The 576,716-nt window shown below is 40.5% G+C and overlaps 1 protein-coding gene across 2 annotated transcripts; it reads right to left on the reverse strand.

Annotated features, from left to right (window-relative positions):
• Positions 1-39,939: 39,939 nt before the first annotated feature.
• On the reverse strand, positions 39,940-461,495 carry CDH13 (cadherin 13). 2 transcript variants are annotated; one of them, XM_085071452.1, is made up of 14 exons: positions 461,340-461,495; positions 376,995-377,106; positions 314,182-314,390; positions 287,454-287,570; positions 261,580-261,732; positions 219,344-219,488; positions 168,634-168,812; positions 119,905-120,045; positions 92,967-93,149; positions 91,757-92,010; positions 70,192-70,334; positions 60,477-60,710; positions 58,996-59,211; positions 39,940-45,197 (listed from the first exon to the last, which is right to left on the reverse strand). In XM_085071452.1, the coding sequence occupies exons 1-14, from the start codon at positions 461,382-461,384 to the stop codon at positions 45,190-45,192; spliced, it is 2,139 nt and encodes a 712-aa protein (XP_084927578.1). In that variant the 5' UTR covers positions 461,385-461,495; the 3' UTR covers positions 39,940-45,189. The 2 variants fall into 2 exon arrangements, with proteins under 2 accessions (XP_084927578.1, XP_084927577.1); XM_085071451.1 differs by lacking the exon at positions 39,940-45,197 and having other exon boundaries at positions 58,958-59,211.
• Positions 461,496-576,716: the final 115,221 nt, after the last annotated feature.

Genomic DNA, 576,716 nt, shown 5'->3' on the forward strand with positions numbered 1-576,716 from the left:
AGCCCAGGGCTCTGGCCACAAATGGACATTCAAAATTGTGCACAGAAAAACCTGATTTCTGCTCCAACTGCTCCTTGGAAAGACTGAAAGGAGGTGTCTGATTTGACTCCCTCCTGAGGGTTGTTCATTAATCCATCTCTTCTAAAATCTCAGGAATTTGGCTCTGACTGAAACCTTGGAGAGTGTTTGCTCCTTCCTGGAGAAGGTCCTGCTGCAGGGTTAGATCAGGCTAGCTCTGACACATCTGCTTTATTTGTGGTTATAGTCATTGACAATCACTTTGGTAACTATAACTACAGACTAATTAGGAAAAAGCACTATTTAAATGCTAAACAGATAAGGGAACTAGAATTCTTTCAGCTTGTCAAATTGATCCATTAAATCTTGGTGTGTTGTACCTGTAATTGCAAAGCTCCAATTATCATACACTTAGGGAAAGGAGTGATAAGGTTTTCTGGAGCAGAAAGTGATAAGAGATAAAAGTGAAAAGTTGCCTAATAATAACTTTCACTAAAAGCTATCAACAGCAAACGTATACCTCTGATAAGAACCAGGAGCCAAGAACTTTAAATCCTGATATCTCCGAGCAAACAAAGGGAGGGAAAGCAGAAGTTGGAAGGAAATGTCTGAAAAAGGGGAGGACAGGAGTTGCACACCAGGTGAGAGCTGTGTGGGTGTCATAAAGGCACAGAGAATGGGGGATTTGACCCCTGGGACATCCTTCTTTCTCAAGGGGATTGTTTGGGACTCTAAAGCATCCCTGGGAGGTGGCAGCAGCTCCTGGGGATGCTCAGAGCTTGTTTTGAAAGTTGTGTTGCCTCACAGCTCCTCTTGAAAACCTTGTAAGATGGAGAGGAATGACCTAAATGCAGACAGGAATTCAGGCACTGGTGAGGATTGATGTGAGGAGAGGAGAATTAGAGGTGTTTCTGTTTCTAATCCACGGTGGGGAGAAGCTGAGTAAAGCATGTCCTGTCTCAGTGCTTTTCTGTTGATCTGAAGCTCTGGAGTGGGAGCTGGAGAGGTTTTTAGAAAGCCTGGAATCAATTTTTTGAGAGGGTTTAAAGGTGAAAGATTGTGTGAGGGACAAATAATTTTGAGAAACAGATAAAAGGAGGAGAGAGGGTGGCCTTAAGAAACGGTGAGATAGGGAGGATTGTTCTTGCTAAGCAGAAACTCACAGAAAAATAATGCAGAACCGTCTGCTGTTCGTGAGGAGGGGGAAAGAAATAGAATCCTTCTTTTTCTGAGAACCCAAGAGGCTTTTTTTTCATTTTCAAACCAATTCTTTGTGACATAATGGCAGGTGAGCATATGTATTCTAAATGGCACTTCAACCTCTCTTCACAAAAAGTCATCAGTGTCAGATCTCCCATCCTTCCCTCGTGCTGTTGCTTTGTTTCTTTTTCTGTCGCTGGATTGGAAATCACAAGTTTAACTTCTAATTGGTTTTAGAGATGCTGCTTGTGAAGTTTTGCATAGAAAGGGAATGAAGCTGAATTTTTTTCAGCTCCTGAAAATGGAGAAAGAATGAGAAACATGCAGGTAAAAGCCAAGAAAAGCCTGATCAGTTTTGCTCTTAGAGCGTATTTGGAAGTTTGACTTTAAATGAAAGGGTGTTCTCGTTTGAATGGTTGAGATAAAGCAATTAAAAGGTTTTGCCTCTGAGGAATAAAATGTTTGTTCCAGGGGAGGGAAGGCTGATGCTCAGACGGTTAAAATTATGATTTTAAATCCTCCTTAAACTGCAGTGTATCCACTGAACCAGTAGAGCCATACATGACTCTGGGGTTTGGAGACTGTGGCAGGAGAAAGAGAACACTGGGGAAGAAAGGGGGAAAAATATGCGGAAGAAAGAAGTAAAAATAAGATTCTTGTGTTTTCAAGATGTGAAAAGAAATCAGCAGAAGATTTCTTCAGGTTTTGTTTCGCAGAACCTTATTCTGAAAGGGATTTATTCTCTGAATGCTTTTAAATTTTGTGATAAGGGTGAAGAAGGAGACAAGAAGCACCAGGCCTAGAGCAAGAACTTCCTAATAAAAATAATAATACCTGAGAGGCCACAGGTATCACTGGGGACTTAGATTTTATTAGCTAACATTTATTAAGTGTGGATTAAAAACTGAAGATGCATCAAAGGTCTGCAGTGACACTGCAACAAACACTGATAGGATAAAATAACCCTTTTTGGCCAATTTTAAAATTAGAGCCACTCAGATTTAAATCCAAGCACTTCCTACTTTTTTTAGCAACACTTTTTTTTCTTTTCTTCTTTGGGAAGTGAAGGCTTACTATTGATCACATAAAGAGGTTTCTTCAGGGAAATCAAAGATTCTTGGAAGGCCAAAAATCCCAAAATTCTCTGAGCTGCAGAAGGAGATCCCTGAGCCCACGGTGCCATGCTAAATGCTCCCAGCAGGAAGAGAGCCAGGCACTTGGACTGACATGATGGATTCCCCCTTCACCTGCTGCCTCCATCTCATTAAACCGCAGTGATTAAGGAGTTATCAAAATTTAATATTTCAAAATGACTGCACAAAAGCAACTTCTCCCGGCCAGGAGGTGTCATTAGGAGCTGTCCCTCACCAGCACACAATTCCTCCCACAAATCTCTCCCCTCCCCTACCTGCACATTCAGCCCTTCAATTTATGAGGAAGTGGTGAAACCTTTAGCCAGCAAGAGCCACTCCTGAGGATAAATTTGGGCTCTGAATTATTTGAGCCCATCGGGTGTATTGGTTATTAAACTCTGCTAGGTGCAAGAGGGCAGATGGATGTGCTGTGTCACTGCCAGCTGCATTCATTGCAGGCTAAAGATTTTCGATTATTTAGGGAGAAATATGGATTGGAATTACACCAGGATTATTCAGGTGACTCTGACGAGCTGCAGCTCCAGAGATGTATGGAAACAGATCAGGTGCAGCTTGGTTTGATGAGGAATCGACTGTTGTCACCTTGCTGTTCTCTTTCTCCCTTCTCAGCACTCCGTGCTCAGGTGAGATTAGTCCAAAAGAAAGAAAACATCAGAATTTGGTGCTAAAACAGCTCATTCCCAGCATTTTCCCATCAGTATATCTGTGAATTAGATCTGTTCCCACCCTCAGTACTCCAGAGGAAGTGCTAACCCAAGTCACTTGCCCAAAGCCACCGGGAGAAAGGTGACAGTTTCACTCTGTTTATCTTGGATTCAGCACATGGCAGTGTTTACTGAGCTGTTTCACTGTACAAAACCCTCTGACATGGAAAAACCCCTTCAGAGCATCAGCACACACCAAGCCAGGGCTCCTCAGCCCCTGGACAGTGCTGTTTGCTCACAGAGCTCTCTCTGCATCAAACTGCAGGAGCAAGGGGATGAAAAAATGGGGCAAAAAAAAAGCTTTGGAGCCTCAGATTCATCTAGTTTGCCTGCAGCTGCCACAGCATGAATTTTTTTCTGGGTAGCCATAGATTCTGTGAATTGTGATGGAGTGCCTGGCAATATCCAGGTGTGCAGCATGGGTGCTGATGGGGCAGGTATGGGGTGGAGTCCCTCAGCAGCTGGGTTTAGATATATAACATTTTCACTAAGTTCCTTCCCGTAAGAAGTTGAAAAACTTCTTGCAGAAATCCAGAAGGGAACAAAAATCACAGCAGAGGAAAGTCTGAACTATGTAAATCAGTTTAAAGGTGCACAAATGCCTGAATTGACTACCTGATATGCTGCTGTTTTAATCCAGTTTACACCCTGGTGTAGCAAATCCAAATTTTTGTGGTCATTTTTATTTATGCACTGACTCTATATTCTAATAGATTAGCTTTAAGGGAAAAGAAACAATTGCATAAAACAAGTCATTTGCTGAGTTTGGAGGGAAAGGAGTTATTTAATGAAAAATAATCAATCTGCATTCTGTCTTCCATCACAGACTTGGTCTAGCAGCTCACTTTTCTGCATCAGCCACAAAGGGTCATACCTCTGTTTTTATATAGATTATTTACTCACTAAAATGTTATGTTTAGCTCTTAATTTCCAGTATATTAGCATGTCCCCTTGGCTGCCTCTGTGAGTCACCTGGGTCAGAAGGTTATGGGCAGAGCAAATAAATGTTAATTCAGGAGGTGCAGTGGCCTTTGCAGCGCGGAGCTTATATGTCGGAAATTTCTAATATAATTTTCAGCTCATGGAAGTTAAGGTGCAGAAGTGAAGAGGTCAGAGGCAGCACAGGGTGGCCATGGCTGTGGATAACTGAGGGATGTGCATTGTACAAAAACTGGGGATGTGCTATGGTTTTGACCTGGGAGGGATGGAAAAAACCCTCCCCACCTTCATTACTGTATGTCAAATTACACTAGAAAATGTAGATGGTAGCAGAGATGCAAGCAGTGGGAATGGAGATCATTCTGTTCTCCATCTCACACCAATAACAGGTCTGAGCCTGCACAGGCATTCATCAGCAGTGGGAGGGTAAAAACCACTGGGGAAGCAATAGTGACATCTCTAACAAGGGTATGAGGGGTGATTGGTTTATCTCCAGGCAAAATGGAAATTGTTTTCATGACCTACAATTGCTTTCATCATCTCTCCATATCACACAGTGGTTTATTATTCTTTTGCTAATTGATTGCTGTTATTTGTGGTGCAGGGCTAAGTGGCCATTAGGACGAGCTGCCCTTGTCCTACCACTGACCAGTCCAGTTTTGGACAGATGCACTCACACCAACTCAGGTCACTTGCTGCAGCTGCAAAGATGAAGAGTTTTACTGGTTTATTTGTTTTATTATATTTATATTTTATTATATTTATGCACAAACCCTTTGACAGCACTCTGGGAGGAGAGGGGAGCTTTCCCCATGAGCACAAACAGCACTTCACCAATGTGCAAACTCTCACCTTTGGAGCAGTCAGTTTGTGAAGCCTCTCAAAGCTGATGTTTTCTCCTTGTGGTGAAAGACAATTCCAAGAGGTTTGTGCAGCTGCAATGCTGGAATTTTCAGGAGGTTGCCCACCTTTGTTGTGACTTGTTTAGCTCTGCCCAAAGCAGGCTGCTGCAGTTCCTGGGTGTCCTGATGCTCTCAGAGCTGCAGATTTGAGAGCTGCAGCTCTGCTGAGCACTCAGGAGCTGCATGAAGGCAGCAGGGATGATAATGACAGCATGAATATGCAAGCAGTGCTCAATGCCAGCCTCAGCAGCACAGCTGTTCTGCATCTGGGCCCGTGCACCATTCATCCCTTCTGCACATGTTCCCACTCAAGCAGCGATATTTCCCAATATTTCCACCCAATGGGGGATGGCTGATTGTTCAGCCTTTATCATATTTTCCTCAAGTTTACTCTGCTAACATCTGTGTGCAGCCATTACAGGTCTGGCACTTGCTCTGTGCTGCTGCTAATTTCCTCTTCTGGTGACAGCAAAGCTCTCGTTTTCCATCCCATTGCACATGGAAAATAAAACAACCAGAGCTGTCAGACACTCAGGCTGCACTCATCCACCAACCCCTGCAAGTGCTGAGTCCTGTCCTTTCTGGGATGAGTGTGGAGCTGATGGAAGTTTCTCTTCTCCCAGAACACCTGAGCTGTTCTGGGTGTCACCTGCAGTGTCAGGGAGTTCTCTCAGCTCTGAGTGACACACTCCACTTCCTTTGGTTTTGTCACATTAAAAACAAAAAAGTTAACAGCCTACTGGTCAAATGGTGACAGAGCTCTTCTGGGCTGTGGTTAGTGGAATAAATCACATTTTGGTAAGGAAGCCCTAGGATCCCTCCTTTGAGGGTTGATGAGTGATTTATCTGTAAGGCAGTTGTCCCAAAATTATCTGCTGCTTCTTCCACATAAAAGAGAGAGGTGAGTGAAGAACTGTCTGCTCAGCATGACCTCATCCTGCCCATATTTGAATTTTCAAGCACCTTCAGTCATGTTACAGAAGCCTGTGAGAGCATGGAGTGGTTTGGGTTGGAAATCACCTCTCAGATCATCTCATTCCATCCCCCATGCCATGGACAGGGATATTTTTACCAGATCCAGCCTTGTCCAACCTGGCAGAGCTGAGAGGTCAGGTGCCACACAACCTGTCACAAACTGTGCAAGCTCTGACAGTGACCACAAACACAGCATTTGCAGCATTCCCTGAGATCACAGAATCATCAGGTTGGAAGAGACCTTCAGGATCATCGAGTCCAACCTCTGTCCCAACACCTCAACTAAACTAAACCATGGCACTGAGTGCCACATCCAATCTCTTTTTAAACACATCCAGGGATGGTGACTCCACCACCTCCCCGGGTAGACCATTCCAATATTTTATCACTCTTTCTGTAAAAAACTTTTTCCTAATATCCAACCTCTATTTTCCTTGGCGCAACTTAAGACTGTGTCCTCTTGTTCTGCCAGTTGTTGCCTGGAAAAAGAGACCAACCCCCACCTCACTACAACCACCTTTCAAGAAGTTGTAGAGAGTGATAAGGTCACCTCTGAGTCTCCTTTTCTCCTTTTCTAGATGTTCCTCGATGTTGCTGTTGAGCTGCTAGCAGAGAAAGAAGACTGGGATTCTCCATGTGGCATAAAAAGAGAGCTTTTATTATTTAATTCCAACTTATATAGACTTTCCAAAGGTCACCCAGATTGGTCAGTTCGAAGCCTTCCCCTAGGCCTGATTGGCCAGGCCTGAACTGCCCACATCCGAGAAACTGTTTTTAATAACATCCAAACTTTATCTTTATTTATAAAACACAGGAAGAAAAGAGACAAAGTTCCCATGAGAAAGGTCTGTGCTAGCCACACCTCACGGTTCTTCCTCTTGGGAAACAGAAATTGTTGAAATGAAGGAGCAAACAGCTTTGTGAATTCCTGGGAGCAGGGTTGGGGTGAGGTTATGAAGAACACACTGCAGTTTAGCTATCAATGGTGTTTGCAGGGGTTGGGTTGTTCTTGGCTTGCTCGTTAGCGGTGTGTGTGTTCCTGAGCAATAATTGAGATTAAACATCCTCTGGGGAAGGAAGTAATTTATTTTGTAGTAAAGTGATATCTGTTGATATTTTAACATTTCTTACATTATTTATCAGTAGATTTGCATCCATGAGCTGGAAAATATAATCTTCTATTGGGTAAGAGAAGTAATTTAATGTTAAAATTTAATAAAATATTAATTACAGATGAAAAGGCTTATGTAGCACAGACCACGTACTATATATTATTGCAAATTGTTCATGCTGAATAAATTGCTTTGCACAGGAAATGGGAATACATTAGCACAAAACAGAAGCATGGGAAGGTGGCTGTTCTGTTTCCTAGATTGGCTGGTATGGTTGAGCAAATCACACGTGTGGGTTCATCTCCTGCAGACAGGAAAGCAGGAGAGAAATTGGGGTGTGGCAGTGATCTATCCTCAGATCTGGAAAGGTTTTGCTGGCTGAAAGCTCCCTGCCTGCAAGGCACTGCAGTTCTGCAGTGTGTAACTGTTTCATGGCTCTTTTCCCTCTCCTGCAGGACTGTTGGAGGACCTGCAGATGGGAAATTTTGGGGCTTCCACTCTGCAGCTTTCCAGCTCATCAGAACCCTAATGATTCAAGGGACAGGGTAAGTGGGCAAAGAGCTGGATTAAAGTTGTGACAATTAATTTAGGGCTTTAATTGATGTCAGGCAGAGGACAGGCTTGGCTGGCATTGGGGAGAATGGTTAAATGGTGTTGGGGAAAGCATTTAATTTCATCCACGATATCAATACTCTATTAGCAGCAGATTTCAGTGCAGGCCTTCAGCACACAATTATTCCTTGGTTGTACATTAATTTCTGTGTTGAGTCTTGGCCTCACTTCACGTTTTATGTGCTGAACCAAGTGACATCTGAAGCAGGGAGCTGCTTGCTTAGATGGATGATGTCCTGGCAGTGAGCACACCATCCCTGAAAGTTGTTGGAACAATGTTTGCTCTCTCAGGCAGAAAAACCTTCCTAATGTGGTTGAGAAAACTTTGAACTTGGCATGGCTTTGGGTCAAGATGATTTATTCTGAGGACACTCTGAGCTGCTGCACTGTTCCCTTGTTCCACTGCTCCTTCCCAGCCTCTCCCTCCAGCAGCTCTGTGCCTTTGGAAATGCCAGGGTCACCTCTTTGTAGGATTTGCCAAAGATGAAAGTTCTTTCCAAGCCTTTTTCCTGTGAGCTAAATCCACCAGAAAACCAAAGCTTTCAAGGCTTTTTCTAAACAGAGAAACGTTGAGCACTCAGATAAAGATCATGCTTTTTTTTTCCCCCTTGCAGCCACTGCAAGAGGCATCTGTGTTTAATTCCCAGACGTTCTGCATCCATTTGGGACTGTCCTGCAACTCCCATCCCTTTTCTACAACCACGGTAATACTCAGCTAGTTTGAGTAGCTTTTGTTCTTATGTAAGTTACATGTTTCTGTGTTTCTGCTGGTTGAGTGATTAATAATTAATACTTGTGTGCATTTCCTCTGAATATCTCAAAGCTCGTGATTTTTACAGTGTCCTTTAGTGTATTGGATTATCAAATGCCAGTAAAAGTTTGTGTGCACAAATTAATTGTCAAATTTATGGAACAAGGCCTGAATACTTGGGTTGCAGCTAACTCTATTTTAATAATATCCTCCACCAAGTGGTACAATAATCAACATATTCAGTATGTGTGGCTGGCAGTGCATGTCCATTGCTCATCTTTTCCTTATCTAAGGACCTTTCCTTCAAAGGCCCTCTATGGTGCATGCAGTCATGCACACATTTAAATTTGCACAGTGAGATGATTTTCCTGGTGTTCCTTTGCACATCTGACGATGAACATGTAGTGTACTGCTTAGCTATGATGCAGGATGATTCCTGCTCCCTTGTCTCTCAAAGCTATCAGTGTATTTCATCTGCATTTCCACCTTGTCTCTCTGAGCACACAAGAGCAGTGACGAATTCCACTCTTAAAAATATGCTGTATTCTGGCAACACAGACACAAAAAACAGCATTAAGTACCCAGAACATTCCAAGCTTGAGGAGAATGCTCAGGGCAGCTGTGCTGGAAACAGCATTTGTCCTTTTACAGCCGCTGGATGGATCCAACCACCCCGAGTCACTGCAGGTGGGAACAGGAATCCCTTCACTCCAACACGTGAACAAATTAAATTAATATACACCCATGAATGAGGATGTGTGGATATTTCCTCGCAGGAATGCTGTTGGGAGTCTATTGCCTGTCATAACATTGATCCAGGCAGTCAGCTCCAATGGATTTGCTAAACGGGTTTTTACATCAGCACATAAAGCCAGGAATTTATGGTTTGCCATGAGGCATACAAAGTGAGATTTCAGCTCCCTGTGGTGCGCAGAGCATCGCACATCAGCGATGTCACTGTTCCTTGTAGCATCTATTACTCCAACCTGCTGCTAAAATGCAATTCAAGGCTGTGCCTCATGTATTTCAGGAGATGGGATGAGACAGGAAGATGGATAAATTGCTCTGGGGTGGTGGCACAGAGGTGGTAAAACCTATCATTCTCTGAAACTTTGTGTAATTTTCTTTCTGAACCTGATCCTTTCTCACCCCACTTTTGATAACCCCGACTGGCCAGATGACCACTAACAGGATCAATTAAGTGAAAAGTCAAATCCTTATAAAATTCCAGGGGAGGGAATAAAAAAACCGCGAAGCTAAACGATGGATTGTCAGTCCAGAATGAACTTTTTCATGCCAACAAACTCTTCTGCAAGCTCCATTTGTGTACAGCAGCTGATGTTAATTGCTGCTAGCAGTGCTGCTTGGGCTCTCCTCCAGTGCCTCTCTGCTGAAGGGCCTCTTTCAGCTCTCAAGAGCAATTTCTGTGCCCTGTGCAGCCAGCAGCAGGTACCCAGCAAGTCCTCACAGGGTTTCAAAAGCTGCTGCCAAGACTTTAAAGCTTCCTTTCCATCCTCTCATGATCCCCAGGCTCGATGTGCTCAGTGACAATGGCAATTATCACCAAAGAGGCACATCAGGGTGAGTTTTGACTGTCTGTAGAAACAGTTCACACCTTTAAAGCCATGACTGCTTCCAGCAATAGCTGCTGCTCCAGGTGGGTTGTGGTGAGTGGAACATTTTGTTCAATTAAAGAGGTGCAGAATCTGCTGATGGTGATACTTTGGTCTGACAGGCAGAAATTCCCTCGTGCAGATTTTAATTACAAGTGATCTGTGCTTTTCTGCGAGTCGAGGCACCGAATGCATCTTCACAAGTATCCAACGAGCCCCTGAGCTGACTCCAGTGCTGCTGGATGGATTTCAGCCTTGTTTCATTTTCATTTCATGCACCGGTGTACAAATTCCTTATCAGCTTCTTGCCAGAGGAATGTGTGTCCCTTGCTGGGCAGCTGGATGTCAGGGCAGCGTAAAAATAAAATTGTTTTCCATTGGCTGGGCTCGGGGAATGGAGAGTGAACTGAAAAGCTGGTTACCTCCCAGCCTCTCTCCATTTCATACATTTCTCAGGTAAATAGTGACCACGATCAAATAGCTGCCTGCTGGCTGCTTGATACCTGGAAAGAGGAGGAATTTGAGGAGGAATAATAGCCCTGGCTGTGCTGACAGCTGCCAGGTCCTGTGCCTTTTGCAGATAGCATCATCCCTGTCCTTGGAACTGCTTATCTGTTGGAGATGCTGGGGTGTCAGTGCACATCTGAGATGTGACACACACACACACAGTCACAGTGCACACCTGAGATGTGACACACACTCACAGAGTCACAGTGCACATCTGAGATGTGACACACACTCACAGAGTCACAGTGCACATCTGAGATGTGACACACACTCACAGAGTCACAGTGCACATCTGAGATGTGACACACACTCAGTCACAGTGCACATCTGAGATGTGACACACACTCACTCAGTCACAGTGCACATCTGAGATGTGACACACACTCAGTCACAGTGCACATCTGAGATGTGACACACACTCAGTCACAGTGCACATCTGAGATGTGACACACACTCACACAGTCACAGTGCACATCTGAGATGTGACACACACAGTCACAGTGCACATCTGAGATGTGACACACACTCACTCAGTCACAGTGCACATCTGAGATGTGACACACACTCACACAGTCACAGTGCACATCTGAGATGTGACACACACTCAGTCACAGTGCACATCTGAGATGTGACACACACTCACACAGTCACAGTGCACATCTGAGATGTGACACACACTCACACAGTCACAGTGCACATCTGAGATGTGACACACACTCAGTCACAGTGCACGTCTGAGATGTGACACACACTCAGTCACAGTGCACATCTGAGATGTGACACACACTCACACAGTCACAGTGCACATCTGAGCTGTGACACACACTCACAGTCACAGTGCACATCTGAGATGTGACACACACTCAGTCACAGTGCACATCTGAGATGTGACACACACTCAGTCACAGTGCACATCTGAGATGTGACACACACTCACACAGTCACAGTGCACATCTGAGATGTGACACACACTCTCACAGTCACAGTGCACATCTGAGATGTGACACACACTCACACAGTCACAGTGCACATCTGAGATGTGACACACACTCAGTCACAGTGCACATCTGAGATGTGACACACACTCACAGAGTCACAGTGCACATCTGAGATGTGACACACAGTCAGTCACAGTGCACATCTGAGATGTGACACACACTCAGTCACAGTGCACATCTGAGATGTGACACACACTCACACAGTCACAGTGCACATCTGAGATGTGACACACACTCACACAGTCACAGTGCACATCTGAGATGTGACACACACTCACACAGTCACAGTGCACATCTGAGATGTGACTCACTCAGTCACAGTGCACATCTGAGATGTGACACACACTCAGTCACAGTGCACACCTGAGATGTGACACACACTCACTCAGTCACAGTGCACATCTGAGATGTGACACACACTCACACAGTCACTTGAGGAAATTGCTACTCATGCCCTTTCCCATTACATTCCACTTCAGGCTTTCCATCTCTGCTCCTTCCCTGTGATCTGATGGAGCTCTGGGTTGGGGGTGGTGGATGGCAGTGGGAGAGTCAGGATGGCAATGGAGCTGTCAGAGCTCCCTCTGTCCTCCTGCTTCTCTGACAATAACAGAAATCTGCTTTCTCTCGGGGTGCACAGAGCCTCCCTTCTCCCCTGACAATCCACCTTTCAGCTTGAGAGGAGTGAGGGCTGCATTTTGTGCCATTTCCTTCAATGAATCCCTTCAAGGCTGCTTTCAGTAAAAGACAGGAAAAGAGAGAGAAACTCCAGCAAGAGATGTGCTGGCAGAGCCTGAGAGCCAACACTCCACACTGAGCTCAAATCCCTCTTTGCAAAAGTTTGGTCGAAAAACTCCAGCAGGGACCTGTATGGGTAGAGAATGGAAGGAAACCTGATTTCCTGTGCGCTTGGCTCTGTGGTTCATTGATCTAGACAACTTTCTTTTTTTATTTTAAATGTTGCACAGCCCTGATCAGACAGCAGAGCCCACTTGGAGCAAATTCTTGGGGTGCTTTAGATGGTCCTTCAGAGGTGAGAGAAGCTTGAAGAGTAGGTGACCTGATGGCCAAGAAAGGTCTGGCTCACAGTGCAGCTTTTGTCACAGTGGATAACCTTCCTAACCTCTCTCTGTCTGTGCTTTGTCCTATAAACCCTGCAGGTATTTTGTGTCTTTTAAACTCTTCCCCCTCAAATTTGATTGAACAGGCTTAAAAGCTGATTATTGAAAGGAAGGCAAGTCACACACTCATTCATATATCTTATTCCCTGGTAAGATACCAGGCTAGGATCTATAAATTATAAAAGAGCTGCGAATTTCTTGAGAAATTATAAATTTCACAAGATAGGCTTTATGATGAGGGGGAAGAAAGGGGAAAAATATTATTTGTTTATTCTCTGGGTAATGTTTCAGCCATCATTATTCTTGGAACCCTGTGGCTTGCCACATCAAGCGAAGCATCAGTTTCTAGACACCCTGCTGACCACAGGAGGAAGGATGCCAAGTCCTTCCCAAACCCAGGACAAACAGATGTGCTGCCTGCAGCGCCGAGCCACCGAGTCGAAAGGTTGGATCAGTTTCTAGGAAATTAACATTATTTAGCCTTTAGCGGAGAAATCCCATCCCGGCGACTCTTTTTAATAATTTGTCTCGTCGCCTCTATTTCATTTGTATAAACTCCCCGGGTGTCACAGCTAATTTTTTTGTATCAGCACAGAATCCACTGCGGAGGATCAAAGAGCAGGGGCTGAAAAAGCACACACATGAGCCTGGGCGATATGGCACAGGAGTGCAGGCTCCTCACCCGGCTGGCTGCTGCTCCCAGCACAACAAAAACCTGGCTTTCAAAACACCACACAATGCCTGTCTGAAGCCCATTCAAACCAGAGCAGGACAAAGCTCACAAGGGCCCAAGGTTCTGTTTGGCTCAGATAAGCTTCAGAAAGCTTCCAACAGTTTTGATGATTATCGGCAAGCCTTGCATCTGCCAGGCTGGGCTGCAAAACTTGTCAGAAGCTCCCAGCTTTCTTGTGAATTTTTTTTTTTTTTTGTTTTGCTGCTACCTTTTTTGAGCCAGATGCACCTCTGGAAGGGCCTCAGTAGTGGAGATGAGTGGCACGCTGGAAAGAATTCAAATGGACAGAAGTGTTGGTGTTCCAGGGAATGTGGCACTTCGTGTTCTGATCCCAGCTGGGCAGGGATGACAGAAAAGTGTGTGCAAAGGAGGAGCAGCAGTTGCCTTTTAGATCCACAGCAGCAACAATAAAAATTCCACTCTTCTGGTTGCGAGGCTTTTCATTTTTGAGCCAGTTGTGCAGCTCATGCAGATCAGAAGAGAGTGGAGCTCCTCCTGCCATTTCCATAATTTTAGGTAGAACGAAGCACAGATTGTGGCTGCCATTCTTACTAAATACAGATTATCAATAGGTGGTGCTCATTTGACTTCTCTTTCTTCCCTGGTCCTGTTTTGAGACTCCTGGTGCCACTCAGCTGGTTATTCCAGGTTATTCCTTTTATATTTAAGGTTATTCCCTTTAGATAGAAAAATAACATCCACCAGTGGATCCTGTGTTATCTGTGTTGCTGTGAGGAGCTCTGAGCACAGGGATGCATTGCTGTATCTCTGACTGTGCACTGCAGTCTCTCCTGATGGAATTATATTCCTTGTTATTGCTATTGTCTGCGTTGTGCTGCTGGAAGATGACACAGATCTGCTCTTATATTCTGGAGTGACTTAGAGACTTTGCAGTGTAGAAGTGATAAGAAGAATTGGATTAATTAAGAGGAAGGTGGAAAGTAACGTGAACAAATACAGACTCAGTAATTACATTTTTAGCATTGCTAATGCTAAATCTGACTCTTCTCTTTTCTTTATTATTATATTTTTTTAGCAGTTTCAACAGGGATTTCTGTGGAAGTTAGAACAAAAAAAAAAAAAAAAAATCCAGCTAGGAATTTTCTGGTGGCTCACTCACAAGGACTGTTTGTTTTCATTTTTGCTTTTAGATCTGCAACACCTCCTCTGTCAACTCAGACTAAAATTAACTGCCAGAAATAAAAATTCTAATTCAGATCCTTAATTACCTGCCTTCAGGTATGCTCATGGATCATGACGGGCTGAGGGAATCTGCCCTGGTTGTGTAATAATTTAGGACTGGCAGCACATTAAACAAATGTATTCAGCCACAGAGGTTCAGTGCTGCCTTGGGGACAATCACTGAGTGCCAGGAGTGTGTGTGACCCCAGGGCACTGCTGCAGGGGTGTGACAAGAGCAGCCCTGTGCCTGCACCAGGGTTGAATCAGGAGCAGGCTCTGATCATGTCTGAGTGGAGAAGGTTGGTGGGTTTAGTTCCTGTAACCCTGTCCAGCTGCAGAGCTGTGCCCCAGGCAGACACAGCCCTGCTCTGCTGTCCCTCCTGGGCAAATCCTTTAACCAGCTCTCACTTGGGACACAAATCCTGCCCATTTTGATGATAGCATCCTTCTCTTTAATGAGACAATGTCGGCTGATAATAATCTGGGAGTTGTTTTTGTTCACCAAGAGGAAGATCCCCACAGTTATCCAGACCTCACTCCGTTAGTTAACAACAGAACTTCAGCACATTACAGGCTCTCTTTCAATAACTACAGAATTCCAGCACATCACAAGTTCTCTTTCAATCCACTGGCAAACTTCTGCTTTGATAGATTTAATTTCCACAGCAATTCTAGTAATGAATTTCCAGCAATCCAGCAAAGCTGTTGAATCCAGAGGATCTTGAATCTCTTGCTGCAAGCCCAGGGGTGATGCCAGTCATATAGATATAGATTAGATATAGATATAGATGATATAGATATAGATTAGATATAGATATATTAGATCTAGATCTAGATATATAGATATAGATGATTAGATATAGATATAGATATAGATATAGATATAGATATAGATATAGATGATAAAGATATAGATATAGATATAGATATAGATATCTAGATATAGATATAGATATAGATAGATATAGATAGATATTTTAGATCTAGATCTAGATATGGATATAGATATAGATAGATATATGTAATGTCCTTTCAGATTTGGCAAATTATTTTTTCTTTTCCAAAACTCTCCAGGAGATCTTTATGGTGAGGCCTCCTGGCCTTGCTGCTACAATAATTGTGTAGAACATTATTTCCCTTGCAAAGCTTCCCCATTGAACCACTTGGCTAAATTCAGATTAAGCTGCTGTTGGGAGTGAATGAGGATGACAGGATTGAACTATCAGAGAATTACAAAAATCCAGCACAATTTAAGTTGTCCTACTTACAACTTTCCCACTTTTCTGCAGGAAAATGAGAGTCCCTTGTCACCAAGAACAGTGTGCTCTGAGATATTCCAGCTGGAGTGTGTAATGTCTGAGTCACTCTGAATCTGCCTTTGAACCACAATTTTCATTAAAGTCTACAAAGTGGTGCTGAGTTTCAGACAAAAACCCAAGGAATGAAACAGAGCAAAACTCTTGAGTTTTGATGAGTTCTGCTTTGAATTTTGGGTGCATCTATGGAGGTTTGAGTATGGCAAGTCAGGCAAAAAGTATCAAATTAATTTGAGTCCTTGATTAAGTATTTTGATTTTATTTTTTAAAAATATTAATTTTATTCAATTAATTTGAATAAATTTCTTTAATTAGCTTTCCTTAGATAAGTAATCTTAAAGTAAACTTAAATTCAAAAGTTTGTCCAAAGGCCATTGGAGTTGCCTGGAGTTTTGTGCCACTGAGATGTGCAGGCTGAAGTGTCCAAGTGCCACCCTTTAATCTGAAATTTATTTCAGCGAGGCACAAGCCATGTTTGCTAAAACATGCCAAGGAGCTTCTTACCTCGTTACACTTATGAAATATTCAATCTGAACAATCGTTTGGTTTAATTGAGCAGTTACCTGATAATCTACACATGCCTAATGGGGTAAATGTGTGAGGCAGGTGCAAAAAAACCCCAACCCTTCAGTAAATTAAACTAATACAGCTTTCAATGAACTAACGAGCTGCTGTGGGAGTTGCATTTCAATTAAAAATCCATGAGGGCGTGAGGAACTTATGGAAGTTGTTTGTGAGTTTTCCCTGCTTTCCATGGAAGGGAGAATCAGTGAGAAGCTCCTTAAACACACGACTGGCTTGGAAATGAAAGCTGAAAATATGTTTTAATGAAGATATAACAGTTTCTCTTCCAACAGCCCAAGTTTTCAACAACCTGCCTGGCCTCACCTCTGCTCCACACGGATTTTCTGGGTTTTCTCATAACGCTTTATGAAAGGCCAGCTGTGAGAATGACCAGCACACCTCTCAATTCCTGGCTGTGTGGCCAAGGAAGCCATTAGGTTTATGGACTTGGAGAATGAATAACCCCCAAAATGCCTGCAGTGAGCTGCAGGGATGGATCTTTAATGGTTTTCCAGGTATGTTTAGAGTTATTCAGCAGTTTGAAACTCCAGAGGCTGCAGCTGAAGTGGCCAAGAACAGATTTGATTGTCAGCCTTGCAGTGTCCCAGGGAGGATATAGATCATTTTTGGGAGCAGCATTCTCCAAATGGGTGATTCACAGAGAAGAAAAGCAATTGGGGTAAGGTGCAGCAGAGGGAGTGTCATTGGCAGGACTCCTGCCAGCCTGAACCCAAGTTTGTTTGAAGTTTTTGAGGCTCTTTCCTGTTCATGTCATGTCAGCTAAACCAGACATCCTCTCTCCTTCCTGATGGTCTAACAATGCTTAATGAATTGTAATTGCACATCTTGAATTATGATTACAAGAATTTTATCCCCAATGTCACATTTTTTCTGCATTATTCACAGGAACATCCAAAGGGAGGCAGAATGTTTCATGGGCTTTCTGTTCTCTTTATTTTGTGAATAGGGAAGAATTGTCCTGTTTTGTTAGAATTTGTGATTTGTTGTTATATGAGCTGAAAGAACAAAAGGGCTCCGAATTCAGCCCGGAGTTCTAACAACCAAGAAACACAATTAACAAAATTAACGACAGAACATTCACCCCTGCACCTAGGGGAGGCTTTGCTGAGAGAGAGGGGTGGCTGAGCAACTCAGAACTCAGGATTTGGGTTGCTCTGGGCTTTGCTAGGAGACACAGCCCCAGAGAGCAGTGGAATGCTGCTCCTGCCTGGTCTCATCACCTCAGTGTGCTTCCAGACTTCCACCCTTTGGGAACAACAGGTTTGTTCCCAAAATAAAGTAGAATTAATATTTTATGGGAATCTAATGAAGGATTTTCCACAAAAGATTACAAATAGTCCTCTAAACCCTCAAAAAAACAGGGACATCATTCTTTACCTGAGTAATTACCAGGATTAATGAGTTCGAAATTTGCTTTTATTTTGTTACGATTATCCTTGACAGATGGACCTGCGATTCAGAATAGCACTTTCTTTTTCTTGTTATAAAAATAATACTTTCTAACACGAGGAAGTTATTTGTCCTACTCAACGTGTCAAAATATTCTGGAAGCTGCCCAGAACAGGAGCTAACCAAACACCATCCAACGTGAGTTTTAATACCCCCAACCTCTTCACTGTGGGTATTGCTTTAGACTCTGCTTTGGGAGATTTGTTCAATTTCCATATAGAAAAAAAGTCCAAGAATGAATGAGAAGCTGATGCAGCCATCAGCTTCTCCTGGCATGTTCTGCTCAAGGATCCAGGGTTGCATCCCATTGTAGTTTTCCATGTTTTACAAGTGCAGCTTCTTCTCCTCTCAGCAATTTTTTAATGTCAGGTGGTTGTTTGCATTGTTGGGCTTAGAACCAACATTAACATTTCTTAATGCACTACGAGACAAAAGCAGAGTTTTAAAAATCCATCAGTTTTTGGTGTTGTCGTTGTGGCAAAGTTGGAGATACCTGAGGGAATAGGTGTGCTGGAGGAGGCATAATTCTCTCTGATGAAGTGCTTATTTGAAAGCACAGACATTATCTGCATTGCAACCCTCTATGCTCTGGAGTTTTGCATAATTTCCAGCGATCTCAGAGCTGGAGTTCTTCCCCATTACGTATTCCGCTGGTTAATTTATGAAGTGTGAGGAATAAAGCTGGTTAAAAATAAATTTACTTTGGTGATACTTAAATCTTTCCCCACAATACGTGCCGTAATTAACATATTAATCTGTAACAAATGCTGAAAGTTTCTTCCTAATCGCTTTGCCGTACATTTCATTTGACATTTCAGTTATATTTCACCACCGTGCCCCGCGAGCAGAGAGCGATAAAAAAAAAATTCAATGGAATTGGGCATATTCATACTGAGAATCTGATTTTTGTATAAGATTAATTTGATTTTTTTTGTGAAAAAGGCTCCATAGTTGGGAAGAACAAACGTGACTTCCATGAGCAAAAACACCATTTGCTGAATGCCAAGGGGAGGGGTTGGGGGGAACGGAATCAGAACTTGGAGATGATTATATAACATTTCAGATGCACTCTGAGCCACCTCAGTACAAGCTAAGTGAAAAAGCATTGCAGAGGCACATCAAGCTGCATCTTTATGGGGAATAAAAACCTCACAAACCACAAAACCTGCTGCACCCTGGAAATGAATGCGGAAATCTGCTGGCATCACACCCCGCCGTGGGTCAAACTCCTCTCTCAGCACAACAGCCGTGCTGGGTTTAACTTTGGGAGCACTTGGAGGAACTTTAACAAGATGGATTGAGTGATTTGTTTTGTTACAGTGGCAGCAATATTTCGGGTTTTGGTTTCCCCTTCAGCGCTGGGAATTAAATACGGCAGCGCTGAGCTTAATCTGGAAGAGTTATGGGAGCAAGGTGATTACAGAAATGCCTCGTTTGGCTTCGTCAGGGTTGTGTTGCATCAGCTCTTCTCCTTAATGGCTGAGAGCATTTTGGTGGAGAAATTATTATTGTTTGTGTTGGAGGAGCAGTGGAATGTGGCAGTCATGGGCAGAGTTCCCATGACTCGGTGACATGGGACAGACAAAGTGACAGAGGGAGTGACAAAGGATCAGAGGGTGATCCTGCATCAAGTGGTTTATAATCTGATAAAAACACATTAGAAACCTTTTGACAGAGAACTGAGGAGGTGTTATGGTGTAATATTCAATGGGGTTCACCTAACTGTGCAAACTCATTAATCTGTTTATTAATTTTGGATCAATTTCCCCAAAGCGTCTCTCACAGACATTTCAATTATTGCAAAAGGGAAAACCTTTTTTCCTGAGATTACAGGAGAATGTTTCATTATATAGGAGCAACTGAGGGATAAGGTGCCAAATACCCAAAAAAGAAATCCAAAAAAGAAAGTTTTCTGGATTCTCAATATTGCTGTTTATCTGTGATTGTACCCTGGCAGCCACCAACTACACTTTCATAATTAAATGATCCAGGAGTAAGAGCTGTGATCCTGAGCTGGAAGACTTGGAGAATGTAGGGAAAGTTCATGGTTCCAGATCTGCCATAGCTTTGGCCAGGGAACTGGAAATTACAGCATAATATGAATTTGTTTCTTGTCCTGTCCAGAATTTCTCCTGCTTATTCCACTTGTCCTCATGTTGTATTTGCGTGTTGGAATTTTCCTTCCGAAATGAAGCTGCCAGTATTTGTCTCTTTAACAAATTTTACAAATTTTGGAGTATTTCTCTATTTTATTAGTTCAATTGATAGTTTTTCTTTCCCCCCAGAAGTATTTACTTTTTACCTGGCTGATTTTGCATCATTTTTAGAGTTAATGCCTTGCCAAGCCCCGGAAGTGTCCAAGGCCAGGTTGGACAGGCTTGGAGCACTGTGGGACAGTGCAAGGTGGGACTGGATGAGTTTTAATGTCCTTCCAACCCAACCCAACCCAACCCATTCCTGATTCCCTGAGGAGCTCAGCTTGTTGGCACCAGTGGGGATCAGCCTGGGGAAGGTGTCCCTTGGCTGTCACTCAGTGCCACATCCTGGTGCACATCCAGCAGCACCTGCAGCATAAATCCTTCAGCAGCCCCAAGAACCTGTGCTGCTGAGCAGGAATTATCAATCTCACTTAGTCTTACCGAATTTAAAATGCATGACATCTCCTGCTCAAGGTGCCTCTCCAGAGATGGAAACCAGACAGTTTTGACATGACAAATTCCTGAAAAATATCCCCATTTATTCTCAGTTATTTATTCCCCAGGCAGCGAGACGTTAATTCTCCAATATTTTGTTCCAGCATTTTTCCTGATGCTGAAGTCAAATTAGCTCATCTCCAGTTGTCTGTGTGTTCCTTTTCACCTCTTGGTGGAGCTGGGTGTGATATTTGCCCTTTTGATTCTCCTGGGGTCTCCCCTGTGCTCTGAAATCAAGGCTGCAGATGGGAGCTGAGCTCATCATCCCCTTTTGGCTCAGAGCTGCTGCTGTGGCCTGGCTGGGCTTTGGTTCAGCACCTCTCTGATATCAGCATTTCAGGGCATGCAGGACAAGCTCCTTGCTCTCTTCTCCTCGTTAGTATTCAAGGAATGGCTGGAGCAGAATAGAGAGAGGTGTCCAGGCTTAGCAGGATTATAATTAATGAGAACAAAGAAATTGAGAACAGAGGTGAAAAATAAAAGGGAGGGGTGAGAAAGAGGAGAAAAATAAAAGACCTGAAGTGTCAAAGAGTAGCAAGAAGTGGATCTCGATTTAAATCATTGATATGTTTTTAGGTAATTTTTAGCTTAAGGTCTTGCTACTTTCTGCCCCTTTTATTTTTTCTTTTTTTTTTCTGTCTTGAACAGGAAAAGGAAGTTTTACAGCATTAGGCTGCCAAAAAATACTACCACTGGGATTTCCCTCTGCCAGACCATCAAAGTGTGGTGCATATGCCTGTATATCTGTGTATTTTATAAACAAATAAATATGTATATATACATCCTCACTCAGCAAAATTGATAGCTGCCTGGGGTAGCTCTAAGCCTCCAATCTAGGTAGAAACAGCTTTTGCTTGAACTCCTGGCTGCAGCTCATGGCACATGACATCCCAGAGGTCCTGAATTGTCGTTTGGTCCCTGAAAGAAAAATTCATTAGAGCTCAGCCCTGGACAGCTGGTCCAACCCTGCCCTGGCAGGATGTTGTTACAAATCTCCTCTAATATTCTGGTTGGAGAATTTCTGCCAACACACTCAGCATCAGCCCAGACACCAAAGGTGGGGGTTTGAGGTCCTCATCTCTGACCTCTAACAAGGTTTGCTTTGAGTTCCTTCTGTTTCCTGAATCCCAGAAGGAGCTTTCCATTCCAATTTCCTGGGTCCCAGAAGGAGCTTTCCATTCCAATTTCCTGGGTCCCAGAAAGAGCTTTCCATTCCAATTTCCTGGGTCCCAGAAATAGCTTTCCACTAGAATTTCCTGGGCCATCTCCACCTCTGTGTACTCTGTCCCCTGTCCCTTCTTGCTGGCTGCAGAGTCCTCCCTTGCTGAGCTGCTGACCATTGGTGCTGCCCTGGCTGATCTGCTTTGGTCATTCTGCCAAACCCCTCTGGCCAAAAACGAGGCAGGAAAACCATCCTGAGAGTCAGAAAGGGGAAAGGATTGATGACAGAATCTCATACTGTGGGAATGGATATGGATGACAAGTTTATGATCATAAAGGCAAAAATACCTGAAGGAATGAGGGCTGGCATTGAATAATGAGGTTATGCCAGAGATTTTCATGTAGCTGGAGCAGCTCCTGCCTTTGGGGGAAGTGCTGTTGTGTCTCCTGGGTGGAGACAGAAAATGGATAAAAATTGGAATGTAATCTGGTTTAAAAAATTTTTTTAAAAGGATGAAACTTTGCCATCACACAGAAATGCAGTGAAAACTGTGTGTCACTGAAGGCACTCAGAGCAGGAATATTGTTCTGTAACTCTGGGAGGGAAGGACCAAAACTCCATTATCCTATTGGATGTGTTCAGCAGCTGCTCAAATATATACAGCTGATCAGAGATGGGTAAATTGGAGTATTGCACGTGCTTCAGGTGCTGCTATGGATTAGGGAGTTTGTGGAAAAGCTGCTCTACTATCAGCAAAAAGGAATCCAATATAAAAGGCCAGAAAAGTGAGTGGGTAAGATTTTAAGGAAATCAGGTGCAAATTTATTGGTGTATCTGTGCAAAGGGGTTGAAATGAGGGGAGAAAAAAGCAACCAAAGCCTGGCTAACCACACCAACCTGAGAGGTGCTGGATGTGTGAAAAGCCAAAAATCACTGGGAAAAGCAGAGGAGAATGAAATAATTGTGCAGGTGATGGAAAGTTCACCTGTAGTCCTTGCAGGGTATTTTAACACTGGCTGTTGTAAGCACAGTGCTGCATTGTTCCTTTATTTCTCTGGGTGTTGTAAGCACAGTTCTGTGTTGTTTCTTTATTTCTTTGGGTATAATGAGCACAGTGCTGTGTTCCTGTATTTCTTTGGGCGTTATAAACACAGTCCTGTGTTGTTTCTTCATTTCCTTGCTGCACCTGCAAAGCAAAGGCACACAGAGCTCAGCAATCTCTCACATGTGTTTGTATTGAGGCAGGACACAGATTTGTAGATTATTTAATGTAACAGGAGAGTGTGAAAATGGAGCAAGAGCAGAATTTTCCAACAGAGAATTGCATCAGCAGAGTGAACTTGTATAGGAACCAAGGGCTGTGTGTTGTTTAGAGGTGAAGGCAGGTGAGGATCCAGAGTAATCTGAAAAAATACTGATGTGGGGATTGCAGTGTCCAATCTATTTTTTTTTTTCCTTAGAGAAAGCTCTTAAATGTGAAAAACTGATGTCTTGGGGGCAAATTCATATCTAACACAGATTGGTGTACCTGCAGTGTTTTACAGAAATGATGACATCCTGTATCAGCTGAGGAATCTGTCTAAAATCGTGCTGAAAGGAGCATCTGAAAAGAAAAATAAAACATCCTGGCGCACAAACACACCCAAAGCAAAGAGCTGTCTTCATCAAATATTTAGAAATTTAAACTTGCTGCCAAATTGCAGCTCATTAGAACAATAATTAAAAACCTGTTTCATGGATGATGATGTAGGGCCTCAGATTGATCTGATTTCCTAATCTGGTGCACAATTTCGTTATCTTTTATCACTTTAAGGGCCCACTTTTATAAAATTACATTCAAAATTAAAAAGCCCACGTTAATCACCCATATTTCCCCCAGAACAATGAAATTATAGTCAATGTTATGAGTGGCTGAGAAAACATTTGTAAATTCATTTGCAAGCCTCAGTGGCACTGCACTGTGTTTTCTGCAATGTTAAAAATCTGGAAAAACTTTCTGGTAACACTGCAAAACTTTCCAAGTTGTTGCCATTCCCACAAAATACCCAGTGTTCAAGGAAAAGCCGTTTATCATAGAAAACACATTGGATAACAAAGTTACAATCTCTAATTAATACAGGAGCTTTTTGCTGTGCGCTGAATCCCAAATTTGGAATTATCAGCCAGGAAGGTAATTAAGGATAAAGCTGCTGGAGATAAGTAACTCCTCAGCCATCTTCTGGGTGACATATGAAGGAATCTAAACACTCCTGGCAGCAATTAATCTTCTCTAACTCACTCCATGTGCAGATGAGGAGCAGATCTGGTCCTGAGCTGGAATTTCGTGTTTGAACACAGAGATCAGGTTTTGCCTCAGTGGGTCTTCAGTGAAATGTTGATGCTGGAGACAAGAGGAATGAAATGTGCTGTTTAATTGTTTATTAGCACGAGAACGTCACACGGCGGAAGGAATGATTGTTTAGGGAAACAAGACCTTCAAGGGACTCTTTAATTATAAAACAGCTTGATATTTTAAAGGAAATGGCAGCAGCAACATGAAGAACAATTTACTGTGGGTAGCAGGTTGAGTATAGCTCGGGGCCCATTAATCAGTCATGCACAGCAACTATCCCATAAAGAAATTGGAATTTACATGCAGGAAATGTTGCTTGTGTGGGAGGATTCAGAGAACCATGGCTGGGGTTTAAATTTAATTAACAGTTGCATCATATCACATGAGGAGAGCAGAAGTGTCTGCCTCAACTGCAGGTGAGTGAAATTGAGACATCAGCTGCCAGGTTTGGGATCTGCCAGGAGCAAAGGAGTGCTGAATTCTGAGGAGATGAGGACAGGTTTGCTGTTGGTGCTGAGACACCAAACAAGGGTTTGGAGCAGGTAGGGTTTTTTCTGGGTATTTCCAGTTCCAAAGGCGCAGAGATGCAACACAGAATTTTGTCTGGAATGTACAGAAATTTTGTCTGTTTTCTGGAAAGTAAGCACAGACCAAAGCTGTTGTCCTTTGAACAACACACATCTCTAAATGTGCATATTATTAAACCACCTTAACAAATGTTAGGATAGATTCAGTGAGAAATGAGGACAGGTTTGCTGCTGCTGTTGGTGCTGAGACACCAGGAAGGGTTTTGGAGGAGGTTGGGATTTTTCTGGGTATTTCCAGTTCCAAAGGTGCAGAGATGCAACACAGAATTTTGTCTGGAAAGTACAGAAATTTTGTCTGTTTTCTGGAAAGTAAGCACAGACCAAAGCTGTTGTCCTTTGAACAACACACATCTCTAAATGTGCATATTATTAAACCACCTTAACAAATGTTAGGATAGATTCAGTGAGAAATGAGGACAGGTTTGCTGCTGCTGTTGGTGCTGAGACACCAGGAAGGGTTTTGGAGGAGGTTGGGATTTTTCTGGGTATTTCCAGTTCCAAAGGTGCAGAGATGCAACACAGAATTTTGTCTGGAAAGTACAGAAATTTTGTCTGTTTTCTGGAAAGTAAGCACAGACCAAAGCTGTTGTCCTTTGAACAACACACATCTCTAAATGTGCATATTATTAAACCACCTTAACAAATGTTAGGATAGATTTAGTGAGGAGTTCCAGGTCTCCCCAGCCATAAAAAATGAATAATTTTTGGGGATGTGTCTGAGCAGCAGAGCTCCCTGACACCCCCTGAGCTAACTCCCCACAGATCCCTCCCTGCTCCTGCAGGATAAAATCTCCAACCTTGTTCCTGCTGCTGGATTTCCACCCTGAGCCTCGTGGAGCTCCAAATTGCCACTTGTGCTTGACAAGATCAGCTCAGGTGTCCTGTGACACCTCATTTGGGGAAGGTTAGCTCTGCCTGGAGCAACAGAACCAGCAGGCTGAATGGAGAGCTGCTGGAATAATTTCTAATGACTCAAGTATTAAATAACTTCCTCTCTGTACATCAGTTTTTGAGGCTTTTTTTTTAAAGGAAAAAAGGAACTATTTAATGATGTTGAAAATATTAGTTAGTTACAGGTGGCAGATGTGGAGACAGACTTTAGCCTGGTTAGATACTTTAAATTCTCAAATTATTGGCTGTTGCTCTTTGCCAATAAGTTTTCACTTGCAGCTCATTTGGGTGATTTTTTAGGCTTTTGGCATTCCAGTTCCAGGCTGTTTTAACTGGATGCTCCATCACCTGTGGTTATTCCTCACAAAATGGCTAAAGGTGATTATTTAATGTAACAGGAGAGAGTGAAAATGGAGCAAGAGTAGAATTGATGGTTTGTACTTTTTACTTTTCAGCTTCAGGATGAAATTTGATTTACACCAACAATCTGAGATGCCTGTAGCTCTGTTAGCCCTTCCCTTTTTTTATTTGTAGTTTTTAGAGCTCCCATAAAAACCAGAAATGGGCAGGAGGTGATTTTTTTTCCAAAATATGACCCTTGTTTATGATGATCTTTGTAACACTCAGCTCCCTGTTTACAGGAAGAGGTTCAAAGAGAGAAAATGTCTGGAGAATATTTGTCCAAGTCCTCAGGAGTGTGCTGTGTCCACAGAAATTCAATGACAGGGAGGAGTTATCAGCAATATTCCCTTTATTTTATGGTAAGTCCTTTATTTATCTTGAAAGATTTTTTTTTTTGTGGGGTTGTTTTGTATGTTTGTTTGTTTTTTGTGGGGTTTTTTTTTGGTTGGTTTTTTCCCCAGGAAAAAATAATAAAAGAAAAAGAGAGAGAAATAACTCATTTGTGAAAAGGGAGAGTTTCTCTGTGCTCCTGACTTTGTCAAGTTTATTCAGATGTAACAACCTCACTGATAGTGAGCTGCTGGAATTGTTCTGAGGACGAACAGAAAGGTAACTCCTCTCAAAGTGGGTGAATCTATTCTCCTGATATCTCCCCGTTTTCATCACCTCACCTGTGATTCATTTGTCTCAATTTCACAGAAGCCTTTCATCCTTTATGTTGTTCTCTTCTTCCCTTTTTTTTTTTATTTTTTAATTTTTTAAAGCAAATTTGAGGTTTCTAATTGCACCTCTCCTTGGCTGAATTTCATAAAGATGAGATAAAGCCAATTACCATCATGTGCAGACAAAGCCTGTTGAGAGCCAAACACACAGGGGAGAAATGTTGTAACTCCTGGCATTTCTCTGACAATTAAAAAGGCAAATCATTTGTTTTCTTGTTCTCTCTTCCCCGTTCTCTTCTTTGCTGGAGTAAAAAATTCTCAGTTTTGTTGGGTTTGGAGGTTTGGCTGCAGCCAACCACAGTAAAAATTCATCTGTGCAGAGCTGGGGGATTTTGCTGTAAAATTGAAATTGGGGAATTCTGCTTTGGATGGAATTGGGAATCTCTCTGGAATTCAGATCTGCTGGGATTAATCCCAAAGAATATTCTTTAGTTCTGGTGCTTTTATTGTTTCTTTGGCTTTGTGGCAAGTTTAGAGATGACAGCAGAAAATTTAAAAAAAAAAAAAAAAGAGGCTCTAAAATGATTTTTGAGAACTGGAGAGAAATAAAATTGGCAAATAGCATGTAGAGATGACTCAAAAATATTGTTTACCACGTAGAAATAGTTAAGTGAGGGAAAAAGCACAGCAGTTCCAAAAAAGGTGTTTTTTTCTAAGAAAAGAGGTATCAGGTACTAACTGCTGGTTAAATACTGATAAAATCGGAGTAAAATAAAATTTTTGAACCACAGGACAAACGCTGTGCACTGGGAATCTCTAAATTCTCTGTCTTTTTTAACTTCTGAAGGAAAGACAAGGTTTTATTTCCTGTGGGGATTGACATCACCTGTTTGACTCAATACTGGAGTGATACCCCAGGGATTTTCTCACAGAAAGAACTGATGAGATGAATTTATATTCCAAAAATTTAGTCTTAAAATTTAATTTACACTTCCTCTGTCTAAAAAAAATAAAAGTAAAAAATTCCCAGTTAATACTCAACATCACCACAATATTTTTGTGCAGGTGACTGGCCTACTTTGGAGTGCTTGATATAATTTTATGAGGCTGATATTGAAGAATTCACTGAAAAAAAAAAAGAAGTATTGGCTTTTTTGCATGTCCTGTGTTTCTGCTGCTTCCTTGAAGTGCTTTCTGTGACTGAAATGAGTTTCTTGTTCTCCAGCTAAGAAGAGAGTGAGATGTGAGCAATGCCAGAGCTGCTCACCCTCACTTAGCCAGAGTTTATCTCAGGCTGCTAGTCTTGGCTTTGCCTCCAACATCCCCTAACACCTCAGCCAGCCAGAGCCCCCTGACTCTCCTGAGGAGTATTTTGGGTTCTACTCCCCTCCTTTCCTCCCAGCTTCCAGCAAAGCTGACATTTCTGCCCAGCACAGCTTGACAACCACAGGAATCAATCTTTTTGCATAGAGAATTTGCCTTTTGCCTCATTTTCCCCTCTGCTGGGGAAGAACCAAGGCAGTAATTATGTCATTGGCTCTGTGATGAAACCCTGACTCCACTTGTCCTCCCTAATAACCACCCTGGGTAATGCCTTGGCTGCTCCTGGGCTGGGATGGAGAGCCAAGCTCAGGGAAATTGCTCCACAGGGCTGAATCCAAACCCTGTAATCTCGAAAGCAGAGGATAGTTTTTGGAAAGAAGATCCTTGGAATGAGTTTTGCTTTCCTCGCAGGTATCAGAGAAATTCCATCCCAGCTGCTTCATGGTTTCATTTGCTCCTCAAGCTGTAAAAACAGATTTTGGGGGTTCATCTGGTGGCTTTTCCCAGAAGAACTGAGGTTGGTTGTGTTTTGACTCAGAGGTGGAAAATTCTGGTTAAGCTCTGAGCTTTCTTTTCCTTTTTTTTTCCTTTTTTTCCTTCATTTCGTTGGGGGTTCTGTGCTTGTGGTGTGTCAGCTAATTAGTTTTCAGGTAAATTAATCTTCAGGTGACAGCAGGAGGTGGGGAGTGAATTCTCACGCATTCCTTGCTCCTCTCTGACCATCTAATTATTCCTGAGAGTTGCAGGGGTTGTGTTCTAGAAAGGCAGCTCAGCATGGGGCTAAGCAGTGCCCAAGCACAGGAAAAAGGGTAAAAAATTGCCATGTTTGACAGTCCCACAGCTGCTCTGAGCTTGTCATTGCCCAGTTTTCATTTCTGTCCTGTTGGTGTTGTAAATTATTAATCAAACAGTGATTACCTGCACGATCCTCTGCATTTCCAAAGAGCTTTCTTAATGTGAGCTAACACACCTGCCATGTGCTCGAGGGAAGTTATGGACTCAGAGCCAAATCTGCCAAATTTTCTCTTGTGTTCTGCTGCTGCACCTTGTTTATGAGTCAAGAGTTTGGCATGCAGGAAGGAGCAGCATTTTGCTGTGAATTAAATAGGAAAAGTGAGGATTTCTGACACAGGTTGGGATAAAGCTTTTGAAGAACAGGAGGAAATGCTGGGTGCCCATAAAGATCTGTATGATGTAAAAATAAAGGGAAAGTTCTGCTGGCCCCACAGTTCACAGGACAGAGCTGAAAGTGCATAAAAATAATAAGGAAAGGATTTAAATAAAAGACTTGTGGAGAGCAAGGAGACATCAAGCTGTGGAAGAAAAAATACAGGCTGCAAAAATTTTGTAAAGTCTTACAAGAGTATAATTGAATTTTGGGGATATTCAATTATTACAAGTCAATGTAAGTGATGTCATCAGATCATGAAAAAAAACCCAAACAAGATAGGCTCAGCTGCAAGGTCTGAAGGCTCTCTGGAGGGATGGGAGATGAAGCCAGACAGGTAGGATTGGGAAAGGTTTGGATTATTTTATCTTTATGAGCAATTGCTAGAGCTGTGTTCGATTTGCCAGGAGCAGAGATGATAAACTGTGTCAGTGACCAGCAGAAATAAAACCCCAACAGCACATGTTCAACACTCAGAGTGGGGAGAGCATGAATGCCTCAGTACAAAATAACCTCACTAAAAACGTGGGATTGTATTTAGCTGCTTTGAGTTTTCACAGAGAAACGTTTTAGTTTTCTAAACCCAGAAGATATTGTTTTAGTTTTGTTCCACAGCAGCCTTGGAGCAGTTCAAGACTGAAAGAGCAAATGTAAAAAAAAAAAAAAAAAAAAGTTTTCCCACCTTCTTCTTACCTTTTGACCTTCTCAGAGAAGAAAAGCAAAATGTCTCTTGTGGAGACACCAAAGAGAGGAGCTGTGTGAGGAACAGACACCAAGGTGAGCATCAGGGAGCTAAACCTCAAAAGTCAGCTTTGATCTGAATGCAAACAGAGCAGAGCAACCCTGGAGACAGAGGAGGCTCAGGCAGGCAGATTGAGATGACAGATCTCTCACCATTTTCACACAGGGCCCTTGGGGTCTTTCTCAGCCCAAGGAGTTTCTGTGCATTTCGTGTTTGCAGTGAGTTCCAATCTCCAGTCCTGCAGGAGCACAGTGTTGTTTTCTTTCCATCACTTCCCAACTGCATCTGCTGCCTCTCAGCTCCTCAAGGTTTGTGCTGCACACTCCCTGTTTCCTGCCTGTTTTCCCCACTCAGAGCTGCTTTTCCTTATTGATTTCTGCCCTTTCTGCTGCTTTACAAGGTGTCACAGCTCCTGGTCAGGCCAGAGGGTCTCACCTTGGCCAGAGCCACGTGGGTGGAAATCCAAACCTTCCTCCTGCACTGCAGGTTTTTAGCAGAACAGAGCTCACAAACCCAACAGATGTCATCCACCTGAAGAGCATTTCCCTCCTGCTCTCATTTCATGTCTCTATGAAACAAATATTTGGAATATTTTGTTAAAACAAAGGGACTAAATTAATAAATTGATAAACCTTGCTTGGTCAGAAAGGCAATGCTCACGGAATGATTTATCCTGTGATGGTTTTGCAGCTGTGGAGGAGCTGAGGAATGGCCACATTGTGACCACTGCAAAGCAGCACTGATGACATCTCTGTTGGTTCAGAGATCAGAGAAGGACACTGGATTTCCTCAGAGACAGAAGAAGAGCTGAGGACCCAAGTACAAGAGGGCAGCATTAACTAAAATTGGTGAAAAGATAATTAACCTTCAAACTGGTCAATATTACCAAGAGCTACAGACAAACCAAACACTACCAGGTTTCTCTGATGCATCCTGAATCATCCCAGGCAGGATTTATTTCATCCATTTCCAATTTTGCTGCATCCTCCTCCTGTAAAAACCAAAGCAATATAGCTTTCTTAAACAAAGAAAAAAACCACCCCAGCATAATATCTTGATGACTCCTTAGGAGATCTCTTCTCACAGTTATATAGGTATGTTAGAAAGGAAATTGATGCATCTTCCCTCCTTCTTTGTGTGTTCTTGGTGCCACAAGCTGTGCACAGCACGCTTTCAATTAATTTAAACTAACTTTCCATCTGCTCCCACAAATGCAGGATTTGAGTGAAAGACAGTGTGATGGAGTGACACCAAATCTGCTAGCAGCAAACCCTAATGTGGGAGCCAGTCTGCTGTGGAAAATGGAATATCCACAGTGCTCTCTTTTTGCTCCACGCTAAAGGCTCACTTGGGTGAAAAATGATTATTGTTTTCAATATTTGCCTAATCAAGATGGGGAAAGGAGAGCTTCAGTGCTGGAGATGGTGATTTACATTTTACAGAGCGTGGTAATGTGGGGAGCAGGATGGATCAGATGGATTCCTCTTTAATTGCCGCTTTCATCAAGCTTTATGGGATGGAATTATTGCATTATGTTTCTGCGCTTAAAACAAAACCACAAAAATGCTGAATATGATTACAACTTGGGAAGCTTGGGCTTTGCTATCAGCTTGATCAGAGTACTGTGCCTGCTGCAAATATTCTGGTTTTCTCCAATAAATTGGGTTCAAACAAAGGTATTTAAATGAGAAAAGCCAAGGCCACAGTAAAACAGCCACAATGGCAACATTCAAGCAATGCCACAGACTAAATTATACTAAATTTAGTATAATAAATTTAGTATAATAAAAGCTTTTTGCTGTTAAATGTCTGCACTTTACAGACATTAATTAGTCCTTTGTGTGTGGGTTTTAGTGGAGGGGTTTGTGCTGTTGGGTTTTTTGGGGAGGTGATGATTTTTTTTCTTTTTTATTTTTATTATAAAGTAGGAACTAACTGATTCTTGCTCCAGCCCTTCAAGAAATAACTGCTTGAAGCCATGTGGTGATTAAGTTCCACCTGCAGCCCAGCCTTGTTCCCAACTGAGCCCTGGAGAATAAGTTTATAACTTTCTTCCCCCTCCCAATTTAAATTAACATGTGAATTTGCAAAGTGGAATTAATTTGGGACTTTGGTTCCTCCTCTCCATATTTCTCACTTTAGGTTCTGTGCTTTCAACCCTGCTTGGCCTCTTCAGTTGGTCAAATCCATGGAAATCCAAATTCCAGAGCTTGGTGAGATGTGCAGGGAGCTGTGTTGGCAGAATTTCTGTGAGCAGCAGCAGGGAAAAGATCAGAAACTTCTTCTTGGAATTCATCCCCCAAACTCAATGCCACTTGCACCTCAGAGTGGATTTTGTGGAGAATAATTCTCCATAATCCTTTGTGGATTCATGGAAATTGTTGCCATGTTCTCATGGCAATGATGGACCTGCAGAAAGGGCAGAGGTTTCTCCACTGCTGCACCTCTGTCACCTCAAGCACTGGCAGTTCTTGGTTTGTGAGATGATTTTCTCTTTGTTTAGTTTGTTTTTTTGGGTTGATTTTTTTTTTTAAGCCATGCCCGGAAAGACCTAATTCTTGTCAAGGCTGAGCAAGAGCTGAATTTCCTTCCAATTTCCTTCCAATTTCCTTCCAATTTCCTTCCAATTTCCTTCCAATTTCCTTCCAATTTCCTTTAGCTCCTTTTTAGTTTGCTGCAAACAGACCCAGCCAAAGAGAAGTCTGTTCATCTGAAAGCTGCTTTTCCTCTCTGGAGATGCTTTATATGTAGCAATTGTTTCAAACTTAGGAAAATATGAGGCAGAAAAGTTTTCTGCTAATTTTATCTAACCAGCTGGGAGAGGTAAGGGAGAAAAAAAAAGTACATTATTTTGGACATGTGGTGAAATCATTCCTCACTGATATTTAACATAAATCCTATGGGTCCAAAACCTCGTCTGCTCCCCCAATTATGTCACATAGCCTAATGAAAAGTGTTAACTTTCCCTCTGAACCTCTCCTCCCTGCTATTCTGCAGGACAATTAAACACCTACAGCAGATAATGGCCTCAGAAATTTATATGCTCAACCTGAAACCCTTGTAAGAGAAGTAATTAGACAGGCTTAATTAGAGCTGGCACGACAAAACTGATGTCGGAAAACGTGCCCAATTGTGCCCAGAAAGGCATTTTGAAAGGGCTCTGACTGCTGTGTTAGTCATGCTCATTTTTCAGGCAGGGTGTACAAGTGTATAATATTTAACCACCATTGGATGTTTCTCCAGTTGGAACTGCTCCGTGCGGAACTCATCCGTTTGATCAATCCATCTCCTTCCTTGTCACACTGCAGCTGGTGGGGCTGCAGAGAAGGGAGAGCAAAGGGGAAAATGAGATGCTCCGTTAGAAAACAGCATTTGGAGAGTGACAGATTAAGCTGTTTGAAACGAAGGCGAGCGTCGAGTCGTTCTGGGGACACTTTGTTTCATGCGTAAATTGGGTCGTTGGCTGAAAAATAATCGCTTGGTCCATCAAAGGCATAACCCAGAAATGAGGTGGAGAGGGAAGTTAACAGAGGATGAGTAATGGAGGTGAGGGAATGAGCAAGCAGCAAGGCAGGGAAGATAATACAAGTTATTTAACATGGCAAACAATGGCAGCTAATGGTAATTAACAGTTAAGGGAACATGTTTTTCCCCTTAAAAATCTGGTGTTGGTGGCAGTGGGACTTGTCTGACTGCAGATGTTAAAGGGGAACGTGGATCTGAAAGGCTGAGAAGAAAGCAGGAAAGAATTATCAGAGCTTTACTTTCAGGGGGTAAGGATTAGAGTAATCAGTAATCAGGAAGATTAGAGGAAGCAAAATTAAAGATGAGGATATCAGGAAAAATGTGCAAAAAAATCCTGGCTTGTGTGTCTAGATCTTTCCTGTGCCCAGCAGAGGAAAAGTCCCTTCTGAACATAATTTGGAACCTACAGGTTAAACATACATAGGATTAGGTTCATAAGGGACTTGTGCCTTTTCTGTTTTCAATTATATTTTGGGACATGATGGAGAATAATATATATTTATAGTTCAACCTGCCTGCTGGAGGCAAATTACCTGACTCCATTATCTGGCTTTTCTGCTTGTTTCTTAGAAGTTGAATTTGAAACAAGCCAACCCTATATGGAGTACATCTGTTTATACTATGTGGGTGGGTTCTCACCTCTGCAGCCCCTAAAATGGAAGATGTTTCCAGGCACAGCTGATCCTATGCAGCACAGAGGAGACAAAAATTCAGCTATCAAGGATTCAATATTACTCACTCGGCCATGGCAAATTTTCTCTATCCCCTCCCCATCCTTAGGAATGCTCATCCCTTGGAATAATTCCGTGTCCCAGTCGTGAAGGATGTGAGGAATAGGATTTTGGATGAAGTACAGCTGTTTGTGACTAGCAGGACATGTCACTCCTGAGCCTTCTGGGTTCAGCTGGGAAGTTAAACTTGTCTGACATTAACATAAAATGCAAATATTCATTCCTACTGTCCAAGGAGTTCAATATTCAGGGAGAAGACCATGGTTAATATGATATTAATCACTAACCATCATTCAGAGACAGTTAGGATCAGGTTGCAGCAATTATAAAAAGTATAAATGAGCTCTGGAAAAGTCAACTGAGTTTGAAAACTCATCCCTTCACAGGCCTTATATTGTATATATGAGTGAGAGCTGGGTTATTTTGGTTTTTAGGGCTGCACTCCTTCCTGGGTCTCTGGATGAATGGAGATATCTTTTAATTTTATAGTAGGCTGTTGAAAATACAAATTTATTTATGATGCAGGTAATGGCTGAAAACATGTAATACTTTTTAAATTATTTTAGACATTAAGTTTTAGCTTCCCAGTCTAAAAATGTTGGCAATAATTGTTAAATGTTTAAGGTATTCCATAGTTACAGGTAATGTTTCTGGAGCACTATTTATTGTTTTCTTTGTTCAAGTTTTTTGTTGGTTTTTTTTTGGAGGTTTTTTTGGGGTTTTTTGAGGGATTGGGGGTGTTTTTTGCATGTGTGGTGGGCGGGGCTGTTGTTAACTTATTTGGGTTTTGTTGGATTATTTTTTTGTTTTCTTTTTTTAAGCAAATCTTTCTTAGATTTTTATGATACCTTAGAGGTAATTAGCAAGATTAACCGCCTGGATTCTGTAAATTCATATCTCAATTCCCATCCACCTAAACTAGAATTACAACAGAGAGCAGAATTTTTTCCAGAATTCTCTTCAAATGCTAAACTCTCTGTGCACTCCAGCTCTTCCCATTCCCATTTTTGCCTTGCTCTGTGCAGCCTCCTTTCAAATTAATAAACAGCCTTTCAGGGCTCCTGGTAGGTCTCAGATAAGGTGCAAAAATTATGCTAAAATATGCGGCGATAATTGAGTGTCAATTGGAGAGCATGTTTGCCATTGAGCAGGTGCCTGTTGTTCCCTGAGAACCCGAGGTTATTGTTAATACTCTAACAGCTTCCCATGCAGCTCATTTTGCACTCGGAGGTTGCAATATTTGCAACAATTCGCAGAGTTCAATGTCCAGGGGACTCTGGCAGGGCTAGCTGAGCAAAATGGGAATGAGGAGAGCAGAGCAGCAGCCTGAGCCAAGCTCCTGTGGCTGCCAGGCTCCAGCAGCACTGCACAGTGTTGACATGGGGGAAAAAATTAATTCTTTCATCTCTTACAGCCCTAAACCAACAGGGATTTGATTTATTTGTTTGTTTATTTATTAACAGAGAAATAACAGAATGAAATACTTGGAAGAAGCCACTGTGTTAGGCCAGTGAAACCTCTCTTGAGTGAGTGCCTGGAAAAGGGTTTTTTGCTCCTTCTCACAACTGAAACCCACAGTGTTCCCAGGTCAGAGCAGAGTGTGTCACCCTGCAGAGCAATTTACAGTTCTGCAAACTGGGAGAAAAATCCCAGAGCTGATTTTACAGTCTCATGCTTTGGTGGGAATGCCCCAGCAGTACAAACGTGCTCAGGTGTAAAGCAAGAGCCAAATGGATTCCCAAAAACATAAACCAGTCAGGCTTCAGGTGCTGGGAGCATCTTCAGGTCTGGTTGGAGCAGTAAACACCAAAGTTGTGTTGTGTAATGAAAGACTGACCTCCACAGGGCAGGAACCAGAGCTGGCTGCTTGGTGGAGTTCCCAAACTGAACAAAATTCAGACTTCCAGGGAGAAGCAGCAGCACCAAACCTTGGTTTGGCTTTTGCTCTGAAACCATCCTGATTTTGGTTGCACACAACTGTTCCTAGCAAACCTCTGCTGTTTTCCTGTCAAAAATGAGGGTGAATTGTCACTGTCCTGACTCCTGTGACATTCTCTGCTAAACAGGGAAACTGTTGGATTGAGGCTTAAAATACAAACAAAAATAAAAAGGGCTAGCAGGCTCCTGCAGTGGTGTCTCCCTAGAAATTTTGCATCCTTTTTTAATTTCTATTGTCAGTAAGGTAGGAAAATACTTCCCATGAAAGTCTGGTTTATAGCTGGTGAATGTGAATGTGAAAATGGTGAATTTTCTGACCCACAGGAAATTGGGCAGCTGGTGACAATGGTTGATGGCACAGCAGCCTTTGGGAAGAGCAAGCTAACAGGGATTTCCCCCTAACAGGGAAAAGTTGCTCCATGGTCGAGGAGATGAACAGGCTGAGAATTCTGCTGTTAAATCTTAGGGCATTTCAGATTTATTTGTTTAAAGGAAAGATGCAGCGTGCCAAGAGCTGGTCTGTACAGAAACAAGGGGAGAGGTGAGTGTTGTGGGGTAAGAAGATAAATCTATTATCATTTATCCAGACTGTGTGAAGACCCACATTAGGAAGATTCCCATTTCCCTCCCCTCCATTTCCTTTGAAACTGAAAGCAAAAAATAGAACCTTCTCAAAACCCTAAAGTAGAAGGAAATCCATCTGCCAGGCTAATGAAAATGAGTGGTACAAATCCATGCTGCCAACTGTCCCCACTTCCACCTCTTTAAAGGTATTAGAATTGCCCCAATTCCCATATTAATTAGTCTGTAGAGCAGTTTAATTGCATGGTATTTTTTTTCCCTGTGAACTGATCTTTTAATGAGTATTCACTGTTTAATAAGCAATTAAAAAATAGCCTATTATTTTGTGTGTGTGTGTATAATAATAAAGCTCATCACCTTAACTGGTTATATTTATATGTGTACACATTTTATTGCTCTGATTTGAACAATAAATCCATTACACCTCTGTGTGTAGCTCGGAGTTATAGCCTCACTAAATGAAGGTACTTAACTGCACATAATGCCTCCCTCACTTATTTAGCTTCTGCAGGAAGAAGAGCTGCAGTGGCAAGAGGACTTTGCCTAAAATTGATGAAAAACCTGAAGAAAACAAGCCTTGGATTTCCTCCACTCAAGCCCAGAAGAGAGTTGAGCACAGCACATATTTGCATTTGCTTCAGGTACTTGTTTTTGGGTGTTTTTTTGCTAAAGAACAAAGTCCCTGGTGCCAAGCAACCGGAATTAGGAGGGCTGGAGCTCCCCAGGTGTGTGAGTGACGACAGACAACTACAATTAAAAGGTTTATTGCAGAATTGATGAAAGAGAAAGCTCTGGTGGGTCTTTCACAAGGTGCCAAGCCCAAGCAGCAGTGCAGGAGGGATGGCTGGACATTCATGCACAGAAACCAGAGCTCTCTCTAGAGCTGTTTCTGCTCTGACTTCTCCATGCAGGATCCAAGAGAAAGCCATTTTCACGTGGATTCATGCAGCTCCAGGCATTAGTAATCATGGCAGAACTTGCCAGGCACTGGGACTGGGCTCTCCAGCACCAGGGTAGTCCTTACAGGATGTACTTAATGGTCCCAGCTTGTGCACGTGAATTTAACGGCACAAAAATCTAAATCTTTTCTGTAGTCACTGTCTTGTAACAAGGTTTTTTCTAATTACTGCAATAGATGGTTTCTGCTGAGCTTTATCTACGGGCTCTGTCACATTCCCTGTGATCCCCACATGAATTACACATCCCCCACGTTGTTCTCCTTCTTTTCAGCAATCAAGGATATGAAAGGCTGGGAATCTGTTAATTGGGGCTCCTGTTCTCTGGAGGTTTTGCTGGTTTTGCTCAGTATGAAACATGATGCCAATTAAGTTACCTTGGAGACACAGGAAAAAAATGTAGAGTGTATTAGATCACGATGACTTAAAACCAAAGGAAATACTCGATAGTTATAGAATTATTTTATCAGTTGCAGGGAGGGATGTTCAGCTCTTAGGCTTCTGGGGTTTGAGTGACTCCAGTGGGAATTTAGGGTCTCAATCCACCAAAGGTTATCTCCCCTGGTGCCAGCCAAGCCAACACTGCACACTGCAACCCCAAGGCAGGTGATAATCACTGCTTTTAATTGCATGGCATATTAATTACAAATGTCCAGCTATGCTTTACAGTTTGAGTTTTCAGCACGCCTTGCAGCAATCAAGTATTCTGAACACCTTTTCTTGTTTTGGAGAGCCTGTCAGGGAAAGTGCATCCAGCCACAGAACTGGTGGGGATATCCCATGACAGCATGTGGAATGGCAAACTGGGAAATGAGTCAGAGCAGAGAGAAGTGCTGCACAGGCAGAGGAGTTGTGCTGGGCTGGAGTCACTCCCTGCAGTGACCACGGGAGCAGCAAAAGGTCAGCAGGCACTGGCAGGAGGATGAGCAGAGTCCGGCCAGAGGCGTGGAGGTTGAGCTTCCCAAAGGCTTCCAGCAGGAGCAGCGACCTTGCCTTTGTTTCTGCAGGTGAGAAGGTTGTGCTAAAGGCGAAGGGATTGCTCTGATTTACTGCTGCTGGAGAAAAGAACCATAACTGGGCTGAGCTGTGCAAAGTGACCAACTGACAGCAGTGTGCAAGCAGAACGGTGGTGGGAGATGAGACACAGTGAGGTTGAAAGGGCAGCAAAAAACTTCCCCCCAGCTAAAAACCATTCAGCATTTGCTTTCTCTTAATGCTTCATTGCTTATGATTTAACTTAGTGCTGCTTCAAACCTTCTCTTAGGGCTCAAGGCACTGCATTAGCTTAGGACAACGAGCTCAGCTGAGACCAAAGGAGGTGACACACGTTTGCTGTGCCTTTCAGGTAATGACCTTTTGCTCAATTACACCACAAGCCTCATGTAGGCTCTTTCATCCTCTACTTATTATGGACCACATGAAAAAAACCCTTCAGGTTCAAAGTCTGCTAAAGCATCAGCAATAGGCAGAAGCTGGAGGTGACAGAAAGCTGCTGGGGTTTGTACTCAAATGTTTCCTTCAACTGCTGCCCTCCCTCCCCAGCTCCCTCTATTCCCACAGGTATTAAAAGGCTATTTTCAGAGATATTCTGCCTTTATGTGGCTCTGCTGTCACTTTAGATAACTTCCTAGAAGATCTAAAAAACAACTCACAGGAATTTCAGGAAGCCAACAGGCTTTCACTTTATGCTGGAAAAAGAATTCCCTGGTAAAGAGGAGTTTGTTCAGCCAGCTTCTGTGTTGTTTATGCAATTCTTGTAGAAAGGAATTGCACAAAAGTCCACAAGAATTCCTGGCCACAGTCCAGCCTGGGGACATATGGCTTGAGTTTGGTTCAAGGCAATGGAAATGGGGCTTTAGAAGGCAAATTGTTGTTATTAGCTGAATATTCAGCTGCTGCTTTCTTGTGTGATCAAACCTTGTTCTCCTGTAATCAAACCTTGTTCTTTTGTAGTCAAACCTTGTTCTCCTGTGGTCAAACCATCCCTGGCAGTGTCCAAGGCCAGGCTGGAAGGGGCTTGGAGCAACCTGGGATAGTGGGAGGTGTTGAAGGGGCAGGGAGGTTGAAACGATCTTTGGATCATTCAAAAGATGATTTTTAAGGTCCTTTCCCCAAACCATTCTGTAAACTCCAGGTCATTCAAAAGATTATTTTTACAGTCCTTCCCCCAAACCATTCTGTAAATTCCAGATTCTCATTCCAAACCCACATCACGGTGAGCTGAAAGCTGCAATTTACCTCCTTCACTAAGGACATCCTGTGGGTTTCTGATATTTAGCACAGGCTGTTCCATTCCTCTGCCAGCCTGGAGGTTATTTTGTGTCTCTCCATGCCTGCTGCTCTGCACCAGCAAGGTCTAGGCCCAGACAGAAGGTAAAAGCCCATACATCCTTTATTTGAGCAGTTCACAAATAAATTACAAGTTTCTTTGCAACCACGTCATAAATCAAAACGTTTATTTACACCTCAGAAACAGCAAGCGATTCAGCAACTAGGGCCCAAAGCAATGATTAACTGGAAAAGTAGCTGAATTAAGCACCTTGAAAAGCAAACAAAATATTTTCCTCCTCGCTTGGACTATTAAAAAAGAACAAGAAATACTAATAAAAATAATCTTGGTGGTAATTTGAAGGGACAGAGATTGTTATGGGGCAGGTGTGATTTTACGTTTCTGGCTGAAATGGCAGCAACAGCACAACTTGGTGCTGAGTTCCCCATCCCAGCCCCCCAGACATGGTTTTATCCCACACTCCCAGTCCCAGGCAGGGTGTTGATGCACATCCTGACACCCAGCCTGGCTCTAGACTATATTAATTTCACCCCAAGTTACAGAGCACAGCCACTTGCTGATGCACAGGAGGAGTGTGATGCTCAAGGCTGGATGAAACTTTCCCGAACACTGAAAGCTCAGGAATGAGGAATTCTGGCTCTAAACCCTTCCGTTGCCACTGCTGATCCACAGACAACCAAAATGAGTCAGTAAACAATGATGCATATCTTCAAATGATATAACTGTGATCAGAGGGGAAGGCTAAAGGTAGCAGAAATACAACAGGAGAGCTGGGATAAACCTGGGGTTTGGTGTGTGGGTTTTTTTGCCTTTTTGATTTGCTTTAAATCATTCTGGTTCAGTACCTGTAGCCCATGCTGTCCCTTCTGTCAGGAATTCATCCCTAACTGAGGGAATTCAACTGCTTATTCCAAGTCCCTGTGTTGTATCAATCTCCTTCCACCTGCATATATATTATATATATATTTATATGTGTATATCTCTATATATCTACATATATACACACATAGCAGTTGTGCAGTGGTCAGTTGGTTCTGTGCTTTATGGAGGAAAGGCTCAGCTATTTCTGCTTTAAATAGAATTGTTATATTGAGAATTATTAATGTGCATTGCACGGTAATCCTAAAGGTTATAGAGTTAACCGAAAGAAAATAATTTCTGTTTAATTTTTCTTTGTGTTAGCACTGGATTGGATCTCTCAGACAACAGCGTTTCTGGAGATGCAATGAAGGCAAGACAGGAGCAGAGTTTTGCTTTGGACTTGGTTTTCTCAAGCCAGCGTGACTTTAATAGAATTCATATGAATTTTTGTAAAATTAAATAAGACACTTTTAAACCCATTCTGAAAGGAACTTAGCCTTTAGGCCAAGTGGAGTAAAATCATGTGTGTACAGAGTTCTGCTATGTTTCAATGGGCTGAGTGAATTAGTAACATTTGAGAAGAAAATTGGCAGCTTTCTCAGTATTTCAGACAGGAGGCCTTTGCAAAGGCAAGACAAGAGTTGTCAATATAATATATATATTTTTTGTAGTGATAAGGCATTTAAATAGGGCACTACAAACTGCTTGTAAGTCCATAATTTAGCAAATGAGATTTGTATTATAGTGATCCAAAAAATGACTATGTAAGAGCACAGGACAAATTATTTGGCCTCAGCCATTCCAAATAAAGGTTAAACCAAATTATCCTGGCAGCCCTGGAAATGGGTTCAGCTGGTCAGTGAAGGGCACAAGTCACCTGTGGGTTCCCTGCGTGTCACAAACCCAAATTTTTGTCATATGTAAGCACTCAGCAATCCTGAGACAAACATTGCAGCTTTACTGTTGACAGCCAGCCAGGACAAAGCAATGTGGGGAGGTTTAGATGAAAAATTTCATGGGAATATGATGAACTGAATCTCAGTTCTCGTGCTGGAGTTGTGTTTGGTTCCCAGCAGTGAACATGATGAGAACAGAGCTCAGAGGGTCTGTCAGCCACTGTTCCACTCTCACCCAATTTTCCTCCACACCCAGCAGCAAATTCAGCTCATTTCCCTTTGTTTCACTCTCCAGACCTACAGCCACTGATCAAAATGGACATTAATAATGCTCACATTATTATAGGTATATTGGAAAAGCACACATGAGGAGTACAGAGCAGGGTTCAATTAGCAAGGACACCAAAAATGAGCTTCTCTCGCTAATGAACTTCTCTCACGGATTTTTGTTCCCAAATTTTGTTTTAACAGCAGATAGTCTTTTCGAGGGAAATGATTTTTACAAATAAAAACGTCTTGTGCATGTCACAAAATGATAATCGGAAGTTCACTGCCTTTCCAACTCTAGACAGCATTTATAGATCTACAAACACAGACTGAAAGAAATGTTGGTGGGACTAAAATAGCTGGGTAGGAATGAGGGATATGCTATAAAAACAGCAAGCTTGGCTGAGCAGATGTTAAACATAACTATTAGGAAAAAATACAACCAATTTTGTAAATTTTCTGATTTTCCATTATATTGTAGAAAAATTGTTAACTTGCTGTTGCTCCTTTGTTTCAGGAACTGGACATTTTTTGAGCCAAGATGACACCCTTTATCCAGGTAGGAAAACTCAGATTTTCCTGTAGTTCCTCACTGGTGCCACACTATGAATTTGCCACAATCTGTGCCAAACAGGGAGAAACATTCCCATGGCAGCTCCATCTCCTCTTGGAATGCTTGGCTGGGCCAGGGATTGGCTCCACATGGGACACTTGGGAAAGCTGGGAGGCTTTAATGAGGGAGCAGAAATAAAGGGAAAATGGGACTGGAGGCTTGGATGCACCTCAGGTCAGAGCTTCAGCCAAATCCTGACCTCTCTCGTGGTCAGAAGGTTGTACTGGATCCAAGAAAATCTCATCCTTGGGCACAGGGTGGTAGAGAGAATCTTCCCATTGCTGGTGCAGCTCCAGGCAGAAGAGATTTTATTTTATTCCTCGTTTTGGATGCTCTTGGAATGATTTACCAAATGCTCTGTGAGCTTTGGCTGAAAGCAGGGAAGGGCAGATTTCTGTGGGACTTGAGAGAAATGACACTAAAGCCAAGGAAGGATCTTTCTGGAAAGACTTAGGTGGTCTTTCCAGGGTTTTGCTGGGTGGAGAGAGGAAAAAAGCAAGTAGAAAAAAGAGTATTTGTGGGGGAGGGTATTATACTTTCTTTTATTCAAGGGAGAGGTTTGTGTAGCTCAAAGCACAGGGTGCAGAATATCTTTGGGTGCATTCATTGAACATACACGTTGGAATTCCAGAGGTGCCAACCAGTGGTTCAATGTTTCCTTTTGAAACCAAATTGCTTGAAAATAATATCTATATTAAAAAAAAAAAAGAAAAAAAAAGAACTGGACACATGGCCAGGTGGATGTTTGGGATCAGACACTTCCCTGCTGGAATGCCTGAAGCTGCCAAAGCCACTCGAGGTGTCCTTGACCAGCAGCAGCTCCCTGTGACCCTGAAGTGTCACCTTGGTGACACAGACCGAGAGGATCCTGCAGGGATCAGGGGAGATTTTACAGATTTTACTTGGTCAGGAGTGCAGGAGTTAAGCTGGAAGAGAAAAACTGGTTCCTGTCTGAAGGCAGCTCCTATCTTATCAGGAAATCTACGGCGTTAGGAAAGCTCAGAACACAAACTCATTTTTCCTCTGTCGCTGTTATTATTACTCCTTTTGATTAAAAAAAAAAAAAAAGGAGAAAGGAAAAAAAAAACCCTGTTTCATATTTGGTACAATACAGGAAGTCAGAGAAAAGCTATTGTACAGCAAATTTTAACCACCAACACACATTTAATATCTAGTGTAGCATTATGGGAAACTAAATGTATGTCTGGACTTTTTTTTTTTTAACGTTTCCAAAAATCTTTACTATTGAAACATAGACGTGGTGTGGAAGATATGCTGATAATCTCACTGCAGTAGGGATGCCATAGAGTGTGACCCATAAGTACTGTAAAAATGCTAACTAAAGAATGCAGCTGCAAAGTTCTATTGCATAAGGAAGCTTTCTTGTTTAAACTTTAAATAAGCAAGTTTATTAAAATATTCTAAGACACTTACCTTACCCTAGTTACTGGCAAGCTCTAATAAAAGCCACAGTCTGTCACTAGTATACTTTTTTGTGTTAATTTTTATAAAAATTTGGTGTGAGCTTTGATGGATCATTTACAGTTTATTAACAAGATGATCATCTTCATACAGTTAGAAGGAATTTTTTTTTTTTTCCAGACCTTACATGCTCACAGAATAAAAAAAGGATCCATATTCATAGAGAACAAACACCCTTTTTTCTCCCCATGTCTGCAAACGAGTGTGGTAAGTTTACACACACAAAGAAATGCTCTTGTTACTCTTAACTGGAAACTGTGTGTACGTGTGTATGTATGTATATATATATTAAATTATAGAAATGTGTGTTGTGAGGGGATTTACAGGGCAGAGCAGCTCCTGCCACACGGGCTGAGAAAGAGGTCAGTGCCCTGGCAAGCTCTTGTTTGGTTGTTGCTCACCTGCAGAGCTGACAGACCTTTTGTCACCTGTCCCAGCCGTGTCCCCTCTGTCACACGGTGCCCTCGCTGGGGGTCACAGCTGGCAGCTCCTCCTGCACCCCAAATTCCCTCTGGGGCTGGGCAGAGCAGCTCAGCTCAGAGCAAACCCCGGGGAGTTGTGTCCCTTGTTTGCTGACCCTGAGGTACGAGAGGTGCCAGGCTGGCTGGGTTTGGTGGCCACAGGCTCTGCTCTGCTGGCCACACTCTGAGCAGCAAACCCAGCAGGTTTAGCCATGGTGGAACGGCTGCAATTCATCTGTGGCTGTGTTCTTCTGCTCCCTCCCGCCTCACTCTCCAGATGAACGTTTTATAAAAGCTAAACCTGTGGTATAACTCTTCTCTCTATATAAATATATATATATATACATACACTCATACATATACAAATACTAACCCACAGACAAAATATTTTCTGAACAGTTGAATAGCAACAAGTCAACAGATAGAAAAAAATGGAGTCAATCTGGGTTTTTTTTTTTTCTTTTTTTTCCTGCTCCCCCAAGGTCGGGTTTGGATGTCATGGTCTTTTAACATTCAGAGAAAATTTGGAGTAAACCTTGTGTCCTGCAAGAGGAATCCTTTGCTAAAGGGAAGAGGAGAGGAGGCTGTCGAACACCAAGGTTGAGTGAGGTTGCAAATTAAACTGGAGCAACTGAGGCCGAGGAGTGAAGAGCAGTCCTTGTAAACTGCAATCTTCAGATCTGATGTTTTTTTTTTTTTCCTTCTTCTCGTTGCCGTGGCAACTCGGTAGGACAGCTTCAGATGGCAGGAGTTGTTACAGACCTAAAGGATGGGAGATGATGGGGGTGAGTATTGCCATGCAAATCACAGCAGCTTCGAACTATTTGGGGTTTTTTTCCCCTCCAATCACATCTCTGGTTGAGTGCATGTACATTGCCAGTGGATAAATATTGATTATCTGGGTCCAGAATTATTTGTGAAGGCAGAAATCTCCAAGAGGAAACCCCTAAATGTTCCTTGGGGTATTCAGAGACCCTTGTGGTGCAGTTTTGGGAGGTGTGGGGTGGAGGTGTGAAGATAAATCCCGAGCCAGGAGTTAATTCCCCCCTTGAATTCCCATCCAGGAGTTCCATTTGTGGAGGAGAACTAGGAAATTCCTCCAATTCCTCTCTCCCTGCACACCCTGACAAAGAGCAAACAAACAATATCTCTGGAAAAATAACACTCATAGTGCCTTACAATTTGTGAGTATAGCAGAGGATAAAAGGCCTGGTGAATCATAATATTGTTACAGAAATATGAGACTTATGTGGATTTCTTGTTAAATGAAGTGAAGGTGGCACAACTTGAATTCTGTTTTAGATGGGCACTCTGATATTACCAAGGCAGTAAAGAAATTCAGAAAAGAGAGTTGAGGAGCGAAAGCAACATTAGTTACACACTCAGCCTATAAAACCAGGGAAAAGACATGAAAACTCACTCCGCTAACATTTGTCTAATATTTATTTCAGATTGTAATATTGCCATATTGATAGTTTTGTCACAACCACAGAAATTGAATGCTCAGTGTTAATTGTGGGTTTGTGCCCTTTAAACATTCTTAATAATCTGTCTGCCTTTTGGGGCAAATCTAATTTAATATAATTATTGATAAGGCTGTTTTATCTGTTTTGTTTCTCGTTATCATTTGAATTGATGCCAATATTGAATTATGCAGAATGGCAACACCTGTCTGGCTCCTTCCCTGCAGCACCTCAGTTCTGGTAAACAAAGGTAAATAAAGCAAATTAAGTGTAAGAAATCCATAGAGGGACTGATGGATGGCGCTCACTGAAGTGAGAAGTTTAACTGAGATTTCTAAATAGGACAAAATCTGGATTTACTTGGCATGTGGATTTCTAGCTTGCTGCTTACAGAAAAGGTCTGGCCACAAAAGCAGGATCCAGGCTCACATATAGGAGATTTATGGTCATCACTGCCAAAGGATATATTTGGATTAGGGATTCCAGCTAGAACTAAATTCTCATAAACAACCTGATCTCCTGGGTGGCGAAAAGAAAGAGTTTGAGGCTCTGATCTCACAGACCACCTGAAAAATAGCATTTCCTGATCCCAATGAAGCTCAGTGTCGTTAAAGGGCATTTGTTCAATCCTGGCTCAGAGAAGCCAAGAGTGGCTCTAGGATTGAAAAAGCTGCTCTGAATCCTGAGGAGATCCTTGGAGGTCTCTCTCCCTGCTCAGGACAGGCACTGGGACATGATGGATGACCAGCAGCTGTGGCACTGAATGGCTGCACAATCCACAGGCTGCAGTGGCACCAGAGAAATCTGTCAGCACAGAATTTATCAATATCCCCCCAGTTTGGGCAGCCAGTGAACTGCTTCAGCACCAGCTTGTAAATAAAGGGCAGGACTTGGTGATTTATGTGCACACCTGAAGAAAACTTGTGTATTTTACTTTGTATTGACAGACATAATGAATGTTACTACCTTTCATAGACGTTGACTTTCCTGAGTAAATGGTGGACAAAACCTAGTTAGTTCAGCTTTAATTATGAACCTGCTTTTCCCTTTGCTATTATTTTATCCACTGCAGGCCAGTTTTTGTCTAAATAAACTGCTGATCCTCCCTGTTACCCCACCTGCCTCTGCAAGCACCACCCCATTCCTCACTCCTTCCACCTCAAAGCTCTGCAATCCTTGCTCTGATTTTCTTTCACTGCAATTCCTCCTCAACTCCATCCTTTCTGACCTATGAGCTGATTTGACCCTTTTAATTCCACACCTGAACATCTGATGTTCCCCATGCTCCTGGGACTATCTCCTCCTGTCATTTTACTATGATTTCTCTATTTACTTTTCCAGCCCATCCTTCTGTCTCATTCCTCCAGCCCAGTTTTTTAGGAAACCTTTTTTACCCCCACTTTCTTCCCCTTTTCTGTGCCACCATCCATTCCTGCCCAGCAGCCACAGCAGTGCTGACACTTTGGAGATCTTACTCTCTTTTCCCACTTTTCCATTTGGTCTAAAATGTCACCCTGTAGCTCTGATACCTTTTGGATGTTTAGCTGACAGCTCTGCACAGCTACACCTCAGCCCTTAAATCTTCCCCCTGAAGCACTCCCTGCCAGTCCTTTGATTGCTCAGGACAACATCATCACCCTGCCTCTTGTTCCAGCCTGAGAACACAAACAAACCAGAGCAGCTTTTTGCCATGGAATCTCCTTTCCAGGTCTGTACATTTAGGTTGTGTCAATCTAGAGGATTCTCTCTCCCACTTTGTCCCAAAGGGCTTTTTGTAGCCGTTCAAACAGCTAAATCTCCCACCCAGGCTCCCCTCAGTTTGCAGGTTTACAGCATCTTTTCTGAGCCCTTGACAAACTGAGGCTGCAGTGTGCTCATCTGCTGTCAGCCTCGAGCTGTGCAGAGCATTTCCCTTTGACAAACCCTCTGTAGCTGTGGCTCCTCCACTGCCTCCTTCCCCTGCAGGAAGATTTCTGTATTATCCTGGACAGTCCTGGATCATCCCTGGTTTTCCTCTCATTCACAGCCCACAGTGACAGCTCTTCCCCTGAAGTGTTTTCAGAGATCTGGGCAGCTCCCATGGAAAGCTGTGACCCAACAGCTGCTTCTGCTGACAATTCCACAAAACTCTCAGCACTGGCAAGACTGCTGGGAATTCAGCTAAGCTCTTCCACCAGCCTGGACTGAAGGTGTGTAAAAAGAATTTTCTGATCCCAAACGCTGCCTGGAACTCATTGATGATGATCGATTCTTTCACAAAGGTTATTAAAGGAGTAGTTTTTGCGTCTGAAAATCAGATTCAACATTCAGAATTTTGCCCTGTACAATTTCAGTGGACAATCATATTTGGTAAGTAAAAATATGCAAGATCAAATCTGTCTTGGTTCTTTCCATTGCACCCAAAATTGGTTGGGAATTGTTTCTGTCCTATAGAGCATCACTCTAAATCTTAGTTTCTGTGGTTAATAACTGAGTGGGTCAGTTGCTAATTTACTTTCTACAAGTGGTCTGACAAGGTCATACAAAGAGTAAATAAGCCAAAAAATTCTGGCCAGTAAATCCCTTAACACAAAATCTCCAGAAATCAAGGATAAGCAAAGTATTGCCCAGAAAACTCAATGCTGAATGTGAGGAAATCCACTGAAACCAACCCAACTGCTCTGTTATAACCTCACTGGGGAGCTGTGAGCCTCTGGCCCATATTTAAAATCTCCCTGCTCTCCCAGCTGGATTTCCAGTGGTCATTATGTTTTCCTGTATAGGAATTGTAGTTTTCTTGTTGGCTTTTCTTTTTCTTTATTGTCCCCATAATGAGGAACAAATCCAAGTTGCAGAAATGCACACACAGACCCAAATTATTAGAGTCTACCTCTTACTTGAGCCTTCAGCTCTCACCTGAAGACTTCTGGTGTTTATCCACTCACTTCAATGGGGTTACATTTGTTTTGAATTTCTAATTTTTTACCCATTCTTACGTATTTTATTGCACAGATGATTTAATGTTTGCAGCTGGCAATAGCTCATAAAATATATTCGTATTTAAGGAATACTGAGAGCATAAAATGTGCAAATACAGCGTGCAGGGAGCACATTTGCTGATCAATGAGAAGTATCTCTTTTAAGAACTTAATTCCCTGGTAAGCCTGTGCCTGGCAGGTTAAGATCTGCACTCTAATGATAATTAGGCCGAGTAATTATTTTATTTTCCTTTTATCAGCTCTGTCTCCATCCCTGGCCTCAGCACTCAGGAATTATTACACACCATGTGCTGTTTCAGATGCCATTTGACAGAAATTACCTACAAGGAGTGATTTGCTGCCCAAGGCACTCAAAACACCAAGGTGAGGTGTGAATTTTTGCTCTTACCTGGTCCTTCCCACCTTTCCCTTTGGCTCCCTGGGGATGAACCAACAGCACAAAGTGAGCACAGATATAGGGAACTTATTTCTCCTGAAATCTCTCTCATTTCGGTGATCTTCACCTATTTTATCTCTCACTTCTCCTCTGCTCCACCCCTTTGATACTTGAGAGACACATTCAGCCTCATTCCTTCCAGGATAACAGCCAAGCAGTGAGATTGCAGTGCAAAAGGCAGGGTTATTGCCATGTATTTCTGAATTATCACGTTTCTGGTTAATGAGCTCAGGTAAGAAAGCACAGCACAGAAACAGCTGCTGGCTGTTGGCATCAGAGCTTTGGCTTTGGAAAAGGAGGTTTGCTTCTGCTGGTCAAGAAAACTGACAAATATGGTGAGAATTTATCTGAATCTAATGGGCTGATTGCATTGTTATTAGTAATTATGCTGTGAGGATTTAGGTCTAAGTAGCTAGTTCAGGGTAGGGAGACTCATGACATAAAAACTTAAATGGAACAAACCCCTCTTTCTACTCCAACCAACTTCAATTTTTGGAGTTGATGTTGGTGGCAAACTCCACAGGACAGCCCTGAATTGGGGTTTCAGATGCTGATTTGGTTTGAAAAAGGTGCAATTCAGCCCAAGTTTCTAATATTGGCTTCTTCAGTGAGCACAGCTACCCCTCTCTTTCACAGTGGGCTAACTCAAGGTTTATTCCTCGTTTTGATCCACAAAAAAGAATAAAATTGAGGAGAAAATGCACAAAATTTTAGATTAAGATTTCATAATCTGCATTCCAGGAAAGCACCTGGTAGGATGGAAATCATTCCTTGTGGTTCAGGCTGCCAGGAGCTCCTATTCCAGCAGAACCTTTCCCATCAGCAGTTAGCAATGGTGTTTGCAGAACTCCTGATCTCAGAAAATACTTTGGTATTTCCCAGCTTTCCCTGCCACAGTCTGAGCTTTCTCTGACCATATTTACATCCTAGTGACTCAATTCCCTGCTTATTTTAAAGAAACAGGTCTAAATTGAGTAATTAAAAGCCTTTGAGAGATGTGTTCCTTCTGAGACCAAGCTCACCCTCTATTACACAGACTCTGCTCCTACACTGCAGTTAAAACCCCATAAAAATTAAAGGCATTTCAGTTTCACGCTGACCCTCTGCTACAGGAATGAGCTTTACCCAAGATGCATTCAGCCTTTCATTCCCATTAAAATAAGAGAGTTAACACAGCTGGAGTTTGGAGTTCAGCTCATGCATGCTCCATTTCTTTCAATTACCCTTTCATCAGAAATATTACATTAATCTGGCATAATTAAAAGTCTACATTACATCATGGACTTTATTGAGACCTCAGTAATTCTAAAGAGGTAGCAAAAATGATGGAAGAGATCAGCCCTGTGTTTCTGATTAGGCAGCTAATCAACATCCAGGTACTTCTTTCCTGGATTTACCATCTAGGAAAGGTCATTAATTAGATGCATAGTTATTAGTTTAGCCTTGATGTAGAACTTAGAAAAATAGAAATGATTTTCACGTGCATCACCAGTTGATTTGCCACAGGTAACTTTCAACACAAGAAGTTTCACAGTATTTGCATCATGTGCATATAAATTATTATAAATTACACCCCAAATCGTTTGAAGGATTATTCCCAGGCAGATATCCTGTGCTTTCATTCCTGCAATTAACAAATTCGGGGTTAATATCAGCCAGAGCAAACTGGTGATCTCACTGGACCTAACACCTTGGGGAAAAGTTTATAAAGACCACAAAACTAAATAAGTTTATCCTGAAAATTTGCAGCTTCTAACATCACACACACCATTTATCTCTCATTTATGTGAGAAATTATTTCCAAGCTGTTAATGGGAGGAAAAGCACTGTGTGTTTAGCACTGTGTGTGTGAAATGAGTGTCTCCTCACTGCACTCAGAGCTTCAGCAGCTCTAGCTCAGTGTCAGCACTGAACTTCAGCAGCTGAAACGCTGCCATGTGCTCTGCAATCAGCCCAGAGCTGGCAGGGCAGAGGGGAATTGTGCCAAAGGCAGCTAACCAGCCTGCCCAGGGGAACTCTGCAGTCATTCCTCCGGGGTGACACCAGCAGGGACATTTCCAGGTGACACCAGCAGGGACATTCCAAGGCTCTCTCAGTGCTGATTTGGTGATTACAAGGCGGCAGTGCAGCTCCACAGCAGTGCTGGGGAAGCCAAAGGGCTCTGCTGATCCTTGTCTGGGTCTCTCCTCTTTCTGCCAGGTATTCACACACTGCTTGTGTCATGAGCTGTTCCTAAGGAGTGTGTGAAAGAAACACTCTCTGAAAGGAAATTCCAACCCTCCTTGCTTAGAAATTCACAACCATGTGCTACTCAGCCCGGTGCTCTGTGAGGTTTATCAAATAAAACATCTTCTAATAAAATTCCTGTTCTCCAGGGATATGAAGTATCTTACTGGGGATGAGGTGGTTTTAGGGGAGAGCAGTCAAGATGTATTCCATTATTATTTTTTTTAAATTTCAGTTGGATACTTTGCCAGAGCAATGTCACCTTCATTTAAGAAATAGGGAATAAATGCTTTCTTCACTTTTCAGTTCTGTCAAAACTAACCAATTGCAGAGGTAGCTGCCTGCAGCCTGGATGGATATTTTCCCATGTTCTAATCTGATAAATTGAACCGAATGGCTGAAAATATTCAACAAGTGAAATGAATAAGTACACTTTTGAAATAGCAGCGTTGAACCAGTCTGCTGATTTTTTTTCCTACGGATGCTGAAAATGAAATGCATCAGCTGTAGCAGGGAGCCAACCTTTGAAAGGACTGGGAACTGCTCAGGCAGTCAGATCTCATCTCCCACAGCAGCACAGCACAGGTTACACCAGTTTTAAATAAGTAGAACATGAACAGTCCAGACACATTCAGACCTGTAGGTATAGGCCAAACCCAGCTTGAAATCCTAAATTAATCATCTGAAGAAATTCTTATTGAGCGAGAATAAAAACTAGAGGGAAGTGTTGTGCTTGGAAGCCATGGAAAGGAAAAACCAAATTTGAAAGTTGCCAGGTTTGGCTGTGCTTTCAATAAAACCTGTCTGTTTTCAATATTTTTTCAATTTTTTGAAGAACTACTCCTAAGTATGGAATAAGTATCAGCCAACAACCCCAATAAAGCACCTTGCACAGCAAATTTCCCTCATTTTGATAGTTTTTGATATTCTTGCCAAAACAGGGATAGTTCACATCTCAGAAATGGAAAAATGTATCTTGCAAACTTCCTTAGTCTTGCTAATTAAAATAATCTTTCTTTTTTTTTTAAACTTATTTTTAAATAACACTGCTCTGTTTCGAATTTTTTGAAGAACTACTCCTAAGCATGGAATTAAATAAGTATCAGCCAATGACATATCCCAATTAATTACATGGATAAAGTGAGGCTTTAAGGTGCAGTCTGAAATACTCCAATCATCAATGGCCCTTTTAAAGGGCTTTGTAAATATCCACTGAGCATTACAGAAGCAACAGCAACATCATCAAACCTTTAAGGACAACAAATCTCCTCCTGATCTTTCATATCCCCCAAATCTGGATAGCAAGCTGTCCACATGGAGTTGTTTGGATGTTATGGAGTGGGGAAATATCCAAGGACAGAGACAGTGAAAAGAAACAAACATCCCACAGTGTATAGTGACCATTAACAGCAGGAAAATACTCAAACTGCTCATGTAGTCAGATGTAGTTTTTAATCATAGGCCACTCCAGAGCAATTCTGATGATAACTATCTGAAATGCAATATTTACGTGGCTTTAAGAAGTTGTTCAGAAACGAAACACAAAATAGCCTGTATCAACAATTACTGTGAAGCACTGTTGAGAAAATGAAAACATAAAAGCATTCACTTGAATTCACAGCACTAAATGGGCTATCAAACCAATCTCTTTAAATGTCCATTTCATGCCTCCAGAATGACCATCAGGAATAATATTGCAGCTCTCAGGGAAGGAGCTGCATTTGCTGCTGACATCGTTCCCTTCTGCATTCCAAACACACATCTTCTAAACTGTCCTGGTTTTTTGGTTTTTTTTTTTCACATCTGCACTTCTGGAACGTGTTTGGACGGTTTCAACTGCGTGTAAAATGCCATTTCCCACCTAATTGCCTCAATAAAACGCGACGTTATTAAGCACATTTTAAATATGCTGATGTGTAATTTGGGGGCATTTCTATTTGCCTTGTGTCTCTGACTGGGTGGACAAACATCCTGTCTCCAATTATGGACATCCATATGGATTTCTGGGCCATTTCAAGCCCCATTAACTGGAGGTGTGTTCCCCAAGCCAACTGCAGAATGCATTGCAGGACTGAAGGAAGCAGCAGAGAAATCAGAAGAATGGACACAGCTCTGTGTTGGGAAGGAAATTCAAATCAGGGTTGGTTTAAATTGAAGCAATCAACACCCAAACCATCCTTTGCTTACTGATCAACCAAAATCTTTCAGGACACGAATAAAAATGGGGTTTTTGTCATACAGGCATTTGAGAAAGCCTGAAATCACTGAAAATATCAAAATAGCAATTTCAGTGATATTTAGCAGCAAAAATGATAATAAATGTTAATGTGGACCAAAGTAACAAAGGTAATGAGTGATAGTGGATATTGCTGCTGTTATTGTTGGGTTTAGGAGGTGAGATTTACATCTCTGGAACTCACTAAATATCAGCAATTGCCAATTACTCAGAGAGCATAATGTAGGTGATATTTTGGGTACCTGCAGGGTAGTGCTCCAGCACAGGAATGTAATTCAAATTAGAGCAGTGCAATAAAAAACCCAAACACCCCAATAAAGCACCTTGCACAGCAAAATTCTCCCATTTTGATAGTTTTCGATATTCTTGCCAAAACAGGGATATTTCACTTCTCAGAAATGGAAAAATGTATATTGCAAACTTCCTTAGCTTTGCTAATTAAAATGATCTTTTTTTTTTTTTCTTTTTTAACTTATTTTTAAATAAAACTGCTCTGAAAAGTAGAAAATTTCTGTAGAAGATTAAAATATCCTAGAAGTTTTTTAAAAAATCTAATCAACAAAACAAAGAAACAAACAGGGAGTATTGGTTTGAGCAAATTCACCTCTTGGGAACACTTCCTCTTTGGAAGTGCATGGAACAGGAAAACCCAAAAACTCTGCTGTAAAAACCAAACAGTTGAGCCCTGAAAATAAATTACAAGCTGACTGTTTAAAAGGAAGCCAAGTAACTCCAAATAAAGGCTGCAAAGTTGAGAATCTGCAGGTAACAAATCCGGAATGGTAATGGAAAGAGCAGTGACCTCAAAGGTCTTTTCCATTTGAAAGTGGCTCTGATTTGTCTTATTCTGCTGCCATTCACGGCTGCATTGTTTCTCTTCTCCGCCGTTTGATGTTCCTGCCCAAAAAACATGGGATAAACAAGAGCTACAGGTGCTGCTGTTGCTTTGAAAAATGAGCTGGGGGAGAGATAACACTGCAGGATTAACTCTGCCTGTCGAGGTTTGTGGAAATTCAAACCCACCGGTTTAATATGATTTGATTTTTTTTTTTTTTTTTTTTTTGGTAGGGGTTTAATAACAAATACATCGTTTTCAAGAGGGGGAAAAAAATTACTAACTGTATTTTCTCTATTGGCCCTGTAGCTGCGTTTCTCAAATCAGAAGAAAACAATATAGTGTGTGACAGCCAGCACTAAATAGGAAAAGTTTGTGGGAATTAATGGAAAATTAAATTCAGGGGTATCTCTAAGGCTTCTTTGCAATCGCAGCACAGACATCTGTGTGAGTCTCTGCTTTTCAAACACACCTCAGGCCTTTCACCTCAGTGTAACAAATTAATTCCAACGTAGAGACCTCCAGCTTATTTAATTTCTTTGTGGCAGCATTTCCCCCGTAGTCTTGCACCTCACTTTTTGTTCAGAATAATGAACTCTTCACTTATTCAAGTTCAAGTCAACTCACAACTTTCTGGTCCACTGGCCAGGTGAACAAAAAGGCTTCTTTATCCATGGCTGATAGTCAACAAAGATAAAAAATTGGGGGTTTTTTCTACATGAAGTATCTGAATCCCAGTCTTTTATAGCAAGGGAATTAAAGTAAAATATTACTGACATGACTATTGTTCCTTTGGTTGTTCTTTTATTCCCTCCATTCCACACGTTTGAATCTAACTTGGTCTTTTATGTCGGTGGAATATAAAGGAAGATATGAAACGCAATTACCATTCTATGATTATGCAATTAAGCGAAATTGTTATTATAAAATCAAAAGCCCAAAATTCAAATACTCCTTTAAATACTAATAATAAGAGAAATAATTTGTAACAGATCTAAAGCCTAGTTCTGCCAGCCACAGTGGTTCTCAGCCTCCCAGAAGGCCCGGGGGAGCTTTTGTTGGTGACTTTGTTGTGACAATCTGCACAAATTTGTTTTCTGCTGGTTTTGCTTTGCCTCTCTCTCTCCCCATCCCTCATCCTCTACAGTGGAATGCTGGAGCTGCTCTCTGACTAAAACATTCAGGAGCTTTCCAGAGGGAGCTGTTTGTAATTCTGGTGGTGCTGAGCATCCCTTTGGCCCCAAGGGCTCAGGACAGAGCTGCTCCAGCTGTGCCAGCTGCAAACACGAGGTGGCTGAGACCAGCAGCACTGAGGGACACCAGCACAGCCTCAGAGCCAGAGCCACACTTGCTCCTGACAGATTTGTCACTTTTATTCCCTCCTTTCCTCAAGTAACTCGTTGTAATCATCCCTCCCTGATTTTTTTTGCATCTGATTTTTCCCCCTCAGTCTGAACTACTAAATGCTGAATTATATCTGAACATTTGGTTCTGTCTGGTCTCTAGTAATGGCAAGGAAAAGCTGACAGAGGACAAAATGCCACTGCATGAAGTCTCATACCTGCTGTGGGCATTAATGACAAGTGGCACTATTATTTCCAATATTTGTCACCATTAACTGTTGTAACTTTGGAAACTCCTCTGTACATCATTCCAGCCTGACCTCAGTGACTCCCAGTGGTAATTAAGTACAGAATATGCAAATATGCTCCTTTTTTTCAATCAATTTTGTGTTCATCATCTTTTAATCCCACTAAGCGCCTCCCTGTTTTGTTGTGCAAATCTGCCCACAGACTTTGCCATCTTATATTTCCTATTTCTGGCTGTCAGAAACTCCTAAATTTTTTCTTGTTCCAGCTCTATCTACCTTTCCAAGGGCTTCTGGGCAACTCTGCAGTCTGTATCCCATTATCACTCAATATCCTGAGCACAGTGGGATGTCTCCAGAATGGGAGGAACTGCTGGGTTTTGCATCCATTCCAGTTTTAATCAGGCTCTTCACTTGTGTGCTCAGACACTCCAGAAATCTGCCACATCTGACTTCTCCCATGATTTAGGAAGGAGGCACATATTCTGAGTATAGATAATAATTGCACCATTTAAATGCTAATCCCGAGATGTTTTCTATAGGAAGGATATTCATGCAGGGCTCTTTTACCACCAGCAGCTCTTTCAGAGGGCTATCCATCCTCACACCAGATGTCAAATACAGAAAGAAATACTTGGGCACGAATAACAAAGTTCATTTGACTGAAGGATTTACCTCCCAGGAACAAGAGCCTCATAAAACACAAACATTGGGAGCAAAGTGAGCCACGTAAGGCTTTTTGCTAAAATTAAACCCATAACTTGCCACTGGAAATGGGACGTTTCATCTGTTCAATAAGCACTAAAGTTCTCTTTGTTTTTATGGCATCGTAATCTTTGATTACTCTGATAAATATTTGGACTATACAAAACATTGCAATGGAACTAATCACAGTTATAAAAAGGAAAAAAACCCGTGTGTGGAAATGAATTGGGAATGGGATGATACCAGCACATTTCAGGGAAGTTCAAACACAGAAGCACATTATTTTAACTCCCAGCCTCGTTCTGCTGTCTCCACGCAGTCATTTACACCTGAGGGAAATGCTGATGAGAACTGTGCTTGCTGGCTTTGCACCAACACAGTTAGGTCTCAGCTCCAGAGAGGGAATGACAGCCATGGAACAGCCTGGGGATGCCAAGGGCTCTGTTCCACCACAGCTGAGCTGGACCAGACCTGCAGCCAAGAAGAGCAACTCAAAAAACGCTTTCCAATGCCTAGAAGTGTCTTTATAATTTACTGAAAGGAACATGATCAGACTTCTTGGGATGGCTATAAAAAACCGTCATGAAAATAGCGACTTCCTAAAGTAAAAAGCTTTTCTCTACCTCATTGTATTCTGAGCATTAATGTAAATAAAGTTCAAGTGCAAATCATGTCAGGTGAGAAAGTAATTCCAGTGGTGAAAGTCACGCCTAGCGTAGCACCAGCAACATTTATGGAGTAAAAACACGAATATATCTGAATCAATGGGCTGGATATTTATCCCACTGCTGCAATGGTGTCACACACTGTCAAATATTTTTAACAGATTACCCCTAACAGCTGAAGTTTGCGTTTGGTTCCAGGAGACTAAACCCAGACTAGCTGAAGCGAAGCCAAAGCTGATACTTCAGATGTCACTGATCGAAACGGAGAACATGAATTTGCACTTAGCATTTATATAGTCCTTTTCATCTTCAAAGAGCATCACAAACATTAGCTGGTACCAGCTAGCTCACAGCGACCTTTGTGCCAACCTTTGGGGATAAAAGGAGTCTGGGAGGAGGGAAAAATGGCCAGGATGTGGGATCAAGAGCATCAGATGGGGGAAGGATGTCTCTCTGCCTTGACTCTGTCCCTGCCTCGTGGCAGATTTTCTCTCATGGGGAATTCAAGGCTTTTCACCATGGCTCAGGTTTTTAGGCACCATACAATGTATTCTGGTGATGGAAGATGATGGTAACAGACCTTAAATAACAGATTTAGAATCACAGTTATAGATACAGCAATTCCTTTCAAACAGATCAGGAATTCCAAACTAACACTGCATCAAAATTTTTGCTGGGATAAGACTGGGACACACCCAGTTTAGATTGTGGATTCCATGGCTTTGAATTCCTACTTTTAAGTCATTCTGGGATTTTTTTTCTTTTTTTTTTTCTTCACTTCTTCCAATTCAAGTTAGCTTCCCAAACGAGATTTACAACATTCCTTTCTCAGAAAGAGCAGAAATTTCTTTTACCTGTCAGTTCTGTCTGCCCTCCAACCCAGACTGGCCATTTCATCATCACCTCTGGGTGGTTCTAAGCCCAGAATCCCAAATAAGTTCCTCCCGTTCCAGTCACTTGCACATTTTATGTGGAGGAATAGATTGAAGCAGACAGTGCTCATTTTCCTGGTGACCCAGAACAGCCATTGTTACATGAACACCCTTAATCTCCTGTTTCTGGCTTTGAATTGAATTCAAGTGGGGAGAGATGAAAGAAAGCCTTGCACAAATCTGCTACTACAGCTGCTGCTTCTCAGTTTATCATATGTTAGCTCTGATTCACTTTGATTCTGCTCAAAATTATTGCTTCTATTTGGTAATTTGACAATCAGGCATTCATTGCTATTTTTTTCACTATTAAAAAAAAATAAATCAAACCTCCCCCCACCTTTCTTACAGATATTCCCTCGTGGAAAAAGAAGCCAAACTTACTGCATTATGACATCAATGTATGAATTTAACTTCCCCCTTGGAGGGTTTGCTTATGCAGAGTGCAAACGAGCAGATAAACAACACTTCATTACTTACAGCTCAGCAAAGGACTTACAAAATAAACTGAGGAGTGAAAGGAGGATTAGGGTCAGGCTGATATGGAGAGCATCAGTTGCACTGCAGTCCATTTTGGATTTCTTGCAGGTACACACTTGTAATCTCAGTTCTGTGGTGTTGGTCAGAGGTGGTTTTCCAGAATCTGTCACTGAGATGGGGATGTTGTAGTTGGCCTTTTTCAGGTTCTGGAGCAGGATGACCTGGGCATGAGTATCTGCAAAGGATGAGGGGAGAATTAGCCACATGTTGGTTATCTGGAGAGGTAGAGGGATCTGAAAACAATATCAGACATGTCAAAGTTAGTCAGGGAAATTAGGAAAAAAATGAGAATTTGCTAAGAAAAAAATAGAATTGAACTGGAGGGAAGAAGGGACAATACTGAAATTCTTTCATGGGCTGAAAGCTACTTGCAAACTTATTCCAAACCCCACGAAAAGAAAGACTTGTAAGAGCTCCTTTTGTTTAAATACATTATTTGGTCTGCAAATTACTGGCAGAAGCTCCCTGTGAAAACTAATCTACTAATGCAACACCAGGGCATGCCATCCCCAAAACAAGAAGAGGAAAGAATAAATTTACTTGCCCAAGGAATAATAATTCTTCTTGCAAGGAAGCAGAGACAAAGCTATGAACCACTCCCACCATTTCCCTGAAAAGGCAGGGAAGGGAAGTAAAGATCCTTCCAAATTCACAGATCTGCTCCACCTGAGGACCTGAGGAGCCATAATAACCATTGACTGGGTGGGTGAGTTAATTCTTTCAGGTGTAACAGAGGAGTGGTTTGATGGTTGCAGAACAGCCAAAAAACCAGCTTTTTCCCTGTGTCCTGCAGGCAGCTACAGCCTTCACATCCATCCTTAGCTTTTTCTAACACTAGGATGTGAACTGAAACACTGGAGAGTGGCAGAGATAAATAATAATACATTCCAGAAAAGAAATAGGAATAATCTGCATTTAAAAGAAATATACTTTGTGCCCATAATTTGACATACAAACCTTCTGCAGTTTCACAATTCTCTTACCAATCATGTGAGGTCCCAGTGCACTGGGCTGTTTTATTTGTGAAGAGTTCATATTTATGAAGAGCTCCTTGAAATTAGGAAGTTTTTCAATTTCACTGCTAAAGCCCATGCAAAACTTTCATGCTGTCCTGCAGCAAAGCCTTGTGCCCCTCGTGCAAGCAAACCCCATGAAATACAGCAAGATTTACACACCTATCAGCCATTAGTAACCCCTCGTTAATGCAAAGCTAAAAGAGGAAAATTCAGCTAAAATCATAAGAAAAGGAAGAAGTTTCAGGTTTCAGAAGTGGTGTGTTCCACAGGCAGCAAAGCCAGCACAGGGTAAAGCAGCAGCAGTGGGTCCATCCTGCAAGAATTTCATGCAAAACTTCTGAATTCCCACAGTGCCTCATGGAGAGTACAGAGGGATGGGCAGGTGGGAGGAATAAATGCGCAAAAATCAAAGTTACAGACTTACTGTTAAGCCTGTTGATTCTCCACAGCTTTTCTGGGCCGGATTGCTTGCTGAGTTCGAATTTGAATGGATCTGTGTTGGGATGAAGGTCTTTGTCTGAGGCTCCTAGAACCACTACCCTGAGATCTTTTGCATCGTCACAGACTTTGGCCAGTGTTGGATAAAGGGATGGGACGTTGTCATTGACATCCTCCAAGGTGATGTGTAGAGTTCCTGTCCCTGTAGCAGGAGGGTTACCTATAGGAAAAAACAAACATCTGTTTATTAAATCATATTTCCATAAACTCTTGCTCTTATTTGCACCTGCAGGCTTGCAAAGGGAAATGGTTTTTATTGTTCTTACCTCTTTTGTATGGAAATTATTGCTTAAAAAAACCTGATGAGTCACTCTGGTAAATTCACTGCTGTATTTTCCGAATGAAGCCTGTCTGATTCTCTACAGCATGGAAAATTATTCTAAGGAAACCTCTGGGAGAGGAATATTTTGAAGTTAAAATTAGAGCAGGACATGAATAGATATCTGGAACAGAATCTGTTCATCAGCACACACACTGAGAGAAACATAGTGGGAAACATCCCCTGGATAGATAGCACAGTGTTTGAAAAGAATGAAGTGAAAGAATCAAGAATAGGACAAGGAAAAGTGTGAGCAGAGAGCAGTCAGGGTGGATTGTGGGTGCCCAGGAGCAGAGCAGGATAGGATCATTCCCAACAGCCCTGAGGGCCACGTGGAGTAATGCCAGCAGGACTGCAAGCTGTCAACAGGCAGCTCTGGGAAACAAGGTGGGTAATTCACCCTGTGCTAGCAGCAGTTTGGAGCCTTCTGGAGGGATTTGCCAGCCCTGAGCCAAGAGACACCCAGCTGCACAGGTTGTTTATTCACCATGGTGCCACTGCAAGGCTGAGAGTGACCAAGCAGCCCTGGCAGCACTGGGGACATTGGGAAGGCACAGTTTGCCCCTGGAGCTGGAGCAACACCTCATTCCACAGGGGTCACACAGGGGCTGATGGCTGGAAAGAACTTCCAGCCGCTCCAGATGTGTGCCATGAGCCTCTTCACTCCAAACCACAGCAGCTCCTCTCAGCTCCCTTTGTCATCCCATTCAAATCACCTCAAACTTTCCCAAATGCACATTTTGTCCTTTTTTGCAGCACCTAACGAGGTCTCATCTGGAATGCTGCAGCCATGGGGTGTTTGTTCCTGGCTTTTCTGGTTTAGTACATGGAATCTGTGATCCCTGAGCACAAACCCTGCTCGGGCAGAGTGGATTTGAGAGGCTGCATTTAACCTGTGCAGCACCAGAGCAAAGTCCAGGCATTGACAGCTCAGCCTGAGAGGTTCCTTTATCCCTTCAGCACAATCCCTCTGCCCACAGCAGCCCAAAAACCCTGGGAGTTATTGCCCTAAACACCTCCTGCTCTGGATCTGATAAAGCCCTGGATCTGATAAAGCCCTGGCTGCAGCAGAGTGCAATTAGTCCTTTCCACAACAAATGTTCCTGGTGGTGACACTCCATCTGTTTTGTGCACACTGAAATGCATCACAAAGGCAGGATGTTCATCCTTCTCCAGCTCTGCCCTCCCTTCTCATCTCACACTCTGTCATCAGGAGGGTTAGGGCTGAGTTCTTTTTAATGAAAAAGAAACTATTTTTCACTTTTTATTGGACTAATCGAATTTGCAGAAAGACTCCAATACATTTTTTGTTCTTGATATATTATTAAGTAAAGTCATACGGCAGAATGGATGAAAAGACATTCTAGTATTTGAAATATGATCATAAAAGCCAGCCTTTCGTGCACTTAATTAAACTGCTGTCTTTAATTTTGAATGCATTATTTCCACACTGGACTGATAATGTCTTATGCACTGCCCTTCTTATCTTTTCTCAGAAGTCAGTAATATTAAAATCTGCCTTTTGGAATCAAGAAGCCAACAGCATTATGGATGTCCTGTTATTTTGTCACACACAGATATGGTTTCTGTGTTTCCTCTGCCATGCAAATGTTACTCTTTGTTTGGTTCAGGTGCTGGGCAAGTACTGCACACAAAAAAAAACAAGAGAGAGAAAGGAAATTGCTTCTGTCCGTTTCAATGACTTATTCTCTGCTTGGTTTATTTCGGATGATTTAAACAAAAATCTTTCGGTGATTTATGAAGACTTCCAAAAGGAAAACAAGCAAATGTCAGGGTCATAAAGTGGAGCTTGTTAACACACACGTCATAAAAGTGTAACAGGAGATGAATCAAGCAAAAATGGTCACAACACATCCACTGGGAATACATGACTTTCATAAATTTGACAGTATTATGCTATTGAAATCATTCAAAATCCCATGATCTCCAGACTGCTTTGATTTTTGAAAGGAGAGCTATCCACAGTGTATTTAATTCCTAAGTAAAACTTCTTTTAATTCGTATTGTCAAAGCTTGTGGCTGACAGCAGAATTAATGAGCAAACCAAGAGCTGAAGGGCTCTGTCCAGCAGCCCCTGGGAGCAGCTTTTCCAAAGAAATCCCAAACTTGAAAATTCAAATTTGCCACAAACCAGAATTGGCCATCACTCCTGAGGCTGAACAATCCCAACATTTGGGTGCTTTTAGAGCCATTGGGACAGAGAGAATTCCAAATTCCTGCCAAGGCTCCCACAAGTGACAAATCTGGGAATTTATCAGCATCAATGACCATGTGTCTACCTTTAGCTGAAAAAATTAATGCCAAAAGAAATGTTATGGAAAAAGATACTCTGTATACTTTTAATGCTTGAATCTTAATGAAAAGCTGTACAGAATAATATTAGAATTATTAGTGTAAAGTCTGAAATTATAATTCCTCTTTGGAATAACTAAAGTGCATTTTTGCCATTTTTTTCTGTTACAATAGGGCATTATTTTAAAAATATTTAAATTATATTATAAACAAAACAAAATGGATATAACAAGAATATTAATACCATTTCATTTAATTTGTGAAAACCAACAGAAAGTCCTGAAGAAATATTCTCCCTTCTTGTTTGATTTTCTTTTAGTTTGACACCAAACTTGATCTCAAGCAGAACAAGTTGCCCAAGGGACAGTAAGGATTATCAAACACAAAAAAAGTGCTTTTCCACGTGCTGTATGAAAATGGACTTTAAAGAAACCAGATAAAAGTCAGTTTGCTTGAAAATAATATAAATTGTTTAGTGGCACATCTAGGGAACAAAGCATTGAAAATCAACTAACAAAAATGTCAGACACACCAGTCAAAAAGTGTTAAGGCCAGGAAGCACTGAAACTGTATTTTCAGTTATTTTTAGCTTTATGTTGACATTATAGTCTGATAGCAAAGGAATATTTATGTAAATGCCTTCATATAAAATATAATTAGAAAAAATATGGGGAAAAAAGGGGATTTGAACTATTATATTTCCTGTTTTGTTTTGTATTTAAGAACGCCAGAGATGTTGGGTTCTGGCAATAATTGACAAATTTCCAGAGAAGAAAATCCAACCATTCCAGAGAGTCCAGCTGCCACGCAGATCTAAACCCCAGGATTTCTGGAGGGCAGAAGAGTTTTTAGGAAAAATGATTTTCATGCTTTCTAATGATGCTGCTCTGCAAATCTCAACACAAATTCCTTTCTCATCCCTCCTGTTGGGTTTTTTTTTCCCCTCCATATGCTGTTTTTCTCTCAGCAGAGCTGTGCTGCTCTGCTCTGGCAGCAGAGGATCCACCCAGCCATGGATTCTGCTCCATCACATCCCATTGTCAGCATGAACTCTGTTCTTGGCTCTGCCAAAGCAAACAAAGCCAGGAGAGCAGGAAAAGCACCAAAATCTGGGAGTGCTGCTCACCAAACTGCTCTCCTCACAATACTTACACAGGTTTACCTAAAACAGAGGCTAGGCAAAATTAGGAGAATAAAACAGTTTATTTGTTGAAGGCCTTCAGGTGCATTTAGGGCACTCACAGCTTACCCAGTTTGAAAAAAACCCATTTTTTTCACGTTTTCACAGGTTTTTCATACTGTATAAGTTTTGTCCATTTGTATATCAGGGTTAATCCTCCAATTACACCTTCAGGTAATGAAGTTAATTACTCCAAGTTTGCTCCCCCAATTAATTCCCTGTTTTTCACATATCTCAGGGCTCTGAGACAGTGAGGTGTCCTTGAGTTTTGGGCTTAGAGAGGAATTGCTTTGGCTAAAAATGAGAGAAGAGTAGCTTAGCACCCTGTATGGAGTCTAGAGTTATACACTAGAGAATTACAGGATTACAGATACATGAAAAAAAATATAGAAGCTAAAACCCAAAGCATCACCCAAAGCCATACTCTGACTTCTTGCTCCCCAATTCCCAAGGAAATTCAAATTTCCTCTGCGTTTTCTCCATGTTTTGCCATAGAGACGCTTTGTAAAATATATAAAAACAAATAGTCTTTAAAAGTTACAAACCCTCCATTCATCCCCTCAGATAACACACGCAGCTCCTCGTTTTGAGTAATTACATTTCAAAAGAGCACAGCTCCCTCGGCATATCAAATTGCTCCTGACACATGCCATCCGTCTTAAATACTGTTTTCAGCATTCTAATTTCTTCTTCTAATCATGAGTCCATGATGACAAATTAAAACAATATTTTGTGTGCAATTCATATTTTACCGAAATCCAAACTGGCGAGAAAAGGATGAGTCTTCCATTTATTTTTCTCTTCTCAATTAATGCGGCAATTAAGATAAGGGGGATAAAACTGGCTTAATTGGGTTGCCATGGTAACTAATTGCCTGATTCCTTCAAAAATCGCATGTTTTAGGTGGAATCAATCGATGGTAATTTAATTATGTGCATCATGAAGGGAGAAGACAGGTTGGATACATGTGAGGAAAAGTTCTAATTGCAAACTGCTGCTCATCTCTTTGTCACTCCAGGTTTTCCTGGGTGTTGTGTGTTAGATTTCATCTCACAGGGTACAGAATAATACATTTTTAATTATTAGCAGTGCCAAGACCTGCACAATAAATGCTTTGCTCCAAACTGGGCAGTGTAGCTCAAGGCAAACCATGAACTCACACCTAAAACTGCACTTTTAATGACATTTATTCTCTTTGTTTAATGCAGTAGAAGCTCTTGTATTCCCAATTTTTGTCTCAGCAGCTCCCTGGTCACAGAAATGGCAGGGAAGGAAGTTGGAACATTCCCACTGGATCAAACTCTCTCTGGGAGAATATTTCTGCCTGGATTTGGGTGGATTGGACCCCACTGGGGTGGCAGGAGAAATTGAGATTACTGTGTCATTATTTGTCACCAGATGACAGCCTTGGACAGCACAGGTGGTTTTTCCATGTGTCAAGCAACCAAAAATAACCAAGGATTTTGTTTCTAAAGAGATAGAAGAAGTTAAACAATGGTGTAGCTTAATTAGGGTATTGTGCCCTTCCCCAAAAAAAGCGATTTTTGCATAGAAAAGGTAAATCTGAGGATAATTTCTTGTTTGTATAATTCAAAATACAATTTTATCCTTTAAAGATTTCATGCATTTTCTGAGTGTTTTTTTTAGCTTCACCTCCAGACGTAGTTATTCCTCCCTTCCTTTTTCTAAAAAAGAAATATTTCAGAATACTGAGGGAAAAGACCTTTCCTGGAGAGTTTTCAGCCTGGCTGTCCTTATGAGACAAACATCCAGGTGGTGTGATTCTCATCCCAAATTTTCCAGCATAACAGAACCTGCAGGATGACACCACAGCACCTTTGGAAAGTCTGTTCCACACAGGTTTCTCAAACCCAAAAGCTTTCTTGTCTGTGTTTGACAGAAATGTTCCTAAAACTGCTTGTGGCACTGCTTTGGGATCAGTGATTAGGGTGCTAAACCCAAGATATAAAGTCATCACCATTGTTGGCACTTTTGTTAATTGAATGAAACCTCTGATTTCCCCCAGATTTGCATAAACCTGACTTTGCCCCATTATCAGCTCATTCTCAGATTAAACACAGTTCGTGACACTTTAATGTGTTAACTCTGCTTCATGGTGTTTCCTGCAAGTGTTTAATTTCTTCTTTAATAGGCCAGAGACTCTGTGTCCACACAGGTCTTTAGAAAAAGTTTTCAAATTCTGAAGGCACTGCGTTGACCTTTCACTGAAATCAAATGCGCTGAGAAAATTAGGATATTTCTTCCAAAAAGTCCTTTTTAAATTGTAATGCGCCCCCATAAAAGGTCAAAATTTATTAACTATAAATTAGCACTGCTTCCATCAAATTTACTCTTCCACATTGTTTTAAGTGTGTTTGGGAAGATCCAAGAACTGTTTAGATCAGGAATAACATAATTCACACTTAACCACCTTTACCTGCAGTTAATTTGATAATGCTGAGAAATGATATCATAAAGGTCAAAGAGAATCTCATAAAGAGATAAATTATTTCCTGCAGTGCAGTGACTCTATTTTCTGTGCCCCATTCATTGTTACTGCCCTACTGGTAAAGAAGAGTTTTGTGATATCCCAAAAAAAAGATAGAGCTGTGATGGATTTATACAAAGAACTACCAAGCACAAAGCTCCAGGTTTTATTTGGGACAGAAATATCCAACACTTTACAGATAAAAAAAAATTACATGCCCTGGCACTTGCTCCCTGCACTGAAGTGTAATAACAAGGAGCCAGTGCCTGCTGGAAGTGATGACAATTCTCTGTTGGCATCAGCAACAGGGGATGAAAAAGAATCATTTTTGGGGGTTTTTTGGGGTTTGTTTTCAGCTGTCTGCACTCCTCACCCAGGACAGCACTCGAATGGAAGGTCATTTTATAACGAGGTGATCATGGAACACAACGGGACAACAGAATATTTTCTTTAACCATATAAACTCTATATGCTATGAACGCTAAATAATATTTTTTTAAATGTTTTCGCACATGTCTAAGGTACTTCAGCAATGTCCAAGTACAAGGCTTTATCTGATTTTAGTAATTCCCTATAAATTCCATTAAAGACTAGCCCAGAGCTCGCAGTGCTTTGCTGGGAGCTGCTCTGGGCACCAATCCCAGTGCTGGCCATTCCCTGAGCTCCCTGCATTCCCAGAGAAGAACAGGAGAGCTCAGAGCTCCTCAGTGCCTGTGCCAGCACAGCTCACATCTGACTCACAGATAAACTGAGAGGCCAAGGAGAATAAAAACCTCCACTGAATCCTTTTGAAAAAAAGCATTTCTGGTAATTTTTTTTTTTTTTTTAATCTCCTCGCTTTTCACCCCAAGTCTGTTAGCCCAAGCAAATGACTTGCTCTATTGGAAGTGCCTCTAAATTTTCACTTTATTACCCTATTTCATTTGGCAATTCTTAATCCTGCCTTTGGCTGCCCTCTCACTGAGAACTCCCAGGTTTATTCATGGTATTAGAGAGGCTCTGCTCATTAACCTGGAGAGAGATGTGCAGTCTGGGGACAATGCTGCTCTAAAGAGAATGCAGATAGTTCTGTTCAATCTGATTTTTCCTCCTTTTTAAGTTAACATAACCTTCTTTTAGAGCCCTGAAAGAATTCTGTACTCATTTCATATAATTCTACCACAATTTGGCTTCTGCTCCAATGCAATATTTCTTTTCAGGATGGACATTAGCTCTGATGGCTGGGGAGATGAGGTGGATCTCCCAGCTTTGCTATTTCACATTGTCAGTGGCCTGGAAACAATTTTGGGGAACGTTTTCAGGGATATTGTCACTCCCAGTCATCCCAGTAGGGGACAAGGCAGACCCAAAACCTGTTGGGAACAACTCTAAAACTTCCCTGGCTATTTTATCCACAGTCATTTTTACAGACCAGCAGAAATTCTCACACTTCCCAGCCTGTCTCTAAGTGTAATGTGCTCCCCAAGCTGCCTGATAATTAATGCAGAGGTGCTGCAAGGCACAAGGTTCACTTCAGCTAATGAAGTTGTGCTGTTTGTTTGGCTGGGCTGCACACAGAGCAAGAGGGCAGTGCCCTAAAATGGTCATTATTCACCCCTCAGTGCCCTACAATGGTCATTTTTCACCCCTTGGTGCCCTAAAATGGTCATTTTTCACCCCTTAGTGCCCTAAAATGGTCATTATTCACCCCTTAGTGCCCTAAAATGGTCATTTTTCACCCCTTAGTGCCCTAAAATGGTCATTATTCACCCCTTGGTGCCCTAAAATGGTCATTATTCACCCCTTAGTGCCCTAAAATGGTCATTTTTCACCCCTTAGCATGGTAATCCTCAATGCACAGGGAGGTTTGTGATAATTTTACTCACAGAAGTCAATATTGTTGGAGGAGATGAACTCCTGCATGGCAGTGCTGCACAATCACAACTAAACACAATTACAGCAGCTGCAATCAGGTGCTGCCCCAGAGCCCCAGCTGAACAGAATTCCTTTCCTCTCTTCATCTGCTGTTCAGCACAGCTTTCCCTTCTCTCATTTCTCCAGAATGGAAACAAAAATAAATTAAAGCAGTGAATTAAAAAAATTAAAAAACTAAAAAATTAAAAAATTTAAAAATTAAAAAATTAAAAAATTAAATTAAAGCAGAGAATTAAAGCAGTAAGGTTCTGGGTTTAGAATAAATGAGCAAGTCCTGTTAGTGCCCCAAGTGCAGCATAAAGGTGTCCCCAAAAATCCACTTTACTCGGGCTGTCTCCTTCAGCTTCTTTTGCCATCTCTTCTCTTTGATGATATCTGACTTCACCTTTAAAACATAACTTTGTCCTTTGGGTAACCCCTCAGTAATGTCCCAAATTTTTACTTTCATTGTGAGATGACATTTCCCAGTGCACCAGATTTTAAGATGCATTAAAAAAAAAAGAAAAAAATCTCCATCCAATAGCGAGCAAAAGACAGAAATATGTTTAGGACTATATTTTTCTGCAGAAATTTCCTAAGGAAAATATGTATATTAATATATAAGTAAATCATCATCTCAGCAGAAATTTTTTTTCTGCTATACTTAAGGCAGTATTTTCTTTCTCCTGTCAGGCCCTGCAAATGTTCCCTCAGTCATGTGCTTACAAAAATGTAGAATTACTCTCCTAAAAAGAGCATTTTACAATTCATCACCAGGGCTAAACCAGCTACAGCTGTGAAAAGTGTTAGCATATTAGTGCCTGTTCTATTACAGGCAAATCTTTTATTTATTTTGTGCCTTTAGCTCTGGAGATTTGGAATGTTCAGGATTTTCTCTTTCTTTCTCTGCTCCGAAATCACTCGCTGAATTTTCCCTAGATGGCTTCAATTGGATTCTATTGACAGAAGGAACTTTAGTACACACAGTATGCAAAAATTGTTGCATTTTAACAAGAGGTTTAATTATGTTTTTATTTTCATTGTCATCAAATTGAACAGATTATAATCCAGCATATCAAGGATGAGTTGTTATTGGTATTTAGGTGCCTCAGGCACGCTGAATGAGCAAATATTGTACAGAAATTCATTCTGATTAGGATGATTTATTACTTACCAAGAATGTTTCTAGACTAATTGCACCTAGCATGAAGATATCAATGTAGAAATAAACATGCAAGGTATAAACCTAAATTAAAGGTTTTCCAAATCTGAAATTTTAAGTTAATCTCTCTTTCTTCTATTTCACCCGATGATCTCTAACACCTTCAGCTGGCCACTCAGCAAAGTGCTGAAAAATATGCCTAATTCTACTTGTGTAGCTTTTATAACAGAAAATTTCCAGCAGGAAAAAACAGAATCTTTGGATATTATTTGTAAGAGTTACTCACCACTGTCTATGGCCAGGAAGAGAGCAGTGTAGACGTTGTTCTGCACGAAGGGAGATTCTCTATCCAGTACTGCCGTGGTGCCCACAGTGCCATTGGTGGGGTTGATCTCCAGCCACCCTGCTGGGTCCTTGTGCACTGAATACCTGAGCAGAAGGACAGAATTGTTCCCAAATTAGAGATCTCAGCAGAAAGGAGTTTGGCTTTGCGCTCGCTGGATTTCAAGAGTGGATCTCAATATTTCAAAAGTACAATTTAATCTCCTGCCTTCCCTTGGAGATTGGTATTGTTTGGGTTAGCTGGCAGAGGGAGATATAGAGAGAGGGTTGAGTCAATTCCTTTGGAGATTTATACATATATATGTCCCAAAGTTAGCACAGAAATCAATATTTAAGACATTGTATAGGATCTGTTTCCTACTGCTGTGCTGTACAGCCAGAACACTCCCAACAGACCTCTGCTTCCACCTGACCCCATGAATCCTATCCCAGTCCTCCTTTTCCAGACTCAAAATTGCAGTTGGACAAGAAGTTGTATTTTTAATTTACTTCTGGAGCGTTTTTCAATTTTATTCCTTACAATTGGTTCTTTTGGGTGAGCTGCAAATATGCTAAATCGTGGGGAAAGGTGGCAAAAGGAGAGTCAGACAATGAATTCTGCAGGCCTGTGGGGAGATGGTTCCTGTTTGTACACATTTGTTCTGCACTTTCCTCCTCCTGCTGATTAAATTCAACCACATCCACTCTGATTGTCCCAACCAGAGGCTGGAAATGCTGTCTCTGAGATCCTCCAATATGAAATTCCCTGTTGTGCTTTTTTCCCTTTAATCGACACAAATATTCAGACCCCAAACCTGGAAATGTTCAGAGAGATTGTGGAGTTTACACACCAGGAAATTCCCTGCTTGACTGAAGCAATAAATGTAAGAATGTTCATGATTAGGGTCTAATTCTTATACTCAGTTAAATTTATTAAGAAATAGAACAACACAGAGCTGAATTAACTGATACCAATTCCCTCTCCAATTAGATGTGTTAATATTTTAAACCAAAGCTCCAATCATATAATCAATACTTGGGATAATAACCTGTTTATCTTTTTTGTAGTGAATTGTTATAGGTCATAAACCACCACACAACCTTTTATAGACATTTTAAATTGCCAGTAATTGACACAGAACCTGTTATTATTTAATGAGGCTATGCCAAGGCAGTGCCTCACTGTGGAATTCACCCGAAAGTGAATTCACCTGGAAGTCCTGGGTGATAATCCTGCCAAAAAAACCCCAAAAAAACCCCAAAAAACCAAAATAAAAGAAAAAAATAATAAAAAAAGAAGAAAATTAAAAAAAAAAAAAAAAAGAAAAAGAAAAGGAAAAAAAGGAAAAAGGAAAAAGAGGGAAAAAAAAGAGGAAAAAAAGAAAAAGAGAAAAAAAGTATCAGTGCAACTATGAGGGAATAAACAAAAATAACACAGGCAGCCAGAGTGAGCATCAAAACTCCAGCATATACAGCCAGGAAAAATGACACATTTTTATGACCTGTTATGATGTTAAAACAAGTTAAAGAGCAGATTTGGAAAGCAGGACTTTTTGGAATTGATGAAAAAATGAGACAGAGAGGCAAAATAGTTGACTGATTTCTGCTGGCAGAAAAAGCAACTCAGAGTTTCACCTCTGGCTTCCCCAGGAGCAGAAATGATCCCTTAGGGAATATGTGGGACAGAATCAAAGGAGGACCTTCGTGCACAGGGAGACTTTCCATCAACCCAACATCTCCTTCCACTTAATAGCCATTTAAACATTAATCAATACCTCAGCTTTATCTCCCACAAAAATGAGTGCCTGGAACGGCAACAATGCAGATCATTATTTCATTCTGCTCCTTTGTTTCTTTTTTTTATCGCTGTTTTTATAACTTTGCAGGCAAAGGTATGCACAAAAATATGAAACCAGGTTGGCCTAAACAATTCCTACTCTATTGTAAAACTGCAAATTCTCAATTAACCCCGAAACCATTCCAGAAGATTCAACACTTCTGAGGTAATGAGAATGTAAAATGGATTGTATTATCTTCCCTGATTGCTCTACAAAGCACTGTTGGCTGTGCAAATAAAAAACTGGATTGTATAACCTGTGATTTGGCACAGGATATTGTAAAAGTAGTATTTTGTCTTTCCCACCACATTTTTACTTATGGGAACAGCATACTGCAGTACAGTTGATTGTTCTTTGTTCCATTTTTGGAGGGCTCTGCTAGCAAAGGTTTAGAATAGACCTATCATAAAAACCACGATAAAAATAGAAGTTCTGAATGCAAAAATTCACTTCCCGCTCTTGACTTCAGTGAGATCTGATTGCCCAGCAGCTTTTAAAATCAGACCATTTTTTAGGTGGTTAAACATGAACTTTCCTGCATGTTCCTACTGTTTCTCCAATCCTAGGCAGGCTGATACATCAGTGTACACAGCACTCTGCTGTCTGCTGTGCCAATTACTGCTTGCTTTGGTCTTATTCTGCTGTGCAGCAGTGAAATTCAGTGCTGCTTGTGGAGCTCATTTCATTGTGGGGTTTTTTTTAAAAATGTTGAACTGTGCCAACAGCTCACAGCTCCCAAGGGTTTGTGTGACAGCAGGGCAGGGAAAAGTGGGAGTAACAAATTCTGACTGTGACCTCCTTGGGTTGGGTTCAGTCCTTGCGTTGTCCACAAGCCAGGAATTGCAAAGGGAGCAGCAAAACAAAACCCCTTGGAGTGGAAATTGTGTGCTCCAGTGTTTGAGTGCACACCTTAAACACAGAGACACAGAGAGGTTAGGGATGCAGAGCAGGAGAACACAAATCCAAACATGCACTTGGGCCGTTTGGTGCACAACTAAAATAGAGCAGCAGGTAGATGGAAATAATAACAGGATAAAATCTGTGAATCAGTGAAAAAGGCCTGAGAACACAGGGCAAGGAGGGACATCAAAAGTACTGAGACAGACAGAATGGAAAACAATATTTGAGTGGCTTTCTAAAGATGCAGAAAGATATTTTCTGGCATTTTCAAACTGCGTATCTCCAGAACTCTTTTGTAACCTGTGTTTGAAATAGAATTAATACCAGATGAGTTAAATTCACATTCTCTTCCATCCATCCATCCATCCATCCATCCATCCATCCATCCATCCAATGTGTGTATTTACTTCCCAGTTTTGGGTAAATCTGGGAGCATCAGCCCCCCATGGCAGCAGGGCTGGAACTACATGATCTTTAAGGTTCCTACAAACCCAAACCATTCTGTGATAAGGTATTGATAGTAAATATTTTCATGCCATTTCAGTCTGCCTGGCGGGAGTCAGCCTCAGGGAGATAACAAATTTATCCATACACCTCCAACTCACACTTGTTCCTTTTATGGACCCACCAACATAAGTATAAATTATCTGTGACCTAATATTTCATCTAAGTACAGCCCCATGTTTGCCTTTGGAATGAAAAACACTCACATTATTCCCATTTATAAATCCATGCTCGTGCTGGGACTGCAACATATAATAGCAGCACCTGAAATTTTTCTATGAACTCTTCCAGAACAATTCAAATAAAATAATAGTGGAGAAAGGCACTCTGTATGTCTGGACCTGTGAGCTCAGCATGAACACCCTTTTGCCTCTGAATGAAAAAAAAAAAAATCTCTAAATACAGACATTCTGTCATCTCTAAATCAAACCAATACGAATTTCATCTCATTGTATAAAATCAGGTTGAAAAACCACGAGCCACTATCCCTGGAAAAAGGTTCAAGGCTATTTAGGAGAGACTGGTGCAGCAATTACAGAACAAATATAGTCACACCTGGGCAAGCAGTGGTGGCTCTCAGAGAAAGAGCAAAAAAACTTCCCAAAATATAAGTGCAACATTCAAAATCTGGATGAAAACTGCACTGAGCTCAATGTGGGGATGACATAATGCAGAGTTTGAGAGATCAACCTGCTTCCCATGGAGCTCCCTCTTCTCCACTGTGCTCTCATTACCTTTTGCCTGCACTAATTACGGCAGCATATGGCAGCAGAAAGAGCAGAGAGGGAACCTGATTGCAGCACAGCAATTCTCCAGCTGAACCACACTCTGCACTGATCACACACAGCAAGTTTGCTGCTTTTTGGCTGGAAGATAACAAAGGTGTTCCTGCTGCTAGGCTGGGCTGGGCTGGGAGCTTTGGGGAGGGCAAAACCCATATATGTATATAGCTATCTATATATATATATATATCTTCATTGCCAGCCTTGCACAGCTGGGTCTCTAATTCCTATCCCATTTGCAATGGAAACAATAACAGCAATTCTCTAATGTATATTACAGCTAATGTTCTGTAACTATACTGATATTTGATTTTGTAAAGATCATTTTTATGTAAATTTCAAGACTGCGGGGTTGTTTTTTTTTAATTTCAAAATGTTTGTGGGATTAAATCCACTGGAAGATTGTTGTTGGAGCAGTTGAGGGTTTTCATTTTCCAAGGCCAGGTTGGATGGAGCCTGGGGAATCCTGGTCTAGAGGGTGACATCCCTGCCCATGGCAAGGGGGTTGGAATGAGATGATCTTTAAGGGTTCTTCAAACCCAAACCATTCTATCATTCTGTGAGTCACTTTCTTTTCAGATATGGAAAATTATGATATTTCAGATATATTTCAGAAGAAAAATTTGGATTAATAAAATGTATTAATGTTGAGGTGCAAGTAAATAGACAGGTTTGCATTCCATTTTTTACTCAGCTATAAAGCTACTGCCTAAATCTGCTGCTGCAGCCCCAAACAGAAGGTTGCACAGGGCAGTAACTCGTGGTTCTTGTGTTGAGTGGGACAAAACATGTCCTAAGAGCAGAAGGGAGGCTTATTAGGGTGAACTGGATTAATTTCCTTTATAGGTAAGGACTAAAAGGCAACCACAGGATTTCATATTAAATGGGAAAAAAACAAACAAAACCATTTATGCTTCATCACACAATGATATTGAGAGAAAATGTAAAAATTTAGACATCTCAAAAACTACAGTCTGGGTTATACAGGTTATGAGAGAAATGATGAAGAGAGCAGTGCTGATAGCCCACTAAAGGGCTTTTCCAGATCTTTTCCCACAATTGTAAACATATCCAGGTTGATTCCTGATCCTCAAGGCTTTCAGAACCTTCTGTATGTCCAACTTGGTGATTCCACAGAATCACAGCATGGCTGGGCTGGAAGGATCCTCTGGAGATCAGCAGAGACAATTTTCAAGACCTGTTGTGAATCTGAAACCTCACTGAGTCTGGTCTAAACCTTGTCCTAAACACATTCCTTACAAACACATTCTGTCAGCCCAGAGTTAACCCAATCTTCCAAGGCTGCTGTTAAAAAGTCCAAAAGGAAAATAAAATCCAAACTCTCCTCTGCTTGTACTTCCCAGTGCCCATCTTTGATTTACACACTGCAGCTGCCAAGCTAAGCACAGTTAGCCTTCTTTACCAGAAAATCATATGAAATAAACAGATTTGAATTTGGATTTCAGTGCACTAAAAGTGTGGTTTTGTGCTGCATGTGCAGCAGGCTGTGAAATACCTCCTGCAGTGCTCTCCTGCAGAGAGTTGGACATGCTCAAATTACTCGGGCTAGATTCTTTAAATAAAAAAAAATTAAAATGTAAAAAAGCAAATTTAACTGAAATTGCTACTGTTATTAATCAGAAAAAACATATCATTAACAAAATCTAAAACCTGAAATAAATCACATTTTCTGGCAATGCCGTTGAGAAAGGCGTTAGGTCAGACGAAATTTTAAACTTTACTGAAGATTGAGGATTTTTGCAAGAGCCATTTTTCAGCCTCATGGAAAGGATTTCTGAGCTTGCAGACTCTCTGTGTTTTCACAGGCTGGAAATGTCAACTTAGAGTACAATTAAAAAAATATATAAATTAAAATCCCCCATCAGTGTTGCGCCACAAGTCACTGTGTGTGTTTTTGTGCAAATGCACATTTCTGTGATGCCCTGGATGCACTGCAGGTGAATCCATCAGCTCTGCAGGTGGAGCACCAGAGGTTTTGTAGGTATTCCCTGCAGCAGCTTTTCCCTGGGTGATCCCAAAGTGTCCCTCGAGTTCCTGGGAGTTTCTGCCCAAACTTCACCTTGCTTTGAGCTAATCCCACCTGCAGAGGCACCACAATTCCCTGCCCCAGTGCCAGCCTGGCCCTGATCCATGGATTTTAGCTCTGGAGGTGATTCCTGTGCCAAGGGATCACCACAGGCAGGGTTTGCTCCTCTTCCCATCTGCAGAACACTTCTCATTCCATCTCCCCAGCTGGGCTGAAGATTCCCCAGCTCAGCCTCATTTTGCCTCTCCCATCAGGGATTTCACAGGCTGCCTTTCATCACCATTCTCTATCTACAGTGATGTGATCAAAACAGAATGAAAAATCAGATGAAATTCAGTTTTCAGTCCCCCGCCACTGCGAAATGTCAGATGAGAAAATGGTTGGCTAATTAGTTATTTGTTTGGAGAAATAATGGTGTAGAGCCCTTGGTAAACATGAAGAAAGTAACAGGAGAGGCATTGCAACTAGAATAATAAAATAAACCCAAAAACCTACCGCAATTAATCAAATGAAAATAATAAAATTGTATTAATGAGGCAGTTAAATAAAATGTTCTGGGAAGGAAAATATTTATTGTTATTATTGTACAGCCTTTCAAACATTTCTCTATGCTGAAACCTAATTTTCTCTTTTTCTTTCCTTCGGGACAAAAAAATAAAAAAAGAAATCCTACAAGCTGAGGTGTCACCAAAAAAAAAAAGAAAAAAAAAAGAAAATCCACAAACTCATTTATGTATTTTTTAATCAGAAGTGATTAGGGCTATGGTTAAATGAAGCCAGAGGCTATAACTATCAGAATTATTCCTAAAGCTAGGGAATAATACACCATATCTGGGACTAACACACTGGTATAATCAGGTTGGTACTGTTAGAATAATTGTCAACACATGCAAATCAGGAGAAGTTTTCTCATTGTAGCAATTGTGCCTCAAAAGCTAATCAACGTCAGATGAGCTGCAGGGTCTTTTACAAACTACCCAGAGAAGGTTTTTGGCAGCAAAACTCTATCAAAGTTTCTGCCCATGCCGGTTTTTGTGCTCCCAGCAAAGGCAGCTGCTCCTGCTGCAAATCCATTTGCTGCTCTCTCTGTCCAACACTGTCCTGGAGCTCTTGGAAAACTGGAAAATTTTTATAAGAGGGGCAGATTTACCCCTGAAATGTCAGTATTGAAGGCAGCCATGAAGGAGCTGCAGTTTCTCCTGTTTTTTCCGTGGAGGTGGGAAGGAAAGAGGTTGGAATTGACTCACTGGGAAGTTTTAGTCTATCTGGAGCCATACAGCTCCTGCTGGACTGTGGATCTCACTGCCAGGGATTGCTCTGGCAGCTCCCAGGAAACCTCAGCTGTGCCCTGGCTGAGGCTAAAGTCCCAAAGGAACACCCTGGCCTGGAAACAGCTGGAAAAGCTATCCAAAAAGGGCAGCTCCAGCATGGCTTTGCATCCTGAGCCTGTGTATCCAAACATTCCCAGCCCTGTGCATCCCAACATTCCCAATCCTGTGCATCCCAACATTCCCAACCCTGTATATCCCAACATTCCCAACCCTGGGTATCCAAACATTCCCAACCCTGGGTATCCAAACATTCCCAACCCTGTGCATCCCAACATTCCCAACCCTGTATATCCCAACATTCCCAATCTTGGGTATCCAAACATTCCCAGTCCTGGGTATCCCTGGCCACTATGGTGTCTGGGACACATCTCTTAACGAAGGAAGTGAGTTAATGTTTCTGCACATTAATTTCCAAGAGGGAAGGGTAACAAATGTGCTGAATGATCATTCCAGCCCAGTCTGTGTGCTGTGCCAGAGCAAAGCCTTCACACCAGCAATGCCTCAGAGGGGAGGGAAAGCAGCAGAGACCCCTGGGCACCTCCAGCAGACACCCCTGGGCACCTCCAGCTGCTCCTTGCACACTCATTTGCCTCTTTTGTCACCTTTTCTCATCAGCACCTTTCAAAGCATTCCAGTCCAGTATAAATCTGGAGGACATGAGATATCCCAGCAATTGGGAATAACTCCATGCATCTGGGAAAGTAATTAAGAATAAAGTCTGGAACCATCACAGGCCTTTCTCCCTGCTGCCAGAGGGGCAAGAGATACCAAGGGGGACATTTTGGGAATTAATTCCTGCAGATTTAGTGGAATTACTTCCTTTGGTACCAAACATTAACAACATTTCCTGTGACTGATAGTATATCTTTGGGAAGCAAAGAATGTTCCCAAAGGACACAAACAGAAAGAGCAATGTCTCAGTCTGAACATCCCCATGTGGCATTCCTGGGACCACAGCTTCTGGCTGCTCCCAAGGCACTCAGAGTTATTAATAGAATAGAATAAAATAAAAAATAGAATATTTTTCTCTCTAATCCTTTTTAGATGTAGTAATTTTTACCTCTGCAGTGCTAGAGGAAACCCTAGAATAGTTTGGGCAGAAAGGGATGAACCAGCATAAATATTTTCACTTGCATTTTCTTAGCTTAGCAACAAAACTCAAAGAAAAGGAAAAAGGGGGTAGCCTAAGCAGGGACCAAATTTAACACACAATAAATTGGCTGTGCAAGAAGTGGCAATTCAGAAAGCAAATCTGTGCAGGAGCTGACAGTGCCAGAAAAGCAATGGCAGTGGTTTCCTGTGCTGACAGGGCTGGGGCATTCCTGAGCTCCCCGAGCTGGCTGAACTTGCACAGGGCTCATTTCTGAGCCTCAGCTATTCCCAAAGCACAGCACAGAGATGAGAGAGCAGGAATATTCTGCTGACTTGGGAAAGCTTCAGAGTTTCTTGGCAGGAAAAACCTCCCCAGTGCTGCTCCTTCCCTCTGCCCTCCTGTGGAGCACACAGCACTGTCCCCAGCTCTGGTGAAACACGGATGGGACAGCCAGGATCAGGCCTGCTGCTGGGGCAGGGCTCCCTGAGACACTCATTTTGGGGAGATATTGGCTGCTAGTCCTCTGATTATAATAAGATTATATTATTTTTTGTGTATTTGACATGGCATAATCTTGAGTGGCAAAGATCCACATTGGAAACCAGACTTCGCTGAAGCAGAAGGAAAATACTGATGCTGGGATTTGAACAGAACCTGATCCAGCCAAAACCTGGCTGAAATTTTGGGTTTTCTCTCACATTAGAGCACACCTGAGCCATTATCATGCTCTTTGCTGGGTGTGGAGCTGAGCCCTGGAGGGATATTTGGTGTTGGCAGCTCCCAAACCAGCTGAGTGGACAACTGACCCCTCAGAGAGGAGATGTGCTCAGCAGGCAGGGCTGGCTGAGCCCTCAGGAGGTTAGGTTCCTCTAACACATCTTCTGTCCCACCATAGCATCAGAAGGTTCCTCTAACACATCTCCTGTCCCCCCATGGCACCAGAAAGTTCCACTAATACATCTCCTGTCCCACCATGGCATCCATGCCAGCTCTAAACCAACAAAATGCCACTACTGCTCTCTCTGTCCCCCCCAGGTCCCTGAAGGAGGAGCTGGAAAGCACAGCCCTGAGCTGGAAATTCAGGTTCCTGCTGGCACACAGACTCATGGAATCATGGAATTATTCAGATTGGCAAAGAAATTGAAGACTGTCGCTGTTGAGCCGCTAGCAGAGAAAAGGATCCCAGTTCTCAGTGTAGCAAGAAAAGCATTTATTATTTGGATTTCCATATATATATAGACTTTTCAGAGGTCACCCAGATTGGTCAGCCAGAAACCTCCCCCTAGGCCTAATTGGCCAGGCCTGAACTGTCCAAATCTCAAGACACTGTTTGAAAAACATCCAAACTTTATCTTTGTTTATAAAACACAGCAAAATGTTCTCACGAGAAAGACCTGTGCTAGCCACAGAAGACTATCAAGTCCAAGCATTAACCCAGGCCTGCCAAGGCCACCCCTGAACAATGTCCCCAAGTGCCACATCCCCAGGGCTTTGGGCACTTCCAGGGATGGGAACTCCACCACAGCCTGCTCTAACTCCTGGATGGCACAGGGAATGAAAGGCTTATCCTGGCTCCAGCCCTGCATGTGGCCTTGTTCAGTGTCACCTTCAAGGAGGAGATCTGTGGAGTTCCAAACCATTCCAGGATTGAACAGAATCGAATCAGAGTGATTTTGGTCACAGTTTGATGGCAATTGAGGAGTCACTTAGGAGCTGCTAGTTTGGAGTTAATTCTTTGTTGTCTATTTAAACCATTAAGCATCTATTATGCAAGTTGAATTCTCTACAGGGCAGTGCTAGAGCAGGAGATAATATAAAATAAAAAAATGTCACTGTGCTGTTATTAATGCAAAAATTGATGTGTTTTTCCTTTTAGTTCTCTTGTTTAGCTTTGTTTAAAAATAACTGTATTCATAGTAGGAAAATAGACTGCCCTGGTGCTTTTGTACAGTTATGTAGCCCAGAGGAATTAATACCCACCAAGGAAAAACACTTTCCAAGCTTGTAGCATCAATAACAAAAAAAAGGAAAGGGTAGGTGAGAAATTCAGCAGCATGTTTGATAATGTGAGTGCACAACGTCCAAGGAAATATTACATTACCATCTGATAATGTGAAGAAAAAGGCACTTTTATTCCTGGCTAATAATAGCTTTTAAATTAAGATTTTGATGGGGGTTTCTTTCAAATACACTAAATACTTCATGGGTGCAGGTCTTACAGAAGAAACTTAATTAATTCTCTTTATTCTTTTGGTGATAATGGACAATCTACTATTTGAGTTTTATTTGACCGATTACACTGAACTGCACAGAAAATATGCAACCTCTTTCTGTCCTGAATGTCAGAGCAATGTGTGATATCATGTCACATCTTTCCCTTTCTTTTCAGTTTCTTTTGTTTGCCTAACTCACTATCTTTAACGACCATGAAAAATGAACAGGGCAATGTGATTGACCTTTTCTGACCTCAGTCACTCAGATTCTCAGGCATTCAAGCTGTCCAAAATCCTCTATAAAACCATGGATGTCTCTTACCCATCTGGCCCTTATCATGTTTCAAACCATATCTTTGGTGGGTTTTTTATAAAATCATCAAGCCCAGGCTGTTCCATTTGCTAGAGGTTGCTGTGCTGAATTTCCACCTTTCTGCCTGTAGGAATGTCCAACATCAACATCCGAGGGATGCTAGAAAACAAAATGCTGCTTTCCACTTGTTGAAGGAGAGCATTAAAATGCAGATTCCATTCTGTTCTATTCACTCAGGGGTGTTCATTGTAACATCCCTTGTGTGAGTGGTGTTACTGCCAAACAAAATTGTCCTTGCACATGTAAATATTAATAGTGAAGGGTGACCCAAATTAAATAATGCCAAAATGAAAATGACCAAAATTAAATAATTAAATAATATTCTGAAAAAAAGTCACAAGGTGTATTTCAACACACAGCATATTAAAACCCTCTGTGTTTCTCAAGGAAACAAAAAAAATTAAAGTATATCCTTTACAGAAAAATTATCCTTTATATACTCAAAGGTGAGTCATGCTGAGGAAGTGTCAGTAATTTCCCTTTGCAGGTTAAAAAGCTCCTTTCTTGTCAGGGCACACATCCTGTGAGCATCTCTGCTGTGCTGCCTACAGCAAATCTGCTCTGCACAGCACAGTTTTTATATCATCTTCATCATCCTCATAACCAAGCCCCATATTAAACAACATGACAAATGTGTGTCATTTAAGAAATCTGCCGGCCAGGGATGGAAAATGTGAAGAGGTTAGAGGGGAAAGCTCCACGTAAGTATTCATTTCTGACACAAAAAAGCTTTCATTAGATGTTACGGGCAGAAGCACTGAAAAGACGGGAAATGGAAGATTTAGAGTTGCTTGTTTAACTTTAATTCACCACCCTGACAGCTGCTGATAAACTTTCCATCCAGGCCTTGCCTGACTGCAGGGTGGTGCCACTGAGGCAAATATTTCACCAAATAAATATCCACTGTTTGGTCATATATAGTTTTATTTTCTGCTTGATATCCACTGCGTTCAGTGCACACAAGATAAAGTGCTCTGTGAATTGAATGTATTTAATCTTCTCCTAAGATTCCAGTTCACTGCTATGCCTTGGTTACTTCATGCTGTTTAACCCTGGATTGAATGCCCAGGAATTAAACTTCTCACACCCTTTTTCCCTTGTCTTTTGGGAATGTTTTGGCAGCCACCTTCAATGCAGGTCCAGAGCATCACTGTGGGATGAATTTTAACGCTTCAAACTGACAGACAAAAAACCTGGAAGCCTCAAAACCTGTAAAACTAAAAGAATCTGGTTTTTTCCCCCGTGAAATGACAGAAGCTGTAATGAAAAGACTCACCTAGCTGCACAAAGAAGGACTTGTTCAAAAGGACAGTTAGACAAAGATAAAAGCCATTAGGGGCTTTTCCTTCTTCCTCTTTCTTCCTTGCACTCAAAAACCTAAACTCTGCAACAGGCATGAGTCAAACTGACCTGACACCCTCGACATGGAGATGTGCAAAACTGAGACAGTGGTGTTTTCTCTCTGTGCTAAAATGTTTTTTAAACACTGGTGAATAGCTTAGAAGATTCCAGGGCCGGAAGCAATGTTTGAATGCTCCATTCTGATGTTGCACACCCCGTTTTCTACTAATAGAAAAATTCCTCATTTTAGTCCCGAAGCATCATCAGATAAATGCTGGGGCTGCATTTGTTCAAACCTCCCAACGACCTGGGGTTGAATCTCCAGAGAGGTTGGGCCTCAGGCAGTGAGAATTCGAGTGGAAATTTCCCATGTGGAAGAGGAAACACTACTCTGGCAAAGCTATTAAAATCGGTAATTGTGTAAAAACTCTCCAGGGTTTGCAGCGTTCGATGAAATCTGGGTGAGAAGGGTTGGTATCTCCGAGGTGATGTGGTGCTAAGTACTGCCCAGAGGAGCTGCTCAAGGCATCCCATGGATAATAATTATCTGGATATATGTAGGGTAGGCATGCATGGCTCTGTAGGCATATTTACCTGGAGTATAATGGTCGTAAAATTAGGAAGAAGTCAGTCCCTAGTAATTCACATTTGAACCAAGAATGAATCTGCAGGCTTAGTGCTGCTTAACAAAGTGCATAATTTCACTCTTACTCAGAAACTATTTTGCAGAAATTGGCATCCTTATTACTAAGCTAATAGAAAAATTCCAATTGAACTCTACAAGGCGTTTTTCCTATTACAGTAACATTGCAGAGCTCCATTTAGTAAAAATGAGTGCTTAAACCTTCAGACAATTTCTTCACTGAACTTCAATTCCACTCCAAGGATAACCATCAGTGAGCCTGAAAGAAGATGGGGTCTTTATGTCTGGAAATGCACAGGCTGGGGCTGCCTTGCCACTGAGCAGTAAACAGAAAACAGAAATTCTGTGCATTTAGAAATTCCTCCTGTCCCAGAGGAAAGCCTACTCCCACATTCAGTGGGAATTTTGTCACTGAACTGGGGGTGTCCATGGGTTTGTTCTATCCTTAATCTGGAGATGGAAAATTGAGGGAATGTGGTCAGGATGTGGCAGACAGCATCTGCTCAGTGCCACTCAGTTCCACATCTGCTTTAAAGACACAAGTGCTGAATGGCTTCATCAGATACTTTCATGCCAAGATTCTGGACTGGGTACAGCACCAATTTTCTTGGAAAACTTAGGCTTCAGTGCTTGGTTTCCCAGCTTTTGCCATCATCTAAAACACCAGCAGTCCCTGGAGCTCCAATCACACACATTACCAGCCCAGATAAATTTCTACCAAAGCACCACCGAAAGCTGTAACTACACAAACTTTCACCCACGACCAAACCCGGCTGAGTGAGACTCCACAATTCAACAGCTTTAAAATATTAAGAGAAACCCAAACCACCCCCTTCCCTGTCAACACGACTGCTCACACTGTGTCCTCAAACTTGATAGCTAACTTATTATAATCAAGATACTCTCTGCTCCTTCCAGACACAAAATCCTACTTTTTCTGAGACTAGAAGAGAACAGTAATGACAAAGTGAGTTATTGTCGAGATCTGCCTTCCACTGCAAGCATAACTTGTGACTGATAGATCCTATTGTTATATTTCTCAAGAAGATCTGCAATATTGTTTAGGCAGTGACATGAAAAATGTGCCCTATAATTTCACAGTTCACAGCCATCCATTCTGAGTGCTGACACGGTTGAAATCATAATGTGGCATAATATTGTTATGCAGGATAAAGACAGAGGGTCTAATTAAACTCCCCTTAAATGCTACATTCATCCTTATTAATCAAGAATTCAGGATTCTAAAGGTAATATCAAGTTAAAATAGGTGACTGTGGCTTATTGGATTTCATGGAAACACAGATTTTCAATGCTATCACCCATAGCTTTAATATCAACATATTCAGCATGATTTATGCCAACAGAGTAGAGCAGTGGAAAATTTTAAGAACAGGATCTTCTGGCAAGTGTTGTCAGGAGAGATGAAGTCTAGCTTCAGGTTCTGGGCAGAACTATGAATCATGGCTGGAGAATTCCTGCACCCCTACTTTGGGTAGTCTTTAATAATTTAATTCAGACACTTTTGCTATTTCAGACACCAATCAAGGAGAGAGGGATTGATCTTTTTTTAATTTTTTTTTTCCTCAGGAAGGGGACACTGTTCTTCAGAACAGCCTCACTCAGTCTGGCTGAAAATCTCCTCTCTGTTCTGCCTCCTTTTCTACTGACAGAGGCTGAGCAAACAGGCTCTGTGCCAACTTGTTTTCATGCATTAATCTTTCCCCCAAACCTTGACAACTGCTAGGAAGAACCTAGAAGACAGACAAGAGAAGATGTTGGCATAGACAAGGCAAGTTTGGAAGCTCCCTCACCTCCCAGCAAGGCAAAACTTCCAGTGATTTGTTCTCTTCTGTCTCATCTCAGTAACTCCCACCTGAGAATTTTTATTTATTTTCTTTTTTTCCTTTTTTTACCAGCTGCTTCCTCCACGTTATTTCAACCTTGGTGATACATGCAGGCAGTGCTGGCCAGCAACAAATCATCCTCTGCACAGGGAAAATGGGGCCGGTTTGACTCTTGAGCCATTTTCACCCTCCTAGAGTTACACAGTGTGGTTGTGGGTGTGAGAGGAGAGCAAAGGAGGTACAGCACCACTCCAGAAACAATTGTGCTGCTTTCCCTTATTGCTGTAGGCCTAAAGAATTTGCTGTATGGGGAAAGAGGGGACATTTACTTGGCTCAGTGAACAAAAAGTGGAAGTCAGCTTGGGCAAACAGTGACAAAAAAATTTTTAAAAAATGTTTTTTGCTATTTTCCCCCTTCAGATATTAGTTTTATGATAGTCAGCTACAAGCATGACATTAATTACCTACTCAGATAGCATTAACACCTTCAAGGAACAGCTTCAGTAAAAAGACTGCTGTGCAGAACTCTGTTGAGCCAATGGCTGACCACTGAGAATCTGCAATTACAGGTGGAGGCTCTGCAGCACGAGGGAATTGCCCAAGAGCTGATTAAATCTCCTCTTTTTTGGCACTGCTTGCTGGATACCCCAACACCTGCAGCTCTCTAGACTTGGTGTTTCTGCATTTCAGATTTTACAAGGACAGAAGTGAAAAACTTTTTTTTTTTTGCTTCAAGCAGAGTCTGTCTCTCCCTGCCTTTCCATCTAACTTTAAAAAGAGAAAGGTAGAGAAAAACAATGTGCACTGTCCAACACACACAGCAACTTCAGATCCAGAGATGCACTACAAATTCCCACTGGCTGGGCTCAGGCAGGCCATAAATAAAACTGCAGAGCCAACTCGAGATGCTCCTGGGTATAACTTCGAGTGAAAAACTCTGCTGCTGCATGCTGAGAGCATGGCTCAGCCTTTCATTTATAACAATGGAGCTATTCTGCTGTCTGCACAAGGAAAACAAATCTCCTGTTGTTAGGAATCAAAGACAAGTCCTTCAGACTCTAGGAGACATATTTAACCACGGCTAAGTGTGTTACTTCCTAAGCATTCACTCTTTAAGTCTTCCTATCCCCCTCTCATTATGGAGTACTTCTGGAAGTGATTGCAGTGCATCCCAAAAAAGCAAGTTTATTGACCTCCACCAGCAACAAAAGTGCTTTAAAAAGGCTTGATGTGCAACAGAGTATGCAAAATTGATCCCTTAAGTGGTTGTGAGCAATGCGATGTGGAGCCTCAGCCTCCTTCAGAGGGGGTTCAGGATCTCAGAAAAAATCCTGGCAAGAGACATGAAAAAGGCTTTTTGAGTTGTCTTTGCAATTCATGGCTGATGCATTCGCTGTGGGGAAGGGTGGGGATTGCTAGCCAAGGAAAAGAACAGGAGTAAAACTTGATTTTTCCAGTGAATTCTCCTTAGTTTTCTCAGCCATTTGAGATTTGGGAGTAACTCACTGAACCACGAATCCCACTTCAGTGTTGTTTCAGTATCATCTCACAGAATTTTGGGCTGCCATTTTATATTTATTTATTTATTTATTTGGACGGAGAATGCTGGTCACAGTTGTCACCAATCAGAGTCTGGAACATTTCCATTGATTTCCACCAACTCCACAGGCACCAACCCCAAAGCCAGGATGACCTAATCTAGAGCAAAACATATCCCAGCAGTGAAAATTCCCATTCCCAAAGCCAGCAGCCAGCCAGGCCACTATCCAGCAGCTCTTGGTGAAATGACAAATCGTGCACAGAACCATCCAGGCTGGAGGAGATCTTGGAGATCCACCAGAGTGACTGTAACTACCCTGAGCCACATCTCTGAGGGCAACAGCCAAACACCTCCTGAACTCCTCCAGAGATGTGTCTCCCACCTCCCTGAGCAGATTATTCCTAGACCTGATGACTCTTCCAGTGCAAACTTTTCCCAGTATCTAACCTGAACCTTCCCCAGGAAACTGAAGGCCATTTCCTCTCATCCTTTCACTTGAGATGTGGCAGAAGAGATTCACTCCAACCTCACTCCAATCACAGTCACTTTTAATTCCACAGGGCTCAGCCCCCTCAGCCCCCTGGTCTGACGTTTCAGGACAAAGCCTCATCAACACTTCGTGTGCAGCACAAAAAAATGCAATTTATATGGAGAGAAACAGAGTCTCTGCACCTCCCAGACAGACCAGCAGCTGTTCTCAGGGCTGCTGGCAATAATCAATGACTTTGCTCCCATTTCCAGAGCAGCAGAGCTGGGAAACTCTGTCCCTGAGCTTCCAGGAGCCACTTGGACTATGTGGGGAGCTTGATCCAGTGCAGATAGAAATATTATTCACCAATATATCCCTTATTTACATACAGAGCTTCAGATATTTCTGGCAGCCTTTCATGTTGCCATGAAACTCGGTGCAGCCTGGGTTCTGAGTTCTCCAGCTTCAAATGCTGCATTTTAATTCTACTTAATGAATTAGATATGCTTTAGAGCTATAATAAACTTCTCTTGTGAAGATGTTTCTGAAGCATCGAGTCACATTGCTTACTGAGAATAAATACTGAAACAATATGTTTACATCAATAATTTAAAATCCAAGAGCACAGTAGGTAATAAAAATATATTGCCATGATAAGCCATGAAACCAGAAAACAACACTGCTTTAATTAAAAATTACAAATACACTGCAGTAAACAACTTATTTACACACTGTTAAAGTCTAACTATTGAATATTCTGGACTTGTTGAATCCCAAAAAAGGGAAAAACACTGAAACCAATCTCTTCACACAGACAAATGCTGAGAACCATAACTGTGTTTAATTAAGATCTACTGTTAATAATGGATTTCAGAGTGAGGTTCTGCTTTTAATTTCCCAAGGTAGAAAATGTTATTAAATTTGGCCTTTAACTTCTCATTGACACGTACACTCGAAACTTCTGATTAAAATTTCAGAGGTTGGGAAGAAGTACCCAAAATTAAACTCTCAAATCTGGCTCAAAAATAACAATGATCCCTGATTAAGAAATCAAGTTTCAGAAACTTCATTACTGTTCTATTAATAAATTGTTGGGTCATAATTAAAATGGGGCCTGCTGGATTTCTTTCATTTTTTTAATTCTAGAAAAGATGGAAAATGTAGCGAGATTTAAATGCTTAAAAAAAAAAGAAAAAGAAAGAAAAAAGAAAAAAAGAAAGGTTAATGAATCTGAGAAATGTGACCCAGCTTGAACAGGATTTTTTTTTTTCTTTCTGGGAGCAATGACAGCAGAACAAACAGAGTTTTCCACCTCTTATTTCCAGGATGATGTTCTCACCTCTACCTCAAGTTCCTCTGGAATTTTAATGTCAGTGGATCAGGGAAAACTGACACCAAGCAAGTTCTGCCAATCTTGTGCACACAAATGGCCACAGCCCAAGGTCTGTGATTTGCAGTCTGATTTTTTTCACTGGAACTCATTTTTGCCAGCTTGTTTGAGCTTTGAAATGAAATTCTTCCTCAGCCTGCAAAAACACTTCAAGCTGAAGAATAAGAAGGAAAATTGCTTCAAAAGTACAGCTGTCTTTAGGAAATTTTACAAAGTAAGCCGTGTTTTTCAGAGATAAGTAATTTGAATCTGATTCAGATCTGCATTGTTCAAAGAATAAATTCAATCTAGTCGCAGACAATGGCAAAAATGGCTTCTCTACTCTTTTTTGTGGGTCTTGAAACGCATTTATCACGTTATATCTAGCAGAGTAACTAAATTCCCTGATTACAAATAATCAGCAGCTCCTTCTACAAGTTCTATACAGAAAATTAACCAAAAATATCCCTGCAGTTAGATATATCTCAGCTGTAAGAAGCTGGAAAAAGCCCCAAAGCTCACCAACATGCCTAACTCTGCCCATTTTGAACTGATTTTTGCCTTTTTGGGGGTGATGGACACAGTTCACCCAGCACAAATCTGACATGCATTGTTTCTTGCGGACAAAATATTGCTTGCTCATGGTCATTAATTAATCTCTAATTTAATATCTTGTTAGGAAGTCTGTGCTGTCCCTGCTTGGCCTTCATTTCACCATATAGTCACAGCAAGGACTGATGGCACAGGCTGAGAACCACAAAGTGTGCTACCTGTAAAAGTCCTGGACACTTTCCCAAATTCTAAACACAAATTCCTGTAGGAATTTGAGGTAAACTTTCCAGCCAGATCCCAACCAGTGAGGGTTTTGGCCTTTATACATGTAATTTTACCCTGTCTTTAATTGCAGATGCTGTTCTCAAACAACAATCTGCCTTTTTCCCTGCCAAAAGCCAGGTGTTCCAATGCCTGTCAGCATTAAAACATCTTTTAAAAATGCTGGCTTATGCTTTCTTGTTCTTTTAGCAATGGGACTGACAGGTTGTCAAATTAGCCTTTCCTGATGCTTTCTACCATTTCCCAGATTTCCATCAGATTTGCATTATTTTCTTCTGACTGATACAGCCATTTCCATTTCCATAGTTTCTGTATATGATCATTCCTCAGTCCCAGCTCAGTCTAACTTAACTCTGCTCTTCTTTTCTGCACATAAAACAAACAAAAAAAAAAAAATCTTGCTTTTGGCTATAATCTTTCCATGTTTGGCTATGCAGATATAGTAAAACTTCTGGGAAAATTCTGTTCAGATGATGAGTTAGTTTCAGTCAAGATTTGAGGGTTCCTTGGCAGCCAGCCAGTGGTGAGATGTGCTGAACTGCAAAATGTGTTTATGCTATTTAACTAGTTACACACTTCACTCAAAGCTCATTGAAGAGTATTCACTGACTCACTGGGTGCCCTTTAAATTTGGGGTCAATGTAGTTTGGAGAAATTCAGCAAAATCCGTAGGTAAAGGGGAAGATTTCAGGTAGTAGTTCCTGGATTGTTGGTTTTGATATCAAAAATCCTGACATTTTCATGGCTTTTCTCTTTTAGCATCACAAAATCGGCTGTTGATGAATGTTAGTTTTCCTGTCTGCCATGAAAATACATAAATTAGGGAGAACTTCAATAACTGTGTTTCTCAAAGTCAGTCCAAAACCCAGAGGAAATAAATATCTTCTCCCTGCACCAGGCAGGGTCTGAGCAATGCTGCTGAGGGTCAGCTGGCTTTGCCTGCCAAGCAACAGAAATTCCAACCATAGACACACATTTTTGTGAATGGAATAAGGAATCTTTGGACCAAAAGCTCAACTTAAGAATACAAAATAATTCTATTAATAAATCCATTTAGAAATCAAGGGGAATGATGTGTCAAGAACTATCCTTCAGATATTTCTGTGCTAGAATTCAAAGGAGAAAAACAGAACTATTCAAGTTATTAACAACATTATCTTTTAGGTGATGCAGAGAATTGAAACTTCTAATTATCTGCCTTGACTCTTCCCTCCTTCCACAGAGATGAGCACACTCCCCTGCTTAATTTCCCCTCCTCATCACTCAAATCCAAGTCCCTTTTCCTGACATTTTCACCAGCCCTCATTACTGACAGAGAACATCCTCAAGGATCAGCAGCTTCCCTTTCTGCAGAACAGAACATGTGTCAAACCTGCTTTAAGAATTGCACAATCACTGCTAAATAACCCTGTGATAGCAGAGAGATCTCTGCCTATGCTATGGATTGACAGAGCCATTGTTCAGCTGCAGCTTTGAAGTCGTTCTCACAAGGTGTTTATACCCTTTTATATACACTGAGACCTGGGGGAAATGATACTTACAAGGAGAAATGAAAAATTAAACACAGCTGTAGGTTTTAGCGGCAGAGCCTAACCTGTAATTCTCAAACGCTGAGAAAAGCTGTCTGGAAAGGCAATTTAGTCTTACAGAACAAAGTGGTTGATTTTTCATTTTTCATGGAATCTAAAGCCAAAGGACCAAACCAGGTGGATCAAAATATAAGGTGATGAAACCACATAATACCCAGGTTTGCTCCTTGTGACACAGCCCATGTGTGGAATTATACTATTATAGCACAGAAATGATAATTTATTTTCATTTATCTGGAAAAGGCCAAGTGTTAGCTTCCTTTAGCTTCAGCCTTCCATTGGGAAATATTTTCTCAGCTCTTGAAAGTGGATGGATGGTCATTATTTCACTGAGGGACATTATAAATGATCATAAACTCATTGAAATCCTATGTAAAACAGATTGTTTCTATACATATTTTCAACCTTTACACCTCTTCACTGGCTCTCATGAAGGAAGAAGAATAAACAAGCAGGTTAAAAGTAATCCTATGTAAAACAGATTGTTTCTATACACATTTCCAACTTTCACACATCTTCACTGGCTCTCATGAAGGAAGAGGAATAAACAAGTAGATTAAAAGCTAAATCTATTGCTTGTGGCACTTGATTGTTCTACTGTAGGAATCTCATAGAGCGGAAAGCTATTTCTCCCTATTTAATAGAGTCCTGTCTTTTCAAGAAACTGAATATCTCACTGCAGGAAAAACTGTAATTTTTAACTTCTTGCTGAGTAGAGCCAAACAACTTTAACATAATTCTGCACTGGCAGGCAAACTGTTGGTCACAAAAGCCATTCTGACTTTGTGCTGGATGAACATGAGCAATGCAGTGATCTCACCTGATGGTCTGGTGCTGCAGAGTGTCAGGGTCAGTGGCGTTCACCGTCAGCACCACGCTGCCCACGGGGATGTTCTCCTGCTTGGTCACTGCCATGGGGTTGGGGTGGAACACTGGCCCCTCGTTGACGTCCTCCACGGTGATCTGCACGGTGGCCGTGGAGCTGGGGCCGTAGGCGATGTCGGGGATCAGCGGGTCCTCGTTCTCCACTTTGATCAGCAGCGTGTGGAAGGCTGAAATCTCGTAGTCCAAAGGCTGGAAAAGACAAAATCACAGGGGAAAGGGAAAGCGGCACTTAGTGGTTTGTCCTTTAGCTCGTTGCAAACTTGCAGAAGGCAGAATTTGCCAGAAAGGGACAACAGCATTCCCTGCAGCTGGAACTTGGTCAGGCTGGGATTAGACACACTGTCAGTTGTAAAGAACAGTGAAGATAAGGAACAAAATGGACCTATAAAAACCACAGAGACATCCCTCTGTCCAACAACATGCATTTTTTTGCAATTCCTCATAGACATAATTCAGTTCTCATATATGCATGTTTATTTATATGTGGTATGCATTTAACAAACAAATGACTCACACTCAGTAGCTGCTCATGACAGTAACACAAGCTGCTGTCTCAACTCCTGCCTTGAAATCAAAGGCACTGCCATGGAAATACATGCATTTGTCTAAAGAATTGACAGTGCCTCTTCTGAAGCCAAAAAGAGAGAATTCTGGTACAGGTAGCAAACAAGGCTATTTTCTTTCTTTTTTTTTTATTTTTTATGTTTGAGACATAGGATTGTCTTCATACAAAGACAGGCAATAAATTTTCCTATGAGACTTTAGAAATGTGGATTAAGTTTGAGTCCATGCTCCTTATTTCCCTGGTATTTGCATTTGTTCTCTAACTGAGAACAAAATGGGGCCTTGAATTCTAATTGCACCTTCAGCCACAAAACTTTGTTATAAAGTTTCAGTATTAATTGTGATGCTTACTGCAAAACTGGGTGTTTTTTAAGCACAAAATGGCAAGGCAGCTAGGAACAGGCAGACTTTGTGACTAAAAAAAATAAGGCTCCTGTGACAGAAGAAGGGGTTACACACATAGTCTGGACAAGGGCTGGCAGCCAACTTTATATCTTTGAATAACTTATCCCCGCTGTGCCTTCTGTGCAGGGAGCCCTGGGGATGAACCCTAGAGCAGGGCAGCAGGGAATTGTTCTTACCTTGACAACGGAGAGCATTCCCTCATTAGTCTGGGGGTTGGTGTGGATCTCAAAGCTCTGCCCTGGGTTCCCATTGATGATGGAGTAGACAGCTCTCCACGCCCCGGTGGTTGGGTCGTCCCTGTCACCCACTGTCAAATTCACTATTACACCTGTGACTCCCTCCTTCACCGTGGCCTGGAACTGGAAAAAAAATGAAAAAACACCCAGGAAATCATTACTATTTCCATTTAATGACCACACACACACATGAAATACCCAAGGCAGCATTAATTATTTACCCCAGCAGGAGGAAGATGGAATCCTTGACCGAAACGGAGTGTTATGGGCTCTAAATAATGCATTCTCACTTATGAAAAAGGAGGTAGCACATTGCAGCTGCTCTCCACCTAATAGATGGCAGATAAGCAGCGATGTGATAGGAATGGAGCTGGGGAAGGTTCTGATCACAAGAAGACAGTTCAGCTCGTATTCCTGGAGAGTGAAGCATGAAAATACCTGCAGTGCTTCAGGAGTGCAATATTCCCAGAAAGGGAACTCCACTCCTGGCTGGGGGAAGAGGAGCCTGACTTGTGCAGACCATTCTTCCTTCAAATACACTTTTATTTACAAACAATCCACTCTTGTTTGCATAAATTATCCCACCCACATTCATTTTTCACTGCATCCTTATCAAAACACACAACAGGTCTCACAAAACCCATTCCCAGAGCGTTTTTTTGAGGGCTTCCTCTAAGACACTCAAAAATAATTGGAACTCATCCTACCACTTTGTCTGCATAACTAAAAGTCAGAATTGCTTTCTTTTGGCAGCAGAAGAATTTTTTATGACCTTGTGAAATGTGTTTCTGTAAGATTCAACCAGCCAAGCCCCGTAAGAAAATTCTAGTTTATTCTCCATCCTTCTTATTTATGTAGGAAAAACATTAAGTAGACCACTGGAAAAGCTTGTAAGGGTCAGACTTAATAACACTCCTCACCTTTCAAGTACTTGAGGCTGACGTGCTAAAAGCACTGTATATAAGAGTGATAAGATAATACCTGCTTTATAGGTGGAGAAACCAGGCTGATAACAGACCTAATCCTGAGAAATGCTGAACAGCAGCACTGCCATTATAGATCATTAGGAAATCTTAGCATTTCTAGGGATTAAGCCTTCAAAAGTCCAAAATTACAAACTTTAATGACACAAATAGGTTTTGCTTAAAAGCTGCGTGGTTGGTGGCAAAGCATCACTCAAGGGCAAGAGTCACCCAAGTGGCTTCAAGACCTGAATAAACTAAATGTCTTTTCCTCTGTTTTATTGAACACAAGAAGTCATAACAGTGCAGAGGAGTTTGTGAAAATACTGAACTCAGAAAATGGCGTTTTATTAATAGGTAGATTTCCTAATCTGGGAAAAAAGCAGGTAAAGTGGATTTCCTCATAAGAAAATAAAGAAAAGATGACTATGTCTTCCCCTGTGTTCAGTTATCTTTGTTTTCCTTCTTTTCCCAATAGATTTGACTTATCTTTCCAATCCCCTTTTCAATTTTTCTGTATAATTTGAGTGTATGAATTCATTTCAAGCTTTCCAGCCTCAAACCTGATTTCATAAAAGGATGACATTAACGACTGGCTATTTCTATCTTCTTTGGTATATCTAACAAAGAATTTAAAGATTCCTTTTGATTTTGATTGTTAATATGTAACAGGTTGTGATTGAGCTTTGTTTCAGACAGTTCATTAAGCTCATTTGCAGTTTAATTAACTCTAAATGATAATATAACAATATTTTCACTTGCTTTGAAACAAATTAAAAGGAAAACTCTATTAAGAATATTGGAAACAACAGAAGAATGATTACCAGGATTGTGTTCCTTCCAGCTCAGCCAAATGCTGTCACTGCAAAGCAGACTTGGATACCTCTTACTCTAATTGAAAATAACCAATTAGCTCGATTGATATTTTAACATTATTTCATATTGTCTCAACTTGAGCATGAATAATATGAGATATCAAAACCAGAAGGGTCAGAACTTTCCCCACAATGTTGAGTACCAAACAGTTTCCATTCAGCTGTATCAGAAGGTGACCAGACTTCAAGGAGCCCAAAACTAAAGAACTTAACCCTTAGATGTGACTGGGCATCTGCTCCTAATTCATATTGATCCTTCGGAAAAATCTTTTCCTTAATCCTCCAGTCTGATTCAATTAAGTGTTCAATACTCCCTGGCTCACCTTGGGAACTGTAAGACCGGTTAGGGTAAAATATTAAAAGATATGGCTGTTTTATTCAGATACAAAATTGTGAAGCCTGGGAGAGAAATTTTTTTTATGTTTATCTCACCAGTGGCGGACTGTGATGGAAAAGGTTGCCATGACGTGCCAGCTAGTTAAAAAACTATGGAATGTCAGGCTAAGGATATCTGATTCAAGGATATCCCAGCTGGGGTTGGCTTCCCTCTGCATCCCTGTTTTCTCCTTATTTGGGAGAGCTCTCAGTGATTCAGCTGCAGAGAGAAAGGGCACATGGACCTGCTGGGGGCACAATACTGCTGAGCTGCTGACTCCTGCCAGGCAAGGAAATGCCAACATCCACAGGGAAAGGCTGTGCCAAGCCAAATAATTCCAAGTACAGTTGTACCCTCATCCCTAGCATCCTTCACTTGTTGGAAAAAAAACATATAAACACAGATATTTGAAGCTGTCTGGAACATCAGACTGAAATCTGTTCGAGATGGATGGAAAAGCAGAACGATCAGACCACAGAAGTTGTCATAGAGGTCTACTCTAAATTTATAATGTGCAAAGTGTAATAAATCACAGATTTGTGATTGCAAAAGACACATATCTACTGTGAAATAGGATGGCCCAGAAAAATGTAGTGCATATTATCTAGAAGGTGAACTCTTTTGCCTGTTCAGTCACCTTTATAAAAGGAATAGACTTCCCAACATTTAGAAAAATCTGTTACTCTTCTACTGAGTCCCTTTCAAAAATAAAAGCAAAAAGGGAATTAAAAAACTATGAAAGGGCAAAAATAGGAATTAGATTTGTAAACAGAGAAAAGATAACCACAGGTTCCTCATATTTCACAGTGAAAGGTTTACACTGTGAAAACCTTTAAAAAAACTCTTAAGCACAGTGCTTAACTGGGAAAGTCTGAACCAGTGCTCTGAAATCAAACCCCACAGTGCCTAACACAAATAATTGGATCACAAGTTAATTGATTTTACTCATTTTAAATATCTGCAGATCCCCTAAGCACCACTATAAATTAAGAATAAAGTAGATGAGCTCAATACTTTATTTAAACTGCTATCATTTGGACCCATTTGAACACTAATAACTTTGCAGGCAAATACCCTGGGCCAGAGTGGGTTTGGCTGGAAGGAGCTGGGTGCTTTTACTGCTTCTAAATATTTGATATGTGAGGTTAACCTGCTCTGGGATGTGCCATGCTGTCCTTTGTTGTGCTTCTCATGCATGCAGCCCAGAGATTTTAGCAATTCTGTCATTTAAAAAGTTTTAGAAATACAGGGGAGAAAAAAGATCTGGTCCTATTTCTGTACCCAAAATTTGATGGCAAAATACACAGAAAACAGACTGATAGAAGGAAACACTGAGTGAACAGCAGTTAATGGGGAACTGAAGATTTTGAGGAAATACAGTGATGGATGTAGATGAGTGTGAGGTTCATAAGGGTGAACAAATAGACTAGAAAATGCAACAAGTCAGCAATATTTGCCATCAGGATGGACTGATGGGCAGTGGATATGGACACTGGAATTTCTGTGGAGATCACCAGTGTGGTTCCACTGGGCATGGAAATCCTGGAGAGTGAAAATGAGCAGCTTCTGTTTCTCACAGCACAGGAGTCAGCAAAGGGATGGCAGGGAGGGCAGAAATGTTCAAAACAGCTGTGTTCAAATACAGCCCAGGTAAAATGTTCAAAAACAGCCCAGGTAACACAGCTCTGAGCAGAGAGACTCTCAGTTCAGCAGCCAGACTGCTCCTCCCTTCCCTGGACCTCGCAAGAGTAATTTAGTGGTTGTTTCCTGGTGGAGCCAGGATGTAACACTGAGCCAAATCCTCCTCCACGCTGAGCTCTGTAATGAGCTGAGAGGACACTGCACTGGCAGCTCTCATTGACACAACAATTCCTCTGGATGGTCTCAAGAAAAAGCAGTCTTGTCAGAGTCCCACCACGGGGTAGGTACACAGAAATTCACTCTGCAAAATGTTGTCACCTGAGAATTCAGGCACTAACCTACATCAGTCTCAGACATAGCTGGAAATGGTACCCAGACCTTATAAAAATCAGATTATTATCTCACACCCTCTTTTAAAGCTCCTGTAGTAAATGAGATTCTGTTTACTGACTTCCCAGGGCAGATGAAGAGATGAAATTAACTGCATCAGAATCACCTGGATGTCTCCTGTCCAGCAGCAGTGTGAGCAGGCAGGAACAACACCTTTATGAAGCCACTAAAAAACTGTCTCAGAGTGGGGCTCTGACACCCAAATTAAAGAGCTGCCAGGAGCAGCAAACACAAAGCAAGATAAACGTGCCTGGGGTTGGTGATCACTACCCCAAGGCTCATTAAGATTCTGCTCTCTGTGATTCCCAATCAGGAACAAACAAATTAAAACTCGATGTCAGTTTGCATTTAGCAGGGTGATATTCCAGCAGAAGGTGTTGTGTGCTGCTATCACGTGTTGGTTTCCTCTTCTACATATCATAAAAGATGGAAAATAATGGGATGGATTAATTCATATGTCCCTGTTGGAAATTCCACAGAGAAATTGTGTTATTGCAATTATCTTCCTCCACTGAAGCCCACTGCTTTTGCAGCCATATTTTTTCTGTCTGATTTCTTGATAATATGATGACAAGACTACAGAACCTGCTTGCTCTTTGTGCCTTTTCCTTTTTCATGCTGTCATTCAGGACGTGCACCTGAGCTCCCAGGATTTATTTGCTAAGGAAAGAGAATATTTTCCATAGCTCTGTATCTGGGACATCTCCAAGTACAAATGAGTTTTCAGAGTGATCACAACCTGGATTCTCGATCAATCAGGAATGAGAATTTCATAAATGTCAGCAATGAGCATTTCTGGTGGAGTTCAGTGGGACTCAAAGCCTAGTTTGGGGATGGATGGATGGATGGAGGGATGGATGGATGAATAGGCGGATGGATGGATGGAGGGGTGGATGGATGGATGGATGGAGGGATGGATGGATGATTGATGGATGGATGGATGGATGGAGATGGATGGAGATGGATGGATGGATGGATGGATGATTGATGGATGGATGGATGGATGGATGGAGATGGATGGAGATGGATGGATGGATGGATGGATGATTGATGGATGGATGGATGGATGGAGATGGATGGAGATGGATGGATGGATGGATGGATGATGGATGGATGGATGGATGGATAGATGGATGATGGATGGATGGAGATGGATGGATGGATGGATGGATGGATGGATGATGGATGGATGGATGGATGGATGGATGGATGATGGATGGATGGATGGATAGATGGATGATGGATGGATGGAGGGATGGATGGATGATTGATGGATGGATGGATGGATGGAGATGGATGGAGATGGATGGATGATGGATGGATGGATGGAGGGATGGATGGATGGATGGAGGGATGGATGGATGGAGATGGATGATGGATGGATGGATGATAGATGGATGGATGGATGGATGGATGGATGGATGATGGATGGATGGATGGATGGATGATGGATGGATGGATGGATGGATGGATGGATATGGATGGATGGATGGATGGATGGATGGATGATAGATGGATGGATGGATGATGGATGGATGGATGGATGGATGATGGATGGATGGATGGATGGATGGATATGGATGGATGGATGGATGGATGAATAATGGATGGATGGCTGAGGGATGGATGGATGGATGGATGGATGGATGGATGGATGGATGGATGGATGGATGATCAACCTGCTGGGTGCTGCAGGAGCTGTCTGTGGATTTGCCATCTGCAGGGTCCTTCTCTCCCTCTTGCAGACACCATAAGTCATAGAAAGCTTTGGAAGATCTACAGAATAAGATCCTCACAAGACCCATAAATTAATTTACAGAACTTCCTTCCTGCATTTTCCCCCCAGCAGCACTGAAAGCCCATCCAGAGCTGATTTTAGATTCAATCCTCTCATTCGTGTGTTTGCAGAATAAAAAGCCATTTGGGGGCTGTAAATAAGTGATAGCAAAAGTCACTCGGAAAATAGCCACATTTTGCAATTATTTTGAAGACTTTTGTTTGCACAAGATTCCAACTCTTCCTCAGCCCAGCTCAGGGCCTCACTGAGCAAGGCAAAAGGATAATTCTAACATGTATTAATCATATGTTGAATGCCTGCTTCACAGCCTGTTACCTCCAGGTATACATCAAATGTAGCACAGCTGTCTGAAGATTCAGAAGGAAGACAAAGATGCTCTCTATTTTTTTTTCTCTGAATATATAAATAATTTAGAAATTATTCATTCTTTTTCACTTTTCCACCTATAAATGGAAGGTGTATTCAGGTGTTTCTGGAATAAATCAGGTACCCACAAATAATTGGACACCTCTAGAATGATGGATATATCACAGGAAAATGAATTTTCCTTCTCCAGCTGGACAGAGCACTGTGAAAGGTCACTGTATTTATTACATTCAAGGTACTTTTGAGAAAACCTCAAATAATGATGTTACTTTCTGAGCTATAAAAAATTCTTCCGCCACGGGTAGAACAAACCTTATGTTTAAAACAACAGCATGAAAGAAAATGATGATGTGAGCAAGGCTGAAAGAGCAGGATACACCTCCTCACCTGCTGCAGCACCAGCGCTGCCCAGGGAGCAGGGAGAGCTCTGCTTTTCATACTCACATGAGGCCACCTGGGCTGAATTCAGCCAACCTGGCCACGGCTCATCTCCTCCTCACTGCACTCCCCATCAGGGGCAGTGCTCAGCCTGTATTCTTTCTGAGATGCTGGATGTCTTCTTTAAATGGAGTGAAGTTTAAATAGAATGAACCTCACTGGATTTTTCTTTTTTCATGCGCTGGATTTTAGGAGCAGGAAGGTTTTACAGGTTCTCATCACTTATCCTAACGATGGTGACAAGGGGAGGGAGAGAGGCCTTGTAAAATAGTCCTTTTTCATTCTTAGCAGAGACTTTTTCATACTCAAACCACCTTTTCTGATGCTGAAGATAAACACCTGAGCATATATGGTGGAGCTCACTGATGCTGCCCCAAAAGGAAACACTGCAATACCTACGACTCATTTTGCAAGGAATTCCCACACCAGTCCCTGTTACAGATGGGATGGGTTTGCTCCACAGGTCAAGACCCTTAAGCAACAAATTCTTCCTCCTATTTCCCAGAATGCCACAATTTTGGGGTCTGGATATGGAATGTGCTCAGAAAACACATCCTCTCTCAGTGCTGCAGTTGTCACCTGGACCACCAAGGCTCCTTAACAGCAGGAGAGGTGAATTTACTCCTCTCTGAACATTGAAGTGGGAGATAAAAGGAGAATTTTATGACAAAAGAGAAATTCTTTTATTTTTTTTATTAGCATTAACATATGGAGAGACCAGTTAATTTGCTAAGAATTTTGGGAGATTGAGGGGAGTGAAGGAGAAATTTCTCTAATGGGTCTAGTGTGTTCCCAGGTATAAATAAATGCAATGTGGCCTCAGAGCTCATGGGCAGAGAGCTGGGCAGTGACAAAGCCTTCAGCAGATGAAACCTACTGATGATTTTGAAGTTATTATCATATTTACCTCTAGGATGTAGACAAGGTATAAAAACTGTATTTTAGTGCTATACAAAAGCACTAAACTAATGGAATTTTAAAAAAAACCACAAAAAGAAAGGAATGTTTCATTCTAAATAGGTGAAAGAACAACAATTTTCTGGATAAAAATCCAGAGGCATCTCCTCCATCTATTTTAGGACCTTAATATTTCAAAACCGAACCATATCCTCACCAGTTTAAGACTCATGGTCTTTGCAGAGAGGTAGAAGTTGCAATATAAATGAGATTTTCTCCATGGCAGAGCCTTTGGCCTGGCTGAGAACAAGCAGCATATGCATTCAAATGAGAAATTCTGCCTTTTGTGCCCCAGGAGGGCACTGATTCCAGAGAAAGGAGCTATTCTCTGTGCCAGTTTACAGCTGATCAAGGCCCAAGCTGCCAGCAGCAGATGTTCTGTCAGTGGTTAAAGCTTTTCCCAGGTCTGGGGTGGGCAATGCCGAGCAGCCCCACTCCAAGCAACTTGTATCTCCAGAATATTTCAGCTACAAATTTCATCAATTCCCCAAACTTCTGGCATTTTAGGTTGTGCCAGCTGATGGGGATGAGATGCCCTAGATTTACAAGCCCCTCCAGCTGAGAGCTGTCTGAAGTTCTCCCAGTTTGAAAACTCTGTTTTGGAAGCAGATAAGAACTCTGCAAGGTTTCCCACTGTTCCAGGGGAAGCAGGAGGTACAGATGGAAGTTTACAGGCAGCATAATCTGCAGTGATACAGAATCTGTCTGAATTTTAAAAATGAAATCTCGAGCCAGCATTTTGTTTTCTGTGAAAAGCTGAGTGGGGAAAGGAGAATTTGGGCTGAACACTCCATATTTCAATCCATCTGAGCACAATAAGTCTTCCAAGTCTGCTGACAAAGTGATGAATGAAGTCTACTGCACGTAGTTTCTTCTGCTGGATATACATGATTTTTTTTTTTCCCCCTCAAATTATCCAGTCTACATCCAGTTGGCTCAACATTCATTGAGCAAAACATTACTGCTCTATCAAAAAGCTGTGATACAAGAATAATCATTTAGAGATCAGAGACATAAGTGAACTTTCATGATTAATGATCTCTTTCCTTTTCTGTTTTCCTCCCATAGCAGAAAAAATCTTTATTACATCCTGAACATTCAGGTGAGCACCGAGCTCTCATTACCCAGGATGGGAACAACAAGGACCTCTAACCCTGTTGGCACACAAAAATCCTTTTTCCAAGGTCAAGAATAAAGAATAATAGATATAAATGGAGTGCATTTGACTAATGGCTGTGGCAGATGTGAGTCTCCCCATCCAGCACTGTGAGAGGAGCATTCCAAAGGCAGAGTCAGAGGAGTTCCCTGGCAGCTGGGGTGAACCTGCTCTGGGAACACTGAGATTTCAGCATATACTGCAGCAACAGATGTATGGTTTGGCACTGCACAGCTGTGGAAAGGTCAGGAAAAATCGCAGCTATGCTAAATGGATTTATTGCTTTCTGCTGCAAGGCTACTGATGGGCTCCATCTCCCACCTCCCAGCTCCTTTTGCCAGTGCTCATTTCGTCTTTCCTGGAAAGAAAAATATTTGGGATGGAGGAAAATGAAACATTCCTGTTGATAGTGCCTGCTGTGTGCTTATTTCTTGCCTAGGATGTCTCAAAGGGAACATTCAGGGCCCTTTCATTTTCTCACTGGTAATTTATGTTTTCCTACCCAAACATCCTCTGCACACACATCCTTCTGGAGCACAAACACCTCTGCAGCCTCAGCTGGACATGTTTTGTGCAAATGGTGTAGGATGGATGGAAATCCTTCAGCAGCAGCTTAACTCCTCTGATTCCAAGTACATAAAATGCCTCATGCAAATAAAGGCAATTCCCAGGGAACACCAATAAGGTGACACCAAGAAGATCAATCAGAATTTGGTATTATCTCCAGTTTATAGCAAAAAGCTTTTCCACAGGCTTGAAATTTTATTAAATTAGGACACATATGAGGAACATTATTAGGACACTCTGCTATTCCTCTCTTTTAAGAATGGTTCCTCTCCTGCTGCAGAAACCTCCACACAATGTGCCTGTAATCTGCATCAATATTGCCACACTGAGCTCTTCCCAAGGACAGCCAGCTCAGGAGGAATTAATTGGATCCCAACACACATTTCTAGGTACAGACTTTTCACCTGAGCTTGCCAGTTCTAGGGGAAATCATTTTAAGGGACAATAAATACCACTTTATTTCTGTACACAGCAGTGTGATATACTGTAAGCAGCCACCCTTCCTCCCCTTGGAAGGCAGAAAAATGCTGTGCTTGCAGCTACCTCAGAAACATCTCCTATTTCTTGCCTCTGAGTGAGCTGGTAATTAGAGTAGAAACATGAGGAACAATTGCAATGGAGCTGTAAAACTCCAACAGGAGGGGGGGGAAAAAAAAATCTATCTGAGGTTAGAACAAAATCTTTTTTTAATCTGGCTAATGCTACTTTTGTGCTGATGCTGATCATTATATTTATTACTAACTGTGGGACATTCCAAAGCATTGACACCTGACTGCACTTACCAGGGAAGCAATCGCTTGCAGATATCCAACTCGGTGATTAATATGTAGATACCTAATTTTTAGTGGATTAAACCATGTTGCATCAATTTGGTGGTCTTTAGGATTTATAATCAAACCCTGACGACGTCTGATTAATGCCAGCACAGGCTCCCTGAACCTTACAGTATTCTTGTTCCTCTGGAGCTGAGATCACAGCAGGCTGATTACCCCCTGATTATCCTGAGTAACTGGGGTCAGAGGCTCTCTGGCACCACGGAACACATTTAATTCAATCAATTCAGTTAGTGAAGCAGTTGGGGAAAGGAAAAAAAAAAAAAAGATATTCCAATTGCTGTAATATAGCATTAGAAAAATTGCCCAGGATTTTTGCGCTCCAACTGATGAGCATTTTTGCTTAATTTCTAATTTCGTATTCTGCTGGGGTTTGCAACTTCAATTACTTGTGATATTTTCACTCAAAGTCAGGAGCATTGAGTTTGGAGGGAGGAAGGAAAAGCAGAGGGAGAAAAGTTGCTGCATTAAGCTGGATAAAAGCCTTTGCTGGTGCCACACACACTCCTGCACAGCTCAGTGTGACTCTCCTGGTCACACTCTCTGCTGGTCACTCACAAATCCCTCCTGGTTCTCATCACATGTCCCTTTTGCCACTGCCAGATTTTCAGTCTCCTTTCACCCCTGGTGGATTTTTAATATTGTTTCTCTGAGCACCACTTCATTTTTCTCATAAACCAAGAGGCTTTGATCACCTCTCCTGATTTCAGCCAGCCCAGCAGCCTTGTGAGAGCAAGGAAATGGGGAGAGAAACAGCAGGAAAAGGGGTAGGAGCTAAGAAAGGTGTGTGCAACAGTTTTGCATCTGTCCTATTGAAAATTTTCCCAAGTTGAAGAATATGTGTTTGTTTCAGTAATTCAGTCAGAATTAATAATGATTCTTGGATTAGGGTGAACGTGGATTAGTTTTCAATTTTACTAACAATAAACCCCTGGCTTTATACATAAGGTGGCTTTTCCTTTGTGAGTCCACAAGATTTTGAGAGTAAAAATACATCAGGGTTAGCCATTACCTGCAATGGTTCCTTAGGAATCAAAGCAACTTTCCTGAGTAGAACTCTTTAATAAAGGAAATGAAGTCTTACACCTCCATTTTCTCTGCAAGCAGCAGAAAGCTACAATTTAATTTTCTGCTTGCCCACAGAGAAGATCCATTTTCCGTATGTTCCTTTGGGGTCCTTTGGAATGGAAAATGCTAAATGGTTATAAAACATTCTTTTAATGAAGCTCACTCTCACCTATCCCTGGAACTGATGAATTTCCCCCTGACCCCCTGTGCCCACCTGCCCACAGGACAAAGGCTGGCACAGCTGTCAGGATTCCTCACCCTCAAAAGAAATCAAAATAGGAGTGCAGGAGAGTTGCAGGACAGAAGTTTGGTGCATTAGAGGAGATCACAGGTGCCTAAGTGGGACATAAAGCTGGGGAGCCTACAGACAGCCCCTGCACAGTGCCAGCAGAATCTCCTTTGTGTGTGAAATATTCTCAGCCTCTTCCACTACCAACCCCGAAACAAGTAAAACACAACACCCAAATGACTTAATCAATTCTCCATATCAAACACAAAACCACAGGTGGAGAAGAAAACAAACAGCAGCAAAATCCCATCACATCAAAGTCCTCAAAATCTATACACTCTTCTCCTCCTGTGCTGAAGGATGAAAGAAGAAGAAACCACAGACAGCAGATGTTGGTTTTGTCACTTACTCCGTGCTGGAAAAACAATTGTGGACAAAAAAAGGCAATTTAATATTGTGCAAACAGCAAAACTCTGTTGAGATGTGCAAGAAGTTGCTCCACATGCAGGGCAGAGGCAGGAATTGTTCCATCTGCTCAGCACTGGGCAGCCCAGGCTGCATTGTGGCTCCTGATTTCTGCCCACAGCAGAGGCAGAGGGCTGAAACTCATGGTTTGGATAATTCTGCAGAGAAAATGGGCTGTTGTGGGTAAAAGGATTGTCTGAGTGTCACCTGCATGGGACAAAGCCAACAACTGCTGGGCTTCAGAGGAGGCAAAGGAAATCCTAAGCAGAGAGGAGGTAAAATTTGTCACCAGCAGGAAATCTGTAGGGGATTGCTGGGAGATCAGCTTTGGCTGTCAGCTCAAAGCTCTTAAGGGAAAAATAAGAAATGCTAGAAATTATACAAATGGGATGGAGGGAGGGATGGAAGATGTACTGAGAACCCTTCACTGAGAATTTCATGATAAGCCCAAATCCAAGGATCTATACAGAGCAAAACACATCTGCCTGATTTTCTATAATTTTCAGGGTTCATGAAGTTCATGAACATCCAGAAAGCACCCTGGACTGCCAGGAATATTTTTTTCTGTGCCCAAAACCAAGTGATAGGAAAGAATTTCCTAACTGAGATTCCAGTCTGAAACTCCCAATCATCCAAGACCATTCATTATGGATTTGGTGCTGAGATCCAAGGTGGAGCTGCAAAATCACATTTGCCCTCCTTAATACAGATATAAATTGTGCCTGTAGGATTTGCCTTCCTAGCTGGCCATGTTCTCTTTTGGAAACAAAATGTAAGGAAAGGGTAGAGGAAAATAATTCTGATGTCAGCCTGGGGAAAGTTCCAAAGGGGACAAGAGTGGCAACGCTTGATATTGAAATTTAATTGTTTTGAGGCTGCAATGTGGCCACTGTAGCAAAATTCCTGCTCCACTTAGAACTCCTCCATTTTTATTAGTGAATTAAAACTCTTCCGTTGCAGTCCCTCAGGAAAAAACTGCTCCTGCCAAGCAGACGAGATTTTGGAGGAAAATCATGCTTTTAACAAATCTCAGCCATTATTTCATCATTTTTTCCTGAATTGTCTGGCAAAAAGGAATTTAAAGGCCTGCATTTGAATTCTGGAGCAGCTATGAAATGAAGAAAACAGATTGATTTGCATTCTGTTCCACTCCTCTCTTTGCCAAAGTGATTTTTATACAAAAAAATAAAATTAAAAAGACTTAAACCCCACAATCTGAGCCTGAGAATTCAGTTTTCTCCATCAAACCATTGAAATATTTTTGATTTGCTCACAAACAAACCCTTAGAAACAGGGCTTACAGAGGAAACTCTGCCAGAACCCCTAGAACGTGTCATCCACTCATCCCTCACATGGAATTTAAGCAAAATGCCACCACTGCCCACAAACCCTGCCAACAAACCAGGATTGTGACAGGCTGGGAGCACTGTCTGGGGGTTTTATGCTCATTTTTTTTCCATGGCAACATCTCTGTTCCACGTGCAGAGTTTTATTTCATCTCATCTCATCATTGTCTGGTTGGGTTGATCCCTTCCACATCCCCACCCTGCTGCAGGACACAAAAGCACCTTTGGAGGCTCTGGGGCCACCTGACCCTTGTTCCTCCAGGAATTTCCTGCAGTTACACCCAACCTGCTCACCTCTCCCCCTGCCCAACCACTAATTGTCTCTCCCTTGGTTTTCCCCAGCCTCCAGGTGAGAAATTCCATCACAGAATCACAGAATCACCAGGTTGGAAGAGACCTTCAAGATCATCGAGTCCAACCTCTGTCCCAACACCTCAACTGAACTAAACCATGGCACTGAGTGACATATCCAATCTCTTTTTAAACACCTCCAGGGATGGTGATTCCACCACCTCCCCGGGTAGACCATTCCAATATTTTATCACTCTTTCTGTAAAAAACTTTTCCCTAATATCCAACCTCTATTTTCCTTGGCACAACTTAAGACTGTGTCCTCTTGTTCTGCCAGTTGTTGCCTGGAAAAAGAACATCTTTTCTGCTGTAAATTCCATAAATTGCAGCCCAAAATATTGAAAGCACTGCTCTGTGCCACCCTGTCCTGCCAGGGACAAGGGATATCATGTCCTTGGAGTCCACCTGCCAATCTCCAGGGACTTTTCCACCAACATCCTGGGTGTCCCAATGCCTGGGTTTTGCTGAACAGCCTTGAAGAGATGGGATTTAAATTGTATTGAGGGTATTAGTCTAAAGTGAATGAAGTGGAGAGTATACTTCTCGTTTATATCCCCAGAGTGATAAATGTGAGAGTGGAATTTTGCTCTTTTTTTTTTTCTTTTTTTTTCTAAGGCAAAGAAAATGGGAAACCAACACGGATTTCAGGCACATGAGAAATAGCTTATGAATTTAGATGATAGTTCAGCAGAAATAAATTGTACATCTGTTCATTCATTTTAATAAAGCAGGGAAATGACACGCTGCTGGAGCCTTTGGAGAATGCTGGTATTTTTAAATTATGATCCCATAATAGTAGCATTAACATTTGTAATGCTGCCCATACTTTATGAATTTAAGAAAAATAAATTTATGGGATAAGTGAGCTTCAACCTATAGCCTGGACTTGGGGCATTTAAAAGTGAAAAAGGTGCTTCCTGAATAGCTCCAAATTAGTTCAGGAAAGGCACTACAATAGCCTTGCCATGTAGCACAGATAATCCTCTCAGTGTGTGTTGATAAAGCACGCTTATTATTTCTGAATAAATGATTCAGATGTGCAACATGTAGCTGAATTTCTGCTGACTAGAACCCCAGTTTGCTTTCACAGACAGATAAAGAGGAGTGTTTTCCTTGAAAATAATCCAATAAGGAAACTGAAGAGATGCTTTTCTTGGCTGGATGGATGCATGGAAAGATGTTCTACCTTCTGCTGAATTCAGGCAGGAATGGAACCTTTTAGAAATGGAAAAGTTATGAGCACAATGCTTCATTGTTTCTATGTTAGCATTATTTACAAAGATGACGTGCAAAGTTCAGAAATAAACAAGTGAGACTGCAGGGGACGGTGCATCTTGAAAGCTTATGTTTCGATTTTCCAAACTGATCTCCATGGGAAATAATAAATTAGGAGTTCAATAATAACTGCCGTGTTCCCTTTAAAAGCACAATTATTAAGATCATTAAAATTTCCTTTGAATCGATTGCATTACAGCAATTGCTGCTGGAGCAAAGAGCATCTAAAGCTGATTAGTTGCTCACATATTGCTCTTTGATCAAGTGGGATAACCCTGATCCAAGGAAAAGGAACACAGGAAACCCTGGCATCCCTGAGAAGTGGGGAAGTTCAGCTAAAATCCCATCACAAATCCAGGAACTTTTAAAATTCCCAATCCTGTTTCTCACTGACACCAAAGCAGTGCAGGCTGAGCTCTCTGATCTTCCCAAAGCAGGGATTTCTGTCCCAGGGCGATGCTGGCAGCCAGCAGTGCTGCCACCCCTCAGTTTGTCCCCAGTGTCCCTGAGCTCCATGCTGCTCCCTCCAGGAGCCAGAAACACCTCAGCAGGCAGGATGGGCAAACAAAACCTGTTGTGATTTGGTTCTCTTGAGAACACAGGAGGACTGAAGGAAAGAAACACCTCTGGGACACAGAGGCCCCCTGGGCAAACACTTCCCATCCACAGAACCTGCAGATTTATTGATTGCAACTGCATTTTAATCACTTGCCTGGAGGGAAGAAAACATTCCCAGGGACTGTCAGCAGCCCCAGCACGGGGCATGATAAACCTGTTTGTGCCACGAATATCAGGCACTGCCTATGTCACAGGAAAAGGACATTAGAGAGTTCAACATCTGCAGGCAAAGTTGAATTTATTTACTTATGGCTTCAATTATTATTTAAGATGGAAAACTTGAAAAGGTCAGAACTGCTAAATCAGAAAGGCTGCCCTTCATTTGTCTTCAAACATACACAGGTTTCTTAGCTTTGTTCAGCACTGAATCAATTAATCAGGAAGAGTGTTCTTTGTTTTCAAATGCCAGTTGTGTTATTTCTAAGTATGGGAATATATTATGTTATTTCCAAATGGATTTGTTGATCTGAGAGCTCTTTTCCAACCTAAATGATTCTGTGATTCTCAGACACAGACAAGTAAACCCAAGTTTCATTTTTGTTTCAATCCATATTAGAAAATGCAGCTTTAGGACAATAAAACGTCAGGTCTTCACTTTAGGTAGGCAGACACCTATTTTATATATATATATAAATATATAAATATATAAATATCTGTTTTATATATTTATAATATATTTTATAGATATAAATCCAGATTTGCTTCCCAGTGTAATCCTGCACTCCATTTGGATGGGAGCCACAGCTTGGATGCAGGCAGTTAAGAATATCAATACTGCAGATAAATCTTCTTCCCTGATATTATTTCAGACAACTGTTGGGTTAGATTTAAGCTTATTTAGCAGGATTGATTTTCCTCATGTTTCTTTCGAAAGTTCCTCACATAACTCCTTTGATTTTCCAAATTCTTTTTTTTTTTTTTTTTTAGCCAAAAGATTGCTTTCAACCCTTCAAACTCCTTGAGGACAGCAGCACTTTCCTCACCATCAGTCTTGTGAATGGAACACAATCGTTGATCTGAGATGTGACAGTGCCAGGTAATGCATGGGCACTGCCAGCCTGGGTGGCTGCAGGTGGGCAGAACAAACGAGCTGGGGAGGAGGAAATAAAGCCTAAAAGGAACCAATGAGGGCATGTGGGGAAACTGACAGTGATGGGAAGAAAGGGGGACTTGTGTGAGTCAGGAGCAAACAGTCAATTTGGGGAATTAAAACCAGGAAAGGGATTCCCCAGGGAAGCAGGGAATGAGGGAATGAAGAGCTCACTGGGGGAGAGGAACAAGGAATGGGAAAGGGAAGGTGTTCCAGAAATAATAATGAGGGGGGAATCGTGGGGACAGAAAGAGGATTGTGAGAGGACAAAGGTCAGAAATAGCTTTTTGTGATGAAGTTTTCTATGTGAAAAGAGAAGCGGAAGTGATGAAAATAAGAGCAGAAAACAACTTGGATTCAGGGATTTTTCATAATAGGGTCAAAGTGGAGAATGGGAAAGGGAGGATAACATCAATACTCTGTGTAGAGCTGGGCTTACACTTTTTTGTGACATATGGACTGAGAACACAGGGGAAAACATTTGTAAAAACAAATAAATACTAAGTGACTGTTAGACAGACGGCTGGAGAAAGGGCTACCCTTTAAGCAAAGAAGCATCTGGAACTCCAAGGCAAACAAGTCCTGGAAAGAAGCCAAAGTAGGAAGTACAAGGATATGAATAAATTCCATTTCTGAAGCATCTTCCTCAAAAGAGACCATAACTGCAGGGAGTCCTGCATGAAACCCTAATCTGCTTTTTCTTGCAGGTAGCAACACTGTTTTCATTCCTGCAAGTTCAAGACACAATCAGGTCTATACAATTTTATTGTTTCCAAACAAGTGTCCTCCATACTCACATGCTAAATATTTGACTTGGATAAACCTACAGCTCCTTTTAGCATGGTGAGTTTTAGCCATTGTCTATTTTAATGCTTCAGAGCAGAAGAAAAAAAAGATATTTTGTCTAAATAATCCTGACATTTTGATTCGTGTGCACAGATGGTTAGCAAATTTTGGAGTAGCCAAATCAGTTTTAGTGTTGCTGAGAAAAATCTTAAAATCTCACTTGTCAGCGAAGAAATTGATAAACTGATCACAAAACTCATTTCACTCTAGTGGAATGACCCAAGCAGTGGCATAACTATTATTTTTGAATGAATAGACTTCAGCTTTATAAATTCCCTCTGCTCATATAAACTGCAGCCACGATAGCAGCTCACACATATTGTGTAATTGGTATTAAATAGGGTTTTGTCTGCTGCAAATTGAATATGTTAAGATCTATAGTGTGTTATCATGTTTAATCCTGCTTTTAAAATAGAACTCCCACAGATGCTGGAGGCATACTAACAGTGTGGGTTTCTGAACTCGTGGGATTACAGGGATATTTTGCAACACATCTAACAATTCCTCTATTTGTTACTCCTCAAATCAGCTCTGCTGTGTCGGACAAAGAGTTTTAGAATTCTAGATATTTCTGTTAAAAATTCCATATTCCACAGGTGAGGAACTCTAATCCTTTACATACATGAAGTAAAAGGAGCTTTAAGACAGACAATTTCGGCTGGCTGCACCACCAAGGTGATACCTGGTGATCTCTTCCTCACTGCCTGACCACCAATTTACACTCTGAATGACTTTAGGGTGAAAGAGGGAAGATTATATTGGATATGAGGAAGGAATTCTGCCCTGTGAGGGTGGGGAGGCACAGGGTGCCCAGAGAAGCTGTGCTGCCCCTGGATCCCTGGAGGTGTCCAAGGCCAGGCTGGACAGGGCTTGCAGTGACCTAGGATAGTGGAAGGTGTCCCTGAACTTGGAACAAGATAATCTTTAAAATCTTTCCAACACAAACCATTCTGTGAATGAGACTGAGATGATTTAAGAGTCATTGCAATGACCACCACATGTCGAAATCACTGTTTCCACACCAAGGTTTTTTGTCAGCTGGACATCACACAGTCTCCCAACTCAGACCCTCAAAGTTAACTTGACAAAAGAGATTTATATATCACTGTGTGTCTTTATCTGAAAGGAGTTGTGTGAAGACTTGGAAATCTGTGTGTTTCCTTCCAGCACCCAGTGCTGAAGCTGGAGCTCCTTGGACAGTTAATTCAGTGCAATGTGCTTTGAACACTCTTGGAGAAGAGGGAAATCAAAGATAATTTCCTTGGACTGTTCACCAATACATTTAGAGGAAAAAAGAAAAAAAAAATCAGGGAAAATACTCAAATTTTTAAACTTCCATTACAACTGAAATCTGTAGACAACAGTTCTAATTTGATTTGAAGGCAACTGCAAAATTCCAGCTGGCGGGGATTTTTTTGTTTAATTGGAAAATCACAGAGCCACTCCTGGCAATGATTGCTAATAATGATGTTTATACAGCTTCCCTGAACAAGTGGTCCAAGACTAGGTCTGGAGACATTACATTATCTTTGTTTAGCTTGTGCTTCTCTCAAGAGCCTTCCTTTGAGCTTTCCTTCCCTTTTAATTTCCCCTCTCCAGCTCCTTACCCAAATGTGTTTGAGCTAGAGGAACTCCAAACTCTCACTGCTACTGTTTGCTTTGTAATCCTGACCTTAATATCAGTCGTAAAGTTCACACTTCACACACCACATTGAGGAAGCATATTAACCTTCCCTTCTTGGAGAAGAGAGCAATAAATTGTGGGTTTATGGCTTTTCTGTTGCTCGCAGTGTTGGGATATTTGCTGTCAGCAGAAGCAGATGGGAGAAGCCTTCAGAGGATCACTGGGATGGGTTGGTGGTGAGAATTTGCCAGCTGCAGTGAGAATTGCTGTTATTACCACGGAGCTGCTGCTGACCTTCCAGGCAGAACCAAAGGCTTGGCTTTGCACAGGAGTTTGCATCAGGGTGGCTCAGATCAGCTGATTGCAACAAATCAGGGCAACTGAACAAAGGGCAGGAAAGAACAGTGACAAAGGGGGGAAAAAAAAGAGAAAAGGATTGGCAAAAATGCAAGTTTACAGTGTGAGTCTACTGGGAGAGCATGAGAGCTGGGAGGAAAATCAGCTCTGAAGGAGCAGAGCAGTGCCTTTGTGTCCCTCAATTCACACTGCCTGAGTGATCATTCCTATTCACAGAGCCTTCCCTGTGTTCTACAAGTGCTGCTCAGCTGCTCCCCCATTATAAAGCGTGCACTCTGTTGTTTTCTGCACCACTGAAATGTGTTTATCTGGAGATTAAACAGACAACTTCGTGTGTCTCCTGACCTTGGTGGAGAGAAACAAAGCACTGAGCTCACCCCTCCCGAGCAAAGATAAATGTGGAGTCTGCTGCCGACTGCTCTGCAGCGCATCCAGCTCTAATTAGGTGATAAGTGGATGGACTCCGTGTTAAACATATTTTGCAGAAGTTCTTGAACAAAGTGCTTACACTGGTTATGCAGATAGCTTGCTGAAAGCCGCAGGAATACAGATTATTATGCACGCAGTGTGAATCTGGATGAGTGCAGGAACCACTGGTCTTCCAAACTATTTTTCTGTCGTTTTGTTTTTGCTTTTTGCTGGAGAGTTCTCTGTTTCAGTCAGTGCACAGAATAATCACATTTGTTTTCCTTTCTCTGGAATTATTCCACTCTTGTAAAGAGTGTTTGTTGTTAAGGTCATTGGTAATTCAATCCTGAGTGGTGCTGAGCATTTCTCATCACATGAGTACCCTCAAGCCAGCTAATTCTGATAAAAACTGACACACAATATTGAAGAAGAAGTAAAAAAAAATAACAAAAAGGGTAATTTCATTATCCAGATAGCCAGACTGCTTAAATAAGTCTTCCAGATGTCCTCAGTTTGGTACCAACACAACACAACTCAGAAATATTAATAAACCTCCTTCCTGATCATGGGCATTTTTCCAGGTTAGTTGAGTGTTTAGAAGAGAGACAGACTTATTTGAATCCTAATTGCACTGGGAGTCAAAGCAATCTATGCTCCTAAACCCACCTTTGTGAACTCCAGCGGGCAATAGACATCTTTACAGCTATTTTATTAAGTCCAATAATCCCTCCTTTTTTAAATTTTGGACATCTAAAATTATTTAGGGATAAACAAGGAGGGGGTGTCTACATGCCTGTTGTTAAGGTTCTCAGAATCTGAAACTGCTTTTGTGATTCTGAAATCTGTTCTGTACATCGTGACAACTCAGCAAAGCAAATGCCTTGAACCATGGGAGAGACCAATGGCCAATTATTAACCATGAAGAAATGGTGCAGCCACTGAAAATTCCATTTTTGAAGTGACAACAGAACACTATCAACATTCATTTAGAAAACAAAATATTTGCTGCTCTTTAGATGCTTGTTTCCCTTCATAAATTCTGCCTCTCACATATGAAAAATATACCAGGTAACATCTTTCATTTGATTTCAAGGAGACTTTTGGGTTCTGGGAGGTATGTCAAGTGTGCTAGTGAACTGCTACAAGAGGGTGAAGTGGGAGTGAAGCTGAGTGAAAAGGTCAGTGCAAACATTTATCCTGTGTGGAGGTTTCTGAAGGTTAAGATATGCTCCAGGAGCCTTTCCAGCTGCACTTACAGCTCTAGGAAAAAACAAGAGTGGCCAAAGAGCTCCTCTCAGGTGATCCCCAGATGTTCTTTTTGCCAAAGTTTACTAACAGCTGGAGAGGCTTTGCCCTGCTCTGCTGAGTTTCTCTATGAATTCTGATTTCTCTGCATGGAAATTATCTCCCAGTCCAAAAATGGGAGCCAAATGGCAATTCCAATATGCATTCCCTTCATGTGATTTTGCAGTAATGGTTTTATCCATCCCACAAAAAACTATTTCTCTTGACAAATCAACGCTGGAGGCAGTTTGACCCAATTTGAACTGGAAGCCAGAATTTTTGATTGGTTCCCATCACTTTTAGGCCATAATGGAACTATTTCTTAACCCTCAGCCTGGCAGTGGCTTCTCATCTGCTCAGATCTGCTGCTGCTGCTCAAGCAGCTCAGCCCTTCCACCATCCATCTGTGACGTGGGGAGAATCCAGCTGGGTTTATCCTCACCCTTGCTGAGCCACCCTGGCAGCTCCTGCTGGATTGTCTCTGTTCAGCCAGGTTTGCACTCAGATTTCCATCCCAGCAGGGAGTGGGGAGCTTGCAGCCCTGGCTGTGCTCCCCAGGTGTTTAGCCAAAGCTCAGCACCTCTTTGGCTTTCTTTTCCACACAGTTGTGGTTCTCCCTAGAAATCTCTCCTGGTCAGATGTAAAAGTCTGTGTTGCAAGGGAATCTTCTACCTTTAAAATAATTATCTCCTAAGGTGTGGTTCAGCTCACTGGAAGTCCTTCACAGAATGGAATAAAATTAATTTGGAAACCCAAAGGGTAAAAATTTCTCTGTAAGACAAGGTGAGAAGGACCAGGGGTGACTTTGAGACCACGGAAGGGGAAGTGAGATTGGCTGATCTGCTCTGTGTTGGTAAGGTCTGTTTACCACAGAAAATAAAATTATCACATCAGAGACAGACATTTTTGTAAAAGAAGTATGGAAAAGTGATCCAGGAGGAACCTTCAAATTGCTTTTAGCTCAATATTTGCTCCTCAATACAGTTTAGGCAATAGCGAGAATTAAGACAGGGACTCTCAAAAGCTTCCAGCCCATCTCTCAACAGTCTGAGCTGCACAATCCATCTCTCCAGATGATGCTGGGAAAGTCTCACACCCTCCTTGAGCCACGAGCAGACAGAGGTGCAGATTGTCCTCCAGGGGCTGCTTTGCCCAGTGGGTGACACCGCTGAGCCAGGAGACAGCGCTGCAAGTCACCATCGATCACGGTGACAAGCGACCTAGTCACTCACAGGTCTCTATAGGAACTGATGAATCATTTATTAAACCTCACATGAGTCATTTATTACTCTTTTATAAACCATTTATCAGCTGGTATTCCAAATGTGAGCAAATCATATTTTTCACTTAAGGCTCCCAGCACTGATGTATCTCAGATCTCACTGTGGTGGTGTTTTGTTGAATTACACACATTTTATTCTGTTCACAGGAGGCCAGATCTTTATTTTACTGGGAAATTCTTTTCTAAGAACACATATATTCAAAAAAATTAATACTAGGAAAAATATTTTCCCTAATCTTGCTCTCCCCGGTGTGACAGAATTATTTCTATTTTACATTTTTTTGTCCCAAAAATGGATGAAACTGAAGATGAGGCTGGGAGCATCAGAAAGGGAAATTGTGTCAGGAATGGCTGTTCCCTGGCCAGATGAAGTCTCTGACAAATCCCTCTTTTCCAGGTTTGGCTCAGGATGGGCTGCAGCCCCAATTCTGTGGTGTTGGAGAGATGTGAGATCTGGGGGGACTGGGGAAAAATCATCCCTTTCAGCCACACCACTGCATTCCTCCCTCAAGTGCCTGAGAGCATTTAATGAGGAAAGAGAATATCTGATATTAGGGGAAAATAATGCATGTAAAAACTGAGGACAGAAGATAAAGACAAACAGAACCAGAGGAATCTCATTTCTGAGCAAAGACTCTGCAGTCAGGAGTGGCACAAGTAGGATTCATTGGACTGCTCTTTTGGAGAAGAAATAACAGACAGAAAGGGTCAAGTCCACATTTTTCTTGTGCTAAAACTCTGTTTGTTATCCCCACAAGGTCTTGGGGGATACGTGGGCAGAGCCATGCATCAGGAACAGAACAGACACAAGAGGAGGATTTGCCAGCTTGTGTCTTCCAGCAGATGCCACATTGTTAATTTTTCATCACTCTACAGCCACAGCCACATCAACTCTGGACTAAACTCCCTTTTTTGCAGAATTCAACACTGCAGTGGTCTGTCAGTGTCATTTTTACAGTGACAGAGAAAATAATTCTCATTTTTGAGAATGTTCTAGGTATAAAAAACAATACTCAGCACTGTTAGTGTTCACTCACTCCAACTCATTCCCATCCACACAGAATATCCTGCAGGATCCAAGCCAGGTATTGGATTTTCCAGAACAATCTGTGTCTGCTCTTTGCTTTGCTTCATTCCTAATTTTCACATAAATAATCCCTTGCTGCTGAACAAAATTCGAGCCTAAGGCCTGACCCTGCTGGAAAGGAAACTCCAGATTTCTTTGTGATACAAAACAATAATTCACAAAATTAATTTAAAAGCTTTTACCCATTATAGAAATAAGGTTGTAAATTTTAGAAAGAGGCTACTAACTTTATAAGTATCCCTATTTCCAGTCTCTGTAATTTAAATCTGGCACAATATCCCAGCCACTGTGACCTTTTAAAAAGTAGACCTTGCTATCCCAACTGGGATTTTTGGAGGAACTCTTAAAATATTGCTCTTTTTGGCATTAAAGATGAAATTATTAAAACCCCTGGAGAGAACAGAGTACTGTTTGCACACCTGAATGGATTTTTCCACTGCTCAGAGGCTGTTATGTGCAGGAAGTGCAGATGAGAGGCAGAACAAGAGAGCTCTTTGGGCAGTGTGTGGAGCGATGGGGCAAAAACCAAATAATGAGCTGGGCTGAATCCCAGCCAGCAATGCTCAGTGATTGAGCCATCCCAGCTCCTGACACACACTGAGAGCCTCCAGGCCTTCAGCTCTTCTCTGCAGTCGCTGGGAGAGCTGAGCTGAATGCCAGCAGGATGCTCAGCTTCTCCTGGGGTCACACCCTGACACCCCATGGATGAACTTTCCCTGCACCAGCCTGGCCCAGGAGTGAGAGCAGGGAGGGAAAAAGGGTGGGAGGAAGGAGAGATTCACTGGACAAGCATCCCCTCTTCCAGGAGAGGCACTTTTCACCAGAGCAGGTGGGGATAGGACAAGTGGGAATGGCCTTGAGCTGAAGAAATGTGGATTTATTTTGATATTTGGAAGGAATTCCTCCCTGTGGTTGCCCAGAGAAGCTGTGGCTGGATCCCTGGAAGTGTCCAAGGCCAGGGAATAAAACAAATCAAAGAAGATGCACTCTGGAATCAAAGCTTCAGATTTACTGAATTGGAGCTTTCTCCTTCAGAAGTTACCCTGTAAAATATGTCTTTTTCTTTCAGCTCTAATTCACGTCAATACTATTGCAGCCTGTGGGATGCAACTGGTATTAAAATATAACAACTAAGCATTTTCAGCAGTAAACCAAATAAAGTGGCATTAAATCAACTGATGGACACTTCCCTCCTCTCACACCTTTTATTTTAAATAGAGCATCTGCTCCTAAAGGGCTCTGGCATCCTCTGTTAAAGGCTGATTTTTCCTGCTTTGTTCATGGAATATGAATATCACTTAGCAAGGCAGAGGGAAGATTTCTGAGGTCACTAACATCTCTAAATGGTGAAAGGTTCAAAGCCAGGTCGAACCATTAAAAAGGAAAAGAGATGTCTCTATGGAAAAGGAAAAAAAAAAAAGCAAGAAAAATGTCTAAGACCAGACTTTTCAAAGAAAACAAGATAATGCTGTCTCTTCACACCTATTTCATTTCCATGCTAAAACCCCCAAATTTTCAAGGGTATAAAGTACCTTTTCCTGTCACTGACTGAACTGAATTGCCACAGAAATAGATAGGAACAGAACATTGGTGGCTAAGCAGCCACACGAGTTTTTTACATGCTTGTCCAAATTCCCAGACTATTAAGTCAAACAAGACATGTAATTACAAAAGGATTCCTTAAAAAAAATTCTATTGAAATATATATTGAAATATTTCTTTAGGAGAAGAATTATTCAGCTTTGGAAATTCAAGCAGGTAGGACTCTGACTGACATGAATTGCTATCAATATTGATTAATCCAATCAATTCCTGTTTCTAAACACACCAAGTTGTCCTTGTACATTGCTATGTTCCAGAAGGTGTCAAAAACCACAGTATTTCGAAGATATTTTAATTATTGGTTGTCAGGAAACAGCTTTCAAAGCATTAAAAGCCTGATCTAAAAGGTAATTCTGAGGGAATTAATAGTTTGATCATAGTCACTTAATTGTCACCTATGTACTTGAAAGGTCCATGATACTTTTTAGGTGACTGAAACTCTACTGCCAAAGCATTTTATTTAGTAATTATAGCCATTGCCACTGACTTGGGAAAAAACAATATTCCTTTGGCAAAATTGTTCTAATTTCTTCTCCTTTTTCTTTTTCTCAAAACCATTCTCTGTCATGTTTGAATCTGGAATCCACTTTGCACTTATAAAAGCAATAATTATTCAAGTGAAAGAGCGGCGGTTTGTTTCAAAATAGTCTGTTGCCAAATTGCAAATATTAGGCCAGGAAAGAAATTTTTAAAAAGGAAAAATATACTTCAGGTTAAACAACAAAAATTCTACAGCAACAGGCTTTCCTTTTGTTCTTCCACAATTATCTAAAAATCAGGATCCCTCGGGTTTAATTCTCATATTTTGGGAATTTCCTTAAAAGTTTGCAGAGCCCCAGGAAACTTTTATAGCAAAATCCAATCTGGCTTTTATTAGGTTAAACTTTTAAAACTCTCTCATTCTCTCCAGATACCAGAAGAAAAATAAAGACTAAAATCAGCATAATAGTAAATATAAGGGATGGAAGAGAACAGGGTGAGCAGGGCAGGAAATTTGGTGGATGCAGGCAGGGAATTCCCTCGCCTTGGTTTGGGGATTTATTGGAACTTCCCAGCATCCTTCAGCTAAATTCAATTTGCAGGGAAAAAAACCTTTCCTTGCAAATTCCACCTGCAGGTTAAATGTGAAGCTTTTAGGAGTGGAGCTTTAATTACAGAACTCCTGACACTGGCTGGATCACAGGGGAAGTGCTGCAGACAGGAAAAAATGTTGTTTTCATCCACAGTCCTAACCATCCAAAGCCTTAAGCTATTTTTGCTATTTTTCCCCATAGGAGCAAAAGGAGAAATTTACCACCAGCAAATTTATTTTACAGGTTTTCACCTTGCTAACCAACCTCTGAATGATACCTCCTGACATAATTTTTTTCCCCTTGTGGTTGCACTTTGGTTTGGAACCGATTCACACACTTTTATTAATGCAAACAATAAAAAAAAAGAGAAAGGAGCAGCTTTGGGAAAGTCTGTCACACGGAGCTAAAAACATTCTGTACGTGTTGTCTTTCCTTCAGGAACATCTTTATATTTAGAAAGGAGCTAATTGCAATTCCTTGCACCATTTTTTGGGAACAGATGGGCAATTCTTACCTCCTTCTTGGTGAATTCTGGCGGATGGTCATTCTTGTCGTCGATGAGGATGGTGGCAGTGGCTGTGCCTGTTAGTCCCACATCCATCCCACCCATGTCCTTGGCTTCTATAACCAGCTCATACTTTGGGCTTTCCATAGTCTGGGGAAAAAAAAAAAATAGAAAAGGGAAGGTTAAGAAAAAAATCCACACAGATAACACGCTACTCATAATTCATATTAAAATAATAAATTTTTTAAAAATACCCAAAACTTTATTTGGGCTAACGAAACAGAGCAGAGAAACAGATTTGTTATCATAGTGCTTTACTGAAACACAAGCACAGTTTTCTCTGAGTTCAGCTGCTACCCTGGAAACCTCATTTGCAATCCAGCAGGAAGGTGAATATTGGTAAACAGTACATAAATTATCCTGTTATTTAGGAAGATTAGGAAAGAGGTAAGAAATTAAAATACACTTGCTCTTTAAGAGTAAGCTCTACCTTCGGTGCACCAATATTTAGCAGCTTGCTTCATCAGTGTTATGATGGGTACATAATTAAATACTAATGTCACAATCTACATATAAATTCACTTTATTAAACCCCATTCATCCTGGGTATTAGCATTTAGACTGGTAATCTAACTTTGCTCCACTGGAAGAAACATAAAAACCAGTTTCCAAAACGGGCAGAGACTTCCAGTTATTGCCCAAAGCAAAAATGTGGAGTAGCAATAGTGATTTATATTGATGATATCTGATTGCCACGTCATGGGTGCTTATCTGGCTTCATGTGGCAAGCACAGACTCTGTCCCATGGGAATTTTTCTCTTCTTCTTCCTGTGTTTTACAAACAAAGATAAAGTTTGGACGTTATCGAAATGGTCTCTGGAAAGATAGTTCAAGCCTAGCCAGTTGGCTTAGGGGGAGCTTTTGAATCGACCCAATCCGGATGATCTGTGAAAATCTATATAAGTTTCAGAATTAAATAATAAAATTCAGCAATTTGCCACGTTCGACACGGCTTGGTTCTTGCACTCCGCTAGCGGTTCAACAGCGACAGCTTCCCACCTACTCTTGGAACCTTTTGGAGCCTTTTGGAGCCTTTTGGAACCTTTTGGAGCCTTTTGGAAACTTTTGGAACTTTTTGGAGCCTTTTGGAACCTTTTGGAGCCTTTTGGAACCTTTTGGAGCCTTTTGGAGCCTTTTGGAACTTTTTGGAGCCTTTTGGAACCTTTTGGAGCTGTATCTGCAAGACCCCAGGATTCCCATTTTTGACATCCCTCATCCCATGTCCTTTATCCATGTTTTTCCAGGGAATTGCCAGCAGGGACACAGCCTAGCAAAGCAACCTCTGGGGTCACACAACCTGCTCTGCAGCCAAGGGATCGGAAAGCTTTCCCCAAATTCTCCATTATGTGTTTTCCTGGGCACATCCCACCATCTCTGGTTTTGAAAGGAGATCCCAACTCCCCAGTATGTAGATTTTGAAGCATTTTTAGGCCAGGGGAGAAGCAACCACTGCAGTTGCTCCTCAGATCAGCTATTGTGAAACAATATATTTGCATGCAAAATCAACAAGAAGATATATTTCCTTCTAAAAACACATATGGATTGCCAGGAAATCAGATGCCACTGCCACACAGGGAATCCCAAAAAATGTATTTCCTGAAGTCTTACATTATTCCATGGAATCCATCTCCGAAGGCGGCAAACCAAGAGCAGGAATTTGATTTATAACATCATAAAAATATACGCAAAGAAGTATTACTGACATGCCTCCAACACAAACTCATGCTATGGAGGGGAACTAAATTTAAAGTTTTCATATATTTATTTTCTAAAATGTATTCAGTGCACTAAAACCTGAATGAGGCTTCTCTCCCCTCTCTGAGCTGCAACTTTTTCATTATTTTGATTAGAAAGTTGTTATTATTGTATGGAAAACTTGCAAAGCCATTTATCACTTCATGTTTATAAGCCTCTTTGCTCAGAAAGAAGCCCATTTTTACTCACAAATTGGCCTTTTTTCCTTTGAAAACCGTCCATTTTTCTACTGAAAGCAAGCCCATTTATGCTGGAAATTGCATCCACTGCAGCAGAAATGTCTGTGACAGGAGCCCAATGTTTAAGCTTGCACAAAATGTGAAAAACATGGAATTTTGAGTAGTATTTCATATAATTATGAATACTTCACACCTCCCTGCTACACAGCACTTCTACATCTCGTTCTGTCACTAAATATTTGCTTTGTTGGAGGAAGCAGCTGCTAACATGTGCAAACCCTGAGTCTGCTCCTGAGTGACCTCAGCACATCCTTGCAAAAGTCAATACAAAATTTGCAAAAATAAAAAGCCAAAAATCCAATTGATACCACTCAGATAGCAAAATATTAGAAGCAGGAATAAGCAAGGTGTTGGAAACAGGAATAAGCCACAGCTCTCAACAAGTGGGGAAAAACCAAATACAAAATTTGCAAAAATAAAAAGCCAAAAACTCAATTAATACCACTCAGATAGCAAAATATTAGAAACAGGAATAAGCCACAGCTCTCAGCAAGTGGGAAAAACCAAATAGAAGATTTGCAAAAATGAAAAGCCAAAAATATAATTTCTACCACTCGGATAGCAAAATACTAGAAACAGGAATAAGCCACAGCTCTCAACAAGTGGGATCTACAGCTCCAAAGGATAATAGATTATTTTAATAAATGAACAGCAAGTCGCTGCTGGTGTGGCCTGTTATTTATCAGCTGTGACTTTGTGGAGTGTGACACTGTTGAGAGGGTTTGTATAATTACAGCAGGAGAACCATTCCTTTCCCCATCAATTTTCCCTGTAGTCATTTAGCCGCGGCAGGGGTGACACTGCCAGGTTCTGCGCTTTGCCAAGGAGGTGAGCTGAGTGTTTTCCTCCCCAGCTCCCTCCCTGCCATCCATCCCCACCAGAGCCAAAATTCCCGGCAGATCTCCCTCCCTGCTGCCCTGGCAGAGCTGTTGACATAGGGTTAAAATGTTTCTAAAATTCGGGATAGTTAAAAATAGCCTTTGGGAACGGGGGTAGGTAATGTAGAACTGCATGTACGAGCTCAGGGTGACATGAACACGAAGATTGTTTAGAAAATATCAGGAATTGTTTCAGCTAAATCATGTGGATTCGCACCTGTGAAGTAAATCAGAAATATTGAAGGAGGAGGGGGAATTAAAGTCATGCTTGGGGGAAAACAATATAACAATGTTAAGTTGATGATTAACATATGATCACACCACTGTTATGTAAGGGAAGAGTATAAAATGTGTTCACTTCAGATCAATGTCATAGTCAGATTTGGGTAAATCTCACCCCTGTCTTCCAAGCTGCAATAAAAAGCACCTGCACATAACCTTTGTGATTTTGTGTTATCCACACTAACAGAGCTGCTTCAGCTCCATAGAACAGGGAGAGGTCAGCAAAGGCACTCAGAGTTCATTTTCCTGACAAAGCCTGCAGGGTCTGATCCCAACCCAGGGAAATGAACATAATCCCTGGAGAATTAACACTGCAGGTACACCCAGGTGAGCCAGCCAAGGGAGCACTTTGGGATGATGCTGAAGGGTTTCTGCAGGGTTTCGATCTTTTAATATTTCCTTCAGATACTGGTGCTTAAAACACACTACCTGAAACAGAGGCCAAGACAAATTAGGAGTATAAAAAGCAGATAAATTTATCTGAGGCCTTCAAGGTACATTTGGGCAAGCAAATGTCCCCTCAAAGGACTACACGCAAATGGACTCAGGGTCACCAGCTCTTCACCTTTTGTAAGTTTTATCCTATTAGCACATTGGTCCCTAATTCTCCCATCACACCTCCAGGCGATGATGTTGACTGCCCCAAGCTCTGCTTCCCCCTTTCCACCATTTTTTACATATTTTCAAGCCCTTGGGTAACAAATATGTCCTTGAATCTCTATCCAGAGAGCTTTGTTGTGGTGAAATGTGTTGGGAACAGAGGTTTTCAGCATTTTGTAAGAAGCACAGAACTACACCAAGTTACAGATAGATGAAGAGTGAAGAAAACCCAGAAATTCTAAGGCATCAATCCAACAGAGAGCTGTCAGTGACTGAAGAGAAGCAAACCCTGGCTGTTGCTATTTCCCCCCCAGGGACATCCAAGCCTTGCTCTGGGCTGTCACTCCCAGGCTGTAGAGCATCCCAGTGCAGCTGGAATTTCAGCAGCATCACTGCAGCAGGACTCAAAACACGAGGTGGAAAGCAGTGGAATCACTGGGATGATTACAGGGCAGGTTTAGGGCTCCTGAGGTTGGGAATCCTGCCTCAGCACCAGAGCTCTGCCAGCAGCAGCACTGCAGGACCATCCCTTTCCCCAGGAAGCACCAAATCCAAGCTCTTCCTGCAGTGCTCCCCCAGGAGACACCCATGGATTGTGGATTTGGGACAGGAAATGCTCAGCACCACAGCACCAGATCTTCATTCAGGGCTTCAGTCCTCACCCCCCCCAAAAACTGGGGAGAATAGAAATCCCCAAATTCACAGAAAGTGGCTAAGATCAAAACAAACAGTGCTTGGGAAGCAAACATCACACAGAACATTCAAAATCCTTACAAGGGTTTCAAGCATCCTTTCAGGTTTTCTCAAAACTAATAATCAACAGAGAGTTTTCTGAGTGTTCTGTGGATATTTGTATTTCTGTAATGATGCAACAGTGCCTCAACACTTCTATTTATAATTCTGTTTATAAACTCTGCATTCATGCATAATACTGCATCAGGAGTGTGCTGCCATATCATATTTGCTACTAATGACTTTATAATATAATGCTACCAGAAAGAAAAATTCTCCGGATTTAAATAATTTCAGTTGGTGCTAAATAAATGCTTGTGTTCATTTAAGATGATAATTGCATATAATGCATACTGAATATGTCCTATTAAGACATAATCAATGTTCTTGTTGAGTAACAATATCAACACTGAATCTAACATTATCCCAGAGTATGCTTGTCAGGATTTTGACAAATGTAAAATAAAAAAAAAAAAAAAAAGAAGCAAAGTGACTATTAGCAGCTCTAACAGACATAATGCTTTGATAATTATAATATCAGCATTTATTTCAAATGCCAGTTGCTGCTGCTTAAAAAGGGTGATATACACAGAGGCTTTGCATTTAGAGCTTGAATTACAGTTTGATGAATATAAAAACCCAAACTATTTTGTAACGTAAATCCTCTTTAGCTCACCAATTTCCAATTTTTTTTATATCATAAAGGAAGGTCTACGGTTTAATCACTGTAATAATGTACTTCTGTTATGAAGAAAATCAATATCTATTTACTACCCGTGGGAGACATGGAGTTCATGGGTATAACTGGAAGCAAAAGGAAAACTAAATTTTCTCCTTCAGCAATAGCCATTAAAAAAGGAAAGAAATTGCTCCAAAGTGCTTGATACAAATAGGTTTCCTGGCCAGAGTTATATGTTTTCCATCACCAGGAAATATGTAACTCTTTAATATATAAGATGTATAGGACCAAGACTTTAATTCCTCATAAATTAAGCATTTATTTTAAATTACACACAAATTCACACATTTAATTCCTCATAATGCTACCCTAACCAGAGGGCTGGTGTACATGGGTAAGTTTGTTAGCTTCCTGGTTTGTCCTTCCATGGAAAGACATGGATAATGATATTATTAAGAATTTTTCCTTGGGTAGAGATCACCAATCTCTGGGACAGAACAGTGACTGAAGCTCGGGTTTAGTCTGAGATATTTCCCCTTAAATTATTATTGTTAGTTAGGCTACTACTACAAGTAAGCCCAGGGAAGAGAGCAAATATTTAGTATTCTAAAGGCAAACCTTAATTGTCATAAAAGATACAACATCACTGAAATAAGTGTCTTTGCACTGATTTTTACCAACCAAAGATATTTCCCTCCATAACAGAAGTGTTGATCTGCAGCAGCTACTCACTAGATGCTCATGGTTTGGGGAAAACATCATTTTCCATGTCAGCTGTGCTAGAAGTACAAAGTACTATAATAATTTTTAATAGCTTTGGAGAATAAGAATCACAATGGCCCAAGGAAAATGCTTGCTGTCAAATACCCTGAAATCACACTTTTCTTTTTAAAACACAAGCTATGTTTCAGCTTTCCTTCTAGACCAATGTATGTAATTTATTTTCTTTTTTTTTTTTTTTCAGGGGAAAAATTCAGTTGTTCCTCATAATTAAACAGTGCTGCAGCAATCTTTCACTCCAGTGTGAAAGCATCAATTATTATGTAACTTTTTTTTGCTGGTTTTAGACCACTTAATCACTCTGTTATTATTCCATACTCAGAGGTGCCAGGAATACAAAGATAATTTGAATTCAGCCAAAGCCTCTGTCAGAGCAGACAATGGCTGCAGTGAGGGTCTGCTCCCCAGTAATTAGATTGATTAGAGAAAAGAGAGTCTTTTCCAGAGTCTGCAAACAATTCCAGCCCTTGCTTTGTGCAAACGTTCCCTGGGTGTGTCCATGTCACTGACTGTCACCTCCCAGGGTCTGCTGGGTGAGGAACACACAGCCATCCTTGCTGGGCCACAGCTCCCCTGGGCTCAGGATTCAGGACAATCCCAGAGCTCAGGATTCAGGACAGTCCCAGAGCTCAGGATTCAGGACAATTCCTGGGCTCAGGATTCAGGACAACCCCAGAGCTCAGGATTCAGGACAATTCCTGGGCTCAGGACTCAGGACAATCCCAGAGCTCAGGATTCACGATGATTCCAGAGCTCAGTATTTGGGACAATTCCAGGGCTTAGGATTCAGAAGGATTCCAGAGCTCAGGATTCAGGATAATTCCTGGGCTCAGGATTCAGGACTATTCCAGAGCTCAGGATTCAGGACAATTGTTGGGCTCAGGATCTGGGACAATCCCAGAGTTCAGGATTCAGGACAATTCCAGAGCTCAGGATTCAGGACAATTCCTGGGCTCAAAATCCTGATTGCTGAGCTCCTTCCTGCAGCCCCAGGAGAGGAGCCATGGAAACCAAGATACAACATCTCATGTTCTGCACGTTCCTCCTGCCAGCATTTTCCTTCTCTCTGCACCAAAGAGAACCCTCAGTCCTCCTCTGGTACTTTCAATGGCACCTGGAACTACTCCTGTTCCTTATTCACTCTAAACCTGACAGTGTTTATGCTCTACTTTTGGTGCTGACAGAAAACACTGCATGTCACCCACATTAATTAATTTCACCCAGATAAAAACCACTGATAGACGAGTTAAGTGCTTAACGTTTTCCAAAGCTTCATGTTGAACACTACAGCAGTGCTAGTAAACAAAAGAATTCCAAGGGGTTTTTCATTAAAATCAGAATATATGCTTAGGGACATTAAGAATCTGACTGACGAGTGTAGGAGTCACCATTCTCCCTTGTCCTGATTGTTACATTTCTAAAAAAATATTACAACTACTACACAATCTGCCAAGTTATTCTCAATTATTTTTACAGAGGTAACAATTTGAACAGAGCATATATAAAGAGCTGTGTCTCAGAATAAATAAATGTCTGCATCAGGACTCCTGGCTGGATGAGAGAAGGTAAAACCAGTTCTACTGTTTCAACAGAACCTTCAGCCTTCTCCACCAGCAACATCTCAAGTGAGCTGCCAGGAGTATTCAAGACAAGAAAAGAATTCATTTCAACAAATCAATACATTTCCGTAAAAACTGGTCTCCTGCAACACCCAATCAGCTCTATTTGCAGTGTTAATTATATATTTCATTTTAACAGTAGCGATTTGCAATTCAAATAATCCGCAGGCCAAAAGGTATTTGCTGAGAAAAAATGGTCAAATAATTTTCAGCCATTAGCATATTAGAGTTGTACAATCTGTTTGCAGACAATTTGTGAGGAGAAAGGAGGGCAAAGTTGCTCTAATAAATTATTAGTTGCAAATTATTGGATCATTCCTAGTCCCTGCCGTAGGTAGAAATGAGTTTATTTAAATCCAAAAACACGAAAGGAGAGACAAGTTTCTCCTACACAGTAACCTCAAATGGCTTTTAGGAAAGGCAGCTTTTCAAATATCTCTGTAAAAAAATCCCTGTGCCAAGAGAATTCCCTGGGGGTGTAAAGGTCAGAAAACACAGATCAGCACAGAGATGAGTGATGGAGTTCTGCTGGAACTCTGGCAGAGGAAAAACCAGGAGCAACCCCAAAAGCACTCAAGCCTGAAAAGCTTCTCAGGCCAGCAGAAATCAACACAGCTCCACTGACTTCAAACGGACTTCCAAGGTTTATTTACACTTTTATTAAGCTTTAACTTAATAAGGTTGTGAATGAGAACCTGGCAGGTTCCCATGGGTTGGAATTAAACCAAACCAGAGCTCAGGGTGAGAGGCTACATCCAAAACCATGGGAACTAAACACACACTTTGGAGAAAAGTCCCCAAATTCTCCAGATCAGGAAGATGAAGGTGATACTGCATAATCACATAAAAATTAGGGAAATCTTCAGTACTCACAAGAGGGTGTGTTTGTGCAACATTTTAGACACTGGGGACAAGTTCTAGCCTGAACTCACAGGGAAGGAGATCAGCCTTGCTGTAAATGTTTCATACAGAAATATTTACATACAGCTCTTCCTTCTGCTCCCTGGGAACAAATTGCTTTCCCAAATGTTGGGTCCAGGAGCCAATGCCACTCATCAGTGATCTCATTGATAAACACACATGGTACCTGCAGTCCCTGACCAGGGCAATCCTCACTGAGCCAAGAAACAAAAGGCTCAGAATTGAGCAGGTTTTCCGTGCTTGAGTTTGCTCCTCCTTGAGTTGATTCAGGCTCAAGAAGCCTTGAAGTGTTTCCTGCAGGCTTTGGAGGATGTTGAACAGCCCTGGAGTTTGATCTCCTGAAGGTGCCAAGAAGCAGATCTGAACAAGGCAGAGGGAATGGCTTTATGTCGAAGGAGGGTGGATTAAGGTTGGATATTGGGAAGAAATTGTTCCCTGGGAGTGTGGGGAGGCCCTGGGACAGATTCCCAGAGAAGCTGTGCTGACCCTGGATCCCTGGCAGTGTCCAAGGCCAGGCTGGACAGGGCTTGGAGCAACCTGGGACAGTGGAAGGTGTCCCTGTCATGGCAGGGGGTGGAATTGGATGAGTTTATTGTCCCATCCAACCCAAACCTTTCTATGATTCTGTGAAAACTTGAAGCAATTCAACTGAAGGTAATTTTCAATATTTTTCTTGCTTTGCAAACCCAGGTCTGAAGCAAGCAGCAGACCAGGGCCACAGCTGAAATCCTGACACCACAAACCCTTGGGCTCCCATGTATTGCAGGAATCTGCAAATCCAATGCTGATTCTGTTCTGATTTACTTCCATGGAGCAACCCATCATCTCACCAGAGCTGATTTGGATTAACCCAGTTTATCCCACCAGACCTGCCTGGATTCCAGTGCCACACTTACTCTAATCCACCTCCTCATTCCAAGGCACCACAGACCCACACAGAGCTTTCCTCCTCCTTCCCATCCCAAAGCAAATCCTGCTGTATGCTCAGCCAAGGCAGGATCACTGAAATGCATCCAGCTGATGGAGCAATGCCATCCCTGTGCCTGGGCAGGGATTGTGTGCACTGCTGCTCCAGGCTGCTCAGGACAGACCTCTGCAACTGAACTTTCCCTCTATTTACTCGTCTGCACTGCACTTTGTATCTGAGAGGCTGGAAAGGGATTTTTTCCCAGCTGGAGGATGTGCCCTGGGCTTCACCCAGTTCTCCCAGTCCCAAAGGCAGTGACACCACAAGACTGGGGGGCAAATAAAGGATGAACCATCTGAAATTACCTCTTGCAGAGGCTTTTCAAGGAGGTTCTTCATCCTTAACTACAAGCAGCATCTCTACATCCCCAATAGCTTAGGGTGTTATATAGATATATAGATAAACAAATATTAATATAAATATTAATATTAACACCACTTAAGGAAGCTGCCTTACATGGATAATGACATTATTAAGGATTTCTCCTTTGGTAGACACCACCAACCTCTAGGACAGAACAGTGACTGAAGCTTCAGTCTAAGATAATCTCAAATATTCCCCTTAAATTATTATTGTTATTTACACTACTCCTGTCCCCAGTTTACACAGAAGGATGTGAACAAGGTTGTTTGTTTGCTAAAACAAACCAGGCTGTGACTGGTCACTGGGAAAGGATCTTTGCACAGCAGCTGAAAATAAAAGTTTTCCATGAGTTTCAATTTAAAACCATCTAAACCAATATTTTCTGCCTTGGTAATAAAAGATGATATTTTTTGTGGTACTTCCCTAATGCCAAATTTTCACATGATGTGCCATTGAACGAATCAAAATGCAGCTTACTGGGTTAACATCAGAAATCACAAATCAGGCCCACTTAGATTATATTTCCCTCCCTAAACATTCCAATTCCCCCAACAGAAAGCACTGTTATAAAGGTCAGGACAGAAATTGTGTTTCTGCTGCGTAATCTGCTTTGCAAATTTGTACCAGTGGTCAAAATGGCCAGAAAACTCAATTACTGACTTGTTATGACAACCATACATCAGCAAGGCCTGGGCAGACAGAGGTTATTTCTAAAATTAGTACCCTAATGCAAAAAAAGCATATTCTGTGATTCCAGATGTACAGCCTTTGCTTGATGTTTATATTGTTAAATATTAATGGAAGCACTGTCTATTATTTCAGGCAAATTATCAGGGATATAATAGTCTTGTTAAATAGGTGTATTGTAAGCTGGAGCTGGAGGGGGAAAAAAAGCCTCTGTGTCTGTTTGAATACCACATTTCAAGGTGGTATTCTAATCAAAATAGTCATCAAATGTTACTTTTAATCACTATTGTCATTTTTCCTCTAACTTTAATTTTTTATGCAAATCTTATTTCAGAGTTTAGTGTTCTATTGCCAGCAATAATTCCAGGTAGCTTTTGAAAGAGAGGACCCTGCTGAGAGTGTAATGAATCAGTAAATGATACCAGCTTTGCTCGTGGACAAAAACAATTCTGGTGGCTGCATTTACACTCTCATTGGGTTATACCTGCAGAATATAAATTGGTCTAATTCTAAATCATCCAAGGGAAAATGATGCAAAATGGATTTCAATTACACTATTGCTGTTTTACCAAAAAGCTTATCACACTATGGGGTGAAAAATCAACCCCTCCAAAGGATTTGTGTTCTGAAGAAAGACGTGACAATGGAATTTTACATTTAAAATTTCTCCAGTCAATTTCATTCTTTTCTTTCTTACTCCCACGTATCTTTTTATCAGCTTCCTTTCATGACAAAAAATAATTAAATGCCTTTTTTGGAAGTCCTCTACTTTCTGCTTTGGTTAAAAAGTTCTCTTTTTGCTATACTTTCACAAACCTACTTTTTATTTTCTAAAAGCACCTGCCAACCTAACAGCTCCCTACCATCATCCTTAAGTCAGCCTTTGTCTTCTTGCAGCCAAACCAAGATTTCTAGGTTATTCTCACTTTCAGCCTTAGCCTGTCACTTCCTCATTCAGATTTTGCACTGCAGCACATTTGCTTTTGTGAAACAATAAGTTACATGACTGAAAACACAGGACAGGTTGCTCAAACAAGAAGAAATAATTCTGCAGGATAAACTTGGCTTCCCTGCTGTGCTCATGCTATTCAATGTCAGAAATTTCTGGAGGCCTGTTGCTCTATAAAGTAGTTTTACACACAATTTTCCTTTAGGAGAACTCCCAAGACACACACCGGAAAGAAAACTAAATTCTCGCTAATCTGCAGAATTAAGAAAGAAATAAAGATAAGAGTTAATGACTGAGAGAAATCTGCTGGTTTGTATTAAAGGAGGACAAACTGCAATGAAGTGAAGAACATGAGGCAGAGGGGAGGTGGATCCAGGAGGTGGGACACAGGGTGAGCAGAGATCAGGGAACCACAATGCAGAGAGTTCACAAAGAGTTTTGCCAACTCCAAGTCCCATTTCCAGGCAGCTCTTGTAGACTAAAAGCAGCGAAGCCAACAAAGGGGAGAACAGTATGGGAGGCACTGGGAGCTGGAGGAGGAGTGGGAGGAAAGAATACTTGAGGCCTTTGAAGAACTGGGAAGAGACATCCATGCCGTTACTGAAAGAGATTTTCAAAGGCAGGAAGTGCTGAGTGTGGATCTGAGCAGCATTTCCACACTCAGCCCAGCCCTGGAAGCCTCTGGGCAGCTCAGAATCACAGCCCTGAGTGCTCTCCTGGCTCTGGAGGTGAAGGATGAGCATTTTGTCCAGCCTGTGCTGTGCTCTCATGGCAATTTGGGTGTCTCAGCTCTGCCAAACCCACAGATATTTGTTCTGAAGAGAGGAGTGTGTGTGGCTAGCACAGACCTTTCCCGTGAGAATTCTTTTCTCTCTTCTTCTGGTGTTTTATTAACAAAGATAAAGTTTGGATGTTATTAAAAACAGTGTCTCGAGATTTGGATGGTTCAGGCCTGGCCAATCTGCCTAGGGGGAGGTTTCGAACTGACCAATCTGGGTGACCTTTGAAAGTCTATATAAGTTGGAATTAAATAATAAAATGCTCTCTTTTATGCTACACAGAGAACCGGGTTTCCTTCTCTGTTAGCAGCTCAAAAGCGTCAAGTGTGCAGCTCCTGCTCACCCCAGAGTGCCTGGAGGGCTGAGCAGGAGCAGGGGTGGCTCAGGGGATCCATCCATCCATCCATCCCTGGATTCCCAGCCTGGCTCACACAGAACTGCAGCACACACAAATCCTGGCTGCAGGCAGAATGTTTGGATAATCAAGTTTGGCCACAAGCAAGGTAAGAACCTTTAAAAGCACGAAAGGAGCTGGGTCAAAATCTCTTCATCTGAGACACACAGAGATAAATGTAATTCTGTACTGCTGTCTGCCAGCTCATCAAGATCTGCAATTAGGTCAAATAAATGGCTGAGGCACCTTTTGAATTCTTTGCAGATTGACATTTTCTGTGACTGGAATGTGCAGCAGGGGAGTGTGGGAAAGGATTTGTAGTTCAGGTTGTCCTCCAACACCCTTTGGACCAACAGGACACTTGATACTGACCTCAGCCAGCTCAAGATCTAATTCTTGACATTTCTGCAGACCACAAATTATGTGACATTCTGGAATGCCCTGAAACCTTTACCGAGTCCAAGAAACTTTTATTCACATAATTAATTGATATATGCACAGATCTCCTACTGAAACCAACACTAAGCTGCAGGATCAGGTTCGTATGCTGGAACTATTCCAAAACATTTTGTAAAATGGGAATGAAAGCAGGCCCAGCAACTGTAGATCTAATGGGATTTAAATATAATTAATATTGAATACGAAAAATTATGGTGTATAATCATAATGACAATTCAAGCTTAACAAGAGCAGCGCAGTAATGAATGTATTAAAAGCAATACACTTTCTCACTCTCAATGCAAGTGTTTGAAACTAGGTTTTAATACAAATCCACTGTTTGAACTGAGATTAACAAATATTAGTCTCATTATAAATTTTAATATTATTTGCATGAACTTCATTGAGAGAGAAAGAAAAGGAAGAAAGAAATTTCAATTTCACAAGAAAACTGTAAAATTGAATTTTCTTAAAAGCCTATCTGGGTCACTTTAAGTTAAACAGATTTCCAGAGGCAGAAAATGCTGAGTTAACACTACAACTGAAACAACTGGAAGAAAGGCTACAAGTGAAACAATTAGCTTAATAAACAGATGGAGAAGATATTTTTAAAATTACTGCCTTTGTCAAATGTTCAGCATCTTGAGCCTGGCAGGATGCTGTTTATCAAAGCAGGAATGCAATTGCTGGCGAAAATGCGAAATAAAATTTATGTTATTAGAGATGTGTTCGTGTTTTAGAGCAGAACTGTGGTACACAACTGAAAGAAAAGCAGACTAAAAAGAAAATCAGCACCTAGGCTTCTCTCTCTAGGAATTCAAGGGCTGGAAACAGATAATCAAGGAAGAATTATCCATTATTCTCCCTCTCCCTAGTCTTTGCCTTCTCTGTATCTACCCTTGTTTCAAAAATATTATTTGCCTAAAAATGGGGGGTTTTCTGTGAAAGAAATGTGAAGGAGGACCTACAAGGGAGTGCCAAAATATCATGAGTTTGGACTCCACTGGTTTCCCTGCACCTGAGGTTTTGACTTGTTTACAGGACAGGGTAGGTAAACTGGATTTATGACATCCATGGAATTTATCACACACTAGTTTTTCCCCAGTGATTCTGATTCCAGGTGGTGAAGAGCAGCATCAAAGAGCCCCATTTGTGAATTCATTCAGATCATTCATCATCCTGAGCAGTCCACTGAGCCATCCCCACACAGAGACAACCAACACCTCGTTATTTGGGCCATTATGGAAATTTTCCACACTTCGGAAAGGAGCACTTTGAAGGAAAATGCCACAGCACCAGGAAAGGAAAATATGCAGCTTTTAAAGTGCCTCCAAATAATGGCAAATTACAAAGCACTTTTTGATGATTCCTGGCAGATTGAAGGATTGTGTTGAGTTTAATCAATATTTTTGAGATATGGTTCCACAGATCCTAAGCCTTTTAGCCAGAATTTTATACAACTGAGACATTCCTCCATCAATATTGAGACCAGACGATTGATCCTTCAGTTAGACAGAATGTAATGTCTCCAAAACCAGCCCTACATTAAAAAAGCATCACATCCTGCCCTTAAAGTTTATTTACAGATGCTCTATTTACCAAAGGTCAACATACTTGGTCCTGACAGCACCCAGAATATCTCCCTGCAGGGATCAAAGGGAGCACTGTGGGATCTTTGGCTTGCATGGAACTGGTGGCATTTTTGCCAGCAATACCAGAAATAATTCACTAATAATAAATCCTTCTCTGAATATAATTCTGTGCTCAAAGGGACCTATTGCAATGTGCAGTGGGGATTGGGCCAGGAGGGTTCAGTTGCCCTTGGAAAGATAAATCCAGCAGGTACCACTTGGTGTGTGCTGTTGGTATCCAGGGCCTGGGAAATTCACATGCTGCTCTTCCATTCACTCATTTCCCCATGCAGAGGAGTTAGCAGGAAATGCAATTTGATTATAAAATGAGACCTCTTGGCTACAGGTGGAAAAGGGATCAAAGTCTTCAGGGAAATCCACACTTACACTGAGTGGTGCTGCAATAACTGCCATGTCAGCACTTGTGTGGCTTCATGTCAATGAACATGTTTAGGAGATAACAGTGTAAGTTAAGGAACTTTAAAAAGAACAAAGGTTTCATCCTTCCAAGTGTCTTTTTTAGCGGAACTGCTTTCCCCAAGCCCTGCACTACAGCGAGGATTCAGCCAGCAAAGCACACACTATTTAAATCTGACAGTGCCAGCCATCAATTCAGCGTGCAGCAGGACAGGCAGAAGTAATGAAATGTGTCCTTACATGAGGATCCTGATGTCTGCCACCAACAGCCATTAGCCGGATGCAGAACACCCCCTGGGCAGGTTAATTGATGCAGTGATAAATGGCATGGCTGGAGGTCAGGCTGAAAATCACTCCATGGACAGGCAGATGGAGAGGGTTCCCTAACTCATCTGGAGCTCTGAGCACTTCCTCCCTTTTAGTTATAAACAGAGAGATTGAGACTCCCTTCCTGTTTAGATAATGACTCGCACAGTTTCTCTGGTGCTGCTGTCCCTCTGTCCCTCCCCTGCCTCACTCTGCAACCCCTTTGCCTGGATGGCTAAAATCCTGCAGGTTGTGTTCCCCACAAATACAACACCACAGCCAAAGAAATCAGCATGTCTCCTCCTTGCTTCTGCTGCTCGTGGCTCCTGTGGTTTTCCTGTTGGAATATTTTCGTTTTTACCGAATGTTTCAGTAAAATCAAGTGTTTAATTACCTGGGGAGGCAGCAGGGATGTCAGGGTTTCAGCTCAGGTCAGCTGCTGGCTGCTTGTCACTGAGTGACTCTAATTGGAACGTTTGCCTCAGAGTTTTAAAGGCAATAAGCTGTGGGGATATTTGCATTTCTGGTTTGGTTTAGGTGTACCTTTGCTTATTAGATCTTCTGAGGAAACAGCTCTCACATGCTTATTTTCCTGAGAATAACCTGAAGTCCTCTAAGCCTCTGGGGAGTTTGTTTCTACCATTTCATGGCTATTTTGTGTTTGATGCAACAGGACTCTGATGATCATATAAAAGTTGATATGTAATGTTCAGATGCACTGACTTTACCTGAAGATCAACAACTGAGCTTCACTGTCCTTGGGAAAAAAAAATAAGAAAAATAAATTGAAATTCTTAAGCCACTTGCCCTAAATTTCTCAATGACCAAGCAACACACAGCTGTTCCCTGAAGAAGCAATAAAAATATTCTAATATTAAAGAGATGATCACACACACTTGAAAAATTCTCTGTGTGTGTCAACCATTGAAGGCCTGAGGAAAGATCTCTGTTATTCCTGCTATTGTAAGCTCTGTGTACCTTCCAATTCTTTATATAGAAAGCTTAATGGCCATGGATTATTTGCCTCATTGGTTATGGTGCTAGGAAATAAAACAATGGGAAATATTCATTATAATGCTCTCGTGTATTGAACTTCCACTTGGCTGAAATATTAAAACAAGCTGCAAGGAAAATTAAACCTCAGGAAAAAAATGGCAGGTTTATTTATGAAGGTGAAAGACAAACTAACAGCTCTATTCCTCTTGGTTTGCTGTGGTTGTACTGCAAAAGCTCTTTGCTCTGGGCTTGCTCTGTCTGTCCAGCAGGTTTTTGTTCACTTCTATTACTAGGTGGCAGCCTAAGAACAGAAACTGGGGGCATATGGGAGGTAAGATTACAAAAAAACCCACCAACAGCAACAAAACCACCAAATGACTGGAAAAATAAAATTAACAAAAAAAAAAAAAAGTAAAGAAAGAAACTCATTGCCATATTCAGTATTTCAGGAAGAATCATTTGTGTTGTCAGATTTAAAGGTCTTAATAATTAGAAAATTCAAAACACACTGACTAAAGAGTAATGTCAGAAAAAGACATCCATGGAACAAAGGTTTGGGGTGAGGCCTATTAGGGTGAAAATTTCTATAATTTCTTCATCAGTTACTAAAGATTAAAGCAGCATAAGGGAAAAATTAATGGCAACCCTTGACACTTGAAATGCCAAATAGAGGAAACGAAGAGAGATAATTTTTGAGAAACATCTGCAACATATTTTGACAAATCCAATATCAAAATGTCTTTTCAAATAGTACAGAAATATTCATTCATGATATTATTTCACTGTGACCAAAGATCACAGATTTATCAGTTGATTACAGTTTGCTGTGGGGAATCAATAATACCAAACAGGCAGAATGAGCCCTAAAAGCCTTAAATTAAGCTTAGCTGAGTAGCTAAATACAGCCTTTAAATGAATGCAAGTGAAAAGTGTTCATTAGGTATAGCTGGATATTGACAATTGATTAGCTGCAGATTCCCTCATTCCCTTTTCTGACATCCTAAAGGTCTTTCTGCTGCCAACAAGCTGTGACTCCAATCCCAGACTGCTGCTGCAGGTCAACACTAAACCAAACCCACATCACTCAGGGAAAGTGGCAAATCACTCCCCTGGAACTGGAATTCCTTCAGCCCTGCTTAGTGCATCTGATGAGTGTCTCATTAATAATGCAGCAAAAACGCTCCAGGGATTTATGGTGGCAAGAAGTGATGATTACATCCCTTTTTAGATTTAAGGGTGGCATGAAAGTGCCATCTGAGATGCAGCAAGAGCGATAGGGATTTCGTCTGGCTTGCTCCTTCCTGGAGATAAGGTGACTTCTCTCCCAGCACTTTTACATTTCATCTCTAAAAGTGAATTAATATTTTTTTAAAGGCCAAGCTTGTGGTTTCATTTTTCACTTTGACACGTTCTGAAATGCAGATAGATTTTATATCATATAGAATATTTCTCTTGTTTTAGTTTAGTCATCTTTTGTTCTAATGCCATAGAACAAACCACTGACTTTTCCAATGACCCTGTGAAAACACAAGATCACAAAACAAAGCTGTTCCTGTCCAGCTGGGATATCACCTTCTCATCTTGAAAAAGCTGCTTTTTGTTCTTGTTTTTTTTTCCTTTCCAGCGGTTTCTTTTTAATCTATCTTAGCAAGGGGTTGAACAACAAAGGATCTCTTTGAAAAACCCTGTTGAGATTTATAAGAGTGAAAATTCTTAGCACTGAAGTTCAAAGGTGACATGACAACAAACTGCTTGTCTCACCTGTGTCCTTTTGCTTTTCCCTATTTGGTAATTATTTTGGGGGGTTTTGCAATGCTGAAAGGAAACACCAAACACTGAGATTTAAATAATTACAGTATGTAAATAGAGATGCCTGCAGATAAAACTCTGATTTAAGAGAGGATACCCATGGGTTGTAGGTTTAACAAATCAGGCCAGAAGAGATGGAAAACACTTTCTAGATAACAGACTTGATATTTTGAGGAGAATGTTTTATTTTTCATGGAAAAAGATCCCTTGCTTTCATTTTGTGAAAGAACTCTCAGTTTTAGGAACATTTTTGCCTCCCGACTGCCTGGATCACTCTGGTGTGCCCAGGGGAAGAACTGATGAAAGCCAACACAGCCCTGTTGAGGTGTTGAACTTCCCCTTGTTTTTGTAGAGCTGCAGATAAAGACTCCTTCCCAAAAATATGAAAAATTTGTTTATAAGAAACTTGTCAAATAATGCATGCAAAAGTGCAAAGGAGGTGTCGGTGGGGTTTATCTAACTCATGCATTCCAGCATTAGCACAGTGTGCTGACTATGCACAAGGTAGGATTTCTTGCTCTAGAAACTTGCCCTAAGTACTGCAATTTTGATTTTAAATTAGCTATTAAATTATAATATGCGGTTTACTAAACAGTAATTAAAATCTAATTTTTATTAATGCTGTGCATATTAATCCATCCCAGGTTGATTTGTTTTACGTAATTCTTATAAAGCAATGCATTGCTGCTCTTCTAAACTATTTTTTTCTGTGTGTAGCATTTCCTCCAAGAGGGACTGGAAAAGGTCCCTGTATGTATCCAACAGTTCTCAGTGTGATTTATTTTTGAGAAACTAACACCATATGGGCTCTCACAGCATCCACTGTAATGGTGTTGGGCACCAGCTTATTTTTCTGTGCTGTTCTGTAGACTCTGAGGACATGAGGTGAATGCAAAACCTGCCTGGAAGGTATCAAAGTGATGGAGTGTTAGTCAGGAGAAGGGAAAACTTCTCCAGCTGCTGATTGACTAGGGATGTGTTTTCCTGCAGACATTTTACATGGGATAATGAAGCCATAATATGAGCATACATTATTCTGTGTCTTCATTAGAAATTTAAACAAGCTGTAGCAGCACTGAGTATAAACCCCAACGTGCACTGCAGAGCTCAGGGGGTGATTTATTATCATCTTAAACAGAAGCAGAATTGGACTTGACATGGCAAACTTTGATTCACCTGCATCAGGACAACTGTGTGGCACTAATTCCAGCATTAAGTAATGCCCAGAATACAAATTAGTGTTGAAACAGTATTTTCCAACTGGTTCAATTTATTTGAAAATAACAGGCAAGATGGAAATTAATTTAAAAAATTTAAAAAATTTCCAGCCAGCATCTGATATATCAATTGCAAAGTCATTCAGTTGCGTTATACAGCTAAAAGGCTGAAATTTTGTATTACTTGATTAAACAGAAAACACAAATCAGTTGGTGTAATACACAACACTGAAAAATTTATGTAGCAGCAGGAGAAAAATGAAGCACAAAGTATTTAAATGTTTCCCCAGGTCACAGAGCAAATTTGTGTCAGCAAATGATTCTAGAATCCTCACTCCCAGGACAAAGCTGTAATTGCAAATCTGTGCATCTTGGAGCAGTGTCTGATTCCTAATACAAAACAGCTTTTTGTTTAGCAAAGACATTCAGCTCTTTACCTTGCCCTGTGCAGGGAATAAACTGAGGCAAGGACAGAATTCTCTTTGGGAATAGGAGGATGAGGAGGAGAAGAGCTTTTTCAAGAAGTGTCATCCATTTCCTCCAGTGAACACTGAGCTCAGATTCTGGCTTGGAATCCCTTTCCCCATGAGCACCTTTCCTACTGCTGCTGAGCACTGCCTGGGAGCACAGAGCCATCCAGTGCCAGAGAGGTAGAGCAGAACTTGGTGGATTTGCTTTCTGTTCCTCTTGCAGAGCTCTGGAGCAACGAGGGGCTATTTGGCTTGGAGGAGCAGCAGTGATCTCATACCTTGGCTCTGGCAGTGAGTGAACAGCCAGTTCCCAACACAGGAACGATTGCTGAGACTGAAACTGATGGAAAAGTCTGCCTGGGCTGACTTTTGTGACAAGCCAGATGTTGTTCCCCACTTTCTGCAGAGCTGAGTGCTTTGGATTGCATCTGGGTTAAAAGTTCTTACTCTTTGATTCATCAACCACCATGAAATAATGAGGAACAGGAATTCTGTTTTCACAAAATGGCTTGGGTTGGAAGGGATTTAAAGATCATCAATTTCCAACTCCCCTGCTGTGGGCAAGGAACCTTCACTAGACCAGGCTGCTCCAGGAACCTGGCCTTGAACACTTCTGCAACTTCTCTGGACAACACAGAAATTTGTCCTCCCTTCCTCTTTGGAGGAAAAAATCCCACATTTGTACATAAGTCAAGCATTAAGAGCTACATAGGTTCACAAAACATACTAAAATATAAGAGAAAATACCAAATTTAGGTGCTTTAATTTTACAAATAGTATTCCCTTTCGGATTTGTGTGTCTGCATTTCAAAACCCTCATTTCAATCTCCTTCTCCTATTTTCCTGCCTTCTACCTGAACTCAGTAATATGTCACTGCCTCCTCTGATAACAAGTTCCTTGGATTTAATCTCTATTAATTTATTCACTTTTTAAAAGGGCACAATAAACAATAATGGCCACTGAAAGACCAAAAGTGAGGATAATGAAAATCCAGTCACCAGCATTGCAAACCACAGTCTGTTATTAACCTAATGATGTGAGACTGTTTAAATATGATAAAGCACTTGTGAGGAGTTAAAGCTAAGACTAAATAAATATAAAGCCTGCCTCATTTAGATCATTTGGTCTTTCATTTCATTTAAGTTATGTGAGAAATAAATTAAATCTTTTATGATCTATGCTGTCAGGAATTCCTTGATCTTACATATAGCCATGGCCTCCTCCTTACATTTTTTTATTTATTCTCTCTTGTCTTTCTAAATATGTTTGCCTCATGAGGCTTTACAAAAGGTAAATTAACAAGCTGGCTGCAAATGGACAAAAATGTACTCAAGAAAAATAAAAGCAGGACTGTCAGTCACTCCCTTATTGTCTTACAGATTCAGAATATCTTGGTAAAAGTCATCTGCTGCAATAGAAAAAGCTTGTATTGAGAAACAGGAAAATGAGTGGAAAAATGGAGATATTTTTTATAAGTTATTTGCCCACTCTCCCAGCAGATACCCATCTCCTGTGCTCAGATTAGCTTCCATTCTGAACTATTCTTTATTATCCCTTTGTTATTTAACTGGTTGTGTGTTTGTAAATCCCCTGAATATAAAATATGAATGGAAACATTTGTTGCTACAAGGATGAGAAGGACTTGTGAGAAATTATAACACCAGCAGGAAGACAAGAGTGGTCCAAGCAAGAGAAAAGTACCTTTTCTCTCCTTGTTTCTCTTCCTATTAGTATGAAGTTAATAAAACCTAATGCTTTGTTTTCTAGGTGTTCTCTTTGAAGAATAAAAGTTACAACTAAGTGCAAAGAGGGCATCCCTTAAAAACGTGGCAAAAGAAGACAGAAGCCAAATTTTAAAAAAAAGAAAAAAAGATAAAGCAGAAATGACAGAGGGATGCAAATATACCAGAGAGTTCTCCCAGTCCCCAGCAGCACAGACAGGCTCTGGGCTCCCTCTGTGCACTTTAACTGCTCCATCTCTGTGCTTACAAGCAGCTGCTCTGCACATCATCCCCAACACCTCTCTGAGGACAAACCATAAACTTCCCCGTGGCGCTCCAAGGAACTGATTTCTCAACTTAGACAATTCTGAAAGCAATCACAGATAAATCATTTTAGTGGAAAAAACCCCCAAATTTGAAGGCTGCCATGCAGAAAAGAGTGTGTGTGGGAGATTGCAGGGGGCAGAAAGACTTCAAACTAGTGCATTAACTTGCTGAACTTCCTATCACTTACTCTCATGTCCCTCTCTATTTAAATGATTTTCTATTGAATTGCTCAGCAGTGTCTCCCCATTACAGTCTGAATATGTATAGACACAGCAGGTGGTTTAAAAATAGCTGCGAGTGTCTTGGAAAAAAAAAAAAAGCTGTAGAACGTATCAGGTTGTTTAGGGAGAATTTTAATGACACCTACAGCAATTTACAGTTGACAAATTTTTATGTTTCCGCCGTGCAGAAAAACCCAAAATGAATTATCTTGTTTATCGCTGGGAAAAGGACAGTAATGAAACATGCTAATTTGGGAAGGAAAATTAAATTGTGGCTAAGGCAGCATTCAAACAGGTGCCATCCCAATTCCATTTGTTCCACCTTGGGCTAATATGCTGCAATATTAAAGGCAGAGAGGTGTCCCACGTTCACCCAAAGAGATGGAAGCAAGCTCTGCATGGTTCTGCTGCCCTAAAAGGCTGGCTGCATGCTTTAGTCTGCCAGCATTACATCTCAGGAGGCTTTGCCAATTACACAGTGAAGGAATTTTCTCCATGGGGTATTAAGGAATAGCTGCATCGCCAGATCAAAAGCTGCACATTCCCCAAACTGCAGCCTCGGCTTAAATTGGATCCCTTCAAATGTATGTGTGGTAATAACAGTGACCTCTTCCTAAAGTACACTGTGTGGCAGAAACTGTAAAACAGAACAAAGAAAATTTAAACAAACAAACAAAAATCCCAAGCATCCTCTAAAAATAATTTCTATTCTCTCAGTGCATTAATGCTGTTTTGGAAGATGCACTTTTGATGCCACCATTTGCCGCCAGTGATTTACACACTCTACAATTTTCCTCCTAAGGTCTTTGATGAGGATCTCCCAGGTTTAATTCCAAGGAATTGTGGTATTAAACTCTCTGATGAGGAGGTGATGTGTCACTCTGCAGAGACGCATTTATTGCTTTGGCTCTGCAGTCCCTCCCGTGGCCACCCACCATCATTCCTAATTATCACTTCAAATCATACAAAGCACATCCCCTGCTATGCACAGAAGGCAGGTGGGTGAGTGGAAATCTATTATAAAAACAGACCTCCAGGGAGGGAGAATTACACCAGGCTATTTTTCTTGGTTTGCAAAAAGCAGTCCTGTTAGTTACAGCAGTTCTCCTGGAGCAGCTTGAAAGCTTTAGGGTCATCCCTGGGACAGGAGGAACAACCTCCTGGCAAGGGGTGGTGGCTACACCACTCAGAGAGGAAGGTGTGAGTTTCAAAGCAGAAAAAAAGGTAGAAAAGCAGCAATTTCTACAGGGTGACACACATGATAAAATGGCTCCAGGATAACACAGTTGTACATCTGAAGAAATCCTGAAAAAGGCTCACAGAGCACCTTCTGAGTCTGAAATGAGGGTCTTGGTATCCCAAAAGACACACCAGAATTCACTGTTTGGCACAAGGCTAAACGCAATTGTTAGAGCTAAGCTGGGAAATTAGGCAATACAAGGGAACCCTGGGTGGGAAACAAGCAGAAAGTTCTGTATCAGGGTGTGTAATGCCCATTCTAACCCAATTTATTAACTCTCATTTAGCATAAACAGCAAGCTCTGCCTGCTCTGCTGCCCCAGGCACAGGAGGTAACACAGTCTATCAGGGAAGGTGTTCCAGCATTCTCTTTCCACAATCTCTTCGGCTTCCCCTACAGCCTGGTTTTCCAGAATGCTACAAATATTGCTGAGAAACTCCATAGTTTCACCTCTACCTGTATTTCCCATCAGCCTTGTTTTTCCTATATGCTTCTCATCATTTCCTACAGGAAGGATTAAGCTTTTATCTCAAATCCATACAGGTATGTGATACTTTGGGGTCCTGATCTGAGACTGAGATTCTTAATTGTAATAAAAATTACAAATGTGGAAAGAATCACCTGTTACAAGGTCCAGGTAGGACAGGCAACAAAAGCTGCTATAAAAGCACTGATAAATCTGCCTACCCATCAAGTTTAGACCTCCACCACTGATGAAGATTTACACTGGACAACAAGATTTGACTTGGAAATCATCACTTAGGAGAGAGTGCCTCTGGAATTTGTCTGCCATGGCTCAGCTGGATTAATAAATTGGATAGTGAAGCTCTGCTGCTGTTTTTGAGCTGTCCAGAACTCACATTTGAACCCTGCACATCTGGCTGGGATAGAGCAGCCCTGACATCCCAGGGTGTCTGCAAAGCTTCCTGAGTAGCACAACAATGAACAGCACACAGGACTGAGATGGTTTAAATCCCACATTGCTCTCATTTAATTTATAAATTTTTATATAAAAGCCTCATCGCGGAAGCGCCAGACTGCCTTTTTTTGTTGTTGCCTGAAATGTTATAGGAGCACAATAAAAAGAAACTGCATGGATCTTTTATGTAATCAAAGCTATTCCCCCACACCACCAAAAAGGGTTAAGACACCCATTTCTCAGTAAAGACATAGGAGGACATAGAAAGAACTCTCTCAGTTGTAGACATGATAACAGGGAGAGTACAGGTCAGGAGGATGATATATTTTCACCAGACTGTTATAAAACCAGGCTTTTAATGTACAAGTTTTATACAAAAGAGAAAAGGGAGGCAGATGGTGAGCAGGAAAGAATGAACAAATACAGCATTCGACTTTTTATGGGTCAGGGATGGGAAGAGGATAAGAAAATAAGGCTATTTCAGTGTTTCTTTGAAAATCTTAGTCCTAGCTCCTTCACTCTCTTTTAAGGATAGGATTAAAATGCCAAGACTTTATTGGTGGGAAATGAAAAAGAAAAAAAAAGGAAGGATATGTGTGCCATTTCAGAGAGTCCTACTGGACATTAAAGGGGAAAATCACCAATCAAAATCAGGAGACTAGTCTGGAAAGCAAACTGAACCCATCACAGTGAATTTGGGCAGGGGATGGACGTGGTTTGCACACCACCAATTCTCAGGGGTGTGAGAGACTCCCAGAGCAGCCAGGCTTTGAGGCAGGGACAAAAAATCATCAATCTCTGCACTGTATCACATCAGAACACAAACTGCAGTGGCTGCAGCAGGGCTTGGAGGTGTGTTGTGTGGGTACTTGGAGACTTTGCATTTTCCTAAGGTGAAAATCTGGCTTTAGTGGGTGAAATGGATTTATAAAAAGCTGTGGGGAAAAAAAAAAAACAAACAAAACCATTCTCTCCCTGAGCACTGTGCACTCTTAGCAGGGATCAATTCTCCTCTCCCTCCAGCAACTTTCACTGCCTTCTAAATCTGTAACAAACTCATCCAGACCTCCCAGGAATTCCCTTTTCCTCCAGAATCACTCAGGCTTGGCTGGAGATCTGCTCCCTGCTCTTTTTGTGTGTCCTGTTGCTTCCTAAGGCTCAACTCTCTGTCTTCCTCCCCTGCTGCACTCCTGAGAGCTCTGCTCCCAAATTTCCACACCTTGCAGCTCTCCCCAGAGGAAGGAAAACCCTCCTGTCACTTGTGCAAGGAACAGGACCATCACGATGCCTTTGGCTGCCAGCCTGCTGTGGTGACAAACCAGGCTGGTTTGGGCTCATTCCCACCCAGGAATGAGCAAATGTTGTACAAACACCTCCTGTCCTAAGGCTTGCTGTGAAGAACCTCAAAAGTACTGTAACAAGGAATAAGGATGAAAGAAAAGAGAAAATAATCAGCACTGGGGTGAAAAGCTAAGGGTGTTACAGCTGATCAGCAGCTGAGAAGCCATCAGTGAATTCTGAATTCTGCTCAAACAAATCTGATGCGCTGATCGTGTTTATTCATTTCAATAAATGTTTTCCACTTTCACTGTAGGAAACTAGCAGGAGATGCAGTGAAAGACACAATCTTTGTTCTCCTTGTAATCAGTTAGAAATGGCCTCAAGTCATGCCAGGGGAGGTTTATTTTGGAGATTAGGAAGAGTTTCTTCACTAAAAGGGTGGTCAAGCATTGGAACAGGTTGCCCAGGGAAATGTTCTGGAAGCATTCACCATTTCTGAAAATATTAAAAAAAAGTGTGGATGTGGCACTTGAGGACATGGGTAAGTGGTGGCCTTGGCAGTCCTGGGTTGGTGGCTCAACTCTTTGACCTTGGAGGTCTTGTCCAACTTAATGACTCTATGAGTATTAAAAGAACTTTAAATCAGAAAATATGGATCTTTGAGGATCATCATTTTTCATTGGAAAGCACCAGTTGCAATGAAATATGTATCATGAAAAATTTTCAGCAACAATATGGTCTGTTAAAAACAGACTGAGGTTCAAGTTCTTATAGAGAATACACAGAGAATGTTCTCCAGGTGGTCATTTTGACCATGTTGCTGTCACCTTTCATTTTTTAAGTTTCTATCTTTGTACTGATTTGGATCATAATTGAAAACCAAAAAGGAACAGGAAAGATGCGCTCTGTCCCAGGCTAACGAAACTTTTCCTAAAATCTCAAATCTAAAAATTCTTTTTTTTTTCCCCCTAATTAAACTTCTACATTCGAGGCTTCCAAGCAAGATCCAAAAGCTGTCGCAGGAACCCCTGCATTCTGATGAGGTTCTTCAACTCTCCCACCCGATAACCCACCAGAGCCCAACACAAATCACACATTAAGTCACTCTGCTGCCAGATGGAACCCATTTGTTCAGTGCTTGGAAGACAAGGACCTCCATCTCGTTGGAGCATTGCTTCTTATTAGTTACAGGTCACTCAGTCACAAGATGTTGCTAACACCTAACACAAACCAATTCTGACAGCACATTCGGTGCGAGGAGGGAAGTGTTAGCCTCTCGGAGCTGCTGAAGGGGCTCTGATAAATATGCAGTTCAGGTTTGGTTTGTGCAGAGCAGAGCAGCAGAGCTCCAGCAGGCTGAGAGGAATGTGCAGCATCTCCTGAGCTCCTCTTGTTTTCCAAAGGGCTGGAGTGTGCAAGGCTCCGGGAAGGGAGAACACAGACGGACTCCATTCCGTTTGATGTGCCTTCTTATGTCTCTTTTTACTGCATTTAAAAATTCCATTTCATTATGTTCATAAAAGCTGAATCCATCACGCTGCCGAGCCTAACAGCTGTGTTGCATATAGATATTGATACCCACAGGCAAAGCCTTTTATGGGACATCTCATGGGATCAGAGAGAGAAACTCCAAATGCTTCGACTAAGCCGGAGCTGGGATGACAAATAAATATTTGAGACATACAGACATGTACTCAGGCTTTCCACTTTTGATTTCTAAATAAAGTCTATAAAATATGTAGCTGTGCCTGGAATCAAATGCCACACACGCTGAAACTTATTACCTGGGTTTTACAGCAATGCTCTCATCCATTTAAGCAGACAACTTACCCTAAGATTGCATCAGTGATAAAGAAGATTAGGTTTAATATTTATTACCTCTCCTGACCCACATCTAAAGCAACCACAACTGTTGATTTCTGCTGCACAAGGGATTAGCTGTGTGGGATTTCTAACCAAGGTAAAGCAGAAGCTGTCTAAAATTGCCCAAAAAGCTTTCTCTGGGGAGTTTTCAAGGCAAATAATCCATTTATGAAAACTGACTTTCAGAATGGTGGCCTCACTTGTGCAGGTGCAACTTTTACTGTCAGAAAAATGGTAAATATACTCCAAAGTACTGAGCTCCTCATTGCATTTGACTTACTGGATTGCTTAGGTACAAAGCTGAACTGTAAAAGTATAAAATGATACAAAAAGTCATTAATTTCTTTCCATAATAATCACATTAATATGAACATCTGTAGGGCATTTAAGAACAGAAGATGAACACTGACAGTTTAATTTAGAAAACTGTGTAAGCACTGTCATGCTTAGTTTTACCTATTTTACTTGTATTTTAACAGTGATTGAAGTAAATTTTATCAGTTCATATCTCCTAGCTGATTTTAGCCTAGACATTCAATATTTCCATGCTTCATCCTCCATCTCCCCCATGTATGAAACTGGTGCAATGAGAATTATTTTTGCTCTCAGGCACATTGGAAGAGATCCTCACACCTGGGAAATCCTGAACGAGGAGACCACAAACAGCAGAATAATTTGGCAGCTTCCACCACTTTTGCAAGGCAGCTGTGATTTCAGCCTGGCTGCTCTTTTTGTCCTTTGCTGTTACTTTTAGTGGTTATTTCTCTCCTAATGGATTGCTGCAGCGGAGGACTGGAAATGAGTAATAAGAGTAATTTGCTGTTTCCATTGCAAGACAATCCAAGTTGTATTTTCGGTGTCCAACAGAGAGCATTGCAGGCAGAGCAGAGCCACGAGCAAATCCCAGGGAAGGTTAAAGGGAAATGCCAGGGCTGCAAGGAGCTCACTCAGTCAAACACAGAAAGGCTGCAGAGTTCAGAGCCTGGGGAGGCTGAGGGCAGGGAAAATGTGACTCCAGGAGGGCAATTCCAGCTCCAGGGCACCGAGGGGGTCAGGCTGGAGCAGAGGGACATCTGCAAAGCTGGGTGAATCCCCAGAGAGGGCCTGAGCAGCAGGGGCTGTCCAGAATACATTCTGGAGTTGCTGAGAGTCCCTGTCCTGCTCACAGTACCCAAAATGTCAGGGCTCCTTTCTCAGTCCCAGCATTGTTAACCTGTGCAGGTTCAGCTCCAGTGTCACACAGCCCTGCCAGCTGGGTCACCCCTGGGGACAAAGTGACCCTGAGAATGCACAAACCCAGCAGGGCAGCAGGGGACAGGCACTGCTGGGAGCCCAGCTTGGCACCAGAGGAGGCACTGCAGGGCTTTTGGGGGAAAAATCAGCTGATTGGGAATTTAACTGAGATCTCCTTCCAGAAACTGGATCCAAACACTGTTTTTTTAGCATTACCATCCTCAACAATCCAGCATTTGTATTTCTGTGGGGTCTCTGTTTAGTGTTGGTTTTGGTTTTCCTCCCCTCTTTCCATCCCTATTCATGGCCAAACCCTGCAAATATGTTATTTCTCACATTGCAGCTCAAGAACAGCAGCCCAGACTCATTCCTGGTGTTACTCTCCTCATTGTTAACCTCAATTCTTGGTGTTTTCAATCCAGTAGCAGAGAGAAATTGTGCTTTTTGTTCAGCTCACACTTAGGGATGAGCTACTTCACAGACCAAATTTTACAGTGTGATTTTACAGTGTGATTGTAATTAATGATGTCACAGTTATTATAATTTTGCATAAAATTTTGCCTTTGTTGCAACTGAAGGCCTTTAAAATATACAGCTGAAGACACAAATATTACTAATAAAAGGAATATGCACAACATGAGCTCAATTAAATTAATTTTACAACGTTAATAAATTAAAATCAGTATTGATGCATAAGAAATAACATTCCCAGATAAAAGTCAAATGTTCACATTTAGACACAGGAATCAGTTTAAACCAAATTAACAGTGTCTAATGTGAGGAAATGTGTGCTTCTTGCTAATGACTTTGATTTGAAATAATTTAATGCTGGGGCAGCACAGAGAATGGGCATGCAGGGAGGACAAGCAGCACCTTATGACCAGAATTTGTGATTTTAGGTCATGCAAGTTGTTCCAAATACATTAATACTATTTCTAGACTGCTGCACCAGAGAGTAAAAAACTGGGATAACTCTATGTTCAGCACAAAATCTGTCTTGATTTTCATACACTGTGAACCGTTTCAGATTTCATTCTTGTATTAAGGATTTTATAAAACTGGATTAATTTAACAACAGGCAGAAGATGGTCTGTAAAAGATGCTCTGTAAAAGATGCTCTGTAAAACCCCTACATGGGCCAAACACACATTTTATAAATATTTTACTGAGCAGTTTAAATTGAGGTCCTGCTGAAGTAGCATTGGAAAGTCAGACCCTCAAATAAGCTGGTTTTACACATTTCCTAAATGCCAGTAAGTAAAACAAGCACCAGGAAGCAAAACAAGCCCTGTGATCATGCTGCTGAATGAGTAAAGCAGATTTTTGCTGCTCATAGGCTACGTTTTTATTTCATTACATTCCTGCAAATCCGATTTAAATGCTGTTAAAAGACTCCAAAGGCTTAAAAGTGCAAGTGCAAACAGGAATTGTGTGAAGCATCCCCTAGATGGAGCAGGTTGGCAAGAGCCATGGGTGTGCTCAGGCATCACTGTGCAGCCCCACTGAGCTTCACCAACACCTCAGCACCAAATTTCAACGAAGGACACTCATTTTACAGCCCCTGAGCACCCAGCTGCTGATATTCAGGGTTGGTCACTCAGAAAAACAATCAGGACATTCCTGTGCTGAAAATGCCACAGAGATCCTTCCTGGAATGGATCTGTAATCTTTCACTAAAATCAGCTCCACACCAATATTTTTTTAAAATCTATTTTCTTAGCCCTGTAAAACCAAAGACATCTACCAGAGAGTGTGAGGTGAGCTCTCCCAAAAGCTCTTTTACTACATCAAAGGTCCAAGAGGAATGAAGGTTCAGAGACCCAGGTATCTCTTTCAGTCATAACATTTCAAAGTTCTGAGGATGGAATATAATTTTCCATGTCTATAGTGCTTAGATCTACAGGGGGGAAAAAAAATCGTGGCTGTAAGGCAAGTAATTATATTTATTTGTCAATTATAAAATTAGATTTAGGAGTCAGTAGGGAATGTCAATTCTGAATGCCCCATAAAGCTCTGCTAATAACTATAGATACCCATGATTTTGACCTTTCTATTATTTCGACTTATATTTCCTTCCATTTATATGGCCTGATAAAAATTAATGATGCTTCATCCTTTAACTGAATTTCCCATGCTCCGAATGACTTCTACAAATGATTTTGTCTGTGTTTTGTTTGTTGGGCAGACCGAAGCTGACAAGAAATCACTTGGCCCACTTAAAATCAGGCCAGGCAGGAAAGTTTTTGGAAGGTGAAGAAGTATCTGGGACAGACAAAGAATTCCCTTTTTCCTGCAGATAGATAAAATCCCTTCAGCAATCACACCCATCGAACATTTTCTAAGAAGGAGAAGGTTTATGTGAAAAGCCTCATGAGAATTTACAAGCTTGTAAAGTATTTCTCCTCAACTTGCCTCTTTTTTAAATCTTTAAAAAAATCCTAGAAATACAGCACAAAATCTCATATGGCCGAAGGAAGGGATTTAAAATAGTAGCTGAGTATTTTAATGAAATGAGAACTGTTTTCCCACATTCCAGTCCAGGGAATGAGCATTTCTGACACCCTAATTAACAGAATGCTATTAGAAACAGAGCAGTTTCCACAGGGTGGAATATTTACTTCTGTCTTATTTCAATTCTTTTGTACAAATGGGGCAAAACTTTACACGTGACAAGGGTTTTGTGTTTTTCACCTAGGTAAGGAGGGTAAAAACAAGCTCAAAACTTGAAATTTGGCAAAACTTTGAGTATAATTTGCTTCAGGGTTAGCTGTCCTGATAGATGCTTTACCTTAAGCCACTCTGAGGTGTTTTACATATTAATTTAATCCTAGAGATTTGGTAAACTTGAAGGAATGCTGTTATGTAACTACTCCATGGAAACACCTGACTTCCAGTGTTTTCAACATTCAAAACCTCATTCACTACAATCAAAACCATTCCTTTTGTAAAAGACACGACTTTTTGAACCTGGGCAGCAAGGACGATGAACAGAAGACATGTATAGCATAAATAAAAAAACCTCAGCTGTATAATTACAGAAAATAGGAAGTCAAATAATAGGGATCACTACTATTGTGCACACAGTGTTTTAATTTAAGGTCACTCAACCACAAGGACTCAGTTCAGGGAAAAAATATTAACTCTGAGCCCAGGAAAAAAATAACCCCTAAGATTCAGAGTCCACGACTGCAGCCCAAAATAAGAATTTCCCTGTGCATAACAGTCCTTTTGTATGCATTCCAAAGAAAATGACACCACTGCCTTCCCTCTGAGAACATCTCCATCCACTCAAGCAACTCTCCACAATAGCTGAGGACACAGAATTGCTCATTAACACACGAGGGGCTCACAGATAGCTCTGGAGAGCTGGGATCCTGTGAGGGATGTGGCTGAGAGCTTCTTAGCTGTGTGTTTAAGACTGAAACACAATGCAGTCTTGGCCTTCATAGGTGCTGTTTACAAGGAAATTGTATATAAAGAAATAGCGACAGAAAAGTTCTGTTCTGCCAGGACCTTGACCCATTTGATTTAATATTATTTTCTCCTTAACAAACTCCCATTTTCTTGACAAAGGAAAGATTTAAAAGCCTTCAGCTGGTGGTAAAATAAACATGTTTTATTCACTAAATCTGTATTAAGGCTGTGATCTGTGTTCAGTATGGTTTTTTCCAGGTAAACATTTTTCAGATCTTCTCTATTATTTCCTTATCTGCCAGCACAGGTAAAAGGAGCAGGTTGAGTGAACTCCAGGCTAGAGGGAGGTGCAGCTCCAGATGAAACACCTATTTGAACTCAGGAGAAACCATCATTCTGCATATCAACAGCTGATTAGCTGGAAATAGATCTCCCTGTGATTAAAGGGGATGTAATAAAGGGTATTGCTGTCTTCCTCCTTCTATTAGCTCGTTTGATATCCTTCACATCCTTTGTATTTGCAATACAGGGCTCGGAGGAACATTTTCATATAAATTATATTTTAAAAGTACGACTTCCCCTCCGCTGGCACGTGGAATATGGATGTGATCATTCCGTTGCCGTTTCCTTTGCGCTGAGATTAACCAACGCGATTGGATCTGACATTCCAGGTGTCTGAATGAGATCCTCACCTCTTCCCTGCACCAACCAAGTGGAAAACAGGCTAATTTCAGAGGTGTTGAGCAGCCCCACCTCTAGGCAAAGGCAGTGCTGGTGGATCCCTGACCCTGTTCTTTGAAGTGATTAAAAATGGACAAAAATGTCCAATTTTGCCTGTTTGGATTGGAAATGTTGCCTCCAGTCTCTAATGCTCTGCGTTCTATTGTGGCGTGGTGTCACCCAGGTCAGGTAAAAAAATCAATATATTCATCAATTTTCACTTTGATTGGGAAAATTGTATCTTTGCTGGAAAAACAACCACTACCAGGGGCTTTTTGTGGGCCAGAGATTTGTGCAGCTGCTGGAGAAAGGTGCTTTTGGCTTCCTGGCAGGTTTGGACATCTCCAGGGTTGACCAAACAACAAAAACCAAGGGAATATTCCATGTGAATAAATAAACTCAGTACATTCAACACAAATAAAAAATAATAATAATTTCAAAAATCCTGATTCTAGGCAGTGGCTTCAGCAGATTTTTACTTTTCAGTTGTATCACCATCCCTTTTTTCACCCCACTGGGAGCTGGTTTGATGGTCACAAAAGGAGGTGCAGGGAGAATCCTTTAATCCACGTCTCATAAATATTTACATTAAAATTTGTGCTTACATTTCAGAAAAACGCTGCACCTTGATTAAGTTCAAAGGCTGGAACTAAACCCAAAGTATTTGTCAAGCGTCCATTTCAGGCGAGCAGATGTGAACAAGTGCTGTGAGTCTGGGAACAAATCTGGAAACACGAGTTTTGAGCTAAATGCCTGGAGCAATTTCTGAAGCAATTTTCCACGGCAGAGAAGAAGCTCAGATGACTCATAAACTCTAAAACAATGTGGCTAAAACCACATTTCAATCCCTTTCTTGTTTCTATTCTTCTGCCGCGCTATATCCGCTGATTTGCATTTCTTCTCAAGCGCTCAATTTCTGTCTTTTAAAAGACTTCCACAGGCTGATGTTATCTAGAGAGAGAGGGGAGTTTGTGCTAACTTTAAATAGCACCTTATTATATGAACATCTGGATATTCAGAAAGGAGCTGCTCCTCTCAGAAGTCGTCAGGGCTCTTCAGACACACCAGGGGTGCTTTTTGCCTCTTTCCTTTTCCATTACAGCCACAGGTTCACCTCACACCTCTGAGAAGCTGCTCTCTGCTCATTGATTTTTACTTGCAAGGACTCATTTTAATGGGGGTTTTAAAAACACTGATTTTTTGGGGTTGGAAGGAACCTTAACATTCATCCCATTCCACTTTCTGCTATCCCAGGTTGCTCCAAGCCCCACCCAACCCAGCCTTGAAATGCCTTTAAATGAAGGAAATAAAAAATTTTGAACCCTGAAAATTATTTTTTCCTAACTGGTACAACGTTCATAAATGGTTTTATTTTGTGTATTCAAGCCCACACATGGAAGTTGTTAGGTCTTTTTTCCTCCAACATATACCTATGAACATTCCTTTAGACAGGAATTTCATCGTTTAATCTTTGCTAGAAAAGGACCCTGGATATTTTCCTTTTACCATTCCCATTCTCTTATTCATAAATACAATTCACACCAGTGAATTAGCCAGAAGTCTAACTTAACAGATTATTTTGTGCTTCGTGGTCTTTAAAAAATTTCCCTATTCCTCCTCCTCTTCTCTGTTTTACCTAGTTTTACTCCAATGTATTCCAGAGTGAAAAATTGAGGTATGTTTTATTATTTCAGTAATACTTTTTTTTTTTTTATTTTTTATTATTTCAGTAATACTTCAGTAATACCTCAGTGTTTCTTTATATTCCTTTTTTCTTTAACCTTTCTGATGCTGAAAACTTTAAAAAAATATATATTATTTAGTTAAATATATGTTGCTTCTTGAAAAAAAGAGAAATTTATCAGAAAGCAAGAGCCACTGAAAAGGTATTATTTATCAGGCAAGAACTGCAGAAGAAAAAGGAAAACAAACAGAACCAGGTGAGAAAACAGCTTTAAGAGACATAGTTCCAAACAAATCTTTTTTATTCTGTCTTCACCCATCCAGTTATTACCTCAAGACATAAATTCCTGCCATTCTGGCTACCCAATGCTCTGCTGTCAAACACCCAAGGATTAGCAAAGGAATAAATCAGAGTTCCAGCAGCTCAGGAGGCTCTGCCCTTCCCAGGGAGACAATTGTACACTGCAAGGTTTGCTTCCAGAGATGGATTACCCAGGAAAAGGTGGATGTGTGGAGAGGCCATTGGAGCTTTTCCCAACTGCAGGGAAGGACTGAACAAAGATCAATCTTAGTGGTGCTTTCCCTGCTCAGCCACGACCAAAATCAGTGTGCAGCTTCCTCCAGGATTTTGGAAAAGCAGAGATGGATGGTTGTGCATTAGCCTAGCGCCTTGGTAAGAGAATTCAACAACAAAAACATGGAATGGGAACAGCAGCTGGATATTCTCTTCTTAATGGATGCCAACAGTATCAGAAGCATCCATAAATTTTTTTTCGAGACAAAAACCAAAGCCATGGGTTCTGCTCCTGGTTTTGTCTCTTTGTCTTTAATCTGGTCAGGATGTTGTTATTCTTTTCTGTCCTGACAGAGGTTGCTATCTAACAACATAATCCACCTATCACAGAAATAAATTCTTTACTTCCTTGAGATTTTCTGACATACACGGAGCTAAAAGCCAAAATGCAGAAGTTTCTAGAATTGTTTCCAATGGAATGCAAGTGTTTGAGATTCTGAATACACATAATTGCACCTCTCCAGATGTTTGCACAATAGCTGAAAGCCACACAGCAGTATTGCAATGAGAGGAAATGACCATGCAAAACCGAATTTGTCCTATTTAGTCCCAGCTCTTTCCATGCTGCTTTTTTGGCAGTAGTTGATGAGTGCACTCACTCACCCCTGTCTGCAAGGAGAGCAAAACTTTGCATACCAGGGAAGGTTTTTATGCACAGTCTGCCTTGTCAGACATCAGTGGCATTTGTGATGGACTGTGGAACTCACCTAAGAGCCAAACACCCTTTTCTCATTGAGTGTCCAAGTGCAAATCTTGTTCAAAAACCTCAATTACATCCTCTGAATCCCTTCACCATCTCTCCAACAATTCTTATTCACTACTCATTTTCTTTTCTGCTCATAACTTTCTCTTAGCATTCTAACAAGAGCAGCTATTCATTTCTGAGCCTTAACCTTGTATTTGCAGCAGATTCCTTTTTTCCTACAAGTCTTAAATCAGTTGTTGCATCTTTGAGTGGTTATGGCATGCCCATGTACAAATAGGAAATATATTTATATGCAAAATGCTATAACACTATTCCAGTGTTCTTCAATATTTATAACCTGGTGAAAAATATGCTTAAAATTATATCAAATATTCCTGTATGTTTTCTGCAGTGCATTGTATGATTTGTTTTAGAGATACTGTCTAGTATTTTCTGAGATGGGCTGCACAGAAAATAGAAAAGTGTTCAGGAAGTTACCTTTCTCGCTCCTGTTTATTGAAACTTAGAATATTCTGTTTGATCCATTACACTTATCAGTAATAGTCTGAATTATACTACATAATTTATCTTCCCTGGATAGGATTGGAAAAGACAGGTTTTGCTCAGACTAAAACACACAGCATCTTCTGCTTATCCATTTCCTCCAACCGTCATCTAAATTCTTAATTTATATTCCAAAAATCTGTGTCAGTTTTCGGCCTTCCATCTTCATAAAACAAAAATTACATCCTGCTTTCTATCATTTCTGGGATGAAAAGAGAAAAACCTTATCTTGCTTTATCTATTGGAAATGAACATCCTCAGTTTAATTTAAACCCATCTCTTCAAGCAGGAGTAACTCACCAAGTCACTGAGATCCAATCAAACTCCCCTTGGCCTCCCCAAAATAGCACTGACATGTCAGATCATGCCATCAAATCCTGTTTGCCTCATGTGGAGGCTGAGAAACTAAATATGATAGATGAACTTCAGGGGAAAAATGACACGTGGGTGCACTGATGCTCCTGGAATCACTGCTGGAATCACTCCTGGAATAATTCCTGGAATAATTCCCATCCTCTGCTCAGTCCCATTGCTCCATCCCAGCCAAACCCAAACTCATAACAACTTCTAAACCTTTCTGATCAAACTGAGACCTTTTCACTTCTCAAAAAAAACCCCCAAAAAAACCAAAAAATCCCCCAGACACGAACAAAACAATCTGTTTTAAAGGGCTGGGCTTTCCTAAGTGAACCCCACTGTTTTCTCCTGGAAACCTCTCAGAGCACATTCTCCAGGCACACTGCTAAAAGCAAAGCTTTTACCTGCAGCTCTCCCAAAGTGCTACCCTCGAGTCTGGCAGGTGGCAGGCTGCACAACCTGGTGATTAGCTCTCTTTTAAGGCAGCACCACGATGCCTTAATGTTGTAATTAGGCTGTGGTGAGAAGTCAAGAGTCCAGCAAAAAGCCCTGCTACCTCCAACTCCCCTGGGCCTCTGCCTTAAGCCTGTTAGAGCAGCCAATGTGAAAAATCAATGGCAACAACTCTCAGGTACCTCAGGAAAGCCTAAATCAGACCATTATTACCAGCAGCACAGCCTTTCCCTCGTTTTCTCAAGCATTTAATCACATTAGTGGAGATCTCTGGACTTGAAGATATTAGAAGTACATTTTTGAAAAATTCTCCTGAACAGCTCTGTCTCATTTCAGCACTTCCCATCTATCTCATGGCTCACTGGAAAGGCAGAAATCCTCTGGGAAAACTGTGATCTCCCTTCAGTTTGTCTCCTCCGTGAGTTATGTGTTTTATCAAGGCTGCATTAAAGAAAGCACGCAGAGACAATTCAGACATTTCTGAGACAACAGAAATGAGAGCAAGGGGAGATAATGCAGCCAACAGGATTCCTGTCACTTCTGCTGTCTGAGGCAGCACTGCATGAAAACATGACTCAGAGCATCCTTTTGCCTGAAGTCACCCTTTCTGCCCAAGATTTCAGTGCAGACAGCAAGGTGATTGTCAGAGTAGCAATTGCTGCATTCCTGGAATTTCTCTAATTAAACCACATATTCTTTTTCATTCTCCTGAAGATCCTTTTCCTCTCTAAGGTACAAATTGCCCTGAATTGGTGCCTGGGTTGCCATTTGATGTTGTCTGGATCATCACTGTCTGGTGTGGGTTGAATCAGGTGTCAGAGAGAATTCTGGCAAAGCAGAAATTATTCAGAATTGAGAGATTTTGGCCAAAAACCTGTTATTTGATGCCTTGCAGGGTCACTGTTTCAGCACAGTCACCACCTGTGGTGGCCATGGCTACTGCTGTCCTCTGTGATATTTAGATTGAGATATTAATAGAAGAAGCTCCCATTATAAGAGGTGTGAAAGCTGAAAATCAAAGTATGTTGGAAGGAAATTTAATTAGGATCCTTTAGTTCATCAGAGGGCTGTGGGATGAGTGTGAATGAACCTACAGGGCCACAGAGACTCGGAGCTCCCATGGGAATGTGACTCCACAACTCTCCTTCAACATTTATAATGAAAATTCTGCTGTGAAAAAAAATGTGTGATAAACCTAAATTGAACCGAAGCAGCATATCTAATTTTTACAGTCTAGTTACTGCTACTATCAAATATTCATTTCTCCCAACAAGCAGGTAACTATGGCAACAAACACACCATAGCTGGATGAAAAGGTGCTCAGAAACAAAAAAAAAATAGTGAAAATCTTTACATTTATCTCAGGTTTTTTTTCACCTTCTTTAGAATTACCAGCACAGCTATCAGCCGTTTAAAATATCTGCAAAGATTAATTTAGTAAAATATTATGAAGACACTGAACAACACAATGGGAAGGATCCCTTTCCTCTCTGAAAACTGCAATCAAAAGTAATTTCCAATTAAAATACTTTCTGACAAGAAGAAGAAAATTAATTTAAATTTTAGCTCTAGGACGAAAGGAGAACGAGCAACATCATGTTTCATTTTCTTCAGCCTGTCACTTCAATCCTCTTTTGAGGAGGACTTATTTTCAGAGGATATAATCACAACCCTGAAATGGCAGTTTTAAATACACAAGGCAGATGTTTATTAAGTTGAAATACATTTGGTATAAAGTTTGCCATTTCTCTTTGCTGTGGAAGCAAAGGTTGGATTCTGGGCCTCTTTTCCATTGCAGTTCCCTAAAGCTGGAATGTTTCCCTAGTTGTTGGTGGAATTATTCCCATTTCAAAGTCTGAAGCCTCCTTGCCATGGCACCACAACCCATCTCACTGCAGTGAGTGTTGCCTCACCTAAAGCTACTTTTAATCTTAATGCAGAGCAACATCCCAATAGAAACACCATAAAGAAAAATTCAGGTGGAAAAGATGCTAAATTCTTATACTGAAATCATCTCATCTAGGGCAGGTTGTGGTCCAGGATTGTTAAAATCATTAAATAAAACAACGTCAGGCAAAATATTCTGAAGATATCACATGTTTTTTGCCAAAGAAAAGACACCATTCATAAATACTGCTCCCTGTGCCATCAGCCCACAAGGGAGAATTCACATTTCAGGATTTGAGATGCAGGGATCTGTTTGGGGATGGGGGGATAATATGGCACCGACTTAAAGTGTTTACAAATCACTTTTCTGAGTGAGCAATATCTTCCCTTAAAAGTGATTTATCCCTGGTCTCCAAGGAGTCAGTTCAGACTTGTTCTGCAGGGAGAATGATGCTTTATGGATTTCCTCTCAAGGAAATAGAGTTTGCTTTTACACAAAAAAAAAGAAAAAAAAGAAAAAAAAAGAAATAAAAAGAAAGGGAAAAAAAAAAAGAAAGCCATAGCACGAGACAGATCAAATTAAAGATGTCACAAGCAAACTGTAAAAAGTAATCAGCAAAACTGAGTTAGGAGCACAAAGTGATCCCAGCAAGGGGAAATCAATCATCTGGGAACTCTCACATCTATATCAAACAAAGAAATAATGTATAGAAAAAAAAAACCAGGCCAGGCCCTCTGTGCTGAAGGGAACTTTCTGTCTACACTAATCCACCACATAATTGAATGTCTTCATTTCTGCTTTGGATTTGGAGCTTCTGAAGTGTTTAAATGCACATAATGTGGATGTAATGGACAACATTTACAAGTGAAAATGCACTCAAAGGCAGCCACTGTCTCTCTAGGATGTTCCAGCTGTATTTTAATTAAGACTTCAAGTTTTGAAATTTGCTTAATATACAAAAATTAAAAACAATTAGGCAGAAAGTTCTGTGAATGTATTACAAGTGGAGCACCAGTGGATTCTCCAGTCCAAAAGAGAAGCAGAGGAGAATTTGATTAACGTGACTCATTATATTTATTCACATTCTGCCTTCTCAAATTGCCTTTTAATTGATGCACTGAGTACATAAACAGAAAACTAAAAACTCATGTCATCCATGTGGACCAAGAGGGGTTTATTTCAACCTTGAAAATAGAAAACCTTGTCCTATAAAACTCTATAGGAAAAAAATAGACTGAAAAATTAAAAGTTGAACACACATTTAATGTGTAATTAGATATTCCAGCATAAAAGATACTTAAAATTGAGCAGAATTTGGAGAGAAAGAATTTTCCAATTGATGGCATTAAGATACAATCTGCTACATAGCAGCATATTTTAAACAATTTTTGCTACATGCACTCTAAAAATAGAAAGTCATAAGAAAACAGGAAAGATTAAGGAAAGTCAAAATAAAATAAAGTTGAGTCTGTTCTCAGATGATGTTTGGGGTCTCAAAAGTATCATCCCATTGATGCTAGAGGAATTATCCCACATAACACACTGAGAAATTGGAATTATTCTAGCAGAACTAAAAATAACCATATAGGTGTTTGAAAAGATCCTTTTTATGTTAAAAAAAAAAAAAAAGAAAAAGCAGGTGAAGCACCTTTGGGTTAACTCTTATTGAGACCCAAACCAAGTTGCAACTCCATTATAACGAAGCAATTATTCCTATAGTGGCTTTGAAGTAATTCCATTTATTTTCAGTATTAACTCTACTTGAGTTGTGCTTGCTGTAAACTGACCATTCCCAGATGCTTTCCTTTCTGCTCTCTTCAGCACTGAGCATTCTGAAATTATTGATACTTGACGTAAAAAAAAAAAAATCAAACTTTGAGGATAAAATACTCAAAAGTTTTGTTTCCAAACATTAACTGTGCTACCTCCATGCTGCTTCTATAGCAGGAAGTTCACCTTATCCACACAGCAAAACCTGCTTGGAAATGGGAATATTTCATGAAAAATTGGAATTAATCAATAATCAATAAGAAGTGACCTACTTCAGCCTTTTGGAGTTATATTCCTTGGCCCTAAGCAAGGGCTGAAAAACATTAGCAATGAGAATCTCAGATTTTTCTCACCTTTTGACTTCCCACTTCTGTCCCTGAACTGAAACCACTGCCCCAAACACCTACAAAATGTGTGATATGTCCCCAGTCTGGAATTTCTAAGTTTTACCATCTCCCATCACAGATGAATTTTGAAGATCATCATGCTCTTTGTTCTAGCAGAATATGTGCCACCAGTTAGCAATTAACCAGCTTTTCTCTAAATTCCGCAACTTGAGGCTTTTTTTATTCTCAGTGCACTTCTTTCCCCCTCTTAGACAGCCATTTGTCACAGTGGGATTGTCACATCTCAACCTCCATAAAGCTAATATTCCTTTCATTCCTTTTAAATAAAGAAACTCTCGCCAAAAAAGACAACATTTCCATTATCAGCCTCTATTCAAAATACGTGGGCAGCTGATATCATGTTTTGTGTCACTCTCCCTAAGTGCCTCGAAGATGATATTTTTTAAATCTCTCTGCAATACATCAGTGTCAGAGAAAGTCAGGATGTTCAGATGAGTGACATTTTTAGAGGATCAGCAAACTATCTGCCACAGGAGGTAGTGATACCCAAACTCCTAACCCAAAACATCAGAAGGGGAATATCAATATTTCTCCGTGAGGTTACAGAGAACTGCTGGCTTGAAAAATCCTATTCACATCTTGAGGAAAATAGGGAGATTTTCCAGGAAGCAAAGTGTGATAGTTAAAATGATGGTTGGAGCCATCAATAGCTCAGAATCACCTGGTTTTCTCACTGTGGTGCATAACACACTAGGGGAATGAAGAGCCAGAAGTCCAAATAAGAAATAAATCCAAGATCCTAAGGAAGGACCAGGAATGCTCCTTCTTCCCTCGTTGTCAAAGGGAAACACAGACAAAGCCAAAAGAAAATTATTCCTTTGTGAGACATCTTGGCATTTCTTGTGGTTCATCTAGAAAGAGGAAGGAAATGTCCTTGCAGAAGCTCTGCCTTTAAGTGGTTGTTTTATTTCTCTTTTACACAGCTTCTTTCAAGATTCAAGAACAGGTTAATGAGCTTTCTCATCAAAAACACAATAGGAATCAATCTAAGAATTACTGGTAAACGAAGATTCTTTTCTCACTGAAGGCATTTGAGCACAAATGCTGAAAAGTTCATCATAAAATCAGCTCTAAATATGATTTTACATCCCACTAGGAAGCACTTTCCATGTCTCTGTCCATCTGTCCATAAGTAGCATTATAATTGGAAGATTTCTCCTCCCCATTTCTCTACTTTTCTTATATTTAAGATGCAAAAATCTATGAAATATTCTCTGCAAAAGAGACCAAAGATCCATGAGTTTTCCTCTGACTCAGTACCCTCTGCTCCTTATGTTGACAAGCATCAGAAACCAGAGTATTAGAAATGCATTAACCAGGGGAAAATTGTGACTACCTTGTTTATCTTGTATTTTAAACAGAAAGAAAAGATGAGATATTGCTCTGTCTGTCACTAAACCCCTTAAACCATAGGAACTGAGGTTCAGCTCTGGAATTTACCATATTGCAAAACAAGTCAAAGGTGTGCAAGTGGGAATTCTGTCAGGGAAGACAAGACAAAATGATACAATTATTCCAACTCTGAGCTGATATGCTCCAAGGTATATGTTTTCCCACAATTGCTGTAAATATGAATATTTTAGAGGTTAATATGAAGATCAAATGTGGAAGGCATTTGCTGAAAAGATTAATATCTTTTCATTAAAAATGAGAGTGCACTGTTGGTTCAGCATTTGCATTTAGATCGAGTAGGTAATAAGTATATTGACTGCTTAAGACACCTATCTCCAAAAGGGAAAACCTGAATAAAAAAGGTGGTGTCCATATGCAGAAGTGGACAAGACTTTCCTATTTTCTGCTGCTACCCTTCCAGAGAAGTGAAGGCCTTTTAACCCAAGCACTGTGATTTACTCCTCAGGCAGAGCAGAGCTGATTCCTGCTGTACAGAACATTTTCTGCTGCTGCTCCACCCCAGCAGTGCTGAATGTGGATCTGGGGACTGGAGAAATTGCCACCCACTGTCCAGCCACCCCTGCCAGCCAGGAGTGGCACTGGCAGGGTGTTGGACACTGAATTTTGTTGTGGTTTCAGTCTTTGGTGAGCAGGGAGGTTCTGGTGACCATTGTAGAGTGATGGATTGCTGCTGGAAGGGAACTGTGGGTATCATTCAGTCCAACCCCTGCCAAGGCAGGAATGTTCCATTCAGCAAGAGATGTGTCCAAGCAGGGCTGGGATGTCTCCAGAGGACACTCCATGCCCTCCCTGGGCTCCCTCCTTGGGAAGTTCTTCCTCACATTGAGGTGGAACTTGTTGTGTTTTATTTTATGGCCAGTACTCCTTGTCCTGAGCTGGGCAGCACCAAAAAGAGCCTGCAGCCTTCTCTTGGCATCCACCTTGGAAGCTTTTGTAGGATTGATGGGATTCCCTCTCAGCCTTCCCCTCTCCAGCCTGACCAGCCCCAACCCCATCAGCCTCTCCTCATCAGGGAGATGCTCCAGACCCCAAACCATCTTTGTTTTGTGAGCTGTTCCCACAAACATCAGCACAATGGGCTGATGAAACTCCAGGCTTCCCACAGCTCATGGCAAAAGGCTTTCCACCTCCGTTTTCCCAAGAGGAAAAAGAATTTCTGTTTCAAACCATGGCAGATTGATGCACCAGGATTGGTTCAAATGATTATAGAACACAGCAGCTGCTTCCTGAGCTTTTGGAAGCACACCAGGGTCAGCCCCACTGCAGAACACACCTTTCATTCACCTGAGCCCAGCCCAGGCTCTCTCACGATCACAAAACACCTGAACTGGGTTTTTTTGATGTATTTAAAAACACTCGTGACAGAGCACAGAGCAGCATGCAGCAGAGATCTCGAACCATTTGTTAACTTTAACTCAAATTAAGCCCAGCAGTTCCTATCAAAAGCAAGAGCAGGTTACCTCTCAAACTGTGAGGAGTAAATATTTCACTTCAGCAACTGTGGCGACAGCTTTCTTTTAGCAGTTCAGTCATAAAATTTATCCAAATCACAGTTACTTTCCTGTAGAGCAGAGGGGTCTGTAACCCTAGCAAAACAGCACTGGGGACAAGCAGAAATCTCAATTCCTGACCCAGAAAGGAAATTTCAGAGTTGATTCTACGAGTGTTTTCTTCACCTATGCACATGAGGAGCATTATTTTTCTCGCACCGCAGGGAAGTGTCACTTTGAGCTGGAGTCACCATCCCTGAAATTTAGGACATTTCCTCAAGGTTTCTCTCCAACTTCTTTCCCTCCCCCTGTTTTTTCTTGCTTTTTCACTCTCTTTCCCTGTTGTGCTCTATTTCGTGTCATTTAGACCATATCCTTTGATGGAGGGCATCCTTCTCCTCGGAATTTATGAATCAAAATGTATTCTCCAATGGATACCTGCAGGTATAATTTGCCCCCTAACACTCTTCAATCTTTATTACTGACACATTCAAGGATGCCTAACTCCCACAAGGAAAAAAAAAAAAAAACAACAACCCACATTAATCTTCAAAAATGTGTCCTTACCTGCCTTGTGAAAATGAAAATGGATGTTCTTTGAGGAATTACCTGAGTTTTGCTCTAAACCCCCGGAATCGTGCACTTTTGGAAACAATTTTGAATCTAAAAAAATTATAAATAAAAATCTGCTGGTATGGAAATAGAAATCCTGTACTGTGTTGTTTCCTGGGAGGAAGGAAATATTCCCACAGCAGGCTGCTGGATGGAATTTGGGATTCCTACACATCCTTGCTGTGCAGACTGGAGAAAAGGACCTTTTTTGAAGGTGATCCTCCATTATGGAAATAACTCCAAATCACCTCTCTGTGCCACACCCAACACCCAGGCAATTCCTGACAGGCATTCCCATCTCTGAACTCCCCATTTAGCAACACAATTCATAAATGAGAGTCACAGAAAAAGAAATTTTGAAGAATTGTAGGACTTTAAAAATTTTTTTTTCACTTTGAGCTGATCCTGCATAGCTAAAAGAAAAGCAGATGCACAGCTGGAGTTGACCAGAAATGAGTTAATTCTTTCTCCTTTAAAATTTATTTTAGAAGTGTCTAATTAGAAATTAATTTTATTTCTAAAGCATTAAGAGAAAAAAAGTGTTTTTTTCTTTCATTTTCATCTCTTAAAACTATTAACATAGATATTTACTAATGCATACTAAGATTCTCCAACCTAGATATTTAGATTTAAAAGCTGAGTTCTCTAGATGCCCAAACTTCATTTAATTTTTGTGTCAATATTTTAATTCTTTACTCTGGAACAAGAATTTCTAGGCTATGCTCCTTTTCTGGAAATGCTGAAGCATGGAAAAACAATATGGATTATCCAGGATGTGCAAAACCTGCCAGATGTTTTGTATCTCCACATCTCAGTGTCTCCCACTGGGCAAAACCTCCAGTCTCCTGTTCCCTCTGATGCACAAACATGAAATAAATAATACTTAAAATGAAAAAAATAAAATAAAAAAATGAAGACCAAAACCACCTCTCAAACAATTTATATTCTGTTAATTTGTCTTAAATGCAATGGAGATTTTCCCAAAAACATCAAGAACCAAGCAGTGGTAAATCTTACAGAGATGGAAAATAGGAGTAATTTTAATCAGTGTTTTGACATGCTTTAAAAGAGTTTATACAAACCTCTGGTGCATATGAACTTAAATAATGAAAAATACTTATCTCCATGTCCATCCTGGAGAATATTTTACTTTAATTCAGCTTCTTAGTTGGTGTCTATGGCTACTACTGTTTTAAAGAGCACACCTAACATCACAGGCTGTTGACCCAATGAAAGGTTCAAGTAAAACCTAGGAGAAGCTGCTGGTTTGAACTGGAAATCCTGCACAATCAGATTCACCAGGATGAGTTTTTGCAGTGTCTGGGCTGTGGAATTCTCCAGCACAATCCCACCTTCCTCTCACCCCCTGAACAAAGACTCCATGAGCTCCACCTGCAAACGCTGCTGACTCCAATCCCAGCCCTCAACAGGAGCAGCTGAGCTGCTCAACATCCTTTCTCTTTTCCAAGCAATGGAAAACACGATGGAAAGACTTGGTGTTCCCCATGAATGTCTACTATAAAGAAATTTCCACTGGGATGCCAAGAAAATCAGGTTAAGAACTGCTGAGATAAAAATCATTCCTCTCTCCTGTTCACAAAATCTCCTTCATGAGGATTTTGTCCCCAAAGCTACAGTTTGTGTCCTCTGGTGTTTCACACCTCCTAGCAATGCTTTCAGAGGAAAGAACACTTCTTTCTCCCATATTTCTACACCACATTTCAGGCAAGATTGTGACAAGGAGCCCAAACATTTGGGATTTACACAGGTTGCCAATAATAAAGCATTAATAATGAAGCATTAATCCTGCAGAGGAATGGCACATGGTGCTCCCTCCAGCCCAGCACCTTTCCAGAATAAACCTTTCCAATAATAAAGCACTTATTCAAGTGTGGTGATGTGTAGACACCTTATTCCCTAAGGAGGAATCTAGTCAGACATTTCTTCCTCCTAAACTACTCAGACATTTCCTCCTCCAGGTTTTACTCCTGTCTCTCTCCACCTCAGACAGACAATTTTTTACAATAATTCAATTTTATGAGCCACACAGATATACATGAGTTATTTATATAACATCAAATTGGTACCCAGAGGGTTTTTTTTTTTTTTTCAGAATAAAATCATTAGGCTGCTCGTCTATAAAAGCTGCTATTATGGTTAAAAATACGAGTTCTACATCTTTGACCATGGAGCTGAAAAAGGAGGTCTAATCTCAATTTCTACACAAGAGACATGAGCAGGAAGGGGGAGAAGAGGCTGAAGCCACAGAGATGACAGACAGCACAGAGCATCTTGTGAAGAAATGGAAAACATCCTTTTCCCCAAGCCTTTCCCCTGACAAAACAATGTCAAACTGGATTTTAACCGCAGACAGTGCTTAGTTTTAGTGTTAGAATTGTACACAGCCCTACATTTTGGCTGGTAAAACACTCAGCATTTGGAACAAAAACAACAACAACAAAACTTACTCTGGAGTTTCAACAAGATCGCAGCTTGTCATGCCACCTCCAAAGTGAATTGACTGTTATTAAAAATCCTAAGAAATTCAGCGTCTCCTTTCAGGATATACTGAATATCAGGATACATATTCAGCCACAGCACCCATTTGACTGAGGCCAGGCTTCTTGCATGGAGACAGCATCATTAGTTCATGAATCACCAGTGACCTTTGGAAGGCACAGGGAGAAGCAGCCACATTCATTCCCTTCCATTGATTTTCTAATTTTGAGTAAATTGGTTTAATCTGGGGAATGGTTATCTATTAGGGATAAAAATACCTAAAACTGTCCTTAGAAAACAGCAAAAAGCTTTTGAGCTGGAACAATGAATTTGGAAGAGAAACTTGAGGTGGAAAAATGTAGTGATTGTGTAAACCTTAACCTGGGCACCATTCTGTGGGCAGCCACACAAATATGAAAAAATTAGAATCTCTAAAAACTTAAAAACACAGACCTGTGGTTTTTTCCTTAATTTTACTTTTAGTTTTACTGCACTGGAATTCCTGCTTGATTTACCCATGAAATGCTGCCTGTAGAAAAACCTATCCACCCAGAAAGGGAAGTGGTGTGGCAGCATTTTCATCTGGTTAAAATGAAAAGTAATGTGCTGAATATTGAGAACAGTGGACAGTCCTGAATATAACTAACTTAGAAAACAAGTTCAGTGGCTCAGCACGTGCCTGAAACATCTTACAAGAAAAGTTTGTTGTTTCCAGGAATTTAATAGCAGCCAGGGCTACTTCATCAAAGGAAATAATGATTTATGGACTACTATTTAGGGACATCTTTGTAATGGTGCCAAGATCTTATATATTCTACAACCAAACCTTTGGATTAACAGGTTGGCTCTACTTTATTATCCTCTGAACATTAAATGATCATACCAAAAATTTCTTTGCTATCAATTTATGCTCTCATAATGTTAATGATCTGTTACAAACATAAATTTTGGCACTATGATAATTCACCTTAAAGGCACCTGCAGACAACCTGTTCCTTCCCTTCCCTTTTTGTGTTTTTTTTTTTTTTTGGCTGTAGGGTACTAAATTAATTAGTCCATTAAGTCCAACCATAATAAGAATATTCTAGGAAAGGATTTAGAACACTAAACTAATAACCTCAGAGCAGTCTATGCACACAGTTAGCTTTGGGTGTCAATTACTAACTCTAAGTTGAATTCCACTTAATCCTGAGATCTTTTCTCTCACCACACAACACCAAATGTCCTGTGCAGAAATTATGAACAACTAGAGTCATAAACATTGATCACATCTTAGAACTTCTTGGGTCCAAGTAAGAAATAAAACTCTTGAAAGATTCCTCAAAACTGAGTACTGGAATCCCCACAGGACAACACTCAGAACCTCTTCTCACACCCAGGAGAAGATTCAAAGCACAACCATCGAAATGTGAGATTGAAGAGAGTTCTCCCTTACCTCCCGGTCCAGCAGTGCAGGGGACACCACGGTGACAATATCTCCCTTTTCTGGGTCGATGTAGAACATGTTTGGGGAGGGTTTGGTGGGGGTTTGCTTGAGGATGTTGTAGCGCAGGAGGGCGTTGTCCGTGCTGGCGTCGTCGGCGTCGAACGCTGCCATGCGCATCACCGTGGTGCCTGGGGAGAGCAAAGGGCAGGGACTGAGAAACCATCCCAGAGGGAAACACACACAGCAGGGACTGAGAAACCATCCCAGAGGGAAACACACACAGCAGGGACTGAGAAACCATCCCAGAGGGAAACACACACAGCAGGGAATGAGAAAAACCACCCCAAAAGGGCACACAGGGCAGGAACTGAGAAAAAAAACTCACCCCAAAAAGGCACACAGCAGGGACTGAGAAAAAAACCATCCTAAAGGGACACACTCAGCAAGCACTAAGAAAAACTGGGCTGCCTGCACCTGGGAGAGCCAGGTGGGTTCAATCTGTGAATATCTCCAGACCTCTGAGTGTTCCACCTGATCTTCAGGCTGTTCTTGTGTTGAGATTGTCTTGTTACTCAGCCAACACAAGATTTCTGTTTCTGCCTTGCAGCACACATGGGGTTCTAACACAAATCCCTTCTATCTCTATGCTTTGAAGCCATTCATATTAATTGTAGGTCACTAAATGAGCTACAGGTGTATCTTTTTCACTTTGAATTCTGCAGGCAGAAAGTCCACAGATGACAACAATAAAAACAATAATGCTGATATAACAGGAACGTCTCTATTTGCAAAGTATTGTAGTTCAAAATTTACTGGATGTCATTTCTGTCAGTAAGAAATTTTATAATTATTAAAGCCTGCATTGTTCTTGTCTCAATTTGTACAAATTGATGAGATTATTGTATCAGTCTCTACTGCCCCACTGTCCTTCCAGTGCTGAAGGCTTCCCTAACAGGAAATTCCCTCAGCACACAGCTCTGCTGCACAGTGCAATGAGGAAAATGCTGCACAGATCCCTAAATGCTGTGCAGAGGAAAAACCTCACTCTGCCTCTTTATCACAGTTAATAGAGAGAGGACTGAGCTGCTGCCAGCCCTGGATTTAGCAGTGGAATTCATCCTGCAGCCCTGGATCAAGGCTTTTCCTCTCCCCCAGAGGCTGACACAGCCTGGAAAATTCTGTCATAGCATTTATCTGCTCTGTACAGTGCATTGAGAAACACAGAAAGTGTCTAATGAGACACCAGTGAGATCCTCACCCCTAGACCAAAATTATTTCTTCATCAGTCCATTTATAATTGTAAATGTAAGCGTTAATTTGAAAAGCAATCCAACTAAATAATGTATTGTCACAGCAAGATCGGATATTTCTGGTAATATGGAGCTGAAGACAGAATGAGAGTCTACCAAATAACCAAAAAAGTCATGATCAAATCAAGAAATTAATTTCAATGACAAATCAAAGTTAAGTAATGGAATAATACAGGATATTAGCAAACTGTGTACAAATAAGGCATTTAGGAAGGAATCCATTCTTTGGCCTAAAAATCCCAACTGAAACAATTATCAGATTTCAGGATCGACACAACTTCCACTGAATTAACTTTGCACTGACACCACATTATCTCATGTGTGAATCAGAGTGTCAAACAGAGTCATAATTCTTTTATAGAGATTAATTCCCCTGTGGGAACTAAACCTTTCTTTTCCCCACAGACTGGGCAAGTCTTATTTTAAACTATCATGATCAACGCACTTTAAATACAGCATTTTCATTTCTTAATAGATCTGGAAGATCATATGATCAGTTTTCAGTATTCACATAGATTTCTGTGGCAAAATAATGACAAGAGATGAAAACCTTCTGATACAGACAAGGCCTAAGCCATTAGATTGGAAATGCCTGAAAAACAGAGATATATATCATCCATGGACACTGAGTTTATTTTCTTTCTGAAGGTCTGGGATTTAAAAAAATCAAATAAAAATGAAATACTGCGTTAAAAATAAAAACAAACCCAGTCTCATTTACAGGCTGATATAACAACTGCCTGTTCAGTGTTAAACAAACTCAACTGCCTTGTTTAGCTACATATCTTCTTCTTTTTCCCTTTTGTTCCACTTCCCGGAGTACAAAGTGTTCCCTCTTCTTGTAGTGACCTTGAACATAAGCCCTCAAAGGTTTTGCTTCATTGCTACTTCAGGCAGAGTTACCCCCTTGAGAAAAATAACAGAGATCTGACAGCATGTTGGTTTTATTCAGCAGTGATTAAAGGTCAGGCAGCTCAAAAAGCAGCTTACCACTGGATACCATGCCATGTTTGCCAGTGTTACAAGATGATCCCAGCCCTGATATTTTCACCTGCTTTGTGTGAGACCGTTTCAGAAGGCAAGAGGGAAAAGAATTGCTTTCTTTCTTGCAGAATGAGGATTCACCCTCTTTCCACAAGTGCAGCCCAATGTGCTGTTTTTAAAAATTTATTACATTTTTGAGAAGATTTTTCTATGTCAGTGTTAGATAACATGTTTCACAAGGGTCTCCTGATCACAGGACTTCAGTAAGATAAATAAGGGCTAAGGCAAATCTTCAAGGGATCTCAAAGAGTGCCCAAGTTCAAGTGAAATTAAATAGGTTTCAGTACACAATGCTCTCCTGAAAAATTCATTTTAATAAGATGCCACACTCAAGTACAGTAGACAACATTTTGAATGGATATACAGTTGCTATCATTATTAATCTATTAGATGAGTCGATGCTCAGCAGAGATATGGAAACTTATTACAATATATATTCAGGTAAAAATCCTATTTATGCAGTTGTCCTAGACAGTTCTACTGAAATATTTCTGATGATGAGACAGGGGAAGGCACATGTAAATTTTTAGATCTGATGTAAATCCCCTAATCTCTCGTTACTCCGCCACAGAACTGGCTTAACACAATGGCTGAATCTGATTCTGATTTGCCAGCTGCAGTTCTTTAACCTTTCAACTCACTAGACATTATCTTGTTCCCTGCAATCACTCCTTTGGTGCATACAGATAAGAATTCCAGCAACTCAGATGAGCAGAATTTTACATTCATTTTGCATAGAGATGCCAGGAAAGCTGGAGAGAATTTGATACACCTTTTTTTTTTTTTTTTTTTTCTGTGCTTCTTCTCTCAAAAGTTTTGAGATATTGGTTTCTGGCTACTCTCAAAGTGGCATTGAAATTTAATTTTAAAGTCATTCTATTCTCACCAGTTCTCATTACGTGTAAAAATGCACATAAAATCTGGGGTTGTCTTTGGATGTCATTATGTATTAATACAGGTTGTGTCTGCTTTTTGTTTGGGAATCCATACAGAAAACTTCCTCCCTATGTGCTTGCATGTTTGGGGCTGATGCCTCAAAAATCACAAGGGTTTTAATCCAGCAGCTAAAAATACACCTGGAACCCTTTGGAGAACTCCAACAGCTACATTTCCAGGGAAGAAATTCCTTATCCTAATTGAGATTCAGAGATAACACAAAAGACTAACTGGGATTGGACCACCACAGAAAACAATGTTTATACAGAGATCTTCTTTTTAAAAATATAGTGACACAAATGCATGTTTTGAAAGACAAATGTATGTTTTGAAAGGCTCTAGAGCATGCATCCAGTCCAGAAGAGCTTCACTCAAGATGCACACTTCTTCTGTATTTCTCCTTCATCATAAAGGTTTATTCTCCAAAAAAGATTCATTTTCCCATAAACTGCCTGCATCTAATTCGGTGTCATTTTACAAATACTTCCATTCCTGGTATCAATCAAGCACAGCTGGCTTTCCAACCACAAAACAACAGCTTGCTACATTATCATTTTAAACAATATATATGAACTTAGCAAGCTGGGGAAGAAATGTCTGCAAAATCAGCAACTTCTTCGTTGTGCTGATGACACACAGACACTCAAAGAGGAAACTCTCCCTGGAAAGGTGCAGCTGTGTCTTGGTGTGTCTCAATATTCAGAGTTTATTTGTCACACTTTCTGGGCAGAATCATTCAGAATTCCCAGAATCAGTCAGAACCTCCACTTGCACCTCTCAGAGCTCCTCATTGCTCCAGAGGCTGCAGCTCTCAATGTGTTGATTATTTGGAAAATATTGGGAAAATCTCCCCTTAGGCACCAAGAAGTAAAATATAATTCATGCACGCTTTTGGAGTGATTGGAACAGATGGATTCTTGGGAAAAAAGCTCTGTGGCATTTTGTTAATAAATTCTTAATAACCTTTCTATCTCTGCTATTTTCTTTTCTTTCTATTTTTTCCTGTCAAGATGCCAAGAGAACATTACTACTAAACTCTTCTTTATTTACTATATGCAGCTGCTGGGTTTAAAGGAAAGACTGGGAAGGAGTGGAAGTGAGGCTTATCTCTGATGAAATGTGAACAAATGTCTCAAACCCTCAGCCTTAAGAGAAAACTCCGAATTTGAAGACCAACAATAAAATATTAGCCAGTTTAAGGACTGGAAAGTTTTCACTTTCTGAGAGCTGCAAAGATCAAAAACTTCTCAGTGGAGTTTTCTCAGCTGATTTTCACTCTTTCTAAGGTTCACCACTGTATATTCTGTACATTAAATATTTTCTACATGTGTTTCAGAAAGGGAATGGCCTAATCTCTTAATTAACATCACTGTATTGAAGAGTTGTGTTTCCACCTTCTCCACAAGTTCAGCTCTATCTCTGTTCATCCATAACCATCAGGTGCACAATGGTATATTTTCCAAAAGTACAGTTATTTTTAACCCAAGAAGGACAACAAAGAGTGAAAAAGGGGATGAAGAGAGAAGAAACCAAGAAGGTTACCTGCATCTCTAAAGCCCAACTTTCAGAAACTGGAGCAAAGGAGGAAGCTCTCCTGACTATGTTCTCACCATAACTAATTAGGTTTGATTGTCATTTTGCACTTCAAGACAAAAAGCCCCAGGGGAGCAAAACAAATATAAGAAGATAGGCCTATTATGGTTCCAATCAAGGGCATTTGAATTGCAATTATGTGTGTTATTAAAAACTAGAAAGCCTTGCTCAATAAAGAAGACATTTAGTAAGAATTATTGAGTTCAGACTTTTAGCATATCTTATATTTGTATAGGGCAATAATTTTCTACCCTGTAGGATTTCTTCAAGTTCTTTTTTTGGATGTCTGGGAAGCTCTTTTTAAGCTCTGGATGAGTTGGTTTGACTGAGCAGTACCCTGGGAATGCCAACAGAGTGCAATCAGCAGGGCTGGAGAGATGAACTGGTGACCTGTCAGCTGTGGGATGAACAACAAACAAACTTCTCCTCGTACACAAAAGAAACTTCAGTAATATTAAGTAGAGATGAAGAACTGTCAGGAGTTGTTACTATCTATAGAGAACTAATGCAGTCAGAAGCATATAAATTGAGTAAGAAAGAATGGGACATTCCCAGCTGAATGTTATGACAGAACAGAGAAGATGTATGGGCAGGTCAACCTTTAGCAATACTGGTATTTAACCTTTTTATCCCCTGAGCAGCACAGTTGTTTTGGCAGAATGAGTTATTCACTCCTGGGATGTTTGGAACATGACTTATGCACGGTGCTGTCCCCAGCCACTGTCACATTGTGAGAGCAACGTGAGGAGCTTTCAGGGATTCACTGCTCCTGGCCAGACACTGATATATGAAATGTCAGTGAGGGAATTTGCATTACCTGGAGTTTTGTGATATGAATCTCACTTTGGTGGGTTGTATTTTGTCTACAGTGCTATGGGTGTTTCCTTCTTTAGGGTAAAATTCCGTGGTGAAAATATGGAAAATTGTTTGCCCCACCAAGGATTCCCAAATTGTGTTATATTGTCAGTACATACAGGTTATGACATTTGGTGGCAGCATATTCATACTGAAATTTAAGCTCTATTTTGTGCAAATACAAGAAATTGTGAAGAATGTAATTTCAGCATACTAAGATCCCCTTCACAGATTGTGTGATGTACAAAACTCATGATCCCCAAATGAGATAACCTACATTTTAGACCCTGTGCATCTTCATACACATGCAGAAAAAAAGAAAAAAAGATTAAAAATTGCATGAAGACTTTTGTCTTATGGACTACAGATAGCATGAAATAGTTATTTGCATGAAGAGTAAAATCAATGAAGTCTAGTTTCCTCTCTGGAATTGTCCAAAAGCTCATCCCCTGAATGGACAAGATGATATCCTTTAAAAGGTGTCACAAAAACAGACCTACTGCAGCTCTGACTTCCCCTCAACAATTCCCCCAGTTCTACTCCTCATCACTGCTACCCTTCAGCAAACACCCCTGCCTTGCTCAGGCAAGGGGAATTCATCACACTTGTTCATTTACAGCCTCTCCAGATGGACTGGGAATTGCAAGTTTAGTAAAAATGGACTTTGGACAATGGAGAGGCAGCTGAAAAAAATAATATATTTCCTCCAGATATGAACAGGCTGCAGGTTTAAGCAAATCACCAAAGATTTTTTCTCAGCCAGGATTCTTCCTAAGTAAAAACGTCACACTCTCATGTCTGCCTCCCTTTTGACCAGAGAAGTTTATTAAGAAAAGGCATGAATTACTCCTTGGATCATGACCATAAGCTATAAAATGTCCCACTGTTCTAATATTCTAAGTGCCAATTCATAACATAATCTTATATGTCAGCTCACATAATTCATAAAGCAATATAACACATTCTCTTGAAGTAAATGGTTTAATGTAAATGATGATATGCATTGAACATCTCGCAGCAGGCGAACACGCCACTGCAGTGATTTATGTGTGAAAGAATATCTATTCCACATACAAAGAGCAAGATTCAGCCCCAGGCAGACTCAGAAAACACGAAGGACCCACATTCTCTCTGGAGTTTGACTGCCACCAGAAATCAATCAGAAAAATCACAGCAAATAGAGACTAGATGAGACATTTAAGCATCATTTAAATCAACCCTGTGAAAACAAGGCAGGGCCATTTTCAAAAATATAGATAAGCATATTGGCTCCTTTGCTGAGCAGCTCAGATGGAGACATTTCCAGAATCCCTCTGTGACTTACAACCATGACAAGTGCACTTGGCCAAAGTGCAGAAGGGCAGCCCAGATCCCAAGAGGAGTTTGGTCAATGCCAGCTGAACTCCAGGCCACCACTGCCCCAGAGGAGGAGGAAGGTGCCAAAGTCTTCCCTCCGCTTTTATAAAACTATCAGAGGTAAAAAGCCCAAAATTCAACACCTCCTGCCCCAAGTGCCTTCCTCAGTCCCTGAGCCTTTGATCTGAGCTGCCTGGCAGCTGAAATATTTTGTCAGAGATGCTTACAGCTCACACCATGCGCCGTGCTGTTTTCCTGCTTCCCATGTAAAACTGGAATTGCCTGCAATCATTCAAATTTGATTTCAGGCGCATACAAGCTGTTTAAATGCAGATGCAAACTTTATAGTCAAGGGCAAGCAGGGAGCTTACTAAAAATATAGATTCTGCGCTTATCTCTGTTTTATAATCCAAATGTTTTCTTTCAGCTTTCCTTTCCCTTTTCCTTAATAGTTTCTCATTCTTTCCTCTTCCCTGTTTATCTGGGTGGTAAAGTTCTGGCCAGAGCAATGCAAAGTGCTAATAGACAGCAATTTCTAAAGTAATACAAATAAATAAAGCTTGATGTAAATTTCATATCCAGAAATACCCACGAGAAATTACCTCTTGAATGTGGCAGAAAGCTTCCCCTAAACTTCATGACAGAAAATAAACCAGACAAAATTAGATTAATAATTTCACTTTCTCCCCCAAAAAAGAAGTTAACATCCAGTTTCTCCCAGCCTCTAAGCAGGGTGGCATTCTTAATAAAGATAAATGTAGAAAAGAAAATAGAAGTTTCAGAGACTTCACTTAGGTTAGTAAAAAAGGATTGACAATTATTTGCATTCTGTATTCTGGGAGAGAAGTGGCCATCTTTCATTTCAAAGCCACTTTCACCTTTTCTCCACCCAGGCCTGCCAAGCGGAATTAGAATTCTGAGTATTTACAGGAATGGCAACAAAACCAAGTACAGACTCTCCTCTTAGCCCTTATTAAACAAAACCCTGCTGATCAGGGGTAACATAATTCACATCCATCAAGCCAGGAATGACTCTGAATTTGGAGAGCAAACAGCATTTCCCAGCTCTTGGTAAACAGCCCAGGTATATCCTGTCCCACCACCCTGTCACAGCAGCAGTGTCCTCTGGAAAGGAAACTTGGGGCACTGGTAGGGAGGGAACAGCAGCAGGTTTTAAATCGGTAGTATATTAAAATCTAGTCATGTTTTGAGAATGAAAAGTAGAATACTTTTCCTTTCATTCCAACAACAAACTATTAAAAAAAAAAGGCAATGTAATGTATGGACACTAAGTGCGTATTTTTTAAAAACTCTAAAAATTACAGTCAGTGAGATCTGGGTAATAAGAAGCTCAGGCTACACTCTCTGTGTGTATATTCTGCATTAGGACTTGTTCCAGAGCAACAATGACATGGAAATGTTTTCACAGATTTCAATAATCTTTTGATCAGGGCCACACTCACAGATGGAAGATCTCATTCCATAAATTACCTACTTTTGTATAGGAATTGAGAGACTTCTTAAAAATATAAGAAAGGCAGCAATTACACTCCCCTGTCTCAGTGGGCTTTAATCAAAACCACGTCATTTCTTCAGAGAAATCACTTTGCACTATTCTACTATGTCCAAGTCAGTTCCCCTGGCATCCTTCCTGATTAAAAGGTAATAATATTACATTTTAAAAAATCCCTTAGTGCAAGGTCAATCTTCCCTGATTGGAAATGCTTTGTGAGACAGTGGGCCAGAATTCCTGTTGATCTAATTCAGCCCAGCACTACTAAAGCAAAGATTTATCTTAGGTGAGGCTGTGGAATGCAGCATTGACCTTGAAGGTCTGTATTAGGTATACACAGCATTATATTCTCTTTATTCCCTTTTTTCCTCCCTAATTTCTCACTTTAATATATGTGAAATGAAAGAGAAAACAAAAGGATGATCTGTGTCTTTTTTTTGTGCTTCTTCTGCATGGGACTCTTTCCCTTCTTGCTACCAGCAAATTACACAAGTATCCAATTTTTCATATGGATGAAAGATTATGACAACACAGCACCACAGACTTCATCCATTCCTGCTCCTGGGAAGCTCTCCTCTTTATTCTTTGCCTGCTAACCAATATGAACTGGTTGTGCTTTAATCTCAAATTACAGAGTGGAAAGAGAATTGGAACACCCACCCCTGTTGTCCCTGAGTCCTGGGACTCCCACCATCGACATCAATCCAAAATGAACCCAGAGAAGGGTGTTCAGTAACACAAAAGCAGTGCTAATGAAGGAAGAATCAGATGTCCTAATGAGGAGGCAAATCATCTCTCATGGCTTCTATCTCCATCAGCAGGAGCCAGAGCACACACTTAATTCTGATGTATTATTTCATCTTCATTGATTCCATCATCAAGTCCCGGCCGTTTGATCTATTAAACATCTGAGAGCTTTTATCCGAGGGATAAGTGTTTTCATCATAGTACAGGATCTTTTTAGGTGAGTTTGGGTGTTCTTTCCCCCCTTCTGCAGCTGAACTGCTGGATGAATTATTTGGTTTGTCTTGCAGTGTCTGCCCTGTTGAAGTTATTTTAATTCGTCCTGCCTGAGCAACATTTCATAATGGACTTCATCACTGAACCCAATAAATAAACTGGGCAACTGCTCCACGTTCTTCATTCAGAGAATTGCATTAAGTCCATTGCACTTTTCTGGATGAATCACATCACAGATGCAGTAATTCCTATTAAAACTACAAGCAGAAGTGGAATATTTAAATGTAAGGTCTCAAAGAGAGCATGGAGCAAATCCTTCCTGAGGATCATAAGGCATGTCTTAGAAGGATATCCTTTTCCTTAAAAATGATTCATTCTTCCCCCATGCCTTCTCCTGAACCAAGTTCAACAGCTTCCCACTGCAAAGGAGTCCACAGGGGGGAAGGATAACCACAATCAGTTATTCAGGAATTCTACCCTTCAGGTTGGTCAGCCTTTCAATCAAGTCCATGCAGCTCATTCCCTAAGAGCAATCTGGAATAATAGAAGATGGAATGGTTTTCAGCCCTTTTTCCCCATCTTGAGATTGAAGTATCTGCATATAGAAATCTTTGCAGCTCTCCCTCAAATGTTCTTTTTGGTTAAATTGTATTTTAAAGGCACTGATAGCTGAATTTAATAAATGATTCAGATGCTGGAAGAGTGTGCTCTGTGATTTTAAAACAGGCCTTAGAAACTATCTTGTATAAATCACAGGTTCCAAAACTATCCATATTTGTAACAAGAATGCAGTTTGGAGTGTGTGATATATACTTCCAGTCTGGATTCTCATATTCTTCCCTGAATTAAGTCATTAATTAAATCACTTAGTTCAGGAAGTGTGATTAATTTCACTCAGTTACAACCATTTTAGGCTCAGATATCCAGTCTTTTAAGTTTTTTAATAGTCACTGGAGAGGGATTGGCAATTTTGGATGCAGTTCATCCCATTCTGACATAAAAATTTAGGAAAGGTGAGATAAAGCATCTTTGGGAGTGGTTAACTCTGGATGAAATCTGAGAAGATATCAAACTTCAGGGCTCTTAAAAGATGTGATTCACTCCTGTTAACTCTGCCCATTCCTACAGATGTGGAAAGCAGAGTCAGAATAAATAGAACAAATAGAATAGTTTTCTCTTGCCCATCTCAGGACTGCTTAGGGCTGAAGGGATCTTTGTTCTGCACAACTTTACATCCCTGATATCCCTGCTTTTACTCCCTTAGAATTGATGCATCATGTTGGGAAGGGACCTTAAGCAACAAATCAAGTTATTTTAACTCTGTGTGTAATTGATTTAGCACTGAAAGGGCTACATTATGTCCCTGCAAAGAAAATACGAGCATGGAAAAGCTTCTGTATGTCATAAACCATCTAAACATTGACTGTGAAACTCCTTAATGTAAAATTAATAATTAAGCAGAGAAGAGGTCATGCTATATCACTGTCAGCAATTGGATATTTAGAGATCATAAAGATTTATGGAGATGTGTGCAAATACAGTGGCATTAAGGCTTGCTCAAGTACATTTATATGAATGCACATATTCCTTCTTAAGCAAAAAGAAAACAAACATCAGTCAGTGCCACATCATCCTAAGAATGAAGAGCCAGAAAGAGATTTCAAATTTCCAAACTTCTACTTTTCCACAGCCCATCCCCTTGCAAATTGAAAAGGCAACCAGGATTTGGGGGCTTTGGGTTCCTTGTTGACATTTGCCCTCACAATTCCCAGTGTTGAAAAGATCAGCAGTAATAGAGCACAAATTCCAAAGTCAGTCTGTAATCACCATTTGTCAAATGCATTTATAGAGTTTCTTCTCAGCCTCAGATCTTTTATAATTTTAAGTGGAGCCCTGATTCAAGGTGTATGGAAAAACAACAATTTCAAAGGTACAATCCCTGAGAGCTTGACTGGATTTCTTCCACACAGAAGTTCATTTTAAAATCAAATAAGAAATATTTTGGTCCATCCCTCCTGTGTTTCTGTGATTTATTTGTTTGTTTTCCCAGTAACTTCTATAAAATCCTGCTTTCTAAGGATGTGAGCTGTAAATCTCCCCACCAGCCAACAAGCCAAGGGCAGCAGTTGAGTCACAGTTTTTGTCCCTGAGGTGTTTGCTGATGTCCTTTCCTGCCATGCCACCCACTCCACCATTGGATGAGATCACCAAGAAATTGTCACACATGATATTTATATAAACAAAGGCTTGAGGAGCACAGAATTTCTACCACAGCTGTGCTGTAAATAATTGGCTTTTGGCAAGATCTGTGACCTCCAAACCCCATCCCAAACTTCATATCCCTTAAAGAAAAAAGACCCAAGAAAACAAAAATTCCCCAAACTTATTAAATTTGGTATCTTTACATTATAATTATTTTATGTCTGTTTACCCACAGCAAACCCCCTCTGACAGTTATAAATGAGCCACAATGATTTATATCTATGGATTATATGTCAAACTGGAAAAATTTTAACTTAAATCACAGCTCCACGACAGACCTGGAAAGCCTAAGAGGAAAGAGCATTTCAATGCCAGGTACCAATGTCAAACGAAGTTATTCTGTATTTTCATAGCATTACCAGAAAGATGCATTAAATAGCTGCAAAGTCTTTTGTCCTGGGAGCTCAGCTTTTTATTCAAATGTGCTGCTTTAAAGAGAGAAGAGTTTGTGATTTCAGTCACTTCCACACCACCTCAGTAACCCACAGACACCAATCCCTGCAGATTCCTCTCAAGCACAATTGTGTTTTCTGTGCCTCCAACAAACCAGATCTGATAATGATCTTTGCACTGAATATATCTGTTGACACAGTGCAACTACGAATTAAACCAAATGGGTAATTTGCTAAAGCAAATAAAAGATGGCACATTTTACAAGTTTCCCACTTCCACAGAATACCAACATAGCTTAAAAATGAGGAGAAAAAACCCAGGCATTAGTATTCATGCAAACATTGACTTTTAAAATTACAAAACTGGTGGCAAGTTGGTTATGTTGTCAAAAGCACAGAAATACAGGTGGCAATAGCATTGTGAAAAAAAAAACTGAGGTAAGATTTAGGATGTTCCTAAAGAAATTAATCTCTAAAGATATCAAGGATGTGATTTCTTCTGTTTATATTTTCTGAATTTTTCAGACTTTGGCTGGTTAATAAATTTTTATATGTATTGAAATATACATAAATACTAACCCCAGAGAGAATATATTTAATGATATATATTAAGACTTTGTAGAGAAACATTTATTTCTCTATATCAAATACCAGGGATATTTTCTGTCCTTGAAATGATCATGGCCTGAGATGAAGTTTTCTTTGGAACTTCTAGATGCATTCAGATTTCAAAATCTGTGATTGAAAAATCTCTAATGTTCCATATAGTTTTTGTATTTAACAAATAAACAACTTGTGCCATCAGAGCCTGCCATTCTCTCAGCTCCCTGGACCATGAAATACTGCGATCTCCTAGGCAGTATTTTATTTATTTGTCAAAAATGACAATTACAAACTGCTTCTTCTGATATTTTGCATACAATAAACGCAAAGCTGTTGCTAGCTGAATAACAGAGCTGCACACATCCTACAGGAACAGCATCACTCTGGTGCCTGGAGTGAACTCTGAGCCAAAATTCCCTCCCTTGGATGGGAATCTGCTGGGTGCTGGGGCAGGGAATGAGAGGGTTTTGCTAGAAGCATTGTGCACACCTGGATTCTGCACTAAATCAAGTGAAAATCACTGCCATTCTCTGCTTAGATTTTGTTCATTAATCAGCTCTTTCCTCTGTAAAATGAGGAGGTGGTAGAAGCCGCAGAAAAGCACCATTGGCGTTTTATTGCAGTTTAGCAACCTTAGCCAAACGATTTCATGATCTCATTCAGCAGCATCCCCCTTGCAGAACGACCCAGTTATGGTCATTTCAGAGGGTTTGAGCACATTGAGGTGCAGGGAATGGATTGATGGATGTGCTGTGGTGGATCAGCTGTGGGATCTCCTGGGTGTGCTGCTGGAGCTCCACACAGACACCTCCTGCTGCTCCCAAACATCTCACAACAGCATTCCTGGGCACAGGAAAAAGAGTCCATCATGAATAATTCAATGGAATGGAATGCACTGCTACAGCTGGGCTCCAAAAATCTTCTTTTTAAACACTTTGTTCACTGATCTGCCAAGGTCTGGGCAGTGGATAAAGATCCTGTGTGAGACATCATGAAGGTGTTGCTCCACCAGGATTTGAGTGGAAATGTTGCACAGTGACCCCAGTGTCCAGGAATTGGAAAGAAATTTGCCAAAAAAAAAAGCAGTTAGAATAAATTTTCATTCTCTAGTTTGGTGCCTGCTCCTAAAGCAGGGAGATCTACACGCCAATCTACAAATTGCATTATAAATTAACCATGCTACAGATGTTGATAAGCCATAATTAAAATCAACCCAGCGACCCTCAATTAAACATTTATGAAAGATTTATTCCAAACTGGTTAACCATTTATAAGGCACTTACATGGAGACAGAGTATAAATGATGACTTTCAATTTTCTGGGCAAACTTTGTAAAGCACTTTCATTTCATCTTCTGTCCTGGTTAGTGCATGGGCAGAGTGTGCACAGTGGATATAATTTCTGACAAGTTTGGAGTTCATGCTCCTGGGATGACTCAATGAATAATAGCACAGGAGCATTCCAGGCTCATAAAAGCAAATGAATGCTTTAAGAGCTGGCAGTACATTCTTAAAGCTGAAATCTATTTAAATGTGCTGCTCTGAAGCAAAGAGAAATATTTTAATACATGGATAATTAGGAGTGCCTGGTTATTTTTCTCTGACATAATTTCACTTTGAATAGTACTCCCTCAATATGCAATGGAGTTAATTTCTATATTATATACACATATATTTGGTATAACACAGACAAGAGATGTACAGATATAGAAAATATTAATAAACAGATAGGTTTAAATGAAGTGATTTTTAATTTGTATCAGTGCAAATGAGTTTCAAATGTGGTGTCTTTTCATTGACATATTCATCTGCTGAATTTTCCACATTGACTCAGCTTGACTCAAATAATTCTCAAACAATTCCCTTATGGAATAAGAAGCTCAGCATCATCTCTCAGCTGCCTCAGCCAATGTCCTTCCCATAAATCAGCCAGCTCTAGTAATTAAATATACATATACATGCTTTTAAAAAGTAATTAGTGGAGATATAATATTGATATTGTTCGTCTTTTGCTGCATGCATCAAAAGTAATTAGTGTTAATAAAAAGTTACTTGTTAGCTACACCAAAATTATTAAAGAAGAGTTAAAAAACATCATTTCTGCTCCTGCTTTGAAAATACTTCCTTAAAATTCCATGGAAACTGAAATGTGACAATACAATAAATATATCTGTTATTGAAAGAGGTTGTGTTTTTGCAACTCTAATGTACAAAAATGGTTTTATCAATTTTTTTCAATTAGAACAATTGAAAAATATACAAATGTGTATATTTGTGAATATGCACGTTTGGATAGTAATAAATAAATATTTTCAAAATTTAAGCCATTGACTTTTATATTCAGAGGCTCCCTAGAAAGTATCATAGGCAAAGTTTTCATTTAATGTTTCAGTTCTCAAATACAGTAACTGAGAATTAAGTACAGAAAACTAACCAGCACTGGAATTTCAAGACAAAAAAATTCTATTTTCCCCACTTTTTTTGCATGTAGGCAAACACACAAATCCTAAACAAAAGAAAATTTAAAGATTCCTTTCCCTCTGTAAGAAAACAGCTTCATTTGCATAATCTCCTACAAGTCTAATTTTCCTTTATGATATTCTGGAATGTTTTCCTGATCACTGAATTCCCTACGGCTGTAGAAGAAGTTCTTCACTCAGTAATGAAACACTTTTTTAAACCACAAAGTGAGGATTTGCAGTACAAATATCCCTGGCATCCTGCCGCAAGACAAAACTACTTAATTCCTTCCTTTAAACAGAATCCATATAATCAGTAACAGATTTATGCCTCTGGAATACAGCGAAGAGCTTTCAGGAGAGGGAGATGCTCATGCTTGGGACAAACCACCTTGAAATGTTGTTTAGAGTGGCTGAAGCTGTGACTGCTTGGAATTCTCTGTGCTTGGTGGGACAGACAGTAGGAATTTGGATGGAAATCCAGATAAAAAGCTGTGAGCAGCCAATGGGATTTCACCCTGGGCAGCAGTGAGTGTGTGAAGCACATTCCTAGAAATTCCTGTCCTAATTCTCCTGCTTCCCAAAATGTTCCCACCTGGCTCCTGCTCAGTGCAGTGATGTTGAGGTTTAGCTATTCCTGAAAGGACACAGCATCCCTGCTGCTGCCAGCAAACACCCACACATCCCCCTTATCCTTCCCTCATCCACACTAGGCAGCATTTCCTCACTAACAACAGAGGGAATCTGGGGAGAAGGGCTGTTGGGAGAGCCATGGGGTTGTGGGGAAATGAAGGACCTCAGATCCATCAAGAATCCTTGGGATGGCAGTGCCACAGGACAGGATGCTGAGGGTCACTGAGGGTCACTGCCCCAGCAGCTGCAGCATCACCCAGCAGAGGCAGCCCCGAGCAGCAAGGAGAGCTCTCCTGCTCCTGCCCAAGCCCTCCTCTGGTAGAGCCAGAATTCACAGAAATATGCCCCAGACAGGGGAAATCAAATGGAAATCTGAGCAGGGAAACTCCAACAGAGAATCTAGGAAAATTATTACTGGTGATTCTGAAAGGCAAAATTATTTTTGGGTAATTTTTGAGGTTGTTTCCCCCCATAGGAAAGGAAGCTCTTGGTGGTGCAAGGGCTGTTCAGAGTCACTGCTCTATGAACCAACACACTTGGATGTTCTGCACAACTGGTTAGTGGCATCTTATTGTGCTGCTGGAGAGGTGCCTGAAATGAAGAATGTTTATTTTGCTGTTTACAATTCATGCAGAGAGGGTAGGCAGAGGTTTCACAAGGAAATACAGACATCAAAATAAATCAGCACAAGACCAACATAAAATGAAGCTGTCATCCTCTTCCCTGCCCTTGAATATATTGAAGGGATATTGCTTCAGCAGCTTTCAGCCTTCTCCAAATACTAAGTAACCATGGCATTCTAAGGTCCTGAATTTAAATCCACATTAGTGAGCAAACTGGTTCCCAAGCAGTGTCCACAGGAATATTTCCAGGTAGTGACACTTCTCCTGCCATGTACAAGTCTTTCTCTGAATAGAGAATGACTCAACAGCCGTGCTGACATCAGATCAAGTTCTCTGAAAGATGGGCTGGATTTTATTACACATTTTATTATACATACATTGCTATTAATGCAGAAGAATAGTTACATAAATGTTAAGCACTAATAGTAACATGATGGGCAGATCATTATTTATTTAGTTGCCACATTTCCAATTTGTTCCATTTATTTCGTAACTGCACGAGCTTGAAAAGACTTCTTAAAATGAATCAGAAAAATGAGAGCATCAGAAAACCAATTAGATCAACTCTCCATCATTATTCCTTTACTTTCTTGTTCTCTTCAAGTTAGGTATGTGGGAACATTAACATTCCTTTTAAAGGCAATTCCAACAACTTTTTTTTCTAACATTAAGTCCATTTTTCTTCCTTTCCTTCCACCTCTCTACAGAATGCAGCAGTGACCATTAAAGTATTTCTAAATGCATTTATAAATAGCCTGAGACTTGCCAGAAATGTGGCAGTCCCACAGCACCCTACAGACTGCTTTATTCTCAGCTTCTGCTTGAAACAAGAAGCAATGTTTCTTTTTCTCGGCACTGTTTCTTTTTTTTTTCAGATCAATGATTTTCAGCTGCATTTTAATTACAAAACTGTAACACAATCTATTCTCCTTATGTATACATAATGCAAAATGCTCCAAGAAACATGTATAAGAAATGAGGCCTGTTCTGAGCACATCAACAGAAAAGGCTGATTCAGCTTCTCTTCCAAAAGCAGGAGAAATGGACTTTATTCTCAGCTCTGTCAAACCAACAGTAAAGGCCTTTCAGGAATGAGCAAGGAGATGAAGATGCCATGTGGCTTTGTATCTCCCCAGTCAAAGGATCAAGCAAAGCTTGTCAAAAGCAACCTCCCCAAATCCAGATTCCCATCAGTTGCTCTTGTGGCATTCCACGACTTCTGTGTTGCTTGCTGGTATCACTAAAGCATCCTTTGCCCTGACAGTAACAGAGATAACAATTCCAGAGAGGAGGTTTGGGCTGCTCAGTTCACTGAACAATTCTGAACCCAAGACCAGGAAACCTCTGTACCTTAGCTGAAGGAACTGAAATTCCCACTGAATACTTAAATGTAGGAACTGAAATTCCCACTGAATTCCAAAGCAAACAAACCCATCTTCTCCTCAGAAAACCACTACTGCTTTTAACTGACTGAAAAACATAACTTTAAGAAAACTGAAAAGCTTTTGGGCACAACATCTCTCACTTCAAGGGTACCTTTCAAAAGGGGTTGGTGCCCCAAAGGGAGCCTCCTGCTTCCAGTTCTGGTGTGCAAGAAAACAACATTATTTTCCCTCACAAACATAATTTCCTCACACTCTTAGGCCATCCTAAGAGCTATCCAGCAGCAGAGGTTTATCCTGACAGCTTTAACCAGACATGTCCTGCCCTCCAGCTCTAAGCCAGGCTCCAAACATCCTCCGTGGTCCATCATTCCTGGGGTGGAATCTCAGCAGTGAAGTGATTGCTGAATGCTTCTGGTTCTCGTTGGATAATTGCATGTTTGTGCCACGGGGAGGATGAGCCTGGCAGCCCAAATGCACACAGGGAGAGAGGGGTTGACTCTTCCTACCTGGTTAGTGATCCAGGCAAATGTCTCACCAAGAGCCCTGCAGCCATGCAGAGCTGGGAGGAGAGCACTGCTGCTCTGCCAAACAGGGGTTTGTGCCAAATTGTTGGCTTCATTTCCCCCACACTGAAGATTTGGGGATGCACATGAGCTCACCCTGCACAGACCTCCCTGGCTTTTCTGTGGAGATCACCACTGATGTTAAATTTTGATGTGTAACACATGCAGAGAGAAATATTGCACTGGCTGCTCCTCTTGGTGCTCTTCCAGTTTAGCTGTTTTACAAAGACTCATTTAACATGGAAATTTAACTGCATCTGCATGAAACTTATACAGAATATAGGGGCAGAAAAAATATTTTGACAAATGTCAGCCTTTTTTGTTGTAAACTTAAACAAGAGGACTGGTATGGGTGTTGGAGAGAGCAAATCAACATAAAGCCCAATGTGAGAGATTCCTGAAGATGAAAACTGACTCCTGTTTTTGTTAAGTTTCCTACTTCGTCCTTGGAAAACCTGCCTGGATAATAAAACACACATAGTTTTTCTAAGGCTGATTAACTAGCTTGTTTCCAGGAAAATTACTTTCCCTTGAGAGGAACATTAAGATTTCTTTAATGCAATCTTCAGCCATTACCATTGATTATGGCTTCATTAAATATGAAAATGAGGATTTACTCTTTGCAACAGATAGCGCTTTCCGCGTAAGTGAGTAAAGACTTTCCTCTGCGCTCCGCTCCGAGAGAAGCGAGAACAAATATTTTATTTATGTACAGTTTGGAAGGGAGAAATTGCCTGTGGCAAGAACACAGCTCGCTGGGAAATAACTTTGCCAACAGGATGAAAGTCTGGGGCACAAACCACTCCAGCCTAGGCAGCCTGTGAGGCACCAGGAAGTTCAATGCAATAAACATTCATCAGCCAGATAAGCTGATGAATCACACAAATCCTGGGTTGTGAATGAATCCATACATTTATTAAAAGGCCAATCGAAAGCAAAAAGATATTTCAATCAGTGTAAAGCCAGCTGCCCAGCCAGCTTGATAATAGGAATGGCTCTCTGGCAGGTGTAATGGTTTCATCTAAAACATACATGAAATAGCCATAATTTAAGGAAAAACACCAAAGAAATTCCATATTAATGTGCCAATAGAACTTGAGCAGCACTAAAGATTTTTAAAATCATCTTTCTTGTTAAATATTTCTCTGCAAATGTCTAACTTAATTCTGTCTTTGAAAAAAAAAAAAGAAAAAAGCAACCTTTAAGAATCTTCCAGTACTAAGAAAACATCAGAGGTTTCTCTAATTAATACACTGTTCTGTAATCAATATTCAGTCCATGAAGCTTTGAAAAGTTAAATTCTGGGTAAAAAGGCAACTGTTCTGCCTTGCTCTCTGAGCTACCCAGCAGCAGGTGAGCAGCTCTTGTACTGCTGGGTTTTTTAAGCCATTTCACTCCTGGTGCAATGAGATATTTTGAAGATCACATTCAGATTCTCCAGCTTGAGCACAGGTTGTAATTCGACAAATTCACCAAGTACTTGCTGAAAAGGATATTCCCAGTTTCCACTTCTATCAAGGAGATTTTTTTTTTTTAAAGGGCTGATCTATAACCTCAGGGATCAATTTAGACAAAAGTGCATCAGATCAATAAAATAAGGAAGAAAAAGCAAAGTGTGTGAGGAAATCCAGAGGAATAGGAAGGTATTACTTTTAAGAAGCTCTCCATGCACATCCTTACAAACAAGAACTGTTCTCAGGAGTGATAATCTCACTCTTGGCTTCCCTCTAAACCAGTAAAAAGTGCATTTTTAATTCTCATCTTCACATCAAAGTGCCAGACATTGGTTTCTCTCTTAGGGCCAAACACATCTCCATTGGTAGGAATTCAGCAGCTCTTTATGAGGAAATGCACTGAAATAGGATAGAAAATGTTCCTCCCTCTCACAATAACCTTTTGCATGATACAACACTGATGTAATTAATATTCACCAATTCCTGGCAGGGGAAGTATATTCACCCAGGTAAATTGTAAATGAAAATTGTGCCTCAATTTAAATGTCACCAACTCTGTCCTGGATTCCCTCTAGAATTTATTACCACAGCCAGAGAGAATTTCCCTTTACCTTTCATGTAAAAAGCTAATATTTTACCCCCAGTACTTTATGGGATAAAGAAACTGTACAAACTTGAAAGCAGACAGCAAGAAGTCAGTTGCTAAAAAAACTTAAGAGCTATAATTTCAATGCCATGTAATAAATTGTACTTGAAATGAGGTGAAATCATTCTGTCAAAAAGAATAGAGATTGTCAATCAACAGCGTTTTCTTGAAAACAGACTAAAATAAACACAGCAAAGGAAGAGTGCCATCAAAAGGAGTCTCTGTAATTAAAGTGTTACAATGGCATCTTTTAAATTCCTCTAAAGTCAGAAATAAGGGACGCTGGAGAACACTAAATATGAATATCAACAAGTGAAATGCAGTCACACAACAGAACCCTCATGAAAGACAGGGACCTTTAAAAGGTGCTGGCTAAAACCCGAATTAAATCAAAATTCATTGCAAAAGGGAAATGCCAAATAATTTCCTGAACTATCTCAAATTCTGCTTTTGATCTATCACAGCAATCAGGCAGATCCAGAATGAGGGATGGCTTTGCTGTCCCTCCCTGCAAGATTATCTTTTAATAGAAGTTAATTTCTCTGAATGCAGAGTGAACTTGGCAAACACATTCCTAATTTACAACAGCTTTAATGGAGCACTGAAAAGCAGCTGCTTAAGTATTTATTTGTTTATGATGCTTTTTAATACTTTTTGTTTATTATCACCCTGGATATCCTTTTACAACTTGCTCGTCTCTGCCATGGATCAACAATGATTAGCATTAAAAGCCATACAATATTTATCACAGCAATGTGTTTCCTGCCTGAGGGGAGAAGCTAAAGGAAATAAGGATTTCAATTTGAAGAACAGACAGCACAACATTTAAAGATACTTGGGCAAATATTTTTTTCTCCATGAAGGTACAATCCTGTTCTCTTCCTAGTGACTATGATCAGAGCAGCTCTTATCTGACAAAGGCAGAAGAGAAGGAAAAAAGGACAGTTTTGAACTAAATATAGCTTTGAAATGGGAACAGAGGAATGTTTGCAACTCTGCAAAACTCCCATTGTGACCTAGAAAAAACAAACCCTAAACCACCTGATAATATTTTTTATTTTTGTTATGGTTCTCCATTTGTAAAATAGGTTCAACCCATGTAAAGACAGTAGAGATGCTGGGCTGTAAATCAACATGTAGAGCCAACAAAGTTATTTATTTAAAATACTTTAAATAGTCAACTCCAAAGGTAAATAAACACACTGAAAGCATAAATAAATTATGTATAAGAAAACTCTAACATTTACTTCACCAAAAGAGCCCATGACCAAAATAAAATAAATGTACACGCATTTTAAAGATCACAGAGTATTTCTTATCTCCACTTCTTCAGCTAAAGCAGAAGAAAAGCCAGCTCTGAACAAGTGCACATTAAGGGTATCATAACTTATTATTAAGCTGAAAGGAACCATGAAGGTTTCAAAAAGATTTACTGATCAGCTGGGGACTTGAGAGATCAAGGTAATGATGAATTTTAAGTGAAAACAACATAGTTGGATTTGAACTCCATTTTCTCATTTGCACTTCAATAAAAATACATTTTTGTTAAGAATACTTTTTCTTGACAAAAAAAACCCACTTGACACTGAATTCTTAATGAAATATTGAGATGCTCAGGACAACACCTTAGACATCTCCAACTGGTGGATTGAAATAACACTAAAAATTAGTCCATCAAAATCACAGAATCAGAGAATGGTTTGTGTTGGAAAGGACATTAAAAATCATCCAGTTCCACCTCCAGCCATGGGTAGGGACAGGGAACAAAGAGCATTTAACATCCAATCACCCTTAGAGTGCTCTTGGTATATTACTTTTTCTAAATTAGAAGCCTTCAAATGTGGGGAACTCCCTCTTTTGGCAGGTTTAGTTTGACTGAAAGAGCAGCCAGCTAACGTGGTGGGAGGTGAGGGTCCTGATCACCAAAGCTTCCAAAATTCAAGTGTTTCAGAGCTTTCAGCCCCTCTTTGCTAAGTGATTTTAGCAAGTTTCCTGCTCCTCATCAGCAAAGCCACAAACAATTACCAAGGGCAATAAAACACTGAATGAAAATTTCAGGATCTTTCTACAAGCCAAATCAACACAACGCTGATGGAAAGTCCATCTTTTTCGCAGCTTTAATTAGGGGTGATTTCTGCAGAACTGTCACTTAGGGTGATTTCTTTGTTACCTTTAAACCTCCATGGGGAGTGCTTGGCTCCTGGTGTTCTCCTCCCAGGAAAAAAATCCCTCAAGGTTATCCCCCAAAAAAAGGAACCCAAGGAAAGGAAAATCGTTTTGTATTGAAGCAGTTTGAGAAGCCAACGGGGGAAAATGAGAAAGAGTTATTGGAATGACTAACAGCACATTAAAAATATATTAAAAAGGTGTAGTGCAAAATGAGATAATAAAAAACAGGTTAGTAGAAATTCATCCCTGGTGAATCATAATTTTAAAATATTCGCAGAAACAAATGGAATTACAATATAAAATCCCAATTATTTAGAATTGAGGTGAGTATCTTCCTGCCTTACATATTTACCAAAGAACTACAGAGATGCTGAAAAAGCTTTTTAAAATATAAAGTAATGAGGAAAATCATTTTCTCATAATAAAATCTTTGGCAAACAAGTTATAACTGCCTAACAAAAAAAAAAAAAAATCACCTATTGCAACTTCCTAACTGCTCAAACTTCCTGCAAATGCACTGCAAGCTAACCCTGAGAGAGGTGTAGAAAATCTCTTTGCTGCTAGGAAATTCCTGTTGGAAATTTGTATGGCAAGGTTGGGAATGGGAATATATTGACTTCATGCTTTGCTCTTAACAGTTCACACACTGAATGACACTCGACCATGGAGCCTCATGTTTCTTTTATTTCTGTAGGAGCAAACATTTGGTGGCAGCTTTTTCAGTATTTCAGACAACTGCAAATTTATTTGGGGTATTGCTGAATTTGGAATTGACTGCAGATCTTACCCTGCTAGACACAACCTACAGTTGGGAATGAAACTTGCTCAGTTCTTTTGCCCCATTGGTTGTTGCAGAAGATGTCAGCATGAGGAAGTGCTGCTTCTTTTGTCCCAGAAATGGAAAAAAGCCTTTTTTCTTTCCCAGTGTGTATATCTGTGATTTCATCTCAAAGGCTGCAGGTATTTGCTGTGAAACCTCTCCTAGAGCTCAAGGCTGTTGGTTAAGCAATGAATGGTTGAATAGCTCAAAAATCAGAATTATTACCCAGAAAAGTCCTTTCAGATCATTTACCATTGAGTCCAACCATCAACCAGCACCACCCCCATGTTCACCACTGAACTCCATCCACACGTTTTGAACCCTTCCAGGGATGGTGACTCCACACTGCCCAGGGCAGCTGTTCCAGCTGTTCCAGCTGTTCAGATCCTGACATCCCTCACTGCCTTTTGCAGCCCTTCACTCTAACAGGCCCTCTGTGTCCTCTTTAAAACACTCATTAATTGCTCAGCACAGCCAAAATTCCCCCTTTGCCATCATCACCATCATCATCATCATCATCCATGGCCTTTTGCCACCAGCAATTAGCACATTAGTGTCAAAATGACAGTTTCCTATCACTCTTTATAAACCCCCTGTGATTGTCAGCTGGCTAAATGTGAGGAAGGATTTATTCTTGAATGCATTGCATGCATGTAATCATTTATGATATTGGCATATCAACTGGGTATATGTCATTAAAAAAGAAATTTACTAAATGGCAGGTGTGAATGGCTGTAATTTATTCATTCTTTCTGCAATTCAGCTGTCAAAATTTCAGCCTAAAATGATATTGTTAAAAATAATAATAAAAAATAGATCCAATAACAGAGAATTACTTTTCTTTCCCCCCTAAGGACTAGAGGCAGCAATCACATTCAGCCCTAAATCATTTATCCAATCTGAAATTGCTGTTGAAGTGACACTAAGAGAGCTCTAGGAAAACAGGAAGGGGAACATCAGTGTCAAGACAATGATTTTTTCCCCAATGAACTCTGTATATCAGAGGTGATTCTGTGCTGGATAACAGCTGCTGAGTCACACAGGGAGGTACAGAATAAGATCTCAGCCCCCAAATGCACATCCACAGAGTCCTGCCTGCTCTAGGAGCAGAGCTCTCAGCAGATTTGACTCTTTTTTTGTGAGAAATGTCTCTGGCTTTCCCCACAGGGTGGTTGGGCACTGAACAGACTCCCCAAGGAATGGTCATCACTCCAAGCTCTGTTTGAGTTCAAGTCTTTGGACAGCTCTCAGGGATGCACAGGGTGGGATTGTTGAGTGTCCTGTGCAGGGCTGGGGTTGGACTGGATGATCCTGATGGGTCTCTCCCAGCTCTGGATATTCTGTGATTCTGAGATAGTTTTGCACAGTGACTACATCCCAGTTTAGTTAGGACTGAATTCATCTAATTCAGCAGCCACAGGGAAGTTAAAGCTCTGATAACACAAGAGTCCCTTGGGTGGTGTGGTTCATCCACTGCCCCAAAGCCTCTCTGAGGATGAGACAAATGGTCCTCAGGAGTAAAGAACAACTAATGTTTAATTTGGCTAATCTTGTTTAATTTGGAATTGAGGACATTATTTTTTTACTAATTCTGCCCAAGTCAGGTGTGCAGCACCAGGCAAGCCTGACCTTCACACCAGCCACCCTCACTCAATTTGATTGCCATGTCTGGACCAACCACCCTGATCCCCTCTCATCACTCCCTGGATCACATCTGTCTCTGTCCCACTCAGCAATGAGTCAATCTTGTGAGGTGCAAGGCAACCTCAGCAAAAAGCTGAGCTCTTTTCCTACCAGGGAATGAAATGGAGGCACTTCAGCTCCTTGAAGGATCTGAGCCTGCTGGGGAAAATGAGAAAATTGCAGGAAAATAAATTGTTGGGATTTGAGGTTATAAAGCCTCCTTTCAAAAGCAATGAAAAGATGTCACTCAACAGCAGGACAAGGCTTTGGACTTGGCTGATAATTTAGATATTGGTGAACTTTGTCTGTTTACAAATCCCGAGAGAAACAGACACTAAAATCCATTAGCAATCCAGCAGCTTGAGGTTTCATTTTGAGGAAAAAAACAACCAAACATACAAAAAAAAAAAAAAAAAAAAAAAAAAGGCATGCACTCCCCAAACTTAAGGTCAAAACCCCTGGAGTCATGAACAAGATACAAACCCAGAAACAAGACTGCTCCCTAATGAGATTTGCACACAGAGCACCACAGGAGTGATTTGTTAAGGAAACCATGGCTTAATGAAGGTGTGGTGCATGGACAGTTCTGCTAAATGGAATAAAAAGCTCTCCTCCTGCCCCTGAAGTGTCCTTCAGCTGTGTCTGTCTTGTTGTTTTGATATATCACAATTACTTAGAAAGGTAGCAGAGGGCAAACCCAGAAAAATGTCTGTAGAGTCACTCAGGAAAGGGATGTGCCAAAGCCACACCAATCAGTAAGTGTTGAAATAACCCCATCATGAGAGAGATTGCCAAAACTACAAAAACCAGCCAGCTCTGGGTTCTGCAGGAATACTGAGGTAAAGCAATGAAACTAGGCTTTGTTTCTATTCAAACAATAAAAGTGAGATTCAGTGTTCAGCTTATGTTATTCTGAGTGAAAAAAAAAGTACCAGAAGTGAAAATTAATACAAGGGTAGGCAAAAAAAACATTTAATCTTTTATATATAAACAGTGGTTCTGCACTTAAATTTTATCTTGGCATATTCTATAAAGTTATATATGCATCTTTAACTCCAAAAATCCTTTTTTTCACAATTTTTTCGCAATTATCTGCTGTGATTGCTGAAAGTTTTTAAGTGCCACTCTCAGTAACTGGAGAAGAGCACTGTCCCTAAATGATGTCTGAGACTGTTTCTTGTAAAATGACTTAAATATGGATTTGTTCCCCAAAGTTCTACTTCAGTAGGGGAGTTGTGGCTCAACTGGAAGGACATTGCATTGCAGACTTCAAATGAGATCTGAAACAGCAGTGTTGTCGAAGAGGTGTTTTTTCTCTTGCTAAACTGATACAAAAAAGATCCCTTAAATATTTTTTTTATTATTTAGCCACACTAATTTAAGGTATGTTAAATGCATGACTTGGATAGAATGCTGTTACAGTAAAACTGAAATAATTTAGCAGTAATTCCAGCATCTCAAATCATGCTTCCCAAGCAGACCGTGGAAAATGATCATTGTCCTATTAAAAATAAAACATGCTCCAAAATGATTTGAGCACTATGGATGAAATACAGCTTTCTAAATAAACACACATCCAGAAAGAATATCCTTAAATCTTAAAAGCTGTAAAAGGCTCTGACATTGCTTGTTATTAAAGGTGTTTCTCGTGAGTCTAGGTGATTTTGTGATTTATCTTTTTTTTCCTGCTGTAGTTCCAAGTTCAACCTACAATTTCATGCCAAAACGCTACGCAATTAAGAAATTATTACACCCTACTGCTTCTGAATTTCTCAGTCCTCCAGAAAACTGCTAATTTAGCACCAAAATGGCACATTAGAGCTGGGCCCAGTGGCTGTGGCTGTATCCTGATTTACAGAGTCCTGGCAGGGAAGTGCAATGTGATGCTGACACAAAAGATTCACCGTTTTCACTTGCTGCTGCCATGGAACAAAGAATATTTCTCTGGGATGGTGAGGACAAAATGTTTGAGGAGTTATTTTTTCCTTCAGACAACATCTGGGCACTGTCCCTGTTACAAATGGCAGCTCCCACTGTGCCTTGGCAATGAGGTGGCACAGCTGTGCTCTGCAGAACTAATGGCCAGCAAGGCTCTGTGCTCGGGCTGCTGATGGCATCTGGGGAAGGAGGGTTGGAATGGGAGAACATTCCAGACAGGGAATGGGCTGTTCTTCCTTCTCTTGTCCCTATCAAAGATGAGAAAACGATGGATTTGATCTGCTTTTGGAGACCACATGGAAAAGTGATGGATCTGCTCTGCCTTTGGAGATCAGATGGAAAAGTGATGGATCTGCTCTGCTTTTGAATCAGATGGAAAAGTGATGGATCTGCTCTGCTTTTGGAGACCACATGGAAAAGCTATGGATCTGCTCTGCTTTTGGAGATCAGATGGAAAAGCTATGGATCTGCTCTGCTTTTGGAGATCAGATGGAAAAGTGATGGATCTGCTCTGCTTTTAGAGATCAGATGGAAAAGCTATGGATCTGCTCTGCTTTTGGAGATCAGATGGAAAAGTCATGGATCTGCTCTGCCTTTGGAGATCAGATGGAAAAGTGATGGAACTGCTCTGCTTTTGGAGATCACTTGGACTCCAACATGGACTTGGAGCTCCACTGGCTCTGCTGGAGGGATGTGATCCTGTGCTTTCCAGGCCCTGGTGACACTGTAGCTGTGGAGTGAATGATATTGCTTTTGGGGGAAAAAAACCCAACTTGCTGTGATCATAATTCTTTCTGTACATTCTCCACTGTAGCTTTTGGCAATTGCCTACTTGTTTGAATCACTCCCCAGTTAATGAGTTTGCAGGGAACTACCAGACAATATTTCATTTAATAGCTTCTCCTCTCAGTCCTTTTCCATTTTTTCCCCCTATTCTCCAACAACTCGTTGTCTCTGTTAGATGTTCAACCTGGTATGTATCGTTTTAGCTTTTATTTAATTGCTTTTGACTCTCAGTTGCCACAGTGCCCTTTTTCATGTAATAACAGACAGCAAGGACTGCCAGCAAAGCTGTGAATTTTCAAGGGTTACTGCAATTCTTTTCCTCCTGTAAATCTATTCCTTATGATAAAAGGAGCAGTATACATCTGTGCTGTAATAGAGAACTCATTATCTTTTGGGGCTTCTATTAGCTACAAGCTGTGCAACATATTTTTTTTACAAAGGATGGTCATTTGCAAGTGAAGTAGGGGATCTGTTGGATACGTTTAGCAAGAGATTTCCTTTGTCATTTCTACAGTTGGAGCACAACGATAAAAAGTTAAGAAATTAATGAAAGAGAAAAAAAAAAGCCACCAAAAAATGTCCCAGATAAAAAAGCTTTTAAGTGTAAGTTTGCAATTCACCAGTTGCCATGCAGAAAAAAAGTGTTAATAAGACAGAAATAAAGAAAAGGCTATGCTTGTATAGGGCAACCCCATAACCATAAGTGTACAAATGTATCTCTTTTTTCTTACTCTTTTCATTTCTCACTTATAGCTTAAGTGAGGCATTAAGAACCATATAAAGTTTTAGCACTATGGTTTTTCGGTGAATTTAATCCAGTGCAATGATGTCACCTTCAGTAGTTCTTGAATATCATTAGTAGGTGTCTCCCAGCCTCTGGAGAGGTCTATTTCAGAGATGCTTTAATTATTCCTAAACTATTCTTAACAGAAATTAGCACATCAAAGCAATGAGAAACCAATGAGAAAAAATTCCCTTTGTAGAAGTCCTCTAGTTCATGTATTGAGCCTGGGTGATTATAAAAGGTACCAATTCTGGGGAAGTGTTATAAAAGGAGGACATAGAGTGACAAAGTGGGTTTTTTTTTTTCACTCCTAAAAATTCAGTTAAGTGAAACATTCCTTCAAAATTCTCAATGTTTTACAGACAGGCTGCTACAATGTAGTTTTTCAGAATATATATATATGTATGTATATATATTATATATATATATATATATATATATACACATACATGTAAAATTCTTCAGAAGGTGTACAAGGCAGCCCGCATTTCATTTTCTCTGTACATAGTCCACTTATTTACATTAAAGAGCCAAAATCAATCCTTGCTGCCATTTAGTAGCATCATTTGAATTCAGTCTTTGACAAGAGCTTTGTCCATGCTGCAGTGAAAGAACCTGGACACCTGACACTTTGTTTTGAAAAATCATTCCAGGAGGGTTAACATATTAAAACCAAGAAACAAGAAGCATTTAGTTATTATCAGTCATTTGATAATTTCATAACTCCATAAAAGAGATCTCCCAATAATTCCTGTTCTCCAGTGCCAAAGCTGAAAGTCTTGTTAACAGAGGTCTCAAGGCAAAGGAGTTCCAGATCATTGGGCATTTGATGTCACTTTAATGTTTAGGGAGGCAGCTGAGGAAATATATTGGTTTATACTCCTGTTCCAGCATCCATAATAGACAGAATTTATAAGCCAAATGAAGGACCAGGTTTCCTTTTTTTAATAGATGACTGCAATGTTATTTCCACGGTATAAAGTGTAATTAAATTCAAATATTCATCGTATTAAACATTTCAACTTCAGTTTGAATCAAGTACAGAGATACATTTGCTGGCTTGCTCTGCCAAGCTGCCTGTCTGCAGAGTAAGATTAACAAGGGAGACAGGCTGGGAAGAAGATTCATTCCGGCACTTGTGGATTTCAAGATTAGATTGGCCATTTCTTTTTATGCAAAATGTAAACATATCTGCAATTACCTCTGAGAGAAAGCTAAGTACTTGTAAGTTATGATTGATATGGCAGCTGCTGTATGGAGACATGGAGCTGTGCTTTTCCTTTCACTCGATATTCAAATTAGCCAATGGTAACTTTGCCACAAATCAGATTTACCAGCAGGGCTGGTAAATGACTGTTTCCTCACTCCCAAAACCACAATCAATAAGCCATATTTTGTTCCTGTCCTGACAAGGAGCAGTGTGGGATGGTTGGTGTCACCCCAGCAGTCAGCACTGCTGGTAGATCTGGTGTGTGTTAATGAAAGAAATGGGTGTGTTTAGCTGTGCCTCTACCCTTTGGCTCTTCACTGTGACTGATGGATGAAAAATTACAGCAGCATCAACAAAACAATAATATCATCCTACAAGGGATGTGTAGGAAGATTTGTTATTGTCTGCTGTTAAATCCACTGACTCAAAGATGAGCAATTTCAGCAAAGACAGCTCCAAAAAGATGCGCATTGTCAACTGCACCATCACAGCTCTGACAAGGCTGGGAGGTGACCCAGCTGCTTCCTGGGGATGAACACCAGGAGCACTGAACAGCAGTGATGGCAGAGCCTGTGACAGAAGAAACACAACAAGGATAATTCCTACAAATGCACTCTCTCTCTAGTAGTGAAGGAGAAAAACATAAAATAAATTTGTGCTGCTCAGACAATGCAGTGTTTGCCTGTGATCCTCTGCTGGCACAGTGATAAATGCAGTGAGAATAACAATCAGAGCATCCAATCCTATGAGCATTGCAAAGCCATGTCTAAAGTTCCATTTTGGGACTGAAATTGTAACCTCACACAGCAAAACTCAGAGCTGAGAGCTCTTCAAGGAAGGAATGTCCTTTGAGTTTCAGTCCTTTTCCCATTGTTCAGTGCTGGAATAGCATTAAAGACCATCAAGGCTTTCTCCAGAACTAGTAGATATGGAAAGTTTTACTAAAGAAAATCTGTATATTTGAAAGCACCTTGGACCTGACAGTCCTCCTGTCTGGAGAATCTGTCTGGAGAACCCAGATGAAACTTCCTTCTGGAAATTTTGCTTTCTGAAAATGACCTTCCCTGGCCCAGTGTCCCCAGAGGGCTCTGCTGTAGCTGTGCTGCAGAGACACAACAAGGCTTTGCCAGGGCAACCTGATGTCTCCTTTCCACAAAATCAGGTATTTCTTCCATCCTCTATAAACCACTCTGGGTTTTTTGGTTTTTGGGGTTTTTAAAAATTTAATATCCTATCCGAGCACAGCTACCCCTCCTCTATTCCAGACCTAGACTTTGTAGAATCTGAAGAAGAGCAGCCTTTGGAAAGCAGATTTAAGAGGACATGCAGAGCTGATTAAGCGACAACTGTTAAGTTAGAGAACTTTAAGAATCTCAGCTTGAATTTTATATGAGTGTAAAGGACAGCATTAGCGACATAATTTTTTAAGAAGGAAATATCCAGAAGCAGTGCCAATCTGCTGCAGATTACCAATTAAAATTTTTTCACTCTGGCAATGATAGTGCAAAGTTATAAAAGAACTTCTGAACTGAAGCTAGATAACCACCAACACCCTAAATAAAATGATATTTATTCCAAGATAGTACAGCAGCATGCAGCACATGCAAATCCATGCTACTTCATCTCTTTCTGCTTTCCAATTCCCACTGCATGTCTGAACCATCCAACACCCAGGATCCAACAAATCCACAGTCTGGCTCCTTCTGCACCCTCTCCTGGCTCTAGATCTTTGCTTCTTTCTCTAGAATTATACAATTCCCTTATCTCTTTAGGTCTTTGCTTATCTCTTTAGTATTAGAAGAATTGGAAACTGGGGAATCATGGAGCTACAAATGACACTTGGGAGTTCAGAAGCTGTTTTACTGCACTGCTTTCAATACTCTGGGTTACAGCTCTGGGTGAAAATGAACTATTTAAAAGGTATCACATTAAAGGTTGTTTGAGCTTTCTTGCTGGAAGAAATGGGGACAGATAATTTTACAGTTGATTTTATAGAATAGTTTGCCTTGTCCACAGAACTCCCAAATAACCAAGTTTACAAGGAGAAGCCTGTTACTCAATATAAATTAATTGTGCTATCAACTTGGTTCTTATCAAGTGTTTTTATTGTGAGACCACTGAAGGATGGTTTTTATATAGAGATACTGTAAATAGAGAAGACAGCTTGAGTCAGTGCCTGTTATGTTTCCAGTCTGCCATTAACTCATCTGGGGTAAATAACACAGAAAAAAGTATGTAAAAAGCCAGAACCAAGCGCTGAACTAAAAGCAAATAAATAATTTGTGCCTCTGGTGTTATTGGGGCAATAGCTGTTAAAGGTAAGCAGTGAAATTTAATGTTTGGCAGGAAGAGAAAAATCAGGTTTGTTGAGTTTTTGTTTTTAATTCTGCTCTCAGTCCCTGGTTTATTCACTGCACCCTTTTCCCTTCCCATGCCCTGCCTTGTGCAATAAATGAGGTGAATTCTAGAGGACACCCAAAGGAAATGAAGCCACACAAACACACAGAATGGACACAGCCAGCACTGACCACTGAACCCTCTCTGAGGCATTTCCTGCCTTTTCTTTCCAGCTGTGATAATAAAAACCATTCAGGAAGGCTTTGTGAGATTAATTAATGGAAGCCCAAAAACCTGAACAGGCTCTAACCTTTCTAATTTCATGGTGTATAAAACAGAAGCAACGCAGACGATTATCTCATAGGGACGAACTCAAGACCTCCAAAAGGTTTAGTAATTCTGCAATATTTATCCCAGACAGACACAGGGAATGTTACATCACCAAGATCAGGAAAAGAGCAGCTTTTCATGCTCATATGGAAACTGAATCTCTAAATTCCATTATATATTCCGTTTTTCTTCCTGCTTACAATTTCTCTCAGTTTTATTTCACCTTCCTTTACCCTACAGAACAGGTGGGTATAATGTTAAAAATGGTATACAAAATAAATGGAGCAAACACGGCAATTTGCACTGCATTTGACATGTTGGGATATTATATAAAGGTTTTTTTATAGAATGAGAAACTTCATTCTGACTTTTATCTTTCACTGCACAATTGGGGGGTTTTTATGGTATGAAAATTCATGCTTTTTACCTAGTTTTGTTTTAAAGTGAAAGTATATTTGCTAAAAACAAGCAAACTAAAAGCATACACAAGTGAAGTGAAAAGAAGATCAAGTCAAAACCAAATCTAATCTTCTTTAAGTAAGACTCAGCCTGTTCAGTGGATAAAACTACAGAATATTTTTTCACTGGTGAAACTAAAAAGGAGTATTCTAAACCATAACATCAATTATCTTCATGCAATAGAAGAGTTAAAGGAAATATAGAGGCACAAAGAAGTTTTCCCTTTTAAATTAAAAAAAGAAAAAAAAAAAAAATAACTCAACAAACCTATTATTCAAAATAGGCCAGAAAATATTTGCTTCCCCTTTTTCCCTGTTTGAAGTTAAAATTATTCCTCAGATTTTGTAAAAACTGCAAAATTTTAGGGTGACAAACTGCAGATTTGAGGCCCTGGCTGCTGTGCACACAACTCCTCACTGAGCAGGGCTTCCAATCCAGTGCAAGGGGTAAATAAATGAGCAAACCAAAGATGAATCAAGAGCAAATAGAGAGAATTTGGACTTTTACATCCCATTCCTTCATTTCACTTTCCTTCTCTGTGGCACAGCATGCTCATGACAAGCATTAGGTACCCATGATTCAGCAGGACGTGATTTAAAAATCTGAATAACCAACCAAATGTTTATCCTTTCTGAAGGATAGATCTAAATCCATGACAGACATCAAACCAAATTTCCCACCAAACGCTGATTTGGCTGTAGAAGTTGCCTGTTTCCAGGCTGATGACACCCAGCTGAAAGCCACCCAGCTCTGCAGGGTGACCCAGTTCAGGGGTGACTGAGGAGTTCAGTTGCCACAGCTCACTGTGTTCTCTGGAGGATTCATCACCCTCTGGAGGCACAGATTTCCTCCCACTGACTCTAGAGGGAAGTAGAGGACTGAGCTATGATCACATCTCGTGCCTCACATCCATCCTCCCACAGCACAGCTCTGTCTCACTGCTCACTGGGAAGGTGATGCAGAGCTGTGTTGATGCACGACCAGCATCACCACATTTGAAATTTTTTTCTTTTTTTTCCTTTCTTTTCTTTTTCTTTTTTTTTTTCTTTTTTTTTTTATATTGACCATATTTGGAAGTTGTGGCTGTTCTTTAACATTTTTAAGGCTGAACTGTAGAGCCTTGGGTTGGATGGCAAAGCTCCCAGTGTATTCCCCTGAAGCTGTATTTCACCTTGAAAGGAACAACATTTTTAAAGAATAAAATCACCCCCAAACTTCTCTAAGCAGCCTTTACATCTCAGTATTGCTTCTATTATAACAATAGTGTGTGCCAACGTGACCATTTGGCTTTCAAGGACCATTTTAAAAAAACATTAGCAACTCATAAAATATCACATTTAAAGTATTACATCTTCCTCCAGCAATTAGAGGGAATTATTAATTCCCCATATATTTTTGCAAAATTCCACACGCTCTATTATAATAAATGCTATAAAGATAACACTGGTTTCAAGATTATTCAGCGTTTAACAATTAATTTACATAATGTAAATATTAATGTAGCCTTGAGCAGTGTAGGACTAAGGAATTCTGAACACTGTGCATTTCATTACCTCTGATATTGCAGCGAGTTACTTCCTGCAGGACACTTGGGAGATCCTTGGAAGGGTTCATGTTGTGGATTATTATAATAAAATGCAGCATGAACTTTTTAAAACTCAAAACATTCTTCTAGAGCTACCTAAGAATCTCTCAATGATCTCTTTTCTATAGAGATTTTATTTTCATTGTTAAAAGATTTGGGACTACTCTTCATTGGAGCTCTGCCAAATGTGCTTTGGTTTATAAACCCAAAGGTTTATGATTCTGGAACATGACTGATAGCAAGAAACAATGATTTGATTTTTCTTTTCCCCTCTATGCTGAGCATTGCTTTTCCAGACACAAATAGGAGAGACAAAGCAGGACTTTAATATGGAAATATTCTCTTGAAGACTTCAGTGTTGAATATTTCTTTCCACTGTTGGGTCCATAGTTATTCACAACAGAAAACTGTATTTGAAGCCAATATAACACACTGACTTACAGCTGTGTAGTACCCAGTAAAATTAAAAAAAATTAAAAAATCAAAATGTGTACAGGGGATCCAAAGAAGAGAGTGACGTTTTGGTGTCAATCCCATTAGATTCCATCATTTTACTGGCATTTTCCACTCCTAGCATGGAAAATCCACAAGCATTCCCTTGTTTGTTTGCATTTCCCCAGTGAATATAAGGAATATACCCAAGAAATGTCCTGACTGAGCCTCACACACCTTTGGCTGTGTGTGAAACCATCAGGCAGTGCTGCTTAGCACACTTGGTGTATCCAGAGTATGACCTCAGAATGAGGAGATTAAAATGAATTCATAAACAGGAATATTGAAACCAACTGAATTCTTCAGTCTCTTGGGCTAATTAGGGCAGTGTTTTTAATAAGTTTTCCCTGCAACTTTGAAATGTAGGAAGTCTTTTCTCAGGCATTGTCTTGCTTATAGAGCTAAACTTCTAAGTAAAATATGGATAACTTGGAGTTGTCTACCACAAATTTTGGCAATATTTGTTTTTCCTGACAGTACATAGAATTTCCAAGACGAGTAAATGGGAAGCAAAGGATAACAGCTGAACAGTTGTCTGGAAACAGAAGGGAGGAGGCTATGGCTGCTTTACTCTCCCTGCAAAGCAGGGACTGCAGAGCTGCTTTAATCTTCTAAAAGGAAACTGCTGCAGGAGTTTAGAGACTGCACAGCCCTTGGCTGACCTGGGCCAGAAGGACAGATTTCATCAATAAAAAGCATCTGCCCCCAACTCTATTAACTGCAGCAAACTGTTACCATCGAATTTATGAGGAAAGGAGCCCATGAATGTGATCCAATCAAACATTTACCCAGAATTTGGATAATAGTAAAGATGCTTCTGGCACTTGTGTGGCCTTTATTTCACTCTATAATCTACATATAAAGGAGCAAATATTTTCTCATTAATGAGAATATTCCAACCTCTAATGTGGCCAAATTTCCCTTCCTGTTTTCTATTAGACCTACAAGCAGCTGATGAACTTTCTGTCAACCATGTCTGTTAACATCCCAAATAAAAAATGAATTTGTTTATTCTATAAGAAGTAATTTCCATGTTTTATAATCATTTTAAAACTTGACACAGATAATGCAGAGTCATTTGTCCAGCTCTGAAAGGAACCTTCAAAACTGGGAATACAAACCATTTTGCTTAACTATAATAAATGTTAAATCTCAACCACACAGTGGAAATTTATGAATTAAGATGTGAATATATCTGTACACACTTCAGGTACATCATGAGCACATCCAAACATCATCATTCACCTTTTCAAGCCGACAGAAAATATCTCCATAGCAACTTGCAGCTGCCAACTGTGACAGCCATCCCCAAGCATGCAAAATAAAAAAAATTAATTAGCAGGGGAGAATTTATGTTCTTGAAAATTAATTTGAAAAGTCAAAAGTAGGAGTAACTGCTGCTGTATCATGTGTCAGTGTTGTCCCAGACTGGTCTGAAAAATTCAAGTAATTTGCTGAGAAGTAAATATATGAAGCTCGAAGTGCTGAGCAAACTTCAGGAAAAATTAGGAATCAGTGCCTCAGAGCAGCTTTCAAGGGATCCATTCCCCACAGGGATTTGCAACAAAAGACACTAAATATGTATTTACATGAGCAAAAATGTATTCCCAAAAGTGCCTTCTACCAGCACACAGAATTATCCATTTCTTGGCAGCTTATGGGCAACAAAGTTCTCATTGTGTCACAGATCACAACTCCCATCAAAGCTGAGACTATCAAAGCCACTTCAGATATCCAAGATGCTCCCCTGAAAACACTTCTTACACATTAGAAAAAGATTTAAAAATCCTCCAAATCGGTACCCTTTAAGATATAAATTACACAAAAATAAAGTTACGAAATACATCTTGTGGAGTTTGCAGTTTAACACATGAGAAAATACACAGCATATGGGATGCAGAAGAGGTCAACAGTGCTGAGAGGCAAAATTATTTCAATCCCTGCCTCATCCACATGAAGCTGTGCCCTGGCAGCTCAGAAGCACTCTGAGGATGTTCCTCCCCACGAGCCAAGGCAGAAGCAGTGCAGGGTCAGGGAGGTGAGGAAGCACACTGCTCTGGAAGGTGTGAGGCATCCCAGATTTGCTGCAGCCACGGGGAGAGAAAAGATCCTGCATGGAGATCAGAGAGCCACGGAACAAAGTGTGGCTGGAAAGGAACAAACACAGAGACCACGAGAGATCCCACCAGCTTCTCCTCATGGCTGTCAGCCCTGCAAACATTTCAGTGTTTGTCTCTCCACACCTCTGGCGAGTGGACAACACAGTGGGACTGCTTATTTTTTTTAATTTTTTGCGCTTTTTTTGCCCCAAGGGAAAAAACAAAAACAAAACCAAAAACAAAACAGGAAAAATAACAGATGTTTTCCAAGCCTACTTTCATTAAGCAGCTATTTTCAGGTTTTGCAGTTGCAATTTTTGACCAGAACTTTCATTTCTTGTAAGTATCTCCCCCTCTGTACTACAAAGCAAAGATGAAAGGTGTTAATTTTTTAGCTACCGGATGAAAGCAAATGCTGCATAATGGCAGAAGTTGCACCAAGTCTGCAGGAGATTTGTAAATGCATCTGTGGATGAAACCTAAATGGATCCACAGACTAAATCCTGCCATTTGCAGGGAGTCATTTAGAAGTAGGCTGGCTGGGTTGGTTTTCTCAGAAATTTGACATAAATTAGAATTTTGGGAGAGTGGGGAAGCAAGCACCATTCTCAGCTGGCACACTCCAGTTGTCCTCAGCCCAGGAGAATAAAGAACGAAAGACAAAAGCTGGCAATTCATTTTCACACCTTTAAAACAAAAGCGAGGAGAAAGGAGGTTTTCCCCACCCCAAAAAGCTTTGTGTCCCTTCTCTCCACGCGGGGACAGCAATGCAGAGGCAGCCCCAGCTGCAAAGTGTCACATCCCACCAGGAAAGCTGTCAAGGAGAGGAGGATTGAAGGACATCCCATGGCAATCCCAGCAGCCCAAACTCCATGAAGCAGCCAACTCCCTCTGTCCCTTGATCTCTAAAGTCCCCTCAGAGCAGCCTGGGGAAAAAGAGTGCTTTAGTGCAGACTGGAGGAAACAGAATAAACTGAATATCTGTGGGCAAAACTACAGAAAGTTTCACTGGAGCACAAGTCCTCACTGCTTAGCATCAGGCCATTAAAATTCTTGGCAGCAGCCCACAGTCCTGGCTTGCCAATGGCCCACTTTCATGCAGCCTATTTTTGTTTAGGAAAAAAAACCAAACCCTCAGAACATCCTGAATATTAAACCTTTCTTCAAGCTATAATGATCAGGGAGATTAGCTCTGATCAGCAGTTTTAGGCCATATGTAAATGCAGTGTCCCTAGGCAGAGCAGCAAAGCATGAAATACCCTTCTTTCCTCCCCCTGGCTGGCAGCAATGAGGAGGCTGCTCCTCAGATCCTCATTAATATTGCTCCACACCACACTCAGCATTCAACAGGTTGTAATTGCTGGACCTGTGAGGGACTAGCCTGCAGCTGAGGTGCACCAGATTGGCAAGAGAAAAGCCACAATGACAAAGAAACCTTTACTTCTTTCAGTTTTTCTTAATTAAAGCTTTTTTAAAAATGTTTTTATTTCTTTGGCTGCTGCAGCCCCAGCAAATTTAGAAGTATTTAAGCAGCATCACCACTCCCCATCCTCACAGACATGCTTATGAAAAGGCTAAAATCCATAAACTGAGGGAGATTGTTTTTCCTCTACTTCAGCACACAGTGTTTAAACCCCTCAGGGCACACCAAAGCAATACAAGGATGTACCAGCTCTGAGTAAATATCACACCACTTTTTATGGAACAATATATTTAATACAGAGCCATGGTGGGCATGAACAAACTCCCTGCTACAGCCTGAGCGGGAGAGCATCTCTCCCTGGATGAGGTCTGAGAAAACAGCCCCTGCATTTATCAGAAAATTTGATTTAGTTTCATTTAGGGAAAGAGACATCTCCATTCAGCAGCAGAACGCTGCGAACAAAGGTTCTTTGAGAAATGGTTTTCCCAAATTGTGGTGCCTGGCAGGAGGTGGCACAATCAGCAGCTGGGGGTGTGTCTGTGCTGGGGCTGCTGAGAGCACAGCACAGACTGCTCTGCTCTCACTGCTCGGGAGAGAATGTTAATAATGCTCTAACTGCTGCTCTAATCTATAGAGTGAGCCAGGAAAACATCCCGAATTTTGATGTCCTTCCCCTGCACTTTCCAGTTGGAGTAGCTACTTGGAAAGGAGCTGACAGACGAATTGTAATGTGCAAAGCAGGAAGAGGGGAAAACCAAAAGGCTTGCTGGCTTGCTTGCTTCCAAAAGGATTCTTCAGCTTGAAGAAAAAAAAAATTAAAAAAGGAAAAAGAAAAATGAGTTAAAACTTTATTCAATAGCAATGAAGCCTGAAGCTGATAATTTCAGCTTTCTGGGATACAGCTGTAGCAATGAGAAAATAAGAGCCCAAAGGATGGATAAACTATATTATCTTAACTAGCAAAGGCAAGCCTTCAAAAAATGAAATTGGAAAAGAAAAGCTACACTATTAACTTTTTTTTTTTTCCCTGGCTAAGAAAATACGATCAAATTTTCAATTCTTTAGTTCTTTCCTAGTAAGCCTGCAGCACACACCAAGCCTGCTGAAAGTGTAACCTCCCCAAATGAAACTGCCAAATAAGCAAGATTACAACAAGCCCAAGAGGCACGTCTATCTCTTGGTCTTATAATTATTTTGAGTACTGTAGGTTTTTTTTCTAACAGAAGCTATGATAGAGTTCAGCTTAAAATCAAGAAGGCAAAACTATTTAAATTTAAAAAAAAAAGGAGAAGTTTGCAAAACAATGCTCGCTAGTGTGTCCAAACAGTAATGTCTGCAATTTCATGATCCATTACCCAGTCTGGTAAAACATGCTGATGTGTCTCCACTGCTCCTGTTTGCCATGGCTCTTCTCAGCCACAGCTGGAACTGAGCCCTGATGTCAAATTTTGGCTGATCAGACTTGGGGACCACTGATCCCATGTGCACAGAAAGGTGATGTGACAAGAGCAGCACTGCCCACGTTACATTGGTTAAATTTATTGTAAATGTGCTTGCTAAAGCACATCTGTTTTGATAACATGTGTGATGTTATCAAAAGTGATGGTGAGCAGTGCAGAATCCATTTGCTCCCAGCCACACCAGAGACATTTCAGCATCTCAGATCCCTCCATTAACAGAGTTCCATTATTTTGGTGTTATTTCTATTTTTTTGGTTTATACCAATACTTATTCAGTGTCTGGCTGCTATTTACCAGAAATTCTCAATGTGGTTTTAGGCTATGAGCTTTCTTCTCCCATAGCATTTGTCTGAGTAGTCCTCCAACTTCTTCCTATTTCTGCAGAATTTGTCAGACCAAAACCTCAAACCACTTTTATTGAGCTGCTACTGGCAGTCACTGTATCTGGGTGGGATGTGGATCCCAGATCCCAAGTACCCAGATCCCATTTTTCTGCCTTCAGACAATGAACTGATGTCTCTTAGCAGAATAATCCTAGGCAAGTTGAATTGAAACAGATCAGCAGGTTGCTCACTCATTTTATATTCATCCTGGCTTCATCCTTATCAAAGGAAAGGGACTTTTTTATGGGCAGGACAAGGGACAATCATTTTGAACTGAAGGAGGGCAGGGTTAGATTAAATATGAGGAAGGAATTCCCCCCAGTGAGGGTGGGCAGGCCCTGGCACAGGGTGCCCAGAGAAGCTGTGGCTGCCCCTGGATCCCTAGCAGTGTCCAAGGCCAGGCTGGACAGGGCTTGGAGCAACCTGGGACAGTGGAAGGTGTCCCTGCCACGGCAGGGGTGGAATGGGATGAATTTTAATGTCCCTTCCAACCCAAACCATTCAGAGACTCTGTGATTCTGTGATTCCAGGGTTCACTCAACCCCAGCCCAACCCTGCAAAGGTTAAACTTCCTCTGACTGTGGCATTACCACAGCCTGTGGGAGGAAGAATCTATTCTTGAAACTCGATAGTGTTCAACAGTTTGATTTGCTATTATGTGCTGCTGCATACGTTTTATTTTAATATCATGCAGCTGCTGTGATTGCATTTTTATAATTGGTGCTCTGCCCCAGAGGAGAACTTTTTGAAGAGTAAAAAATGCTACCTAGGTGCTGACTCAGAGAATTTACAGAGAGTGCTTGGGGTAGCAGCACTTAGGTATGGAGCTTTCCAGCAAAGGTGCTGCAGGTGCTAAAGAATTCAAACTGCCAGATCAATGACGTTAATTAATGGCTCGTGTAACAAAATATAAAATAAAATTACGGTAGTGAATTAAATTCTGAAAGCAAAGTCCTGTACAGAGTGGAGCTGAGATGCTGACAGCCTTCTGGAATTTTGTACGTTCTAGGAAATCCAGGCCTCCATTATGGGCACATCCTGAATCAAAGAGCTGCTGGGGCAACAGGGATGATTTTTGCTGTGCTAAATAGAGATAACTACAAATTTCATCTCCAAAGCCTGGGATTTGTAGCTCATGGGTGTTAGCAATAATGAGCCTGTATGAATTTCATTGACATTCCCACATCCATTGATTTCCCAATATGCCAATCCCAGCTGGCACAAGGAATTGTCATTTAAGAGCAACACATAAAGAGATTTTTCACAAACACTCTCTTGAACTTCAGTGTTTCAGATGCTTTCCAAACTCCTCAGATTCACTACAGGAGCACAGGGTTGATGGCAAGAAAAGACAGATGAAAAACTTTCAAACAACACCTCTTTAAAAATTTAAAGCTCCTTTAAAGGCAGCTACTGTATTTATACCTGCTAATGGTAAAAGACAATGACTGCTCAAGAGATGCCTTTTTAATCAAACATCATGAAATTCAGATTGTAAAAACATACTGAGACTGGCAACATTTTCAAAGCCCAAAGGAGCTGGTTGTCACTGCAGATGAGAGACTTCTGCTTGGAGCAACAACTAACACATCTTCATTTAGGAAAAGTGAAAAGGCTTTCACAAGCGGAATGTGTAGGATTGGGATGTTCGGATTGATTATTTTTTTAGTTTGGTTTAAGGATTTGGGGTTTTTTTCCTCCCACCCAACTGGGGAAAAACATATTTTTTACCTCCCTCTGCAAGATGAACTAAACTCTGCCCTTTTAAAGCCTAAAGCAGAGAGGCCAAGAAATACAGTTTCTGTGTGTGCTTCGTAAAATTACACCCTCGAGTAGACTGGAGGAAAATTCATAATATGTTAATTGAATGAGTAATCATATGACCCCATGGACAAGACCTGCAGTGTATTGCAAATTATTTCATTAATTAAAGTAGCTTTGTGTTGAGGTGTGTCTCCCAGTTTCAAAACCATGTTAAAAATAATTTTCGCTGCCAAGTTTCCTGACAATGCTTTTGATGATTAAAATGAAATGACATTAGAAGTAGGCTGTGCTCTTTACCTTTACAATGGAAATCATATTTTGTTTTTCTCTCAGAGGTTCCATAGAGGAAACTGATACATTTTCATCCAGTAATGTATTTTCCCTTCTTGGAAGTGCTATATATGCTGCCATAATATTTTCATGGCAAATGCTGTTATTTTATACGATATCACATTTTTGAGAACATTCCTGTCTCTTAAAACAATTGTTAAATACTTCTAGTACTCTTAAAAATCATATTTTAACCCACGCTAATTTTTAGCATAGAACATTCTGTGTAATCCCACTGTTATGAAAACAGATTTGGAGCTGGAACAGAACTATCTAAGAAAATGTGCACTGTTTTCACCAGCGTAATTCTCAGCATATAGTACTTTCCATTTCCAAATAAGTGGTTTTTAAGTATAGTGAGGATTGTGTTAACATGAGTTTAAATTCTTTATCCAAGTTATTTGTCTTTGGAATCAAAATTTATTTGCCTTCATAGCAGTGACTTGTACAAAACTGAAAACAGGGAACTGAAATAATGTATTTTCCATCAAAAGAATATCCAACACGATTTACTGCTGCGTGCTTAAATGATTGCAATGATGAGCTACATTTTGCTCCAAAGTATTACTGTGAATATGTATCTTGAACATGTACCTTTTAATATTTTCTCCAAACCACATTTAAAAGACATTTTTCCCGGAGTTTCCAGCATGTTCCAGCAGAAGATGGAGTGAAAGCAAGAGCTGTGCAGCACTGTGAGATCTCAGCCTGTCTGTCACATTCCCTCAGTGTGATTCTAACTCAGCACCAGCTGACAGCACCTTTCCCCCTTTCCCTCCACCAGAAAGCCAATAATAAGCTTTTCAACATTACCAGAATATTCTTCAGGTACAAATGTGTCATTTTGAAAAAGCTTCTCTTGCTTTCCTGCATGTTAGTGGTGCTCACCAGGAGGGCTTCAATTCTAAAAATAAATGTGATTTCCCATCTGGCTTTGGTGGACAGACGTGGAGAATGCTGCACAGAAATAGTGCAGCTGGGTGTGGAAATGAATGGTGGAGGGCACAGGTGACATTTCCTGTATTTAAAAGATGTGCTCTGAATGAAGAAGTCAAAGAGTGCCTTTTTCTAGAAGTCATGCTCAATGTATGAAAGCCAAGTGAACTATTTTGAATATTTCTATAAAATACCACAAACTTCTCATACTGCAAAAATAGATTAGGGTTTAGTCATTCTCACTGAGGTTTCCTCTCCTATTGCAATTGCTTTCACTCTTCCAAGGGTAAAGTGAAACTGTTTTGTGACTTCATGGGATTACAGACTGCAATTTAAACCCCAAGCACTATATTTAATGGTGGGGAAAGAAAAACTGTGAGGGCATGAAATAAAGGGAGAAATGGGAGAAAGAGAGTAAAGAAAAATGTGAACCCACTGTTTAAAAATAACATCCCTTTTCTCCTTTTTTTGTTTGTTTGTTCTTAAAGACACTATCTATATCATAATACCTTTCAAATAAAACTGGGGAAATGAATCAGGTAAACCTGCAAGGGAATAAATAATCCTGCCATTGTGCAATGGTGAGTTTTCCACTCACAACACAACTGTATCTCTTCCACAGCAAAAGTGGGATGGATCTGCCTGTTGCCTGATCCTGGCATTGCACACTGAGGCAAATCCAACCTGCACTGATAATTTATAGCTTTTTTCCTTTGGCACTTGGAGCAGTGGCCACAGAGGGTGATTTAGGAGGAAATAACCACAAACTGAGGGTTTATAACACTAATAAAGCCTGTCCAGAGGGCTGAGCACCCTCCTCCCCTCAGTCTGCCACACAGGAGTTTTTTCAGATGTTTTCCTGGGACTGCAGGACTTTTCAATTAATTGATGACATGGATGAGTTTTTTCTCACGTGCCCAAAGTGCTTGGAGCTTTAAAGCTCATCCCTCTCTTTTCTGACAAAAGGAAATGCACAAAGCAGGTGCAAAAGCCCAGGTGCAAAACCACTGGTAAGTAAATTAGTGCATATATTTCCCTCTGCAAACAATTACATCCCAAATTACACAAATTCATTCCAGACCTTGTGTTCCAGTACCCAGCGAGGACTCTGGCATTTTCTAAAAATTTCATTTTTCTTTAATTAAGAAACATGCTTATTTCTATTTCATGAAGCTGGGCTATAATGCAAAAGGAGCCAAAAGCTCCAACCAGCACTGTTTCCACTGCTCTGTGAGTGGCATTGTGAGCACTTCAGCACAGAAATTGTCCATAATGCTTTTACAGCCTTTAACATCAGCCATTAACCCTGATCTGCCCATGAGACTGATTTTTGGTGTATCCTGTGAGTAACTATGGAAAAGCAGAAGAAAACTCATTTTGGGAGGAGGGACAATGAGCACACAAATCACTTGAGTGGAAAGGGAATTTTTTGTTTGGGACTGAAGGTGAAACTTCAATTTGGAACTGAAGGACATTTCCAGTCCTCCCAAGCAGGACAGGAATTCTCCCTGAGCACCTAAGCTGATCTGGAGCCTTCTCTGAGCTTAACCAAGAAATTTCTGCTGGAAATCAGATTAATTCAGCCCTGCAGTGGTTGCACCTCCTGCTCCCAGACACTCCCATCACACAGGCTGAGAGAACTGCTAATTGATGCTCATGAGATTATTTTAATTTCCTCCCAATGTACTGCTTCAAACACACTTGCATTCCTGGGAACCTGTTAATCACTGGATGATACCTTAATGAGTTATTCTCTCAATTTCCAACAAACACAGGCAGATCCCATTGGATGTACAGCTTTGTCTGCCATAAGAAAACACATTACTGGTAAATATGTATCTTTTCTTTCCACCACGTCCATACACGGTTACTAAAACACACCAGAACCCCTACTAAAGATCAGAAAATATTTGTATCTATATCTGCTCATCTCCCTGCAATATATGCACATCATATATATAAAAATATAAAAATATATGATATACATACACACAATAACCATATTCATATACAGCTGTATTTTATTCCACACAGATCTGAGAAAAATTTCCTACTGGGATATACAAAGCAGCTGTGCATAATTAGCCTGGTTTCTGCTTGGAAATTCAAATATTGACATTACAGATGTTTCTACCTAGTTCACATCCGTTACATTTCCAGGCCAGATTACAAAGGATTTTGAGTGTATTTTTGCTGAACTGCAGATGATTAATCCCAAGAAAGGATTGCTGAGAGTTTGCTATCAGCAAGTTTTCCACTTTGCTCAGAGCTGCACACATCTGGAAGCAAAGGAACTTAGAAACTGCTCTGCTGAGTTATTCCCAAAGCTGAGCATCCCTTCCCCTGTGGGGAAGGAGTGGGGAGAAGGTGCAAAACAGGCTCCAAATAAAGAACTTTTGTATATTTAGCTTCCTTTGACTCAGAGGCTTCCTCATCCACAGCTTAATTCCAATTTATTCTTTTGTTTTCCACAAGAGCTCACAGCAGTAAGCTCCATAATTAAATATGTAACATTTGACATTTCAAATCTCCTCTATAATCAAAGTATTGATTGCAAGTGGCACTGCTCTGAACCAAAAAATCTTCAGGTTCAAATATTTAATTTTGAGATGGTTTTGAGGTGAATTTACTGAGATATTTCTGCTTTGCAGGTCAGATCTGTAGATACTTCCAAGTTTTCTACTGCAAAATCCCCAACTCAATAAAATATCAACAAATCAACATTTATGCAGAAAACAGCAACTTCTGTGACAAAAAGAGTCAAGTGTCATCCTAACCCTGGTGCAGGCAGAGTCAGAAGATTAGAAAACTCCAGATTCTACTTTTACCTAGATAAAAACATACTATATCCTTTACTATCCTTTTCTAAGGCTTCTTTGTGATTTTTTTTAGAATTTTTTAATCTTTCAGCAAAAAACAACTTGTAAAAACCCCCTTTGACTTCCCTCTGTCCCATGGGATTTACAGGTCAAAAGGAAGAAGTAGACTTGGTGACTTCACCAAATTCATTGCAATTTGATTCATTTTACAGCTTTGGTAACCTTCTTCTGCCACAAGCCAGCAAGGATTGCAAGGAACAAATAAAGAGAGTCTGGAAAACACATTAAAAATGTCTCACAGCTGGCAGCAGGTGTGTAAAAGACAATGATGCCATGTTTATTTTTGCCACTTTGCTAGGCCAGCCTGCCTGTGGTTCACCTTTCCTGGACTCTTTTGACTCCATCTATCATATACAATCTCATTTATATTAATTTATGTACTAGTTGTTAGGTTAAGTAAAAAAAAAAAGACAACAAACCACCATCCTGGCAGGTTGTTCCTGATAAAAAAACCAAAATTTCAGCACCAGTTTGCATTTACCTGAACCACTGCACTATTTTCCAGTGCAGAGCTACCAACAACACTCAGTCCTTCAGCCCCTTCCTCATGCTTTATCCATCTCCACAAATTACTGTTTTATGATACTGAAGGACCCTCCAGGCTATTCTTCTTAATTCCTTCTGTTTCCTTTCTAACTGTCTCCAAGTGTCCCTTTATCTCCAGCAATTATTTATAGACATCTGTCAGTCCAGGCTCCTTGGCTGGGATGCAATGGATCCAGGCTATTGTGCACCACACAAAACAAGTTATTATTATTTTTTTAAATGCAATTCTCAAGCAATTTTGCTAACCCACTGCCGTTCAGATTTTACCCCACCGGCTTTGCGGCATATTGTTGGAAGTCACACGACGTCAAAAGTGTTTAAAATAATTCCTGCTAAGTGCCTCCAGCAAGAGGAACGAGGTGCTGCCAGGTTCATGGAATTCTCCTTCACTTTGCAGCCTTTAAAGAGTGAGACATCCAAATATTCCTGTGGAATCCACGGGATTGGAGTCACCCTGGTCAATGTGCTGAGGTGAGGCTGCTGTGACACACAGAGCCTCAACCCTCGAGCTGGCAGCTGGAAAAATCAGAGATCTAGGGGAAATAAGCTGGGCCATAACTCAGGAAACAAAAACACGAGAAATCAGCAGTACAGAGAACACAAAACCCATTACAGCCAGTCCGAAAATTGCCATCAGTGTCACTGAATCAGGCTCAGCTATTATTTTCCTGGTACATATATGCTGACTGCAGCCTCACACAGAAATGAGAGCTGTTTGAAATAAAAAACAACAAATCACACTGTTTCTGCTGGTCTTCCTAGTTATTTGTTTGTAATAAATTGCCTCCAAGTTTGCAGTTCCTTCAGAAAAAGACCTAATAGGAATCCCAGGACATCTGTGGTCACTTTAAGCACACATTTGAGAGTACTTTTGTTAGGATTTGACTCTGGGCTATTTTCAGAACCATGACAATTTCCCCTGAAAAGAGCTAATTTACTGTAACTAACTATATTATTAAATTTTCCCTAGGAACGATATATCAAGAAAGAAATCTGTAGCAACATCACCTAGCAGTCACATATTTTTATCATTAATTATAAGATCTGGCAAGCCCTAGCTTGAAATTCAGATGAATGCTCATTGTAATGCAACTTATATCCTCAGTAATTATAGGCAGGTATTTGCCTCTCCAGAATTGTGATGGCACATAAATTGTAGGTGTCCAAATAACCAGTGGTGTTTACTGTGAGTTTAAAAATCAAACACACCAAAATGTGAGTGGCCTCAGTGACACAGAAAATCTATTTAAACACCATCAAAACGCAACCTCGCTGGGCCTTTGCACAAAAGAGTCTTTAATTATTCATAGAATGATTAAATAAATATAAAAATCACACAATGTTTCCGTGTTTTCTTCAGTTTTTGTAGATTTCTACCTGCCTCCAATGGTGGAGAAAAAGGGGTTCTTAAAGGGGCTAGGCACAACATTTCACTGAAATTTCTGTGGTTTTACCTAATTAAAGAATTAACTTTGCCTAATTAAAGAAGTAACTTTCAAATCATTAAGGAGGAAAAGTCACCTTGTAAAACAACAAAAATACGTCTTACAGCAACACCAGGGAAGTCTAGTAGAAATATTCACTTGGTTTTTAAAATTAAGATTTACATATTTAAGTTTTTGATGCTAACTCTCTCCAAGAGTTATTAATCAGCAATTTTCTGATATTCCTTATAAATAGACAAAACCTAAGTTTAATTTTAAAGTCAATAAATAAGTGGAAAGTTACTAGAGAATTCCATTGGGTTTGTGACTGACAAAATTATGGCCTAACAGGAAAACACAGAGGAACCCTGTAGTGAGTAATTTAAAATAAATTAATAATATCATCTGAATGCTTTAAAAAGGCCCCAAAATCCTTCAGATGAGTTTCACAGTCCAGTAAATTTGCATCTTTCTCTACATAACTATGCATCTCTCATAGAATTATTGGAATCCATAGACATTCCCACTTTGATCCACAGAACATCAAGACAAGTCCAAGATACCTATTTGAGCATTTTTAATTTTTAGCACAATTTCAGTGATTGGGCTCAATTCAGAGCTTGAATGAAGGTGGCCGGGAGAAGAAATAAGGTTATTCATCCAACACAAAGCCTTCCTTTCGCAGCTTCAAAAATGAAATACAAGGAATTGCAATCCAAAGGGAAGGAAGGAATCAGGAATCTCACATGCAAACATCAAGGTTTCTATCAAGCTGTGCAGTGCAGCTTTGATTTGGAGCAGCACGACAGCTGGGGGGTTCCTTCCACCTCCGAATATTCCCTGATAATCTCTGTGATAAAATAGCAGAGCCTGATGAATAATTTCAAGAGATGTGCCATAAAATGTGAAGAATTATGGAAAACATATGTAAACAACAGGAAATCTTGGCTGAAATAGGGAGCTGTGAGTGATCCCAGCCAACGCTGATGCTACAGCTTCTATTGTGCACAAAATAATTTTGCAAGCATTGGTGCTCTTGACACCAGGGAAATGAGGTTATGAAGTTTAATGTGATGAATACCTGTAGGGAAGGGAGAGGGTGCAAGGGAAGGAAAGTTGAGGAAAATTATTCAAAGTTTGGCTAACAGGAAAGACAATCAAAATGCTGAATGATACCTGGGTCCATGCAAAACGGCAACAGGAGGAAATGGATGAAACTATTGCAGAAGAATTCAGTGGATGCTGGGCTGAGAAACATCTCTACTGAATCAGAAGTATAAACTTCAATATAAGGAGTGGGGGAAAAAAATAAAAGCAAGTTTATAGATAACAAAAATAGAGAACTGCCAGTTCAAAATGTGCTAGAGACCGACAGCTGAAAAGTTAAGAGTTCCACCTGCAGCCATAATCTCAAATATGAAACACATTTCTTGTCTGGCTGAAAAGATCATCAATATCTTCATTACATGCTTGTCACAAGAGAGGGAAATAAACATTTACCCTGAAATTTTAGTCTCAGCTCATAATGCATTTCATACCTACAAGTTTCCAAACATGGGGAACTCTATGTGAAAACGCAAAATTCACCAGAAAGATCACATGATATAAGGGAAGAGATTAACTTGAATGGTTGTACCCAAATTTGGAACAGTGTCTTATTCTTGTACAATTTCCTCATCAGACAAAATCAACAGGAAATTTAATCAGAACATTTTCATGACCAACTTTAATTATCAATGTGTTTTTGTTTTGTTGCAAGTGTTGAATCTGCATTTACAACATCTGTTTATCAGCATTGTTCAGTATTTCCATCTGTCCTACAATATTAGTTTATTCATAATGTGTTTCCCATTTATTTGGATTATTTACTAGACTCATGCAATATAAAAAATAAAAATTACCCTTCCTGGGAAGTTGAATTTACAGAAAAAAGGTGAAATTCCCACTCTGAACAGAAGTTGTACATGTTACTTGGTTTGAATCTTAATCATACCCTAGGGCTTGTCTTCGTTGATTTCAGAGGTGAATAAAAAATGTGAACCTAAATCAAAGCACTAATTTCCATTTAATTTCTTTTTTTTTTCATTTCTCTTAATTTTTTTAACTGCAAGGACTTTCCTTCAAAAATCACACGCTGTCCTAAAAATGTGCTGCTCCCAGTTCTTTTTGGCAGGATAAGAACTCAGCGAGCCACAAAAACCAGCAAATAAAATCTGTACAATATGACAACAACGCATTTCTCGAAAGAGAATTTGTTCAGGCATTATTTCCTGAGCTGTGGCTGTCAGGGACTCACCTGTGGCAGATCCCTCCATGACGTGACCAACGTAGGGACCTTCCTTGAACATGGGCCTGTTGTCGTTCTGGTCAATGACAGCCACATCCAGGCGCACTGGACCGTCAACGGTTTTCCCATTCATGTCCACCACCTCGACTTCCAGCTGAAACAACGGAAAAAGGAGTAAAGTCATGAGTTCTGTGAGAAAAGAGCTCTGATCAGAGCTGCTGCAGCCAGAGCCTGCCAGAGACACCACGTGCAGCCCATTCTTTTGGAGCAGGCTCAGAGCAGATTTCTCCTCTGAGCAAGAGAGAGACACAGATGAACACTCAGATCAAGATACCCTTTGGCAGCTTGAAAATGCCATATTGCCCTAAGGATGAAAAGACCAGATCTTGGAAAAAACCCAAAAAGCAAAAAACAAGACCCATGGCAAATTTGAAACTAATAATGTGAAAATTTGGTTAGAATTTGTTTCTTCACTTTTATCAAGCACATCTCCAGTGGACACATGTAGAACTATCATGGTAGAATCAATATATCTCTTAATGCTACTTAAAAGATTTTTTTTAACATAAACAGAAAACAAAACAATGAAAAACACACACATAAAGCAGGAATGCTTTAGACATATTAAATACATTTTCTCCTGATGATGGCATGAAGTCTTTGTTAGGCCATTTTCAGAGTTCTCTGGGTTTTTAATAAGGGGTGGAAGAATTAAAGAACATCTGCAGTCTCAAAATAACACAAGTGGGTTTAACACCAGCTCACACTCACATCACCTGTTGAACAAAAACTGCCACATGCAGCTGAAGATTTGTTTGGACTTTCCTTACTTCTCAAAACTGGAGAGTAAGATCCTATTGTACATCTCAGCCCTCCAAACCATGCAAAGTCACAATGAGCCACCAGGGCAAACCATGCCAAAACTTCTTAGACAACAGAGAAATCAATTTAGATTGCAACAGTGTGCTTTACCTGCAGCTCTCTCCCCTCACAAGAAATCAATAAAATACAGCAATAAACATGTCTGAGACACCACCATCATTCTCACCTGCCCTCCCCATCCCCAGACTCAACTCCTTAATGGAGTTAAGCCAGCCAGAAAATGAACCTGAGCTCAGACGTTAATATCACTCTCTCCCAGTCTTTCCCTGAGAAAAGTGGTGCCAGCAGGGGCTGGAAGTCTCTGAGCATTTTGTTTATACTGTTAATTTATTCTTCATTGCCCTGTCTTATACCTGTAAGTTATTTATAACTTAGTGATAAATCCTGCTGGGAAAGAAATAGGTCAGAATCCTAATTCCTTATTAAAATGGATGGCTTATTATCACCTCTCTGTGTATTTTGCTATGCTTATAAACACCTTTCACTTTTTTAGTTCAATGTGTTGGGTGTGAGTAGGAGTGTTTGTTATGAGTAAGCTACCACTGACATACACTGTTTGTAAATAGTGTCACAGTCCATTCTAACATCTACTCACTGCTTATCCTCACTTGTCTAGAAATTGTTCTTGCAAGCCTTTCCTAAGCCTTAGGTTTTATTATATATGTGGCTTGACAGCCTAAAGCCAGGCAAATATTCTGATTGGAAGAATTGCTGTGGCATTGGCACAGCCAAAGCTTTGTGGAACTACCTCTCCTTCAACTGCCAGCCTTGCTCAACTCCGAGCTCCAAAGTCAGACCAGGAATCCTTGATGGCATGGGACGAGATGGGGACTGGGAAGGGAGAAGCAGTTCCATCCCTGAACTGCATTAAAGGCAGATACAGTTTTAGCTACTCTTAGAAACTGCTGGCAAAACGAATCATAAAATAATTTTGTTTGGAAGGAAATTTTAAAGTTCATCTGCTCCCTTCCCTGCCCTGGGCACAGACACCTTTCACTGCTCCAGATCACTCCAAGCCCCATCCACCCTGGCCTTGAAGCTTTCCAGGGATGGGACATCCACCACCTCCCCAGGCACCCCATGGCAGTGTTTTACCACCCTTGCTGTCATTTTCTTTCCCTTATATCTAGTCTAAATCTGTTCTTTTTTGCTTCAAAACCATTACTCTTTGTCCCATCAAATAGGTACAGCTAAAACATTTGCCCCCAAACAGATTTTAGGCACTGTGAGGGATTCTAGGGTCTTCCAGGAGCCTTTTCTTCTCCAGGCTGAGCACTCCAACTCTTGTCCTTACAGCAGAGGTGTTCCAGCCCTCCTCCCATTTCTGTGACCTCCTCTGGACCAGCATGGCCATGTCTTTCCTGTGCTGAGGACTCCAGAGCCGGACACTTTACCATAGTAAAAACTGACTCATCAAAACTATGTTAATTGCTTTGAGAAGTGAAAGAATAGCAATATTTCTCTGTGAAATTCCAGCAAATTAATTTTCAAATTCAAGATAATTTGCTCTTTCTTAATCTATCTCTCAGTATCAAGTGACTGCACTGTTCACTGGAAAGAACAAAGGCTTTGCTAAATTTAAAAAACGACTTCAGCCACTTTATCAAAATTCAAGTAATTTCAAACAAAGGCTGATCTAACACCACTTTTTGGGTTTTTTTTTCTCAGACTTGCACAGATTAAGGAAAAGAGTAAGAGATTCTTATTAACAACTAAAATAGATTTACTTATCTTTGCCAAGTCCACTACATCTGAGAGGAACTGTCCAAAAAATTTGGCATGACAGGTCTGTAGGAGCAGTTACATGATCTCCTCTTCATTTTATTAAGCTGACAGAGGGCTTTATTTGATTAATCTTTGCACAATAATTTTCAAGCCTGTCCTAAGCACTGTGAGTTAACTCACCAGCTCTTTTTAAACCCATTCTTCCACAAAGTTTTCAAAGTAAAACCTGCAGCACTGACGTTATGATTATCTATCTTTATATGACCAGTTTGTGAAAGAAGCTGTCTGATATCTTACTTCTCCATGAAAAAACAAAACCCCATGAAGAAACAAATTAAGAAAAAAAATCAAAACAACAGAACATCCATAAAATCTGCTCACAAAATAACAACAGAAGTATATTGTTATTTACAAAAACCCAACACATGCAAGTGAGAAAAGCATTCAAGTAAAAGACAATACTGGCACTCCGAAAAGGCTGTAAATAAAACCAGGTGGAAAATTAAATTGTCCTAACTAACAGAAATGTGAGATTTTAGTCTTTCAATGCAGAAGGCAAGAAAGCCTATCTGGTTTGAATATAAAACTTGAACGAGGTATGAAAGATACTGAATTAATTCTTTAGATAACAGGAAATTGTAATGGCACATTCAGAAAGCGTCTAAGTTCCTACCTGACTATGGCAATGAAGCTCCAACAAGTGCTAAGTGTAAAGACAGATTTACACTTTTTTTGGAAAAACAACAACCAACCAACCTGCAGAGTTCTGAAGCTGTTTATCTTATGAAAAACTGATGCTTTCAAAGTTTTATTTAGAAGTTATGGAGTTATGATAATGGAGAAGGAAACTAGATGGTCCCTTCCAACCCAAAACATTCTCCGATTCTGTGATAATGATAAAGTTTTGTTCATCATAATCTAACCAGGGATTTTCAGGAACTCGTGAGGCTAAATCCAAATTTCATTTTTGGCACAAGTGTATATTCAAACTGCAAAGGATAATCAAGGCTTTAGGAGAAGTTCTACACCTCACAACACAAAACTCCATGATCAGATACAAAGCAGACTTTGGCTGTTGCCTCTGATATATCTTGGAAACACTGATCAAATTAGGCACAGCAATGGAACAGGAAAAAGCAATATAAACCCCCAAACTGCAGGCAGTAATAGATTTATTTTATCCTGTCCATCTCACAAACTCCTACTGAACCCTCTCCCTTCTCAATATGGATTATTTCTAGTCTTCCCATCCAATTTCCCTCAGCACATCCCAAGCAAAGATCTTTCATCACCCCAAATATATTGATATCATCAGAAGTTAAGCTTATTCAAAGTTACTCATTTTAAGCTCTCTGCTTTATTTTAAATCGTCTTGAATCCTTCCTACTCTGCAGTCAGCAATAACATTTACATGAAAAGATAACCAGTCTCGTTCTTACCATTACTTCAAGTAATTTCAAAGGTTTCTCTTCACAGAAGGGTTGTTTTCATTCATTTATTGCTTTTGGTGAAATGATTCTGGAGAGCCACCTTCCTTCTCTGCATATAAATGTCTATTTTCCCTTTGCAGCCAGCCAGCCAATGGCCCACATAAAATTACATCATAAATTTGGAGATTTTCATAAGTAAATCTGGAATACCTTTTAGTGCTTAATTATCTTCAAAGTCTAAGACAGGCTATTTAGTCATTACCTGCCATCTAATTTTAATTTCCAGTTTGTTGCCCATAGGAATGTTTCCCTCTGAATTCTTCCATTTGTTTCAACAGATGGTTTTTCTGCTTGTTCCTCATCCCCAGCTTCACAGGAGCCCTGTGAAAATCCCAATCCAAAAAATTGCTGCACCACCACCTGCCCCACCTCCATTATTCTAATCACTGCCAGCTGTATTTATTCCTAGCTCGACCAAAATAATTATTGAAAATACTTGTTAGGCGTATTTATTATCAATTTTTAAGTGTGGATTGACAGTAAGGAAAGTCAATGGACCTATGGATCTTTCATACAGTCAATTTCCTGGTAAGAACAGAAAATTTGGCCACCTGTGGGTCATAGAAAGCAGTAAAGAAATTCTCTTTATAGGGAAAAGTTGCAGTAAAAATTTTATGCGATTACCTAACACAACTCAGAGAAGACAATAATTCAGAGAAAGAGAAACTAATAACAATGAAATTTTCCTGATGTAAGAGTATGAATAAAACATGAGCTAATTGTTATATTGCTTCATAAGAGGTGGAGGGAGAGGATGCAAAACAAAAATATTCTGTTTCTTAGGGTTAAACGTAATTCTATCTCAAATTATTTGAACACAAGGTATTGACCAGCACAGCACAACTGTATGGCAAAAATCAGCACCTTCACCTGCAACTGGAGAATTTAACCTGGCATTCATTCACTCAGAGCCAAGGTGGAAAGGGATTAATTAACCATTCTAAATACTCCAGGACTATCTTCCAGAGGGTTTATCTTGCTGATGCTTCCATCTCAAAAATTAGATTCTGATTGCTTTCAAAATATAAAATTTATTGCTCTAAGTTTGCTGTTTCCTCATCCAGCAGCAGTCAGGTAACCTTTTATTCCCGTGCCCTACATTCACAGGTGAAACAGAAGCAGTTCCAGAGGGAGAGGATCGCTGCAGTGTGAAACCAAAGCCACTGAACTGATCTCCTGTCAGTTCATGTTCAGTGCAGGGATTTTGGGAAGCCTCAAACACCTCCCAGTGATTGCAGGGATCATGCTACTCCTCTGTACATTTTCACTCGTGAAGACAAGAGGTGAAAAAGCAGCACTTCTGCTTTTCTTTTAAGAAGGGTGTTTGTCTCTATGGGACATTTTTATCTCTAGCATCTTCTGCTGGGGAAACAATGCAGGAAGGAAATGCAGAGCATTAGAGAATTTTCTGAATGCAGATGTTCCTTTACCCTCAGTCGTAAAATATTTTACAAAAAAGGTGAGAAAAATATGCAATGAGGCATCAAACTAAACCTGCTCTGCACCTCTGGATCAGGTGAAACACTGAAGAACTTCAGCAAGGACCTCGTTAAAATAAAAGTCTTCACTCCTACAATTACATTGCAGTTATTACAAAGTTCCTATTTTCTCAGCACAACTATCTCTTCACTCTTTATCAATTATTTTATTTTTTTTTAAAGCCCAAGACTCATCTCTCCCAAGTGACAAAGGATGAATTCTTCATTAAGAGTCACTTCATCTTCTTTGATCACTTCAGATGCAAATGTTTGTAGACACATTATTAGAAATCGTATGAAAATAAAGAGGAATTTAATATTATAAACAGTCAAATACGTTCTTTTATCTCTGGATTTTAAGGCAGTGGTCTTAATATTTTGATAATTAGTCACATCAGTAGAGTGAAAGGTCAGGGTCTACATCATATTTTAGTTTGTGAAGTGTACTTGGCAAGTTTTGCCAACTTTATACACTTTTGACTAACGAGAACCTTTACCTTTGCAGAACTAAAGTTGCATCAGAACCTGTCACAAAGGGGTTTGTCTGTATGTGACAAAGTCAGGTCAACATTCCCATGTTATTCCAACTGTTTTTTCTTTAAACAAAACCATCCCAAGTCAAGAAAGTCTTAAAGCCTATTTATTACTTAAATAATAACTTTTTGCCCATTTTCCACATGAGTTTTTTGTGCATTAAATCTTTCTGTTGTTCATCCTTCCCTTGAAGGGCAAAGCACAAAACCATTTTCTTGGCCAGTTTTTCAATCACTACAGGCCAAGTGCAGAAGTTCATTGTGCCTGCAGCTCCTGCAGCCTCGAGATAACATCAGAAACTCTTTTCCCACTGGAAAGCCTGGCACTGGCAATCCAGGAAAGCTACAATATTCCTAGAAAATGCCATCAGTGAAATATGCTCATTGCTGCAAAATGAAGCTAAAGTATTATACATTTAATATTTTTTGGTTTTAATATATTAAACTGCTCCACAGCTCTAAACTAAGCAATTTTGAATTCATTATCTAATTGAATGTATATGCTGTAGCACCATTAGTGTCACAGGAAATGCATTTTCTTCCCCAGCTGTCTCTGAATCACAATATTGCTAAAAAAGCTGCTGTTTTTCTTCACAGCTCAAAGCCTGGTAATTTTTCTCTGCTCAGTATATAAAATGGCCCCTTCCCCATGAAAAAATCACAGAGGAACACAAAAAACCCAAAACTATAGAGAATGATGGCATAAACTGCAGAAAAAATACATTAAATACATACTTATAGAAAGCTTATACCAAAATGAACTCTGCTTTTTCTGCAGGACAACGCTAAACCCAAAATTCCAAAAATTATTTTGATATTTTCACCTTGCAAACCTCACCAAATCCCCATTTTAGGGTGGACATAAAGCTGTGAAGTGCTCAAACTGTAACCATCCTGATTAATTACAGAACTGATGGAGCCAACAGCCACAGAGTGCTTCAAAAGAGAATCAGCCACAAAAATAAGATAGGCAAAGGGTGGGAGACAGAGATCAAATAACTTCACCAAAGCCACAGCCCAGAAAAAAATTTAAATCAAGCTTGAATCTAAGTTTTTGATCTCTGCACACAAAACTGATAGCTATATTCCATATCTTGCTGAGCAAGGGATGTAAAATTAGATTTACAAAGGTTATTAAGCTACCAACATGTGCACAGTGTGATTTTTCAAAGTGCCTTATGAGACTGAATAATATATCCTATTAAAATCAAAACACCTTTGAAAGAACTTTGAAAACCCAGTTATCTTCTCAGTGTATCATTTTCCCCCCCATTACACAGTGCTCTGCATCTGTAAAGACACAAAACCACAACTGAAAATAATTTTATGAATCCTCACAACAGAAAGCCTCAAAGAATCTCTCACGTGGCTACGAAAATTGAATTAAAATAACTTCTGAAGCATCCATCCTGTCAAGTGTTATCTGGGAGCTGAAATGAGAATGCCCACTCCAAAAATAACCTCGGTGAACAAATGAGAAGAACATCCCTCAAATCTGTGGAGCAAGGCAGCTCTTCAAGGAGCCACGTGCACTTCACACAGACCAAAAGCATTAAGGATGATCACAGAAATACTAATTAAAATCTTCCCGTATCACAGGAGAGCACATGTTGATCCCCTGAAAAAGGGAGAGGGGGTGAGGGACAGGGAGAAGATATCAGGATTCACCAAAGCAATCAAGGCTAATCGCCACCAAAAAAATATTAAAGAACTCAAAAAGAGACAAAGTAGGACTGAAATAAAGGATTAAGACATAAGCTGTGCTGGAATTTTTAGACTCTGTGCTGCACCACAAAACCAACAAGGACACTTACAAAAGAAAAACTGAGAAATGGCTTTGGACTTTTAAATAGCTCCTGTCATTATCTGACACTGCTCCCCATTCTTCCTGCTCAAAAATAACTCCAAACGTGGAGGAAGTGGCGAGAGTTTCACAGATTTCATCTCGTGGAAGGATTCAAGAAGCAACAGGGCCAGAGAGAGCCTGTAGATAATCAGATCAAGAACTAAAATGCAAGATCTGGAATGCATGGGTGACAAGAAAACTGCCTTCTTTAGCATGAGAAAAAAGGGTCAGTGCACATGCCAGGTATATATCACACACACATATATTTTGCTTTGTTATTATTCCTTCAAATATCTGTTCCTGCAAATGAGTGGGAAAAGGTGTTAGAAGTCAAGGATCACTCAGGCTGGTACCAGGCTGGTACAGATGGAACTGACCAGGTCTCGCTGTTTTTAAGCAACAAAATTATCAATTCCAGAAGGTTTTATTTGTCCAGAAGGTTTTACAGGCTGGACTGGAGTGTCTGCAGCTCCCTGCTGCCTTGCTGCCCAATTTCCAGCCCTGTCAGCATTCCTGGGATGGCAGCTCATCCCCTTGACCCTGGCAGTGCTCCAGGGCACAGGGCTCCTTCAAAACCCCATCCTAGAAGGAAATAAGAGTGCTTGGGATCTAAGTGTCAATGAAGAGAAAACTTTGGAGACAAGTTTTCCTGGTAGAGTTCCGGAAAGATTTGCTTATCCTGTAAATAGAATTGCTCAGCTCTTCCAAATTTGAAATGATTTCTCCATATTTTATACTCCACATTTTTCACAGCCTTGTAAGCTGCAATTCTACAGCATTTCTAAACTTCATCTTTTTGAAGGTTCATCTCCCAAAGACAGAAAAAGAGAAGTAGATGAGATTTATTTGTCTCTGCTTCCAGCATTGAGATGAGGATACTGTAGATCCTGAGGGCTGTGGGTTACAAAACCCATTCCCATTTCAGAGCTGCAAAACTCTCCTCTCTGAGTCTTTGCAGTGAAGGATTGGATCATGATAGAAGGTGTTTGCCATTTCCTTTTGCAGCACACAGCGTGTGATGATAAACTGCTAAGGGTTCTGTTGGTGTACCTACACAGTCCTTTTCTCATTCATTTATTTTATTTATTTATTTATTTATTTATATTCTGCTGCTGAATCTCCTTCTCACTCCTCCCCAAGCTCTGTCAGTGTCTCCTTCACTCAGGGAACCCACGTTACCACCTGGGAGCTGCCTGTTCACCCAAATTCCTGACAGAACAAACCTCCCCTGCCTCCTCACATCCCTGGCTAGCAAACATTGGGCACTTTGCTGTCACTGTTGAACCGCTAACAGAGGGAAGAAGTCCAGGTCTTCAATGTGGCAAATGTCTGTTTTTATTAATTAATTTCTGTGGCTAGCACAGGTCTTTCCCATGAGAACTTTCTCCTGTGTTTTATAAACAAAGATAAAGTTTGGATGTTATAGTGTCTCGAGATTTGGACAGTTCAGGCCTGGCCAATCAGGCCTAGGGGGAGGTTTCTGACTGACCAATCTGGGTGACCTCTGAAAAGTCTATATAAGTTGGAATCAAAATAATAAAGCTCTCTTTTCTTGCCACACTGAGAACCCAAGTCTTTTTCTCTGCTTGCAGCTCAACAGCGACAAATTTCAACTTGTATAGACTTTCAAAGGTCTCCCAGATTGGTCAGTTCAAAACCTCCCCCCCTAGGCCAACTGGCCAGGCTTGAATCGTCCATATCTTGAGACACTGTTCCAACAACATCCAGACTTTATCTTTGTTTATAAAACACAGGAAGAAGCAAGAAAAATTCCTCACAGGAAAGGTCTGTGCTCGCCACACTGTGCTGGCTCTGCTGAGCCCAAGCTGACACATTTCAATGCTGATGAGGAAAGGTGTGGGAAGCATCATCTCCACAATTTGCTCCCTGCTGTGTGTTTGGTTACAAACACAGTAAAAGGGAGTTTATCGATCTCCCGCAATCAGAAGAGGTTGTAAGCTGCTCCATTAAGAAGGTTGAATTTTGACATCTGAGTGGGTAAATATATCAAATAACCACAGAAGTATTCAGAGCTATCACTTGGCTTTCCCTGCCCTCCTGCTCTCCATGCCCTCAGCACTTGTGATGATGTACAAGCACTGGAGGTAACAAAATTCTGTTTATCCTGCCCTGTTATTCCAAACTAAAGGAGGTTTTGCCTGCAGTCAGTTTTATTGAATTTCACATTATGCCCAGTTGTTTGTTTTTTTCCAAAAGGGTGTCTGTGGCAGATATTTTTATAATTCAGATTGCTGATCCTCCTGGTAAGAGCAGCTAAACAATCAGCACATCCCAGATCACACACACTGAGCAATTTCTCTGTTTCAGTCCAACAGTTGTAGTGTTTTTTTCCTATTAGATCCATATTTCATACATAGAAAAAAAGGAAGTATCTAGTGTTTTCCACATTATTATAGTAGAAAAATAGTTTTCAGGCCATTTATGTAGTGGAAAGATATTCCAAGGACAGCCTGATCCAAAACAAAATGTTTCAAATTACCTCCTCTGTCTCTCTCAAATGAGTCTTTGTCACTGTTAACATGTTGGACCATCTCTCTGCATTAACTGGGAATAAAGGAAGATTTAGTCAATGAGTCTCAAATTAGGTAAATTAACACAGTAAAAGTCTTTTCTGAGTAGTCAAATAGACCTAAAGTAATTCCTGAAGGATCAACAAGCACCTTCTATGTAGTGACACATCTAAAGACAGAATTTATTTCACGTTCTTTTATTTTTCTTGCTTACATTTCACCCAGGAACTTTCTGAAATGCTTCACTGGTCTTCAGCTCTCATGACAACATTACCTGTTAAAACTGTTAATCTTAAGGCGTAATTTGCAGTTCTGGTATGCCTCACTGGATTTATTTATTTATTTTTAAATACCTCAGTCAACCATAATTTACTGCATTTAACACCTTAGGAAGGCATCTCCTCAGGAAATTTTATGCTCCACTGCCACTTTCCCTTAATTCTGAGATCTCACAAGATGCTTTACAACAAACAACAGCAATTCCTGTGCTGCACTTTCATAAAATCAGATCTCAAACTGAATCCACAGACTTCTCCCTTACTGATTTTCACTCTTTCATGATTTTCTCCACATCCCATTTCCACATCTGTTTTGTTTCTGGAGATGAAGAAGACTTCTCTTTTTCTCTCCCTCATGCTTCTCCTAATCTCCACATTATGACAAATTTATCTCAATAATTTTCTGAATTCCAAGACCCACAATGTCATATTTTGTCTTTTTTTTTTACCCTTTTCAAACTCCTTTACTATTCACAAACACTAACAGACATGATTTTGAGTCCAAAAAAGCAACCAAAACATTTTTTTTGCAAAGATTATGTTACAGTTGTCTATTTGTTCACTGCTTGCATCAAGCTGCATCAGTTGTATCAACTGGGGGAAAAAAGGGCTTATGTGGAATATTTATTTGGCAAAGAGAGAATTGGAAAATCAAAGTTATTGCAGCAGAAAGTAAAGCCTGGGTACAGTCAGCCACAAAATTCATTAAATGCTCTTTGCACCAAAAATTTCAAATGAAATAAAACTTTTTGAATTGCAGCAATCAGCAAGACCCTTTTTAATGTACCAACAAACCAAACGATCATGAAAGGAGTACCTTCCACAATTCCTCCCAGAGAGTGCTGCAGGAACATTTGCTGCTCCTATTGCGAAGCTGTAACTCAAAAACCCAAGAAAAATGTCTTTGCAACCCACAGAGATAATCACCAACAGAGTACCAGGGGTGAATTAAAGGCATCATAGCAATAAAACTACACCCTGTTACAAAGAGCAATTAAACAAAGGCAACTAATTGCAAACAAAGAGGGGCAAAACTAGAAAATTAAAGACGCGGTAGAAACAAAGACACAAAGGAGGAGAAATCTTGCATGGTTTCAAGCTGTTAAAATCTACTGGGGCATGGCTGTTTTTTAAAACTTGAAATGACCTAGAACAGGAAGTCCTTGAAGAGACTTCTGAAGCTGATGCTCCAAAGCAACACAGGGACTTCCTGCACAGACCAGATTATTCAACCTTCGTGTATTTATTCCCAAAGTGGAATTAAACTCACAAAGTGATGGAAAATCATCCTGTGGGATTTTACTTCATCACCCTCCTCTTGAGGAGTGCACTCCCCTATGTCAATTAAGGGATTAACATCCCAAAAGATCATCCCATGATCTTTTCTAAAAATAACAGGCGTGTGTGCTAAAATCTGAACTTTTTTAAACCAATAGAGAGCTATTTTAATAGTGCAGAACAATATGCTTTAATTCTAGCTTGAAGTGTCACCATTTTTGCCAATGGAATTGCAATAGTCCCTTTGAGTGCAAATAGTGTCATACTGCCCAAGTTCCTGTCTAAAAAGAGGAAAACAAGATTTTTGCACCACATTCTGGTCTGTGATTTGGTGCAGTCCTGTCTCTATTCCATTGTTTCTGTCACCTTCTTGTTCTTAAGTTGATAGACACAGCCAACATTATGACTGGACTTTACTGTTCAATACAACAACAATTAGTGGCAAATTGGATAAAAGTTCCTCACTCAGTTCTGCTACATCACCAAAACAAGTTCTTCCCCTTCAGCTTGGCAAGGTGACTTCTCATCAATATATTGCTGGTTCAACCATAAGACAATTTCTTTTATTTGGAGTGACCTATTTATAATTCTATCACTACTAAGTAACTTGCTGGCTCAATGCAAAACACACAGAGAAACTCAGTCCAATCGATCCCCAGAGTTTGATTTTGGAGCTGAAATCTGCAGCAATCCATCAACCCCACAGAGTCTCTCAAAAAGAGTAAACTATCCTGGTTTTAATTGAGGTGTTTTGTAGAACTAAAGGTTTGTTATAATGGTATTATTAAATCCCCTGGGAGATTTGGAAAACCAAGGGAGGTTTTCTGTTCATTCATGTTGCCTCAAGTAAATTTTACTCCAAATTTGTATATTATTAATGTTAACATTTCTTAGATTTTTTTTCTTGTTCGTCCCACCAACTGCCTGTTCAGTAGAAGGTTGGGGAAAAAGCCTTTAAAAAATATATACTACTAAACACAACAAAAAAGGCACCTAAAGCACAGAGCATCCCATGTTTGTGAGAGACATTAATGATTCTATGATTTTAAATTAAGGAAAGCAAAACCAATTGGGGAAAAAAAAACCCCAAAAAAACCCAAACAAACAAACAAAAAAAAACCCCAACTTAACATCCAACCTAAAATTATTAGGTCTACTTAGGAAGGCAGAAAAACCTCAAAATCTTTTCTCAAACCCAAAGAAGGCCAAGAATTATTCTTTTAGAACCTATGTGTTAGTTTCATTGTACATCAAAGAAGGAAATGGGAACAAAAGGAAACACAGTAAAAGCTCGAGTAGGCTGATGATTTTTCTGGATGTTAAATGTTTTATTCAATGTTTTACTCCCATGGTTGTGTCTCCCCTGGCCAAGGCAGGGCTGCTGGCTCACACGAGTGTTCAATAGATGGCACTCTGTGTTCTACAAACAGCTCTCTCATGGAGCAGCTGACACTGCTCGGGGTTTACTCAACTGCCCTGATTTTACTAGAGACACCACTTTCAAAGAATTGCTTTTTATCAGGAGATAAATGAGCTTCACACCGAACAATTCAAAGAAATTGGAAGTTTTAACCACAGGAAAATATGCTTGTGAGAAACGTATTTTAAGCGATCAGACCTTCATCTCTCCCTAAGAGGTCAAAAAATAAGCATGAATATGAATTGTCTCTTCAGCGAGGAACCAAAATTATATAAAAGGAACATTTTACTGCAGGAAAAAAAGACATTTAGAGAAGGATTCACTGACTGTTCAGTAGAATGTTGGAAAAAAAGGCTTTAAAAAATGTATACTACTAAACACAACATTCTTGGCTCATCAAATCCTGACATGTTCTGGAATATGATAGCACCAAACTATGTCACTTAACTGGGTTTGACAGCAGGTAAATTATATCATGTAAGAGTTTGACTAAAATGAAGTTGTTCTCTGAGAAAATCTTGATCTATACAGGATTTTCAATGTTATGAAAATGTTCTATTACTAATGAAACAACAGACAAGAAAAGTGACATTACGATTATTTTTCTGCTTCATGTTCTGCTTTACCCAGCAGAAGATTATAGAGAGTAGAACTGAATAAATACACGAAAACATTTTTTTTTTAAACATTTTTCTCTGAACAGGTTCATTGTGAGAACCACATTTATCTTTCAGTATTACCCACCAAAGGCAGCAATTGAACCATTTCAGCCCAGAGTTGAGTAGCTGAGCTGCTGATCCCTTCAGCCACATGGCACTGCTGGTGAACTCTGACTCAACCTCCCTTATAGACCTTTATAGGGCTGGAATATGGAATTCCCACCTCAAAGCTTCATGCCAGCACGTGCTGCTGTGCTCATCTTATCCTAGAGCATGACTACCATTTTAATTCTGTAAATATCCAAATTTTTTGAACTCATACCATTAGAAAACAGATGCACAGGAGATCCTTCTGCCATCACAGCAAACTTGGTGTTTGCTGCACAAATAAGTGTTTGACTTTCTGCTTTTTCAAGATTCATATCATACACTTAGTTCGAGCATTTTCATGCCGTTTAATATTAGTATTAAATATTTATTCGTTAATAGATGAAGCTGTTAATGATGGATGATTTAACAGACAAAACCCAATGATCCAGAGATGGGCTCATGTTGAAATCTACAGAACAAAAACATATTTGCAGTTGCCAATAGCTGTGAACACCCAATTTTTACCCCAAGATGGTTGATTTTATTAACGGAAATGTCTCAAATATTCAGTACTTCCTGGAGGAATGCAAAATGCTTTTCCTTGACCTTGTTTTTATATCTATTGCATTTTTATAACCTGATCGCAGAAAATGAGATTAATGACCAACACAACATTTGGTCAGCCTGCAGGTTTGGAGTTGGGGATTTTTTAAAGTGTTTCCCATAGAGAGAAACCTGATATTAGGGTGCTTTTTTGGCAAGTCACACAGCAAGTATGGCTGGTTTAGTTTTTGTCATAATGAAACCTGAATTTGTAGAAATTAATGTCTAAAGGCCAACTAAAAAGTGCATCAAAGAATGTAGAAACAGGTGAATTCTCTATTTACCAAGGCAATAATCTATACAATAGCCCACAAAATATTTCTCTAGTGATCATTCAATCTTTATATCCCCCATTCTTTGGCTGCCAAGAAATTTCACTTTTCTGTTACCAAGGGAGGTTTCTGTGCATTCATGTTCCCTCAAGTATATTTTACTCCAAATTTGTATATTAGTAATGGTACCATTTCTTAGACTTATTTCTTGTTCCTCCCACCAACAACCACAAAAGCTCATTTACCTTATGCAGAAGGCAATTAGTAGGTATCGTATTTATTTGACAGCTTTCTCATTTTCTCAATTCTGTGCAATTTGACAGGGACTATTACAGATCTGTAACTAGTCTTTCAGAATGACTTTCACAAGGTTAGTTCACTTATTAATTGACCCTTGGTAATGGTAATTTAAGAAGCATATTAATCTCATCTGTCAGTTCCAACACATGCTAGATGTATAAAATAATTTGTCTTTTGCAAGGAGCCTTGCAACAGAAATGAAGTGTCTAAATTTTTAATTAATATACATTTTCTTTCAACAAATGAGATTGGAGTGGAAGGAGGCTTCTTTTCAGTGGTTTTCTTTATTCTGCTTTAGAACTTCTGCCTTTTCTCCTTGTGAAGACAAACACCAGTTCACCAGTCAATAGAGCCTATGATCTAAATAATCTTCTACATTCTACAAAGGACATTCTGGTATTTTTAACAAATTCCTGAAACTCAAAAATGTGCAAACAAAGCATTTGGCACTTCAACAGCAATGTCTTATTACATACACAGATTAAAGGTTTCTGGAATTAAGGAGATTTAATACACGGACAACATTAAACAAAAGATTACTACTCAGAAATTGAAAAACTTCAACCAGTATCAGATGCTTGAAGTTGCTGTAATCTTATCAAATCTGGTTTTCTGATGCACCACGTCTTGAGCAGAGCCTGCAGTTTATACCTAAAAAAGGAGCACTCAACATTCTTAATCCCAAGTAAGGGCTTTGTGTAACTTCTCCTCTTTATTCCTTTCATTAACTAAATTATGGGGAACAGTTCACAGCCAGGGGAACTGTGTGAAGAACTGTGTGAAGAGCTGTGTGAAGAGCTGTGTGCCCTCAGTGTGCCATTGGCACTTCATGGAACACGGGGAAATGCAGCTCCTCACCTCAAAAGGGCACAAACCATCACTGATGAACCTGCCCAGCTCATTAAGGTCAGCACACAAATCCTGGGGGCTCTGAGTGCAAGCAGGCAAGTTGAAAATACACGAGGGAAAAGCTGAGGTGGTTCTTCACCCCTGTTCTACCTCTTTTGTGTCCAAAGAATGAAGAGACCTTCTGAAAGGTGCCTTGGCAGAGAGCAAAGCCTTGCACTGAGAACTGTGGGAGGCTGGCTGAGGAGCAGGTCAAGCCATCACCCTACAACCTCTGCATCACCCTACAACCTCTGACAGCCTCAGCCAGCTCTGCCTCGTGCTGGCAGTAGATTCCTGCTGTTATTGTGCAGCAACACCAAATCCTAGCAGCCCTACAGGGCAGAAAGGCCTTGCCAGCAGCAGAGATTTGACAGCCTTGCAAGATTTACCATGCAGAACAGAGGGACATCCGAGGTTTGCAATCCCTGGGTCCACACCATGCTCACAGGGGTATCCAGGGAAAAGGAAAATCTGGGAACTGCTGAGGGTGACAGCTGCCCTGGGTGACTGCATCCAGCCCCAGGAACCAGGTGGGGACAAAATGCCATGGGAATTCATCACACAGGGCTGGTGTTTGCTGCCTTGGAAAGCTCCTCTGGATCAGGAGTAGGAAGAAGATCTTGAAGACCCTGAATTGTTCCCTCCTATTACTCCACATGTGACTGTTTCCCCAGTAATGACCACTCTGTGTTATTTATATTACTCTGGTTTCAAACTGGAGTAACATACCCAAGACCAAAATGTTGGCAACCTCCCTTGCTTAAATTCCCACAAGTTCCAAATGCACTCTGGTCTGGCCATTGTTTTGTTAAGAAGTAACAGTTCGTTAAATGAAGCAAAAATCTCATATAAATGCATTATAGAAGATGTAAACTATAATACTCTGATCTCTTGTCTACTGAAGCTTATCCCACTGCAATTCTTAAGGTACTAACAACTTCAATCATTAAAAGCTAGAGGCAGCTAGACCAAAACCACAACTTTGACTTGACAGAATTTTACAGGCACATGAATATCCATTTCCTCACAGCCATCATGACAGATTTTGTTGGCAAGTGTTTCAGATACTTAAAAAAAGAAAAAAAGACAACCATCCTATTTATTGGCTGTATCATCTTAATGTCACCCCACTGTTACAGTCTACAGCGTAAACAGGTACTCAAGCAATTCTTTAAAAAAACAAATTACTCACTCGACAGAGTATAGTGTCTCTCTCAGAATCATTAGTGTCAATCATGTGAGTACAAGTTTAAAGTGCTGTTGAAATTCAAGCTACTTAAACAATTGATCATCATATGGAACCACTTCACCACTTCCTACAGCCCATGAGCAAACCCAGTATTATCAACTCAGCTCTGAAATAAAATTCTCTTTATTTTTAACAATACAGTAAAAACTGACTGCGAAAAGCAATGCCTATTTCTTCACTCAGTACCTTAATTTTTAACCTTCTAAGTTTAGAAAAGCTGTGATTTTTTGTGAAGATCAGAGATGTTGGTGCACATATCTCAAGAAAGAACTTGGACCCTGTATGTAGATGTTAGAAGGCAGGGAAATCACACCAAAGAACTTTGTCCAGACAGAAGAATTTCACTCTGTCTCAGTGCTCCTCCAGTGTGGGACACAGCAGCAAAGGCCAGAGGTGACCTGACCATGTTTTCTGCTTCATCCCCCTCATTCCAGGACTGGCAAACCACACTGTAATCAGAAACAATCCTGCTGCTGAAAGAGCTACTGACAGCTGGAGAATCCCCACTGTTACTCACTGTTTTGGCCAGCAAGCACAGAAGCTCATCATATTGTCAAATAAGATAAATCCTGAAAGCTTTCTTCTCTAACTTCTCAGTCCCTAACTTCCATCCAGAGCCTTCACCTGAGTTACTGTAAATCAATCTAGCAAAAACATGAAAAATGGGCAAGTGGAAAGAAAGGAGGATTCGGACATTCAGTGAAATCATTTTCATGCATTGCAAGGTTTCTGACTAACAAAACTCTGTATTTTACTGCTTGTTCATTTTTATTCTCTGTTTTAGCTTATTTTCTGATGATCACTTGTCTTGTATATTTGACAGGAAACCTATATGCCCAAACAACTTTCTCGACTTCCTATTAGGGAGAGCAACACAAATATTCACACACACACATAAAAAGAGCATAAACAGCAACACATTAAGTGTTTACTTTCTGCTTTGGATAAAGTATGACCCTTTTAATACCAGAAGAAAAATCTCTCTCTTGAAAACAGGCTGCTTTTGAACCTCAGAAGAGATGAATGCCTTATTTAATACTTTTGAAAAGGCTGAATTACTGCACAGATGGTCATCACCTTAGCAGTTCTCCCATAATTGTAGAAAAACTTCACGCACAGTTTTGCAGACCTAAGGGAATTTTAATGCATTTTATGGAACCCTTCAATAATACGAAAGGAATCCATGCTTGCAAGGCAGAGTGCATCTTTAATAAGAGAACAAACAGTTATTCCCAGTGGTGTGATCCGTGGTGTGAGGATCCAACAGCAGGAGCAGAGATCAGGATGAGCCAAGGGGAGCTCATGGAGCCAAAGGCAGTGAGGAGGAGCTGATTCCTGCACTCTGCTCCTGCTGCCCCCAAAGAGGAGCTCGGGTGTGCAAGGTGAGCTCCCAGGCATGGCTTGCAGCTTTTTTCATTCAAACGAGTCCAGATTGTGATCTGCAAGCCTCTTGCACCCTCTGAACCAAAGCACAGCCAGAGGAGGCAGCTGGAGAACTCATTTCCAAAGCTCCCTCCCAGTCTGAACTGAGAGCTAGTGAAGAGGCAGCTCAGGTCAAATCCCTGTCTCACCTGCTCAGCCACTCTGCAGCCCTCAGTCTGGAGCAGCTCATCACCAGCTGCACCCCCAAAATCAATGCAGGCTGGGTGGTGCCTAGTGCTGACCTCGCTTCCTCTGGGGAGAAGATGAGCTTGTGGTGTGAAATGTTTGCATCCTGTCTGAACAGCAGGTCTGCAGGAAACCTCATACATAAAGTTGTTTGTCCTTCATGAAGATGAAACCTGAATTGAAAATAGGCTGTTATGTAGAGAGGGCTTAATTTATGCCTCCCTATACAAGCTGGAATGAAAGCAGCCCACAGAAGAATCTAAACACTGAGCTTTATCTGTGAGCAAGTTGGAATTCAAGCTTTTAATGTTCATTTTGCCTTCCTGTTTTTCAAATTGTCCAGGAGAAAAGGATAATAATGGAACCATTTTTCACAGAAAATGTGCATTATGAATAGCCATTAGCTGACAAAAAAAAAGAAAAAAGTGAGAGGAAAAGCAGGTAACACACCATGTAAATCTTTGATGAGAATGGAAGCTTCAGGAAGATGTAAAAGTCAGCGTGGAATATACTGAGATTAAATGGAATTCTCAATTATGCTGTTGGAAAATGAAGTGGGTATAAATTTGATTTGTCTGCAGCTGCAATCCTGCAGGTTGCTTGGTAATGGACACTGACAAATAAGACTAAAATCAGTGACATCTCTTCCACAGGTTGCAGGATAAGACTGTTGCAAGATATCTATATTATGAAAAGTTTAAAAGCAGGTTTCTCTACTATTGCTATAGGAAGGCTATGCATATATGTAGAGATTAAACATGAGTAGGGCAGCAGAGGGGATTAGCAGGGAGAAGGGACAGATTTGTAAAACCCAACCATAAGTTTCTAATGAGCCAAACCAATTTTGTAAACCAAGCTTTAAAATGCAAATTGCTCTCATTCCTTCAGTAAACTGTCAGCACGGAATTTAAAAACGTGAAAGACAACATTTTGAATGACTGCTGACTAAAACCTCTGCTCTCTATTTTCTCATTATTCCACCTTATTGCTCTTATTATTTCTATTATGGTAATAGTGGGAATAAATCAGGATCCTTACTGCAATGAGGAGCATGTAAACCAAACTACATAGCTAGACACAGGCCCTGCTCCAATACGTTCAAAATCCAAATTTAAAACTACTCTTGACCACAAAAAAGGCATAACAGTGCTATTATATCAAACTAAAAACTATCAACCTGTGCTGCACAGCCTGCACACTGTGCCATGATCTAAGCCGGGAAGAGCAAATGTTAAAGTCTTGATTCTGTCACTTAAATCCTGTGAAAACTCATGGATAGGTTTTCCTGACAGATCCTCACTGAGGTGTTTCCTCATCCCTGCAGGGATCTCTGAAGGCAATAAGAGAAGCAGCCTTAGAGGTGATCAGTTACCGAGAGAGCTGAAGAGAACTTGAGGTCACATCACTACCACAGCTTCAGAAAGGCAAACATTCAAAATCAAATCATTCTTCTAGAAGAAGACTGTGGGATTAGCTGATTTGGCATCATGAAAGCCAAATAATTAACGGATTGGAAGATAGCAGCACAAGAAGACCTCACTCAGTTCCTTCCCCCAGAGTTCTGATCATTCTGCTGCTGTTCTCACTCTTCTGTATTTTCTCTTCCCTTTGGCAGAGAGGTGTTGAAATATCAAAACACAGAGGGACATTTTCCTCAATTTCATTAATAAAAATGGGATGGATTTATTGATATTGCATTTGAAAAAATAAACCAACAATTTTTCAATGCATTCTGGCCACTGTGTCAATGAATCTTTCCGGGTCTTTGCTCCTGTCACCTCTGCTCCTTTTTCCTCTGACAATCCTGGTGGATTTCTGACCTATTGATGGGATTTTGCAAATTCAGAGAATTTATTAAAGGTGACAAAGGTAGCTAAAATGCAAATGTTGTAAGTATTTTCAAAATTAAGAGAAATTAATAGCTGAGACAACAACCTGTCAATTGCACTCACTGAAAGCAATAAAGGAATCTGGCTTGGGCTGCAGGACAGCCAGATTTTTACCTTGTGGGTGCCATCTGAAAACACTCTGCTTGCCATATTTTGCTTGTACCATATGGAATGTAAATATAAAAACTTCCCTCCTACTCCAGAGCGCTCAGCCCTGACTAGAGCCACACCTCACATCTTCTCACAAACAGATGGCGAGTCTCTTAATATTTCATGGCACTGCCCTTCGCAGTTACAAGCTTTGCACAAATAAACAAAACACCCATTAGACAGCACTTTGCATCTTGCAGTAAAATACTTTGGGGGTAATATTTAGCACAAGTTTAGTACATGGAACAGAAGAGCAGAAAATAAGGAGCTTTATTAAAAAAAAAAAAAAGAATATACAACAGACATTCTCTGTCTCCATTAATTCTATGGCTTTTTGATAAAGAATGCCTTTGGTGAATACACTTTTAACATTATAAATGTATCACTGAATGGTAATTACTGCTGTGATAACTATAATGTGTAATGCACTACTTGTTAGCGTTTGGTAGTTGACCCTTTGATTGTTTAGTGCTCTCACTTCATTGGGGTTATTTAATTACAAACGGATCCTGTTATCTTGTATTAACCACCAGATCAAGTATTATTGTCCAATTAAGGAAGAGCTATTATTTACAAAATACTAAAAGATAGTGTTTAAAATGAACTAGGTGAATATTTAAGGCATATATTTATGTTCAGTCAACCAAGCCAAGCAAAGCTGAAGGTCTTTCCAAACAATCACAAGTAATTGGAAGTAAAACAGTGAATCATTTCCTGATTCTGGTAACTTCTCCCTTTTTAATCTGACTTGAAAGATATTAAAGAATTTTCTGATAAAAAATTGTTTTCTGTATTTTAAAGCCTTTGACAAGGAAATGAAACTCAAGATGAACAACCACATTCATATCTCTCAACATCAATCATCCATTGGTTCATCTCTCAGCCATGAGTCACATGTTCAGAATATAATGCAAAGATCAGAAAAGCCAAGTCTCTCTCATTCCTTTTGTATTCTTTTTCCACACTATTTGCTAATCTAAATTCCCTTGAAAACACAGGAATATGCCTAGGGATGTGTTTTTCTTGTATAGTCTTGCCACAGGAACAAGCAAACACAGGAACCATGTATTCCTCTGTTCTATAAAAAAACCCTGTGAAAGGACACTTTATATGACTTATATTTAATTTCCTGAAGCCCTTTACATAGGCATGATATATATTGATAGGAAATGAACACCACTGCTCTCAAAAGCTTATATTCAAACAGTAAGGAAAACACTACAAAGAGAGTAAAAATAGCAAAATCTGGATCCAGCATGGAAATTTCTACATGGGGAGAGCCACAAGACTGGGCCAGTTTATCTTTTTCAGTGCTTTTTTTCCCAATTATGCCTTTCGTTTATTAGCCACAGAGCAAAAATAGGAGTCAATGCAAACACCCCTTGTCAGAAAGGGCTTAACTTTCTTTCAAGTTCTTTAGTATCAGCAGCACTCAAAGCTATTGTTCCAACATGACACAAACACACATTTTCTTTTCAGAGTGAAAGAAAGTAGGTCTCTCTGAAACAAGCTGTGAGTAATTACTTCTCGAGGTTCTATTCATAAAACACATCTGTTTTACAGTCAGGTCACATTTATCCCACATTTTTGTGTGCACTTCAAGTTGATTTAGTCTATTCAATGAGAGGGAAAAGTTGATTTATTTTTTTTCAGGGTATTTTTCTGGGGTGGGACGAGTGGCCCTTCACTCTCCCAGGGAAAGGTGACAACAATTATTGGAGGAATTAGCCATCAGAAAGGCTTTGTTTCCTCGGTGAGCTCCCTGCTAATGGAAACACTGTGGTTCACAAGCCCATTCGTGTTGTGGCTCATCCCAGCATCACCAGCTCCTGAGCTCTTGTTGCTAAGAAACAGCACTCACTTATATTTGAAATATATATTATGAAAAGGTGCTGCTTTTCTTTGTGAAATAAATATGTTTGCTAGATTGACAGCCAAGGAAACAGGCTGAGGGGATGCATTGTTTCTTTCAGTGTTCCTCAATAGCAGCCATGTGCTCTGATTAAAGCACTTTAAACTGTGAAATTCCCCTTTAGCTGCTGCCATTGTGCTCAAACAGCTCAGAAGTATTGAGCCAATTAAATCCAGCTTTTATTGGAAAAGATATTTATTTACATTGAGCTAGAACCTGAAACTGGGAGACCTCATTGTCTGGGGAAACATGAAATTGAGACATTTATGTGACATAAATATGTGTGCATCTTGTCACACACAGGCACATCCCAACCACGCTGTCCTCAATGCAGGAAATTGTTTCAACAGAGCCATGGTGTTGTTCCTAAAACCAAAGAATTTAAAGCTTCACACCTTCCTCTCCAATCAAGCCTTTAGCCTGTATCAGTAAATATGTGAAATAACTCCAGATGGCTATTGAAGGAAAAAGAGTTAACACAAAGGTTGCTAAAAGAAAGCTTTTTCTCCTATATATAATTAAGCAAATAATTTAATACAAAAATTCATGACATCTGAAAAGTGCTTCTCCTGACCTAACATTTTATGGTTATTTTCTATTTCCTGCTTTAATAAGATTATTATTTTGCCAGCACATTAACTGTAGTCATAAACAACAAAAATTGGGAAGATACAATTAATCAAATAAAGTCACGTAAGATGAATCTCTTTTTAATAATGCAATAAATTACCACTCATTGAACTACAACAGAGAACTAAGACTGCCACCTCTTCAGTTCCACTGAATCCCTCTAAACTTTTTTGCAAGAGTATTCACCCTACAGATTAATAAATCTTGTCCCTTTTATAACAAAATTGAGGAGTTCAACAACCACAATTTACCATATCATGGTTACTCCTGAGGCAACAGCATTTATAAAAGCTTTTGCTAATGGGAAGTTACTTAGCTCATTACCTCTAATTAATTAGGGCTGAATTGCTGCCCTCACGAGCCAGTGATGATTTGGTAATTCAGGAGATATAACTGAAGATCCCAATGAGGTCGGTGGGAGTTGCAAACCTTGAGTTGTTTAAATCAGAAACACCCATTGCACTGTATGATACAACAACTTCTGTCATCCTCTGACTTCAAATAATGGCAGCTTGAGCAAATTAATCATCTGGAGAATAATAGTAGTAGCAGAGAATTGAGCAAGAATTGGCTGACATGAGGAAATTTTAACAGGAATAAACAAAGTTTTGATTGATGCATAGAGTCATTCCTGAGTTTTTTTCTCATGAAATTTTGGTTCTGATTCATTCTTGCATTGATGACCTTTTAAAGCAGATTGGAGATTTGCGACAAGTGAAATAGAAGCAATTGTGAAAATAATTAAGACTTAATTCAGGAATCCATAACATTAGCCCTGTCATATGTAGGGGGTTAATTTCAAGTTATGGTGCATATGAAAATCCTTGCTATCCTTGTTGATATGATACAGGACCACAAAAAAAAATTGCAATTTTTTATTTAATTTCCATTCTAAAATATGTATCTGTTCATACAACTATGTACGTATGTGTATGTATATATATATTTTAAATCAAGGATGTAGTAGTGATCAGAAACAAAATTTAAAAATGGAACTGTTAAAAAAAAAAAAGAAAGAAGCAAAAAAATCACTCAAAGTGGCAAACTTCAAATGCTTTCAAATTAGTTGATAAGTTTACACAAACTGAAAAAGCAGAACCCACAGAAAATTCCCACACTGTTTTCTGCTTAAAAATACAAAGAAAATATTAGGACATGAAGAGAGAATCCTAACAAAAGAATTGAGTCTAGATCCTGTAAATAGAGTTTTTGTAATTTTCCATTAGGCAAAATTTGAATTGAAAACATTGTTCCAAAAATAATTTACCTGTCTCAACTTCTCATCTCTACTTATTTTACAAGAAAAGAGTTTTCTTATGTCAGACTTAATCCACACTTTTAACTCCAATTCACTTCTCCTAAGGTCCAACCACCCTTCCAAAAACATTGGGAGTCTCTTTATTTATGTTTGAACCAAATTCCCTTCCAGTGAAAGATATCCAGTGTGCAGCTCCCACAAAGGCTCAGCATGTTAATGAGGTTACTTAACGAGGTTACCTAATGAGCTTAAAGCCGTTAGCTTTGGTGCAAAGGATCAGCCTGGCTGAGATGGATCTTAGCACACACATGAAATGAGTGATTTCATATCACAGTCTGCTTTATTTTCGAGATGAAAAAAAAATAAAATTCTAGATTAAGACAGAAAGGGAGCTCACCAGGACTTCCAAACAAGAGCACAACAGAAAAAAAAAAAAAAAATCTCCAAGCTGAAAGAATAAGCAGATTACTGTCAAAGTCTGTGTTCTTACAAGCTGCAAAGTTATAACCTGGGATTTCAGCAGTGGGTGAAACGTTGGGACATCAGACTCCAAGTGCCTCACAGGCTGCAGGCAAAACAAAAACGGGATGCCTTAGTGTGAGAATTGCCAATGTAGAATTCCACTCCAAAGGTAAAACATACATTTGCTGTAGTTGTAGGTGATAAAAAAGCAAAGCAGTGCAGAGATGGAGGTTCTCTTCTGTAGATTTGGGAATTCTGAAACTTCTTTTTTTTGTCCGGAGATTAAAACCAAAATTGAATTTCAATTCTGTGAAAGATAACTAAGATAAATTATGAAGGAAATTACTTAGATCGCTTTAGGACACAATAAAGAGGGATTTTTAAAAAAAAAAAAAATTGTGAGAAGGAGCTGAACTAGATTTTCACAGACTTTTGATCCTTGTTTCCAATACATCAATTGGAAAGAACTTAATTTAATCAACAACTTATATGAATTTCCTGGACAGGATAATTTATTTGGGTTTTTTGTTTGTTTTGTGGGTTTTTGTTGTTGTTCTGGGGTTTTTTTTGAGAGAGAGATGGTGCTGGGCAGGGTAGAGAGTTGGGTCTTTTCTTAAAATTTTTGTAAATATTTAACCAGAAAGAGAAAAGACTATTCAGGTAAGTTATTGCCTATTCCTACTTCACAACTCCCTGAGGGAAATTTATCTTAACTTGTTTGGATCAAAACTTAGGCTCTTTGATCCCAGAGAGTATTTAGGTTTTTTTTCAATAAATTTGAACACACAGAAGAAGAAGACAGTAGAGTTCAGAAGAAAACCAATGCCAGGTTTGTCATGGCTATGCAAAACCAACATAATGTATACTCTAGAAAATTCTTTCATCTCTCCTTAATTGCTTCTTCTATGAGAAACATGAACACAAAAAAAAAAAAGAAAAAAAGAAAAGCAAGTTCAGTTCAAGGATTAATAATTGTATTACTAATATCTTATAAAGAACTTGGAATGAGTTGGACAAAAAGCAATCCAAATCCATTTCAAAAAGACAATTTTGTTTTCATGCTGCTGTACATTTCTTCTGAGTGAGTAATAATAATATGCAAGATTGCAAGCAGAGGTTTGCTGTGGCTGAGGCTACAACTAAATGAGAATTGAAAAAGGCAACAAATAAGAGCAAAAGGACTATTTCCCAAGCCACAGGATCCTGATGGTTGGCTGTCACAGCAGGAGCCACTCTGTGTTACTGAGAATATTACTTTCTCTCACAATCTGAGACATAAATGATCCATACGAGAACTCATTGCCTTTTCCACCCAATTAAAAAAACAAGCTACTAAACCAGAGCAACAAAACCAAATCAAAGTCTAAATTAAACATGTCGGGGTTTTTTTCAGTTCCATTCTCTGAAAAAAAATAAGGTGAAAAAGGAGCTGAAAAGCCTCAGGACTTCACAGAGTCCCGAAATGCTGCAAAACGGAAACTTTTTGGGGGCAAAACGGAAACTTTTAGTGGCAAAACAGAAACTTTTTGTGGCAAAACGGAAACTTTTAGTGCTTGGCGGAAGCAGATGGCAAAACATGGGAACTTCTTAGCAACCTCCTCTTATCCCACTCTGCTCCATCAGCTGTGAGCCAAGAAATTGCCTCATTCCCTTGAAGTTCACTGGAGATCTTCCCATACGGGATTTATTGGCAGCTTGGATATTACTTCGAGCTTGTTGTAAACCACCTGGTTTAATCTGAACATCAAAGAGCTGGGGATTTAATTTATGAAAGTTTTTTAAAGTTTTTTTTCTGAGCCCGTAGCGGCTAAGTGTATTTCACATCCCATCTGCTTTCATTCTTGTTTCCTCCTCACAAGAAACTATTCTGGTAACAATCACACTTGGGCAGGAGTTAAAGCCAGAAAATGCAATAAATGAATATTCTGAAAAATACAGGAATGAGGAGAATGTTCATATCTATTTCACTGCAAAAGAGAATTACACTCATAACAATTTCTCTGAAAAAAAGGACTGTAGATTTTTTTCAGAACCAAGAAAAACACATGATCAAGTAGTTCTAAGGGTGAGGGAAGAAAGGAAGAGAAAAAATAACTACCTGTTAATACAGTAGAATTCCCCTGCAAGCTTTATCAAGTATTTCCACTTTTTCACCAATAAAAGCAGAATGGCATAGTTCACACTGTTATATTTTTTGGTGGCCCATTACTCCATCTTTTTGACAGCTACTTCCATTCAGGGTGTACAGAGTCACATTAATATTCTCCAGCGTTGTAATGAACAGAAAAGTATCAAGCATTTTCCTTTATCTAACAAGAGATATTCTATTTCCAACAGCACTCAAGGGCTCTCAATGCCTTTCTTGCTAGTCAGATTCCTTGATATTTTCCTGAAAATGGCTTGTTAAAGGCATGATTTTTCTGTAATGACTTAGTATTTAAGTCAAAGCTGAACTAAATTTTGGAGTAGAGAAAGAAATTCTGGAACGTGCACCATATTGCCTGAGCACAAAATTGGATCAGCCTTTTGTGCCTTTCATACCTTAGCTATTTACCTCCTATCAGGTACATAAACAAAAGCATTAATAATTATTTTTCCCTGAAAAACTGGAAATTGTGCAGTATAATATACCTCACTGTCACTTTCCTCAGGTCTCTCACAAGCTTTGTCTCATCACTTTCTGGTTTGTTCCACCACTGCTGCTCCTCATGTTTGCAGCGTTAATTTTACTGCCACTGACAGAAATCTGCCACTGACAGAACAGATAAGAAACAATTAGAAAGAGATGGTTTCACAAAGTTTGAGGAAACTGAGATTTCCTTACCCAAATTACAATGGACAATGCCAAAACACCATCATTTTCTTACACTGAACTAGAATTTCCTTCTCCTGTTTCACCAGCACTCTCCACCCTTTCCTTAGCGAGGTGGGGAGGAACATCACGTGTGACTTTTACATTGTGACATAAGGAACCAACCTAAACTTTGTCAAACCTTTTAAAACAAACACATTCCTTCAAGCCTCCTGAGAACCACAATTTTCAGTGATGTCCAAACCATCAGAGTCCATTTCCAAAGTGCCGACACAAGGCACGGTAATTGAAAGCACCATTTGAACAACAATAATAAGGATATGAAACATGTACCCACAGTTTATAATAACGCGATGTGCTCTATACCATTAACTTTTAATTAACTCCAATTTTGCCACAATTAAACTCAATTAGAGCAGAATGTCTGACACTGCAATTAGCTGTATATAAACACCCCAGTTGGTGTCACATTGAATTAATGTCTCCTGGTGGTGGCCTCTCTTTCCAGGGATAATGGATTTACCACCATCAGACTGTTAATTGGACCTGGCACCTCATGTGTTGTGTGTAGCTGAGACATAACACCAGATCTCTGCTTCCTGAGCAACTGGGCTTGTCAGAGCTACACAGATTTCAGATGCAACCAGCCAAATTCTGTACATTCTGTAATCATCCCCATATAGAAAAGCTCTCAAAAAAATTGTGCATCTCGGTTTTTAAATCCCAAATTTTGCGTTCGTTTTTCTATTCAATTGCTTGTCAGCAAGGAAAATTATTATACAGTAAAAAATGCCATCACATGTAGTAAAAGAAGTCACAGGCAGGAAATCTGTGAGATTGACAGTGACAGGATAAGCAAAGAAAGAAACCTGACCCTAAACCCTTTAGGAAAATCGTTATTTAAATCCTCTGGATTCCCTAGCTGGTAGAAAAAATTCATAAACAAATATAACACAACAGGTGAAACTGAAACTCTGCTTCACAAGGAAAAAAAAGAGCATTTAGTTCCGTGCATATTTGACCCTAAGAAATCTGTAGAAATGAAATTTTCACAAAGTCCTATAAAATTATAGAAAATTGGGTGACAATCTACCACATCTTTTAAAGAGCTGAATCTTCTTCCAAGAGATCTTTAGTATCTAACAATAAGTGAAACCAGCGGGCAGTAGAGTTACATAAATGCTGAGTTGGTTGCTTGTAGCTGTTTTGTTATTTGTTTTAATTTTACATTTCATCCCCAAATTGTATCAAACCTCTGGCTTCCTTTCCTACTGTCCTAAGACTTCCATTTCATCTCTGAAATGTATTCTTCAGAACTCAGCAAAGAGCTTGTGCATAAGCTGGTGAATTCCCTATTCTACTCACACACAACAAGTTTTGTGCTGTGAAAAGGAAAATATTCTCATTAATAACCAGCTTTAATAATTTTTAGCTTAAAATGATGCTTATAAACTTCATACATATGTCCTGGTGTTCTCTGCGAACAGACAAAAGAGAATTGACCTGGTGGAAATTACTTTCCATAATTACATGCTTCTCAAAAGTTTGGGGATTTAGAGCAGAATGCGTAATTGGCTCAAATCACACCTTTTAGAGTCGCCATAAAATACTGTAATTTGTGGTGCTGAATAGCAAAAATTAAACCCAAGTAGCTCACAGCAGCATGTTTGCTTCTCACTTAACCAAGAGGATAATATCAGCAGGAGAGAAAGGAAGGAATGAAGGAAGGAAGGAAGGAAGGAAGGAAGGAAGGAAGGAAGGAAGGAAGGAAGGAAGGAAGGAAGGAAGGAAGGAAGGAAGGAAGGAAGGAAGGAAGGAAGGAAGGAAGGAAGGAAGGAAGGAAGAAGGAAGGAAGGAAGGAAGGAAGGAAGGAAGGAAGGAAGGAAGGAAGGAAGGAAGGAAGGAAGGAAGGAAGGAAGGAAGGAAGGAAGGAAGGAAGGAAGGAAGGAAGGAAGGAAGGAAGGAAGGAAGGAAGGAAGGAAGGAAGAAGGAAGGAAGGAAGGAAGGAAGGAAGGAAGGAAGGAAGGAAGGAAGGAAGGAAGGAAGGAAGGAAGGAAGGAAGGAAGGAAGGAAGGAAGGAAGGAAGGAAGGAAGGAAGGAAGGAAGGAGGAAGGAAGGAAGGAAGGAAGGAAGGAAGGAAGGAAGGAAGGAAGGAAGGAAGGAAGGAAGGAAGGAAGGAAGGAAGGAAGGAAGGAAGGAAGGAAGGAAGGAAGGAAGGAAAGGAAGGAAGGAAGGAAGGAAGGAAGGAAGGAAGGAAGGAAGGAAGGAGGGGAGGGAGGGAGGGAGGGAGGAGGAGGGAGGAGGGAGGGAGGGAGGGAGGGAGGGAGGAGGAGGGAGGGAGGGAGGGAGGGAGGGAGGGAGGGAGGGAGGAGGAGGAGGAAGAGGGGGAGGAGGAGGAGGAGGAGGAGGGAGGGGAGGAGGAAGGAAGGAAGGAAGGAAGGAAGGAAGGAAGGAAGGAAGGAAGGAAGGAAGGAAGGAAGGAAGGAAGGAAGGAAGGAAGGAGTGAGTATTGGTATTTGGTATTTTATCTGTCATCAGAGAAGCTTCTGGCTCACCCCAAATGCAAATGTTCATGCCTGCAGTATGTCCTGAGTCTGTCATAGCAAAGTATATATCAATAACCTGTAAATACTAACTGCAATTTAATATACAATGCCCATATTGTCATTTTAAATACTTTGAGCAGAATCTATTGGGTAAAAAAATCATTATATGCTACTGATGGCATTTGCTTGTAATTATGTTTCCTGACTCACATCTTCAGTATCTTCAAAAATCAATGGAATTTCCTCTTTAAGCCGAAAAACTGGGAAAAAAATTGAGTCTTTTTTTGCTTAGTAATTGCTAATAATCTAAGAGATTGATTTAGAAACAGAAAAAAAAAGGTTATTGAAAACAGTTTGTATTCATAATACAAACCTGCTCAAAAGCCTCTAATCTGACTGCTACACTCTGAGCAAATGACTTGAAGCCTAAGAAATACAATTTTGCCTTTAATTGCAATTTTAATTCAGAATTCAACTAATCAATTCACTAATCCCACTGACAAGAATTTAGGAGACAACTTGCCTCCCATACATCAGCCTGGGTAGATGAGCCAGGAATTGACATGGGAAATTATTTATACTCTTGCATCTACAAGTTCAAAGCATGTGGCAGAGGTAGTGAGCACAGCATTGATCAAAGCTCCCAGGGAAGAAATGAAATTAAATGCACATCCTCAAACACCTCCATGCCTTTAAACACCTCTTTAATAAATACATTGCACATATCAATTGCAAACAGGCTGAACGGGAGCTGGAGATCAGTATCTCTGCATGACTTAGTGCCTGGAAATTAATAGTGACTGTTAATTTTGCAATTTGAAGCCTGGCAGAAGGCAGTGTGTGTCTCAAATGGATGCACTGTTGAGCTGCCACAGGGTGGGAATGAGTTGGAGTCTCCCAGTTCTCCAGTGCCACACCTGTGTCCTGCAGAGCTGGGGACAAGGGAGTGATGTGTTCAGAGGTCCTTAAAGGCCACCAACATCCCAGGCTGTGCTTTCATGTTTGAAATGAGTTTGTGTGCAGCAGATCCATAATTCCTTAAGGTTATTATCACTGGATATTCAGCACAGATTTGTACCTCCTGGGATTTGAGCTTAGGAACACCTTTGGCCAAACAAACACCAAAATCGCTGTTTTATCTCCAAGTCTCCATTGGAAGCTCTGAATTTTTGACCAAGACAAAGACTGCAACCTTCTCTGAGAGAAAAGCTCCAGTTTCTGGGAGTAAAGTCTTCCAATCTGAGAATCCCAAGACTGCTGAAGGGAACTCAGGCTCTCTGTATCCATGGGAGATAACATCACACTGATCACAGGGAAACTAGAAGTTTCGAAGAGAGTAAGGAATTCTGCCACAGCAAACATCCTCTTTAAGGGGAAAATATAAAATACAACAAATCTTTGCAGCATTTAGGCAATATATGTTCTTTTTAGAACAATTTCTTTACCTCTTTTTTGTCCTCTCCACTATGTTTCCTTAGCAGCAAGGAAAAGAAATGGAAGTTTTTTACAGGTTGTTTTAGACAACAAGAAAAATTGGTAGTTTAAAACTGTCATGATTTTCCTCCCTCCTAGTAATTTCTAAATGGTAAATCATAATCCTGTTATTTAACTCTATTAAATCTTCTAAATCGAACAGAAATGTAGCAGATTGCTTTATTTGTTCCCATCCACAAATAAAATCTGTACTCTGTATATGAACACAGATCACCTATGTTTTATGGATAAATAATGCATTTAAGAAATATGTATAATAACAGAGCCTTAAATAGATAATAGCTATTTTCAATGCATTACATTCAAATATCTGAATTGCCAGTATGTAAAATAAATATTAAGAAGAATGCCAAGAGCAGAGGTTGTGAAGAATTCTGCAAAGATGAGCTATCTCTGCTTTGCAAACTTAAGCTGCAAATGCAGCTGCATAGCAGGGAACAGCATATCACACTTGGTAATGACAAAACTAGCAGAAATAATTTGAGTTTCTCTAAGCCTTCCATGCACAGAACCATTTCACCTGGAGGTTTTCTGGTTCCACACCACCTTCTCCAATATTTCCCCCTCAGAAGCCTTCAGTCCCAACTGGGCTGTTGGATGTTCTTCTCTGTTTTTAGGGTTGGACTTGAGGAGAGTTTGAAGCAGAACATTTCCCAGCCCTGCCTCCTGCTGCCAGCAGATAAACAAGTTTAATGTTTGGAAAATCATAAAAATCAGAGGAAAAACATCCTGATGGGGAAACCTCAAAGGGTGAGGATTCCAGTGAGAATTCCTCTTTGGAATCCAAAGAGGATTGCAGCCTTGCAGTCACACACCTGAACAAATTTTGTGTTCTGCCAGCAGCCCCTGAGACCTGCCCTGTTCTCTACAGAAAAACTGCAAAACCCCTCACAACAAAAAGATCCATCACATGAGGCTAAACATATGGTGTTTTACATGAACTGATATCAGCACATTACCTCTTGAAAATTCGTAAATTGAAGTCACGTCTCTCGTTAATGAGCTGCTAGAAGAGAAAAAAATAAATCAAGACGTTTACATGAATGTGGCGTAATTTTAGGGAATTTGTCTAATTAAGAAATAATTAGTCATGACCTGAGTAAACCAGGATAAACACAGCAAGACTTTTGTCATTTCCATGCTGACAAAATTATGTCAAAATAAAATTTCCATATTAGAAGTCTCTTCATGCCGTGTTCTCTAAATATTTATAACTTTATTCCCTTACACCTCTCTCACTCATTTGCTCTTATGCAGTGGAACAGATCTAAAGAAAGAAAAATGGGAACACAGAAGAATCACCTGTTTCCATGAATGTTTCCACCACGAATGAATAATAAAGGAAAAAGGGGAATTCTCCCTGCTCTGCTTGCAGTGTGTAGTGTTACAAACTTACACTATTATGAGTTTCATCACAGTTAGGAGTTTTTCTGAAGTTCCACCTAGCGAGTTCTGTCCTATTTTCACTTTAAAGAATTAAACAGATAACTGTCAAAAGGATTCCAGAGTTCAGATGTTGTGGATCAAAAAATCCCACCCCCCAGCAGCCAGGTTAAAAGGTTTATGATATCATACATTTGTGTTTGTTCACTGACGTATTTTGGACATATTTGGAAGTATTTAATCTAAGTATAGAGAAAAATTTTACAGAGATCAAGCATTAAACTCACAGTTCTGAAGTCATAGAATGAATTGTTTTATCAGGTGTATTTTATGGTACAGATCAGTTCTGAGCAGATCACTATTCTAGGGCTGACAGAACTACGTATTAGAGTTACTTTAATAAACTAAATGCTAGGAATTTCCAGATAATCATACTCTTCTTCAGTGAATATCCATAAGTGGATGGAGGAGACATACAGACCAAAAGGCTTAAAATGGAAACAAAGTTCAATTTTCCACTGAAATTTTCTTAGCATCAGATATTTACTACTTAAGCTATTTAAAAAAAAATTGCAGAAATGGCAGAGTCCTGTAGGAAGCAATGCAGAGTCAAAGGTTTCCAGACCACAGAGCTCCAAAGGGATTTATTTATGGACACAGCTGATTAGGATGGATAAAGCAGCACAGTTTTTGCAGAGACAGTGGAAAGGTTCCTCACAATAACCAGATTTATGCTCAGGTGATGCCTGTGTGCTCCTCTGGCAATGTTATTTATAAAGAGCAGAAAGCAGGTCAGAGTCTGAGCAAGGAAATGCAGAGAGCACAGGAAAAGTGGGAGTGAGTGACATAAAACATCAAGAAAGACAGAGGGAGTAAAATGTTACGGCATGGAGCTAAAAGTGCAAAGGAAAAAGGTGCAAGAAGGTGGAAAAAGAAAAGAAGGTCGCAGGAAAGGATGAGATAGGTAATGGGGTTTGCTTCAGGTCCCTAAAGAACAAGAGGTCACAAAGGAGGAATCAGATCCTCCAGTTGCAGACTGGGAATTATTGACAAAAATATAATGAATTCATTGCTTCAGTTCTTAAAAAAAACAAAAAAGAAAAAAGTTTTTACAGACCACACCTGTCTTCTTTAGAAACAGAAGATATAGAGACTCATGGACCCACATTTCCAAAATCAGGACAAAGCCATAGAAATCGAGGGCTTTCCAGCAATTAGAACATTAAGATTCTGAATTTTGATTGAATAAATAAATAGGACAGACTTCTTTCTGTGTTGTGAAGAACAAGAGATATGGAGCTCTGAGCAACCAAACTTCAAAAAATATCTATTAAAAATAGTGTTATATTGTGGATGTTGCTGATGGATGACAAAAAGCTTATTTATTGAATTAAATAAATTAAAGGCCAGACCTTCCAGCCTTTGTCTTGAGCCACAGAACAGGTAATCTGTGTTAAAATACTCACTGCAACATTTCTGCACTCTCCAGCAAAGGATCGAGCTCAGAACTTGTGCAGTTTTCCAGAAAAGCAGATCAACACAAATATACACCTAATAAGAGATGAAAAAAGATCTTCCTTGCCATTCACACAGAAAATATTAATAGTTTCTGTTCAGTCTCTGGTTGGTTGTGCGCCAGGTTGGTTCAAGAAAGGTTTGTGAGATGAAGATTTCCTCCCCAAGGTGTTTGACTCACACCAACCAGAAAAAAAGAGATGTTTCCATCTTTCCAATGAAATTCTAAAATCCCGTAATTTCCTGCAGGAAAACACAATTCTGAGGAAAGGGCAAAGTGTGTTGCTGGATATTTCAATTGCAACCAGAACAGTGAGGCTTCAGCAAGATATTTTGAGGGTTGTTATAATACAAACAGGGAAAAGAAACAAACAAACCAATCATGCTAAACAGCAAAGAAGCATCATGATGACTTTTAAATGCCTTAAAATGCAATTAATATATAATAATAAAAGTCATTTCATAGATAATTAACATAATGTGACAAAAAATGTTATTAGTCTCCTCGTGTTTTACTGAACACCTCATTATTCTTTCCGGGAGTGTTCTATTAGAAAATAATTTTAAAAACCCCAAACAACAAGCCAAAAAACTACAAAACTAAACAACCATGCAAACAAATCGTGTGTCATTTATTACTGTCTCAATAAACTCACAGTTTTACATAGTTCCTACTGCTCTACATTTCCATTTTCCCACCCCTCAACAAGAAAATCCTAATTTTTCCTGGTTTGGAGTGAGGGTTATTTTTAGGATGGAAATCCAAGCTCACTGCCTTGCCTTGACAGTTATAGGTTATAAACAAAGCTTTGCTGATTCCTCTTTTTTACCAATTTTTTCTCTCTTCCTGCTACAAATGACACGAGAGTGCTGCTGAGCAGCAGGAGTGCCAAAGCCACGTGAGCAGTCAGAGCTCAGAATAAAGCCAATGCCCTCCAACAAAACCAACTGTTGACTTTTGCAGGGTTTCCACAGGAATTCTATGAGATGTTGCTGCTTTCTGAAAGGAATCACAGTACCCTGCTGATATCTCATAACTTTGGGATGTATTGATTTACATACTGTGTTTATTGAATAGGCTATTGCCAGCAAAAACCAACGAGGTATGGTAAATTAGAGAGTTTATATAGAATATTTGGTTCCCCCGAGACAAAATAGGAGAATAGACAGAGCAAAAGCATGAATTTTAGCTTTACTTCCTGTCAGACTTTCTCTTTATCCCATAAACCAAGCTTGGGAAAGAAATATTTCCAGTAGCTGGAATGCCCATTTCTGTCCCAACTGCACAAGCAATTATTGAAATCCCAGTTTTAAGAAATGTGACTCCAAATTTATAAACCCAACTATGTGATTTATGCCCACAGCCATGGTGATCACCTTGGCTTTGACCTTGGAAAACAATCAGTGCCAGGAAGTTCTCCATGAATTCAGGAGTCTGACTATCCATAAGTTCATCAAAGCATCCAGGACTTTGCTTCTGCTGGGTTTGTTTCTGCCTTCCTGAATTTACCTAGTGCTCCAACATGTGAACACATTCATGAATCTATATGTAAACTTAACAATATGAAGAAAAAACCCACTTATCTCCTGCACTCCCTGCCTATCACCTGCAACACAAACTACAGAGATCTTCCTCACTGTCAGAATTTTCAGCTTTATTTCAGTTGGTCTGGTTGTAGCTCATGTATATAAACAATTTTCTATCTGATTAATAATTATGTTTTACACCTTCACAAGAACTTTTTTCAGTAAAATTTTCTTTCATTTCCCCTTGCTGAATAGCCAGGATTCCTCCCCCAAACTTTGAACTCTGTCATTACTCCATGATTTTTTGATGCAACAGATGCAATTTGAAAGCATCAGTACTTTAACAGGCTTGCTCTGTGTATTAATGATCCTTTAATTAAATCAAACACATTTGACTGAAATTTATATCTCTGCAAGACCAAATCCTTCTTGCCATGAAAGACTGAGTGCATTTTTTTTTTAATCAGGGTAAAAAAATCATTTTAAAAAATAAAAATAAAAAAAATTATCATCTTTTTTATAGGGGATGATTTGGGTCTGACATTTTCCATCAGCTGATTTCAGGTAAAAACGGAGCAGATCAGTTACACCTCAGCCAAATCTGCCAGAGCAGATAACCAGGATTAAAATCCATTTTAGACGATTCTTGCAGTTAAAAGCAAACTCATGATTTCCCTTCTGAAGGAGCAGCATTTCTGTGTTTCTGTGTGCTGTCTGTGGATCTCCAGCCAGCTCACTGCAGAGATTCAGTATCAGGGGATGATAAATCATTCCAAAAGGGATGTGGCTGCACCACAATGGACTTACACAGGCGACAAATTCCTTCTTCTGCACACAACAAATTACAGCCATTCACTTCCAGGGTTTTGCTACAGTAATACTTTTCTTATCTGCAAACATGCATTAAAGAACTTACAAATCTTTCCCACAAAGCACTCCTCAGCACCTGACCAAGCTGGTTTTCCTCATCGCTGTGGAACATTCCCATTGTTTGTTTCCTATTAAATTGCCTATTATTTGTTTCCTATTTCCTATTCCCTATTGTTTGTTTCCTACTAAATTCCCCATTATTTGTTTCCTATTTCCTATTCCCTATTGTTTGTTTCTACTGTTTGTTTCCTGCTAAATTCCCTATTATTTGTTTCCTATTTCCTAATCCCTATTGTTTGTTTCTACTGTTTGTTTCCTACTAAATTCCCTATTATTTGTTTCCTATTTCCTATTCCCTATTTTCTATTGTTTGTTTTCCATTAAATTCCCTATTAAACATGGAAACAGAGCCCACTGGGGCTGCAGCCTCACCCTCACCATGTACCTAAAGTGAGGCACTAAAGAGCTGCTGATGGGTCTGAAATCTTTACCCTGCTCTCAGTCTATTTGTTATCCAACACATAAACACAATTCTCCACAGAACCACACACTCCAGGTTTGCTTTTCAGTCCTTTTCAGCCCTGTTAACACAAGTTTTCTAAATATCTCAGTCTGTCACTACCAATCCTCTCACAGAGGTGTGATCTGTCATTATAAAAAAAGCTGAGGGTTGATTTCACACCTCTGCTTGTTAAGTATTTCTTAAAGCAAATAAAGCTCTTTGCTTAGAAAATAATTAAACCTAACTCTTCATTAGCAGTCCAAATTGCCTAGGTAGATTTGGTCACAGCTCTAATTTGCACACTGCCGCTGAAGGGTTTTATCAAGATGCTTCATTTCATGCTTGCAGAGGATCACTTTCCCATTATTTCTCTTCCACACACATTTGTTGCCTATCAAAGATGGCAACATCCTTCAAAAGCTCGAGTCCCAGCTGGAACACCCCAGGGGCACTTCAGAGTGGTGCTTTAGAGGCTCCAGGACTGGATTTCACTGCAGGGATTCCATGGGAAATATGATTCTGCAACTGGAGCTTTGTCCTGGAGCTGAGGAATAGAATAGCTGGGATTTGTAACCCCAAATCTCATGCATGAACAGTAAAAAGCTAATGTAAAAAAGTAAAAATAGTAAAAAGCTACCAGTTCTTCTGCACTTCTACCTAACTTGGAGTAAAGAACAACAGGTAGTTCTTGTAACTCAACAACTTTTTGTCATCTTGGTGGTGGCAATCAGCTTCTGCAGCTCTTCCTGCTTTTTCCTGCATTCTGCCTACAAATACGTTATCCAGGTAAATTTGAGGTTTTTGAAAACGAGCCCAGGGGTTTGAAATAACAGATTACCCCATAATCACTGGTTTTCAGACTTCTATTTTCACTGGCCCTCTGTTTGACCCTTTGTTTCCCAATTCACTAGGGTTTTATCAACGCTGAGCACAAGTAGCCTTCCAGCTTCACTGGAATGGCTTTGCTCTGTTATCACAGCTCTTTACAGAAACACTTGATTTTTAATTTTTTTTTTTTGCTAATGGAAAGAACAGAAAAGTCACTAATATTTCTAAGCTCTGCTGGAATCAGAAAAGACTATGGGTCTGAAGTGAACTCTGAATTGCATAGATTATTGGCAGGTTTTGGATGGTGTGCACTGAAAATCCATCTTAAATCTCCCCAGCAAGCTCCTTCACCTGTTTTTTACCCATCTGCACTTTCCAGTAGTAAACAAATCAACTATTTGCCATTGTCTGGAATTTCTTAGTCTGATTTATTCAAATCTTGAGAGAAAACCAAACATGCTGGAGAGCATATTTGTACAAGGGAACACCTTTTGCTCCCTCTAAATAGGGGCTCTAGGCTGCCTCTTATCTCTCCAACCCAGCAGCAATCCAATAAATGCCCAGAGCCTGCTTAAGCCCCTCTTCAGAGCATCATTTAGCAGTTTTGTCAACAAGCTCCAGCAAGCCCCAAAGTAAAACCATTCCATGTAAATGCACTGGTGTACTCTGACCTGCAGAATTCCTGTCAGGATGTTTTTGAACAAAACTCTTTCGATGGAAAAAGGAGTTACCACACAATTTTCTGAACCAGTCTGTCAGGTATAACGTCAGCCCTGAATCCTCCTGCTCTTCTTCACAAGCAGCTTTCACTTAAAACTGAAGCTGACTGATATTTCCTGGCCTCTAGGAACACAAACCACAAAGTTTTATAGGAAATAAACTCATAAACCAAGAGAATAAATAAGTTTATTTCAGAGGGTGGCATTAATACAACCTGCCTTACATTCCTCCTTTTGCTAAAAAACAAATTTTAAACTCAACACAACTTCCACACAAATGGGCTCCACCAAAAAGACTGGCAGGCCCTGACCCTCAGACAGATGTTTTCTCTCTATTTTAAAATATTTTCTAACTTTTGTTAGAAATAAAATACCAAAAAGCAAACCACAGAAAGATGGGAACAAACAAGAAACAGTTTAGCATTCTCTAATTTAATCATGTTATTGCTATGAATCCAAAGAAAAAAATCCTACAAGTCTTTCAGTATTCCTCCAAGAGAAAGAGGGCAGAAAAAACGCAGATTTTCAAACTTTCAGTGAAAAAAATATTTTTTTTAACAGATTAAATAATCTTAGCTAATTTAAAACATTCTGAGGTGGTACAATCTGCAAATTTCTATTAAATACTGTGGTCACCAAAGCTCTGTTTTGTGCCCTATTGACATTTTTCAGTTCTCACCCCTTGACTACATATGCACTAAGTGTAGCATCTCTCTGTGTAGCTGAAGGATTCAATCAGATTTTATCTTTTCATCCTTACCTCTGATTACACACTTGATAGCCTGATGGCTTGCAAAGAACTTGAGATCTATTCTTTTCTTGTTTGCCCTTTGTTTCAAATTTTTTTCTTTCAGAACAAGAGTGCTGGGCAGGGGAAAGCTCAAACAAAACAAGAAAACATTTCTGAGAGAAATTCAAGGATTATTCAGGTTATTCATCCTTCAGTGTACCAAGGAAAACAGGGAGAAAATCCTGGTGTTTTCCTGACACCATGACACATCTTTATTGGAAAACAACGCGCTGCATTCAGAGGAACCCAGCTGAGGGTTCTACACAACATCCCAACTCCATTTTTTGGCTGCAGGATTGGTATGAACTGCTGAGCAAAGGGCTGGAGAACAGCTCAGAAAGCAGCACAGCCTCTGAGGCTGTACATTCACACTGCTCTGGATCACCTGCCGCACCACATTTCTTGTGGGAAACTTGCATTGCTTCAAAAAGCCTCCTCTAGGGAAATGGTTTTGTCTTAATTTCAGCATGTCTTTTGCCAGATCAAGATAGGAGGGCCATTTGGGGTTTGATGCATGAAGTTGAATAGTCTACTATGATTTTCCAGGGGAAAAAAATATTCAAGGTTTATACTCAACACATTAAGGTGGAAAGCCACTGATAAAATAAGAAACAGCTGGCAAATGAAGACAAGGAACAGTGTTAAAAAGAGAAACTGCAATGTTTTTCTTGCAAGAAGGACGTCAGCAACTCCCATAAATCCTGTGTGAGTGCTTAACATACATTCACTGCAGACCCAGATAAGGAGGAGAAGTTTAAGTGTTGAAAACCAGCATATGGTAAATTTTAGCAGAGCTGTTTGAGCAGTAGGACCAATCATCCAACCGGGAAACTCTCCCAGAGGAGGAGGGAAAAGCACTGGAGGTACAAAGTGGTGATTATTGCTCTGCAGGAGACAAAATGAAGGGATCAGGGATGGCACAGGGCTGTCCCCAGAGCCTGTGTCCCACAGGGGTCAGGGATGGCACAGGGCTGTCCCCACAGCCTGTGTCCCACAGGGGTCAGGGATGGCACAGGGCTGTCCCCAGAGCCTGTGTCCCACAGGGGTCAGGGCACCATGCACTGCCTCTGCCAGAGGGTGGGAGAGAATCTCTGCTGGGACATGAGAGGAAACATCTCCTGACTGCTGAGCACTCAGAGTTCTGCTGCTCCTTGGGATCAAACCGGTCAGGGACAAGTTCTGGGAGTGCACATTCCCAGAGCTGGATAGAAATCGTGAATTGACAGATCCTCCATTTATTTTGTGCATTTCAGGATATTGTGGAGCAGTTGTTTTGCAGATTTCAGAGACTTTTTGTTGGGTATGCAATGGAGAGAAACATTTTTATCGACAAGGAAAGGAACCTTTAGTAAGATCTTTGTAGGTATTGTACATTTCATAAGTAACACTTTCATATTATCAGAATCTTCTTTATCTCTGCTAAAGACACCCACTACTAAAAATGGCATTCAGGTGTACTTTCCATTGACCATTTGATAATAAAAATGTATAATTCTGTACTACAGTAGTGGCAACTTCCCCAAGAGATCTTCCTTTGTCCCAATAAAATTTTGCATTCACAAATCAAATGCATACACAATGTTCAGACAGCATTCCCACTGAAGATAAATGACAGAAATTCCATGCAGAAAGCAGAGAAGTTTCAACTGCATGAAAAACAAGCACATTTACCATTTCCAAAGGACAAACACGTCTCCTCAAAATTTGATAGGACAGGAGCTGCAACTGAGTCTTCAATTTAACTGCAGATCTTTCAGGAGCAAATACACATTCAAAAAATACATTCTATCAACACAGAGGCAGAGATGTTATTGCTCTGAGCACTCACCTCATAATTGGCAATTGCTTCTCGATCAAGGGTTCGGGTCACGGAGACATCCCCATTCATCTCATTGATTCTAAAAATTCCTTTGGGGTCTTGATCTACTCCCTTTCCAGAGAGTCGAAACTTCACTCCCTCTGTCCCTTCGCTTCTGATGACCTGCAGGGCAGGGAAAAAGTGACAGGCCACGTTGTAAAATCTTTTAAACTCATTCTAGAACCACGTAAGTCATTTCAGTCTTTTAACTAACGCTGAGCTATGTTCCCTGCCAATAAAATGTAACTATAAAATACGATTTCAATCATTCACACGACGCTGTGCAATTTTTGTGTTAAACCCTGGAAAAGCTACTCATGTTCTTGGCTAGTTCCTATCTTATCTTTAGAGTCTTCAATTTCACTACTTAAAGTTTCTATTATTCCATCACTGTATTCACTCTGTGTCTTGAATTTGACATTTCATTTAATGCTATTTCTTTTTTAGTTAAGTTGATAGAAGAGCTACAAACTTACAAAAAAGGATATATTCTATTGATTGCCATGAAGCACTCTTATGTCACAACAACCCTTACCATACCAGAGAGTCATCTCATATTATTTTATTAGTCATTGTGAAGCCATTAAAAAATACATTCCTTTCAGGTTGTTTTTTTTTTCCCTACAATTTCTTTTCATGCTCTTCCTTTCCACGGATTTTTAATCAAGAGAAAAAACTCTGCTTGAAAATATCAGAGTACCCTACTCAGAACTCTCCTGAGTCACACAGCTGGAATTAGTCCACTCTCCCAATTTCCCAATTTCTATTTATATATTCACACACCCACGAATGTACGGAGACTCCTTGTTGCTATCACCTTATTTTCCCATGGGAACCAAATCCCTAAAAACCCAATTTCCAGGCAGCCTCATATTAACGCCAGTAACATTTACAAACTTGCAGAGCAACACAATGTCAGTTATAAACTACATGCTTTGCAAATTTGTATTTGCACACCAGAATCTGAAGGATTATAAATTAATTTTGCCCTTTAAGGCTGACAATCTTGCCAAGCCGTTTCTTCCCTCTGCCGTTTCACCTTCTTTTGTTTCTAGCAATTTCGTATCGCTGATTTCCGCAGAAATATTAAGTCAAAAATTTATATGCTGGTCTGAGTTACAGCTCAGGAAGAGGAAGGGAGAAAGTGGCCTTAGAAATCTGGACCTTCTCCAATTCTGAGATAATAAATATGCAGGGTATTTAATAATGTCCCTGAGGAAATAAATGTTTGCTGCCCTATTGCTGTGGGTTGAGCAATGCTGGTTTGCAGATTACTGGGCAGTGAGATTTTGACTTCACTCCATAATCATTATTCTTTTCTTTTAATTAAGGAAAAATTGCCACGAGTTATGAAATAGGAAATCAGCATTTTCAGAGATAAAGTTTCGATTCCCAAACCCTTTGGGGAAGGGAGACATTTCACAGTAAAAACCTGTTTCACCTCTTTTTTCCTTCCTCCTTCCAACATTTAGAAACACTAGTGGGTGAAGTTTTCTTTCTGTGTATTTTTGAGTAAGTCACGCCAAAACACAGAGACAGACAACACTGCAGGTGACAAAAGGGCAAAGTCACTTTGTGACTTCTGGCTTGGTGATGAACCTGAAACTCAATGGCTCCTGCTGAAATGTTACCTGCTGTTCAGGTCATTTTTTGACCAATTTCTGGCATTTTTACATCAAGCCTAAAAATACATGGTTTTCTTAACATAAGGCTGTGCTTGAAATTTTGCAGTGTCATGACCATTGCTCACTTTTGTAGGGAAAAGATGGATTGATCCTTTCTGCCCTGATGTCTGAGACTTATTACGAGCCAAGTGCACCTCCCTATATAAGAACAGTGGTTTGAAATTAGCCCCAGGGCAGCACAAAAATCTAATTCTGAGATGTTCATTCTACAGCCATTTCCACCAGAGCCATCAAACATTGCCAAAATGTTTATGACAAATTTACAACATATTATAAGGACAATGGCCAGTTACAACAATCCACAATAAGAAGGAGAAACAAATATTGGGCAGAGTCTGCCCAGGAGCTGTGGGCACCTCAAAAAAACTCACAAAAACTCATTTTCAGAAGATTCCTTAAAACGCTTAATTAGCCACAAGAGGGAGCCGCAAACTCCCAGGAATGTCAGGGAGAACATTAACATCTCCTAATTAAGATGCTTATCTAATGGCTGCATAGTTCAAAGAAAGTGCATTTCCCAGTTCACACGGAGCTCAGCACAATGAAAAGTTTAATAAAAATCAGGCTTAATTTGCCATATGGTTTGGTGCTTCAACAGGAGCAAGGAAGAAAACGGGAGGATTGTCTGACATCTCCTCTGGCAGATCTGAGATTCTGGGCACTGGCATAAACACAGAGCTGTTCACAGGAACATTTCCTAGCTCACAATGCATTTGCAGAACAATACTTTCCCAATATCCTGGCGGAGATAAAAGCAGGCCAGATTATTTCTGCTGGAATGTTTACTCTGGGATTTCGGTTTTACTCTTCTAAAGCACATAAATGAAATCCCACAGTCACTGCTACCTGAGGCCCAGACAGAAAGAGTTATTTCCATAATTTTTTCGCAGCTTCAGGAAGTTCAGTGCAGGTTCTAATGCCGAAAATGTCTGCACCATATGGCAGTGGCTACATGTTGCATATAAAGGCTCTTCATTCCTAGGAAATGGTTGTTAAGGCCACCCACTGGGAATGGGGAAAAGCAGGAATACTCTATCCAGCATCCCAATTCTACCTATTTCATTTCCCCTCGTTCTGATGTCACAGCTCAGAGGGGACTTTGTGGGCAGATGGCTCAGAATAGACACCAGCTGAGCATCCCACCATAACATGGACTGTGGAAAGCTATTCCCTCAGCCAGGACAGCACTGGATGGAGACTCAGACATCCCTCACTTCCCCTCACCTCTCCCATCCAAGGGTATGCTGGAGAATAATTGGGAGTTATTAATTAATTGGGAATTATTAATTAATTGGGAATTATTAATTAATTGGGAATCAATGCCCAGCAGAAGGCAGAGGCTCTGTGATCCTGCTCCACTCAAAGACACTTCCAAGCAAGCAGAGCATCACGGAGCTGACAGGAGCTGCTTCCTGCTGAACCATGGCCAAAAAAACGTATTTCCCCAGCGCTGTTTTCCAGCTGACATTATGTATCCCTTGCAGCTAAACTCATTTCAGCAATGTGATCCCCCTGTTGTTCGGGTTTATCGCAAAAGTAAATCAGAGTGTTCTCAAGAGAAGAAGAGAAATAGAAGTACAGAAAACCCACGGTGCCCCGAGAGAGAGAATTCACAGTTCTGCAGCGCCAGCAGATCTGTCCTAACCAGCAGCATCCTCAGTCACCAGTTTGATTCTTTAACAAGGGTTTGCCTCAACCACTCCCAGAATTTCTGAGTTCTTGATGTCAGGTGAATTCTAGATGCATCATAATAGTTTCACTTTTTAATGAGAAAACTAATCCCACCCCCAGACAGGAATATTTGGTTCATGCCCCAGTTCTTTCCATTTCAGAGCATTACAGTGCCTTTCTTGAGAGGCTCTTTTTTTTTTAATTTTTTTTTTGGGTTGCTTGTTTTTGGAATTTTCTCCTTCCCCTAGCCTCTTAGGAAGCAAATTAATTTATTCATGGAATATTTAAAGGTGAACTATTTTTTTCCTCTAACCATTGTGCTCCAGAAGAACAAAACAATGCTTTAGGCCCATTGTTTAGGTATTGTATAAATAAACAGACACTTCCTGTCCTGCCATACTGAAAATTACTCTTTCCAGTCAGAGGCTCAATCTGCTCCATGCTGACTCAAATACTCTTTCAACCAAAACAAATGCAAAATATTCCCATCGTTATTCAAAAGCATTAACCAACAGAAACTGCTTCATTACTGTAAGCTAAACATACAAAACCCATGGCTAGAAAGGAATTTATATAATTTGCTGAGTTTAATAATTTATTACGTAAAAATTAATACCTCTAGCTTCTTTAATTAAATATTAGATAAACTGGCTGAGCATGGGAGCCACATTTTGCTCTTTGACAAAGGCAGATGTTGGCCAAACCTGACCTTGGCTTTTTCCCTTATTAGAACTTTCTCCAAATTCATTCCATGAATTCCACATTCACTCCACAGGTGTCAGGCAAGAAAATCCTTGAATATGGAAACTTTTATACTAACTTTCAGAGAAGGAACATGGGAGTCAAAAAGAATCAGGCATTGAAATTAAATGAACGATGAAAAATCATGCACTGATATTCTCAAGATGTTTTTAGCATTTAAACTCCGAGCTTTGTCAAGCAAAACATTTCAGGAAGTGTCAAATTTAGGGACAACGTTGGGAGAATTAAAGCACACAGCTTTAGCATATTAGTAAAACACAGTGTTTTACTAACTAGAAACAGCAGTAAACCTGAAGGTTGGCAAGTTCAATAAATTCCATAGAAAAATATTTCAACAAAATATCATAATGTATGAAAACGACACAATATATTAAAACCCAGTGAAGTTCTTTCACCACCAGGACTCCATTTTCCAGGTCTTTTTAGAATAATCAAAACAAACAGGATATTTGATATTCAACCAAAAAAATATCTTCTCAGCACAATGGCTTTTTATCATAATTATGCATCAATGTTTACAAAATTCAGATCAACTTTGCAGTGGGATACACAGGTGTTCGAGTGAAACAAAATGAATTTATGCATGTGGGAGCCCTGGGCACTGGAGGATCCCTTCAGCCCCAGGTTCATTATCCTAGTTGCACACAGATGCAAGAATTTCCCCCAAAGAACCCTTCCCAGCAGTTGCAGGGATTTAAATCTGAGGGTTTAACCAATATAAATAGCTAACAGTGAGCATTTGCTCGGAGATCGAAGCAAAATAATTCAATAAACACATCAAGATGTGCATTATCTTTTGTAGCAGGTAATTCCTCAGCTTCCTTCTACTCCTAATTTATAAAGAGCAGGAAGATTCATTACAAATAATTTTCCCTTTCCCTGTTCCTAGCAGTCTAGTTCACAACTATATCTGCAGACTCAGGGCTCTGTACACAACAGTATCTCCCTACTGACAGCACAGAATTTACAAACACAGATTTTTGAGATCTCAGAGGAAGAGCACTTTGAAGTGTTCCTTGTCACAGAAAACCTGGCTTTTTCTCTGGCTGATTTGGCCTTTTAGGAGCCATTTAATCACCATATTTTATTTGCTGCTTACTGACTACAAACCCTGTCACTAAGGGATTGCAGGACCACTCTGGTGAGTGACAGCCAGGCAGAGTAACTCCAAAGCTGTTAGGGAAAATCTCACTGTGATTGACAATATTAAAAGAAGAAGTCAAAAATCCCCTTGAAAACAAACAAACCAATGGATTATTTGGATTTATAGAGGAGATTTATTGAAAGCTTTTCACAGACTTAAAAAGGCAGAAATTAGGAGGCAACACTACCTCATGTCATGGTTTGGAATTGCGGAAATTCAGGACTTAGGACAGAATACAAAGTGTATAATCACCACATGTGTAGCTAAATCTACAACAAGTGAGAGAAAAGAGAACAGACCCACCTTACAGCGCCTCTTCCCAGGTATTTCACAGTGCTTTTCATTCTGAATAAGATCAAAGTCTTAATTTATTACTGAGGGCCTGTTTTGCAGCACCCAGACAAGCACGAGGCACTGCTCTGGCCCTGGGCTGGGAGCAGCAGGGCAGCATTTCAGCTGGAATAATCTGCTGCTCAGCTCTGGAGAAGTCTGCCCTGGCTTGTCTGGGGAATACAAAAGCCTGGCTGTTCCCTCTCCCTGCAGCCACAGTCGCTGCCCCTGGGACTGAGCTACAAATGTTCTCTTTAGATCCATGCATGCAGCAAAGAAATCAAGATCTGGATTCAGTGGGACCCTCCAGCTGGGCAGAGCGATTGGAATTGCAGAGTAGGACATTGAAGTTGCAGAGCCAACCTGAGGAGTTGAATAGGAGAAGTAAAGCAAGAAAATGGAGCTGATGAAAGTGATTCACCTAAAACTGCTCTTGAAAATTAAGACTCAGTTGAATTTCAAGAAATTTCTTGGAAGATTTTGACTAATTGTATTTTTGCTTTAGCTAGCAACTTGATGAGTCTTGAATGTGAAAATATTTTGCAATTAAAATGAACTTGAAGGAATAAGTACCCTATCAAAAGTATTTAATTTTTATAATTGAAGGCATTAGAAAAGAAATATAATGATGAAGGGTATTTTTTTTCTAAATTTGGCTCCATTACATGAAGTCTATCTAATACTTGTGGATACTTTAAGAACCTGCTGAGCACCCAATTCCCACTTGTAGCAAACAACCCACAGATCTAATTATAGATTTTCCTCAGTCACTAGTTCCCTAGGAAACAAATCCATGGCTCATGTCTTGTTCATGGAAGGTCATGGGAGGAAGATAAATATTTTTCTGTGTATAGAAACTTATCTAGAGGTCACAGGTCTGCATCTCAGCAGATGCTGGTGCTTCTGGCCAAGGGCAGATGGCAGCTGTGTTTGACAGTTATCTGGGATTTTTAAAACTTTAAACATTTCAGTCTGATAAAGCACTTAATGCTTCTATTAGCAACAATGCTCCATGATACTTTCTGCTGTAAATAAAGATTTTAACTTTGGATCTCTAAACTCATTGCAGTTTTTAACAGTGAGTCCACCTCACTTTTCATCTAAAATCATGGGAGGTCAATTCAAAACAGCTGTGAGTAGCAAATCCTTAAAAATTATTGGCAGAAATGCAACCTTAAGTTATGAATGATAAATATAATTTGTGTTTTCTTCATATTGGCCCTTTAATTAACAATGTCATAACAAACCTGATCAAAAATTCCCCTACATGATTAGAGGGAATAAAAAGTATAATTAATGTTACTCTACTTGTGATTTAGTTCTAATTCATCACTAAAAAATAGACAAAATAGAATTCATTGGAAATCAGATACATGTGAATATCTCGAGCAGAGGTGAATTAGAATGAACTCAAGGGTGACAGAGGGAAGATTTGTCAGATTTCTCCTCCTCATTTATAACACAAAACCACTATTCAGCTCTCTCCTGACCCACCTACAGTGACAGCTTGAAAGGTATAAAATTAGGGAACAATCCTACCTGAACTCAGTGTAATATTCAGCCTGGCTTCAGATCAAATAAAGGATTTGAGCCAAGCCAGAATGTCTTCAATTTATGAGAAGGAAGCCTAACCTGCAGCACATCTCTATAAACATGCTCCTGACCCACAAGTCCTACCCCAAGTTTTGACCCCAAGCTCTGTTCCACTTTTCTCCATCCTAAAAGCCATTCAGGTCCAAACCCTCCACTGCTTTCCTCCCTGATCACTGGATGGAGACATCAGTGGATGTGAAAATACTCAAATATTTTTGGCTCCTTATTTTATCCTGTTAAATTTACATTCTTTCCCCACATGCTTTTTCGTTAATCATTATAATTTTTGATTCCCTCCATCTTTCTTCCTTTCCTTCCCCTTTTGGCAGATTTCACCAATTGTGTCGCCTTTGTTTCTGTAGCTCTAATTCTCATCAGATAGAGGTGAAAAAAATCCTCCTGGTTGAGGAAATTGCTACCACTGGAGAGCATTTCAAATCTCTTAACAACTCCTACACTCATATGGTGTTTGCTGAGTGAGGAGTTTCCCAGTTTATAGCACAGAATGCAAGGATTACTTGAAAGACCTTTTGTTATCAATTCCATAAGTGACTTTTCCCCCCTTAAGAAAGCTTCAGATTCCAAATCTATCCTTGCATGGAGCTCTGAAATAATTTGGTTTTGTCAGCGACAGCATCAGCAAAGTTTGGTGAAACTTGCCTTCCATTTGCTATTAGAAAAAGTTTCTTCTTCCCCCTTTCCTCTCGTTTTCTCCAAAGATAAAATTTCAAAATCACCTTAAAAAGCTACCACTGACTTGGATTGACTCCTGCTTTACAAAGGACAGTTTTAATCTCACTGAAAGCTTGATTTTTGCTGGAATCAACAATGAAATGTGTCAAAGTAGAGGTTCCAATGTGCAAACATCTTGATTGAGTTGCAATTAGTGACAAAGATGCATTAGTCTCGTCAGAAGCTTTCAGGTGGCTGTAAAATTGCAATACAGTCCTACATGAATGTCACTCCATGGGATCATGCTGGGGAATTATGGAATCAATCAAGATGAAAAGAAAAAGATCAAGGTGAAGAGCAGAAAAAACCACACCATTTCCAAAGCAGTCATTGTCAAAGTGCAGAACTAGAAACTTGGATTAAACTTTAAAAGCTGGGAGATCTCTGGAGTTATGGAACAAATAACTTTAATAATCCAGATGGTACATTGTTGTCCAGCATGTCAGTTATTGTCTTCCAGGTGTATCATTACTGTCCTCAAGAAGTCAGAATTAGAAGTTATCCAAATTTAATATTCATTCCCTGTGCTAAAAAGCTGTCTATTCACATTTTCAGTTAATAACACCTGAAAGAGCCTTCCAAGACTAGACCTATTAAACAGTAAAAGAGGAGCTCAAAGCTCTGTAATAACTGCAAAACCACCAACAACAAAAAAACCCACAAACAGACCTTGTGAAAACTGCCTAAGAAGAAGCCAGAAAGAGAACACCAGCCTGGGAATCAGAGATGCAGGAAAACCAACTGGATCCCAGGATATGTCCTAAAACCCCAGGTCTGCACAAAGGATTTGCCCAAATCTTTTGAGATTGAAACAAAATGCTGACAAGATTGAATGAAATTCAAAAAATAGCAAATCTGAAATAGTGGTGGAAAATACATTGTACAAAACCTCAACTTCATGCAGCTGAGCTCCAAATCCCATTGAAATTCTTCAGTGCTGAACTTTCTACTGCAAGCAGAGAATTTTGAGCTGCCATGGGAGATAGATACAGACATCACTACACACCAGTCAGTTCTGTCAAATATATCTTCAGTAATTCTGTCAATTATTAGAAAATATGTCTTTTTTAAAACATCAGACATTGTAGGGGCTGTTGTTTTTTCATTGCTTTATAGACATATAAGAAAACAGTAAGCCCTAAACCTGCAAAAGAAATAGCAACATTTAAACCCCAAATATCTATGAACACCCTTTCAGGCTGATTTCCCACCTCTCACTTTTCCTTTATTTATACCTTGTATCACGGTGGTACATTTTAAAGGTATTTTCAGCAAACAGCTTCAGGTTGCTATTACAGGACACACTGTGATCATCCAACCCCAACTCCATCAGAGTCAACAGAAAATCCCCTGTAACTTCAGTTTAATCATTGCTTTGGCTGTGTTTGGAGATCTAACACAGACTACATGGCAGAAGCCTCTGATAATGTTATACACTCAAAAGGAAGCTTTAACTACACCTTGATAAATTTGACTACTTGTAGTTTGAAAAAAAAGCAGTCTGGAGTGACTAAATGATAGCATAATGTCTTTTTTTTAATCTAAAAATAGGCAATTTTAGTAGTATTACATTAATCTAGTGTATCAGTAAAAATCCTAATCATACTAATACTGAAAAGAGATTTAAAAAACAACAGATGAAGTATCTACCAGACTGACTTCTACTTGGTTTTAGTAAAGCCTAGTGTTCAGTTCATAAAATTGAATCATCACTTGAGTAGTCAGAAAAAAATGAAGGCTGAATCTCCAATCCTAATATTTTCACTGCAGGTTTTGCCATTTATTTTTATTTCTAGCTGGTACTTTGAATATGAGTAGATTGTACCCCAAGATACAACATGCTAAGCATAGAGTAATTTGAGGGGTTTTTAGAGACCCAAAACACAGAATGTCTGTTCTTTCCCAGGTATTTGACAAAATACAGGAGGTCTTTGGAGTGTCATTTTAAAACTACTGATCCATTTCCAAAAGCACAAAAATGGATCAAGGGCCTTTATAAGAGCTCTCTCCAATAAAACTGGAGACAATAAGAAATTATTCCTGTTTACTCACATCAAGATGACTCCATATACCCAATTCTGAACTTGTAAAACTATTTAATTCAATTTTGCAACAGCACCAATTACCCAACCTGAATTTATGCAGAAATTTGTTGCTCTAGGTTAGTGTGATAATTCATGTAAATTTTATAATTTCCTTCCTTGAAAAACTGAAAGCTGAGCCATAAAATTTAACTACAGAGAGAATCTACATTTTCTGACTCAGCAAGACAAAAGTTATTTTTGTTCCAAGTGAGGATTTCTTCGGTTTAGTCTCATCTCCTATTGACACAGATATTTGTCTCAATATTTCTGCATAAACATTTGCATTTGTGCACCAAGATTGGCATCTATACCTGGAGAAACAGTCTGATGTACGAGAATGCAAACATTAATGTGCTTGCAGAAGTTTTATATCAATCTCCACCAGTCAGAAAAACAGGGAAAAGACAAATTCACAACCATCTGGTGGGATCCCTTCAGCAGCTCATGCAGCTAAACATCAAAACCTCAGTGCTCCTGAACAAATGATTCACTAAGAACCAAAGCACAAAGTCATAACATCAATCTCACCTCACCAGAACTGGAAAAAAGGCAAAATTTGGACCAGGAAATACATTAAGCACCCTTTCTACCCAGTGAGAACTCCCACCATGCCAGTCCTCAGCAAGTGTTATCTTAAGTCAGCCAGTTGACACTGATTTTCTCTGCTGGCAAACAAATGTCAATCTGATTTAATCTAACTATTCATTTAGAATAAAAAATTCCACGTCAAGCAAAAAATCTCCTACAGGAATAATCTGAAACATTGAAAGGATTACAAGGATATTGGGAAGAACTGCACAGCTGCTTGCTTTGAGCTCAAACAGATTATTTTAAGAGTATAAGGAAGATTTAGTGGTATATCTGTGAGAATAAATAACAAATAATCCACAGAATGTTGAGGGATCAATTACACTGTATTTAAAGTTTGAAGTAATCTCTTTTAAGAAGTCTTATTCCAGAATTCAGCCAAACCAGTTGACCACTGCAAGCAAAAAATGCTTTCAAGTCAGGAGACACAGATCTTTCTAAATATTTCCCCAATTTTCAAAGTGCATGGATAAATACAGATCTTTTCATCAACTTTCACTGAGTAACAAATAAAACCACTGTGTAATTAAATGAAGCAATGATTCTCACAGTCAGCACTGCCCACATTTGCAAAAGATTCCAAGCAAAAAAAAAAATTAAACCTAGAAACTCAAATTTAATAAAAACTTCAGTAAATTGCTTCTTTAAAGATTACACATGGCAACCTCTGGATTTTGCCCAATGGTGGCCTGAAGCCAAGAAAAAATTATAGCCAATAGAAATAATGGAATATTTTTTTTTAACCCCGCGTTTCATAAACTTGCAAGTTCGTATCAGCCTCTGAATTCACCATTTATCATTACATAAATCTTAATTACAGCTATTATACAATTAAAACCAAAACATTTCTGAGCTTCCTAATCCACTTGTGGTTAAATACAAAATATTTTTCCCCCACCCATAGCGGCTTTATCCTTTCTAACTCTGACAAAATTAGATGCTTTGCAGTCACATACAATTGCTTGCCATAACACTGTTCAAAGTCAAAAAATACTACTTAAAGCTAATGGTAACGTTTTGTGAAAGTTTAAGCTGTTAAATTACCAAAGTGTTACATACATAGGATTGGTGGATAATGACTATGGTGTTCTCTATCTTGCAGAATGTAAATGTAGCTAATAGTGTGGAAAAAAATCATTTTAATACTTTAGTTGAGATTGAAGGGAAAAAAAGGATAAAGAAAGACATTCAAGAAGTCTTCACACTGAATAAACCAGAGCAAAAAAAGAAAAAGGGGAATATTTGTATAAAGTATTCTAAATGTAAGGAAGAAATTCCCTCTCTTGTAACAATGAGATTTTACTTCTAAATGAGCTGAGGAGTCGAGGAGGTTCTGTTCCATCTACCAGAACAAGCTTGAGCAATTTTAAACCTGACTTAAAATGAGCTGTTTAATGGGAATAAATCTGCCATAGTCTGGTCCTGCTTTTCTAAGGGAAACATTGGGTTCCAAGAGAAAAAGACCCATTGATCTGAGTTGTGGGAATGTCTGGAACAATGGGGAGGAGGAGGATTCATCCAGGAAAGATGCTGGTGCCAGAGCATCCTTGGAGTGACTCTGCTCTGCACCTCCCATCAGCCAGAAAGGGGAAGCTGATGCCAGAGTCAGGATGGGCTGAGGGAAATGGTCTGGTGTTTTCCTTAATTCAGTGTTATCAGGGATTTCGCCTTTTATGCTTAACAAACATCATCTATCCCACAATGACAGAATCAAAATAGGGATCAAGCAGAACCACAGGGCTCCAGTGCCACTATAAACTGGCAAATATCAACATCCAAGCAGGACCTGCTCCACTTTAGAGTGCAGAGAGGCTCCAGCTGCATTGTGCAGCAATTTCGGAGCCACAGCTCTTCTGGCCTTGGCTGTGGCTCTGGAACAACAGCAGCCAGGTTTGGGTTTGTAGGTTTTGGGTTTGCAGCCCTAACAAGGTACTGATTCACTGGTAATGCAGGGAAAAGAGAAGGCAAACCCAAAAAGGAAAACATTCCAGGGTTGTTTCCACTTCACACAAACACTCCTTGCTGATAGTGACATTATTAAGTGATAATCTATAATCACCCATGGCCACATCTGACTTAAATTACCCAGGTGTGAATCCAAAATTACCCAGGTGTGAATCCAAAATTTACCTGGTTTTCACAGACATTTCTTCAGCTCAGTGTTAACCATCAGCCCAATCCACACTCACCAGTTCATACAGATCATTACTGCAGTTCCATCCTTCAGAGCTAATTAAAGGGTTAACAGCCATTTCTGATGCAATTAATTGCTGTTTCCCTCTATTTAATTGTATGACTGAGACATCTAATGATAACAAATATTATGTTATTTATAATGCTGCACCTATTCCACTACATGTTTATGTAGTGACATTCATATTGCACTTTCAGATAAAAAGGACTGGATTTCTCTAAAATATTAGCAAGTCTTATATGAAAATAGAATTAAAATAGAAAATAGAATTAAAAAATGTATGGAGATCTTCCAAATAATATGCTGACACCTCTAAAGATGAAGGCACAAGGGTGCACCCATCCTCACAAAGAATTAAGCAGTAAACTTAATGTGTTTTTCTCTTCTAATTTAAGAGAAATGCAGGTAAAAGTACAGCAATAATTAATGAAGCAAAAAGAGCCTTTAGATTAATGAAGTAAGTTAGCTTCCCCAGGATCAGAAATTGTTGTTTAATTTTTACCAGAAGTTAAGGCTGCAGGCATAAGATCACAATTCTCAAATAGAAATAATAAAAAAAAATTAATGACATTAGTAACTTTTTTAAAATGTAAATTAGTCAACAACCCATTGTGGAGGTACAAAAATAATTTAGCAAAGTCTACTAAGTTTATTAATAATTAAAATCACCTTAATATGTATGTTTCTATGGTTACACTGATTGTGTTTAGAATACAGAAAGATCTTACAACAGTCCCAGGATTTCCCAGCTAATATGAAGAGCAGAGAGGGTTTTGAAATTGATCTTTCGAAAGAATAACCATTTCAACTGCAAATCATTCATTTCAATTTCAGCCAGAGAAATCAATAGGCAAGAGAACAGATCTCTCATCAATTAGGGCTGCTCCTCTGCATCTGTCACTTCAGCCTATCTTGGGAATTTTCAGTTGACAGCACAGTATATCAGCATTAAAATAAATCTACAGAAAAATAATTATTAGAGAAATGCTTTAGGACAAGTCCTGCCTGTTGAACACGTCAGAGCTACACAATGTTCAGGAGCACCCAGACCTTCCCCAGAGATTTTGGGGATTATTCAAGGGGTACCTGGTGTGAGACTGAGTGGCTCCTTCTGACCAATGCACTTTCCCACCTATTTCAATACACAGACTTTATAATATCTCCCTTTACACTACAGGAGAGCTGGAGACGCACAAATTGTCACAAATGCCAGAAGAAGTGACTGTTTAACTCCACTTTAACTGTGGATCACTCTCAGCATCATGATGAAGGAAATAAGGCACCGAAATTCCCCTGGAAATGTGAGCCTTGCTAACTTCAATCTCACTGCCTTCAGAAATTGCTTTTTGTTTCTACCATTGCCTACATGCTTTTGAAATGCAGAATGGCTCCATAAATAATAAAGCAACATTTGAAGGCAAATAATGAGTCAGACATTCCTCACCCCTTCTCCCTGCTTTCCAGACACATCTGAATGATATCAACTGTGTTTAGAAGAAGAGTTTAAACTAGGCATGGTTTGTGGAAATACAGAACTGCCAAGCAATTATTTGTGCAGCCACACTGAAATCTTGCTGCAGTGTTGTTTCTTTCCACACAGCAGAACAGCTAATGTGCAATTCAAAGCTGAACAAAAATTACACAGGAATGGCAGTGGGTTGTTCCTGGATGTACCTGTCCCTGGATGTGCCTGCAGTGCTGATCAATGCCATCCTGAACCAGCAGCAGAAACCCTCAGGCACAACAGCAAGGACAGCCTTTCCTTTTGGCCTCTGCATCTTGTGACAATGTACAGAATATCACAGTGCTTGACAAAAATTATCAACCAGCTCTAACCTTCAGTGCTGCTAAATCGTTCTGCAACACTCTGATCTTGTCATTACTTGTCAGTCACTTGACTCGTTTTGGATGATCTGCAAACTCTGTCACCACAATGTCTCCTTTTCCAGATAATTTCTGTTGTGTTAAACACCACAAATCACTGTATAAATCCTTGAAAAACATCTACTGGTAAAAGCTTCCCTATGGAAATCTATTTCCACACTGATGTTTCAATCATTTTTAGCTGGAGAAAGCTTTTCCTCTCAGTAGAGAAACCCAAGTATGGTTTATTGATCAGATTTATCTACACCTTCAGCTTCTCCACAGATCTTCATACATTTAGGAAATACGATTTGCCTTAAAAAGATCCATGTTGACTGTTCACTTCATGATTGTTCCAAAGTTTATCTGTTGCAGTGACTGCTTTGGCTTTGGCTGATTGCCTGGTGTAGGGATGGGGTTCAGCAGGCTGAGGTTATAAATGTTTTCCAAGGCTCCCTGGAGTGGTTTTTAAAAAGAATGGGAAGGCTGTGACCCCACAGTCCAGAGCAAGGGAAGCCAAGGTGCAGGAGTAGCTACATGCCACAGTCAGGAGTTAAACAATTCCCAGTTTGAACTCTACAAACTTGCTCTTTCCTATTTCATAATATTCATTTTTTTCCTCTTTTGCTCGGAATCCACTTCTTTTGACTCTTCATTTTGAGATGCTCCTTCAGACTCCTGTCCCTTCCTTCACTGAGAACATCTGCAATGTGGCACAGCCTCCCTCCTTTCTGAAATAATTGAAATATTTACCAGCAGTTTATAGTTTTCTCTTCCACTTTGACAGGACCTTTACTTTTTTGAGGGAGCTTGGGGATTTTGAAGCACCTGCTTTACAGTCTTTTTGAACCTCTAATAGAAGTAAAACTGCTTGCATGAGCTGTTTGCCAGGTTTTCTATTGTCACACAGATCTGTGAAACTCAACACCTCCTGACTGTAAATTCAGCACTGAAACCCATGGCACATCCTGCTCCCAAATTGTGTGCAGTGGGATAATTTCTCTCTCTCTTCAATATAATAATGTCTTACTTTGTAAGCTACTGCAGAAGGGTCCCCATGGTTCATTACACAAGCAACAGGGAGTCCCTCCTTGAGAAAAGGAAGGACAAAAAATGACAACTGAGCTGTATTTTGCCTCTAGTCTTTGATTTAAAAAGCTGACGGGAAAATTTTGGTCTAATTCTAAAAATCTAATTGACTCTGATGTCCAACAAAAACTTTAGAAAACAGTTCTTTTGAAAAGCAGGTGAAGAAGAATTTATTTTTTGTTCTTGGCTCTGCTGCACTGGACTGGGTTGTACCTTTCTCCATCTGCTATAAATTATCTGCATCTCTGCATACACATCAGTTATCATCAGGGAACATGTGCTTCATTTGTTCCCAGAATTAAAAGGCTGTTCAGGATGGGAGTTTTCAACATGAAAAATGTGGTCAAAGCTTATTTTCTAGTACATGAGAAAAAGAGCTGCTGGGTGCAAACAGCAGGAGCACATCCTGAGCTCATGGCAGGTGACTGAACTATATTTATATCTCTTTAGGTGAAGAGTTTGGAATCACCAATCCTGCTGGAATCTTGGGGAAATAAATACAATTAATTTTCTACTACTTACAAAAGTAACTTTCTAGTACTTACGAAGAACATCCTTCATCAGTCATCCCCTAAAGGAAACAATATGTGGTTTTTAAGATTTCTCATTAGCAGATAATTACTTTTTTTTTTCCCCAAAGCATTATTGTATCATTATTGTGTTGGGTTTTCTTTTGGTTTGTTTGTTTTTAAAAAAATATGATTTATTAACTAACAATTAGGATTCTCATAAGAAAATTACTTAATGCAGTAATGATAGTACAGGAGTTTGAAAAAAAAAATCCATGTATAATAAATGCCATTAATTCAGATTAATTTTCATGTTCCAGTGACCCTTAGCAAATTCAGGTTTGCCCAACAGCACAGTAGTACTGGATGGAGTTGATTCATTATGTTTTCCTATTTACACAATTCCAACATTCTCTGCATTGTCCATTTTGTTGTATGAAATTCATACAGATCCTCACAGTTTTTCTCTTACATTATTAGCAAGTTCTCCCCTGCAGACATTGCTCTTTCCATGTGTTTAATTTAACCATCAATCCAACCCTACAACAGCTTCTTTAGGAACATTTAAGGACTTCCTTGTCAAGTAGAAAAGGATCTGTTGAGAAATAGATCCTTCAGATCTGTTTTGCTAAATCATCTGATTCTTTAGTTTGATCTCCTAAAAAAACCAAAAACATTTAATTGATCATTTTGGCTAGTTTTGCCCAAATTTTATTAAAAAACACCCAACATACAAAGTTCCTAGAAGTTCCACAAAAACTGTAGCAATGCAGAGTGAAAAGACCTATTGGCACCTGCAGAGAAGGAAGGGAGAAAGGAAGAATTTCCATTCTGCACATGTTTATTCATTGCCTGCTCAGGTCAGCTGCAGCTCCCTCTTATCCCAGTTGGAAATGTCAGGAGGCAGAAAATAACCCCAGTGGTGCTGAGGGCACTGTGGGATTATTTAGGGTCACTGTGCTCGAGGTGCTATCAGGGATAAGAGGAGCTGGTTTGTTGCAGGGAACTATTATTTGTAGGGAACCAGCTTTCATCACTTCAATTATCATGAAAATACTTGTGATGTATTGTAAATCAGGCTTGAACATGAATTCTGTTAAATTAATATAGCTCCAGAATTCAAGTTGTAGCCAAGCTCAGCTACATCTACACTGCTTTTTTTTTTCCCCCTCAATTCTAATAAGTAAAAAATATATTAAGACACATGTTATTGGATTATAGGGATCACTACTACTTTCAATATCTGGACTTCATTGTTGAACAGATTCCTATTATCAAATCCATTCTCAAGCTCAATTGGAAATGTAAGCTTAATAGTTTCGTCCGTGCTTTGTAGAAATGAAAAGAAAAACTTCTGAAGCAGTTTGAACCTTGATGAAAATCCTATTTTCCAAGTGCACTTGAAAAATTTCCCCTAAAAACACAGTGAATAAAGCAGAACTTGATATATACATGACCAGCTTAGCTCACACTTCCTTCAAGGGCCCTTTTTCCCCCTGCAATCTCCCAGGATGGTTTGCCTTATCAAAATTCCTTTCCCACTTTGAGGGGAGAATTTTTGTCAGCTTCAGTGTGCTTAGGGTCAGGCAGTGCCACAGGAAAGTGAAATGTTTTGGTGTTTTGTGCTCACAGACCCCATGGCAGTGCTGAGGGATGAGCACAAGCATACCAAGGCTCAGTTTAAACTACAACTCAAGGCAAAGAATATTGCTAAAATAATGCCCTGGCAAAATTGTGCGAATATTTTAACAGTCACTTCAATTCTTAGACAGAATTTGTGTAAATATTTGTCCCATGTTGTCCACCTGCTCTTCAGAAATATCATTCAGATGGAAACATGGCAGGGAAATAAACTATGGAAGAGCAGCAATGCAACAGACACTTGTGGATATAAAACCAGCTGAAACTGGGAGAGCTTCCAGTGGCAGTGAGGAGAACTCACAGCAGCATCTGATGGATTAAAATGGGAGAAAAACCATCTGCAAAGTCAACAGCATAGACCAAACAGAGAGTACATGAAAATCAGTGTGTGTGTAAAATAAATGTAGTCATTTATTGTTCTGCATCTCTGGAATGTACAGATATATATTATATGTACATATATATATTATGTGTATCTATAAAAACAGCATGGAGGGCCTGAGTCCTGCATTTCAGCCCCAAAGATCCAAATTCCAATAATCAGCATGACTTCATAAACAGCCTGAGAAAATTTAAGGAATATCATGGCCAAACCAAAAATCAACACACTCAGAGTTAAACACAGAACTTTGGAAAGCAGGTTAATCCAAAAGTACAGTTGTCTGAATTCTTAATTTGCCTTTGCTTAAGCAAAGTTTCAGTGGTAGAAAGTGATTTTTCTCTTTGTGAGTCATTGCAGAGAAAGTAGAGTGGTCAAACTAAAGTCTCCATTTCCAAACACAAGCAAAAGGAAATTGCTTAATAAAGGGGTTTCTGTAATTGAAATTTTTAGGTCAACAGTGGATCGTGGTTTACATTGAAACAATTTACATTTTTATATATTTGACCCTGAAAGAAAAATAGGTCAATAGAGTAGAGCAACATTTACTTCAAAATTAGGTATTCTAGAGAATCCTTCCAACCTCAACCATTCTGTGATTCTGCCCTGTAGACCACAGCTTACTTCATCCATTTCTGAATTCAAACAGGGCTGCAAAGTAAGTTGGAAAGATGATGAACCAGAAAGGTTAAAAAAAAAAGGTGCCTTTAGAGGGCAGCTGGAAAAGAGCACCAGATGTTTTGGAAATGAGAAGGGAAAATGTTTCCTGAATTAAAACACAGCTGTCATTATGGATAATGGCATCGTACTCCTTTATTCACCCTATTGATCTGTTGCTATACATCACTCTAAAATGCAAGGAAAAAAAAAACCAGGAATCATCCATGTATGATAAAAGCAAGGGCAAAACACAAAAAGGTTAACATTCTCTCCAATTAATCATTGAAGAGAATCAGCAGTTAGAGAGGAGGAAGAAAATTGCTGTTGTTCCCTGAGTGACAGCTATTTACTCCACCTTACAGATGAGCCATATATAATACATATCATTTTTCCTTCTGGAAATGCTCTGCCAACCATCTTTACTTAATACCATTTTAACAAGCCACAGCTGGTAATATCAAATTTGTCGCCAGACCAGTCTGCAAAATGCCTTTATTAAAGTCTTTCATTAATGAAAGCACCAAGGTTGACAGTATGACAGTATTTAGTTGGGAAATTGGCAGGGATAAGTTAATTTTGTTCCTAAAATGTCACTCATTTGGATATTGCTTTATATTATATTATAAACTTGCTAACAACTGACTGTATAACAAAAATCAGAGGAATTATTTGGAATGGAAGGGGAAAACAATCACATTTGAAGCAGTATGAATCAGTTCACAGCTATCAAATAAATATCTTAATTGATTTAAAGGAAGCTCTGTGGTCATGTTCTCTCCCCTGACTTTGATATTCTGCAGTTTTAATGTTTTACTGGCAACATATTAACGCAGAACTCTGCTAAATAAAGCTGGAAAAGTCTGTTGCATCTCTCATCCCACTTAAAATAAAGTGTTACTCCCAGTAGATTTGTAGGAAGAAACTTTACCAATTAAAGGGACTAAGGAAACAGAAATCCTGGATCCAAATATCCTGTTTTATCAATGCATTACAGAATTAGCCCCTACACCTCGTTTAGTTTAAAATTTGGCCCAAATAAGAATGCAGAGACCAAGTTTCTGCTCAAACCTATACATTCAATAAGAAAATAGCTTCTAGAAACTGGGCAGATTGGTAATTCCAAACAACTGGATTGAAACAAGGCAGAAAGAAAGCCAAGGTGGATAACAACTTCCCATCAGTCAGCTCAGGATCATTTTGGAAGACTGTAAAGATGAAAATTAACAAAAAAGCATCTAGTTCCATGAAAAGCACAGGGAATGGAGTTAGGGAATGGCAATTTTTATTCTCCATCCCTGCTAGGGGCTTCTGGCTGCTGCTGTCAGTGACACTCCCCATTCACAGTAAAATCAGATATAGACTCACATGTAGCACATGATCCTTAGAACATCAGCCTGGGAGTTTATTTTGGGTGAGGATGCTGGAACTGGCCTGAGGATTTGGGGAGATGGTTTGGGTTTGGTTTTTTGCAAAGGTGACTGTCATTAACCATTTAAAAATAAAAACATCATGGAAAGGTGTCTAACCTCAGGCATCATTAGATTAAATGGTTGCTATGTCTGAAAATAATGCAAACATTTGAAAATTGAGTCCACAATTAAGTAAATGTGGCAATGAAAAATTACTTGCCAGGGGTTTATTTTATCTTAGTTACTTTACATAGGCAATTTGCTGGTAGGGAGAGAGTTTTTTCTCCTCTCTACATTAATTTGCAGCACAGTTTAAGATTATCAACTTCTGAAATCAAAGTGAACACAAACAATGTGGCAGTTAAACTGCAGCACACTTTGCTGAACAGCTTTAGAGCATAAAATCTCTTCTGTTCGCTGCTTTCCTTCAGGCCATTAACATGATTTATTATGAAGCAGGAAATTAGGTACTGGATATATCAATACTGGTCAGAAAATTCGATTCCATCATTGCCATATAACTGCTTGATCTCCAACAAACTTGTAACCATGGTAACTAGATCAGAAAGTATTCCCCAAGTGTTTAAAAATTCTTTTATTCTTATTAGCAACACCAAACACTAAAAAATAATGGTAAATTATTATTTTTCCAGGGGCACTTTTGCCTCATGTGTGATTCTTCTGAAAGTCTTGAGTAAACAGGTGTCTTTCAACAAATTTTTCCATTAAAATTCTAGCAGCTGAAGGAAAACAAATATGTTCTGTTGGAATACTTTATGTGGATATCAGTATTCTTAAAAAAGGGAAGTTTGAAGAGAGACCTCTCAGAAAAAGAGACAAATCTGAAGTGCTGTTTTCACTTAATGGTTTGTTAGGACATCAAATACATACCCTTTAATGAAAATTAATATGCTGTAGCTTAATAATTCATGCACTTGCAATGGAAGCCCTTTAATTTAATGGAGTGCTGCTCCTTTCATTACTTTCCTCGCTGAGGTAGGTTGGTCTTTTCCCACGAAGGTCAGGATGTGCCATTCCTCCATGCAAGAAGAGTATTTAATCAGATGTTAAACTCTGCCATCTCCAGGCTCCACTCAAGCCCAGCTCAGCAGAGTTTTCCACATTCCCAGGAACACCAAAGCAGCAGCAAAACTGGAGGTGTTTCTTCTCTCAGGAGCAGAAGTAGCTGCCTCATGCAACTGTGATCACGTATTTATCAAATGTTGTGTTCCCTCCTCAGCACTGCTGTTGGGAATTAATTCCTCTTCTCTGGGTGCCAGAAACTTTACTTGTAATCTTATTCCAGAATTTATATCCATTAGTTATTACACCAGTGTATTCCTTTGGCTTAAATCATCTGGATTTACAGAAAATGCTTGTGCTAGGCTGAGCAAATTGAGCTCATATATATTTCTGCCCAATCTCACTGTAGCTGCACCATAACTTGATTTTTTCTCTAAACCCAATCTTTGTTTCTTGATGGATTTGAAAGAGCTTTATTTATTGCCTAAGTGCTGTTCATAAATAACACCCTTCTCCACCTGTACACTTTCCTGCCTTGTTTGCTTCTTGTTTCTACATCCTCATCTCTGGATTCCTTTTCATTCCTTTTCCCACAAGGGATTATAGATATACTTTAGCAAAATGCTCTCCTTCTGTGCCATCAGAAAGATTCGAGAAATCAGAACTCCTTGTGCCTCTGTAATTCCATTTTCTCTCTGACAAAGTTCCTCACACACTTCTGCAGCTTTCTCCCAAATATTCTTCCCTTCTGGACAAGTCAGAATTCTTGCTGATGACCACATCTTGTTTTCTGAGCACACTCTTTTGCACAGCACAATTGTTGTGTTTGATGTGTGATGATCATAAAACAGGCAAATGGACATTAAAAAATAATTTTTAAAAATCCAGTAGATTTTTTTCCTGTAGACTCCATGTCTAGTTCCATGGTGAGAAATACATTCTCTTGCTTCCATATCATTTTTAGGAACTGAAACAAAGATTCAGGCCAAGAATTGGGCTTCCCTCTCCCTGCCCTCTCATTTTCTGCTTAATTTTCCAGTGGGACCAAAGCACTTCTTAATTCAGGTTTTATTTCAATTGTTGCTCCTCTCTTGTGTTTCTCATGTCCTCCTCTAATCTATAAACCTCTCTAGGTTCCCTTCCCAGGTTGATAGATCATGATGATCTCTTTTGACACTTCTTTTCAATTTTTTGCCTGAAGTTTGACATTTTTTACAGCTGCCTCTTTAGTCCATGACAATTCTCTTCTGTGAAGCATATAATTTATCGTGTATAAATAGTTGCACTAAGATAGCCACTCAAAAATAGAAAGCTTCCAGCAGTTTTTACATCCAGTTTTCTTCAGCTTCCTCCCCTCTTCAAGACTTTTTCTATTGCTGCTTTAACAGACAAGATGAATTTTCTCTTTGCCTTAAATTCACATCTCAGAGGAGAAAAAAAATCCACTTCCTCATAGATCTTAAAGATTTTTATCCTGCAAGCCTGGATCACTTCTAGTCTTGAGCTTTTGCTGGCTTCAGTCCTGCTGTGTAACTGCAGCTAACAGCCAGATCACAGGTAAGAAGTATAGATATAGTGTTTTATTCCAAATAGCTGATCACCTCCCTCCCACTTCCAAAGGGACAAAACAGACAAATAAAATAAAATAAGATAAAATAAAATAATTAGAAAAAAAAATGAAAACCACCACCAAACCAACCAACCAAACAAAAAAACTTTTGGGAAAAAATAAAGTTTTGTTTTGGATTTATTCAGCAATTTCCTGCAAATTCTCCTGTGTCCCTCTCTCCATGTTCTGCCCTTCACTGAGCATAAAATGTCCTGCCAAGTTCTACCAGGCCACTCATGGCCTCCAGATTTTACAAACCAATGACTGCAATGTTTATTTCATGCAGGACAATTCCTTCAGCCTAAAGAACAGAATCCTTGATTCACCATTTGTCCATCAGCAACACAGAGAGCAAATCCTCTGAGCCTTTGTGAAAAGAGCCTCATTTTGCAGGTGAGGGAAAGTGATGGATCTCCTCTTCCAACATGTGGGAAAAGAGCTGGGAATTGTTGACCATCTCCACAATTCCCCTCCTGCTCTTGGAGCTCTGCATTATTGTGAGGATTAAACTCCAAAAAGCACCATCATCGCCACAGTTCAAGGGTGTCAAGAGATTCTTTAGTAGATGCACAGAATCACCACTCTTAGTCTTAGAAAACATTTCCGTGGTGGAGGGGAGAATAACCTGTCAGTGCAAAGCACAAAATAATCCTGCACCCCACTGGTTTGTACTTCATTTGACTTGATGTGGACAAATAAACCGGAAAAGTAACATATGGAGAGAGACTAAAAATTGAATATTGTATCCCTGTGCTCTATCAGCAAGAGCTAAACAAAACACATCAATAACAGTCAAGAGTTTCAGCCTGGGCCATCTGGTCACAAAGGCCCACATTACCAAGATTGTATTAAAATGTTTTAATCTCAGTGTTTTCCCTCAGGCACAAAGGGTGAGATGCAAAAGCTTAAATCCTGCTAAAAGGTGAGATTTCTCCACCTACAAACACAGCATGTCCAGGATGGTTATTTAATTAAGAGGTGCCCCAGTGAAGGGTGTGGAAATGGCAAGGCAATAATCCAATTCCTGAGTGGGGAGGCTGGAAAGCCACTGACAGCACAGAGAACAGGCTCCACATGTGTATTCCCTTGTTAAGCTAAATACTAATTAGAGTTTTTGTACTTCATTTGAATAAAACAATGTTTTCTCTTGCTCAGTGTGATATCTCCTTCCTGATATATATATAACCAAACTTAATGAATGAAGTCTGCTAAATTTCCTATTTTTTTAATGGTATTTTTTTTCTAACTGTGGAATAAAACTCAATTAATTGTTCTCCCCCTGCTCTCCTCTTTCTGCACATCTGCCCTGCTTCCCACTAAGTGCTAATCAGCATTTCACCTGTTGGCTGCTGCAATCCCTTCCAAACAACCTTGTGCAATTCCAGCCAGCATGGCATGGCGTGGAGAGCAAGAGGAAGTCAGGACAGATAAATATAAATAAACCACCCTGGTAATTTGCTAAAGCAGGGGAAAGAAAGGAAAAATAACACACTGGATCTAAGTTCCATGTGAACATCCAAACAGACCACATGATGGTATCAAACAGAATGATAATTTCATATCTGAAATTATCATTATCATGTATTTCATTCAGTCAAGAAAGCTTCACATTCCCTCCCATTTTTGAATTTCTATTATAACAGGCAAATTATTTGTTTTCTGGATGTTTTTCCTCTTCCCCAAAACACCACAGAAACCACAGTTCCCCTGCAATGCCTTTCTGCAGGGATTACAGCAGAGCAGAGATGGCAAAGCTGAGGTTCAAGAGAAATCCATTCCCAGCAGGAGCTGTGATCCATCAGTCCACATGGTGCCCTGCTGAGGCTGCTGAAGAGAAGCCCCAAAATATTTTGGAAGAGGAAATAAAGCTGTTCCTCTCACCTTACAGAAGTGGTCAACTAAGTGAGTATTTTAAAATTCATGATGATATAGAAAGCTGACAATAAATAGCTAAAGTTAATGGAGGCAGAGAATCAACTTTTTCTCCAGTTTGTGCAGGATCTGAAACAGGTACAGGAGTCAGTACTCTGTGTTAGCACAGACATTCATTCTAGTTATAAAGACCTCACAGCCTATCTTATGAAGATCTTTGACAAGTCAAAAAGACCTAAAACAATTGCTTTTATTTTCAGCATCGATTCTGACTGAATTTATTCCCTACCATCAGTATTGTCTGAGACTCCAAACCTTTTTATTTATGCTTTGTTCGGCATTCAGTTGCAAATTACCACAGTTGACCTAGAATATGTCATTCCATTATTTTAAACACCTCTAAAATTTTTGTCTCCCCTGACACACACACACATAATCTCTCTTTCTATTTGCAATAGATTCCAGCCGAATTAATCATCTGGATACCTAAATTAGAGCTATGATGAAAAAAAAACTAAAACCATAAAGGACTGTGAAAATTATGACAGCTCCAAGTACTTCAAGGTGCTGATCATTTGCAGTTCCTGTAATTTAAACATTAGTTGAGGACAGGTTTCTCAGGGCCTTTGAAAAACAGCCTGCCAGATGCTTCCACATCTCTGAGTTTGTAAATCCTCTGAGGCGTTTGTGATCCCCGAGTAGCACTTCAGGAATGAGGACAAATCAGGATGACAAGATGCTGGGAAAACATTGCAGTGCAAACAGGGTTTGTCTCCTGGTGCCTGAGGAGCCTCAGTTACCAGAATTATCATCTGAAACTCCCAATGAAAAATTCTTAATGAAGGAATTTCTAGGGAGTGACCCAGACTACCCGAGACCCAAAAATTCAGTGTTGACAAGGAGAAGGGATGGAAGAAATCTGGGATATTACTACCAATGTGATAAAACTGAAAGAATAATAGATTGATTACTTAATATCAAAACTGATCCAGTTTTTATTGACTTACCTTGCCAACTAATCTGGGGAACGGAGGTCTTTGATTTTCAGGAATTAATATTGGAGTTGCCAAAATAGCCCTTTTTTGTCTTGGGATTCCAAGGTTGCCTTCTAGTTTTAAGATTTCCTAAAAAGGAAAGAGACCAATTAGAAAAAATTCCAAATATTCAGCTGTTAGTCCCTTACCCTGCACTTTTAGGCAAAATTATCACGAACCACCAGATTCTAAATTTAGTATTATATATTTTTCCAGCAATTAGTGATAACATATCAAATTATGTATTTAATCTCTCAGGTTATTGCACTTATTCCAGTGGCAGTGGACATCCCATATTCATTTTGTACTCATGTAAACAAGTTATAAACCTAAGCAGGTGTGTCTATAACCCTAAACTGATCACTGCTTAAATCATAAGCCTTAAGCAAGGTCTGGTTTACCTCAAGCACTTGTACAAGACCAGCAAAAAGCCACACTTCAAATGTCTTTAGAGAATTTCCACATCATCTGCGCTCAGTCACTTCTCAGTGCAGGCTTTCAATCGAACAGAATTGAGAGTGAATTTGCAGACACTGTCCACAGGTAATGAACTCTCAATAAACACCAAAAGCTTGTCACTTCAAATCAGACACCTAAACCCAGGTGTAAGTTAAAATATGAGCTCTAGGTTATCTGGTGTTGGCTGGTTTGCGTTGAGGTTTGCTTTCTCTTAGAGAAAATGTCATGCTGTGTTGTCAGAAAGAACAAAAGGAGAAGTGGTTTATACACAAGATTTCTTTTTCTGCTGTATTTTGTGGAGTGTTTTCTTTCAGTCTGAGCTTCAGGGAGCTCAGCACTTTACCAGCTGCACTGAACTCTCCACAGTGGCCTCTGGCCCCTGGAAAACTCTGCCCACCACACCTTTTTCTCTTCCATTCTGCTCTCTGATCCTCTCAGTGCTCTCCCTGCAGGAGCTGCAGCTTCCCAAAGCCCAACCTCTTTCTCTTGCTTCCTCTTACATTGTCTGCAACTCTCTTCTCCAAGCACAGCTACTATCAAGGTCAAAAAAAGCCTCTCCTCATCTCCCAGAGCTCTTCCCATGATCAAAGTCCTATTTTTGGAGGAGAAAAACCAACAAAAAAACCCCACAAAAATCCCCCAAAACCAAACAATACCCCACAGCAAGCAAAACAGAACCCCCAGCAACAACAAAAAATGTACAGGTTTGTAGTGCATTGGGAACTGTGGAAGTGAAAAAGATTTCTCTCACTGCTCTTCAAACAGGTTGTTGTGACAGTTTTACAAAAAAATCACAGGTTGAATTAAATATCTAATTCCAATAAGGCAGTTGCATCCCCAGCATAACACTTTGCTCTCCTAATCCATAAACTCCAAACCCCTAAGTTTGTCACTCAGCTCTGGAATCCATGTTGTTGTTTCAATAACTGATTCCTCATTCCATGAGGAAAGCTCCATCCCTAGGCTGTGTTTTTACAAAACTCCGTAGCTCAGTGAGTTTTTTCAGTGGCACCATCTGGATCCATCAGCCAAGATCTCCACAGGCTGCCCCTGCTTCCATCTGCATCACCACCTCCTGAAGAGCCTCTCACCAGCAAAACTCTGCTCTGCCTCTACTGCCTTTAGCATCATTCCTCAAATTTGACAACAAACAGCAGCAAGGGAAATTCGAGTTTTCACCAGTTTGCTTTAGTCATGATAAAGTCAAAGAGCAGTGGGAACCACGCAGAGAATCCCTTCTCACAATGTTGCAATTTTCATAACTTTTTGAGGCTCCCCTGGTACAATTCCCATCTCTCCCAAAGGCTTTGCCACTTCTCTCTAATCTTTCAGTCTCAAGGCCACTCAGGTCCCCGTTTTTGTCTTTCAACTGCTCTCCCAAAAGAATTTTCCTTAATAAAAATTCATGAGAAAGTTCAAGATAAAAATACTCGAAGTGTCAGATACAAAGGGAAGAGCTGAATCCTGTCCAAAGGCAAATGCACAGAATAATAAAGCTTTCAAAATCACTTACACTGTAAGCACAGATGTTCCTGAGGAGTGACAGTGACTCCCAGGACGTCCACAAGGAAATTCAAGTTCTTTATCTCAGCAGCAGCAACACTTATCTGATCACACCTTTCCCTCCTACTCCTATTGTCATGATTTTCCTTCAACTCAGGAAGATGTAGGGAAGAACTCCCAGGTCTTTGCAGATGAGCAAGACATTCAGATTTGCTTATTTTTGTGTTATAGAATGGTTTGGGTTGAAGGGCATTTATATATAATATCATGAATATATGCCTACTTAAACAAAAATAAACATTCAATCTTTTTGACTTCTTTGGGGTTTTTTTTAATCCAAAATGGCAAGAGAGAAATCCTGTCAGGTTCATTATTTTTACTATTTAACCACAGTATCACACCTGATATTGCTGTATTTCACCAGCTAGTCAGTGGATTACCTGATCACCAACTATTATTTCACTGCTACTATTTCATAACCAACTTTTACATCCTCTTTTTGACTTCCTTAATTTCTCCTTCTAGACATGGAATCAGCTCAGCAACAAATTAGCTTATTCACTGGCAATGAAGCTTCATTCCCTAATCACAATAAACAAACAAGACCTCCTCATTTTTCCAGCATTTTGGCTAAATTTTAATTGAGAGATTCTAGTTTGCCCAAACTGCAATGTCATACAAGTTACAATTTCCCTACATCCCTCGAGAACTCTCCTCTTTGTTTTTTCTTTCTTTTCACTAGGGTTTCTTGCAGTGCTTGAATATTTGAATGAATGGCCCAGTCACTCTCCAGCAGCACAAACCATCACTCTTGGCAAAGAAAATTTCATTAGAACTTGTCATGGGAATAAGGTGGCTGAATTGTGGTATCGATTTGTCACAATAAGGCTTGGAAACACCACTGGAGGGGCAATCTGTAATCCACTATGGTGACCAGAAAAAATGTTTGAGTTTCTTGTCATTTAGTTGATTTTATATACTGAGGTTGATGGTGTAAAATGGGGTCAGTCCTAAATACCAAAAGTAAAATTAATTGCATGCTTGTTGCAAGCAAAGTTCATCTGAGATGGGGAATGGGATGTGGTGATCTGAGATCTATTGGTCTTCCTACAAAAAAAACATCTCCACACAATGTTAGAAAACTACAACTATTTGCAGGTGACCTTAAGAAATAATTTTTATGTAATTCTCAGCTGAAATTTTAAATAGTGCTGTAATACTTAATTCCTTTATGCATGCTATTTCTAACATCAGAATATTGTTATTATCAGCAATATTAAAGTTAATTATTTCTAAAATACGTGCCTAAACCAGTAAAATATTTTCTCATGTCAGTAGTATAAAAAAATCTAAGAAATTGCTGGAACTTTACTCATAAGTTAATGAACAACTCTTTAAACAAATAAGGAACTCAATGAATAAATTTAAGAAATGTAAAGGTCAATGGCATTCACACAAACATCTGCTCAAAAGTAGTCTGTCCTCAACGCCCGTAAATGTCATCCTGAAAACCACTTTCTGTGCTTGGGAAGGACAAACCCAGCTAAAATGCAGCTGGCTGAGGGGAATTGGGTATTTCAGAGAACAAAAACTTCCAGGCTTGTAAAGCATGGTCAGATACAACATCTGGGTCATGGAAATTGCTGGTGAAACTCAATTTAATTACTTTGGATGTTTCTACTGCTATAATTGTTCCAGAAATGGAGATGCAGAGCCTCACACTGCCCAATACCTGCTCTATCCAGTAATTAATGCAGACATTTGGTAATCTCAGACCACAGATGTGCTTGTGGGATATCCATGGGCCAGAAGGACTTTTATAGGATGGAGGTTCCTGTTATCTTTAGAGGAGTCAAGAACAGAGGAGGAAAAACGTCATTCTGGTTCAAACCATGTGGTCACATGTAAATCCGAACTATTTCAATGTTAATATACCCTAAAGTATTTTTGATACGTAGGTGATTAAAACTACAGTGGAGACACATCTGAAACTTTGTGAAATAATTCATTCAATTCTTGCCCTAAACTATCTTGCCTACTGAACTTGCAGTATCTTTTGTGATGGAAAAGTCCTGGTTTTATTCAGATATAAGTTTCATTTATCTACACACCTGCCTCATTCTGTGACAGGGAAAAGTTTTTCTAAGATAAAAACAAACTAAATACCATTAAGTTTGTTTTAACCATAGGAATCACCTGTACTGAGAATAACACACTCTTCTTTTAAATTAACATTTCAGGCTTTTTTCTCATCCTTTAGAGAATGTTATTTTCATTTTGAACCATAGATGAATCACCCCCTCTTACAGGAAATCTCATATTGGTTCAACACTGCTCATTAAATATAATGAGGTGTCCCTTATACACAAACAACCAAATATGCTCTGACTGCCTCATCTGTCAAACAGCTCTGAAATACAGGCTTGGGCAGAAAGACAGTGGCTGACCTTCTGCCTCTGTCTTCACCAGGATACATTAACAACACATCACTTATCACTGGTAAAAATACCCTTTTCTCCAACTCTGCTGTGCTAACACTTGTTGCAAAGCAAACCAAACCAGAATGCTTTTACAGCTTGCCAGGAGAAATGAAAAATTCCTAGAGATGTCCCAAAACCTTCAGCACCTTAAATAGATGCAAGAGAAATGAGGAAAGCATTTGTTGATGCCATTGCCAAGGTATAAGAGCCTTGAGAAAAGTGCCCTGAAATAAAAATTTACATTAAAAATAGGGGGGGTTTGGCTTGGTTTTTCTTTTCTCATTTAATGAAATCATCTGCTGTGGGTTTAGATACCAAATTGCTACTGAAAATAGTACCAGAAACACAGCGGAGTTCTGAAGCAATTAAAATCTTCCAAAAATCTGATTCTTTTGAGACTTAAGCAAAGCTCTGTGGAAAATAAATTGTATTGCATGGACACAATGCCTTAACTTCTTACTCTCAATATTTTCAGTCTCAATATTCCAGTGAGTGGACTCATTTCTGTGCCCAAATTAAAGAAACTCAAAACTCAAGAGATTCCCTTTAATGCCCAGAAAGGAGAAAGAACACACAGAACACAAATCTGAGTTCTAGGGAGTGACAAATGAGCCAAAGAAGAACCTTTTTGGTGGGGCAATAACCCACAGAAAGCCACAAAATCTGCAGATCAGTAGCACACAAGCAACAACTCCAAATGGAACAATACCAGCAGCCATGAACAAGCAGTTCCATGCATCCCTCCTGGGATATAAAGACAATTTCTAATAAATAAAGTTTATTTCTTATGTAAAATAAATATATTTTCTAGCAGAAGTGGTTTTACCTCAGAAAACCAGCTTTCTGTGTGTTGCTGCAGGGCAGCCAGCTGTAAGTGTGTGGGGAAAACGAACACATTTTACACCCATATTCTGGGTTTAAGTGCTGTGGAATTCACTGCATTATATCAGTGCTGCACAAAAGCAATTCCATGATAGCCTAAAGCACAAATAGTGTATGGTAAAGCCATGGGAGCTGTGAATGGCTAGAGCAGCTGCAGGCCCAGGCCCGGCCTGAATGGAAACATCAACCACATCTCTTCCTACCTCCTACAAGCTTCCAAGCTGGGATTGCAACTACAGCTTTCTCTATCCTGTTCCCCAACTATTTCTTTAATGTTTTATTGCCACATATTCCTTGTTATCCCTCAATTCCTTTATTATCGTTATTCAACAGTCATCCCATATAATCATAAAATGTTTTGGGTTGGAAAGGACCTTGAAGATCATCTCATCCCTGACTGGGCAGGGACACCTTCCACTATCCCAGATTGCTCCATCCCCATCCAACCTGGCCTTGGACACTTCCAGGGATCCAGGGGCATCACAGCTTCTCTGGGAATCTATGCCAGGGCTTCCCCACCCTCACAGGGAAGAATTTCTTCCTGAAATCTAATCTAAATCTACTCCCTTTCAATTTAAAGCCATTACTTCTTGTTCTATCACTGCATGCCCTTGTAAATTCTGATTCCAAACAGTGATTATTTACCTTGCTATTCATTTCTAAACCTTGTATAATTCCTTTGTTCTTCCTGTCACCTCCTGCATTCCCAAATAGCAACACAAGTTCTTCTGCTTTGGTCTCAGCGTAATTCTGCTAGGCTCATTTTTCTTTTGAAAATATTCATTCCTTAACATTCATTTGGAATTTGTTTCTCATGATACAGCCATATCCAAACTGAAATCATCCCAAATTTGGCTGGTTCTCCCCTCTCTTGCCATTTTCCCAAAGCACAGCCACCCAAGCCAGTTCAAGGAATGCATAAATGCTGTCAAATCCCAATAGTGACCTTTTCAATTAAATGTGCATGTTGGAAGAAGCAATTCCAGGAGCAATTCTGGGACAGCAGACAGAAGCCCAGTTAAGCTCCCAGCAGACCCATGGGTTCCAGACCTTCCATGTGATTATTTCTCGCTCTAAATAAAAGCAGATCTTTATTCAAAATGAGAATTGATGTCATGTTGGAGAGATACACACATTAAACATTATCTCTTCCTTCTCTCACCATCTATCACTAATCCTGCCTGCCCAGAAAAACATCTTATTTTCCCACGCTATAAAACCCTCAGGAAGGGATGAGGAATTCAGCCTTTGGCCTAAGATTTCACAAAAAGCACCAAAAAGAAATCCCAATGCAAACAGAGTGTATGTCCTGCAGCCCTCCCCTGTACATTTCGGTCACTGATGGTCATTTGGTCATTGCAGCTGCATCAGCTGGGCACCTCCAGATGAATCCTCCTCTTTGCACAGCATGAATCACCTGGAGGAGACCCAGTTATGGCTACATTTCCATTTACCTTATGCTGACAGCCAAAACAAGACCACTTGTGTTAAGAGTGTGAGAAGTGTTTCTATCTGGAGAAATCAAGGGCAGTTTAACTGGGAGGGACTTTCAATACTTCCCATCAAAACTGTTACTCTTGCATATATAACACTGCAGTGATGTTCCTTTCTCCTTTCCTGTTCCACTGACTCCTAGCAAAAATAATATTGCCTAAGACTGCAGAGCAGGGCTGCATTACGTTTAGATCCCAAGAAAAAGTCTGGGTTTATTCTATTAGGCTTGACTATGCATGCAGGGTGCTCTCCAGACTGCATTCCTGAGCTTTCCCGTGCAGGAGCTGCCAGACTGACAAATGAAGCTGTGGTCTGTGATGAAGACAAAATGCCCACTTAGATCCAGGCTAAGGCAAAGCTCCTCAGTCACCAGGCTGGATTTCAAATTTGGTCGAGAGAAGAAATGTGAGTGCATTAATCCACTTCACTGCTTGGCCCAGCTACTCGGAACAAATTAATTAACGGGCATTAACTGGGCCCAAAAAGCTGAAATCATAGTGGATTAATCCACTTCACAATTTGGGCTGTAGTTTTACTCTTCAACACAAATTTACAGGCAGTAACTGCCTGACAGCAGCAGCTTAACTCCGTTGTGTGGCACAATAAAGAGGCAGGGCTGTAGTGCTTTATGGACAGCTTTTCATTATCACCCGAGTGCTGCTGGGCTTCGTGCTGCACTTTGGCTGCATTTTTCAAAGATGAGAACACAAGACCTAAACATGCCCTGTGTTATTTGTTCCCACCACGGTGACCCAATTAAATTCACAGGACAATGGCTCTTAGTTCCAAACCTTTCATTAGGCTGGACAGTCTCAAAGGCCCACGTAGTATTGCTAAAGAAGAGAGTGCCCAGGTGAAGCTCTGACTTAGATGAAAGGTATCTAAAAATTCACACGCAATAAACCAAGTTTTAAAAAGTGTTACTTCCAAGATACATAAAAAAACCTGCCATGCCCTCAAATTTGACTTCTAGATTCAGTTTCTGCAGAATATATAAAATATGCTGGCTAGAAAGAGCAGCATTGTTTTGGTTTTGCTGTATCTACTTTGGGGTGGGAAAACAAAGCTCAGCCTTTTTTGCAGATGAAAAAAAAAAAAAGAAAAGTGAAACATGCAAGATGGAGACCCAGACACAGGCTTGGACATCTTGGTAGATTCTCACATTTCTCCTTAATCACACACTAGCAATTAAGTCTACTTCAGGAAATTCAAAGAGTGTACCTGTCAGGAAACAGAGGCAAATTAATTGCTGTACTGGAACAGATCAATGATTCATGAGCTGTAACATCAAGCTGCTAACAATATTAATTGCCACATTCTTCAGGGAAAAGAACCTAAAATGGCAGAAGTCATAGTTTACAATGGTTTGATGTTGTTTTTTCTGGATTATAAGTGCTGAAACTAAAGCTGAGTGCACTTTACAATACATGAAATGTGACACAATACTTCCCAACTGAAAATCATTAGAACTCCTATGTTTGGATCTGAGCATCTTGCCCTAACAACCTGCAGCCATAACAGCACAGAAATATTTATATTCCTTCCTTCACACCTGCTGACCTTTAACTGAGCATCTCCATGGTATGAGAACAGTCCCACCTACACAAACACCAAGGAAATAGATTTTATTAAAGTTTCCTGGCCAGGAGAAGACAGATCCAAACTTACTCCCTGCCTGTGTGTCATTTGCCTGGCACCTCCAGTGCTGCTTGTTTTCGTGGCCATGGCCTCCTCACTCTGTGTTTCTGAGCAGTGGGAAGCAGCAGCCAAGATTACTGGAAGGAAATGATGCTCTGAGAGCTGCCAGAGCAGGGCTGGTGCACTCCTGTGCTCCTTGTTAACTGCAGTGGAGTGGCTGAGCAGGGAGAGCCAGCCCAGCAGCACAGGGGACAGAGGAGCACAGGTTCTGGATGGTTCTAATAATTGCTCCCACAGCCCTTCCAGTGAATGCTGATATTTTAGCACTTACACTCCACTGCTCTGAAAACCCTGTCTCAGTTTCTAGTCCAGAGTGTTTTTGAGGAAGAACTGATACATTCAAATGCATTCAAAAACCTGGGCTCTGATCAAGAGATTATCCACCCCTTTATTTCCACTTTACCTTTTTCTTCATATTTCTTATTTGTTCTGTACTGTCAGATAAATTCTATTTTTATCCACATGCATTTTCTAGCTCCCAAAGTAACTGAAGTCATTAAAGGCAGACCTGTGATGTCTGCTGCCTTCACTGACATATTGGAATTTAAACAGGACAATTCTAGAATTGAGAACCTGAGTTCTTGTAGCGTGAGCTAAATCAGCAATATTTCTCTGCTCCTCATAATGATCCATCATGCAGCCAGCCCCAGAAGAAACTCGACTGGACTGTATTTAAATGGCTGTATGAATCTGTGAGATGGATTCTTCAGTTCTCACTGCACACACCAAGTACAAATGCCTCACAACGTGAGCACAGACCATAGTGTGTGGCAGACCAGGCACAGCAGGTTGCTACTATAAAGTGCAGAATTGCCAAGGAACGTAAGAAAATTAATTCTACTCCATGTTATTCAACTTTCTTCCCACCATTCCCTTTGGTATCCCTGCTCCAAAACCAGATTTTCAGCACAGTGCCTAAGGGTCTGGTTGCTCTTGCCTGACCATTGCACAGTGCAGGCAAGTGCAGCTTCTTAGCCTAAAATAGCTTTATTTTCCTGGAGCTAACAAATAGAGACAAGTTAATAAATTGCAGCATTCCTAATTGGATACATTTTTGGTCCTGTTTCAGTTTACAAACTGTCCATTAGCAGACCCTGAAATCTGTGAACAAATACATTATCTACCATTATACGCAAGTTTTTCAGATGAGTAATTTTTGATCTTCAGATTGCTCAGGCAGTTGCTTGGAAACATTTGTCTGTATTAGTTACACAAGTCATGTGGCATTATTTGTCTTTCCAGATTGGATGGCTTCGTGAATAAGCAACGGAGCATGAAATGCAAATTTCATGATATAAAATTCAGAACTTGCTTTTGGCAAGGATTTGATTTATTACATTTAGAGCACAAGATGAAAACAAAAAGGTTATCTGTGTGATCTGAATGACTTGACGGGATGTAATGCCTGTGCCACTTGGAGGAGTAATGGCATAAATTACAGAACCAAAGGATAGTTTAAAAGATGGAATGAGGTTTGGAATAGTCACTCTATGGAGAATGAACCCATGCAATGGAACTACTTCTGTTGATTAGCACTTTCCAGGAAATAGTACTTTTCTAGATTAAAATGTAGTTAGGTAGGTCAGAAAATTCATGGGGACTAAAGTAAATTATTATTTTTATTTTTTAGAGTTTTGAGTAAGTAAAGAAAGATAAGCAGTTTTGTTCACATTGATGGGAACAGCCTGGTATCATTCAATAATGTTGAAAAAAGTATTCATTGGTATTTCACTGTACATTATATAAAATACAACAGAATCATTTTTCTGTTGATTCTATCAGTATGAGGGAATTGGAAAGTCACACATTTTCGCTTTTAACTTTGTAAAAGAACCACTTGTATTTGCCTAAGTGTTTCTGCACTGATAGTAATGTTTTTTCCTCTCTATTGGATGCCACAATTTATAAAAGCAAAATCACTGGTTTGAAACCAAATATAGAATTTTACTTAGCAGAGACTGGTCCTTTCAGTTGAAGAGAACCAAATATGGACAAACAATGTTACTGAGCACACTGATTGTGATCCAGGCTACCTCTGCAAACTATAAATCCCAAATTCAAAATACAGTCGAAGTCCAGAAGCTTGAACCTAACAAACCCTGAAGGAGGAAATAATACTAAACAATGAAGAAAAAGTTAGAAAACAACAGTACTTTTTCCCCCCCAGTAAATATTAAATCCAGAGTGCAAGGACAGTAAAAATCATCTGTGAAGAAGAAAATGTCTCTGAGGTTTTCTCTGAATTCTAATGCCACAAAGGAATATAAAAGTGTTGGGTCTGATTTTTAGTGACACTTTTGATAGCTGACAGAAACATCTCATCCCACTGCTAATTAGGTAAAGTCTCTGGCTAACTTTTGTGGCAGCCCCAGGCTTTCCTGGTATTTTTCAGGCTGGGATCTTTGCTGGGAACAAATGCCAGTGGTTCCCAAATGACAGCCAGGGCCTGGCAGCTGCAGCTTGACATCACAGAAAAATACTGGTGCCACCCCTGATCTAAAACAGGCTCGGTTTGAGTGGACTGTGAGTAACCCATGATTAAGTTCAACTCCTTCTGCTGGCACAGACAGCCCTGAGTGAGTGTGAAATATGGGTGTGCAGCCCTTGGTTACTGTTTGATGCTCTGTCTATAAATCCCAGCACAAGCAGCCAGCAGTGGTGTCACACTCTGGGCACCTCTCTGAGTGCAGCCAAATGCCAAAGGGTTATTCATGAACTGCTCAAACACTAAATATAAACTTGTTTGGGGGAAAAAAAAAAAAGAAAGGTATAAATTTTTATTTCAACCAAACCAAATGCTTCGATAATTCCAACTTTCTCCGCTGCATGCTTTATGTTTGTATAAAAAGTCACACATTTCTTAAATACCAAAGAATCACTATTTTGTTTCCTCCTTTCTCCAACACACATCTCAGTCAGGTCATGCTCATCCATTTTCAACAGCATGTTGTTCCCTTCATAACTGCCTACAGAAACTTGCTTTAAGGAATATGAGCTTATAAATCACAGGCATAAAAAATGAAAATAAAACAACCAACATCCTGGGCTAAGATTAAACCTGGATTCATATTAAAGAATGGTGCCTTTTTACCATTGAAACTGAAGCTGTAGATTATTCTGTGCTGATAAAGTACTACAGTGGGCAAAGGACTTTCTCATAATGAACACTGCTGTAAAACAATTTATCTACAAGAAAGGAAACAAGTTTGCATAATCCATTTATGGTTGATCCAGCTTTGGAGGAATTTGTTATAGAAATATATCTCACCCTGGGGAATTGTTTTGCCAAAATAACTAATGAAAGTGTTTGAACAACTTAACACTGATAATTAATAGGATTTTTCAGTATCACAATGGAAAATGACATCTTCCTCTGTATGTTAAACATCACATCAGTGAAGAGACAAAAACTTGGCAGAGTCCAAGAGCCAAACACATCAGAAAGTGGAAAATGAATTAATGAATTGACTTAGCACATGCAAAACTGCTGGTGACATGTTTTAACTGATCCTGAAGAGGTGTTGAACAATACTTTCTTAAAAAACATTCAACAGCTCAGCAAATATCAATTTTTAAACACCATAATTAATAGTTCAGTTGTTCAAGTGACATCACTAATATTCTGCTATCATGCTGGAATGTTTGACTAAACATTGTCAAGTCCCATTATGTTGTTATACACTTTGCTGGCAACCACAAGTAATGCTTTAAGTTTAGGTGTCAATATTTAATCACCAGGAAGGATCACAATCTCATCAATAAAGCCTTGCCAGCTGCAATTCTGCACAGACTGAAAACTTACAGTGAACCTCACCTGCTTTTGTGGTCACATAATTATTTTTATTATGCTTTGTGGCAATGTTGGCTGCCAAAAAAGGTTGTCCTAAAATCCCAGTGTGACAAAAATCAATTTTCAGATGCAAATGAGGGTGCCATAGGTGACATTTTTCATACCCAATAAATTGCCTGTCTGTGGCTTTGAACTAATGGACACATAAACAAGAGAGATTGGTGCCAAGGTATTGCATGATAATCTTACTGAAGTTTTATGAGACTCATGCTACAGGCTGCAAAAGAAAATAAAACGCAGGGAGGGGGCATGAACAGTTTGAGGAAAGCTGTAAGAATAGATATAGTGGCTTTTTTTAACATTCTTTTCTTTATTTTTTCCCTGATTTGCCATCCAGCTACTTCTGCCTTCCTCTCCCCCCTCCTTTTTTAATTTTAATTTTAGGGCTCTTCATGACCCCTTCTGTCTGTCACAACTTTTATCTCATTATGATCCTCGACTTCTCCTCTTCTCTGTCCCTTGTCTATCTTCCCAATTTCTCTCCCAGAAAATGTGTACAACCAAGATTCCTTCCTGCCATTCATTTTTAATGCTGACAGCTCTGTGTCCATCTATCTTTGAGGTGATATTTAAACTTTCCAAAAAAAAAATACGAGAAATACACTGAAACTGGCACTACTTTTAGAAACAACAAAGACTTTAAGTGAACTCTCTGCTCATGTCAGGTATGGCTGCACTTCAAAAAAACATGAGGAGATCTGCATTTGCAACAAACAAATAGCAGGGATTTCTTAGGCTTGTCTGAAGCTTATCCTGAATAATCACAAACTTCTCGAGCCTGCAAATATAGGTGGGAAGTCCTGTGAGATATTTACCCTTGCAATTCAAACAGAAACAAGATAAAAACAACATTTTTGTGCTATGTTGATAGTATTGTTTCCAACTATAGCTGAAATGAAAGATATGATTGCATAATAGCTTTTCAAGCCTCTTCAAAAGATTTAAGTAAAGTTCAAATCTTAAGCTTTTGAAACTTTAATCTTGAAATAAAGAACAATCTTTTTGTTATTTCACATTTCTCCCCTGTTAGAAAAACATGAATGATACTAAAATGACAAAGAAATGAATCCTTCATCAGACTTATCCCCATGCATATCCAGCTGCAAGGGCTGAATAATAATTTTGGGAAAAGATTTTAAAAATACCCATTTCAACCTCTCATCCTGGCATCTTCAATAAATAACATTATTGCTGCTGATTCTCCTCAGCTGTATTTTAAGTTCTGTTTGGGGTAGAAGGGAGGAAAAGGTACATTTTCTGATGCACATTTATTTCCCTTCTCCTGAGAAATCAGAGCCACCTGAAGTCAGGGAACCACTTCTCCTTGCCTTGGCCCAGCAGTGTCATGTTCAGAGCTGGAGAATTGTTTGAACAGGGTGGGATTTTTGGGGTGTCCTGTTCAGGGCCAGGGCTTGGATTTTGATGATCCTTGGGGATCCCTTCCCATTTCGCATATTCTGTGCTCAGCAACACGACAGGGAAGCAGAACAGGCATCTCAAACTGCGCAGGAACAGCTTTGCAAATCCAGTTTTAAACTCGTGTTTGTGCCACTGCTCTGGCTGGCCAAACACCATCAGGGAATTCCTCAGGGGCAGCAGTTTATTGCCATTGCCAGAGCAACGCTGGGCAAGGCATACAGCTGGAATCCAGGGCAGGAATCCAGAGCCATCCCCACCCTGTTCTTCTGCAGAGAACCCATGGAGGAAAGTATGAAACATGCTGTTCCCTGCCTTTTATGGTCACTGCAGAAATTTGCTGCCCAAGCCAGGGAATATCCACAGCTTCTCTCTCTTCCTTCACTCCATTTCTGCAAGGGTTGTTAGACAGGCAAACATTTAGAGAGTCTGTAATTCCAAAAGTCCACAAGTGACTTCAGTGGCCAAACTCCCGAGTCAGATTAATTATCTCTGTCACTGCTGGCAGTGCAGGAAGTGTCTAACAGAAAATTCCCAGATTGTGGAGAACTACAACAGTGAATTCTTCTAGTAAATCAATACCCTCTGGTAAATTGACACCACAGAGGTGTAGCACAGTCTGCTCCTCCTCCAAAGCACCAAAAGTACTTCAGGGTTGCTCACACTACAGGTTGGTGTGAGCTATATAAAACTCAATTTTACCCAGTTTTACAGTACTTCCTTTCTAGATGCAGCTTCGAATTGTATGTACAAAAAAATCTCCCCATATGGCTATAAAATAGGATTTGAAGTTTTTCTTCTGATGCTGAAGCAGATTTGACCAGGTCACAGCTCCCAGCAGCTGGACATACCAGCCACATTATTAATTAAAACAGATTCATCAATTTAGCCATGTAAAACAACATCAAAACAGAACTTGGAATAACTTCTTAGATACCAGATATATTAACTGGAAGTACATCAGGGGCAAAAGATGTACAAACAAGTTCAGGGAAGAAAATGTTCTGAGAGCTGGTTCTGCAGTGCTGATCTCTACTGCTACTGTCCAAAGCAATTAATTCATAGAAGAAGTTAATTTAAAAATAGAAGATATAATGTAGCATAGTTTTATGAATCCTTATTCAACATAGAGCCCTAGGGCTCAGTGTACTTTCATTTTAAGTAATTGTATTTCACCTGTAAGTAATTGTATTCCTGTAAATATTAAAGGCTTAAATATACTGGGATAAATGGATGTAGACTTTCCTAAAGGTTCTATAAACAGCTCTCTATTATGTCACTTTTCCAGGTGTCTACTCTGTTGACAGTCACTTTATTCCAGTTTCCCTGTAGTGAACACGAAATAGTCACCTAAAGAAAACCTCTGGTAATTAGAACAAGGCAGGTACTAAACCTATCCCATGGTTTATCTCTGTATTTGTAGCTGGAGTTCATTAACTTGTCAGCACCGATTCCTTTTGAACGGGAAAGAGAAATGAAAAAATGACGTGCAAATCAATATCAGCTGTTAAGCCGTGTTCTCATTCAGCACAGTGTCAGATATGAAATACTGAGAATCCAAATGAAAATTTCTGGTGGAAAAACATGCTTAGTATGCCCTTTTTACAAGACAATTATTGCAGTGAATTAAGGTAGCTGTCACTCCCTGACAAAAGTTACAGCACGTTTAAAGTTAAAAGAAAAGCTTCTAAACTTTTTGTTTGTTAAGCTTGATAAATGGAAGAAGCATTTAAGAATATGTAATTCATGCTTATTAGTTGACATAAAATCAGTGTAGCACATTCACATACATTTACAGAAAGAGAGACATCTGCTTGAATGGCTTCCACAGAACTCAGCATTCCATCACAAGTCCACGGATATTTTTGAAAAATACATTTCACACATGTAAATCTGTTATCAGAAGATTACCAATTAGTCTCCTTGGACTAGAAAATAATGATGTTCACGGGGTGCCTAAGATCAGAGGAAATTTGCAGGAGATGAGTACAAGGTAAAGGCAAAGATCTGCTTGGATATCCTGGTATGAGCTGAATTTCTTATTGCCTTCCTAGGGAGAAAGCAAGTCAGGAGCTCCACCTGGAGAGCTGCAGGGACATCCAGACCTCTGAGATGTCACTGCTTGTGGCCCTGAGCTGAGCAGAAGGCTTGGAACAAAGTTAAACCATGCAGTGTAAGAGCCTCAATCTCCAAATTGCTGAGTCTCCAGCAGCAAAAGCAAAAGGTCCCTGTTAGTCTGTCCCCAAACACCTCACCTGTCATGTGCTTATTGAATAACTCTATTTTCTGATGGGATTGGACACAGAGAGGGATCAAGGTGAAGATTGTCACCGTTAACATTTTCTCCTTTTGTCCAACTTGTGTCTTCTCTGGAAGCTCTTTGCTCTGTTTCCTGCATGTATTTCCTAAAGCCACAATCTTTCTCAGTGCAGGAAAACGAAGGAGAAATGCCAATGCAGGAGGTTTTTGCTCTCCCTTCATTCTCCTGAGCACACACTCTCACACTGGAATCCACAGTCTTATCTTCCCACTGTCTAGACTCAAGATTAATTCCTGTTATTTTCTAATTTTATAGTTTTAAAGAATGAGTTTTAATCAAGCCACTTATCTAATTCACAATTGTTCAGAAACATATTTTCCATTAATAAAACGATCCTAAGTGCAGCCTAATGCACTGAGTGCCAACAAAAAGGAAAGACACAATAATTACCAGCACTGACAAGGAATTCGGAAAGCCATTAAACAAAAACAATAATTTCTCCCCCCCTAGTCTTCTAACTCTCCCATATTTTTATACCACTGGAAGCTACAGTAATTATGTCCCTCAAGTAAACCATCTACTTTTCTGTTTAGTAGACAAAAATTAAAGGAACCCTATCCCTTTTGTACTTCGAATATATTCTCCATGTTTTTTCTCTAATTGAATTAAATACGACATGTTAAAGAAGGAGACATTTCCATTTGGGATACAGATGATTGAACTTTTCTGGCAGATGTTAAATTTAATAAACATCACAGGACAGAACAGAATCTCCTTTATGTTATTTACAAATTTGAGATATAATTTTAAAGTAATTGCAGTCAGTACACAAAATCTGGGATTAAAAGCCACTGAATAAATGCAAAACTTCTGAGATCCTCTGAAGAGCTGCTTGATCAAAAAAACATTAATTTTGCAGGGATTCAGCTGAAGGCAGAAACGACATTAAAAATAACTGAAGAGATTTTTTTTTCCCTGTTTCACAGACACAAAATATAACTGGCAGACTGTGACTACCCACTAACATTATGCACAATTAATATTACATATATCAACTTGATGCTAATAGTATCCAATAGAAAGGACCATACCATATGATAGTCCCACTAATGCATTCAGTTTTCCTGGCAATTAAACAACATGGAAGCACTAACAATTAACATCAAGGTCACCCTCAGATAAATTTTGATTTGGACACTCCTCACAGCAGATTTATGAGTGGATTCAAAGCTCATTAAAGTCGGTGGAATGACTCCTGTTGACTTAATGGGGATTGCATTTGGCTCACTGCTTGCTGTGTTTTCCTATGACAGATTAATTACACGGTTTTGTGAATAATCAGACCTAAAATCAACCCTGTAACTTAAAGCTCCAAGCCTTGCTGACACTCCTGTAGCTTTGTCAGTGTTATAGATATGTCTGAGTGTTAGAGATATGAGTCGAATTCAGAGCCAGATCTTCCCCAGCTTTGCCCCTTAATCCTTAAACTGAAGTTTTAATATCTCCTCCCCTTACCTCTGCCTGAATTCTGGATTTGAGGGTCAATTTTGAGGGTCAATTCTGGCTCTGATGACCAAACCAGCTTCAAAAGGGTGATTGTTGGGAGTGGAGGGAAAGAGAAAAAACCATGTAAGGACAACACACTACAACAGCACTGAAAAAATGAAGTTGTCTGCAAATAAAGCCAGAAAGTTCCTTCAGCTGCCCTGCACAGCTTTGGAAGGGATGAGGACACAGATGTGAATCGTGCACAGAAGAGCTGCACAATCACCACCCCAGCTGCCTTCCCAGTGAGAAACTGCATAACCAAGCAGTAAAACTATTTTTTCTCAGACGGATCAACTGCTTAATGCAAAGGTTTGATTTGGTGGTGAAATAAGTGAGGAGATGGATGATTAATAACTCCAAGATGACTGCAAGCATTAGCAGAGCTGTTTATTATGAAGACACCAATGTACTCTAAGCTTTAACTCTCATTCTTCAAGTTGCCAAATTATTCAAGGTACTTAAAAAAAACCAAACCACACTAGCTGTAAAATAAGATGCAAAGAAATAATCATAAAAGCATCAAAATTGTAATAATCAACAAATAAGGAATTTTAGGCCCAAAAGGAGCCATCTGTCCTTGCAGTGGCAGAATCAATTCTTGGGGGAGGACAAATGTAGATTTTTATCCTGTGATGCTCCATTAAATGCTTAAGATGTGTGCTGAGATAGGTGTTACTGTAATAACCATAATAAATGTTCCTTCAGGATTGTGAAAATCAGCATGGAAGAACTGGGGCAATCATTAGGGATTATTATTGATGCGTCCAGTGGAGAGAAATTACTAAACTCTCACTCAGGGAATCATCTTTTCATGTGAATAATTTCTCCTATCACAGCTCTCTCAAATCCACACTGCTTCTAAAAGCTGAGGGAGAAGCTGACAGTGGGAAAGCACCAGAAATGTTTTGTCTCTGACACAAAGAAAAAGAACCTTGAGTTTAGTTTGGAGCACAACTATGTCTGATTTCCTCTTGGAATTGTCTCTGTTCCTTAATAAATCAGAGCTCTCAGGTGGATCTGGGGTAGCTGTCGTGCACTGAGTGCATCACTCCTGGTGCCAGGTGAGAGAACAACCATGGAATAAATGGACAATTTTTCTCCTGCATCATGAGCCTCACATGTTCTTCTGGTTGCTGTAACATCTCTTTTTCATGATGGATATGAGGACATTCAGGCTGTCATGGAAATTCTAGTATCATATCAAAATCAGCAGGTCCTTTACCCAAATCCCTCTTTTAAGAAGACTCTGTTCCTATCCTGATGTGAAAAAAGTATTATGAAATAAGCATCAAAAATAAAGATATCTATGCAAATACCTCTTTGTACAGCTGTGTGCATACAGACAGGCACACACACATTCTGTCCCTGTGTATTAATAGTTGCACTTTAAGGATCTTACAGGATGAAAGCCACTTTGTAAATGAAAGATATTACATATCCTAAGAGACATCTACTTATCCTTTATGATCTTGCCTAATGTTCTACTAAATCATGCTTAGCCTCTTGCTTTCTTACTTATATCCTCATTTACTACATGAATTTTAAATTTAAACCTTTCACAAAGGTTTCTGTAAATGTTCCCCACACCTCTGGCACGAGTTTCCACACAACTCCATCAGTCTCTGAAGATTAAGGCATGGGATTGGCACAGTGTTGTCTGTTCCAGAATACTTCCAGGCTGGACTCTGAACAATAAACACTTGAATAAAAAAGTTATATGCCAATGCATGATGGTTTATCACTCATCCACAAAATTTAGTGGATTTTTTTCTTTTTATGGATAAAGGACAGCTAATGTAATGGATCATAAAGAGAAGCTAATTAAACTTAAAATACCTTCACACAACTTATCTACCATTCAAACTCTCATAAAATGTTTTAGTCACAAGAAGTAAATAGGTATTTTCTTGGCACTGTGTGCCAGGATGAGTTTTAGTTCAAATACAAGACTTCAGCAATTGAATGACAGCTCTCACTGAGATTTACAAAAGCTTTGCCATTGGGACTTATGGATGGAGTGTGTTTTAAAAGAAAATAGAGTAAAATTGGTGCATTCTAGAACTGCATCTGGTTCTGAGCTTCCACAAAAACCTGAAGTTTCTAGCATTAGCACTTCCAGCCATGGTGAAATGGTACCTGTTGAGCAGGGAGAACCAACTGAGCAGCCTCAGTGCAGGTCAGGGCTGAAAGGAATTGTTTGCAGCTGCTTTTAATAAAATGCATTCATTAAGAAAAATTTTGCCTGTCATTTCACTTTAGTTCGTAAATAATTTGAAATCGTTAACAAGGTTTGTATTTGCCTCAAAAATAATCTAATTTCACCTTTGAATCACTTCTAAACATATTCATTACTTGTCTTAGCTCTGTTTGGTACTGAAGAGCACAAAGTCCCTTTTCCTGGATAAATACATCCCTAGCTCACATAAAATCTGAATGTAGATTACTCTCAGAGAAAGGCACTGAACACTCACGGAAGTTAACACCTTCTTGTTTCACAGTCAATTATTCATGTTTCCAGTCTATAAGACCATTTTTCTCTCCTTAAATAACCAAGTACTTCTCATTTACATGCTGAAGTTGCACACTGAGGGAAATGGGAGGAAAGCGAGCCCACACATTTGATCTAAGCACTTACACACACAGTGAATAAACTTACGAGTCACACTTTGGCCAAAAAAAGGAACATTAAATTAATGAAAACCACCAGTGGCTCCTGTTCTTTATAGCATTTACTCTGGTATTCAACACAATATGTAATTGTTGCCATGGCAACTGCCACATCTCTTGGCACCGTAATAATTCTCAGATAAATGGACCTTTGTCAGAGCAAACTCCGAAGGCAGTGTATATGAAACCTGCATTTCTTTGGTGCTGGGAAGGGTGAATTCAGTGGCAGTGGAGGTGAGGGGAGGCTGCAGAGCTGAGCAAAAGGAGAGTGAGGCTTTCATGGCAAATCAGGAATGCTCTGGGTGGCTGTGGGGCTGCAGGGTGACCCCAAAAGTGCCCAGCAAAAAGGGGCACAGCAGCCACAGCCACCCAGCACTGCCAGGCACAGCTCCTGCTGCTGGGGTTGGAGCCAAAGCCCACTGCAATCTGATTATTTCTGCAGGTTCTGGACTGGGCTGGAGGATAAAGAGGGAAAATAGGTGACTGGAATTTCTATGGAAAAGAGTGGTTAAGGAGATTGCTGATGTAAAAGGAGCTCTTTGTTGTTGCCCCAACTGCAAGTGGTCTGCACAGAGGATTTTTATGAAAATATAGTTTAGAAGGCAGCTAAATGACACTGCAGAATGACCCATTGATGAGAACAAGCTTTTGCTTTCACTGACATTAATTGAGATGTATTCTGTGAAATCCTAAATGTAGCATTGCAGACTTTGAAAGAAAAAGAAATAGCATCTATTCAATGGTGATTAAAGCAGGGAAAAGTCATTTACCAAAATGCCACCAATACACAGGTATTAAATTCTAATATCACTTTTATGCACAAATTCCAAGTCAATATGTGTTTGCAGTGCGATAACAAAAGTAACAGAAGTGATAACAATTTAATAACTTAATATCTGGGAGAATATTAGTATGTTAAACTTTCTGCCAAACAGAGCACAAAAGCGAGGAAATTATTTTTTGTTGTTGTTTGATCTTTAAGAAAATCCTTCTTTATATGCCTGAAGGACACCTTCATATCCAAAGGCAAAAGATCTCCCCAGCTTTTCTGGAAATGGTATTCTACACACAGTTTTGATCAGTATAATAACTCAAACGTATCATAGATATTGATGCACCCCCTGTGACTTATTCTATTTTGTGCCTTAAAATTAAATGCAAAACATGGTATTTTATTTATGCAGTGCATCTCTTTCTGCAGCAAGTGCTATATGCAAAATCTAATAACGTGGAACTCTTGGAGCCTGTTTGTCAATATCTCATATGAGAGTCCATCTCCATACCTCTGCAGTCATTTTCAGCCTATTTGGAATTCCATTCTAAACAGAAAAATGCTAATATACGTTAATGGGAACGATTGCCTGGTGTATCAGAGAGGCTGATTCTTGATCTTATTTTCCAAATAACTCATTGAATTGCCAGATGACTAAACTCAACTATTCACACTTCCTTGCCTGAATATTTTCTGCTGTGAGAGAATCCTGATTCATAATAAGATTATTGATCCGTTATCATCTGTTCTAAGGCAGAAAGCCATACATGTAGGATTTAAGGCTCTAGGCGCTTTTTATCTCATATCCATAATATTTGCAATCTCTATCCTGTAGGGGATAAGCAGAGAGCAAGACACAAACAAGAATTGCTAAGGTTTAAATCCAAGGAGCTTAGTTTCATTATTTCTGTTTGATACTTTAGGAAACATGCACAGGCAGAAAGCAACTCGCACAAAAGGTATCCATCCAGGCAGAGACTTAGCAGGAATGAGAATTTGGCTCTGCAAGGAGGCTGAGAGGAAGTTTTCAGCCAGGCTGTGAGGCTGCTGTCACTCCTGTAACAAGCAGCCCAGAGCTGCATTTGGGAAAAGAATGGTTTGAAAAAGGGGGAAAAAAGCAGCAGCTTTTCTGCTCAGCCCCTGGCTGGTACAAAGTGCACTGGACAAAGTAGCAGGACTGGGGCAACTTCATTTCCTTCAGTCTGAGCTGCTGCTGGAGATGACTTTAAACTTTGTCTGCAACATGCTGTCTCAGGGTGTGCTCCTCACTCTTATCTCCTCTTTTCTTTCTCCTGTTCCTTTTCTATCTAGCGCCTGAAATGTGTCCTGAGGGTTTGACAGTTTCTATTTAATCATTTCATCCTTCTGTATGGAAGACTGCTGAGCACCATACAGTGAAGTTACTACCAGCCTGGAATTTCTGAATATCTGCCTGCCCTCTTATCTGCTTTGGTGCCAGACTCTTGATATCTCACTCCTCTCCACCCCTCACCCTGTGTCTGTAATGGTGTAACAAATAAAAGTTCTAAATAACTCCCTTTGCCGTGGGGGAGAAAAAAAAAATTTAAAAAAAGCAGCCAACAGACAGAAAGAGGCAGAGACTGATTGTGTCCCAAGGTTTCTTTTAGCCCCCAGTACACTGAGGGTATGTTCATTAAAACCAGCATTAGATTTCAGAGGGGAAGCAGGACTAGCAGACACCATTTTATTTAGCCTTGGAGGACACAGTTCAAGTCCCAGCTTGCCACCTTTTGCAACTCACCATTTATTATGAGGCTCCACAAAAGCCTGGCTACACTTTCTGCCTTCCACAAAACCTGACTCTTTCAGTAAGTACATAAATCCACCAATGTCTGGACAAAGGTTCAGATGTGATGAAATTTCCAACTTTCAGTTGTCCTACTTTCTCCATAAAACAAAGCAGGGATCAAGCATTGGACAAGACACAAGTTAAGTTTAAAAAAAAAAAAGAAGAAAATGCAGCCAGTCATTGGCTCAACCAGTTTCTTCCCAGCTAGGGTTTGTGAGTGATTTATTTTTCTATTAGGGATTTGAGGCTTAGCAATTCTCTGAATTATTCAGAATGAAGCCAAAGTTCAACTGGGGGATCCTGGATGAATCAGAACATTTCCAGGTCTTTTTTTTAAATAACCCCAAGAACTCCAGTCCTGACTGTGTGAGAGGGCATCGAGCTGGGCAGAGCAGGGAGGAGCAGAGCTGTGCTCATCCCACCAGCACTGCTCCATGGGAAAGCACCTGAAATTCCTGTCTGTCACTGAGCACTCCGATTGCATCCTGCTCCAAGTGTGCACAGCCTCATCACGGGTGATGTTCCACCTTCCACAGCCTCGTGGCAACTTTTCTATGTACTCACATTCCAAAGCCTCTCAGAAATGACAGATTTTTGGGAATACTCCCCTCTGTCAAGACAGACAGAGAGCAGTACATCTATCCAAAATCCTGGGAGGGAGGAGGCACCTGCAGCAGGCTGCAGAAAGCAATTCCAGCTGGAATCTGCTCGGGAATCTGCCGGACAGATTTCTGCATGTCTGCATATCTGTAGGTAGAGGGATTCACGGGGTTTAGGGTGTGTTAGACAGTGACTGTCCTGTGTCACCAGAGCCTGCAGAGATTGTGTGATCACAGAGCAATGGCCAAGTTAGCTGATGGTTGAGGAATCATCTCATGGCCACCCCTAGATGGAAAGCTGCAGGCTCTGCAGATCTATTATGCTGCTGGCAGAAGAGAAGGAAAACAGGCCCTTCAGATGCAAATAACAGTTAAATAGTAAGTGATATTCCAACAGCCACTGATTATACTCTGGCCATGAAGTTAATTTAGGTAATCACACAGGACAGATCGGTGAGGCCAGCTGGAAGAATGATCCATCTTTAGCAGGAAAGAACTGCACCCCTTCTCCAGCAGAATACCAAAAGCTTTTCTGCACACTCCAGATTGCACCTCTCAATAATTCCCATATTCATCCAAAGCGTGGTTAGTTGCAATCAGAAAGTTTTAGGAACAACTCTCCATTCCTAGGCTGAGACTGCCAGTCAGCACATTAGAGATCATTGTTGAGAGCCGTTCCCAAACACGTGGGGAATCTGCAATTAGCAACATTAACAATGGCATTTCACAGACGTAGGTTACATGCTTTCAGAAAAGAAATGGCAGTTGCTGGCAGTGGGGAAATACTTAAGAACTACTTATCCCCTAATTAGACAAGGTACTGTTCTCTAAGTACTGAACACTAAGCGCTGCTCCAGCGTGTGCTCATCTTAACCCCACAGAATTATGCTGAATTACTAAAGTTCCATCTGAGCATTTCTTAGCCAAGGCTCCTTGCATAAACAGATGGAGCAGTTTCTGCTGTTTCCATGCTGACACATTTAGACTGCAAAAGTACAGGATTAAGTTCAAATTTACCATAAAATCACTTCAGGTAGGATGCTGTAGTCTTTATATCCTTCTCAAGTATGACAAACAGAAAGACAACACTGTCTGTGTGGTGTTTAAAATAGGCAAATAGATGAAAAGGTTGGGAAGAAATTCTGCCAGAGTAGGCCAACCAGCCCCAAAGATCTTTATATTCTCTTGAATACAGGCATGATCCTCACTACATGGATTTCCCAGGACATTTTAAGGCATCATGTAACTCCCAAGGGCATTGCAGACACTAAATCCCACACTAAATGGGGAATCATCTGGCTGTGAGCTGAATATCAAAATCCAGAAAGAGGTGATGAATGCAGATTGAGATGATGTGATGTCACCTGTGAGGAAAGGCTGGCAAGTGGCAGAATATGCCTGATTTGGACTGCTTTTCTCCCTCTGAAGCAACACAAAGTGGTTGGAACAGAATCCAGGATTTAGGCCAAATCAGCCTTGGCTTTCAAATGTAGTCTGGAGAGAGATTTCAACACTAGGCATCAATTAATATTGCTGGAACATTCTGAGGGGAGACTACCCAGAACCCAAACAGCACATGAAGAGGAAAGGTCACTGGCAGAGCTTGTCACAGGCTGTGCAAATACACATCTGGTAACTCCTGTTCATGAGCCATGATTTCCCCTAGATTGTCATTTCCATAGAATATCTCTATGTAATTTCCATAGGATTTCCTCTAGATTGCAACTTCCATAGAAAATGTCCCCCTATAGATATTGAAGGGCTGCTTCTGTAAGAAAACCAGAATAAAACTTCAGAATATGATTCTCAGAGAATCAGATCTTCACAGACATACCAATCTCCAGACCTCCTGTCAGAGACATCTCAAACTCTGTGGTTTTAGTAACTTCTAACCAGAGAATGATGATTCCCAGTTTGAAACTGCTCCTAAGGCTTCCAAATGAAACCATTTGAACATTCCTGTGAATACACCAGAAGGAGCAAGTCTTGCTAGTCTGAGGTACAGGACAGCCAAGTGCCCAGCTTGCTCCTGCAAGTGGAGCTTTCCTACTCTGAGTTTGGCACTCTGTGGTCCTAAACTCACAGCTCCTCCACGTAAGAGACTCCCTCGAGTATGACTGTGTTAGAATATAATTTGGTGAAGGAACAGCATATTTAAATGAAATTAAATTCCACTTCAGTGTTCTGATCGGCTTTCTGCAGTTACACATTCTGGTTCTTTCTCTCCCCCTGGCAATCCATATTCACATCCTGTGCTGCTTAAAGTGCAGAGCAGAACCTTTCCTCAGCCATGGACTTTCAGAAGTTTGTTCAACCTTTCTCTAGATAATTTGGGGTTTTTTTAATGGAAGGCTTAAGTTATACTAATATATTGTTGGGATATAATGAGAATGCTGGCAATTGAATATCTAAATACCAAATCAAGACACTGGATCAGTCATTGTTATCAAGGTTTCTTTATATTTCTGTGAAATTATAGGTCTGTAAATGTACCAGGCTTAATTGTCTAGTGAGGCACTGCCTTGCCTGCTCCTCTCCTAAATGCCAGGACACAGAAGTGAAGGCTATCTCACGTCTCCTTTTGCTGCTTTCAGGGGTGTGAAGTAAACAATTCAATCATTTCGTGAAGTGCTTTATTCCCCACAGAATGTGGTTTGTTTTACACTGAAATTCAGGAGGGGAAAAGAAAGGACACAACAATCAGTGGACAGAGCAGAACAAAAATCACTGGGGCACAGAGACAGAGTGTAAATGTCTGCAGCTAATTGTGTGCAGATGTTCAAGGGGTTTAACACATAACAGAGTCACATAAACAGACCAGTGTGAAAATTTATATCTCACAGCATGGAGTTCATTCCCACGTGCTTAGATTTGGAGTGAAACACGAAGGTTCTGTAAATTCTAAATTACACGTTTAAACGATGATTTTCAATTTTTAGTTGTGGCCAAACTGTGATTACCTGGCATAACATACACTGGAAGAAACAGCCAATTTTAATGCTTGGGCTCTTGCATGTGAATAAATTCTTTATGAATGTTTAGCATCAACACCTGAAGATGAAATACATCTTCCAAAACCCAGGAAATCTGCATCACAAATTAAACTAAGTGCTAAAATGTTACAGCAATATCTGGATTGAAGACTCATTTTGATCTCTCCTAACAGATTAAAACTGCTTACAGTCCTAGATGACACATGTAAATATTAAGCAGCAGCATCTCCTTGGCACTTTTTTTTTTAAAATCTTTTGTATTTATCTTACCTTTAATGCCCCCCGTTTTTCATTAGCTTCAAGAATGAAGATTTCTGCCATATCCTCGGCGTGCTCTGACCTCGCATGGACAAACAAGGCTCTGCCAGCTTCTGACACATTCTTGCGTGCAACCAAAGAGCCATCAAGGTCCACTGTAAAGTCTGGGTTAGAAACTTCAAAGTTCAATTTGTTGTTCCCCTTGCAGTCATCAAATTTCACTGGGGAAAAAGAAAGGGGGAAAAAGAAAAAAAACACATTATAAGTATCCATTTTGGAACGTAAGCTTCAGATATCTTTATGTTATTAGCTTATCTAAAGATTTGGGAGGAAATGTCTCTCAGTCAAAGGGGAAAAAACTTGGAAAGAAATTTTATAGTTTTCTGACTCGATTTAAAAAAAAAAAAGTATGAATATACACTTTTAGAAGGATGAAGAGGCTTTGACCATTCTAACAGGGTAGGAGATAAACAAAATACTTTGAGCATGAGCCTTTTGTGCTCACTCCAGTCAAATGCAGCCCCAGTTCCACAAACTGAGCACTTGCTGTGCTCCTCACACAGTCCAGGAGCTCTCAAGGCTCTTCTGTGGCAAAGTGCATTCAGATATTCACTGTATCTTTAGGCTCAGCACTGGTTGTTTACAGAATATTCACCCCCAGTCTCCTGCAAAAGTTTTATAGAACAGAAAAACTGAACTAATGTATTTCTGACTCCCAGGGTTGTCACACAGTTCATGAGCTGCACTGTATCTAAGGACTGTGAGAACTTTTAATTGAACTGTTGCTGTCAATAATCCTGTTTCACTTTACATGGAAAGTTTAGAATATTTAGGAAGGCTGGCATAAAGATAAAAATGTCCCCAAAGCACAAAGGTTTCAGTCTTTGTCTCAATTTTTTCTCTGAGTCAGGTAGATTCACTTTGCACAAAATACTGGATAAAATGTTAGTGATTTACCTACCAGCTCTGTGGTTAAGAGATCTTCACCACAAACTTGCAATTGTTAAATGAACTTCTCAGGTTTTGACATCTCTGAACAATATATTTGCATGTGAAAGGTTTTTCTGCAGACAACCTCTTTTGTATTCCCCACCTGCTCCTCAAGTTACTGCTGCTGCAGACTTTTCACTTACCTGCATGCTCTCACTATTTTAATTTCACATTTCAATTCCACTGGATCTTTGAAAATGGCATTACACTTGGAGAAAAGACTACAGACAGGGATACCAGCTACATAAAATCAACAACAATGGAGTTTTACTGAAAATAAAGCACTTTGCATTACTGTTTAAATTCACTGTATAGACTTTTGCATTGGGTTACTGTTTTTAAAAGAAGAGAAACAACCCCTGAGTCTCTCATGGCCAATCCCTAAACTCTTCCTGGCTATGTAATCTCTGTAACTGCTCCTAAAGCACATGAATATTCTCATAGTGGGGGGCCACTCATCATTCCTGGGAAGTTACACAGAATTCCTCTTCATCAAATTTTGGATCTGTCCCCAGACAGACCAACTTGAAGACAGGGCTGCCAGAGGACCCTGTGGAGATCCTTCCTTTCTGGGCATTTGTTGGGATTGAATCCCAAAGCAGAACACCACAAGGAAAAAAGAACCATTGCTGGTTCCAGAATTTACAACTTCATTTTATGATGAATACTGACGAGATGGGTGTGATAAAAAATTAAACAACGCTGAAATCTCCAACATTCAAACAGAAAGAGGCACAAAAAGAGACACAGGGCACTATTTACCAAAGCTAGAGTGGAGGGTTGGCCTTGGGATGCTCCCAACCTCCCACCCAATCCTCCCTCACTCCCCCAACCTCAGCAGAGCTGGGGAGAAAGACGGAAAAGCTTGTGGGTCAAGACAAAGACAGGCAGGTCACCTGCTAATTACCATCACTGGCCAAACAGAAATGACTCAGGGAAAATTAATTTAATTGCCAATTAAAATAGATGTGGATGTTGAGAACAAGACAAAATTAAAACCACACCATGAAGCCTTGACCCTGTGAATTCACAGCAGACAATCCTCTTCCCAAGGAGAGTCCAAACACTCTGCTAGACACCACAGCCTCTTGCAGAAAAACTCCCCCAGCAGCTGAAGGATCTGTGCTGCACAAGGTTTAAGCTCAATTACATGCTTTTAACTAAAACCTGCTCCCATTTCCTCCATTTTACTTGAGGGCAAGAGAACTATCCTTGGATTCACAGTGGGACTGAAAACCAGAGTTTCATCAGCCCGTTCGCTGTTCCATTGGATTTTGCTGAAAGCAAGAGGGATTATAAATAAAAAAGAAACAAAACCTCTTTCCCCTCAGACACTGCAGTGTCTCCAGACAAACCTATCTCTGCTGCCATGTGGCAGATCCTGCCTGCAAAGCCTTGCACTGAAGTAGAACCAGGAGGGAAAACCACTGAAATTCTCTACACAAACCACTGTATGGAAATATACACTGTTTAGGTTGCAGCCTTTGTGAATTACAAGTCTCTTATTCTTTTAATTCCCATTAAAAAACCCAACCCACCAACGAAATAATAATAATAATATTTAAAAATATATTAAAAAAAAAGAAACAAGATTTAGGAACTTAATTTATTGATGGCATCCCTTCCCACTGCAGATGGTTTGGAACTGCATGACCCTTAGGGTCACTTCCAACCAAAGCCAATCTATGATTCTATGAATAAATATGTGTTTCTCATAATCAAAACCTGCTGGTAATTTACTATGAATAGCTTACAACTGGAAAAATTTAGCATCAGCCTCTGAGAAATTATGTCAGGAATAAAAAGTTAAAAAAAATAAATTAAGAAAGCCAAAGAAAACAATGATGAAGTAATCCCTTAAAACCAAATGTCATAGCTCAGAGCTGCAGCATCACCCAGCCAAACACTACAGGTGCCTTTCAAGAAAAGGGCAAATTGTGTTTTAGCTCTGAGAGAGGAAGGGCCTGGCTGGGAGAGCACTGCTCCCACCTCACTGCTCAGTGTTCACCAGCCCAGGGATTCCTGCATCGCTACCATCTGTGTGCACTGGAGACAGTCAAAGTCTACATGCAGATTTGACACAGAGAATCAGGAGAAGTACTTGGATCTATTTTATATTCCCGTTGGAACTATGAATTTGACACGTTTATACCTTTTCTATTTTGCTGTCAATTCATCTTGCTTTATGAAACTCTGCAACTTTTTCCGACAAGGGACAAAGCAGAGTTGTTTGAAAGTGGGAAACTGATTTTTTTTTTTACCATATCTCATCCAAAAGCACTGATGCTTTCAATTCCCAGTCCTACCACAGAAATGAGAGTATTTGGTGAAGTTAATAGCAAGCAGAAGCAAAGAAAATGAAAATAGTCTGAGAAGTACTGATACATAGGAGAGAAATTAGAAGTGGAAGGAGATGAAGTGATCATGAGGATAGAGAACATGAAGATTATTTGGCCTAAGGGCCAACAGAGATGAAACTGAAACCAATTGTTAGGAGAGCTGAAGAGAACTGGAGCCTTAGATAAAATCACTAGTTTGAGTTGGGATCAAATGTGGACCTTATCAGGATGATGAAGTCTCCTGGACTGGGCTGACCAGGGAACATCACAGGAGATTGAATTGCAGTCCCAGTCATCCTCACCATGCTCCTCACTGGCAATGTTTGCTTCCTTAAACTCGTGTGGCTGCTGGGGAAGAGCAGGGCAAACACCCACAATTAACAGCACCTGAGCTGCCCACAGCAGGCTGCAGGAGCTACACAACCTAAGGAGCTGGGCCTGGCACTGACCACACTGCCCTCCCTGCCAGGCACTCAGGAGAGCTCTGAGGAGTTTCAGCTTCATCAGCTTCCTCAGAATTCCCACCCACAGCATTACATCTGTCTCCTAACCAAACCTGTACATTGGTAATGCCCATTAAATATAGGGCAAACAGGATTTTTAGTCCTTATTCTCTGGTAAAAAAAATCTTGCATTGTACACAAATCCGGTGTAGAGATCTCTATGCGAAAACTATAAAGTGTGATTAATTAATTATTCCTTTTCTCTCCCAAGTACCAACCAGTGTAGCAAGAAATGAGACAGAAGTTGTGGATATCAGTTGTGGAAAGTGTCAGCCTGAGCTGCAAAGGTGGTCTCTGAATATCCAACACTTTGCTGTTGGCAGCCCTGATAACATATGGTCTGTGTGATGATGTTTGCGATGTTTGTCACAGAGATGAGGTGTGAGGAAAGCCCTGAGATGGGTAATTGACATTATTCCCACTACCCACTTGCATTAGAACAGCTTGGGTGAGTGGCAGCCTGATAAGAGGAGCCACACAGCCCAAAAGCTCCCATGTTCTCCTGCACACTCACTCTGTGCTGGAGCTTAAGGAGTTTAACTGGATTTTAAACTCCTCTGAGCAAAGGCCACTTGTTTACTCTGTGGCTGTACAGCACTTGCACAAAAATGATTCATGTTCGGTGCTCAGGGTGCTGCAAAAGTGCAAAAAATGAGTAATAGGAACAGTTCAGCTCTAGCCTCAACCTAAAACGTTGGTAATGCTGCACCAGGCATGACAAGTGGATGTATCATTGACAGGAATTCAATGGGCAATTAAAACAATGATCTAATATTTATAGGAAGGTGGAGTTCTGCATTTATTGACGCATCTATGACTCTTTTGATGTTCCTTGTCGTGCTCCAGCTGCCAAATGAACATCTTTATTGTGCCTAATATGCCACATGCTATGAGACAGGCTCCAAAACTGCATGCAAGCAAAATGAAAACACTGCCAAGCAGCTCCCAGTGAAAAACAACATGAGTGTCATTCATCGCCCTCTGTTCATTTCTCAGCCTCCTGTCTTAGACTTTTACTCCTTTTTGTAAAAATTCACATGTGAATTGTGCAGAATATTTCTTTCCACCAAGCAATATTGATTATTAGCAATACCTGCATGCATCCCAAGGTTTTAATCACTGACTTTGGGCTTATTATTACCAAAAGACCTGTTGGGAAAACTTGGGAAAACCAAGTCCATCACTGCAATGATGGGAAGAGTTCCAGCTGGAAATATTAACCTTTATAGGTCTCAGCAAGAAAACTCAGGTTCCTGGGATTCATCCTCTCAGTGCATCCCATTTCCACTGTTTTGATGCATCACTTTTGTGAGGTTTCTACACCACTGTGATATTTATGATAATGACCCACAGTTGTTTTAAAGAACATCATTTAAAAACATTGAAGGGTTAGCAGTTGCATTTCTTGTAAACTATAGAAAAAGAAAAAAGCTGAAATAGGTTTGTATTCAAAAGCATATGTGGGCCTGATATATTCCACTTCCAAAGTAATTTTTTTTCTGAGTTTAATTCTCAGAAGTTTAATTTGTTTTGAAAAAGAAATAGCCAATCCATAATTTCCTCTCTGGTGAAATCTCCACAGAGGTATTCTGAATAAATAAATACACATATTTATCTATAAGCACACCAAAACTTACTCTATATGACTCTATGTACAGGTATTCATATTGCTCTGTTAGCTGATCATAACAAGCAACAAAATGGCTCCTGAACGAGGAAATTTCACATTGAAACTACAGACTTAATTACTGTGTCAATGAAGAATAGGATGTTTTTGCAAATATAACCTAGCCTTGCTCTAATCCATGGGAATTACAGCATCAAAGCGATACTATCCTGTGCATTATTTTTCTTATCCTTTCTAGCAAATAACTTTAGATCATATTGAAACCACAAGTCAGAAGCTGCAGCTGTGAGAGACCTGGAGATGCAAGAAAAGTACATTACAGCTGCACAAAGGGAACTTAACTTGCCAGCCCAGCAGGAATCCCTCAGCTCTGCTCAAAAGTCCTCCTGCTCAACAACATTAGCAAAACAGGGAAGTTAGACAGAGCTGAGCTTCATTAACTACAGAGAGAGCAAAGTGATGGTTGAGGCAAATGGAAATGCTTTGAGTGCTGTTGTTGTATATAAAAATTCATAAAGCACCACGACCTAGCAAGGCTCTTGTTAGCAGTGAGCACTGAGTGAGAGCAGCAGGAGAGGCTGGGAGGGGGAAAGGCTCCAGGGATGCTTGGTGCAAAGCCTGGCTGGGACAGACACTCTCAGAAGCTCAAAATGCACAGACACAAAGTGCTCTGAGGCTCCAAGGGCTGAGTTAGTGTGAGGAGGATTAAATCCATGTGGAACTAACACATCTGCACTGCCTGGACAAAGCCGAGAATGAGAGAGGAATGTGTCGCGATGGCTACCCGGAACAGAAGGAATCCTGCTTTTCAAGCCAACAAAAATGTCCACTAGGAGAAACAGCTCTTTTCCCTGCCTTTTGGGTGCCTTCAGAACCACCTCTGGAGCACCAGTTCAGCAGTGAGCACACAGCCTGGGTGCTTCTGCTGTTTTTCTGCACAAATACCTGAGCAGCAGGAGGAAAAAGAATAGAAAGAGAACTGTGCTGCCCCATGAGACTTTCCAGGGAGAATAATGTCCAGGCAAGACACTGTCGACAGTGAAGTCAGACAGGTTGTTCCTAAAGATATGATGTTATCACTATTTCATATCTAAAAGTGCTGCCGAAATAATGGATTTATGGCTTAGAAAACCTACAAGCGTGACTAAAGTATTTACAGAAAAAAAAAATTATTAAACATTTAATAAAGTGAACAAAATGAATTTTATGAAAACCCTTTTTGAAGGTTTTTATACAGCTTAATGGTACATTCTAACTCGGCAGTAGAATTGCTACAGAATGATTTTTTTTAACAAATCCAACAAGCAACAGTGGGTTATTGTCTCGCACTGCATGTTTATGATTTTCTTGCATTTATATAATTTCTTTATGTGCCCCTGAAGTAAATTACAATGATGACTTATTTAGCATCCAGAGAGTCAAAAACTGAGGGAATATAACAACAGCACAATGCTCAGCACAACACAACAAGAATTGCTTAAGACAAATGCACATTTATATTCGACTTCTTTGGAAGAACGAGTACTAAACAACAGACTTCATCCCTGCACACACTTTTCAGCCTGAAAAAATAAACTGATTACCTAAACCAGCAAACATCCCCGTGTGGTTTATGTGTGGTGATTAGATTTGTGCAGAGCTCTGTTAGGATGCAAAAATTAGGGCAGCAGTTCATCTGCCGGGCACAGGGTGTGCATCTCTGCCCTTTGGAGAACACCCTTTCCACTGGAGAAATGGGACCTAATAATAGCCACAGTTTGCTCTGTGCTGTCAGAATTCATTGCAAGCACATATCACAGATAGGAGATAAGCTCCTTAGATGATGAAAGACAAGGGATTTCACCCAGCAGCCAGCTGCAGCCAAGGAAAACTGTGATGTTTTTGCAGAAGAATCACACTGGTCTCTGTCCTGCAGATCTACTACCTACAGTCATGGCAGGGCTGGGAAGTTGTTAAAAAGCTGAAATTCTGCAGCATAGCTCACCTGAGCAATAAGTGACACCTGACTGAAGGCTGTTGTGCCGTTGTGAGGTGGGGCTGATGTGTGATCACAGAACAAGTGACTCCATCCACACCAAACACCCACATCAGCCATGCTCTGCTCCACCCCTGTCCTCGCCTTCTGCTCTGCCCAGCACTGGACTGGCATCTTTCCACACCTTACAGAGCTCTGCTTCTCTTCTCCTGGCACATCTCCCCACCACTTGGCTTGGTCTGAGTATCTCATCAGGTACCCTGACTAGAGGTGATCAATCCTGCCCTAAAAACAGAGGCAGCACAACTTGTATCAGTCCAGGTCTGCAGTGAAATGCCTTTGCCCTGCAGCACTGGGGTTGCTGTTGGGGATTCCAGCACAGAGGACAAGTGAGCAGGATGCTTCCATCAGCACCAAACTCCTTTTGGAGTTTGGATTTTTCCACACACTGCTACTGCTTGCCTCTTCCCACCATGCTCCCTCTTTCCATTCTCCTAGACAGGAAGATCCCTCAGTAGCATTTTGTGCTCTTCAACAAATTTATTCTGCCAACAGGGCTCCATCAGCTGTCTGTGGCTGCTTGAAATTACAGGAAAATACAAACGCTGTAATCAAAACTGAAGGCATTCTCTCCTCCCCCAGCAGACTTCACCAGCTCGCGTTACATGATACCTTCACACATCATTTTGCTGCCATTGTCTTATTTAGGGGAAAAATTTAATCAAGTGGAAGGAGCTGTAATGAGTTGTTCTCAGTTGGAAGTTATCTTGACTTATTCATTACAACACAGACGTGTTATTGACTGATCTCCTGGGTCACTGGCTGCATTATAAGGCATGGCAGTACTATAACTTCTGTTCTAAACCCTAGAGAGAAATTACTGTTTCAACAAAAATATTATGTCAGGGAGTATGTCTGAAGGAAAAAATATAAAAATAAAACCTTTAGATATTATATCAGAGCCATTGATCTTCTGAGCACAACACAGAGCTCAGTTTAACTGGAGCTGTTGTCTCTCTGTAAATGCAGAGGATACAAAGTGACACCACAGTTGTGGAGCTCCAGTCTCTGAGGAGCTGTCACACCTGTGGAGGAATGTGACATTTCCCTGTTAATGCTGCATTGATTCTGAGCAGCCCAAATGACCCCAGAGCCAGCAGTGATGGGTAGAAAAGACTCTTTTTAACTTTGTTGGTTTCTGTGAAAGGATTTCCCATTGCAGTGCAAATGGTCAATAATTTTCCATTTTATCAGATTTACACAACATTTTGCTAAGGTTCCCAGGAGAACATAAGATGAAATTAACTTTAGGTTCTTACAATATCTTAACTGGCTGGATCTGAGACACAGCCAGACAGAATCAAAGACCTTCAGATGCATTCAATACATTTGTGGCTCTGCAGGTTGCTGTGAGAAGTTTGTCAATATGAAATTAATCGTGTCCTATAGAGGAGGGACATCAGACAGAAGTCTGAGTTTGTGCAAGAATTCCCAGTGGGATGTAATGGATCATTTCCTTTGAGTGCTGCCTGGATAAAGCTTGGAGAGGCAGTACACTACTGACCATGAATTTTCTTGTCTTCTGCACAAACACACATCTGATCTTAGAGAAGTCACCCTAAGTGCTAACAACCCCAAATTTCTTGATAAATGTGATTTAGGGAAAACTAATCAGTTGAGGTTGTATTCAGGAAAAGAAACAGTGTCCCAGGAGATTTAACTGTATAAATAAAATGCTGCCAGCAGATGTCAAAAAGTAACAACAAGCAATCACTCACAGGAAACAACCATGGTGAAAGCAGCCCAGAAAGTATCTTATTTACACCAGGATGTGTTTCAAATGCCTGAAAAGCCACAAATTCATTTAGTAAGGGTTTTCCATTAACTAGACAATTAGTCAAAGGTCATGGGGATATTTTCCCTCAAGTTCACAATTAAAACTGTTTATCTTCAAGGTCAGTTTGTTATAATTACAGTGATCTGTCATTTCTTAATGTGATCTGTCAAAACTTTTTATTTTTTTATTTTTTTAGTGGCACGAGGTTCTGTCAGCACTCAGCTGACACCATTTTTCTATGAGTGCTAAATTAATCTTAGAGAAATTATGATATTCTGTTAGATGAACAGAAGATTCACTGAGTTACACACACATTTTCATTTGCCTGAGGTTGGGCCATTTAAGAAAGGCAAATAAATGATAGATATGAAATGTGGGGCCTCAGTGGAGGAATGGATGCTTTGTCTGCTCCTCCAGTGGCAAGTTCAAATAATTCGATGATTTGAGGCTGGAAGAAGAAATTGCTATTTTAAAAATATCTTTTGTTCTATACCAAATCCATGGCAGCTACTCATGGCCTTATACACTTGCTTTTATCAGAGATGGGAGAAAAATATTGCTTGAGATATCTCTCCTGCTCTGGCAGCACTTGGAGACAAGAAGTCAAAGGGCAGGAGCTTTTCATTAAATAAGGCATCACTACAAAGTGCTTTTTTGCACATTACCCACAGATGCTGTGTGAGGCAATATTGCCTCCACCTCCTCAGTCCTGGGTCTTGGTTTCACCTTCTGTGTGGAATGACAACTAATCTGTAATTCAGCTCACTGCTTCCTAACCTCAACCCTCTAAAAACAACCCAAACTCTTGGTCACTGCTAGGAAACGTTAAAAACCCCCAAATATATGGAATCTACATACAGATTTACATACTGATCTACTGCCCTTCTTCTGGAGTGATAATAATTATAAAAGTCTTCCCCTATGTATAATAATATTTTCTTAAAAGACATCCTCAGGAATAAAGCTTTCATCTTGTGCCATGTGAAGTAATTTCCAAACAGCACTCAGTGGTAGGAGTTTGTTTCAGAAATAGAGAATGACGCATCATTTACAATACATAAAAGGAAATGAGAGTGAGTAATAAATCCACTGTGCAATATTTTCCTTTCAAAATGGATACTGTAGGTTGCTGGCCTATTTTCCCAGCTGCTGAATGAGTAATGCCATGCCTGAAAATCTGCTCTAACCATTTATTCTGTAGATTGTTCAGCTTTCCCAGTGAAAAACTGAAACAAAGTTCCTCCCAGTTTCAGGGGAAATTTCTTGTCTTCTCCATCAATGAACCTGACAGAGGAACAGCAATTTCTCTCAGAGGTTTTACCAAGTTCTCTCAAGTGAGTTCCCCGAAACTTTTTTAAAGAGTCATCAGTAGAAAGTTGATTTCTCTGGATAGATCTGATAAATGTGCAAATAACAGACCTACACTCCCTTCCAGCCCTCAGTCTAAAAATCAGGATTAATTAAAAAAGCCCTTGGACACAGTTTAATAATAACTTTTCAGTCAGCCTTCAAAATTAAAATTGCATTTAATTTTGCAAAATGAGTTGGTAGCTAACCTTTTGTTTTACCCAAGTACCCAGCCAATTCCAACACACAGATCATTCTATAAACCACCCAAAAATCAACCTGCTGAAATACAAAACTTCTGAGAATAACAAGGAAAGCCACCTCTAAAAATACTGGATTTAAAACTTGCTAAAATTATCATCATCTCTTTCAAACAATATCAGTGCTTGACTAACAGCTACAGAACCAAATAACCTTGGTTTGAATTTTGACTCTCACACTAAGATCAGACAAGTTGCACTGCTGAGAACAATGTAATTAAAATTGCACCATGTAATCTTGCTCTGCACAGTCATTCCCAGAACAGTTTCTATTCAAATCAAACACAGGCTTTTATACTTTAAAGAAAGACAGGCTTTGGCATCTTCCACAAAAGAACTGACCTGAGGGAAAGTATATTCTGTCAGTCAGGATCCTTTATAAGCAACCTGAAATTTGTTTATATAGATAAACCAAGGAAAGAGCATCAGCCTAGTGAAGTTTGTGCCTCTTTTAATAGCTAAGGAACAATGAAAGAAACAAAAACAAAACCCCAAGGAAGTGAAAACACAAATAGCCCAATAGTGATTGTCTGATGAACCAGGTGATGCTGTTATTCATGTTTGCTGCTGAAATGGGTGGAATTGCTCCACCTGCTCACCTTTAAACAAGCATTGCACATGAGGCAAAAGGAATGAAAAGTTGTGTCAAGTACTTCACACAATCTACATTTCAGATACAAACTCTGCTTCTCAGGGCCATTTGCTGCTGGCTGGTTGGCACAGGTGGATGTCCCACCTTCGCTTGGCACCTCGAGTTGGCACCACTGGATCCACCAGCTGAGGTTGGGGTCAAAGCAGTGCTCAGTTCCAAGCCTTTTTGTCACCTTCAGGAGCACAGGTCAGGCCCATCATGGACAGTTTCCACAGGAAGCTGTGACCAGTGGATAAAATTGTATCTTATATTAAACTCCACAGTCAACAAAAGAGTGCAGTGAAAAGCCATCTGAGCATTTTATTACAAGATACTCTCCTGGATTTAATAAATTACAGTTATCCCTAAAACTACCTGAATTCCAGCTGCCATCATAGTTGCCAACACAACAAAATTTGTGTCAAAGAGAGGGAAAGAAAACTTGATTTCTCATCTTCCCCTATTCCTCCTTAGGCTTAGTAAAGGTATCACTAATGATGAATGCCCTGATGGCTGCAGTGAGAATTAGTCCTACAGGTTTCCTACATTCTCACCTCACTTTGCAGCATTAGAATGCAGAAACCTCAGCACATCTGTTTGAATAAGTGTCTCTTTTCCTTCACATTAGAATAACTATAATGATTGCAATACTTATGAAGTTTAAAGAGGTGAGATAATAATCAGTCAATCTTTACTTTGCTGCTGGTTATAATGCCATTAAAAGCAGAAAAGAATGCAAAAAAAAAATCCCCAAACCACTAAATCTGTTCATTTTTCCAGCTCATGTCCCCTCTCAGAGCATTAGTCTCTTGTGACAAATAAAACTCTGTCCTTGTGTACACTGATATACCTCATTTGTGCTCCACTTTGCTAATGGCTACAATCGTGACAAACGGAGAATTCATCTGGTAACTGTGAGTTGCCAAAAGTTTTCAAGAGACACGATGTTATATATTTATACACACGGCTGCTTAGCAACTTTGTAGTAGTTCCATCCAGGAACTGAGGCGTAAATAAGTAATTATGCTATAGCAGAGAGTGCATGAGACATTTATAAATATAAGAACAGAAAGGTTATCAGAATTCATCACCTAGCAACAAATATAATATCATCTGCTCCCCTGTCTAGCAGGCACCTTGCAAGAAATGGATTATAAACTCTGCTGCCTGGTGAGTTAACTTGGGAGTCTGAAGTTTAAATGAACTCTGCAGCTAATTAAACTGAGCTCAGTGCTTGTGTAGGCTGCGTGTTTGTGTTTTAGCACATGCTTTATTCTGGAATAAACAGTTGCCATTCACTCATCCACAGATGGGTCACATTCTAATGCTGACAGAGGCCAAGAAAATGGGAATACAGAAACACCCCATGCTTTCTCATGGCTCCCAAGAAATCGAGGCTGGTTGGAGAATTCCTGTAAATACAATACACAGGAACTATTCTGGGAATGTGCTGAGATCCCTCAGACTCCCAGAGCATGATCAAACTGTAGTGCCAACATGGCTCCCACAACACAATTTTGGGGATGATTCCAATGCAAAAGACTGGTTTTACAACTCCACACTTGCCTTAAACATTTCAAAGTGATGGATGTAATTATTCACCAGATTCACTTAATAATAGACTAGAACGTGCATCAATGAATATTAACTAAAAATAAAATTAGTTTTGAAGTACCAGATGCTTTGTGTATTCAGCCTGATAGACAACTTTCATTCCCTCCCTGCCTTCTCTTCCCCTCACTGTTTTACATAAATACTCTGTTATTACAAATCCTGCTGTCTGGAAACTGATGAGACTCATTATGGCACAGGCATGGCTGCTATTGTACTGCAATGTAGAGTGATAGAGGTGCAGTGTTGCCACCATGCTTCATCTTACTTTGTTCATCTCATATTATTTTTGGAAAGCAATTCCTGATCATCACCTCCAAGCCCTTTTATTTTGCAAAACTCTTCATTAAAATTTCCTTCCAAAGCTGAACAGAACCAGATTTCATTACAACCCTGAAAGATGTCCATTAATGCTTTGAAGTTCTGCCAGAGACAAGTCTGGATTAAGAGCATTCTTCACCAGGGAAGCTTTCACAGAAGAGTAAATTACAGATAGAGAAATGGATCCTGAGCTGGCAAAAACAACACAGACCTTCTGTCCATTTCCTAGATATGGAAGAGTTATCTTAGATGAATCCCAATTCCAGTATATCAGAACATTTCCTCACAGAAGGAACTGGAGCCCAGCAGCCCTGGCTTAGTGGAAGTAGATTACCTGGCCAGCCATGACAAGCAATCAAGAAATAATTACAGAATAACTAATAATAATTAATAATCAAGAAATAATAAATACAGGCTCTTTAAATCCCCCCACATCTGCTCCAGCCTTTGCAGACCAAAGACCATCCTCTCTGCTGTTTGTACACTCAGGCTCTGGGCTCCATCCCACGGCTCACATTTTGGGAGAACATTCCCCAGAAAGCACCCAGGAGGAATGAAATGTTTCTCTCCCAGTGATTCTCAGCTCCCGTGCCTGCCTCCCACCCCCTCTCCTGCTGACACAATCTTTCCATAGAATATTCCCATACAGTCACTGGCACTGAATTGTGCTGCTCAACTTAGTTACCTCTCCAGACTTGTTTCCCAATTATTCATTCCTCCTCCAGCTTTCCAAACCACCAAAGGAGTAAACATTATTTTACTACTGCATTCCCTTGCTGTTCCAGGAGGAGACTGCATTCTCTCCCTTCTCCTTTTGAGGTGCCTAGAACATCCTCCTTTACAGCCACAGAAAATAAAACTATTTTTATCTGCATTAACACGTTGGGAGTTCCAGGTAAATTTGAGGTCACACTGCTCCCCTATAAAAAAGGTCAGAATCACCACAGGGTGAAGGTGAAAATATCCTGGAAAACCAGCATTTTGACACAAACATCAACACTTGCCTAGGAAGAAACCTGGAACTGCCAGAATAGTCAATCAGCACTCACCAAATAGTCTGAGAAAGTTAACTACACCTGAAAGCACCATTTGACAACAGACAGTGTCACCAAGTCTGTCACTCACACAAACAGCAAAGCTTTTCATTGGCTGAGCATGTTAAATTTATTTCATTGTCTCCTTCTACAGAAGCCATCAGGTTTTTATTTGCACTGAAATGGGGTTTGGCTAAAAGTATTGGAAATTCATTTGTTCAAAGTGCATCTTGTGACCTACAGAAACCAGGCACAGCCACAGAAAGTCTCTGAGAAAGTTCATCTCAAGGGCAAGCATATATATAAAGTGGAATTTATTTAATTTTGCCTTCACCAGTTATTCTAAACATGACTGTTTATTCTAGGTAAAACAAAAAAGAATCTTAATTTTAAGCGTTTTTTTAAAAAAAATTTAATTTAAGTAAGGGAAAAAGAAACACCAGAAAAGTCCCCCAGATTTTCAAATTTAAACAAATATCTGGGCCTAAATGCAGTTGTTCTCACAAATGCACGAAGTGAATTATTAACCATTACCCCAATAAACTGATGTGTAACACTGCTCAAGAATTACAACGGAAACAGAATTTCAATAATGAAAAAAAGAGATTTAATAGATGTACAAAATCATCAGAGCCCTGTTAAAAAACCATCACCTTCCAGCCAATAAAAGTATTTAGTGTTCTTTATCTTGTTTCAAGCAAAGTCAGGCAAACCAGATAAACAATTTTTCTGTTTTAATGATCTATTGTAACTTTTTTTTTTTACACAGACCCAATATCCATTCTCTATGGAAACATATACTGGTGCTGTGTAAATTAATTTCTTGTTTATTAAAATTATATCACATTCCTACAGGCACAGAAGGGAATTAGGAATTTCTCTTTTCAGATTTTACCTCCTCCATAAATCTTAAAACTTTATACATAGTTAATTAAAAACCGTTGCAGTGTATAACTCATCATTACATATATCAGCTAACATTTCTTATTAAGACTACAGATTTTGCAGTTGCAGCTGCTGCTTGGCAAATAAGTTCTTTTAATATGTATCCTTCATGAAACACCCTCTGTTGCAGATTCCTATTGTTTTGCTTATGGTTTGTTATTTTTGCCCCTGGGAGATATGTACATTTCTGCTATTGCTTTAAAACAGCATTTACCTGAGAAGTAGGTGTTCAAACCCAGCACTTTACGAAAGCCCAAAAAAAAAAAAGACACTTCTTAGCAAACATCAGAGCAGAGCAAATAATTCACAACAATCATTTATTTATTGGATTCGCCATTTATTTTTCTATTCACCGCAGATTGCTAAATTCCTATATGTAAATTATTCATGAATTTCTGCCAATGCTTCTCCCATTTAAATTACTATGAAAATGGAGTTGCAATTATTCAGATTTCAACATTGGCTCTGTCAGGTTTTTGGAGCACTGGTTCTGTTCCATGATTGGTTGCAACTTGCCAATTTGGAATACGTTTCAAGCATTACACTTGAGCACACAGTTCAAAATTTACTTTGTCAGTCCTGCACTTGCAATTTGTGCTCTGAATATAATGTTTTCTGACATTTCCATACTGACAAAAGCTCTAGTGTAGACACAGCCATATCTTGCTTCAATAGACATTTCAGTGGCGTTATTTCCGTAATTTTTGGTGCCAAAGCCATTACCAAAATCCATAAGGCTGGCAGAGGAGGGTTTGACATTAACTGCCTCTGTTTCTGCTGTTTGTAAGGTGCCTGAGTCAGTGGGGCTCTTGCTGACAATCCCAGCTGGTTGCTGCTCAAGCCATCCATAAAATGAGTACTCAGAAGCTGAGGGAGGAGCAGAGCAGATCTCATCCCAAGAGCCCAAAAAAAGGGAAGGGAATGGCAAGGAGCAGTCCTTCCAAGCAGGAGGTGCAAACCTCAGCTCACTGGTTGATTCCCTCCACCCAGGAGGGAGAATTTCGCCAGGGAGATTTTAACACTTCAGCTAAAACATCCTGGCATCCCTTCAGGCCATCCCAGCCAGGAGTCCCAACCCTTCTGCAGTACCTGGAGCACATGGATGTGCACAGGAAAGCCTCACTGCTGCCCTACAAACCTCTGCCAAAAAATAAGGAGTGGGAAACAGGGACACTGAGACAGTCCAGGCAGTTCCAAAACAAAACCACAGTTCCCTGATGTCAGATGAGGCCGAAGGATTCACATTCTGCAGTTCCCTTGTGTTCTGTTCCTGGGTTTTCTCCCCACTGTGTCTGCTTCCAGCTCCAGTGGAAAGGTGAATGTGAAAAGTGATTCACCTCTATGACAGCATTACTGCAGACCACCACATTTTCATCTCAAAATCTCTAAAGCCACCTTTGCTGGGGATCTACATTTGCACCTTTACTGTTAAAACTTGGCTTTGTACCCAGAAACTCACCTGTCAACAGACAAATGACCTGAGGTTACACACAGACCAGGAGGGGCTGGCAGAACAAGCAGAGCAACAGAAAATACTCCAAGTTTCAAAATGGTAATTCACCATCCTTTCAAACTTCCACCAGTTTACTTTCCCCCATCATATTTCAGAAGATAAATCTTGGAAGGGGACGATTATAATTGAATCTCCCAGTGTTAGCAGCGATGCATTTTACATTAGAGAGCCTGATCTTGCTTCACAGGATTGAAGAGTGTTTGCAAGGCAGCAAAGCCACATCACTTACTGTAATACATCCCTGTCTCCTCCAAACAGTAAGCTCCAGCAGTGATGGAGGAGCCACTCAGTCGAAAAGATCCGAATTTGAAAGTCTCACCATGTGAAATGAGGATAGATTATGTACTACACTCAGCCTGCTCATCTCAGGAGTGAAGTTTACCTAAGAAATGCGCCTTTATATTGGTACAGACTAAATGCAGTCAAAGAAATAATAGCATAATCTAAAATTAAATCGAATGTAATCGAAAAAGTCAACCTACATTACATTAATAATTGTAGCTGGGATTTGGAAACAAAGCAATTTTTAAGAGGATGTATTTTGTATAAGTTTTTCTTTGAAGTCCCTGGGCAGCACATCAAAGAGGGAATGTAGCATGCTTATTCTCTAGGGATGATTCTTAAAAGATCACAAAAACTCAATTGGGGACACGTTATGTCACTGCTCTCAGCAGAACAAACAGGCAGAGGAAGGATCTGTGTGTTGCCTCCAATGGAGATTTGATCTGATTATCCCATTTTGGTTCAAAGAGCAGCATATTTGGGGATTGGTCACCTCTTTGAACAAAGAGTCAGGAGCAGATTGTGCCACACAGGAATTACCCAGTGAGACATGTGCCACCCAGGAATTACCCAGTGAGACATGTGCCACACAGGAATTACCCAGTGAGACACCTTACTGGGACCACATGGAGTACATGGAGAATCCCAAACCACTGATCCTGATTTTTAGTGGGAATCAGGCTTGAGCCAAGACCTCTGAAGGCAAAACACGAAGAAATGTGCATTTCCCGTGATTTCTTTCAATGGCATCAAGTTTTTATTTTTTATTTTCCAACAAGTATTTCAATAGCATTTCAACAGTACTTGCAGGAGTGACCTGGATGCTTTTGCAGCCCAGATACTTGTTAGAGGAACAGAAATAAATCAGTTAAATTAAAAAAAAATCTAGATGGTGCACTGCAAAATTTTGTGCAAGCCACTTATGCCGCAGAAAATTGATTTTCCCGCAGGTTCTGCAGCTTTGCACTCCCTTTTGAAGTACAGAAGCTAGATATATTTTTCTACATATATTTCTCTGAGCTAGAGCCCAAAACAGTTTTATATTTTGCTGAACATTTTCCAGCTGATTAATGTTATGTTTACCAAACTATAAATACAGGATGATGCTCCTTGAAGAAGTGATTTAACTTTTCTCCACTATTTTTGTAAATTGTTTTTTTCTGTGTGTTTTTAAATGAACGATGTAAACATAAAACTTGAACTGGATCCCTACATTACATTTTAGTTGGAGAGATTTTCTTTTTTTAATAAAGAACACCAAAATCCAAGTACCCACTCTGTGTACAAACACAACTCAGATCTTCCAGATACAAGATGTGCTGAAGTTTCATATAACCTCAGTAAGTTATCAGAAAGTAAAATAAACAATAAAAATGGAAAGTTATTATGTGGTTAATAAGTGGATATTATAAAGGGCTGTTTGCTCTGAGAAACCTGGGCTAGTGGAAGATGTCTTTGCCCACAGCAGGGGTTGGACAAAGATGAGCTTTAAGATCCTTCAACCCAAACCATTCTGTGATTCTATGATTCTGTCAGACACCACTCTTCACAAAAATGTGTTTTCTTCTCATCTCTCTTCATTTTCAGTGCCCCTAGGTGCTGGAGGAAATGGAGAGATTTCAGTGCCACTGTGAGACACACCTGCAGCAGATGACATTTCCCCCTGGCCACAGTGGCATGTGGATCCTTCAGCCCTGGAAATTCCCTTCTTCCAACTTGTTCCCATTATCCCAGTGTAAGGAAATGTCTTTGGTAATGATTTTACCAATCCAAATCAGGGATTCTTTCCAAAACTCCTTAGGTAACAAGAAGTTTCCATCTCTCATTTTGACATTTTTCACATAGCTCAGTACTTTTCCCCCGTGCTAAGCATTCTGTATTTTGTGTAGTGTACAGATTATAGACAATGTTAAAATTAATTTGTATCTCATGCATTCAGCTTCACCCTGACTTAATCATTCTGCTGTGTGTTTACTTAGATAAATGCCTGACAATGTTATTGACACTTCAAAGAAAATAAGCCATTTTCTTTATGCTTGTACATCAGCACTGCTCACATTCACCAATAAAAAAAGGGAAAAAAAGAGAAAAAAAGGCGTCTGAGAGCGATAAGATCAAAAATAATCCTGGCTTAATCCAAATTCCATTTCCCCAAATTTGCAAGCATTGTAGTGCAAATATTTCACTAAATTATGCTATTCTGTCCTCCAAACAGCAAGGAGCCATGAACAACAATCTGATTAGTCAGGGCCCCTTCTGAATGGCATTAAAATGATTTGTTTTTCTCCCACCGCTCAATTCTCTCATTTGAGAGCTCCGTTCATTTCAGCCCTTGAATAAACTCCATTCCAAACACACTGATGCCTCCTGACACTTATTGGGGAAAACAAATTGTTTCCATCAGAAATAAAGAATCTAGGTGGTAGTAAATAATACTTTTTTTCACTAAATGAATTGATTTTTCTGCATCAATACGTTTAGATCTCGGGTTTAACAGGGTAAAGGAAATCTTCATGTTTCTATAACACTGTTAAAGCAACACTTCCTTATCTGCCTCACTTAAAGCCCTGTAATACAAATGGGGAAAAAAACCCCAAACTCAAGAATCTTGACCTTTAATACTGACCTTGTCAATATTAAAAGAGTATGATTTTTAATTATGTTGTTTATAACTTTGTTAGAAATTGCAGGTGGAACTCCCACTAGTGGACCACACTTCTAAAAAAAAATGCAAGACACTTAAATCTGAATATCAATAATTCAAATAAGTTTCCAAAATGTTTTTCCATTTTTCTGTGCTTGGACCACTTAGGAATCTCTTCTGCCAAAACATTCAGAAGTACAATTTTTAATGTTTACACTGGTTATTCTATGTTCTGCCATTAGTTATGCGGTCTTGTATAATTTTGCAGAAAAAAATTGTTCAGTAGAGATGCTGCCAAACATGGAGTGTGCCTGCAAATATCTCCTTTATAATAAAAATTAACAATGTAGGATCCACTTGAAACTTTCCCCCACTGTTTATCAAATATTTAACTAATTCCAAGTGAAGAGTTTGTGATGTTGCCACAAATCTGTGGTCAGAAAGGTTGGCAGTCACACCTCACCTGCCTGGACTCTCCACGAGTGTCACCCAACCACCACTGAGTGCATAAACATGAGCTCTGATTACCAACTGCAAAGTGACAGCCATCATTTGCCATCTGAGCACCTTCACAAAGCACACAGCTCCTCTGGAAGCACTTGAGCCACCTGATAGGATCTGTGTAAAGTCCTGATATCTGTAAGTAACCCAGAGCAGCTGGGCAGGGGCTCCTCTCTGCAGCAGGGGATATTTTAGGTGTATATTTGCACACCTAATGGATCATCCTCTGTTGACTCACCATAATTACTTGTGTACCTTGGAGAGCTGCACACGCTTCAGAGCACCTGAAGTTCTGAAAACCTGAGTCTGTTTTTAACCAAAAAACTGCTTTCCTCTGGCCTAGTTCAACAGTAGTGTTGCATGCCAGGAACCAGGACTTCAGATAAGGCTGGAAGATATTTATCTCCCAAGAATGCTGCTGTGGGTGTTAATTTGGGGAGTTAAAAACACACAAGTAACTACTAACAGATCTCTTTATCACATTATTATTATTCTTGTTATATATATTTAAGCTGAAAATGTACTGACCAGGAGATGCTGCCCTCCCAAACAAAGGGAGGAGGTAGTGAGGAAGATCATAAATGTACTGGTTTGTGCATTTGGTAGTAGAGAAATCTGCTTATCACTTTCAGGTGAGTTGCCCCGGTGACTAACTCAGCTATGAGAGAACTATAAACAGTCCTGTGTTCTGTGCTATGGCTTCAGCTGGACTCTTCCTTTGGCTTTGTCATTGGGCTCCACACTGGATCCATGAACAAAAGCAAATCCCTTCAGGACAGCAATCAGCAGAGGTGTGCAGGAAGAGATCAAATTTTAAACCAACTGTATAATTGAACGGATTTCATTACCAGCTCCTTGTGTAGGCACTGTTGCACACAAGTACCAAGCTGCACCTGCAGATCACAGACTTTTCACTGTCCAGTGCTTTCATTTTTCAGCCTCACCTGCCCAACACCACTTTCGCTCAGTAGCTTTTTAACTGGCCTTACACTAATCTATCAACAGGTATCTTGTCCTTGGGCAAGTCCCTAAAACTTTGAAAAGAGTCAGAATTTCCCTCATCCTGAACTAGAAAAGGTGCATCTTGAAGGTGGTGTAACATGAAGATAAAAGCACAAGTCATGGCTTTCTGTCTGAAAACTGAGCTGTCAGCTTTGGCCAAGTTAATCACCATCACACACCATTTAAGACACACTTCTGTGAAACTGGCAAACCACACAAATTGAAAAGCCTCCCCTCACACCCCATCACGTCTATTAGTTTGCAATTCTGCCTTCTCCCAAAGCCCTCCTCAGCCAGAGGAAATATAAAAAGCTACTTGAAATAGAGCAGAGTGGGGTTGGTTGAAGTATATGAGACAAAACCCTTTGGTTACAAAGGACTGAAGGGAGGATGCAGTGGGTGGTGTTGGTTCTGCTTGGAGACAGAGGTGCAAAGGCAAGAGAACACCTGCAGGAGCTGCTCTACTCCCACTTTCCCACCCACCACTTTCCACTGATGGAAGATCTTTGTACCTACGTGATGCTAAAGAGAAAAAAATTAAAGAGAAAAAACCCAACAAAAATCCCTTGTTTTCCATCAATGTTTCTCTCCATGAATGCTTCATTTTCTCAAGAAAAATTGTCTCTATCCAGCCAGACTTTCCTTCCTCATTAAACCCTGAAATTATATTACATCCCATTATATATCTTTTTTAAAAGGTCATTTTTTCAGTGCAAGAAATTTGCAGTGATTAAAAGGCTGGTCTGCTTGTGTGATCAACCACAAGAATAACAGTAACATACTATTCCCTAGCTTAGTCTAAAAAACACATACAGATTTGTTATGAACAAATATCTTCTCCACTTTTACTCCTTAAAGAAACCTGTAAGTTACATTACAAACAATTCAATTTCATTCCACTGTAAATTTCCTTTCAAGATGCTTTGGGTTGTCGTTTTTTGGGGTTTTTTTTTCTGTTTGTTTGTCTTTCCATTTCCAGAACAACTTGAAATATAAATAACTTAGCAGATTTATAAATACATGAGCATCCAGAAGGGGAAAAAAAAAATCACCATTTACAGGACATTTTGGTGTTAAGAACAGAGCAATGAATGTTTTAAGGAGCTGAATGTAGTATTGATGGTCTTCTACTCTTGGCTACTAAATAGTGCCAAGGACAAAGTTTTGAGAAACTTCTGAGACTTAAACTGTCTTCCATTATGGATTCCAAAACAACTATTCCAAACAAACTCATTAAACCCCCTTAGGTTCTGGCACTGGAAGCAAAAGCACACACACCACTCAGGTCCATAAAATCTCCAGAGTAGAACCAAATTAAAAGAAAATGAGGCAAGTAATTTAAAGGGAAAGCACTGATTAAACTCTCCTTCTTTTTTAAGAATTCCAGCAGCTTCAGCTGAAGTTAGGAAGAACTGCATTATCTGCAGGCTTCTGAAGAAAAATCTCTAATAATACAGGATTATATTCCATAATAATAGTTAAGAGATGCAGCATGGCCACACTGAGGTACTGCATCAGATCTGCAGCCCAGTCCTCAAACAGGGAGAAAATCTGCAAAAGCTAACACAGGACTGACTTGAAATGCTTGAGAACCACTAATGAATCCCATCCTGTGGCTCAAAAAAACCCAAACAAACAAACAAACAAACAAACAGAAAAGGAGCTGGCATTGCTGTGGTAGTACTTGAATGCAGCCATTATCCCATTCAGTATTTGCTAAGTAGATTCCCAGGGCTGCAATCCTAAAACAGACAGTGCTCAGCAGAAAGAGAATTGAAGGTATTTTATTAAAATGAGATTGCTCCAGTGGCCAGTCTTTAAAGCCTCCTACATTTGTATTAGACAAAATAGAGGTAGCTCAGTGTTTTAGAGCTATTTAAATTTAAACCAAGATACGCCTGAATGGCAACAGTTGCTGAGGCAAAGTATTTCTTCAGAAAGGCAGCCTATCGGGGCAGTTAATCTTGGAAATCCTGGGAATTGCTTACACATTCACCAGATTCTTGAGGACTTTTTAAAACAGAAGCAAAATATAGGAATAAGAAATTTGATTCAATTCCGCCCTCCAAGGTGATGACAAAGTGATTCACAAAGGTCCACTGAGCATGTTTTCTGCCCTGCTCATCCTACAAGGTCCAAAATAATAGAAATAGTGTAAACCTGGATTAAAAGCTTTTTTCAATGAAGAAATTATTTTATATCCACAGGAATCAAATGGCCAAAGCTACCTTATACAGCAGGAAACATTCCTACCCTTTGTTGCCAAGCCTAACACCTGATGCACACAGAGATGCAAGTGTGGCAGTTGGCAGTGCATTCCCTAAAAAGCAGTCAAAAGAATGGAGTCAGTGATGTCTGACATTATCCTTCTCCCATCAATTTTACATAGCAGCTCTACCATTTAAGCACACGGATTTGAAACTAAGACAGCAAAAGAAACACAAAGTCTGTCCTTGTTTTCTGGTCATTTGCTCCAACCCCTTTGCTGTTCCCATGGCCTTTAGCTGGACTTTCCTGCAAAAAGAGCTGTACACCAGGTAGAGCTTCCAAGGTAGCCATGGGATATCCCTGCTAAGCTTTCAGCAGGAAACAGCTCTGACTTTGCTCTCACTGACATTTCTTGGGGGTTTGTGTTATCCAAAGAGAGAAAGTTCCTTGGCAAAGGTAGGAGGGTGCAGGAAACCCACAGGCTGGTAGCAGAGCACTCTTGGTCTGCTCTTTGGACCTCTGTGGGATAATGGGAGCTGGGCAAGATGCTGAAGGCACAGTGGAATGAGCACTGCTTCCAGCACAGAAACCCCTTCTGACAGCCTCCAGGAAACAGGGCCAGTCTGCACCACACTGCCCAGCATCCTGAGTTACACATTTCATGAACTTCAACTCCCTTCATGCTTTGTGCAACTACACAGGACATTCCCCAGTCTGGATAAAAGCAGAAAAAACCCAAAACCCAACATCTTGCTTTTCACTCTTGGAAGTGCTTACATCAGAAGATACATGAGGAACCCACCACTGCAAGCAAATCAAGAACCAATTAGAAAAACTGTTGCCTGTGGTAATGCTGAATCTGCAGCACCCACAGCCTGTGTCCATCACAGCTCCTCTGTCGCTGTTGAGCCGCTAGCAGAGAAATAGAAACCCAGGTTCTCAGGCAAGAAAAGAGAGCTTTATTATTTTGATTTCCATATATATAGACTTTTCACAGGTCACCCAGATTGGTCAGTCAAAAACCTCCCCCTAGGCCTAATTGGCCAGGCCTGAACTGTCCAAATCTCGAGACCTTGTTTGCAAAAACATCCAAACTTTATCTTTGTTTATAAAACACAGCAAAATGTTCTCACGAGAAAGACCTGGGCTAGCCACACTCCTCCATGGCTGAGAAGCCATCAGGACTCCCAGACCTTGCTGCATCCCTGAAGGAAGAGCAGCAGCAGTGAGGAACAGCGGTTAATGCAGCTGTTCAGCAGTTGGCCTTTTTATCACCAGCCAGGGAACACTAAAAGCACCACAACTGAGATCAGAGCATGGAGATCTTTACTACAACACAAACAAGCTGCCCTGGCAGCATTAATCAGGCTACACAAGTATAGAGAGCTCATTAGACTAACAATTCCTCTCTGAGGCTCCATGATTAAAGCAGAATGAAAATAATATACAGCCAAAGACACACGAGAGAATACTGAATACAATGTAGGTGTCAGCACTGCTAAGACTGTATTTTGTAGCAGCCATAACAGCAGCTATTGAGCCACTTTGTAACTCTGGGCAGTTGTCTGAATACAAATACAAGGCTTGGAAGCCCCAAAAGTCTTTCATATGAGTTTTAAAGGGAACTGGGTAGACCTTACATGTGTTATCAGTGAGGCCACATTCAAACTGATTTCCTGCCATTGCACCCAAACCCAGCCTTGCCCTCACACTGTAGCAAACACTATTTTCTGCAAGTAAAGTGATCTTTTCTGGTGCTCACCCCTGGTGAATGGAGCTTCAAGCAGCATTTGTTCCTTTTTCATCCAGTTGTCCCAACCACATTTCCCAGAAGAGCTCCCTCATCTAGGAACTCTTAATTTGTGATTTTGAGAATTAAAGAACAAAGAACATATCAGATTACAAGGTGCTTTCAGTCCCCATGTCCTGTTTGGGAGGTGTTAAAATGCACCTTAATCATTGAAAACTTTACAAAACTGTTGTCTTTTTTATCTCCAATTCTGTTACTAGATTTTTTGCTACATCTCCTGTAACTATTAGCATAAGAATTATAGTAGAACATTCTGTACAGAGGGAGACTATTGCCTTGGCATTATTCAGCACAATTTATTGTTCTGGTTTACATTGCAGTGTAGATAAAAAGAAAAAAAAAGAAAAGAAAAGAGAAAAAGAGAGAGATTTCCTCCTGGTCTGTGTTTTCTGTTGGTTGATCCCGTTTTCCTAATTGGTTCTTGTGCTCTGGCAAAGCTCACCCAGATGACAGAGCAGCCAGAGGGAGGTGCAAAACACAGTGGGCTTTAAGCTCCAAAAGTGCCTTCAGACCTAATGTGGTGATATTCTTCAAACCTCATCAAATTCATTCAGGATTCATGCAGATTTTCCTTGTGCCTCTCCACCCCATAATGGATGTGAGCCTCACCCCATGGACACAGCCACTGTTCTTTTCTAGCTTTCTCCTGATGGGCTCCTGGTAGATCTCTCTGACCTCTTCCAAAAATGTTTGTCCAAAGCCTCATTTCTCCACAGCTGGAATTACTCTCATTGTGTACCTCTTTTCCTCTCTCTTGCATTAGGTGCTCTTTCTCCCACCCCAAACCTTTGCTAAAAATTTCTTTCTCTCAGTCCCTTTTAAAGCTTTCTCTCCTGCTGTTACTAGCCAAATGACAGACTTTTAAATTTCATTCACTACCGAATATCTTTAAATTGCAACAACCTGCAATTTCTATTGTGCTGCGTTTCCCTGGTCCCACTTAATTCCAGAATGTGTTCTGGCATACAGACAATGCATTAGGTAAGTGCAAGTGGGAACAGCAAATGGCAAATAGAAAGTTGGGAATTTTGTGTTTGCATTGAAATGTGTGCATGTGAGACACAGTTAATGGCTACTGCAATATTGTCTTCTTCAACTAATACAATACAGGCAAAAAAATAAGTACATGAACATGATTTTTAATATATGAATAAGCCCATGAAATATTATCAGAATATAGAAGTTATTTTAGGCATTTTAGAAAGTGGAATAAGTTTGAAAAACTTGACATCTTTTCCTGACTTTGTTATGACACTGGAAGTACACCATTTGACAGGGAGAGGAAATTAAATTAGCCTTGAAGTCATGTACAAGTTATGCCTTTTCTGAGTATTTTTCTCTCGCTGGCTTTGATCGGATAATCCCAGCAAAAATAAATGTGCTTTTGGTTTTGGGTGTGGTTTTTCTAATGCAAGTTTTGTGCTTCAAATTATTTTTGGGCTCATTTTTAAACGGTGTAAAAACAGGTTCTCAGACAGAATTGTGTGTTTAAAAGTTTCCTGAAAGGTCTGCCATTTTTGAAAAGCCCTGGCTCTTTTTCTGCTCTTACATATAATTTCTTCTCTATTCAAAGGAGATGAATTATCAGAATGCAAGGAAATCGATGTCATTAACGTGTCATATATTTCATGTGAGTGTAACCTGACTGAAAATGACAATGAGGTTGGCAGGTTCTGGCTGTGACTCTGCTCTGCAGTCCTTGGGCAGGGAAGCTCTTGTTTGTCAAAATATGCACAGTAGGAGAAGCTCAAAGTCAAAATCATCTACGATTTGCAGTAGATGAAGCAAACAGATGATGTATCTCTCTAGAGAACCAGAGTTTTCAATAAAAATTAAATTCTTCATGTTTTGTTTTTCCCATATACCTGAGTATTTCCTCAGAATTCCCCAGAGTTTTGATGGAAGCCTGAAGTACACTCAGGTGGAAACTCTACTTGACCAGGAAGGAATTCAGGCTTACTGGACCTCATCAGCTAAACATCCAACACATCAAGATCTTCTTTCTATCTAAGTCTCTACAAATTCTCCACCTTAACTCCTGCAAATAGAACTGAAGATGGACTCCAGGACATTTATGGAAACCAAACCTCCCTAGTGCTATGAGTAAATGGGAAAAAATGCAAAGGAAATCTATTTTGGTATATAGATCGAGAACTAAAATTCATTTGTGCTTTAAAATCATGTCAGTGAGGTATGCTCTGATATGGATTTTTTTCACAGAAGTCTCTGTTTAATTCAACAGGGAAGTTCTCCTTGAAAACAAAAGGCTTCAGCATGCCTGCTGTACTTAGGGCCAGCTGATGTATCTCAGAACAGCACTGATTGTTATAGACACGTCCTGATTCATTTCAGCTGACAATTTGGCTTTTGAAAGCTGATGGAAAGCTTTTGTGTGCTCCCCAGAAGGATGAGAGAGAACAGAAGCAATGAGTGGTATTATTTGGATGTCAGCAGGTAAGACATGGCTGGAGAAGAACATTTGCTTCTAAACCAAATTAACAGCAAGTGAAAGTTGCCTTTTCCTAAAGCTTCACGTAAAGCTGTCGCTGTGGCTGCTTGCTTACAGGTTGATTTTATCTGACGTGGGTTTACAAGTCTGCCTGTGATCAGAGCAGCACAGAACATGTTCTGTTCCCTGTTTTTCAACTTTATCTGCTGCTAATAGAGTGATGAAAAAAAACATGACTCGAGTACCTTTAACAGAACTTAACTGAAGTGCAATAAGCCAGGAGGCTTAATTTATATCTCCCTTGGTAAGGAAATATTTTATCAGAATGTCTGCATGTTAAAGTGCCCTGTTTGGTCTCAGTGCAGAAGAATGTGTGCACTGAGGGAAAATAATGGGGCAGCCAAACAATCCAGGCTGAGCACTCTGTGTGCCACACGCTGCAGTTCTGGAGGTAAATCTCACCCTGGATACTCTCCTGGCACATTCCTGGACGGCAGGAATTGCTTTAGCTCAGGGACTTTGCCAAAGGAAGGTTTGCAGGTTAATCTGACCATGCGCTGCAGTCCAGGAAATTTTGATTTTTATTATTTTTTTCTGGTTTTCTCCTCAGAAATGCTCAGGGTCAAGAAGAGCCAGTTAAGGGAAACCACCTGACCTATAAATACAGGGTGTAGAATTAAGGGATCCTCTATGGATTTATAAGTTTTGAGTTTTCTCCAGAGTATGTTAATTACTGAAACCAGAAACATTTGTTGACATCACAATGTAATGGATGACATTAACTAGTAAAAAACCCTTGATGGTATTTTCAAAATCATACAAACATTCCTAGTCAGGGCTTGTATCATAATTTACTTTAAAACAGAAAATTCAGTATATTGAAGCTAAGATACAGAGAAAATACAAATATCAAATTAATTCTATTGGAAAATATTAGGATTAATTTTCTACTTCTCCAGTAAAATCTCACAACTGTCCCAGCAGCTTTTCAAGCCATTTTAAAAATGTATTCTGTGCTATTACATGTCACAGTTTGGAAGAGATAGCAAAGTCTTCTCTAGACGAAATGTTTTTACAGTGCATTATAAAATGATTAGAACTGACTGGCACATAATTAAGGAGTGTTAATGATTGGTTATTGATTCACTATTGGGAGATTTCACATCTCTGGTTCTTATTTTAATGTCAAATTTCACCCTTGAACAAGGTTATCTGCGCTACATATCTCAGATACAAAATATATTTTAATTAAACCTAACTAGTCAATATGACATTATATTAGAATTATTCAACAGCAGCACAGCCCTGCTTCTTTTATATCCTGATTCAAAGACATGATGCAGATCTCTATTGAGATAACAGATTTTCTGAGCTTCTGAATCAGAGAGAGATAAAAATGAAAAGGAAAAACCCAATTAACAAGATTCATGGTTTTGCTTTTTTATTTGACTTTGTCAGTCTATTGCCATGACTTTGCTGAATGCAGCACTTCACTGCTTTCAGGGGGTATTTACCCACATGCCTCATTTAGAACAGAATGACAAAAAGTCTCAGCAATTGAAGAATTGGGACTTGGACTTTAAATTAATCTGGGAAGGGATCAAAGCTGCTTCTACTTTTGCATGGAACATGAAGGAAGTGTGGTCTGTGCTGTTCTAGTCATGGAAATAACAAGAGTTGATCCTCTGAGCAGAGGTCCCAGAAACACAAATGCTCCCACAGTGAAGTGAAACTGATCCACTAAACCCACGATCCCTTGCCACTCAGCCAGCTAAATAAAGGATAACACAATTAAGATAATTATCCCCTGTGCATTCATGGTGTATTTGATGCACGACATGCCTCCTTAGTCACTCTGAAATTATTTTATTTATTGAGAACAACAATTATAGCACCAAAACAAATTATAGCTGAGAAACGTTCTTTCCACCAGGGTGAGGAAAAAATGACACTGGGAGTCAGAAGGTTCCTCTTATTTATTCTGTGCTATCTAACAAAATTTCAGAGTCAAGCAAAAGGACTGAAAAAGCACCTGGTTTGGAGGTGGTGTTGGTGAGGAGAGCTGGAGAAAATCCACACCCTTGTCCTTGGAACAGGCTGTGCAATTGTCAACCTGCCACCAACCCCAAACTTGTCCAGTTAAATAAACAGCACAACAGCAGCACCAGGGAAAGGAACATCTCATCCTACAGTAAAATGGGATTTCCTCTATCTGAGGATGGTCACCTCAGAATAGCCAATTTGTTCACTGCTTTCTTACTGTCTGAGAATCCTGCAGCTATAAGTTAAACCATTTTCCCTTATTTCTGTACATGAAACAAATGGAATCTCAACATATTCATTCAAATAAATTGTAAAATACAACCCTCCTCCTTTTCATTAGAAAATTCCTCATAAACAGAGTCAGGGAAAGTGTTAAGATATCATTTAAAACAAATAATGCTCCAATAGAAGGTGAAATAGCTCCACTGGTGAAACTGAAAATATGGTGGAATATAAATTTGTCCCAAAAGGAATGAAGGAGGTGTCTCACACTCACTGCAGTATCACGTGCTGCTTTAGCAAGTGAAGTTCCACAGTTGGACCTGATCCTCCACAGGGAGACCAAACATTATTTGCCCAATTTAATAGAATGCTGAAACCCTTGTATTTTACAAGCTGACTAATAATCCTTCTGAAGTCAAAGGATCTGTCCATGAAATGAATATTGCACATCAAGTGAGGCACTCGAGCACACATTTAACATTAAACAGAATCTAAAAAAGCCTGCTCATTAGCTTGGGTGTTCTGGTAAATTAAATGATGGATTAAGCATTCATTCCAAGCCAAGTATTCAGCCTTCCAATTTTATTGTCTCATTCTTTTACAGACACTCACTGATGAACAGAGAGGTGAGGCTGTACTCAGTTTGGTTTGTTGGGCAGACTGTCATCATTATTGGCATTCCAAACCATAGCATGGTTTCCCTTCTTTAAAAAGTAGTGTTTCTGCTGTGGGATGCTTCCACAATGAAGATATTTCTCCATTTTACTTATTCCATTTCAAACCCTACACACTTTGCAATTTTCTGTTGGATGTCATCAGCTATTCATGAAAATAAACAACATTAACTAGGTCATCTTTACATACTGCTTTATTTAAGATGTTTCTTTCTTTAGCATCAGGTTGGCTACCAAATTATTTCAAGAAATGTTTTGGCAAAAAAGGTTGGATTCTGTATCAGATGAATACCTGACAGAAATCAAAATAATACCAAAGGTCACTAATAAACTTTCCCTTAATTATATATTCTAAAATCACAGTTTAGAAATTCTTTTTCTCTTCCCTGTCTTTCAAAACAAAACCTACATTTTGATTTAAAAAATATCACCTTCACTCTTCCTCGACGCTTTCCTTGTCTTTGATCTTTGAAGAGCCCTGAAATAATGTTTTGTCTGGAAATACTTCTTCCCCAAGGAAAAAGTGTAAATTTATTTTTCTGACTGCGTTATATTCCATAACACAAACAGAAGTCAAGAAGAGATGTAACTTCTGTACATGTTGTTTTTGAAATTTGAACATGTAAGACCCAAAATATGCATCTTTATCCAAGATGAAAGAGCAATTGCTACCAAGAGAAAGACAACGATTTACAGAACAATTACTTGACAATAGTATCTGAATTTTTTCAGTGAGGGCCTGACTGGAAAACCTCAGAAGTCAAAGGGAATTCCTTCCATTATTCCAAGCAGAATTCAGGCAAGGTCTTTGTTTTCTGCAGAATCCTGTTTATTCACAAGTAGCAATGAATAAATGCAAATAAAATGCTCTCATAATAAACTGCTCAATGGTTAGAGGAAAGAATTCCTGAATCCTTTCCTGAATTCCTGTCCTGAATTCAACCAGCACAGGGGAGAACACATCCCATCCCAGCCTGGCACAGGGAGAGGGGAGAGGTGTTCCAGAAACAGCTCCAGTGGCATCACTCTTTGGCACAGGGAGCAGCAATGATGCTTTTTATAGCCCTGATGGCATCTGGAATATTGCACTGCCCTGCAGAAAAGCATTGACAAGGCACTGGAGTGAAGTACAAATAATCAAAGGGCGAGAAATATTGATCTGAGGTAATGACAGAGAGAGCCAGACGGATCCAGCTGGGCTCAGGGAAAACAAAAGGTGGGACCTGAGAGCTCTGTACAAACACACGGAAAGGGCAGCTTTCAGGGAGAGAAAGGAATTATTTAGGGTCTTTCACAGAAGAATCAGCAGCAGTAATGGGAAAAAAGGGGAGGTGGCATCCTCATCTCGTTCCTTGCAAAAACAAATCTACCCCTCTTTGGATAACAGAAGTTTGTGCACTGAGAATTGAGGAGAAATCTTGCTAGTAACTCACAAAGAAGTGACCCAGAACCGACTGGGCACACACAGAGCTGTCCTGTGGCTTATTCCGTGTTTGCAAAATCCACTTGACTCTGTAATTAGGCTGGAAAGCCTTCCAGGCAAGGCACAGAGCAGTGGAGTCTTTATCTTAACTGATGTTCTGGTTATAAATAATACACTAAGCTGGTTAACAACAGACTTAACTTGTTAGAAAGCTTTAGGCTGGGAGGTTGGAAGTGCAGTGGAGTCTGGGCTGTAAATAACTGCAAACTCCAACACAGCAGAGCTGAAACATTAGGGATGTAGGAAGGAAAAAGTCTAATTTGGGGAGGTTTTGAAATCTATATGAACATCTGTTTTATTACTGTCCTAGCAATCTGTAAACCCTCCAATTCAGAAAATTCCCTTGCAGCAAGAACATTAGTGGAAGAAAATCAACAAAAAAAGAATTCCCCAAATTGCCTTCTTCAAGAAAACCAACATCTTTCTACGTGTTTTTGAAATACGGGTGCAATTTAGGTTATGAAATCAAGGCAATATTATACAGTAGGAGCGAAATTTTCCAGCACTCATTCATAGCACTTGATATAATATCTAAGGTATATATTTTAAAATGCTGCAAAAGAAAAAGGTCACATGAAATGAATATAAACAATACTAACACAATAAATAACACCAGAATCACAGTGCAGGAAATAGCTGTTTTCCCACTGCACTCCAAAACTCCATTATGATGATGTGAACATTCTTATTTCCACCTTGTTTTTAGCTCTGTGTGGTGACAGATGGGCTTTAGACCTGAGTTCTGGGACTTATATTAGGCAAAGGACTTGTCAGATGGAATATTTATATTTTTTCTTGTTTATGAAATATTTCGTAACTTATTTATTTTCAAACAAGAGGAAGAAATGAAGTCTAAGCAAAGAGCTCCCAGAGCCAGGAGGTGAGGGGGAAGTATTTTATAAACTGCTAGAAAAATTCAAATTCCTTGAATTTAAAATCTGGTCCTCTGGATCCCATAAGACCAAATCATAAGTCCACTTAAAGAAACCACATAACTATTAAGATTGCAAATTCCACATCAACAAGAAAATAACATCCATGTAAACTACCCAATGTCTAAAGACAGTAATATTCTAATAAATCAAAAATGGAACTGTGAGTTTTTAGTTTGAGTGAGAACAAGTAAAAGCAGCTCTGGGTGAGACATGAACTATTCCCATTTGAGGTTCATCCTCTTGTTCATTCTGATGATGCAAAATAAATCAGATCAAAACAGAAACTTCAGTGAATACACACATTTTGCCTTTGAGGTGACTAATCCCAATTTAAAACAATACAAATAACAATCCCATATCTCCTCCTTACACTGCCCAAATTGAGATCCTCCTGGGACACATAACTTCTCAGAAGCCCTCCAGGCACAAACCATATTTGTGTCCTCAATAAAGTACAGAAAAATAGAAAACACAAAGACCTTCAAGTCCTCTCTATCCCCTTCAGCATTATCCTTTCTATTTCCACAAGGCCCCAGTAAATAGCTTGAGTTCCCTGGCAGAATTCACCTCACTAACACTTATTTACATCATAAAACCCAGCTCATGTTTCTGGTGTGATAATTAAATACAGAGAGAGGGGAAAAAAAATCCTTCCAATCCAGAGACAACATGTTTTCTGCAACCTGAACATGGTCCTTGGCCAGGGCAGAAAATAAAGAGCACAAATGAACAGATTATGTCCAACCTCAGCTCCCCAAACCTGTGCTGTTCTCAGACCTGGTGTGTTCCATAGAATGAACTCAGTGTTTTACCTGTAATACATAAACCCTTCATACCTCATCTTGAAAGCTTATTTTCTTGAAGCATGAGGTTTAGTCCTAAAAAAGGACTGTGTTTAATTGCACTACAATGGAAGGATTTGAAGCAAAGCTCTGAATAATGGAACTTTATCCTCCTGCAAACAAGAGAGCTGACACAATGTATTCAATATTATAAATCCTGCTGTGCTGCCAAACTTATAATAAGGCATTCTTAGAGGAAAGTCTAATGATGGGGAAAAAATATACTTTTTTTCCTTATATGAGATCATAAATTTTCTCAGAATTACATCTAAACAGTAAGGTACTACCTGCAGGAAAATAAATTACCATAAAGCTGTTATGCTGGTTCTGGGTGGGGCTTTTTTTTTGTAATCTGTTACAGATTATTCTTTTTTCCTGAACATTGCATTAAATGTAGGTATTATAACAGAGCTTTTAACAAAACCAGTTTGAAACGTGGAAAACAGCTTTGGTGAAAGATTCCTCTCAGACTCCTGCCTGCTGGATTAGTTTAAGTGCCTCAAATAAATTCATATCTGGTTAACTTTGAAGTCTACAAGTACATAATGATGCTTTGTTGTACAATTTTGAAGGTTAAGCTGTATCTGCCAGGAATAAACCCAGTGCATTAAGAGATCATGTTCAAGAAATTCAGAGAAACTTTCCTATTTCCCTTTCTAGATATGAGGGAGTGTAGTTTGGTTTCTTGCAGGGAGAAGAAACCTCTTGTTTTATTTTTTTGAGTATAAAGGCCTTTGGACACCAAATTCTTAGTAGTGGAACAACTGAGCAAGAAACAAGAGCTCCAAGGCAAGAGAAAATGAGCTTTTTCCTCATTATTTTTACCTTGTGGAACACAAGAATGTCCCTTTTTCTCACCATGCAGGAGGAGATAAACACAACGATTTGCAGCATGTTCACAAATATTCCTGGGGATTACTAAATCCCTCGCCTTCAGTTTGCCGTTTAATTACACACCGAAAGTGTTTATTGACTAATGTACTTCTGTGTTATGAGCAATTAATTGACGTGACGATTCCAGCTAGGGCTCAGCACGCCTGAAAACATCCCCCTGCACCGAGGCACAGACACAAGTCATGTTCCAGGTAGCTCCACGAGGAGGTTAGGCTGACTTTTGCTGCATCTTATGCTGCTGTTGTTAGGCCATAGAATTGCACAAGCAGATAAAACAGAATTCATGAGAGCATGAGGCTTTCAAAGCATGTGTTGTACAGAAATCCTCCATTCATCACTAAGAGCTCCTCAGGAGATATCTCATGCAGCAGCAGGAGTCAGATACTGTACAGGGAGATAAAGAGGATCGGGCAGATTCACCACTCACACTGTACTGGGAGAAAAGGTGAGCACTGGCAGAGCTTCTCACAGCTCTAATAAGCAAATTATCCTCTGCTCTAATGACAGTAATGAATTGAATCACGGGTAGGTAATGAATTGCTCCCTTCCAGGTCTAAGGGATAAATCATACTTCATACAACAATCCCAGTGCCACAGACATTTACAGCCAGGCTTGCAGGGCTCAGCAGCCTGGAGGTGCAGAACCAAACATCACTGAGGTGATTGTCTCATCAGATGGAATTGGCTTTTTTCACGGGGCTGCTCCAGTTCCAAGCCACACAGGATGTCACCCATGGGCAGAAATGTCAGACTTCCTCCTTATAGTGTGGAGCTTTGAGCAGTCTGATACTGACAGACACAGAAAATCTTGTTTTGTGTAGTGACCTTCCAAACAAGACTTGGGACAGATCAAATTTGGAGTAATAGCTGTGAAAACAATAACTTGCATCTTTGGAGTGTATTTTGTCAGAGCTGACTCTGTGCAAAGCATCACGTTGAGAGGATCATGACACAACCAGCAGATCCTGTTACCCAATTCTGTGGAGTCACCTTATTCTTGATTTCAAAGAATTTCACTGGGCTTTTGCCATATTTTCCAAGGGAACAGGATTAGAGTCCTAGAAACACAACTACAGATGAAAGCCTGTGTAAGAATTATCCAAGATCTCAAAAATGAGAGAACAAGAGCTTCAGCCTCTGCAACGCCACCTCTTTATGACTGTTAGGAAAGTGCTTTGCAAAGAACATGTTTTGGTTGGGCTTTCTGGGGGAGAATGTGTGTGAAATGAATTCATCACAATAACAAGAAAACAATAAATCAAGCAGTGACTAATTCTGTTCTGAGCCTTTGCATGTGCAGAAATAAAAATACTGAATAAAAATGATGAAGTATTTTAAGAAAATGTTCTGATCCTGATTCTTTTGAAAGAGTGAGCCTCAAAACAGTATTTCAATCACAAAGGAAAAGATTCTTAACAATTATTTGGAAAAAAAAAGATACACAATTCCAAATAAGAGCAAAGTAAGATGAGTACTGGCTAGAATATCTATAAATAATTTACATTCCAGGGTCATAAGTTTCATTTATACTATTTTAGCAAGATCAGGATTTGGGGTTTTTTTCTAGCAACTGGAATATACAGCTTCTCCATGAAAAAATCATACTGAATAAGGTATTACATAACACAGATTGGTGGTATTTTGCAGTGACCACATTAGTAATGTGTTAGTTCCATGACACATTTGACAATTAACTTAATTCTATAATTATATGGTTTAAAACTCATGGGTAAACAAAAGCTATAATCATGACACAACTCTATGCCATGTTATTATTCCAAAACAGCAAGTCAAACATTGAACTCCAGAATGAAAAAACTTTGTATCAATCATATTAAGTATTAAAGGAAGCAGCAGCATCAGGAGGATCTAAGGATTTATTGAAATCATAACCAGATTGATAAACTGTTTGTTCTGCCACCACAAAGCATTCGTGTCTGACACATTTAACTCTGACACTTTAGATAAACACAGAGATAAGAAATGGAGACCTCGTTTTGTATAAAAATACCTTTTACCCTAATCTCACTTGAGGAGCTGATAGAGGAGACAAAAGAGCACTGGTCCATCATGTATTTCTTTAGAGCATTTTTAATTTGGAGCTCTGGAATTGAACGCCTGTGGACAGACACTTGGGAAGTGTAGCCACAGGAAGATAAGGAAATAGGCTGTACTTTACAAAGGCATTTTGAGCTGCTGTTGGGGAACTTTTGAAGCACTGGTGTGATAAAGGTGAAGGCCCTGTGGAGCAGATCTCAGCCACGTTCCACGTGCTAATCTTGTTATAAAGGATTGCTCTAATAAAAAAGGCTAAATAAAAAGCCAGGCTGACAAAACCCAGCTTTCTAAAGTTCACAACATGCTTCTTTGTCATTAAAGTCCAATGAGAAATACTGAATGCTTCTGTAACACAATCAAGAAGAAAGCCCTCAATAATGAAATGATGCTGTGAAGAAGCCTTGTAAGCACATCTGTCTCAGAGAGATCAATCCCACAAAAATCTACTCTTTTATGGACCTGAAGGAGAACAGTCTTCCAAGCACCAAAAGCCTTTCTTCCTGCAGTTTTCCAGCTTTCCCTTGGCTTTTTCCTTTCTAGTGTCCAAGAGAAGTCTGTAGATTGTAGGAAGGAGCATCAGAAAAACATACTGGAGTATTAAAACAGATGCTGCTTGCAAAATAAAACCAAACCCCACCAAATCTGGCTTCTTTCACATTAGCCACTTTCAAAAGAATATCTGATTACATTTTAAAATTCTGCTGCTCCATCACAGCACTTTTGAAACATTTATAAGCTCAGCCCGTGTGTGTTCTAATCCCAGCGGCTGGCGTAACAAGGGCCTGAGGATCCAAGGTTGTCAGGAACAACAAATTGCCAACAAGCAACACATCCTGTAAAACACTGCCTGGGTAGTTTATTTAAATTTGAAGCTGTATCTCTGTTGTTGGCACATAGCATTAGTCATGACTTAAACCATTAGTAACAGAAAGCTCTCCCCTCCCGAACACCCAATGCAACAACAAATGCCACTGCCGTATCAGCAGAGAGCAGGCTTTTTATCAGTTGATTTCAAAATGCTAGTTATTTGTAAAAATAAAATAAAATCACAAAAACCAAATGGAGTGTGCAGCAATCCTCAAGTGGTTCTCTAGCTCCCAGAGAAACAACAGAAACCAGAGCAGTAAAGGTGCTGCTGTGCCTGTTGCAGTGATTTTCATGCCAGCACACATGGCATGGTGCAGGAGCTTCAGCACATGATGAACTACAAAATATTTTGTAAAGGGATGGTTTGCATTCAAAAGGGAAAACCACAGTGGCTTGCTGGGTGCAGGCACAGCAGGCAGATTTTACTGTCTTGGGGAACCATGATTTATGGGACTCCGGCACCCCCCAGCTTATATCTGCTCTAGCAGCTGTGTTTAATAACCTTCATGTCCCTTTTGCCAAGAAGAAATCACCCACCAGCCAAGGGTGCAGCCAGCAGGGGATTGCTGTGCTCATACCTACAAGAAACTGATGCAAACCAGCTTAAAACACTGGAGAATCCTCTCTCCTTGGGAGACACAAAAAAAAACCCCAGCCAAAATGGACAGAAATGCAGATTTTTTTCCACTTAATTCTGGTTAATAAAACACTCCAAGAGGGGCTCAGTCAGCTCAAGGTCCCTCCACAGTCAGTGCATGGATGGATCACCTCTGGAGATGGTGGGTTTGGGTCTCAGGAGGGCTAAAATCACTCTCTGATGTGATGTTTTCTCCATGGATAACACAATCACAGTGCCCTGGCACATCTCACTTTGGTATCCCAAATACATTTAGAGAAAGAAGGGAGGAATGGATGCACTGTACACTTCTTTTATTCACTCTTTATTTCCCCAGTAGCAGTGGCTAAAACCTCACACTGAGAGAATTGGGAACACTTTCTCTGCTCTTTTCTCAAGGTCTCCAGTGGTCACACTTTTGTCTCTCCCACTTTCAGCTTTCAATAAACACCTTTGATTTCACAAAATGCTGTCAGAAAAGGTAATAATATACAAGAAAAACCAAGAGCTATAGTGCATAAATAAATTATTCATAAGGACAGGAATTATGCCAGTTGTTTGGAGTGGTTTGGTTATTTAATGGATATAAATGAAGTTTTGCCTATGGTCAAACATTTACTAACAAAACAAGTTAAAATAGAGAATTAAGGTAGCAAAACTTTGATTATTTTTGAGCTTTAGAGAAAGCAGATATTGGAAGCTGAAAGTATTTTAAAACGAAATTAAGGGTTGATTAAGAATAAATAATTATCTCCTAATGTCTGTTGAATGACAACAAGCGAAAGGGTGTTAGTAAACAAATAACAAATTCAATCACAACAGACCTGGTAATTTGGAATGGACTCAAATACACAGCCAAATGCACACACATTCTCAGGCTGAATTTTCTTTTAAGTGTCCTGAGATTTTTGTTAATTGCTCTGCAAGCAATGTATGTGTCCCCCAAGGTTTTTCATGTACTTCCTGCTCTGTTTATTAGAGAATAATTACCAGCTGCCTCTTGCTAGCTTACGTTTGTAGCTTTGAAGAAACACACTTTCATATAATATCAAAATGAAAACTGCAACTGTGTCCTCCAAAAGCAGTTGTTATAATTGCTTCAGGAACCTTGATCAATTTAAAATATGTAGCTCTGCTTTGAACTAATAAGAGTCAATCTAAGCAGAAATATTAAAAATGTGGTTCAGATCTGCAGCAAAGGTGACAGGCAGAGCAAACGGAAAAAGCTGCAAGAAAGAAAATCTCCAACTCCATGAAAATGGGATTAAAGAATGAATCTTAAAATAAACATAAAGAGAAAAGGTACTAAGCTCTAATCCAACACAAGTGAGCTGAAAAACATGTTGTACTATGTTCATAATCATCTGTTTTGACAAAAACTTGCTTGGTGACTGTTTAATATGCATGGTGTATATTCAAACCCTTTTTGCAAATAAAAAAGTAAATCTGTGCATATAATTGCCTTAAGTATACACTGGAACCAGCAATTAAGGAGAAAAAACAAGGTAGAGATCTGTGTTAAAACAAAAATACAACAATCTGAAATTTCTGAGCTTATATCCCAGTTTTACAGTTTCTCCAGATTAGTTCTGCTGCCCCCCCATTTAAATATTTTATAGAGACCCATCTGCAGAGGGCTGCATGCATCACACTCTGTGTAATGAACCCTCCCATTCTTTATGCCTCATTGCAGGCTGAACTCCTTCTTCCAGAGAGCTGACTGCTGCCCTTTGTTCCTCTGAAACATAGGACACTTCCCATCTCTGTCTCACAAGTTTCCTAACTTTGCTTACCCTTGAGAATCACTCGAGCCTTTTAATAACTGCACTTTATCCAGGCACTGGCCTTGGAATGATTTTGCCATGCATTCTGGAGAGATCATTTCCCAAGCCTAAGAATTGTGCACTGCAGAGCTGCTGGGTTATCCCAGCCCAGAGGGGAGCCAGCAGCAGATCAGGGTTTGATCCAGTGGCCTGGCTGAAGTTTGGCATTTGTTTGTGATATTTGGCCATTGGAATGCTTGGGATCTGACAGAACATTTATCATCATCCCCCAGCAGGATCCTTGTTCAGTTACGGCACATTGCAGCTGCTTCTCTTCCTTCTGTGGCAAAATAGGGTTGTGACCCTTGACAAGTTCACCCAGAGATGAACATTTCAATTCCTCCTGTACCATGAAGGCCTGATTGCCCCAACTCTGCCACATTTGTCTCTCTTTAGCTTGGGCTCACTCTATAACTCTTAATCGTCACTGTTTTCATCTTTTCTCAAATTGCTGAGGGTGTGCCCCAGAACCTGTTTGCTGTTCTAATGTGTGTGTTCTAATTCCAGGCAGCACTGCTCCTTAAACTCCTCCTTTCCTTTCAGAAACCAAAGGAAAGAGCATGCTGTTGGCATCCCCTTCCTTTCCAGGTCTAGATGAGTGCATGGTCTAAGTTTCTGTTGTCTTGCAAACCAAAACCCTCAAAGGCCCATAAGGCAGCACACATTGTTTTATCTGCACATTCAACCCATCCCTTCTCTTCACTGGGTTGTGCTGTGCTGATTTCTGCCCCTGTGACACACAGGCAGAAGGCTCTGTGTTTCTAACACAGAATTATTTACCAACAAAATTACTCAAAATGCACCACATTCCAGCCTCATTTCTCAGAGCTTCCAGGGTCTCGTACTCCATTCTCCTTCTGCTTTGTGTCCATCTTTCTCCTCAGTAATCCAGTGAAAGTCTAAAGCAATCATCACAACCAAATTCCACACATGGTGGAGAAACCACAGATAAATGATGTCCCGTGAAAACCAGCTGAGTGAGAGCAGAGGATGTCCTTCTGCTCCAGTCAGAAGCATCTTTCCCAAAAGCATTTCATGAATACAAAATGCCTCTAGACCATCAGAGGTTGCAGAGTTTCCTTTTATTCCCTTCCACTCCTCTCCCAGGTGAGTCAGGAGGAGGAGGAACAGTTTCCCTGGACAAACTACCCCTCAAAGTATGGCTTGGAATAAACAGCCAAAATTATGATATTCACCCTCCAAATCTTTCCTTGCAAAAGATGCCTTTCAGTTGACTGTGCAATGTTGAATTGCCTCACTTGAGTTGCAGAGGAGAAATTATACATGACCTTTATCCTTGTGCTCAGTGTTCTCTGTCCTGAAGCTTTTTAATACAATTTAGCACAATTATTTAGAATGATTTCACAGCAACACGGAGGCAACATTTTTTCCTGCAACCTTCTAAAAGGCTTCTAAGATATAAATTAATTTCATGGATGCTAATTTTGCTGAGCTCTCAGAAGAAAACATAACTAAGAAAGTTCCACTGACAAATAGGATGGAACTATGCAATTACAGAACATTCTTACAGGGGAAAAAAAGCTGAGTTTTCATGTAAACTTTACTTTGGCATTTTGCACTTTCACTGTAAGACTTTACTCTTTGCTTAATATAGAATTTTCTACCATTTTAAAATCATCTATTATTGAAAGAGAGCTCAACACACACTTTTGGGACAGATATCATGTTACTTACAAAGAAAATAAAGTGGTTTTGCCTGGGCCTGCATCTTATAAAAGTATTGAAGCCTCGAGAAGGTTTCACTCACACTGCCCAATAAAGCAAACACTCACTATATACTATTTTATTTCTTTTTCAAAAGTCCTCTACCTCTGCCAAATCAAAACCAGCTTTCACCCAAATAAAAATGTTTCCTAACAATGAGGAATTCTGCATTGCTGAATTTTAGCTGTCCTCCTACACGCCTTGAACTGTGAGCTGCTCAGGATTTGTTTTTACAGAAAGAAAATGGGCATTCTTATTTCTGCTGCATATAGAAATACCTGTTTTCCTTTTTGAGTTGAAAACTGTTTTGCTCTTTCTGTTTGAGGTTTGTTTTCCAAGATAAAATAAAATGCAAACTTGATAAAAATACAAACAACTGGTTGTTGTTGTTTTCAACAACTGAAGAGAAACATCTCAGATATGAGAGATTAAGAAAACTAATAAGCTGAATGGAACTGCTTAGGCAAGTTTCACTGTACACACCCTTATTTTTCCATCTATATTAAGTCCATTAAGGTACATTAACTTCAATAATTGCAGACTCTAATCATAAATCATTTAGGAATACTTTAAAGAGTTGTTTTTCCAGAAAAACTTTAAATGCTGATATGTGTTTTAGAGTTTTTTTTAAAGCCAATACTATTAAAAAACTCCAGAGGGGCAGAGATAATTATCATGATCCGAAATTTAGAAATGCACAATTTAGGATTCTCATAAGTGCAATCAACATCCCAGTACATGAGGAAGGCAGAGGAAAGTAATTTACTCTTCCAGAGAGGAAAGTAATTCTTGAAAGCTTTGCAGTATCCATACAATAAAATTTCCTAATATACAGTAATAATTTCTGTAACTCACTAACTTTTAATGAGGATAAATGATGAAATAATTGAGTGCATAAGAGATTGTATTGATAAGAAAAAACCCTCTGGATAAAAAACATATCTTTGAGCTTCAACTAAGCCTAATTTTTCTGCCTCAAAATGTCCAGCGCTCTCAACATCACCCTTTAGAACAGAACTCAGTTTTAGCCTGACAGATAACTACTAGTATTTCTTCAAAATAAAAGAAAAATGGATAAAAACATTCTTGGTGGCTTTGAAATTTTGTTACATGTTCCATGTCAGCAGTTCTTCCCTGTGTGCTTTGAAATAAAGTGCCAATTTAGACAGAAAAACCTTACAAAATCTTCACCTTCAGTTCTGCTGACCTCGAGACTCTATCTCCCTGTCAGAGATGCCCAGAGTTACCAGAGATGGCAAACATCTCACACAAGTCATAAAACAAATGGACATCCTGAAACTTGATTTAAGCTTTGAAGGGAAATAAAAAAAGAAATACTGAACATTTCACCCCTCAGTTTGCAAACATGCACCAAATAGGGGGTTTGATTAAAAAAAAAGAGTAGTTTATCTTGTATAATTTGCTAAGAGCACATTATCAGAAGAGAGCTGTGCACTCTGAATTAACAAAGAGCCCTCAGATGCAAACAATGCAGTCAGACACAGAAGACTTTCATTCACAGGGTTTCCAAGTTCAACACTAACTTAAATACTGCCAAATTTATAAAGAGTAATGACAGAGAATCCTCCAGGAAAAAAGATTAACTTTTGAGAACTGCAGAACAGACCCGTGAATGAGGAAAGGGCACTTCAACTTTGTAATGACTGAACAAATAGGTTTGGTCAGCATATTCAGCTTATTGACAGAGCAAGAATTACAGTGTTTAACTGTGTTCATTACACTGGTTCTGCAGTGCAGCTAATTCAACCTGAGCAGCCTTAACCTTACAAATACAGATCATCTTTTAGAAATTGCTACAAGCTTTTAAACTTATTCATTACACGGGTCAGGCCCTGCTGGGCACACACTGCAGCCCAGGAAAGTTCAGCTGCCAAGCCTTCAGTGAAGCTACTCACATGCTGAACATCCTTGCCATGCAGGGACAACTCCCTTGCTCATCCACAGCAGCTCTGACTGCTCAGAGCACCAATATTGCTGATCCTCACATGAGAAACCTGCCAGAAACACGCCTGGCATTGCCATATGTGCTCAAATCAACTGCCAGCCACACAAACAATAGCTTTGACCTGAAATGTTGCTCATAAAGTGGTCAGTTTGGTCTCACTAGCAGCTACCATGGAATCCATAGAACTACAGCCCCAAGGTGATTAAAGAATGCTGGAGATGCTTCATTTGTATGTTAAAGTTCAGTTTGCTCAGGAGTGTTGGGAGGTTTGAGGACTTTAAATATGAAAAGGACTCTGGAGAACAAATTTCAAACCAGTTGTTCTCCAGGCACACCAAGCTGCAAGAGAGGCTGGGAGCCTTTGTAAGGGAGCAGCCCAAGAAAGAGGCCCATTTTCAAAGGGATTCAACATCTCCTGCTGACTCCAGTGGCAAAGCACTGCTGTTAATTAGCATGGGCTGGAGGGAGGAACACAGAGTATTCTAAACGTGACTTTGGTCTAAGGCTTCAAACACTGAGTGATTTCTATCCAGCAATCTATTTCACACAACATTGTCTGTTACTCATAAATTAATGTTTTCCGCTGCAGAGCCTGGTGGGTTTTTGTTAATAGACACCAACAAGAATGGTAATTAAAGCATGCACTGATGGGTACTCGTTACAAACAAAATGCTCCCTTTGATCCTCCAGGTTGAAAGGCCTTCTGAAAAACCTTTATCTCGAGAGGAGATAAACACAATGTTTGAGAACCTTTTGACTTCTCTGCTATCAGCCTTGAAACTTTTTTTTAGTCAGTTTCTAATGATTCTCTGTGTAATTAGTAGCACCAAAGTAGAAGCTGATTGACAAGCTACCAGCAGCTGTTTATACAGTGGGAAAACCAGAAAATTATAACACTGTGAGATGTTTATTTAACTCTCTGAGCAAACACAGCACATCTGACATTCCCTGTGCTGTCTCAGAGCCCCTTGCAAAGGGAGTGGCAGTGAAAGATGTGGGAGCAAAGCCCCTCCATGCTGGCTCTGCCAGGGCATTCCACCACACACACCAAGGAACAGGAAATTCCTGCCAACCTCCTCAAGTGTCAAAGCCCAGGCAACTGCTCCTTATTGAAACCACCACAGAGTCCAGCCTGGCACTGAGTTTCACTGGGATCAAACTTCAAAACTGGTGTCTGAAGGAGACATATCAAGCTTGTAAAATATTATATCCCTTCCATCAAAGTACAATAAAGTAGGTCACAGTTATGTCATCTCTAGGGGAATAAAAAAAAGCCTTCTTCTCTTAAACAGAGCTTCTTAAAGCTCAAAAATATTTTAGTTCTGTTTGTCTTTGCCTACTAGGAAACAGCCATATCGAAGGAAGCTTTCTCTTTTATTCTGCAGACATAAGAGAAATGAAACAAACCCCCATATTTTCCAAGTGGATAAACTGGTAGAAAAGGTTTTAGAAAATAGCTGTAGAAATTGAGTCCAACTTCTCCAGAAAATATCTGGAACATGACTGGAATGGACTCAGGGCTGGCAACTTGCAAATGTGAGTTTAATCAATAACACAGCACACTTGTAATGAAAGAAAGAGCTCTGATCCCCCATCTCTGTGATGGACAGAGGTGAATACCTGGGCACAGATCACCAGAAGTGTTTTAACACCTTTCAGGGATCTTTGCTCCAATGAGTACCCAGGTAAACCTGAGCTGACAGAGAGTACCTGGAAGTCTCAGTTCTGAGCAAGTGCCTCATCTTCAGGCTGACATTTGTTCCTGATTTCTTAATGCTCTGACCATGATGAGGATGGACAAGGACCCTGCTTATCTTTCTCTGCAGTTCTGCTCATTTTTGCTATTGAACAACAGCTTTTGGCCATTGGAGTTTTGATTCAACTCATCAAACCCAGTAGGATATGATGTTCCAAAATGTTACCATGTATTTGATCTATCTCTCTGTTTTATGATTTCGAGAAGAGCATGACTGAATACAGGGGGAAAAAGAGAAGAATGTGCCTATCAGAACAGCAATATCAGACAAAAGCAAAATAGATTATTTTCACTCCATTTCTCCCACTGTTTAATAGCTTGACTTTTGCATACCAGCATTCCACAGGTATAATGCAAAGACAGCTACAGCATAATGTGTTTTCCTTTAAAAGGTCATCATTATATTAACAGCATTTGATGCACTGTGACCAGAGCACACATTTTTAGATAAGAGCCTATCTAATATTTTTCTGTAATTTATTGGCTTTAAGAAAGTCTATTTAATTTCTGATTTCAGAAGAACATCTGCAAGTGATTGGCATAACTCAAGGGACCTTTGCAGCTGCGACTTTCTCCAACAGTAGAGCAAAAAGCCATGTTTGTCAATATGCCTCAGTAGGATTAAAAAAGAACAAAAAGAAATAAAAAATAAAACCCTCCGAGCTACAAAACAGTTAATTATTGGAAGTAAATGTTTCTTGATCTGTGTATGGCACCCAGAGCTGAATAGATCATTAGCTAAACTTCCAGTCAGCATTCCACACAAGCATATGTTTTCCTCATAAATGCTTGCATAAGTTTGCCAGCAGCCTCAGTGACTTAACTGGAAGTACTTATGTACATTGTGCAGTGAGCAGGGCCAAGGAAACGCAGTGATTTTTTTGGGATCTTAGCTCCATAATCATATGCATTTCCAACAGTCCTAAGCACTTTTTTTCCAGCTCTTACTGCTCTTAAATTTCCCCATTATATTGAAAGCTCGAGGAAAAGCTGCTCCATCTGGCAACTGCTGTCAAGAGCTGCACCAGAACCCTCAATGCCATTTAGTGCAGCTCCTTCTCTTTTCTGTTTGTGCTTCACTGTGGCAACCTAATTGCACCTTCAGCCCTGCTTTGGGGGTCAGGGATCATGCCCAGGGAGCAGTTTGCCTGCAGCCACCCTGGTGGTGAGAGTGAGAGGATTTAAAGGTTTAGGGTATGAGCAGTTCAGTGCCCACTGGCTCAGGTGGGCAGTCCTGGGCACACCCTGTTTGCCACCAAAGTGAATATGGCTGCAGAGCATTGATGAGCACCACAGACAGGACTTGGGGAATTCCTGTTTGCTCTCCTCACAGTGTACACACTGTGCTGGGTGAAGGCTGCCTGTAAATTAGCTGACAGCTCCAGATCAATACACAGTGCAACCAGCTAAAGGAAAGCAATTCCAGGTAGAAAACACTGCAAAGGAATAAGTCAGCAGGTGCTGACAGTGACTCCACCCAGGTCAGTTCTGACCCACAACTATTTTGGCATGAGGGGCTCCAAATGACCAGCTGGGGGTGAAGGTCCCTTCAGCATTAGGTTCCCAGCCTGGCAGCAACAGCCTGTGCACAGGACAAAGTGCCCCCAGAGGACCCTGAGAAACATCATTACCCAAAACTCCAAAGCCTCCAGTGCCCTATTCATGTTTATCTTCCAAGAACATATTGAATTATTTTAATATTGTCAACATTTTATGAAGTACTGTAAAGCCAGGAAAACTTACTAATCTCCATTTATTTCCAACAGTGGTCTGCTAAGATTCTCACTAACTGAAAATAGATGTAGGAAGATATCCCCTGCCTCAGAGGTCATATTACTTCTGGCAGTTAGAACATTTCCCAGCTACAGGATGCTGCTGTGTGTGGTGTAAAGAGGATGCAATTTCAATAATGGAGCTCCCCTCTCTATTACCCCTCCACCAGGCTGTTTGGAGACAGGTTCTGCATCTCATTTAATTTTAGAGCGAGAGGGACACGCTGATTGCTGAAACCTTCTGGTCAGAGCTGTTTGTTTGCTTATTTCTGGTCTGTAGGTGGGCTGGTGCTGCAGTGTTTGAGCTCAAGGAAGCAGGTGGGTGGCAGGGACCTTGCTTTCCCACTGCACTAATTTCCAAAGACAGAAATAAACATAAAAGAAGTAAGTGCGGCTCACAAAAGGTGTTGAAGCACATCAAATGAGCTCCAAAGCCTCCTGGAGGTAGATTCTTCCTGAACAGAGAAGTTACAGTACTAAAGGTGCAATATTAATTAAACATATGTAATGATAGCTGCTGGAAGACATTGAAGCAGATCCTGGCTTGACCTGGAGTTCTCCAAATGCAGCCATAGATAGAGACTGGGGAAGAAGTGACAAACTATGGGATTTCTATCGTAGGGAATAATTTAAAAAATAAAGAAATAAAAATCATTTTAGTGGTACAGCACATAAGGCATATGGCAAGAGAGAAGAACTTTCCCCAGAGCTTTGTTACACTGTGAATTGCACGCCTCCAAAGAAATACGATTCCTCTAAATAAAATCAGGAGAGCTGACACAAGGTGCTGAATTTCATCCCAAAAAGCCCAATGTCTTCCTTGTGATCCCCTTTTTCATAAGCCTCATTACAGTATTAATTATTTTAATTAGTGGAACTGACCAGACTTTGTATGGATTGTGACCTAAGCTCACTTTCCATTGCTCCACAGCCCTTCTGGGACTCTCGTCTGCTCACAGGTACAGCTGGACAGGAACCTGAAAGGCACCAGGGTGCTTTCAAACCACAGAGCAGACTTAAGGGAACTAAATACATTATATGTGAAATGAGTAAATAAATGCCAAGAAATGGAATTAAGATGAGCACTAATCAGGAGAGGGTTGAGCACGGCCCATGCATGGCCCAGTTCATAGGAATCTTGCTAATTGCCTTTCAGAGACCACATTATCCTATTAGGATTATCCTCAGGAGACCCTCAAAACTTCGGGGGCAGTGGGGAAGACCAAAAAAAACCTGGCTACATTTATCATGTGTAGAAAAAAAACAGGAATTGATTTTTATTTATCTTATGCAGCAAAACCTCCGTTATCTTTCTCTCCTGGTATTTAATCCCATTTTTTTCCCCTAGCAATACAAATAATGAGAAACACCAATTAAGCTGAGGGGAACCTTCTGGGCCAGGAGAGATAAACACCCCAACACCACGTGCAGTGAGCAGCAGGTGCCACGTCTCTTGTGCACGAGTGTTGATGAACATTCCGTGACACTTTTAGACTTATTGCTGTGGCCAAGGCAGGTATAAATTATGACAGGTCCACATGGGTTACAGATGATTTGAAGCAAATCAAAGGCATTAACTTTAATATGGTGCTTTGTCTCTCTTAAATGCCACTCGTACTTTCTGTAACAGCAACCACTAAAAATCAATGAGCAGAGACCCCTGTGTGCAGCAGAGCTGTTAACCCCTGGAATTCCAGCCAAAGCAGCCCATGCACCCCAAGCCACAGAGCCAGCTTCCACTCCTCCTCTGGCACACACAGCATCATCTGCAGGAGCTCCAGCAACAACATTTGTCCTTAAAAAAAGCCTAAATATTCCTTACTTTCAAATTCTCTTTTAAAAATGTCTTCCTGAAAGCTCCAGTCATGCTCACAGTGCGTATTGTGAGAACAAGGCAGACATTGAGGTGCTGCAGTGTGGCTAAAGGGCAGCAGAGATGGGAAGGATCTGGAGCACAAATCTGAGAGGAGCAGCTGAGGATGTTTTGCCTGGAGAAAAGGAGGTTCTGGGAAGACTTTACTGCTCTCTGAAACTCCCTGGAAGAAGGTTGTAGCCAGGTGGGGTTGATCTCAAAATTAACAAGTGATGGGGAAAGAGTAAGAGGCCTCAAATTGCACCAGGGGAGGTTTAGATTGGTTATTATAAAAAAAAAGTCTTTGCTGGAAGGGTTATTAAGTATTGCAAGAGGAGTTCCAGGGCAGTGACTGAGTCACCAAACCTGGAGGGATTTAGGAGCCATGGGGATGTGGCACTTGGATTTAGTGCTGGGGTGTTGGTTGGACTCAATGATCTTAGAGGGCTTTTCCAACCTAAACAACCCAGGATTCTCTGCAGCAGGACCACATGCACAGCAGAGCTAAACTGTGGGACTTGAAAGAGATTGAAAGTTGAATCAAAATGCTTATTATACTTTCAATAACACGGCAATAGTTCATGCCAAGTCTCAGGCAGCTCTCAGGGAAGTCAATGAGAGTTGTTTCATTGAAATCAAACGATGTGTGATTAGGTCCTCACAGAATTATGTGTAGTACCATATTCAAAACTGTGAAGAGTTTCAGGTTGACATCTAAAAGCCCATTTTCCTTCTGAAATCCTGTAATGAAGCTACTGTAAAAGAAGAATCAATACATAATTCAGTATAGTGGAAAGATTATTGTAAAGGGTTATTAAATATAGCTCCACAATTGTGGATAAAAAGAATGAAATCCCTCATTGCTTCAATCGCGCTGTACTGACTTTTACCAAACACACTGTTTCAGACAAAAAAAATAAAAGCTGTTCCAGATTTCAAAGTGGAAAAACAGTAAAAGCAATAACAGCAGGGTTTTTTTGTAAAAGGGAGGTAAAGCAGGGGGGAAAAAAGTTCCTAAATCTCAAGATAAATTTTAGTTTTGTACACTGATAACAACTTATAATTTAGTTTTTTGTGAAGTGTGCCAGGACAAGGCAGGAAAGTGTTTCTTAACTTAGTTTGCCAATTTTCCTTTCAGGCTAGCACTGTTATTGATAATATCCATCACAATTCTTTGTCTTCCCAACAGGCTGGCAGAAATATCCAAGTGCTGACTCACACACCTCAACACCTCCCTGTCAAAGTTAATCTGAAATTGATTTTACTTTCCAGAGGTAAAACACAATTGCATGAGGTCAGCTACAAATGGCATTTGCAGATCAGTGTTCAGCACTTTTTATAATTCCTGTAAGATTTCATGACTACACCTCAACAGTTTTTTACCAAACCCTTGGAACCCTTCAGATCAAAATAGTAAATTATATTTCTATCTTTTTTGGGAGGAAAATTAACGTATGGTTACGCTCATTTTGTTTCAGTTCCTGTAATCCCTCTAATTAGGTATTTTTTAGCACAAAATTGGAAGGGAAGTACACAGAACATTATTTGCATTCATTACATCAGATTTTGCAGAGTTCATTATGTGCATTCATTACATCAGACTTTGCAGAGAGACACCCAGCACAGGTTTCAGCATGGCAGAAAAGCTTTGAGATCAGGATAATTTATTAGAAGAAAAGGAGATGCTGCCAATCAAAAATTCTTCTTTAAAGATAATTTATTCATTCCCTTCTTCTAAGGGAAAGTTTCTCTACTTTTTCCCCTCTAAAATCTCCAAAACAAATACACCTGAGGAAGCACAAGCTCACTAAATCCATGGACATCCTGGAAATCAACCATCAGTGAAGATCTGCTTTGCTCTGAAAAACGAGTAAAATTCCAACCATTCCTGTCTCCAACACAGGAGGGCAGGCCCAGGAAACACCACCTTTGCCTTTGATGGCACTGCTCTTCCTAGAGCAAACCAGATGGCAAATAAATCACCGTGTGGTCTTTGCATAATCTATTCATGAGCAAGGAGCAGCTGATGCGCAAAGGAAGGGAGATGTGTTCAGTATCCTTCAAGGGCATCCACATTGCTGTTCTCATTTCAGAGCAACATCACAGTTATTAATTTCTCTGCAAAATTTCCATTGTCATTTATCATTAATAACGATCACTTTAGGGCATTCCAGAGAGGAAACACAGTCTCGTGTTCTACGGAAATCAATTTACTGACACCATTAGAGCTGTGCAAATAATTTATTTTTGGTTTAGCTGCCAAGAAGAAGGTGTTGAGGAGCTCCACCAGAATCAAATCCAAAAGAAAAAATCATTTTTCTTACTAAAATCTAAACCAAGTCAAAAACCGTTCAATGCAAGAGAAAGAATTCCTCATGGCAAACAAACATTGAATTTCTAACAGATGTAGGAAAAATAAATAAGATTCTAGAATTACAAAGCAGTACATTGGAGGGGGAAGACCCATGATGTTCTTCATGTACATGGGAGCTCCAGAATCCCACCAGGACCTGGAAGGCTCCAGTTCAGCTGCACTGCTTGCTCTAAGCTACTGCCCCTCTGCTTTAGAGAAAACTCTCCTACACCACAAGCTGTCCAACCCCCTTTTGATGGAACCATTTCAGCTATATCTAATTAATTGCTGTCAGAAAAAAAGAACAAAAACAAACCATAAGAATGATAATCTAGCACTTGACTAGAAAATCCAGAAAATAAGGTACTTTTTTCCTCTGCTTTCTGCTGAATGCAAATTTTAAATGTTCCTATGTACTTTGAAATCACTACATCCAAATATTCTTGTGCACACATCACAAGCAATTTCCAGTTCCAGCTCCCTGAATAGTTATTAAAATACTTATAAAAAGACTTTTTTTGAAATCAGTGATGCTTCTCATGGTTTTATCTCTTGATTGATTGATTTAAAGCACTAAAAATATAAACACTCAGGTGAGTGGGATTGAAACAACCACTTTAACTTGTGGAAATGGGCAAACTACCAGGCTGTGGAGTCACTCATGTAATCCACGTGTAATTGATCGATTTAAAGAAAAGTCTTTCAATGTTCACAATGTTCTTTTGGTCTAAACAGGCTCTTTAACTGATCTTTGCAGGCACTGTTTCTGTTGTCTTGATGGAAAGAAGCACTCAGGATGAAATCTGAAAAGCTTCATCTTGAGTGAAACCAGCGCTCTCCCACCATTGCAAGTGGCAATGCTCTGTTAAACTCAGGAGATGCTTTCCCCGAGGATAAACTGAAATCTGGGGCTGCCTCTGGGTTTTCCAAACCCCCAGCTTTAGCAGGAAGACCTGCCACAGACCTGGCTTTAGAGAGCAGCATGAACTGTAAAGCTCGACAGAGAGCGATCGTATCACCTGTACCCATAACCGATCATATTCAATCTGGTCTTTAATCTCACTTAACAAATATTTATATCTTTATTAAGCTATTAAATCTGTCAGCTCTCGTGAGGGCAGTGCCAGCTGTTCCCCCCAGCCATGCTCAGCAGCAGCTCTGCCAGCATCCCAAATTCCCAAGGCTCCCACCCACACAGTGCTGGCAGCAGGTGCAGCACCAACCCCCTGCACCTATTTCCAGAGCTCATCCCCATCCAGAAATTCATTCTATTAAAGAAGCCACTAAGGGAACATTAAAAAGACCAATCTAATTGTTTGTTCAGTTACCTGAAATCTGGTAGCACTTGCAGAGAGGATGGATGAGAGTTTTGGCACAGACTTGTGCAGGAAAACCCAATTTCAGCAGGAGCAGCACTCACCCGTGGAAATTGAGCTCCTTGCTGTATTTATGGTTCTGAGCATAATCAGCCCAAATCATCTGTTTCAGCACAGAAAATTCGTGTGCTGGGGAGCTCTCATGCCTTTCTCTTGCATGGCTGCATAGGAACAGCCTCCTCACAGCTCAGCCAGAGCCCAGCTTTTCCCAAAGGACATTCTGGGTAAGAAAAACCCTGTGCTGAAGCTGAGAGATTTTGGGTTTCTGGTGAGTTCTGACAAAGTTCTGTAGAGTCTGGAGGGAACTGGAATTAAGGTTCTAGTTAAATACCTTCTAAATCAGGATGTAAAGCAGAGCTACAGGGCCAGAAAGAGTTAAGTCCAACATGTCCAGCCCTCATTCATCATGTGAGTAATTTAATTTCAATTAATTACCAGTGTTAACTGTGGTTAGTATCAGACACTTCTGGGAAGTGATGCTGGCTGATAAAAACAGCAGTAAGTAGTCAATGCCTAATGTTTTCAGAAGCATTACGATTAATAGATTTATTATGGAAGTGTTAAAGCTTCTATATTTCAGCTGCCTTGAACTTTATTGGAGAAGCTATTAAAGACAGTGTCTCAAAGAGTAAAAGTAAAGTGCCAGAAGTAATAATATCATTTTAAATAAAGTTTCTTATTTTGATTTATAATTGACAGAAGCTTGTTATTCTATTATGCCAAAAACCTTCTGTGTACCTGCATGAGATCTGGCTGATTTCTCAGAAGAAACACCAAATCTTATAGAACATTTGGAGAGTTGCATTTTCTTATTAATCGGAAGAGTGAACCCATCAGCTCTGTTATTAAAGATAATTTTAAACTATTTCCTCTGTCACAAACATAACTTTTAAAAATTTAAATGAAATCAGCTCTTTGGTTGTAATTTACACTTTATAACTCCCACAGTACTGGTTTCATTTCTCTAGAAAAATATTATAAAGTCACTATTTCCTATATTTTTTTTTTTACACACTTGATTGGTTCCTTCATAAATACACTCCAGGCTGAATAAAAATTCTAGCTAGAAGAGCCTTGTTTAAAAACAAACAGAAAAAAAAAAAATCCCTAAAAAACCAGAGTAATACTAACTGGACAGCCAAACACCAAATCTTGGGCTACTTATCTCATGGCTTTCCATTCAACCAAAATGAATCCCAGGATAGCTCTTGACCACAATATTTAATAATTGCCTTCCTACCCTCCATATTTTTTGTTTGCACCCAGCATCGCCTTTGAACACAAGTATAATGTGTTGTGAAACATCACATCAAAAGTAAGAAAGAAGAGATTTTAGCAGTTGATGCTTCACCTGTCAGCAAACAGCAAAACAAAAATGTTTCAGGTCACACAAAGGCTATTTGTAACGTTGGCATTCAGACATCTCCAAATCTTCCTTTTATTATGGGCCATAAAAACCAACTCATTTAAAGTATCCTTATGTTTACAGGTGAGTTCAAGTCAGTTTCATTTTTTAAAAAGGTGACATTTATTAACTATGCTTATTACAGATTAAATTAACAACAACAGAAGACCTGGAGAACACTATTCATCATCTTTGCGTGATGACAGAATTAAAAAACACTGTGAGTGCAACACGACTCAGGGACTATTTTAGCCAGAATTAACCAAAAATACATTTGGATTTGTGACCATTTTTGGTGCTTCTCCAGCTGGGAGGCAATACTGTTGCCCATTTCATAGGTCACCACTGACACTCCCTGCCAAGGATCATGAGATGATTCAGGGAACCAAAAATGCCAATATCACACTTTGGTGTCCACACGAGCACATTTCTGTGCTTTTTCCAAAAATTGAAATATTATAAGTATACTGTTTTCATAACTTCTTGAATTTTGCCTCCCACGGTATTCTTTTAAGCTGAAGTTATGTTTTTGTATAGGTTGGTGTTAATGTTTTATAAAGGTCAAATTATAGTTGTCTCCCTACTGTTTTATTGTAAGTGTTGAGAGCTGGCACTGTAATTAAAATTCCAGCTAAATAAAGCCTGCAGGGGTCCTACTTGTAACCAGGCAATTTGGGTTTTTAGCAGACCAGAGCACATTTTGTGTTGCCTCTGGTTCACTGCCACACAGAGGAAGCTAAACAAAACCCACGTGCTTGAATACATTCACAAAAACAATGTTTCCTATCAGTGCGGTTAGTAGAGAATAGAAATATATTTAATTATAGAATACAATATTAACAAAATAAAAAAGGCATCCATTTTCTACTACCTACTTTACGCTACTTTAGCAAAAAGTGCAAGGCAAGACAACTCAGTTTATCCATAAAGCCAGGTCCAGCCAGAGCATTCACCGCCCTTGATAAGGGAAAAAAGATTCCCAATATGTCCTTCAGTAAAACAAACCTCAATCCCTGGCAGCAGAATGGTCCTGTGCATCAAGGAAATCATCAGTTAATTCACTCTAACCTGCTTTTAGGTTCTGGTATTGCCAGCAAGTGTTTCAAAAGTGGCAGAGATTTACCAGTGCTGCCTCCAACTCCAGGGAGGAATTTCTCTTCTGCTATCGACTACCTGTAAAGCTGCTCCAGGATTGCCTCCGTTTTGCTGCCTTATTAAAGGTCCCTCAGTTCTGCTTCACTTCTCTCCACAGCTGAGAGATGAAGCTTGCATTGGGTTTTTTATTGCTCTTTTTTTTTAAAGAAAGTAAACAAATCAAAGTGAGTATTGTAAGTGGAGCTCCTGTCTAAAAAGCAACATCCTAGATCAGTACAGGAATCTCTTAGGCCTTCCCAGGGCTCCTAGTTTTATTTTTAACTTGTTTTAAAAGAATTCCGTGGTAAAGGAATTTCAAATTTTGTTAAAGGTAATCCCTTTCAGGCAGGGATTCTTATGTGAGCAAATCCTACCCTTTGCCTAGGCTGATATTTTTTCAGGGATTAAAAAAGCCAAGAGACAAACATTTGAGTTAATATTCCCATCACAGAGGATGACATGCACTTACTCCCCTATCTACAGGTTCACTTGTCTGCCCCAGAAGCAGCAGGTACAAGGCATACAAATATGCACTAAGTCATTCCAGACCAACCAGAGCTTTCAGACTCAATCCATTAAAAGTTACTTTTTCTTTCCCCTCTCCAGAGGAAAAGGTTCAGGTGGATAAGCTGAACAGAGGCATAAAGCAAAATCAGAGCATTAGCCTCCAGCTAGAAAAATCCCTAAATCTAAGAAATTTCTGAAAGACTTCCTGAGTTTATAGACAGTGTTACTTATTCTCAAGGCAAGACTGAGAAATCACATGCCAAAGGAAAGCTGTGCAAAAAGGAGATGTGTCCATTAAAGCAGACAGACTGCTCTGTCTGAAAAGGAATGATTTCAATAAGCAAAGGGAAGGAAAACTGCAAGTTGAAGCATGATCATAATTACATTAGAAAAGTTATAATTTGATTTGGATTAACAGAGAGAAATCCTAAAAGCTCAGAATTAATTGTGAACTATATCTACAATTATTTTCAAGAATACTTGCATGCTTTAAGATATCATTAACTTAAATGAGATTCTATGTTTAAAGGAAGATTTAACCTCACATACTCCCATTAATTCTCGCTAAATGTCCACACTGCACTTTGAAATGTAATGGAAAAGGTTAGCTAGCCATGATTCTTTTGAATGGTGCTTTCCTAAGATCCTCAAATTAAAAGTCCTGTCAGAAAGACAGTCTGTGAAAATACCAAGAAATGTACTACAGAAAGCATTAATGGCTCAGTGTGTGGCAATTTGTGTTGCATCTCTCTGTCAGACGTGGACAAAGTTTCCTCCTGACCAAGCTGGGCTGTTGCTGGAGCCTCTCCTGAATGACCTCAGCTCTAACCTGTAACTAGAAATCTCTACCTCTCATTTCCTCAGGAAGATGACCCTGTTAAAATGTTGCCAGCCACAAACAATCAGTGTCAGATTATTCCCTTGTGGCATTTGCCCTAAGGTAAGCCACCTACACTTTCCTAAAAGAGATTTTAGCCTTCCAACATATTATACACCTGCAGAGAAGGAGCTGCCTCATGGCCTGCGTGGGTAATCAGTTCAGGAGGAACAGCTTAGTTAATTTGATTTTTTGTCTGAAATTGCCAACTGGAAATGAGCAGAGAAGACTTCCACTGAAGCACCTGGGGACATTATTAATCTGAGGTTTGCACTGCACGGAGCAAGAGACCCAACCTGCTAATACCGAGCAGTTGGCCATTGATTTAGATTATTAGAAGAACAGCTGGCATGTTTCAGCCAACCAAAGCCCACACGTATTTCAAAAAAGTATTAGCTGTGAAACATTATGGCTCTTGGAAAGTCTCCAGAAACAAATTAAATCTCAAACCAAGTAATCTGCTACTTTTATCTTCCTAAATCCAGACCAACCCGCTAACAGAGCATTCACTGTCGCTGCAAAGATCCTCACCCACTTTTCCTGTGGGCTGGTTTGCTTTGGCTTGTTTTTTAAATCAAATTGTGTGGCTTTTCTCAATGAAACAGACAAGAAACTTTGGGTTTAGATCATCATTTCCTCCACCTTGGAATTAAAATGCCAAGAGGAGGTTCACATATGTCTTTCCCTCTGCTCTTCCACAAGAGCTGACTGCATCCCTGAGAGGTTCTGATTCAGCCCCGAAGATGTTTTGCAGACACTAATTCTTTCACCCTGCTCAGCTTAATGTTCTACTTTTTCAAACAATATTGTAATTAAATGCATATGCATAAAACCCAAACAGTCTATTTTTGACACCTTCCTCCTCTGGAAGCCAACACTCACTGTTTGGGAGGGAATTGTCTGACCAGCAACTATTTTCTCCTATTTTGTTTTGCTTTAATCATGTGGGAAAGCAGTTAAACAGCTGATGTGATATTGTTATGTTGCAGCACCAACCTGCATGTATCTATTCAGAGACACATTTGAGACATTCTGTATTATTTAGTCAAAACATTGATTCCCAGACAATTTTCTTCCTCCATGTAGGAGTTCAACATCAATCTTCAATTAAAAGACACTGCATTAAATATTTAAGTGCAAAAAGATCTTCCTCACTCTGCCTCCACAAACATGTTGGAAAGTTCCCAACCTCCCAATTTAAAACTTCCACAATTCTGCACCCATTTTGCATACTCCCAGATATTTCCTGGAATTTTAGCAACATGAGTTTGGCCTCCTGCAACCATTGAAGCAGGAATGGTGTGATTAATATATGTGGCTTCAAATCCTGACTGATTTTTCTGTCCACATGGAAACAGAGTCCCAGAAGCCTGGTCTTACCCATATACCCAAGCATCAGACTGAAGCTCTGATTTTCAAATTCTATCAATGCAATGAGCCTATTAAGATACATTTTAGGATATAACAAGCATTCCCCTGCCTGGGTAGGAAAGTTGAGATGCCTTTCCATCCAACCTGTTCCCACATGCCAAGGAATGAGAACCAAGTCATTTTTCAACATTTTCTGAAGCACATTCTTAACACAGTGAGTGATTTATGTGAATTGAAAGAAAATTCAAGATGTCTGTAACACTCAAAATGCATTAAAAATTTCTTCTTTTTGAAAAGCCACAACACTGTTTCAGCAAGGACATATTGAATAAGTGAAAAATCCAAAGTTATCTAGCTGTTACCCAGAAGCCCAGACAGATTTCCCTGCAAGAAATTACTAAGCTCATAATTTTATCTCACTTGATTTCTGTTCTTTTGCAAGCTACAACTACCATCTGCAGCCCCAATTACCCAGACCTGCAATATTCAGCACCAAGAGTTGACTTTGGTGTCCAAACCTCATGTCAGAACCCTGCAGAGGCTTTGGTGAATCTCAGGGGGCTGAATGAGGTTGCTCTGTGCAAGGTGTGGGGAAAGGGAAGGAGGGGAGATGAATGAAGTGCATGGGATAACTCAGGGATCAGAACAAGCAGGAGAGGAACTGCAATACTATTGGTAGCATGGAAGAGGCAAAGGGAGAGGCCATCTGTGCAGTCAACTGGCATGGAATCAGTGGGGAGAGTGGATGTGATAAATCCCAGCTCTCACATGGCATCAGCTCAGAATCAACAGGAAATGTTTGGATGTGACACAAGCAGGGCCATGATCTGTGTGCACATGAGGCTCTAGGAGGAGGAATTGTCTTCTCTGCTCTTTCCACAGGCTTTACTAGGGTTGAACAGAGTAAATCTTGTTGGAGGTCACAGCTTTGCTAGGCAATTGAAAACCTGCTTCTGAGCATTAATAAGTACACTAAGATATTTCATATCATATGAATAAACAATGATTTTCGATATGGTTGAAGAGAAAGGTCTTTGTTAAAACTCACAGGACAAAAAGCACCCGAAAGCAGACAGACAGAGCCTTGATCTTGAAGCAGCCCAGGCTCTGAACATGCAATCTATCACGTAAGAGACACAAGAGGTCAGCCATTAATTAACATCCAAATTAAAGCTTTTCAAGTAAGGGTCAAAACTTCCTTTGTTTTGACATTTAAAGCACTGGCAATGCCTTCCCCAGTTTAGTATGCACAATGCATCACCTCGTGCTTTATGTTAATTGCCTCCATTATTCAAGTGCACTATTCCACTCATTGTCAATTAAAAATACCCCCAAAAGCCAAGCCCGATGTATGTTAAGTATAAATGTGATTAATGTAACACAATTACATTCCCACGTTTGTTGAGTCTGATTAGGAATTTTCCCTCAGCCCAGCATGACAGAGCCCTGTCAGTCCCAGTGACCTGCCAGCCTTGGCAGGGACAGCATTTCTGATGGGGAGGAATTTCATGGCCATGAATGCTTCTGACAGGTGTAAAACCTGGAATTAAATGCTGTCAATTAGCATTTCATCAAGAATGTAGAAATCCTGATGATCTTCTCTATTTGATTACAAAGATGGTCCTAGGTGTAAACTAAAAAAATGGTATAAAGAAGGAAAAAACAGTGACACAATTTGTTGCTAGAATAATAATTATGTGGACAGACATGCTACTATTTCCAGAAAGTGACTCCATGGATCTTTTCCCACTACATCAAGGGAACATCTGGTTCTGCACACAGGCAAAAAAAAAATTGGGCAGACCAAAAGTAGAAGAGCAATGCTTGGTTTTGTTTATGGTCATAGAAAACACAAGATACAAGGAGATAAAAGGGTCTGAGGGGAAAAAAGTAATGGCAAAACTGGGAGAAATAAATGGTCAAAGTCTGGAGGTTGCTGCTAAATGAGATGGAAGAGCAAATAAATAAATGAGAATTAAAAAGCCAGTTCAGCCTGAGCACAATGATAGAAAAACTAATAGTAACTGAATGCCAGTGAAACTAATAGGAAGGAGAATATTCACACACAGCTGGACTTCTTACGGCCAGCTTATAACTAGGCTTTAATAAAAATTGCTACAAATCAGAACAAGAAATAAGAACAATTTCTGTACCCTCAGTAGGGTCTTCTCTTCCTTCTTCCCATCAGTAAATGTAAAATATAATTAACACTGCCATATGTAGAAGTAATAAATACATGAGAACCAGCCACAACCCATATTTAATTACAAGGGAGATGCTAGCAGTGAAATGTACAGTAGGTTCTTGTTTAAATTGAAAAAGAAAAAAAAAAAAACAAACTGTTTTATTGCACTTCAGAAAAGAATTAAGGAGCTCCTTGGCTTATTGAGGACTACAAAAACAATTGCTGCTACTGGCCTGGTTTGTATATTTGCTCTATTAATTTACACAGCCCTAGTAAGCCTCGCATTGCAATGCAACTGCTAAATTACACTGCTCTTGGTAATGGGCAAAAAAAGATGCAGGAGCATGCAAAGTGTATTCAAACAGACAATTAAAATGATCAATTCTGTTGACAGCTAAAGTGAAGGAGGTGTGCTGGGGTTTAATGCTGCTGCATGAAGGACACCCTGTTTGGGAGTGATTGAATTAACCAGGATCACGTGTCGGCAGTCTGCTCTGTCCAACACTGCACATTAGGCCAATTTAGTGCCTGCTTATTAAAATAATTTAATTCCAGAGATTGTTCCCAGGCATTTCTGAGTCTCCTCCTTGCTCTTCCCTCCTTCTCCTCCTCCTCCCATTAATGATGGCATCTTAATTATTGTGCTCATTTTAAGCCACTGCAAATGGCTGGGGCACTGCAGAGGAGTCCAGGCAGTTTGGGGGAACCAACCCATCCTTGTGGGGATTCTCTCAAAATCAGCAGGAGATCTGCCCAGACACTCTACAGCCTCAAAGTCCTGAAGCAAAGTTTTTAACAAAGGTTATTTTTATCAATATTATTTTTTAATAGGTCTTCAAAATTGCATGCTTATTAAATCTATTATATTCTAAGAATTTCAGCTTTTAGCCATGTAGGAATAATGTGTTTGGCAACTCTAAAATAAGAATTCCGGAGAAAACCAAATTTCCCAAAGAAATAAGAAGTTTGAAATCTCTTTTCTAAGCAACAATCTCACATCTCTGACTAGTATTACTACTCGTGATCTAAAGTTCCTGTGAAAAACCAGCTCAGACTAAGCAACACATCAAAATGCTGAGACTAAAAATGTTATCCTAGAGGTTTATTTTAGTACCTCCTAAAGGCTGAATGACTTAAGTTTAAGAGAGTTATTTCAATAGACTTTGGCAACTAATTCTGACATTTCGGTTTGAAAAGTTAGTGCTATTTTGAAGTGAATGTGCACAGATTACACCTTCATCCAAAGTGAAAATACATCAGTATGCAGCAGTGATATGTGGAGGGAACTGAGAAGGGAAATGTGTGCATTTGGTGAGCAATAGTGGTTTGCATTTCTTGGTTCCACCAAGCTATAGGATGTATCCCACTGTAGGATCCAGATATTGCACAGAGCAGCTCAGCACCACTGTCCAGTGCTGGACACCCAGAAAATTCCTGGTTCAGCCCCAGCAGCCAAGCCCAACAAAGACATCATCAGTAATAAATGTCACATGCAAAAATGCTGGTGTGTTTGGCAGTTATGAATATAGCAGCACTTAAATCCTTTGTTAAGGCTTTAAAGATACCAACCACTGGATCAGGCACTACCTTAGTTTGACAGTGCTGAAGTCCCAAAGCCCCAGAACTGAATGAACAATTTGTAACCCTGAGGTATTGGAATGAACTAACACCAGAACAGAAAAACAGTTAAATCTCTTTCAGTTTAGTGCTTTAAGTATATAGTGCCAGATTGGGTTTTATAATGTGACACCTGGGCCATAGAAATATACTGAATATTCCAGTTGCGTGACAGTTTGCTATCACTGATGATCCCAAACACCATCTAACCTCTGAATTTCATGTAAAGACTTGGACTCATGCCAGCTGTGAATGTTTTTAAAATACCAACTTCTAAATCTGAGTTTCAGAGATTATTCAATAGAAATATTGATAGGCAAGTCCTGATTTCCAAGCTTATAGGTAAGATTATGGAAAAAAAAACAGAGTAAATTTAATTTTTAAAAAGCAGCTGATTCTATCTTTTCACAATATTCACATAGCCCTAAATGATTATATATTGTATTTTACCATCTCTAATACATGGAACAGAGTAAAGTGTGTAGAGACATAGGATTAATGCAGGGGAACTCAGACAGAATCATAGTAATATCCAAAATCACAGGTACAAAACAAAAAAAGCTTTCTGATAAATGGCAGAAATGAAAAGAATACATAAAAAATTCTGATTTTTGCACAACAGTAATATAGGAAAATAACATACGGTTCAGAACCAGCTTGTCCTCTGTGAATTGAAATGGCTTTTCAATATAAAAAACCTTCTGCTGGAATCCAGGGACACATTCTAAATCTTCTGCACATGCAAGCAGCAGAACCTGAGGGACAAAAAAAAAAACCAGAAATAGACTTTTAACATCCACTCCTTCATCCATCATGTTGGCTTCTGGGAACGATACCGGGTTTAGGCTCAGTGCTCATAAAACAAAACATTGGGCTCCATACTCATAAAACAAAATATCCATCACATCACACTTCCCCTTCAAATCTTGCTAAACAATTTTTTATGTAAGGTTTTTGCTTTTATATATATGGGCTGGCATTGAAATTACAAAATAGTAGCTTTCAAGGTGAAGTTCAGTTCAGAATATCAATAAAGAATGTTATTGGTCTGTGAAAACATAGGATGTAATGTTGCTCCTAAAAATCACATGTATTAGGCCTAGCTGAATACATTTGGACTTAATATATGGTAAGTGGATGCAAGTTGGTCTGAATAATTGATAAATCAAGACCTGCAAGTCTGTTTCAGAAAGCTGATCACCAAATTACAGAAGAAATTCTATATTCAAGGGTAAAGTCTCACATACAGAAGTTTCATTTGTAAAATAAATTCTTTGCTAGCAAGTATAAACTGTTGCTTTTCTTTCTCTCTAAACCACAGTTTGTCCATTTTCCCTATAATCAAAAGGTTGTTTACAACAAGTGAAGACTGAAAAAGAAACGTGTGCATCACAGGGGAGGTGGATCTGAAGGTTCCAGTTGAATACAGTTTGTGTCACTGTTAGTACATGGTCACCCAAGTTCCTTGTCACCACAGGAACATCAAAGGAAGCAGCTTAAAAGCAAAATAAAATTGTTTGGGAATTGGTACAATTCTAATCTTGGTCTTTGAAGCACTTTATCCCTGAAAAGAGAAAATAACCTGAAGGCCTATTTTTCTTGGCAGCTGTTAAATGAGAGCATGGAGGTAAGAATGGTCAAGAAAGAAGCAACAAGGAAAAAAAAATTACTAAAAAGTTTAAAAGGTTAAAGAGAGAGGCAAAAGGAGGTAAATTTAAAAGTAGGAAAAGCCAAATCATATTTTCCAACCCTTATAACTGCATTTTCAGAAGTACTTTCTGCTTCAGAACTTCTAAAGGTGTTTTTCAAAACCCAACTTTCAGGTGATGTATTGACAACTCTGATCTCCAAGTTGTTATGGTCAACCTGCTGCTAGTCAGGCAGCCCAAGCAAAATCAAGCAGAGAGGATACATGTGGCAGTTGAGAAGGAACCAGTCAAACACAGGTCTGAATGACATTTGCTCCCAAACTCAAGTGCCCCTGCACAAATGGGTCTGCTTGCTCAAGACATCCTCCATGCACAATTAGAGTTTTGCAAATAAACTTCTTCAGCTGTAAAGCAAAGACAACTCCCCAATATCACGTCAGTGAATGCTGAAGGCTCTTTTCTCCTTCCCCAGCTCAGGTGATAACTGCACTCGTTTCCCCCAACACAGCAGCAGCAGCCTTGCTCAGTCCCACCTCCACCACATCTGCTGATCCTGATCCTAGACAAATGTCCTGGAATATTTCAGCATCTGCATGTTTCTCTATTCCCCACCACTCACAGCCCATTTGCTAAATCACAGTCATACATTATCTGCTCTCTCCCTTCTGCATTTCCCGCTCACTTTAAGTTTTGTGTGATTCCATTTAGAAAAACCAAAGGCAGCAATGCTCCACCTGGTCTGCATTAGTTGTTCTTACGGAAACCAACTGCTGGATCATTTGTTTCCTGTCACTGGCAGGTGCTACAAAAGCTTGGCCACAAGTGCCAGCAGACTGCAAGAAACAGCCAGAATATTTCATGGCAATTAAGCTGGTGGAAGGCAAATGCAGCAGATGGACACCTTTGCCTTCCCTCCTCACCTGCTCCATGCTGGTCCCTTGGAAGGATTAACCAAGAAAGAAGAGAAAGATTTCAAGTAATGCACCAAGAAAAGATCAATACACTTGATTAATTTATTATTAATTTAGGTATCATCCCACTACTCCTGCCTTTCTTGAAAAGTTTTAAAAACACAGCTCCCCATCCCTCATTCCCTCATTGACATTGATATATTGATTTTATTGCAGATTTTGGATTCTGTAGGGGTTCAGAACTGGATGTGTCCCCTTCAGTCTTCCAGTAGGAGACATCTGCAAATGTGAACTGTGGTATTCAGAGCCTGCCCTGAAAATGGTGCATAAAGCTTGATTACTGCTTGTTAAAGGACCTGCCTTATATGCATCTCAATGAGCACATGCACAGGAAGAAAGGCACACATGCATCTTCTGCACACATTTTCTGTGTGCACAGGTGCAGCTTTAAAGTACCTGTCTTTGTGACTCAGTGTTCCTGAATGAATATGCATAAAAATGCAATCACAGCAGCAGAAAAGCTCTTCCCATCTCAAGATGCAAGCAAAGTTATGTAACGAGTCCCCACCAGAAAAACAGTCCAAGCCATAGATCCTGAAATTTATCTCCAAACAGCTCTTCCCCTAAAGGATTAGCACAGCAAGAAGAGGCAAATCATGTTCTGATCTCCCAACCACTCGAGCCTTAAAGCTGAAACTCTTGTTTTACAGAGCTATAAATAAAAGCCTCTTTGGACATCATCTATGTCAGTACTTAGAGAGGGGAATATGTCTACTTTATCAGATTTGTGACAGTATAAGTTGACTTTGAAATCTGGGCAATCTAAATGGGTCATGAGTTAACTTCTGTAAGGCTGCTACAGAAGCCTCACATAATACAGATGCAGCAAATAGAAAATGACCTTTACTCCCTTTGAAATAATTACAAGACTCAGGCTTGGCCTTGCTGTGAAATGGAACATTTTATTCCACTTGTGCAATTCCAGGCACTTTCTTCTTCTCAACATGTCAGACAAAATGTTAAATTTGTCATCACATGGACAGATCTTAATTAATTGTCTCTTAAAAGGAAAATTGTTCTTTTAATTTATTTTTCTCATGAAGAAACTTCTGTTGAACTAAACATCTATCTCATTAAAAGAATTTCTGTTGAGGTTCTTCACACTGGGGACAGTAGTCTTTAAAAATATCTTGAAAAAAGTAAGCCAAGCAGATATATGTTTAAGGCAAAGAGGCTTGTTCAAAGCCAAATACATTTTGAATTTAAACACCATGTAGATTTGGTAATTTTGGCTATAATAAAAGGGTTTATGGGCTGACAGCTGTCTAAAGAAAGACTTCAACTAAATACACTGTAAATAATATTTACATGTCATACGCAGAACTCTGAATACATAAATATTTTTCACACATCTAGTCAAGTGCTGGGCAATTAGTAGGAAAGGATCCTTCACCTGTTACCAAGAAAAAAAGGCAAATTTCTGAAAAAAATGACAATTATGGAGCAAAGAATTTGCTCATGAAAATCTAAAAGGGTAGAAGTCTGAAAAGCAGAGTTATGACTACTCAGACCTACAGATCCTGTGTTCACTGACAAGCAAAATCAAAGCTTTTCATAACCTCCTGCTTTTCAGAAATGTACACAGCAAAGACTCACTTTTAATATTCTGACAATTTTTCTTTCTGAATTTATTTCCAGTTGCTATAAGGAAATGTCAGTAGTTCAGGTAACTCCTGAGCTAGTTTGGCCACTGGGATAGAACTGTACTCCTGGTGAGATATCAAGCCTAAGAAACACCTTTTTTTTTAGTTAATAAACCAGCAAGCACATGCTGGTGACCTTTACTGACCTCAACATTTGCACTGAAAGCTGCTCAGGTAGAATATGGTTGGGAAGGAGAAAAAGGAGAGCAATTCTATACCACACTGCAGAGGAAATTAATAAAGCCCCTGGTGTTAAAGTACCTTTGGGTGTCATGACACCTCAAAAAAACAGGGTCATTTACCTCCTCTCCTGGAGACTGAAAGTCATCTCAGAAAGGTCCTTCCAGAGAATTTCAGAACCTTTATGTTCTCTGCTTGCACAGTTTCAGTTTGGCCACATGCTCGCTCTGCAAATGAATTTTCTCACCTTTTGCTGTGTACATCCTCATATCTTCATTAGCCCTACCTTTAGGAGATCACCTAGCCCAGAAACACAAGCTGCAGAATATTAATTGCATCTCACACACATTCTGATGGTGTGAAATTCATCCTTGTGTAAGGCTTTATTTAATTAGAAATGTAAATGGTGCAGACACCTGTGAAAGCCATCTGCCCAGGCAGGAATTCTATACAAAATAACTGCAAACAGATCTCATTGCAGAGCGCAATATTCTGTAGGACCACGTTCTACCTTTGACTTCAGGGGTAATCTGAAATGAAAGTAAAGCAACATAAACCCAAGTATGAGGAGCTAAAATAGAAATCACACTCATTTTTACTAAGAACAATGATTTCAAAACTTAAAAAAAAATATGAGCCACTTTCTGAGAAATTAGGTTTTGGTTGTGGTTGTTTTGTTTGGAATTTCTGGTAGGGCTGGGGTTTATAAATTAAGTATGGTTTTGGGTTTTCTTTCTTATTTAGCTCATTTATTTGGTATTGAAAATTTATGCTTCTGAGCTTTTCTGTGGAAACATGAGAACTAGAAATTTGCTTTTTGCATATGAAAACTTTGGATTTTCATAAAAAAATATGGTGATCCTTAGAGCTGAGAACGGAGAGAAAAAATGTAATCAGAATAATGAAAACTGCCAACACTGAATTAAATTGCACATGACAAATTATTTTTATCATGCAGATCGAGGTCTCTGAATCTTAAAACCCTTTCCATGTTCAGGTGCTGCAACACCAGGCCAAAAATGGATAATGAGAAGGCTTTTGGAGAAGGAAAACAAGTGATAAGCAGCACACAGTCCCAGGGAGATGATGAAATTTGAAGTCTTTTCTCTAGATTTAAATGAGGGAGTTATTTAAATGAAATTAACAGAGGGATAGTTAAAATAAAGAGAGCACTGCACTAAGTGAGGCTGTGATTCTGCATTATGCAGACTCCAATTAGAGTGTCAGCGGGTCCTAAGGCAATTATTTAATCAAATCACACACACAGACTGGACATGAAGTTCTCCGTGACTTCTGTGGTTTTTAATATCGAGTGAAACAAAAAAAAAATATCAAAAGCCTGAATAAATTATCCTCTGATTGGCATAATTAATAAAGGTATTTTAACTTTACATAAAGGTATGTTGAATTATTTATCTCTGAAAGTGACTAAATTAATTAAACACACAGTTCTTTTAAATTAATTTGATTTCTAGAATGCTCTAATTTGGGGCATTTTTAATGCAATATTTTAATTTTGGAGGCACATTTTTCACTGTTTCGGGCTTTAACCACTCTTCTTTTTATCACGAAAGAATTAAAAAAAAAAGACTATTCACAATCTCTACAGCTCTACCTCTATATCTGATAGCGAATTCCAGTCATTTTTGTAAGAAATGCTATTAAGATTTGGCACTAAGATTCTTCAAGGATGATAAATATCCTTTTAAAGGGCCTACCTATCCATTTAGTGCACAGCTCTGTCCTAAAAGGGAAAGTCACACTTGGAGTACTGAAGAGTGGGGCTATGAAAATGCAAATTCAAATGACTTTATTGGCTTAAATGAATTCAGTTCTCCTGTCACTAAAGCTGTGTGACTGCGGTAGGCATCCATTAAGTGGAAACAAAATGTGACAAACTCTTTTGTGGGATTACCTACCACAGGAACTTTCCTTCTAGGAGCACTTTCCTGACGTAGCTGTGTTTATTAGAAGAATTTTATCGCATATTTGGTAAAAAGTGTGCCTCTTCCATGGCACTGGGAATCTCATTAAGTTATTCAAAAAGCGATTTGCCACTGGTAGTGTCAGAACAGGTAGTTTCAGACAGTTTTCCTCCCATTCTGAAGTTCAGCATTTCTGGAAGAGGCACCATCATTTTGTTCAGAAATGATTTATTCATTTATTATTGCCCCCAGGGTCTGTTCAGAGCTCAAAGTGACCATGGAGTTCAAATTGTTCAGTGCGGAGGAGGATAATATGGGAAGTGCCTGCAAAGTACAGGAGCATTTTGAGAGCATCCCCATTCCAAGGCAGAATTGGGATAATTCCTCTCTCCCCAGGCACTGACCTGCCTGGAAATCAGGCACTTCTTCTGCTCTTGCAGTCCCATCTGCTCCCTGAGCCCAGTCAGCAGGCGGCTCTGTGAAACCCCAGTGCTCACAGGGTGATGGAGCTGGAAAAACAGGGCTGGTGTGAGACCTCCCCAGTCTGCACCACAACCTGGGGCAGCTGCCATAAAACTGTTCACCAAAATAAGATTTTTAATTAGCTCTTGCTATTATTTTCCTTCCATGCCTCACAACCTGTGCTAGCTTAAATTTCCCTTGACTTGGGAACCCAGGAAAAGCTTAGGAACTCCAGGGAAGCCCTGGAGATATTCCAAACCCATCTGGACACATTCCTGTGTCACCTAAACCCACTGACCCATCTTGACATGATCATCTTGGATGATCTCCAGCAGTCCCTTCCAACCCCAACAACCCTGTGATTCCCTCATACAGGAACCACCTCTGGTGTCACAGGCAGACACAACATGAAGTCTCCTTTCAGATCACTTGATCCTGACCATAAGTAATTCCTACATGTCAGAATTCCCAACCCTTATTCTGATGGTCATTTCATATCTTCCAGAATAAATTTGCTCACGGTCAATTTACAGCCATTATTCCTGTGCAAGTCTTGTCTCATAACTTAATTAACCTTCGTCCTCTCTAAATCTTCGATTTATTAGGCTAGGAAAACCAAGCTTTTTCCATGTCTGTCTATATGGATAAATCCCTGTGATCATCTCAGTAACTTTTCATTGTGCCTGCTTAAGTTCCATCTGTGCAAAATACATAAAGAATTCCAGATTAACATTCTCCAGGGTCTGGCAAATAACATTGATATTTCCTTAAGCCCCAATTATGTTGCCTAACACTTCTTAAAACTCCGCTTTTCCTTTTTGAAGTCTTGTCATGCTGGTAGCCCACAATCATTCCAAAATTGGAATGACACCAAGAGTTGAGGAATTTGACACTGATGGAGCTATGGCCACCATTTACCTAACTGGTACCCACATGGCTCAGAGTGCAGGATCAACTCACTCTTTCAGCTATAGATGGATCTGAACATTGTTCAGATTTTTGTAATCCAGGGAATGGCTGTCATCCCGCTTCATTGAGTATTTTAATGATTAATAACAGAGGCCAAAACGTGTTCCTTGTGCTCAAAGTAAGTAATATTTTAAATTACTCAACTATTTAACAAGTAAATAACTACCCGTCATGATTAATGGCACCATTTAACACACTAGACTCCAGCAAAAGGACAGGTTGGGCTCCAAGGTTATTTTTTTGTTTATTTTCAGGCATTATGAAAGAAGTAATCATGTTTTGCTGAAACTCATACACCACCGGAATGAGATTACAACTGGTTAGCCTATTTAGAGAAGCTGCATAATAAATTCATTTTACAGGGCACAGAATAATGCAAATGAGCCATTCAATAGCACTCCTGTACCAGTGAAAGAGGCATAAAGAAGAAACATTGAAAGTCAGAGTTCTGGACTGGTTGTGCTGCAAGGTGTGGAATTGCTGAAACCTAAACTGCCTTACAACAATAACCTGTTCAAAGATCTGCTTATACCAAACATTTTAGTTATTTATTGCCTAATGAAATAAACAGGTTGATCCTCTTTTCCAGCAGTAATGACTTCATGAAGCATTTAGATGAATGAAAATATGGATCTCTGGTTTTCTAAAAAGGAAATAAATTAAAAATTGTTCAAACGTATTTCTAACCCTTCACATGAAGTTGCATGGGGCAAAGTCATTATTCCACATAGGAAAACACTGATGTGGCAAAAGCTGTTAGAGAAAAAATTAAAATCATATTTCTTAGAGCAGAGAGTGGGTTTTGGATAGGTTGGCTGGAAACTCTAAGGAACATGATACATGTTTAATTTCCCAGCAGTGTGATAGTTATCAAATAGAAAAAGCAACCTTCCACTTATTATTTTCCTCGTATTCCACAAAGTTAGAGTCTAAAGCAATTATTACTGCAGCACAAACTGAACTTGGTGTAACACTGAACATCTGTCTTTTGCTCTGCTAAGCTAAAACTGAAAATGAGCTTGCTGAAAACAATCTTTGAAAGTAGAACGTGGGTTTGAGGATTAAACACAAAAGCACTTCTATCACCTTCAAACATTACAAAAACAGGAACCAACCCCCAGAACTCATAAAAGTATAAGGACAAGTGAAAATGTCTGGTTTTTCACTTCAAAAAATGAGCTGTTGAACGTTTTCTGACCTTCCTCTAAACACTCGCAAATGCAAGATTTTTTAAAAATTAATACTTTCAAGTAAAATCCCTTGATTCCAGCAAGGTTATTGGAGAAAAAAACAAGTCTAACATCCAAAGGCTCATAATAAAAATTGAGAAATTTCTACAAGGAGCCCAACACAAACCTGTCTACCAGTTTAGATATGCTTTTTTTTTTTTTTTTTTACTTCAACAGGAAGAGGACAATCTATTCTGTAAAACAAGCTACAAAAAATATTTTTCACAAAGTTATCTGCACATCACGTGGTTCTTTTTTCTTTACAGCAAACAATACACAGCAATAGTAATGATAATATTAAAATAAGCAGTTGTGAAGACTAGTTACCTATGGATTTCTGCTTAAAAAACCAAGTTCAGACATGAAATCTTAGTAAGGACAGGGCCTGTAAATCACCCTAATCTTCTTTTCAGTGGGTCAACATGTTCTCTATCTTCTCATGTTTCTCATTTTCATGAAAATCCTGTCAGCTGAGCTAAAAAATTATCTTCAGGGCTGGTTTTTAAGTGATTTTACTCTCATTTCCTAAAGAGCAGTAACTGCACCTTATTAGTGGTAGAGTAATAAGCAGTCCAGAGCTTATGTATTTATCTACAACAAGCAGTAATTCCCAAGCTCATGGAGTCATCTAGAAATAAATATAAAAGAACTATATTAAAAAAAAACAGGTCTTCTTGGCTGTGCCACCTGCTAATTGAGGAGTACTTTTAATGAATTGCAAAACCACAGTCAAAAAATTACAAAGAACTCATACTAACTCCTCTGAGTTGAGTGAAAGCAACCCCCAGGGGAAAGACAGCAAGTAGTTGAACATTTTTGAGCACATCACAATCAAGCAAAATGTCTAAAACTTACAGGCTCCCTTGTGTTAACAGTGACATTACATCAAGAATGACCTTTCCAAAGAAATAAAACCCATTAATGCTAGGAACATGATAGCTATTAAAGATCAACACTTAGTAGCCAAAGCAGGAGGAAAAAAAAAAAAATCAGTCTGGTAAGTTAATTAGAACATAAATAATGTGAAACCAAGACCCAGGTCTATAACCTTCTCTCTTATAATTGCTTGCAATTTAAGAGCTGAATGAAATCTTTTATGCAAAAGATACAACTATTGACCCCACATGTATTAGGTAGTCAAAGAAAACCCTGACACATTGAGAATGAGCTCTCAGGGGTATTGCAGAAGCCTCAGTAACACCCTGTGAAACACTTATTGCTTATTTCTTTACAGCAGAACTTGTTTTCAACTACCAAGGATTGGTGTTTCTGGGATATGTTGGATGTTAATTGCTAGAAGGTTCAAGGGGGTGTTTTTTGTTTATTGTAGAAACAATCATTGTAGAAAATTATGTGTACCAATGAGAACAAGGCTTTCCTTAAGTGGAGGAACATCTGCTGGTTGTGAGGCACAAGGACAGATGTATCCCACAGATATCTCTACAATATATGATAATTTGCTTTTGAAATCCATGGTTTAAACCAAGTAAGTTCCTGCAGTGGTCAGGAAACTGTTGTAGCCTCCCCACTTAACATTTCTGACATCACTGCTAGCATATTTATTAGTGATATAATTATCTGTATTTACCAAACCAATCAGTTGTTCCACGTGACATTCAACAGGCAGCAGACACAAGAAATAAACATAAAACACGTGAGAAGTTGTGAAAAATGTGAATCTCTGCCTTGGATCTTGCTCTAATAATAATAGTACAGAGAATTTCCACAGCAGGATATGAGACATTTGATTGTGGAATGTTCCACCATTACTATTTGGAACAGAGGGTAATGTAATATTTTGCAAGTTTATAAAATTAGATTGTTTGGCTCATTTTGACAAAGTAAAACTATTTGTTTTGTACATAAAAATAAGAAAATTTAAAGAAAAAATCCAAGTATCCAATAATCTAAAGGCCCTTTTCCTTGTATATAGCAATTTAAATTTACTGGAGTACTTCAATCTATATTTTTTTTTTATTTTGGTATGTGCTTCAGCCTGAAAGTGATTGGGGTTCTGTGCTTGCACAGTATAAAGCAATTTAAAATTATTCAACTGCTTCAATTTTTATAGGTACTTTTATTTGAAAATGATTGGGGTCCTGATCATGCTCAGCATTGAACAATTTTAAATTATTTAAATGCCTTTTTTAAATCAATGCCTCATGTTTGGGCCTGAATTCTAGGAGGCTATAACACATTATCAGGCAGTTTAAATTATAGAAGAATATTATATTTTGCACAATCTTTCATCTCCTAAATAAGAATCAGTTTGCAAGGGTGAAAGCGTAAAGCATTACACTTGAAAATAAATCAGCATTATGCAAAACCAGAAACCTAATTTTTCTTTTTTAAATATTGTAAGAGACCCTTTTCCCATAATCAAATCCCCATGTCTTCCAACACCTTATGAAGCAGGAGCATTTCAGAAGCTACATATATTCCTAATTCCCTAAACTCACATAAACAATTTCAAGGGAGGAAAACAAAGTTCTAATGAAGTCTGAGTCCATGAAAAAATAAGGATTTATCCCCACAACATTTGTCTTATCAGACATTTTATCAATCAATCATGCAAGTCCTCTACTGTGAATATACAGAAGCTCAACCACTTCTGGTTCAAGTTTGTGGTAAATACTAAGAAAGTCAAGTGGGAAATTCAGGTTGAACTTCAAGGACATCATTCCTGATTTAACAGGACTGATACACAAAAATCAGAGAATTGAAAACTTGGTTATTGTTCTCAATAGCAAAGAACATACTTTGCTTGGAAGTGTTTTTCTATAAAAGGGAAGGAAATTAAGGTGTGGCGTTTGAAAATGGCACTGGAGATGTACAAATGGAGAACAGAGAACTACAGATGCCAGGTCTCATTATCAGTGAATCTTCTCCTTTTTCATGCCTGGTATCCTTCATTAGTGCTCTGCCAAAGTATTTCAATTTACCACAAAAATCCAATCCAAGTATTTTGTACTTCCCACCAAGATATTCAACAAATGTGACTGTGACCTAAACCTCCAGTTGAAAATGGGACATCTTGGCATGAAAAACTTAGTTATTAATTTCTTATAAGGTCTTATCTCCATATTTCACCTTTCGCTTCTCCACACAAATGACGTAGAAGAAACAGGACAATTTCTCCCCAAGAAAAACAATCCCGTGTTCCTCTGCACGTTTGAAAAGATAGCAGCTAGTCCTCAAAGATATTGGCATGCCTTTACTAATCACAAGCTTTTAATTCTGCCTCTCCAATTTCAATTAGTGAGTAAACACTGACATCCTCAATTGCACTACACAGAGCTCCCCTTTATCCAGTTAATCATGTTCCCTGCAGCTATTCCCCAGGCTGAGGTTTCAGAGTTCCCATCCTCTGTAAATCCTCAGCATTACATCTTTTGATTCAGAAACAAAAATACTGACATATCTTATCATTCAAAAACACTTGTCCTGCGTTCAGGAAGGAGTGTGTTTTCCTCTCTCCCAGTAGTCAGCTGCCATGCTCCCATGTACAGAATTAAGTTGCAAAGCATCGCTAAACTCATCCGGAATATTTTGCTTAAGTTAAACCTCGTATTATAGTAATTAAAGTAGCTGTGAGAAAATGTAATTAGACTAAGTGTCCAACAAATATTAATCAGTAAAGTAATATTCTATTATTAAGAAGCAGCTCTTCACAGTAGGAGTTTCTCTTGTGAGGAACTAGATTAGGAATGGAGCCAAAACCAAACCAGAAGGCACAGCAAATTGGGTCATTTGGAGCCTCGTTTCAGTGTATGAATGTTTTCGCCTATATTTCACCATTTTGTAGTGCCATTTTAGTGCAGAAGGTATGAACAGGCTCCAGGCTTCACTCCTAGACCTGTTCCCAATGTTTCCAGCTGCTGTGACAAGGATTTCCCTCCCTCAATTCTAATCCACGCTAAGTGACAAACTCAGACCACACCGCAGGCAAAGCATTTAACCTCCCCATGTTCCACAATCTGTAAATGAAAACAATACAATTAACACACAGAGCAGGGAGGCTCTGTGATTTACCTCAGTGTTTCAAAGAGAGTTGAAATCCTAAGTAGCACAGTGCAAGTTCTGACAAACATTCCTGTTTGAGGCACCATCAGTAACCATTTTTGGTGTTACAGGATCATGCCAAAAGCACCCAAGTTTCTCAGGTGCTGGGGCTGCTTTAGCTTCTTCTCTTCTTGTGCCATCCTTTTCCTGCAGATCAGTGCCAAGCCACTGACAGCAGTGCCACAGCAAAGAGATCCAGAGCTTTCCCCTTTCTGTCTGCTCCTCTGATCTGGGAGATAACTGAGACTCTACAGAGTGGGATCCAGCAGGAAGTGTCAAGGGTTTAATGGACAATACTGTCATTTTTCAATAAAAAGTTATTTCTAAGTCACCCTATTAAATACGGTGCAAAGCCACAAGTTTATTTGATGGAACAATCTCTAATGCAATGACTTATAAAAAAACAAATACCAATCAAATAACTTCTGAGTTACTTTATATAGATTCTGATGAAGAAATAGACTACTCATAGTTGGGTTTTCCCCTGCTGTCCAGAAGAATTATTTTTTCAATAGCATATTAAAGCACAGATCACTACCTGAGATGTTACAAAACAGATACAGCTAACATCAATTTTCAATTTTAAAACCTATTTTCTATATCTGTAATACACTGGTAACTTCCTTACATGTTGCTCTTATGGGTATTTATCAAATTTAAAGAGACACTTTCTCTAGAGGATAGAAGGAAGAAATATCTACAAAATGTAATAAATAAAAAGGTGAGACTCCAATTTTTTTTTTTTTAATTAGGCTAAGCAGGTGTATTTATGGATAGATACTTAGGGCAAACATCCAGGCATTATGACCTTTTCAGCACCATGAAAACTTATAACAAACTTTTAGTTCTGTGATTTCCAGCAGCGACAGAAGGTTCTTTATTACTGAAGAAGCAACAAGCAAACCAAGCACACCAACCATGGGATCCAGAAGATTCCTGAGTCCTGTTTTATAGACAGTTCACTGTTGCAGACAGTGAACTGCAAACCATCACCTAGAACATTCTCTAAGTTCTCATACAACTAAAGAGTTGTCTTTCCCCTTTTGCACTCATTAGTGCCTTGATAACAGCAAAGGCTTCATTAGTAACATAAAATCAGGTTTAGTACACAAGACTGCAGAATAACGCCCTTGAAAGGTGTTTATGCTGTGATGGTGGCTTTCAAATCCCCACAGGAGATAATTTTACAATTCTAATTTAAAGTAGTGATCTGCATTGTGAGAGACAAAGAAATTTTGAAAAGCAAGGCCATAGTGCAAATGAGAGTTTCATCCTCACTTCTGCCAACAATTAAATTACAATCCCTTATTGCATCCATTGGCCACAGAAATAAATGCCAAGTAGCAAGAGGAGCAAATATTATATGGAGCAGATGGAGAATGGGAAATTGTTTGATCAGATGTCAGGGAAATCACTCATTTTTTACTTTCCATTTTAAAAAGACAATAAAATCCAGAAAAATAGGCATAATAGATGGGGTAATGAGTATCTACTGGTAGAAAAATTCCTGAAAAGCAAGAGTTTGCTGCTATAATTTATTCTCATACAGTGAGAATAAATTGGTGAGAATTGCAGGTTGGCTCTGGGTTTTGTTCTAATCAACTGGTAAAAAACTAGAGGAAAAACTCATTGAAAAATCCATTAGCCCAAGGGGGAAGCACCACAACAGAGAGACTTGAAGGAAAACTGAGGGGGAGGACATGGGAAAATCTCTTGTTTGCTCTGAAAGCTCCCAGGAGTTATTACAGAAAGTGTTCTGTGGCTCTGCATTCACCCCCAACAGCTCCCAGACATCTCAGACTGTGTGCTTTTCTCTTCTATATAAGGGCACCAGTGTTTCTTGGCATCCAATTTGTTTAACTAACATAGTTCATATTGTTTCCATGCTTACCAAAAACTGTTAAAAGCAGGCAAGAAAGAAGAAATAATTGCTCTTTTTTTCATAGCTTTCTCTAGTCAGCTTAGAGGATGGAGAATTCCATCAACCAACAAGGGCAAAATCCATCCTAACCCCTAAGGAAAGTCTCATGTGTGTCAGAGCTAGAATCCAATCCCATTTGTTTTTATTTAATCTCCATGCCTTTTCACTTAGCAATTTCCTTCTTATTAGCAACTTCTCTGCCCTAGATTGGGTTTCTCTTTTTGCCTTTCACTGCTGCCTCCTTATCCCCCATCCCAGAGGCTGCCAGGATTATCAGACAGCTGAAAGGGGCTCAAGTCCCTGAATTCCCTCCACAGCTCTGACAGAGAGAGGAGAATCAACCACACTCCAAGGAGTGTCCAGGTGCCAGCTGGAAAGATGCAGGTGGTCTGTGTGCTCACAGGCAGTTGTTTTCAGAGAGGTTTTCCTACATATACAACCATATTTAAGTCAAGTTTCCCCTGGAAATTGCACTGCAGCTGCCAGAGCAGACCAACACATTTTATAACCTTCATTTCCACAACCATATTAACTCTTGCTAAAGCACACTGGGGCTTGAAGAGCTAGAAATTTTTAGTTTAGCCAACTCATTAATAGACACTGATTTCTAAGCTGAAGGAAAAAGGATGCAAGAAATCAGTTTGTGAGTAAGGCTGCCTTCAGTTAAGATATCAAGGGAAAGTTTTGTCAGGGAGGAAATTTCTACTGAATAATTGATATCCACCTTCCTGCTTGTGAAGAGCCCAGGGAACAAACAATAAAGTCCATATCTTTGAGGTAGGTCACTATTAAAGCACTGCAGTGGGAGAGCAGAAGACCATCTGAGAGTAGCAAACAGTAAATTAGAATCAGAAATCATATTAAACTGCTTTTTCCCCCCTGGATTCAAGTATGAAGAAGAATAGGACTTCACAAGAAGAAATTAAACAAAACATTCTGTTAATATTAATCATATTTGTTGTCATCTGTTGTGCATAACGTAAAAAAAATTCTAAGAAAGAACTGAAATATGATTTTTTCCTGTCCCCTGGGCAATATCACTGCTTTATGAGAATAACCCTAGAACCATAAAAACCAACAAAAAAATTAAATTTAGAAGTGTGTGAGAAAAAAATCCCCCTGGAAGTATTGAATCACTTTGTTTCACCATTTTTGAACAAAATGAGCAGTTAAAAGACTTCCAAATCAGCATGCCTCATTTTTTGTTTAAGAGCCAAATTTTACGAATTCATTCACATTAGCTGAACATTATACTGTAACTGCTGTTTAATGTCCTGGAAGGCAGGAATTTTGTCCCTCTTGTCCTGTGTGACAGGATGTCCACCTGAGTGGCCACTCTGGATGTTCCTGCCCTGCAGCCAAACAGGGTCTGTGGATGAGGAACCTGAGTTTGGCCTTGAAGCCACCAAGCCTTACTCCAAATTGTTATTAAACTGGCATCAAAGGGAGAGGCTTTGTTTAATCTTTCCAAATTGAAGTGTCTCAACTAGAAATGACCCAAAATAAAGTATGCTCCTATTTCTGATTTCTACATGGAATAGAAAAGGCAAAATTCTCCAGAAGAAATCAGAAAGGACACTTTGTTGCCTGTATGGCTCCACATCACTGGCTCACTGAAGCACACGTTTCTACCCAAGTTTTTCAAGGTTTGTCATCATTATCGTGGCAAACAATCCCTGAATTATTTCAGCACAGTGTCCTATAGACACACCAAGGTGGCACAAGCAATGATACTCAATATTAGTGAGGCATCCCAGGACAGGCTGGACAATCCTATTCAGAAGGAGAATGAAACTTTAACCAACAAAGAAAGCTGCACAAATGCAACAGATTTGTTCCAAGGGCCCAAACTCCCTGAGCAAGGCAGACAAAGCCACTGCCCACCTGTGGAGATGATTTTCCAAACCACAACCAAGGTCTGAAACTGGGATTATTTTTTCTTACAGTGTAACCTAAAACAAACAGAGGAATAAATATTGGGAGAAAAAATAATTACCTTAAGGTGTAAATACCAGCATTTCTAAATCAGGGCCATGTTTTGAAGTAGTTCAAGTATCAACAAGCTGCCAATATAACTTCCTAAAGTATTACAAGCCAGACTTGAGCTGTCTAGTTTTAATGTCCTGAAAAACATGAGAGTTTTGTGATGGATACTACTGAAAACTACCCCTTCAAATTTTTTTATTAGAACTATTTGATCTATAGTTTAAAAAATGAATAAAGATATAATAGCAACTCCAATTTACCTGACCTAGTTTCTACAAAGCTGCACTGTAAGCTACGCTTTCATCATGCTGAGTGAATGCTCACCAAAGTGGATTCTGGCAAACAGGAATAACACATGAACTCTAAAGGTATTGAAGGACGCTTTCCTTCTCCATTATCTTCCTTAGTTTGTATTCCCCATTATATTTAGAGTCCCCTGTTGAGCCATAAAGAATGGTGAATCTCTCTTGAGCATAAATTAATGTGAAGCTACTGCAGCAGTTTCTTGCTTTCCCCATTCTCGCCACAACACACATGTTTTAAGCCAGCAGTAATTATTTTGCTGTTACCTGCCCCTAGAAGAAAGGAAGCTTGATAGGAATGAATTGAACTTGGCCTTTGTCCCCTTTCATTGTATCTGCCTACAGCAGACAGCAGCAAAATGCAGCTCAATTAAGCACAGCCCTCTTGTCATCACAGAAACAGAAGCTCTTCTCACAGCAGAAGCTGGAAAGTTTAGCCATGACACCCCTTGTTGCATTTGACAAGTTTATTCAAAAGCAAATATTTCAGTGGGGAGGTCTGTCAATCCAATCCTGTCCTTTATGCCAGAGCAGCTAATGCAATTTCAGCTACCTGAATAGGAGGGCTCTTGCTTCCAGATGTTCTATTGTGCCTTGCAGACAACAACTGACACCAAAAGACAGTATTATGAGTATTTTTTTTCCACTGGCTTCCTCTTAGCACAGGGTTTACAGCTGCTTTGTTGATTCCTGTAATTCTGATGGGCATAGTAGGAGCCAATGTAATGCTATCCCTCTATGGCTCTGCCACAATAGCAGCAGAAAGAGGGCAAATGTACTGAGCAAGGTGGCAAACTTAAACAGCCTTCAATAGCTCAGGAGTAATTTAAAGGATGGAAACGAGGCAGATTCGGTGAATCGAGGCTTGAAGAAATTGTACAAATTGTCTTGTTTGTGCTCCCAGGACACAAACTGCAGTGTCACAGGAGAGCTGCACCTCCTGTGCCTGGGGCAGGGCAATCCTGCAGGAACAGCCCTGCAGGGACACCAGGGCACCGAGCAGGGCAAGGACCAGGGCAGCCAAGCCAGTCTGGGAACTGCAGCAGGCTGAGGAAAAGACAAGGAGAGAGGCACCATTAACTTCAGCCTCAAAAGCCAGTCCAGTGCATTTGTTTCCTGCTGTGTTGCAGCAAATTTAGAAGTGAAAGAAAATACACAGAAAAATGTGACTATGAGACCAGGTCTCAGTTTTTCCTGTTCCATGTATTACCACTGGCTAATGAATAAGCTGGTTACATTTCATTAATTATGTACCAGTGTTTATAATCAGCAGAACAGGCTTTTTACATGAGGCCTCTTCAAGCATTAAAGAAATAAGCCTTGCCATGAAACTGTTGAAGTTTTTTTAATCCCATTGGAAAATAGCAACTAAATGCAAATAAAGCCAGGCATGGAAAAAAAAATAGTTTTACCATATTGATATTTACACTTGTATTTGGCTCTTAATATCAATCTACATTATTTGAACATGTTATTTGTTGTCCAATAGCACCATGGTTTCTCTCCCCACCTGTGATTTGTGATGTGTAAGCCATATCTATTTGCCATGAGCTTCTGCTAGGAAATAAAGTGCTTTCCTTATAGAATTTTATTCTACACACTCCGGCATGAGCAATCACTACGTTATCACTTCACAAATGTTTTCTAGTTGCCAAAACCATATGGAAAACAATCTGTTCTGCTCATTTTCTCCTGCAGAATAGAGGATGTGTTATAAAGATCAAAATCTGATCCAAGTGGATCAGGAGTCAGTGATATTTAAGCAGTGACATCACCACAGCCTATCCAATCTATTCCCTAAGTGCAGAGATGCATTCAGACACCACGCATGGCTCACACTCAGCGAGACTGAAAGAGATGATAGTGTCTCAGCTTACATAGAGAATGATTATTATTCTCCAGGGGAAAAAAAAAATCTTATTTTGAAGTACTGTAAGTGATCCCCTTTTCTCTGAAAGAAAAAAGTAATTGCTCCTGATTTGCTTGTTATCAAAGCATGATGATGCATCCTCTTCTTCTGTACCAATTCATGTAATAGACACACATAGCTGTTCAGATATGCCACTTCTCATCCATAAGCTATTTTCTTTGCCCAGTGTCTTGGGGGGGAAAAAAAAAGCTACAGCACAAAGGAAAGCAGGCAAATATTCCAAGCTGTGCAGTAGTGCTAAATAGCAATAGAGATGCTCTTCCAGAGACTTGACTGCAGACTGCACCCTCCCTTGTTAAACATACTAACTAATGGGAGCAAATTAGCCACCTGGTCTGTATTCAGAGTCCTTTTCCTACAGCAATTCTTTCACAATTCTTTCTCCTGTTAATCTGGTGTTGAAATAAGAGAAAAATCTGTACAACCTTAGAATATAAATTGCTATTAGATAATAATGTGGTGCTCCATCTATATGAATTATATTGTTTTTCTAACTGCAGAAAGAGAGGAGAAGGGTCTTGTAATGAAGGCACTCTCCTCTAACTTAGAAAAGCGAGTCAAACCTCCAGCATTTGTTTTCAAATGTCTTTCAGAGTGGCTGGCAGAGTTCTGACATCCCTGAGGCTTGGCCTGGGTCCTTCACAACTTGGAAGAAATGCATCTAACCCAGCTGCATTCTCTGCCTGTCTGATCCCCAGCTCCTTCATTTACCTCGTAATTTGGGGGGACAGATTTATCAGTCACACCTCTGGGCACCACATCGCCTCGTGCTTCCCAGTCCCAGTCAAGCAAGACCTAAGAAATCCTCGAGGCTGTGTCTGAGTTTCCTCCCTTTCTCCAGCACAGAGAACAGAGCCCCTGTTATAATAAATCATTCCCTGAAATGGTAAGTGACAGAGTAAAAACACTTTGAATAGTAGCATATTTACACCAGATGAGAACATAGGTCACCAGAAAGATGTTCAGAGGAAAACAGATGGAGAATCAATGAGGCAGAGAGCTATAGGAAAAGCACTTCTGGATGGCAGGAGCAGCAAAGGAGGCTGACTTGATTCCAGGAAGGGAGAGAGAATCTAAGTAAATCCAGGGAGTAAGCTGCCAAGGTCTGTATGATCTTCCTTTTCCTACACTGCCACAAGCTGCTTTTGAACTGTCAGCTCTTAAGAAATGTTCCAAAACTGATGGAAATCAATCAAAATCCATCCAGAAACCATAATGGGGTTGGGATCAGCAATGAAATATTTCCTCATAATAAAAAGAGATCACATTTCTAAGATCATGAAGTGAGAGTAATAAGTATCCCAACATCTGCCATTGTTTGCCAGGGGACAGCAGCCCATAGATAACATAGGCTGTTCAATTTTACATCAATGCACAGCTGAAGGGAGGCTTTATGGGATCTTCTACATAGAAAGAAAAAAGAATAAATAGATGGAAAGGATAAAATATTGTAGGATCTAACAATATAAAAATAATATAAGCAGAAAAACACCCAGGGTATCTTAAAATTAGTCATAAATGATATGGTGAAATGACCATGAAATATATATTTTATAATACTCAGATGAATATTCCTTTTCTATAGAAAATATTTCTTGCTTATGTTTCACCTCAGCAAGTCAGAGCCTACAGCAAAAAAAAAAAGTTGTATTAGCATGTTCTTTCTCTGAGACTTTGAAAACTTCATTGCCTGAGTGACATTGGTTTGTGTCCTTCCTTTTCCTCTTTGCTGTTCTATTTTAGTTACCTACCCCCTAAATCAACAGTAGATGCTTCAAAACACCCTTTTCATCATGGAAGAGGTTTTAATATTTTTGGTGCAATTCTGCAAGAGACAGGGAGGGATAAAAGCATGAGACCTGGATGATCTAATTGATCTTTTTATATCTAGAATGTATTTGCACAGTGGTGACACACACCAGTGATCCAGGCCATTTTAGTCCTTGAAATTATCTTCTTTTTCAGGTTTCTCATTTCAAAGCCACACAAACCATATCTGATTTTATCCCATGTCTGCTGGAAGTCTCTCCTTGGATCAGGTCACAGATAAGAACCCTAAGAATTCTTCCCATTGCCAGCACATTTGCATCCAGAAATTTCCTTTTTAAAAGTTCCCTAACCTCTCGGCTGTCCCAGTCCTCTCAGTTTGTAGTTATAACCTTAAAAATAGGATTTGAGAGAAAGTCTCTATTTCTTTCAATGCACTAGCAATGTGATAGTAATCATTCCAAGAAGACTCCAGAGCAATTAAGGAATAAAGCAAAGATGTCACAGATATGTTTGCTACTATATTCAGCGTTTTAAAAAACCCCAACACGCTTACTGAGTTTTTGACTTTTAAATGACTTGGCTCAGTGAGGGTTCCCCAAGTGTGAGGACAGGCTGACAGAAATGGAGAATAGTCATTTGCAAGAACAGCCTTTGAAACAAGGTACTGTACTCAGTTGAATAATGAACCACCAGCAGCTCCACGGGCAGTATTTTTCACTTCTATAAAGAACAAATTTACAAGACTTTTTCATTTAGAAGGCTTAATTAAAAAAAAAAAAAAAGCAAAAAAAAAAAAAAGCAAGGCTCTTCTTTATTTCAGCTCTAAACATTTTCATCTCAACCAACCCACCTTTCTACTAAGTCCTTTCAAGACTGTTATGAAAATCCTCTATATTTATACAAATTGATAACTTCCTTATGCCTTTCCTCACTGCCTTAAAAACACCTCTTGGATAAGCACAGCAATCCCATTAGGGAAATATCCAGCTGCCCAAAGCTTTCTTTTCCCCTCAGAGCACACATTCCACACCCAGAGATGCCATGGAGTGAGGACACAGTAAAGAACAACCACCAAATAGGTCCATCCTTTCCACACTTCTACACTTCTTCCCAAGACACTTTAGCCAGGCTGGTTCACCAATCCAGAATTTCTGCTGCTGCCCACTTGCACACAGCAGGGGAATTTCCTTTTCCTGCTTGGCTTTCAGAAGCCCATTTGAATACAAACTCTACCTGCTTGCAAAAGCCATGTATCAAAGGGAAGAGCTGCCTCTGCCAGCTGAGATCTCAGTCCCACAGCAGTGATCCCACTGCAGTGCCTGAGTCTGCAGTGTAAAAAACCAGGAAATGTGGATGGAAAAATGGAGCAGACTGGTAACTTTACTCCTGAGGCAGCTTTCCCAGCCTTTCAGAAGAGAAACCCATCCAACAGTGTTTCTGTACTTTGGATTCATGATCACAATAAGAAGACATAATAGCAAGCAGGGAATTGGGTTCTCCTAAAGAGCAACTCCTTGAAGGGCTGTGATAAATGAGAAAGATACAGCATGAGAAAGTAGACTTAGAAGTCCTGTTGCTTTTTCAGACTGCATTTTTAATTTCCCTCCCCCAAAATCACTGTGTAGGGGGCTCTTCAATAGACTGAAGTCCTACATGACATATGAAGCTTGTGGCTTTGAGACTCCTTTGGCTCCCTAGTAGCATTATAGTGATACTATCCCTGGGACTATTTCCAAGGAAGCAATTATAAATCTTCTTAGAATTCTACAGTTCTTAAGGTAACATAGATTTTAAAGTCGAAAAGAAACACAGTGATCATCCAGGTGCAAACTCCTACATAGCAAATGCGAAATATTTTCCCTCAGTAATTCTTCCTTGGAGCTCAATGACTTTAGCTCTGTGCATCAAGGACAAGAGGATGTTGTATCTCATTCAAATAGCCTACTTAGGGACTTCGTTTCAGCAAGGGATGTAAAAGTATTAGGTCAGAATTCTCATGTGAGGGAAACCCCAAATATGGAGCAGAGCCCATGTCACAGAGGAGTGAAACTCTCAGCAATTGCGAAAATATCAACACCTTCTTCCCACTCCCTGCAAATGAGATTTACCCACCTCAGCCCAGAGAGGTTTTCCATAGTGTGGGGCTTCAGAGGTGCTCCACAGTAACTCAAAAGTGGTTCCTATGTTGACCTGAATCATATTGTGTATTTTAACAGGAATAATCTTAGTTTTAATCTATACCACATTAAGTCAAATCAGCAGAGGAAGTAATAAATACAGCCCATAATGGATATTTATTATTATTTCTTTTCACACAGCATGCATGAGGATATGCATGCCAAAAACTTTTACCCTCTCTTGCAGATCAGAAAATAGAAATGGAGCCCTGGTAGCAGAAACAGTTTGGGAGAAAGCCAGAGATACACAAATGGGATAATTTTTGTTGAAACACAGAGCTGACCAGTTAGTTTTCAACACAGTAGCTTTTTATTAAAAAAGGCAGTTTTACCAAGAATAAAACAGTTCAAGGGCACATATTTCAGTTTAAACATGATTTCAGTGATGCCAAAAGAATTAATGTTTTGATCTGCATAGTATTGAGTTGTATAGTGCCAAAGTATTTAATATTTAATATCAAAACACAATGGTACAGTAATGAGAAAATACGGCATTTAGACAATTCCAGTGGGTTGTTTGTTTGTTTTGGCATTTGACTTCAGTAGTAATTTTTACTGGGGAAACATTCAAACGTTTCCTTGAAGTGTTTTCCTTTCCTTCAGAATATCAATTCCACTTCCCAGCCAGTGCTAATCCAAGGCACTTAATGGAAATTTTGTTTCACTCCATCTCAGAAGTCCCAGCCCAGATGCTCTGGACTTGTCTTTTTCCTAAGGGTGTCATCCATAATTATAACCCTGGGAAGAAACATGCATTACACCTCTGTTAATTCAGGCAGCAGGGGGAAGATTCCTCAGCTTGTAGCACGATGGCCAGCAAAACAGACCTCAGTTAAAAGCCTCAGGGGTACTTTCTAAATGTTCACACTTCTTCCCAAATTCCTGCTTGTGTTTGCTGCACAGTTCTTGGGCAGATTTACTTCTGATTTGCAAAAGCAGACACACCACTTCTCACACCACTTCTCTAAAGACCCTGGGACTTTTTATCCAGGGGTAAACAGCTGTAAAATGAGCCACGCTAATAGATATTCACAGAGTCATAGAATTGTTTGGGTTGGAAGGACCTTAAAGCTCATCATGTTCCACACTCTGCCATGGGCAGGGACACCTTCCACTGTCCCAGGTTGCCCCAAGCCCCATCCAACCTGGCCTTGGACACTGCCAGGGATCCAGGGCCTGCCCACTCTCACAGGGGAGAATTTCTTCCTCATATCCAACCTAAATCCACCCTCCTTCAGCTTAAGGCTATTCCTACCTGTCCTATCATTACCTGCCTTTGTGTTAAAACAGTTCCACAGCTAGAGCTTATTCCCCAAAAGTATTAAGGTTTTCACCACTGACTACATTGGTATAAACTCAGTGTGATTACATGGATAAAAAAGATGCAGAAAAGCCTGGTTTTAATAGGCAACACTTGTATATATGTAGTGTATTCCTCCAGGGCTGGATCTGCCCCAGGAGAGAGATGTTCAGCTGATACAGCTAAGCCAGCACGACTTTTGTTGAATGGAAAAGCATGAAATGAAAGCACAAATTAGCCGAGAATGGCCACTTGTGAAAAAGCCCAGTTAGCAGTGCTAAGGTGAGAGCCCAAACAATGGCACTGAGGAAGAGAAGGCCACAATAACAAATTTCAGAACACATGAAGCAGAGTCTCCTGCTCTGCAATCAATGAAAGGCAGCACAGTGCAGTCACACACTGCTCACAGAGGCACCAGAGCTGCTCCATCCCTCCTGCCACTGCATCCTGCAAATTGTAGGCTCAGCCCACCAGAGCTCACCTGAGCTCTAACAGAAACACCCAAAACATCACAAGAGATGCAAGGGAGCATCTTCTGCCACACCACTTGAGTAATCCGATACAAATGAGGACACCTGGGTGCCACATATGAAAATCAGCATGGTTTCCCTCAACCCTTAATTGTCATGCAGCATCTAATGCACCTTACTCTGCTATTGCTGGCAGGAGACGACAATATTAGCTATGAAATCTGTAGGCTTCTGCCAAATTCACAAATACTGGCAGCGAAACCTAAGGAAGGGGCAGATAGGGCTGGGAAAATGAGGAGTAATTTAATGCAAATGTTCTGTAGAGCTCCCCAGGCTCCATGATTAGGGATGTCAAAAAAATTTAAGTGCTCCTTCTTTAATATTATGGAGAACTGATTATTGCTCACTGTATACAAGGTTTTCTAAAATGATTGTATTTTTCATAAGTAAGTCTCTCATTATTTCGTTCACTAAAATGTATTTTGTTTTGTGCTCAATAATTTCCCCCCTAAAGTGAAAGCTAATTCTTGAGTTCTGGTTTTAACCATGATTTCCTTTTACTTAACTTATTTTGCTCCCTGGTGTAGTAGATAATGGTATATGTTTTTAAAAAAATAGAAAGAGGGTAAAAAAAGAGAAATACTTTTGCTAAGGCAGGCAGGCATAACTAACTTACATTGCGGGCTAGATTGTTTCAAACACATACCATCTAATTTTCTAAGGAAAAAAACTGTTTAAAAATCCAATTCAGAGATTGCTTTTGAAGGTGAAAGTCCTCACATGTACAAGGTGAGGGAACTTATATTTATATTTTTGTCTGTAGTTTCAGATGCTGAAGATCACGTTTGAACAGGTCACTTTGATTCATGGAGCTGGATGCACCTTACAGTCACTTTTACATAACAGAAGTAGTTCTGATTAATTACTGAAAAATTCTGGATTAACAGCTGTGCTCTCACACACAGCTGAATAGTTCATTAGAGAATTTAACCTCACTGCAATATGTCTAAAGAAGAATAAAATATATTGAGAAGGAACTGTACTGAGGTAAGAATAATTTGCAGTCACCTGTGAAAACCAAGGCAGAAATTTATTTGCACTATTTAATTTTTCCTTCAAGGAGGGTTGAAGAAGTGTTTGTTTCTTGAATCAACATAGGAAAAGCTGCTGGGGAAAATTCATCATCTCTGATTTATAAGCATTCTATTCCCAATGGGTAAAGACTTAAGTGGCAGCATCCAAGAGCTAATTCTCCACAGAAATAATAATCTGCTATCTTCAAAAATGAATGTTTTCATGGGAATACAGCCTGAACTTCATCAAGGTCTTTGGTTTGGCATAACTTTGACATTCAAGCTGTGCTCGTGAAAGAGAGATCAGTCTTGCACAGTGGTGAAGTGATTCCACTGTACAGATAAACCATTGTGGTAAAACCCTGCAGAGATGCAGAATGAAACCCTGTGGATACTTCCTGGAAAGCAGCACTGTTTGGAATCTCAGTATTGAACTAACACATGCATCTGTCTGATATTCCATGATCCAGCCGCTGTCAACAAGTTAAAATCCCAAAATGGGATCTCCATGTTGTTAGTCTTCTGATCCATGGAAAGTTAGATGTTTCTTTAATATGACTATTCAGGCCTATTTGAAGATTGTATATAAAGAAAAGATCAAGTATAAAAGCAAAAAGAAGTTTAATATTGTTCACTGACTATTATAATGGCCACGAAAATGAGGTCAAATTCAGGCACAGGCAGCCACAGCCTGAAACAAGATGGGATGTATGTAATGAAGCACCCAAAGAAGGGGAATTTCTGAGAATCTGGCTCATATGAAAATACTTAGTTTGACCCAACTGCTCCTGTAATTGACAAAAGCCACCTTCTTTTCTTCAGGGAAATCCAATTCCTCAGTTCTTATTACAACCACAAAACTATCTTTAACTGCTCTTAAAAGGCATGTATTTTTATCCTTCCTAATTTACTGAAAACACTCATAAGGAAACTCAGGTAGTTGTTAAAATGCTTTATTTCCAACAACATATTTAAGATAGAGTCTCTGCTAGCTGATGGAAAGTGTTCATTAATAATTTTTGTGTAAGTGCATGGGAGATGCAACTTTCTTTTGGTTGAGAAAGAGGTGATTTAAAGTTGCCCACATTACTCAGAATCAATCCGAATTCTTTAAGAGATGCATAGCAAATTAGTGTATAATCAAAAGTTCTCTACTAAGATTAAAACTTTTTAAAGTCAATCCACAGGCAATGAGAGGTTTGTTTGTTACCCGAAGTCTAAAACTGAATGTGAAATTAAGGAGATGGTATTCACCACATAAATACACTGTCTTTTATTGGAATTCAAAGTACAATTAATTAAACTCTTACTCAGAGTGATTTATCCTCCCCCTGTCTCCACTGGTGTTCCAAATGCCTGCTGTGAACATCAGGTGTGTTACTCTGCTTTACAGATTAGCCTGATTCAAGAGCTGTGCGTTAAACACTAAATTCAAGATTTACTAAAATTCTCCAAAATTTCATAATTACTAATATTTCCAGCCAAATAAATTAGTATCTACAGATATGCCCAAACTCAATGTTATTACATTATACCCAATGCTCATCTGGTCAATAAAAGGAGAAAAATAAGAAAGGGTAACATGATATTTTGACAAACACCTTGCAGCTAAAGGTACTAAGCTGCAGTGCAGAAGATAATATTGAAAAGATTAAAGTAGATAAAAATAAATGAAAACAACATAAAAAAATAAAACCCAACCTTTTTCTAAAACACCTGCTTTGGAGCAGGGAAGTATCCAAAGGATAAAAAAATTATTAAAAATATCTACCCATTAGACCTAGAATATCTCCAGTTCATCCTTCTGGCTTTATAAAAATGCATCATTCTGACTCATGAGCCAGAAGAACACAAAACTTTCCTGCTTAGTAGTAAAGATGTTCAGGAAGTTGTTTTACATTTCATTTTTGCTTCATCAACTTCCCACCCCTCAGGGGACTCAGTCTGAATTGCATGAGTATAGAAAACAAGTTAGCCACCCTGCAAAGCCCAGTGTACAAATACTGACTCTGCCAAACATTGTTGACTGCTGTCTGGGTAATCTCATTCAAAACAAAGACATTCAGGTAAAAGAGCACAAACATCTCAAAGATTAACCACCCCCTGCAAAATTGTCACTATGTCTAAACAGACCTACTCTCCTATGGAAAAAATCTCAGGTTGGGTCAATTTTTATATCTGGGCCATATAAAGTAATAATGTTGCTTTGTATGCTTTTTTCAGGCAGTTGGAAAGGAAAACAGATCTTTACAGAAACTGATCAAAAAGGATCATCAATTTCTGAACCAACCCAAGCAGTTAAACACACGGTCTTTGCTCACTGCCAAAAACACAACATCCAGATTTGTGTCCATTTGGAACCCATCATAATGTAATGATTAATCACTCTGATTTAGAATAATGTTTGCAACAACTGATTACCGCTGCACATAACCATTTATCCTTTAAATCTGAAAATGTTTCCCCTGCCATCTGAAACAATGCAACTAATTCTCCCAGTGTGCTGGGGCTGGGCACAAATGCCAGTGACTCACGTCAAAAGGATGGAGTCTCGCTTAAAATAAATAGCACATACTGTCAGCAAACCCAAAGGCTAAAAGCCACTGTTCTTCTGGAAACACTCACAGTGGACATCTGTACAGTGACACTGTGACCTGTGACTTTAAACATCGCTGCTCCCAAGTCACGGGCTGGCAGGATCCAGTTTTACTGCTCTGATTATCAGATCAAATTGCTGTGTGGCCAAATTGGATATAAGACAATTTCATGCCACACAATAGCAGGAGCTCTGGAAATAACTGTCACGTGTATTACAGAGCTAGAATTGCTTTCGTTGAGTGTCATTTGAACTAGGAAGTGATCAGACTTCATAATAGGTTGGTTCCAGACAGACTTTTGTTTATCATTCCCAATGTATACAAATGAACTGTTGCTGCTCAAGTTCAGACATCACTGGGAGATTTTGGTCTGGAGTGGCCCTTTTAACATTGGACAAGGTCTCCCTGATGAATCCAATGGGAATATCTGAACTGGGAGGAGAAGGGGAAGCAAGCAGCTTGATGAGGAGAACTAGAGTATTTTTTTGCTGTGAAGGTGTCTGCTCCAAATATAAGTAGATTTCAGCCACAGAAAGCTTGCAGTATAGCTCTGTCTTTTGGGGAACAGAAGAAAATTTTGGTTGGGGGGGAATTTTTTTGGTCATTAGAGGGAAAAAACAAAGATGAACATGTGGTGCCTCCATTCCGAGAAATTCTAAGAGACCATTTTAATGTATAAACGGTGGATCCACCTCCAAAATACCTGAACCCTTAAAAAAAGCAACAAAGTCAGTGGAGATCCTTATCTTTGCACTCTGCAAAGGACCCCAGGAGAAAACTCCCAAAACAGCTGGCTAGGAACAGTTACCTTGGAAAAGCCTCTGAGGAGGTGTTCTCTTTGCTCAGCATCACATTTAGCATGATGGGGTCTCAGGGAAATATTAAGACCCAACCAGAGTGTAATTAAATAATTATTTTAAAGGCTCCAGAGCCCTCATTCCTCTTACTCAGGAAAAGACCACCTTCTACCAAAACAAGCCCCAGGACAAAAAGGGAAGAGAAAGAGTGAAAAGCTGTGACCTAGCACAGAGCTAATGAGAAAACTGATGAAAATGGAGATAGGAAAAGCTTTAATAAGAAAACTGATGAAAATGGAGTTAGAAAACAGATGAAAACGGAGATAGGAAAAACTTTAATAAGAAAACAGATGAAAATGGAGTTAGAACAAACTTTATCTCCCATTTTAGAGACTTCGTTTGGAAACTAGTATTCTTCTGTGCTAGGAAAAGTAATATTAAAGCCTTTCCTTAGACTCTGAATTAACACTAATTTACTGGTAAGGAAACTCAATAATTTCCTATAAGGAAAAAATAAACTCCTAACCAACAGAGCAATAAGTGTAAGAGTGTGTTGTCTTGACAAAAAATCACACATTAGTAGCTGTACTGCAGAAGTGATGAAAAAATTCAGTGATATAGCTATACATAAATACAAGAGGATCCTGATATTTAGTACAGAATATACACATTTTGCATTTCAATAATTAATTATCAGTAGTAAAATAAATGAGACTCAGCTTCATAACAGTCTGATTACATTCTTAATCAAATTAGGAGATATTAAAAATTACTGGAATACTTTTGAAGCAATACCAGGAATAAGAAATAGCATAAGCACTTTGGTATTACTCGGGTTAATTAAACACCAAAAAATTAATACCATTAGTTAGTCAAGAGAGAACCTTTATTCAAGGCTATTCTAACACCAAGCAGAAATGCAGCTTGGAATTTCTCAATACAGATCCTTATAAAGAGTTCAGTTCTTCCCCCAAACTCTCCCCAAGCAACAAAAGTGGGAATGCAAAGGGAGCAAAGGCAAGATAATGACAGAATCACAGCCAAGAGCTGCTCCTTCTCAACACCTTCTGCAAGTCTTTAACAGCTCAGAAGGCTTAAGTGGTTTTATGTTAGGAAAAGAAAATAAACGAAAAGCTGCAATTTAAAGAAGCTCAGAATAAAACCAGGATGGGGCCATGGAGCACCTGCACCTCTGTGGATCCACACTGGTCATTAACTCCACCAGCATTCCAACACCTGTGGCAGCAGACATTGCCTGAACTGTTTTCAGAGCTGGTGCAGTCAAAAGAGCATTTCAAATCATTCTTTCATATCACATTTCCTTGCTCAATGACACAGGTAAAAAGAAGCCATCTGTCTGTGTGGTTTTTGCATAAACTCATTTGCATGCTATTAATAAAATTAATATTATTTAGACATTTATACCAAAGTATTTCTGATTCTTCCACCTCACAATACTCTGATTTGTAGATTGGAAGGTAGTTACAAACCTAAGTGAACTGGAGGTCACTTCAGAAGCCAACTAATTGGGGAGGGGGAGAAAAAACAAACCAATGTGTACTCTGTGAACTCACAGGTCACTTAACTCATAACAAGATTGCATCAAAAGCCAGTTATATTTTTGTCTGAATACAAGAATCATTCAAGGGAACATGATACCACTAATGAAAAAGATATTTTACAAAAACCTGTTTCATTCTAATCATGTTTCTAATTTTGGTAACACCGCACATTAAGAGGCAATTAAAGCAGCTCTAATGTTGTGGGGATTTTTGTTTTGTCTTTGCAATGACACAATTTGCTTCAGAAGCAAATCCAATAAGCCATCTGAAATTATCTTGGAAATTGTGTTCGTGACAGTTACTTAAAGCTACAGAAACATTAATAGCTTCACTGACATCATTTATTTTCTGAAATGTGGAGGGAACCTTGATTTTCTGCACCAGCAAGGGAGGTTGATGTTATCCTCTGATGAATTCAGAGAGTAGGACTCTCACCTGTGCTGGCTGGATGTGCTGCTACAGACACTAGAAAGCAACTCCCCATAAAAGTATGGTATCTTTTTTTTATTGTAATTATGCTGATTTAGCTACAAAATTAGGCCAACTTACTGTCTGGGCCTTATATACCTAAAACACACTGCCAATATTTTCCTGCCATAACACTGCTCAGGGATTTGCTCCAAGACAAGTCACTCAAGTCTCAGCCAATACTTGGATCTGGAGGCACAGCAGAGCAAGGACAAATTCCCAGCTCTGCAGGAACCCTAATATTTAATGTGGAATGGTGACAAATGGTCTGTATGAAGCAGTGTTGGTGTTATTAGTCAGTGGCAAATGTTTTGCCAGAGAGGTGATAATTTAGCAAACCATTGTGCTCTAAGTAGCTTTTTGAAAATGACTGGTCTACTGAGAGAATTGATCAGGTCAGAGACACAGCCAAAACGTTCCAGCTTAAGAAATAAAGTCATGGTACTTTTGAGATCATGTTTCAGTTGCTGTAAAGAACCTAGTAAAGAAGAAAGGTCAGTTTGCTGGTGTTAGAGGAGCCTGCTGGAAGTTGAAACAGCAGCTGTGTTATGGTGATAAAGAGAGAACATCTCTGCTGCTGCTTAATCTGACAAATGAACAGAGAAAGTCTGCAGTGGCCATGCCAGTGAGAGTCAGCCTGGCTGCTTTATCAGCACCACTAGGTCTGCTCTTTTATCAGCTGTTTCAGTTGTGCAAAGTGTAGAGCCCAGTGAACTGACTGACCAGGATCCAGTCTGCTGCCTGTCCTACCATCACTCCAAAAACCTGGAAAAGATAAACTGGGTGGGTAAAATAAGCATGGGCAGGTTCTGCACCCAGCAGAGGCAGCAGAGTTCCTGAAGGGACTCCCAAATCAGAGTATGGCATCACTGCAGGAGAGTCAGGAATAAGAGCTGCACAGTCCCAGCCCCAAACTCCTGAGCTGGATCAGGCTGGGGCCAGCACAAAGCACCATTTAGAGTCTATTAAAGAACCTTTTATAATCACATTTACCACCAATATTCTGGTTTAGCCTTCATAGATGGTCCAAATACTTAAAAATTTCATGCATTAAGGAATCATATTTTAGGCGAAACAAGGTTAAAACTGGTGCCAAAAAGAATGAGAAAGAACAATTTCCCTTTTATGAACAGTAGATAACACTTAGAGGCAATCAATCTAATGCTCCTGAACTACTCCTGCTAAAGGAACTGTGGCTGGGATAGAGATTGTCCTTGTGCACATCAGGCTGATGGGTTCAAATCAGCCTCATGATAAATAAATTAATCTCTTCAGATATCTCTTTTTTTTTTCATATATGTTCATTCCATTTTTTTATGCTTCTTGGAATTAGACACATTTTGAGTTCATGTTTCTGACTTTCTCACCAGGACATCTTCCAAAAAAGCTATTTGCTGGATTTCTCCAAAATGCTTTAAAAAGCCAGAAAAAAAATAAAGGAGTCCTTGGGCAACTAAGATTTGAATGTTTGTAAAGGAAGGTTGATGCAAGCAGCTGGACTGCTAAAAAAAAAAAAGAAATTTGAGAGGGGGAAGAGTTGATAGACAACATTTCTATGAATATTTGCATAGCATAAGCCAAGATATCCCATCTTCCCATCCCTTCGTCTCCCACATTTATTTAAACACAGATCTACTACCCCAGTCAGTCAGGATATTTGGATTATAAATGCTTTGAAGCAGCTGTGTTAGACTCTGTCCAGGCACAGAAGAAGAATTAAAACTGACACCTGAGGTAGAGCTGAAGGAGAATCTCTCTAAACGCAAATCAATTATAACGACTTTAAAAAGAAATAGATCTCGAATTGGCTTGATTTCCTTTTCCTGAATGTAGCAATGACCTATATATAAATGTGTCCAGGAAAGCAAGTTCTGTATCCTTGAGGGACATTTTGCCTCTGTCCCTGATCCTGGAGATTACATTTAGCACTCCAGAGCAGCTCAGGAAGATATGCACTGCTGGCTCCAAACTGCAAAGCGTTCTGTCTTCATTAGCATGTGATCCTCTCCACTTAGTCAGAGGGGACTCTGTTAGTGCATATAGCAATGATCATTCCAGCTAATTAATTTTAGCTAAGATGCTCGAGCTGATAATTTCTAAACTTGTGCATCTGCGACTTGGGATGTGCTACCCCCAGGAGAGATTTATTTATTCTGAGAAGGCTTGTCCCGAAGAGAAAATTGCATTTGTTTGTTTCCTCCCCTTCCACCAGCGCTGATAGAAGTCTCAGGGCATTGAGGCATCTTTCTGTCACCCGTCCCTACACCCACAGTGAAATTATTGTGTCCTGCTTTGTCCCCTGCAATGCAGCTACCCCCATCTCCTTCCCACTCCCATCAACAGCCTGCAGCCATTCTGCACCAGCAAGGATTTGTTTTTCAGCTCAACAACAGTCTGCTCAGAGAGGAGAATTTTAAATCTCACACATTACTTTGTGTTTTACTTATCCATGCGAAATATTTCAATCAGGAAATTGAGTTTTGATGGAAGATAAAGAAATGGTTCTTATTAACTCAGTTTTATGTGCTGCTGTTCAATGTATTTTTCCATTGTTCCTACAAGGCAACCAGGGATAGAAATGAGTCATTTGTAACATTAAAGTTTAATATAAGTTTCATATCTACATAACTGAATATTGATGAATTGTGGCTAGTTCATTACCAGAAAGAAGGATACTTTCCAGCACTACAAAGCTCAACTCAATTATTTTTTATTGGAAGGAGCAAGGTGAGCAACTGCTTTTGCGCCAAATATTTTCTGACAGTGTTCTGGAGCTCTTAGTTCCATTTCTTACTACAAGCACTGGCTCTAGAAGGCTCCCTCTGGCCACCTTTCTGCCTTGGACTCTCCAACCTCCCCAGGAGTTCTTTACATGCTACTAATAGAGCATTTCCACCTTTCCCATCCTTCTTGTATTTCATTGTGGACTTGGAACATTTGGGGATATATTTCATTTTTTACTTCTAAGACTGACATGGAAACAATTATGCTATGTTGACTTAGAAAATACATTATTTAATGTGGTTCCTGTTAAAATCTTGTTCAGCTTCTCCTCATCTCAAGCTCGGACACTTGGAGGCAGCAGATCAAGAAGACACAAAGGATCCTTTCATTTAGAGTGTGGCCTTTCCCAGATTAAAAAAGTAAATAAAATGACATAACTATTTTCTGAATCAGTGAATTCAGGAGAAAACTCACTTGTTTAATACATATATCTCACCTTATCTATTTTATTAAAATATTGCTGGAGTGTAATGCATGGGAAGATAACACATAAGAAGAAATACACTGCCCTGTTAAAGGAAAGTTCTGATCTATAACTGTATCTTGGACTTTTTGTGTTCAAAAACACACAAGGAACCAGAAGTTCACAATTTTAAAGGACACCCTCACTACCAAGTAACTTCCTGACCATGACAAAAAAATCCACAACTTCAAATTTATTACAGCTTTATCCAGAAATCATCCTGTGATAGAAAATAGACAATTTTTACACTGCTAAGGAGCATTTATAGGCTTTATTTGTGATTGCATTTATAATTTGGGTAATTGTGCATGCACAACTGGCCAGCTGCATGCAGAATCACCCAATTTGCACATGTTGCCGTAATTGCCACTTGAATTATGACATTTTACAGTTATGTGCATGCAAATATGAGCAGAAAAAGACTCATTTGATAAACAAAGCACTTTGCACTGGTTTTCAGTCCTTCCTAATCAGTCAGAGCACTTGAGGCCGTTTCTGCTGACACTTGGAACAGTAGCTGTATCCTGAATTTGGTACTGAAGAAGCTTCTCCCAAGCTTATGTAAGCAAGGAAAACAGAATATCTCAACAAGGTTGGAACTGCAAAGCAAATCATTTGTCAAAAGAGGTAGCAGCAAACCTAAGCCATGTATCTATTGCTGAAGAAATGATGAAGAAATAAAATGAGTAGGCAGAAAATTATTGATCAGTATTCCAAACTAGTAAAAAATTATATTTCAGTGACTTCTTTTGTCAAGAGTTGGAAAGAAACCTTAAAGAAAAAAATCAGGGACCACCTTGCAGTCGTACAAGGTTAAAAAAGTTGGGTTTAGAGGTTCTTCTCCCCAACAGGAACTGCACATAAACTTGTCTTTATCAAGTCATCCATAATTAAATCACATAAATACCTGAAAGGAGAATATACAAATATGGGGTTTGGCATGTAGCACACAAAAATTAGTCAAATTTTTTAGTGAAAAACCCACTATAGTCAATTCTATTAATGTACCCAAAATTCATTGTACAAACACCCAAGGACTTGCATTCCTAGTACCTAGAAAACTTGATCGTGAGAGATAGCTAGCTTTATTTCTTGTGGCTTGTTTAAAATCGCTATTTGTCAAGCATCTCAATAGCTCTGCAAACCTGCCCAAATTTTCCTTCTCCACAGCTCATCTTGCATTCATCTCTGCTGTACAGTAAGGCTGAGGAGGTCTATTTCCTCAAATATAAAAGTATGACTGGACAGCAGCACCCTGGAGATTACATCATTCTATCTTCAATAAAGCCACAGTTTCTTTTTCAGTAAATAATCCTTCCTGCTCAGAGAAAAGTGAGCCTTCCTGTTTACACTGAAAGACAAATATAGAGAAAAGCTATCAGCATAACAAGATGCTCAGCCTTGCAAGCACAGGGTGAAGATTTCCTCCCATCTTCCAAAGCAGGAAGATTACAGCAGCAGATCCCATTTTGGCCAAGGCAGCTTCATGTCAGAGGTAGGGAGTGGATCCATTTCCATGGGCTGCACCTCTGCTGTAGGTCAGATTCATGGATCTGTTTGTACAAACAACTCCAATTTGTTATATCACTTAAGGAAAGGCTGCCTGAAGCAGCATTAAGTGCTGACTTCCAAAAAAATGGAAGCATGAATACTGAATTTCCTGGATATGCAATTCTTCATGTAAATATTCTCACCCCCAACTGCTTTGCTTTGCTAAGGTGAAAATTTATCTCCACTTCCCAAAATTCAAGCTCTGGACTGTTTCTATGCAATTCCAGTTTAAAATCAAGTTTGTTTACTTTTATCTGCAAAAATAAAGGACTTTGCAATAAATAGCATTGAATTTATTTCGAAAAACACATTTCAAGTATCACTACAGGTAGAGCAAGAAATGAGAGTCACGTCCTAAAGTTAGTTCCAACCTGAGCATTTCTCTCTGGAATGTGTTGTTAATAATGCCTGAAATGACGAGCATACTTTCACATCTTTCTTTTTTCCACACAGACTAAATCCCTGCAGAATATGGAAGTCTTCTCAATTCATGAATTTATTCTCACTGAAGCTGGGAAGAAAGTTTGACACTTTGTTTAAAAGAGAGTGAAGAAAGAAAAACAGGGACCCAGATCTCCATGGCCTGCTGAGACTGACAGAGGAAGTCTGGAGCAGATGTGACACATTTCACTGCTGCCACAAGTAACAGCCCAATAAAGTCAGGATGACAACTCAATAGCCTCAGAAGGGACTATTCCCTACAAAAACTCTTCAGCCTGTGACAGAGGATACCAGGATTGCCTCTAGTCTCACCTCTCACTTGGTTACATCTCTCCTAAATCACTGGCATCACATTAAAGCCACTTACAACTGCAATTACAAGAGCAAACCCTCCCTCCCTCCTGCACCCAGGAGGACACAGAGGTAATGGATGCTCACTGTGGAGCCTGGGAGGTCAGGTGGATGAAAGCTGTAATTGCTGCTTCACATCTACTAATGCCAATTGTCAACACATTAAGGAGAGAAGGATGAAACTTTGATTTCCTCCCTACCAATGCACATAAACTGCCTGTTCCACTTCTCCTCTACCCTCTGTAAGCAATTAATACACAGAGAGTTAAGCATTTATGAAGGTATCACACTGGATGTAAGTCTAAAATATTTTGTGAGCTACATAGCCTGGTTGTCATGTGAGACATAATTCTATCTTTATTCCTTTTGTATTACACACAGGTAGTCGAACAACAAAGTTTCAGGCTCTAGCAGTCATCTGCCAAAAAATATGGGATAGTCAGCCAGTATGCAAGTCTAATCAAAAATTGTTTCTTCTTCAAAACTTCCAACAGGAAAAATAATTAAACAAAGATTCCACACCCTCGCAATCATCCAAACTGTGGTTTCTTCCTGTCTCCTGCATTTCTCAGGTTTTGTTTAGCCTTGTTCCAAATACAAGCTTTTTTCCAACTGAGTCATGGCAGATTGAAGAATTACATTAGTGTTACTAATACCCATCTCAACAAAGAATCTTTGCAGTTTGGTAAAGCTAAGGGTCAGTAAGGATACAGGAAGTTTCAGCCCATAGTAGGGTTGGGTGTGACTCTCTGAAGGTTGTAGCTGCACTCTCCACTTGTTATTAAAGTGAGCTGCAGATCAGGAAACTTGTTAAATTCTTTCTGGCAAAGGTAAAACCCAAAGACAAAACCCTCTTCCATCTCCTTCTACCTCTCAAGAACAAAGTCTGCATTTACAGAAGTCAAACCCTGGAGTTTTATTTTTGATTCACACACTTGGGGGGGATAGAATATTTCAATTCCTCTCTTTGTAGGGATTGGAGATTAAAGAAATATGTCACACCCCATTGAAATATTACAGCCTGCATTCTGCCTGCCAAAGCCTTGCTGACACTTTAAAGGTCAAATACTTTCTCCTTATGTTCTTCTCTGGACCAAAGCAGAACGTTCTGCAGTGCTTTACACCGGCATTATAAATGCTCTTTGTAAACTAGAGTACAGAGCAGGAATCACACACTATTTTTACACACCCCCTCCATCTTACACACACCAACAGTTTTCAGAACCATTTCCCCCTCTTTCTTCCAAGTGTTTGAATGGACTCAAACTGGCTGCATCAAAAGTACCTTTCTTAAGCAGCATTAAGAAAGAACTATTAAAACTACTTCAAGCAGTGCAACAAAATAGAAAACAGTTCCCCAGAAAAACAGCCTAACTCAGTCACTGAGGTTAAGGGCATAATGTTGATGGGAGCCAACAGAGACTGACTTAAGACTGTTTCTTTTTAAATATACAAATCTTGGTTCAAAATGATAGGCTACATTCCAGATATGTTTGCAGACAAGGAGTAAGGGAACAAGGTCTCTTGATTCACCGGTCAGAGTGAGCTTGCTGAAAACCCTCTTGCCATATTCCAGCAGACCACATAAGCTGTGAGGCACCCAATACATAAAATTTCCACATTTTTATATTAAAAAATATCTAAAGAGAAAGGGAGGACAAACTCCTGTAAATTCCAGGATGCCATCCTTCCCCTCCTATAGTGTGCAGAGGTCTCTGCGCATTTTCAGCTATTTCAAAGAACTGTAGGAAACAAACAAAAAAAAACATTTTAAGAAACTCTTCAGTTGAGAAACAATTTTTAGATGGGGACAGACCTTTTATTTCATTGGTTTTTAATGCCTCCACAGCAAGACTTCCCCCCAGTGCATCCTGTGGTTTCCAAAACCTCCACCTCCTCTGGTGATGTGCATCAGCCCAAGCTAAGGTCAGCAGGAGGCCAGGCACCCTTCCTCTGTGAAATCTCACCATTTCAGATTAAAAAAAGGCACTGCAAAAAAAGTGGTTTTCTGCTCTTCAGGAAGTCTTCATTTAAAGCCATAAGATATACACATGTGCTTTTGAATTATCTATGAGTTAAAGTATTTAATAAGCAAAATCCCTATTTTTAGAGAAATACTATGAAGTTTAGGTACACATGTTTTCTACTGCCAGTTTCCATGCTTTAGCTTTCACTGTTAAAACTTACTGTGCTGCTGTAAATCTAACATCCACTGGGATAAAAATCTAATTAAATATCAGGCATTTTTACCAATATGATTTATAAATGCACCAGTCATTTCCTAAAATGAAGGCTTTATGCAGTACAGAATAGGAATCACTTCTGATTACTCTGTACAATTGCTGTCCACCACATTTGTGATTATTGCTTTACACACCATGAGGAGGGACATACATGTATCTGTCACTTACAATTCATTACAATGTCCTGAAAGCAAGTCCATCAATTTATTTTTAATGAACTCCTAAAAGAATTTTTAAGTACATCCCTTAGACATACTGTAGTTCACCAACACTTTCTCTCAACACATGATGGATAGCTTCCATTTTAAAATATGACATTAGTTGTAATACAGTTTAAATTACTTTTCTTCCTGGAGCATGTGTTATTCAGAGTTACCATTATGCGCTAAGAAATTGTACATTATGTTGCTGCTTTATCTCCTTTTATGGCTCATGTTACACAGTTGCATCTATTCAGGTACAACTACACTAGGGAGAAATGATTTAACATTTGTATTAAGAACAGTTCTGTTCAGTAAATTTATTTTAGCGTTTGGTTAATTACTAAAGAGTACTGAGGATAATCCAAAACAGCTACATTGTGTAGACTTCTAAACTGAGTAAATAAAATATATTCACCCCAATATATGTACTCACAGTACAATAGATTTATGACACTGTATTTATGGGCAAAGTTGTAGTAAGCTTTGCGTATTCCATAAATGTTTTGTAGCATGGGCTAAAGAAATTTTTCCCTATGGAATTAGCTTTTAGTATTAGTTCTTTTTATGTCTGAGTTCACTCAAGTTTCACTGAGGGGTGTTTCACAAGATGAATATCATTGGAGAAAAAAGTAATCATGGTATATACTTGTAGTAATGTATGAATTAAAAGTTCCGATTTCTCAGGTTCTAAGCATTATTTTATAATATAGGATTCAAAACAAAATAATATCTGTTCAAAATTAAACTGTTTCTCTCTTCTGCTGCCAATGAAAATCCAAAACATTCTCCCTATCAGTTATTACATCTTTGGATACAAACAATAAAATTCATGCTGTAAATTAGAATCTGTTTTGTTCACATTGCCAGTAAAATGGTGAAACAATATTCTTATATATACAGAGTATAACCTGTTGGACAAGTACAAAGACATTTTAATCAGGCTATAATAGGTATTCTTTTTCTGTTCATTAAGATAAAGAAATGTTTGGCAGGCAAATGTTTCATTAGGTTGTAATTTGCTTTGATATGCAAATTAAGATGTAATTAGTTTTGCATTTCTGAAGAGGTAGAGGCTATGTGCTACACATTTTTATGTGTTGAGTAATGAAAGCTCAAGTAGTTACCTTCCTTCCTCCCCAAAACCAACCTCCAAACCCTCACTCCATCCTCTTGTAAATATGTTTAAAACCAAGAGCCTTCCACACCTTTCTCTCACATGGTCTAAGTCCTTAAAAATTTACTTTAAAAAAAAATCCCAGTTACCTCAGAGGATGTCTGCTCAAGTTGCTTTATTTTTTGTTTGTTTTCTGCTCTATTCTGCAATATTGGGAACTGTGAGCCAGACCAGGAAGCTGCTGTAAATAAACACAACTGCAGCATCAGTGGGACAGTTATAGCAACTTAGAGCAGCTGTAAAACTGACACTGGGAGCAGAGCCTGAGGTTAGGCAGGGCTGCAAATTTGAAATGAGAGAATTCAGCTGAAGACTCAGAGGTATCTGGGGTTATTAACAAGCACTGAAGGAGAGCATGAGTAATTCCAACTCCTCTTTTTAACAAGGCAAGTATAAAGATAGATTTGAAATTCAGAATGATCTATTTGGCTCAGCCTACTGCCATAAATCAGTAGGAATTAGTGGAGTAAACTATGACATTACAGGCTTTGGGACACATCACAAATTATTATGAGCCACCTATCTATGGTTAGGACCTGTCTGAGTTTCATCTTTTGAAAGCCATTTTGTTTGAAGAAAATAACTTTTTCTCTTCATGTAGCCAGAAACCTGGAATTATGGTAGCTATGAAAGGTTAAAATATTTAAGTTAAAGGTCTCAGGTATCTTCTGTTGTGAGCCAAACAGTAACTGATGTCTACCAGTTTCATCAGTGCTGTTGAGGATTACCTGATTTTAAGAAGGAAATGCACATTTTCCAGTGTTTTAAGAATTTCTCCATAGAAAAACTTACACAAAAAAACTGTTAAAGAACTTTGTCAAGAGACATTTGGATAGGAATTCTGCTTTTTATTTTTTGCTGCATTTCTACATCAATTCATGAGTGCCTCAATGCATTCATTTTCAACAATAAATCAAAAAACAGAACTAAAAGTTGGCTATAATGCCAGTAGGAATATCTTACAAAACCTCAAAATGTCATATAAGTATTTTAAGATGCACATTAATAGATGGATTTATTTTCATTCCAAGCCAGGCTGAAAGCCATCTAAAAAAATATAAAATAAAAAAAAAAAATAAAATCACAAAATAGAGAAACCAAAGTTTTTAACTGGATTCCACCCTGAAAGTGAGAGAGTCTGTTTTTCTCCTCAGAAAGGTTTAACATAACTGGATAACACTGTGGAATTACTGTATAATTCTGTGTATTCATTCCAACACTCCAAGCCAGTGTGAAGTTCGCCAGTGTTGTCCTACTAAATATCTAAGTGCCACTTCAGCCAAGCAAACATTTTACTTCAGCATGAGTTGCCTCTGCAGGACTTTTGGGCTTTTGCAGTGAATAACACATTTGCTGTTTCTAAATTGGACTAAATCCAAATGTTAAGGACAGCAGGAGCACTAAAAAGTTGAACCTGTACATCAGATGAGCTCTATCATGCTGCCAGATGACAGACATGCATTTGTGATTTTTGACTCAATTTTAACCTTCATACAAGGATGAGTGGACAGTACCATGCATGCAATGCAATTATTGGGGACTAAAATTACAGCATTGTTTGTAACATGACCACCAGTGTGGCACTGGCATGTATTTAAATCAATTTTATCCACTGTTTTTATTTTGTGATCTAATAAAACAGGGAAATTTGGAGATTACAAAAGCAGCCAGATCTGGGTAGGAAGCATGCAGAAATCCAGAGAAAGTGAGGAGCCCTCCCAGAGGCCAGGCTTCTGCTCAGTATTGCTGCCAGGCTGATCTTGAAAGATTATTTCCTACTCCCTCTCAATCTCTTGAAAGTAATTTAGTAATGAAACAGCAGGTTTGAATTTGAAAGAGGCGAAAAGGGATGATTAAAAATGTTAGTCCATAAAATTGAGGAACTCCTGTAATTTCTAGATGATAATTTGGGCTTAACACACTCAGAGTAAGCACAAACATGAGGGAGCCTATGCCATCCACGAGCTGGAGATGTGGATGGGCTCAGCCCATGGTGACAGCAGTCACTGCTCTGAAATTACATTGACATTTCCCAGTTTCCTGAATTCACTTCCTCCGGAAAAGCAGTGCTTTCTCTAAGTCTGCCCAGTGTACTCACATGTTCTCACATGACAGCTTCAAAACAGGTAACAGATGTCACTGGAGAGTTACAAGAATTTGCTTTAGATATAATCACTGCAATAGTGGCTTTCAAATGCATTAGTGGCACTTACAGATCATCTTCAGCTTTTGGGTTTTAAGATAAATCATCCTTCCAAACATAGGCATCTTTTATCCCACAAGCCTGAAGTGTTGAGATCTATCACACTGAGAATTTACTGTGCTTATAAACAGAAGTACAACGTTCAAAAACCAAGAGTTTACAGGGATCTTTCATCCTGACGCTACATAGTGAATGTAGCAAAACATTCAGTTCCCCTCTGGTTTTATTTTCACTGCCTGAAATGGGAAGATGACAGGGATTTAATGAAATTGCAGATGTTCTATCAAGACGAAACCCAAGAGAAGAGGGCTGAAAATGAAAAGCTTCAAGTTTTGACAATGGAAATAATGAGGAGACATTCACAGGAGATAAGGAATGAATGATACTGATCTACACAGATTTACAAGTGTGATTTGTCATGTTCTGAACAGGTCTGATTTTATGCCTGTCAAACTCAATAGAAATACTCCCCTGAACTCCACTGTGCTTAGGTTCAAGACCTTAATCTGTAATCTTAACAAGATCTATCAGGCTAGAATTTCAAGCCAGAAATTCTGGACTTGAAATAGGATCACAGTTTAAGTGTGTTGATCTCCAACTCTCCCAGATATATATTGGCTAGACCATCAGTGCAGTCTTCAGAAAGACATTGAATATTGATTAAAAGACTAAAAGCTGTATCCCAGTCATAAGACTGAGATTGAAATTCCCATTTCAGATCTACAGAGACACCACAGAGGGCACCAGTTGAACCAGTTCATTCTCCGCTGAAAACTCCTTGAGGCCTCAACTGAAATAAAAATGTTGATTGAACTTCTTGGCTGTTTACAAGAAAAAAAAAAAATAAATCAAATCAGCGTCGCCACGAGGTGTTTGGTGCTGTCACTGCTGCTCCAAGGGAGCAGAGATGAATCTCATTTGCAAGGGAAGAGCTGTGTGAGAGCAGCGCGCCGGCACTCGCCGTGCGCACACGGGATGACAACTGAAGGGTTGTGCTCAAAACAAACAGCACCAAAGCTCCAGCACAGAGAGCTCACAAGCTCTGCCAACAGTCTGGAATAAAAATAAAATTGTTTCTTCTGTCACACTTTGCCTTTGATAATCTTTCAAGTGCATCGCAAACATGAATTAATCAGCTCTTGGATCACTCACGGCGCAAAAAGATGGCTTCGGCAGAGACAGGGGAAACAAGATAAAAGAGTTCTGAGTGCTGGTGCTGGAGAAGTCATCAGCTGCTAATGTAACACCACCTTATCCCACTCTGCAATGGGAGAGCTTTGGGACAGTCCACAAGAAATTACAGAACAACACATTAAAGGATGCTATTTAAGAGATCATCCTCCATCAGCTTACATCCTGGATTTATTATCAGCCCAACTGTGCTGCAGCAGAAACATTTAGGAGCTTCATTATAGACTCACACAGCTGCACAGGAAGACCAGTGACACATCCTTTGTGCAAGGTCACCCTCAAATTTATTATGAAATGCTGTATAGAAACCCTCATTCTTTGGTCACTAGCTTTACAGTTTTATTATTGCTTCAAATGCCCATGCAACAGAATGGCTTCAAACTTATTTTGAAAAAGCAAGTGATCTCCTTAACTTTGTGATGAATTCTTAGTTCCATAGCTCTATCATGAATAGCAATAATGTGACTTTTTGCTGTTTAACCTTAGCAAACATATTTTAGCTTTAATGCAACTGTCAAACCCATGATCTTTTTTCATACACAGAATCATTTTAATACAAATTTACAAAAGACTATGTCTTTTTATGTCTTATTTAACCGATAATGGCTTTACTTCCCTTTTAAGTGTTTTTGTAACAGAAGCAGTGCTGCAGACAGATGTAGACAAGGTCTTGAAGTGCAATTCAAACAACTATGACTAGTGATGAGAAATTGCACAACTTAGGTTACAGATGTGACCCACTTTGCCAGCACAGCAATCTTAACTGCTGTCAAGACTCTAGAAAAAAAATATCTTTGCAATATTAGATTTCAATAGCCCCACAGAGAGTATTATTTTTGGTGTATTAAACTACTTTTGAATACCTGCACTAAAGCAGGAATTTATGTCTTTTTTTAAAAAAGTCAGGTTTCTCATTTCTACTGCAAATAGACCTCTTAATTGGTTTTGTTGTTGGTAACGGATAGTCAGAAGAGTAAAGCTTGACTTCATGCGCTGAGCAGAAAAAGCATATCTGAAAAAGGGAATACGGAACTCTCTGCGCCATTTAACTTTGGAAGTTTGTCTCAATGCAACTAATCTCAAACTCCTTTATTTACACATCTCTTACACTTCACCACCAGTGTCCCACCAGTCTACATTAGAAAAATGTTTTAGCTTGTGGCTTGGGCAACAAAAAGTAAAAACAAGCCCCTCTGTTATTTTCTAGGGTGCTATGAAAGAAGGTTTATAAATCTCATCACTGACTCAAAAGTTTTAACTGTATGCACCTGACAAAATGAAATTTTAACTGAATTCATCTTGACAAAGTGGAAAAATATGTATATGCAGCAGTCACATGATCCTAGTAGTTTCTATGCTTGCTGCTCACACAGTATTAATATATAATAAAAAGAATGTTCTGCCTTATTGATCTTCAGACCACAGCTAAGAGCTCTAATGCTTCAAGCATACCAAAGATGTTTTGCTCTTTTCTTCATTCTCTCCCTTTTTCCTTGGTTACATTATGCTAACCTCTGCAAAGTGGTTTTTATTACTTGATGTGTTGTTGGTCTTTTCACCTTGAAATTGTTGACAGGAGAATAGAATGCTCTGTGTTGTATTTTTAATCTCTATTCAAATATACATCTTGCTGTTTTTCACCCTGTCAAGTTAATCCCTTGGAAGTATCATAAAATAGCAGTGAGGTATGAAACTGTAGAACTGCTCAGTGTGGGACAGAGCTCAAACATGCCAGGCATCTGCATGGAAGGCTTGTCTCTCCCTCAGAGTGGGCAAAGAATTCCTTTGGGCTTTGTGTTTGTCATCTTAAACTGAAAGCTGTCTCGGCGATAAGGTGACTTGAAATAGAAAGCCTTGCATATGAAGCAGCCTCCCTTTGTGCTTTCTAGGATCAAGTGGAGTTTTTTTGTTTGCCTGCTTTTATTGTACGTTTCTTTACTCACTTCACAGCTATTGCTCTCTAGGATTTTAATTATAAGCTGTATAGAGTCTAATATTCCTTTTCCTGCGCTTTTACTACCCTCTCACTCGTGCTCTGAAATGTTCATAACCATCTTATTACAAGAGAGATGACAAAAAAGCCTTTGAAAGCGCTGGCACACAGAGCAGATTGTATCACAGGGCAGCGATCAGCTGCTCTATTCCCACAGGCACACATTGGGGAGATCAAAGGGAGCGTTAGGATTGTGATTCCTCCACGGATCCATAGGCAGGAGCAGATGAAGGTCACTCTTTCATGAGACACGTAGAGGATACCATCACACCCTAATTCATTCAAATCACATACAGAATTTGCTGTGAGGATTTCCTCACTGCAAAGCAAGGAGATTCTTCTCAGATCTGTGAGGAGCATTGTGCTTTTTGATGTACCAGGTTTGAAGGGCAACTGGAGGAGCTCCTGCCAAAGAAAATGAATTGCTTTGGTTTCCACAGCCACCCTCACCCTTCTGTAAAATACAGGGAACTTGCTTAGATGTTACAAAGCCACATTAATCAAAGTTTCATAAAGTATACATCAGGAAACAAAGAAAGATACTTTAGTTTCTTGTTTAAGATTGTTCACTACATTATTTATCTTTGTTCATGTTATTTTAGGTTAGATGCAATCTATGCCTAAAATACAACCTGTAACTTCAAAATAGCAAGCAAGAAAAGGGAGTCTTGAATTTTTAATGAACTTTCCCTCTTATTCTCCTGGACACACTGCTTAAGTTGGGTTCACAGGAAAAAGGGAGCTATTCACAAATTTCTCTCCCACATAATGGACTTGGCAGTGAACCAGACTAAGCAAACAAAACAAGAAAACCCAAACAAGTCCTAATCTAGAAATGCCAGAATTCTTGTTGTGCACTCTAAGCTGTGACCTGAGATTTCATGATAGTGGGAGTCCTACATTACCTGGACTCAAATTCCACTTCAGCATTTTCCTATTGACATGAAAGCTTCAGCAAGACCATTTTTAACACAATAGTAATTTCTAGGGCCTTTGAATCAGCACCAAAATTTTGTAATGGTTCAAGCAATCCTGCAGCTGCTGTCTCCATTTGAAGCTGATGTTAAAAAAAAAAAAAAAAAAAAAGACAAAAGTTGAACTATTCAAACAGATTCTCTCCTTGATTTTCACTACAGGCTGTCACTCTGTTCCTGCCTTCAAGGAAGAGCAGTAGGATAAAATTGAATTAATAGCAGGTATTATGTGTTAATACAATCACAGTGATCTGAACTGGACACTGACTACTGCAATATATTTTTATGCTAGGTTTTAATCCGTTCCTGTGACACATTTTAATGCTTCATTCTCTCATTTGTTGGCATAATCTTTCCATGTATTCACATCTGATAAAACACCAAAGAAGCAGCAGCAGCCAAAGGGTTAAAATACATACTGGGCTACAAGCACTTAAATCCTTCTACAGGAGATAATTGGCTGGGCTTCTGGAATTAAAGCCTGGTAGTGTTCCTACTGACACAGGGATTGGCTCACAGTGAGAAAAATGATGGACCAAGTTTGGCTCAAATTGGCTCCAATTTCTCAGCCAACCAAGCAATATTAGCATTTTTCTCTGATATCTAAATTAAAGGAAGAAATGTTTTGGACTGCATGTTTTGAATGAACCCACAGGGAAGGTCATGGGGATGCTCCATCTGTGCTATCTTCATCTCAGCAACCATTCACATCTATCATATACCATGCAATTAGAATTGCTATTAGGTTTTCATTTCCTTTTGAATGATCTACAGCTGTTAAAATGCAGCTCTTTTGTGGGAATATGCTGATTTGATTAAGGTTTTGTCAGAACAACATTCCTTAGCTCTACATCTTATGAAGGTACAAATAGGAATTTCCAGGCAGCCAACAGATCAAAATTTAGAGCTGTTCACTTAAAGCTCTCCAAGTTTTCTTTCCCTGCTGGCTATTCAAGAGTGTCTGTATTGATTGCTTAAGAAAAAAAATTTTAAAAAATCTTTAGAACTTGGGGTCATAACAGAATGGCAAAGCAAAACCAATAAATTCTCAAACACTTTCCTGAGAAAATTATTTCCCATGAAAACTCATGTTAAAAGTACTTTGACCTGAGCTTTAAAATTTACAATCAAATGCTCTTTGCTGAATCTTGTGAGAAGTTACACTTCCCACTGCTAGCAATTATGAGGAAAACTTAAAATATGCTTGTTTTATTTAAACCTTAAGGTTAAATATGCGTCATGAACACAGAAATTGAAGATCAGGACTCCGTTTAAGCCTGGAATCACTTCTGTTGAGTAAATAAAATTTTCATTGCTGTCTTAGTTATAACTACATTCCCATTCCCAGACAGATAAAAATATTTATGGTTTTACAAAATATGTTGTACTGCCAGCTCTGTTTATTGCTATACCAAGCATGGATGATGCATTAAGATTGCATAGGATGAACACCTACAGAAATTTAAAAAGACAAATTCAGGCAATACAGCAAAAGTGAAATTGCAGTCTGAATGCAATTTAGAATAATCAATGCCTTCCTCCAGATAAATGTTTTAGTAACCAAAGCTGGAATCTTACTTTGAAGTTCTAGTGGTCAGTCAACAAGCTTTTTTGTTAATTGTCCATTAGAAATATTACTTCTAATTTGTCACAAAAGAGATGTTGTGAAAGAACCCTTTAATTCCGGATGGCCAGAATGAATGATCTGAGGAATATTTTCTGGTTTAAATACAGTCTAGTGAGTTGTCATTCACCTGTGTGCTACTCTCCTCAATCTTTAATTCCACCTTGTAGTTGCCTTCAAAAATGGATGAAGATAACACTGGAGCAGAGAAGGATGTGCATTCAGAAGATTTTTAGTCAATTGCAATCCTAGGGAAATTTTCTATGATCTAAAATTACCCTACTGTATTCCTGTCCTTCACCCTAAAGCTAAGAGTATCTTGTGTCACATTCCATGTGTGTTCAAGGCACACACTGCCAGCTTCAAACAAATTTAACAAAAAAAAGGAATTTCATTGTCAGAACGTGTTCTTCCAGTCACAGTAAACTTGAAGTTTTTCCTTGACTGCTGGAAAAGTACAAAGAATAGAGAAACCAGGAACACACTGTGAAAGGGAAACTGGGAAGCCCAGCTAAAGAGGAGCCACAGTGCATAGCTGGGGTCTAAAAAGTGCACTGATGCACAGGAAATTCACAGGACTAGATACCGTTAACACTAATTCCAAATCCCTTTACATCAGTACAAGTCATCCCCTAACTCTGGAAGGCAAGGACACCTTGGAAGTAGGAAGTGAAGAGAAGAAAACTTGAGGCAGAGATGACAGCGAGAAAACTCAAAGCCTGTCTCAACTCCAAATGCATCTGCTGAACAAAGGCAGGTAATGACAACAAAAAGGGATGCAAACAAATCTCATGTCAGCACATAACACCTCAACTACTTTTTCCGACTCAACTGTGTGACAAGCTTTGAAATAAGCTGGGTAGCTACAAACATGAGTATCAATGAAAATGTAACCAAAGAGAAAAAACATCGCTACATTACAGTTTTCAAGAGGAATCTGAACACTTCCAACCTATTCATACTCCACAAAGAAAGGACTGTCAATGCATGTTTTGATTTTGCAGAAGAATCACAGGGATATGTTCACACACTGCATTGCATTTTAAATTACTGAGCACCATAAGCATGTAGAATCCTGATTGCTCTAAACTAAGTACAGGCACAGGCAAGTCAGAGAGATATTTCTCTGAAGTTCACCTTTGCTATTTCTAAGGCTAAGCCTGAAGAGCTGCTCTTGCTCTTATTTCCCTTCAAGAAATATTAGCACCTCGAATAACAGTGACCAGAACAAATAAAACTCAGCTAAATTAAAATGAATAAGTCAGCAAAAGTGACTCTGCGTGTCTGTAAAACTCCAGTATCTGTCATCACAGATGACTCAGCAGAAGATCGATGCTCTCACTGCAGAGCTCTGGGATTTCACAGCTCAGACCATATTGAGACTTTACAGGAACAGTTTCACATCACCAATTACAAACAGGTACAAAGAGAAGGTGAGAGACAGGACACGACAGCAAAGATGCTGGTAGGAGTTGTTTATGAGAGCTATAAACTACACAGGGAAACATTGCCCTTCCAGAGCAGCGGAAGGTAATTTTGAAGCAAAACAATAGAGATGATATCATAAGTCATGGGGTGCTATTCACATATCTATTAATCATGTCACAGAACATGCCCTGGTGTTCCTGTGTTCCCTGTTGAAGTGGCAGGGATAACCTTCCAAGGATGAGTACACCTGTAAGAGATTCAGTAGGTCACCAAAGCAACAAACCTTTCTTTCTCAAACTCTGTGTGCTCTTGGTCAGGGCATGATAATAGCTGAATGCTCACCTAAATAATGAGCCCAACCCAGGCACAGATGGTGACAAGGGCCAGATCAAGAGTAATTCCTAACTTGCTGAAAATATGAAAGTAATTGAGTTTAGCCATTGGGAACAGCAATCAGGATGCTCTGTCACCTCCCAGAGAGAGGTGGATCCCACTCAGAATGTGATGACATGGCTGGTGCAGCTGCTCCTGGACTCTGGCATTTCAGTTCAGGTGAGATGATCATGGTTTGAAGAGAAACCTACTCAAGGTTCATTCCCAAGTCTAGAAAGAAAAACTTCTAGCTATTCACTAACCATAACAGGAATGGCTTTAGGTTTAACCCCTTTCAGCACATTCCCTCTGGCTTTCCATGCCATCTTTACACAGGATGGCAATGGGATTTCCAGAAGGCTGTACCTGCTAAAGGGCCAGTATCCTGCATCCATAAAACAACTGCTGCAAGCACAAAACTGTCTGGGCTTTAAACCAACTATATTGGGCAAATCAACAGCACATGGGAAGATATCAGGTTACAAAACTTGTTCCTCTTCTCAGGAGCTCTTCCCTTCTTGACCACAGAAAATAAAAGGCTTTGATAGCTAAAGATGATTTTTTTCATTTCTCAAATCTGTTCCACTTGCAACAACTTCAGTTTATATTTAAACAAAAGATTCACTCCTGTTAGACAACAGACATCTGTTCTGAGGTGTTCAGGGGGTACCAAGGGCACCAAGCATCATCAGCTTATCCAAAAGCATGTTCTTAATTGCACACTTAATGACTGGTGAAAGTACAGAATTGGTGTGTAAACAAGCAGCTGCTCCATCTATCTGGAACCTATTAAATTATAGCAATCAGAGAAGTCATCTGCTCTGCCAATCCTTGTGCTGAAAGCACAAAATTACAAAGTGCAGGCCAATAGTACCACCAGTGTTCACATGCAAGGAACACCAGAGGAGGTTGTGAATGGAATGATTTTGGCCATATTTCAGTAAGGGCTGCTCAAACAGAACCATTCTGTCTCACAAGCCTAATCCAAGGGGCTTTTCCTTCAAGTCTCTAGCAAGGAACAGTGCAAATTTTGCTTTTAATTGAAGATTGGCAGAGAGAAGTCTCTAGGGAAAAGAATAATGTACAAGCAATTAACTAAGTTAATATAATAAAAATTCATATTGAAGAGAGAATTAATAGTCACCAACTCTCAGGTGAATGCCCTGCTGTGAAACCAAAATGGCTCTACCTCTTAACCTTACCACAACAGTCAAAATTGCACAGATCATGTCTCCTGTCTCTTAAAGAGGGACCAAATTAGGACAAAAACAGTGTGTGGTCCAGGTATGATGAAGTGTGTGTGCAGAAGAATGAAGCTACAGTGTCCCAGAGCAAAGGCTTATCTCTATTTTTAAAAGTAATTTGCTAATGCAATAGTGAGTTCCACAGCTAGGTGCTGATAATTTAGACGCAAACTACGTCAGGTAATAGCAAGGCTGAGAAGTGACCTTCTCCATCCCAACCAGCCCCAATTATGCTTTGTGTGAAAATGCTTTCTCACCTGTGCATCTGAAATACAGATGCATTCATTTTTGCAGTGTTCACTATTAAACCAGAGAGGAGGCTGAAATCAAGTCCTGATGCCAAGGGACATTTTGAAACAGAGCCTCAAAGTGAGAAAAGTAGAAAGATGCAAATATAAGTAGTTTGATTAATTGTTCATTGAATAAGTTTAGAAGGACAAGAGAGGGAAAAAGCTCATTTGTTTCCCTGTTCTATGAAAAGGGAAAATTCATAATCCATTGTCGCCAGAGTATGTATCACACAGACAGAAGAACTGTACTTGCACAGGCTAAAGGACACCAGTCTTTCCGTAGGAAAGATCCATTTGTCATATCTAATCCAATTCTTGCTTCTGAAAAAGGCAGTCAAGAGGGCACTGTCAAGGTGTTTTGGCACAGTGATTGATATCTCCTGACAGCAGCTGCTCAGCCTGGAAGATGTGGCCTCCTAGAGCACAAGGATTCAGCTTTCCCACCAGCTGCCACAAGCTTCCTTCTCATATGCATGAGCCTTGAATTAGTATAAATAAGCCAATCTGTTAAACTGACAGAGTCAAGTGTCTCTTTTTACTCAAGTTTCATAGGAAGAATCAGCAAGTTGGAAGCAATAAGGACATCCTGGGATTGTCTTGAGGAACAGTCATGGCTGGCCAGGTTGTGTGACATCAGAAATAAAGAGCATGGCTGGGATCAAGCTGTAAGTTATACATCTCCTTTCATGCATAAAGTGCCTGTTCATCATGTAAGCATCAATCCATACCAATAAATATTAAAGATTTGTGTACATGAATACTGCCCAAATCCCAAAAGCCTCATTCCAGGAAAATCTCATTGACTTTTTGGTCAGCATTTAACAGAACACTAAAAGAAAAGCCCTTATGTGCTTTTTGAGATGAATGCTCAGCCAGCCTGGAATGAAGCGTGTATGAACATTTCATTAACAAATTTTCACTCAATTCATAAATATGCATAAATATTTGGGGCTCATTCTTTGTCATTTAGAGCCTGACCTAAAGTCCTCTGAAGTCAGCACTGAGATTTCCATTAACTTCACTGGAAGCTGAGCATGTCACCTAAGCTGGGAAGATAATGAAAATGAAAATAAATTATATGCACTGAATATTTTTAAGATATGATAAAGTTAACAGGGAAAAAACATTATTCTGTCAGCTCTAATCTTTATCCTCATCTATGTACATTTTTTTCCTCCATAAATCTGTAATGCTAGTAATAATCTGTACTTATTTATTTTTAACTCAAATCCACTGGTTCCATTACATGTTACAAGGTCGCAGAGAAAACGAGCTGTTTGCTGCAAGGTCCTGCACGTTTGGTTGATGTTCTCCTCTTGCTATGTCAATCAAGAAGTTACACTGAGTAAATTCAGCTCTCTTGGAAAAACAGCTTAAGTGCACTTAAAGGCTAAGGGTAGTAAAGTAAACAGTCTGCTAATCCTCCAAATGCAAATAAAGGCTCAACATGCAAAACAGCCTTTTTCTCCAGGCAATTATATGGCAAATGCATGCACAGGCCTTTGAAGTGCCAGCTCTTATGACATTTTATTTGCATAACAAATCCCTCAATAAACTTTTCTTTGCAGAGACCACAGTAAAGCATGATGTATGGCCGCATGATTTGTACTCTAGCACCCCAGCCATCCTATAGATTTACTCATCTTGTAGTCCACTCAGCATTCATTCATTTCAGTTCTACCTTAATTTAATGGAATTTCAGAATGGCATCCACAGGACTTGCCCACAGCTGGAACTCTGCTGTTCCAAACTTGTGAGCTGTGAAATCTGTCATATTTTACAAGCACTTAGACAAAACATTCCAGTTGCAGCCATCTGAAACAGCAGCAGAGGAACCAGTCAGCTGTTTCAGTTGTAAGCAATTATTAAAATGACTGATCCTGGTAGTTTTGTGCATATCTATACAAGTTTATTACCCAGCCTATTAAAAGATACAGGCCTTGCCACTTCTAAAGTTGTAAGTGGTATTACCAAGGAGTTATACTAAGCTAAATCAAGCTTGCTTTAATAAACTCTTCTTCCATGAGGAAGGTGAGCTTTAATTAAATTACAGAAAAGCCTTTCCAAATAGTACTTTCAATCATTTCAGAGTTAGTATGCGACAAGTTTTCCTTTTGAAACTGCTCTTTAAATAACAAAAATAGATGTTAATTTACAGTGGTTGATGATTTATGAGATCGTAGCTAAATAAAAATGTCACAGTTGGTTTGGTTCAGTGTGACCTCAACTCTTTCATAGCCACCTAGTGACAATATAACCACCATGCACAAAATGTTATGCACACCACACTGAAGACAGCAGAGAGACTGTCAGCAATTTGGCTAATCTTTTTATCAACTATTTACCAAATTAACTCACACTGTGTGTGTCCTGAGTGATCTCATTGCTCAGAGTCAGAAACAGTCCCAGAGCAAGTTTTAACACGGTCTGTCATCCCTGCTGTGAAAGATGCTGAATGTTTCCCTGGTGATTCTGTGGAAGTACATTTCATAGCATTTCCATGCTCTTTAAAGATGTTAAAATATCTTAATTTTAGATTGCTACATGACTATCTCATCATGCCTGAAATCTGCATAGCCGACACTCTTTTAGAGAGTAATGAGGAGACTTCCTTTAATTAATTACATTCAATAACTTGGGTAAATTGAAGCTGAAGAAGTTTCTATAATTCATAGCAATGGTGCTTTTTCACCTCAGTTATGTTAATATTATATTCACATGTAGAAACAATACCTGCATTTTACAGTAGAAGTTGAAGTATCATTTTCATGCTAAAGAAGGAATCTTTTTTCACTCTATAGCCAGGTTACCTGCTTAGAGCAGAGCAGGCTGAAAATAACAGCATTAAGAGAAAAAGCAAGGAAAGAAAAAAGGGCAAGCACAGGTTGGTCCTCTCTGAAAATAGAGAAAATAGAAAGAGAAAGCAGCAGAGACAGCTTTCAATCCATGGTTGTCTTTCTACAAGAGCACTGACATCCATAAACTGCTGGGAAGAGCATCTCAGCTCTACAAGCAGCAAGGAAGACAAGTCTCCCTCTCTTAATCCCACATGCCCATGAGAGGGAAGGGACAATTTGCCCAGCATTTCATTCTGAGGATATGGGAAGCCAGCAAAGAGCAAAGCCTTGACCTTTCCAGACTAGGCAACAAGACGAAAATGGAATCTCTGACCCTCCCACACTCTGTTCCCTTATCTCACCACTGGGAGCTGGCTCCTAGGGCTCACTGCAAAGGCAGAAGAGCTCAACATCTCCTCTCTTTCCCCTCTCCCTTCAGACTTCAAATTTTATATTTCCAGAAATAACATGGCACACTTGTATTTATGGATTCCTAGAGAAAGGTTTACAATTTTAAACTTGTACAGGATTGCAGCAAGAAGAAATCTAAAAATGTCTTCAAGTGAAAGGCACAGATTTAGGACTGAAAGTTAACAATACCTGACAGACATTCCTAAGTTGCTGAAAAGTTAGGCAATTAGTATATGAAGTTTTAAGAAGAAATTAATTATGCTTTCTATAAAGAATTAAGCTATTAAAGGAGTATTCTCTTAGATAATGGGATAGACTACAAACTGCTTGAACCAGAAACAGTCAGACTACCATGTTCAGCATTGCAAAAGAAAACTTCTCAGATAACCAGATCAAAGGCTGTGTCTGTCAATGCTTTCAGCAATCACGTTAGTCTGAGAATGGCTACTGATCTTCCTCTATCCTTAAGTCTCCCTTTCTCTCATTAAAAGAATTCTTAGCTACATAGAAATATTTTTCAGAGGACAAAACTACAGATAACATGCAGCAAGTGATCAGTGTCATGCACAGAGAGTGAAGAAACAGAAACTAAGCTTGTTACAATGACAGGTTTTGCAAAATTTAATAACAAAAGGACTAATCCAGCACTTTGCTGATTCCAGCTGGTCATATCTGTTGGAACCTACATCAAAATTCATGTAAAATCCAGGAATTGTAATAGATATTCAAATTACTTCAGAGATAATTCTCCTGTGGATATTCCCAGTCTAAAAGTGGAAGCATTTGGAATCATGTGCAGGGCTGGAATAATTTCTACTTCTCTCACATCCAAGCCACAAACCTAAAGAATGTGTAGTTTTCCCCATTTAGAATTGTCATAACTGGATATTTTCAAGAGGCTCCATTTGTAGAAACCTTTTAGTATAAAACACTGTGAATAGTTAACTAATTTGAGAGCCACCATTACCCTGTCACCCAGCCTAGTAACAACAGCATCCCAGAGGTTTTGTTTCTATGGTTAAGGTTATAAAACAGTAACAGCAAGCTCTTGGTTAGAGCTCCAATAGTGCCTAGCTAAAGCTTGATTTACAGGAGATCTCAGTATCACTTTCCAGATCTTGATATGTGGGAATATCAGGTAACAGAGCCTGCAAGAAAACACCAGAGGCAGTCACTCCTAACTCCTAGGGCAAACTGTGTACAGGTTATATCAACTTCTAACAGTTTAATGAGACTGCTAATTAAATATCACAAAACCCTAACAATAAGGAACAAGGCTTTAACAATAGGGAACAAAGCTTTAACAATAGGGAATGCTGTCTGGATTTCTTTAATTCAGACTTCAGTATTTTAACCAGCTGATGCTCATATCAGCAACATCTTGCTCCATCTCAGCCAAGCAAGCAGAACAGCAAACAGCAATCCATCCTCCCCAGCTGCCATGCCCCCCTACCTTTCCATCCATGACAGACAGAATTATACCAGCTTGACTGCCATGGATTCACTGTAGCATACACTGACATTCACACCTGGTACCCAGCGTTCAATCAGTCATTCAGAGATGCTGAATTTGTGGCAGCAAGGTCAAAAGCCAACTTTGAGCAGGTATCAGTCGATCTGGCATGAGAACACAGCAAAGATGCCAAGAAACCATTGAGATAAATTGTCAAATGAGCAGTTAGACAGGAGGAAAAAGCCCATTAAAGTTCTTGCTGGTGAGAGCACAGCAGAGCCCAGTATTCCTGGTGTGAGCATCAGAAGCAGGTCTGTAAAGGATTTATAAAGCATATGGTTTCTCAGTGTGTGGTAATAGATGTCTCACCGTTACCAGAGAGCCAGGCCAGCCCCACAGCTTGCTCTGAGGAGGGCACACCCTGCATTCAGCTCAAGAATTCCCAGCTCCTCGGGCACCCCAAACCTGTCCTGGGCAGCAGCAGTCACCACTTCTGCCAGGGTAAGTGGGTGATTTAAAAGCAGAGAGGGCATGGTACTCATCTCTGGATTGTAAGGAAAAATTGGAATAAACCCTTGACTGAGAGCTGCCCCTGAATCTTCATTCTTTCAAGCACTAGACCCTTTTTGTTGTATAAATGATATTTTTATTGAATTTGTGCCCTCCTCCCCCCGACTCTTCTTTCCTATGTTCTAGTTTCTTTCACACCAGTTCCTCAGCATCCTGACAACTTTTGTCCAAATGTACTCTCATTTGGCACTAAGAAGAGGATGTACTTTATAGGGGGACAAGTTTTGAAAAGCATCTTTCCTCAAGAACCTCTTGTAACAAAATAATCGAGAGAAGATGGACCAAAGATTGCAACACCCTGAGCACTTGAAGAGGCACTATCTAAACCTGTGGGTAACAGGGCTATGACAGAGCTCTCCCAGCACTACAGAGCACTCCAAAGGCTCAATAAATCAGTATACATGTCCTATAATCACTGATTTTTTTCATCTAGCAGCTGTCTGAGCAGTAGAGGAGGCACCACCATCATCACTGTTAAGTCTGAAGTCCAGTTGGATTTGTTTCTGCAGATAATTAACTCAGAGCCTATTTAGCTGTTTTTAAAAGCATGAAGTGACTGGGAAACAAGACCCTTTCATAAACCAAGTTCTGAAGCATATTATTGCTCCTCCTTTCACTGAGGAAAGGATGTTGGTTGCATAACTGCACTAGAGGTGGTGGTGATCATCTGTTGTTTAACACCTTTCTGCACAGACCCAATAACTCCCCTGAGAACCAGAAGCCGCTAATGATGGCACTGATCAAAAACATTTAAGATGAATTATAAATACTGCTGCTACAAATTCAAATCTCTACAAGCTCACCCATAGCTTGTATTTCACTTGTGGATTTCAGCAGTTCTTTCCCAGGAAGAATTATCTGAACACTCACAGATTTCATAGATATTTCTGGAGAATTATCTTTAAAGACATAGATTTCTGATTTGTAAGAAAAACACTCCAGTAAAGAGTAAAAACCAGTTGTCTCCACTTTCTTTGTTCACAAAGCATACTGTTGCTTTTGAATAACATATTTGGATCTAATTTCTAATAAATAACTGCAGCTGTTAGGAAACAAGCTGTGGGATTTGACATAATTTTTCTACTTGTGTTCTTCATCCCATGTCTCACTTGGCCCACATTTATTGAAGTTATAAGCTAATGCAGGCTGACAGCACTAAGGCAGCCTGGCCTCCAGTATATCAGGCAGAGATTCATCCTGTGTCATAAAACAGAATAAAGTGTCATGCCTCTAAGTGCCATGATATAACATGGAACTAGGAAGAAAAAAAAAAAAAAAAAAAAGCAGGGCTTGTTTTGGCACCAGATTTAAAATGTTATATCAAACCTCTTTATTTGTGCCACAACAGGTGGCACAGGGTCCAAAAAACACACACTGCCAACATTAACCTAGTGAAATCATGAAAATGCATAGGATATTTTTGTAACAATTGCAAGAAAGTTTAATTACACTCGCTTGGTCTCTCCTCATACAGTTCAGAGGCTTGCAAACCAATTAGCAGGACTCTTCTTTTGTATTCATTAACTGAATCCTTCCAGTGAGGTATTTGCCCAGTTCTCACAAAAAGGGAAACAAAACAGAGTGTAGAGAGCTTCTGTTAACATTCTCATCCAGCATAACCAGTCTCTTGGGTCTTTCACTACAGACTAATCCCTTTTCCTTCGCAACTTGCATGCAGATGGGGATCCTCTAAAGTCCCCAGTGAAGGAGTTTAGAGGTCTGTTACAGGCTAGTCTTCCCATTTGATGCTCACAGGGGCTTGAAAAATAAATGAGACAGTATCTTAGATTATTCACGTTACAGAACTTGCCAAAATCAGGCACACAGCTTCAAGATACTGTCAGAACAAAGAAGCAGATTCCTAATTTAGATGCTTTCATTTGCCTACTAAAGGCTGAATTACCATTGGAAAGCCTAGGTATCTAACTTAGGCTCTTAAATCTGGATGGGATGAATACATTTCCTTCTCCAATCTCGCACTCAAAGCTGCCTTTTATTCACTAATTGGTGAGTATCAGAAGGGAAGAAAACAGGAAACACCATTAGGAAATCTGCCTGTGAATTCATCCAAGTGTCACGAGCACGTTCAAGAGATTCAGGTGCAGAGTCAATACCTTGAATGTTTCCTGCTAAGCATGCTCAGATTGATCTAATGCCTTGACAAGTTCTCTGGGATTTGCATCAGTGTTTGTTATTTACACACACAGTGAAAGGATTCCCCAGGTCAGGGCCAGTCCACACACAAATTCAGAAGCAAAACCTCATGCCCCAGGCATCCAGCCTAGGACACAACAAATCATTCAGAGAGCAGTGGAAGGTAGTAGTGATTAGTGTTACTTGCCAATAACTCCACAGAGCAGTTACCAATTCCTTACAAAAGAGAATTTTAAACAGTTAAATAAGGACAATAACATGGTCTTGCAAACGGTTGCAGGTCCTCCCCGGTCAGAGGAGCAGCATGGAAGAAAGAATTTGCATCACTGTTCTCATCACAGGTAGAAGAGAGAGATGACATTTCAGTAAATAGGAGCAGAGATTGCCAAGAGCCATAAAAGTACCCATACCAAATGAAAATCTTGCATTTTTCCTCCAAATAAGTACAAGAAGTGCTTTAAAAAGATAAGCAATATACTGGGTCTTGGATACAGAATGTCTAGGTTCTGCTGTAATGCAAGAAAACAAGTGAATGCTGAAATTATAAGTATCTCCACACCTGACTTAGTGAATTGCATTTAGCAAAGCCATTGAATCTCTTGAGAGCACAGACAGGCACAATTCAAGCCCAACTCACTTGCTACAGCCAAATTCATGAAGTTTAGAATTGCTTTAATGGTGAGATCAAAAAGGTCTCCTCCTCTGTTACACTTACACACTGAAAGAACCTTTTTTCAGAAAATAAATATCATGACAAGTATCAAGTGGAATGCCCTCCACAGTAGCAGCCCTCTTCCAAGGGCACAGATGCAGCAAAATAGAAAGCCTGTATTCACTTGCTGATACAGAAAGCCAAATTCAAAGCCCATCAACTGTAAGCTGCATGGTGACACAAGCTACCAACAGCACTTGGGAAATTATTGAAGTTGCAGTCGATACATTTTGCCATCAAAAAGCCAGAATGAATTACAGGGAATGAAAGACATAAGCAGGAATACTCACAGTACAAGAAAATTTTCCACCTATTTATGAGATATCAAAACCCTACTTTCAGTTTGTGGTCGTGCCAGGGAGTCATTTCCCTTGCAATATACAGGTTTTATTCTTCCCATTTTTAAGAGGTACAGTAGGACCACAATTCAATTCAGTTTGTAAGAAAAATCTGTCCATAAGGAGAAAGGAGAACATTTGGCGAGAAGAATATTACAAATAACAAGATCACCACAGACTCACAGAATACTCAGGGCTGGAAGAGGACTCTGGAGGTCAATTAGTCCAACCTGCTGCTCAAAGCTTCAAAGTCAGACCACATCCATCGTTCAGGGCCTCCTCCAGTTGAGTATTCAAGTCTCAAAATCTCTCTCTAATAGAGAAGCACTGCAATATCTTCACCAAAGCTCTCCCAAATGAAGTGAATTAAAATCTAGCAAGGGACAGTTTTGCTTGCTTTGGTAAAACAGATTAAAAAACCAGCCATAAAAAAGTTCTTGACATGATTACACTTGGTATGCATGCTGTACACCAAATAAATCTTTGCCACGTTAACCAGTTTGAGATAAAATAACTGAAGGTAAAGCAGCTACTGTTCTTTTTTGGTCTTATTGGCTACAAGGGACTGAAAAGGTCCCATTAATTTGCAGATTCATAGCTCCAGGACCCAGGAATCCGTGGTCTCTATTTCCTACACAGGAGCCAATTGGACACGAACACCAAGTGCATAAATAAAAACTCCTCATCGTGTGCAAAAGCCTAGAGGCAGCTGGCTCTATGCAGAGCTCTCAGGTTGTCCCAGGCAGCTCCCAGTAACAGTACCCTGGCACATTTGGGAATTATCACATTCCAAACAGACATTCTGCATGAGGAGTACTTAATAAAATAGACAAAACCAGCACAATAGCTGGCCAGTGCTAGGGCAGTGTTAAGCACCTATGACAACAGCTTATGTCACCTCAAGAGGATGTAGGACAAAGCTCCTTCTATTTGAGATAATGAACACTTAATTTTTTCCTTTCATTGTGACCTACTCCTTCTCATCCAAGTGATCCATCTTTTCCAAATGACAAGGTAATGGGTTTGTATCATCTTATTTTCTTGTCTAATGCCAAGAGCATTCACTCAGACTCCACTCCCTTCTCTGCCCAAAGATGACACAAAGCCACACTTTGCTCTTTCCCAGGAGAGGAACCTCATTTGCCACAGTGTGCAGGCCCAGTGCCAGCATGACCTGGAGTCCCAGACCAGAAGAAACTCCAGGGAAAATTAGAGAAGCTTTCAGGAGGACTTTGGGCAGTCCCAGGAGCACAGTGACCAAAACCCCCCACACAACTCAAACCAGCCCCCAGGCAGTGCTAAGAGCCAGGAACACCAACCAGTCCAACAGGCCATGCAGAAGGATGGTGCACTTAAGGACAGGGTTTAGGGCTGGACTTGGCTGTGCCAGGTAAAGGGTTGGACTCAGCCTTAAAGGTCTTTCCAACCCAAATGATTCTCAGATTCCAATTTGTTAATGCAGAATGAAAATTGCCCTGTTCAAGCTGTAACCTGGTGACAATTTGTTGCATTTGCTGCTTGAAGGAGCACCATGTTCCAGACATCACCAGCTCAGGTCTAGTTCCAAGGGAATGTCCTGCACACACAACCAAGCCAAGATCTTGTAAGCACTCAGAAATGACTGCAGCTACCCTATGTATGCACAAACAAAAGCTTCCATTTCATAGATGAGTCAAAAACTGCAGGATCTAGGTCATAGTTTTTGGTTCACTTCCAAGCTTTCAGAATAAGGTTACATTCAGAATTATTATGCATTTATTGGAGATTAATTGGATTTAATAAGAAGTGAAATGTCATCATTTTATTTTTTAGGTAACACTTACGGTGAAATCCTGACATTATGGAGGCCAAGGGAGTTTTACTAACAGGCCCCTGGGAGCCTGAATGTCATCCCTAATGAGTTATAATACAAAATTACTGATATTTAGCATCCTCCAGCATGAGGCTATGATTATAAATTATTTACACTTGAACATCCATACTGCATAATGTGTTTAAAATCAACTTATAGGTAAAGAACCTGAATCATCCATTAAAATTGTCATTTCATTTTAACAGAAATTTAGGAATTTTTCTAGTTAAATGCACAAAGAATGAATCAAAACCCGTGCCTACACAGTCACAGGTTTACTTGTTCTGCTACACAGATATACAGACTCATGGGAGACACAGATCAAGACGCTGGATGGGTGACTTTTAATCACTGCTGGATATAAGCAAACATCAAAAGAAATTCAATGCCCCAAGACAGAAATAAACTTCATTGTGCTCATATTCTTAAAGAGTCCTCTTGTGTCTTTACTAGGAAGCAAAAAGGAAAAACAGACACCCAGTATCACAGTTGACTATTTGCAGTCATCAGGGATCCTCATCATACAGAGTGAGAAAAAACTTATTCTAGTGTCAAATATCAACATTTTTCCATCCTTAAAGGGATATTATTCTGTACAGGTAGTTTAAACATGACTGGGTAAAAGGATTGCTAGAATATTGGTGCCCTAAATAGAATCCACACCCCAGAGAAACCAGGAAAGGACTACCAAAAAAGAAGGAAAAGATGCAAGTGGCACATGTATGGTTTTTGATGCTCTGCAATATTCTGAGATCTTATTCTACTTCTGTATAAACCACACCACCACCTCCAAAATGAGCGGAATCTGCTACAAACAACATTAAAGTCAGATTACTTGGCAAACATCTCTGCCCCTCACAGTGGCAAGATTTAAAAGGAACAGTTTATAGAGATATGCCAGAGGAAATACTGCTTGCTTGTGCACATTCAGTTCTCCCATAAATCACATCCCCATCACTGGGTGTGTCTGAAATGAATATTGCTCATCCAATGTATGACAGAGAAACAGGTTGAGCTCCCTGTGTCAAGGGGAGCATCAGCAGGTGCAACTGATGCTGCATCATCTCCTCACCCTCAGAAATCAAATACAGCTGATGGATGCCCCGGGACACAGAAAATCTGAAACATGAAACTGCAGAGTGAGCCCTGGGGAGGAACCACAGGTGCAACACAAACTGCAGCAGCCAAAGGCACCTTTGCTCTGTCTGCTCTCCAGTCCATGTCATAATAAAACCCCCACATTTCCCTTGAATCCCAAGATAGAAGCAGACAGGAAAAGCAGCAAGTGACCTGCTGTCACCTCATTTTCACTTTGCTTTGTTTGTGGCATTGTTGGTAGTTTTATTTTCTTTCTAGTATTCAAGCCCCAGTAATACAGTCCCATGCATATCAACACAGTCAAAGCACTGAGTAACTTTCTTCAGAGGAATAGGAATTGAAAAAAAAACAACCCAATATGAACACAATTATAACAGATCATAAACTTTTAATAGGATGCATTTCATTACCAAGACACAGTGTAGTTAAGGACTATCATTCTTTTTAGGATTTCTTCTAGTTTTTTCTTTCATTTCAATAGAAAACAAAATATTTTTAGAAACACAGCTGTTTCTAGTCCACATTTTATGCAGACCTGTTCTATTTCCTCAGATTTTGAACAATGCCTTAATTTTCACTCACTCTTTCTCCTGAACAGATCTATTGCATAGTGCATCTACTCCAAAACCAGTACTTCCAGGAAAATTAACTGTAACAACTATGGATAAAATCATGTTTTGTTTATATTTCAGGTACTAAACAGCTGCTACTAGATATTGCTACCAGATGTTTTAGAATTATATGGAACATTATGCTCAATCTTAACTTTTACAGAATTGCAAGCTAATAAAAGATGACACTGCTGTAGTCAAATGATTTATTAAAGGAAAAATCATTAAGCTCCTCTTAAGCTTCACACCCCACTACCCCAAATAACTCATCATTATATACATCAATGAACAGATGCAAATATCTGCAGCATTTTGAGGTTTCAGCCCTATCCCATATACCAATTACATATCCAGATGCCTTTAACAGCCCCATGCACATCTGTCCATCTGAACCTGAACGTGTGATGACTGTTCATTTTGTGGTTAAACTACCTGCAGAATGACACAAATCTGGGTTTCACGCAGTTCACACAAGGATGAGCCTTTTCTGCCACACAAATGAGCTCTTACACAACCTAGGTAAGAATTTACATGCTGAAAACACTTGGAATATAAACCCTGGGATTCCTGTGCAGCAGAACACCCAGAGATCTGCTGTGTTACATTTGATTTTATGTCGACATCTCACTTTGCAAATAATTTCAAAAGCTGGAACACATGCTGTGGGATTTGAAGTGGTGTAGGGAGTGGCTTTTTTAACAAAGTCTTATAACCTGGTGATAATCAAAGTACAGGTGTTATTTTGTACAAGCTCCCCAGCTGAAGTCACAGAGCAGCAATAGCCCACGGAGCCAACAGCCTTTCCCATCCACAATCACAATAAACATAACTAACACCAAACAGGAGCCTCAGTAATTATACACCTGAAAACTGTCATGGGTTCTTCTGTGCTAACAAAGCCAGGCACAAATATAGTAAATCCAAATAGCTCCTTTCAATCTTCTAACAGGAAAATACACACATTAACTCCTCCACAGAGTATTTTAAAAGTTTGTGTAAACCTGTGTCTAGGCAAGCAAATAAAACATTCCACCTAATTTCCCCCTCACATGTAGCAGCAGCAGGTCCTCACCAAGCAAAGCAAATTAGCACAACCTGAAGCCTGTAACAGAGCCCATTAGAATGGAAGGCACTGGGAAAAGGTCCTTGAACTGTGCTCTAAATCAGGAGCAGGTTCACTTAAGTCAGGGAAATCCCCCTGGGACAACATGGGAAAAGAGAAATACAAGTGCAGTGTGGCTTCAGCTAATTTTTAGCAGTTAAACAGCTTATTCTGGAGCAGGAACACATGCATGTGCTATTTCATCAGCTCATTCTACCATGTAGAGAAAAAACAAGCTAACACTGGAAAGGAAAAGAAAAAGAGAAATAGTGAGGGAGATGAGCCAGAAATGATTGTTTATAACTTTAGATAGCAAATCCCCAGTTAATGTATACTAGTCTAGCTCCACTGAGGCCACAGTAGCCACACAATTTACACAGCTGAGCATCTGGCTCTAAATATTTAACTGTTCAGAATTCTTGTGTGCATCCTTGCATAGCAGAGCTTCTCTGACTAATCACACTAGAGGTAACCACATCTTAAATGTGTAGTTCTAAATTGAGTAATATTACCATTAATAACAGTGCCTAATTAAGACATCTATAATGTTTTTAATGAGAAAAATTGAAAGTCCTTCTGGAATTTTTCCAGTCAAATTAATTCTGAGGACTTAAGACGTTATTACAAGCAATGTTACAGGAATGAAAATTAGGTCTAAATTAGGACATGTCACTGTACTTAAAAGCAGGAGGAAAAAAAAGAAACAAGTTCCATTTTCTGCTTTACACACCATTCTCTGCTATAACATCGCACCACAGGGGAAAATAAAAACACCATTTTGTGGTTTGCTCCAAGTTGCCCTGCATATAGTTATACCTGATGAATCTCTACGGTCTGCTCATATTTTGACACTTTACTTTAAGGCTCTTTTTAAATATCACATCGGTATTCTCTTGTGAGCAAGTTATTTCCAGAATCTTGAAGTGACAACTCCTGTTGGGGCTCATAGAGGCCCAAATCCTTGTGGCTATAATTCACATGAATTATGCTTGTCCAAAAAAATCCTTCTGTGACACTGAATGTTTAGGCAGGGAGCACTTGTGGTTAAAAATTATCAGATCCAGCCTGCCAAAACCACAGAGGAAGGAAGGATGCACATGGTCCTGAATGAAGCTCTTGAGGATAACAACCAGACATTTCAAAGGCTATCAAACCTGGAGAGTTTTTATTTGTACTTCTCATAGACCAGTTCTTCAAACTACGCCACACACAGTTGTGCTCTGCAGCTGCTGTTGCTTTATTACTGCTTCCATTGTAAGAATTTAGCAAGCATAAAGTCTTGTACACAGCTGGACCAGGTTACTTCAAACCTGTAAAGATAATCATTCCTTGCTCTTCAAAATAGCTCATTTGGGCACTTGCTTTCGTATCACTGATGTGAGTTTGAGTGTGTTCAAAAATACACACAGGTTCAAAACCTGAGAGCAAGAGTCAGGACTGGGCTCTGGCTAGATTTTGTATGAATATCTCAGACACAATTAGAGGAACTTTAGGTGAATCCAAAAGGTTCAGAAGCTTCAATCTTAAGGTGTGAATATAAGTTAAAAGAATAATGAGTGACAAACCAACTATTAACTTTGGGAATAAAAAAAAAGGCCATTGTAACTCAACAAAACATAGGCTTTTGCCAGCCCTACATTGTGTGTATGATCCCACATATTTCATACATACTTTCACATATTTATGGATTCACACATACACTTAACATTCTCCTCACTGTGGTACCTAATGCCTTCACATTTCTCCACTCTCTACCATGAAATGCTTCTCTCAAATCATCCTGATTGAAAAAAAAAAACAAACCAACTCTGAGTTCTGCAATTCATTATGTCTTAATAAAGACAAACACAACAGTGTGTGTTTCAGGCTGGTCTGTTAATTAGGTGGCTTGTCCTTGAGACAGAGATTGCACAAAAGGCTTTTTTTTTAATGCATTGTACTAACACTGAGGATGTTGTCAGGGCTTAGATAATATTTTGAATGGGCTTGCAGCTTACAACGATTAAAGTTATGATAATAGCAAGGACATTCAGACATATACATGTTCCCTAACAGCTCAGGGAGGTTTATCCTCTTTCAAATCATAGTGTTGTTTACCACATCCTAGCTTAATTGAATTTAAAGACTCATTGGAGAAAAAAAATCTGATTTTTATCTTCTGTTAATACCACAATATACTAAAAGCAGAAAAGAAACAAAATGTTTATCTGTTATTAATAGTTGACAGATATACCTCTTGGACTTTCAGAAATGACATCACAGTTACTGCCCTCAAGTATAATGTCAAAATGATGACAAACTTTAAAAAAAAAATTTAAAAAAAAAAATCAAAAAAAAAATCAAGCATTTCTTTTCAAGGTCCTGCAACTCAAATGCTGCAATCCACCTAAAATGTATGAAGCAAAGAAAAAAAATGCTAGGATAGAGCTAATCTACACATGGATACCATAATGCAAATTTGTATTTAAATTGTAGCACTCATATTGGCTATCATTGTCTTCTTACCAAGTGTTTCACATAAAGGAGTCTGATAAATTATTATTCAAACAACTCACTCTTAGCTATTAGGTTTAACCTCTAGTTTGAATTGTGTTATAAAGAGAAAAACAAATCCATTTGCAGCAGTCAGCTGGCAGTTTTATGTAAGACCTCCAGCAAGTACTTCACAGGGGACACTCAGGATTGTCATCTGTGACTTTTGGGCTGCACAGATGCTACATATAGGAAATCACCAGCTTGGTCATGTGGGAAGTTTGGGCAGATCTCACTGCTTCCCTCCTCAGACTAGCTCAGAGTAAAACCACAAATGCTGGGAAAGAGTGAAAAATGTGGCACTTGGAGCCACCTGAGGAGCATCCAGTGCCTGCACTAATACTTCACTAAGAGCTGTTGCCTGTGCTCAGAAGTAGGTAGATGAACACATTATTCCAATGAAGGGGAAAACTGTAGTAATTTGTTCTTTCATGCAGAAGGAGAGAAGCATTGCTAGCAGACCACCTCCACTCCTTTCTTTGATCACAGCAAACTGCAGACAGCACTCGGAGAGAGTGGGAACCTAATTCTTTCAGCAAGTTTAAAGCATGACAGAAACACGGATCCAGCAATTGTCACATGCTCTACCAGGTTGTTTGACATTGCTTCTCAGAGTATCAACAATTTCTCATCTTCATTCCCCAAGTGCCTTTGCCCATTAAGGCCTATCAGGATGACAAAGAAGGATGAACTTGAAGGACAACCCGATGACTTCTGTGAGTCTGCAAAATGGGATAAATCCAGCAATGAGCAGCTGAGAGTAATCTCTTATCCATCTTCCAGGACTCACATGGATCCTCACATAAAATGTGTTTTTCAGTGCCTAATTATTATGATTTAGAGGGTAGAGGGGATGAGGTAAAATAAATGCAAGAGGAATAAAAACTTATTTCAAGATAAATATTTCCTGCTTTTATTCTCAAATTTGTAAGCACACAATTTGCTTTAAATGCTCACAAGCAAGTTAATTTAAGTTGCCAAGCAAAGAAAATGACAGAGTACTTCTGGGAAAAAGGAAAGAAACCTCAGGGAAAGAAGAAAATATCCTTAAAAATATATTCATTCTAACCTTATTTTTCCTTAAGTAAAACATTGATGTTGACGATGTATTTCAGATTATTGAACAATAAAAAAAATGACAACAGTCAAGCTTCCCCTTCAGGTGAAGTCATTCTGTCAACCACAATTCCCCAAGTGCACTGAAAATGCATCTTCATTGGCACAAGAAGACTGCAACACGTCTTTAAGACAAGGACTAAATTCTGGCAGCACTGCACAAATACAGGGATGGATTGCTCATTAAGATACAAATTAATTACTATAATTAAAGTAATTAGTTCAAGTAAGTAGAATGAATACAAGACTCTTTCCAAGATCCCCCAAGAAGTCACTTTTCTCTGACTTCCAGTATCAGGATCAACACATACTGATGGGTGATTTGGGGCTCCTGAGCTGTGACTGCAACCTACTTGATAAAGATTTCCTGTAGGACTTTGCATAAGCTACTTTCTTGTTTTGTACTTAAGTTTTCCCTGCTCTGAAGTGATATTATCACGCAACTTCTGTGAGAAATCAGGAAAATAAAACCAGAGATATAGCAGCATTTATTAATTTAGTTCCACGGAGCATTTAGAGGGGTTTTTTTTTTGTTTTGTTTTCTCTTGGTTCACAAAACAATTGAAAACTTTGGAAGTTCTGTGAAAAGCAGAGCTATTTTTCCCTGTCAGAAAATCCAGTTTTAGAGTAAATGGTCTGGGAGAGATACTCAGAAACTCCAGAAAACCCATAGACCTGACTGCAGAACAGTCTGTCAGACAGTAACTGACCCCTCTCAAAGAAAACTAAGAAAACTGAGTTACTGCTTCATGTTATCATTCCTTTTTTTTTTTTTTTTTTAATAGTACACCAGAGATTTTTGTTATGTTTCCAAGCCCCTTCCAGAGGCATGCTCATTAGATCTTAGGGATGTCTGGAGAGGAGAAGCTCATCTTTCTAGCATGTGAGAGGACACAGCCCTGAAGCCCTAGATTGATGCTGCAATTCTGAGATCTTGACACTGGTCAATTCACAGACAGATTAGGATTCTTCATTTCCAATATATGTCTTTTCTATATTACAAGGATAATGCAGCGTTGAACATGTCAGGGATTACTCTTGGTGGCAAAAAAAAGTGAATGCTTTCCCAAGTGCAGCTACCCACAAGACCACTCTGACATTTCAGAAGTCAAGAGGAGCTATTATTAGCTGTGTCTAATAATATTTCAAGTTCCCACCCATGGAATCTGTGTGCAATCCTCCATTGAATTGGCAGCCTTTGGCAGTATCACTGCCACATGATTTGAACCAGGCAAGTCTCAAAAAACTGCCACAGCGCTGTGTAGCCAGCTTGAAAATGCCTTCACTGCTCTAGGGAGATGAGTGATCCCTTTGGAATTGGTTTTTGGAACAGCAAACTAATGAATCACTAACAGCTCTAAAGTAGACAGAATGTATTGCAACACAGCATGTAGTGCTGCAGAGCCGAAGGAAATCTGTTTACAGTGCTTCAACAGACACTTGAAATCAAGATGCTCAGGAAGGATGAGGCTGTTAAGAGAGAATTGAGGCTCCAAGTGCTGTGAGTGAAGTTATCCCCACCAGGACCAGCAGCCATTCCCTGGTGCCAGGGGTGGCTCTGAGCCCCAGGCACATTAACCAAGCTCAACAAGGCAAGGCACAGCTCAAGGGAGGGCATCCACGTGGAAACAGGGCCAGGGACACAGCAAGAAACAGCCTTGTTCTCCTGGGCCTGTTGGTGCCTGTCCTTCAGTGCTAACAGAGATCAGAAATTACTTCTGTCATTCAGACACACTCAGTGCCAACCTCCCCCAGCCAGCGCCGCCTGGAAACCCTGTCACTATGATTTATGTGATATTTGCTAATGGTACAGGGTTGACACCAAACTTTGCATTCAAGCCAAAGGTCAGCCTTATGCATATGGTTGGTGGGAAAAGGCACTGCTTTACAGTTCAGATTCTCAGTGAAGCAGCACAGTCTGGAAAAAAAAGCTAAAACACAAAAACAAAGTCTGCACAGAGCTTGCTGGGCAAAGGGAAAACCAAAGCTCAAAACCTGCTTCAAACTAAGGACACTCAAACCCATGCCTTTGAAGAAGCTCCCTGCCCTGCTTTTGCCCAGCCAAGGCTGGGCTGTTACACAAATAAGATGTTTTGGCCAAAAGGCCAGAAGTGTAGTCCAAAAAGTATGCAAAAAGGAGCATAACTTTGAAGGGAACAGTTAGAGCTTTGTCTGGAAAAGACAGCAGTTTCAATTGACTGGTGCTGCTTATCCAGTGACTAGTTACATATTTTATAGCAGAGAATTACTAAGAGAGATTACCAGTTTATCCCTTCCTTTTCTCCCTCTCTTTTTCAGTCCACAAGTACTACCCACCTCCCAGCCCAGCAGCCCTGTTTCAGCATGAAGCCTTGCCAGTAGCACTAAACAAAACCAGAGAGAGGTTTTGTTACAGGTGCTAAGGAAGCTGATCAGATAGTTTATCCATTCTCACAATTATATGGAAAAGGGGCAATTTAAATGACAATTTGATTATTCTTTAAGCAGATTCCTCAAGATTTGTTGCAAGTTAAATTCATGCAAACACAGCCACAGGAGGTGACTACACAGTGAACCAAGGAATAAGAGTGTGGGATGAGAAGGAAAAAATGTTTCTCTCTGCTGCACCAGACTTGACCAGCATATGACAGGCAGCAGGGTAATACAAATAAATCAAAGACGCATTATCATTTGCAGCTAAGAAGCTTCAGACCAAAAAAGCATCCAAATTCCACTGCAGTTACCAGAAAGTAGTTTTAGAAATATCAAAAATAGCTGTAGCAATGCCAGATCAGAGCCCTACCCAGCTGCTGCATAGTGCTCCCTCCCTTCCACAAAGGGGCTCAAGATGAAAGTGTAACCTGGTCACCTCGTTTAAAACCTACCCCAATCAAGAACGTGGCACAAAATTCTGCACACTCTGTACATCTCTAGCTTGTAGACTGGGAGAGATGTACTGCATGTACTTCCTGTGCTTGTAAAGCAAAGGAATGTGCTCACAAATCAACCACAGTTTTATGAGGAAAAGAAGGGAGGATCTTCAGTTCCCATCATATTTGGAGCCTTATTCAGAAGTGCACATCCTCCCCAGGAGCAGTGATGCCGTGGGGAGTGGCAGTGTCACAGGGCTGATGTGCCCCTGCCTCAGCCATGCTTCTATTTCCATCCCCTGCCCCTCGAGGAGGGTTCCAGTGACACTGAGCTCTGCAGCCTTGACTGAACAGTGTATTTACACCACAGAGCATCCACAGAGTTGTTCCCTTTTTAAAGCAGCTCCCAGCAGTATTACAAGGTGGCTGCATCCAAGCTCAGGCTGCAGCTGGCTGAGGATTTTGGCAGGAACTTCCCACAGGTGCCCAAGCCATAGTTCTGTGTCAGTGCTCCTGATTTAAAGTGACACTTCCAGTGAAACTTTACACTTGGAATACAGACACCTGCCCACCAGGCAAGTAAGTCAAGACCAGAGTGCCAATGATACGAGCATAGCATACCAAATAGTAATGATTTTTGGATGCAGCAGACATCAACTACAGGCCAATCCCTGAACTGGGGAAATCAAAGTTGACCTGGACCTCTACACCAATACCAGGCTAACTCACACACACTGGGAACAGGAGGAATAACAGTGGAGCTCAGGCCTAGAGGCCTCTGTGCTACCCAGGCTCCCAAGGAAGAAATAAAAATGCTGGTTTGCTTGCAGTCATTACACATGTACAAGGGAAAACTGCAAAGCAACTATTTTTCTATTTTTGTTTTCTATTCAATGTTTTGAAAGGTCAAATGTGTTTGCACTCTGCTGTGTTGCCTTTATCAGTACTTAAACTCAGGCTCTGCCAGATGAATCACGAGTGGTACAAACGCCCCAGAAACACAATGTCAGAAGCAGATCCATTGTACATGGATTGTATGCTCGTTGTCAGGGGAGGATTGTTTCTGTTTTAAGCACGGAAGGACCTGCAGAAAACTAACAGCTAGTTTGCAAATGTGCCTGAAGCCAGGTTCTTTGCCTTTTAATCTGTGCTTTTCAGCTGGCCTCCAAGAGCTGTCAGAAAATAAGAGACAAGGGATAAGTCTGTGAAATCAGATATTAGCAAAAGTAGTTGGAGAGCGGAAGTCACACAATATCTGACAAAACTTTGGAACATTTATCTTTCATAAGAGTTGCCCTATTTCAGCAAGACATTACCCACCTTTTCCTGGTAGCTGCCTTGCTTATTATTTATTGCTAGAAAGCCATAACAGAGTTGCACTTCCCCTCCAAGGTTCTCTGGCCCTTTCCTACCTTTCCATTTTCTCTGGGACATAATCACTTTCATCAGTAAACAGTTAAAATCATGCCAGTGTCACACAGAGGAGATGTGGCAAGTCACCTGCCTGATACACATAACCAGCTTCAGAGAGTTAAAGAAGTGGCATGCAAACACTTTCAAGAGTAATTGCAATTCGTTCTCCTGCGATGGAAGGCTGGTTTGACCTCATGACTTATACCCTGTTTGTCTTCTGTTCTCTCCACTCCCATTCCTTCCCCATCCAATTAGTCAATTAGAGGAAGGGATGTCCAAAGTGTATTTCATATACGAGAACAACTTTCCCAAAGCATCAGTAGAATGGATTGAATGTTCATGAACACAACATCAAAGCAGTAGAGAAAATGTTGTCCATCAAGACATAGAACAAATGATAATAAAGCCCCACCAAAACATAAGACATAGAAGAGAGTTCTGTGGCAGTTAATGAATGCTGGAAATGGATAAAAAGTTTTACAAAGGATTAAATTTCCTGCCTCTCATAAACCAGCATGCTGATATACACAAATGTGGATAAAACAGTATCACCATTTCCTAGTGCCAGCTTCAGATCTAGATATGAACAAGAGCTCTGGATATGCTAAGCTCTGAGGCAAGATTGTGAGGAAATGAAGACGTGGAAATGAAATCAGGCAAAATCACATTGTGCTCCATTCCTGTATAGATCTGTTAACTGTATCACAAATATAAAAGGCTGCTTTCCAAATCCTAATAGCTGCAAAAAGCAACAGCACATTGAATCCATTTTGTTTTTCTTTTTCCCTTGGTTTTGTTTTTCTTTCCATTTCTGTGTTTTAAGTTTTGCTCTTCTTTCTTGTATTCCTCAGTCAACCAATGAAAAGGACATGAAATTCAGCAGCTATGTTACTATGTTTATTAACAAATTACTATCCCAGCACTTCTGGCTCCAGGAGATCACCAACTTAACACCATTATTGGGGAAGAGAAATGAAATTCTCTTTTCCACATGTGCAGAAAGAACTAGAGTGCTTTAAGGGACTGAGGGAGAAAGGAATAGGCTGATATGAGCACAGCAGGAAAAGCACAAGGTTTGGGCCAGATGCACAAATACTAAAACTACAACACTTAGAGTTTCCTACCACATTAGCCAAAGGTTAGAACTTAACACTGCATGGACTGAGCAATCTCCAGATTACCCAGTGAAAATGTGACCTATGCAAAATGTTAATGGAAAGCAGCTCCTTAGGTGTGTCTGGTTCTCCCCACAGTGCAGGAAAACCTCCATCATCTTCTCTTCTACCACCAAAAGAAAACACCTATTAGCACCAAGAACAGGATTTGGACAGAAACAGAACAGGATTTCCAACAGAACCTGTTGAACCCCAGCTGTGAGAAGTTAAACCACAGTAGTAAATTATTCACCCTTTCCCCCAATACCAGGAGTTCTGTAAGAAAGTTTAAGCATAAAAACTAAAAGCGCTCAGGCTATCTGAATTATTTTTAAACAGATGGAGAAGAAATGAGAAAAAAGTAATTTGAACAAGGAAATTACAGGAATGCTGACGCTTCCAGTCAGCCTGGAGGTAAGGCAGAGAGAGCCATTCGTGCTGTGCACGATGGCTTTTTATTCCTACATATCCCAGCTAGACTCCACAAACACACAGCATGCAGAAATCAGAAGTCAAGAACAAGTTGGAGAAACAATTCTGTTCAGGTTCAACATGAGTTATTGCAAACAAACCAGTCAGTTTGTTTTACTCGAACTCCTTCACACACCCCATAATCAATGTTTAGCTCTCATGCACAGCAAGATACAGGTTCTGGGTTTCTGTGCCTTTTGACTCCTGAAGGAGGAAAAAGCTTTGAAAATTGTATTTTTGGGAAGGAAGTGCAAGAAGACTGAATACTCATTTCAGAGACACAAACACACAGGAAGACCTGTTCCACAAAGTCACACCTTGGCTTTCAATAGTCCATAAAAATCTACAGATGTCATATTTTGGGCATGTAACAAATGGTGCATCCATGTGTCCTTGTCTTCCCAGGAATTCAAACATTTGGGTGCATCTCACTAAAAGTGAGGTCAGCCCTTTAGGTCACCAACATCCCACATCCAGAAGCTAAATCTCAGAGTGAAACAGCCATGAGCAGCAGCTCACCTCCTGCCAGAGCAGCCCAAGCTTTTGGCAGCTCTGCCTCCTCCAAACTGAGGAAAGGAAGGAAGACAGGAACCTCTGTCAGTGAACAGATGATGGGGGAAATACTCTGCCACTGAGACTGTGTCTCCTGTTGCAGTGGAAATGAACAGCACCTCTGTCCCTCCCAAGCCCTGGAGCAGAGACAGGTGTGCATTATCTGTCCCCAGTTTCTACCCCAAACTGGTTTGGTCTCAAATGCCTTGAGTGTAAATAGCACTGCCAGCCTCATTCTCCTCCTCTGCTCCAACTGATCATTGTGCCAGCAGCCCTCACAAACACTATCTATGAGCAAGCACACTCCATTTCCTTATGCCTAAAGAACTTTGTGAAGTTATGACTATATTTTATCTTATTAGTTTCCTCTATAGGCAAATAACTACTGAATAGAGATAGGCAGTTCCTCGGCAAATCATAACTAATTACATTCTTGAAAGTTGAGCTACATTATTAAAATACTACTGAAAACAGCATGTTCTGATTGGCCTAGAGACTGAATTTATTCTGGGCTCCCTCCAATCAGAATTAATCTTCCAGGACTACAGTGAAGTGTCACCACTGAATCAACACCAGCAACCCAAGTGACAGCAGCCGACATCATTACTCACCTAAGATAACAGACCTCAAGTCATTGAAATAGGCAGATGTTGGAGGCTGTCTCCCATTTCAGAATAATGTCCCTGTCGTAACTGAGCAGTTATTTTAGGGAAGCAAGGATAAATTCATTACCATTTGTAGGGTGCTCAGATATCATAGTAATAGAAGCGGTGTAAGCAGCCTGGCACATGCACAGTAGGAATGCACATGGCATTGACACCAACCATCCTTCACCCAGATAACAAAAGGAGGGGCAATGCAATCAATCCACATCCGCTGGAGACCTGCTCCTGGTGTTGGTGTGAGCAGCAGTGCTTTGCTGTTGCAAACACAGAAAACTGAAGTTGAAATGTGGGCAAGACCAGAAGTAATTTCCACAAGAGACAAAATTTCACTATTTATTCCCAGCATCCTTATCTTCCCTCCTGGTAACACATGGTATGTGAACTTATCAGCTGCTCTTTTTCCAGATTACAATAATCAATACCCACCACACAAAATACCACATTTCTGCATTGATAACTAAACTGCAGAGATCAACAATTAGGGAAAACTATTGCTGACATTTAAAACTGGAGACTGTATTCTTGTTTACCATTTTGAAATGAGATCTTGCAGTTAAAAGCATTAGAAGAAAACAATTATTTCAAAACTAGATGTCAGAGGCTTATCTCATCCCAAAAAGCAGGGAATGTGGGTGCAAGGAGGTATGATTCCCATTACTCCAGGTTTTCCTGACCATCCTTACAGCTTTGTTCCATGAAATAACTACTGCAATGATATTGTCACATTCCACATGGAGTTCAACAAGGACAAGCACAAGACAGAGAATGGATTGAGAGAGTTCAAGGTCAGGCTGGACAGGGCTTGGAGCAACCTGGTCTAGTGAGAGGTGCCCTGCCCATGCCAGGGGGTTAGAACAAGATGATCTTTAAGGTCCCTTCCAACCCAAACCATTTTATGACTCATTATTAAAGCGAGATGATAAAATATGTACCTGACTACTTTAGTGTTCAGGTCAGAGCTGTGTATCAGTAAATTGACAGGAATATCAATATCCATAAATCAAGATTTATAGAGTTCAGAGTCCAGGTAGTTCAATCTGATAATGAATTATGAAAACAAACATTTTGGAAAACAATAATACAACTTTGTCTGGCACACAATACAACCATCAGGTAGCAAGCTAATACAAATACCCAGAAATCAAAACCAATTTTTATGTATTGTTCTACTTTAATGTCATTCTCATTTATCTTTACCCACAGGTATTTCATTTTGCATTTCACCTGGATAATACTCAGGACTTCCTGGCACTTGCAAGACCAGTTATCTTGGCAGAAGGTCAAGATGAACACCTTTTAATTTGGCCAGTTATCTAACCGTATAGAACAGCTCAAACCCACAGCTGAAATATCCATTCTTGCTGCAGAGCGCAGTTGGAGCTGCTCAGCTTCCTCTGACAGAGCTCTGAAACAATGGGTTTAATGGGGAAGGAAATGCCCATCCAATTTGAATGCCTAATTCCATTTCCTTTCACTTAGGGAGCAAAGTACCAGATGCACTGGATTTCCTGCTTTGTCAACTACAGAGCAGTGCTATGTTCAGTTCTCACATTTTGTCACAGCTGTTTGTTGTCTGATAAAATGTGGCTCCTCGGGGAGAACCCAGGTCTGTCTCAAGAGAAGTGTATAAATACACCTTATTTGGCAGGAGAGCAACTCAAAGCAAGAAAGTCCATCTATGGAAAAAATGCAAGACCTTGGGAACACTGTTTCTGGGGTTTTCTCTGTTCCCAGGCAGTTAACAACAGTTGGCTGAAAATTATAATGTAATTAGACACAAGAAAACTATAGCAGGCTAAGGAAGGGGAAACTTTACATGATTCACCCCTCCCTCTATGCTTATATGCTGTCTGTTGAAGCCATGGATCCTACTCTTATTTCACATGTGCCAAGATAGCTCCCTTTATACAGTGATCCCATGGACAACTGCCAGCTTTTATTTTACTCTTATGTGTTCAAAATGCCCTGGATTGGACTTCAGGACTCTTTACTGACAACTTGCACAGAAGCCCAATTCCAACTTATGCCAAGAAGATGAAAGAGATTAAGTGTCTACAAAGTAGATGAGCCAATTATCAGTATGATAAGTGCTCTGTAACATGTTTGGGGTTTTTTGCTCCACAGCAATTTAGTAACAAAACTCAATGTGTCAACACTTTTATGGATTGATTTGAAGCAATATAAGAAGTTATCTGTCCTCTTTCTACACGTGCCACAGATGTGTTCCTGCCCACGTGGCAGACAACCATTAATGCAGAGAATCAGGACTCCCTCAGCTGAGTTTCCAGCCAAGTTTGTCAACCTGGCCTTGGAGCAGGAAAGGAGCTCTCACACATGGCCCAGGAAGGGAGAGGAGTAACCAAAAGTGGCCTTCAGCACACAAATATAAACAGCTGCAGTAACAGGAGCTTACAGGTACAGATATTTGCAAGTGAGCGCCTCCTACCCTAAATTCCAGGTTTATGTATAAATATTTGTTTGCATACAGCCACATTAACACTTCTGTGACATCTTAATGGCCTAGAACCTGCGGTTTGCAGCATTTTGAGTCCTTGTTACACACAAGTTCACAAAGTCCATCTGCCATGATTACTCAAAATCCTAAAACGTCTGCAAACTTTTAGAAACACACTTGCTGTCTGTACTCTTAACACAGCCTTCATACACACAAGAATTATTTGCTCTTCATTACATACCAGGCTGCAAAGTCCTCGGGAATTAAATATTAACTTTTAGAAATATATACATTGCCATTACTAATAAGGAATGCAGCATTAGTTTTTCACGGCAAGAGAAATAATTTAAACTGAAACAGATAGCTATTATTAATGGTTTGCTGAGGGATGTTTTTATTTATTTAAACGATAGTTTCAGGAGTAGAACCTTTATCAAATGGAGTCTAAGGAATCTTAGGTAATAAAATCTTATTAATTTCAGGGAGTTGTGTATGGGTGTTCAATTGAGACATTTCAAAAGCCTGAGGGTAGATGTTGAGCTTCCTAAGAACAAGGCCCATAAAGATACCAAATTAGATAGCCATACATGGACATTCATAGATACCAGAAGTTACTTAAACACCTTAATCAGCTTTTCCAAGTGGTCAGAGATACTGAAAACTGCTGTGTGCTGAAAAAATTCACCCCACTCTTAATATCTCATATTTATTTTAGTCTGCTCATAGAACTGTTTTAACCAGCTCCATCAAACCAAATCTTAAAATCCTTCTTTTTCTCCTCTAGCCAAAAAAATTAACAGTGCAAAACAGTGGAATATTGGATAAGATAGGAGCAGAATGAGTTCCCTTCATACAAAAGAGTAAGGCGTTCAAGAATTATGCTCTTCCATTTGATGGAGAATAGAGTCCACATCACACACAAAAATTTTTTAAAAAAACAGCAGTGGGCAAAACTCCAAGGCCTCTGAATAATGAAGTGGGGGTTAATAAAGCAAGTCTTATTTTTCTCTCCTCTTTGGCACTTCATATCCTACTGATTTGTATACACTAACATTGTGTTAGCTGCAGGACACATGAAGTGACAGAAAAACACAGCCTCCCATCTGGGCTGGTCCCATCCATCTGGTGATTAGGGCAGGGCACAGTGCAACCATATGGCCATGATCAAGAACCCACTAATGTCATCCAGAGTTAACTGGGAAGTGCTATAGCCCACTTAGTCTCCTAAGGATGATAAATGCCTCTCATTGTGTTTCTCCTCCCCAGTGGACATTGCAGATTTGTCTTTTTGCCTGCACCGATGAACCGCTAGTTAGAATCAGAGAATATGTGGAATTGGGAAGGACCCACAAGGATCATCAAATCCAGCTCCTGGCCTTGCACAGGACCATCCCCAAGAATCACACCACACGCCCAAGAGCATTGTCCAAATCCTTTCTAAACTCCACCAGACTGGTGCTGTGACCACTTCCCTGGGGAGTTGTTCAGTGCTCAGCCACCCTCTAGGGGAAAAACCTTTTCTTAATATCAAATCTAAACCTTCCCTGACACAACTTCAGGCCACTCCCTAAGGTCTGTCACTGGTCACACAGAGCAAAGCTCAGGGCCTGCCCCTCCTCTTCCCCTCACAAGGAAGTTGTAACTGCAATAAGGTCTCCCCTCAGTCTCCTCTTCTCCAGGCTGAACAAGCCAAGTGCCCTCAGACACTCATATGGCTTTCCCCTCAAGGTCCTTCTCTAGTTTCGTATCTTTGTTACATTTTGGTGACCAAAACCGCCCCCAGCACCCGAGGTGAGGCTGCCCCAGTGGAGAGCAGAGCAGGACAATCCCCTCCCTTTCCCAACTGGCAAAGCTGTGCCTGTTGCTCCCAGGATGCATTTATCCCTGCTGGCTGGAACACCAGTGATGTGCACCAAAAAAGTGAATTTTGCCTCCATAATTGTCCATGAAACAAAAAACCCACTAACTTGACTCAAAGTCCTAAATGAAGGTCCCCTCCTCCCAAAAGGTTTCTGCTGTCATAGGAACTCAAACCTGAGGCCAAAATCCTGACACTTGGCACATTGGTGCAACCCAGCAGCTGAAGATTAGAGATGCAACTCCAGCAGTGATGCAGGAAGAGTGGAACACTGAGAGGTCTTATCTGGCTTGCTTTTACATATTAATGGAATGGGAAGAGCCTGCTTATCTTGCAGCAAACAGGAAGAAAAAGGCAGGCAGAACTTCACAACTCCTTGAAGGGGCACCAGTGTTACCATCTACATGGCTCTAATAGTTCCTGTTGCACTGGTCTATTGGAATAGCTTTTAGGAATACTAATTTCTTAGCTACCAAGCCACTAAAAGCCAAGTCAATAACCCCCAGTGCATCACAGCACAAATACTACATGTGCTAAGAAAACCTTTTTGAAGCTTTGATTGTCAGAAACAGAAAGCAGGTCCTGACATATCACTTAAGGTACATCTTAAATTGAAAGATTGAGTCTCAAGGGGTACAAAAAGTGGGGTTTAATTGCCATAACAGCAGAAGGATTTTCATGTTTTCACTTGTCTACTATAACAAACCCCCCTTGATTACCAGTAAGGACTGTGGTCAGGTTCTGCGTAAGGATATTTTTAGAGGTTAGAGCTGTTGCCAAAAGCCATCCTAATTCAGTAGTGCCAACCTTCCCTCCAAGGTAATATTTGAGAAATAGGGCAGTACAACTGCTGGAATGGCTCTGTGTTTTGGGAGATACCATCTTGTGAATGAGATATGAAACCAGAAGATCTTTTTTGACTGCATAGCCAAAAATGATGGCCTGGAACTGTGGGGAGCAGGTGTCAGCCTGCTCACAAAATGCTCATCACTACAAATAATTATACTAGTAATTGACAATTGAGTTTCTCTAACATTTTTTAAGCATTTTTACAACTGATACAGCACAAGAACCACAGGACTTCTCATCTAGAACTCTCAAATAAGCAATCACAGCTACATGATAGAGCAGGGAAACACTTGGTCAGAATTTGAGCATAATTTGCAATGTTATATCCACACGGATGTGTGAGCAAGACTTGTCTTTTTTCCTGAAGCTGTTAAATTTCTTTTGCTTTCAATACCTGGGTGCTGCTTTTCAAGCTGTGCATGGAGCCCTCTTCTGGAGAAATTTGAACAAATAAAAGCTTAAGAATGCAGCAGTGTGGGCTCTGCATAAGGGGAAACAGTTTGAGGACTAATTTTCTCTATTCACTCTAATGACAAGCTTGTAAAATCTATACATTTTTCCAATTTACTTAGTTGCAACCCAGTGAAACGTGACAGTTATTGTTAAAACTATCAAAAATATAGGAGTTTTTTTCCTCATCTTGTAAGCTTTATTTACAAGTTTTGAGTCATCTGTCTGCATGGAATGTATAACATACAAAAAGAAGCCTGTGAACAACTTTTGGTTTAAAACAAATATTTTATATATAGACGGTAGAAAATATCCTTGGGGGAGAATGTAAAACATACAGACTTTTAAATCTATCAGATCAGAGTATGTATTCACTGCTTACTGTAACCTGCATAGTGAACTGCATAAGCTACCAGAGTACATTTAGTTTTTATTGTCAGCTTCAGATCAATAAAGCTGTATATTATAGTTATGCTTTGGAGTTTCAAAGGTGAGTCTGAATTAAAAGATTATTTGAAATATCTTTCTCAGTTATTCCAGCTAATGCTTAGTTTTCCTCTTGGTGAAAACAGAACAGTTGGCAGTAGTGTAGACTAAGTCTTTGCAAATGAAAAAATTAATTTATTGCCCACCTGTTTACCAGAATTTTTACACAGAGACTTAATGGCCTGCTTTGTCGAAAAAGTGATTCCCCATCCTTATCCTTTTAATGCCTCAAATGGCAATTTTTTTATACTTTAAAAAAGCAATTGGATTAGAGGCAGACCAAGAAAACACAAAGCCTAAGTTACCAATTTTAGAAATGGTCTCTTACGAACTTTTTACAGTTCATGTTTTTAATGACATAATAGAATTTCCTCAGACCTTTTTCCTACACTGTAAACTTTGCTATCATTACTTTGGAACTAAGTTATTACTATCTTCTGCTTCCACAGAAAGTATTGCATTACTAGATTGCTCTTGCTTAGAAAGAATTCCATCTAATATGGTCCTTTCTGGTTCCACTTAGCATTGCATTATATGAGCCATTCTTGCTACTCCTAAGGGAGAAAAAAAGAAAACTTGCAGAAAAAGATCTCCAAATGTGTTACAACCACTACACGACCAGATGGCTGCATTTGTTTAATATGTTGTTTCTCACATTCTTCTGTTTACTTTTCCTGTCACATGAAAGTTGTGCATGTGGCGTGTCAAAGAGAAAAGCCAAACAGCATTTCAGTAAATCCCATTTCTTTCCCTAGCATGGCACCCACCCCAATTCATACTTTAACCTGCCAATACTCAACGACCTAGACCTGAAGACAGAATTACATACACTTCCATATTACAGTCTGCTTCATTCCCCAATTCATTAATTCTTAGACATGATCTATAAAGTAAACTTGGAGATGCATTAGCTCACAAGGTGGAGAGAGACATTGCCAGATAGAGCTGTATATGCTAATAAAGAAGGTGGAGTGCAGTTTAAGCACTTAAGCTGGAAGCAATGCTAAAGCACCACAAGCTCAGCCCTGCAATACAGCAGAATTCAGCCTGGACTGGGAAGAAACTCTGGAGTACCACTGAAAGTTATCAATAAAGTGCACAGCTGTTTTCAGAACCAGGTGTCTGCACCTTGTCAGATTTTCAGTAGACAATGATAAATGAATGCCAACTATGTTTATTAGGCCTTAGAAGTCTGTCCTATTGTGTCACATACATACTACTTTCCTACAAGGGACATCTAAAGAAAATCCAAATTCAAGCTGATTAATTCAGTGGTGTGATAGAGACGCTGTACCAGAAAAAAAAAAAAAAGACTGAAAACAGAGAGCAAGCCAAGCAAAGCAGATGGGAGATCTCAAAGCCAAGATGAGAGAGCAGCAGTTCAGTACATCCACAGGTTACCTTTCCACTGCCTGTGCCCTCTCCCCCAGCCCCTCATTGCCTCCCACTGACAGCTCTGCCAGCCCAGCTGCCTGCCCAGGCTGGATCTCAGCCCACTTGTGACACCTTCTCCTCCCCAAGAGCCCTCTGGGTATCCCCAGCCCATGGGACAGTGCTGAGCCCTCCCGGAGCAGCAGCTTGGCCAGTCTCCTGAGCCAGTCCCGGCAGAGCCAGAGGCTGCCCTCGGACACTGCCAGGGAGCCTCAGCCCGAGCTGGCAAAGTGGCCCTGCCAGGAACTCTGCATGTGTCACCAGCATACACTGCTCGGCAACAAACCCATGGCCCAAGGCAGCTGCTTTCATTTGTTCCACTCCCCGGAGCAGGATTGTTATCCCGAACCCACCCAAATGCCTTTGTGCTTGCTCACCCCAAATCCCCAGCCACCGAGGCTCCCGCTGTCCCACAACCCCAGCCACACTGACTCCTAATCAGGTTAAACCAGGACCTGAACATCCTAACCTTGATCCTCAGCATGTGTGCATTCAGTTCACCCTACTCCTCACTCACTGTGTAGCTCCTCTCAGCAATAAAGCTCTCCCAATGGTGATCCCTCACCATTTTTATCCTCACTGCCCTGTTTGGGATTAGCAGAGCAAATGCCTGCTGGAGATTGCAGTGACACAAACACAGGGGCTCGGGGTCCCGAGCACTTGTTTGACACTAAAACCCACCAACCCTCTAAGGGTTAACACCACCACTCGTTCGCAAGTCAAAAAGGAATTAACTTCTATCCCTGCTCAGTGCAGAGGATCTGAGCCCACTGTCACTAAATGCAAGTTTACTGAGCTCCTAAGGCAAAAGGAGGGAGAATGCACTTGAGCTGGACAACAACAAAGGATTTCCAAATCTGCTCTGAGCTTCCCAAAAGTGAGCCCTGTAACAGCAGCGAGACGAAGAGAGAGTAACCGGGAGGTGCTGAGAAGTCAAAGCCCAGCGAGTCCCCGTGCTTTGACAGGCAGCAGCAGCGGGGCTTTAGCAGCTCCGTGTTTTTAAGGCTGGGTGTTTTTGCCTCTGCTTTCTGGCAGAGGGGGATCTATTACATTTAATAAGAGAACGGCTACATAGCAAGTCACTAACAGAGTATTACACATCTATCAAGAGAGTACGGGGAAAGGAGCCTTTTGCAAGGTCTGGTTTTATTTTTCCTCCATATTCCCCCCTCCAATTCTTTTATAAAAAAAAGCAATAAATAACGTGAGCTGCCTGTAACAGCCTATAAACCTACTACCCAGCATAAGCCACGGAGGAAAGAGGCAAATCAAAGTTGCAGCATTTGATATGACAGAAAATATTGCCGCTGCAGCTGCAACCGAGACACTTGAAAGATTCCCCCCACCACCCTTCCTGAAGGGAAACAAAAAAATGCTATATATCACACGGCAAATTGGTTGTAATTGTAAATCAGGGGACTATGAGATCCTATATTCCTAGCAACTAGCTTAGAGCAGAGATCCTGCATCTTTAAACAGTAATTCAAGCAATGTATAATTACTCAGAAATCAGAGCTGAATTTCAAATACTTTCAAATCCAAATGCACAAAAGCAGAAAGATGAAAGAAAGCAAGGAAAAAAACATATATTTCTTACCTGGGACAGCAGAAAAGACAGAGTAAGTTGAGTTTTGTGCTGCATTTTGCCAGACTAGAAGGTACCAGAGGCTTTTTCATTCATGCACTCGGCTGCACTGAGCATATTTTCACTGTGAAACAGCCTTTGAGAAGAGACTCTGCCTTGAGAGCCAGCCAACTTCCCAAATAGATCAGCAGCATCATCACTAAAGCATTGGATAGAGTCTGATGACCAGAACCAATGGCTTTACAAGGATGATTTCTTCACAAAGCATCCCCATTTTGCATCACACATATTGGGCAAGCACCTCTACAAACACAGCACCTTTCGAAAGCATTTTGCTTTGGTGTATTTCTGTGTTTAGTTTCAGTCTAACACATCATGCTTTACAGATCTCAAGAGTATTTTCCCTTTTAGAGAATGGAATTGCACAGAGAGAAATAAGAGGAACTCTGAGCACCACTGCAAAGACATTGTCTTTATTAAAATCTTAATAAGGTACACTTTGTTTTCAATAAATCAAAAAAATAACCTCTGCAGTTTTGGTTACTTCCAAGCCTTAGAAGGAGAACACAGTGAAATTTTTCAGTGCAGTAGAAATACACTTTATATTTTGTGTTTTCCCCTCAATCCTACAAATCACAGTGGAGACAGATTCTAGCCTGCAGAAAAAATCCATCATAAGGCAATAGATTTTATTAACTGCTCAGGTAATGGCAGAATTGGCTTTTAATTCAACAAACTAGAATTGAGGAAAAAGACTTGAAGGTGCATGTCCTTCAATTACAAAAACTTCTCCTGTTTGAAAGAGGGGACCTGATGTCTCAAGGACCTGCTTTCTCTGGATTGGTTATGTTGCAGCCCAGCAAGCAACAGAGGCAGATGGACCAAAGATAAGGAATGAATTCCCCCAAGTGCATTTCCAACTCCACCTCTCTTGCCACTCCCCATTATCACAACACTCCAGTCCTTTTTTGAGTAGTCTCCTGGCAGTCACCAGGGTTTCTTAGCAGTACCCTTCCCCCATTTTTAGAAGAATCAAAAGCCTCCTCAGGTGTCATGAGGGATGTTTTTCCCTCGCTTGCTCATTCATCAGAACCAGCTGCCATCACTTTCTGCTCTGCCCCACCACAGGTGGCTGCTGTGCTGCTGGAGATGAGAAGAAAAGTGGGGAGGGAAAGGCAGGTAGGCAGATATGAAGGGATAAAGGAGCTGCCAACCACTTTGAGCTCCTCAGCATCAGCAGGAGCTTCCAGCTGTGAATAATATTTTTTGATGCAACCACTGCTAGTCTACTGCTCACTGCTTACATCTTCCTTTACTCACCCACTGGACCAAAACTGAGGGAAAACACTGTCCATCCAAGTCTAAGCACTCACATGCAGCAATAACTCTGTTCCAGTACCTTCATTACATATGAGTTTAAATTAATACTCAACTTGGAATAGAATCCAAACAAAACCCAGCAGGAACTACCAGCAGCAATAATAATGCTCTACATAACCACAAAAGGTTCACTACTTAGACATAAAAAGAAAAAAATTCAGGTAGGTTACTTTCTTTTTCATCCTTTTTTATTATTATTTAGGCAGAAAGCCAGCTTAGCAGGTTAAAAAAAGAAAAACCTTAGAGCTCTTTATGATTAGAAATAAATGACTGATCACCTCCCATTTCTCTTTCAGTGAGCCAGTTTGCCACCAAGTATAAGTCCAAGCCTTAAAAGGAGCACCTAGGAATTTATAAACCAGGCTGGGCAGAGTGTATAGGGCATATCCCAGAGAAAACAGCACCAGTTGTAGCACAGTGTGCACAGCCTTGGTATGGGGCACAGGGACCTAGACACTCTTAACCCCACAAACGGGGCCAAACAGCTGAGTGAGTTACCAGACCAACCAGAAGTAGGTGGTGGCTGAAAGAAACAAAGGCATATCTGCATCCTGTTTTACAGGAAAGGGACTCACTCTAAAAAAATAGAACTCAAGTCATGGGGTAGATGATTCACTGCAAGATAATGCAACATGAGATTTGAGCCAACGCGAGCAGTTCTTTTCTGTACAAGACTGTACAGGACACAGCATGGCTGTGGGACCACCCCACCACGGGGGCAGAGAGGGGAACAGGGAATTTGAGGTGTTTCTAAGGAGCCACAGCCTGCAGGAGCATGGCCATCCCTGCAGCCATGGCACCCTCCTCATCCTGAGGGACCTGGTGACACAACATGGCACAGGGCAGCACCTGCCTCCCTGAAGGGCCTTCCCAGCCAAAAGAGGACACACACCACAGCCCTTTGCCTCTAGAAAAAGTTAAAGAGAAAATTATTTTTAAAAAAAATTCACCCACCTTTTACCTCCAGTTCCATAGGGCTTCTTCTTTCTGCTGCACTCCAGCCCTCCTCCTTTGGTCTCTACTCACAGCTGCTCTTACTTATCCCCTAAAAGGGCAATTAATGACCTCTGGAGGGGTGATAAGCTAAGGGTAATTAGCCATTCCTGGAGGGGTAATTAACCATTCCTGGTGGAGTTAACCCTTCACAAGCCACTGCCAAGGCCTCAGCGGCCTTTGCGCCAACATGGCGCCTCAGCGTGAGGGCAGCAGCGCCCAGCACTCTCCCACAGAGTCTGGGGTGCCAAACCAGGGAAATGGCCGGTTTGGCACTGCTCACCTGGGGCAGATCCCAGCACACCACAGCCCTGCATGCTGGGGGTTACTGGGCTTAACTGGGAACCCAGCAGAGAGGTGGGCAGCTGCTGCAATCAGCGCTGGGGCCCAGAGAAGGGTTGGACCCCTTGCAGGTGGGCCCCCAGCCCAGCTGTGTCTTCTCTGTTAATTAGCTCACTGTTGAAGAACTGGTAGGCTATTAATTGGAAATTAATACATAGCTCCTGAGCCTGTCTCAGCCTTGTGTGACAGGAAGACGTTCAAACTCTGCAAAACCTCATAGAGTTGGACAGGAGGCAAGGCTGCAGGTGATGGAGGGTGGTTCCTCTCTAAGCCCCACCTTGAAGGAACTTTGCTGCACAAATGAAACAAAGTTGAGGCACCATGGAGCAATAGCGACAGAAATAACAGCCTCAGGTTTAACACATGGTTAGAGGAGAGGGTGTAGACCTTCACTTTAGGGCAGTCTGTGCTGCTCTTCCCTGCCAATGCAAAATGCATGGTGAGTTTAGGCGGTGACTGAGAGGGTCTTGGTTTGTGACAAAGAAAGCTCCTGCCCAGACCTTTTTTGATCCAAAACCGTGTTAACTGGTGGGTGCAACATGCTCTGCAGTCTTTAGAAGCAAACACCCATCATTTTCACTTATAAAATGTGGAGCAACTTGACACCTCAGCTCAGTCCCTCTCCATGACTTCTCTGGCCGCAGGGGCCAAAGCTGAGCTGAGGCTAATGACAACAGTAGTAATTGCCTGCAACACATAAGGCATTTTCAGAGATAGACCCATTAGCAGATGAGGGAGTGACTGTATGCTGCCAGAAATGCCTTTTGACCTTCAGAAGATTTGCCCTGACTACTTTGTAAAAGCTGAGGTTTAGCTGCTAGGAATCTATCAGAACGAGGGAAATTTAATTTCTCATTTCACCTAAGAAACCTGGATGTGAGAGAGAGGGACTAATTTCCCCTGCCATAGTACTGGCAATTTACACTCCTGGCTGCTTCACCATGTTGCATTTTCTTTAAGCCTGGAGAAAGGTTTTAGCCCTGGGCAATAACTGAGAGTGTGACAGTAGGACGAGAAGTTGTAGTAAATGCACGTGGATAGACCTGAAATCCCCTCTTCCTGCCCGAGGTTCTCCAGCAGGTGTAAGTGAAGCAACTGGCTGCAATAATGTTTTATTCTGGAGCATAGATATTCAGAAGTTTTCAACAGAGTTGATTTAGCGGAGTTGAGGAATGTGTTTTCAGGTACTCTGGTCTTCTGCTTGGCATTTCTATCAAAATATGTTTGGGTAGGGATTCCCAGTCTTTTTTAAAGAAAGATTCACAAAAACACCAAAAAGGGGGGGTTGCAGTTTGAGCCCACAGCTTTTCATTATGTACCCAACCCAGGGCCTCCTTAATACCTCAAACTTCTACCATTATTTCTTACATGAAGGACTTACTGGCAACAGAAAGTTTGGCATTAGTTCAGCTTTCTCTAAAACCTGTGGGACTTCTGATTGCTTTTCTACTGTTTCCCTACATCCCAGCCCTGGAACAGTAAAAGGGTTTTGTTTTCCTACTTGCAAACAGGCAAGTCACATGCAACTAGAACAAACTGATACTTCAGTGGAAATAGGGTGTGTTCCATTGTCAGAACAGGACTAAAAACAGGTGATTAGTCAAAATGGAATCTTACATTTCAGAAAAATCCTTAAGAGACCATCACACCCTTTTCTGTACAAGTAATAATAATAATAATAAGAATAGTCAAAGAAATTCCCATGTTATTGTGAACACAGGATCCATTTTTTATTTCTTAAAGGAATAACCTGTTGTTGTTTGGGTTTTGCATTTTTTTGCATCCATGAGCCCTTTAAGCATAAATAAAATTTATGTTGAACTTCTAAAACTGAGCTATTTTAAATCATTCTAGAGTAACACTTTGCAGTGGTGTACAGCTAAATTTCTAGTCCTTAACTGAACCAGAAGCAAACTGTTCCTTAATTTAACCTTCATCTGAACTAAACTGGGGAAGGAGCAAGATGAGTCTTAGGTATGTGATGGGTTGGGTTCTCCAGAGCATCTGCTTTATGGAAACAAGTTTGCTTTTATTCCCTTTCTCCCACTGGGCCCCTTTGTGGAAGAAGCTCCTGCTCCTCAGCTGGCTTCCAGCATCTAACAGTTTCCTGGAATAGTGCAGGTATTATCCCATATCTGTTACGAATTTGTGCCTTTCAGCTGAATCACAGCAAAAAAAGTGGATCTAGCACTTAGTGCCATGGTTTAGTTAACAAGGTGATGTTAGGTCACAGGTTGGACTTGATGATCTCAAAGGTCTTCTCCGACCTAGTTAATTCTGTGATCTCACTGGCCATCAGCATGTGTCCTCCCCAAAACACAGGGGTATGGCTTAATACTCCTGCAGTGTTCCAGAAGGAAACTCAAGGCTCAGGACACAAAGGGACCTGATTAAGATCATAAAGGTGGTCAAGCACAGAGCAGTAAATTGCTCAATGCCTCAGGCACTGGCCCTTCCGTCTATTGAAAGAACCTGTGCACCTTCCTGGGGGACCCAGGAGCTTCCTCTGTTATTGTGCAAAACCCAAACTGAACCACAGCTTAATCCAGCAGCTCTTCCTTGGCTGGGCTCTCTGTTTCCACTCCCCACTGTGCCTCTCCCTCTTTGTTTTAACACCACTACTCCTTTGCCCTCCCTCCTACACGATTGTATCTGGCCTGAATACAGGTGTTCTGGAAGCAATTACAGCTTCGTGGAAGGAGAATATGATGCATGGCAGCTCATTAGTTGTTTGCCGTTATTATGGGAATGACTCCTTGTTTCCCTTCTGACCTCACCTATTGTCTAGGAAATGAATGGATATAGGAGTGAGAAAATTTGTTTTGGCAAGGGGATCTGTATTTTCCAAGGCTTGGTAATATTGAATTCTGCCCAGAAATACAAATCAGAATAATTAACCAAACAAATGCATAAAAGACCTTATCATTCCCTGTTTTGGTAGCAACTATACTGACTCAAAGTCATTATTTAAAATTCACTGTGCAAGTTTATTAGAAAAGTTACTCTTTTATACATTAAAAAAAATAACATTTTCACAGGAAATGGGAGAAAAAGCAAGTTATCACTGTCAGAAGTTCTTCTAAGACATATCCAAACTCAAGATATTCATCATGAGTAATGGGAAAGTTAATACTGCAGGAATAAATTAACCACAGAATTCTAATGACTTTATTGTGTGACAGTTTCTAAAGCCCAACCAAATATCAGCTAGGAAATTCAAATGTGAGAGATATGCTCTTAAATCTCACAGTTATAGATTTTTTTTAAAAATCCCTTCTTATGATATAAGTCATTTAATATATTCTACCATGAATATACAGCTTACTTATGGGTAGAACATTTCACCATTCTTACCCAGCCACAAGCCAGCTTAATCTTTCATCTTTTCACAGAGGAACAGCAGATACATAAGTATGTTTTAGGGGGAATAAAATAGTTGAGAGAGAGAGGGAGAATGTGTCAGTCTTTGAATATCTCTGTGCACAGGACTTGAGCTGACACATTGGCCCTGAGCTGTTAAACCTCCTGACTTTGGGCATAGCTGCTTGCATTGGAGGTGTTAAGAGAGTGGGGCATTGCTTTCTTTCATGTTATTTTCAGCTGCTTTTTTTTTGCCCTGGCCAGTGCAGCTCTGTATTTCACATGCCATTATCACAAAAATATGGTTGCAAAGCCCTTCCATCAGAATCATAATTGTATTTGCCCTGGGCAAAGCAACAACTACATGTTCTTGGGTTAGAAACTGGGTCAGACACCAGAGGGCTGCCCCAGTAGCAAGACACGGCTGGAGGAAAAGACACCTCAGCAAAACCTCCCTCAAAAAATGGAAAGGCACCTCTGAGCAACCCGGTCTAGGGGAAGGTGTTCCATCTTAAGGTCCCTTCCAGCCCAAACCATTCTGTGACTGCATGATTTTACAGCCTGGCTGGGCAGCCTGAGCTCTGTAACAGGTCCAGGCTAAGGGTGAGCTAAGAGATATCTTTGTGCCACTGAACTCAAGTTGCCATCGATTTCAGCAGCATTCATATTTCACCCTCCATCCTGAAACTCTTTCTTCCCCATTTACATTCACAACCTTTTCTCTATGCAACAGTCATGGCTTTTAGGCAGATAAATATCTTACATGCTTCTCAAGGGTGTCATACGCCATTTAGTATTTTCCCTCTGGTATCAGCACCTGTTAAGCATGGAAATAAAGTGATTAGTCTTACATGTTTGGCTTCAAAAATTGATTTTAGGATACATCTCCTTATCATTGGTAGATTTGCCGACTCAAAACAATGATATTGTCTTCGATGATAAATTTTCTCAGTTGTGAAAAGTAAGAATTGCATTGGGAAATTTTCTGGGTTTCCCTTTCTCATGGAATTTTCTATACCTATCAAACCATTTATGACAGAGCTGCTCTGATATCATGTAGCCTTAGAGGAAATTTGTCTCTGCAGATCTAGACAAGACTTAAGAAAAATGTCCTTGTGATGCAGGGGAGGAAATCAACATTTGAAAATTGAATGTTCTTTTAATAACCAGAAAGATATTTTGTTTGGGTGTTTTAGGTCTGAAAATAATCTGGTCTTTTAATCAAGATGCTCAGTTTGGATAAGAAGTAGCTCTCAGCCTGAACGAGGGGATTCTTTCTCCAGCATGCAGAAGGTGCATTGGGCTTGATGCATCTTCAGGTTTTGGCTCCTTAAGGAGGAATCTCTCTCAAGCAAACCGCTCTGTATAAACCAAAAACATCTGATTCTTACACTGCTTCTTTCCATGCCTTTGAAATACTGTATATTATGCATAAGTTCTTGGTTCATCATGTATCTTGAGATCTCTTTGTATTTCATTGTTTGTCTTCAATTTTGTGTCTTGCTTATGTAAAATTCATTAAGCCTTTGTAAATATGAGGAAAAAAACTGTTCCTTTTGCTTTCTCCCTTGGGATTCTAGAAGGTTACCTTGCCTCATGCTCATCTGTAATCTCTCTCTTGGGTTTAGCTTTTAATGTGTGCAGTACTCCAAGAAAGAGGCAGTCTAGAGTGTTTTACTACATTTAGCCTCAATGTGAAACAAATAGTTTCTTTTGAAATGATGGAACTGGCTCTTCTAACAAAATATTCTTGTATTACTTTGCCTTGGTCAGGCTGTGACCATAAAATTACCTGCTTTTTGCCGAATGGACCTCTCAGAGGAGGAGCAAACAGCTTGCAGTGGGTCATTCAGGGACTCTGAGGCATCACACAGCTCTCCTTCTAATGTCCCTTGTGAGACAGAGTGTGGGTTGGAAATTTACTTCCTTTTAATCAGGAATGGAGGAGGGATGGAATGCTGTGAGGATGACCCACATCCAGGTATTACATTCTCTAATTTTTTCCTGTTTTAACTCAAAATAGGACTTTGATAAATCTAAGAAATCCTACTGGCCGTGCCTGACAAAAAAACTAGTGCTGTATAGTCTCGTGCCTGCCATACAGTAGGTCTTTGGTCTCCTGGGAGCTGCAATCCAGTGACATTTATTAGAGCAGCTTTGGGCATGTTCAACTTTAGGCTGAACCCAGCACAGACAATCCAGTAGATCAAAGAAGTCACAGTCAGCTCCACAGTACCTTTTTTCCTCACGCTGCGGTCAACATCAGATCAGGAAATCCCCTGAGCTGCAAATAGTTGGAAGCTGGAAAAGCACTCAAGGGAAAGATCATGAGAATGGCTTGTTCCTGCTCCTCCTTAGGCATCTGTTTATGGCCACTGTTGCTGTGGGTCTCTGGGACACCAGTGTAAATGCATTCCTAAAAGATGACAGAAGAATTCTTGCGAAGGCAAAGGGGCAGAGCAAAATGAAGTGACATGGGGGCTGTTGGTGTAGTGGTACCTGTGTAGGAGCAGTGATGGTGGCAAAGGTTGTCATCTCAGACAAGTTGGGATCACCTCTTGCAGGTAGCAGTCCCTCCCCATGGAAGAGCAGGAGGTGTGTCAGCTGACCCATCTCACTCTCCTGATGTCCATCATTTCGCTCTTTTCCTTCTTTTTAATCAGGAAGAGGGTTCCTCCCTCCCACGAGGGCAGCTGATGCAGGCGGCTTGGTGCGCAGGGGGAGCGCAGAGGGTGTGTGCAGCTGCAGGGCAGGGACTGTGCCGTGCCAAGGGGAAGCCGTGTTCCTGTCAGGGTGCTGTTAGCTCCAGCAATGCAGGGGAGATGGATGGAGCCAGTACAGCTGCTCTTGTGGTAGGCACTGCTCAGAGCTCAGCAAGGAAAAAAAATCCAAATAAATAAGAAATATTCTGTAGTGCTAGAAGTAATCTATAGACATGGAGATATTTTCTAAGTAGCTATTTTTGTCCTCATTTGCAGAATAAAAGAATATCTTTTTCTGAGAGTTGTTTAAATCTGGAGAAGCCAAACCTATTTTCTGGGAGATTCCTCACAATGATAAATATCTGGTTCCAAAAATGGCCAACATGAGCTCCTAAAGCCCAAGTCCCACATCTTCTGTGGGATCACAGAAAACATCTTCTGTGCATCACAGTTTGGGGATGCAGCAAGCATATGAGGATGCTGAGAGGTGCCAGTTTTCCACTTTTCAGCAGGTTTTGAAGATATTCAATAGCAGCAAGGCAACAAGAGTTCTTAGAAAGCTCTGGTAAGAGTCTGGAGTGCAGATCCTGGAATGGCCTGGCTGGGTGGCACGTGGCAACAGCCTGCCTGAGGTCCAGCCTGCTCCGGGAGCAATGGGAGTGAGCTGTTTGTCACCTCTGTCCCACCCTTCCCTGGAGCCCAGAACATGCAGGGTGCTGCAAGGACATCCCATAATGTGCCTGGCACCCAGCCTGCATCAGAGAGATGCAAAGTTTTTGTGCTGTGGCAAAGGAGAATTCGGGGGTTTTAAGCTTTTTTCATCTTTTCTTGTATTTCTTCCTGCTAAGTAAAGAGGGATTAAAATAAAACTTCAGACCAGAATGCAAAAGCTAAAATACTGCTTTATTTTTGGAAGGGAGATTTTGGGAATGCTGACTCAGCTACTGGAATCAGCGCTTCCCTGATTGCCCTCACTTTCAGACCAAGTTTTAAGTATTTAAGTGAGATGCAACAAAATGAAGGGCACAGATGAGTTTGCTAACCAGTGGGTAGGAGGTGCACCTGAGAGAAGAAAGGTGGTTCAGTGGAAAAAATTATTAATAATAATTATTAACAATTAACTCTTTCAGTTTATTGAACCCTGAAAGCCAGAGATATAAAGTAATAGCAATCAAATGTTATTAAACATGCAAAATGTCTTAAGAGATAATCATATGCAATCAAGCTTCAATAAGAAGAAATAAAATTTACTTATGATTAGATCCAAGTCAAAACAGTCAAAACAGATGCAAAAGGAGCTAGTAAACTCAGCAGAAAAAAATCCTCAGGATATCTACTTATATGAAGATCTAATGGAGTTTACTAAATAAGTAAATTGACTAAAAAGTGATAAAAGCTGGCCTCTGGAGGAAGAAATGAGGTTGTATGTTCTTTGGGAAATGTCATTATTTATCTAACTCCGTTTCAAAGCTTGTAGTTATCACATTGCCAGGAAGCCATCAGCCTGAAAGTAGAAAACAATAATTGTTGAAGAACTTCCTGAAAAACAGCTTTTAAGCCTGGAAAGCTGAGAAGAGATACATTTAATCACAAATCAAGTTAAGGAAGAAAATAATGAAACAGAATTCCAATGTAGACAGAATGCTGTTTCAACATTTAAAAACAGTTGCAAAGAAGAGCTGCAGACAACATTTCAGCTTTATACTTTATTCAAAAGATGTCAGCACATAAATTAGGAGCCCTTATTCTCCCATGACAGGATATTGGATCACTAGTACAGAAAAAGAAAACACTAGTAATATATGCTGCTTAATAAAGAGGGTGAATAGAGAGGGATTTGTTGATCAGTAACTTTCCAGCAACTTTAGATAGGTGTCTTTGTAGAGATATGCAGCCAGCTAACATGGGAGTTGATCCAGGGGTTTTGTAGCTTTGAGCTGAAATGGAAGAGAAAATGGAACTGAATCCTGACTTTTTGTAACTTCTTTTCCCAACTGGTTAAGTAAAGCATAATTTCTCCCTAGAAACTCTGTCTCGCTGTGAACTCTTTTGCACAGTGCCATTACTTGGATGATGATACAAAAACAGAAGAAAGGGAAATGTGTGATATTTTAATTCTTCAACCAAAGCCTTCAGTTCTGACCTAATATTGCTGGCATATTGGACAGATTTAAAATGCTGGGTTTTGGGGAATCAATTTTCCGGTGGAGTGCTGGAGTAGCCTGCCAGCTCTGTGTGAGCTGATGTGAGAGTGTCCAAAATCACCATCTCCTGCTGCCATCCCTCCCAGCACCCTCCAAACCCGCAGCAGAATCAAACTGCCTCTGCACTGCCTGCTGCTGCTGCTGCTTTATGCAAAACCCTTGCAGACCATAAACCTCATAACAAGAACAGACAAAACGGATTTGTACACTGAGGAAAAAGCCCTGGAGGTCTGGCTGTGCCTGCTGGTGACACTTGCCCTAACTGGAAACTGCGTTTCTATTGATTAATCACGGAGGAGCAAGGAGGCAGAGTGCTAATACATCCTGAGGGCATTGATTAAAGAAATCAATGCTGTCACATATTTATGCCAGATTTTGTTTCTTGGCACACCTCTTATTTTACAGTTCTGTGGTTACACAAGAGCCGGGTGAGACTCCGCTTCTCCCAACACCCACTGCTGAGCAGGATTTCGCCTGAGTTCATGTGCTTTCACGGGTTTTAGCAGCAGTGAGTTCAGTCGAGCTTAGCTTCTTGCTCCCCCAGTTTGTAGGGAATTTATCCTAAACCATTTCTTCCACACCAAGAAATACATTAACCTTAGTCAGCAAGGAAGATGCCGCTAGAGACGACAGGTTGTCTTGTTCCTTACTCTTTGCCACGAAACAAGGAGCATGAAAACACATTCAGGCTGATACATTTTTCAGGCCTTTTACAATATCTACGCAGCTGGTTCAGTTGACAGAACTACCCAAGTATTATAAAGCACTCAAACATCACATCTTTATCTCCATCCTGGACTAGCAGGCAAAACTATTTTTATTCTCCACCAGAGAAGTGGAGCATTTGTCTCCAGGTATGTCCTCTACAGGTGTTCTTTCTTACTCTGAATTTTCTTTAGGCAATTCATAACTGTGGCATAAATGGCCAATTCATAGCATTGACCATTACTCACATGAGGAATGCAGGCAACCTGGTTTCACAGAATATTTTGTTTCTTTTTCCACAGAGACTAAAAGGTCTCATGGATTTCACACCTATGAACATAATTCTTCATCAAGGGAGTTCAGGTAAGAGACAATGTTTACTAGAGATTTTGGTAGGAACTACACCACGCCTGATGTTTTGCATGTCTTGAAGAGATTCCCTTGAGAGCCACAGGAACTGAGCCAGACAGACAATGTACAATAGCACCATCTGGTGACTCCCAATAATCTCACTGTTGCCCCAATTCCCAAAGATAGGATCCACTAAAAAAAAAAAAAAGAAAGAAAAATAAGGATCTACATATTTGTAAAAAGGAGAAGGATTCAGTAAGAAATCATTTGAAGTTAAAGAGCCGGTCATCTCCATATGTGTGCAATTTTCATATTGCAGGAAGTGGTGACAGCAAAAGGAGATGGTTCACAGAGGATTTGGGGAATCTGGTTTTAGCTAAATACCCTGTGATTTTCCATCCCTAGTCAGGTAAATTCTAGCATTTAACAAAGTACTCAAAAGTCAACCCAAGCCTCAGGAAAACCATACTTGGTTAGCATTTAATAACCAAGCACCTGTGTAACTCAAATTGGATCATCTTTATGCTTTCAGTGTTACTTGTTTGGGCTGAAGATTGTGTCCTGTAGATGAATCTGCAGCCTCTGGGTGGAAGGGGCTGATCTGGGAACATTCTTCTGGGGGGTCTCTGGTAGAAAATGATGTAATCATAAATCCTGGTGAGATAATTACAGAATCATTTCCTTCTGAACATCAGCAGGAAAGATATCCTCAAAGGATTTAACAGAATTTCCAAATTCTTTAGCTTCATTAATTCCTTGCTGGTGTAGCCTAATCTCTGAGCTGAATTTTGTAAAAACCCACCCCAATTTTGTGCTGTGAATGTGATGTGATTAAAGGCAACATCCAGGCAACGAGCTGATGCTTGGGTAAGTGTATCTCCTGAAACAGAAAAGACTGAAAGGTTTTTGTAGAGCACAGGAGAAGCACAAAAACGTCAAGAAGCTTCCTTACATGGCTGTGTGGTTGGTTATCCCTTAGAAATGAATTGCAGGAGAAATATTGAAGAAAAAGGTTCAACTGGCAGTGACTACAGCTGTGTTTATTTTTTCTAAAAAGAAATCTGGAGTAGTTGAGCACAATGAAATTTTCTGCAGAGTGAAATCCAAAGGAGAAGGCTTGGGCATTTAAGTTGCAGTCCTGGACCTGATGAGAAGTCACTGGAGAGTGAAACCAGTAATTACAAGGTCATTGTACATCTCAGGGGTCTAAATGATACCCTTAATGCATTTTTGTGCTGCACATGGATCCCAAAAGATTTCCATTACTCCATTCATGTCAGCTGGGATGTGTGTTTGGTGCTGTGCCATGAATTCTTCCCTGACAGCACCACGTGATTTTACATTGTCTCAAAACAGTCTTTTCAGGTGCTTTTTTTTACATTCAGTTTTGTTGAAGGATGCGTATGAAGGGACAATCTTGCTGCAGATTTTTCATTTAGGTATGCCTCAAAACTGTAAAGAAACCATTTTGAGCTGTCTGCTGTGGCTAGGAATAAATTATTGTCCTTTTGATTTATTATATATGTACCTAGTATTGCAATGACCTGCAGCCAGCAGGAGCTCAGACTTTCACTATAATATAACATGCATTAATTTTCTCTATTCATGAAGAGTGAAAAATTTCCTCCTCTGCTATATGTATATGAATATGTGTATATGTATATTCATATTATTTTAGTGAGGATATAAATTGGAAATATCCAGAGCATGGGATAGGAAAATATTAAATGAATGCCAAACATCTTTCCAAATCAAAATAAAGAACTAATAATCCTTGTTGTGCCTGTCAGCTGTAGCCAGGTTAATGGTATGACAATAAAAATAAATAAGCTGTTCCACAAATTGGCTGCGGCACACTATGGAACTTATAATGCTCCACTTGTGATTGGCCTTTCCTGCTGATTTTTCCATTTTTGGGGCAGCAGAGTATTTTCCATGTTGTTTGCCATGTGAAATAGGAATCCCAGAGACTGACAGTGGCTTAGTGCACTCTGTACAGCTGATAGATATGTGTATGTGTGAAAGAAGCTTTGCACATCATTACATTCTCCAAGGGTTTGATCCATCCAAATCCTTTGGGCTGTGCCAGCTCCCTCTTTTTCAGGGAAAAGCAGACAGAAAATGCTCGTGCAGATGGAGAAGATGTCTTCAAGGAGACAGTGCTTTGTTTTTGTTCCATAATGTCATCCTCTGGTGAGCTCTTGACTTCTTGTCTGGGATCCATGAAACATCATTTTGACTACAGAGAGCCATTTCAGGATGATTTATTGCACCAAAACAATCGGCACAAGCAGAGGAATATATTCTGGTTCCCATTTTCTCTCTGGTCCCATGTGTGCTGCCATCCCTCAAGTTCCTCTGCTAAATACACAGGAGGATGAGTCCGTGGGTGTAAATATGTATTATTTACTTGTAAAGCTGGGAGTGAGCTCTGACACAGATATTTGCAGTATTCCCCACATCTCACTGTAGGGAATGTGTGCAGAGAGGGAACAGGCATTATTTAGCTGTCTTTAAAAATGCTAAGATTTGAGGAGAAAGCACAGCAAGTCCTTGTGAATACAAAGCATCAAGCACTCCCTTCCTTCCTCTCCCATTTCCAGTGTCACACTAGCACCCAGTGTTGGGATATTGAGGAGCAGGGATGCACAGCCAGCAGATTACTGCTCCTCAATGCAGGGTGCAAGGGAGACCTGGCAGTGCTGCAATGGCCACTTCTGCTGCTTTTTTTTTTTTTTTTTTTCCTGTTAGAAGTCATTTGGAAATCCCCTTCTGACTCAGCTTGCATCTTTAGATACTTAAATATTTAAACAGGCACTGGATACTGTTCTCAAGAGAGTTTTGTTCCCTCCACTTGTGAACCTCATTGTATTTCCTGTCGTTTTGAAGTGGCATATCGATGTCCTTGGAAATCCTAACCACGCTTATGATTGGAAGGGGACAATGCCTTGTTCTGATGATTCATGGAAGGTGTTAACACCTACAATTAAAAATAGGGCCCTCTACTAATATACCTTCCAGCTCGTTTTAGTTTTGCAGTCTTCGAATTTTAAATAATTTTTTCTAGGTATTCTTTACATTTGAAATGTTTGGGAAAACATAAAATTTAACTGTTGGGGGGAAAAAAGGGGGGAAGAAGCAGAAAGCAATTTATTCTTGGTATAGTTTTCTTGTCATATCCTAAATCCTTAAAAATGAGGATTTCTCTGTGTCCAGAGATAGAACCCTATCACATACTGAGTTTCTCAGGCTTATAAGCCATTCACTGAAAGTCAAAAGTTTATTGATGGGAAGCTGCAATGTAAAGTTGTTTCCTCTGAAGTATTATTAACATTTGACAGACACTGATAGATGTTACTAAAACATCTTGGAAAGGCAAAGGAATAATTCAGGCAACAGTTCCTCTGATTTTGCTTTTTGATATATCCCCTCATAAAAATAATATCCCTTTGATGGATTTTTTTTTCCAGAATAGAATGCTATAGCTGAAAAAGGGAAGCAAAATATTTCCTGCAGTATTTTCTTATTGATGAAAAGCTTGCAAGAAGGAAAAGGTCACTGCACTAGGATGGAATGAAATAATTATTAATATGAAATAATTAATACCTAAGACAAAATAGAGAAGAAATAATGTCTGGACTCTGTCTGAAATACTCAGTGCTGACTTATGGGTTCCTTTCCTCATAGAAACAGGAAAATTTGAAAGTTGATTTTTGAGGAAATCCCCAGCTGGTTTTAAATCGTTCCTTATGAAAAGCTCTTAGGTTTAAAAAAAAATCTCTCTTTTTCCTATGTGTAGCATCCTTTCTTAACTCTCAGTTCTGCTGTTGACTTTGGACAGCTAAACTTTTACATGAGACTGTTCTGAAACTCCTTTTGCAGGAGCATTTCCCTCAGCTTCAATCCCTGCTCTCTTCCTCTTGAATTATTCAGCAGCACAGATAACTTATTGGCATGAATCTGTCACCTTTGTCAGGAGTTTATCTACCTCTTTTCTCGGATAATCCCCTATGACTAGCTAATCTTTCCTTTTGACTTACATCCCACGAACCTTTGAACCCTTATTTTTTTGTTGTTGTTGCCACAGCCCTCCCACTTCAATCTCTGCCGAGTGTCTCGTATTTATTTCAAGGACCAAAACCGTTCATGAAATGTTAATGGTGTCTATCTTATTTCCCCATCATGCTAAAATAACTGTGATGTTCTGTGGGCTTGTCTCCCCCAAGAAAGCAGTGCACAGTAAAGCAAGGGGTGAATTTATAGCTCCTCACTCCTCACACAGACGTTTTAAGGGCACACTGAGTAGTGCATGAGTTGTTACACTATTAAACCTGGAGTAAGCCACCGTGAACTTCAATGTTCATGGGGCTTTAGAAAGTAGCAAATAGGGCAGGGAAAAATCCATAACAGCTCCCTACCTCCTGGAGTAGAGAAGTCCTGTATTCTCAAGCAGCTTCTTCCCTGTCTCTAAGAAGGATTTTCTTGTGGTTGTGGTAGTGGAGAATTGTGTTCAGGTACTCCATTTGGAGTACCAAATCTACCATGTCTATCCAACTCCTGTTGGGTAGACATCAAAGCATTCAATATAAAATGGTTGAAAATTTTCTTTCAAATTAGTGCTTCTTTAAACTGGAAGCTTGGCTTGCAGAGAACTAATGTGCATATTAATTAATTCATTCTCCCACTTCCTTTGAAAAAGCTTTTCTTTTGAGGGCAGGAAAGGAAAAGTCATGCAGGAATATTTTCATTGTTTTTTGTTGTTACCCAAAACACTGAGGTTTTTAGCTGCAGCTCAAAATTTCCCATGAGAATTGTGTCAAAATTTAAATATTTTTCATTTTCAGCTGTATTTTTAATTAAAAGGTCACATTTTCCAAACAGCTCAAGCTTTACCATCTCTCTGCCTCAGTTCTCCGTCTGTCATTTGGGATTATAATTATTTTCTATCTTTTTTTTTTCTCCAGTCTATTTAGATTATAAAATACCTCTTACTGTGTGTTGATCCAGTGCCGAGCAGAATGGGATCCTGAACTTGGCTGGGATACAGAGTTGCTACTATAATGCAAATCAATACTAATAAATGAACATCAACCAACTTTCCTTTTCACCTTTTACATTTCACCTGTTTCAGTCAATATGCTCTTGGAATTATTGCTGGACATTCTCTACTCTTATATATCTATTTATCATCTAAAATCATCTTTAAGCTCCCACCATGATCGATGTCTCCTAAGAGTACAGCCTTGTAATTATTTTCTGTCCCCTGCTGCATCACCTTATACTTCCCTTCTGAAAAGTGTATCACCCATTTACTTGCACATAAGCCTAATTAATTTTGTCAAATAATTTTTAATTTGCTGGCTTTGTTCCATCACATTTGTTGCCCTTCTTCCCTGATGCTAATAAATTCATTCTCTTCTCAAAACACACCTGCTGCCAAGTTTACACATGTAATATGAAAAGTAGTCCCTAAATCATCCTTGATGGGACCAATCCCATTGCCTTAGCCACCCTTTCGAAACGTTGCTGGTGACTTATTCCTTGTCACTCGGCAGCCTTTCCAGGAGCCAAATGAACAGCTTTCCCCACTTACCAGGTACACTGACTTTGTAGATTAACCTTTTGCGTGGTGTGGCTTTTAGATTTGCATAATTTATATCCCCTGCTTCACCTCTGTCTGCTGATTTGCTCTGGTGCTCAGCAGTGTCCCACACATCGCTCACGGGAGCACAGGGGGACAGGAGCTGTGCTTGCTGGGTTCAGCTGCACAGCCCAGGGGTGTCCTGTGGGGCAGCTCTTAATTCCACTGACCACAGCAAAAGGGAAGGACAGCACTGCACCTCGTTATTAGAGAAAACAAAAAAAATATCCTGAATAGCGATGCCAAATATTTAAGGGTTTGCTTTCCCTTGTTTTTAGAGAGGGAGAGAGAGGGAGTTCCTCTGTAATTCCTCAGTGCTGTGAGGAATTAAATGAAAGAAAGCAAGACATGAACACAAGCCATGCTCTGAAGCTGAGCAGACTTTCAAATGGAGTGTTTTAAAGGTGATTTGAGAGGAATTTCATCATTGCACTAGGTGCACATTTGTCAAGATGCCACAGCAGGTTGACCTTCCCATGCTGCTGAAGAGATCTGCACTAGGCTGCCTGATATCTCATGAGCTCATCCAATACCTCAGGAGGCTCTTGAGATTGACAGGTCTTTTCTGGCAGCCATAAAACTCAGCTTGAGCACCTTTATTCTTTGGTGCTGTCAGGTCTGGCCTTCTGAGCTTCTTCCTGCAGAAATACAGAGCTTTCACAGGGGAAAACTGGAACAAAGATAGGTAGTAATGTAATCTTTCTAAAAGAGAGAATCAATTAAAAGTCTCCTGGATTTGCTCCAGGTCCAGCTTTGCAGGAGTGTCTTTGGAAGCACTGCTATCTCTGAGCAGTCAGGACTCCCCAGGCAGCACAAGATCATTCAGTGTGTGAATTATAGACTTCGGCCTTGAGAGTATAAATGATGGTTGGGAACAAGAGGGCAGATACAGAGTTGTAATCATTCCAACTTCAAAGTTAACTCAGCACTATATTGCTTCATTACAGAGCAGGAAATCAGCAAAGAGATCTGATTCATCCTTGATGGAAGTTCCTTGACATGCCCTGGTTGTTAAAACAGACTTCCCCTAGCACCTTCATGCTGTTTCAACAACAAACATTTGAACAGCATGCAGACATCAGGAAATCTAAGGATCTATATCATAAACCCATGCTTAGAAGGAGATGAATTCAGAAGACAAAATACCCCAACACACTGGGAAAATGCACTTATTTAATCAGTTCATCAAGCTTTATTAATAAACTGATCTGGTGCTAGACCATAACGCAGAGGGCAACATTTGGTCTGAATTTAGTGATTGATATCTTTTCAATGGTAACCATTAAAATGTAGCTATCTGGGTGTCATTGTTCCTGCCTGGAACAAGGTAGAATAGATTCCCATAGCAGTCAGGAAATTTCTAAAAGTTAATACAGCATAAGCACCTGCACAGAAATTTGCAAGATCAGTGCAAAATCTGCATGTGCAGTAAACACAAATCACAAACAAGATAAATATTCTGATAGATCAGTACATGAGGGGACAGGCTCACCAGTCACCCCTAGATAAGGACTGATATGTGCATGGATATAGCCATAGAGCTATATAGATATACTTAAGAATGCATTAAAAGTACCATTTAGTTCCTATAAATCTGGAAGTGTAGTCAACTATGAGGGGTAATTGTAGTCTGCTGACCTGTAGCCCCTGCAGCTACTCACAAAAGCACAGAGCTGATTATTTCTCAGAAATGCTCCCTGGGGTTGTAAAATGTATTTTGCTTAATACAGCGATGGTGGAGCTTGAGGTCATAGGGAGAGTGAATAGAGGGCTTTGTAATGAGCCTGAGAAAGAGAAGGGTTCTCAGAGCTTCATCCCTGTATGTCCTGGGACACAGATCAGTACTTTCTCTCAGTGTGTTTCTGCCCTGCTGTCAAACTGAAGCACCTACACACACCCCCATGTGCACACACACACACAAACCAGCTCACTCTAAAAACCCCATTAAACACTGGTTCTCCCTCTTAATAATCCCTCCCCTTTGTGAAGAGTCTCACATTGGGATAATCTCATTATGGGGTATCTCCTTGACAGGTTAATCTTCTCAGTTACCTCCTGAAGATTTTGTCGTCTTTTAATCTGGAATACAATCGGATAACATCTACGGATCAATATCTTCTTTGTAGTCATGTTCCAAAGGCTATGAGAGCTGTTCTTCCATGCAGTTCAAATGCCTCATTAAAGATTTCTCACCCTGTAAAACCCTCCCAGAGATCTCATGCCTTCATTTGCTATACACTCAGTATAATGTTCCTTAATTCACTCGAGTGCTTTAATGTCTGTCACAGTGACTGTTCCTTCCTTAAAGTCAATATATTTCCTTAAAATAAACTTAACAGCTCCTACACATTTTCAACAAGTAGTATATTAATTTGAACAAGCTTTAAGTGAATCATATCAGAACATTTCTTATGATGCACTGTCATATTTACTGCACTCTTCAACATGAATATGGTATCTTCTCATTTGTTAACTTTATGTCTCTGGTGACAGTAAATTAAAATGATCTGTTGAACTCTGATTTTCTCTTTTTGCCTACACTTCCTAGGATAATTACTTTTCATCATTTTATTGACTTTTTTTCCCCTCTAGTAGAATGTTTCGCAATATATTAAGATCTTTGAGATTATATTAAGAAAAGATTATGAGGTCACCTGTTGAATGTTCTTGGCTTTGTGCATATTTTTAATCAACAAGATTTCTCATGCATTCACAGGAATTTTTTTTTTTTTTTTCTTTTCTAAACAGCATGATAAGGGAGTTATATGGGCCAGGAGGTTCATAACCAGTACCATTCCCAAATGCCAGTTTCTCTATTGATGAATTCTACTCATCAAAAAGCAGTGAATAAATGAACTAGCATTTCTTTTTATGACAAATGTCATAATGACAGAAGGAAAGAATAGATAATGTCAGGAAAACAAATAAAATAAACTTTGCAAAGGTATAGGAAGAATTAAGACTAGCAGTGAATTAGTGTTTCACTCAGAAAGGAGAAAAAAACGCAAATAGTGATTTGCCATTTCACTCTTTGGTAAGCTTCAGTGATTAAGAGTCTGAAAATATACCTGGTCTCAATTTACACAGCAAGGTGTTTATTAGTTTGTCAGATCTCACATAGGCAGAAGCTAATTTGCTCATAGGGTATGCTGTAATTATATCACTGAGTACTTGTTTTAAGGAATCCAGTTTTAATTTCTTCCTCTTTGATATAGTCATTTAATTACAACACAGCACGATTGATTAATTGCAAGTACAATGTTTTTTTCAGAGATTTCACCTACAAAGTACAGTAGGATATTAGAGAGTGCAAGGCACAGAGCTACAGGATTTAGTTTATGAGGCCAACAGAGCATATACAAAATATAGACCTGGGTTTTTAGGTAGAAATATAGTATATGCTGTACAGGTGGGATAATTCTGTGTTGATTTCCCCACTTCCATCTCTATTTAATACATCAGGCGAGTGGGAATCTTCAGTGCCTCTGTTTGCCCATTTGTCAGAGCTCTCCTAATGGCCCTGACCCACAACTCACTGAATTCCATGAAAAGATTTCTATTGACTTCGGGAGCCTTTGGACTTGGCTGGTTACGAGCTCATCTTTCTTCCTGATCCGCCAGTTACCTCGAGCCTTTGAGGGCAGGACAGAGTGGCGATAATTGAATCAGCACAGACTCCTCACCTCTGCTCCCTGCCTGGGTGTCACCAGCCTTGCCCAGAGAGCTGGTGGCAATCAGAACCTGTCAGATGATGCCCAGATTGCCTTGTTTCCTTTGCCTCAATAATTGTCCCGGTAAACACAGAGGTTAGAGACAGGCTAATAGCCAGTGAGACAGGTGGTGTCGACAGAAATCTTGTTCAGTGAGGGTCTAAATAGTCAACTAAGCGCAGGAGAGACAGCAGGATACAGGCATTGCAACACTCACACAAAACCTGGCTTTGGGGAGCATTCAGGAATCCACTCAGCCTTGTGTTAGGTCAGAGGCTGCCGGTAACAAGGGCAGGTTGGTCTCTCTGCAGCCTTGCACTAATGCTCCAGGATTTCTGAGCATCTCAGCTAGTCATGGATCCTGAAATGCACTCCAGGCCCTCAAGAGGCTATGCCATCAGTGCAGCCACACAGGACTCTTCTTGAGGAGATGGATTAATTGCAGTCAGAGTAATTAAATTGCACGAGTACAACTCCAGCTCACACTCATGGTCATCCTGAGAGGGAGACACAGGTCTTTGTCCTCTCCTCCTGCACACCTGAGGAGGGAGTAGGATGTGGAGTGGCAGCCTTGAACCCAAACACCTGAATTCTGGCAGAGCCTCTTCCAGGTCTCAGTATCCTTTTGAGGCTCTTGGCCTTCACATCCTACTTTTTCAAGCAATTTATTGCAATGATCAGTAAAACAATATAGGAACGTTCTTCCTCTCACCATGAAAAGGTTGAGCTTTAAATCTAATGAAATTTAATTATAGCATTAACATTGCACAAGTACTGATTTTAATTCAGAACACCAGAGTCATAGGGAGCATCTCAAGAATTAACTCTGTCCTAACTTTACCCTGGTTTATGTGCTGGATTTTCTTTGTAGACAGGAGGGAAACATTCTAGCACTAAATTCACAGGGAAAATGCTGCTTTGATATATGCCTGAACAGTGCACCCAGCAGGGTTCAAACAGCCTGACATTCAAAATTAATGCTACAAATATGACCCTAAAACCATCTGGACTTTTAAAGCAGAGGGCCATTAACTTTTACTGTGTCAACCTATTCACTCTTACATCAGTTTAATTAGTGCACACCATACGATATAAGAGTAAATATCACATGGACAAGCACAATTCTCATTGTTGGCTTCAAACAGAAAAACTTTTTGATGAGCTGAAAAACATTAAAAAAGCCACCTACACATTGCCCACACATACCCATGGCAACAAACACACATCAACATCGAGTAGGAAAAAGCTACAACCTATCAAAGTTTTAATATTCATCATCTGAGGCTAGTGTGATTGCATTTGCATGTCTTTGCTGCTTTTTTCCCCCCAAGGACAAAATGAGGGGGGAAAAAAGTGTGGAAATGAAACAGAAAGTGCTTTGAAGCTTCTGAATGGTTTTGATCATACGTCCAAAACGAATCAACAGTTACTTAGTGCAAGTGTGTGCCTGTTATAGGACATTGCTTATGCCCTCTGAAAATAAATCAAGATGGACATTAATCAATATGTGAATGTGCACTGAAAAGCAACTGGTGGCACTGCAGCCCTGCCTGTTAACTTCTAGGACAAGTGATCTGCCACCAAATGGACAAAGAATGTGATAAATTCAATGCAATCAAGATTCTTTTTCACTCTCTAGAAAGAGGAAGGTCTTTGCTATTCATATATCTATTATTTTTCAGTGGTAAACCAAAATATCTGGCAAATGATTACTCTAAATGGCTATAAAACAGCACACATTCCTTTCCATACATGTGTATTGACATTCTTTTCCTGGCATGGGCTGGAAGCAAAGAAGATTTGCATTTTGGATACAGTAAGCTTTATATTTCCTTCTGCTTTTTTCATCCTATTTGCCTGGCGTTTACCCAAGACTCTGGACCTTCTCTCCAGATTGTTTTTACAGCAGCAGAAAGGGCCTCGACTTCCAAGAAGCCCAACCCTCCCTGCGAAACACCAAATGATTTCTGCTCAGTGAGATGAGAACATCCAATATCCTGCAGAACCTGTCAGTGTGAATGGGTCTCAGGGCAACATCCAAGGGTTATGAGCTTTTGTTGTTGCGTGGTTTTTCTCATGTAATAGGTTGTGAAATGGGTCCTGACATTGTTTCAGCTGTGACATTGCAGCTTGAATTGGAACCAGTGGCCTATGAGATTCCTCATTAATGTCAGCTCCACAACATCCCCTGCCTGCTCTGCCCTGCACAATTTTATGAACTCTCCCACCCTGTTTGAGAGAAGACACAATGTGCAGATGTAGGCAATAAAAGTGATTAGCAGTGTGGAGAAGCTTCTGCTTAAAGGGATACAGGAACAGAACAGACCACGTAAGGTAGAGGGAAGAGAATCCACATGGAAGGGACAGAGAGAGACAAACAAAGTCAGGAGGAGAGGAAAAAATACATCTGTTACTAATATTTGCCCTCTCACTAATGAAGTCACAATCAATTGATGTGAAAGGCGACAAATTAAAAGCTGATACAAAATAAAAGAAAGCACAGCATGATCCATAGCAGCACTAACCAAAATGAAATATCACTGAGGACAAAAGCTAAATTCAATCCAAAACCAGATTAGATATGCAAATAACGTGAAAGTGGATAGTTACACTGCAGAGAAACACAATTGATTTTATTCATATCAAGTAAAAATTACTGTGATATAGGTCATAAGTCAACTGCCACTAATAAGGTTTAGAAGAATTTTCCCCAGGATCATTTTCCTCTGGACTAGGCAGACTAAAGAGCCAATAACTTCTGTGTTCTTCCAGCAATTACAGCCAGGCTTTTCACTGCAGATATATGGTTATGTCGGAGGGTGGAACAAAGTTTGCATATATACTCTATATCCAAGACAATGTCTGGAAACAAATAGGTCTGTGCACAGTGGAACCAATGAAGCTTCGTGCAACTGTCTTAAATCACAGCTGCTGCCTGAATTCCCTTTTAATACCACTTTTTTCACCAAGTACAAAAGGATTTTAATGTCTGTTTCTCTGAAGAGCTAAACATCTCAGGGAAAATATTCCTGACCATTGGTAACACTTATCTCAATGGGAATATTAATTGTCTATTCTCCATGCTTACCTGTAGAAAACTTACAGGATCTTAACAGCTATCAGATTAGCCAAAGGGTATAAAATGGGAATTAAAATATTTAAAAGAGACCAATAGCTCAAAATGCACACAGAGCACGCTGTAATTGCATAAGTACTACAGTGAGAAATCAGGACAGAAACATTTATATGGGAAGAGCACTCCAGCCCAGCCGCTTACCTCCCCCACACTCCCCCAAAAAATCATTCAGGAACAGCAGATTGCAGAGAGCAATCACACCAGCCACAGGTTGGCAATCACATCTTCTCCAAACGGCAATCATGGCTCATACTGATGGACAACAACATGTGAGAAACTGTCATTTTGATATTTAAAATCTGTGGTGTGTAAAACACTGTCAGTCTCAGCTGGTGGGATCTGAGTTACTGGTGAAGAAGCTACAGAAATAACAGGACCTAGAATGGACCCTACAAGTCAAAATGTTTATTTTTTTGCAGCTTTTCAACATTATTTGTCTATGCTGCAGACTGTACAACTCATTTATTTACCTGACACTCTATTTCAGTGGATAACATTTGCTCTTAGGACATGAAAATTGTATTTTTTCTCCCAAGGTCTTCTTACCAAGTATTGGGGACAAAAAGCTGTATTCTGCCCGCAGGTCTAAGAGCTGAAAGCAGAGTTTTCTGAGGCCACTTGTGTGGAGAGAAAGGCTGTGTTAGCAGCATCCCCCCTGTCCTGACCCTATATGTAGCCTTGCTGTGATGGTGGTAATGCGACTGGTGATGCTGGAGAGGGATTCAGGGCTTGACCCAGTCAAACTTTATGGCTTCCCTGCTGACAGTGAGAAATTACTTCCTGTGTTCCCAGTGCCAAAGAATGACTTAACTGGAAAAATTGGATTTTTTTTCTTTTTCTTTTTTTTTTTTTTAAAGACAGACAGAAGGAGAGAGTCCTGATGGTTTTATGGGAAGAACAGAACAGCAAAAATCATAATGGATTGTCCAGCACAAAATGTCCAAGGGATGAATGAGGCCCTTAAGACATCATGGCTTGGGCTGACATACTGCCAAGCTTTTGAGTACTTTCAAGACTTTGCTTTCAATTTGAACTTTAAATCAATCACCCCATTGATTTCAAAATTGAATTTCTTAGCATGTGGGGCAATGTAGCCTTTTGATTCCAGAGAGAGATTTTTTTTTAAGTGCATAGATAACTTGAGAGACCCAAAGCTCTCCCATCCAATGACACATCCAGTGGGGTTTCCTTCTGGAAACTGAGGTGCACTGCTTACAGTGAGAAACCAGTAAATTGAATGTGTTCTACTGTACAATACTTGGGAAAAATCAACCTGGTGATTGTACAGAGAATGGGAAAGGAAGTCCCAGAAGCTGTCATGAAACAAAACAAAAATGTTGCAATATGGGTGGGGACAACATCGAAAGATGCTGAACATTCTTACAACAGACCAAATTCTGTTCTCTTCATCTCCTGAGAAGTGTGTGAGAAGTGACCTCCTATGTCTGGTGATGGAGGAGCTCCAGTCATTACATGGATTGACAAAAAACGGATTCAGCAATTTGCAAATTTAGAGCGGGCTAATGGAAATCCTGTGCACTGAGGAAAAGGTGTGACACCTATTTATTCCAGCTGGGGTGTCTCCATTAATCTCCACAGCCTTTGGAACAGGAGCTAAGTGCACTTCTGCACATTCCTCTCTAAAACAGGTACAAAGCCATATGTCTCACAGGACATTGTTTGCCATATCTCATTGCAAAGACTTTAGTCATTTTTGAAGCCAAAAATGGGGGGTTTTGCATAACCAACATTAACTCAGAGAACGTGCACCTTTTTTCTGGTTTTGGTGTTGGTTAATGATGATGCAACAGTTGGTTATTGATCTTCTCTTCTCAGCACTGCTTTCAGTTCAGCAGCAGCAGCAGCACAACCCCCAAGATCCCTCTGCTGCTTCCTGGTGCCACAGCTGTGGGCAATGCCAAGGAAAACCAGCCTCTGGCTGCTCTGCCAGGACAAGCAATTCCAAGAGATGTGCCAGTCATGCTGTGAAGCCACAGCTGAAACTTCTGCAAAAGCGCCAGCTACAACAGTTGTTGCTTTTGTTTGCATGTCATTGCCACTAAATCAGTCAGTGTCCTTCAGCTGCCACAAATTTGAGCTGATTTGACTCTCCTTTAGAGAAATTAGCAAGAATTCAGACTGTATTTTCGTGCTACAATCAAAAAATCTGTCTGGATGGCTTTACAGGGCCATGTTTTGGTGCTTTTGGTTTTATTTCTTGGACATCTAGTGACACAGCCCTGTCCTGAGCAGAGCTGGTTTGTGGTAATTCACGTGTTTCAGGCAAATGTTCAGCCTTTCAGTGATGAAGAGCTTTGCTGCTATTGGAGGGAAAGATGATCTGGAGTGCAGACCCATCTGTTCCTTAATACCATTTAGAGGCAATATTCCATTTCTACCTGGAAGGCAAGCCTGGAGACAGAAAATAATCATTTTTTATGAGATATTTAGATAACTATCAGAGACTCCTGCTTCTTACAATCAGCGGTATCTGCTACTGCTATTCCTCATGCTTTAGTGGTTTGGACTTGTGACAGAAAATTCATCTTTGGGAGGATACATCTGTGAGTGCCACAGCATATAAGATTGATCAACTTCTGTTATTGCTTTGCTGTGTTCAGTTCTTTTTCTGGATGTATATCTAGTCAGAGAGCTAGGCGGTCATTTTTCTCCTTTTTTTTTTTTTTTTAGACCACTGATTACTTCCTGCTCTTAAGGCATAAAACGATGGTGATAATTTACAAGAACTTTGGACACAACCCAGAATTTGTACTGGAGAAGGTGGTGGAGTGTCTGCAAGCAGCCACTGGAGGTGTCCTAGAAGAAAAGTTGGCTGCCAACTCTGCAGAGTTTTTGCGTAGTAAATCCAAATTTTCAGGTTCTAAATAAATATGAAGCTCATTCCACTGAATGACAGGGATGGAAAAGTAATCACTGCTAGAAAGGGGAAAGATAAAATTCTGTCGCTCTATGGTGCCTTTCACGAGAGGATTTTACTCATGTTAATGAGACCCAGAAACATAATAGCGATATTGAATTCCTTATGGAGGATGGATTTAGGTTTTCCAGACACGTGTGGCAGAAAGTCATAGTGCTGAGGGCAAAAGTGGAGCTTGGGTAGCAGTTTGGCAGCCCAGACTTGTGGTCTTTTAAACTGGCCATTAAATCACCATGATTTAGGGGCAGGAAAAGAGCAGCTCCCTGAGGCTGCATGGCAGTGCTGTGCATTCCAGCCTCCCCTCTGCTCTGAGGTCTGGGCAAGAGGAGTGGGGAAGAGACCATGGCTGCTCAACCTCACTGCAATGAATCTTCTGAAGGGGCTGAGAAGTCCTGCTTGGTTTAGGATCTCTGCTCCACAGCACATCAGGAGCAGGCAGCACCATCCAGGACAGTCACCAGAATGAACTCCAGAAATTAGCACAGTCACCAGAATTAACACTGGAAATTAACACCAGACAGCCCCCAGAATTAACACACACAGGAAAGATGTTCTGGGCTGGCTGGGGTGAGGTTTTGTGAGGTATTTCTGGCACAAAGCAGTGCCAAAGGGGATGGAAGCTCCCGAGAGCTCCAGTCCTTTGCCCTCCTCTGAGCTGGGCTGATTTGTTTCCAGCAACATCTTCATTACAGGAAGGTATATTAACAGTTTATTTGATTTTCTCTTCCCCAAAACACAGTTAGCTGAGGGCCACTGCAAAGTGTAATTGCTCGTGCCAATATCTCTTTTGCCTGCAGATTTCACTCACGCAGTTCATTCTTCTCTCCCTTCTCCTCCTCCTCCTCCCCAGCTGACAGTGCCAGGACGCCCTTGCTGCACTCTACAAACAGTATGAGACTAATTATGGATTTTTTTCAGACTGGATCTTAGCGAGTTTAAGTGGAAGACAAAATATTTAGTTTCCACAAATTAATGAAGACAACAGAGCACACATCCGTTGCACGTCAATTAGCAACATATGGTGAAAGGCTTGCAAAATAATCAAATGATCAAACAATAAAGAAATTAAATAATGTGGCAATTTCTCCCCCTTATTAGCTAAATATGTTACGTGATGCTTGTTTCACAGACTCTCCAAGCAGATTGTGGAACACCTGCAAGCACATAGGTATTGCTTTTTAGGGCAAAGCAGCAGGTAGGTTTCTATATAAACCATTGTAGTTTGATTTCTTCTGAACAGTTAGAACTGTATGTAGAAAACAAAAAAAATAAAGATGTCAGACAGCTTGAAGGTTTTTGGTAGGGTTTTTTTATTCGATTTTGAGATTGTTTTTGTTTGTTTTGGTCAGCTGGGCTTTTTTGAAAAAAATTGTAGATGAGAGTAGAAGAGTTTTCTTAAAACCTTAAACATTTCCACCTACTTTTTTTCTGTGCACCTAGCAAGCACTGGGGGGTTTTGTATACACAGGAGCAGCAAAGGGAAATGGGAAAGAGCTAGGATGTACTTGCCTGTTGCAGCCCCTCTGCTCTCCTTCCCAGGAAATGTGCATATCTTTCATATTCTCACTTTCTGAACCTGGCTCACGAGCCCAAAAGAGGCAAACTTTTTCACTAACACTTCTGAAAATCTGGCCATTTACTTAAATGTGAAATATAAACTGGGGCTTGTATTGAGATCTGGCTTTAAAGCCTTGCACAGCTTTGTTATATGAAACCTTTATGAGGCTCACACTACGAGCTATCTGCAGAAAAATCTCCCCATTACTACAGATAGCTGTGCTTCTTGTAGATAATATATGTACATCCTCAGATCCTGATTTTCTGAGGTTATAAATCCAACACTCCGAAGCACAGCAGCAAATCTAGTACTTGAAAACACACTTTGCTGCTGATGATGATGAAAAATTGTATTCACTGTTTCCAGCAGCACAACTGCTGCTTGATCCAGTTAGCCCAGATGCCTAAATTGTAAAGTGAGTTTATTTGCCTGCAGAAAAACCTGCAGTATGATGCTGAGGGACTGAGCAGAAGGACAGATGGGGATTACTGGGCCATGGAGATCAGGAGGAAGAGAAGAAAACTGGAGTGTAAAAGAAGGCTGTGGGTACAAATGGCCATCTTTAGCTGTATTTTTGTGACAGCTCATGGGATGGGGATAAATAGTGGGGAGGTGTCACCACGTAGTGCATGAAACCACAATAAATGAATATTTGGGGGGTTTGGGTACCAAACAGACCATAATGGAAGTTTCACATCTGAGCTTTCCAAGGTCTTAAAAGGAAAGAAGGAAAAAGGTAGAAGGGAGGAGCATCATGGCAATAAATAAGGATAAAGATTCCTATTTCCCCCTGGCAAGCCCAGAACTGCACATCTCAGCATGCCTCTCCTCTCCAGCCATGTCCACAGCTGTCAGATCAGGTCCCTTTCTGTCCTTGAACTGAATCCCTTTTGGTAGAGGCAGCAGAGGATTTTAGAGGAACCCAGGATATTCCCAGGAGTATACCAGAGGCAAGGAAAGCAGAAGAGGAAGTGTAGTGCAGGAAGACAATAGAACAACTCAGCATCCTGGAAAAGTATCAGATTATAAAAATAATAAAGTGATAAACCAACTGTTCTTCTTTGGGGTCGGTCACAAGAAGCTGTGGGTTGAAGCTGAGATTACCTGGAGTGAAAAAATACTAATAACTTCAGTTATGACTTCTATAAAATGGACATTATCCATTAAATGGGCTTTATCTCCACTTTTTTCATATGCATGGAGAGATTCCAAGGTGAGGCAGAGCAAGTGCTGGGAGAAAAAGAGACCTTAAAGTCTGTAAAGTCAAGTCTGTACAGTAAATTTAAGGTTCAGACCTTAAACTCCAGAGGTGGTGTGGAAGCAGAGGAATGGCACTGCAAGGAGAGGTGGAGAGAGGAAGGGATGATGCCACAAAGGCTCTGACCTGGGCTGCAGGGACAGCCAGCACCAGGCAGCTCCACGTGGACAGGAGAGCTCAGCATCTGTGAGCAGAAGAGATGTCAGGATTGATGGCAACATGACCAGGGACTCTGTGGCACCAGTGAGCTGTTAGGTGCACAGAAATCCATCACAGAACTGCTCCTGAGTGGAGAGAAAGCCAGCCAGCCATTCCTGCTGCTCAAGGTCAAGTCCAGGCAGGGAATATAATGCTGTCCTTGACTACACTGCAAAAGGAAAAATTACTTTGGTGCCTTGTCACAGAGTTCAACCGTTTCCAATCAGTAATCATAGTGCAAAATCATGGGTGGTTTGTGTTGTTAGGAGTGAGCCCAAGAGGATTTTTTAGGCTTATGCATTGAAAACTACACTGAAAACAACTCATTTATATTGGCCACCAATTAGTTATTTGATTATAACTTTCAGTCTCCATGTACAGAGTTGGGTTTGAACCAGTGATCAAAGGATCTTTAACTCGTACCAATAGCATAAAGCAAATCTGGATTCTTTTAGCTCATACAAGAGATTAAACATTCCTCTTTAAGCATTGTGATTTCTCTTTTCTTTCTTGTAGAGTCAGAAATAAAAAATTCGTTTCCTCTTTGTTGTACCATGAAATCTCCCTTTTCTAATGAGTGTATGAACCAGTCATTTCGCTCTTAATAGGCCACTTACTGAATTTGATGGAGGAGATAATTAAATGTGACAGATACTTGTATGCATCTATCTTAAAACTAGCACTCAAAGATTATAAAAGCCATAGCATTCTCTTAATGAAATATGGCTGAACATGAGAAAAACACATTTCAATGTATCTGAAAACAACTGCGAAATTTGGAGATAAACACTGTTAACACTTGATAAGCCTGCACGGTTTTGATATGTACTGCAGACATAACAGCAGCAAACAAATGCCCTTTTTGAAGTAGATGAAAGCTGGAGATAAATTTGTTTGGCTTCCAAAGAAGAGAGAATGAGTTTGAAAGTCCGAGAGAATATACACAGTATAACTACTGAAGCAAGAAAGAGGCTTTTTATGACTTGTAAAGAAAATGCCAAGGAAAATTCATTTAAATAAACATTTTCAGAACTTCAGCAATGAATTTCTGGTGAAGGGTTTCCACTTTAAATTTTATACTCTTTGAATATTACGTGCTTTCCTTCCTGTGGGGAAGGAACTGGTTTAAGTATTGCTAAGATTGTTCTCCTGTCCTTCTGCATTTCATGTTGCTGTGCTTTGACTGCCTGAATTCAGAAACCATGCCAGGATCCAAATTATCTGACAGGGAATAATGTCCTTTTCCTGCTTAGGGACAATTCTCTCTCAGACACCTGCAGAATCACTACCCACTCCTTAAATTCATTTACAAGGTATCCCTTGTTTACACAGTATTTAGACCTGAAATTATCAGGGGGCAATAAAAAAGTCTCATCATTTCAGGGCTATAAAACCTATTTCCAGCACAGATAAACCCTCCTGTTCCTCCTCTGCCTCTCAGAATGTTGCTCCTTTTAGGAACCTTTCCTGGGTTAGATGATTTGATGAGCAGCTTCCAGTGGAGAAAAGTATTTATCACACAGTTTGTGTCAAGAAGTTCCGAGGCAATGGTGGAGCTGAATTATGCAAGAGGCTGAGCCATGCCCTCTCAATGATTGGTGCCACTAGAACCCCAAATTTGGCCTCATTAACAGAAGGAGGCGTTTTGGAGCATGGATGCCTGGCGGTTGCAGGCTTTGTTCCAGGAGCAGAGTTCACAGAGTTGAGCGAGATGCCTGCATTCCCTCTGGGGTGAAGGGGGAGGATTAAGTGCCTCAGAATGAGATTCAAAGCAGGCAGCAAGTAAAGCAGGGAACACTTAAGCCTGCCTTAGGAAATACTAAAGAGAGGGGTGTGCTTGAAATCCTCCATAGATCCAGGGTTTAGCATTGACCCACATCCATGAGACAGGAGATGCTGGGAAAATGGGATTCAGAGCCCATAGCCCCATTCCAGAATTAATTTGTCAACTTTGAGTAAAAGACTTCTGCTTGCTCTTAATGCCAAGGTTAGAAGGCAGATGGAGCAGGAAGTGGAGGCTGTAACCACAGCCTACTTTTAGAGCAGCAAAACCCTGTGTCTGAGTTCCTTCATGAGGTTGAGAGGAAAAACCACATCCTTTCCTTTCCAGCAGGGCACAAATAAATCTCAGGAGCCACTTTCTCCTGTTGGAGTAACAGAGCAGCAAATAGCAGTGGGGCTGGAGATGGGACAGGGACACAGGTGAGGGTTGGCAGATTAGCTGAGCATTGCCATCCCTTCCCTGCAGACCTGCAAGGACATGGAGCTTTGTGCTTCACTCACCTCTGTCGTGTAAGAGCAACACAGCAGGTGTGATGGTGAGAGGAAAAGGTGCTTTGATCATGAGCAAAATTCATTTCAGGCCACATGAGAGGAGAGAGGCCATGGGGCAGGAGGAGAAGGTGGTGGAGAGGAGCCAGCCATGGCAGCTGCAGGCAAATGTGCTCTCGTTACCAAGCTCTCATCTTGCACTGGGAAAGCCTTTGGATGAAGCACTTAAAAGAGCAGCCTCTGGCTATTAGCTGAAGATTTTATTAATTTCCATGTATGTGCCCTTGCAGAAGGTTGAAATTCTTTCAATCTCCTTCAGCCCCAGTGTCCTCCAGCCCTGTTCCCACATTCCGTGTTGGCAGCACTTTCCAACGTGTGTCTCTAGGGAATACAATCCACACACTTCTCCTCCTTGTGTCTGTATCATTAACAGGGAAATTCAGCAGGACCCATGGCAGGCATGACTTTTAGTCTCCCTCCTCCTCTCGTGTCTGCTTTTATTCAGACAAATCAGCCCCACTTCAAAGCTCCCCACTTTCCCAGCATCCAGAACACCTTATCCTGACTGCTTTAGAGACACTGGGATAAATCAGATCTGCTGCATTTCCTCGCCTTGCTTAATCTATTGCTTTTGGGGATTTGTTTTCAAACAAAATATCAGGGTAGTTTGGCTGGGCTATTTTTAGCAAAGCTTGGTTGCATTTTCTGTTTCCCACTCAAGAAAATGGTTTTTTCCACCCTGATTAGGTCTGAACCTCACGCAGAGGCTGTACTAGTGATGGGGAATCTGTCGGGTTTGCTGTGACAAAGACATATATTTTTTAAGCAAAGTAATTCTTTCTCCTTGGTAGCATCCCAAATTACCCTGCATACCAAACCTGACTGAACAACCAGTGGTTTGCTATCCTGGGTTAAATAAAAGCACCTCCTGTTTCCTCCATGACATTTTTTTATTTGCTTTTCTCCAGTCACACTGGTCTTGTACGGGTTTGAGCAGCAAATTGCCAGACCTGCAGTTTGTTTTGCCATTTCCCTCAGAAGTCTGGGATGGATATTATCTAGTCCCCCTCCTGTGGATGCATTAAGCTTTTTTCTTTAAAAGAATCTTAAAAATGCAAACAAACAGTAATGGGGAAAAATAAGGCTTTTTGGTCTTGTTGAGTGAAGGGATTTTTTTCCTTTCAACATACTGATATGAGGAGGTTAATGTGTCACTATAAAAGAAATGTGGCACTCTGCTGTTCTCTCATGGAATACATTACTTAAATTCTCACTATGGACTTACATCTTTTTTTTCCTGAGATGCAGTTTGGCACTTAGTAGGAAATGAATCTTAAATATTTTGAAAGTGTAATTTAACATCTCAGCAAAATCCTGAATTGTGAATTGTGCTTTATAGAAATTTTAAGGGCTAGCTGAAGCTGACTTTAAAAAGAATAAAGAATCACATTTTAGGTGGTACTTTAGCTGCAGATGATTCTCTTACGTTTTTTAGATACCTTATTTATCCAGTTGTAAACTTGGGGTATACTTTTTATATTTTTTTAGGGTGATTTTTATTTTGAATGACTTTTCACTCTTTGTGTGAATATCATATACACATGGAAAAATTTGTATGCTACCAAAAATGGTTTTTTAACTAAATAGCAAAAAAGCCATATACTCTAAAAGAAATATGATTATGACTTATAATTGTTCATGTATGTGTTTTATAATTTCTGGAGACACATTTAAACCATTCAGATCAACTCTGTAGACTTGGGACAGAAGTGATGTTGAACTCATCATTCTCTTCTGCTCCCATCCAATTTGTTAGGAATAATCTGCCCTTCTGCTTATATCAATTCTACATCAGTTTAAATGGATGCTCATATCCATCAATTCCATTTTACATGGATTTCAGCCAGAAGTTAGGGTTGCTCTCAGTGTACAGCTGGGAAGCCCAAAACATTCACAGGGCAAAAAAGCAGTTTTACTCTGCAGAGAGCCATTTCTGGGTGTCCTCAAGCCCATGTGCACAAAAAAATTCCCCTGCAAAACACCCATCCATCTTTTATGTCTTTTTTTGGTGAAAAAGCACCATTTTGTGCTGCGATGGACTTAAAAGCACCACTGTGAAGTGGAAAAGTCCAGCTGTGGAGAGCAGCTCCCAGAGGAGTGGCTGCACTGGGGCACTTTGGCCTTGGCAGGTTTACCTGAACTCTCCCACCCTTGGCACCTGTGTGGTGGTTGGTGCTGGCAATTCAATGTCATTGTTGTGTTTCCTCCTAAAGGCTGATCCAAAACCCATTAGTGGAAATCCTTCTTCAGTCCTCAATCAACAGCATGTCAGTACTCTGAGATGTGCCTGTTTTAAACTCTGGGTTTGATAGTTTGATAGATTAATAGTTTGATAGAGCATGCACTGGGAGGAGTAATATTTTATTAACCTTCCCTCTGGGCTAATGAGTCATTTTACTTTGTAATTCATTAACATCTTAATGGTCATCCAGGTCTTATTTGAAAAGAAGGGGGGGAAAAATGCCTGAAAACATACAAGAAGGGTCATTTTGTAAGATTGAAATGGATGTGTCTGTGTTCAGTGCTGGTTCATCCCAATGTGCAATTCCTCTTAAATTGAGTTGCAATATGTTAAATGGACTAATTTTACATTGTAGGTGAAAATATCATCATTTTCAGTACCATCTTGTTGTGGGCAATGCTGAGTAGGATCATCTGACCAGCCTACACTGTGGCATTTTTTATTTTACATGACAGCCTCCTCTTGTTTTGCTTCTCCCTTCTCCTGTTATAGAAACAAATAGACCTTGAATGCCTCATTTTACTGAAGCTCCACTTATTTCCATCTTTTTCCCCTTCTTTTTTTTTCTTTTTTTTTTGGTGTTTCTATGGATTCTGTCTATTTTTGCATTTTCTTTTCTTGAGACAAGAAAGCCCAAATTAAGCACACACCATTTACAAGGTTACTGAGAGCTTTGTGCTTCTCTCTCAGTCTCACCCCTGGGTTGGTCTGTGCTTGCTGACTCAGGAAGTTCTCCTTTCCAGGATGGTTGCACCTCTATTTATTTCTTCTAATCAGGCTGAGTCAAACATATGCTCCCTTCTGCTGGAGCTCTCTCCTCTCTAAAATTGTTTTGGCTGAGGCTTTATTAGGTTGTTAGATCTATGCTGCTTGCCCTCCTGCTCAAATCTGCTTTTGGGCTTTTGTTTTTTATGCTTGTCTCCCATCAGTCCTTTTAAAATGAGTAACTGTCAGAGCTACGAGATTTATTTTTATTCTCGCCATCAGTTCCTGCTAACAGAATGACCTATTCCAGAGCACGTTCCTTTGCCTGACTTTCTTTTCTTTCCCTCCACAAGAAATAAGTGCTCACAAGAAACTTTGGAGATTTGACACTGGGAGCAAGAGGCAAGTAGGGGATCCAAGGGTCCCCAGAACAGAAGAGGAGATGCATCCAAAAGAATTGAATTTCAGCTGCAGGCTGATTTGTGAGGCTATTTTGCAGCTAAAGAAACAAAAGAAAGCCTGGGGGTGGAGGGAAATGAAAGCAGTGTAGAGGGCAAGTGGAGTCTTTGTGTTTGGGATGGAGTTTTGAGCTTAATTTAAATCATAATTGGAAGCAGGATGCAATGGGGAAAAGCAGACAATGAGAATACAGCAAAACAAAAGTCTGACCAGGCTAAGTGTGAACAAGTTCTTTTAAAAATCAAAGGCAAAGATGGAGAAAGCTTGGAAAATCCCTTTCTTCTCTCCATTCCGGCAGCTCAAAAAATTCTGTTCAAAATCAGAACAAAACCAACGAGCATATGACAATTTCCATCAGAAGGAAAATCCTGGAGAAATTAATTTGGAAAAATCTAAAAACTGTGTTAGTTTAATGTTGCAGCTGTAAGGAGCAATCTGGGCTGACAGAGGAGGGATAGACCCCAAAATGGGACAACCCTGGGCTGAGCCAAGACACATCTGTTTGCTTATCTGAATATGCATAATTTTAGATAGAAGTTATACCTCCATTTGCAAAATGTTTGATGGAGATTTGATGGAGAGAGGAGATAGCAGTGGTTAATAAAATAAACATTTTCTTTTCAACCCGCCGTTTCCCTCAAAGTTTTCTCCTGGATTTTTGAAATGTTTTTAATGGAAATTTGGCCCCTGATGTTTTCAGAAAAAAGTTTAAGCAACCAGCAGCTGTGTGGCAACTTATTGCACATCCAGTGTTCCCAAGCATTGGGTTCTTCACACTTGGCAGCAGATAAATTGTGATGTTTCCCTGACATTTTCTTTGGAGCCCCTAGTCAATTGTATTCTTACTTCTTTTTTATTTCTGGGGGATTTTTTGGTATATGTAATGAACATAAAATTTAAAGAGAGCATTCACAACTGCACAGCTACGCAGAATCTGTTCTCTAAAGTGACTCTAAATGTGAGATACACAGGAAATCAGCTACGATGATCTAATGAACCCAAAATCTGTCAATCCATTAAACTGTGAACAACAGAAAACTCAGCACCCAGCACCTGTTTGTGTGAGCTCTTATATAAAAGTATCTCTGTTAATGGACATCATTCTCAAATGGAAAACACTTTTTAGCAATGCAGGAAATTCAATTCTGAAACTGGTCACGTCATATTGTACAATATATAACAATAGCAGCAACCAGAAGAGCCATTTTATCCCATGTTTTGACAGAGGTTTAATTCACAGCTGATTTATAACATGACCATGAAGACCTGAAAGTCCATGCACTGAGTATCAGCCTGGGGAGAACTTCACTTTTAATACTTTACATTAAATATAGTTTATTGTTGGCCCATTCTAAAGGGATGGAGCAGCAAGGACAAAATAAAACAAAAGTTGGTGTCTTTTGGCAGTTTTGTGGCAGTTCTGAGCATCTTCTGTGCAGGAATCACAAATTATATCTACTGACAAGCTGAACTATTGTGAAATATAAATGAAGTGAGGGAAGTTTTGGTTCTGGCGTTGCCTTTCTTTGGTTTTCAAGGATTTTTTTTTTAAGGATTTACAGTTTAAACCCCATGAGTGGTGCTTATGCCTCTTTTGAAGCTTGAAATGTGTCAGCTGAAGCCAGGCAATAATTTATAAAGCAATCTCAGTGCTTCTGCACCTCTCCACCCCTTCCTCCCCAAGAGCCCAGGCGTTGGCATGGCACTGAGAAGCACCTTGCCTCTGTCCTCAGTGCCTCAGGCACCCACAGCACCACCAGGGTGGTCAGAAATACTCTGAGGGCACCCTGGCAGCTCAGATGGCATCTGGGAAGCCCCCAAAAATCAAATCCCTCTGAGAGGGTCCTCTGCACACCCTCTGCTGTCCCTCTCCACCCCAGCAGCCCCACAGCAGCACTGCCCTCCACCAGCTGGAACACAAGGAACACAATGGAGCACATTCCCTCTGCTCAGGAATTGCACACAAACTTTTTCCCAGATGCTTCTCCTGACATGTAGGACCTCGAGATCAGGTCCATGGTGGTTCTCTGATGTGCAGATTTCAGCTGGTAACAGGGAGGGCAGGGAAATTGATGTGATCTAGAAAAAGTGAGGGAAGCAGTACTGCCTGCCACATGCTCAGCATTACTACACCCCCTTCACTCTCATTAGAAGCAAAAACTTGGAGGAGTTAAACCCCTTCAGTAAAATCCCCACCATTTCCATCCCTGGTGACCAATGGGGCTCTGATTTGATATTCATGGCCAACTGTTTAAAGTCCATTCCTGGTTTGGTTTTAGTGCCTGACCATGGCTTGATTGCCCATTACTGAGGCAATCACTTAGTTCTCTGATTCAGTGAGCAGCACAGGTTAGAGGATGAAGAGATTCCTTTTGGCAATTACCACTTGTGAAGTGTCTCCACGTTAAATACTCGACTCTAAAGTACATTTATAATCCTTGTTCTTTAGCCCCTGCAAAAGAGACTTCTACAGGTTCTTTCCATTAATTACTATTTTTCATTACTAGATGTGGACCTAAGCATTTCGAGCAGCGCTTATGTAAGCCCAAGGAATGGATATGCATGGATGACTAATCCCAGGAAACCTGCAAGCCACAGCACAGGAGTGCTATCAGTAAATGCAAGTTTGGCAGCTCTTTGTTCCTGTGGCAGAAAAACGCTGCTGTTGTACCTTCCAGGAATGGTGGTGAGAAAATTGTAGAGTTGCAGATCCAAAAACTAACACAGAGGAGCTTCAGCAACATGGAAGGGCTCAGGACTGGGAGGGTTTGCCATTGCCCTGATTGTGGAAGATTCATGCACAGTGCAACAGGAGCTGCAGGGAAGTCCCAAACACTGAATTTTTGCTGTTTGCCTCTTGCTAGACCAATTACTTTCCTCTAGCCATTCACCACTGACACAAAAGTATCAGCTGAGGGAGAGGATTTGGTTTTAAACACCAACAGAGTGCTCACAACAGCGTGGCTGGTAAAGGAAGGGAAAACTGTTCTTTGCAGAGCCCTGAGTTCAAGGTGCAGCTCTGCCTTGGTCTGCTCCAGCATTGCTCCATCCTGCTCCATTCATCCACAGCCTAAGGGTACAAGAAGGGACCCCTGCTGCCCCCAGAAAGTAACCAGGGGGTGAAAGGCAGTATTGCCCCTTTCTGAGCAATAACTTGGAGCTGGAGCATCCTGCTGGAAGGCAGGGATCTGTCTTCCTCTCCCACTGGCATTCAGGATTCCAGGTGACAAACGGACGTGAGATGTCCCAATTATTTCTGAATTTCGTGTGTCACCAGCTGAAACAAGGAGCTACCTCTGAGGCAGGGACTGGTGTCTGGCAGCCTGGAGCAGGGGCAGAGCATGATAGATTTGGCACTTGGCTGCATGACCAAAAAGTGGCTTCCCACTTCTGCTTGTGTTTCACTCCCTTAAAGCTGTGTGGAAGAACTTAGGGCTGCCTGGGTAGTCTATGGGATTCTCACTGTAGCTTGAAATTCATTTAAATGTTGACTCTTTCAGAGGAACTTTGATGGACAAAAGCAGTACCTTGGACCAGAGTGTTTGCACTAAACCCCTTGAAGATCAATGAGCCAGAATGATCTGACAATTCCAGTTACTTTTGGGGACTGCATTTATCTTACAAGCCAGCCTTAAAATTTGGGTTTCATACATTATTCAAAGTCCAGATGTACCCAGCCTTTATGCATTTCCTCTTGCTCATAAAGCCTCTTCATTGCTTTTATTGCCGCTGTAATAATAAAGCGACCTCTTTAATATGCACAGTAAAGCCACCAAAGCTGTACTTACTAAGCAAATGTTTTGGATCGAGTCAGCTTGGCAGAAAACAGATTCTGATGATCCCAAGTGGAAAGCTCTTTCCTGCAGGAGCTCCCAGGGGCTGGGAAATGCTGCTGTGTTGCCTAAGACACAGGCACCTCATAACCCTGGGCAGACACTTCTGGAGTGTTGTTCCTCTCCATGTTGCAGCAAGGATTTTTCTCCAACTTACTATGTCTAAAATGCACTGTCAGGATGTGTATACACAGCACAGAGCCACATGATTCTTTCCCTCTGCTTGTTTGCTCTGTTGGATCAAAGCTTTAGGGAAAATGTGTAAAAATTATTAGCCTACATAGGCATATGATGCATTTATGTATATGTTTACATACATAAATGCATATATTTATACACACATATTTTAGCTAGTATTCAATGCCCCTAATCCACGTTTATAAGCTGTGAGGGGTTCCCAAAGCTGGTCACAAGTTTGAGGGGACTCTGAGATGAGCTCAGGTGGTCAGAGTATGGCTTTTCTCCTTTCTTGTGCTTTGGCCCAGTCTTTGGACCAAATATTTAGCCCTTATATTCCTCGTGCTGCTGCTTAAATTTAATATTCCTTCAGGAGTAATGTAACCCCAAAGGTTTTGAAAGCTTGAGCCTGAACTATCAATATCTGTGCTGTCTGTAACCAGAAAAAGGAGGAGATAGCTGGGAAGAGCAGCTATGTTGGCTCTCAGACGTGGTTTTGTGAGCTCAGCCTTTCAACAGAGTTTCTCTGGATTTATACTGGTGTAATTAAGAATGAAGCCTGGTCCACTGTGGTTGGCAGGCAAGGAAGACATGACCCATTAAAAGAAGCCCCTGAATTTCCATGGTACAATTTCAGCTGTGTTTTAGTCATTTGCTGTTATCTTGCAATGATTTTTTTTTGTGCTTTCTTTGTTTTCTCCCTGCAGCCTCTTTATTTGCCAACACTGGGGAATTTTGCTTTTATGAGGTGTTTACAGTGCTTGCTTTAAGGAACATATTTAAATACCTGAAACACTTTGGGTTTGTAATGTTTGAGTTAAATATAGCATTACTCTGCCATGTACAACATGTAAATATCTGTAGTATAAGCATTTTAAAGCACTCAGAGCTGAAGTCCCATTCCTCCAAACATGTTGTTTTCAATTCAGGTAGATTAGGATTAAGTATAAAATGGCTGAATAAATGAACATAGGGAAATAAAAACTCACTTCTCCCAAGACAGTAGTTTGGAGTGTGTTAAATGTCCAGGTGGGCTGTGTTCAGGCACTGTGCAACTTCACTGCAGTGGGAGCTGTCTGGGTGTGGTGTGAGCAGGAGGCTCAGGAAGGCTCAGGTTGAATTCTTCACTCTGCTCCAGTCTGCTTTAATTCTGTGCTCCTCCACTGAGCCGAGAGGACTTCACCATTCCTGATGAAAGTTGCGATAAACACAGTGGAAACTGTGAAAGTCTGAAATAGGAGGTAGCAGGGCTGTGTTGGCAGAGGTGTATTTTGTTCTGCTAATCTCTGGCTGCTCAAATCTGCAGAGGGGAGGAAGCTTCTATGCTGAACGAGCGTGACAGGGTCACACAGGACTTGGTGCACCTCAGGGACAAAGTTTCAGAAAAGAGTTTCAGTCTTTCACCAACAGTCTCTGCAGCTAAAAATTACAAAAATTTGTTTAAAGAGCTCCAACAGTGCTACACAGATGGCTGTCTTAGGGGAGCAGGGTGGTTGTTAGGCCATCACCAGTGCAAGCCTATTGACCACAAAGTTGCAGAGACAATAAGCACAGAAAATGTAAGCGTGAAAATTAAAAACCTTTGGAAAACACCTTTGTGAACATTTGGGTTCTCAGAGGATGTTTCCCACCTCTCTATCGATCTGTTGATGTAAACCACAATGCCTGTCCTGCTCAGAAAAGGATTGCTTCCCTCAGAACGTGTGGTAGACAAAGATTGTAATCATTGCTCCCTAACAACAGCACAACCCATGCTCAGCTCAGCTGCATGCAGCAGATCTGACAGCCCTGCACGGGAAGGGTGCATCCTCAGCTAATTGCTGCTGTCTGCTTTATGAAGGTATTATCTACATGTCAGGCTTCATTTCCCATAAGGGCCCCACGTCTCCTCTGAGCAGGGTGTGACACAGGCAGGAGCAGAGGGTGCTCAGCACCTCGGAGAGGATGGGAGCCTTCCAAGGCAAACCACAGCCCGCATTTCCCACCCTGCTCCTCGCCAGGCTGGGCTGTATTTATAGCAGCAGGGCTCTATTGTGTGGTTGGTGCATTCTGCTGAGAATTACTCAGGCAGAGGATTGAACTCCTGCCTCTGACTGGCATCAGAGCTCTGTTCCGGCTCACACCACGGCTCCAGGAGGGTGAAAACCTGCTTGAAAAACCATCCGGACTTCATTATTTATTAAAGCTGGAAAAACAAGTTGCCCGAGTCATAAATACATGGGTAGCATCGGTTAATCCTGCAGAGGCAGCGCTCTTATCACAACCATTTCAAGCTCAAACAAATTGTTTCTGGGAGCAAGAACACATTTACAAATGTGACTGAAGCTGCTGGCAGTATTAAGATGAAGATGCAGTGGGGTTTAGATCATGGAATGAGTGTTGCTGAGGATAGTCCTGAAACAGGCCCTTTTATTAGTGCTCAGTGTGTTTAACAGAAATAGTGTGCCCCAGAATTAACGAGGCATGAGCAAAAACCAAAACAAAGTGTGTGTTGCATGGTGTATTACATGCAATGAGCTGAGCACATCCTTTGCCCTGTGGTTGTGCAGCCACTTTGGGGGATTGTTTTCCTATCTCTGGTTCAGAAATGATTCACCCTGTAGAAATTGGGAGGCTCTATTCCCTTCTGCTCTGCATGGAACTCTGTCTGCTGCTGTGCACACATAGCAAGAACGTCACTGGGTGAGAGCAGGATTAAGGTGACGCAAAACCAGGATTGTCCCTCTAAAATTAAGGCACTGCCCTTCTGTATGCAGTGGGCAGATGTTAGTGTGTCACCCTCCTGCCACTTGCCCTGGTAACACTGTTTGATGGATTATTACCTGTCTACTGTCTGCTGAAAACGAGTGAGAAACACCAGTTTGTATGAATTCAAGTTTAATTGCTTCTCATGCCAGTGGCCTTATTATTTTACTTCTAAGGGATGAGGGTCTGGAAAGGGGTCTGAAGACAGGTTTCAAACCCTTTTGAAAAAACCTAATCTGCATCTATTCTTTTAGATCACACTCTAATCCTTTTGACTGTTGTGATTGCAGCAGACTTCAGAAGGTTTTCCACCAATTATATTCTTATTTCTGGATGTCATCAGTAGAGCTTAGAAGGGTGCTTTCTTGTCTTCCTCTCTTCCCACAATAAAGCAGCTGCACAGAAAACAGATGGCATAGAGTCAATCCAGTTTAAATTAATGGAGTCAGGCTCTCCACACAAATCTCTGCAATGAAAAAGGAGAGATTCTTTTTTTTTTTTTATTTCAGTGCATTGCGTACAAGATGTATGTTGTTTGTAAAGGAATTTAGTTCACGTAAGGGATAAAAAGCTGTAACCAGTGAAGGGGAAAGCCTGCTTTTTAAATCAAAACTCAACTACAAGTACACAGGAGCAGCCACACTGTCTCAGTGGATGCCTTCATGTTTGGAGTTGAAGGATGGAGGAATATTTGTATTCTGGCAAAGTTATGTTTATACGATAACAATGCATGCAGTGATACAACCTGCAGCCAAATTTTACATGCAAATTAATAACAAATTTGTGACTGGAGTCATTTGAACCCACATAAACCCCTAACACTGCAAATAGTCCTTAAACCACCGATCAAAATCCTGTGACTTCATGAATAGGCATCTGTGCATCGGTATTTATAGTCTCTGTCCATAAAAACCGGGTTGCACAGGGGAGCAGATTTACAAAGGTCTTTTCATGCCTACCAGGAATTTCAAAAACACTTTAAGCAATTAGGCTCTGAATACCTTTATGACTGGTACAAATTAGGTGACTAACTTATGCAGGTGCTTTGGCGAATCCCACTAGGCTCATCTATGCATAAATAGGTTCCTAAACAATGTTGATATGTTTGCTCCGCGGTCCTTAAACCTTTCGGTGACATATTTTGTTCCTTCCTCTGAGTAATAGAATTGTCTCCTTGCTGTGAGTAATCCACTTGTCAGGAGCTAATGCCACATCTCACAGCTGCTCCGTGCAGGTGGGGTCATGGCTGGTGTCGAGCCAAGTCAGTTAATTCTCCTCCTCCTCTTGCTGCTGCTTGGAAGAAGTCCAAAAGTGCATCACATGTGCAGAGGGACTGGGCACGTCTGCTGGAGCGCACCTGTGTTTGGCACCCAGAAATCACAGCCTGGATTGGTTAGAATGGATTTTTCAATTCAGGGCTGGAGCATGTGGTGGTTCTGCACCAGTCAGGAGAAGTGCTGGGTGGATGTGTTAGAGACTCCTCTCTGTAGGAACGAGTCACAGTCTGGATGTAGTAAATATATCTGTGTTGGGGCTGGAAGCTCACTGTTGTGATGAGACAAAATGACAAGTGTACTCCAAGCAACAATCTTACTTCTCTTCAGCAGAAATGTAAAAGCTTCTTTTTATTCACAATGATCAGGGATTTACAGGAAGAAATGGCACGTGTAGCACAATGAGGGTAAAAAAGCATTTTAAGAGGAATATCAGATGCTCCTGATTAGCCACGAAATGCAGCAGGTTGTGCACAACCAGAAAGAGCTGCAGAATCTCGTTACCAAAGGTGTGAGCTCTTTACAAACAAAGCATCAGGAAAGCTCATGCAGTTCCCATTCCTGGAGTGACAGAGAGGCACTGGAGGCCCCCGGGCAGCAATCAGGGAGTCACATTTGGCATTACAGGGAGCACAGCCTTTGTTTGTGTTACTTTTGGGCTCAGGCAGTGACATTTCTGTTCCTGAGAAAGCCACGTCTGGTTAAGTGTTGCCATTTCAGGTGTGAGTGTTGGCTGGGGAGGAGGGAGGAAAGGAAAACTTTCTAAAAATGAGCCTGTTGGCAGAAAAGGGAAAACTACTCCAGCTGATATTTCAGGTGAAATTTCATAATTGTCAGCCAAATAGTCAGGCAGTTTACCCATGTGCTTCTTGCTTGAAACATTTTATTCTTTTCTACTTCCAGACTCAAACAGCCTTCAGGGATTTATAACATTTACTTAAAAACAGCAAATATTTTCAATTATTTCCACACTGTTTAGAGACCATAATTTACTTAATGCTATGAACAATCACATTTCTCAGGGACTGCTGTGAAATGTCACCTCTAAAGGATGGCTCCCTTGTTGGTAGCAGTGAAAGCCCGGTTGGTAGTTTTCATTTTTTATTTTGATTTAATTTTCAGACAATTCAACTTTCACACCATGCATGAGTAACTAAATTCATTTCACTTGTCAGGAGAGAAAAATTTTCATAATTAAAATCTAAACCAAGGGTGGCCTTTTGCTTGCCGACCACATATTTTTTTCTCTTGTGGTTGGCTTTTGTTCTGGACGTAGCCTGGGGTTGTGGTTTGGGTTTTTGTGTCCTTCCCAAGCTGAGGGAGCTGGGATTGTTTAGGCTGGAGAAAAGAGGCTCAGGGGAGCTCTCTACAATGACCTCAATGGAGGTTGCAGAGATTTGGGGGTTGGTTCTTTCTCCCAGAAACAAGTGATGGGGTGAGAGAAAATGGCCTCTAGTAGCACCAGGGGAGGTTCAGATTGGATATCAGGAGAAATTTCTTCACTGAAAGGGTGGTCAGGCATTGGAATTAGCTGCCCAGGAGTGGTGGACTCACCATCCCTGGCAGTGGTCAAGACACACGAGGATGTGGTGCTTAGCAGAACAGGTTATGGTGGACTTGGCAGTGTTGGGTTAATGGTCAGACACAATGGTCTTGGAGGTCTTTTCCAACCATAATGATTCTGTGATTCTGTTATCAATGGACAACCTTCAGTAACTTGTCTGAACCTTGGAAGGATTTCAATGAAAGAACAATATGGGCTATGGATTTAATCCCTCTCTGTCTACAGTGAGATAATCTACTGTTTGTTTGGGTTTTTTTCCCAGACCAGTGCATTAAAAGTTGATATCATGTATCATGGAGCTTTCTACATGCACAAATGGCCCCAGGAGTACCCTGGTGTGAAAAATTGTGTGAACTTGCTTGTCACTCTGTCTAAAACCAGCTGTGTTCCAGCAAAGCCATCCCAGCACTCCCTCACCCCTCTTTGGCTGATCTCCTGGAGCTGTGAGTGACCATGACTTGGGCAGGAGGTCTCTGTGTGATGTGCTGGGATTTGGCTGTTGCATGGGAGTAACCTGGATTTCTTTCCTGTGATGTGAACCATCACTGGAGGTGAAGAATCCTGTCCCACCAAGCAGATACTGAGTAAAGACTAATTCAGCTGCAGTTTGGACTGGCCAGTGCCAAGCTGTAGAGAAAGTTGACAGCAAAATGGTTCTGTGGAAAGGTGAGTTGGCTGCCTGCCTGCTCAGTCCAGCCACACTGACCAGTTTCTGGCTCTTGGGAAGAGTCCATCATCTCAAAACATCCCTGAGAAAACTGCCCTGAGCTCTTCTCCCAAAAGTTGGGCTCATTTCCATTAAGAATCCATACACCGCTCTATGAAATGCACTAGGCATTAAAACCTTATGCAAATAATTATTACAGCTAAGCCATGGTTGTAATTTCCATTTCACTGAGGTCAGTTGCTTTACATTTTTGGGTTTAGCTGCTGGTGGTATAAATGGCTTGTGCTCCTCTTTGAGGGTGCTGGTTTTAAATTAAATATAAAGCTGGGATGTGTGCATCTGCTTTAGGCTCCCAAGTGCTGAGGTGCTCTCTCTAATCAAAATCCATTACCTTTCATGAGATGCCAAGGATTAACCCTTAAGTGACTCTGGGGAGACCGTTCAGCTCAAGTTGCACTGATAAAGTCAATGCTACACAGTATTTATGCTTTTCTGTTGAGATAAATGGTCCCTGGGAAGCGCTGAACTAAGCAAGCCAACAAGCATAGAATTTCAGAGGTTAATTGTATTCATGTTTCTTTCCAAACATGGCTTTCAAAGGATTATTTCTCCTTTTTTTTTTTTTTTTTTCCATTTTTTAGCTGGTTAAAACTTTTTAAAATGCTATATACACCCTTCATACAACATGGTTCTGTTTTTCCTGCTGCCAGGAACATGCTTTCTGAAGATATGGAATCACAGATGTGCATGCAATTGTATTATCAAAAGTTTATTTTTCTGTTAGCCAAGGTAGAGAAAAAAGTGAGAAAATCAGAGGCTTAAGTTGCTACAAAAGGTGGAGAAACAAGTTTTAATTTTAAACTGTGTAGAGTGCATACTGGAAATGAATTGTACTCTTAATTAAGTTTGTCAGCACGTTATGCATGGCTGAAGCTTAAGGAAATACCATGTAGGTGTGAAAATCAAGGGTGAGAGAAGTTGGTATTTATCTCTTGTGGTCTCAAGGAAAAACATGGTACATGTGAAAGATCAACCACTCTGCAGCACATCTGAGTTATCTAAACCGTGGTTTCATAAAAATGACATCTCCCACCAAACTTCCTTGATAACATCCACTGGCATCTGTACTGGGCAGCGGGAGCTGCTGTAGCAAAACCAAAACTTCACCCATGTGGAAAATGAGTTATTTATTTAGCAAGAATACAGCAAGAAATGTACCAACAACCTTACAAATTTAACCAACAGAATGGATTTACCCCAGCTGGTGGTAATCCAAATCTGAGTGTAGAAAAGAAATTTAAAACCCACTTTTGTATCTTACTCAGCCCTGGAGATACTCCAATCCACATCTCCAAAGGAAGCTCCCAGAACAGCAGGCTCTGAGCTGGTCAGGGCAAAGGGCAGCTGCTCATCCTTCCTGACCCAAAAAGGTAATATTTTTATTGAGCTCTCATTTCAGGATCTTTATTTACATGTTCCAGACCTGAGGATGTTATTTACCTTTGTGCATGAACAAATGGGAATGTCTGTGGTGATCCTGATAAATCTGCTCAAGCATTGATTCTTCTCCATCAACAGGAATTGAGGCAATTTGTTGTCTTTACAAGTATTTTTTATCACTTTTTTGAGGAGCTTCCCATTTGTTCTTAACCTTTGGGAAGGAAGGTAATGTGGTTTTGGTTGTTATTTTTTTTAACAATGATTTGGTTTTTCCCCTCTCCTCCACAGAAATCAGCAAATAGAGCCCTGTACATCTCCATTCTTCACATCAGCTCATCCAACCAACCTGAAGCTGGAGTGGGTGGAAGGTGCAATTAATCCTGTTGCAATTAATTAGGTGCAATTAATCCTGTTGGAGTGGGACAGGAGATGTGAAGCTGGGAGGTCTTGTTGCTCTGCCTGCCTGGGAAGGTGTGTCTGTGTCAGAGAGCTTTGCTTTGGCAGAGCTGATTCCTTTGAGAAACACAGATGTCCAGCCTGGAAAGGGTGGAATTCTGGTGCTCGTGCTGCCAAGGGAGCTTTGCTGTAGTTTTTCCCCAAGATTTCATCTGATATTTTTACCATCACTGAGAACTGACAGAATCCTTGAAGTCTCAATTTCCTTGACATGAGTCAGCTTGAAAACTCTTATTTATTCGCCGCGCAGCATCCTCAATATGCCACAGGAATCATTAACCTACGTAAATTAACTGCATCCTCAAAATGTATAAACAAGCTAATTTTAAGCATCCTCTAGCTCTGAGTGAAACGTATTTTGTGTGCTAAAACATTGAAAATTAGAAGACATGACGGTGAGAAGAATGGTGTTTAACACTCTGAGTGCTTTTTATCTTCAAAGAGCTTAACGAACTTCAGTTGATTAATAATTTAATAAGTGATGTGTGTATTAAAGTGTAAATAGTGCAAATACAAGCCTCTCATAAAGATTTGGATGCCATGAGTAAGGATTTATTTTTTTTCAGATAAAATTGGTGTAAAATTAATTGAGCAGCTAAATGAGCTTGTACATTCACTTACCTTTTAAACTTGGAGTTTCAAAAGTTATTGCAGTAATATAAAACCTGAAAGTATTTAAAACTAAAGAACTGAATTTACTTGCTTTTTAATTCCTGGTTTGGATGGCCAATAAATAAGATGGCTGACAACTAAACAATAAATTAGTCTAGAAAATTGTTAGAAAAGTCCTCTGCTGGACAGTCACCCTAGCTGTCATTTGGAAATGCAATTTACCATGACACATCTTCCATTTGATACTTACAGAACAAATTGGGCAGAAAAGCACCTCATATTCCCAAATACTTTTAGCCAGTGGGTTTTTCAAGGTTAAATAGACAACACACATGATCTTTGAAGTAGCAAATGGTGCTACTAAAAAATCCATTAATACACACATTAGCACAAATTTGACAGGCCCTCGTGGCAATTGTTGGAGACAACTAACAAGGGATGCTTCATGGGACCAGTCACGTTTCCATGAGGTTCATTTTGTTAATTGTTTGTTACTCTGAGTGCAGTGATAAAAGCATGCTAATACACCATAAAGCCTTTTCTTTCCTCTGGCCTAATTAAGGGCAAATTCATTTTTTGGGCAAGACAGTACAGTGGCATGTCTTCAAAAAGGTACTTTTAAATTTCTTTTTTCATTGTGTTTGTGATTATTCTATAATTATTATCTGGGAAGGAGCAATCCACTGACTGGAGCTGTCAAATATTCAACCCACTGAATAGCATTAGCTGTCAAATTAGTAAATATTATCTGTATTTGCAACAGACAGCAAAAATACAAGAGTGCAGTGACAATTCTAAGTGAATGTGTAGAAAATAGATCTCTCCTCCTTGGCTCATGGGAATTCACACCAGCAATGGATTTGCCCGTTGGTTACAGGGACCAAGCATGCAGTGAGTGCACCTCCATCATCATCCTTTGGAAAAATCTCACTTTTTATAGAGATCTCCTGTGGCTGACAGTTTTAACTCCAGGGAACACCTGGGCTGATATTTTGTGGCTTCTGTGTAAGTAGATTGGATGATTGCTCAGGCTGAAGTTTTCAATAAACCCTGCTTCTGTTCACCAAAAATTCTTGTTAAATATATGCTCACCTTCAAGCCCAAGGATAATGACATTCCTGTCCAGCAAAGCACTTAAGCAAATGCCTAAATTTCAGGGTAACAGCCTTGCATTAAGTAGATGCTTCTCTTTAAATAGACAAGCCAATAATCTTCTTTCTCAATATATCCTTAACTACAAACTGTAGATCACCCAACTCCTCCTGCACTTTCTTTGCAAAGCAGGATTGTTGCCTTTTCAACCTTTTGTAAGATCCTCAGGGATGTTTCCCATTCCTTTCTTCCCATGTGATTTCCTCAAAAAATAGTCTAGAAGTGTCTGCCCATGTGGGTCTAGAGTTGAACATGAGGATTGTACAGATGTGAGGGAAAAGGTTTCTGCTTCCAGGCCCTGCAGTTTTACCACTCCCAACACATCATAGTTCTCACTGGATCAGCACAATCTACCTCTGAGCTGCTTCCTCCTTAATCAGATTGATACCCAGGACACTTGGGAATATTTTTCTTGTTTGTCTTCTCTTTGCACAGCACTTCCATCAACCCTCAAGCATCCCCAGATGAGTTTTCAGTATGCATATGAAGCCTGCGGTTGCTGAGATCCTCTCTGGGGTCATTCCGAATGCTCTCCGTTTATTTTCACTCTGTCAGGAGTGCTTTTGCTGCTCTCATCTCCACAAGTGCTGTGGGGCTGAGCAGCACTGCCCACTTCTCTGGGGTGTCCTCCCCCTTCACCTTCTTCCCAAGGAGGTGACAAAATCCTTCTTTGTGTTTGCTCTGCAGCACGATCCCCTCAGGGATTTTGAATATTGTGCTGGACCATCACATTGCTGGGCAAAGTGGGAACAGGTTTGTTCTGTGTCTCTCTCCAAGGCCTATGGGGGCATCACATTTCTTCCCCTTCCCATATTATCTCAGCCTCCATTCTTCCCTCATTCAACAATGCATCACCACGTCTCCACTTAAGAACATAATAGCTCTTTTAAGCACTTCTGTTTCTCTCTCCCTTGGAATTACACAGTTAAATCCATTTGGCGTCTTGTCAGTTTACTCTTCCTGAATACTAAATTATTTTTTTCCTTTAAATAGACAGTGACTAGGTTGTGTCATTAAGAATTTTGGCAATGCTTAAGCTTAAAAAAATAAATAAAAATAAGTGTGATTCATGATTGTGCTCCAGCACAAGAGGCCACAATGTTCTACATAATCAGCCTCTTTCCATATGCAGGAAAAATTACTTTCCATTCTGTCTTAAAAATAGCACCTTGTTGAACCAGATTGACACGAAAATAATTTTAAATGGAAAGATGATATTAAGTGTATCAAAACCACCTTCATGGGTACTCAAGTACCAAAGGGAGAAAAATCAAAGGAGCTATGGAGTATTGATGAGGAAGTTATTACTAATGGCTTGAAAATTTAATGGTCCCCAGGCTGAGGGTGTCTTGGAGTGGGAAATGGCTTGAATATGAGTTGAGCATGGATTAGCTGGGCACACAAAGGACCAGAAGTGCTGAACTTGCCTCCAACCTGCTGTCTGTGTTGAACAGACCTTTGCCTCACTTTCCCTGGTGCATGGAGAAGAGCCACAGGATTCTGGGTTCATGGGGATGAGGCTTAATCGCTTTGAGCTGCAAAATTTGCAGCTTGGTGTGAAGCTTCACAGCTTTAAGTGTGTTTTTCATGAAATGTGGAGCTTTTTGCACCCACCTTGTTGTGCTGGTGGACAGCCAAGGCATCTGGGGACTGTGGATCACCCAAAAAATCATGAGCACCACCACATGCCCAGGGTTAGGCCATCCTGCCTCCCATCACGTGCTGTTCTAGCAAGGGAAAAGGGTTTTGGAGAGAGAGTTTGTCTGCTGAAAATGGCAAGCTGGTGGTTTGATCCATTCCTTGCCCCCACCCACGTAATCAGAACCGGATTCCTTCTCTCTTTGAAGCTGCCTAACGTGGTTTTTCACATAAAATCCATTTACTCGGGCTGTATGCGGGAGGAAGAAGGGTGAACTTCCCCATAATGCTCACAAAACACTTTGATATCTTAGCCTGGAAGGCACCATAGAAGTGCAATGGATAATTATTAATGAATTAACTAAATGATTAATTTAGTTAAAAGCTAAATTATTTAATTATTCATTAAATTAGCCCCAAATGCGACAGCAGCACTGAGACAAGCACTCGGTCTGCAGAGCAGTAAAACAACCGGCATTAAAAAGTTGTTTTCTCCATTATTTAATGAATTAAAGCTTTGGTCATAAACAAGTCATCCAACAGCCTTTTCAGTCACGGGACGACTGATGCCTCTCTGGTGTGTCATTAGAGATGATAGCAGTGAGAGATTGGAGACAAGATGAGGTCGTTCCTAATGAAGATGAACTTAACCTTTTTGGTAGTGGGATGTCTAAAACTAATTAATTGTATTCTTAGAAACTCTAGCTGAGGTGATTAAAGATACGTCATTTAACAGAAACTTCCCTCAGGAGAACAATTGAGGGTTTACCAAAACTGCAGAGGTTTTCCAGAACTTAAGCATATTTTTTAAGTACAAACATGTGAGAGAGAGAGAAAGTGAAGGCAGATTAATTTCTGATGTGTGGCTTCGCTAAAATCAAACACAACAAAAAGGAACTTGGGCTTGCTCATTTTTCAGCTGTGCCACTAAGGCAGGCTTTTAGCATGTCCTTCTTCAAACAAAACCAATTGGAAGCAAAAATGAGGATGGGCTGTCTCTTGCTGTGGGATGGTTTTCCTTCTCTGATATAAGAGAAGTTTTAAAATAATCAAATTTTTTGAGCACTCATGCAGGTGTGACTGCACAGGAGATCCAGCAGTGGTGGAGGTTACTCAGGGCAGGGTGACACACCAGACAGGCAGCATAGGCACTCAGAGATCCTTTAAGATCATAATTTGAATGCATCAGGCAGACCTCTGCAGAGGAAAAATGGCCTCGGAGGAGTTGTTGAACGTAAGTTCAAGGGCAGGTGTTCAGATTCACTCTGTTTGCAGTGGACATGGTGAGAAATAAATTCTCTGGTCCATCAGGGCTTGTATGGATTTTATTTGTCAGTAGAACTACTGTAGCATGTTCCTTTTCGCCCAAAATAACAGCTGAAAGGAGATGACTGTAAAGGAGCATTTCTGTGCTGGTGGGCACTCATCCAGGATGTGGGAGATCAGAGTTGAAGCCAGGTTTGGGCTGAGCTGCCATGTGCTCACCCAGCTGCCTCTCCACATGGAGCAGTCCCAGCAGAGAGATGGATAAGCTCTGCTCCAGGGCAGTGGCAGGAAAATGCCTCTGGGATGTGGGAGAACAACTTTCTCTTTCCAAGATCACAGGAGTGTGTATTTCCCACTTTTTAGGAGCATGGTCCAATTAGCTGTTTGCGTCTTTCTCTCAAGAGGCTTCCTTTTGGAGGTTGGAAACCTTCCCCAACAAACATTTTGATGAATTTGCTGTAAAACATGTTTTCTTTTCTGGCATACTTGTGTTTGTGAACAGAAAGATGCTCCATCACAAATCCTCAGCCAGCTTTAGAGGGCACTTAACAGAACAGATCTACCTCCTTGCTTCAACTTCCAGAACCTCTCTGGTCAGTCCCTAAGCACTGCAAGATGGGCATAGTCAGGTGTGTTGGGCTGACCTGGGCAATCAGAAAGGTTGAGATTATTTTTGGTTGGGAAACATCTCCTTACCCTCAGCCTCTTTGCAATACAGTGGTTTTTATTCTCTGCTCAGCCCTGTGTTCCTTTTCCTTTCCAATTCCCTTCTGTGGACACACTAATGTTGGCTGACACTGCCATTACCATCTCACAAGGCAGAAAGAACTCAAGCTGCACCTGGGAAGAGCTATTTAGCCACTTCCATGAAGTCTCACAATTCAGATCATCTCTCAGCCGCTAGAGTCCAGCCCTTGATTCAGCGACATCCCCAACAGACAATTAAATCTATCATCCTAACTTGTCCTATTGAAGTCTGCTGGCAGGCACGAGGCTGAAGTTATGTCTGTCCTTGAAAGATTAGACCCCTTATTCTTCTCTAGTGCTTCCAATAAAATAATTGGAAGCCAATTTCTTGTAAAGTTCACTGGTTTTCCACCTGCAGAGCAGCTGTGGGCAAAGGGCCTTGTGTTTTATGACTATTAATAATTCAAGCCTGTGCTACAAAAAATATATGAGAAACTTCAGCCATTTTTTCAGTTCAGTACTTGAATTCTAGAATTAGACTTTGAGACATCTTGTTTCACACATACTGCAGAGGCGGAGAATGGAGACAAGTTGTCATGCATGAATGAAGTTGCTGGGAATTAGATGAAAGAGATTTTCCCACCTCCTAATAAAAGTCAAAAGTGACTCATCTGAAATACAGGAGATTAACAGTGGCCAATAATTTCAGTGCTGCTTTGTTCAAGTTTGAAGTTGGATATTCTTGTGAAAAATACGACCCAAGAAAATCTGTGTGAAGAGCCCGAGAGCCAAAAAATTGACGGTTTCAGTTTTAGGCCAAAATTTTGAAACAGAACTCTCTCTGCTCTTTTCTTCCTCAAATCCGTATTTCCTTAAATCTGAAAAAGCTTTTAGAAGGATTTTTTGGTCTCTTCCTAAAACAGGAATTGACAGGTTTCAGAACATCTATTTTGTAAAAGAAGAAAGAAAAATGGTCTCAGGTTAGTGGCCATTAATATGCCAGCTACATAAATCAGGTACCTTCTACCCTTGATCTTAATATTAAAAATAAAATGTCTACATGGGACAATGAAAAGTAGAAAAATAATCACCAGTGGACCTTTATTTCCCCCACGTTGAAGGAGGAACTATGGAAATACTAACTGAAGAGACATTTAAAAAAGCATTGCTTAAATTTATCTTCATCGTGATTTCTGGCTGACAAAGTGTCACTTTAAACTAATTTTCACCATCCATCAACAAGTAGGTCTTCAAGTGAAAATACTTAGATTTTTAATGCAGGTCCATAAATTCCCAAGGACTTTTGGGCAGTGAACACTGATGTCAGCATCCTCTTGAGAAGCTAGGGTGATCTACAGACTCCAGAGGTTGTGTCCCACTATTTCTTGCTGCAGGGACAGCTTTCAAAACCCGTGTCTTTCACAGCACAGATCTCCAAAGCTCACTGGGGTTTGGCCTGGGTTCTCACCTCCGGTAATTTCTAGCTCTGCAACCAGCTGGGAGGGGATTTGCACCCGGTGTAGTCCAGGAATTTGGCTTGGAAGCAACAGGAGCTGCCTTGGGACCAGCAGACAGATTCTGGAAAGGTTTTATTGGTGTGTTGTGCAAGAAAATGTTCTGTTTCTTGTCCATTTCAAGAGGGACGAGGAAATAAGTTTCTTTTTGAGGCTGCAGTGGGGGAGGTTTCCTGGCTCATTCAGGTGCAACTGTCAGTGAAGGAAGCAACAAGTTTAGAAAAAATAAACCACTGTCCTTCTGCAGATCAAGAGGAGAGCAACAGATCAGTGGAGTCTCTTCCGTCCTTCTCCGTGAAGATAAACTGTGTGCTGAAGACTTTCTGTTCTGAAGCTTCTTAAATGGGATTCCTGAAAAAAAATAAAGCCACAGAACCTTTTCCCTGTGAATCTCCATTCAGCTCGTCTTACAGCTGAGCTGCTTTACAGGCAGGGGAAGAAATCCCCAACTCCATTTCAAGTCAGGGATTTGCAGACCTGGAGGTCTCAGTCTCTTCAGTGGGAGAGTGTTAGCACAGATGACATAATCATATATTAACAGCACAATAAGCTACTTACTCCTCTCGCTGACACTGACACTTGGCTCTGGGGAGGCAGCCAGACCATTGTCTATTTGAAGGAGCAAAGGTGAGGCATCACACTGGTGTTTTTATGAATATTTCATAGCTCAGAGCAGTAACCTGTCTATTCCCTTACAGGTGCCTACTTATGCTTTAAACAAAATGCAGAATGTAGCTATAAGCAGATGTACATTTGTTTAAATTTCCTTTGTACATCAGTAAGCTGACTGAAATTGCACAGAGTGGAGGAAGAAGGGAGGAAAAGAGACCTCGAGGGTCTGACAGCAATTTTCTTGTACTGCTTTCAAAGGAGAGGGAAGGACATAATCAAAACCCTGCTAACAAACCTCATCTGCTGCCTGTGCCCTGCATGGGGCTGTGCAGCTCCCAGTGCCACTGGTCCCAGTGCCAGGTGATGCTGCAGGAGAAGAGTTGTCCTCTGCTGCTCATGCAACACAAACAAGCAGCTTTGACTCCACCACGTCAAAGGCAAAGGTAACATGTGCCTCTAACAGTGATTGCCCTTCCTGAGACTCTTCCCTTTTCATTTACTCAGCACTTTCCATCCAGACTGTTTCTTTGGAAGATATAACTAGAATGAAATGATAAAAAATAATCCAAGGTATTTCTCAAAAGCATTTTATGCCATATACTAGTGTTAACCTCTAGCAGAGTTCCCCAGAATTATCATTGATGGTGGCTGATGGATTGGCTTTAAATTTTGTTGCCTGGCCTTTCCTGGACTTCTTCACAGTATAAAGTACTGGTGGCTCTGCAGTAAAAAGTGAAAATTCTGTGTAGTTTTTTGTTATTAAGATAATGAAAGCTTGCAGCAAATTTTTTATTGCACAGATTTCCGCAGCTAACAACCTTCAAGAGCAGCAATATCTTGTTGCATTTCCTACGTGCTTGCACTGCCAGAGGAAAGCAGGTAGCTCAGAGGACGAGCAAATGCCACGTGTGGAAATTTGATGCACAACTGCCATTAACAATAATGGGAATTGTATGTCTGATGATCCATCATGCAGAGCAGAGAAGATTCAGCCCTGGGGGTTTGCTGTGCAGCTTTCAAAAGTGCAAGGCAAAGTATGGAGGCAAGCAAACACTGAGAGGCTTGTTTCCCCTTTCATGCCCATAAAGAGATGCTAAGAACAGCATTTTTAAGTCTCATGAAAAATCCACATCTCTGCTTTGTTTTGTTATTTGAGGAGGGGGGAGTTAATTGATAAGGTAAAATAAGTTTCTAAGCTTAACTGTCTAAGTTCAGACAGAACCAGCTGCTCATAACCAGGTGATTAAGGACCCTTCTGCTCTCAGCCCCAGGGCTTGGTGCTCACAGGGTCAAGAGATTTGCTCTCTGGCTCTCTTCCCTCTTGAAATAAGCAGGCTAAGCTGTGCAAATGGCAGGAAGGCCCAGAAGAGCCTTGGCCAAGATCCTCTCCCTGGTGTTATTGGATGAGTTACCTCAGCATTGTAGCTGGTTTATAAAATAAAATAAAATACAATAAACCCACAGTTTCCATCTGAGTTCTTCCAGACAGCTTTAATTATTCATTTCTTGAAATCACAAATATAAAAACATTCTGGGATAATTTTCATCTTTGTTTAGCTATTTTTTCACAGATTTTTTTTTCCATCAAAAGAGTACTCAATTTCCCAACCAAATTTAGTTAGGACCCAGCTTGCAAAATTTGTCCCCCACCCATCTGAACAGAGGGGCAGAATGTTCCCCATGGGAGAGGATCTCAGTGAGGAAATAGGACAATGCCTGCTGCACAAGGACAAAATCTGGGCCAACACATTTTGTTAGATTTCTACAATCAGATGGACCACTGGATCATCTGCCCACACTTCCATATGGAATTCTTTGGAAGTTCAGCCTTCTTTTTTTTCTCATTGATACTTTTATTTAAGGCAGTCTTCCTCTGAAAAGTCAAACACCAAGAGCCTGACCTCCTGGCAAAAGGTCAGGCTCTTTTTTCTCTGGCCTCTGTCCTTCAGCAAGGAAATGTATTTTTCCCTCCTTTTTGTTCAATCAGTGACAGCCAAGCATGAGCACAGGACAAGTGCTGGACCTCAGCTTCAGGCATTGTCCACTCCCTCCACAGATGAGCTCCAATGAGCTAAAACAAATCCACTAAAAATGGTGAATTGGTAATCTGGGAACCCAAATTGACTTAAAATTCTTTTTCTATTTGTGCTTAAGTGTGGAAAAAGAGAAAATGAGAGAAAATGAATGTGAGCTTCAGATCCAAAGCAGAGCCTGAAGATCTGTCAGGCAAAGATGCTTTTGAGCTCAAAATGGGGCACATCTTTTTTTGAGGTTTCACTGAATTAAGACTGGTCTCTTGTGTGTCACTTCTACCTTCATGTTTTCCACTAAGTTGGAGTTCACCTTCCCTGAAGGTTTTTCCCTTCAAGGCTTCGTTTCTCATCTATTTGCCACTACCTGGGAAAAATAAGTTACATGGAAGATAAGCTGAAGGATTGTTCTCAGACATAAGGATTTCTTACAGTTTGATGTAGTTCCTCATCCTGCCCCTTTGAAGGTATCTCTGCACTGTGACACTTGAAAGGGAATAGAAGAGCAGCCATGGGATGCTGCCAGAAGAATTTTGGTTCAAAATCCTTCTGTTGGCAATTTATATCTGTTTTGTTTTTTTTTATTAGAGAGTAGAGCTGTTTCCCAAAGTGGGAAAAGCTCCATTATTTGGAATATTTAAGAACAGTGAATAAGGTATTAAAAATTCATTATCTGTCTCAGCAGTTAGGGGTTTTTAAGGCTTAGAGGCAGAGTATGGACAAAGTGGCCTAATAGCCTTTTTTTGAGCTGCTGTTTTCATGGCCCTAAAAGGCTTTTGACTTAAATAATTCACTGCCCTGTGTTCCCAGTAAGCTCCCACCTGTCCCTTTCAGAGCACACACTTGTGCTGTATTAATAAATTACTTTACATTTGTTTAGTCATTTTCCCACTAGCTGTCTCTTCTAGTTTTTCTGTATTTTTTGTGACCTGGGAAGTCCTTTGGAATAAAAGACCTTGGTTAATCTTGGTTATGCATGTCCCAGTGTTTTACAGCCACAGCAAATGATGGAAAGATGGATACTTTTCAGCAGTGTAAATGCAGGATCAGGCACTCGGTGATATCCCTGATTTGATCCTGGAATGGTGGTGATTGCACACAAATGACCCAATTGCAACTTCTGCACTTCAGCAGCCATTTGTGCACACCCTTGCATGCACAGTGGCACATGTGTGATGTGGTACACAGCTGTTTATGCTCTGTTTAGGACAAAGAGAGTTGAGATGTTTGAGACCTGCATTTATTTAGGTTTTTTTATTGCTGCTTTCTGATTGACAGCTATTCAGAAAAGTGTTTCCCTGAGCTATGTTTGTATTCTCCAGCTAGAAGTGTATACTGTGTCTATCAAGACCTTCTGATGCCTGTCACTTTTATTTCACTGAATAATGTACCTGTCGCTTTAGCTAAAACCTGATCCCCATTTCTGTGAGAGCTGGTTTTTGTTTTTTTCTTTTTCCTCCAACATTAGCTTTACAAAAATCATAGGCTGCATCTTCAGAACCAACCCCTAAATCTGCTCCAGCAATCAACCGCAGGTGCAATTTTGTGAGTACAGCCAATTGCAGGAGGAAATTATGGAACTTAAAGATCAAGCATCGCCCTGATTTGTAAGCACAAATAGCAAGGATAAACGAAGTCGATGGGAACTGTAAGTGCTCGGTTTCTCAGGGTAATGCTGCTGTTTGCACCCACAAATTAGATGATAAGAAATCAAATCCTGCTATTCGCAGTGTCAGTTGATTGCAGGATTGAGGTGGGAGACTGAGATGAAGTGAGTCCCTCTGAAAATGGGATCCTTCAGGCTTACTGTGCTTTTCCAATAAAGGCAGAGTTTGTCACGCATTGTTGGCTAATCTGTCTGATTTGGCATCTTCAGCAGTGGGTGGCATCCCTTGCTTCGTGTTTTTTTGTAAAAATTAAATTAAAAAATGGGGAAACAAAACATAAAACCGTGGGAGTGCAGAGAAGTTGCTTGCGGGAAGCTAAGGGGTAATTTTATAGGATTCAACCCCATATACTCTGTTCCCTCACAGTAAATATCAATTATGAGAGTGAGTTCATGTGTGCTGGGGCAAGAGCTGGGCAGGAAACTCACCCTGCCCCATTCCCCTGCCTTTGCTCAGTGGTTTTGGGCCTTTGGAGCACATGTTCCTCAGGCCAAGACTGTCTCCCAGGATATCTCTGTGCATTTATTGTCCCCACCTCGGTGCAGCCTGGTGGGGACAGAAATAGCAGGGGATAAATCGCTCCATAATCGCTGTGCCTTTTTGTGTGCTCCTTAAAAACGAGGTGTAAAGTGTTTTATGTAGTCCCACTGTTGGGTTATAGGTTAAACTCAAATCCAGACGTATTTTTGAGCCTCTTACACTTTGGACTAAAAGGTAATCATTTACTACTGGCTATCCAGAATTTTATATCTATATATATCTCAGGGGTTTCCTAATATACACTTACTAGGTTGAACTCGACCATAATTACACTGTTATTATCTTCATAAGCTTTACTTATCTCATTATCAACTCCTTCCCATGTTGGAGGTCAGCAGAGTTTCCCTTCTATTAGCCATTTAATCCTTTTACCCAGTAGCTCTGTTCTCATTGATTCACTTACTGTATTCCTCTGTAGCTAATATTTCTGACATTTCAGACCAACCTCTCCCCTTGCCTTTTACTCTGTCCAAAGCAATCTCTACCCCTATAGATTCTGAGTTCATTACTGCCTGCTTTAGGAGGGCTGGAGGTTGCCAATAAAACCTTTATGGTTTTGCCTTTGGAGTTGTGCACAGTCTTGTTGCTGCAGTTTGCTGGGGTTGTCTCTCCATGGCACAGGGGGGACTGGGAAACACCACCAAAATGTGCATTACTTGCAAAGAGAGAGGTGAAGACTGCTGTGCTGGTGGCAATAAATAAGAGAAAGCCATTCCCATAACTAGGAAAAATTACCATTCTCATAACACTGCTTTTACTGATTTATATCAGATATCTCTGCTGATGGATACTATGTTGTTTTAGAAATAGCATTTATTGATTTTGCTCTCCCTTTGAGATACAATTAACATTTTTGAGGCTTTGTTTCCCAGTCCCTTTTCCATCATATTGTCATTCACGTGTGATCCTATTCAATGTGAATCCTGGTTTGAATTTCTGACTGGGGTTGTTGCCACAGAAAGGAAATTCTGTAGAGGAAAGAGAGAGTTTGGTTTTGAAAAGTCTTCCAAGTGTTTTTCCAAAGAAGTTATTTCCTTTATGCTAGCTTGAAGTATCATTAAACTATAATTTTTTTAGGTTTTTTTTTTATTTTAATGAGGTGACTTAGGCATCCAGAGTGTTCTTCAGTTCTTGGCAGTCTTAGGCTGAACACGTGCTCAGTCTAGCAAGGATAATTGCACCAGCTGTGACCTTTTTGAACACATATTTGGACCAAAGTAGTTTCCAGTCACTTTTGATTGACTTAGAGCTTACTTGAATTTGCTTTCTGTAAACTTCAAATATTACTTTCCTGGTGCTGTGTGAAACTGGGTTGTGTATGTGTGTGTCGTGAGCTGTTTTATCATTTGCTATTTGTTCCTCTTTCTGATGCCTGATGGCTTTGGGGAAGCTTTAGAGAAGATTGGGACACATGTCCAGGTGCTGCTTTGGGCTCAGGTGGCTGTGACAGGCTGTAAAGGTGTCCCCAGAGGTGGGCACTGAGCTCCTGCCCTGGGACAAGGAGGGATGGAGTCAACCATGGTCCCTCAGCAGCTCAGTGATTCCTCTTTTAATGCCATGTGCTGTGTGCCTCAGCTCTCAGGAGAATAACAGGGAGATGAAAATTAATAGAGACAAAAGTTATCATCTATTTTTTTTGTTGTTGTTTTTTGAAGGGATGGGTGACAGTGTTTGTTTAAATCAAGACACTGCTGGTGTTCCTGGAGTTTCCTTGGATCCATAGAGGAGTTTTGGTTCTACACCTGTAATGTTACATCTTTGTCTCTAGTTTATTATTAAAGGGCAGCTGCTTAAGTAAGACATCTTTATTCAAGAACAAATGCCCAGCAAGGTATTTAAGAGAAATTTTACTTCTGATTTAGAGGTACATACCCGAGTGTGCACGCTGGATAGCAGAATCAATTAATGCAGCATTATTATTAATTTAATCTAATAAGTAGGCTTACCAGTAAGTGCATGAGAGTAATTTGTTGCTATTTATGCATTCCTCCTTCTCAGCATCCTCATGCTCACAGGATATATATAGTCACTTTTTATTATTTCACCTATTTTGGCTTCTGTGCTACAGGGCAGGCAGAGCTGGCAGCGTTTATCGGAGTTGGTCTCTTTCCACTAAACAATTTCACTGTTGACCAAACAATGCGTTTGTTTCTCTGGGAAGGGCGTGCTCACTGTGAAATCCAAGGAGCTGTTGGAGTGCAGACACGTAACTTCAGGCTGCTGAAAAGATCCACCACGAGGTACCCATCACTGCTGCTCTTCTGTTGAACAGGGCTGGGTTTTGTGGGAGGGAGTTTTTTCCAAGGAAGGTGAGCAGGGGTAATCCTGCTGTTGGGTAAACTACACCTAAGAGGATTAAAGAGGTGACATTTGTATCCCCTCTCTGATCATTCACTTCTGTTTAAGAGTAGAGAGGTGGCTGTACTACTCTGAATGCACCAGTCTTGTGTCTGTGCCTGCCTGGTGCTGGGCTAGTGAGCCCCTTCCCTCAAGAAGTCCATTTTGGGGACATCTGGGACTTACCAGATGGATTCTTGCAACAACAAAAAGGCTTGTTTACACGGGGAGGGAGCGCGGGTTTGCAGAGTAAAGCAGTTGCTGCTGAGGAGAGCAGTAATTTTAAGGGATTTTACTCATGGATGACTCTAATCTGATGTTCATTAGTGCTGGGAGCACACTGTATGCCTCTGGAGCTCACCTTCCAGGGCTGTTCCATCCCAACGTTTGCATCCTTGGGGATGCTCTGCCGCATGAACCAAAGCAGAGTGGGCATGACGGAGAGGAGTGGCTCAATGGTGCACTGCTGAGCTGCAATCAAACCCCAACAAAGAGTCCCTCTCTATATTTGTATTTGCAGCAGTAACAAAGCTCAGAGAGTGATTTCAAACCAACCCACAGCCTGGGCAGATCCATCTCACCTAAAACCTTCTCTCAGACAGGTCACTTGTGTTCAGATCCAGCTCATCTAACAGGGCTGCCGCTCTCCCGTTAAGCCTTGATGATATTTTTTTGTCTTTGAATTCCCTGGCTGTGAGCTTGGCCAGAGCTATTCCTGCAGCTCACCAGGGGCTCTCGGGGTGGAGTCTGCTATCCAATTACCCAGGCTTTGCCTCCATACAGCCCTTAAGTGGCTGCTGAAGGATGATTCATCTTAAATCATCCCTCCTGTCAGCTTTTTTGCTCTACACCACACTGTTGTTTGTTTAAACCAATATAGTCACATATAAAACCCTGACAGCACATGCTCAACGTGCAGGTAATAAAGAGGCCATGCTCTCAACAGCTTGTCCTCTTCAGAAATCCTTGTGTTTGTGTATTGCTGTTTCCACTGAAATCCAGCAGCTTGGGGTTTTGCTTGTGGAGAAGCATCAGGCTGAGCATTCCTGTAAATCCCACCCTGAACTACGCATTTGGCATAATCACGTTGTCTTTAAAGATGCTAAAAGGCCATAGATGGGATGTAATATCCCATGAGCTAATCGTGCATGCTCCACTGAGCTGGATTTGTGCTCCACGCAGGTTGTACACAGTGCTAGAGACATTGTGGCCCAATTTTTCCCTGGTCCCGAAATTTTAACGCAGGGAGGCTCTGCTGGATCCTGTCGGTGGAAGTGGGTGATGAAGACATGGCAGTGCCCAGGTGTGACCCCTGCAGCAGCCATCCTGCAATGCCTCACGTGAAACTGGAGCCTGGAAAAAGCTCCAAGCAAAACTGCTCTTTGGATTTGAGCAAAACGAATGACCAGCGTAAAGCAAATTCCTTCAGAAGCACAGATGCAGACAGGTTTGCTCCCAGAAGACTACAGTACAAAAATAAAATGCTGCATTGATTTAGAGGACCTGGGAATAAAGAAGAGTGAGAGTTTTGGGTTGGTTTATGGTGGGTTTTGTCCCTTCTGGGAGCATTTTAAGCATCTGTACTGAGTAATGAGGATGACCCAATACATGGCAAGTTTCAGGGTCCCTGTGTCTGGGGGAGATACAGAGCAGGAAGCCCAAAAACTTCAGCACTGGCTTCCACATACAACACTTTCGAAGTTTCAGCAGTGTTTTACAGAAAATGTATGTTTTCCCCACACAATCTGACCTGCACAGTGCTGCAGGGCTGTCGCAAGGTGAGCACCATATGAAAACATCATTTACATTCAGCCAAGGCTCCTTTTATTCTCCCCCTACACCCAAAGTGGTGGGAGCCTGAGACTTTCCTAGATGTTAGTGTTATGAGCCATAATATCCTGAAAATCTTTCTCTCAAACACATCTTGGGATATATTCCCAAGAGTTTTTTACCTTGGAGAGAATCCAAGGCTCGTTCTTTTAGGCTATAAATTCTTCAGCGCGAGGATTTTTGTTTTCTTTTATGTCCCCAATGCACCTCGTGCCACTGCACCACTCAGTCCAAGCCAAGTAATATATTACCATATGAAAACATCATTTACATTCAGCCAAGGCTCCTTTTACTCTCCCTCAGAAGGCTCAGACATCTGAGAGGCAGATGGGGTGAATCACACAAGGCTGACTCTCTGAAGGCCACCCTATAACCAGCCCACCTAGAGCCCCAGAGCCCTCAAAACACAAAGGGAATACAGAGCTGACCCTTATCTGAGGAAGAGTTTAGCTGGGGGATGTGGCCCCAGGTGAAAAATCAAGGCAACAGCACACAGAACATCCAGTGAGGGGGAAAAAAAGCAGTCTGGAAATTTCTAAGGTACGAGTCCTGATGATCTTGTGAATTCCTTTAGTCTGCATAATATTAAGGATCATTAAAATGAAAACACTCTGCCATTACAGCCAGGAAAGGAATCTATACCACTTATATGATAATACTATGAAGCTGCATAGAGGTTCATGAAATATGGATGTGCTTATATGCACCATACTCTACCTTACATTTGTAATGCTAAGTAAAGTATCTCCCTGCAAAACACACATCCATGCAAAAACATTCCAGTGGAGAAGGCTTAGTTTGATTTGCCTCAGGTTGGCACTCTGTTATTTTCTTGTTATTGAGGCATTTTATCGTGCTTGTTATGCAGAAATTCTGGCTTTGGGTCTTCTGGTGCTTCTGTTGATGGATGGGAGGTCACTGAGGTTCAGCTCTGGGTCATCTTCTACATCTCCCTTTTCCTGACATCTATCTGTACTGTTTAAATCTTGGATTTAAATCTTGTTTAAATCTTTAGAAACTGCAGCTAAATTACACGTGCATATCCCATATGTGAACATGCCTCACACATGCAGATTATGTGGGATAATTATTTGGTTATTATATATTTGCAGTTTAAAGACCTGCTCATATTTATCAACAGCCATTTATACCACCCAGTGTCCAAATACACAGAACATTCATTCCTGTGGCAGTGAATTTACAAACTAGGACTACACACAAGTTTAATTTTGTACACTGTAGGCTTCAGTGAAACCTCTTCCAGCATGGGAAGGTTTGCATGGTTGATATAAACATTTATGGCTTTGTGGCCTAAATGCACTAAATGAAAGAAGGACGTGATCACAATGAGAGAATAAAAAAATATATCCTGAACTCAAAGAGGGTTAGGGCAAAGATTAAGAGACTTTAGATTTATCATTTTAATATGAGTTTGTATGGCTGAATTATGGCTTCAGATTGCAGCTGGTGTTATACTGTAAGCACACAAATTCATGCAAAGAACCCAGAGTAAACTGTACTTCATCAGAAAATGAATGGTTGGAGATTTAATGAAAATAACAGTGCCTTAGCTACGAAAGACTTCTCTATTGCTTATTGGTACTATAGAATTACTTTCAAGTGTCATGGTTTTGGAAAGGAAAGCAACATTTTGGGATGGTAAAGGGAGAACTGGACAGATCCTGCAGTGGTGGTGGACTCAGCCCAAGCCACACCAAGCACTGCCACTGGCTTTCCTGGCCTTTGGCTTTCTTCCCTCAGCAGCAGGAGCTGCAGCTCTGGGGTGAATTTGCAATCCAGCCCCTCTTTGGTTAGATGGGCTGACAGTGCAAATGTTTGACACAAAACAGTGCTTGCCCACCTGAACATCCCAAGTGCAGAGTATTAGACATTCAGTCTTGTGAGGAATTGAGGTATTTTTAGGAATTAAATTTCAAGATTAAACTATCTCAAGATACTTCCCCCAGCAGGGACTCTCTGTAGCACAGCTGGCAGGCGTTGTGCTGCCCCATGGATTTGGGGATGCTTGAAAAAGCTCCAGTGAAGCTTCTTGTTCTCCCTCTTGCCCAGGGGGTTTGGTGCATGGGGAGTCTGTGATGGATGAACCCCGTGGGATGCTCAGCCTTGCTTTTGCTGATGCTTCTTTTCACTGCCAATAGGTGACACATTAAGCTCTCAAATACCAAATCTCATTCTCGGGTGGAGATTTTGTTGGGGGTTTGTTGCAGGATTAAACCCAAGCCTCCCGTGGCTCCCCAGTACCCTGGTGCCAGGCCCTGCCCTAGCAGAGGGAGGGTGTAATTGCACAGACAAGGGCAAATCAAAGATAAATTCTGTCCCTGCAGTTTGATACATTTATAAACACCTTTCTTCTGGCAGCATTTAGGACAAGGGTCTAACAGCCTATTTTTCCTTGGGTTTAGTTTTTGAAGTCTGTTTTCTCCCCGGGAAGTTGAATGGATGAGCAGGAGTTTGATATTATCTGCCCCTTGCTGTGGAAAATGTCAGAGGCATGCCATGACAAATGCCACTGCTCTCCTCTTTCAGAGGCAGGAGCATCAGCTGCCAGTCACACTCAAACTCGTGGTGTATATTACCAGGCAAGTAAAGCTGGCTTTTACCCAAATCCGCATTTGTGGAAGAAAAAATGCCTGTGCATTCCTTTGTGGCAGAAATGAAAACCAAGATCAATGACTGACTCTTTTTAAGTCTTATGTGCAAGGTAAAACTACTCTTTCACTCTGTGATAATGTCAAGTGCAGAGAAATATACACCCGGTGAGGTCATGGTCAGTTCAGGAGAAATATGTTTAAGAATAAATTGCCTGCCTTTTCTCTCTCTGTGGTGGTAGGGAGTGGCCTTTTTTAGTAATGAAAAGTATATTAAATGGGTGATTGCCATTTCTGGATGAAAATCATGAAAATTAACAACTATGGGAAATTTTTTTCTATTTATTTTTAATCAGTGCGATATTTCTACTCTTTGTTTCCTGACTGTTCCAGGGTTTTGATGGAGGCTAACGGCTCCTGGCTGGCTTGACATTGATTTAAATGTTGTCAGCTGCATTTTGCAGCACAGCCCCATAGTTTTCCCAGTATTTACAGCAGTGTGAGGGTGAGATGTGCATGGAGTCCCTGTGGAGAAACTGGAAACCAGGGGACACAGTGCTCTGGAGGGAAGGAGGGGATTGCCCAGCTCAGCTATCTGCCAGCAGCTGAGTGCAGGTTTTGAATATTGGTTTCTTACCAGGAATACCAGGAAGCCACCCTGGAGGTGCTAATTGGGTGAGAACCAGACCCATATCCAGATCTTGCAGAGCTTTAACCACAGCAAAGAGCTGATGGAGAAGCAGGAGGTGCAGCTCCTTGCTCCATTGCCAACGTCAGGGAATAGTTAGCCACTGGTTTTGCCCCTGTAGCACAGACAGCAATGCCAATCCTGCTCTGGGCACCATTTTGTTCCACTTCATCTGTTCCCAGAGCCAACTGAGAACACTGGAAGTTAATTTAGAAGAAAAAAATCAGAATTTGGAACATCCACAGCTGAGGATTTGCTCAGGAACAGCTTTTCTGCTGTGACTTTGCACCCATCCAAAATCTGGATTTGCTGTCCACATAAACCAGCACTGCTTCTTATAAGAGTTTCTACATTAAGAAATATTGTGTGATAAGTGTTCCAAGATCCTTTTCCTTTTTAAACAGAGCCTGCTCTTGACTTTAGGTTGTGTATCCCTTTATTTAATTAAGACCCTTCAGTAATTTATACAATTACCATTGGGCAAGATTTCTCTTCTTGGTCCTGGCACAGCACAGCATTCCAGTTTGGGGATCCTAGTGATAGCTGAAACGAGCACTTTCCTTCCTGTATAGTTCTGTTCTTCCAGCTTTGAGCACCCAAGGTTGGAATTTGGATCCTTCAGGGAGGAGATTTGCCAAACCACTGTTACCTTGATTGTCTCTTTATTAAAATTAATAATTAAACTGGGTACTGGAGGAAAGGCAGTGCTTAAATTCCATCCACATTTTGTAACAGGCCAGCTCCACAGTCCTACTTGGAAAAGAAGTGTGGAGAAAGCTGGTGGTGAACATGACTGCATGAAATCCATACTGGCTGAAGGACAGACTGTGGTGTTCCAATCTGGAGAGAAATAATAATTCAGGGTACTTGGGGATTGGTGTGTGTGTGTCTCTTTAATGTCACAGAGCAGGGCACCACTGAAATATTGAGGACATTTTGTCCTGGAGGCTGGAATTTTCACAAATGCTCTGCATTTGCCAAAAGCTGCTTCCAGTGAGGGATCCCGGGAGTTTTGCCATTGATTTCAATGGGAATAGGTTTGGGCCATAGCTGAGACCTTTCCAAAACTGACCCTCAGAACACAAAACACGCTGACAAGTTAATTTGTCCTCAGAGGTAGGCAGCCAGGATGATCAGGGCGATTCATTTAAAAGACAATATTAAAATAATTGACTACATGTTGGCTGCACGGATGTTTGGCAAGATAATGGCCTTAGCACCAGTTATCTGTGGGCAGCACCCAAAAGTGAGGTGCTAAATGTGGATCAGGAATGTCCAAAGGGGGAACATCTGGAGTGAAAAACCACTGTGAGAAATAAAGGTTGGAATGCAATGTCCTTTGCCAGGATGAAGGGCAGCCAAGGACTATTCATCAAAAAGAAGTGCTGGGTTTTAAAATACAGGGAACAGAGCACATGAAATTAGAATGGAGTGCTAAGGGGACTCTTTCTCTCCTGGTTTCAGTTATTCCACAGAAATTAATTGGATATACATTTGTGGACAAAAGTTAGAATGCATTTTGGTTGACAGCAAACATTTCTCATCCCAGACGCAAGGCAATAATTTTACTTCTTCTTGCATGTTTTGGAGTGTTTGCACTTCTCTAAATCTCTCCTGTTATCCTCTTGTGATAGGGCTTGAAGAGGACATTAGAGGCTTAGTTTCCTTTATCAAGTGGTGACATTTGGGGACAGAAATGCATAAAGACACTCCCAAGCCTGCAAAGAGCACTCTGTTTTCATAACCCTATTACCGTTCACGGATGGAGAGCATTGGACTGATCTCTCTGTGACACATTTCCTCTAAAGAGATAATACCCTTCATGGAAAATAGCTAGGTATGATTTGTCAGGAGGGCAGGAAACACTGTTTAGAAACATCTGAATGCAGGTGTTTAATTTAGCTTCCATCTGGGGTGCACTAATGGACACGTTGGTAAATACAGCATTTTACATCTCGCCGCAAACCACCCTGTGCTGCTGGGAACTTTTCGGGGCTGATTGTTGCTAATGCCCACCAGCGTGAAAGGGGTCTGGAGAAAATGATGCTCTCCCTGACAGCAGATGAGGGGTGTAAAACTGTGTCAGCTAGTGCTTCCATCAAACCCTTCCTGTGGAGGTTATTTGAGGACAGCAGAGAGTAAATTCTGGGGTTCGTTGAGAACCAAGCCAGGGCAGTGTGAACTGAAACATCAAAAATTGTTAAATCCAAGTCAAGGGGAATTTCAGATGTCTTGTTCCTCAGATATCTACTTTGGGTTTATTATAGATCCTTATTTGATATTACATATTTCATATCCTCACCCCAACCCAAATATAGTGAAATTTGCAATGCAAAGGAGGTCATTGTGTTACTACAAATGAAAAAATCTCTACTGCATTTGTTAGCCTTAATCTATGATCTCATCTACAATATTTTATTCATAAATGCATATCTGCAAACCTAAAGTTAGCATCCACATAAAGTATAATAATAAACACCTATACAGAAATATTGGAGGATAAAGAGGTGAAATAAATCTTTTCACTGCTACTCTGAATTTAAAAAAAAAAAATTCAATCAGCTCTTATCATTCAACATCTTGGCAGTGAGATGAGCAAGATTTAATGGGCTTGATGCATGTCAGTGGAGATGCAGGAAGTTTAGGGATGAGGAAGGAAGCATCCATGAGTCACTATTGCCATCCTTGAGTACTCAAAGATTTTGATTGAAGTCCAAAGGAAATATTTGCAACTTCTCTTATTAAAGAATAAAAAGAAGTCGACAGTGTTATTTGACTAATAGGTTTTGTCACTTCAGGGTTACATTTCTGTCCATCTCTCACCTTCCTGTGGTATTAACCAAATGCCAATATCCTTTCCTCATTGTGAAGGAATTTTACTCGGTATTGGACAGTGAAGAGGAAAACATCTGAAAAATTGTCAGATGTGTGTTCTTGCCAGAAAGGTGATAAAATTGAAGACTGATAGGGAAATGTGAAAATTTCAACTCAGAAAAAAATGCTTGAAAACTCATGAAAGACAGGGAAGGGGCAGAGCATTGGCCATGCATATACTTGTCCCAGGGACTGTTTGTGCTGTTGGGAAGGGATTTGTGTTCTCCAGGTGAAATCCCTGCTGCTCTAACCCACAGAGGCCTGGAGCTGTGGGGACAATGCTGTGTCACCATCAGGCCTTGGTCTAGAAGGTGGAAGACACGAGCATGATGAATTCACAGGCATTTTGTGTCAGCACTATGGCAAGAATTTCTTATTTTGCCAAGAATTGGTGTCTAAATGCCACAATACATTTTGGTTCTTTGCAGTCTTTGATGAGTGTTTAGCACTGACTTGGATGTGCAGAACTTACACCTTATCATACATCCTAAGTATTTGGAAAGTAGAAATTTTTTAATTAATTTTTTTAAAAATTAATATAGCTCTAAACAGTTTTCTCTGATCAATTAAAAATCATGCAACATTGCAGTCAAAAAATCCTAAATGAGCAAGATTAAGCTACAGTCCAACAACTCCAAGACTAAAGACTTCATAGAAAAGTTTCAGCAATGGCAAGGCTGATACTAAAGTCCCAAAAGCAAAGCAGTTGGGCAATACTAGTTACAGGGAGTAATTTTTAAATTTTGCTTGAGCTCACAAGTGTTTTAAAGTGTGATGCCAAGTAAATTTGTAGTGGAAGATTGGAGTGCACAAGCTCTGTTTTCTATGCTCCAGGATGATCCCAAGTTAGAAAATGTTAGCCAAGGTCAACCCAAGTTAATAATACCCATATGGGGACCAAATATGGATTTATACTCATGGAATTGATCATGTCTTGCATATTCCTTGTATATTCCACTGTATGTCCTGCAATATTCCATGTATGTGCATATATGTATAGATAAATACATTAATGGTGATGGAATCTGTATAAACAGTCAATTAAACACTTTCAGAGCGATGAAACAATTTAAATATTGCTAAAAGATATTTTTGAGAAATTCCATAGCTGATGAATGAGGCAGTTTCCCCTTCCCCTGCCCCCCTTTTTCCCAGCAGAAAACTTTAAAATGCAATTCATTTATTCCAAAATCAAATTTGCAGCTCGCTAAACTTTTTGTGTGTGTTCAGAATGCACCCACAGAACGAATTTATCAGAAATAATTAGTGTTTTTATGGCTGATGCTGATTGCTGCAGCATCACAATTCAGTGCTGGTGTGTATAATTGCAAATCATTTCCTAGAGGTGTCACACAAAAGAAGAAGATGCCTTTTGGAGTAGTGTAGTGCCCATGGAATATAAGATTAACACTTGTATAGTACAAGAAGACATGTAAAGGCTCACTATCTTTTTTTTTTTTTTCCATTCTAACCTTGTTGATGTCATGAATATCAATTTACATCTTCCTTTTTTTTGAGATAATTTAACACTCCATTTAGTCATCCTTGGTAATGCAAATCATATCAATTCTGCTGCCAGACTACAAGGTGATCTCCATTGTATCCCTTGGAAATGAGAGACCCATTTTTCTTCGTTTATTTTCATTAAAAGAAAAATCTTCCTTTTTAAGCCTTTTGATAAGAAACAATTGAGAATTCCAGGAATTTTAATCAGGGAGCAAAGTCGTAACCACCCAAAAGTATTACCCTTTCCTCCTCAGCTCTTCTGCCTGCCTCCTCTCCCTCCCTCCCGCTCAGCCCATTTGCATAACGTGATTAAGAGAGCAGTAATAATTACAGCAGCACCCGAGGAATGTACAGCCCTGCACGCTCCTTTAGGAAGCAGCAGTGCTGCCCTGCATGTTTTCCAAACATGAAACACTCTCCGAAATCCTGGCTCTCCCCCAGCTCTGCCTGCAAGGTCCCCGAGCCTCCTCTCCGTGGAGCTGAGGTCACACAAGGCTTTCTCCCACCCCTGTGGAGCTCCTGATGGCTCAGAGCATCCTGAGACCCACAGAGGTGCTGATCTCCTCCAAGGCAGGGTTCTTCCCTCTCTGCTTTGCTCTCCTGAACCAAAACTCCTTAATACAAAGTCAGAAGATACTGAGCACTGCAAGGGAAACACTTTTGCCTGTAGAATTCAATGGCCAAAGGTTTAAAAAGTTTGCAGAACTATTGTTCTTGTAGTTTGGTTGCTTTAGTGTTTTTTTTTTATCACAGCTTGAGTTGCAGGTATTTTGTGTGTTTGTGTGTATTCTGTTCATGCCTTAGCTTTGCTCCACTGTTAAAGGCTACTGAGGCAAACATCATCTTAGAATGAGGAAAGTCAATACGGAATTTCAATATTGTGTCACAAATCTGTCAACCAGGACCAGTTTACTCAATAATCACCATTGCTCAAAGCCTTTCCAGCCTCACAGCATCTCCATGGAGTGGGAAGTGTCCAGGCAGGGATTGTTAATCAAAATACCAGAATAAACTCTCCGTGCAGCAGGACAGCAGCACCTGCTGATTAGTGCTTTCCCATCCTGCTGGATAGACACCTCTTTGTGTTAAAGATGAAAAGATGTATTTTCTCTTTTTTTTTTTTTTCATTATATAAATACAAAAATGAGAGCTGAACACATGCTGTAAGTGAGGAAAGACCTCAAGGACTTGTACCTTTATGGTATTTTATAAATCACATAAAAATATATTCAGTGTTTCAGAGGGGAGAGGAAATCATATCTATGAGAAACAAGGGGTTTTTTCCTATTGTGTATGTCCAGGTACAAAAAAAGAACCACAAAACCACTTGACTGTGTCTTCAAGCCAAATATAGGTAATGTTGGGGTTTTTTTCCTCTAGAAAAGATGATCTGTTTTGGTTTCTCAGGGATGGGTTTGCACCCAGCTACAGATAAGCACTGACACATATGGTGTCTGATAACACTGATATTTCTGCCTGGCACACAAAGCCTGTTGTTGCGAAGTGGAAAGGTGCTGCAAACACTCATGAAAATAAATACATAACACCAGAAGGAGAGCAGAGAACAGCAGAGCTCAGTAACAGATAAAAAATCTTCCCCTGCTTCTGAAGGAAGGCCCAGAAGAAATGGGCTCTGGGGAGCATCCAAAAACTCTCCCATCCTGCAGCTGCCAGGGATGCTGGGGATGGGGAAGGGCTGGTCCAGGCTGCACTGACTCCCCAGGCTCCTGTGCAACTCCCCAGGGCTGGAAGGAGGCTGAGAAGTAGGGGGAGGAAAGCAAAGACAAAAATCTATTGCATAAAACATTACAGCTTCTTGGTTTCTTATGGTGGATACTGGGAGTTCTTTTGATGCAAATAAGCCGATGATTTCTTTTTCAATTTATTTTCTGGTGTTTTTTTTGTTAATTCTTCAGCAATTCACCGGTTGAGCACTATTTTGCATAAAGACAGGTCAGCTCAGTCTGTTGAATGCAAGGCTCACAATGGAAAGTGGCTTTCCAGGAGAATGAATATCCTCTGATTCCTGTGTGAGGATCCTACTGAGGAAGCCATTGTGAAGAGCTGTACATCCAATTGTGTCCCTTTGAAGAGAGGAAGGGTTATGGGGACAGACCTGGAAGAACAGATCTGCATCAGGACTGGGGGATGCAGAGAGAGGGGGCAGCCACATAATTGAAAAATAATTATCATTAATAAGAAATAAAAAATCAAATTGCACACTGAAGTACTATTAAAATCTCAGACCGTTTCTTGGGAGTAAATTTGGGGATGCCTTTGTGACAAATCTTCTGCAGAAAGCTTTAGCTTTAAAATATAATGGCACTGGTGATTTCTGATTTCACTCAGGAGGAAATGCCTGAGAAATCTTCACTCTAGAGGAAAATGCACAAAAATGTTCTTTTAAAGTTCTTGTTTCCATGGTTTAAAAGCTGTAATTATTTTAAATGCTTAATGGTAGCTCAGTGTCTCTACTTGGGATTGTTCACTTCTGTTTGCCCTGTAAATTTATCCTATTAGTACACGTGTGTGAATGTGTGCATTTATGTATATTTAAAACACGTATAGTATGGGAAAAAATATATATTTATCCATTAGAAGATACTTGTTCTTCCATCCTTTCAAATGTCTTGCTGCCAGCTGCTTGTATCAAAGGAAGTGAACAGCTGAAACATTCCAGCACTCTAATTTTATGTCTATTGGGCACTGCTGCTTTGCTGTATATTTTCTAAAAGAGTTTATTGTCCACCAGGGTTCTTTTAAATGGAGGCTTGGATATTGGGGACCTTAAAAGTGATGAAACTTAAATGCAAATCCATTCACCTTTTCTTCCATGCAGTAAATCCTACTGCCTGCACTCTGAAGTGCAGGAGATAACTGTTATGGTACCCTATTTTTTACTCTAATGTTGACTCTTTTGGGCTAATTTTCTTATATTTACTGTTTCCAAATGTGATGCAAATCTCAGGATACAGAAATCACCAAAAGATGGTTGTTTGCAGAGCAGGATTTAACATCCTTGGTCACTGCTGAGCTGGTAATATTGCTTTTATTTCATCTTTGCCAGAGGGCCAGTTCCTGAATAACGGTGATGTCCCTGGATTTGAAAACACAGCTATGGGAGAGGAGGTGCTGGTAGGAAAAAATGAAGATGGGTGTGAAATAGTGAGGTGGAGAAAATATTTCTTCTTCATATCAGCAGAGTAACAGATGTGTTTCTGCTCTGTCTTTTGACTCCTCATGGCTCATCTCTGCCATCAGGAATCAACACTGCCTCCTCAAGAGGAGATTGAGTCCTTGATTCAGAAATTCCTGCAAGTCTGTGCTTAGCTCTGAGCAGTGCTCAGCTCCTAGCTTGCCCTCACTGCTGCAGGGATGGCAGAAATAATCATCTGTGATGCTCAGTTTTGTTGGGAAAACCCCTCCATCCATCCCAGGGATTTACATAATCGATTCCTGGGGCCATATTTTCAGTTCTAGCCACACTAGCTAGGAAAAGCTGCCTCAACATCAGAGCTCATCTGTGTTCCTGGTGCTTGGTGGGACCATTCCCATCGAGGGTGGTCCTTAGCTCAGAAGAGATGAACAGCTGGACAGCAACAGCTCAGCTCTTTTTAGGTGTGTTTTGCCGATGGTTTTTCCTCTCTTGCATCACCTCAGTGGTGTTTTTAATAACGATCCTCATCAGCAGCAACCTTTTTTGCACGGTCATGGGGATGTGCTGAGGCAGCAAAACACTGTATATCGATGTGAAGAGCTGTTCTTTCCATAACAGGGAGCTGCAAGTGGAGACTTGATGCTCCATAAAACTCTGACACCCTGGAAAGGGAGTCCTAGATCTGTTTTATACGCTGTAGTAAAGGTGATCTTTGGAAATTGCTTGTTGAATAACTCGGCAGTCTGCTGTACATCATTTTTATTGATGATAAGGAAGATGTCATCACTGTGGCTTGCCTTGGAGAGGAAGCTGGTGAGGCACTGAGTGGGTTGAAAATATGGTATTCCGTGTTAAAGACCTCACTGCCTATTGTGGAAAGAAAATGTTCCCACTGGTACTCCTGGGTGTATTGTGTGCAAAGTTTGTCAACATCTCCCAGTGCTGCACAGCCCAGTGGAACATAACTCTGCAGCTTCCAGGAGATCCTCTGCTCCTGTGTTAGGGATTCCTATTTTTCAGTGCCATTTGGTGGTAGCTGTGAATTACTGACTCCTCCTAGCAGTCCAGCCATGGGGATGGAGCTGTGCAAGTCTTTAACCTTTTCAAGTTCAAAAACACACCCCAGCCTGCTAAACATGGTCAGGGTGGATTTTATGGTGGCTGCAAATTGTAGACTCTTAGGGAAGAATGACTGGTTTTATGAGCAGAGCAGGATCTCTCTCCTCTGCTGGGTGTGCTGGGTGATAAAGGGGTCACCTCTCTCGTGGGGGATTTACATGGGCAACTCTTCACTGTGCTACTGAGAGCAGAAAACCATCCCAGGATATTATGAGAAGCAGTTTGCAGATTAAATTGAGGAGCACACACTGCTGGAAGAGGACTTTGCAAATGGTGTCTCTCCTACATCAGTTTGTGTCCATTGAAATTGCACAAAACAATTAAAAATGAATCATTGCTAAAGCAAATGTTTGCTTTCCCCTTCAGATGGGCCCTTAACTTCTTTATAGAGCATTTTCTCCCACAGTTTCCCACCCTAAGAAGTATTTTTTTAGCTCTGGGAATAAGGGATGTTCCTACATACCAGATTTGTCATGTTTCAATAGATCTCTGGGGCTGCAACCTCAATACCAAGAGTTGAACACAGCTGGTTTATGCTTGGGAAAGGAGTTGTGTGGCAACATCATCTGCAACGAGGAAAATAAGGACTTAATGACTCCACAGATCACCATTCTGTCTTATTATTTAGTCCTTGGGCTCATGACTGCAATTCCTGAATATCCCAGACAGTCTTGTATTTTTGGTACTTTTAAATCCTGTACATTTTCTCCCTTTAGATAAGATGTGATAGAGGCATCCCAGAGACTGGAGCCTTTGAGGATCTCCTGTTGAAAGGCAGCTGCCACAACCTTCCTTCTAAGACATTCAGCTGTTTTTCATCTTTTCCTTCAGGAACCTCTGGAAAGAGAGCACACCTGAATCTTGAGAACTCGCAGCATTTGCTGTACCCACATTTCATTTTATTTCATACCTCACGCTTTCTCAAGACATTTGCTTTCAGAGGCATTTTCCTCCTATTTGTAGTTTTGATGGATTTTCAGCTTTTCCCATCCATTACTGAAAACGGGAATTAACCTTGAGTCTGAAGATTCATAGTCTGGTCATTACAACATCCACAGCTGAGAGATCAGTCTTGTGTGAGCAGGGAAATGCAGCTGTTTGCATCCCAATGCATGGCAGGGTCGTCCTGTAGCTGCTGCCACTGCCTGCCAAAATAATGGATTGACATGTGCCCTGTGTGCCTGTGCCTTCCAACACGAGGAAACTGTGCAAAAGGGAACATTCATGAGGTTTGACTTTTCTCAGTGCTTTGTGGTCTCTCTGTCTTTCCTTGGCTGTCCTGTGGCCATGAGTAAATAGTGAACCATGGTGAGGCCACGAGTGCCTTCCAGATGTGCCCATAGAGTGAATCACAGCACTGATAAAATCATATCCTCTAGCTTTTCCCCTTAACAGCCTGCTCAAAGGAATCTGGTATTTCTTCCCACTCACACCCTGGCCACTGATGGCCACCATGACAGAAGGTCAGAGAGGATGAAGGAAACGTCTGCTGTCAATGTTCAGAATTTCATAGAATCACAGAATGGTTTGGGTTAGCCTTAAAGCTCACCTAGTCTGACCTCTGCCATGGCAGGGACACCTTTCACTGTCCCAGGTTGCTCCAAGCCCTGTCCAACCTGGCCTTGGACACTTCCAGGGATCCAGGGGCAGCCACAGCTTCTCTGGGCACCCTGTGCCTCATCACCCTCCCAGTGAAGAATTCCTTCCCAATATCCAATCTAACCCTTCCCTCCTTCAATTTAAAATGATTTCTAAAATCTGGAGAGGCAGCAATTACCACTTGGGTGAGACACCAAGGATTTCTTGAGACCCAGCCTGTGAGAACCCTAGTTGGACAGCAGTCTCCAAAATCAGGAGTCATTCCCCACCTTGGGAAGAGAGGATGTCCCACATCAGCACAGCAGAAGCCTTCTCCAAGCTCTGCTGCTGCTGAAGGGCTGGGCAGAGCTGCCCTAGAGGCTGCACGCTGCTGTCAGCAGCCATTAAAACCATTAAAAAGGTGAAAACTTATGGCAGCACTTAGTAAATCCCAGGTTATTTGCTCGGTGTGCGAGGAGCCCTGTGTGTCACATTTTATATCAGTGCATGCACCAGGAGCATTTAATGTGCTGCACAGAAAGCTTATTAAACACTGCATTTAATAAATGTGTGTGAGTGTGGATGTGCAGCACTCGGCCCTGAGAGGAGCAGCCTTTTTTCTGCAAATGAGGCCACCTGTTCCTCCTTCCCTGATTTGACAGGTTTTAGTCTCTCTTCCCTGCGAGTGGGAGGACAGTTGGATTTGATTTACTGGATACTCTCCTCTGCTGTGATTGCAGCATAATTATATCGATAATCAGCCCCGTTTGTGGTCAAAATGTTCTCCAACACACACACAAACACTCTCAAATCCCAGATTGTACCGTGCCTGGAAAGCCTGTCCTGTTTTCTGTTCACAAAGGTTTGGTTCTGTGATAAATATAGATTGATTTCCGAGCGTTCATAGCTGTTACTCAATCGACCAAGGGTGTGTGGTACACGATAAAATTTACAGTTACGCTTTGTAGGTATTTCATCAGGTGAGACTGGCCCTTGTTAGAGAAGTGTAAAAAATTGGAGAATTGATTTGGTTTTTTCTTTCCTTATTTTGATGTGTGGGTTCACCTGGAAAATGGGAAAGAGACTAAAACTGTAGGGGAGGGGGTTCATGTTGCACAGGAAAAATGTATACATTTTTCCACCAAAAAGATTGATCAAAATCATTGTCAAGAACATTGAACTTTTTCACTCATCTGAAAGCAAAAATTGTTCTATTTGTTTAGGCTTTGGCTGGTTTTGTTATTTTTGAGCTTCAAGAAAGCATAAAGGCAGATATAATTAGAAACATCCTTTCATTTTTAATAAGTGTCATTGAAAATACTTTTTAAGGGTCGTGGCTTTTTTTAGATAGAGTTATTTTTCAGTTTCATTACTTTTAAATGGTTGCTACGTTGGACACACACTCGTGGATTACCAATTGACCAAGTATTTTACCATGGGAAAAAGTTGTTCCAAGCATTTGATTGAGCTTTAAAACACACACAGCACTTTGCCATAATGTCCATGCAATGAGAGTCTTGTAAATTATACTTAAAGACAGCCCAAGTGCTTAAACATTTTGGAAATGAGGGATCTGGAATGGGTGTGTGCTGGATTGTGCTCAAGCCAAGCCAAAAGCAGACACAGGAATGTGCTGGGATGGAGCTGAGCAGCTGGAGAGGTGTGGAGTGGCACCAGGAACTGGCATTTGGCAGGTTTGTCCTGCTCTTCTGTCCTCACCACTTCAGCTGCTCCAGCAGAGAAGCCAGTGGATGAAGGTGAGGATGAGTGGTGCTTTCCAGAGGAGCTTCTAGGCAGGGATAACCTGGCCCAGTCCCCAGCAGAGCCATTCCTTGACACCCTGCAGGCACAGCCAGACCTACCAACAGCAGTGCAGCATTTCCTGCCTTCTCCATGTGCTCAGCTTTGGGCTGCACTTTGAACTTCCAGCAATCCTTGTACAGATCTTTTCGGTTGGATTTTTTTTGTTTGTTTTAACCAAAAAAGCCATTCCTGCTGAACGTTGAACACTCAAATCAAGGCACCCCCACTGCCCATACTGGACCTGTTCTGGATGAGCAGGCAGTGTCAGGACTGTAGGACCAGAGCTTTCTAACATGCACAAAAGCAAATAGACCCTCTCCAACTTGGGCATGCAGTGTAACTTCATCACACTGGTGGTTTCTCAGTGGGTGTTGGTATTTCTCTGTTTATCCCACTGCTCCAGAAGCTCCTTGCTTGGTTTGATGATGATCAAATGTGCACAAGCCCAAAGTTTCCTCACTCATTCATGTCAGTCTGCAAGACCAGGACAGACCAGTGGTTGCTTCATTTTTGACAGCATCAAAAAAAGGAATCACTAAAAGTTAATTAATTGTTGCAGCAAAGGCTCCCTCTGCCTTCAGCTCCACAGTTCTCTCCTCAAGGAAATGCCAGACAGTAAGGAAGGGATGCCTTTCTCACCAAGAAATTCTTTGTGAGACTCCTTGGCTCACAGTCAGCCTGGCAGATCTGGAGCCAAGGCAAGCTACAATTGCCTTGATTTTTGGGGAGATGAAATGGAAGGCCAGAGGTAAAAACAAGCAGAAGGAAATAACACTGAGAAATGTTACTGGTATTAGTGGCTGGCCAAAGCTAGGGTAGCAGAAGATGCTCTAGAGAAAGTTTCTCTAGAGAAGTTTGCCCTGTCCTGTGGCAAGGTGTGATAAATAAGTCCTCAGCAAATTCCTTGTGCAGTGCCTTGGATTTGAAGGTATTTGAGACAGAAAATCAGTCCTAGCTGGCTGAGGTTTATAATGTCCTTCAACCCTGGTCCTTCCTGCTTCAGGGGTGGCATCCCAAACCCCTCCCTGGGTGAGGTGATGGCAGTGATGTCTGTGACACCTCTGGGGTTTGAGACATCACATCACCACCCAGAACATTTCCAGTAAATCAGGCAGGACTGAGGTGGTTTGCCAAAGTGGAAAATTTAATTTTATTGTTGACTACACTGAAACCTGGGTGTTATAGAGCTCGAGTTCTGCCTTTGTGTTCTTCCTCTTGAAGGTAATTGTATGTTGTGCATCACAGTCTACCTGCAAACACCATTAATAATAACAAACCTGACACCTGCAATTAAAGTCCTTCTTGGTCCCATCCTGTATCACACATTGGGTAGACTGAGGAATAATTTGTGAGAGCACTGGGAAAAGCTAATTTCTTTACATACATGCTGGAGGGGAAAAGTAGAAAGGCAACTTGGCAGGGAGGAATATCTAGTACCTTGCTGCAAGTGATCTTAAAGATCACACGTCTTTAATAATATAAAAACTCATTTCATATCGATTTTCTGGCAGTTGTGTATTCTTAAATAGGCCAAGGAAAATTATAATATTTGTTTTGCTTTGTGAGCAGAAAAGCTAAATCATTTCAGCTCAAAAACACAAAAAAAAAAAGAAGCAACAAACCCAGAAGAATTATTCCCCCAGCCACATGGATGAAAATTTCTCAAGATCTTAAAAGCATCTTTAAATAAAATGCATTGTGAAAGACAGTAGTTCAAATAATCTCAAACCCTTTTACAGATAAAAAGCTAGAAATTATTCGCAGAGACAGATTTGTCTGATTTGATATCACCATTTTAGTGGTGAGGGGAAAATTCATCAGAGTCTAGTTATGAGTCAAGTCTTCAATTAGTGTTTTGTTATCCTAAAAATAATAGAAACCTCTAGAAAGGCTGGAAACTATTCAGTGTGTGCATGCATGTGAGCATTTAATAGGGGTAGATCTTTATCTTTAAAATTCCTGTTTGAGTACAAATGTAACCAGACCTTTGGCTTCTTCTTGCTGTGAAAATGGAACGTGTTAGCATTTTGTTGGTGAAATGTGTGCATTCAAAGCAGAACATGGCCTTTAAAACCCCTTGGGAACCTTGTTTGATCATTTTCTCCCTGATAATGTTTGTGTTGCTCTTGCATGGCGTTCTTCTCATTGTTTCCTTCCTTTCACTGTGATTTTATCTGTTCACTAAACAAATGGTTTTATCTGTTTTATGAACCTGTACCAGAGAATTTGTTTATTAAGATAATTGGTTCAGAGAAAGGAAGATCAGGAGATTCCCACTCCAGACAACTGAATATTAGTTAAGAGGAAATATGGAAAGGAAGGAGCTTATTTCTGTTTCTTCTTTTCTGTGAAGTGGAGGTTGACACCAATTCTTACCCCCTCCAGCCTTGCTGCTGCCTCACCCTTCCTTGGAAAATCCAACTGCTGCACTGCAGGGTCCTGCTCTGGGATGGAGTGTCTGGAATTGGGTGCATGGGATGGTTAAACTGCAAGGGTAGATCAGACCCATGGTCCACCCTGCTCCATTTGATCACAGCAGCAATAAATGAATGACTCAAAGTGTTTGCTTCACTTCTCATGAGGAAGGATAAAACTGCACCTCATCCATCCCCAGCTGCAGAGATTCATCCATCACTGGTGACTTCTGCTGGATATGACCAATTGTATCCAAGCTTCAGGTGCAATTTTTTAAAATAAGGGCAGATTCTTTCAGTTTTGTCTAGGCTGTCCTACTTGAAATAATATTTCTGCATCTGAGACTGCCTGGCATTGATGTTCTCTAGACATAGCCAAGCCTAAGAAGAGAACTCAAACCCTACTTGCAGCTCCAATACTTCTCTAATTACAACTGGAAGTGCCTTTCACAGCAACCTTCCCCTTCTCCTTCCTGTGGATATTGCAGCTGTTTTCATCCTCTCTAAGAAGAGTGTTTCTCACATGCAGCACCACGTGAAGTGTACTATCTCAGCCCAGCAAACTCAGTTTAAATAAGAAGAGCTGCAGAACTGCAATGTTTTCCCAACTCTTGTTTGAGACTGTTCTGGTGTCACTGTTGTGTTGTGTGTAAAGAGAATCGAAAGAACAGACCGTGGGAAACTTTTCCTTGGGAGTTCTCCTCCAGCAGCGAACAAAATGCCAAAAGCAATATCCACGCTCTGAGCTTAATATTAAAGAGGAGGCTATTTTTAGAAGTTTTACGCAGAAAGCACAGACTTTCAGCAGCACAGAGGTGCACCAGTGAGCTGACTGTGTGCTTTGGAAAGCCCTTCTCACAGTGAGTGCAGACAAACGTGTCCTTGCTGAACCTCTGTGCTCAGCCAAAGCCTCTCCAGCTGGAGTCAGGCAGCAGCAAGCAGCTCCTTTCTGCTTACAGACCGTGCAAGGTGCTAGAGAAACTGTGGACTTGCTGAAGAAAACATATGGGGATGTTCTCCTGTCTGGTGCTCATGCTAATTTTTCCAATTACATTGTTTTTTGACTCAGTGCTTGCCAGCATTCCCCCAGCAGCCGTGCCAGGCACTGGCACAGGGCTGCTCCAGGGGCTGTGACACGGAGGGTGACAAGATGCTTCTCTCAGCACAGCCCAGATGGAGCTACTTGAGTTTGTCCCAGGGCATGGACAGCCCAGCAAAGCACAGCAGCAGTGTAGGGAAAACCCAGACCACAGTAGCTCCGTGTGTGCTCGGCTCTGGTTGTATTCAGAAGTGCAGATTTAAAAGGTATAAAGCACCATTTGGGGCTCTGCAGCTGGGGCAGGCAAGTTGGGATTTTGGGGAAAGCAATAGCAAGGAGGAGGCAGCAAAGCCAGGAGTGGTTCCTGCAGTGTCCATCAGCAAACTGATGCAGCTCAGGAGAAAAACTCGAAACATCCAGGACCACACAGGATCCATTTCACCCCACCATGGTATTTGAGCCAAGCCCTCTGCCCCTCTGCTGAAAACCAGCCTGGCATTTAGCAGATGCTGGGTCCAAGAACTCTAAGAGCTGCTGACTATTTCAAAATTTGTCTTTAGATCTGTATTGACAGAGGCGGTGCCAACCTAACGATCTTCCCCAGCAAGAGATAGATTGTAAAAAAAAAAAAAAAAAGGTTCTCTACTGATAAATTAAACCAGATTTCAAAGAGATTTTGGCAGAAGATATATGAAGATTTTTGTACGTTGCTGTTACATTAGTTAGAGGGTGCGGGGGTTTTTTTAATTTTTTTTTTCACATTCCAGTGAAAAATTCAAATATCGAGCAAGTTTACAAATGCAAGTTGTATTTTACCATTATTCCTCAGGCTGGGATTATGGCTCATATAAGAGCATTTCACTTCCATGAGTAGCAGATGAAATAAAACATCCATTTCCTTTTCACGCCCAGAAATAGTAATAGTGGCTGGAGAAAGGAGATGACAATTTATTTTGAACACCAGTCATTGCAGGATGGTTATAGCAGAGTTAGGGCTGGTCTATGGCTGTGCTGCAGCCAGCAGGTTTTAGAGTGGTAATTTTGCCTGTCTGCTTGCCTAGGGATTGTCTGTAGGTTTTTGAAATGCATCTGTAACAAAAAATGGCCTTGGAACAATTTCTGGGACAGATCCTCAAACGTGTAATACTTTCCTCCAACCCAGTAGTGTTCCCATCTGGAGCAGTTACAACAAACTGTGCTCTCCCATTTGCTAACTGGCACCAGTTCTCTGTTAAATTGTTCATCCTGACTGCCCATCAGGTTTCTCTTCTTTGTTTCCACAGGTTCTGATTCATCTAGATATTAGCATATATATGAGTTCAACTGTGTGACTATTTCCACTGAAATATAATAATAGGAACTATAACGATGATAATAATTATAATAATGACATCATGGTGATGATGATGATGATGATGATAGCAATAATAATAACAATTTTTCAGGCCTAAAAGTGAGGTTTATGCTGTAAGGATTGTCCCATCCAATCCTTGCCTGAATTCTGGTGTCTGAGGCATATAGCAAAAGGCTTTAATGGATCCAAAAGCTCAATCTGAACTGTTTGCCACCCTTAATGAGTCGAACGCTGAGTTTCTTGTTTAGCCTTGAGTCAGGCAAAGCTCTCCCTGAGCTCTGCAGAAGCTTTGTCAAATCTTCAGGTTCTTGCTCATAGGATTTTTCTTTTCTTTCCTTCTCACCATCTCAGCATGTTCACCCACCCCACCTCACAATCCCTTCCCAGATCACTGTGCTGCTGGGAAGCTCAGTAGTTTTGACTCACCCATTAAAGACTGAGGGGGGAAAAAGAGAGAAAAAGGAACAGAGGCAAGGCAGAGATATATATCACATCAATTTTGAGAGCCCTGGAACGTTTTGCCTCTGGTTTGTGATGTTTGTCTCCTCGTGTTGAGGGCGCTTTGGGCAGGGCTCTGGTCTCTCTCCCTGCTCCATCCCACCAGGCACACTCACAGCAAGGAGCAGGGCAAATTCCAGATGGCATCCTGCCTCCAGAGGGACTTCCAAGGCTTTTGGGTTGCTGCTAAACAAGCTGCAGCCTCAACCCCTCACAGAGGGGCTTGTTGGAAACAGAGAGAGGACTCTGAGCAATCCAACTTTAAACAGCAGCACTGTTAAAGCACCAAGTCGAGCTATGTGTGCTTAAAAAATGCATCAAATTGGCAAAAAATACACTGCAGTGACTTCATGCTTTAGTCTGAGGAAGGCAAGAGGGAATCAAAAATTATTAAAAAGCAAAAACGAAGTCAACTTAGAAAGATTTAAACTGACCAAGAAAGAAGAGAGACTTTGTTGAAAAGTGACAGGAATGTGACCAGCAGGCCGAGGTCCCCAGGCTGCCACAGAGACGTGGGTGACCTTGGCCAAGTCTCTTTGCTTTTGCTGGGCTTCTGTTTTATCTGAACTGTCTTAGGTATTCAGGCTGCAAACTCTTCCCAGCTGGGACTGTCACTGCAGATTCACACGGTGCCAGGCAGGAAAGGTCCTGAGTGACTCTGCATTTCTGGGCAGAAAATAGCTCATAAGGTCTGGGGTTAATGCATGAACATCAGGCATTACAGTGGATGTGAAAAGAGAATACAGCCTGCACTGAAATTTTTCTCTCCAGAAGTCCTATTTATTTATTTTTTACATTTGCAAGGAGCTCTGACCATAGCTGAAAACCAGTCACTTCTGTGCAAAAATGAAATAGCTATTTTTTGCAGCACACAGTAGCTTTGGACAGGATATGAAGAATATTACATCTGATTGAAAGTATAACAGTTGCAGAGGTGGGCAGGATATAATTACCCAAATTGTGGTTTGGCCAGGACAGCAAAAATATCCGGTATGAAATGCCATGAGGTTGTCAATTCCTTTCAGTGTCCAGCAAAAGTATCTACCAGGGCCTCCAGAGAGGCCACCTCCCCCAGCAGATCATTTCCCATCCAAGGACAAGTGTAATCAACTCAATTGCTCAGCAATACTTTCTGTTTTGCTTAATAGCTTCCTTTTCCCAAGCTGTGCAAAGCCAAACATATTTGCTTGCAAAAGCTGCCCAAAGCACTGAGGCTGTAGGGAGGGAACCAGGACATCCCTAAAACCAGGGAACACGTGGGGTTTGAATCCACTCTTGTTCCATGGGGTGGAAACAGGATTCCTGGGTGAATTTGGTGAGTGGTAGTGATGTGCATGTATTTCAGTTTTCAGAGGCAGTGCCTGGGTTTGCCTCTGTGCTGGGACAGAGATATTCATCAGCTGTTTGGGGCTTGGTTAGGAGACCTTGCTTTGGTCAGAGAACCAGTCTTGAAGCCATGAACTGCAACAGGAGCAGGATGAGGGAAGGACATCACCAAGGGGGGGAAAAACCAAAAGGAAGGTACAAGATCTCAGGTTTTCACACTCCTTTCATCACACAGAGCCTGCAAGGGTAACCCACAGAAGAGCCAAAGCCCTTCTCATCTCTCCCTGGGTCACAGGGTGGTTGCTCCTTCTTTTCTCCCTCAGAGAATAGAAAGGTTTCTGCAATAAGAAATCATTCCTTGAACTTTGTAGGCTGGTTTTCATACAGGATCCTTCAGACAGCTCCTTCTCACTGATTTCCACTTCTGGCAGTACTATTCATGCAACCAGACTCCCTTTAGTAAGGATTTGCAAGAGTAAGCTGACAAACCCTTTGGCAGTAGGGAGGGGGGGAAAAAAGAGTTTTTTCCTTTTGTTCCTCTCTAGAAGTAATTTGTGGCTCTATATTTGAAAGCTGCCTTTTACTGAATATAAAATTACTGCAAGCCCAAAATGGTCTCCAAAGAGCCACAAAGTTGTATTTAAAATGCGTGTTAATCCTTACATCACAAATGGCCTTCTCACTTCCCACTTTTACAATTCCTTTTGCATCTAAGAATTGTTTTTATTTACATCTCTATGAAAACAGAATCAATTCCCCCGTACACACAGTTGCATATTCTTTGGAGTGAATATATTGATTGAAAAACCTTCTACCAGTCTTATTAATCTCAAGCAGTATTGACTAAGTACAGTTGTAGGTATCAGCTGTACACGTGGAAAGCTCACAAAATAACAATATCAATAATGTTCTGCAACAGAAACAATCATTTTATAAATAATGAATGTGCCATATTGAATTTTACAGGTATTTGGGGCACTTTTTTACTTTTAAAGGCTCCGTGTCCAGCTTTGTTGACACCCAAATAAATAAAAAATAAATCTGTTGCATTCAATGCAGTTACATTCGTGCAAGAGCCAATACAAGGGAGTCTTAGAGCAGTCATTTGTCAAATGAGAAAGTAGGACATGGCATAAGTACCATCTGTGGAGAGTGATTCATAGGACAAGAATGCAGCATAATCAGTTAAATAAATACTACCCTTGTGTTTTCTAGTCTAAGTGGACCTTACTCCAGGCACAAATCACAGTGCAAAGCCAAAGCAATTGCAGGGACACGTGGAATTTGTTATTCCAATGCCTTGGACTAGGAGGAATTAACTCCACTTTAAACTAGAGAAAAGCCAGAGAGGTGCAATTATTCCTCTCTCCAACGAGCAGGATCTCAATTTCTGCCTGGAGGGACATGGCACGAGAGGCTGGAGCAGGACTTGACAAACAACTGACCCCAAGACATGATTTTTTGAGACAAGACATCTCCCAGCCAGTGCTAATCCATATTTTGGCTGTGCTGAGCCATGTGGGCACACAACCAGCACGGAGAGGCTGGAGGGGTTGGCTCCCTTTTTGGGTGAGCCAGGCAGTCCCTGGGACTTGGGAGGAACAGCAGTGGTGTTGTTCAGCACAGATGAAAACCAGACCCAGCTCCCAGGGCGTGGGCAGGTCTGGGAGATGAGTGGATTTGCTGGTGTGTTTAGGGAGCTGCAGGAGTGTCTGAGGTCTCAGAAACAGAGGTGAGGGGGGAAGCAGAATGAAAGCACCTCTCAGGCTGGTTTCCCACCAGGACTGACTATGGCATTCCAGTCAAGGAGATGGGAGCAGGGCAAATATAAAAGCAGTGCTCCAATGTTGTCTGGAAAATGAAGGGGATGCCTTGTGGGCAGAAGCATTTCATGTACACCCTCCTTTTTGTCTCTCAAGCTTGGGTTTTGCAAGGAGTTTGCTTTCTGTGTGCTCATCTTAGGAGGAGGAGCCTGTGCTTTTCAGAAATTTGACTCCATCAGAGTTGTGATATCCCTCAAAGACAGAACAAAAATTGACATCAATACTTTAGCAATGAGTAAGATATCTAAAGTTACTTTAAAAGATACAGGATTGTTATGTTGAAAGACACCACATATCTTTTCTTTTTTCTTCATTATATAATTATCACTTGAATCATCAGAGGTCCTAAAAGTCACTTCAACATTAAATATTCAGTATCACCAAACTTGAGTGGAGCAAAGACCCTTCTCAAAAGGGGTCTAAAATGGCAAGAGATCGGAACAAGAAAAAAATTAGAACAAAAAGCACAACATGACTTGTGCCAGGGTTATGCTGCTAGCAGGCAGCAGACCAAGGAACAGACCTCGGGTCCTGTGGCTGAGAGCTGTAATTTTTCTTCCAGCCTCCATGGCCTCTCAGTTATCTTTTCTGTTCAGATCTGTTCCTTCACCCTTTAGCTATTGTCACACTCACTGTTCTGGACTGCAGTGGACTTGATCCAGGAGGAAAATGCCCTTTAGTTATCAAGAATCAGATGGATATCTGGAGATTGGGAGCTTTGGTTTGGTACCCTCAAGCTTTAAATTCTAATTTCAGCAGTGCTGGGCCTTGGGTGTGCCACTGTGGACCAACTCCCTCATTTTGATCTGGTTAATCACAGCCACAGTGACTCAGCCCCATACGTGCAAGCAAGGCCAAAACCCAGGAGAATGTGTCTCCCTCTGTATTTCCAGAACTTTTTGTTCTCACTTGTTCCAATAATAAAAAGGGAAAAGCCTTTCTTTGGTGGCATTTTGGCATTTCTGCTGCTGTGACTCATCAGAGGTATGTAACAACGAGAGGAAACTTTTTCAAACTTATTGGCACTGGAAGGAGGCAAATGTTTATTTTAATCCAGTTGCTTACATTTTCCCTTTCCTTTTACAATTCCATTTGTAAAAGGGAATGGAAATTACTGACACAAGCTTGAACATGCAGAGAAGATGGGCATTTAGAAAACTGCATAGAATGTACAATTCCAAATCTCTACAAAAGTGCAAAACATTAAACTCAACCAAATTCAAGTATTTGGGCACAGTGTGAAGGACAAAGGATGCTGAAAACATTACAAATGCACTAGCTTAATTTTTCAGTTTGTGATGGATTAGCTTTAACATGCATTTTAATTTGTAGTTGGATTTTATCAGCTGCAGACAAAGTTTGATAATCTCTTCTTGTTTAATTAGCACAATCCTCTTAGGAAGGAGAAATGCACAGACAGTAGTAATTTATGTTCTCTGACAATTTCATACTGACAACCTGAAATATCTTCTGTCTTCAAAACATGCCTACATGTGGTTCTCTCAAACATCTTTGTCCTACCTTCTCTTTCTGTAGTGTGTGCACTTGTAAGGGGAAATAGAGAGAGAGGAGCTTACACCATAGAATAATTCCTCTGCACAAAGAGCCAAGAGAACGTGTAAATAGAACTGCATAAACAACAGCTGGCTCCTTAGAAACCAGGAGGAATGCTCAGAGAGGCTCCTCCATTACACTGCTTGATGTGTGAATCCACTCATTAACATTGGGGCTTTACTTTGGGTTGGTTTGGGGTTTTTTTGGGGTTTTTTTGCATGTGTGGGGGCTGAGTTGGACCCTTTGTTTCCATGTTTAACAAGTGTTTGTAGTTCTGGAGAGTTGAATCCTTTCTCTGGGAAGAGGGGCTGGTGTTTTCTCCTGGTATAAAGCAAAGGAAGTTTCTTGCCTCTGTTGCAGTTCCACCCCATAAATCCATCCTTTTCACGCTGATGATATTCCAGTTTGCCCTGCTGTGGGCAGGAGCTGCTTGTGGAGGTCCATGGGACTGCCTTTGTCAGGAGCAGGGATTAGCAACCTCTCCATGCCTTCTGGAGCTGAACATGTTCACACGGCTAGCAGAGACCTCCAGGAACCAAGGCTATTGTAGGGGAAGGGAATACCCTGAGCCATCCCATCCCAAGAGGTGCTGATGAGCAGCAGGGATGCCCTGAGCTCCTTTCTCCATTCCAACAGTGTCCTGCTGGGGCACAGGGCAGTGACCTGAGCTGCTCAGCTCATGCACAGCCAGCATGGTCCCTGCTGACTCCAGTCAGCCTTTCCCCTTCCACTGGGAAGAGTTCTCTGAGTTCCATGGCATGTAAGGCCAGCAGGAGCAAGGCTGAGCTTGCTCTGTATCACATACCTACATACATATAACCATAGAAACCTGACATAAATTTTTTAGTGCATATTTTACACTGCAAGGTTTTTAGGTCAGACTTTAAAAGGACTGAATATATTTATTGTCACTCATGCCTTCCTTTGACTCTGTTTTTAAAAATCAAAATCTTCCCCTCTGATTCCAGCAAGCCCAAATGATGAATTAATGCTGTTGTAATAATTTGGGCTGTGCCTTTAGAAGGCACCAGAAGACTCTTTTATTGCAGCCACATCCAAAAAGCTCTATCCAGTTCCCAGCCCTCTGTGAGGCTGTTTTCCCACCCTTCCCTGCCAGTTTCCAAGCTGGAATAGATGAGCTTTGCTCTGTACCCACGGCTGGCTGGGATAGCACTGTCAGAGGTATCGTTTTCAGACTTGTGGTTTCAGTATGCTCATCCTGACCTTCAGGGGAAGCAACAGTGCCCTGACATTTAGGTTTATATCCCCTGCAATCCTTTTTCAATTAAAAGTCATATCTCCAGGAGCCCCTCTGAGCACCCCACAAGCATTTATGGTAAATCCCCACTGAACCAGCTGGATGGGCTGGGCTGTGCTTTCACCTGCCTCCCAGGCTGCCCTGAACATCAGAAATCCTTGATGTGACCCTCTCTGGATGTATTATTTTGGTCATGAAAACCCCAGAGCTGCCTTAAAAAGCTGTGGTGCTTCAGATGGAGGCAGTGTGGGACTATTCCAGCCTTCAGTGAAGCAAAGCAAGAGGGCTGCTTGCCATGCTGATGAGGCCAGTGGTGGTCCCCGTGGGGAGCTTGTCTCTTAATGAGGTGTAAGAGTGGCTGCTGGATCAGGGAGAGGCTGGGAGCAGCCAGCCACGGAGATATCTCCATCCTCTGCCTTGCACTGCCTGCCCTGTGTCATTGGGAGCTGCTGCACCACAAATTCTGTGGGAAAATGCACTTAATGAATTAGCTGTTAAGCCCTGCTCCCCCTGTATTATCTGGTTCACACCGATGTCTCTATACCTTCTCCTTTTACCTTTGAAGTGGCTTCTTTGAAAACTCATATCCTGTGTGCTCAGGCTCAGTGGACTGGGATCACACTTCTTCAACTCCTCTCCTTTCCTGATTACGCTTTTCAGAATAAATATATGCAGATATTGTTGCATTTTCTTGCTTAATCTCAGCAGGCAACTTCACTTTAAAGCATCTTCAGGCAATTAGTACCCAGCCCTTCCCACAGCAGCTTTTCTGATGTGGGACACAGCTTTGGTGTGACAAGACCCAGATCAAAGAGCTCTCAAGTGTTGTTTTTGCTTTTGCACTGACACTGTGCTGGGCCAGCACGTGAAGGAGGATCCCACCCATGTTTGGAGACCCCAAAGCAGGGCATAATTCAGCTTTTGCAGCACTGATTTCTCACTGCCCATGGGTGGCCAAGGAAGGGTCTCAACAGCAGTCTCAGCTGAAGGGACTGATGCTTTAAAGGGAAGGTTGCAGTAAAATATAAATGACAGCAAGTGCAGCATTTTTTATCTGGGGAGGAATGGGGTTTGTTTACTTCTTGTCTAAAACAAACAAAAGGGGTTTTGTTCACCCCTTTTTTTGTTCACCTCTATTCAGCTGCTTTCCTGGTTAGTGCAGGATGTTTGCAATATTGACTTGTTCAGGCTCCCTGGGTTGTTTTTAGGATGTTTTCAGGCTGTTTTTTAAACAGGTTGTTGTTGTTGTTTTACGTGTTTTGCTGCTGGCCACAGTCAGCAATAGGAGGTAAGTGCATTATCCACAGAGCTTGTGCACAAGCTAGATAGAAAACCCAAGATTTCTGCCACAGCAAATCACATCCTGCCTTCGCCTATCAGTAAATATTACTACAATTATTATTAAAATGTTAATACTATCAGCAGTGTTTTGCAGTGCAGGCATTAGGAGGCACAGCTGAGCTTGTCTGACCTGATCAGCTGAGGCAATGAATGCATACTAATGAATTCATTGCCTTATTTGTCTCCTAATATGTTTTAAAAGGTAAATTAATGTTCTTCTACCTGGTCTTTAATGAATATCCTACATCCTGCATTAGGAACTCATTTACTTTCCTAAACTGTTGCCAGCACCAGTCACAAGGAACAGTTAGAAATTTGCTGGTGCAGGAAGCTGTTGTCTCCAGAGCTGCAGATTGCTTTGATAATGGAATTTTTTCCCTTTTCACACCTAGGCTTGCAGCTAGGATAGTGTTTATATCCAGCTGATGAGCTGTATTTGAAAGATTACTGGAATAATTAAGATTTCAAACAGAAGAAATCACACATTCCCCTTTTCTTTTCCTATCAACACACATATAGGCAGCTGTGTCTTCTACCATTGTAAATAAAGAGAATTATTGATGCTCCCTTGACATTTAGGGGGCTGTCTTAAATGCAGTGCTATCATTTCCTCGATACAGCAGTTTTTCAGAGATACTTTTTATTTTACACAACAAAAATGGATTATTTTGCTTTGCCTTGTGCACCCTGACATCTCCACAGGCACTGCAACCACCTTCCCTCAGGACTCACAGTCGGCTGCAGCTCTCAGACACTGCTGGGGTAGAGAGAACTCTGTGTGCTGCATGATAGAGACTTCTCATTTTGGAGATTGTAAAATATCAGGAAACACCATGTGGGGAGAGCTTGAGGTTCATAGGATCTGCTCTGGCATGGCCATCACTGGATGAAGCCAAGAGCCTCCTGTAGTGCATCTCCTCCAAGGAAATTCTCATTGCCACAGTTAGGATATTTCTGAGATTTTCTGGGGTTTGCATCAGGCTGTGGTTTCCTCCTCATCAGCTGCTAAAGGCTGGAGCACTTTACATGCACCCAGTGCCTAGATAAATATGGGATGGATGTTTTCAGCTGAAAAGTCTCACCCTGTCTGTCTCTGCTTTCACATCCCCACTCAGAAAGTGAAGATAAGGATCCTCAGTTCCCTCCCGAGAGAGCAGCGAAAGGTGTTTGTTTATGTGTGTCAGACAACCAGAAACACTGAATTACAAATGTCTATTTTAATGTTGCTTTGGGGGAAGGGAGTGGACCTGAGGAGGTGACAAGAGGAGAGTGTGGCTAATGACTGACAAAGCCCAGGTCCCTGTCAGTCACTGCTGATCTGTGACAAGTTTTATCGCTCTTTGATTTCATGTTCCAGTAAAGTGAGCTTTGCAAGCCCAGAGTGAGAGAAGGCTGTGCTGAGAGAGCTTTCACTGTAACTGAGCAAAAGAGGAAAAAAACAAAGAGAAAAAGAAGGCTCAGGTGGAGCAGGAGGCTCACAGCACAGGGTGAAGGGCCAAGCCCACATCTCCAGGACTTTTCCCCATTTCTCTGTGCATTGGATCAGGCTTTTCCCCAGAAACACATTGTGGGAATGAAGCAATGGCCAAAGATGAGTGGCACAGGGTGTCCTTGTCACTGGGCAGCTCTGGTGCAGCTGGACTTTGGATCACCAAAGCCCTTTGGTGCCAAGGAGAGTTTTCATAGAGATAATAACTGGCACAATAACCAGCCCTTGCTGGATAATTTCTTTGACCAATTTAGTCATTAAACATTTTCAAATTAAATATAAATTATTAAAAAAAAAAAAAAGAAGAAGAAGTAAAATATGGTTGGTTGCCTACTACCCATTTTAGAGTGTAATATTTCTGACAGTATGTGTAAGTTTCTCCATGGGCAAAAGATCTCGTGATTTATTGAGCCATTTATTAATTAGAAGATTACAGCATGACTGCTTCCCAGTAGCACAAAAAAAAAAAAAATAGACTTAGAGTTAATTATAAATGCTGTAAAAGGGTATAAGAAGATTCATAATCCAGCTTGCACATTCTTCTTGCTTGAAGTTATCCACGAAAACACTTAAAATATGTTCAGTATTAAACGTGCTAAATCCTCTTCAGCAAAAAGACCTTAAATTTAGGTAGATGCTGTTATGCCCATTCTTAGAGAGGTCAGGTCTAAAGGCATAAAATATGATTTCAACATTAAAATCTCTCTGTGTCCTGACCTGGGCTGTGCTCCTCATGGAGGCTGCTGTGTTCCAGTGCCTGAAGAAGTTCTGTCCATTCCCTGTGACGTTTCCTCCAAGTTTTTCATCTCTTTGCCCTTTAAGGATCATCTCCCTGCCCTTAAACACTGTTAGAAACTGCTGTTCCTGACACCTGTCCCTCCAATATCTTCACTTTTGTGAAACAAGAAAATCTGATCCTTGTCTTTTGCTAAGAGTTTTGTTCCTATTTCCCACAGGATTTCTTTTTTTTGTCAGTTTAATAGCCACAAGCTCTCTCTTTGCACTTGATAATCCCTTTGATCTTCTTCACTCATTGCTCAGCACAGTGCCATAAGGATGTTACTACCTTTAATCTTTTTGCCATTGATCAGTAATATTCCTGTCTGCTGCTTCTCTGTGATTCCTTTGCTGAAATTGCCACTGCATCCCCTCTCTGTTTCCATAGAGGAAGTGTCATAACATGGATAGCACTGCAGGAGAAGATCATAGATGCTGGAATGAGTTAAAGAGCTTGAGGACAAAAGTTAGGACACTAAGAGCAAATTTATTGGATGTTTTACATATTTGTACTGTAATATTTTTTTCTAGATAGGGAAAAAAATTACAGTTTCTGGTCTTGAGCTGTCTCTGCTTCCTTTTTTTTTTTGAAGGCATGCAGAAGGAATTCTATAAACACTATGAGCTCCCGTTTCTAGTGTCTCTCAGTGGTTTGTGGGTGGAATGACATCCTTTTACAAGGCAAACAGGAGATTTCCAACTCAACTCGAGATGTGAGAATACCCAGCTTTCCTGCTGCTTCCTGAAGTAGGTCATTGCCAAGAGCAGATTAGCTGATGATGTTGCTGGTGATAACAGGGGATGCAAAGTAAAACCTAACCTTCCTTCCACGGCTATGTTGCCTAACAGCAACAGTAATAACTAAAATAAAATATACTGTGAGGAAAGTGAGGCCAGCATGACTCAGAGCCTCACAAAAGGTAGGCACTGGATCAAGAAGAAATCTTTTGCATATGCTCATTATTCTGGGTATAATTACACTTCACTGCAAATGGGCTTCACCTGCCACATTTTGTATATAGGTTTTTAATTGTCTAAGTTGTGAGGCGGGGGAGGAAGGAGGCAGATTTGGTTCTGCCCATTATATGTATGAGGAGCCTTAACAAAACTGTAATTCAAATATGAGTCAGAATTCTGAGTGCACCAAGGAGCAAACCACAATTACTGGCTTTTAAGAACAAATTGTAATGCATCAATGGGACAAATAACTTTCTATTAATCTGTTAATCATCTAAAAAGAGCAGAGTTTGGGGTGTTAGATTCAACTCAGCCATTGTTACAAAGGTGAGATCTGCTTTGACACAGGTATGGGGATGGAAAAGGAGCATCTCCAATTCCCCATTTTCTAAAAAGCCCTCCCAGATGGAAGGTGGCTGTGTTGGCTGGGGGAGATCAGATGAGCTTTGTGGGATGTTTATTCCAGTAGTGCCATCTCTGCCTGCTATGGCTGAGGCAGTGCCATCTGACTTTATGTCTTTTTTTTTTTCCCCTAGTTGATTAAATAAAGAAAGAACTTCCTGCTTGTTTCAGTTCTAAGCAAGCAAGAAGTACTGCTGGTCCACTTACATGACTGAAGGTCTTATATTTCCAGAGGGATTCCCCTCACAGATCTGTGCTCAGATTTGCTTTTTAACCACAAGTGAAGCCAAGTTCCTCTACCAGAGCACAGGCTGCTGGTGCTGAAGTGTCAGGGTTTATGATGTATAGCAGAGTGTCACCTGTACAGAGAGGAATGATCCTCCCCACTCCCTCTGTATTTACACCTTGTTCCTGTGAGTTATTGCACCTTTTCCTGGCCAAGGTCTTGACTGCCCAAGAAAAGAATAATGGGCATAAGGGAAGATTCCTGTCGGGCTTCACCTTGGAATCTGGAGGGTGGTTATTCCCAAACACCCACCCAGGCTGTGCCCAGGGAGCTGCACTTCATTCACCTCATGATCCCATGTGGTGCAATTCTGCAAAGCCATGGAGCAGCCTCACTCTTTCTAGATGTTCCTCAGTTTGGGGAAAGTTGTGGGTTTGCAGGGAGTTGGGAAGCCCAGCTGGGACCCAAAGACTGCAATCACAAGTTTAGGGACTAAAGCCAGGCTGTCGGAGGGACTGGCTGTCACCTGCAGCCCCCTTAGGTCACTGTCTGTCCCATGGGGACCTGCAGTGCTCCCAGCCCCAAATCCCACCCTGGCAGGTGTCCCCTCTGCAGGCCACACTGCTGGCAGCTGTTTGCAAAGCTGGAGGCTTCACTTTCAGCATCATGTGCTGTTTCTTGAATTATTTATTGCAATTATGCTGCTGATCCACACTAGTGGTGCTGCTGTGCATTGTATCCAGATGTCTGCACACACACTCCCAGGGCCAGATCCTAATTTTAGCTGCATCTGCAAAATATTCTCCTCTGGACTGAGGCCCTATTCCTGCTCCTGCTGAACTCTTCAGCCAAGCAGACTGCTGGCTTAGGGAGCTAAATACTGCTCCTCTGAAAGACAGGGATCATGAAGGGCACAGATCTGAGCTGTGCAAGATGATTACGTCAGGCTTCTTCTCCACGTGGAGACCTCTTGCATGGCCAAGAGGCTGAGGGGACTGAGGGCACACCAAGGGCAAGATCAGCTGCCCTAAAGGCACTGCAGATGTGCAGCTCCACCCCATCCTTTCCCGTGCATGGTAAAGCCCCAAGGCTGCAGATCCTGATCAAGCCTTGCTGTCACGTGGAAGCTGCAGATGAGGTCCTGGAGTTTCAGTGAAGTCAGGGCTGTGATATTCATAACACCTAAACCTGTCATCAGGAGATACTGTCATCCAACCTGCTGTTCCTCATCTCAATGAATTGCTAAGCATGCATAATAAGGTGCATCTACTTAGTGACAAATATAAGTTGTTTATCAGGAACTTGGTGTCAGGATGGGTTTTGCTTTGTTCAGTGACATATGGGGCCAGCCTGGGAGATGGAGCTATGTCCCATTACCTGAAAGCAACTCCCCAGGGAAAATGGCCACACAACATAGGCCAGAGTCAGTTTATTTATTTGGGCAGTTCTGAGTTGTTCACATAGTGTTTTGTAAAGATTTTTAGCCTGAAGTTTATGTCCCTGTTCTCCTGATCAATTGGCTTGTAGGTCAGTTTGAACAGTAGGCAGGAAAGGAGTAAATATAGGAAAATCCACAAAATGTGTGAGATGAGGAACCAGTCCTGTTTCTTCTCACAGTCCTCTTTGCTTTAGCAGATTAAGCAGCTAATGTGTTATGAAGCTGATTGTGTTGGAGCACACCAGGCTGCCCCAGCATGAGCGAATTTTTGAGCTGGACTCACATCTCTATTTCTTTCTGCCATTATTATTGACACCAGTGGGAATTTTGTGTGTACAACACCTCCAGGCTGAGCATCTGGGGTGTGGTGGAGCTTGTTTTCAAAGTGATGCAGGAGGCTTAACAGCATGGGTTTCAAATCCATGCTGTTTGTAAAAGGCATAATTTTTGTATGGTGTGTTATAATTATGGTATGGTGTGTTTATTAATAATAAAAGTCACGTTGGGTAGCTTTCTGGCTGAAGTGCTGTGAGAAATGAGATGCTTCCACCATCTCCCAGTGGGCCTCCCCATCCCAGGCAGCAATACTCTAATTAACTTTTGTCAAGTGGCCCATTGAAACTGGGAAAATGAAGTGATCTGGAGGTGCCTACAGATCTGTAGCTGCTACCTGAAAAATTGCTTTCTATTCTGCCTCAGGAAAGAAGGGGAAAACCCACTTGGTAATGAACAATTTTCTAGATGTGGTCTGTCCTGGGACAACAGATGCACATGAACTTGGGGGAACGGAGCAAAGCCCAAAACATCCAGGATTCAGAAATGAAAGAACAAAAACAGAGAAAGAAAAAATAAGGAAAATCTTCCCAAAATTGCATGGCTCTGTGAGGAACATTCATTCAAAAGGCAGTAACAGCATTTCTCTTAAGACAGAAAATAATGATGAACTACTGATACTGAAATATTTAGTGTCCATTTGAGGAAGAGTTAAAAATTAGCAATACAGCTTTCCCAGAGTCTGCATACGTATGTAAAATCAAAAGTTTAAGTCATAAATTCCCATCTCACTCATCTTCCCTCTCTCCCAAATTCATGGATTTTAATACCAGACGAGACTATTATGAAAATTTTTACTGACTGCTGAAGGGACCTTATTTCCATAGCAGGGTTCTGCTGAGACTTTGCCATCCCTACAGTCTTCTCCCCACCCCTGGAGTTCCCATTTCCCTGGGGTGCCACATCTCCAGCAGCACTGCTGAGTTCCCACTGACATCCCTGTGCACACAGAATTGCAAATTTGGCACATTTGATTGCAAGCTTGTTGGGACATTTCTCTGCTGAGATTCAGCCCAGTAAGTATCCTCAGAGCCTTGTTCCCTTTTGGGTCCAAACACACCCCAGCAGCTCTTAGTGTTTTCCTTCACTGCATTTCTCCACACTTCTCTAATACAGCACTTCTCCTGCATGAAAGAGGTAAGATTTTCACTCCCCCTTTCCAAACCCCAAATCTTCTATTTTCCAGGGAAGAGTGGAGTTTTTCTCAATCCTGTTTCCTGCACAGAAATACATTTTTTATATGGGTAACCTTCCAGCTGTTTAGACATGCCTGTGTATGTGTTTATCACTTGAAAAAAATCAGCATTTCATTGTATCTGTGTGTGTATAGGTAATAGAAAATGGAGATTCATTTCAACCTCAATCTTGTTATTACTTCCACAAAATACACCCCTAATAACATACATAAAGCTGCACAGTTTTACAGTGCTGAATTGTTTTGACTTCATTTTGAGCAAGGAATCTGGGTTACAATGGGGAAGTTCATGAGATCATAAAATCTAACTTCTAAAACCATGCCAGACACTGAAACTACCAGCTACTCCTTTCACACACATAACTATTATAATTATGGACTTTATGTAAAGTAAATTTGAACACAAATGCTTGCTTTACCAATGCAAAGACACGGAAATGTTAATTATATGGTCTTTAAAGGTAACCAATTAATTTCTTAAAAGGATAGGTTTGCAAAGTCCGCCCTTTGAAGGCTGCCTAACAATTTGGGCTGCTGTTGACATAATGTATTTCTTGCTGCAGATTGTATTTTCTGGTGATAACATAATGGGCATAAATTTGATCCACTGTAAATGGTAAGAATGAAGATAGAATTTGAAATTGTTGGCTGTTCAGGAGGCTGCACATGAGATTTTATTGTTGGACAGTATTTCCCACAGAGCACAGAACAAGTCTTTTTGACTGTAGATGCTTCTTTTGTTTAAGTCTTTGAATAGTATTTTAAGAGCCATTGTCAACTTTTCAGCTTATTGCCTCATGGAATCATGATATTAATTTATACTAACTGTAAACCTGTGTCATTTCCCAATTTGCAATTCACTGTTCCTCTCTGCTTGAATAAATCACGCCGGTTTTTAAATGAAAAAATGCTTTTTCTGTCAGTGCTCCATTGCAGCTTTTTGCTTAGCCCAGTTATTTCGCTGGGTGAGTTTTTGCTCCTGGTATAATTATCTCTAATTAAATGTGATTAGGAGTGGCTCAGATGTGGGAAGGTGACTGTCCCTGTGCTCACCTGGCTAAAGCACACCCTGTAGTCTTGCCCAGAGCTGGGGTCAGACCCATGAACTGGGAAAGCTCTTGCCTTTGGAGGTTGTGAGTTCCCTGCTCTTCTTTGTGCATATTTCATGTTTTTGTGGCAGTTGGACAGAGTTTATTGCTACAAAGTAATGACTTCCTGGTTTCTCTAAGCTTCAGATGATCTCAAATCAGTTTGGATTCCCTCAAGTGTGCAGGAATTAACACACCACATGGCAAAGTGGGGCATCCCATTCAAGTTCAGCCAAATCACACTCATCTGACACCATGAAGTCTAAGAGAAGAAGGAGCAAAGGCTCTGAAGGTGCTTTTTCAGACCCACCTTCCTCTTTCTGGACAGTGATGCAACACCTCTTGTGGATAAACTGCTGCTCTGCTGGGTGTTGGCAGTGTTACATCCCAGCATAACACCAGGTTTAGCAGAGGAAAATTAATTAATTAATTAATTCTGCATTATTAAAGTAGACTGCTGGCTTTGCTCTTCCCCCTGTAGAAGTGGAATTCTTCGTGGGGAGAAGGGTCAGTGTTTGTAGCAAGGTTTTTGGACTGCTTGGTCCCCTGGGATGTGACCTCTGCTAGCCTGGCTGGAGAGTCACCCACCTCTGAGCAGCATCCCTGGAGAAAGGAGGGTCTGATCCACTCAGATACCAAAATGTTTTTATCTTCTGCTTTGTGGGATGCTCACATGCTAATCTTTTGGAGAGCTGGTGCATTATCCCTGTGCTGCCTCTGTGCTTGCTGTACGGAAATTCATCTTCTCCAGCACTGTTTCTGTGGGAAGTCGTGGTTCAGGCCTATTATCATTATTTAAAGTCACTTTTGCAGCAGCGTAATAGTAAAGCTTTTTATAAAATATATTATCATTCTGAACTTTGTTGTTAGCGAGAGAAAGCAGGAATAACAGTATGCTGGGTTCAGCCATCTATATAGAGGGTGTATTATCAGTCAAATCCATAAAGCTTTTAAGCTGTCTTGTTTTAAATTAAGGTTTACAATGCATTACAATGGCATATTTAAAACTGTGTACACATTTTATCAGCTCCTCGTGACTCTGTAAATGCTCTCTGATTAGTAGGTCTAAACACAGCAGACTTGATCCAAAGCTAAAACTTTTATAATTAAATCCATTTATTTTGAAGGATGTTACCTGTATTTCATGGGGGGACTGAAGGCTCTGTTTTCATTTCTCAACAAAGGCAAAATTAAATTGGAACCTACTTTGACATTCACCAAAATCTAACAAGACTTGCTCAGACTGTTGAATCAGGAGATTGTCATTATATGGAGACATTGGGCAGGATGTTACACTGTGATAGGGAAGGGGAAATGTGCAAAAAGGGGCAATATTTATAATCCTGGTACATATGCCACCCTTTAAAATAGTGCTTACATGTCTCAAACAGTGACAGGGCTGCACAGTGCTAAATGCTCTTGGATATATCAGGGTGACACTCGTGCTGTAAAGATCTCAGAGATCTTCTGCAATCTTAAAGATCTTCTGAGACAGCACAGAAAGGAAGGAAAGGGGAAGAGATGTGAAATGTCTGCAGTCAGAGACCATCCAGCAGTGCTGTGATTGCCACCAGGGCTCCTCATTTGCAGGCTGGTGCTCTGAATTCAACCAGACCAAAGCTGCATTCTGTTCCTGATCAAAACTGCACATCCTGGCTGGCAGCTGTGTAAAACAAGCCCTGCCTAATTTTTAAGAGTAGCTGCATCGTTGTCAGTGGCAGAAGATGCACTATTTGCAGTGGGAGAAGGTCCTGCCTAAAGCTCCTCTCACACTGCCAATCATCTGCCCTGGATCTGTGGTGACAAGGGATGGGAGAGGTTTGATGTGGGAGAACAGTTTGGTTTCCAGAGCAAGGCTTCTCCAGCAAAAATGCCAAAGTGCCATTCCACCTGAATAACTTGGTGATTCAAGTAAAGACAAAGAGAGGGGAGATGAGTTGGGCTACAGAGGCTGTGGATGCAAATATAGGTAGCGTGAAAATTTAATTTGGTGCTGGACAAAGCTTTCTTCTTCCCTTTTCCATTTAAAAATTTGTCACTGCGTTGGCAAGAATCTTTGGGGTTGAGCAGAAGGTCTGCAGACAAACAGGAGTAAAGAAGAATACACAGAGAGATGGCAATGGAAGAAGGGGAAAAGCTGAGCATACACAGACCTGTGAGGTGAGCAGAGTCCTGAGGGGAGTGGAGGACATCAGGAGTTTCAGATTTAATCATAATTGTATTTCTAAGTGTGACTGCTCTCTGAAATATTGGCTGGCACTGTTAGGCTGGAAAGAACAAGCTTCTAAGTTTCAGATTCAACCCACATTGCATTAATGGTATTTGAGTCATGCCTACAACTGGTGCAAAGGCGGGAGAAATCAGAGCCAGAGATCAAAAGCTCAGATCAAACCTAAATATTCTCTTCCCAGCCTTACTAAAGGTTGTGGTCAAGGCAAGAGTTGGCATTTAACTGTGACTATACAAGACTGACAACTAAATGAATGGGAAATCAAAAGCCAGTTTAATTGTTGCCTGTTGTTATTGTCAGAATGACCGGCTAATTAAATATTTATTGTTTACTGGTTTCAAGCATACACTTGGCATGTTGGGATGCTGTGTAATCAGTAGATCATACATTTCCCCAGAACAAAATAGTAGCTTCACAAAAGCCTGTTGTGAAGATGATCTGGCTAATGGGCTTGCCTCACCCCCCCGAGCAGCGAGGGTGCAATTTGAAATTGCAGTTCTGAGTTCCCAGCTGGAAGAGCTTCATGCTCCCATTCCCTCTCCCAGCAGGAGATGCAGCTCTTTGCCTCCAGCCTGGGCTCTCTCCAGCCCTTCCAGCAGAAGCTGCCCACCAGAAGCAGTGATTTAGTACAGCTGGCTCTGTGCTCTGCTCCCTTTCCTGCTTTTCCCTCCTGTCTGGCCACGTCCAACTCCTGTGCTTACAGCTCATTGAGTGCCCTGAGGAATGAGGTTGTGTTCCACTTCCTTTTCTAAAGGAAAGCTTTCCAGCAAGTGGGCATGTCTGACACTCCAGAAACCAGGACACTTTCTGCCTGGGCTACAAACTAGTGGCTGTTTCCACCAGCAGGAAGAAGAGAGATCCTACAAATCCCACACTCCTGCCGAGTCTTAGCTGAATGGTGGTCCTTTGGGGCACAGTGGTGATGTAAGAAATGGGGATAATGCAAAGACCTGTGAAGATGAACAAAGTCTTAAGATGGGCAATGAAGGGCTAGAAAGGCAGCAAAGCTGGGGAAAGGTCTGGAGCACAAGTCCTTTGAGGAGCAGCTGAGGGAACTGGAGGGATTTCATACTTTTAGATGTGGTCCCTGGGGATGTGGTTTAGTGGTGGGTTTGGCAGTGCTGGGTTAACAGTTGGAACTGATGGTCTTAAAAGTTTTTCCAACCTAAATGACCGTGTGCTCCTTTGTGCTCCCAGCTGCAACTTCTCAGGGGTATTTTAGTGTAAATATATAAATATATACATATAAATATATAAATATTTATTTATATTCACTACACCAGGGCTGGGATGGATGGCAGCACTTGGGTTTCAGACCTGAGAGATGCTCCTGTGAGCCCTCAGTGGATGCAGTCCAGCTGCTCTGGGGATGGGAATCACACTCAGATTGCACAGCACAAAACACTTCATGCCAAGGCTCTCCAGGGAGTGGTTTTTCCTGATTTCCATCCCTGAGTAGCACAATGGGGTCTCAGCAGACTGTCAGCCTGGCTTGCTCCTGCCTAGCAGTGAGGAGGGAAGGGGCAGCAGGGCACAGGGGTGCCAGACCAGGCGCTCTCAGCTGCAAACTGACTGGGGCACAGTGCCAAGCTGCGAGTGAGCAAGGCTTGGGAATGCTCACATTCCAAGACACATCCTCACTAGCGAGGAGGAGGAGAATCCAGGCAAGCAGAGCCAGAAGGAAGGTGGGAAAATCTGCAGAAATGAGAGTGGGCTTGTTGCAAGGGAGCTTCAGTCACAGCTATCCCCACTAACAATCAAGCCTTTTTAGTAACAAAACCAAAAACAAAATAAAACAAAAATTAAAAAAAAAATAATAAAAAGGCAAAAGTTGGTATTTCCAATTCCTCAATTAAAATGTAATTTACACCCTGCGCTCTCCCTCAGATAAAAGCATGCTTTGTTCACCCAAGTGTGAAACAATATTTACAGAAACATTTTGTGGCTTAATACTCTGCTCTGACAGTGGAGCCGTCTGTGCACACCAGACAGCCCAAAGGCAGCTCCCAGTCCAGGGCTCCAGGGCTGGGGACTGGGGGAGCACTGGGGACCATTAGGAGGGGAATTTCTCCAGAGCTCAGGGCTCAGTTTGTGGAATAACACCATCCTGTTATAAACCACAGCCCATCAAAGTCTGTGGTTGCTGGGCAGGCTGGGACCTTCCCAAGGAGCCAGCCCTTCCTACAGCAGCTTCTGGGCCTCAGCAGAGGGTGATTGCACCTGCCAGAAACTGATTTTGGGGGGTTTTCTGAGTCCATAGGGAGTTTTGAGCAGGAAATGGGGTTTTACTGGGCTGGGAGGACTGAATAGGGAGGAAGGATGTTCTTGTAGTTAGAGCTGCCTATGTTATGTAGGAGCTGAAGAGCTGAATGATGCTTTCCCCTCTAGCAGCTACTCAAAGATGAGAAATGTGTAGAGAAAGGGTTGTACTTTGCTACTTCATTTCTGATGCTTTTGATTGGCTTGTGAAGATCTCCTTCCAGGTATGTCAATCCCAGACTGAAGAGCTTCTGGCATAAATAGGATTGGAAAAGCTTTCTGGCGCTTACCTGTTTGGTATGAGGACTTGGCAGGAGGCCTTTCAATGCAAGGATTTCATTCCCAGTACAGAATCACACACTCCTTTCAATAGCTTCATTAGAAAATTCTGGTTATTTCAACCATCTCATTATTTCTCCAACTTACCTGAATGCATTCAAGGGCAATGAATATGCAGTTTGTGTTTAGAGAAAAAATCTGCATGAAAGTTAATGGAAATCCTCTAACAAGCACCCCACTTCCATTAATTGATTCCCTAATCCAGTGAAGCATTAGTCATATAATTAATTTCAAGCATTCGATCTCTACAATCAAAATTGCTGGCTCTGATCCGAAGCCAATCAAACCACCAGCAGCCTTGCCACTGATTTCCATGGATGAGATCCAAAGGAACTATGCACATGTTAAAATTAAACACATCCTTAATTGACTTGCTGGGGGCCATATTTAGATCTCCTTAAATTACCTGTGCCAAGCAGGGCTCTACACGCGCTTGGAAGTGAGAACAAAAATGTAGCTACCTCCCAAAAAATGGTGCTTATCACTGAGTGTACAAACTTACCCAGTGTGTTGCTGTGTTTTCCTGGGGTTTGGCTGTTGTCCCTAATCCACTTGGTAAATTAGAAAACTCGAGGCACTGTGGCACAGGCTGTCTGAGACTGAGAAACATTTGGGACCAAAACCTCCCTTAGCACCTGACCTGGTCAGGGGGGTCAACCACCTCTCCTTAGCTCTGTGACAACATGACTGCATGGCCAGGAATGTCTGCAAAGCCAACCACAGCAGAGTGGCACTGCAGTCCCTGGGGGACCTGGGGGCCTTTTTATCCAGCAGAGTGTGCTGGAACAATGCTTCAGTCCTAAATTTACCATCAGAACTCAGAGCACAAGCCTGCACTGATCCCATCTCTTCTTGTTTTGGATCAGTTCATCTGTACTTACTGTGAGACCTCAGCTAGGAACACGTGTCCATCTCAGGCTGGGCCTAGGGGACAGCAGGGCTTCTCCAAAAATCAGGAGTTGCATCAGGGAATTCAATCCTGACCCAGAATATCCCCAACTCCTCAAGAGACCAGTGGTGCAACAGCTGCCTGAAAAATTACTCCAGACCACAAAAACTCTCCAATTAGGCAATTAAGCTGACAAAATACCTCCAGTTGCGAAGAAATCTAATAATTTGTGGGTTGGGAGCATTTTGTGCTTTTTCCCCCTACTATTTTTTTAATTATTATTATTATTGCTAGAATGGATTAGCTCTACACACTCCTATCTTATTTGCAAGCCAAAGAATTATAGATAGTAATTGGATAATCTCTCAATTATCCCCAGTGACTTAATTATCATCATTAACTGTATTTATTTCACTAATGTGCTGGATTTCTTTTGGGGGTTTCATTCTCCAGGCCTATTAGTTTGACTGATAATGGGGTATACTGAAAATAGCAAGGCAGAATTATACCTTTTTTTTGCAAAATGATGGGTCATACCTTCCAAAACACAAGAAAAAAAGCAAAGCCCTTTCTATTTCAGGGTTATGTCTGAAACCAGAACTTTCAGCTCAGAAGTTGATTATGTAAATGATGGAATTTCATCTCCATTGCGCTTAGCTCCTGAATGCACAGTGCAATTTGTTGTGTTGTGCTACAACAAGAAATGGCCACTGTAAATTGAAAGTCAATGCAGACAGCAAACACAATGCCTCAAGGAGAGAGTGCCACGATCTGAAATTTCGGGAGGTAATGCAACTTCTTTGTCTGACTGGTGCACTTGTGTTTGAGCGTAATTAAAAAGCCCTGGAAGTGAAACTAATTCCTGCAGCTTTATACCAGGAGATGGATTGCCTGAGTAATGAGAAAGATCTCATCCCCACAGCCTCCAACACGATGTCCAGGGAGCTCTGAGCCTCTTCCTGCTGCTGCTGAATCCCAGGGTATCCAGCACTGCTAATCCTAATAATTAGGAACACACGCCAAAGCTGGTCCAGCACCAACAAGCAATAGGTGACGATTCTTATTCCTTTCCATGCCAATTTTCTATGTGCCTTTGTTTGTCTTTTGAAGAGCCTGGAGCAGAAAAATAGAACTGTAGGAAATTGCTTTACATTAGTTGATTATCTCTGGCTAAGTCGAGAGCATTTGGCCTTGCTTATTTGGAATAATTTAATGTGAGAACCCCACGGAGGGCAGTAATTTACGGGGTATGGTCTCAATTGTGGGATGCACACAGCACAAGGCAAAGGGTGGGGAAACTGCCAAACGTATTTTAGATAAATCTTTGAACTGCTGCTTATTATTCCAGGCCTTATCTTGTTTCAGTAGACCAAATGCTGTTAAAATCACCAACGTGCTCCTATTAGAAGCAAAATCATTTGATGCTCTTTGTCTTTCAGAGCCATAAAGCCTAAATTTCCAATGTAACCCATTGAAATGGGCTGTACACACACATATATTTGAACAGATTATGTGAGGAGCCCTGTTGTAGGTAGAGGGTTGCTTTTTTTACTTTCTCCCCAAATTCTCCAGCTTATTGCCTCTTGTCCCTGTAGGATAAATGACCCCATCAGTCATCACACTGTCACCTCCCACCTTTGGCAGTCAGAGCTTTGTCACTGCCTGCCTTGGGGACTGGCCAGCAAGGGCATGGCTCAGCACCAGCACCTGCCACTGATCCAGCTTTTGATTACCTGAAGGATTATCTTGAATTGTGATTGCTATTTTTTTAATTACAATGGATGAATTGCAATACTGTGTCAGTAACCAGATTTCCATTTTGTACATAAATATTGGCTTTTCAGTCTGGTGCAGCGGGAGGATACTCACACCTCTGCCAATAGCTTCCTCCTATGTAAGTAATTGGTTTTCTCAAGGTTATTTATTTAGATGATTATTTTATAGCAGACTGCAATTTTGTTGTCTTCAATACCTGAAAAACTAGGGTATTTTTTCTCTATTAATTTGTCCTCTGAACTTTATTCCTTCACTCAAATAGAGTCAAAAGACCAAGCCCAGTCATAGATCAAATGCCAATATCTGCTGTAAATCCACGTAAACCAGTGGATTAAACAAGCAGAGAATCTGGACCCATATATATTGGAGAATGAGAGAAATAAATCTCACCTGCACTGAGAGACTGCATTAGCTCATTGTGCTTGTAAGACTTTGAAAAACCTAATATAGATTCCTGTAGTGGACGAGCACAGGGAGCTCCATCATTTCCTACAACCACTGCAACGCCAAGCTGCTTTGTGCTTTTATTTTTGTGCCTTGTTAAGACGAGGCAGGGGGTTAGCTCAGGTGGGAAAGTTAACCAGTTAAACTGGATCTCATCTCACAGAAAAAGGAGCTCAGGTGAAAAAGCCTGATGTCAACGCGGAGCGGCAATGTTAAAATTTAATGTGCTTTAGCCAGGGCACTTTTAAATCACATCTCTGCTTAACCCAGTGCTTTTCCCAAGTGTCCCCTGAGTGGCTGCAGCACAAATTCAGCCAAGATTTGCTTTCTTTCCATGGAGTGTAGGAAAGGAGGTGGAATTTAGACTAGGGGCACAGGGATGGTGCCCACCCATGCAGGATCTCTTCCCTTTGGCTCATTCCAGTGCTTCCAGAACAAATTTTCCCCCAAAGGCAGAGCTGGAGATCTCTGTGCTGATTCTCTTGACGCCTGGTTTCTCTCTCAGACCTGGAGCAATTTGATAAGGTGAGAAGCTCAGCTCTCAGCTAAGACACCTTGAGCTTTCCTCATTGCAGAGAAAAGCCTGAAGGCATGAAATGGGGATATCTGGAAGGCTCAAAAACCGGATAGCAAAATAAACCTCTTGCCTCAAATATTAACACTTCAAGCCTTTTCTCACGATCCTGTGGAATGAGGGCAGTGTCAGAATTTTGGGGAGACCTGAGCACTTGTGCTTAACCATGCTGCTCATCCTTAGAGAAGGAGCTGCTAAATCTCATGAGGTTTAGTAGCCTTAGTGGGAAATGAGAGGTACAAATGAGCAGGAACAAGGGTAATATATCCTATCCATTTCCTTGCTGTTGCTGTTACATGGGCTTACAGCACCGAAGGATTGTATTTAAATCCCCAAAAAGGTTTTTAATTTAACAAAAAAATAAAAATATTCAGGTTTTGTAAAGTTCACCTTTCAGTGTAATCTTCCAGTGATTTAGAAATGTAATTATAAAGCAAATTGACAGTGCCCTTTAAAATATGTCATGTAGGGAAATTAATTTTAGGACTTCTTTCCTCTTTTTTTTTTTCCTTTTTTTTTTTTCTTCATCATATTTTGAACTAGAGAAAAGCATCTGAAGGTCCAGTAAATCTTCCTTGCAGGAATGGGGAATAAAGGGGCAGTGAAGCACAATCCCATCACATTCCTCTTCCTTGAGCCTCACTCTAACAATTTTCCTGCGTCACAAGCCAGAAGCTCTTTCTCCTCAGGTCTTTCAGCCAGCACTGAACTGTGGCTTCCATGGAGTGGGACTAACCTGCTTAATCCCCCAAGTACCTTGGGCAGTGTCCAGGTGACAGCACAAAAGCACTTTGGGATGAAAGTCTGCCCTGGGAGGAGCAGCAGGATGGAGGGGAAGCTCAGCTCTTTCACACACATCTCCCAGAGTGCAGAAGGAGCCTCTTCAGCCTCTCCTGCTTTCCTCAGCACAGCCTGGATCAAGTTGCTGCAAAGCAACTTGCACAACTACAGGCTAATATAATTTGTCCCAATTAGGGCTTGATTGGATGTTTTCATTCAGGTTGATCCAGGCCAAACTGCTACAAATGACCTCTTAGGGTGAGAGCATGAAACAGATTTGCTAATCCGAGGGTGAGACTGCAAGGAGGACATGAGGAGCAGCCATTCCACAGTTGTACCACTGCCATCCAGATTTGGAAGCACTTGAAAGCAGAGTAACTATCCAGGGAACACCATTTAGGAACATTCCTAACTTAGGAGGAGTATTTTAATCTCTGGGAGTATTTTCATCTCTGTGAAAGTGGAATACATGTGCTTCGTGCCTGGCATCCATTTCCATTCGGACAGAGAGATGGGAAAGGAGGGTAAATGGGAATCTTTGCAGCGAGATCAGGGGCAGCAGCCTGTGAGTGTTAGGCAGAGGGAGACCTTGCTGAAAGGTGAGGCAGTCACTGACTGCCCAGGAGTGCTGGAGCTCCAACAGGGAAAGGGGCTCCGGGCTGAGCCTCTCCCAGGAAATCATCCCACTCTGCAGGGAATGCTGCTATAAATATGAAAAAATGCTTCCCAGGCCAAGGATGGGAATTGTCCCACCCACCCTGGTGAGTGCCCTGACACACATTACCCTTCAAAGCTCCCACAGCACAAGGCAGAGCTCAGCCCTTTGTTCCCAGCTGGGAAGCTGGTGGAAGAGCTGCCAACCCCAAACCCATGTGTCCAGCTGCAGCCAGCACCCAAGGCCTTCAAAGCCCACAGAGGACAGCTGGAGGCAGGGTGAGGTGCTTCTGAATAGAAAGAGAAGTTTGAGGCTCTCAGCTTGGCTTGTTTTTTCGGTGTCCAGGGCTCAGAGCATCCGCTTCACCTTGGCACTGCTTCGCTCCCGAAATAAGTGCTGATAATGATGGGATGACCGCTCTGCTCTCCTCCTCTTGGTGGTAATGATGTTCATTATGCATTCAATAGGCTATTTTACAATATGGATTCATTTAGAAAAGGATAATTAGTCCACAGCTTGCTTTACATTTTATTTAATTTTCTTTACTTCTGTTGGGGGAAAAGAAAAAAGAAAAGTGTGTAGGAATTGTGTTATTTTTGCAGCAAGGAAAATGGAGCTCTTTGATTATCCTCACTCACAAGAGATATCACGAAAATGGTGCCCTGGTTTTTTGCTGAATAATTTCTTGCCATTGAGCATCCAAAAGAGCATTTTAATCTCAATGTACGCTCCGCTATTGTATCAAATTAAGAAGAGCAGGCACGGGAGGCTGCTCAGTGAAGAATCCTCTTTTCCATTAATTTGGATGTGTTAAGTGCACTTTCAGAAGCCAAAAATATTCTTGTAAAAACATGATTGCACAATGGGATTTCTTTCTAGGGCTTCAGTCAACTACCAGCATTCATCATTGCTAAAATTGAAGCGGGAGTGAGAGAGTAACGTCTCCAATTAACAGAGGCACATCGCTGAGCTGTTTGTTTTGGTTGGGTCTGTTAGTGAGCTCCTGGGGGGAAGGCTTCCTACAGACCTACCAGAGCACAGGATTTAGGGCTCTGAATCCTTCCTTGCACTTCCAAATCCCTTTTGCTTTCCTCACAACGGCCCAAAACAAAGCAGTGCCTGCTCAGAAGGCATTCAGGCACAAACTGACTTCTCAGCCTGGGAAATGGCAATCATTGAGCTCCAGGATGATATAAATATATTAATTTCTATATTGGCAGTTGCAGTGCAATGAATGGATACCTCAGGGGAGATGGTTCCCAATGGTTTCTAGAAGGTGAGGAATACACTTGGTGCTGGATCCCTCATGGCTTCAAGCAGGGAATTGTGTTGTGCTGTCCCTGGAGATGTCTGTGCTCCCTTTATGGCTGCAGACCCATTCCAGAGCCAGAGATCCCCTGGATCAGACCCCTCACCCAGCTGAGTTAAGCTCTGGTTTAGGGGAGCTCCCTAACCCCATTTTTTTTGTGATGCACTGCACATGCAGGCAGTAGGAAACTGAGGTCAGAAGGTTTTCTGTTTCTGCCAAAGGGAAATGGAATCCATATGTTTGGGGAGGAACACCTGGAACTGCACTGGTGCATGGCAGCACTTCCTGGTGACCAACCTATTTATTGAGAGCTCAAGGATGATTTCCCTAAATAGTCCCTTGAGTCCCTGACCAGCCCCTATTGCAGGAATTTCCTAAAGGTGCTGTCTCCTGTACAGCTCGAGTCAATAAGGCATGAAAGAAATGAGATCTGAAACATTGTAATGGATGAAATATGAATTGCACAGCAGCCTTGGATTACAGCAAGTCCAACTGCAATGCCTGGTGCTCCCCTTTACTTTTATTTCTATTAATATTCCTCAAGCAACAGCAAAGATCGATTTGAAGTCGAGAGCACAGAGAGTCATGGGAGTTTCATTAGCATGCAAATCTGAGTGAATTCATTAGCCCTGCAACTGATGCTGATGCTCCTGGAAACTAGTAAAAGAGTAAAGTCTGCAGAAGTAAATCAGGCCGTGCTAATGAGCCTGTTAATAAAGCTTTTGTAAGCCTTTTCCAGAGCCAAAGTGACAAAGCACATTGTCAACGTTAAACCTCTGGTACTGAGCCTCAGATGAGGAACTCATATTTATTTTATTTTATTTTGTTTGGTGCTGGGAAAGAAAGCAGAGAACCGTAGAGAAGGTAGAGAATGAGACAAAGGCAGTTACAGAATTTTCTCATCAGAGATAAAAGTATTGTGTGGCTGCAGAAAAGAGATGGAGTGACAATTGCAACCGTGCAAATAAGATCCATTTGACTGAAATTATATTTTAAAGAAAAACAGGAGACCAAATTTGTTATAATGGGCCTTTCACCTTCTGGCTGCACATTCTCATTTTCCCTTCGCTTTATTAGGCATAATTTCAGGATTGTGTTTTGTTTCATCTTCTTCCGAGCTTGCAGAGATGCTTGGGGCACTGATGCAGTGCCCAGCTCACTGGGGCCACCCCTGCCCCTGCACCTCCTCACTGGGGTGCTTCAAGGGGAAAATGGGCACCCCTGGGGCTCCAATGCCTTTGTTATAGGGACCAGAAAGACCAGAAAGTACCAGGGCATCCTCTGCTCGTGGCCCCTCACTGTGGGATAGGCTGGACTATAGCAAGTCTGGGGGGCTCTGACAGAGGCAGGACCCCAGATCAGAAGCTCTGTGGCGCAGGGAAGGGTCCTGCTGGTGCAGAAGGGAAAGGGGGCTGATAACACATCTAGGAGGGGCAGCAAGTGGTCCCCTGGCTTGCTCTGATTTTTGCTGGTAGAGACAAAGCTGAGGAGGGGAGAACATCATTATTAACAGATTGAAACCAGCATTTCAGTCCATACCACCTCAGAGCAGAACCTTTCTCTGCACACATATCAGCATTTCTCAACCCTGTGGTTACAGGTAGGAGGGTGAGAGATTAAGGGACTGGGTGATGTTTAGCCTGAAGATCAAAGCCCAATTTTAGCAGTGCAGCATTTCTCCCTCTACCTTCCATTTTGACACCATTTCAGGTGCTGCAGAGTTGGAGATCTCTCCCCATTATTGCACCAAGACTTTAAATTTTCCAGGTGGAAATAAATTGTGGGGCCCAATGCACAATCTCAGCCGTGACCTGCACCACTGAGCCGGGATGAGGCTCAGCCCCCTCGACCTTGTGTGTGCTTTGCATGGCACAGCAAGCAAAAAGGCTGAGGGTTCACCAGGTTTCAAGGCAGAGATAAGGGGCAGGCCAGGTAGAAATCTATTTGGTTTCTTTTTGCAGCAATCTCTTTGTGTTAAAAGAGCTCGATGCAGGGGGAACCTGATTACTGCCTTCTCATCAAGTGGAAAAAGAAGTGCTTTATACACAGGCTGATGGAAAACTACTGGAATGCTTTTCAGTTCCCCTCTCTAACCCTTAGTGCTTTCTGGTGCCTTTAAGGGAACAAAAATCTGGGCTGCAGAAAGGGGGGAAATATATCAAAATATATTTGGAGATAATGGCAAGTAATACAATAGACAATGCAGCTGGGCAATAAGAGAGAGGCAAGGGGGAGGCATCAAAATACCACCAGAGAGTGGAAGGAAAGAAAGAAGACAGAGAGAAAGGTAAAAGCAAGGAAATTAAGGGGGGAAAAGCCACTTGTATAATGGAGCAAAGGACAAGGAGGAGATGAGGGAAGGCAGGGAGAGAACAGGGCAAGGGAATGAAGAAGAGGCCCTGGGTGAGTAATGGAGTCATGGGCAGGCAGGAGCAGGGAGGAGAGATGGAGTGGAAATGAAGCAAAGGCAAGTGTGGAGTGGCCGTGATGGAGCTGATCTGTTTCTCCTATAGCTGGTCTGTTTCTCCTATAGCTGCAGAGTGATGGCAAATATTTGCATTAACACCACCAGTGCCTGGTTATGAGAGGGGAGAAGGAGCCATGGCAGCTGCTGGTAGGAGTGCTGCTCACTCATTGCTGTGGATTGAGAGATGTTGGGCCTTTTCCACAGCCTCATTGGGCTGAAAGCTGAGGAAAAGCACCAAGAGGTAGATAATGTCATGGTTTGGGCCAAGACCCATTGGTCTGAAAACTCACTTGTACACTGCAGTTTTTCCTGCAGGGCTGGTAACCTGCCCACCTGCCAGAGGACATTGGAAAGCTGAACTGAATTTGGTACAACATCAGAAGTCTCTCTGCCCTGTTTTCACACAGAATTCACTCAAAGAGTTCATCCTGCCTGTAACCCCATAAAGCCTGTGCTCAGATCCCTTTCTCATCACCTGCTGCACTCAACAGGCCACACTTCAGGTACAATTGCACCTTCCACACCAAATGCACCAGCTGCTTTGACTCCTTTCTTTTGTATTATATTGCAGTTTGGGGGGTTTTTTTGCTGCAGCTGCAAAAGCTTTGGGAACATTCCTATAACAACTGCCATACAGCTTGGTTTAGCAGATATTTGGGCTCTTTCATTCTTAGCTGCTGAATTACATTTGGTTATCAACATGCATTATATCTGCTGTCAATTAGCTGTTATCTAACACCGTGAAATGACTTAACTCCTTCAGCCTGCTCAGAGATCTGTCCCCTACCAGCACAGGCACAGCTTGTATCAGCTTGCAAAGATCCAGGCAATTTTGTCACTTTTTTTTTTACTGGTGCTCATTACAGCTAAAGGTCAGTTGTGTTTCCATTGTAAGCCTAGGGATAATGGCATGATCCAGCAAACTCTTTCTTGTGTAAAGTTAACAGGACGATTTGCATAAAAATCCTTACTAGGGGAGTAATTTGCAGGATTGCACCTTTAAAACCTTCGCCTCAGGAGCAAGGCAAAAGCTGGAACCTGGAACAGCAATCTTCCAAAGCCATATTTTATCAGAGGAAACGATCAAAATTTAATGAGGAGAAAAAGGTACTTAATGGCTGTAGATAGTGTAATTTCAGCCATAAAAATGGGATCATCTTGTGAGGCATCTTGCTGCGGCCTTTCCAATCAATGGCACGGCTGGCAGCAGCCTCAGCCCTGACAGGATGAAACCCTACAAGGCATTGGGCAAAAAGTCCCAACCCACTGCAACATGCACATGAAGAACCACTTGGATGAGTGACTTTTTCTACGTGAAATCTGTTCTTGGCTGCAAAGTTGTGGCATGGCACTGTTTGTGAGTCAGTCCAGTGAAATCTGAGGCAGGATGGCCTTGCAGCCATGGCTGGTGCTGCTGGAATCTCAGGAGGGTTTTTCTCTGCTCTCCCAGCAAACATTTCAAGGGTTTCGCCAGCCTGGTTGTTTATCGCACTGGAGACTCCCTGAGGCTCAGTGCTAGCCTTGGAAATCTATTTACATTTTTAAATATATGCCAAAGTGTAAGCCC

This window comes from Lichenostomus cassidix, chromosome 11, assembly GCF_008360975.1.
Source record: "Lichenostomus cassidix isolate B80296 chromosome 11, HeHo_3.0, whole genome shotgun sequence".
NCBI lineage: Eukaryota > Metazoa > Chordata > Aves > Passeriformes > Meliphagidae > Lichenostomus > Lichenostomus cassidix.

What these genes read in the sequence shown, in the direction of transcription:
- CDH13 (XM_085071451.1), bottom strand. Translation starts at nt 461,384, where the DNA reads ATGCAGCACAAAACTCAACTTACTCTGTCTTTTCTGCTGTCCCAG. An exon ending in CATGGAGGGATCTGCCACAG is followed by an intron (nt 168,813 to 219,343) that starts GTGAGTCCCTGA and finishes TGCTCTCCCCAG; the next exon opens with GCACCACGGTGATGCGCATG. An exon ending in GAATGCTCTCCGTTGTCAAG is followed by an intron (nt 92,011 to 92,966) that starts GTAAGAACAATT and finishes TGTCTTTTCCAG; the next exon opens with CCTTTGGACTACGAGATTTC.